Source organism: Cryptomeria japonica, unplaced genomic scaffold (genome assembly GCF_030272615.1).
Source record: "Cryptomeria japonica unplaced genomic scaffold, Sugi_1.0 HiC_scaffold_16, whole genome shotgun sequence".
Lineage (NCBI taxonomy): Eukaryota > Viridiplantae > Streptophyta > Pinopsida > Cupressales > Cupressaceae > Cryptomeria > Cryptomeria japonica.
This window is the reverse complement of record NW_026728838.1, coordinates 1,886,129-2,462,844: the sequence shown is the minus strand read 5'-3', so window position 1 is coordinate 2,462,844 and position 576,716 is coordinate 1,886,129. Positions and strand designations below refer to the sequence as shown.

Genomic DNA, 576,716 nt, shown 5'->3' with positions numbered 1-576,716 from the left:
AACTGTACTTCGATTACTCGTCTCCCAACAATGAGTGCCCCTGTGCATCACCGTTTCTCCCCTGTGCATCATAGTTCATTAGGATTACAAATGCAGGGATGAACGATGCAATTCTGTCGTACAAAACTCAAAACCCCCAGAAAGAGCGCAATCCTGCCCCAGCCTGACCCTGGCGAACCTCGATCTAGGGACATCATTTTCGACAAGTGAAACCAGAAGCAAACAAAGAGAAATAAATGGAAATAACAAGTGGAAGCTTTACTGCCAGATTTGGGTCATCTCTCCACTGTTGAACGCTCCTAATGCAATTGAATCTGACACCCAAGAAAATCCAATTCCATGCAGATGTCACGACACGAAATATACACACTAGCGTTTTAGCATATACCTGATCTTGATCTTGGTGTTTCTGAAAAATAACCATCTAAATGCGCTTTCCTCGGGTTGTTTGACCACATTATCTATAATACTCTCGGGCCAACGTGTGAATTTTTACACGGTTTCTGTGTTTTTAGCCATTAAATGCCCGACATTGCTATTGTGGAAATTACTTCTACTAATTAGCTAGGGAGAGTGGTTTTGAATTGTTTCATTTTTATAAAATTACTATTTTGGTAGGGTTTCATTTTCCTCGCAAATTTTATCCATTTTTCCTTATTTCCATGGAGTTGTCCCCTTTGTGGCTATCTAAGTAGTAGCAGACCAAACAAAGAAAAGACTTAAGGTAATAGTTGCAGGGGATGATCTGCAGGCTGATGACCTCACTATCAAGGATTTGAACTGTGAAGTTTTCGATTCTAGGACTATTCTATGGAGCCTAAGTGGGCCCATACCTCCTAAAATTGACCTTGAATTGTGTTCCGCAACCTGTAATGGCAATTTGTATTTGTGAGTTATAACCGCCTTGGTTCCTTTTCTTTCAATTTACAGGTGTGTGGACTAAATTGCAAGCCCCCAAGCCCAAAAATCTCACTATCCCTGTCCTTGTGGAGTGTTCAGGAACGCTTTTTATGGTAGGGTATGCTGTCAAGAAAAAATTGATTGTGAGCATCAGAGTTTGGGAGCTATCTGACAATGCCATGGCCTAGAAAGAATTAAGGGCAAGATGTTCAAAGAATTATACACAAATAAGGGTGGTGAATTGTATTCACTACAGTTGTTCATGGGAATTTCATTTACTTCTCCATTTACCAAAGCACCCAAACGCTTGTTGTAAATATACGCTCTAGATTGGGGTTTTGTTCGTCACGTTATCCTATGAATAGAACATCTCAAGGAAAGCATCTTTTGTTTTACCCATTACCCAAAACTTTTACGCATTTGTTTCTAGAAAGGAGTCTTCAAATATCACCACTCCCTTAGCTGCTCATGCTATATCTGGAGCCACCAACTCTTGGGATCACTCTTAGGGACCATGTGAGAGATCTCTAGAATAAATTTTATAATTCGTAAGGTGAACTTCTCCTGGAAATGTTGGCCTGGAGTTTGGATATTGCTCATTTAGTTTTGTAGTTTTGTTTATTCAGAAGCCTAGAGAGTATCAGTGTCTTTTTTTTACTCTGTTTTTAGTCTGATCACTGTAATTGCCTTTTCTTTAAAATATGTATATGATTTTCTCAAGAATACCAAGATGAGTTTCCATTAATTGAGTTTTTGATTATATGCATCTTTCACAAATATGATTTTTATTTAATTGAAAGAATAATATTGAGATCTAAATTTCAAGCAACCATGAAGCTCTTGTCATTCTCTAATTGGAAGATACCTACAAATGGATGATTTATTTACATAAGACTAATTTTCCTGGTTAATAAATATATTTTAAATGTTATGCAATACTTTCCTGGATGAACTAATGAAAGGTAGACAGATGATACAGCCTTATGAAGTTATTTATAATTTTATCAACAACGATCTGGTATAAATATGTTTTTTATATAAAGCTAATATTGTAATTAGATGGCTGGGAGCAATTTTGGAAAAAAAAATCATTGCTTGTCTTCATTGTACATAAATTCAACTTAAGCAGTCAGTTATATGATAAATTGCCAATTTGTTAGTTCAAAACGCTACACCTTTGTTTCCAGTTTTGAAGAACAGAGTAATGACATAAAAAATGTGCTAGAGATTTATATCTTCAAGATCTGCACAAGACAAGGCACTTTATGTCTTCAGATTCAGATTTATATCTTCAAGATCTGCACAAGACAAGGCACTTTATATCATAGAGCATTGTGTTATTACCAAGTCTTGAGGAAATTTCTAAAGGAGATGTAATGATGACAGGATTTGGTAATTTTGCAGAGTATAATGTATGCATATTTGACATAAGAAGATTATACGAAATTTTACAATTATTTATGGGTGAGTAGAGTGAAACAACTACACTGACAATCAATGCATGAAAGTTAAACCTGGTAAAATTTTCAAATGGATGGTGAATTCTCCCATGCTCAATCATCTTCTAAGATATATTTCTTTTCTTTTGTAGAATGATACAAAAGTTGAGACTTATTTATGCATACAACTTTCATGTACTTTCTTCAAACAGCAAGTGCCTGTAGCTTTAACATCCAAGTTATGCACTCTTGTTTGGTGTTTAGATGGTCCTTACATTATTTTGAAGCTTTTGGTGTGCCTGTCCAAGCAACTATTACAATAAATTAACACTAAATAAACCTTTTCTAAGCTTTTCATCTAACTTTTGTTATGAACTTATTATGTTCAGTAAAAGTAACATTCATATCTTAATTCCTGATCATGTCAAAACTAATAGTCAAGAGGTGATATTGTAGATCACAATTTTCTGAAACCAGCCTTTTTTTCTTCCACCCACCCCTTGTCACAGTAAATTCTCCCCACTCGACCAAGATATAGTTCCATTTCCAAGGAAGAAGATTTGATTGTGGATTACCTATTAATTAAGTTTCACCCATGCATTCTCTAGAAACAGATCGATATGTAGATCAATAAAAAGTTCAAGTTTGAAGTGCCGATCCCAGTACAAAGATTAAGATAGATCCAACAACATAAAATTTTCAGACATTGTGCATGTGATCTCTGGAATTTCATAGTGAGTTGACAAGCATCTAGAGTGGTCTTTAGGTAGCACACAGGAAAAAATTTTTAGATTGAATGTGTGTTGTGCTTGTCTCTTTTAAAATCCATTAAATAGATATCTATCCTGAGAAATTTGGATATTGAGTACCGCTAAAATCCAGAGTTTAAAAGGAAGGCAAGTTTGTTTAAAATTTCCAACATCATATATGACTTTGTCTTGCAATGTTCTGCCGAATCTTATTTTTAAAAGTTGTACACTTACATACTAGAAATTGTTAGTCGAGAATTGTTACATTTTGTAACCTAGTGTCTATTCTCAAGAAGTGTCAAATAACTACCAAGTCTATTATGGACCTTGATGTTGAAGAGGCTGCTACTAAGGCTGGGAATGTGGATAGTGCTCCTGGAGGTGCGGCTAAAAGAACCAGGGCGAGCTTGAAAAAGGCTGCCTTGGCTTCTTCAAAGGAAATCCCAATTCTCAAGGAGAATGTCAAAGAAATGCAAGGGATTAGCGAGAAATTGGCTAATGCCCTTAAAAACATAATATAATTTGTCTTTTTTCTGTTTTTGTTGGTTGTTGCTAGTAGTGTTGGACTTTTGTGTTGGCTTTTGTCTAGTACTTTGCTGGTTTTTTCGCTGTCTGTCCCATTTAGTTTCTTAATGCTTTTATCTTTTATGGTTTTTTTGTAAAAGGTTTAGGGGTCCCTTCAAAACCTGATTTTCTCGTAATATAAAATCAAAAACATTGGATATAATCTAAAGAGTTAAGTGTGTTTTTATTATTGTACGTTGTTATAATTGCAAGAGAATCCTCCTGAATTTGAGTCCACTCTTCTCCTTTCCATGCATTTCCATTGTTGTCAGCACTCCCGAATTCCTTCTATATAGGTTGATTAGTAAGCATATTGTAATTAAGGACTTTCATTGCATGGAGTCCCCAATCAACCGCCATGTACGAATAATAAGGCTGAGGCACAAGAAACATACATGGCAGTTGATTGGGGACTAAAATTAGGCTTCAAAAGATTACATTTGGAAGGGGATTCTTTAATCATTGCAAATGCATTAATAAAAGGGCAAATACAATCTTGGTTGTTAAATAAATGTGTCTAGAAAATTAGAATTCATTTAATTTATTTTAGTGACTTTAAAGCCACTCATGTACGTAGAGCAGTGAACAATATGGCTGATGTGTTATCCAAATCGGCCACATCGTTTGGAAATGTACAAGAACATCATTTGGAAGATTTATGTAGTTTATCCGTTGTTGATGTGGAAGATAATAACACTCTTTTGGAAATCTCGAGATTGTTGAAAATATGAAATAAAGGAAAATAGATATGTTAAGTGCCACGATGCAGAGGTGGAATTAATGTTGAATCATGCAGATAGAGTGGAGAATAAAGATAGGACCGTGTACTCATTTTAGAGCATTGATGAAATAGGCTTATGACGGCAGAGGATGACATCGATATTGGAATATGATGTGAACTATTTTAGTTGTTTTAATGATATTTGGTGGCTCTATCATTCATTTTATCAAGCTCGTTCTTCTTCAAGAGCATTTTACAGATAGCAAAGAGAAATTTTAAAGAGGTGACGACATTGTAGCAGTTGGAAGATGGAAGATAGCTTTACTTTTAAGACTAAGAAGAAATTAGTGTCTTTTGTGGGCAAGGTGTCGAATAGGTGAGTACAAGGCCTATTTCTTTACAAGGATGATAGATTAAGGGATGTGGTTAAACTCATTCTAGGGGAGAAAATTGTGTATGTAAGTCACATATATAGGACCAACGTGTAAATTTACTTATTAATTGCTACATGGTGATTGCAATTTGAGAATATAGTGGATAAGGTGAAGCGAGTGTTGCATGAGTTAATAGTAGAGGAATATCTGGGAGGTGTGGATTTAATATTTAAAAGGGCAATCTCGAGAGATGGATTTGACAATTCAGAAGGGATGGCAAAACTTGTGAATCTCCTTCCCTTTTTTCGTTGATAGGAGGACGAGTTGAAGGCAAGGTGCAAAGCTATGGAAAAGTGGCTAAGAGGCATTCAAGACCTTTTCTAATTTAATGCAATTTGAGGAGGCTCTTAGAGCAGTGCACGAAGTGGCATGGGTGGAGATGGGGTGAGAGATGGGACCGCAAGTGCACACGGAAGAAGCTATCAAAATACTAGCCAGGTTCAAAGAAGAACTTGAGAATTCTTAGCTGTTTAGTTTAGTATAGTTGGTGCTAGCTTAAGGTTGTTTTTAAAAAAATGACAGCAATATATATTTTTAATTTTTTGTATGAGTGATAATGGTCAGGTTGTTTGTATATGATCTATACCGTTTATACGAACTCTTCCATTTTGGAGTGATTGTAGAGGGTTAAAGGGGGGACTATTCTCAAATTGTGTTACTGTGGGTGGTATGTTCTATAGTCGATATTGTTCGGGGTTATTTTGTAGTATGTACTCTTTTTGATATATTAGATTAATAAAATATTATATATTACTGACAAAAAAAATATTATGAAACACTTGTTGCAACTAAATTAGAGAATCTTGTGTATGACAGGCTTATTCATGGCCTCACAACCTAAATCCATAGCATGTAAGACATCTATTACAATTTGTGGAGTTATTCTTTAATTTATTATTGGATCTCCAATTATGGTAGTTTCTTCAATTGCAAATAGTATTAGAGACAGTGTATTGCATATTGCAATTGCACAGGTGAGATACACCATTATCTTGACTACTCCATGCTTTAGACTAATATTTTTTGACTCACTCTCTCTATGGAAGTACAAAGCTGAGGTAAATAACATATCAATATAGGTTAAAAGTAGCTAGTAGCTAGAGCAATACATGTCTATAAAATGTGAATTAATTGTTTAATTCTAATTGATAGAATTCCCTGGTTGGATGAGTACAAGATCTAAAATAAAATAAGGCAAGGGCTTTGTAGAAAATGGTATACATTGAATCATTTGCATTGCCTTGCCCCTCAAAATGTTTTTTCCTTTTTCAAAGCGAGGTGTCACAAAAATGCTTGACTGTAGAAAAAAAAAGACTATTATTGGGCAAATGTTTTGTGTTCATCAACATTGTTGTGATTGGTGTCACTAAGAATGTTGTTGTATGAGTACAATAAGAGACAACCTTGTTAGCATTTCATTAAGGATATTGAGAAGGTTGTTGAAGATTTGATATAACTGAAGAAGGATGATAACTATCTTTATAAAATTATTTTTTCATTGATGTCAAGAAATTGATTTTCTGATTCAGTATGATGTTGCCATATCTTAAGAAGATTGATTTGAAGAGAATTAAGATGTCGGTAAAAGAGACAAAAAGAATGTGATAAGAAAGAGGAGAAATAAGATATTCAATGGGCAACTATTACCGAGTTAGACAATGATGAGATCATGATGTTTAGATTGTTTTGATATCCTACATATGTTGTTGATTGTAAGGTTAATACTATACTATGTCACCGAGCAAAGAACCTAGTCGATAAACCCTAAGGTTATCGATATCAGTTAATGAAGGAAAAATGTCTACCGAGCAAAGTTTAGTATTTACTGAGTTGTAACCGAGTTATGATAGATCGCATTAGATGAATAAAAGCATTATTTAATGAAGAACAATGATTAGCTGGAGATGTATAAATGATTGGTATGCCATGCATGAAGTTTGTTAAGGATCTATGACAAAGGAAAATCGGCAAGAAGATCTACAACGCAGATTGAACCGCAATAACCTTGTGCAAGTTCGAAGAAAGGAATGCAAGTCCCTAGAAAAGGTAAAACATTTTCAGATTGAAGGATACATTGAACCAGGTCAACTTTGAAGATCTGATGGCTAAGATTGATCATGGGAAATGTGATCAAGGAGACTAAGTGGTTAGCAATCGTTTATAAATAAGGAATCATTGATAAACAATGTATGCGGGCAAGTGTAAGCACAAAGATGCTACATAGTGATTACTGAGCACAAAAGCCTGAAGACCTGTTTGAATAATAGAGTAGACAGCCTAGCCGAGGGACAAGATAAGTCCTATGACAAGATTGTTTTGAGCAAATAAGAATCTGCTTTAGCATTTTAGATGTGAAGTTGCAGATATATTTTTATTACTGTTATTTTGTAAGTCACAGAAAATCTCTTAACCGAGTTGACTTAACAGTCTTATTTGTAAACCCTCTAGCAAGGTAATATTCTAAATGAGTGTTTGAAATTCTTTGACAAGGTCACTTCTAACAAAGTGAAGATCCTAACAGATCTGAGGGAAATCCCTTAACTGGGTCACATCTAGCAATGTGTTTTTAATCTTTAACAGGATTTACTTTTAACCGAGCATACTCTACAAGAGTATATTTTTTAGTAGGTCCGAAATCCTAGAGTGGTTTTTCCCTATTTGGGTTTCCACGTTAAATCTGGTTTTATATGTGTTATGATGATTATGTGTTTATGAGTTCACATGTTTAGCAGTTTTTGGTTATATTGCTGAAGTATAAGTTACTGAGGTTGAATCTGTTGATTTAATGGAAGATTAAGTTTGTATGATTCACCCCCACCCTCTCATCTTGTTAGCTATTGGCATCTGTACTTTACATTTAGTACCAGAACTTACAGTTGGTATTAGAGCTTTGGACTCCAAAAGAAAAAGTCTAAAGGTACTTGAGGCAAATATCCGAAGATGTATAAAAGGGATGCACCAAAGTTGAACAAGTCAAGTTTATCCACATGGCAGAAAAGGATGAAGTTGCATTTATCAGGAATTGGAGAATATGCAACATATTATCTCGAGAATGATTACATTGCACCAAGCACCAACCCTATGACCTTGGAAGAGATAAAGGCAAAGCAAGAACATATTCAAGCTATGATTGAAATAACATCAGCATTGACCGACTCAAAGTTTAATGATCTAGAAGGCTGTAATGATACAAAAGCAATGTGGACCAAGCTTATATTTGTGTATGGTGGTGATGAACATGTTCAAAGAGAAAAAGTAGATGGTCTAAGAGGACAACTTGAATCCATGAGAATGAATGAAGGTGAGAACATAACCTAATACAGTACAAGGCTAAAGGATATTGTCAATCAAATTAAAGGAGCAGGAGGAACTATTGAAGAAAAGGATGTAACAAGTAAGTTGTTGAGAACCCTTCTACCTGCTTATGCTATTCGAGTCTCTACAATCAATGAATTGAGGTCTATACCTAACATGCGAGTTTCTTTGGATGCTACTATTGGTAAGCTACATGCATTTGAGTTAAGTAATTTTGATAACAGTGGGTCTTCGGTAAATAAAGTAGAATCTGCATTCAGCTCTTTTCATATTGGTGAATCTGATGATTACAATGATAGAATGTATAAGTACTCTAAAGGGAATCATAATGGAGAAAGTGAAAGATTTTGTAAGAACATGGAAGAAGTACACAAACTGTAAGAGAAAATCAAGAAGCAAGAAGAGTTTGAAGCATTATTAACCAGAAGGTTACCGAGAGGAAAAGGTAATTATAAAGGAAAGATACCTTTAAAATGTTTCAATTGTGATAAAATAGGAAATATGGCTTCTAACTGCCCTGACAAAGAATCTAGTGAAAAGAGATAATACCGAGATAATAGGCAGAAAGACAACCAATACAGAGGACACTGAGACTTTAGAAGGAGAGATAGAAAGACATGTCTAGTAGCTGATGAGGAATCCAGCGATGATAAACCTGATGAAACTGATACAAAGGAAGTTGTTTATGTGGCTATTAAAGATGGATCTGATGAAGAAAGGTATGAAGAAAAAGCCCTAATATCTCACATAAATAATAATGATTCTTGGATCATAGACAATGGATGCTCACATCACATGATAAGTGATAAACACAAGTTTGTTAAATTAGAAGACTATGATGGAGGCTATGTAAGATTTGGTAATGATGCACCTTGTCCGGTGAAAGGTAAACAATCTATAACACTTCTTGACAATGCTAAATGTGATGATGTATACTGGGTTGAAGGATTGAAATACAATTTGTTGAGTGTAGCATGGCTAAACAATACAGGATACCGAATAGAATTTCAGAAAGGAATTGTCAAAGTTCATGACAAGCATGGAAAGTTAGCTGCTACTGGGACACAAACAAAAGGTAATACATTTCATCTTGACTCAACTCAGAACAAGTGTCTTTATGCAAAGATAGATGATACTTGGTTATGGCATAAAAGGTTTTGTCATGTAAATTTTGATAATCTGATCAAAATAAGTAAGAAGTACCGAGTAAGAGGTCTACCGAGTCTAGAAAAACTTGAGAATGCTATGTGTCGAGGATGCCAGATGGGTAAGATGACAAGATCAAGCTTTACAAGTAAGTCCTACACTTCTAAAGAAATTTTAGATCTAGTACACACTGATCTTTGTGGTCCCATGAAAGTTCAAAGTTATTATGGTGATAAATATTTCATATTATTTATGGTTGATTACTCAAGGATGATGTCAGCCTTGTTTTTAAAAGAAAAATCAGAAGCTTTTCAAATGTTTAAATGGTACAAGGCGAGAGTTGAAAATGAAACAGGAAGACAGCTGAAATGTCTTAGATTTGATAGAGGAGGAGAGTTCACTTCTGATGAATTTAACTTATTCTGCAATGATCATGGAATAAAAAGGCAAGTATCTGCACTGAGAACACCACAGCAAAATGGGATAGCTGAGAGAAGATACAGATCAATTGTAGATTGTGCCAGAACCCTGATGATAGAAAAAAGGGTACCTCAAACATTTTGGAGAGAAGCAATCAACACTGCAGTTTACACCCTGAATCGAGTTCATCTGAAGAAAGGAACTATGAAGACACCATATGAAATCTGGTATGACAAGAAACCTAATGTAAGTTATTTTAAATCTTTGGAAGTAAATGCTATATTCACAAATATGACAGAAATGGAAAGTTTGATCAGAAAAGTGAGGAAGGAACATTTCTTGGTTATTCTTCTAGAAGTAAAGCATTTAAATGTCTGATCAAATCATCTAACAAAATAGTGGAAAGTGCAAATGTGAAAATGAAAAAGGTGAGGTCATTTGCAACAAAGCAAGACTAGTTTGCAAAGGTTATGCTGAAGAAGAAGGAATAGATTATGGTGAGACCTTTGCACCTGTGGTTAGACTTGAGGGAGTAAGAACATTGTTGGCATATGTTTCTTTCAAAAAATTCAAGGTATATCAAATGGATGTTAAATCTGCATTTTTGAATGGTATACTAGAAGAAGAAGTTTACATTGAACAACCTGAAGGATTTGTTGAAGACAAGAATAAAGATCAAGTATGTAAACTAAACAAAGATTTATATGGTCTGAAACAAGCACCTAGAGCATGGTATGAGAGACTGCACTCTTTCTTAAGCAAGATTAGTTTTATAAGGACAAGTGAAAACAACAATATGTACATGAAGAATGATGAGATAAATGGAATACTTATCTCAGCCATATTTGTTGATGATATTATTTTTTGTGGTAATGACTCCTTATGCAAGAACTTTGGTAATGAAATGTGCAAAGAATTTGAGATGTCACTAATCGGTGAGATAAAGTATTTTATAGGTTTATAGATACTGCAAATGAAAGATGAGATTTTCATTACTCAATCCAAGTACATAAAGGAAATCTTGAAGAAATTTGGAATGGAGGATTCTAAACCAATAAGTACTCCTATGACTACTAACTATAAACTATCAAAGAATGATGAATCTACATATGTTGATGAGACACTTTACCGATCTATGATTGGGAAGTTGCAATATGTTGTGCATAGTAGACCAGATATAGCACATGCAATAGGTATTGTTGCAAGATTTTCTGCAGATCCCAAGGAAACCCATATGACAGCAATCAAGAGAATTTTTAGATACCTGAGAGGCACTAAAGATTATGGTTTAGTATATAAAAAGAGGAATGATTCTGATTTAAAAGTTTATACTGATGCTGATTGGGCAGGCAACATAGATGACAAGAAAAGCACAAGTGGTGGAGCTTTCTTTTTTAGGAGAAAGACTAGTGAGTTGGCCTAGCAAGAAACAAGGATGTATCTGATAGTCAATAGCAGAAGCTAAATATGTTGTTGTAGCATTGAATTGTACCAATATAGCATGGATCAAACGATTGTTAGAAGGTATAAATGAGAAAGTTACTGAGCCAGTAACTATATTCTGTGATAATACTAGTGCCATTAACATTTCAAAGAATCCAGTAATGCACTCTAAGACAAAGCATATATCTATAAAGTATCATTATCTCAGAGAAGAAGTTCAAGAGAAGAAAGTTGTGTTGGAATATATTAGTTCAAAGGAGCAATTAGTAGACATCTTCACAAAGCCATTGCCAAGGGACACTTTCGAGTATCTCAGAAGCAAGTTAGGGGTCCTACTCCTCTCTTCTACTCATTGAAAGAGTTCAGTGAAAGCATCAATTCGATGAATCTACAGAGTATTATGTGTGGATTAATGCTGATTTACGCACTTTAGAAGGTTTTCTAAAGGTGTGTAGGAAATAATGAATGAGACAAGTTGCTCTGACCGAGACTGAGATGTTACATAGCAAGGCAAATCACTTCACAGGGGAAGAGTTCATGATTTAATTCTTTTACTTTTTGGCATTGTTGTCAAAGTGGGAGAAGACTAAATGGTTGACGGAATGGTAAAGCCCTGAACGATGAAAATAATAGAAGACTAATGAAAGGGGGAGAGGATTACTACAAAATGTAGAAGACTAAATGCAAGACAACAACTCAGAAGCCTAATGAAAAAGGGAGAAGACTTCAAAAGATTTTAACAGCTCAAGGATAATAGGAGAAGTCTAACAGCAATCTGAATCCGAATAAATTTGAATATCTTATTGGTATTACCATTTAAAAGTTGGTTTTGCCATCAATGCCAAAGTTGGAGATTGTTAGCATTTCATTCAGGATATTGAGAAGTTTGTTGAAGATTTGATATAACTGAAGAAGGATGATAACTATCTTTATAACATTATTTTGTCATTGATGTCAAAAAATTGATTTTTTGATTCAGTATCATGTTGCCATATCTTAAGAAGATTGATTTGAAGAGAATTAAGATGTCGGTAAAAGACACAGAAAGAATGTGATAAGAAAGAGGAGAAATAAGACATTCAATGGGAAACTATTACCGAGTTAGACAATGATGAGATCATGATGTTTAGATTGTTTTGATATCCTACATATGTTGTTGATTGTAAGGTTAATACTATACTATGTCACCGAGTAAAGAACCTAGTCTGTAAACTCTAAGGAACCTAGTCGGTAAACCCTAAGGTTATCGATATTGGTTAATGAAGGTGGAATGTCTACCGAGTAAAGTTTAGTATTTACCGAGTTGCAACCAAGTTATGACAGATCGCATTGGATGAATAAAAGAATTATTTAATAAAGGAAAATGATTAGCTGGAGATATATAAATGATTGGTATGCCATGCATGAAGTTTGTTAAGGATCCATGGCAAAGGAAAGTCGGCAGGAAGATCTACAACGTAGATTGAACCGCAATAACCTTGTGCAAGTTCCAAGAAAGGAATGCAAGTCCCTAGGCAAGGTAAAACATTTTCAGATTGAAGGATACATTGAACCCAGTCAAGTTTGAAGATCTGATGGCTAAGATTGATCATGGGAAATGTGATCAAGGAGATTAAGTGGTTAGCACTTGTTTATAAATAAGGAATTATTGATAAACAATGTATGTGGACAAGTGTAAGCACAGGGATGCTACATAGTGATTATTGAGCACAGAAGCTTGAAGACCTATTTGAATAACAGAGTAGAGAGCCTAGCAGAGGGACAAGATAAGTCCTATAAGAATCTGCTTTAGCATTTTAGATGTGAAGTTGCAAATATATTTTTATTACTGTTATTTTGTAAGTCACAGAAATTTTCTTAACTGAGTGGACTTAACAGTGTTATTTGTAAACCCTCTAGCAAGGTAACATTCTAAATGAGTGTTTGAAATCCTTTGACAAGGTCACTTCTAACAAAGTGAAGATCCTAACAAATCTGAGGGAAATCCCTTAACCGGGTCACATCTAGCAATGTGTTTGTAATCTTTAATAGGATTTGCTTTTAACCGAGCATACTCTAGAAGAGTATATTTCTTAGTGGGTCTGAAATCCTATAGCAGTTTTTACCTATTTGGGTTTCCACGTTAAATCTGGTGTTATATGTGTTATGATGATTATGTGTTTATGAGTTTGCATGTTTAGCAATTTTTGGTTATATTGCTGAAGTATAATTTACCGAGGTTGAATCTGTTGATTTTATGGAAGATTAAGTTTGTATGATTCACCCCTCCCCCTCTCATCTTGTTAGCTATTGGCATCTATACTTTTCATTTAGTATCAGAACTTACAGACCTTTGTGTAATAATATGGCCAAAAAAGTGGTTGTAGCTTGATTAATTCATTTGTGTTGTCTTTTGTATTCATATTACACCAATATTTCCATGCATCCATTTCAATTTTAAGTATGTTGTCCAACAAGATATGTTCATCGACTAATAATATCAGTCCTTAGCCAAAGCCGACAATATCATCTCTTGACATGATATATTGGAGTTCAAAATTTTGCACTAAATAATTACTCCAAACAAATGCAATGTTCATTTCTTCCAAATTTTGTTTGGCATCCAATATATCTTATTATCAGCATAACCATTGCACCTTGTTGAGGAGCAAGTGCTAGTTTAATAATTTACACCAATGAGCTATATGTAATAATTTAATTAATTAATTTCCACAACTCCAAATAACCAATAAATAAATAATTAAATTCATACATAATTATAAGTTCTGAAATATTATAATTTAAACTTAATACCATTAATATCTCCCACATACATATAAAATATAATAACTGAATAGTCTTTCATGCATAATTATATATGCTAGATATTATGATCCATAAAATAACATTAATAAATAATCACCCTAGATAATTAAATTTCACAATAATATCTAAATATTAATGACATCTATTAATTTAATTTAATACTAAATAAACTATATAATGATGAATACTAAGAGGGGGGGTGAATTAGTATACCAAAAAATCTTGCACGTAAACACTTAAACAGTCTAAAGATAAACTAGTAAAACAGTTTAACAGACAGATTGGTTATCACACATGCAAACCAAAATGCAAATAACGCATTCACCCACAAAAGCAATACAACTAGAACACAAGATATTTGACATGGAGACCCAAATGGGAAAAACCACAATGAGATGGAACTCACAAGTCACTATCTGCAGAATAGAAACCAGACCGGTTAAGGTCTTACAATGTTCTTCACCAGAACAGATCCTGTTAGGAATCTCAATCTCTATTAGGAGATAAGTCCGATCAAGGACTACCTTGCTAGAGGATTTTAGATTCACAGAGGTGAACCACCTTGTTAGAGGATTTTACAAAAGGCTTTTGGGCCTACCCGGTTAAGGGCTATAGACTTGTCAAAGATGTGAGTAATCAACAAGTGTTTGATCTATCTAATAGCACAGACTGCTCAGTTAGATCCTTGATAGCTCATTCTTAATGCACTCCTACATTACTTTAGTCTTCTACACATTCATATTCTTTTCAACTCCTCAATCACCTTAAACCCTCGTCACAACATAAACCCTTTCAGCAACAACCTAAAACCCTAGACATAATGTCCTTTTAAAGGAATCTGATTTCATGTTGGTCCAATAGGATTACATTTCAATTTCCTAGGTTCAATGAATCTAGACATACTCAGTAACACGACACAAGAAGCATCGCCAGTGTATCGGCACCATCAAACAATCAGTGGATTGATAGCTCATCACAAAATGCTGGTTGGTAAGTCATCACAGAGTATTACTGGTTCATGCAAAATACTGGTTGCCGGTTTGACAAAAATGAAGACTGGTAAAAATGTGTTATGCCGCTTTAATCCCTTGTACCGCTTGAGGTCAACATGCCGCTTTAGATTGGTAAACACATTCTACAAAACATTAATAGTCTAATGACTATAATGCAACATACTTACAACATACTGGTTAAAACAAATACTGGTTGTGCTCTAACTCATACATATAAAGAGGATCTTAATGCAAGTGTGTGTCCATCAATGACAATCACAACATAAACATAAAAAATGCCAACAATCTCCCCCTTGGCATTGATGGCAACACTTAGGAAATAAAATTTTGACTTCTAAGTGTTTTACAACAAAATCATGCCATTAGCAAAATTGCTCCCCCTAAGCATATACACTATCCCTTTAACAATGCAATGAATAGCAATTTTGCATACAGAGCATAAACATTGATATATCAGAGCATATATCAAAGCATATAGCAAAATTTTAAAACCAGATACTTCTCCCCTATACTTCTCCAAAATAGAGTACTTCTCCCCCTTTGCCAACAATGACAAAGTACCGCTGAACAACCCTATTTCCATTTGATATTAAAACAATAAAATTTTATGACAATAAGGAGTAGTACTTGTGAAAAATAGATTTATAGTCCTGCAAGAATTGCTTCATTGATAGAGACCAGGACTCAAGTAGGGAGGTGGCCACTTCTTTCTCTGTTTGCATCTGGGAGACCCATTCTTCCATGGCATCAACTGTGCTCATCTCCTATGTAACTGTCAAGGCATCCAGGTTCAGATAACACTTCTGAAGAATTTGTAGACGTGGAAGTAAAACCAGTTGAAGTTCTTGCAAATCTCTAGACCGTGTGTTAATTTCTTGCTCCATTTTGGCTAACTGGATATGAAACCGGTGAATGGTTTGCCCATAAGTTGTGAAGGAATCATACGGTAGCTTGAATGTGCTCAAGTAGGACTACAAGTCCTATTCAAGTTTTTGCTTTTGAGCTAGCACATCATCATAGAATAGATGGGGTTGACAAATTTTGCTGAGTAGCATATTCCCCTCATTTAGAACATCCCTTATATCCTTTTGTTCTTTCTTCAGTTCAGACCAGAGCTCATTCAACTTTTTCACCAGAGCTATATTAAGAGCCTTTTGATGCTCCTTCTTGACATTAGCCTCTGCTGCCTCTTCAAGACTCTGCACTTGATCATCTACTATTGTGCATAGGAGCTTTAGTCTAGCTAATGAAAAATTGGTGTTTGGAAGATTTGTACCAGGTATCAAACTGGTAAGCGTATCCACAACAGCTTGGATTACATCCTGCTCCTTCCGTCAAATGTTTTCAAGGCGCTCTTGAGCTACCTTGATGCTCTACATTAGCTCTGATTCACTTGCAGACTGGAGATCGATAGGATTGGTGATATCAGTCGGTTTGGCTTACTCCCAGTTGCCTTCGAAGTCTCCATCTGTGTGTTCTTCTCCGTTTCTCCTATCTTGTCATTTTCCGCTTTCTTTTTCTCCGCTTCTCTATCTTCTTCTTCCTTCTTTATCTCTGCTTCCTTCTTCTTTTCCTGTTCCTTGTCTTCCTCTTCCTTCTTCTTCCTCTTTTCTTCCTTCCTCTTCTCCTCTTCTTTCTCTTCCTCTTCCTTCTTCTTCTTTTCTTCTTTCTTCCGCTTTTCCTTATCTTCATCCCTCTTCTTCTTCTCTGCCTTCGCTAGCCACTTCCTATTTGTCCTTGGCTTGCTCATTGCCCTGTTCAGCTTGATGCTCCTATCTTGTTCCCTCAGAAGGTATGTCCTAAGTGACATCTTCTACATCCAGAGCATTGACATCAATAGTGTCGATCGGTTCTACAACCAGATTTCCTTCATCATCAAATGCTTCATCCGGTTTGGATATAATTAGTTCTTCTTCTGCTTGCCAGCTGGCCAAATGTGCTTTGTGAGTCTGGACAACAATTTGCATAAACAAATGGGTGTCCTTTTCGACATTAGCAACTCTACTTTCTAACAGCTAGAGTCTTCTTTTTCTAGTGAAGAAGAGTCCTTTATTTAGATCAATAATATCATATAATTCAGAATTTGACAAGTCAAGAAGGTATTGTGCAAAAACCTTCTCTCTACTTTCCTGTTCTTTCTCTATGGCAATGTGCCATCTATTATCTAATGACATATATAAAGAATCCGGTGTCTAAGACTTAATCTCTGAGGGTGACCGGCCATTACTACACAGATATTGAATTATTTCCTTCTCAACCGCTTCCTTTTCATCCTCATTGAAGTCATCGAAACACTCAAGTAAATCATTTAACACTTTTCTCCTAATATTATTTATTGTTCTTTGACAATGTGTCAAAGGTTTATAGGAGGAGATATCTATATTTACCCGTGCTGAAGATGCCAGTTTACTCTGTGTCTTCTTTCTTATCTGTCTTGCCTTTTTGGGCTGCTCCTTAGACACAGTTTCTTCTGAGTCCAAAGAGTTGCTTCTCGTCTTCCTCTTTATCTGGAACACTTTAGCCAGTGCAGCTTCTAGTTTCTTCTTAGCTGGTGACCACTTGGTCACTTTTGGAGTTGCAGTAGTAACCGATGCTGATGCTGTAGGCACTGCTTTTGCCTTCTTCACTGCCAATCCTTTTTCTTTCACTGCTAGTGGTTCCTCAGCTGGTGCTATCCTCTCCAGGTAGGTGTCGGTTCTCTTTGCCTTAGGATCAAGCGGTGAGGCAATAAAGGTAGAGGCATACCCTTCCAGTATGTCATACATCACCTCATAACCCATTGGCTCCACTTCTTCCATTCTAGGCTCAATAGCCTCCATTATACATTTGTCTACTTGGATGCTGAAGCAAATATCATCTTCATATTTCTTGACGATGTCTCCTGATATCCTCACTCTTTGGCTCATCTTCCTTTTGAACTCATCAAAATACTTGTTCAGAATATCAGGGTAACCGATTCCAAGTGCTTCAATGCTTTCCTTGATTTGCTTGGTTACCGGTTGGTCACCAGACCACTGAACGTCTCCTACTCCTGGGAAGTATCCTTGAAAGTAAAAGAACAACCCAACCAATAGTTGTCCAAACTTGAACCTCAGTGCATTATCTTGTTTGATTGATTTAAGGTTCAATAGGAGTTGCCTCTACATACCGATTGCCGCTTGATAGTCACTGCTTCTTGGCTGATGATTGAAGACATTAAACCGGTTGTGATTCTGGTTCACAAAAGGTTTAGGACCAACTCCTTGGGTCCTCTGAGGATATCTTCTAGTGTCATTCATGATAGACCTGCATTCAAATGCTCTATGCCCATACTTGTTGCATGCATAACAATGACCATTAAACTTATTGGATCTAGGTACATTGTTAATAAAGTAAGGAAAATTATTGTAGGCTTTGCTCCTACATACATTGGCAGTGTGTCCTTCTTTAAGACAGTTAAAGTAAAACAGGTTTGAATGTTTGCTTACCTTTACCTTTGAATGTCAGTTGCTTCTTTGATGCTTCAACATTTGTTCCTGAGGATTCTCCTTCCTCATGTCCAGAGAAGCCAAGTCCATTGGTATTCTTTACTGGTCTAGCCGTATCAAGCTTTTTCTCTAGCTTGATAGTACTTTTGTTGAACTTAGCAAGTATTTCCTTTGACTCAGAGAGTTCTTTGGAAATAGTAGCATTTGTTTCCAACAAATTTTCATTCTCAGAGATGGCAGTGTTCAGTTCTCCTTGCATGTCTTCCTTTTTTCACCTTGCTTGCATGGAGTTGAGCATTTAGGGCACTCATCTCTTGTTTCAACTTGGAGATCTCACAATCTCTTTCTTTCACTAGGTCTTCAGTTTTTCTCTAGTTCTCAAGCTCTTGACACATCCGGATAGTCAGTCCTTGCAACTCCTTTTTGAGGTTGGAGTTTGATTCATTCAACTTATTTACTTCTACAGGGCTTCCATGTCTACTTCATCTGCAGAACTATTTTCAGATAGCTCCATCAACTTTTCTGCATGTTCTCTCCTTTTTGCTTGAGATGCCTTGTATTTTACCATAAGATCATCATAGGCTTGCTCAGACTGAGTGAGTCGTTGAGTATGTTCCCTCAATGTGTATTCCCCCATATCTCTTTCCAACTGGTTAAAATTATAGAAAGGTAGGCTCTAATACCAATTGATGAATACTAAGAGGGGGGGTGAATTAGTATACCAAAAAATCTTGCACTTAAACACTTAAATAGTCTAAAGATAAACCGGTAAAATAGTTTAACAGACAGACCAGTTATCACACATGCAAACCAAAATGCAAATAACGCATTCACCCACAAAAGCAATACAACCATAACATAAGATATTTGATGTGGAAACCCAAATGGGAAAAACCATGGTGAGATGGAACTCACAAGTCACTATCTGTAGAATAGAAACCAGACCGGTTAAGGTTAGACTGGTTAAGGTCTTACAATGTTCTTCTCCAAAACAGATCCTGCTAGGAATCTCAATCTCTATTAGGAGATAAGTCCGATCAAGGACTACCTTGCTAGAGGATTTTAGGTTCACAGAGGTGAACCACCTTGTTAGAGGATTTTACAAAAGGCTTTTGGGCCTACTTGGTTAAGGGCTACAAACTTGTCAAAGATGTGAGTAATCAACAAGTGTTTGATCTATCTAATAGCACAAACTGCTCAGTTAGATCCTTGATAGCTCATTCTTAATGTACTCCTGCATTACTTCAGTCTTCTACACATTCATATTCTTTTCAACTCCTCAACCACCTTAAACCCTAGTGACAACATAAACCCTTTCAGCAACAACCTAAAACCCTAGACATGATGTCCTCTTAAAGGAATCCGATTTCATGTCGGTCCAATAGGATTACATTTCAATTTCTTAGGTTCAATGAATCTAGACATACTCAGTAACATGACACAAGAAGCACTGCTAGTGTGTCGACACCATCAAACAATCAGTTGATTGATAACTCATCACAAAATTCCAGTTGGTAACTCATCATAGAGTATTACCAGTTCATGCAAAATACCGGTTGCTGGTTTGACAAAAATGAAGACTGGTAAAAATGTGTTATGCTGCTTTAATCTGTCGTACCACTTGAGGTCAACATGCCGCTTTAGATCAGTAAGCACATTCTGCAAAACATTAATAGTCTAATGACTATAATACAACACACTTGCAACATAAAGGTTGAAACAAATACCGGTTGTGCTCTAACTCATACGTATAAAGAGGATCTTTATGCAAGTGTGTGTCCATCAATGACAATCACAACATAAACATAAGAAATGCCAACATATAAATGATTAATTATTATTTAATAAATAATCACAAACTCACAAGGCAACCTGACATAGGGTTGAACAACATACCACATCACCCAAACCGATGACTCAAGCCAAGACACTAACTAACAAGGGTATCAACTTAAGCCTATAGTGTGTAGAGGGAACTCGTGCCATCTCTAATCAACTTGCCATTGGGATTAAGACATTCTTGGACCTGTGAGGCCAGATTGAGTTGATGTCTAGTACCTATAAATCTCGCAACCACCAATAACCACGAGGCAACATATACCATAATATATATCATAAATGATCAGGCAAGTGAGAGATAATCATAATATCATATCATTCTTGTAATGAGTGGTATGACATCATCTCTATCATGTATACAATAGTAAGAGAGTTGCAATCAACAAAGCATCATCTCATCCATTATAGTCATGAAGTGGGGTTAGCGATAATAATATATCTTCATATCCTCATAATCAATATAATCGATACATGAATAATGAGTGCATCTAGATCACTACACATAAGTCTGATAATCATATTATTTTGAGAGATAATTTCATCCACATAAATCATAATGAATCAACTAATGTCAAAGAGATTATCAGTATAAGAATGAGATAGAGATATCAGAACACGCACAAACCTAAAAGTGTTTATCACTCATAAGGACGATTTAGGGAGGAGCATTACATGAAAAATGCATCACATTTTATGATTCGTCTACTATAGGATTAAAAAAAATTGAATTTCATAAAGTTTAGACCAAGTTAAGGTGGTTAGACGTACAAGTGTTTTAATTTTTAAAAAGTTTTAAGAAATTCATATATAATTATTTACTTCAAAAAAAATTACAAAAAAATATGTGTCACATCTGAACATGAGTCTACTACTTATGTTAAAAATCTTATAAAAAAATATTATGATTTGATTGTGGTTAGGGTGCTCAGACATACACTTACTTCTTATCTCTTTCCTGAAATTTTAGTACTACTGCATTGAAATTTCAAATTTTCGTCAAATAAAGTTTATAATTTAAAAAAAAAAAACTAGTAGCTTAGAAACTACATTCAATTTTATACAGATTCTCTTCTTACATATTTTTAAAATATTGTTCATAACTTATTCAAATTTTCATGTCAAGTTGCATAACTCTAATTTTCTGAAATTTCATTGCCACTTAAGGGCTTGTTTTGGCCCACCATGATCCTGCACATAACCTGAATATTATTGATGTGAAGTCGAGTAATGGCATTTTCACTTGGAAAAATAGGATATGTCGAGCGGATGCTATTTCTAAGGAGCTTTATAGGTTTATGGTTTCTTGCTACTAGTTGCTAGACAGATGGACTACCAATTCAAATATTTTGGACTCGAAAGGTTCGAATCATTGACCAATTAAATTCTCAGTTATTTCTTATAGAGCCTCAAAGAATCCATCTTTTAGATTTCAACTCATGTGGTTGTTTGATCCATCACTCCAAGACCTAATGACTCGTTGGTGGTTTGAAGGGAGACCTGCTCATGGTAGAACTATGAATTCCTTTACTAAAAGATTGCAGTATGTGATGTATAAGCTCAGGAAGTGTAAAAAGCATCAGTTTGGAAATTTGAATATTAATAAGAGAGTGGCTCAAGACGAGTTAGATGAACTATCACTCAGTTGATTTGGGACTAGGGTCTTTCTTCGGAGCTAAGTAGGAAAGAAGCTCATGTTGTTAGGGAGTTAAAATCTGAATGGGAGCTCAGAGAAGAGATTTTTTGGAAGTAAAAATTGCATGTTGATTGGATTCAGAAATGAGATAGGAATACTAATTTCTTTCATAATTCAGTTAAAACTAGGAGAAATGGTAATTTCATTTCCTCTCTTGTTTCTTTGGTGGGTGTTCAACTCTCTTCTTTTGGAGAGATCTCTTATGAGGCTACTCATTACTTCTCCTCTCTATCCACCAAGGACTCCCCAAACATTGATGAAGAGGTTGTTACTATTTTGGATTGCATTCCTTGTTTGGTTTCAACTAAGATGAATGAGACCCTTCTTCAACCCATCTATCTGGAGGAAGTGGAGGATGTTATTTTTCAAATTAAGAAGGGTAAGGCCCCTGGTCTAGATGGTTTCCCTATTGAGTGTTTTTAGGAATTTTGGGAGATTATTAAGTTGGATCTTTTAAAGGTGGTTCAAGAATCTTAGAGAAACAAGTAGATGTTGAGAGCCATGAATTCTACCTTTATGGCTCTTATTCCCAAGAAAGTTGGTGCAAGTAGTCTAGACCAGTTTCATCCCATTGCTTTGTGTAATGTGGTTTACAAGATTATCACAAAGCTGATTGCTAAAATACTTAAGCCGTGCTTGAGGATTTTGATTTTAGAGGAGAAAGGTGGTTTTGTTTCTGGTAGACAGATAATGGATGGGATTGCAATATCTGTTTAGGTTACTCATTTTATGGCTAATTCTACAGAAAAGGCCATGTTCATCAAATTGATATGGCTAAGGGTTGTGATAGAGTCAAATGGTCTTTCCTTCAAAAAATTCTCCTTACTTTTGGATTTTGTGAAGATTGGGTTGATTGGGCCATGAGTTGTGTTACTTACACATCATTCTTTGTTCTAGTGAATGGAGAGCCATATGAGTTGTTTAGTTATTCAAGGGGTTTATGACAAGAAAATCCCTTATCCCCTTTTGTTTATCATCATGGTTGAGTGGATTGGTAGGTTTATTATGTCTCAGGTTGGATTGGGACTTATTCAAGGTTGGAGCTGGTGCAATAGTTTGCCTTCGTCTTCTCATCTCCAATTTTTTGATGATATTGCTTTGTTGGGTATGGCTAGAATTGATGAAACAATTAATTTTAGAAAAGTGTTAGACATTTATATGGCAGCCTCTGGGCAAAGAATTAATGAGATCAAGTCTTCTATTTTTTTTTTAACACTCCTCGCCTTATTCAAAGCATAATTGCTTGTATCTTAGATTTCATATTGGTTCTCTTCCTTTGATTTATCTTAGGTTTCCCCTTGGCATGGGCTCTCAATGAATTTTTTTTTGGAAGGAGATTCTAGATAAGTTTTGTAATAAGGTTAGTCATTGGACTTTGAGGTGGCTATCTTTGGCAAGTAGGGTGACTCTCCTAAAGTTAGTGGTGCAAGATCTTCCTATGTATAGATTCTTCATGTAGGTTCCCCCGTCTAATTTTATCAAGGATTTTGATTCTCTTTCTTGTCAATTTCTCTGGTTTGGTAATTTCCTTTCTTCTAAATGGAGTTTAGTTAGGTAGGAGGTTGTTTGTAGGCCTCAAAATGATGGAGGCCTTGGGATTCAGTCTATTGGTTTGATTGCTCATGCTTTGACAACTAATTTATATTGGAGGTGGTGTACTTGACAAGACCAAGGCTGGAATAAAGTCCTTACTCATAAATACCTTTGGGGAGTTAGTAGCCTAGATGTGCCTCTGTGTATTTTGGATGGAAAGGGGTCCATGGTTTGGGGGACCCTTAAGAAAGGGGATAAGCTCATCAAGGAGGGTCTATTCTGAGTTTGCAATAAGGGTCCAGAGGCTCTTTTTTGGCATGATTCTTGGGATGGTGATCCCCTAATCATTTCTAAGTTTCCTCATCTCCAATCTCTTTGTAATGTCATGACTAATGATGAGTGGAGCAAGGTGGAGGATTTTAAGGCTACTTAAATTAAGGGTCATTTGGAGGTGACTTGAAGGATCCTCAACTATGGCCTCTTGGTGGTACTATGGAGGAGCACCATGATTTAGCTACTATCCTTGTTGATAGACTTTGTAGTTAACCTAAAGGGTAGGGATACTTTGGCCTGGAGCCCGAACCCAAAAGGAAAATTTATTGTGGCTTCAGGTTATCTGGAATTGGATAGACAATTGTATGGATAGGATGAGGTGCCTTGGTGGAAGTAGGTGTGGAATAGGTTCTCTTGGCCTAAATGCATCTTTTTTCTTTGGTTGGTGGCTCAAAATAGGTGTCTCACATGGGATAATTTGAGGAGAGGTTTTCAGGGCCCTTCTATCTGTTCCCCTTGTAAGTTTAGTGAGGAACACACTTCATATTTATTCTTTAAATTTTCTTATGTTAGGAAGGCTTGGGACTTCTGGTGGGGGGCATGGAATCACTCTTGTGTGCACACTACCTCTCTTGTTGAATTCTAGGGCAGTTTGGGTCAACCCCCAATGAAGACTTATTTTCTTCAAGTTGCTTGGGTTGTTGACCGTTCTTTTATTATTTGGAATCTTTGGCTTGAAAGTAATTGAAGGAATTTTTAGGATTCAAATATGGCTAGCATGCATCTATGGCTACAACTTTTTAGTAAGCTCCAAGAAACTATTTTGGCTAACTATGACTTGTCTAAGACTAGTGAGGCTAGTGATTTGATAGTTATGAGGAATCTTAACTTGGTTGGTAATGGGTCATCCTCCTCTATTGGTATAAGAATTAGAGAGTCAAATAAAGGACTCAAAGAGATGGGCGGTGGCTTCCTCCTTTTCAGGGTTTTATGAAGATCACTACTAATGCTTCATCTAAAACGAACTCGAGGCATGCGGGTATTCATGGCGAAGTTGTATTTTTTTTCTCTTCCTACAAGGGTCACCAATCAAATAATTTTATGGAGGATCTTTCTATTCTTTATGCTATGGAGAGGGCATGATCTCGTGGGTGGAAATAAATTATTTACAAATTTGACTCTCAGGTGGTGGTGGATATGTTGAAGAAGCAAAGATTGGACAGTGTTAATTGGCAACTAGCTTGGTGGTAAGGTAGATTTTACAAGTTTGTTATTCTTTGGAACATATTTATTTTCGTTATAGCCCTCATGAATGGAATAGAGTAGCTAATTGTTTGACTAAATGGGCCACCAAGAACCTTGACAGGTGGGATGTGGATGATTGGGGTCTCCTACCCCCAGATTATGTGGAGATTTTAGAGAACTTAGTTTCAGAGGACAAGCGAGTGTAGATTGTTTTCTTGGTTCTTGGAGAACCTCTTTTGGCTTTTGTGATGATTAAGGATTTTTTTGGGGCTATGTTTGGTTGGTGCTTCTCCAATTCAATAAATTTTTACCCCCTTTAAAGAAAAAACATTATTTCTCTTAGATGTGGAAGGGTTGTCCTTGTTTTCTTTGTAAATATTCACAAGACCTTTATCAATAAGATCATTTTTAATTTTTATCCACTTTTTAATGATCTCATCAAATTCATCAACACATTAAACTTCCAAATGAAAGGCCATCTCTTGTTTTAAATTTTGAACATATATGTTATCAAGTCATGTTTTAGGAGAGTGATAAGGGAACCTGCTTGATAGATTTATCCATCCTTGTAAGAAGGAAGAAAATGTCTCCTCATTTCTTTATTTTGTGTTACATAAATCAGTCATACAAACCTCATGTTCAATTTTGTATGAAATTTGCGATAATTTTTTTTCTACCAACTCATGTAAGGACTTGGTCCCATGAGGTAAATGTGAAAACCACTCAAATTGACCTCCCAGGCTTCTTGGAAAGAGGCACATAGGATAAGTATCATTATAAGCCACCTCCAATAAAGCTAGATAAAACTCTTACATGATCATGAGGATCACCTTTTTATTTATACTTGTCAAATTTAGGAACCTCAAAGTGTTGGGGAAAAAGTATATGTGTATAGATCTATCAAAGGGATGGGACATATGCCCTCAAGGTTATAACTCTTCTTAAGTGTTACCCATTTTTATATTAGCTATCTTTTAGTGAAAGATCTATATTTGGGATGACAAGTCACTTGTTGATGTTATAAGTGGAAATGGATGGTTGACTTTGTGGGATGTAAGCGGAGGTAAGAGGTTAAGTAGGTGTAGAGTAAGTAGAGACAAGTGGTTGAGTAGGTAAATTATAGGTTTTATAAGCATGGGAATGAGATGTTATGGGTTGGGTTTGCTGATAAGTGGAGGCATGGGAGTCCATTGTTTAACTTTTTTTGGTAAGTTGAGGCATGTGAGGCTATTGGTTGATTGTGTTGATGGGTGGAAACAATGTGGGATGTGGTTTGTTGTGCTATGGATGAGGATCGAATATGAGATGCTACTTGGCTTGATTGTGGAGGATTTTATAGAATGGATATGCCTATGGATGGTTTCGTGGAAGATGTCATGGAAGAGGATGGACAAATCAAAATCATAATGTAACTTGGAATCCCTTTGACCTAGCAACCCAAAATAGTAATTGAGATTTGAATTAAGGATCATTTTCAACACTTTCATACCCTTAAGGTCTTGTTAGAATTATCTTATGTCTGCTAATGTTGGTTCTTGTTGCTCATCTTGTTTAGGAGTGAAGACCCATGAACTTGCATGTTCAACTTTGAATTTTGAGTGTTGAAAGAGTGTTCTTGGGGAGGTGTTTGTGAACATGATCCATTCTTAAGTTCCTCTATTGTTGATTTCATGTTTTCTTATTTTGTAAAATTATGGTTTTCATGCAATGTCTTGAATATGATTGGATACTTTGATATAGATGAAAGATTTTTGTTGCTTCAAAGACAAAATTGATCGAAGTTGAACTAGATATTTAAACTTTGAAATGATAATAGTAAAGATAAAAAATTCCTTGAACTAGACTTGTGAGCCCAAGAAAATGGATACATAGTGAAATACACCAACTCAAGAGTAGACATTGACTCAAAATTCAATATACTCACCAAAGATAAAAGATAGCTCTTCAACTTGGAATAGACTTGTGAAACCAAGTAAAAAGAAAATATGACAATGGAAAATAAATAGAAAAGATCAAACTTAGACTTTGATGCATTTAAGAAATGATATGGAAATACTCCTAGATCATTATCTTGTTTTCCAAATCTTATCACGATATGCAGTTTTTTATTCAATTTTGGAAGTTTTTGTTTGTTTTAGTTGTTGTTTCAAATTTGACACTAAATTTTTTTTGTTCATTTGACAGTTTGAAGGTTTGATTTTCTATTTGTTTAAAAAAATTAAAACAAGATTGATGCTAAATAAAAACAGAGGTATATGTGACAATTACACATGAATAAGCAACAATAGTGGAACAACACTATGCAATTGCACAACAATATGTGATAATTACACATGAATTCTATGCAAGTGGGTAGGTTTAGGTAATAGAAGCATATCAAGATGACAAAAGTGCAGTTTTAGTGTATGCATATAATTTTTAGTAGGGTTTCCAAATTTGGCAATGGTTTTTTCAGTTTTGGAAAGAGATTTTATTGAAGAATTATTGCAATTGAACAAGTTTTAAATGCATAAACAAAAAATAGAAAATGCATACTCTTTTATATCCACAAATATAAATTTTTTGACCTTCATTGTTTTCAATTTTTATGTTTTTCTTCTTTGAACTTTGATTATATGTAAAAACATACATTCATGACATAAAAAAAGAAAACACATTATCTATGGCGTAATTTTGGTTTTTGTCCCCTTTTCGTTTAAAGTGGAAGAGATCTAAACACTCAAGCACATAAGACACATCAACAAACCTACCCAAGAGGGATCATAAATCATTGTATGACAAGAAAAGATGGCCAAAAAATTCAATTATAGGCTTTACAAGCTCAATTAGGGGTATCCTCTATATACCACAAGGGCACATTGAGACCGAAATTTGTAGATGAAAGGGAACATTGAAAAAAAACCAAGAGGAAAGGGTAACCTTCTCTCCACATTCACTTCTCTAAGGTATAAAGTTTTAAAAAAAAATTAGATTGGTAATATTCCACATTCAAGAGGTGTGACTTTTGATTCAACTCCCACAATCCCACTTTTAATACTTTTTTAGAGCAGGGAAGTTGAAGTCATTCCGTGGAGTGATTAGTTCCATAGGTTGACCCTTTAAAAAGAAAAAAAGATCACTCAAGTTAGCCACAAGAGAAATTATGTAAGTGTTGGCAAGGGTTTGCCTATATCCTAGGTTTTGTCATCATCTTTAAATTTTTGTGTCCTAATTTATGTCATGGTCAAGGTTTATTTTAGGCAGGTTAGTTCTATGGTAATTTGTAAATTCATTTTTAAAAGTAAGGTTCGTAGTTTGTAAAATGTGTACCTTATTGAACTTATGTGAACATAGTTGAACTAGCATGAACTGCCTTGTACGTTTTGCTTTCGTTCGAGTCGGTCACGTCTCCTTTCTTTCGATATAGTCGGGAGTCTTTCTTGATAAATACATAAACCTGCTCAAACGTGTGTGAACTAACTTGAATCTTTGTGTTCAATGGGTTCACAAGGTTCAATAAGGAAATGTTATGATTCATTTTGAATGCCCAGGACTCTTCTTTCAAAGATAACAGCTGGTGCCGATTTTTCCAAGGCACATGATTGGATGTTTGTAATCATGGAAAGTTAAGCTCATGACACACGTCATAACACTTATATGAGTGGAATGAGTGAGGTGACGAAAGTTAATAGATTGCATTTAATGCTTGTCATATAAAAATCTTCAGCATGTGTGGGGCAGATTTGTTTCTCATAAATTTAAATTTGATATATGACACTGTTACAAGTGATGATTTTATCAGCAACTCAATCTATTTTTGGTAAGGTACTGGAGGTGGCGAGAGGTAAACTTTTTCTGCAAGCATAGGGATTTAAGGAATTTGTTGACGCAAGGTGAGTTCAGTTTTTCCACTTTCTTGTTGGCTTTACTTTCGGTTTTATTTTCCTACTTGGGGAATCATGTTTTAATGGCTGAGTTAGTGAAAGTGAAGTCTTCATCTCATTTATTCAGTAATGATGCTAGTTTAGAATGTGTGTATCCTGAATTCAATGACACTTCCCTAAGAGACTTTGACATGGGTGACCTCTTAGAGAGGTTAAAAAGTCAAATATTAGAATCGTTCATGACTAAGATAGCAAATAGTGGTTTGGTGGAAGCGGTAGCCTTCCCTTTAGCAGTCGCTTGTCTAGAATTGGTGACATAATGCATTAATAGGTTTGATATTAGACACCAGTGTATAAGGAAAGATGAGGGTCAGGTCTTGTTAATGATGAATCAGGAAATAATTGTCTCAGTTTTCAGAATTCCTGAGAGGGACGCATACTCCGAATTTACCCCTTCTCTCTTTGTTACAAGATTTCATGAGAAGGTGAACAAGTATAGAAATGTTATTGCTAGAAGCTGGTTGATTAAACCTCAGAGATGGGATTCTCTTTTACCGAAATCCTTGAGTAGAGATAATGTGAAACCCTACATTAGGGATTTGATAGTTCTATTGCATTAGGTTAAAGGAGAGATTGATTCGTACCTATTCGCGAAATGGATGTATCATTTCATTCAAGTAGTCTCAGACGAAACTTGTTACATATATTGGGGAGAAGTTATTGCAGAAGAGCTCCAAGATCAATTGAAACAATCACGGTTCAAGGATAGAGATTTCTACATGTCTTCATATCTTATATATTGTCTAGCATGCACAAAAGAATGGCAAGGAGTACCTTGAGCCCCAATGTTTGAAGGAATTCGGGTTTTTGAATTCTGCCCCTATATTCAGAGTGAGAAGGCTTTGGGAAACTATAGGTAGGTTCATAATGTTTTTATTGGAAGAATGTTTGCAAAATTGATAGGGAACCTGGAAAGAAGGATTTATGAAGAGGCTCAACAATTAATCAGAGTATACGGGAGCTACTATATTCAGTATCCCCACTTCACTTACCTTCAAGTTGGTGGTTTTGAAGAAGAACCCATGAAATTGCCTCCATATGCCTTTGAGTGTTTTGTGCTAGTAGAGCTTTGTAGGCAATCAGCTCATGTGATTAAAAACTATGCAGATTTGGGTGATTGTGAAGCCCTCTTTCCCCTAGAATTAGGTTCTTTTTCTTGCAAGTCATTTGCAGATGCAACAAGTGTTGGAGTTGATTTAAGTAATTTCAATTTTGGTTTCTATCAAGCTAGGAATAGTTTTGATAATAAACTATTTGATGTTCATACCTACAAATTAGGAACGAGCTATGCTCCTTCTGCCCATTTGGAATATTTTTGGGAGGATTGTAAAGATGAGCTTGAAGTCCAATTAAGAGATTATAGTAGATTAAGGATCCAACAAATTATTCATTGGAAGTTGGAGGTGAATGTTGAAGGGGCTAGAGATCATGATGAAAACATCCTTGATCTTGAATTTGATAGAATCAAATCAAAGCCTTTAGATGAGATAAGTTGGTTTGAGTATGAAAGGGATGACATCGATGTCAGGGTGATAACTATGATTCAAATAACCATACATTGCCTTTCTAGAATGAGACGATTGGATGCAAAGAGTTCAGAATCACAAATGATTAAGCAAGCTATTTTTAGGGTTCCTGATGCTAATATTTCTGAAAATATTTGTTTTGTAGGAACATAAACAAAAACCAAGAAATCTTCTCACCATAAGAAATCCACCTCTACAGCTAAAGAGGCTCTCAGATCACCTATTTTTGTTCGTGTGACTAGATCAAGGGCCAAAATGGGTAGGAGCAAACCACAAGTTGCAGAACACTTTATTGATCTAGACTCGAGTGAGGAAGGCGTGAAGGATAAGTTGCCATAAGTAATAAATTTGTCAAAGATGGATCACCTTGAAGATAAAATTGTTCTAGATTTTGCTGAAAACCTTGAGACTTCTCTTGGTTTTAAGGAACAAACTCAGGAGAAGTCTTTAATCCTAAAAGATTATGCTATTAGTTCTCCCCAATGGCTAGTGTATTCTATAAACAAAAGGAAAAATATTGTTCCCATTGCTTTGCCAATCAGTGATGTTGCGAGTAAGTATGTAATGAAAACACCTCAACCAAAAAGGGCAAAAGCAATGACAAGTTTAGAGATTGATGATAAAACAGGTAAATGGATGGCAGAGGTTGCAAATCCAAAGGCTGATGGAGAAGCATCTAAGCTTTCTGCTGACAGTTACCATGTAGAGAAAGTAGAGTTTGGAGTCACTGACAAGGATATAGATAACCATCACTTTGAAGTTTCTACAAAACACATGCTAACTCGATCGCAAAAGGATGAGAAGGATAAGAAGGAGCTAAAACAAACAATCAAAGTGCTAGTAGATCACATTGATGCGATCAGTGGTGTATCTTCTTCTCCTAAGCCATTAACTCAAGCTTCCCAATATTTTGATCCCACATCACCTACTAGTCGGAAGTTATTGAGTTAGATCCAAAGGGAAAAGGCAATCACAGTCATTTTTGATGATTGGGTGAATGGAGTCATTAATGAAGGATGCAAATCCATTCGAGAATCCAGAAAAGTGTTTGATGAAACCTCACTGTTAATAATGAACATTCAGTCATAGGTTAAAATGTGGCAAAGTGAAGAAAGCAAATGGACGTCTACCTCTTTACAAATTTATGAAATTCAAAAGTATGGGGTCGCTAAGTTCCTTACTGAAAAACCACTTAAAACAGTGGATGAATCACTCCTGTTCATTGGCAAGTGCAATATTGATTGGAGGAATGCAACACTCAAGACAGGATGCATAGAATTCATCAAGTTGGAGAAAGAACTAAAGGGGATATGTCAGAATTTAGCGATTGAATTGAGACATATTCATACCACTTGTGTCTAGGGCGATGGTCAAGTCGAAAAGAGGATGAATGCGGTTGTAAAAAATTTTTGTGATGCCATGAATTAGGTTAAGAAGAATGTAGCACCCACGACAATTGATTTCAAAAAGGTTGCCAGGGTTGAGGCTCTATTATACATTTATGCAGATCAGTTACCTAACTACGTTGATGGAATCAAAAAGTTTTGGCTAAGGTTAGAGGCATGGAAACAGAGGATGGCATCCGTTAAAGTTCCCAATGTTCTATCTTTATAGGAGTTCATCGCGGCATACAAGGAATGGAAAGCGACGCTAAATGTGGATGTTGAGGATGGCGTAACTCAAGGATCTCCAATGCCTAGTTAGGATTTCTTTTCGTTTCTGAGGATGTGTCCTCTTTGATCTTACTTAAGAGACTTTTTCAGTTATTTTTCATTTACAGTTATGTTTTTAAACTGTTTCTGTTGGTATCGGTTTACCATAGAAAATTACTGTGGATGGGTAAATAAACCATGTATGTTATTTAAGGGATGTTTTGAATTGTTGAAGGGTTGGATTTTTTGGAGAAATCTAGAAGGGTTTTTGGGTTTAATATAGTTTTGTTGTATGTTTCTTTCGAAAGGATAATCATGTGTTATTAATATTTATCTTTGAATGAATGAAGAAAGCAGATATTTTACTGAAAGATTTGAATCTATGCATTCAATATTGAGTATTTTTCTCTTTGTGGGTTAAACTATTATTGAATCATATCTGTTTATGCAAATGATTTACCTGAGAAAGGGCATTATCAAGCAATACTGATTTGCCAATTCCTTATTTATGTGTAGTTATAAATCTATGAAATTGTGTTTTCCATGACTAATAGAAATATTTATGTATGCTATGTTCATTGCATGTTTATGGATGAATGTATCACCTTAACTTCTTTCTAGTTAAAAGTAGGCACAAAGTTATACTGATTAATTTATTGAATATGATATAAGGGAGTTGTACCTGTTTTAAAATTCAGAGGGAAAGAACAATTGTGTTTTCCCAAATTGTTAGTGCACAATTGTAACTTTGTAAGGGTGTGGAGTTTAATTGAATAAATATCAAAGAAGCATAATATGTTAACTAACATATTTTTTGGCTACTCTGCTAGGGAACGGAACTGATTATTATCTTTACATAAAACAATCACTTTTCTACATTTCTATACGAAATCCTAGACACCTTGTGCCATGGGTGTTTGTTAAGTTTGCTTTCACATAGGATTTTGTTGTTTAGACAAGAATCTAGACCTTATACTAGTTCACAGAGGAGAGAAGGTTTGGTGGATCCCATCTTTGAATAATTACAAAACCTTCATTTTTCAAATCCCTCTCCCTCGCATAGATCTAGGAGTAGACGCACATCTCCTCCTCCAAAGCAAGGCATATCTCCTATTTGCCAATTTTTAATCTTGCATGGTACAATTTTGTCGATTGTAATAAACCTTCCACAAGTAACTCACCAAATGGCCAATAATCCATGGGGAGCCATAGTGGGACCTTTGAATCTTGAAACAAATAACAATCTTCCTAAAGCGGCAAGGGATGTATTACCCAAGTTTAGTGGAGATGGTAAATTTCATTTGATGAACATTTGAATGCCTTTAATGTGGCCTATGGGATATTGGTCATGGAGCATGAAGACGTAGCTGTGAGGTTATTTGCTCAGACACTAGTTGATGGTGCAACTAGTTGGTTCTATCACTTGCCACATGGTATAATAACAACATGGAATGATATTATTAAAACTCGGTTCGAAAATAGATATAGGACTTCAGAGGATGATCATACCTTGTGAGTCCATTTAACTCAAATGAAGAAAGAAATACATGATCCAATGAGAGAATGTGTGGTCAAGTATAACAAATTAATTCAAAAGATTCATATAGCCAAAAGACCAAATGATGAGAACCAAAAAACTTTCTTTCTGAATACAATGCCCCCGGATATAAGTTTTCATCTTAGAAGAAATCTCGTAGTGGATTTGACAGCAACACAAAATAGAGCAATAAGTTTAGAGGATGACTTAATAACTATGGGAAAATGGAGGAAAGATGTACAAACTCCCAACATGCAGCCATCCGCATCCTCAAAACTTGTGATACAATGCCTTATGAATGATGTAATTGCTCTTAAAAGACAATTACCAAAGGCTAATTCAACATACCAACAACCCTATCAAGATATTGGGAGAAGGAAATTTAATCAACCCAATTCAAGTAGGTTACCCCAATTACCTGCAGCTCAACCAAGATTAGCCATTGAAGCCCCACATGGACAAACAAGTATGTGTGTATTTCATTTGACAACTAACCATGATGGAGCTACCTGTCCTGACATGTAAAGGTATTTGCAAATGGAAGCTACAAAAGATACTTCAAGGGAAATGATAGCAGAAGAGAGAGCTTCTAGAGTGCCTGGCAACTCTGGAACTTACTTCCTTGAATATGATTCAGATTCTGAATGAGGAGGTGATATATTGGTCACTTTAGAGGATCCCTCTTGTGCTATTTTGACAAGGAATCAGAAGGGAACTACACACCATTTAGAACATTTTCCTCTGTCGACTCAGCCCATGAAAAAGATAAGTCGACCCAAAAGGCTCTTTAAAATCCTAAGTCTTCCAATGTTAAAATTCTTCCAAAAGGTTCTTCTCCTTCTACTCCCTTGTCTTGTTCATTTGATATTGTTGAATTCTGTAAAGCATCTACTATTCAAATAGCCCCTGCAGAATATTTGAGATTAAATCCAAAGGAGCTAAATAAGTTGGTCAAATATGTTAGGGATGGGAGTCAGGAATGCACCAATGGTCAAAAATTCATTTTAGAAAGTTCTATGAGTACTGAATTACCTTTTCATGATTACAGTTCACAAGATGAATCCATTTATGCTCAGGGAATTTTGGGTGAACCCTCTCAGACTTGTGAAGACAAACCCAATCCTTTTTATATCTCACTTCTTCGCAATGGTCATAAATTGAGTAAGTGTATTATTAATTCAGGTGCCTCTGATAATATTATGCCCTCATCTATAGCTAAAGCTTTAGAGTTAACTTTGACTAACAATTTTGGGAGACGCTACTAAATGGATGGTAAACAAGTGTCCCTCATGGGTCAGGTTAAAGATGCTCAGGCTGTGTTGGTAGCATACCCTAATAAAAGGTTGAAACTAACAATATTGGTAGCTGATATACCTGGCAGCTATGGTATGCTTCTTAGTAGGACATTTTGTAAAGATCTTGGAGGAGAAATTAAGATGGATTGGCCAGAAGCAGTTATCCTAGTTGGTAATAAGCGAGTCAAGTTGGAGCCTGAGGTCAAGAACAAATTTACAGTCTTCCCTTCAGATAATCCAAAGGCTCAGATATTGTTTGAGGAGACTGAGTTTGGAAATTATCTCATTTTTTTCAGCTGATGAGAAAAAGGAGGAGTCATCAGATATTACTAACCATATCTTATGGATCATGGAGTTTGAAGGAAGCTGTGCTAGCTCTGGTTCAGGTGTAGGTGTGGTCCTAATTTCTTCACAAGGTGATATTATTCCTTTTTCTTTTAAATTGGATTTAAAAAATATCAATAATACAACAGAATATGAAGCATTATTATTGGGTATTTCAGAGGCTAAAAATAAGGGTATTAAGTTGCTAAGAGCAAAGGGTGATGCTAAGCTGATAGTGAAGCAGGTTAGAAATCTCTTTTTAGTTGAGAATGAGAGATTGAAGCACTACAGGAATAGGGTGTGGGATGAAATAGATCTCTTTGATGCCTTTTCAATCAAAGTCATGCCTAGGGAACAAAACACCAGAGCTGATTCTCTAGTTGTTTCCACCTCACTTCTATTGCCTCATCCAGATTTTAAGGAAGATACATATAGGGTGGAGATGATTTACCGGCCAAGTGTCCATGATAAAATTCAAAACTAGTAGGTTTTTGAAGGAGATGCACAGATAAGGGATTTTATGGAGTGTGCCCGGTCTTTTATTCACTCTTATTTTGAGGGTTCTGAAGATGTGTGTAAAGAATTTAATCTTGATCCTGGGATTGAAGTAGACAAGGACATTATACAAGTTAAGGGAAATAAGATACCAAAAGGTCTGGTCACTCTTGAGAATTTTTACTCTCAGAATGATGTGTTTATTGGTAGAAGGAAGATTCCCAATAAAGAAGATGGAAAAGCAGAAGGTGAGAAGGTAAACATTGGGAGTGAGGAGGATCCAAAATGGATTACTATTGGTAAATGTTGTACTCTGGAGCAAAAACGTAAACTTCTCAGGGAATATATTGATGTATTCACCTAGTGTTATGATGACTTAAAGGAGTTTAGAAATGGGCATTTTCAACATCAAATTCCTTTGAAACCTGGTGCTACTCCTTTTAAGAAGAAGTCGAGAAATTTCAATCCAATGGTTGCTAAGGCGATTTTCAAGGAGGTTGATAAAATCCTAAAGGCAAGGATAATTTATCCTATACATCATTCCACATGGGTAGCGAACATAGTTCCGGCAAGGATAAATAATGGTGAGATCAAAATCTATGTAGATTTCAGGAACATGAATTGGGTAAGTTTAAAGGACAATTATGCTCTACCTAATATGGATCATATCTTTTAGACTATTGCTGGTGCAAAAATGATGTCAATGCTAGATGGGTTTTTTGGCTATAACCAGATTGGAGTCGACAAGCAGGAGCAACATAAAACTGCATTCATAACCCCATGGGGAATGTTTGCATACAATAGAATGCCTTTTGGGTTAATTAACGTAGGTACAACTTTTCAAAGTGCTATGCATTCTTCTTTCAGAGATTTCAAAGATAGAGTCATAGTAATTTATTTAGATGATGTGAAAGTATTTTCAAAAGAAAGGAAGAATCATCTCAGAGATTTGAGAGCAGTTCTTCAATGTTGCAGAGATCATGAAATTTCTCTGAACTCGAAGAAATCATTTTTCTGTGTTACAGAAGGGAAATGTTTGGGGCATACAGTTTCAAAAGAACTAATTAAGATTGATCCTAAATGAGTTAAGGTGATCCAACAACTCAGTTTTCCGTCCAACCGGAATGGGGTAAGATCATTTTTTGGGCAAGTAAATTTCTTAAGAAGATTTGTTCCCGAATTTATAAAAACCACAAAGCACATTGTTGGGTTGATGAGTGAGAAACATCCTTTCAAATGGATTTAAGAGGCTAGAGAAGATTTTGAAAGAGTTAAAAGTTCAGTCGCTAAGGCTCCTACTCTTATCAATCCAAATTTTAGAAAATATTTTATTGTGTATTGCTATGCATCACAACACACAATGTCTGGGATCCTATTACAAAAATATGATGTAGGAGTTGAAGCACCTATTGCAGTTTGTTGGCATTACAGTAAGAAAGATTGTTTGCATTTCAATATCAGGAGATTGTTGATATTCAGTAAGGATATTGAGAAGGTTGTTGAAGACTATTGATATAACTAAAGAAGGATGATAACTATCTTTACAACACTATTTTGACATTGATGTTAAGAGATTGATTATCTGATTCAGTATGATGTTGCCATATCTTAAGAAGATTGATTTGAAGAGAATTAAGATGTCGGTAAAAGAAACAGAAAGTATGTGATGAATAAATGGAGGAATAAGTTATTCAATGGGCAACTATTACCGAGTTAGACAATGATGAGATCATGATGTTTAGATTGTTTTGATATCCTACATATGTTGTTAAGGTTAATACTATACTATGTCACTGAGCAAAGAACATAGTTGGTAAAACCTAAGGTTATCGATATTGGTTAATGAAGGCGAAATGTCTACCGAGTAAAGTTTAGTATTTACCGAGTTGCAACCGAGTTATGATAGTGCACATGGGATGGATACAAGCATTATTTAATGAAGGACAATGATTAGCTAGAGATGTATAAATGATTGGTATGCCGTGCATGAAGTTTGTTAAGGATCTATGGCAAAGGAAAATTGGCAGTAAGATCTACAGTGCAGATTGAACCGCAATAGACTTGTGCAAGTTCCAAGAAAGGACTGCAAGTCCCAAGGCAAGGTAAAACATTTTCAGATCGAAAGGATACATTGAACCTGGTCAAGTTTGAAGATTTGATGGCTAAGATTGATCATGGAAAATGTGATCAAGGAGATTAAGTGGTTAGCAATTGTTTATAAATAATAAATTGTTAATAAATAATGTATGTGGGCAAGTGTATGCAGAGGGATGCTATATACTAATTACCAAGCACAGAAGCTTGAAGACCTGTTTGAATAACAGAGTAGAAAGCCCAGCAGAGGGACAAGATAAGTCTTATGACTAGATTGTTTTGAGCAAATAAGAATCCACTTTAGCATTTTAGATGTGAAGTTGCAGATAGATTTTTATTACTGTTATTTTGTAAGTGACAGAAAATCTCTTAACCGAGTGGACTTAACAATCTTATATGTAAACCCTCTAGCAAGGTGATATTCTAAATGAGTGTTTGAAATCCTTTGACAAGGTCACTTCTAACAAAGTGAAGATCCTAACAGATCTGAGGGAAATCCCTTAATCGGGTCACATCTAGCAATGTGTTTGTAATCTTTAAGAGGATTTGCTTTTAACCGAGCATACTCTAGAAGAGTATATTTCTTGGTGGGTCTGAAATCCCACAGTGGTTTTTCCCTATTTGGGTTTTTATGTTAAATCTGGTGTTATGAGTGTTATGATGATTATATGCTTATGAGTTTGCATGTTTAGCAGTTTTGGTTATATTGCTGAAGTATAAGTTACCGAGGTTGAATTTGTTGTTTTTATGGAAGATTAAGTTTGTATGATTCACCCCCCCCTCTCATCTCATTAGCGATTAGCATATGTACTTACATTAAGTATCAGAACTATCAATTGGTATCAGAGCTTAGGACTCTGAAAGAAAAAGTTTAAAGGTACTTGAGGCAAAGATCCGAAGATGTATAAAAGGGATGCATCGAAGCTGAAGAAGTCAAGTTTCTCTACATGGCAGAAAAGGATGAAGCTACATTTATCAAGAATTGGAGAATATGCAACATATTATATGGAGAATGATTATATTGCACTGAGGACCAACCCTATGACCTTGGAAGAGATAAAGGCAAAGCAAGAACATATTCAAGCTATGATTGAAATTACATTAGCATTGACCGACTCAGAATTTAATGATCTAGAAGGTTGTAATGATGCAAAAGTAATGTGGACTAAGTTCATATCTGTGTATGGAGGTGATGAACATGTTCAAAGAGAAAAAGTAGATAGTCTAAGAGGACAACTTGAATCCATGAGGATGAATGAAGGTGAGGACATAACCCAATACAGTACAAGACCAAAGGAAATTGTCAATCAAATTAAAGGAGCAGGTGGAACTATTGAATAAAAGGATATAACAAGTAAGCTGTTGAGAACCCTTCTACCAGCCTATGCTATTCGAGTCTCTACAATCAATGAATTGAGGTGTGTACCTAACATGCCAGTTTCTTTGGATGCTACTATTGGTAAGCTACATGCATTTGAGTTAAGTAATTTTGATAACAGTGGGTCTTCGGTAAATAAAGTTGAATCTGCATTCAGTTCTTTTCAAATTAGTGAATCTGATGATTACAATGATAGAATGAGTAAGTACTTTGAAGGGAATCACAGTGGAGCAAGTGAAAGATTTCGTAAGAACATGGAAGAAGTGCACAAACTGTATGAGGAAATCAAGAAGCAAGAAGAGTTTGAAGCATTATTAGCCAAAAGGTTACCAAGAGGAAAAGGTAAGTATAAAGGGAAGCTATCTTTACAATGTTTCAATTGTGATAAGATAGGACACATGGCTTCTAACTATCCTGAAAAAGAATCTAGTGAAAAGAAAGAATACCGAGATAATAGGCAGAAAGACAACCAATACAGAGGACACCAAGACTTTAGAAGAAGAGATAGAAAGACATGTCTGATAGCTGATGAGGAATCCAACGATGACAAATCTGATGAAACTGATGATGAGGAAGTTGTTTATGTGGCTATTAAGGATGGATCTGATGAAGAAAGGTATGAAGAAAAAGCGCTAATATCTCACATAAATAATAATGATTCTTGGATCATAGATAGTGGATTCTCACATCATATGACAGGTGATAAACACAATTTTGTTAAATTACAAGGCTATCATGGAGGCTATGTAAGATTTGGTAATGATGCACCATGTCTGATGAAAGGTAAAGGATCTATAACACTTCTTGACAATGCTAAATGTGATGATGTGTACTCGGTTGAAGGATTGAAATATAATTTGTTGAGTGTAGCATAGCTAAACAATACAGGATACCGAATAGAATTTTAGAAAGGAATTGTCAAAGTTCATGACAAGCATGGAAAGTTAGCTGCTACCAGGACACAAACAAAATGTAATACATTTCATCTTGACTCAACTCGAAACAAGTGTCTTTATTCAAAGATAGATGATACCTGGTTATGGCATAAAAGGTTTTGTCATGTAAATTTTGATAATCTAATCAAAATAAGTAAGAAGCACTGAGTAAGCGGTCTATTGAGTCTTGAGAAACTAGAGAATGCTATGTGCCAAGGATTCCAGATGGGTAAGATGAAAAGATCAAGCTTTACAAGTCCTACACTTCAAAAGGAATTTTAGATCTAGTACATACTGATCTTTGTGGTCCTATGAAAGTTCAAAGTTATTATGGTGATAAATATTTCATATTATTTGTGGATGCTTACTCAAGGATGATGTCAGTCATGTTTTTAAAAGAAAAATCAAAAGCTTTTCAAATGTTTAAATGGTACAAGGCAAGAGTTGAAAATGAAACAGGAAGACAACTGAAATGTCTTAGATCTGATAGAGGAGGAGAATTCGCTTCTGATGAATTTGTCTTATTCTACAATGATTGTGGTATAAAGAGGCAAGTATCTGCATTGAGAACACCTCAACAAAATTGGATAGCTGAGAGAAGAAACAGACCAATTGTGGATTGTGCAAGAACCCTGATGATAGAAAAGAGGGTACCTCAAAATTTTGGAGAGAAGCAATCATCACTACAGTTTACACCCTGAACTGAGTTCAATTAAAGAAAGTAACTATGAAGACACCATATGAGATCTGGTATGACAAGAAACCTAATGTAACTTATTTTAAAATCTTTGGAAGTAGATGCTATGTTCACAAAGATGATAGAAATGGAAAGTTTGATAAAAAAAGTTAAGAAGGAACATTTCTTGGTTATTCTTCTAGAAGTAAAGCATTTAAATGTCTGATCAAATCATCTAACAAAATAGTAGAAAGTGCAAATGTGAAAATTGATGAATTTGCAGAAAGAAATGCTGAAGGAAATTCCAAAGAACCAGAAGATTATGAAGAATTCGTTTGTGTTCAACCGAGAAGTCCTACCGAGAAAGCTGCTGAAGAAAATGAAAATAATGTCTAGTTACCGAGTGATGAAGAAGATCATACAGAACCTATTGAGCCTATATTAGCCAAATATGTCAGAAGACATCATGCATCAAGTCAAATTATAGGAGATAAGGATGATCTAGTGATGACAAGGAACAAACTGAGACAGAACACATGTTTGATATCTGAATTTGAACCGAGAATAGTGGAAGAGGCATTTAACAGTGAAGATTGGGTAAATGCTATGAAAGAAGAGATTGATCAAATCAAGAAGAATGACACATGGACACTAATCCCAAGACCAAAGGACAAAAATGTAATCGGTACTAAGTGGATTTTCGGAAACAAGCTAAATGAGAAAGGTGAAGTCATTCGCAACAAACCAAAACTAGTTTGCAAAGGTTATGCTCAAGAAGAAGGAATAGATTATGAAGAAGAAGTTTACATTGAACAACCTGAAGGATTTATTGAAGACAAAAGTAAAGATCAGGTATGCAAATTGAACAAAGATTATATGGTTTGAAGCAAGCACCTAGAGCATGGTATGAAAGATTGCACTCTTATTTAATCAAGATTCATTTTATAAGAACAAGTAAAAACAACAATATGTACATGAAGAAAGATGAGGACAATGGAATACTGATCTCAGCCATATTTGTTGATGATATCATATTTTGTGGAAATGACTCCTTATGTAAGAATTTTGGGAATGAATTGTACAAAGAATTTGAGATGTCACTAATTGGTGAGATAAAGTATTTGATAGGTTTACAGATATTGAAAATAAAAGATGAGATTTTCATTACTCAATCCAAGTATATAAAGGAAATCTTGAAGAAATTTGGAATGGAGGATTCTAAATTAGTAAGTACTCCTATGACTACTAACTGTAAATTATCAAAGAATGATGACTCTGCATCTGTTGATGAGACACTTTACTGATCTATGATTGGAAAATTGCAATATGTTGTGCATAGTAGACTGGATATAGCACATGCAGTAGGTATTGTAGCAAGATTCTTTGTAGATCCCAAGGAAACACATATGACATCAATCAAGAATTTTTTAGATACCTAAGAGGCACTGAAGATTATGGCTTAGTATATGAAAAAAAGAATGATTTTGATTTAAAAGTTTTTACAGATGTTAATTGGGTAGGCAACATTGATGATAGGAAAAGCACAAGTGGTGGAGCTTTCTTTTTAGGAGAAAGACTAGTGAGTTGGCTTAGCAAGAAATAAGGATGTATCTCATAGTCAACAACAGAAGTTGAATACGTTGTTGCAGCATTGAACTGTACCAATATAGCATGGATCAAACAACTGTTGGAAGGTATAAATGAGAAAGTTACCGAGCCAGTAACTATATTCTGTGATAATACTAGTGCCATTAACATTTCAAAGAATCCAGTGATGCACTCTAAGACAAAGCATATATCTATAAAGTATCACTATCTCAGAGAAGAAGTTCAAGAAAAAAAAGTTGTGCTGGAATATATCAGTTCAAAGGAGCAATTAGCAGATATCTTCACAAAACCATTGCCAAGGGACACTTTTGAGTATATCTACTCACTGACTGAGTTCGGTGAAAGCATCAATTCGATGAATATATAGAATATTATGTGTAGATTGATGCCGATTTATGCACTTTAGTAGGTCACCTAAAGTTATGCAGGAAAAAGTGAATAGAACCAGTTACTTTGACTGAGACTGAGATGTTACACAGCACGGTAAATCACTTCACAAGAGGAAGAAATCATGATTTAGTTCTTTTACTTTTTAGCATTGTTGTCAAAGGGGGAGAAGACTAAATGGTTGAAAGGCTAAATGGTTGACTGCATGGTAAAAACCTGAATGATGAATAACAAAAGACTAATGACAGGGGGAGTAGACTGAAAAATGGAGAAAACTAAATGCAAGTCAACAGCTCAGAAGCCTAATGAAAAAGGAAGAAGACTTCAGAAGATTTTAACAACTCAAGGATAATAGGAGAAGTCTAATAGGAATCTGAATCCGAATTAATTTGAATATCTTTTTGGTACTACCATTTAATTATTGGTTTTGCCATCAATGCCAAAGGGGGAGATTGTTGGCATTACAGTAAGAAAGATTGTTTGCATTTCAATATCAGGAGATTGTTGATATTCAGCAAGGATATTGAGAAGGTTGTTGAGGACTATTGATATAACTAAAGAAGGATGATAACTATCTTTATAACATTATTTTCTCATTGATGTCAAGAGATTGATTATCTGATTCAGTATGATGTTGCCATATCTTGAGAAGATTGATTTGAAGAGAATTAAGATGTCGATAAAAGACACAGAAAGTATGTGATGAATAAAGGGAGGAATAAGCTATTCAATGGGCAACTATTACCGAGTTAGAGAATGATGAGATCATGATGTTTAGATTGTTTTGATATCCTACATATGTTGTTAAGGTTAATACTATACTATGTCACCGAGCAAAGAACCTAGTCGGTAAACCCTAAGGAACCTAGTCGGTAAACCCTAAGGTTATCGATATCGGTTAATGAAGGCGAAATGTCTACCGAGTAAAGTTTAGTATTTACCGAGTTGCAACCAAGTTATGACAGTGCGCATGGGATGGATAAAAATGTTATTTAATGAAGGACAATGACTAGCTGGAGATGTATAAATGATTGGTATGCTGTGCATGAAGTTTGTTAAGGATCTATGGCAAAGGTAAATTGGCAGGAAAATCTACAGCATAGATTGAACCGCAATAACCTTGTGCAAGTTCCAAGAAAGGACTGCAAGTCTTGAGGCAAGGTAAAACATTTTCAGATCGAAAGGATACATTGAACCTGGTCAACTTTGAAGATCTGATGGCTAAGATTGATCATGGGAAATGTGATCAAGGAGATTAAGTGGTTAGCAATTGTTTAAAAATAAGAAATTGTTAATAAACAATGTATGCGGGCAAGTGTATGCACAAGGATGCTACATAGTGATTACTGAGCACAAAAGATTGAAGACCTATTTGAATAACAGAGTAGAAAGCCCAGCAGATGGATAAGATAAGTCTTATGACTAGATTATTTTGAGCAAATAAGAATCTGCTTTAGCATTTTAGATGTGAAGTTGCAGATAGATTTTTATTACTGTTATTTTGTAAGTGACAAAAAATCTCTTAACCGAGTGGACTTAACAGTCTTATATTTAAACTCTCTAGCAAGGTAACATTCTAAATGAGTGTTTGAAATCCTTTGACAAGGTCACTTCTAACAAAGTGAAGATCCTAACAGATCTGAGGGAAATCCCTTAACCGGATCACATCTAGCAATGTGTTTGTAATCTTTAACAGGATTTGCTTTTAACCGAGCATACTCTAGAAGAGTATATTTCTTAGTGGGTCTGAAATCCTACAGTGGTTTTTCTCTATTTGGGTTTCCACGTTAAATCTATTGTTATGTGTGTTATGATGATTATATGCTTATGAGTTTGCATGTTTAGTAGTTTTGGTTATATTGCTGAAGTATAAGTTACCGAGGTTGAATCTATTTTTTTTATGGAAGATTAAGTTTGTATGATTCATCCCCCCCCCTCTCATCTTGTTAGCTATTGGCATCTGTACTTACATTAAGTATCAGAACTATCACGTTTATGAGCATTCCTCTCAAGAAACTTGAGCTTAATTATTCACTTTCTGAGAAGCAAGATTTTGTAGTTGTTAAGGCCATGAAACAATTCAGATATTGCATTCTAAGCTCTCATTCTATAGTATTTGTTCTAGATGTTGCGGTTAAAAGCATCTTAACCCAACAAGAAGTTGGACTCAATAAGAGGGCTACATGGGTGACCAAAATTCAGGAGTATGACCTAGACATACGTCCTACAAAATTGGTGAGGGGTCAGGGATTGTGCAAATTGATTGTAGAAAACAGGGTAGATGTAGAGGAAGAATTTCCATTAACCTTGTTTGTAGGTTTACAGGACACTTGGTTTTCTGATGTAGCATATTATTTGACTTATGGTAGTTGTCTAGGGAATCTCTCTACTAAAGAGAAAAGGAATCTTAAACTTAAGGCAACAAAATATGTAATCTAGCAGGATATTCTGCATAAGGTTTAGATGGTACTTATTTGCGTTGTGTAGATAAAGAGCAATAACAAAAGTTATTGCATGCATATCATAATGAGTCCTACAGTGAATGTTTTTCCTCAACTGTTACTGCATTTAAAATTCTCTGAAGTTGTTTCTATTGGCCTGACATGTTCAGGGATGCCTATAGATGGGTTGTGCAATGCGAAAAATGTAAGATGTTTACTGGGAGACCTCAACTAGCAGCTCTTCCTTTGAAGCTAGTTGTTGTAGAGGAACCATTTAAGAAATGGGGTCTTGATTTTATTGGTCCAGTGAATCATTCGTCAAGTGCAGGGCATTCATACATATTGATAGCAAAGGACAATTTTACCAAATGGGTCGAGGTTGTACCAACCAAGAGAACAACCACAGAGGTGGTTTGTGATGTTCTGAAGAACAACATTCTGGTTCGTTTCGGTGTTCCACAAAGAATAGTGACAGATAATGCTTCATATTTTGCTTCTCAGGAGTTAATGATGTTTTGTTATGATCATGGCATATCCCTAGTGCATTCATCAGATTATTATCCATAGGGAAACGGTCAGGCCAAGTCAAGTAATCAAAAACTTGGTCAATATAATGAAAAAATTGGTTGATGAAAATACAAAGACCTGGCATAAACATCTCTATGAAGCTCTATGGGCTGATTGGATAACTCCAAAGAGAGCAATTAGTATGTCACCCTTTGAATTAGTATATGGGATCAAGGCTTAAGTGGAACTGCCATTGGAATTGGCTGCTTCTAGACTTCAGACCATGATTGAGTATCAATTCTTCAAGGATTCTATTGAGAAGCAGATTATTTATCTCACCAAGTTAGTGGAGGAAAGAAAAGAACTGGTTGACAAAATAACTCTGCATCAAGCTCATGTTAAAAAGATTTTTGATAAAAAGGCAAGGCCTCAGAAGTTCATGGAAGGTGATGAGGTCCTTTTATGGGATAAGCGAAGGCAGTTGAAAGGTGCACATGGCAAATTTGATTATCTATGGAAGGGGCCTTTCATGTTTTACTAGGTATTAGGCCCGGATTCTTTCAAGCTCTCATATGCTGATGGCTCAATCTTTCCTTTGTCATACAACGACCAAGATCTCAAGCTTTATAGGTTCTAAAGCTATTCGTCCTTTGTATATAGTTTTTGCTTGTTTTGTTCTATTTTTGTTTTGTTTTTGTTTTGTTTTTGTGTCCGTTTATCCTTCCTTAGTTTCAGTTATGCAGAACCAGAGTTTGGGTTCTTTGTATTTAAGCCATGAAATCCAGTCCCTAGTCAGAGCCGATGTTGACAAGGGTTTGCCTATATGTCATCATCTTTAAATTTTTGTGTCCTAATTTATGTCATGATCAAGGTTTATTTTAGGTAGGTTAGTTCTATAGTAATTTGTATCTTCATTTTTAAAAGTAATGTTCACAATTTGTAAAATGTGTACCTTATTGAACTTATGTGAACCTAGTTGAACTAGCATGAACTGCCTTGTACTTTTTGTTTTCATGTGAGTTGGTCACATCTCCTTTCTTTTGATATAGTTGAGAGTATTTATTGATAAATACATAAACATTCTTGAACATGCGTGAACTAACTTGAACCTTTGTGTTCAATGGGTTCACAGGGTTCAATAAGGAAATGTTATGATTCATTTTGAATGCCCAGGACTCTTCTTTCAAAGATAACAGCTGGCGCAAATTTTCCCAAGGTACATGATTGGATGTTTGTAATCATGGAAAGTTATGCTTATGACACACATCATAACACTTGCATGAGCAGAATGAGTGAGGTGATGGAAGTTAAGAGATTGCATTTAATGCTTGCTATATCAAAATCTCCAGCATGTGTGGGGCAGATTTGTTTCTCATAAATTTAAATTTGATATACGACACTGTTACAAGTGATGATTTTATCAGTAGCTAAGTCAGTTTTTGGTAAGGCGCTGAAGGTGGCGAGAGGTAAACTTTTTTTGCAAGCATAGGGATTTAAGGAATTTGTTGACACAAGGTGAGTTCAGTTTTTTCGTTTTCCTATTGTCTTTACTTCTGGTTTTGTTTTCCTGCTTGGGGAGTCGTGTTTTAATGGTTGAGTTAGTGAAAGTGAAGTCTGCATTTCATTTATTCGGTAATGCTTCTAGTTTATAATGTGTGCATCCTAAATTCAGTGACACTACCCTAAGAGACTTTGACATGGGTGACATCTTAGAGAGGTTAAAAAGTCAAATGTCAGAATCGTTCATGACTGAGATAGGAAATAGGGGTTTGGTGGAAGCGACAACCTTCCCTTTAGCAGTCGCTTGTCCATAATTGGTGAGAGAATGCATTAACAGGTTTGATATTAGACACCAATGTATGAGGAAATATGATGGTCAGGTCTTGTTAACAGTGAACCGGGAAACAATTGTCTCAGTTTTTGGAATTCCTGAGAGGGACGCATCCTCTGAATTTACCCCTTCTCTCTCTGTTACAAGATTTCATGAGAAGGTGGACAAGTATAGAAATGTTATTGCAAGAAGCTAGTTTATTAAACCTCAAAGAGGGGGTTCTCGTTTAGCAAAATCCTTGAATAGAGATCATGTGAAACCCTACATTATGGATTTGATAGTTCTATTGCATAAGGTTAAAGGAGCGGATGATTCTATTGGCATTTTCGATGTTTATGTTGTGATTGTCCTTGATGGACACACACTTGCATTGAGATCCCCTTTATATGTATGAGTTAGAGCACAACCGGTATTTGTTGCAACTGGTATGTTGTATTATAGTCTTTAGACTATTGGTGTTCCCTTTAGTAGTCGCTTGTCCAGAATTGGTGAGAGAATGAACTAACAGGTTTGATATTAGACACCAATGTATAAGGAAATATGATGGTCAAGTCTTGTTAACAGTGAACCGGGAAACAATTGTCTCAGTTTTTGGAATTCCTGAGAGGGACGCATACTCTGAATTTACCCCTTCTCTCTCTGTTACAAGATTTCATGAGAAGACGAACAAGTATAGAAATGTTATTGCTAGAAGTTGGTTTATTAAACCTCAAAGAGGGGGTTCTCGTTTAGCAAAATCCTTGAATAGAGATCATGTGAAACCCTACATTATGGATTTGATAGTTCTGTTGCATAAGGTTAAAGGAGCGGATGATTCTGCTGGCATTTTTTATGTTTATGTTGTGATTGTCATTGATGGACACACACTTGCATTGAGATCCCCTTTATATGTATGAGTTAGAGCACAACCGGTATTTGTTCCAACCGGTATGTTGTATTATAGTCTTTAGACTATTGGTGTTTTGCAGAATGTGTTTCTCAGTCTGAAGCAGCATGTTGACCCCAAGCGATACGAGGGATTAAGGTGGCATAACACATTTTTACCAGTCTTCATTTTTGTCAAACTGGCAATCGACATTTTGTATGAACCGGTAATACTCTGTGATGAGTTACCATCCACCGATTGTTTGACGATGCCGACACTTTAATGGTGCTTTTTGTGTTGTGTTACCAAGTATGTCCAAGTCAAATTAAACCTAGGAAATTGTAATGTAATCCTATTGGACCGACATGAAATCAGATTCCTTTATAAGGACATCATGTCTAGGGTTTTAGGTTGTTGATGTGGATATAGCGAAAGTTTATGTTGTTGCTAGGGTTTAATGTGGTTGAGGAGTTAGAGAGAATATGAATGTGTAGAAGACTGAAGTAATGCTGGAATGCATTAGGAACGAGCTATCAAGGATCTAACCGAGTAGTCTATGCTATTAGCTAGATCAAACACTTGTTGATTACTCACATCTTTGATAAGTCTGTAGCCCTTAACTGGGTAGGCCCAAAAGCCTTTTGTAAATCCTCTAACAAGGTGGTTCACATCTGTGGATCTACAATCCTCTAGCAAGGTAGTCTTTAATCGGACTTATCTCCTAACAGAGATTGAGATTCCTAATAGGATCTGTTCTAGTAAAGAACATTGTAAGACCTTAACCGGTCTGACCTTAACTGGTCTGGTTCCTATTCTGCAGATAGTTACTTGTGAGTTCCATCTCATCGTGGTTTTTCCCATTTGGGTTTCCATGTCAAAATCTCATGTGTTATGGTGTTTGTGCTTTTGTGGGTGAATGCTTTATTTTCTATTTGGTTTGCATGTATGCTAACTGGTTTGTCTGCTAAACTATTTTACCAGTTTACTGTTAGTCTTGTAAAGTGTTTAAGTGCAAAGATTTTTGGCATACTAATTCACCCCCCCCTCTTAGCATTCATTAATTGGTATTAGAGCCTACCTTTCTATAAGTTTAACCACTTGGAAAGAGATATGGGGGAATACTCTATAAGGTAACTTACTCATCGGCTCACTCAGTCTGATCAATCCTATGATGATCTTATGGTCAAATACAAGGCATCTCAAGCAAAAAAGAAGAGAACATGTAGAAAAGGTAATGGAGCTATCTAAAAATAGTTCTTCAGATGAAGTAGACATGGAAGCCCTAATTGCAGAAGTAAATAAGTTGAATGAATCAAACTCCAACCTGAGAAAGGAATTGGAAGGACTGACTATCCGAATGTGTCAAAAGCTTGAGAACCAAAGGAAAGCTGAAGATCTAGTGAAAGAAAGAGATCATGAGATCTCTAAGCTGAAACAAGAGATCAGTGCCCTAACTGCTCAACTCCATGCAAGCAAAGTGGAAAAGGAAGACATGCAAGCAGAACTAAACATTGCCATCTCTGAGAATGAAAACATGTTGGAAACAAATGCTGTTGTTTCCAAAGAACTCTCTGAGTCAAAGGAAATTCTTGCTAAGTTCAACAAGAGTACTGTCAAGCTAGAGCAAAAGCTTGAATCTACCAAACTGGTCAAGAATACCAATGGACTTGGTTATTCCGGTCATGAGGATGATGAGACCTCTGGTACAAGTGCTGGAACATCAAAGAAACAACTGGCATCAAAGGGTAAAGGTAAGAAAAAGTTTAAACCTGTTTGCTTCAACTGTCTTAAAGAAGGACATACTGCAAATGTGTGTAGGAGTAAGGCTTACAACAATTTTCCTTATTTCCTAAATGATAAGCCTAGATCCTATAGATTCAATGGTAACTGTTATGCATGCAACAAGTATGGGCATAGAGCATTTGAATGCAGGTCAGTTATGAACAACATTGATAGATATCCTCAAAGGACCCAAAGAGCTGGTCCTGAACCTTTTGTGAACTGGAATCACAACCGGTTTAATGCCTTCAATCATCAACAAAGAAGCGATGGCTATCAAGCGGCAACCGAATGGAGAGCAAACTACATGGTCTATCATGGTCATGGTCACACTATTGCAACATGCAGAAGGAAGAATAGAAACATGAATAATGGACCTTGGAGAGCACCTGGATTGGTCTGCTATCATTGCAACAAATCGGGTCACATTGCCAGATTCTGTAGATCAAGAAAGGACATATCTGATGATATACTAGTCACTCCGGAAGGAAACATTGATGTTGACACTGTTCAAGCGGACATGAACAAAACCTGGAAGAAGAAACTAGTGGTGTTACAAGGGGAACCAGTTTCTGCACCTAGTGTGGAAATCACAGAATCGACAAACTAAGCTTCAAAAAATCTTAGGGGGAGCAAACAGTGAAATGTTTCGAACCCCCGGTTTACACTAGTAAAAGACCTTAACCAGTATGTGATACTTGTCATTTGGCAGAAGACCAAAAATGGTAAAAAAGACAAATTAGGGTTTATGCCCTAATAGAGGAGCATTAATGATGGTAGGTGAGGAATATGCTTAAAAGCTTTTTTCAAATCATTTCTCACTATCCGTTTTTGAGCAAAGAAAAGTTTTTTAAAGAGCAGAGTGATGAAAAGGCGATTTGAGCTGAGATTTTGAGAAATTGAGAAACCGCGAAAGAGATTCAAATTCAAACTACAAACGGTCAAGTGGAGAACACAAAGCGGTGATTTAGCAACCGACGGAGTGCGAAGTGAAGGAGAATCTGCAAGCCCTAAATTCATGTGTTTCAAAAGGTATTTCTCGAGTTCTTAAAATTTCTATCATGGCTTCCGCATCTCATACCAGTTCTAGTGCATCTGTCGAGTTTGCAAGTTTTATTCAATGAAAGTCTAAGTATAATGCCCTAACAAAAGTTCCGGCTGGTGTGATAGTAGAAGAGGGAATTTCTGACTACATAGATTGCAAGATTGAAGACCTAGGGTCTCTAGCTATCCACTCCCAGTTAGGTTTATTTTTTGGAAAGGATAAGAAGATCAAACTGGAGTATAATATTTTGGAGAAGAAGAAGCTCCACAATGTTGTTTACTTCCTGGAGGATTTCACAGAGGATCATATAAGGATAATTCTGAGCAGAGTTCATGGTGACAAGATGTACCTAGAGAGAACACATGATATCACGTCGCAGGCAATTCATGCAGTCATCAGTTTCTACAACATAGGGGAAGTGCCAGCCCTAAGGACGGTAAGAAAAATAGAAATGTCCAAGCTCACCGGTTTAGTGAGCGACTCACGAGGCATGACAGTCAATTCTATCAAGGATGATCTGGTTAAGTATACCTGCATGGTGATAGGCTACCGAACATTCTTTGCCAGCAGAATTAACTCTGTATCTATTGTAGCAGTAAATGCTGCTTACCGGATGATAAAGGAGGATGCATCATTTGACCTATGCACCGATATGCAGAGACAACTCATGTTGAATCTGAAGTCGATTAAATAGGATAATGCACTAAGGTTCATGTTTGGACAACTACTGGTTGGGTTGTTCTTCTATTTCCAAGGCTACTTTCTAGGAGTAGGAGATGTCCAGTGGTCTGCTGACCAATCGGTGACCAAGCAAATCAAGGAAAGCATTCAAGCAATTGAAACCGGTTACCCTGATGTTCTGAAAAAGTATTTTGATGAGTTCAGATGGAAAATGAGCCAAAGAATGAGGATATCAGGTGACATCATCAAGAAATATGAAGATGATATTTGTTTCACCATCCAAGAGGATAAATGCATAATGGAGGTTGTTGAGCCCAGACAGGAAGAAGTGGAGCCAATGGGCTATAAGGTGATGTACGATATGCTGGAAGGATATGCCTCTACCCTTATTGCCTCACCTCTTGATCCTAATGTAAAGAGGACCAGAACCTATCTGGAAAGGGTTACACCAGTCGAGGAACCCTCTGCAAAGAAAGGAAAAGAACCTGCAGTGAAGAAGGCAAAGGCAGTGCCTGCAGCATCAGCACCAGTTACTACTGCAACTCCAAAAGTGACCAAGCGGTCACCAGCTAAGAAGAAACCTGAAGCAGCATTGGCTAAAGTGTTCGAGAGAAAGAGGAAGATAAGGAATACCTCTCCAGACTCATAAGAAACTGTGTCTGAGGAAAAACCAAAGAAAACACATCAAGCAAAGAGAAAGACAAAGAATGAACCGACATCATCTGCACCGGTAAATATAGATATCTCTTCCTATAAACCTTTGACACATTGTCAAAGAACAATAAAGAATATTAGGAGAAAATTGCTACATGACTTAATTGAGTATTTTTATGACTTTAATGATGATGAAAAGGAAGCAGTTGAAAAGGAAATAATTCAGTATTTATGTGTTAATGACCGATCGCCCTCAGAGATTAAATCTCAGATACTAGATTCTTTATATAAGTCATTAGATAATAGATGGCGCATTGCCATAGAGAAGGAACAGGAAATTAGGGAGAATGTTTTTGCACAATACTTTCCCGACCTATCAAATTCTGAATTATTTGATGTTATTGACCAAAATAAAGGACTCTTCTTCACTAGAAGAAGACTCTAGTTGTTAAAAGGTAGAGTTGATGATGTCAGAAAAGACAGTCATCAGTATATGACAACCGTTGTCCAGTCTCAAAAAGCGTGTCTAGCCAACCGGCAAGCTAAAAAAGAACTGGTTATATCCAAATCAGATGAAGTATTTGATGATGAAGGAAATCCGGTTGTTGAACCGATCGATACCATTGATGTCGATGCTCTGGACGTAGAGGATGTTATTCAGGAAACACCATATGAGGCAACAGGACAGGAGCAATAGGCTAAACAGGTTGATAAGAAAGCCGAGGACAGACAGGAAGCGGCAAAGGAAGAGGCCGAGCAGAGGAAAAAGGATGAAGAAGAGAAGCGGAAAAAGGGTGAAGAAGAGAAGAAGAAGAAGGATGAAGAAGAGAAGAAGAAAAAGGATGAAGAAGAGAAGAAGAAGAAAGATGAAGAGGAGAAGAAGAAGAAGGATGAAGAAGAGAAGAAGAAGAAGGATGAAGAGGAGAAGAAGAAGAACGATGAAGAAGAGAAAAAGAAGCAAGAAGTTGAAAAGAAAGAGAAAGAAGAGGAAGATAAGGAATAGGAGAAGAAGAAGGAAGCAGAGAGGAAGAAGAAGGAAGAGGAAGATAAGGAACAAGAGAAGAAGAAGGAAGCAAAGAGGAAGAAGAAGGAAGAGGAAGATAAGGTACAGGAGAAGAAGAAGGAAGCAGAAAAGAAAAAGGTTGAGGAGGACAAAGAAGAGGAGAAGAGAAGAGACACGAAGAAGAGGAAAGCAAAAGAGGATAAGGAAAGAGAAGCGGCAAAGAGAATCCAGATGGAGACTCCGAAGGCAACCGGTAGTCAAGCCAAACTGGCTGACCTCACCAGTCCTATTGACCTCCAGTCTGCAAGTGAAATGGAGGTAATATAGAGCATCAAAGTTGCCCAAGAATGGCTTGAAAACATACAGAGGAAGAAGGAGCAGGATGTAATTCAAGTGGCTGTGGACACTCTTACCGGTTCGATACCCGGTACTAACCTTCCCAACACTGAATCATCACTGGCCAAACTAAAGCTCCTATGCACAGTAGTGGATGATCAGGTCTAGAGTCTAGAAGAGCCAGCAGAGGCAAATGTCAAGAAGGAGCATCAAAAAGTTCTTAATATAACTCTGGTGAAGAAGTTGAATGAGCTTCGGTCTGAACTGAAGAAAGAACAAAAGGATATAAGGGATGCTCTGGATGAGGGGAATCTGCTACTCAGCAAGATCTGCTAACCCCATCTGTTCTATGATGATGTGCTAGCTCAGAAGCAAAAGCTTCAAATGGACTTGCAGTCCTACATGAGCACATTCAAGCCACCTTATGATTCCTTTACAACTTATGGGCAAACCGTTCACCGGTTTCACACCTAGTCAGCAAAAATGGAGCAAGAGATCAGCACCCGGTCTAGAGATTTGCAGGAGCTACAACTGGTTCTACTTCCACAATTGTAAATTCTTTAGAAGTGCTATCTAAACCTGGATGCCTTAATAGTGACACAGGAGATGAGCACAATCGATGCCATGGAAGAACAGGTCTCCCAGATGCAAATAGAGAATGAAGTAGCCACCTCCCTACTTGAGTCCTAGTCTTTATCGATGAAACAATTCTTGCAAGACTTTTTATCTGTTTTTGACAAGTACTATTCCTTATTGCCATAAACTTTTATTATTTTAATATCAAATGAAAACAGGGTTGTTCAGCTGTACTTTGTCATTGTCGGCAAAGAGGGAGAAGAATTCTATTTGGGAGAAGTATCTGGTAATCAAAATTTTGATATATGCTCTGAATATCTCAATGTTTATGCTCTTTATGCAAAATTGTTATACATTGTATTACCAAAGGGATGGTGTATATGCTTAGGGGGAGCAATTTTGCTAATGGCGATGATTTTGTTGTAAAACACTTAGATGTCAAAATTTTATTTTCCTAAGTGTTGCCATCAATGCCAAAGGGGGAGATTGTTGGCATTTTTTATGTTTATGTTGTGATTGTCATTGATGGACACACATTTGCATTGAGATCCCCTTTATATGTATGAGTTAGAGCACAACTGGTATTTGTTCCAACCGGTATGTTGTATTATAGTCTTTAGACTATTGGTATTTTGCAGAATGTGTTTCCTGGTCTGAAGCAACATGTTGACCCCAAGCGGTACGAGGGATTAAAGCAGCATAACACATTTTTACCAGTCTTCATTTTAGTCAAACTGGCGACTGGCATTTTGTATGAACCGGTAATACTTTGTGATGAGTTATCATCCACCGATTGTTTGATGGTGCTGACACTTTAACGGTGCTTTTTGTGTCGTGTTAAAAAGTATGTCCAGGCTCATTGAACCTAGGAAATTGTAATGTAATCCTATTGGACCGACATGAAATCAAATTCCTTTATAAGGACATCATGTCTAGGGTTTTAGGTTGTTGATGTGGATATAGCAAAAGTTTATGTTGTTGCTCAGGTTTAAGGTGGTTGAGGAGTTAGAGTGAATATGAATGTGTAGAAGACTGAAGTAATGCTAGAACGCATTAAGAGCGAGCTATCAAGGATCTAACCGAGTAGTCTATGCTATTAGCTAGATCAAACACTTGTTGATTACTCACATCTTTGAGAAGTCTATAGCCCATAACTGGGTAGGCCCAAAAGCCTTTTGTAAATCTTCTAGCAAGGTGGTTCACATCTATGGATCTAAAATCCTCTAGCAAGGTAGTCTTTAATCAAACTTATCTCCTAACAGAGATTGTGATTCCTAACAGGATCTGTTCTAGTAAAGAACATTGTAAGACCTTAACCGGTCTAGTTCCTATTCTGCAGATAATTACTTGTGAGTTCCATCTGACCATGGTTTTTCCCATTTGGGTTTCCACGTCAAAATCTCATGTGTTATGGTGTTTGTTCTTTTGTGGGTGAATGCATTATTTGCTATTTGGTTTGCATGTGTGCTAACTGGTTTGTCTGCTAAACTGTTTTACCGGTTTACTGTCAGTCTTGTAAAGTGTTTAAGTGCAAAGATTTTTGGCATACTAATTCACCCCCCTTCTTAGTATTCATCAGATTCGTACCTGTTTGCGGAATGGATGTATCATTTCGTTCAAGTAGTCTTAGACAGAACTTGTTACTTAAATTGGGGAGAAGTTATTGCAGAAGAGATCCAAGATCAATTGAAACAAGCATGGTTCGGGGATAGAGATTTCTACATGTCTTCATATCTTATATATTGTCTGGAATGCACAAAAGAATGGCAAGACTCCTCAAGCCCCAGTGTTTGAAGGAATTTGGGTTTTTGAATTCTACCCCTATTTCAGAGTGAGAAGGCTTTGGGAAACTATAGGCGGGTTCATGATGTTTTTACTGGAAGAATGTTTGCATAATTGATAGGGAAATTGGAAAGAAGGATTTATGAAGAGGCTCAACAATTAATCAGAGTATACAGGAGCTACTTTATTCAGTATCGCCACTTCACTTACCTTTGGGTGGGTGGTTTTGAAGAGGAACCCATGAAATTGCCTCAATATGCCTTAGATTGTTTTGTGCTAGCAGAGCTTTGTAGGCAATTGGCTCATGTGATTAAAAAGTATGTAGATTTGGGTGATCATGAAGTCCTCTTTCCCCTAGAATTATGTTCTTTTTCTTGTAGGTCATTTGCAGATGCAACAAGTGTTGGAGTTGATTTAAAGAATTTCAATTTTGGTTTCTATCAAGCTAGGAATAGTTTTGATAATAAACTCTTTGCTGTTCAAACCTATAAATTAGGAAAGAGTTATGTTCCTTCTACCCATTTGGAAGATTTTTGGGAGGACTATAAAGATGAGCTTGAAGTCCAGTTAAGAGATTATAGCAGATTGAGGATCCAACAAATTATCGATTGGAAGCTGGAGGTGAATGTTGAAGGGGCTACAGATCATGATGAAGACATCCTTGATCCTAAATTTGATAGAATCAAATCAAAGCCTTTAGATGAGATAAGTTTGTTTGAGTATGAAAGGGATGACATCAATGTCAGGGCGATAATTGTGATTCAAATAACCGTACATTGGCTTTCTACAATGAGATGATTGGTTGCTCAAAGTTCAAAATCACAAATGATTAATCAAGCTATTTTCAAGGCTCTTGATGCTAACATTTCTAAAAATATTTGTCTTGTAGGAACAAAACAAAAACCAAGAAATCTTCTCACCATAAGAAATCCACCTCTATAGCTAAAGAGGTTATCAGATCACCTGTTTATGTTCATGTGACTATATCAAGGGCGAAAAATGGTAGGAGCAAACCACAAGTTGCAGAACACTTTATTGATCTGGACCCAAGCCAGGAAGGCATGAAGGATAAGTTGTCAGAAGTAAGAAATTTGTCAAAGATGGATCACCTTGAAGATGACATTGATTTGGATTTTGCTGAAAACCTTAAGACTTGTCTTGGTTTTAAGGAATAGACTCAAGAGAAGTCTTTAATCCTAAAATATTCTACTAGTAGTTCTCCCCAATGGCTAGTGGCTTCTGTAAACAAAAGGAAAAATATTGTTCCAATCGGAAATGTTGTGAGTAAGTATGTAACAGAAACACCTCAGCCAAAAAGGGCAAAAACAATGACAAGGTTAGAGATTGATGATAAAACAGGTAAATGGATGGTAGAGGTTGCGAAGCCAAAGGTTGATGGAGAAGCATCTAAGCTTTCTGTCAATAGTCAGCACATAGAGAAATTAGATCTTGGAGTTGCTAAGAGGGATATAGATAATCATCACTTTGAAGTTTCTACAAAAAGCATGCTAACTTGATCACAAAAAGGACAGTAAGGATAAGAAGGAGATAAAATAGACAATCAAAGTACTGGCATATTACATTGATGCGATCAGTGGTGTATCTTCTTCTCCTAAGCCGTTAGCTCAAGCTTCCCAATATTTTGATCCCACATCACCTGCTAGTTATAAGTTATTAAGTCAGATCTAAAGGGGAAAGGTAATCACAACCATTTTTGATGATTGAGTGAATGGATTCATTAATGACGGATGCAAATTCATTCGAAAATCCAGAAAAGTGTTTGATGAAACCTCACTGTTAATAACAGACATTCAGTCACAGGTTAAAACATGGGAGAGTGAAGAAAGCAAATGGACGTCTGCCTCTTTACAAATTTATGAAATTCAAAAGTATGGGGTTGCTAAGTTCCTTACTGAAAAACCACTTAAAACAATGGATGAATCACCCCTCTTCATTGGCAAGCGCAATATTGGTTGGAGGAATGCAACATTCAAGACAAGATCCGTAGAATTCATCAAATGGGAGAAAGAACTAAAGGGGATATGTCAGAATTTAGCGACTGAATTGAGACATATTCATACCACTTATGTCTGGGTCGATGGTTAAGTTGAAAAGAGCATGAATGCGGTTGTAAAACTTTTTTGTGATGCGATGAATGAGGTTAAGAAGAATGTAGCACCCACGACAACTGATTTCACAAAGGTTGCTAGGGTTGAGGTTGTATTATACATTTATGCAGATCAGTTACCTAACTACATGGATGAAATAAAAAGGTTCTGGCTAGAGGTAGAGGCGTGGAAACAAAGGATGGCATCCATTAATGTTCCCAGTGTTCCATCTTTACAGGAGTTCGTCACGCCATACAAGGAATGGAAGGCGATGCTAAATGTGGATGTTGAGGATAGCATAACTCAAGGATCTCCAACGCCTAGTTAGGATTTGTTTTCGTTTCTGAGGATGTGTCCTCTTCGATCTTACTGAAGAGATTTTTCTGTTATTTTTCTTTTACAGTTATGTTTTTAAACTATTTTTGTTGGTATCGGTTTACCACAGAAAATTACTCCAGATGGGTAAACAAACCATGGATTTTTTGTAAGGGATGTTTGGAACTATTGAAGGGTTGGATTTTTTGGAGAAATCCAAAAGGTTTTTTTGGTTTAATATTGTTTTGTTGTATGTTTCTTTCGAAGGGATAATCATGTGTTATTAATATTTATCTTTGAATGAATGAAGAAAGCATATATTTTACTGAAAGATTTGAATCTGTGCATTCAATCTTGAGTATTTGCCTCTTTGTGGGTTAAACTATTATTGAATCATATCTGTTTATGTGAATGATTTACCTGAGAAAGGGCATTATCTAGCAATACTGATTTGCCAATTCTTTATTTATGTGTAGTTGGAAATCTGTGAAACTGTGTTTTCCGTGACTAACAGAAATATTTACATATGCTATGTACATTGCATGTTTATGGATGAATGTATCCCCTTAACTGCTTTCTCGTTAAAAGTAGGCACAAAGTTATATTGAGTAATTCATTGAATATGATATAAGAAAGTTGTACCTGTTTTAAAATTCAAAAGGAAAGAACATTTGTGTTTTCCCAAATTGTTAGTGCACAATTGTGACTTCGTAAGGGCATGTAGTTTAATTGAATAAAGATCAAAGAAACATAATATGTTAACTAACAGTAAGTAGACCTTTGGGATTAAAAGACAATGGCTTATTTTAAGCAAAGGGCACCAATGTGCACAGCAACTAAGAGTAGGAGCGATTAAGCAAGGTGGAGTTGATGGAGAGGCGGGGTCCCATACACATAAACACTATCCATCAAAGCTAAAGCGGCAGACCAAACTCGACAGCTAACCAAGTCGGCACCAGAAGTCATCAACCACAAATGAAACACAGCTGAAATAAATTGGAGTCTTTTCACTTAATAGAGCACGACTCAAATAGCTATACGTGGGCCAGAGAAATAAATCCAAGCCACCACAAATATTGAATGCGCCAACCGATACATTAATGAAATGCATGGATTAATGGAGGAGACTGCTGAAAGCAAATGACCCATACGCAGCTAAAAGCAATGAATACATTCTCCTGGGCATGCCAAAACCGGATCCAAACATACATTCATGAAATAAAAATAGAAAACACATTATCTATGGCTTAATTTTTGTTCTTGTCCCCTTTTGATTTAAAGTGGAAGAGATCTAAACACTCAAGCACATACGACACATCAACAAACTTATCCAAGAGGGATCATCAATTCTTGTATGCCAAGAAAAGATGGCCAAAAAATACAATTATAGGCTTTACAAGCTCAATTAGAGATATACCACAAGGGCACGTCGAGACCTAAATTTGTAGATGAAAGGGAAAATTGAAAAACAATCAAAGAGGAAAGGGTAACCTGCTCTAAGTTTTTAGAAGCAAAATTCAGATTGATAATATTCCCATTCAAGAGGTGTGACTTTTGATTCAACTCCCACTTTTTATACTTTTTGAGAACATGGGAGTTGAAGTCATCCCTAGACTGATCACTTCCATAGATTGGCCCTTTAAAAAGAAAAGCAAGATCACTAAGTTAGCCAAAAGAAAAGCAAGATCACCAATGTACAAAGCAACTAAGGCAAGTAGGAGCGATTAAGCAAGGTGGAGTGGATGGAGAGGCGGTGTCCCATACACATAAACACTACCCATCAAAGCTAAAGCGGCGAACCAAACTCGACAGCCAACCAAGTCGGTACCAAAAGTCCTCAACCACAAATGAAACACGGCTCAAATAAATTGGAGTCTTTTCACTTAATAAAGCACGACTCAAATAGCTATACGTGGGCCAGAGAAATAAATCCAAGCCACTAGAAATATTGAATGCGCCAACCGATACATTAATGAAATGCATGGATTAATGGAGGAGACTGCTGAAAGCAAATGACCCATACGCAGCTAAAAGCAATGAATACATTCTCCTGGGGCATGCCAAAACCTGATCCAAACAATATACGTGGCCTGTTCAAAGAAGACGAATCTTCAAAGCCACTAGATCAACTGCCTGCAAATCATGGGCCTCTGCAGATGATAAGAGCCAAAAAATTGCCAATAGTGAACTTCTCCAAACAAGAAGACGAATCTTCAAAGAAAACATGGAGGGTGTCGTCAATTAATGCACTGCCAATAATCGACTGAGCTGGTAATAACTTCACAATACACGGCAATTGCACCGATCAATATAACTGCCCGAGCAAGATCAAAATATCGTGCAGTGACCTCCAACAAGTGTGCCAATCAATAGATCAACTGCCATTCATATACGGTTTGCAACTCACGGGCCTCTGCACAAAGATCGGATCAAACAAAATCATTCGCTGAGGGCAGAACTAGGTCCAAGGTATAGGGTCTCCGATGGAATGGCTAAAATCACACACATTAAGCTTACATTTTTAGATTTAAAAGTATTAAACATTCAGAGTTGACTGATATTATCTAGGCTTAATATGTTGCTTAAGGTGTGTGGTCAGACTAAGAATACACTTCTAAATTTAAAACTGTTAAACACTCAGAGTTGACTAACATTCTCTAGGCTTAATATGTTGCTTAGTTTGTGGTTTAAGGCTGGATGTAATGGCTTAAATCACACACACTAAGCTTACATTTCTAGGTTTAAAAGTACGAAACATTCAGAGTTCACACAATATTTTCTAGGCTTAATATGTTTAAGGTGTGTGGTCACACTAAGAATACACTTCTAGACTTAAAAGTGTTAAACACACAGAGTTGATTAACATTCTCGTACAAATCGGATGGCTTAAATCACACACACTAAGCTTTGACGTCTAGACTCAAAAGTGTTAAACATTGTCAGTTGTGATGCAGGAGCATCCTCAGTTCTTGGCAATCTTGCATCACCCAAAAACATTTATTTTCAGTTTGTTTTCTGTTTTGTAGTTTCCACATTTTTTTTTGCATTTTCTTGCATTGGTTCAGCGGATCTTGCAGAGCTCGATTTTGCTTGAGGACATGATCATCTTCCTTATTCCTAAACCGCGGTGCGTTTGGATCATTTACCAACAAGTTATTGATTCCGGATTCCGAGATAGTTTTCTGGCACTGGAACCAATTGGACCTATTTGCATTTACGAATCTTGCAGACCCTTTTCGTAGCTTGCAGAGCCTCAGTTCATTGATCCAGATGTTCCTTGGTGTGTGGTTGATCTTCCCTTTGATCTGCACTTCATCCTTTGGATTTTTTGGAGGAATCATTTTGGTGAAGGTCGACCTGGCGGTTCTTCACATTTGATCCTATTCTTTCCTTCTTGGGCCGACCGGATCCCTCTAGACCATATAAATCAATATAAATAAGCATCATAATTCAGTTAGGAAGAATATAGAAGATAGATCTTAAGAATTAGAGGTCCGAAGTTGATCAATTTTGTAATTGAGCATGTATGTGGCAGGCCAGTGAGCCAAATCTTGTAACCCAAATGTTACCGATTATCTATAATCAGTTTTCATGATCTAATTAATTCAATTCTTCTTTGCCTCCATCATATCCTCTTATTTCCGATGTGTTTACTCTTTCTACCTAGTCATGAGAATTTTGTTGTAGGGTGGCGAACTGTGGATTCAACCTGCAGTTGCAGAGGACTGGCATGAAGATGGTGCGAAGAGGAAATAGGAATGGTTGAGTGTGTGGGAATGCAGACCCTGTTGTGAGGAATAGCATCCCATAGAAGAGGCCAACCTATCGAAGATGTGAGCAAAGATGAAGAAGAAGAAGCACCGGCATAAGAAGTAGTAAATCCATCAGCATTTGATCAAGGTGAAGAGAGGTTCTTGAGGGTTTTGAGTAGGGAGAACACTCCACCACATTTTACTGCACTAGAGTATGATGGAAAGTTCCGGATTCAGATGAATTAATGGATTGGATCTCAGAGATGGAGAAGTATTTTGATTTTGAGAACACCGTAGAAGAGAGGAAGGTGAAATATGTATGTACCCGGTTGAAAGGGCATGCATCTCTTTGGTGGGAACATTTCCAGGTTGATAGATAAAGAAGAGTTAAAGAGAAGATTAAATCATGCGAGCAGATGGTTGCTAAGTTAAAATCAAAGTTTACGCTAGTTGATTATCAAGTAAATCTGCTCCGAAAGTTACAGAACTTGAAGTAGAAAGAATCTAGTGTGAAGGAGTATACTGAAGCATTCTAAAAGCTAAATATCAAATCCAGACATGTCGATGATGAAGTTGAACAAGTTGCGAGATATTTGAATGGATTGCAGATGTCTATACAAGATGAACTTAGTTTGATCAATTTGTGGAGTGTTGAAGAAGTTTACTAGTATGCCTTGAAAGAAGAAGAGAAGTTGAAAAAAAGACATGAGCAAAGATAGAGAGGTAGAGGTGGAAGATTTTCTGGAGGAAGAGGAATTTGTACAGAATAGAATAAGGACAAGGAAGTAAGCAAGGAAGGTAATTCATACCAGAAGGATGACATAAATTTCTACTGGAGGAGAGAACCTAATGGTTACTAGAATGAGGGTTTTGAAAAAGATGACAGAAGACGAGATAAGAGAGTGTTTAGAAGTACTTGCTATAAGTGTGGGGGAGAAGGACATCGTTCTTTTGAATGTAAGAAGAGAGAGAATACTAGGAGAACAAAATTGGTGGAAGAAATCCCTGCCGGATCAACTAAAAAATTGGAAGATGGAGAACTGTTGATGATGAGGAGAGCTTTGTGTCATACCAGAGAAGATGAAGAGCCCCTGCAGAGGTGAAATTTGTTCAAGACCAGATGTAAGGTATTCGGTAAGCGTTGTAAAGTAGTTATTGATAGTGGTAGTTCAGATAATCTTGTTTCAGAAGAAATGGTGAATAAATTGAAGTTGGAAAGATTGAAATACCCTAAGCCTTATCAGATAGCATGAACTTAGGATGCTCATTAGTTGTTAGTAAGTGAGCAATGTTTGGTGAAATTGAAAATTGGAAATTATCATGATGAACTTTTGTGTGATATTATGCCTATGGATATTTGTCACCTTTTGTTGGGTAGACCTTGACAGTTTAATAGACAGGCAGTACATGATGGGAGAAAGAACATATACACCATTGTAGCTAATGGGATGAAACAAACCTTGTTACCCCTGGAGGGGCCTTTGAAGAGTGAAGTCTTTAAGAATGCTAGAATATGTTTGGTGGATGGAAGGAAATTCTTGGATGGAATGAGACATGAAAAATGCATGTTTTTCTTTAGTTCCTAAGAAGACCATGAATTCAGAGCATGAAGAAGAACAACCAGAAGAAATAAAAGAGTTGTTGACAGAATATGAAGACATCATTTTAGATAATGTGCCTGATGAATTACCACCTATGAGGAGTATTAGTCATTGCATGGACCTGATTCCCATAGCTAGTTCGCCTAATAAAGCTACACACCAAATGACACTAGCAAAGAATGAAGAATTGAATAGACAAATGCAAGAATTGTTGAAGAAAGGTTTGATCAGAGAAATTTTGAGTCCTTGTGTAGGACCAATAGTATTTGCACCTAAAAAGAATGGAGAATGAAGGATGTGTACTGATTCCAGAGAAATAAACAAGACCGTAGTGAAGTACCAGTTTCTTTTACCTAGGATGGATGACATAATGGATTGTTTGAGTGGAGTCAAATACTACACAAAGATAGACTTGAAGAGTGGATATAATCAGATTAGAATTAGAGAAGGAGATGAGTGGAAGACAACATTCAAGACAAATGAAGGATTGTATGAATGGTTGGTGATGCCTTTTGGGTTGACTAATGCATTGAGTAATTTTATTAGATTGATAAATGAGGTATTGAAAAAATTCGTGGGAAAATTTCTTATTGTATATTTGGATGACATTTTCATTTTCAGTAAAACAAAAGAAGAGCACGTGTTCCACTTACAACAAGTTTTGCATAGGTTGAGAGAAGAAAACTTATTGATAAACCTTAAGAAGTGTACTTTCATGAAGGAAGAGTTAGTCTATTTGGGATTTGTGTTATCTGCAGATGGATTGAAGATGGACCTTGAGAAGGTAAGAGAATTTGTTGAATGGGCTACACCGAAAAGCATTTGGGAGGTTAGATCATTTCATGGATTGGCTAGTTTCTACCAGAAGTTTTTCAAAAATTTCAGTTCTGTTTGTAGTCCTATGATTGAGAAAATGAGGGGAGATAGGAAGGAATTTAGGTGGACCACTAGAGAAAATAAGATTTTTGGATTGTTGAAATAGAAAGTGACTGAACAACCTGTGTTATCTTTACCAAATTTAAACAAGGTATTTCAAGTGGACTATGATGCAAGCGGGAACACAATTGGAGCAGTATTGTGTCCAAAAGGGAGAGTAGTAGCTTATTTTAGAGAAAAGTTGAATGATGCCAAGATGAGATATTCAATGTATGATCAGGAATTTTATGCCATAGTTCAAGCCTTGAAGAGATGGAGACATTACCTATTTCCTAAGGATTTTGTGTTGATCATCAAGCCTTCATGTATTTGAATAGTCAGAGTAAGTTGAATTAGAGACATATGAGGGGTAGAATAATTGCAGCGTTACACCTTTGTGTTGAATCATAGGAGTGGGAAGTCAAACAAAGTTGTTGATGCATTAAGTAGAAGGAGGAATTTGTTGACAGAGATGAGAGCGGTAGTATTAGGATTCGAGGAGTTGAAGACCTTGTATGATGATGACCCAAATTTTGCAGAACCTTGGAAAGCATGTAGAGCACCAGTTATGGTAGATAGAAGAAAATGGTTAGACTATTTCATTCAGGATGGGATGTTATTCAGGGGATTTTAGTTGTGCATACCTATGAGTTATATGAGGGAGAATCTGATGAAGGAGAAGCATAGTGGAGGATTAGCCACACACTTTGATGTTGACAAAATAGTAGCATTGGTAAGTGAACATTACTTTTGGCCTCAGATTCATAAGGATGTCAGGAAATTTGTGCAAAGATGTAGAGTCTGTCAAGTTGACAAAGGTAGTAGTCAGAATGTAGGATTGTATAAACCTTTGACAGTACCAGAGAGACCTTGGGAGGATATAAGCATGGATTTCATATTGGGATTTCCTAAGACATGGAGAGCAAATGATTCTATATTTGTGGTGGTGGATAGATTCTCGAAGATGGCTCATTTCGTACCTTGTAAGAAGACTTCTGATGTAGTGCATGTAGCTAACTTATTCTTCAAGGAAGTGGTGATATTGCATGGATTACCTAAGAGAATAGTTTCAGATAGAGACTCTAAATTTGTTGGTTATTTTTGGAGAGCACTTTGGAAGAAGATGAAGATAGGTTTGAAGTTCAGTTCTACTTTTCACCCACAGACTGATGGACAAACAAAGGTAGTAAACAAGAGCTTGGGAATTTTGTTGAGATGATTGAGTTTTCCTACAATAATTCAGTGGATAGGAGTACCATAAGAACACCTTTTGAGATTGTTACCGGAGCACACCCCAGAGGTATGTCATAATTGAGAGATATTAGTAGTAAAGACAAGGGGAGTGCAGAAGTAGACGAATTTGCAAAACACATGAAGGCCTTACATATTCAGGTTAAGTAATATTTGGAGGATATGAACAACAAGTATAAGGAGAAGGTAGATGAGAAGAGGAGACATAAGGAATTTGAAGTTGGCAATGAAGTGATGGTGTATCTGAGAAAATAAATATTTCTAGTTGGAACCTATAGCAAGTCGTAGATGAGGAAGCTCAGTTTCAGAAATGCATATAAAATGGAGCTACTGGATAATTTGAGTATTTCCCCTATATTCAACATTGGAGATCTACATCAGTATCATGAATCAAAATTTAGTGAAGACAATATTGTTGACTTGGAGAAATAGTTGCCCCAAAAGGAACCAAATTAGATTGAAGACATTTTGGACAGTAGGATTGGGCGTAATACCCAGAACAGTCAATATAAGGAGTATCTTGTGAAATGGAAGGATAGACTAGTTGAAGATTCATCATCAATTTCTTAGGCAGAGGTGGAATTACTTGTTTTTCCTGTGACCCCAAAAAAGTGAGAGACTCACTTTTTCATCAACCCTAGATGTTTGATGCAGGAGCATCCCTGGTTCTTGGCAATCTTGCATAAACCAGAAACATTTCCTTTCTAGTTTGTTTTTTGTTTTGCAGTTTCAATATTTCTTTCTACATTTTATTACATTGGCTCACTGGATCTTGCAGAGCTGGATTTTTCTTGACGACATGATTGTCTTCCTTATTCCTAATCTGCGGAGCATTTGGATAGTTTACTGGCAAGTTATCGAATATAAATTTTGAGATAGATTTATGGCACCAGAACCGCTTGGACCTATTTGCATTTGTGAATCTTGTGGACCCTTTTCATAGCTTGGAAAGCCTCAGTTCATTGATCCTGATGTTTCTTGGCCTGTGGTCAACCTTTTCTTTGATCCGCACTTCATCCTTTGGATTCTTCATAGGAATCTCTTTGGCGGACACCAACCTGGTGGTTCTTCACATTTGATCTTATTCTTTCCCTCTTGGAAGGAATGGATCCATCTAGAACATATAAATCAATGTAAGTAAGCATCATAATTGAGTTAGAAAGAATATAGAAGATAGATCTTAAGAATTAGTGGTTTGGAGTTGACCAATTTTGTAATTGAGCATGTATGTGGCAAGCCAGTGAGCCGAATCTTGTAACTCGGATGTTACCAGTTATTTGTAATTAGTTTTCATGATCTAATTCATTCAGTTCTACATTGACTTCATCATATCCTCTTTTTTCTATTGTGTTTAGGATTGCTACCCAGTCTGAATTAATCTCTTTATGGTCCCTCCTAATTGGTGTTTGTACCAAGTTGATTGACATTCTCTAAGATCAATATGTTTCTTAGTGTGTGTGGTTTAAGGTCCTAGAAATGGATTGCAAGCCACAGTTCTTTTCACAACCTTCACAAAACAAGGCAAACCTCCACAAATCTAGAGTGACTAAGTGCCTCACACAAGAAATGAAGTGATATCCAATTAAGCAAACTCTACATGAACAAGAGATCTAAGGTAGATCAATCACCAAATTTTGTGTGCTCATCTATTGGAGATATCTATAGTTCAGGTGCCCAAACTGTTTGTGTTAAAAATTTCTCACTGAATCTGCATGAGTAATAAGGGAAGATCTTGATGAAGACTCAAATCCATCAAACCTATACAAATAGGATTCATGATCAATTGTTCCTATAGCAATAGCCTTGCCAGGATTCTGCATCTATTCTGAAAGAAGAAATTGAGTTTTAGAAAGAGGATATTATATTTTTGACAAATAAAGGTTGGTCATTATGCTTGGATTGAAAATGTTTAGATAATATCTAGTTTGTGGCTAATTTATTTGAAATACTGCTCCTAAAAAATTGTAATTATTTTTGGTACAAATATATTTGAATGATCTCCAAAAATAGACATGTTACAAGAATACGTTTTTGACATAGAATGTATTAAAAGAAATAAAAATGTTATGTTGTTTTTCTTCAGTGGTCTTATGTTTATAGTAAAACATTTTAAGCCCTTGGATATAGTTTTAGACATTTTGGAATATTATTTTTATTCCAAAGACTATTAAATTTCTTTATATATTCAAGACATATTGTAAGTGTCAAATTTTAATATATGGATCCATAAAATATCCAAGCTATTCTATATTGTCCACATCCTATCATATTAACATTTTGAAAAAAGATTCTTTATGTTGTATGGTTTTTGATTAAGATAAACGAATTTTATAGGGACCCAAAACCCAAATCCAACAAAAAATAAAATACATTAAATAGAGTCTAACCAGCTGCTAACTAGCTATAGAAACAAGAGATTCACCCTAGAACAAAAGACCACAAAAAACAAACATAAATAGGATGCAACATCATAAAAAAATAAGATATAGCTTTCATAAGATCAACATTTTTATAGATCGCTTTATTATTAATCTCCTGGAGTTCCTCCATAATAAACCTCGAACTACCAGTTACTTGATGTTTTCTCTTGGTCCTAGTACACAGTCCCTTGGACGCCTGCACCACCTAGTTCATCTTAGTCAAGTTGCTATGTGGGGTTGTCTATGCTCTGGCCATCTGCTCCTTCTGCAAGGAAATTTTCTCATTGACTATTTTAAGATCATTGACACTGTTGTGCATGTCTTCCTCACTATCATCCACTAAACCCTTTAGTTTACTCTTGAGTTTTTGTATCTCTTTCTCCAACCTGTCGATTTTCGCCTCATGTTCAGTCTTCATGATATTGATATATTTCACAATTTGTTGGGATAACTTCAAGAGTTCATCAGTCTTATCTAGAGTGGGAATCTTAGTGAAAGAGGCAATGAGATCTTTAATCCCCTATTTCAGAATATTGATTTCCCCAAAAAACCATCGGAAACACTTTTCCTGATGCATCAACGATTTTCCCAAAAGCATATCAACATTCACATTATCATCTTTGGTTTCATTGGGGTCCACACTGATAGGGATGTCAAATTTTATTTCATTGTCCTCCTTGTCAAGATTCACCACCTTATTTCTAGTCTTTTGTTTCTTCAAATTTTGTGGGCCCAAAATACGGGCCTATGAAAAGTGGTTTTGTTTTTAGCAGCCCATCTAGGAGGGTTTTTTCTAGTACTACTAGTATGAGGAGTAGTCTTTTTAAGGGGACCCTTATCCTCCAAGGGTTTATAATCTGGATCGTTTGATACCTGGACATCATTCTAGTCCATAGCTTTCCTGCCCTTTGCATAATCAAACTCTATATCTGATACATCATGCACCTCTTGGCTAGCTAAAGACTTAGGGTTTACCAGAGCAAGGGATGGTTTACCACATGGGCCTTCACAAACTCCATGATTAAGATAATTAAACCCTCATGAAGAATCAGGTTATCCTCATTCTTAGCATGCTTACTAATAGATAACTCTAGGGAAGATAACCAGTAAAATGAAATAGAAATTCTTTTGTCATGTCTAAAATGGTTTAAAATTGTGAAATGGTAATAGAAAATACTATCAAAGCGACCACTAAGGGTAATGTATCTCATAATGAATTTTGACATGTCTGCCCAGAAACTTGTAGGTCCAATCGGTTGTAGCCATCATCCAGGTTCTTCTTAACCCTCCTCCTTTCACTCTGTTTATTGTAGAAAATAGAGAGGGCTTCTTTTGAGTTCTTCTTTTCCCTGAAGAATTTTCTGCCCTCCATACTAAACCCAAAAATATCGGCAATGAATGGTTCATCAATTTTGAACTCTACCCCATACACATGCAACACCCCATTATTACAATTACTCACAAATAAGTTCGCGAGCTAATGATTTTGTCCATAGAGTTTCCAAACAAAGGGCTCCATTCCCCCATCCATAATTTCCCTTCAGACCTCCACATTCTTCTCCCAAAGCTCACATGAAGGATGGCTCCATTTTTTTTTGTCTCCACCCATTATGATACTGCTTCTGTGATTTTTTCAGACAACACCAAAACCAGACTTCAGGATGACGCAAAACAACCAAAGCCACATGAACAATTTGGAAACTCGCCTTTACTCTTTTTTATGGTTATTATAGAAGGTTTGTGAAAAAATTCTTTTGTTGCACCTTTACTATATTTAGAAAATAAGGGAGCCTTTAAATGTTTAAAATTTTCTTGAGTTAATTTTAAAATATTGAAAGAAGTAATAAGATCATATCTTGTACTTACAATTTCTAATTTTTTATCACAATTTGTTGTAGAATATGATGCATTAGAGAACGTATTGATGATACTGTAACTTGAAGGATACATCCCATATCACTTGAGAGACAAAGATTCTGTGATTTCAAAAAGGCATACTATATTTATGACAAAGAAATGTTGGTCATTATGAATGGATTAGAGATTTTAGATAATTTATCTAGATTGTGGCTGATTTATTACAAATTGGATTGCTTTTTTAGCCCAAAATAAAGTTGATTGATTTCAAAAAATTGGTAAGTAAGATACAAGAGTATGGCTTTTACATAGAGGATATGAAAGAAAAAACTTTTCTATGGTTGGCGACTTTTCTATGGTTGGTATGCTTAATAGGATAACTATTCTATGTTCATTTATATGATTTCTAAATATACTACAAACATATTTACCTATAGTATTCATGATGAGGTGATGAAATATGATAATTAAACAGTGGTAGCGGGACTGATCCATTATCAAAATAATGTCTTTTTAGTTCATAAGTAAAAAAATAAGGAGAAAATGTTGAGGCCTTTTCATGATGCATCTTTAGTTGATCATGAACAATATTATAAAATTTACATGACAAACTATGAAATATTTTCATGGAAAGTGGTTAGAGAGGATGTTCATAAGTTTTTTTTTGGACAAAACACATAAGTGTATAAATATATTAATATAAAAGATAAATTATAAAATAATACTAAGAAAAAAAAAATGTAATCCACTAAGGACTAGGAAAACAATGGAGTAGATCTCAACCACATAAAAAATAGAACATACATCGGGAGCAACACTCAACCACATAAACTATACCCATATATTTGAAGGAAAATATTATATGAACTAAATAGGGGAGAACATCTCAACCCTAACATTTCTAATAATGTACATTATAAATAGAAGTAGACCAATATCTAATGACATATGCAAACTTGCCATAGAAAAACATAACACACAACAAGCAACAACAATTATAAATAGAAAAGAATAGAGGATCTAAAATATCAATGAAACTAAAATGATAATGAAGTAGTGATACAAAAGGATCATAAGAGACGTAAATTACTCCTCCAGGTCTTTGATGTGTAAAATTTTATTGGGCCTAACATGAATGAAATGAGGACATGAGCATAGAAGTTGAAATTAAATTCACTGCAAAGGAATAGAGTAAGCACATGCAAGAATTAGCTAGCAATGAAAGAGGATCACTTTGGGGATATGAACATAAAATATTAAATGATTTTGCACAAGAAGAAAGGGCAAGGTAGGATATAAAACAAGGCATGATTTACCAAAAGAATAAAGAGGATCCAATTTATCCAATAGGTTTACCTTGGCCACTATAAGTTATTAACTATAAATGGAATGTATATCTATGGACATCATCAAAGGACAACCTAAGGTATATGACATATATTATGTTTATGTTGTTGATAATTTTTTGTATTAGATATAGTTTATCAAAACATTGGAAATAGATTACATGTTTCTTAATATTTTATGTTACTTACTGTCTTGTAGGAGACCACCTAAGGTCACAAAAAAAAAGAAAATTTGTAGACAAAATAGGATCATTATCATAGTGTTATCATAAACCCGTTTATGTATTGTTATCTTAGAAACACAGGCCTTTCGAAAGAATACAAAATAAATGCATCTAACTATGGTCACACAAATCTGTCCAGCTTAATTAAATAAATATTCGCTATTTATTTGATTAAAAATCCACTAGCCATCAGTTAATTAAATTAATATTTAATTAATTTATTCCCAAACATTCTTCTATTAATTAAATAAATTATTCAATTTATTTTAATTAATTCATTAAATCAAATTCACAATCAATTAAATAAATAAAATCTATTTATTTAATTAGAATCCCCTTTTCCTCTTTTAAATAAATTAAATAAAAACATTTATTTAAATCATTATCTCCCCCCCCCCCCCACTTGCATTTTCCTACAAATGCAACTTGCCCACATTTATTAAAATAAATGAATTTTTATTTTTAATAAAATCCTATTTTCCCTCACCCACCAAATCCAATTGCATTCCTAAATCCCCTTCTAGATTCTCCTAACCCCTTCCTAATTAGCCTAATCCATCCCCTAATTATTGTCACATTCCTAAGAAAAATGGAGTCACTTCTCAAAGACTTCAAAAAGTCTTTGAAAAGCATTTAATGCTTTGTGTGTTCAACAAATTAACCCCCAAAGTCTTCAAAAACCACTAATGGCTCTTACATGACCATTTATGGCTCTTACATAACCATTTATGGTTATTTCAAACTTGTCTCCCCAAACATTTATTGTTTTGACCATATTCATCCTTTTCACATTTGCACAAGAGTTTATCCATTGGATAAAAGCTTTGTTCTTTGAATAAAGAGTTTATTCATTCTATTAACCTTGACTTTAACTCCCAAGGTCATATCAAGCATTTAATGCTTGTTCCCTCTCCTCTCAACCTATCTCACATTGACACTTGTCATCCTGGGATTGGCTTGAAAGCCCTCACATGGATTTGAAATCATTCAATCTTGACCCTTGTTGAGATTAATCAATCTCAACCATCCATTGCTCCTTTTTTCCTAAAAATAGAGCCCATTTCTTCATAATCCAGATCCTGAAAACTTGTATGCATTTAACCTATAGGCATTTTAGAGAGCATTTAGCATAAGCAAACTAAAATCTTGTTATTTTGGGTTAAAATCAATCATTTTAATATCATCTAGTATTTTAGCTTTTCATTTTACATTTAGAGCAAAAATACTCAAATCTCAATCCTCCATAAGCATCCATAGTGCAAAAAGCTGCTGAGAGCTACACTATTTTGGAACTTGGAGAGGAGAGGAACAAGGGAGAAGGAGCTAAGGGCATGTTAGGAGGTATTTGGAGATGCCTCATCATATTTGCTTCTTTAGTTAAATATGCTTTCATGTTTTTTGTATCTCTCTTGATATGCCTGTTTAGATTAGTTTTTGATTGACTAACACTAACAGTTTCTTGTGTGTGTTATTTATCTCAAACTAACCTTGTCCATTTTGCAGAGCATCATTTGGTGAACCCGACGTGAATCCAAACACCAAAAAGATCATTTTTTTAAACCAATAACATGTTTGAATGTTGAAAATGTCACACAGGTTGCGCTTTGGTGCTATTGAACTCGTTCTAGCGCTATTGATACTTGTTGTTCTAGCGCTATTGTTCTTACAATGGCACTATTGTATCAAGTTCAATGCTTTTGACACTGTTTTGGCGCGTTTGACATTTTTTTGGCGCTATTCACCCTGTTTCAGCACTTTTGCCTTCTCTGTCTTTCCATTTATTTTAGTGCGTTTGTGTTAAATAGCACATCTGTTCAAACATAGACTAGCGCTATTGTAACAGAACGTTGTACAAATCACCTTGTAACCAAAAAACGAAAAAAAATTAGGCTTGTAGAAGCCCACCGAATAGGCGGATTTTACTAACTATTTTTCTCTTTTGTGTAGATTTAAATTAGATTAAAAGGTAGATTTATATTTTTTACTAACTTGTTTTCGAAGTTGGTTTTAAAAAATGAATTCACTTTTTATTTTGGTTTAAAATTAACTTCAAATTTCAAATTTGGGCTTTTAAAAAAAAGAATCACACATTTGTTTGGGCTCTTAAAAAGAATTTCATTGGTCCAAGGTAAAAAGAACCACAAACTTAAACAAAACAACTTTATTTCTTGCAAGTTAGGAAACAAACTTCGTTTTGGTGCTTAAAATCAACAAAACAAAATTTATTTTCTTGCATCAACTTAAAGAAATTTACAATCAACACTTTGTTTTGGGCAATCTAAAAAGAACAAGCCATTTTTCCTTTAAGCTCAAAAACAACTTTACTTCAAGCAAGACGTGTTTTCAATTCAGTTGACTAGGATTTCAAAGTTCCTAGTTTACAAAATATTTTGCCTTTGAAGTTAAAAAGAACACCATGACTGTTAGAGCAACATCTCCAAATAGCTAGATCACATTGCAATGGCAGATTAAAAAGAACAAGTGTTTTTCGTGCTTGGCACACTTGTGCAAAAAGTTGGTCAAGTGGTCCTACTCCTGAGACACACTATCCTCTCCCTTGGCTTTCGTGGTCCTAGGTGTAAGAGAAAAGTGTTAGTAACACTCAAAATTTTTATCTTTTTTAAGAGAGGCCTGCCAAGAGACACATCACTCTTAGGAACGACCTCGCACAGTAAATCCTTCGAGCCACTATAGAAATCAGGTGAAAGCAAAAGCTGTAGCCTTGGGTATAGCTATTCCTACAGTGTAACTGGCCGAAAGGACAAATGGGCCCCACCATCAGTTACAAGGCTCTTAAGTGAGTCACTGCATAATGAACTTATGTCCAAAACCATCGAACATGACTAAACACCTTTAAGTAGTAGCCCACCCGTTCTATTGATTAAGGATATTTGCAATATAATTTAGTGCAAGAACATAGATGGTTTTGCTCCCAAGATACTTACCATACATATTTCCTTGAGTAGAAACATAGCTTTTTGAAAAGTCACTTGTGACTTGATAAAAGTGGTGACTCCCCCATCATAGGGATCACCTATTTGTTATGCTCGTGCAAGACTTAGTATATCACATCCTTACCTGCTACGACGGGATTCATAAGGTATGGAGTACGAAAGTTGAAGAAATATCAAGATGTGAGCTAAATTTATCACAGCTGGCCATTTGACCTTAGGGATAAAAAGTGTTTGAAGTGTGTTCATTTTAAAGACAAAGTGCAAATTGAGCCGACTTCAGGCTTTGGAAATACACCTTAAAAATACATCTAAAGGAAGGGTCATATACAAGTCCAAGGATTGGGTTGATCTAGACCCATACTCATTTGTGCCTTTTAGGCAACATTCTTGTGTTTGTGTGCTTGCTTTGTTTTCTTGTCAAAGAAAAATCAGAAAATCACTTCCAAAAACAAAGTATTCATCCAACCAAACATATCAAAAACAAAGTGCAAACAACAAAAGAGTCAAATTTTATGACCATTCTTCACATCTTGTGAAAGAAGAAGAGTCATCAGAATATCAACTTGAAAAGAAGACCATTAAGCTCAAAGGCTTTGATCAAAAGGAGGAAATTCTTCTATATAAATAGACAAATCTTTGTCTCCCATAGAGTTTTTGTGTGTCACATGCGTCTCTACCTTCAAGGCAAAATAAATGAATTTGATTCAGAATCATTGAACCGCATAGATTTTATGCAATATAGAGCTCTGAGTTATCACAAAAACCAAGGAGGTAAGATTAAACCCAACTTTTACCCAAACGTCTGTATCACCTACAACACAGCTCGAGAAATACCACCAACACCCGAAAGGGAAGAGGTAGAGTTTGTTCCATTTGTAACACAAAGTTTTTATTGAAGTTGAAAACATTTTTTATCCATTTCATCCATCATCACTTCATCATCAATCCGTTCCAACTCTCAAAACATTAAAAGGTTCTTGTCCCAAGATCTCTTCTAGATATTGCTTGAATCAAAAACATCACATCACTTTTTAGATTGTTTCTACATCTAGGATAAGCTCATCCTAAGAGACACATCTACGCAGGTTAAAACTAGTTCATGAGTGAATCCTCTCATTACTAGGTAGTTCAATCTGTAACACATCTCAGATTTCTCTACACCTTATCACATCAAATCTTATCAAACAAGCAAGAAATTCAAAGAAATAATTTTGGTTACATCCACCTTAAAAGTGCTAGAGATCCATGTGCAACACAATTCACCAACCATCAATCTTTCATTTCATCAAACAACTCATCATCATTTTCACACAACTTCAATAAAAGCTTGTAAAATGGCCCAAACCCGATCACAATCAAGGCAATGAGAAATAGAAATAGAAGAAGAAGAAGAGGAAAATCTCAATGAATTTCAAGAAGCACTTGGAGGGAATGTGAATGACAAAAACCCAAGTACTCCTACTCCTGCAACAATAGAAAGGGCTCAGCATAACCCTCTCTTTAACAGACTGTTTGACGAGATACTCAGGAGCAATGCAGATTCTCACTTTTTAAAGCTCGCTCAAGAAGGAGCCAAACTCCCCTCTGACTTTGATCTTGCCCAAACTCCCCTCTGACTTTGATCTTGCCCAATTAAGACAAGCATCAGAAAGACAAATTCGCCATGAAGAGGCAAGAGGTAGAGATCCTATCAGATATAACATTCCTCGAGGTAACCCACCACCTCCTCCTCCAACTGAAATGGAGATGTTGTGGCAACAAGTCGAGAATCTTGCCCAACAACTTCATAGTGGTGTCAAAACTAACCAATTCTCACTCAATGACATCTATCCCTATCCTTTTGATAGAAATCTTTATATGCCACCCTTTCCATGAGGATTCAAAACACCCAAATTCAAAAAATATAGAGGAAAGGGATATCCCTGCAATCATGTCAGAGAATTTCATTTCGCTTGCCTCGAAGTGGCATATGAAGACACATACCTAATGCGCCTTTTTCCCCAAAGCTTGGGAGGAACAACCACATCATGGTTTTCCCGACTATCAGGTGGCATTAGAACATTTGAGGAACTTATCCAGAAATTCCTCGCTCATTACTCTCATAACATTGAATGCGACATCACCATGGCTGATCTGTGCAACACCAAACAAAAACTAGGTGAACTATTCTCAGTATTCCTGCAACGATGGCGCCAAATGTCTAGCAGATGTTCTCTTCAGTTACCTAAATGAGAACTAGTGGAAATATTCATTTCCAACTTAAACGAAGAAATGGAATTTCACCTGGATGTCAAAGACACAGATTCTTTTAATGATATGATCACCAAGGGTTTGAAATGTGAGCGGGCCCTCATCAAGAAAAGACTCATCAAAATCTATAATGAACCAAAGGATGGTCCTCGCCCACGCTTCAATAGTGATAAACCAAGCTTTTGGAATAAAAACAAGAATATCGTCAACGATGGGGTTGTGGATGCCAAGACTATACAAACTGCACAACCTGTGGTTCGGTTTGCAGGACAGAATCCTCCACCTCAGAACAACACAAATGTTCCTTCAAATCAAAGTCGCATCACATCTCACGATGAACCTAGACCTCGTCAGCAAAAACAAAAATGCACACACACTCCCTTAGGGGAACCCATTGAAACAGTATTGTGACAACTCATTTCTCAAAAGTTGGTCATCCTACCAAAAACATCAAACTATGAACCTCAGGTCAAACCTGCATGGTGGAGAGATACTGAACACTGTGATTTCCACCAAGGAAGAGGACACAAGACAAGTAATTGTCACCGATTGAAAGATCTTATTCAGGATCTTATTGACCGAGGAGAAATTGAAATTGAAGGCCATGACCCCAAAACAACAAATAATGATCATCTGATGTTCCAAAATCCACTTCCATTACAAGATCAAAGGGGTCCTTCTACTTCCAGGTGAGGCACTGATACCAGTGATTATACACAGGCTGCATATAATTACACTGTAAATCACCTATATGATGCCAGTGAACAAGTTGCAACTATAACCATCAAGAATCCCAACTCGAATTGCAATTTTGTTACACGACGTGGCAAGGTCACCATAAAAGTAGCTCCACAAAGCACCACCTCCATCCCAAAGAAATACAATCTTGTGGAACAATTAGACAAAACCCCTGCGCTTATATCCATTTTAGAGCTTTTGCTCCTATCACCATCCCTTAAAACTATCTTGGATCAAGCACTCCAAGAGGCATCAATCCCTACAAACCTGAATACAAACCAATTTCAAGCCATGGTTGGAAGTCTAAAGTCATCACCTTGTCTCACTTTTTTTGAAAGTGACATCTCTTCTTTCCAGCAACCTCATAACGCTTCACTACACATTGAAGGCTTTATCAATCAACATAGGATCAAGCGAGTCTTGATCAATAATGGAGCAGGCCTGAATATTTGTAAACTACAATTGGTCACAGCATTGCGATATGCAATAGAATCAATGGATCCTCGTAAGAAGATCACAATCAAAGCCTATGATGATGCAAAGCATTCATCCAAAGGAGTTGTGGTACTACCAATCCGAGTGGCCCCATGGTAAGGCACATCATCTATCAGGTTCTGGACCTTCCTCTACCATATAATCTATTGTTAGGAAGACCTTGGATACATGCCATGCAAGCCATTCCATCTACCTACCATCAATGTATCAAGTTCCCACATAACGGTGTAGAGATCACAATCTTGGGCAATGCAAAGCCCTTTGCGTATTGCCATAATATCAGCCATCAACCAGAGATTACTGTTCCTAATAATAGAGAAGCCATTTCCTCCACATCATATATAAGTCCTTCCTCTCTTGCCAGTTCAAACACCCCTATACCCAAGCAAGTAAAGTTTAAGATGAAGATAGCAAAGGAAGGTCCCAGGGAATACAACTTAAGTCAACTCTTTTGTGTGGGACAAATGCCCACTTCTCCTCGAACACATGGTAAACCATAGCAGGTACTCCAGCAACCACTAATCATGCCAGCATGTGCTTTGATGCCTTTCATCCTTGGAAAGAGTCAAGAAGAAGAAACCCAAGATGAGGGCTTGGTGGAATGGATCTATAAAGATCCCATCACCACTAATATATTGAAAGTTAAACTTCCTATGGATCAGTATGGCAAAGGTCTCCTCATTATGCAAAGAATGGGGTATGATGGTCAGAGTGCTTTGGGCTATTGCAAACAAGGACGACATGAACCCCTGATGAGAGAATTGAAGCCCAAAGATAATACAGGCCTAGGCTTTGAAAAGGAGATATTTCCTAAGCTCAGATTCAAAGGAAAACCCAACAAACCATTATGTCAGCCTACTGCCAAAAGGACACCTTTCATTATCAAAGCAGCATCAAACACCATCACAACTACCCCATCGAGGCTCAGAATCCCAACACAACTATCACCAATGCCAATCATCCCACCAATCGAACTAGTAATTCCATCCACAGCAGCCATCACATCAATAGTACCATTAGCAGCCACAATTGTATCGGAACCCGCAACAACATCTATGGCACTAGCAGTTCTAGCAGAAGCCACTAAGTCAACACTACTGGTACTCCCTGTACCAGATCCTTTAATCCCCATCGCCCTTCCTGTAGTACCGATCACTACAAAGGTACATCAACCAATCACACCTACAGTATTTAACTCCAAAGACATCCCAGGATGGTATAGTAATCGGATGCTGGAAAGTGACTCAGAGATTGACTCACATGAGTGGGAATTTGATTCTATACAACTTAACACTTCAGATGAGGAAGACACATCACTACCTCCACCACACAAAGACATCCCTGTTTATGGAGAAGCACAGATAAAGACCACTTGGGTTCCTGAACTGGAAACATCTTCCACAGACCCTACGTCTCATCCTACACCTAATTCTGACAGGGAGAGTACCATCAATGACCTTCACCATAACGTCTTAACCCTCACTGATACATCTAATGCACTTAACCTAATCGATGAAGTAATGCCCATTATTCACCCTAAACTCATCGAATGGAACCAACCAAATCCCCCATGTCTTGACTTCTTCCAAAATGATGAGGCCATCATTGACTTTTTGGAATTAAGGGATAACCTACCAAGCGTGGATCACAAAGCTGGATTCGCCATAGAACTAAATAGTGCAACATACTTTGGGGCGGATGCCAAACCTTTCAGCTACAAAAATATAACAATAAAACATGGATCTTCTAGTGAAAACCACACTGTGGCACTGTTTGATCTGACAAAAGTAAAAAGAAAGAGCATATCCAATGGTGAAAACCTCTCTGAGGTGCCTGAGGATGAAGGGTTTGACATTCTCCCTGCTAACGCACAACAAGAACGATCAATGATTCTCATCGAGGAAACCAAAGAATACAATGTGGGGACTCCTAAAAATCGTCATCTCATACATCTGGCATCTCTTCTCACTCCAGAGGAACAACCTAAATTTATAGAATTCTTTCAACAGCGTCAAATCAACTTTGCATGGTCCTATGCAGACATGCCTGGGCTTGATCCTGATTTAGTCATTCATCACCTCACCGTCGCAGAAGGAGCCAAACCTGTCAAGCAGAAGCTTCGTAAGATGTATCCTCAAATTGTAGTACTAGTCAAAACAGAACTCAAGAAACTGCTAGATGTTGGTTTCATTAGACCAATTGATTATGCAGAATGGATCTCCAATATTGTGCCTGTCGGCAAACCAAAAGGGGGCATCTGCATTTGTACTGACTTCAGAGATCTAAATAAGGCATGTCCTAAGGATGACTTCCCCCTACCAAATATCGACATCATAGTGGATCTGATAGCAGGACATGCCATGCTTTCACTCATGGATGGCTTTTCAGGATACAATCAAATAAAGATCACACCAGAGGACCAACATAAGACAACCTTCACATGTCCATGGGGCACATATTGTTGGAATGTAATGCCTTTCGATCTCAAGAATGGAGGAGCAACCTATCAAAGAGCAATGACCACCATCTTCCATGACATGATGCATACTATGATGGAAGATTATGTTGATGACTTACTAGTAAAATCACTCACCAGAGAAGGGCATCTCCACATCTTAGATAAAATCTTTGATAGACTGAAACAATACCATGTTCGACTCAACCCAAAGAAATGTGTCTTTGGAGTAACCTCCAGGAAGCTTTTGGTATACATTGTCTCAAGCAAAGGTATTGAGGTCGACCTAGCAAAGGTAAAAGCAATCATGGACATGCCACCACCAAAGAATATCAGTCAGCTAAAGACATTACAAGGGCAGCTTCAATCCATCTGAAGATTCATTGCATAGTTGGTAGATAAATGTCACCCATTCACACACCTGCTACACAAGAACATCCGCTTTTAGTGGGATGCCCGATGCCAGCAAGCGTTTCAGACGCTTAAAGACTATCTCATGAATCCACCATTGCTGATGCCACCAGATCCAAGTAGACCATTGTTACTCTATATCTCAGCAACAAGTACAGCATTGGGTGTACTACTGGCACAACATAATGCAGAAGGAAAAGAGTGTGCTGTTTACTACATCTCTCACACATTGGTGGGCTAGGAACTCAATTACACGCCTATTGAGCAAGCTTGCCTAGTAGTAATCTTAGCAGCCACTAAACTGAGGCACTATCTATTAACACACAAAGTACAACTCATTGTAAAGATTGATCCACTCAAGCATTTACTCAACAAAGTAGCATTGATAGGTCGCTTGGCCAAATGGGTGATGATTCTAAGTGAATTTGACATCGAGTATGTCGATCGTAAAGCTATCAAAGGTCAAGTTATTGTGGATCAGTTGGCTGATGCGCCTCTCATAGGTGATCATCCTCTCATTTCCAATTGTCCAAATGAAGAGATATTCATGATCACAACAACACAACCATGGAAATTATACTTTGATGGTTCATACACTAGACATGGCTCGGGGGCAGGCATTCTGTTTATCACACCTCAAGGTGACAGCATCCTGAAGTCTTATAGGCTCACATTTCCATGCACCAACAACATCGCAGAGTATGAGGCCTTGATCATAAGACTCAGGCTAGCCGTACAATGGAAATTACAAGAACTGCAAGTATATGGCGACTCCCAACTGATCATTCGACAAGCAACTGATGAATATCAGACCAAGGATGATAAACTCATGCCATATAAGAAAATGGTGGACAATCTAAAGACATCATTTACCACTATCACTTTTGAGCAGATACCAAGAGATCATAATCGAGCTACTGATGCTATGGCTACCATCGCATCTCTACTAGATCTTCCACAAAATTCAACACGCTACGAGTTCTTGGTAGAACAGCTTTGGATTCCCGCTTATGATATCCCTGAATCCGAAATGATATGTTGCCTTGTCGGTTCTGAATCCCCATGGTACAGTGAATTCTACACCTATCTCCATGATCACACCCTTCCTCCCAACCAATCGAATAACCAACGTAAAACCATCATTCGCCAAACTGCTCGATATACCATTATTGCTAAAACCCTATACCGATGCGGTCTTGATGGTACTCTCCTTTGATGTTTGGAACAAGATGAGATAACAAAGCCCTTAGAAGAAGTACATGAAGGAATTTGTGGAACCCATGCAAGTGGTCTGTCACTAGCCAAGAAACTCCTGTGCAATGGATACTATTGGCCATCTATGGAAAAAGATTCCTACTACTTTGTCAGAAAATGCAAGAAATGTCAAGTTCATGGCGACCTAATACATGCACCAGCCCAAGAACTGCAACCAATCACAACACCATGGCCTTTCTGTCAATGGGGTCTTGACCTTGTGGGTAAGATTCATCCATCTTCATCCAATGGCCATATTTTCATCATCACCACCACCGAATATTTCACAAAGTGGATTGAAGCTGTTCCACTTACCCAGGTCACCGGCAAGCAGATTGCTTCATTCATCCTCAACTACATCATCTGCCGGTATGGTGTGCCCATGTCCATCATCACAGATAATGGTCTTCCTTTCAAAAATCAGGATTTCCATGAACTTTGTGAGAAATTTCATATCCAACACTGCTTTTCCACTCCCTACTACCCACAAGGCAATGGTCAGGCTGAAGCATCCAATAAAAACATATTGAGGATCCTAAAGAAGACAGTCAATGATGCCAGTCATGATTGGCATGTTCAATTGAATCCAACACTATGGGCATATCGAACTAGCATTCAAACCCCTACAGGTGCAACTCCCTACTCATTGGTCTATGGTGTAGAAGCTATCTTACCTATTGAAGTCGAGATCCCATCACTATGGATTTCCTTGCACAATATAATAGATGATGAAGTGTACAGAGTCTCACGCCTCCAAGAGTTAGAGTTACTCGATGAGAAGCGACAAGCTGCATACAATCACCTCAAAGCCTATTAGCAGCGCATGAGTAGAAGCTACAATCACCGAGTTAGATCTCGTACATTTGACATAGGTGATCTTGTTCTCTAAAAAAATCCTCACAATCAACCAAATAGAGAACATCAAGGCAAGTTTGAATCAAACTGGTTGGGCCCATATGTTGTCACTACTGTATTCGAGTCCGGGGCATATCAGTTGTCTACATCAGAAGGAGAACTGCTCGCAGATCCAATCAACAGCATGCACCTCAAACAGTTTTATACCTAAGCTGTACAGAGCATCAAGCTCCCTTGCATACTAGAAAATACCAAAAAAATTTAGAAAAATGTCCTGAAGAAATACAAAAACATTCAAAAAGAAAAGAAAAATCATGCATCCAAACGGTGAACAACCACTCCGGTGGCACCTTGGGCAAGTGCGATGGTGAAAACCTGGCAAACAGGTGCCACTCGTAAAGACAATGGCTCTAGTATCTTTCAGATTCATTGCAATCACATTCATACATACACACATCCATCCATCCAAACCATGGCTTGTTATTTGATCTGTAATCAAAGAAAGTACTTCATGTGTCTTGCATCCCACTTTGTCATAGTCATGTCTAGACTTGGGGGCAATTCCCTTAAATCTAGTTGGTGGAAGTGGATTCTACATTACTGGTGATTCATTGGGTAGAACATTCAAAACTATTTCACAAAATCCAAAAAACATTCAAAAAACTATTTCACAAAATCCAAAAAAAACATTCAAAAATGACTCACAAAATCCAAAAACATTCAAAACAATTCAAAATCCAAAAAACATCATAAAACATCAAAAATCAAACAAAAACACGGCAACACCTTGTACATACTCATCCGCACAGATGCAACACAAACATTGACATAATACTCACACAATGACCATTTACCAATCAAACCACACAATCAACATCAACAAATCGGAAATTGTCTTTAAAGGATGCATCCTTCCTTACCAAAACAAAGTCAAAAAGTGACGTTTTCTTTGACAAGAAAATTATGTTAAGCTATCACATACTTGGTTGATTTGTGAGTACAATCATTCGTTTATCTGTATCGGGATCTTTCAGCACTATTTTGTATCATTCGCGCATTATTTCCGATGAAGTTCTGGGGCATGTACTAATGGTGTCTACGCGGGAAGTTCACCAAGCTACGTGATCTTATGCCAAATGCAGTCATGGATCATTACAACTTGCTGACTGCAGCGTATACCTCAACCATATGGGCATGAACCATTACCAAGGATCCTTATTCTTTATTCTTTATGTATATAATGTTTGTTTGCAGGTACAATGCTCTTCCTTTGGTTCCTCCTACCTCATCCAAACTGGATAAAGGTTTTTATCTCTTAGTGCGGTATGCACTTGTCTTAGGATATGATCAGCCTAAGATCAAGGAGGATGATCCAAGTCATGCATGAACGGAGATAATCCTTGTCTATTCCGCAAGCAATACTCTGGTTGACTTGATCGTTATATCAAGTTGTTGGTATTAACTTGCTATATAAAATCCATGTAAGGAATACTCAGGTCATCTTGAATCATTATGTCAAGATGCTTGTATTCTCTTCCAACATTTTAAAGCTCAATGATGAAAATAGAGCACTATGGATCGTCATTTCATCTCATCTGTTTATATCTTGCATTCTGTTGCATATCACCCATCCATTCATTCATTCATATGTAGGCTTTATATGCAAAAGTGACCATTAAAACTGATCTTGGATACAATCATGACCGAGTACTCTGATACATCATCAATGCATCATGCAAAGTCTCAAAAACCTTGCATTCCTCATGGTCATATCATCATCGCATTAAGTACATTCATGTCATTTTTAACTTCACATTGCATATAGTTCATTTTTGACACTAGTTTTCATTAAACATTTGCATCATTACATCAATCATAAATAATTAGATTCATTCGTGGGATCAAATTGTCCTTGATTGTTTTAAACCATTTACTAGGTATTCATTTAGTGTCAATTATCCATCATCATTTTCCTCATGCTTTATCATTTATTATTGCATACATTCATTTATAGTTAAAAGGTGCATTCATCCATTTATTAAAAGTATCTTATTATGCTCATTTTAGGATTCATTCCTCATGCTTTATCATTTATTATTGCATACATTCATTTATAGTTAAAAGGTGCATTCATCCATTTATTAAAAGTATCTTATTATGCTCATTTTAGGATTCATTCACATTGCATTCATTATCCTCTTTTTTTAATTGCATTAAGGTGTAGTTATTAAAAACCATAAGTTATAGTATCATCACATTATCATTTTCACTTAAATCATATTTAAGCGTTTAGAATCATAAATCCATTTGTTTCCAAACATTGGTTCATACCATTTTATATATATCCATTTTACATATGCATTCATTTAGGCATTATCATATAAACATGTGTACTTTACATTTTGTTTATCCATATTACATTCATATAAAAACATCTAGGTGCATATCCATAAATAAACATCATTCATTCGACCATTGCATTAACATCATCGCATAAATTATCATTGCATAGGAAACACCAAAATCTTGTTCATAAATAATCACAAGCATACATCATCATCACGACATTACATACATAAAGCATTACATCAAAAATCAACCAAATCATACATATATAAACCTAGATTCATATGTCAGTATCCCACATCATAAATCATCATAAAAACATGCATATAAGAAACATCTCATCAAATGCATACATGTACACATATCCATCTAAGCAATAACTTATCATCCTGCATAAAACATCCATACATCTCAAATGCATATCATCCAAATATGGGATCTCCTCATATATATCATCTCATATATCAGAGTACAATGAAGTCTACAAAATCAGCTACCAGGAGCCATCCAAGATATAGTCCAAAAAATAAATAAACAATGATACAATACATATATGCAAAAATGCTCTCTCAAATGCCACTCTGGCCAGATGCTGTCCCACCACCTCCTCCACCTACACCTGATCCACCACTAGTGCCCGCACCACCTGATCCATCTCTCCGTGGAGGCCTCATCGAACCACCACTCACTCCTGCATCGCCTGATCTCTCCCTCCATAGAGGACCCATCACACCCCCACTGCTCTGCACCCTCTGTGAACGCTCGGATCTAGCCTGCCGCATCTAAGAATAGCTAAGAGCTCGCAGACTAACTGGCACCACCTGCTCATATAAACCTCGCCAGTAGTCTATCTCCGCCTGTGCTCGCCGCATCTCCCTCATGACCTCCCCCATAGGCCCCTGTGCTCCTACTCCCATCCGGACTCTCTCCACTGCACTATCCCTCTCCCACAACACCACTGCCAGCTCTGACTCCCATGCAAATAGTTGCACCTCCCTAGCTGCCACCTCCGCCTCCAAATCCTCTACCCGGGTCTGCAAGTGTGCTATCATATGATCTTGAAGATCTCCAGTGGCTCCCTGCCTGGTATCCATCACTGCCTCACCTATACCACCCTCTCCAGTAGCTCCCTCCCCTCTGTCCATCAGGATCTCCCTCTCCATCCCCCTCTCACTCAGTTGAACTCCTCCCTGTATCACTGGTCCCTGTGATATCTATAGAGGCAGTCCACCTCTCCCTCTCCGTTGACTCTACATCCCCAACCCACCACCTCCTCCTCCTCCTCCTCCTCCACCTCCTCCTCCTCCACCTGCCCTCAGTCCTCAACCTCCTGCCCTCCTCCATCTCTGTCCCCTCTCATCCTCAAAATCTGGGATCGACTCTCCTGGATCAGATATTCGTAAGATTGGGTGCATTGCCCGGTACTGCGTGTACTCATCTGACACTCCTGCATCCATGACCCTCAGTCGTATATCCCACGGTCTCACCTGCAGTGTCTGAAACTCTGCCAGTGCCTGATCATATGGTAGCACTGGCCCCCATGCATACCTCTCTTGAATCACCTGAGCATACTCCCTTGATCCACAAGGTAGTCCCTGCTGCCGTCCAAACTGTCTCAGCACTCTCCCGGGCACCTATCTCTCCACATGATATGAGGTCCTCCCAATGAGGAATCAGGTCATAAAAACATAAGGCAGTGCCTCTGCATCATCATCCCATGGCTCACACTCCAGGTATGGTCGCCATATCACTGCATCTAGATCGTCTAATGCTCACTGCCACCACTCTAACTTCCCTAGGTGGGGCTGACTCATCATGCCGCTATACATAAACATGTACGGCTGATCTACTGCATGGAATCTCAGACTCACCAGTCAAGTCATTGGTAGGTGCTCCCAGGCCCAAATATGCAGCAGCGTCACTCCCACTGCTAAAGAACCCCTCCCCCGGTAAACCTCCTCATGGAGCTCCTGGTACAGGTGCGCCAGCATGCACAACCCCCACGCAAATCGAGTCCCCTTGATAATCATCATCTCGATCACCTGTCCCCACCCCATAGCCAAACCATGTGATCGCCTGTCTGGACAAAGAAGTCCTCCCATGATACCTGATAAGACTGCTGGAAGAGGCTCATATAATGCCACTATCTCCTCCCAGGCAATCGAGCCATCATCAATAAACATGTCCTCATCAAAAATCCTCTGAACTGCAAGGGTCCCCCAGGATCTGTCATATGTGACCAGCTCCCCCCGAATCGGAATCCGCAGGATGTGCCACACATCCTCTAGGGTCACTTTTATCTCCCCCTATGCCAGATGGAAGGTGCACGTCTCGCTGTGCCACCACTCTAATAATGCTATGATCAATCCGTGATTCATACGAATCACGGGCATGTGCATCACTTCATACAATCCGGTCGCAGCAATGCAATCAATCTCCGCCTCTGTCAATCGATCCTGCAACCCCTATGTCGCAGGATGTCGCTCACGTAACTGCAACATGCCTAACTCCTCCTGCACATGGACATTCATCAATCATCATCAGTTGTTTTGTTTTCAAACTTTCTTAAGTTTAAACCTAGACTATCAACAGATACTTTGATCAAGTATCTTCGGGTCTCAACAAGTAAGCAATCATGGCAACCTAGACTTCAACAGGCATTTATCCTAATGACCTAAGTCTCATCAGGCTACTATGGTTTAAAACAACTCCCACTCCACATTGCCCTCTATCCATCATTCGCATCGGGAGATTTTCTTCATTGAAACTGGGGCATCTCTTTAACCTAAAACAATAGTGCTATTTTACCAACAAAAGTGCTAGTTTCTCCATAATAGCGCTACAAACCTAACAAAAGCGCTCAATCCGCTACCCAAAAGTGCTCAAACTCCAAATGCACTAAAATAACTACACCGTAGCACTAATCAAGATTAATCGCGCTCAAACAAGCCCTCTATAATGCTTATTAATCAATAGTGCCTAAACATACATACAATAGTACTACAACATTTCAAAAGTGCTCGAACAATGGGGCAATAGCGCCATTGAGGCACAGTAGCGCTAGTTCATGGAGCAAAAGCGCCAAAACCATAGTTCCAACGCTCTTGCTCCGACTCGACTTGGACTCAGTAAAACACCTATCAAAAATGCGTAAAAATTCAAAATTCCAATTTGTGTACCGTTGGTCCATAGTCGTTTGGCTGCTGGAACCGTCGAACTCGCTCAAATCTATGCTCGGTAATCGGTATCGGCATCCTGACTTCTGCTCGCTCCTCCAAAATGTCACTATCAGAGCTCTAGTTTCACACTGGTCGCAGTCACAAATGATCTTGTTTTCACCCCTTTCACCCCATTTATACTCTTCGTCGTCACCATAACTTCCCCCCGCTCACCGCCGTGGTCCCCGTGAACTTCCTGAGCCCCCCATTTCTCCATTTTACCCCCATGTTCTTCTATTTTTCACTCGTATGGCTCACTTCTTCTCTTCTAACACCCTGCCAATTCTCATTCTTTTTCGAGAGATCGCCCATTTTTTCAAAAATTTTCAACCAATCTCTCGAGGGGGCATACCACCCATTAAATTTACATTTTATGGGGCATTTCTTCACACCATTTTTTCTTTCTTTGAAATGACACGATAAACCACACCGTCTCAAAGACGGGCAAATGTAGTCACAAAAATCTGTCCAGCTTAATTAAATAAATATTCGCTATTTATTTGATTAAAAATCCACTAGCCATCAGTTAATTAAATTAATATTTAATTAATTTATTCCCAAACATTTTTCTATTAATTAAATAAATTATTCAATTTATTTTAATTAATTCATTAAATCAAATTCACAATCAATTAAATAAATAAAATCTATTTATTTAATTAGAATCCCATTTTCTTCTTTTAAATAAATTAAATAAAAACATTTATTTAAATCATTATCCCCCCCCCACTTGCATTTTCCTACAAATGCATTTTGCCCACATTTATTGAAATAAATGAATTTTTATTTTAAAAAAAATCCTATTTTCCCTCACCCACCAAATCTAATTGCATTCCTAAATCCCCTTCTAGATTCTTCTAACCCCTTCCTAATTAGCCTAATCCATCCCCTAATTATTGTCACATTCCTAAGCAAAATGGAGTCACTTCTCAAAGACTTCAAAAAGTTTTTGAAAAGCATTTAATGCTTTGTGTGTTCAACAAATTAACCCCCAAAGTCTTCAAAAACCACTAATGGCTCTTACATGACCATTTATGGCTCTTGCATAACCATTTATGGTTATTTCAAACTTGTCTCCCCAAACATTTATTGTTTTGACCATATTCATCCTTTTCACATTTGCACAAGACTTTATCCATTGGATAAAAGCTTTATTCTTTGAATAAAGAGTTTATTCATTCAATTAACCTTGACTTTAACTCCCAAGGTCATATCAAGCATTTAATGCTTATTCCCTCTCCTCTCAACCTATCTCACATTGACACTTGTCATCCTGGGATTGGGTTGAAAGCCTTCACATGGATTTGAAATCATTCAATCATAACCCTTGTTGAGGTTACTCAATCTCAACCATCCATTGCTCCATTTTCCCTATAAATAGAGCCCATTTCTTCATAATCTAGATCCTGAAAACTTGTATGCATTTAACCTATAGGCATTTTAGAGAGCATTTAGCATAAGCAAACTAAAACCTTGTTATTTTGGGTTAAAATCAATCATTTTAATATCATCTAGTATTTTAGCATTTCATTTTACATTTAGAGCAAAAATACTCAAATCTCAATCCTCCATAAGCATCCATAGTGCAAAAAGCTACTGAGAGCTATACTATTTTGGAACTTGGAGAGGAGAGGAACAAGGGAGAAGGAGGTAACGGCATGTTAGGAGGTATTTGGAGATGCCTCATCATATTTGCTTCTTTAGTTAAATATGCTTTCATGTTTTTAGTATCTCTCTTGATATGCCTGTTTAGATTAGTTTTTGATTGACTTACACTAACAGTTTCTTGTGTGTGTTATTTATCTCAGACTAACCTTGTCCATTTTGTAGAGCATCACTAACTATTAAAGCTTTCTACTATATGTGGCCATGTAAAGCCTATACTAGGAAACCAAACCATACAATTTTAATAATTATCAAGGACTCGTACACAACATTCATTACACATATATACTAGGCAAGGAGGAATATGAAAAATTACTACTGTTTATGTACTCATCTAAGTCTCTGCACCCAATTGGTGGATTGCTTCCATATAGGTTCTCATTGCATCTCACCACTTCTATTGATAAATCTTCTCCTTTGTTGATATGGAACTTTGGTCCTTTCTGAAGTGGTGTCTCTATTGATAGTTATATGCAATCACTCTATCATGTACTTTCCAAATATATGCAAAAATTGGACCAAATATTTTTTAAGTCTTCTTTGACATATCGATTGCATATCAATAAGCGATTGCTAATTATGCAACCTTGAGATAATATAAGAATACTAACTATAATGATAGTTCAATAAACATCTCCAATAATAAAGAAGTATACAAAATATTTAACCTATATTAAAATAATACTAGCTATAATAATAGCTCAATTACCATGTCCAATAATAAAATGTTTACACAATATTAAAATATGTTTGTATTACCAATAGGGATCCAAAGCATTTATTTTATGCATTCATTCACAGTAATGATTTCCTAACAATATAATATCACAAAAACAATTTATTCCAATGAAGGAAAACTAAGCCAACCTAATGGGCCTCTATCACGTTCTCAATTTCAGATCGTCCATGATTATTAGAAATTTAAGAAGAAAAAAAAACTAAAATCTATGATTTAATGGGCACTACGGAAAACGTCATGAACATTAAATGCTGAAGTTTTGTTTTGTTATTGTGATAAAGGTGAAGGCTACCTGCCGATCAACAGCAAATCGTCCATGTACGTAAGATTCAGATCGTCTACATCATGATAGGAAAAATATTGAGAAATTCTCTTGGAGCAATCTACTGCTGTTTGCCTGCTTTGCCCACACCAACGTATTATCTCCGAATTACTGCAAGTGCTGCTGCATTCCCTCATTCTTTCGATCTCTGCCTTCGATTTCTAGTGTTATTTCTAGTGTACGAAGCGCTCAACTTACTTATCAGCTCAAGATTGTAAACTTTTATGCAGAGATTTCTTCTTAAATGTGAGGGTTTTTGTTTTGAATGCTTCTTAAATGTAATTGACCCAAGAATTATTAACTTTTATGCAGAGATTTCTTCCTTCAAAATTTGGGACAGAGCCAATCCAGTGGAGCCAGGGCTAAGCTTTTAAAAAGAAACGAGACTTGTTCGAAGGGAAGTAGAGGCAGCTAAGATTCATACATTTCCATCTGCTGCAGTTCACTTTTGTCATACTCATCCCTCTGAGCTTCCTCCTTCCCAATACAAATTTGAAATCTACGGAGATGAGAACATCAAGGGTAAGCTGGTAAATGATATCATATTAGAGAGTGATGGAATGTAGACATGTTTCTATTTATAAATTGCAGTGTAGATGATATCATATATCATATTAGTTAGAGTGTTTATAAATTGGAGAGTCATTTAAAACTTAATATTGATAGTCTCAGATATTGTTAATTTATGAATGGTTAATTTATGTATTATTAAAAACAGCATACTTTGTGAAGTACACCATAAAGGTTGTGGAGGATGTCCGGACTGTTAACAAAATTGTGTATTTCAGACCAACCAAGAATTTCCTCACACTTAACGAGCTTGCAGGAATTTGGGAGAAGAAGATTGGAAAACTCTTCCTCGGGTTTGTATCTCAGAACATGATCTCTTGGATTTTGCGAAAGGTATATTACCATGCCAAATTTCGCCATAATCATTACTGCCATTTAAAAAAAAAAACTAAAGGGATAGAGATCAGAAAACTCCATTAACAACCAATTTGACTCACACATTTATTCTATAATCTATTGTGGATTTATTTGGTTTTTGGTTTTTCTCTGTATAGCCAACAATATTCCAGAGAGCATAGTGGCTTCCCTGACACATGACGTCTTCGTTAATGGGTGTCAATACAATTTTAAAATGGAAGAGCCCAAAGACGTGGAAGTTTGTGAGCTTTATCCAGAGATTCTTTACACTAAACTCCAAGATTTCTTCGATGGGTACCTTCGAATTTCAGTATAATCGACCGTTCAATACAGCTCACCCGAATGTTTATGTGGCAGTATAAAACTCTATACCCCTCAAATTCTGTTGCAAAAAATCTCAAAAAATCCACGTAATTTTATAGTTTGATCATCAATGTCTTAATTAGAATGAAAATTTCCTATTTCTAGATCGAACCAATTATTGTTGCCAGAAATACAAAAATATTTCATTGACTGTATTCTTCACCTTTCTTTTTTTTCTATTTAATGGTAATGAAGGACGCAGCTAATCTGGTTTCAAAACGGTTTATTAATCTTCATGCTATACATTTTTCCAAAAAATTAAAGATGCTGTTAGTTCTATCAAACACAATCAAGATTTGTAATTTTTAACTAACCTTCATGTTATGCAAAAATTAACCGCAGCCGTAAGAAAAGATACTTCCAGTCAAAGGTACCTGTTGAAGAAATATTGGACTGTAAAGAATCTCTGGATAAAGCTCACAAACATCTACATCTTTATGCTCTTCCATTTTAAAATTGTATTGACACCCATTAATGAAGATGTCATGTGTCAGGGAAGCCACTATGCTCTCTGGAATATTGTAGCAAACAGAAAATGTATCCATAATACATTTTTTATGAAATAAATGTCGAATCCAATCTAGTTGTTGATGAGCTTTATCTTTTTGTATGCCTAATCTGATATCTATCTCTACAGATTCATTCTTTTTTATTGTATTAATGATCATGGAGGTAAAGAAATGAATTTAGCACAATTCTTGATACATACAATTAAACTCAAACAGAATTGAAAACAACAACGGACATGTCCAATTTTCAACAGTTTGTTGTTCCACTGCGCATACAATTAACTCAACATAAATGAAATAATATATTTCATCGACGTTCTAATCAAAATGAATATTTCCTAGAGCCAATTATTGTTGTTAGTAATACAAAAATATTTCATTGACTGGTTAAAAGTATTTAATGTAGGCAGAGGTGATTCAGTTTGAGTTGCGGATAGAGAATCTTCGCTTGTAAGTGAATAAGTTTTTGTATGACACATTTTTTATTCAGGTTTCAGTTAATTAAAACACAGTCCATGTTTGTTGTAATTGGCGCTCTAGCAGTGTGCATTTTTCTTCCAAATAGAGGTCAATGATCTATAGGTTTGTCAGTTCGCTATATGTTTCACTTGTTGTTTTCATCAAGGAGTGAATTAAAATGCTTTAAATGAAATGTGGAGGGATCTATAAGAGGAAATATCCTTTCTTGGGTTTGTCTTGTAATGCATTGATATTTGTGTATTCTTTGGATATAATATATTTTTTTTTTAAATAAGAATTTATATTTTTTTGGTTTGATTTCATTAATCTGATAAAACCACAATTTGGAACTTATTTGTCCAAAGGTCTAAGAAACTACATAATTTAATGGCAAACCATTTGAATCATCTTACTTAATGTTTTGTTTTATTTTAGGTGGTGCATGTTCTCTAAGCCAAACAATGAAATAATCCAAGAAAATTGTCAGTCTAGTTTAAGCTTACAAATGTTTGTTCAAACTTTTGAGATTTTACTCGCCTAATATAAAAGAAAGATAAATTTGTTAAAATTTGTTATTATTGAGATAAGTCTTACCCCTAGATTCAACAAAGCTTGAAGTGCAAGGGGAGATAGGTGCAAACAATTTCCCATTTGTTGCCCAAGTCTTCCATTAAGTTTGGTCATGAAAATTCACAAATCTTTAGGGTTTAATAGTGTGTAGATTCGAGAACCAATAAAGGACATAAGGAATGATTAATATAGCTACTTCATAACATATAGTAGAAGAGAAAAATCATGTATCCTTGCAGCCTATAGTGTCATAAAATTGTGACCCTAGCAATTTTAATCACATTTGAGGTCCTCACCTTGGCGACAACATCTTTCTTCCCAACTCAGACTTCTCACTGCATTTTCACCTTGAGCCCCTCCTTGTTTAAGCCCCATTTTTGCCTTTAGACCATGTCCGGACCCGAAGATAGGACGGGATAGGGGCTTGGTGCCCCCCTAGGACAAGGGCGTAGCACCCCTATCCCGCCCTCTTGGGGTGGCCCCAAGATAGGTCCCCAGGGTCCTATCTGCATTTCGGGACTCCAAACTTCCTCGATATCGTCCTTTGGCAAGATGAATTAATTCTCTGAGGCATGTATAAAAGGGAGTTAGTATTCTCATTTGCATAGACACGAAATACACAATAGGTGAAATTCAAGCGAAAGGTCTTCATCAAGCATTCAAGTCTTCAAGCATCCATCAAGTCTTCTTCTTCATGTGTCTTCTTCATTCATCCACTATAGCAACATTACAACATTCATTTGCAAGCATGTATGCATGTTAGGGTTTTCTCATATCACATGCCATTTAATGCGACACTTATGATTACATTCAAGAAGCACAACAACCATCATCAACAAATTGCAAATCTACAAGGTATACATTTCTATTACTTACATTTAAGCATTTGCAATTACTATCTTTCAAGGTTGATTCCTCAACTGGGGCTTGACTGAGGCAAACCCCTATCCACAACCCTTCTTCCCTTCTTTTTGGTGTGTAGGTTGCAGCTGCACAACTATAATTGCATATTTGGGTTTCATTTGCAGAGACAGAAAAATCCTTTTCATTTTGCATATTTTTCGGAGGACCATATGCACTTTCAACACGGTCCCAATGACTTTTCTCCATGTTTGCATGGCAGATCCATATCAGTCTAAATATCTCAAATCTGAAGTTACAACACAATCCCAAACCGGTAGCTCCTCATTTAACCCATTGTATCTCTCTTTTCTGCATAGTCAACAAGTCAACACTTCTACCTACAAAAGAGGGAAAATTATATTCCAACACTTGCAATCCACTTAGAATTCACATCATTGTTTCCCTTGGATTTGGATCTAGTGGATTCAACCCCTCTTTTGAATGTAAAGTATCTACCAAGTGAAAACCATCCTAGTGATTTCCTTTCTCTCTCCTAGGTGGGGAATCACCGGGGTTCAATTTTCCACTTTACATTTTGGTGAACTCGACATCCTACATCTTAATTCTAATTTCTTATTTGTTAGATATGAATAATTGCAATTTGAACTTTAAAATTTTATTTCCAAGTTTGATCTTTTGCAAAATTTAGAGGTTAATTGCATAAAACCCTAATTTTTCATTTGGAAGAAATTAAGCTTGTGAAGTACAGCATTTTGGTTGCTTGTTTTACATTTGATTTCTATTTCAAAATTGCAATTCAAATCTATCTTTTCATTTTGAAAATTAAGTGGTTAAACAGTAGAACCCTAATTTTTAAAGAATCTCCTATTTTGACCTTTGTTGCTTATTTGACCTATCTAGACATCTCCAAATAAACTGATTTTGTGGATTTTGCAATAAAATCTTAATTTCTATCATCCTTTAAAATTTCAAAAAAAGTTGGTCAGACCGTGTACACTTTGCACAGGTCCCTAACTTTTTTCCTGAAATTTCAAGAGTCAGAATTGATTGTATTTTTTTGCTTAAATCTAAGAAATTGGTTGATTTTATCGATTTTTCAACATCCTAAGGTCGAATGCAAATTCAAAATTGAATGTTGATTTTCTTGCAATTTACAAAAATCTAGATTGAATTTGTGCAAAACTAGGATCTTACTTCAATTTTCACATTTATCATTGTTGTCAGACTTATCTTCTTGCTTAAAATTGAAATTGAAATTTCCCTCCTTTTCCCAAAATTTAAAATTTCAAAATTCAGTGGTTAGGTCCTAAAACCCTAATTTTCAAATTCAATTGGATTTTGTGTAAATTTCAATCAATTTCAACCAATTTCAGTTTTCTAAATATTATTTAAGGTGGCCTTATTAATTAGGTTTGACCTTCTTGGAAAATTACAATTCAATTACTTATCTTTTTCAAAACCCTAATAGGGTCCTATTTCAACATTCAAACCTTAATTTCACTTATCTAGAGATCATAAAATCAAACAATTTTTTGCGGTTAGCTCTCAAATCATCATAGCTTTCATCCCTAAAAATTTTTGTAAATGTTGGGAGGACCGTGTGCACTTTCAACATGGTCCCTGGCTTTTTTCCTAAAATTCGAGAGACTATTATGACTGTATTCAATTGCTTAAATCCAGAAAATTGGTTGATTTTGTTGAATATTGAGCCCTAAAAATTTTAGAAAAAGTTGGGAGGACCGTGTGCACTTTCAACACGGTCCCTGACATTTTTCTCAAAATTTTGGGAGATTGTTATGACTATATTTAATTGCTTAAATCCAAAAAATTGGCTAATTTTGTCGAATTTTGATCCCTCTAAAATAAAAAACAATCTCCACTTTCAACATTTCAATTTTCAAGATATAGTTTAAAATTAAGTGGTTAATTAAGAACAACCCTAATTTTAAATTTCAAAATTTCAATTCAACAACTTTCAATTTTTAAATTAAGAGGTTTTTAAATAGGCCCTAGTTTTAATCTCTTTTGGATAATTTTAAATTTTAAATTAAGAGGTTATTTTTTTACATAATCCTAATTTTAAATTTCAATTTCCTAAGTGGTTGGATTATTATTCTTTCAATCAATTTGTTCATTTAATTGAATAATATTTTTTTCTTCAATTTTGAGTTATTCAATTATTTTCAAATTTCAATTTTCAAATTTCAAATTCAAATTTGCAATTCAAATTATATTTTCCCTCCTTTATACAATTTTCTAAGCATGTATGGGGTGAACATTATTATGGTTAAATGGCATATATGAGTTTCTTGTTTGATCATAAGTGCATATGGATTTCTTATCTTATTTTGCTAATTCAATCTCAACTTACATTAAAGATATTCATGATGTTCCCTTTCATGCATATGATGATAATTTAGTTCCCCCTTTCATTCATAGCTATGATTTACCCTCTCCCAAAATTGATCTCATTAATGAGGGCACATTGGTGCAAAAAGGGAATATGGACACTTGTTTCAAAGATCTCCCTCCTAAAGATGAATCTTTGGAGAATTGTGTTCCTTCTTCTCCTAAAAAGTACCTCCCTCATAAGGCTTATTTGGTGCAAGAGGATGATATTATGGCTACATGTCCTAGTGATACCCTACCTTCTTTTGATGATCTTCCCTCTAAAGATGAAGCATTAATTACATATGATAGTCCTTTTCCTAATGAGTGCCTTGAACATAAAGACACCTTAGAACAAGAGGATGGTATTAATTCTCATTATAATTCTCTCTCTCCCCAAAATCAAATCAATTCCATTCATGTTCTTAGGAAACTAAAAATTCTTCTTGATTATGATGTTATGCCTTACATATATACTAATGAGGTAGTTGATGAGAACATAAGTGAGGCATCATATGCTTTCTTAGTTCCTAAAATCCTCTCTTCAATTCACTCAAATACACCATCTCCTACCAAAGAAGAACTCTTAGAGGGTGATTGGGGGTCCTTAGATTTCACTCCTACCTTTTCTAGAAAGTCTAAGATGCCTGGATTTCATATTCCAAATTTTTCTCTTAACACAAATCTTGAAATTGATTGGGCCTCTTTAAAATCCAATCCAATTCCCCATAAGAGTGAACCCTCTTTTGAACATACACATGGATGCAATGGACAAATGCTTTAATCTGAGTGACAAAGTCATGAGAAATCACACTTTCCTTTGTCAACATCTTCTTCTCTATTGTCTTGTAAATCCACACCTTCTCATTCTAATTTTGAGTTACAACAAGAAAATGTGTTGACCAATCTTCTAAATTCCTAATTAATATCTCCTCTTTGTCCTAAATGAAGAAGAAAAAATAAAAAACATTCTCAAACTTCTTCTTTATTTAAATATCATCAAAACCATGGCCATTCTACTAATGAGTCTCAAGCTTTGAAAACACAAATGCAACATTACATTGATTCAGACATGTTAAAAATAATATCTGACAATGAATGGCATATTCATCATGATAATTTAAAATAACATTCAAGTTCCTACTATGTTTCTCCTCACTATGTGACATAGTTAGCTACCTATTGGGGGCTCCTTGTCATTCATGGTGGTACAATTTCAAGTGCAATCATACTTAGTGAGAAATGTAATAGTCTATTTTGCCTCTATGCTTGGGGGGCAAAAATATTTTGTTTCCTCTTTCTAAGGTTTCACTGTTTTCTTTATGGAGTGCATTATTCATAAACTTGATGTCCTTTCTTGCATGGAGTTTTCTTTCATGCGAGCGCATGTTTGTTCTGTGAGTGGGGTCTTCTCCTTTCTTGAAACAATGCATCTATTATGAACAATCTCTCCTTAAAAGAACTTTTGTGAATCTTCTTCTTTCTCTCTCTTTGCAAATTACGTCTTCTATTGTATTATTCATAACTTGATGTCCTTTCTTGAATGGATTTATCCTTCATGTGAGTGCATGTTTGTTCCTTGGTTAGGATGTATTCCTTGCTTGAAATGGTACATCTCTTATGAGTATATTCTCTCTAGAAGCTATGTAATTTTTCTCATTTTCCTACACCTAGGGGGAAATGAACTCTCCCCCTCTCTCTTTCTCTAAGGATCTACTATTTCCTATGTTGTGGATGGTGTGAGTTTTATTACTTGATGCCATTCATTGTGTGGAATTGTTGTCGTTCACTCAAGGGTTCTATCTTATACAAGAGGTGTAAGTCCTTAACTAAAGCCTTTTTCACACTTGGTAATGTACATCTATAATAAATTCACCCATCCCCATTGGGGCTAAAAGCGAGTCATCCATCATCAAGAATCCCTTTCACCTAGGAATAGGGGGGAGGAATGCATTCTTGTTCTCTTCTTTACTTTGTTATAGAAGATGTTATATTTGTCTAGGACAACTCCTCTAGGAGGTAGATGTCTTTTAAGCAAAGATCTCTTCTCCTCCAAGGATCTTTTTTACACTTACAACAAGATATATCTTTTCAACTATATTTTCCTTGCTTGAGGAGTATTCCCTCTCTTGCATAAATCTATGACATTGTTGTATAACAGATATCTTCTTTGTGTTGAAGGTAGGTATCCTTGTTCTACTTTCCTTAAGATATCAACATTAAACTATGTTGACATATTAAGGGGGGGACACCCACATTGCTCCTTTGTACCATACTTCTCTCATGCACTGTATAGTTGGACATAATTGGAACCAGAGGGAAGCCTCTTAGAGAAATATTTCTTCACTTTTCTCTTGTACAGTAGGTAATTATCGGAACCAGAGCACAGACTCTTAGAGAAAGATGATGCTTCTTTTTTCTGGTACAGTGGGTCATTCTCGGAACCAGAGCATAGACTCTTAGAGTAAGATGCCATCACCTTTTCCTTGTACAGTGGGTCAATCTTAGAACCAGAGCACAAACTCTTAGAGCGAGATGACGCCATTTTTTCTTATGCAGGGTGATTATTATCATAACCAGAGCATAGACTCTTAGAGCGAGATGTCACACCTTTCTTGACACTTGTACTATACATCTTATACAAGTTGTAGCATACTCAGGAATATACTCCTATGAGGCACTTCTAACCTTACTTGCACACACATGCATGAGGTTGGGTGGAACTAATGATGTTCTCACTCTCCTCTCTTACATGGATTACCGAGATAGACTCTAGGAGCTAGTTTTCCATTTTCTTTTCTCCATGGATCACCCAATTCTAGGGGCGATATGTCCATGGTTTCCTCCTGTTCACCTTTCTTCTCATAGATCACCAAATTGTGTATTAATGTCCTCTCTTTCCTTCCTCTCATGAACCCATATTTTTACTATTGATTCTTCATGGATGATGTTTGCTTTTCTCTTCTATGTGATTATTGGTGTTTATGCGATGGCATTGGTCTTTGTGTCCCAATTAGTTGTTTATACATCTGAGTATCGAGGTGTCTTCAGCTAGTTGGTTTGTCATCTTGTATCTTGTTTTTGTCATGTGTCTTTTGCACTTTTTTTTGTGTTCTCTTGCATATGTTTGAGTGAGTTAATATCCTGAGATTGGGGGCTTGGTTCCTCGATATTAGTGACATCTTATACTCCTTGTGATCTAGCTCGGTATCTCTCATCTTTATCTCTCTCTTTCTTCTACTTTATAGGTAGTATTGGCGTAATCCATACTCCCACTAAAGTGGGGGTGAAATGTTGTATCATAAAATTGTGACCCTAGAAATTTTAGCCATATTTGAGGTCCTCACCTTTGCGATGACATCTTCCTTCCCAATCGAGACTTCTCTTTGCATTTTCAACTTGAACCTCTCCTTGTTTAAGCCTTGTTTCTGCCTTTAGACCCTGTTAGGACCCCAAGATAGGCCAGGACAAGGGTGTGGCACCCCTACCCCCCTAGGATAGAGTTGTGGCACCCTTGTCCCCCCCTCTTGGGGATACCCCAAGATAGGTCCCCCGGGTCTTATCTACATTTCAAGATTCCAAACTTCCACGATGTCAGCCTTTGCTAAGATGATTTAATTCTCTAAGGCATGTATAAAAGGGAGTTAGTCTTCTCATTTGCATAGACACAAAATACATGATAGGAAAAATTCAAGTGAAAGGTCTTTATCAAGCATTCAAGTCTTCAAGCATTATCAAGTCTTCTTCTTCATGTGTCTTATTCATTCATCCATTGCAGCAATATTACAACATTCATTTACAAGCATGTGTGTGTGTAAGGGTTTTTTCATGTTACATGCCATTTCATGCGACACTTGTGATTACATTCAAGAAGAAAAGCAACCATCATCAGCAAATTGCAAATCTACAAGGTATACATTTCCATTATTTACATTTAAGCATTTGCAATTGCTTTCTTTCAAGGCTGATTCCTCAACAAGGATTTGAATGAGGTGAACCCCAATCCACAAACCTTCTTCCCTTCTTTTCTATGTGTAGGTTGCAGATGCACAGTTGTAATTGCAAATTTGTGTTTCATTTGCAGAGATGGAAAAACCCTTTTCGTTTCATGGATTTTTCGAAGGACCTTCTGTGCTTTCAACACTGTCCCGACAAGTTTTCTCCAAATTTGTAGGGAAAATCCATATCAGCCTAAATATCTTAGATCCAAAGTTACAGTGCTATCCTAAATCAGTAGCTCCTTGTTTTACCCATTCTATCTCTCTTTTCTGCATAGTCAACAAGTCAACTCTTCTACTTACAGAAGAGGGCAAATTACATTCCAACACCTGCAATCCACTTAGAATTCATATCCTTATTTCCCTTGGATTTGAATCTAGTGGATTCAACCCCTCTTTTGAATGTAAAGTATCTCCCAAGTGAAAATCATCCTAGTGATTTCCTTTCTCTCTCCTAGGTAGGGAATCACCAGGATTGAATTTCCACTTTACACAGCCATTATTAAGAATGGATGTAATTTATTATTTGTTGTTTCAAAGAAAAGGGAGTTTCCTTGCTTGACACTAAATTATATTAAAAAAGTAAAACTTAAAAAAAAAAAAAAAATTATATTAAGAATATGTAACTTTTGATTAAAAAAGCTTTTCTAATTGAATGCTTTTGATAAAGATAAATGGGTTTTACATGGACCCGAAACCAAAAGTTTTACAAATGTCAGCCATCAACCAAATAGATATGAACCATCAACAAAATAGGGGAGCACCCCAGAACAGTCACAAAAGCAAAGAGACGTAGACAAGCAAGACAAAACAAAAGAAAAACACTTGATTAAGAGAGTGCACTCGATCCCTTTTCTTTTGATTGGAAATATTTTTTATTTCCTCTAGTTCCTCCATGATGAATCTAGAGGTACCCTTGTTGCTACTCCTACTTCTGGTTCTAGAACTAGGACCAGTGGTTTTGCTGTCTCCAACAGCCATATCATCACCTCCAAGGTCTTTCACCGATTCACTATGATAGGATCTGTAATCAGCAACCATGGCATTGATATTTTCAAGCCCCTCCATATGGTTGTTCATGGATTCTTTGCTTATGTCAACCAGGTTCTTGATGTTTTTCTTTATCTCTACCATAGACTATTCCACCTTTTCAATTCTTTGTTCGTGATTGCATTTCATCACCTCGACATCCTGGGAGAGCTTCTAGGTCATAATCATGAGTTTCTCAGATTTGCTGGGCTCAGGGGAGGCAGTTAAGATATCAATAATCTCTTTAACCCCCACTTTGAGGGCATCAATTTATTGTCGGCATTTGTGTAGAGTTGGATGACATGATGATAGTGTATATTGTCATTGATGTCAATATGCTGAAGTGTGAACCAATATGATGAAATGTGAATCAGTATGTTGAAGTAAGTAAACTGGCAAGTGAACCGGTATATGCAAAGTTTGTATCGGGGTTTCACTTGATATGACTACCACTTGGTAGTCTCAGCTTCAGGGTTTCTGGTTAACACATTCCAAGTCTGTCCAATTCAAGCGACGACATCCTGTGATGAGTTAGCATTGAAATGAAGATTAGATCACGTTGCCACGTCAGCCTTGTGCACATGAAGGATTTCCTTGAGGATCTTGTATGAAGAGATTGATTCTATCTACCTCAGGAATATGCAAAATCTTAGTAAACGGTGGAGAGCACATGATGGGTTATCAGCTTCCGTAAGCGGTAAAGAATGGACAATGTAGAATGTCTTGAGATTTGTTCAAGATTGTTTTATCCTATGTAATGTGATTAAATGGTCAGGATTGGACCGACTATATTATTAGCCTAGATGCTTAGGGTTTTAGGTTTTGGCCACAGACCTAATTGTTATCTATAAGTCGATGATGGTTTTCATTTGAAGTTGTTGGCAAATGATTGCATGTTAGGTGATTCTTGTCAGACCAGAGAAGTGAGTAAAGACCTACAGAGTGTGATTCCAAATGTAAAGGAACTGAAGTGGATCTGCCTTGGCATTGAGTGTTGTTATCAGATCAGTGTATTATCTGTTGACTTCTAACCATTTTAGGAGTTGGAAAATCCCTTTACCGGGTAGCTTTAACAGGATTTTTTTAAATCCTTTAAAAGGGTGACTCAAAATCATTGAGTTCTTCAAATCCTCTTGCGAGGTAATCTTTAATAGGGTTTTAACCTCTAACCGGGTATTTAGCCATCCCTTAACCAGGTGATCCCTAGCAGGATCGGTTCCTAGCAAAACCTATTGTAAAATCTTTAACCAGACTAGGCTCCTAACAGAGTGGACTTCAGAAGAGTTCAAGAACAACTTGTTGGTATTCATCCCCACCGTGGCTTTTCCCAGTTGGGTTTCCATGTGAAAAATCAGTGTGTTATGTGTGATGCTTTTTCATGTGATGATTCAGTGTTTTATATTAAGCGATAAAGCATGCTGATCTAATGGTCATTGTATTTCTGATGTATTACTTGCTTAAGCATATGGGTGAAGTTGAAATGACATATTAGGTTTTAAGAAGTTCTAAGTGTTACCAGTTTATGTCTTTTACAGTCTTACTGTATTTTAGAGGTATTGTCTTGATTTAGGTTGATGATGTTGTTTGTCAGTTAGTGCAATCTTTGTAGTTTAAGTTGTCAGAGAAATTTTTGTCTGTACTAATTCACCCCCCCTCTCAGTACCTGTTAGGTATTTACTATTCATCATTACTCATAAATTGGTATCAGAGCATCCTCCAGGTCCTCGGTGCTATAAGCTTAAACGCTTGAGGAAAAGATGCTATTTTAATGATGAAAAGGGAAGGTCCTAAGTTCAACAGAGATAACTTTAAGATATGGAAGGACACAATGAAGATCTACATTAAAAGCATGGGTGCTCAACACTGGAACTATGTTGAGAATACTTATGTTGTCCCTACCGGTACTCTCACCGATGATAAAAGAAGAGGAATTCAGGAGAATGGGCAAGTCATGGAAGCTCTTATCAGCAGTCTATCTGATATTGAGTTTATAGATGTTCGGGATAAAAACAATCCCAAAGATGTATGGGATACTCTAGAGACTATCTATAGTGGATGTTCTCACCACATGATTGGTGACCGGAAAAAGTTTCTATCACTAGAAGAGTATGATGGAGGTGTAGTCTGATTTGGTAATGATGCACCATGTATGGTAAAAGGCAAAGGGTCCATCTCTCAAAATGGAAAAAGCAATGTTGATAATGTGTATTGGGTAGAAGGTCTCAGACATAACCTTTTGAGTGTTGCCCAGCTGAATGATAAAGGACTCACTCTGGAATTCAAAGGTGGAGTGTGCAAAATAAAAGGAAAGAGTGGTGAATTGATGGCCACCGGTATGCAGACCAAAGGTAACTTTTTTCAGTTAAATACAAATATCGGTCAATGTCTAATGGCTAAGTTTCATGACAGTTGGATATGGCATAGAAGACTTTGCCATGTAAATTTTGATAATATTGTGAAGGCTAGTAAGATCAAGGCAGTTAGACGATTGTCTATGCTGAACAAACCAGAGAATCCATTGTGCAGAGAATGTCAACTGGGGAAAATGTCTTCCTCAACCTTCAAAGATAAATCTTTCACAACAAATAATTTACTTGATCTTGTGCATACTGATTTGTGTGGTCCTATGAAAACTAGGAGTGTTTTGGGGAGATAGGTACTTTATGGTTCTCACTGATGATTGCTCAAGAATGATGTGAGTCACATTCTTGAAAGACAAATCTAAAGCTTTTGGAAAGTTTAAAGCCTTCAGAGCACTAGTTGAAAAGGAAAGCGGTAAGAGGATCAAATGCCTTAGAACCGACCAAGGAGGTGAGTTTACTTCTGGTGAATTCAATAAGTACTGTGAAGAGAATGATATCAAGAGGCAACTGTCTGCCCCCTGGATTCTACAATAGAATGGCCTAGCAAAAAGGAACAATATGATTGTAGTTGAAGCAGCTAGAATGATGTTGATTCAAGGGAAGATTGATCACACTTTTTGGAGAGAAGCGGTGAGCACTGTAGTCTACACTATGAATTGGGTACTCATCAAGAAAGGTAAGGATAAAACTCCTTATGAGTATTAGACTGGTAAGACTCTAGTAGTAAGCTACTTTAGAGTATTTGGTAGCAAGTGTTATATCAAGAGAAGTAAACACCAGAGCAAGTTTGATGCAAAATGTGATGAGGGAATATTCCTAGGGTATTCCACCAAGAGAAAATCTCTCAAGTCTTTTAACAATAGGACTCTGAAAATTGTTGAAAGTATTAATGTTAGAGTTGATGAAACCTATGAGAAACCTGAGGAAACTAGCAGCGAGCGAGCGGTAGATGAACTGAGTGTAACCTTCTGGGAACTAGTTGCAAAACAACCAAGTACAAGCAACAATGCTCCTACACCAGTAGATGCCACGGTAGATGAAGATGAAGATGAGGATGAAGAGGAAAAGCAAGAGGAATCAGCTAAGATCAATCCTAGGTATGTAAAGTTGCATTATGATCCAAAGCAAATCATAGGGGATAAGGATGTAGGAATACTTAGAAGAAGAAAGGTCAGAGACAATTCTTGCATGATTTCTGAATTTGAGCCCAAAACATTTAAAGAGGCACACAAAGATGAAGACTGGATTAAGGCTATGGAAGAAGAACTTGACCAGATAGAAAAGAATGGTACATGATCTTTAGTACGCAGACCTAAGCACAAAAATTTTATTGACACCAAATGGGTTTTCAGAAACAAGCTGAATGAAGATGGCATAGTGGCAAGAAACAAAGCAAGATTGGTATGTAAGGGATATGCTCAATAAGAAACAAAAGACTATGGAGAAACCTTTGCTCCAGTAGCTAGATTGGAAGGAGTTTGAATGCTACTTGCATATGTAGCCTTCAAGGGATTCGAAGTGTATCAGATGGATGTAAAATCTGCATTCCTGAATGGAATACTTGAAGAAGAAGTGTATATAGAGAAACCGGATGGGTTTTCCCTATCAGAAGACAGTGATATGGTGCGTAGGCTACATAAAGCCTTGTATGGATTGAAGCAAGCACCTAGAGCATGGTATGAATGTTTACACTCCCATCTTGTGAAGATTGGATTTGAAAGAACAAGTGAAGATAGCAATATCTATCTGAAGTCGGAAGGAGATCAAATTCTAATCTGTGAAGTGTTTGTTGATGACATAATTTTTGGTGGAGATGATAAGATGAGCCATACATTTGCAGATGAAATGAAGAAGGAATTCGAGATGTCACTAATCAAAGATATCAAGTTCTTCATTAGACTACAGATTCAACAAATGAAAGATGGTATCTTTATCACTCAGTCCGAGTATGTCAAAGAGGTGTTGAAGACCTTTGGCATGGAAGATAGCAAACCAGTTGGTACATCGATGATGACCGGTTGTAAATTGTCTAAAGAAGATGATTTAGCATTGGTGAATGAGAAGGAATACTGGTCAATGATTGGTAAATTGCACTATGTAGTACACAACAGACCGAACATTGCACATGTAGTGGGCATTGCTGCACATTTTCAAAAAAGTTCAAGAGAATCCCACTTGGTAGTAGTCAAGCGGATTCTTAGATATCTAAAGGCAACTATAGATTATGGTATGTGGTATCCATACAATAATGATTTCAATCTCAAAGTGTTTACCGATGCCGATTGGGCTGGTAATGTGGACGACCGAAAGAGCACAATCGGTGGTGCATTCTTTCTTGGTGGTAGACTAGTTTCACAGATGAGCAAGAAGAAGAGTTGTATCTCTTAGTCCACAGCAGAAGCAGAATATGTAGCAGCATTTATGACCTGTACTTAGACAATTTGGATGAAGCATGTATTAAGTGGTTTCAAAGTCCCTGTATCTGAACTGGTGAGTATCTTTTGTGATAACACAAGTGCCATTAATATCTCCAAGAATCTGGTATTCCATGCTAGAACCAAGCACTTCAAGCTCAAGTATCATTTCTTGAGGGAGAAAGTTTAGAACAAAGAGGTTGTATTGGAACATGTTTCCAGTAAGGAGCAGTTAGTAGATATATTCACCAAGCCTCTACTGAAGGCTACATTTACCTATTTAAGAGGTGAATTAGGGGTGCTTCCCCTTCAAGAGGTGAACTAAAGGTATGTGCTCCACATCAGTCAAGTATTGCATTGTCAAATATTTTCAAGATTGATGAGTTGAAGGATGCTACTCCTTAGGGGGAGCAGCATAGTGGAACATGGAAACTTGTGCCTCCACTTTGGCATTGTTGTCAAAGGGGGAGAAGATGTGAAGCAAAAAAGATATCTGTAGTATTGAAGACATATAATATGGAAGAAGATGAAGAGATATCTTTGTGTATTGCCATCAATGCCAAAGGGGGAGATTGTTGGCATATGTGTAGAGTTTGATGAGATGATGATAGTGTATGTTGTCATTGATGTCAATATGCTAAAGTGTGAACCGATATGATAAAGTGTGAACCGGTATGTTGAAGTAAGTAAACTGGCAAGTGAACCAGTATATGCAAAGTTTGTATCGGATTTTCACTTGATATGACTACCGGTTGGTAGTCTCACATTCAGGGTTTCTGGTTGATGCATTCCAAGTCTGTGCGATTTAACTGATGACATTTTGTGATGAGTTAGCATTGAAATGAAGATTAGATCGTGTTGCCACATCAACCTTCTGTGTTTTGGCATTTTTGATGATTATGTTGTGATTGTCATTGATGGACACACACTTGCTATGAGATCACTTTTTGTATGTATGAGTTATGCTCAACTAGTATTTGTTTCAAACCGGTATTATGTTATAGTCTTTAGTCTATCGGTGTCTTGCAGAAAGTGTTTACCGATCTCAAGTGGCATGAGGACCTCAAGCGGTTTGAGGATCTCAAGCAAAATGGAGAAAAGGAACTAGAAGCGGTAGTTATCATTTACCTAGTCTTCATGTTTGTCAAACCGCTAATCTGTTAAACATGTATTACTCTGAGTTACCAACCGGTAAACAATAAAGTTGTATAAACCGGTAATACTCTGTGATGAGTTACCAACTGGTATATTTTTGTGATGAGTTACCGTCCACCGACACTTTCACGATGATTTTGTGCCATGTTACCAAATGTGTCTAGATACAATGAACCTAGGAACTTGCAATGTAATCCTATTGGACTGACATGAAATCAAATTCCTTTTAAGGACATCATGTCTAGGGTTTTAGTGTGTGTGTAGTTGTTAGGGTTTTTGGTGGTGAGTTCTTGTATGTGCAATCTTAATAGAGAAGATCAAGTCTGTGTGCTGTAACAGAGTGTGGATTTACTGAAGACTGAAGTAATGCTGAAATGCATTAGAAATGAGCTATCATGGATCTAATCAAGCAGACTGTGCCATTTGCTAGATCATTCACTTGTTGATTACTCACATCTTTGACAAGTTAGAAACCCTTAACCGGGTAGGCCCAAAAAAAGCCTTTGTAAATCCTCTAACAAGGTGATTCACATCTGTGGATCTGAAATCCTCTCACAAGGTAGTCTTTAATCAGACTTATCTCCTAACAGGATCTGTTTTGGTAAAGAACATTGTATGACCTTAACAGGTCTGGTTACTATTCTGCAAATAGTTACTTGTGAGTTTCATCTCACAGTGGTTTTTCCCATTTGGGTTTCCACGTCAAAATCTCTTGTGTTATGGTGATTGTGCTTCTTTGGGTGAATGCCTTACTAGCTGTTTGGTTTGCATTTGTGTTAGCCAGTTTGGTAATTAAACTATTATATCTGTTTACTGCTAGACTGATAAAGTGTTTGAGTTCAATATTTTTTGGTATACTAATTCACCCCCCCTCTTAGTATTCATCAATTGGTATTAGAGCCAACCTTTCTATAGGTCTAACCACTTGGAAAGAGATATGGGGGAATACACTATGAGGGAACTTACTCATTGGCTCACTCAGATTGAGAAAGCCTATGATGAACTTAAAGTCAAATATAAGGCCTCTCAGGTAAGAAGAAGAGAGCATGCTAAAAAATTGATGGAGCTAACTGAAAATAGTTCTTCTAATGAAGCGGACATGGAAGCCCTAGTTCAAGAAGTTGAAAAACTGAATGAGTCCAATGCCAACCTAAGAAGGGAACTTGAAGGACTGACTATTAGAATGTGTCAAGAGCTTGAGAACAAGAGGAAAGCTGAGGATCTGGTAAAAGACAAAGATCATGAGATCTCCAAGCTGAAGCAAGAGATCAGTGCACTTACCGCTCATCTCCAAGAGAGCAAAGTAGAAAAAGAGGAAATGCAAGGTGAAATAAACATGGCTATTTGTGAGAATGCAACCTTGAAGGAATCTAATGCTACTATTACAAAAGAACTTACTAACTCTAAGGAAATACTTGCCAAATTCAATAAGAGTTCTGTTAAGCTAGAGCAAAAGCTTGAATCAGCTAAACAGGTAAAGAATACTAATGGACTTGGTTTCTCTGAATATGAGGAAGGTGAGACCTCTGAAACAAAAGATGGAGCATCAAAGAAGCAACCAAAACCAAAGGATAAAGGTAAGCAAAAGTTCAAACCTATTTTCTTTAATTGTCTCAAGGAAGGACACACTGCTAATGTATGTAGAAGTAAGGCTTACAATAATTTTCCTTATTTTCTAAATGATAAGCATAGACCCAATAGATTCAATGGTAATTGTTATGCATGCAACCAGTTTGGGCATAGAGAATTTGAATGCAGGTTTGTCATGCACAACACCAAAAGGTATCCTCAAAGGAGTTAAAGAGTTTTTTCTGAACCCTTTGGAAACCTAAACCCAAACCGGTTTAATACCTATAATCATCAATCAGGAAGCAGTGGCTATCAAGCGGCAACCGGATGGAGAGCAACCTATTTGATCTATCATGGTAGTGGTCACGCTGCTGCAACATGCTGAAGGAAGAATGAAAACATGAACAATGGACCTTGGAGAGCATCTGGAATGATTTGCTATCATTGCAACAAACTGGGTCATACAGCAAGATTCTGCAGAACGAGAAAGAATATATCAGATGATATACCAGTCACTCCAGAAGGAAAGATTGATGCTGAAACTATTCAAGCAGATATGAAGAAAACCTGGAGGAAGAAGCCAAAAGAAGTGTCTCAAGAAGAACCGGTTTATGCACCTAGTGTGGAAGTCACTGAACCAGCAAACTAAGCATCATAAAATCTTAGGGGGAGCAAATGGTGAAATGTTTAGAACCCCTGGTTTACACTGGTAAAAGACCTTAATCAGTATGTGATACATGTCAACTAGCAGAAGACCAGAAATGATAAAAGGCAAATTAGGGTTTACGCCCTAATAGTGGAGCATTTATTATGGTAGGTGAAGAACTTGTTAAAAAAGGATTTTTTCAAGTCATTTTTCACTTATCAGTTCTCAAGCAAAGAATTTTTTAAGCACTGAGCAACGAAAAGCGATTTGGATTGCAATTCGAAGAATTTTTCAAAACCTTGAAGAAGAATCAGAAGCAAATATCAATCGATCAAGTGTAAAAAACAAAGCGGTATTTCAGCAACCAAAGGAGTGTGTGGTGAAGTGTAATTTGCAAGCCCTAAATTCTGATTTAGAAAGGTATTTTTCAAATTTTTCTTCTTATCATGGCTTTCGCATCACACTCTAGCTCTAGTGCACCCATTGAATCAGTAGACTTCATCCAACGAAAGGCAAAATGTAATGCCCTATCTCAAATACCCATTGGTGTTATAGTGGAGGAATGTATTTCAGATTATATTGATTGTAAAATTAAAGGCCTAGGATCTCTGGTGATCCATTCTCAGTTAAGCTTATTATGCGGAAAGGACAAGAAGGTCAAACTGGAATTCAACATCTTGGAAAAGAAGAAGCTTCACAATATATTCTATTTCCTTGAAGAGTTTTCAGATGATCACATATGTATCATTATGAGCAGAGTGCACAGTGATAAAATATACTTAGAGTGGACGTATGACATCACACCAGAAGCGATTCATGTCGTCACCAGTTTCTGTAACGTCAGTGAAGTGCCAGCCCTAAGAAAGATCAGCAAGACGGAAATGACCAAGATCACTGGTTCTGTGAGCGACCAACGGGGAATGACCATCAATCCCATCAAGGATGATCTGGTCAAATATGCTTGCATGGTAATAGGTTACTAAACATTTTATGCTAGCAGGATCAACTCTGTCACTGCTGTAGCAGTAAATGCTGCTTACAGGATGATCAAAGAAGATGCATCATTTGATTTATGCACCTGTATGCAAAGGCAACTTCTGGGGAACCTAAAGTCGATTAAATAGGACAATGCCTTGAGATTTAAGTTTGGACAACTATTGGTTGGGTTGTTCTTCTACTTCAAAGGTTACTTCCTAGGAGTCGGAGATATTCAGTGGTCTGCTGACCAACTGGTTACAAAGCAAATCAAGGAAAGCCTTCAAGCGGTTGGAACCAGTTATCCAGAAGTTCTAAACAAATACTTTGATGAGTTTAGACACAAAATGAGCCAAAGAGTGAGAATATCAGGTGATATTGTCAAGAAATATGAAGATGACATCTGCTTCACCATCAAAGTTGATGAGTACATAATGGAGGTGGTTGAGCCTAGACAGGAAGAAGTGGAACCCATGGGATATGAGGTAATGTATGACATGCTAGATGGGTATGCCTCTACCCTACTCGCCTCGCCCTTTGATCCAAAGGAAAAGAGAACCGACACCTATTTGGAAAGGGTTACACTGGTTGAAGAGCCTTCAATAAAGAAGGGAAAGGTAGTGCCTTCAGTTTCGGCACCAGTTACTACAGCGAGTCCCAAAGTGACCAAGTGGTTAGCAGCAAAGAAGAAACCAAAAGCTGCACCTACCAAAGTCTTTGAGAGAAAGCAGAAGACAAAAGATAACACACCAAACTAAGAGGACACTATGTCTGAAGAACAACCTAACAAGACTAGGCAAATGAGGAAAAAGATAAAGAATGAACCGGCAACATCTGCACCGGTAAATATTGATATTTCCTCCTACAAACCTTTGACACATTGTCAAAGAACTATTAAGAATATTAGAAGAAAAGTGCTTGGTGATTTGAAAGAGTGCTTTGATGATTTTAATGATGATGAAAAGGAAGAAGTTGAAGAGGAAGTATTAATTATTTATGTATTAATGACCGATAGCCATCAGAAATCAAATCTGAGACACCCGATTCTTTATATAATTCTTTAGATAACAAGTGGTGCATTGCCATAGAGAAGGAACAGGAAATAAGAGAGGATGTATTTGCACAATACTTTCCTGATGTGCCTAAAATAGAACTTTATGAAGTGGTGGAAAGATATAAGGGCCTCTTCTTCATGAGAAGAAGGACACTCCTGTTGCTAGAAGGAAAAGTCCCAGAAGTGGTAAAAGATACCCACTCCCTTCCTTAATCCGCTCTAAAGTTGCACTAAGTGGCAGAAGCCAACAAGAAAGTTGAGTAAGAATCGGAAATCAGTCAACCAGATGAAGTGTATGATAGTGAAGGAGTACCGGTCATTGATCAAATGGAACCTATTGATGTTGATGCCTTGAATGGTGAAGATGTTACTCTAGGTACACCAACTAAAGCAGAAGGACAAGAAAAACAGGTAGAGGAAGAGAAGAAGCAACAGGAAAAAGAAAAGAAGAAACAGGCAGATGAAGAGGCAAAGAGAAAAGAAGAAGAAAAGAGGAAATAGGAAGAGGACAAGAGATAAGAAGAAGAAAAGAGGAAATAGGAAGATGACGGGAGGAAAGAAGAGGAAAATAAGAGACAAGAGAAGGAAGCAGAAAAGAAATGGAAGGAAGAAGAAAAGAGACAAGAGGAAGAGAAAAAGAAGAAGGAAGCGAAGAAGGAAGAAGAAAAGAAACAGGCAGAGGAGAAGAGAAAGGAAGAGGAGAAGAGAAAAGAAGAGGAGAAGAAGAAGAAGGATGAGGACAAAGAGAAGCGGAAAGAAGAAGAAGAGAAAAGAAAAACAGAGGAAGAGGAGAAAAAGAAGGTAGAAGAAGACAAGCTAAGAGAGAAAGAGAAGGAGGAAGCGACGCAGAGCACTCAAGTGGAGACTCCAAAGGCAACTGATAGTCAAGCCAAACTGGCTGACATTACGAGTCTCATTGACCTCCAATCTGCTAATGAATCGGAGCTGCTACAAAGCATTAAGCTTTCTCAAGAATGCCTAGAGGTGATAAGGAGGAAGAAGGAGAAAGATGTGATCCAAGATGTGGTGGACACTCTTACCGGTTTGATACCCGATACCAACCTTCCAAGTATCGATTCCTCTCTAGCCCAACTGAAACTCTTATGCACAGTTGTGGAAGACCAAGTACAAAGCCTTGAAGAGGTTGCTGAAGAAAATGCCAAGAAGGAGCATCAAAAGGCTTTGAACATTACCTTGGTGAAAAAGTTACATGAGCTGTGGTCCGATCTGCAGAAGGCACAAAAGGACATTAGAGATATAATGGATGAGGGGAAATTGCTGCTCAGTAAGATATGTCAACCCCATCTATTATGTGATGATGTGCTTGCCCAGAAACACAAACTGCAAACTAATTTGCAGACATTCATAAGCACCTTCAAGATGTCATATGATTCCTTTACTACTTATGGGAAAACCGTTCACCGGTTTCAACTTCAGGTTGCAAGAATTGATTTGGAGATCAGCAACCAGACTAGGGATTTGTAGGAACTACAACTGGTTCTACTATAGAGACTGTAAATACTTCAGAAGTGCTATCCCAATCTGGATGCCTTGACGGTTACTCAAGAGATGAGTACCTTGGATGCTATGGAGAAACAGGTATCCCAGATGCAAACGGAGAGTGAGGTTTCTACCTCATTACTTGAGTCATGGTCCTTATCCATGAAGCAATTTATGCAAGATTTGTTTTTGACAAATTTCACTCCTTATTGTCATAAATATTTATTCAGCTAATAGAAATAGGGGTTAATCAGCTATATTTTGTCATTGTTGGCAAAGGGGGAGAAGTATTCTGGTATTTAAAATTTTGATGCATGCTATGTATACTCATGTTTATCTCTGTAAGGAAGTAGTATACATTGTATTTTGTGCAAAGGGATAGTGTATATGCTTAGGGGGAGTATTTTTTATTATGACATATTTTTTTTTGTAAAACACTTAGGTGTCAAAATTTTCCTAAGTGTTGCCATCAATGCCAAAGGGGGAGATTGTTGGCATTTTTGATGATTATGTTGTGATTGTCATTGATGGACACACACTTGCTATGAGATCACTTTTTATATGTATGAGTTATGCTCAACCGATATTTGTTTCAAACTGTTATTGTGTTATAGTCTTTAGACTATCGGTGTCTTGCAGAAAGTGTTTACCGATCTCAAGCAGCATGAGGACCTCAAGCGGTTCGAGGATCTCAAGCAGAATGGAGCAAAGGAACTAGAAGCAATAGTTATCATTTTCCCAGTCTTCATTTTTGTCAAACCGGTAATCTGTTTAATAGTTAAACCAGTATTACTCTGAGTTACCAACTGGTAATTGACAAAGTTGTATAAACCGGTAATACTCTGTGATGAGTTACCAACCGGTATATTTTTGTGATGAGTTACCATCCACCGACACTTTGATGGTGATTTTGCGCCATGTTACCAAATGTGTCTAGATACAATGAACCTAGGAACTTGCAATGTAATCCTATTGGACTGACATGAAATCAGATTCCTTGTAAGGACATCATGTCTAGGGTTTTAGTGTGTGTGTAGCTATTAGGGTTCTTGGTGGTTGATGAGTTCTTATATGTGCAATCTTAACAGAGAAGATCAAGTCTATGTGTTGTAACAAAGTGTCGATTTACTGAAGACTAAAGTAATGCTAAAATGCATTAGCAATGAGCTATCATGGATCTAATCAAGTAGACTGTGCCATTTTCTAGATCATTCACTTGTTGATTACTCACATCTTTGACAAGTCAGAAACCTTAACTGGGTAGGCCCAGAAAAGCCTTTGTAAATCCTCTAACAAGGTGATTCACATCTCTAGATCTAAAATGCTCTCACATGGTAGTCTTTAATCGGACTTATCTCCTAAAAGAGATTGAGATTCCTAACAGGATCTGTTCTGGTAAAGAACATTGTATGACCTTAATTGGTCTGACCTTAACCGGTCTGGTTACTATTCTACAGATAGTTACTTGTCAGTTTCATCTCACCGTGGTTTTTCCCATTTGGGTTTCCACATCAAAATCTCTTGTGTTATGGTGATTGTGCTTCTGTGCGTGAAGGCCTTACTTGCTGTTTGGTTTACATTTGTGTTAACCGGTTTGTTAGTTAAACTGTTATACTGGTTTATTGCTAGACTGATAAAGTGTTTGAGTTCAGTATTTTTTGGTATAATAATTCACCCCCCCTCTTAGTATTCATCAGTGCGCGTGAAGGATTTCCTTGAGGATCTTTCTTGAAGAGATTGATTCTATCTACCTCGGGAATGTGCAAAATCTTAGTAAATGGTGGAGAGCCCATGATGAGTTATCAGCTTCCAAAAGCGGTGAAGAACGGACAATGTAGAATGCCTTGAGATTTGTTCAAGATTGTTTTATCCTATGTAATGTGATTAAATGGTCAGGATTGGACTGACTGTATTGTTAACCTAGATGCTTAGGGTTTTAGGTTTTGGCCACAGATCTAATTGTTATCTATAAGGTCGATGATGTTTTTCATTTGAAGTTGTTGGAAAATGATTGTATGTGAGGTGATTCTTGCCAGACTAGAGAAGTGAGTAGAGACCTGCAGAGTGTGATTGCAGATGTAAAGGAACTAAAGTGGATCTACCTTGGCATTGAGTGTTGTTATCAGATCAGTGTAATATGTATTGACTTCTAACCATTTCAGCAGTTGGAAAATCCCTTTACCGAGTAGCTTTAATAGGCTTTTTGTAAATCCTTTAACAGGGTGACTCAAAATCATTGAGTTCTTCAAATAATCTTGTGAGGTAACCTTTAATAGGGTTTTAACCTCTAATCGGGTATTTAGCCATCCCTTAACCGAGTGATCCCTAGCAAGATCGGTTCCTAGCAAAACCTGTTGTAAAGTCTTTAACCGGACTAGGCTCCTAACAGAGCGGAATTCAGAAGAGTTCAAGAACAACATGTGGGTATTCATCCCCACCATGGTTTTTACCAGTTGGGTTTCCACGTGAAAAATCAGTGTGTTATGTGTGATTCTTTTTCATGTGATGATTTAGTGTTTTCTGTTAAGTGGTAAACCATGTTGATCTAATGGTCAATGTATTTTTTATGTATTACCTGCTTAAGCATATGGGTGAACTTGAAATGAGATATTAGGTTTTGAGAAGTTCTAAGTGTTACCAGTTTATGTCTTGATTTAGGTTGATGATGGTGTTTGTCAGTTAGTGCAGTCTTTGCAATTTAAGTTGTCGGAGAAATTTTTGTCTGTACTGATTCACCCCCCCCCCTCTCAGTACCTGTTAGGTATTTACTGTTCATCATTATTCATCATTTCTTGCTCCACCCACTTCCAGCAACTCTCCTGGCTTCTAGTAGCTTGCAATACCAGGTTCATCATATTACCAATCCTCTATATCCCACTGTTCTCTTCTTTGGCCATTGTCCCCTATTTTTCTTTCAGGATATTGATTGGATTGTTAATAAATATAAAATAAATATTTGTTTTAAAGAGGAAATGAACCTATTTTAAAATTGATTAAGTTCTATATTTTCTTGATTCGTTGTAATGTCTAATGAGTTTGGTAGTAAAAGAACAGTTTGTAAACTCATTATATTCTATAAAAAAATATCATGGACAACCATTTATAATCATCGATTCTAATGACCCAACATCAAATACATGTAGAGATTCACCAATATATGTAATGACCCCTTTCTAATTCTTTCTAATTATTGTTAATATTTGTCTATTTCCTATTTCTAGTGGGATGTAATATGAAAAGAAGAAAACATCAATTTGATGTGTAATCTTCTTAATTTGTCATGCATGTGTGATTCACTCTCAAACCTCTATCAAATCCAAAAAAATTTACATTGTTCATTCCCACCTACCTCCTTAAATGACCCAAATCACTATTGATGATTTGATGTGGCCCTATAACTAACCAATCTTATGTTCTCCTACCCATTTTTTTTTACAATTTTAAGGGCATATATTCCCATGTACTTGTAGCATTGGAGAATGGAGACAACATGCTTTCATAAATGGAGTGGTTTCATAGTGGGCTTTGATGGTCCTCATGCTTGATCTAAGGATGAAATTGTTGGTGATAAAAAGTTAAAAAATATTTGGTTTAAATATTTAGAGGATAATTTCCCTTTGTTTTTTTTATGATAATCTTTCACTCAAGGGTTGTGATTAATCATCAAGAGTTTCTAGTTTCAACTACTTCAAGTTTGTGTAATTTACATTTTTTGTTATTGATGTAAGCATAGTAGTATTTGGTAATTACTATTTCAAGTTGTATTTTTTTATTTGGCTATTATTGTAGGATGTTTAAGTGTATTTTAGTTTATATAATAAAAATGAATAAAAACATTGCAAAATTTATTTTTATTTTGTTGGCTCCATTTTTTATGATTGGGTTATCAATGTTGTCTCAAACATGAGGAAAATATAATTTTTACAAGATATAGTTTAAAAAACTAAATATTAAATTCATTCGCTAGAACTGTTTGTTGGAGTCTTTACAATGTGAACAAATCTAAAGATCTTCCTATCCTCCAAGGTATCCTAACTATTCATGTTTCCCAATGACTAAATAATTGAAAATCATGGAAGGGATCAAAGGAATTTAGAGATAAAAGAATCAAACATAGAAGGTTTGTATACGTTTAAGAGGACTTTATGTTTTTTATTACTTAAGAAAGGAAAGGGCCCTGAACCCTCACAAAAAAAGACACGAAACAACACAAAATAATAACAACAAAACATGCACTGGAATCTAACAAACAAGAGCCAAGATAAAAATCTAGAAGATAACTCACCATTAAGTAACCAGAAACAAAGTACCTAACCACACCCATATCCTCATGGTAGTCTGACTAGATAATATTAAAAATAACATAACTAGACATACTACTGAACTGATAAGAGTAATTAAAAGTACTATCAATAGTCATGATATCTAAATAAAGTTAAGTTTGAGGGGGCACACATGCCTCATAAACCATATTGTTCAAGAAAGTAAGAAAAGAGATGCTATAACTAACTAACCACACCTCTAACAGGCTCCTATCACTAATAAAACTATTAATAACCATAAAATTTAAAGGAGCAGCAAATAGGCACCAAGAATAGCACAACATCATAGATAGCAACCTTATTTATTGTTGAGGATGTCCCAATTCTTCGAGTTTTCACATCTATTCCTGGTAGGAAACCTTATCTAACTCGTCGTCATGTTGCTTCATCTCCTATGAATTACCATTCTCCAATTATTTCTTGGCCTTCTTCTTAAGTTGGCTTTGACTAGAGACAAACCCCATTTTTGCCTTGCACATTATGCCATCACAGATAGTATTCAATGCCTCTCTCATTTTTCTTTTACTTTGTCTACAATCCTCCACTTTGGTTTCAAGGTTCATAGAGTCAAATCCATTGTCTTTTGAGGAGACCAAATATTTTTCCAAGGCTAAAGGAAAAAATGTTAAAAATGAACTGATCATTGAAGCCTTAGAGGTGGCTAAAACTAATCCAGACAAAAGAAAAGCTACCACCCCCAAGAATAGTCCTATCAAGGAAAGGAAAATTGGAAAAGAACCCCCATAAAAAATACATCACTATTGACTTGTATGAGCAAGGGTCTGGAGAGGAGGATGAGGTGAAGTAGGATTATGATAAGTATGAAGGCAATCTGAGAGAGAGAGGTGCTCTGCCCGCCTCATTGTGAAAAATTAAAAAGGAAAAGGAGATGTCAATGAGGCCACCCCTGAACCAGTTGAAGTTTTCACACTTAAAGATGATATGGAATCCTCTACAAATGACTCAGAGGATGAGGATTTCCATGAGATTGAATATGAACAAGAGGTTGATTATGCCAGATATAAATAGGAAAAGTAATATGGATGATAACTTTATCGATTAGGTAGAAAGGAAATTTAATATGATTCTTGATTTACTCGCATAAAGACTTCATAAGATGTATAATAACATGAATAATTGTATTATCTACAATGATGAAACAATATCTTTAGGACCCCATATAAAAATAAAATAAGTGATTATAGAATTCAACCCAATTTCCTTTACAAGGATAGGGTAGGATCAAATTTTAATTGAGAAAAATATCACTACCTATTATGTTGAATATAGAACAATTCTAGAAAATATTCAAGAAGTAATGTGTCTCTTAAGTTTCAAGAATATGAATAAATACAAAGGTTGTTGAACCCATGGCAGGACTGAGAGGGGGGTCAATCAATCTAGAACTTCAAAATAAATAAATTATAAGTTGTTAGGATTCCCATAGATACTGAGAGGGGGGGGGGGTGAATCAGTATCTAACTGGTATGTTAGATTTTCTTGATTTAAAACATGTAGAGCATATTAATACTATGTGTCGGTAAACAGAAAGTAATGCAATAAATAAAGACAAAAACAACCACATGAAAAACACACCATAACACAATATTTTAACGAGGAAACCTGATATGGGAAAAACCTCGGTGGGATTTGTGACCCACAATATTCACTTACTAGCCAATAAGAGAATATTACTGCTACAACAGGGGCCTGCACATGCAGGAAGGCCAAGTGCCTAGAGCTCACTGCTCAAATACAAAATAGGAAGTCTCACTGACTTACAAAATGGATTATATAAATCCAGTGTCTTGTACTACTTCAAAATAGCATCTATAATGCTAGATCTAGTACCGGTTTCTACTCTACTTCTTACATAAATGTTAGAGTAATTGGGTCTTTACTTGATTAATTAAACATTATTTGTTTAATTCTTTAAGTTTCCAATTATCTTTTTACACTTAAGCTAACATTAGGTGCATATAATTAATTATTTTAATTAATTATTATGTGCAAACCTAGGGTTTTCCCTTTTTAGGGTTTCTTGACCTATTATAGGTTACTTTTTCTTTTCATTGTATTATCTTTTCACAATACATTTTCTGGTGAATTGGAGCTCTCTTTTGGAGAATATTTTTCCTATGTTTTTTCTTGTTCTTCAGATTTTGCTTCATTGCTTCTCCTTGTAACAGGTTATTTAGCTTGCAGAAGATCTTTAGGCTACTATGGGGTTGTATTTCTCAACTCCTCTATGGTATCAGAGCTAGATCTGCAGCTACCTATTCCTATTTTTTGAGAATTTTACATTTGAAGCAGATCTGAGGTTTCAAGCATTTTTTTGTGTGCTTAGGGTTAAGGATTTTTTTTCTGAGCACTTTGGGCCTAAACGGACCTCACCATCGTGCTCAAAAGACCCAAAAACCCCTATAGTCATATAAAATTTGTCCATTTTTGACCCTTGAGCATCTGGGTGATTTTTTTTCTCCAAGCCAGGTCGTACGGCCTTGACACGCAAATCGAGAAAAAAAATTGCAAAAAATAAAATTGCCTTTTTACAGCATTCAAGCCAAATTGTTTTGATTTTTCAAAAAAAATTTACAAAAAAAAATCAAACAAATCAAAAAAAAAAAACGCATTCAAAAAAAAAAGTTTTTTAACAAAGCTTTTTTTAGGGTACCGGACCTGATAGTTCGGCACCATACAGACCTGTCAGGCCGGCCCCATTGGCACCGCAGGCCTCCAGCTCAGGGTCCGGCTCTGGCTCCCACCGGCTTTTGCTCCCACCGTCAGTGAAGTACATGCCGCCGACCAAGGTTCGCTCCCGCCGACGACTTTCCCTCCGCATCGGCTTTTGCTCCCGCTGCCCGTGAAGTCCTCGCCGCCGACCCCTGCTCCGTCTCCCGCCGGCAAATTTCCCTCCGCTTTGGCGGCCACTCCTGCCCCGCTGGCAAGCCACCACCACCAGGCTGAGCTCTGCTTCACCCCAGCACCTCCTGCGCCCGACCCGAGCACCACCTACGCCCGGAGCTCCACTAGCCCCTCCTCTCTAGTCTTTTTGAGAAGGGGTTGGTTTTTTGGGCCTCGATCATGCATCCAGAGTCAGATTTTGGTGAACGAATAAATGTTGGAAAGGTAATTCCAAGCCGGACCTCATGGTAGTGGATTTTTTTTGTGGATCTACTGTTTGACTGTGTTTTTTACCAGTCAAAGTTGGGCTTCTTTTTTGCACTTCCTGGGCCATAGAATGGGTAAATGGACTTCGTTTTTTGAAAACAAATAGGCGTTGGAAAGATCTCAGCATGCTCTATTTATATTTGTGTTCTTTTTTCTCAGAATTTTCACCAAGTACATGAGATATCAGTTTGAAGTTTTTTTGCTTATGCACTACTTCCTTCTCATTACTATGTACTAGGGTTTGGGTTTCTCCATTATGGGGGGGGTGTTTTTTTCTCGCTTTCTATCATTTATATCAGAAATTAGGAACACCTAAACTCTCCAGACAAACAAACCCTTCTGCATCTTCTGTCTATTCTGAAAGATCATATAATAAAAACAACCAACAAGCAGGTGCAGGTGCAGAGTTTTTTCTTTGTTCTCATGGTAGATCCTTCAGTTGAGTTGTTGACTTCACACAACTATCACACCTGGAAGCCCCGCATCACAAGGCTTCTCAGGTCATGAGGGTTGTGGGCTATTTTGGATGAGGTTTAGCCAGACCTTCACTGTCCTTATGAGGTTCTTATGTACCAGAACAAGTTGGATGAGGCCATGGGTTTGATCGCTTTGCATGTCTCCGATAGTCTTCTATTTCACCTTGATGAGTTGCTTACTCCTCAGGATATGTGGTTGAAGTTTGATTCTCTCTTTGGGAGGGTCAATGAGATTCGAGCATTACAAATTGAGGCAGAGTTGAGTTCATTGTTACCTGATACCTTTCCCACTATTGAGGATTTTTTGAACAAATTCAAGACTACCAGATCTGTTCTTCAGGGATGTGGAAAGAACAAGATTGATACAGAGTGCATTTATTTGATTCTTTCAAATCTTCGGGGTCCCTTTTAGTTTTTTGCCTCTGCTTTCTACTCCACCATGGATGGTTTGGGTACTAATTTCACCATGTCTAGCTTTGATGTCTTTTTTGAGCGCTTGTCTCGTGAGCAGTCTCATCTTTCTTAGTTGGATACCCTCTCAAGATCCAAGAACAAAGCATTGGTTGCTCAGTCCTCTAAGGAGAAGGACAAATAGAAGCAGAAACTGAAGCTGAAAAAACCTTCTGCAGGTAGTGAGAATTCCTCCAAGCCTTCTCCTAAGTCTAATTCCAAACTAGTTCCTCCTAAACAAGGGAAATCTTCACAGTCCGGTGAGTCTTCCTCCAAGACTAAGAAGAAATCATTAGACACTTGTAGTTTTTGTGGAAAGGACAGACATCCAATTTTCAGGTGTTGGAAATGATTAGAGGCTTTAGAGGAAGGCATGCAGCAGCATCACATTTCCTCACCTTAGGGGTCTTCTCCTTCCATGGGGAAAGGTCATGCTCTCACTGCTAGAGCTTCGACCTCTGGGTCCACTTGGATTCTAGATTTTGGTGCTTCTCACCATATGACACACACTCAGCAGTTGGTTACTTCTCTTGCCTCTTGTGGTATTTCACAGATTGCAGTGGGTGACTCAGTTCAGTTTTCCGTCTTGGGTTCAGGTTCTGTCTCTTTGGATGAGGGTACTCTACAGGATGTTCTAGTTGTCCCTGACATCTTGACTAACCTCCTGTCCATTTATCAGATTTGCCACTCTAGCTCTGCTAAGACAGTTGAGTTCTCACCACATGATGTGGTTATTCGAGACCTCCATGACCCTGATTTGGTTGTGGCTTCTAGTATTGTGGATTCTGCATCTGGTCTCTATAGATTTGACGAATTTGAGCCCTCTTTGAGTACAGGTTCATCTCTCATAGCACATGCAGATTTAGTGAGTAAGCTTTGGCATGAGCGATTGGGCCATGTCAATTATAGATATCTTCAGCAGATAAGTACACAGGCACTTGTTCTTGGGCTCCCACATATTTCCTGCACTGATGGTGTTTGTCATGGTTGTGTTCTTGGCAAGCATCACAGAGATCCCTTTCCGAAGGGGAGAGCCTCTCATGCTTTGGCACCCTTGGAGTTGATTCACAGTGATCTCATGTCATTTCCCACTCCTTCTTTTTTAGGGGCCAAGTATGTACTCGCATTTATTGATGACTTCTCCAGACGCACATGGGTGTACTTTCTTAAGTACAAGTCTAATGTCTTTGATTCATTTCGAATCTTCAAGACATTTGTCAAGAAGTAGTCTGGCTGTTCTATTCAGTGGATACATACAGATAATGGGGGGAGTATGTGAATCAGGCTTCCAGATATTTTTGCACCGAGCATGGTTTGCAGCATCAGTTTACTATTCCCTACACCCCTCAGCAGAATGGTGTTGCTGAACGCAAGAACAGAACTTTACGGGAGATGGCGAATTGTATGATTTAGTCCAAGTCCATGGATTCATCTTTTTGGGCTGAGGCATTCAATTATGCCAACTATATTCAGAATCGGATGCCTCACAAGGCTATTCGACATATGACTCCTGAGGAGGCTTGGTCTCATGACAAGCCTGATGTTTCCTTTTTTGGGGTATTTGGTAGTGAGGCATGGGCCTTTATTCCTGATGCTCAAAGGAAATTCATGGAGCGGAAGAGCTGACCACTCATTTTTGTTGGCTACTGTGAGGATATTAAGGCGTACAGGTTGTTTGATCCTGATTCTAGAGAGGTCTTGTTTCGACAGGATGTTCAGTTTGATGAGTGTCTTCCCACAGTGGATACTCCAGCCACTGCACCACTTCAGGATCTTTTTGAGGATGATTCTGATGGTGGTGTTGATGATCCACCATCCCCACCCCCACCATCCCCACCTCCACCTACTCCACCTCAGATACCCAAGTGGGCTCGCCTTACTGTTGTAGCGACAAGTCCTCTTGCTGGTGATCCTTCACATACTCGTCTCACTCGTTCTCACACAGTGGGTTCTAGTCTTTTGAGTCATGCTATTTCAGATGATCCTCAAAAGTTTTTAGAGGTGACAGGTCACCCTGAGTGGGATTGTGCTATGGAGGAGGAGTATTCTTCTTCGATGAGGAATCATACATGGGATCTCTGTCATCTTCCTAAGGGCAGAAAGATGGTTAGGTGTCGCTAGTTGTATCGCACTAAATATGTTGCTGATGGTTCCATTGATAAGTACAAGGCACATCTTGTTGCGAAGGGTTTTTCACAGGTTGAGGGTATTGATTACTCTGAGACATTTTCCCCTATAGCCAAGATGAATTCCATTCGCTTTGTACTCTCTCTTGCAGCTTCTCAGCGTTGGCCTATTTTTCAGATGGATGTGAAGAGTGCCTTCTTGCACGGGGATCTACAGGAAGAAATCTACATGGAACAACCTCAGGGATTTGTGCAGGATAGTTCTTTGGTTTGCAGACTTAGACATTCATTGTATGGTCTTAAACAGGCCCCTCGGGCTTGGTATGAGAAGATGGACTCTTTCTTGCTCTCCATTGGGTTCTCCCGCAGTCATTCTAATCACACCATCTACATTCAGCTTCTTGAGGGTGACATTTTGATTCTTGTGCTATATGTTGATGATCTTCTCATCACGGGTAGCTCATCCTCTATGATTTAGCATATTCAGCATGCCTTGATGGATCAGTTTGAGATGACAGATCTCGGTCTGTTGCACTATTTCCTTGGTCTTCAGGTGATTTAGTCTTCTGATGGGATCTCTCTCTACCAGCAGAAGTATGCTCTTGACATGCTTCAGCACTTCGGCATGCTTGATTGCAAGCCTGCTCCCACACCATTTCAGTCAGGGATTGTTTTGACCACAGCTTGTCCCACTCCTTCAGTCGATTCTACACTTTACAGGTAGTTGGTTGGCAGTTTGTTGTACCTGACTCACACCCGTCCTGATATTTCTTTTGCGGTTGGTCTTGTCTCTTGATTCTCCCATGATCCTCATGAGAGTCATTGGCAAGCTGCCAAATGTATTTTGAGGTACATTTAGGGCACTAGTTCTCATGGCATTCATTATACATCAGGGGAACCACACATTGTTGGCTACACTGACTCAGATTGGGCTGGTGATGTCACTGATCAGAAGTCTACTTCTGGCTTTTTTTTCTATCTTGGCTTTGGTCCTATCACATGGTCTTGCAAGAAGCAGACTGCTCATGCATTATCATCTATAGAGGCTAAGTACTGCTCTGTTGTGTTCGCTAGTTAGGAGATCTTATGGCTTCAACAGTTGATGACTGAGTTTGGTTTTCCTCCTGATAGTCCCACTATTCTTTGGTGTGACAATTAGAGTGCTATTCATATTTCCCACAACCCGATAGAGCATCAGTGGATGAAGCACATTGAGCTTCACATGCATTTCATCCGTCAGTTGATTTAGGATGGTGTTCTCATTCTAGAGTACATTCCCACTTCTGAGCAGGTTGCAGACATCTTCATGAAACCTTTTGCATCGCCGTGCTATCTTCAGTTGCGCTCTATGCTTGGTGTGAAGGAAGTTGTCCTTGGGGGGTCTTTATGAGGCCTTCCTTCCTTCTTCTTCTTTCATCATGTTCTTTTATCTCTTTTTGGAGAGGAGTTTTTTCCCACTGGGTTTTCTCCTTTTGTCTCCGTTTCATAGAGATTTCATTGTATTTGGGTACCTGATCAAGCCTTGTTGCCCAGACCCATCTTTCATGCTTTCAGTAGTTGTTATAGGTTTTAGCTTCTCCCTAAGTCTAGCTTAAGGGGGGGTGTTAGAGTAATTGGGTCTTTACTTGATTAATTAAACATTATTTGTTTAATTCTTTAAGTTTCCAATTATCTTTTTACACTTAAGCTAACAGTAGGTGCATATAATTAATTATTTTAATTAATTATTATGTGCAAACCTAGGGTTTTCCCTTTTTAGGGTTTCTTGACCTATTAGAGGTTACTTTTTCTTTTCATCATATTATCTTTTCACAATACATTTTCTGGTGAATTGGAGCTCTCTTTTGGAGAATATTTTTCCTATTTTTTTTCTTGTTCTTCAGATTTTGCTTCATTGCTTCTCCTTGTAATAGGTTATTTGGCTTGCAGAAGATCTTCAGGCTACTATGGGGTTGTATTTGTCAGCTCCTATAATAAACCCTTAACCTATATTTCGCATAATAGGTCTGCCTTATTTTGCCTAATTACATTCCTCTATATTTTCAAATGTTCTACAATGATCTCTCTTATATAAGAGTCATTTTACAAATTGCCAAGTCGGCTTACAATGATTTTTCAATAATAAACAAAATATATTAACAACAAAATTCTTGTCGGCTTCTGTACCAGTATGCTTCCTTTTACTGTTGGTGTAGAATCTAACTTTGTTGGTGTCGGTGGATTGCCTTGCCAATGTCATAGGATTGTAGGGTTTCCATCAATGACAAAAACTTCAATCGCCTACACTGTCTCATTGGAGTGTGCATTTGCCAACATAAACAAAATTCAACCATTCAAAAATAATATTGAAAACACATTAACCATCTACACAAGAACACCAGATTTATGTTGAAAAACCAAATAGGGAAAAACCATGGTGAGAACTAAGTTGCAATACAAATATAAATGATTACAATATTTTAGGCTCACATCCAAGAAGAAATAGCACCTTCAAGACTTTCATGCTAAGAGACACTACCTTAGTGAAAGATACATGGACTTGAATAATTAAGGCACATTTCTCTAGGGAAAGATACAAAAATGTTGCTAAAGGACCCACTATCATTCAACAACATAAGAAATACAAAAACTGATATGAGAAGGATCTCCTGAACATGAAATTTTCTTTGAAAATTAGGATCAAGTGACCAATATCATGAGAAACATCTTCGAACTCTATCATTGTCTTTTCAATCAGTCTTCTTGGATATATCACTTTTAAATCTCTATATAAATTGATTTTCGCACATTCTCAAACTCAAATATGCTTGCATATTATTTGAATACACTTCTCATCAATTCACACACATTCCTTAAATATAAGATGGATTTTCACACAATCTCAAACTCAAATATGCTTGCATATTATTTTCATACACTTCTCATGAATTCACACACATTCCATACACAACTCATACCACTGCATTCCTTAAATATAAGATAGATCATCAAAAACATTAGTTGAGGGTTAGACACAATTAGATAAACAATATTGCACAAAATAAGCCATCTAGACTGAAAATAATCAAGGTGGTTCATTCCGAGAAAAAAGAAGACCCAAATACATTATAAGATATCCTTCCAAGATGAATCCAATGATCCACACATGCTAACACATCCACCAAAGTCACCATCAAACATAACATGTAGATAGGCAATAAAAATTACCAAATAGTTGGCTAGAAAATATCTTCTGATGCATCCAGACAAATCTCCATACGCCATGGTGAGGCCCATAAGTATACTCTAACTCATTCTCCAATGCATATATAGACCAAAAACAATTGATCCAAACAAGATAGGTCATCTCAGCACACCGAACCAAAATACAACTAAATATCCCAAAAACAAATAAACATAGCTCTCTTTCAAAATATAGAATCCACCAAAGAAGCGCACTAAAAATATTGCATGAGCCCCAAAATCACATCCATGAAACTACGACACAAACTGTATCATATCCAGAGGCCACATACAACTTTCTAGACCAGTCTGATAGACACTCTTACTACCAAAAAATAGAAACAACCAAACCTTGTAAACCAAAATTAAAATACCACAACCAACACCAAAATATCAAACTCAATCTACAACCCAAAGCAGAATTGTAACAATCAAGAGCATATCTAGACCAAAATCCATCCAGACAACCAAATTTGACATCAATGACAACTATACAAACTCATATTTCTAACAAAGGTATGTAACCAAACAAGAAGCAATAAATTAGCAAAAGTAGAAAGCACATTATTATATACTAGAGAAGTTGCAAATTTTTACTTTTGAAGGACTTGACAAGTGAATTGTTTATGCATGGATACAAAATATATACATGGACCTATCTATCAAGCATGTGTTGAAGATAAATATATCAATTTTTCCACCTTATACTATTAAGCATACCACAAGAATAAGAAAGGGGAGGGGGATGAATCAGTCTTGAGAGAATCCTTAAATCTTATTCAACCACAAACACTTATTAATTTCCTTTAATAAACTAAGGATCAATGAAAGATGAAAAAATAAACACCAAACACATGAACACCATATTTTTACATGGAAAATCCAATATGGAAAAAACCTCAATGAGAATCACACTCACAATATGAGTAATTAAATACAGTATTTTAGGAACAAGGCCAAGGAAGCTCACTGCTCGTATTTTGGGTTTGCAAGCTAAAACACACAACCTTAGTTAAAGATACAATGAACTTGAAATAATAAGACACACAATTCTAGGGCAAGACATAATGGACTTACAATACTAGGATGCATCATCCCAGGGAAAGATACAATTCTACACAAGATGTCAAAATGACACATCATCTTCTAGCAAACATATAGAAAAGATGAATTTAACTAAGTAGGATCTCCTAACCAAAAACTAATATTCAAAATTTTGTTTCCACACATATACTTCTACATCATCCTTAATAAATCCACACCACAATTCACACATCTGCATATCTATTTATATCAAATTATTAATTGAAACATTCAACTAGCTCGACCACACACAAAATAAATATAGATTACACAAACTTGGCCACCATGAGCACCTACACACAATGCAATCCACTCTAGGAGATAAAGGAGGCCCAAATACGTCACAATGTGCCTTCCTAAGTTAATTCTAATGATCCACACATACTAACACATCCTTTAAACTCAACATGAAATGTAACGTGGAGGCAAATAGTAAAGAATGTTAAACAATTGGCCCAAAAACATTATCCAATGCAAAAAATTAATATGGATCTTTGCACATCACATTAATACTTATACAACACCTTATTCCAACATCCAATGCATATCTAGACTAGAACAATATGATTTAAATAAGACAAACCAACTGAGTCAGCCAAAGACCAACACAACAAACAATGTTGAACAACAAACAACTCAACTTCACTTGTTGAGCAAACTAACACTTGAATTTTGAACTTGAATAGTGCATGAATGATATGAACATGTTCTCCTAGCTAAAACACTTGAGCTAAAACTTCAAATTAATATGGAGCATTTCTAGACTAGTCTTGATAGATAGCCTCACTATCATCAAACTACAAAAACCAAATTCAACACCTAAAATATTGAGAACCTTGTAAGATAATAGTGCAACATCCATATGGCATATACATTCAGTCTAGAACTACAAGATATCATCTTCAAAGGCAGAGTAATGTGGAGCATTCTCCCATAAAGCCTATAAATACTCTATCCTACATATTTCAGCTTCCACTACTATCACCTTTTGGAAACACCAGACACTCACACAATATCACAACAATACATCATAAAAATATATGAACTCATTTCTAGACCATGCATACCAATCAATAATCAAATTGGCAACAATGACCATAATTGTACTGAAAACACAACTAAACAGCTATAACTTCCTCTTCACCTTTTTCATTAATACACACAAGTGTGACATCAATATCAACACTATGTAAACTACCAATAATCTCCCATGACAACAAGTTTGACATCAATGACAATAGATAATCATGTTTCCAATATATACTTGGAAGATATTGCACATAGATCTATGTGGTATTATGAATTTTCTACATAACCTTATTTTTATCAACCCTTATGAGTAATATAAAAGGTTGATCAAGATATTTAATTAAAGTATCTTGAGATTCACTTCAAAGAGCTATCACAACTTAAGTGGGAAAAAACTATGAGTAAATATGCAGCCAACTTCTAGAGGTTGTTAGTGATGGTTCTTGAAGAATTTGAAAGTAGACTCATTGTAATTTTTATGGAAGTACTATTTAAACATCTTAAAGTTTTGGTAAACTTTTTAATTTGAGGAGGCTATATAAAAATACATTAAATAAGTTGGAGGCTACAATATGGAAATACAATTTTTTTTAAAGACACCATTTTAGATCAAATAAAAGGAAGTCTTGCATAAGAAGGGATATCATGCACACCCTCAAAAGATAATACCTCCAATTATATAAATAATATAGGTGAAAAAACCATGAATGGGAATAAGGGAAATAAGGTCTATTTTTCTCACAGAGAGCCATAGACCCCAAGTCATAGGTTTCCTCGGCAAGGAAAAAAATACACTACAATAAGGTAGCATCAAATAAGGAACAAATTAGATGAACATAATTTATATATGGATCTAGAAGACCATATACTAGAGTTTGAAGAAAAAGAAGAAAGGAGTGGAGGAAAGTTTGTATCTCTTTCAAGAGAACCAAAATATTATTTCTTTAGGGTATATGGAGTACTATATAGTCAAAAAATCTTAGTGATTATTACTGGAATTGATACCCATACTTTTGTTAATCGAGGTCTTGTTGTTATAAGAGGACTAAAAATAGAATATTTATAAATTATAAATGGTAATTTTTCTAGTGGATTTACCTTTCCTTACACCATGGTAAATTTCTAGATTAATCTCCATCTTAAGGACCACAAGGTAGGTAATGATTATTGTTAGGCCCAATATGGAAAGCTAATGTATTGAGAGGGGAGGGGTGAATCAGTACTTCAAATCCTTTTATCAAAAATATCTTTACTGTTATGCATAAACCACAAACTGCTGTAACATAACATAAAGCTAAAATAAATAAATAACAATCATACATGATTCACTCCATAACACATATATTTTGGTTACGCAAAAACTCTTGGTTAGAGAGAAAAACTGTTGTGGGGATGGCACCCATAATTTCACTACTGCAATAATAAAGGTTGCTTGGTTAGAGCTACATGTTCAGCTATTTCTAATAGCTTACCTAGTTAGGAGTATCAAGATCGTTAGATCTACCTTGCTAAAGGATTTTACAACACTTAAACTAAATGCTGCACCTAGTTAAAGGCTTTACAATTTATAGACTTTGTTAGAGTCTTTTACCCTATTAAAGGTTTCTCTTACAACTTCAAAATATTACAATAAAATTTTTACAAATATCTGCAACTTTACATCTGGAATGTTATAGCAGGTTCTATGTTCTCAAAATGAGATTACCTTGCTTATAGCATACCTTGGTAACCCATAGAATAACTCAATAAACCCTTCTATTTACTTTGTTCTTTGACTGTTCTCTGAGACCCTTCTCGGTGACCTCTATGTCTCTATAACAGTCATAACACTTCAGTGCTTTCTTATGTATCACACATGTCTTGCTTCATACACCTCTATATATCTCTATTTGATCTCAATCCATGATGTATAAATAGATTTCTTATGTCGTTGATCAGGTTCATTTCTTTGATCTTACAAACATGATTTATCGAATGAATAACTATACAAAATATTTCATTGGCTAGATGACCTCAAAATCATACACAATCTTTAAGTGCAATTTCCAATTTGATAATGGTTCTATGTTCCTCGATCTTGTAACACATTTTCCCATGTGTGTCTAGATTCAATGAATCTGGTAACACGTTTCACTCGGTGTATATCAACTTGGTGTATCATTGTTTCTGCTCGGTAGACATGGAATGTTACTCGGTAGGCAGCTCGGTGAATACTGGGCTCTGTGACTACTTTCTTCTATAATCAACTATTTTGTACATACCAACTGAATGTTTCGGTAGTAGTAACTGACTAGAGTATATAGAATGACTTTGGATATAAAACTAATGGCAACTATAATAAGTAGTAACAATCTCCCCTTTTGACATTATTTGAGATGTTTGACAAAACTACTTTCAAAGTCATAACTCAAAAAATCTATATACTTACAAAATTTTGACAAAACTGACAACATATACTTTTTTCAATGAAATAGTATATTTAGATATACTCCCCTTATCAATATACTGTACAAAACTCTGAGTTTGCATGCTCGGTGATCAATATTCTGTACTTGGTTTTGTTTGATGATCACTGCTTGGTGTACTGGTCGGTTCACTGCTGTTCTTGTCAAAATTAACTGTGCATATGCTTTGTTCCACTTTCTTGAAAACTTGGTGAGTGAAAAATGACCATGCAATAGCTTTAAGTATTCATTATACCTCATCGAGCTTCATGCAGTTAGGTCAGAAAACATTAAATGCACTCGGTACCACTACTTCCTTTTTTTTGTGCTTTTACCAAGTAGCCAAACTTCTTGCATTTACCGACTTGATAGGCTTCCAAAAGACTTTGATAAAATTTCAAATTTTCTAATGTATCTTTAATTATGCAGATTTTGAATTAAGTACAAGATAAAATAGGAACTGTTACGATTTGACCTTTGAGATAATGCAGTCCCTTCATACCTTTACCGATTAATTTGGAATAGGTTCACCTACCTCGGTAGGTAAGGTGCTTTCTTCATTTGACACAATTTTCTTCTTTTTCCAAATCATCTGTAATTTGCCTTTTATTTCCTCAGTGTCTCCTCTAGGTTGATCTCTGCAATCTCTAGCCAAGTGTCCAGCTTTGTGATAATGAAAACATGCCATACCAGGATTTTTACATGATCTTTGGTTGTTCATTCTAAACCTTATAAAGTAGTTGGCACTTATATGTCCATATCTTCCACAACATTTACACCATATCCTTGTATTGTAATCCCATGGTACTGCAGAATATTATTGGTAAGGATCTGTGTGAGTTCGGTAGTCTCTAGTATTTGCTCAGTGTGTAGACCACATATAGTTTTTCTTCTTAAACCAACACTCCTCAGTACTATTCCATATCTATTGCAGTTTTTACAAAGCCCTTTGAATTTTGCCTTCTTATATTTGCTAGTAGACTTTGTCCTACATTGGTTAGATGTGTGACCATATTTGTTGCAATTGTGACAATAACCATTAGACCTAGTGACATTTGGTTGCTTACCTTTTCTGATTTGGCATATCTTAGCAGTGTGACCTTGTTTTCCACAGTAGTTGCAAATAGGCTTCTTTCCTTTGATATTCTTCTTATTTCCAACTTGCTTTGATGATTCTCCTCTCTCGGTTGTATGAATTCCCTCCTCGGTAGAGTCTTTTCCTTTGTAACCGAGTCCTGCTTCTTTGTTGGGTCTTCTTGTATTCAGTTGCTCATCCAACATTTTTGATGCTTCATAACTCTTTTTCAGTGTTTCCTTAGATTTCTTTTCTATTTCGAGTTCATTGTTCAACCTTGATACTTCAAGTTTCAATGCTTGATTCTCATCATCTTTCATATTTTCTTCATGATGTGCATAGCCCAATTGATCTGACAGATTTTGTTGAATCCCAGTCAACCTTGTGATTTCATCATTCTTTTCAGATACTAATGCTTCAAGTTGTTGTTTTTCTCTTTCTAGATCTCTTACTTTATCCTCAGCTATCCTTAATGCATCAAGATTCTTAGTCATCTGTGTGCTGAAATGTTCATGTCCTCTTTTCATTGCTTTTAGCTGACTAGTCAGTGCTTTGTTCTTCTCCTTTAGTTATTCAATCATCTCTTCAGTCTCTTCAGATATACTATTCTCAGATGATGTTTCAATTTGTTCCACTAACTCTTGAGAGTCCTGCAAATCATCAAATAATCTCCTTCTAACTTTCAATGATTTTTACATTTGTCTTTGCATGTCTACAATCACTTGATTAGCATGATCCAACTCTTCTTGCAGATACACAATTCTCTGAGATGGTTTATAGCCTTCCATTGATAAGATCTTTCTCTTTAGGTTGTTAAACCTTTTTCCTAGATTCAAGCTCTGATACCAATTGTTAGGCCCAATATGGAAAGCTAATATACTAAGAGGGGAGAGGTGAATCAGTACTTCAAATCCTTTTATCAACAATATATTTAATGTTATGCATAAACCACAAACTATTGTAACATAACATAAAGCTAAAACAAATAAATAACAATCATACATGATTCACTCCATAACACATATATTTTGGTTACATAGAAACTCTTGGTTAGAGAGAAAAACTGCGGTGGAGATGGCACCCACAACTTCACTACTACAATAATAAAGGTTGCTCGGTTAGAGCTACATGTTCAGCTATTTTTGATAGCTTACCCTGTTAGGAGTATCAAGATCATTAGATCTACCTTGCTAAAGGATTTTACAACACTTAAACTAAATGATGCACCTAGTTAAAGGCTTTACAATTTATAGACTTTGTTAGAGTCTTTTACCCTATTAAAGGTTTCTCATACAACTTCAAAATATTACAATAAAAATTTTACAAATATCTACAACTTTACATCTGGAATGTTATAGCAGATTCTATGTGCTCAAAATGAGATTACCTTGCTTATATCATACCTCAGTAACCCATAGAATAACTCGGTAAACCCTTCTGTTTACTCTATTGTTTGATTGTTCTCTAAGATCCTTCTCGGTGACCTCTATGTCTCTATAAGAGTCATAACACTTCAGTTCTTTCTTATGTATCATACATGTCTTGCTCCATACACCTCTATATATCTCTATCTGATCTCAATCCATGTTGTATAAATAGATCTCTTATGTTGATGATCAGGTTCATTGCTTCGATCTTACAAACATGATTTATCGAATTAATAACTATACAAAATATTTCATTGGTTAGATGACCTCAAAATCATACACAATCTTTAAGTGCAATTTCCAATGTGATAAAGGTTCCATGTTCCTTGATCTTGTAACACGTTTTCCCATGTGTGTCTAGATTCAATGAATCTGGTAACACATTTCACTCGGTGTATATCAACTTGGCGTATCATTGTTTCTGCTCAATAGACATGGAATGTTACTCGGTAGATAGCTCGGTGAATACTGGGCTCTGTGCATATTGACTGAATGTTTCGATAGTAGTAACCGACTAGAGTATATAGAATGAATTTGGATATAAAACTAATGGCAACAATAATAAGTAGTAACATTATTATGTTATTGGTTTATGATAAAAAAACCATGGTGTTGAATGCTCAATAGTCACATTCTCCAACACAATTTTCATGGAATTAATAGACTATATGTTTACATTAGATGGGAAAAGTGGATCTTAAGGGAATTCTATTATAGAAGCATGAGTGGGAATTGAGAAAAGTATTATAATATATTCAAAATAATCTATGTGTAAGATAAACCCTCTTCAGGTGGATGTATAGAAAACAATAAGAAAGAATAGTTAGGTGTTTGGTAATTTTTTTCCAAGATTAAAACCAAATAGAGATTTCTAACACAATAAAATTGTAACAAGGTTTAAATACTATTATAAAAAAATCCATAATTACATACAATCTATTACAAAGAGGATACTAAAAAGGATATCAAAGAGTTTCTAGAGGTTCCAATTCTTTCTTATCTTTAGCAGTTTCTGTGAGAAAGAATAATAGTGTACTATGTAGATGTGTATTGATTACATGTAATTAAATAAGAGTAACATCACAAATAGATATACCATATGTAGGATAGATGAAATGGTATATTACATGGATAAATAGATTTCTCAAAGATAGTCTAAGATCACGATATCACTAGATTTATGTGAGAAATGAAGATATTCACAAAATAGAATTTAGATGCATTTTGGACACTTTGAGTTTTTAGTTATTCCCTTTGGACTTACAAATGCTCTAACTTTTAGTAATTTATGAATTGGGTATTTAGAAAGTATTTGATAAAAAATAAATAAATCATTAATAATATTTTAATTATAGTAAAAAATACGGAGAACATATGAATCACATGGATATAGTTTGAGAATTTTGGAATAGCATTTTTATACCAAAGAGTTCAAATGTGAGTTTGGATTTAATATTTTCTTATATTTAGGATATGTTATAAGTTCCATTGAAAGTGTAAAAATGGATCCACAAATAATATAAGCTATTATAGTCCAAATGCGAGTTTGGATTTAATATTTTCACTAGTACATTTGGAGCAGTTTTTTGACGGTCGTTCATCAGAACTCAGACAACTACACTGTCAGAATTCAGATGTATTCAGGGAGAAAATCCTCATCGCTATTTTTCATCAGTGATTCCGATGATGGGAGTCATGACAAAATTTTGACGACACCACGTCAAAAATTTCTATGCACCCGTGACATATTTTTTTGATGAGGAGACGTCAAAATTCAGACCTCATTACATCCTTTATCACCGTAACCTTTGCCGATGACCCTTTATTTATCATCATAAAATTTTCTGATGTATTTTACTTTTTCTAGTGTCCATCGGGATAATTCTTACCAATAGCTTCAGTGACTATCTGCAAGACAAGATTTATCCATTGCCACTAGGCGACATGTTTGTTTGATGAGGAGATGTCAAAATTCTGACCTTGTTGCATCCTTTATTATCGTAACCTTTTCCGATGATCCTTTAATGTCGCAACCTTTGCTAATGCATTTTAATTTTTTCAGTGTCTGTCGGGATAATTTTTAGCAATAGCCTAATTAGCTATCGGCAATACATGATTTCTCCATTGCCGCTAGTGTGTGTTCTGCCAATGGACCATCTTCAAGGAGATGTTAGAATTTCGACAATTATGACGATGGATGAGGCTGCATCCTGCGATGTTTTTATCGTTGCAGGTATGGCAACATTGTTGGTTTTCTGGTGGTGTTTGTCAGAATTCCGACCTTCCCCAACATTTTAAAAAAATAAAATTCCTGACTGCTTTTGTCTACACCGATGACCCTTGATCGCCATAACCTTTACTAATGCATTTTACTTTTTGCCAGTGTCCATCGGGATAAGTCTTACTAATAGCCTCATCATCTATCGGCAAAACAACATTTCTTCATTGTCAATAGTGTGTGTTCTGCCGATGGACTTAAATGGTGTATGATATCTTGATCACATGCTTCTACTTGTCGGTGTTACCATCGGGTTAACTTTTGTCGATTACAAAGGATAAATATCAGTAGCATTAATATCAATGAGCTTACAAAGGATTAAGTGCAGTAGGTACTTCATTACCAGGAAGATAAAGATGAGATAGCTACAAGAATGCATTAGAAGACTTATCATAAGGAATCATAATAGTAAATGCCAAAAATGTCTTGCATCCAATACATCAAGCATTCATAAATAGTCATAGAGATAGTCATATTGTTGTTTAAAAATACTATCAAAGAAGGATATTATAAAGATAGAGACCTAGAACTCAGTATGCAGTCATGGATAACAGTGTAGGGTTAGGTATAGTCCTAGACCTTGTTTGAAAGGCAACATGTGATAGTGCATGTGCCTAAGGAAAAATCTACAAAATAGTGAGCAACAAGACTATCAAGAACAATATTCTAGTCTGTGACATACATAGCTCAAGGAGATAATGATTAACAAAGAAAGTACTTATAAAGATATATCTACTCATTAAAGATAATCATCTGAGTTGGAGACATGAGAATATTGTAGAAAACAAAGTAGATAGTGCCATCATAAGACGTACACTCCATTTCATGGCTCCAAACTTAAGGGCAAAACCAGGAGATTCCATCAATGCCAATTGTAGTCCATAAAAGCCTTGTCGCAAAGCAAATCAAAGACAAAGTATAGGCATAGAGAGTTAAGAAGATCAAGTCTATCAAAAAAAACAAGAACTCAAAGGCATTCAAAGATGTAATAGTCATAAGGCATGGACATAGGTTCAGTACAATGGTGATACAATGTTGAAGTCCAGTAATGAGGAGTGAAGAATAAGGATTGTGATAGAATTTAGGTTTTAAATATAGAGGCACATGATAGTAACTTTGATATTAGACAATGCAACATGGAGATATGATCGCCTTCTATGAGAAATGAAAGTGCAGTCATGATAGTATTTTTTAGTATATTGGACTACCATAAACATGCACATGGAAATGACTAAAGGGTGAGAGTTTCAATTAAGTGAACTTCAAGTTAGAATGCAAGTTCTTAGTATCATTCATCAGTTCAAGCATTAGTTTTTAGAGATAATGTGGATTTCTAAGTCATCATCAGTTTGAGGCCTGAAAAGGTGGAGTTTTGATGACAATTTCATCAGTTAGAATCCCCTCATAGGCCATACATGAGACAAGATGACTTTTAGATAATTTAACAGCTAAGTTACCGATTTGGGTATGCATATGGATACATAATTGAGCACGGATTCACGGAATTGGCAAAAAAGAAATCCTTGGGTACAGGTATGGGTACGTCCGTACACACACACACACACACACATATATATGACATAAAATCTACTCCAATGATATAAAAGCAGCTCAGAGAAAATGTAATCTTTAATTTATTTAGTTTATGACAGACTGAAATGAAATCAAAGTAAACACTCATACAATGAATTGCATAGAAGCAAAAACTGATTTGATTAATGATGCTCAATCGGGTCTTGAAACCCTCAGAAAAATATCGACAATACCAGATCTAATCATGAAGATAGTAAGATGGAAAAATATAGTTATAAATAATGCCACTATAACTATTGGAAGATCTCAAATCTGATTACTAATCAATATGATAACCAGTTGACTAATAAGAAATCACTAATAGAAGTTTCACATCCTTATGACAGTATGAAGAAATCAACAAAAATAGAAATAAAGATTAGGTTGCACCAATGATGATAGGATGTATATTTATGACAATTACAATTTGAATAGTAGTTTGGGTCAGATCAAACCCCTTCCAAAGGGTTGTAGCGTATATGAGATAGCTATTTAAATTGTACACTTTGTAGCCAACACTACTTATTAATTTGCCCCAAAATTAGGCACAATAGATGATGAAGAATCACTGAGGACCCAGCCACCTAAGAAGGACCTTGGAGGAATCTAAGGGGAATCAGGCTTGGACCAGGACCCAGGTAGAATCAAAATCAAAATCCAGGGGTTTTAGTGAAGAATCGGTAACTTAGTTTAACAGTCAGTTTCCAGTGGTTCCACCTCCTTTTATGCATGCTCTTTCTTCAAATTCAACCCAAAATAAACTCAAAATGAAGAATGAATGAACAAAATAAGGCAGTGTGTCAATTCTAAAAGAAAATGAACAATTGTTATGGAATGAACAGAGAAAGTATGTCTATTCTAGAACAAAATAAACTCACAAAACCAATGAGGCATGCATTCACTTATAATGGGGAACTGTCTCATAGATGAATGTTCATAACCTACAAACAAGATGCTTAGCATCAATAAGATAAACAGTGGAGCATAATGAAATATTGAGAAGTGTGTTACCTTATTGAGCTTCTCTTTGTTTCAATAATAGTTTAATATTCTCTACTTAACATGGCTAGCCACGCAAAGGTGGAAGCTCATTTTTCCCCTCCCCCCCTAATATCACTCTAAATTCCCCATTAACGTCTAACATTATTTCATCCATTAATGAAACATAACATTCATTCATTATCATGTAAAATTCATTAACACATAACATTCATTAACACATAAATTTCATCAACATTCATTAACACATATCATTCATTAACATTCATTAACAAGTAACATTCATCAACATTCACTAACACATATCATTCATTAACATTCATTAACCTATAATTAAATTCATTAACACATAAAATCCAGTTATTAACATATAATAAGATTACAATCATTTTTTTTCTTTGTTTTTGAAGCTTCGATGTAAAGACCAATTGGACCATCATTGTCCTCATCATTTTCCCCTCTTCAGTTCTTTTGCCCTTTTCTCATGATCTAGTTAATGTATTCCTAATCATGTACTCATGATGAGGATGCGTATGCAAATGGGGGTCCGTTGCAATAACAAAGAAATGGGTTAAATTCATGACTTTTATTATTATTATTACAAGTATTTTATTAATTAACAGAAAATTACAGGGGTGCTCTTTACCTGGTGGGGCCACATCATCTTCCTAATCATTTTCTCTAGTCTCATCCTCAACATCCTGAACACCCTCTAAATCTTCTAGAGTTGAAACCTGAAAGGTTACATTAATCAATACACCATTTGCAATTAAATTTGTTTAAAGGAATAATAGTGTTCCTCTTTACCTAATGGAGTCCCATCATGTTCCTGATGTTGTCTACTTGGATCATGCTCAACTTTCTCACCATGATCTACATCCTCTAAAATAAAAACCAAAAAAGGTTACATTAATTACTACACCAATTTAAATTAAATATGTTTAATTGTAATAATCATTACATAAAATAAAATTGTTTAGCACGAGAATACCTCCAGTACTGGGATGCACACTACAACCTTCATCATTTGCAGGTTGTGTTCCACCTTGTGTAGGCTGCATTCGAATGGCATGTGCATTGTTATGATTGCTTGATTGTTTAAAACAAATATAGTCACATTATGTTGGAAATTAACATCGAATAGATTATTGCTCAAGTATTCAATTTTAAATAATTTTCATTTAGCTTATTTACATGATTGACGGATGCACCGGATTCTTCTATTTTCCCACTCAATCCTTTTAGATGTTCAGCCATGGCTCTATAGCCCTCCTGGAAGGCAATTTTCATGTCATCTTCTATGGGAACTCTATTGATTTAAGAGCCCTACATTTTTTTCTTAATATCATGAATTTTGCTTGTATTATTTAATGATTAAAAAAATCATTTGCAATTTATTATTTCGATGCAATATTTCATTTATTTATACTTACAATTCATGCGACAACTTTGATATAACCACTAGAGTCAAGTTTGTGTTGCTCATGCTTTTCTAGTCTTGCCTTAGTTACCTTTGATGTGTCAAAAAGTCTATGAAAATTTTGAAATATGTTAGATTATATAAACATAAAGAATAATTAGTACATAATTACATTCTTAATAGTATCGCATACCTTCTTTAGCCTAGTCACTAGTACATTTGGGCCTAAATTCTGATGGTTAATTGTCAGAAGTTCGACGATACCACATCGGACTTTCGACCAATTTAACCGTCGAAAACTCATCATCAGCCTACCCGATGATGCCATTTGCATTGGCAGTCCGACGATGTTATGAACTCTATTGATAGCGACTATATTTGCTCCCTTGACCAAAAATTTTGACGGATTACGGTCGAAATACCGACGGTTGCTATGTTTGCACCTCGACGACTATTCAATAAGGAAGTGACGTTGGATATACAACATCCCTGTCGGATGTTCCTTTAGTTGTCATTGAAATTCTGACAGTATCAGATGTTGTGGGTCAGACGGCTTTGTCGTCGATGCATGAAAGCATTGAATGAGTTCTACTTTTAAACATTGCATAAAACATTTTTAATTTATTTGATTAAGTGTTATTTGTGAAAAAAGGTTATCAATGATGTTTCCTTTCTCCAAGAATTGTCGAGGATCTTTCCATTAGATAATATGTAACATCCAATGACTAAATATTTTCTTTACAAATGCTTATTTTATTTAATTATCATATGAGCATGAATTATAATCTATATCTATGCAGAAGCAGAAGATACAAGCTGAAGACTCATGTGCAAGTAAATTTCATAAAAGAAAGCAAACATGCATTATTTTGATGACATGGAAACAAGCTCATCGACTGCCTAGAAGAGAGAAATTGGAGAAAGGAGAGGAAAGTGTTAAAGGGTGATAAACACATAGAGAGTATGCAATACAAACAAACATTGTTTGGGGTGTGTGATGTGACATCTCTAATTTATGTCCGGAGGGACTAACTAGTTTTGGAGTTCTTGGGAAACCTATTGGTCCAGGCTTGGAGGAAATCAATGTGTTCATGCAAGTACCACCTTCTTTCTATTATGAGAATGATGCTTTTGCACTGAAGGATATTTGGAAGGAAATATCCCAAAATTTCTATAGTGTGCAACCAGAGTTGGTGGAATCGAAGTACTTTTCAGCTTCCAAAAGACCAAGAGGTTATGTACATAATCTCCCAATAGAAGGGTGATTTCAAGCATTACATCTCCCCCCCATTATTATTCAGGAAGCACTTCCTCAGACAAAGGACTACTGGCCTCCATGGGATCAAAGAAAAAAATTGAAGCATAAACTCTAGACGACGTGGTGGTGTCCTTCGTGAAGAACTCTACACTATAATTTAAAATTCATAAGGGAAACTGCAAGATAGTGAACATAAATACATTCTTGAAAAGTGTGAAGAGGTTGACAAGATAGAAATCATATTAGGATTTGAAAAAGATCACACTCGTGGAACTTCGTGTGCGACTGATTGATTGCATTGTTTAAGTAATGCATTCCAAATAGATACAGTTGCACACTATTTATCTGTCTTGAAAGCCTTTTATCCTAATGGCATTAAATTAAAGTTCTTTCTCTATTTTCTGGTGATCTTTGGAGCAGAGTTTGCTTTGCATCGACCTGGGATACATTTAACTTGTATTGTATCTCTGAAAATATGTATCCTAGGTCGATGCAATACAACCTCTGCTCCACCATTACCAGATAGTAGAGATAGTACTTGAATTTAATGCCATCAGGATAAAATTATTTCAAGACATATAAATGGTATGCAACTGTATCTATTTGCAATGCGTTACCCAAACAATGCAATTGATCAATCGCACACGAAGTTCCACAAGTGTGATCTTTTTCAAATCCTAATATAATTTATATCTCGTCAACCTCTAGAGGAGCCACGTGACCTGGCCCCACCCATACCAAGTTCCATTCTTTGCACTTTTCAAGAATGTAATTTTGTTCACTATCTTGCAGTTTCCCTCATGAATTTTCAATTATAGTACAAAGTTCTTCACAAAGGACACTACCACATCTTCTAGAGTCTATGCAATTCAATTTTTTTATTTGATCCCATGGAGGCCAATAGTCCTTTTTTTGAGGAAGTGCTTCCTGAATAGTCATGGGGGGGAGAGGTAATGCTTGAAATCGCCCTTCTATTGGGAGATTGTGTACATAACCTCTTGGTCTTCTGGAAGCTGAAAAGTACTTCGAGTCCACCAACTCTAGTTCCATGCACTATAGAAATTTTTGGATATTGTCTTCCAAATATCCTTCGGTGCAAAAGAATCATTCTCATAATAGAAAAAAGGTGGCCCTTGCATGAACAAATTGATTTCCTCCAAGTGGGGCCCAACAGGTTTCCCAGGAATTCCAAAACTAGGTAGTCCCTTCGGACATAAATTAGAGACGTCACATCACACACTCTAGACATTGTTTGTTTGTATTGCATACTCTCTATGTATTTATCACCCTTTAACACTTTCATCTTCTTTTCTCCAATTTCTCTCTTCTAGGTAGCTGATGAGCTTGTTTCCATGTCATTCAAGATAATACCTACTTGCTTTCTTTTACAAAATTTACTTGCACACGAGTCTTCATCTTGTATCTTTTGCTTCCGCACAGATATAAATTATAATTCACACTTAGATGATAATTAAATAAAATAAGCATTTGTAAAGAAAATATTTAGTCATTGGATGTTACATATTATTTGACGGAAAGATCCTAGATCCAATTCTTGGAGAAAGGAAACATCATTGATAAAAAAAAATTCAAATAACACTAAATCAACTAAATTAAAAATGTTTCATGTAATTTTTAAAAGTAGAACTCATGCAATGCTTTCATGCACTGATGACAAAGCCGTCTGACCCACAAAATTATCCAAAATAGAACAAATCGCCATAATAGGCTATTATAAAGTATCTATCCAAAAATATGAAAGAACATTAAATTACCATTACAAACCCATAAACCATTAAATAGTGAAAATAGATATAAATTTGTAAATATGTCCCTACAAACACCACAACCATAACCAAAACAAAAAAAATTCTTACCCACAAAAACTAAGTAGCTTGCATGCCAGGGGGCATGATGCCCTTGCGAATGAAATTTAGTTGATACCAAGAGGTCTTCCAATCTTATTACGTAGAGGCCAAAATATTGTATTGACTTTAAATATTCAAAATAATATCCTCTGCCTCCCTATAGTTATCTGAAACCTTCACCATGAAATCAAGCTTCTAAGAGTCTTCAAACAGTCTCACCATGCTAGTGAGTTGCAAGTCTACAACATCTCTCATATGATCGAACCGTTTCTTGATTTTTTTCTTCTGATTAGTCAATGGATTTAGTTGCATATACAAGTTATCTATTTGAAGCCTTACATTTCCTTCTGCATCATTCTTCATGTCTATAGTATTGGATGGTTGTGTTGGCATTATGTGAACCGGTATGAGGACATAATGACATTGTATGTTGTCATTGATGTCAATATGCTGAAGAGGTGAGAACCAGCATATAAGAGAATCGGCATAACACTGTGAATCGACATTTGTCCCAGAGTGAAGCAGTGTGCTTGTTCAAGGTCAACTAGCATATGGTTATGGGAACAGGCACATCGAAGCGTTGTATGACTACAAGTTGGTAGTCTCAACATCAGGGTTTCTAGTTGAAGTGCTTCAAGCCTGTGTGGCTCAACCGGTGACATTGTGTGATGAGTTAGCATTGTAACAAAGAAAAGATCATGTTGCCACATCAGCCTTGTGCGCATGAAGGATCTTGCATGAACGAGATTGTTCCTATCTACCTTGGGAATGTGTGAAGTCTGTAAAATGGTGATAACGTATGATGGGTTATCACCCGCCATAAAATCGATGAAAATGGACAATGGAGAATGTCTTGAGTTGGATCAAGACTATTGCAATTAATGGAGTGTTCTCAATGGTCAGGATGGAACCGTTTGAATTCCTCAACCTAACAGGTTTAGGGTTTAGGGTTTATGCTACCGACCTATCTATTTTCCTATAAGGTCAATGTTGTGCCTCTTTCTGAGGTTGTTGGCAAAAGTTGTGTGTCTGTATCCAAGAGAAGGGTTACGTGATTCTTGCCAGACCAAAAGGAGAGAAGTGATACCTACAGAGTGTAAGTGCAGAAGGCGAAGAGGATCTTAAGTAGATCTGCATTGGCATTGAGTGTTGTTACTAGATCATTGTAATACCTGTTGATCTCTAGCCACCTCAACAGTTCAAAAATCCCTTAATAGGGTAGCCTTAACCGGCTTGTTGTAAATCCTTTAATAGGTTAATTCAAAGCTATTGAGTTCGAAATCCTTTAGCTATTGAGTTCTTGAAATCCTCTAACAAGGTAACCTTTAACAGGGTTTAACCCTTAACTAGGTATTCTAGCCATCCCTTAACCAGGCGATCCCTAACAAGATCGATTCCTAGTAGAACCTATTGTAATGTCTCTAATCGGACAAGGCTCCTAACAGAGCGTACTTCTAAAGAGTTCAAAAAAAACTTGTGGGTATTCATCCCCACTGTGGTTTTTCCTAGTTGGATTTCCATGTGAAAAATATGTGTGTCATGTGTGATGCTTTTATCTTGTGATGGTTTCCTATTGTTTGTCAAGCATATGATGGTTTTGTGTTTTATGCCTGTCAATAAAACATGTTGAACTAGCCGTTATTATGATCTGATGATAGATTACATGTTTATGCATAAGGGTGAATTGGTAGTGTAGTCTTGAGTTGAGTGAAAAGCTAAGTGAGTAACCGGTTAACGCTTGTCTCAATCATTCTTAGCTTTACTGATTGCACTCTATTTCAAACCAGTGTCACTATTTTCCAATCATTTGAAGTGTTTGTTGTCAAACCGGTTTAGGACTATATTTTTGTCTGTACTGATTCACCCCCCCCCCTCTTAGTACCGGGTTAGTACTATCCATTCATCATTGAGTTATCAATTGGTATCAGAGCGTCCTCCAAGTTCTTTGTGCTATAAGCTTAACCACTTGAGGTAAAGATCCTAGTCTAATAATGAAGAGGGAAGTTTCAAAGTTTAACAAAGAAAATTTCAATATATGGAAAGACAGAATGAAGATATACATTATAAGCATGGGTGCTCAACACTGGAGCTATGTTGAGACTACCTATGTTGCTCCTACCAGTACCCTTACCGATGACCAAAAGAGAGAGATGTAGGAGAATGGGCAAGTCATGGAAGCCCTAATTAGTAGTTTATCTGACATTGACTTTATTTATGTTCATGACAAGGTAAATCCCAAAGAGGTATGGGATACTCTTGAAAATATCTATGGCAGTGATGAGCATGTAAAATAGGCTAAGGAAGAAAGCCTTAAAGGGAAGTTTGAAGATATGTGGATGGTTGAAGGTGAGACCATTCAACAGTATGGAATAAGAATCAAAATTGTTGTTGGAGATATCAAGAGTGCAGGTGGTAAAATAGAAGATGCCAATATGGTAAGCAAAGTCCTGAGATCCCTATTGTTGGTCTATGCAATAAGGGTTGTTGCTATCTAAGAGCTAAGATCAATAGACAAGACTAAGGTATCCCTAGACTCCATCATTGCAAAGTTGACAACCTATGAGCTAAATAGTTTCGATGGCAGTGTTCAAATGACTGAATCATCTTTTAAAGCTTCTGCAGTACCATCCAAAAAAGGAAAAGAAGCTAGCACTAGTGGTGAACCAAGACAAGGAAAAGAAATGGATGATGAGGAGATTCTGATGGCATTTGAAGCTCTCCTTTCTAGGAAACTTCCTAAAGGAACTGGCAAATACAGAGGTAAGCTACCTTTGAAATGATTCTCTTGTAACTAGATAGGACATATTGTTGTAAACTGTCCTAATGGCGACAACAAGGACAAAATGGAAAGGTTCAAGAAACTCAAAGGAGGAAACCAGAGAAACTATTTTGTGTTAGTTGATGAAGGTGTCATAGATGAAGAATCAGAGGATGAAGAAAATGAAAATATTGTGTTTGTTACTGTGAAGGAAGATGTGTTAGACAAGAAGGCTCTTGTCTCCTAGTTTGATAATTTCAATGAGTGGATCATTGACAGTGGTTGTTCTCACCATATGACTGGTGACCGGAGCAAGTTACTATCATTGGAGGAGTATGATGGTGGTGTGGTTCGCTTTGGCAATGATGCACCATGCATGGTCAAAGGCAGAGGGTCCATCTCTCTGAATGGAAAGAGTAGTGCTGACAATGTGTATTGGGTTGATGGTCTTAGACACAACCTTCTGAGTGTTGCCCAGCTGAATGACAATGGCCTCACTCTAGAATTCAAGAATAGAGTTTGTAGAATCAAAGGAAAGAATGATGAATTGGTGGCCACCAACATGCAGACCAAAGGTAACCTATTTCATCTGAATGCAAATATAAGTACATGTCTTATGGCTAAATTTGATGATAGCTGGATATGGCATAGGAGACTCTGACATGTAAACTTTGATAACATTGTGAAGGCTAGTAAGATCAAGGTAGTTAGAGGGTTGTCGGTGCTAAGAAAACCGGATAATACCTTGTGTAGAGAGTGTCAATTGGGGAAAATGTCTTCCTCAACCTTTAAAGGTAAATCTTTCACTGCTGACAACTTGCTTGATCTTCTGCATACTGATTTGTGTGGTCCTATGAAAACTAGAAGTGTGCGGGGTGATAGGTACTTCATGATTCTTACTGATGACTGCTCAAGAATGATGTGGGTCACATTCTTGAAAGACAAGTCTGAAGCCTTTGTAAAGTTCAAAGCTTTCAGAGCATTAGTGGAGAAGAAAAGTGGTAAAAGGATCAAGTGCTTGAGAACCGCTTAAGGAGGGGAATTCACTTCCGGTGAATTCAACAAGTACTATGAAGAACATGACATCAAGAGGAAATTGTCTACCCCCTGGACTCCACAACAGAATTGCCTAGAAAAGAGGAATAACTGGATTATGGTTGAAGTAGCTAGAACCATGTTGATTTAAGTAAAGGTAGCTCAGACCTTTTGGAGAGAAGTGGTGAGCACTGCAGTCTACACAATGAACTGGGTACTTATCAAGAAAGGTAAGGATAAAACTCCTTATGAGTATTGAACCAGTAAGACACCTATGGTCAGCTACTTTAGAGTGTTTGGTAGAAAATGTTACATCAAGAGGAGTGAACACCAGAGAAAATTTGATGCGAAATGTGATGAGGGAATATTCCTAGGATATTCCACCAAGAGCAAAGCTCTCAAGTGTTTCAACAATAGGACTCATAGAATTATGGAAAGCATCAATGTAAGAGTTGATGAAACCTCTGAGAAAACTGAGGAAACTAGCAATGAGCAAGCAGTAAACAAACTGGTTGCAAACTTCTGGGAACCGATTGATAGCCAACCGAGTACCAGTAACAATGTTCCTACACTGGAAAATGTAGATGTTGATACTGATGGAGATGAGGATGAAGAAGAAAAGAAAGAGGAATCTATCAAGACCATTCCTCGGTATGTCAAGCTGAATCATGATCCTAAGCAGATCATACGAGATAAGGATGCAGGAATCCTTACAAGAAGAAAGGTTAGAGAAAACTCATGTATGATCTCTAAATTTGAGCCTAAATCATTCAAAGAGGTGCATAAGGATGAAGACTAGATCAAGGCAATGGAATAGGAACTTGACCAAATAGAGAAAAATGGTACATAGTCTTTGGTAACCAGACCAGAGCACAAAAATGTCATTGGTACTAAATGGGTTTTCAGAAATAAGTTGAATGAGGATGGCATAGTGATTAGGAACAAAGCCAGATTAGTGTGCAAAGGATATGCTCAAGAAGAAGGAGAAGACTATGGAGAAACCTTTTCTCCTGTAGCCAGATTGGAAGGAGTCTGTATGCTTCTTGCATATGCAGCTTTTAAAGGTTTCAAAGTATATCAAATGGATGTAAAATCTACATTCCTAAATGGTGTACTTGAAGAGGAGATGTATATTGAGCAACTAGATGGGTTTTCCCTATCTGAAGACAGTGACATGGTATGTAGGCTACATAAAGCCTTATATGGACTAAAGTAGGCACCTAGGGCATGGTATGAATGTCTGTATTCTCATGTTGTGAAGATTGGATTTGAGAGAACAAGTGAACATAGTAATATCTACTTGAGGTCTGAAGGAGATCAGATCCTAATCTATGAGGTATTTTTTGATGACATTATCTTTGGTGGAGATGACAAGATGAGTCATGAGTTTGCAAATGAGATGAAGAAAGAGTTTGAAATGTCACTCATAGGGGAGATTAAATTCTTCATTGGACTATAGATCCAGCAGATGAAGGATGGAATCTTTATCACTCAGTCCAAGTATGTCAAAGAGGTGTTGAAGACCTTTGGCATGGAAGATAGCAAACCAGTTGGTACTCCAATGGTGACCGGTTGTAAACTATCTAAAGAAGATGACTCAGCATTGGTTGATGAGAAGGAATACCGATCAATGATTGGTAAGTTGCATTATGTAGTGCATAGCAGACCGAATATTGAACATGCAATTGGCATTACTGCAAGATTCTAGAAAAGCCTAAGAGAATCTCACTTGGTTGCAGTCAAGCAGATTCTTAGGTATCTAAAGGGAACTGTTGACTATGGATTGTGGTATCCTTATAGCAAGGATTTCAACCTAAAAGTATACACAGATGCTGATTGGGCAGGCAATATAGATGTCTGGAAAAGCACAACTAGTGGTGCAATTCTTTCTTGGTGGTAGACTGGTCTCATGGATGAGTAAGAAGTAGAGAACTGTATCTCTCAGTCTACAGTGGAAGCAGAGTATGTTGCAGCTTTCATGAAAGATAATTTGGATGAAGCATGTATTAAATGGCTTCAAAGTTCCTATATCTGAACCAGTAAGTATATTTTGTGACAATAATAGTGCAATTAATATCTCCAAGAATCTGGTTTTACATTCTAGAACCAAGCATTTTGAGCTTAAGTATCATTTCTTAAGGGAAAAGGTTCAAAACAAAGAGATTGCACTGGAACATGTTTCCAGTAAGGAGCAGTTAGCAGACATATTCACCAAGCCTCTTCCAAAGACTACATTTATGTACTTAAGAGGTAAATTAGGGGTGTTTCCCCTTCAAGAGGTAAACTAAAAGCATATGCTCCACATCAGTCAGGCACTACATAGTAAAATTTATTTTGGATTGATGTGTTGAAGGATGCTACTCCTCGAGGGGAGCAGAATAATGGAACAGGGAAGCTTGTGCCTCCACTTTGGCATTGTTGACAAAGGGGGAGAAGATGTGAAGCAGAGAAGATATCTATAGAAATTGGGGGAGAAGATGTGAAGCAGAGAGATATCTTTATATATTGCCATCAATGCCAAAGGGGGAGATTGTTGGCATTATGTGAACTGGTATGAAGACATAATGACATTGTATGTTGTCATTGATGTCAATATGTTGAAGAGGTGAGAACCGGCATATGAAAGAATCAACATAACACTTTGAACTAACATTTGTGCCAAAGTGAAGTGGTGTGCTTGTTCAAGGTGAACTGGCATATGGTAATGGGAACCGGCACATGGAAGCATTGTATGACTACTAGTTGGTAGTCTCAACTTTAGGGTTTCCGGTTGAAGTGCTTCAAGCCTGTGTGGCTCAACCAGTGACATTGTGTGATGAGTTAGAATTATAATGAAGAATAGCTCATGTTGCCATGTCAGCCTTGTGCGTGTGAAGGATCTTGGATGAAGGAGATTGTTCTTATCTACCTTGGGAATGTGCAAAGTCTGTAAAATGGTGATAATGTGTGATGGGTTATCAGCTGCCATGAAATCGGTGAAAATGGATGATGGAGAATGTCTTGAGATTGGATCAAGACTATTGCAATTAATGGAGTGTTACAAACGGTTCATCAACAGTCAGGATGGAACCGTTTGAATTCCTTAACCTAACAGGTTTAGGGTTTAGGGTTTATGCGACCGACCTATCTGTTTTCCTATAAGGTCAATGTTATGTCTCTTTCTGAGGTTGTTGACAAAAGTTGTGTGTGTGTATCCAAGAGAAGGGATACGTGATTCTTGCCAAACCAAAAGGAGAGAAGTGATACCTACATAGTGTAAGTGCAGAAGGTGAAGAGAAGCTTAAGCAGACCTGCATTGGTATTGAGTGTTGTTACCAGATCATTGTAATACCTGTTGATCTCTAACCACCTCAATAGCTGGAAAATCCTTTAACAAGGTAGCCTTAACTGGCTTGTTGTAAATCCTTTAATAGGGTAATTCAAAGCTATTGAGTTCAAAATCCTTTAGCTATTGAGTTCTTGAAATCCTCTAACAAGGTAACCTTTAACAGGGTCTAACCCTTAAGCGGGTATTCTAGCCAACCCTTAACCGGGTGATCCCTAATAGGATCGGTTCCTAGAAGAACCTATTGTAATGTCTCTAACCAGACAAGGCTCCTAATAGAGCAGACTTCTAAAGAGTTCAAAAATAGCTTGTGGGTATTCATCCCCACTGTGGTTTTTCCTAGTTGAGTTTCCATGTGAAAAATATGTGTGTCATGTGTGATGCTTTCCTATTGTCTATCAAGCATATGATGGTTCTATGTTTTATGCCTATCAATAAAACATGTTGAACTAGCCATTATTATGATCTGATGATAGATTACCTATTAATGCATAAGGGTGAAATGGTAGTGTAGTCTTGAGTTGAGTGAAAAGCTAAGTGAGTAACCGATTAATGCTTGTCTCAGTCATTCTTAGCTTTACTGGTTGCACTCTGTTTCAAGCCAGTGTCACTGTTTGCCAGTCATTTGAAGTGTCTACTGTCAAACCAGTTTAGGACTATATTTTTGTCTATATTGATTCACCCCCCCCCCTCTCAGTACCGGGTTAGTACCGTCCGTTCATCATTGAGTTATCAAGTTGTACAATTTGTGATGCTATAATATCTATGTGACCCTTAATATCCTTAGTATATTTAGGTCATTTCCTTTAAAACATGTATGCCACCACTACATCCTTTACACTTTTCTAAAAAAAAATTATGCTTTCTTATAGTTGGATATGTGTTGTTGGACATCTAATCACCAAAACTTCTAGTATTTTCTCTTCCACCTTCTTCTCTACATCCTTCAAAACTTTGGCTTCCAATTTGAAAGCACATTCCTTAAATCTATTAAGCATCAATTGTATTTTCTCTGCATTTGAAAAAGTCTCATCTAAAAATACTTCTAGAAGTCCTTTATGAAGGACTTTCACTGCATCATTAATAAGTTATGAGCCCTATATTTGAGACTTAATAAAATTCTTGTGAGTAGAATGGTGAAGTTTATCACCCAAACAAATCATATGCAAGGGAGACAATCACTTAAGGTCCATTTGATCTTGAGACATTGACGCCCACTTTAGCATGTCCCATCCTAAATATTCCCTAGGCATGTTTTGTTTCATGCCCACTTTGATTCTACTCACATCGTCTTGAAATCTGCATTTTCAACTCCTTCCTCAATCTCTGTTCAATTTTAAGTCCTCACTGACAAGACTAGGACACCTTATGTGCCCTGGTACTCGTGATTGGGACCCAAAATATGACCCTTCATTTCTTGCCTCATGTGTGACAAAAAATTCAAACACTTTATGTATGATTAGGTATAAAAGGAAGCCTACCCTGTCATTTGAAGGGGTCTACCTACAATTCAAGTGATCTCTTAATTATAAAATCAATTCAATTCCAAGTGAACAAGAAATCAGGCATTCATCAAGCATTGAAGGAGAATTCAAGTTAAAACACAACATTCATGATAAATAGTCTGCATGACATCCTAAAACCTTGCGTGAGGATTCAAGAAAGATTCATCAAGGTATCATGTTCAATTTTAAGAATTTTTAGATTAGATCTATCCTTTCCCTCAAAAGGAAAACATTATACTTCAAGGTTAATTCACAACCCGAGGTTCGACCTAGGAAATCCCCCATCAACAAACCTATTTTCGTCAATTTGTGTGTAGGAAATTGATTCAGGAGTTACGTGTGAAGAATTTAGCAAAGTAAATGATGACAATCAAACTCAAATTTTGATGGCATGAAAAGCAGAAGAGTAGGCCAGTTCACACCTCTTAGTCCCAAGAATTTTTGACAACCTTTTGAAAGTAGATTTTGTGTACCATCCTAATCTAAAAAGGATTCATTTTTTCTACACCCGATAGGTGGAGGATCTGGTCGATCCACACCTCCTAGTCCCAACAATTCTACTTGAACACTCTGTCAGAGGAGAAGAGATATGACTTCTAAGTCTACTAAGGAGATGCTTACTATTAGTCATATGATAAGAGAAAAGAGAAGAAACATGAATACTACTAGCTAACAAGTTGTGTAATGTTGGGTGATTCATGCTACATCATGGATTTCATTGGCTAGCAAGTTGTGTTATGCTAGGTGATCCATGATAGAGAAGATTAACAAACAAAACCATTTGTTCGCAAGGCAATCCAAAAAATCTACTACAAAATGGTTGTTGTAGTGACACAAAACACAAACAACAATAATAACCAACACTTGTAAAGGTGTAAACAACAACAATGATCACACTAGCATTAATCCATGCTATTCCAAGTAATGAATCTCAAAAAAACAATAACCATGCCCTAGGGGGCGCTATGTAACACAACACTTATAGTTTGAGGCTATAACATAAATGAATTAACACGAGAAAAAAGGAGATCTCATATGCCTCCCCTTAAGATGACAACATACCTCTAGGTTGATATCTTAAGGTAGATAGCGATCAAGGATAAGCACCTTCAACACCAAGAAGATACCCTTAATAAACATACATGCATTCCAAGCTATGAAGAAAGATACTTGCACATGCCTCATTTCTATAAAAAAGGAAGAGATAGTTGTAAAAGGGATATTTTTCAACAAGTGTAAATGGATCATTTTAAAGAGGGAGGAAGAGATATTTTCCTAAAGATGTCTACCTCCAAAAGTAGAGGAGATATTTAATAAAGATATCATCTTTTAAATTAAGAAATGGGTAGGAGATTAAGAATACAAACCTTCCATATTGCACACTTCAAGTATATTCAAACCTATTTGACCTAGGAAAGCCCCCATCAACAAACCTATTTTCATCATTTTGTGTGTAGGAAATTGATTCAGGAGTTACATGTGAATAATTTGGCAAAGTAAATGATGACAATCAAACTCAAATTTTGATGGCAAGAAAAGTAGAAGAGTGAGCCATTTCACACCTCCTACTCCAAAGAATTTTTGACAACCTTTTGATAGTAGATTCTGTGTACCATCCTAATCCAAAAAGCATTCATTTTGTCTACATATGATAGTCATTGCTAAAATCAGTTTAAAGTGTATTCATTTAGGGACCTTTCATAAAATATTATCAACTTACATGTCATAAAAGGATCTTAAAATATTCATTGTTTATAATGATAAGAATTTGGTTGTTCCATACATCTTCCTTTACTATTTTAAAAATATCATCGACCAAAATATTGTGCAGTAGTAGCATGGAGTGTATTTCATCTATTTTATGCCCAAAGATTTCATCATACCACTTTCTTTTCAAAGGCACCCAAAATTTGATGTGTAGTTACTTCCAAAATCTCTAAGATAACCCTATTTCTTGATGTTGGAATCAATTCTAAGATTTTATAATAAGGGTTTCTATATTTTAAATGTCTATATTAAAATATCCATAACAACCCCAACATTCAATTGTTGTGCTGGTATATAAGAAATATATGCATATCAAACCTTGTTCCTAAAATCTTTATTTTTTAAAATCATGGAAACATTACATAATTTAAATGAAGCCAACCAAAAGAATGTAGAGAGATTAAAAAACTCTGTAGAGCAACTATTTTACATACCTCGAATACAAAATTGTAGGATGGAACAATAAAAAATGGCAAATCAAGGAAAGAATGAAAGATCCACACCAAATTCTTATACAATGTAGTCCAGTTGAAGGATTTTCATTCAACACAAGATAGTGAAGGGTTCATTATGATGATTCATTTGAAGTTTCATAAGTTAAAGGTAGTCACTAACATATAAAGAGTGAATAAATTGAAGAGCCCGATGAATTGCCAATGTAGCATGAGGATGTATGATGTTAACAATAGCAAAATGATATTATGATGGTGTCAAAACTAAAAAAAAATTTGATCATATTTTTATTGAGCATGAAAGAAACCACCTTGAGAATGATAGGCATCATGTTGTAGAGTATCAACCCTTGTTGAACAAGGGTGTCACATTTCTGAGGCTTGATCAGTGCAAGGAGACATCCTCTTTGCTTCATATGCAGGTGAAGAAATATGAATGCACGAAGTTGGTAATGGTGGCTACAATGATATATTTCAGTGAAGGATTTTCACTCAGCACAAGATAGTGAATGGGTCGTTACTGACAGTAATATATGTGCAAATTTTGTTTGCATATTTGTATAAAACATGACACAAGTTCAAAAGTTTAAAAGTTTAAAAATTAAATATGAAGTGGTTTCAATTAGCCATTTTGTGTATAAGTAGAGAGGAGAGGTCAATGTCTTTGTTTATTTTCCTACAAAACAATGAAAGAGTTCCTAATCAAGGAACACACACGTCCAAGCAACTAGAGAATTTGGATTGAGGACAATTCTATGCAAGAAAGGATATCAAGTTATAAAAGATAAAAATCAACAAACGTAAAGTGGATCCTTAAAAAAGAGGAACAATTGACAACTATTATTCTTGCTCCACAATTTAGAGACAAGAAGAACTAGGCTATTACATTGCCTCCCAAGTATGATTGCACATGAAATTGTAGTACCATGAATGACAATGAGCCCCTAATAGGTAATTAAGCTACCAATGTCATATAGCAAGATAAACACATAATAGGTTATAAATGTCATTTAGAAGGGATATGATGAGTGTATAACTCATTGTCACCTATTATTTAAATGTTACTAGAACTACAATAAGTTGTTGAATTTTAATCTCCAAATCATGACATTCATTAGTGGAAGAGTTGATGATGCTTGAGAAAAGGATTGTCCTAATTTTGTTTATGGTTTTTTCTTCAATTTTTCAAGGGGAGAGTAATAAAGTTGGCCTTAAGAAACTCATACAAAATTATCTCTTGTTATGATTAAAATTTGTTGGAAAAGTAATAGATATATTATACAATGGGGGAGGGGATGTCAACAAAGGAGGAGGATAGAAACCTAAATCTTCTTTCAAAAAATGTAATGTATATTTCTCATGAACCTCCACACTTCATTGCACACATCCTAAATCATGTCCATTGCATCCATGTGTATAATTAAATGTGGTATTTAAATCATGTCTAGAGGAGTGTGTTCATTCATATTTTCAAAGTGTAAAGATCCTCAACCATCATCAAGACATGTGTCGGAAGAAGAGGTTGGAATAGATTTAGAAGAAGCTTGAATAATTGACACATACAACTCCCTTGAGACTTCATATTTGGATAGAGGGACCTTATATAAAATTAAGGAAGGCATGAGAGTGATATATGTATTAGTGTAATTATTATACTTTTTGAATATTTATCCTTAGTATAATAGTGGAAATAATGTCTTATACTAATTAGGGAGTCGTAATTAGGATATTATTTTCCCATTTTTAGTTGTTGATCTCATTATTTAATACAAATGATTTTCATCATTTCTTTTCTTTATGTGGAATATATATCTAATGTAATTATTTATATTTTTAATAAGAAAATAAATTTATTGTAGTAATCGTGTGGTTTTTTAATTTTACCTCTTATCTAAGAGAAAGTATTAAAGATCAGAATTCTAACATGGCTTTATTTTGGATGAGTAATGTTGGTGTTTACATCGCCAAACTGGGGCATAGCTTAATCAGGTTCTTCAAACCTCTTCCTTCATTGTAATTTTGAGATATATACTTCAGTTAGTGACTGTCTAATATCTTCAGAAAATCAGTAGCATATCTCTTGGTAGTCAGCCTATGTAAACATCCTATGATTGCATTGGAACTAGTTTATAATAATATTTTAATGGGCTTGTAGTTGTAATATGTTTTCAAAGGTTGCATGACATGTTTGATGAAATGTCAATAATCTAGTGAAGTCTGATTTTGATACATTATTGTGACAGTCCATGTAATTTTACATTAGCTGCCTATAACATGTATTTATGACTATCAATGAGGCATTTGTTTGATTTAGATATGAAATAAGAGGAATTTGAGGTTGCATCATCATACACCTATTTTTTCAGGACTCTTGCAGATTTGACAACGAATATTCCTTGTTTTTTAGTCATCATTGGACAAGGGATATTACACAATCATACTAAATAGATTTCAAACCCCATAATTTGTATAGACAACAACAAATTTGGACTAAAGAGCTTCTAGAGTAATTTTTGAGGTTAAATGAATCTATGAACACTAGTTTAAACATGAATAGTGTTTATTTACACTATGAATATTATTTGATGTTGTGATTAATGCCTTAGGCATGGACAATGTTTTAGGTGTGAATAATTTTTTCAAGTATGAATAGGTTTTTTTTGGTAATGAAGAGATTTTCTAGGGGTTATGAATAATGGTTTAAGCCTTGTGTAGTTTTTTCAGGATTTTTTGCTTGCCTAAAGGAATAGTTTCATGAAAAATAGACATTAGTTGGGAATACGATGTCCAAATTTTAAAAAATAAATAGCCATTGGAATGTTGATTCTATGATATAAAACATCTTTAAAACATGTACCCTGGCAATTATAGCTACAACATGTGACAAAATTTCTCTATTATTTATCCTATGATAGATGTTCATACCTTGTTCCAAAACTTCCAATTTTTGTGAGGCAGTCTATCAAACAATCGACATGCCATTTCAATGCTCACATTTTCACATAGGCTGGGGGATGTTGATAGAGCTTTACACCTGCACCGAGGCCAACAGAGAATCAGAAACATCACTATCTATAGGTGCAAAATAGATGGGTGACCGATACTAATGAATGAAAGAAGGGGAATGAAGCCTATTGGTCTTTAGCCCCCAGTAGCATGCCCTATTCCATGAGTCGACATTGCTCCCATTTTCGCACACACTAGGGGATGTTGATAGAGATTTATACTTACCCTATTCCATGAGCTGACATTGCTCCCCTTTTTGTAAACCCTATTCTATGAGCTGAGAATGCTTGGAGCTGGCATTAATCAGTAAAAATGGTTCACGTGCCTCATCCAAAACCTAGAGTATGCTTACTCTAGGTGGGAGTACGTTGCTGAGGCAGCAATGTGACAATGGGAAGAGGCCGCGAAAATGATTTGAAATGTCTTGGTCTTTTTTTTTTTTTTGTAATGCTCGCAGTCGTCGGAATTTCGATGAACGTGGACACTTTTTGTAAAAAAGCACAAACTTCATTGCCAATTCCTTCTCCGTCGAAAACAAATATTGAATTATCATTAGAATTCTAATGAATGCGGGCAATTCTTTTTAAAAAAATCAAATTTGTTCACAATATACCTTCTCCATCGGAAGCTTCTATCAGAATTTTAGGCCAAATGTATTAGTGAGTGGTGTATTTCTTTTTCCTTTCAACTCTCTCCTTGGCATCCAAAATCAGGTCCTTCCACTCCCTCTCTTAAATCATGGGGGAAGCTCGTACATTTTGTTCTTCTTTAAATGTGTCCTATATTGGTCCCTCACATACTTTAGATGTTTGCCAGCTTGGTCAAGGACCTTGCTTTTCTCGAATGTGTCATTTCCGAACAACCCAACCAAACAGTTTATGAGCTCATCTTTTAACTTTTTTTCTTGCTCATTCCACTATTTACGTATGGTGGGCTTGAAGATCTCCAATGTAATTACATTAATATTTTTTATAAAAAATATCATTTTTTGCAAACAAATCATGGGATGATTAGTTTCAAATGAGTGATCAATAAGTAAATTACAATTACTCTTTATAGCATAATAATTTTAAAGTACATGGAACCTTCTCTATCTTTATGGGAAGCAAATCTTCGAACACCACAAATGTGACCGACAATATTCCCGTACTAGAAATATGGGAAGATCCAGGAAATGTTGCTATGGTATCACCACTAGTGGCCTCTCCATCCTCATGTACATGTCTTGTTGTAGAAAATGAATCCACTATGAAATGCCCCCAAGAAAGAACACTTCAAGGGAAATAAACACATAACAAAAGAGAGAAAAAGAGGGATCTACCAACTTCAGGGTCAGTATGATGTGCACTAGTGGATGTTTGTATGTTGGGTGTTGCTGACATTGCAGTTGGAAATATAGGTGGGGATGATGGCCTCTGATGAGGCAATGTTTGCATAGGAACATGGACATCACCTAGAGAATAATACATTAAATATATGAGAAATAACACAATAGTGCAGGAGCACCAAGAGCATAGTGAGGAACTAGGACCAATTTTTTAAAGCAGAACATAATTTTAGAGCCTTTGAATAATAAAAGCTTTTGAATTCCATGCACTCTTTCTCAGTTTTCAGAATATTGCAGTCTATTATCCACATGTTTTCCACCATCAAATGCATTCATTGGCTTTGGAAACTAGTTGGAGATTGAAGTGGAATGAATGTAATTTCATTTCCTTTTGGTTTCATTAATTTTGGATCTGTATTTGAAAAGTTATAGACATTTTGGTGAAAATTATCCAAACCCTACCTAGGGCTGGCAATAAGCACTCAAAATGTAATATCTTTTATTTTATTTGCAAAATAAGCCCACAAATGGGAATAAATCTGTATTATATTGTGTACTTTCATTTCATCAAGTGTGTAGGGTTTTCACTCCAAGTTTGACATGTGAATTAAAGTCTTTTGGGATTGTTTTTGGTGTCTCAGTCCAAGAAGGACAATGAAAAGGCAGATTTGTGAGGGCTTGGTGCAAAAATACATATGAATGAGTGTTGGTATATTGTTGGGGGTTGAATAAGGTGTGTGGGGAGTCATCTCATAGATTTGAAAGGAGTTTTGAATCCTTAAAAGACCTTGAACCAAAGATATGACATGAATGTCCTTTTGTATTGCCTCATGACAACAAACTTGAAAACAGTGATAAAAAGGTTTTGACATGTGAGGTTTGAATGAAAAACATTCTTGGAAGATAATGCGGATGGAAACCTCAGTGTGTGGTGTATGTTTGGAAGGAGGTTTGAGTGTCTTGAGTAAAGATTAGGTGTTTATGACAAGTGATTGCCTAATTCCTTTGTGACTGTCCTAAACTTTACATAGACTGTCAACTTATGAAAATAGTGAGAATATCATCTCTAATGTGAAAACCAAGTAATGTGTCGGTATGTGGGTGTCTAAATAAACCCTAGGATTAATGTTGAATGCCATTGGAAGTGATTGAGAGTTCCAAAGTGAGGTTATGGAGTCTTAGATAATGATTGTCCTAATTGGTATGTTTGAGTCAATGAATTGTGACTTGGCAACCCGAGTGTTGTGAAACCTTGAAGGATGTATGAATGTATTGTGCCATGTATGGAGGCATAAAAAATAGAGTTAAATTGTGTGTAAGTCAGATGACCTTGAGTGGAAGGTTGTCCCTAGTTGATGAGTTATAGTATGGATGCTCTGCAACAATTGTAAAATGTGAAAGGAAGTCACATGTTTGATAACAACAAGGAGCTAGTGAACTCATAAAGGATATATTAAAGAATCAAAGTAATTTTAATGTATACAACATGGTCATCACTTGAACTACCTAGAGTATCCTGATCATGGCCACCAACTTGCTGAGGATGCAATATTTCTTGTAAAAACAACACAGACATATTTTAGTTTAGGTGACATAAAAGAGTATAAAATATAAACCATTTTTGAACTTATGTTATAATTAAAGATTTCATTACTTATCACTTGCAAGTTGTGTTCTCTATGCATCAATTGTTGCAACCTCTCTTTTATTGCATCAGTTTGAGGGACTTGGTATGCCAGAGCAATAATCTCTCTATTAACATTTTTTTTATGTTTCTCATCATTGCGATAGGGTCTATGGAATATGCAATGTCATCATCACATAATAGTGAGTCCACCATTGTATTTTCATAAGGTAATGTAGGTGCCTTTCCCCAAACATCTGTCTATGACAAGAATATTAGTAAAATTATCAGAGTTACTCGAAAACCCTAAAGAAAAGAACATAATACTATAACATTTTGCTTCTATCTAATTTATACAATTACAATGAGGTTTATCTGTTAGGTAGAAGGGTTGGGAACTACATCCCTATTTGTACTATGTGTCGGATGAATGTCTCCCGGTGACAAAGATTAAATATAAAAAAAACATTATCGAAATGAAACCAATAGACTTAGTAAAAAAACTTAATAATGAAATGGTATATTGGAGTCATTAATTGAAGGTTGGTTTAAATGGTATATAGTATGTACCGCCTCCATGATAGTAACTTTGTTTGTATCTATGTGATTCAAATTGTAATCTATTAGTAGCTCTTCCCCTTCACTTATTGATTTTATCACACATGCAAATACACGATTTCCCTCGCATGCCTCAAATATGCAATTGGGTTGCTTATTAGTTGACCCAAGTCATGTACTATTTATAAAAACTGCAATATTCCTTGTTGCTTTTGGCCTTATATCAATGTACATAGCCACTCTGTTACTTTGATCATTATCATTCCATTATATATAATTCGCTGAGAGTGCATACCTACACATACATTTTTTATATCGAACAATCTGCATCCAATTTTTATAATTGTAACAAGGTCCGACATACTCCATCAATTTAGCAACTTTGTTGTAATGAACCTTTATGTCATCCATGGAAAATATGCCCAAACCATGTAATGATGATGGTGCTATGCAATATATACTCTTGTTAACAAAAAAATCAATGTTTATTGGAGGAAATTTCTTGGGCACCCATTGTTTCTATATATGTTTGTACCTCATGAGCACCTCGATGTCGCCTATGCTCTCATCATCATAAGAACATGACCCCCCTTGAGAAAGAAAAAATTGCATGCGTTTATTGAATTTTCTCCTAATATTTTGACCTCTAGTTGATCTTCATCTTTTAGATGCACTACATGTCTCACTTTCATCTCCTCTTCCTAAATTTCCCTCGCTCAAGGAAGACAGATTTGACAAATACCTATTTGGTGGTACCTGCACTCCATCAAATTAAGAAGTCATCCCTAAAGTTGATGTTGAGATTATAATTTGAATAAGCCCAACTGGGGCCTCAAGTGTTGATAACTGTATTAGATTTGTTGCATATAGAAGGGTCGAGAAGGTGGAATGAGCTATAACATGTTTTGCTAAGAAAAAAAAAATTTGAGTTTTGACAAAATATTGTTGCTAAAACCTGGCTTATTATAAAAGAGAAAGCAAGCAATTAATAAATGGTTTCTATAGGTTGTATTGACTTATACTTGTCATTCCATGACACTGTGTAGGATCCTCATCAAAGGGGTTCAGGTTCTGGCATATGTAATTCATTTATCTTAAGTTAGCTAAAAATTACATAATATGTATGCTAAAAATTACATAGTAGACAACATGAACAATATGCAGACATCATAATCATTGTATATTTTTTTTCCTTACCTTTCGTTTATCTAGAAAGTGCAGGGTCCTCAACAAAAGGGTTACCTATGTCTGTAGTCAATAACCTGTTTCCACCAAGGATGATAGAATCAGATAAAATATATACATATAATCAACACCAACAATTGAGCATCATAAGCATTACATGATACGTACGCTAAAAATTACATAGTAGACAACATGAAAAATATGCATACATCATAAATATCATTGTTTATTTATTTTTTCCTTACCTTTCGTTTATCTAGAAAGTGCAAGGTCCTCAACAAAAGGGTTGAGCATCATAAGCATTACATTTATAATTTGATAAATAATAAATACATGAAATATATGAGTAATAATATAAACATATGTATCATAAATCACATATGTATCATCATAAACATGTTGTAATCCATCACATATGTATCATAAACCACCATCCATCACATAGCTAATAAACAATCCACATTCAATAAATAAACACAAACTTCAAAAAATGCTACACAAAATGAGGGCTAGCCAACACTCTATCTGTCTCCATCTCCTACGAGTGGCATGGTTCTACTATTAGGACATCATGAATAGATTATGTAATGACATTAGAATTTAAAACACAATGGATTAATTATGTGACCATATATATAAGTGAAATAAATTTCTATCAAGAAATCAATATCAAATAGATACTATTCTAATCGCATACCAATATATTTCATTCATGTCATTGATCTTCTTCTTCATCCAACTCATCATCATGACCATCATCATCATCATCATCATCATCATCATCATCATCATCATCACCATCATCATCATCATCATCATCATCATCATCATCATCAGCATCATCATCATCATCATCATCATCATCATCATCATCAACAACAACAACATCACCATCATCATCACCATCATCATCACCATCATTAGCATCATCAACATCATCATCATCATCATCATCATCATCATCATCATCATCATCATCATCATCATCATCATCATCATCATCATCACCATCATCATCATCATCATCATCATCATCATCGTCGTCATCATCATCATCAGCAACAACAACAACATCATCATCATCATCACCATCATCATCATCATCATCATCTTGTTCTTCTTCATTAAATTTTTTGTCAGGAACATCAACTAAATGTCGATCAAGCTCATCATCATCATCATCTTGTTCTTCTTCATTAAATTTTTTGTCAGGAACATCAACTAAATGTCGATCAAGCTCATCATCAACATCATCTTCTACTTCTTTGGTATCTCCTTCTTCCATCACATTATACCTTACCTACCTTCCTCTTGGATCGTATCTAACAACAAATGACCAACCGGTTTATGAGGAACCTCTGAGTAAAATACCTGCTCACATTGGCTTGGAAGAACATAGGGCTCATTTCCAGCTTGCTCAAATGACCTTGTATTAACCACTGTAAATCCATTATCATGTTCAATAACAGTTTTGTCAAGATCATTTTCATTAAATCATAGCATGTACCATTGGATGACGAAAATAACTAATTTGAAGGACCTAAAGTCACACTCAAGTATATCATCCCAAATCCCATAGTATCGATTTTCTGAGACTCGAGGATGTATGCCACTTCTAGCAGAAACATTAGTCACCTGAAATACTACACTTATTCCAAAATCACAAGTTTTCATCATGTCATCCAACTTTTTGATGCAAAATTTATGACCATTTCACCACATAGCCTTGCGGTGTTTCACCTACAAAATGTCAAACATATATAGTATGTACATCATTGCAATTGAAAGAAAATTAATTAATATGGGTGATTAATATATTTATACGTACATGTTTATCTTTTAAACCATATGCTAAATCAATTTCTCGTTGTGTAACACTGGAATCTCCATTACGGTGAGCTTCTTTAACCAATGAAGTAACACCTTCCCATGTTAATGTGAAACCAAATTGTTGACATCATTGAATCCATACCATCATCCAATCAAGATTGTTTGCAACATACAAATGTAGTGCATCCCACTCTCGAGCAACTAGACAAAAAATAACTAGAAATTTACAACTGAAGTATATTGAAGACTATGAATAAATTAACTGCAATATCGAATAATTACCTCTCACTTTCCTCATTGTACCTTTCCCCATCGGGTACTCCCCTTCAAATTTGTTAATGGAGTTGGGATCCCAAATATGATCTACATGGATCTTTGTCACAAACTTAGGAAGGTATTCAATAATGTACACCATATTATGGTATACCATATATCCCTCCACCATAGATCCCTAAGGATATGCTCTTTGTCGAACCAAAGACTTCAAAAATTTCAAGTGCCTCTCAACCATCCACATTGACCTTATGTGTATAGGTCCACACAACTCAATCTCCTCAATCTCCTTATATTGAAAAAAGTTGAAGGTATACACTTTTGCATTTCACACATTAGATGAGGAATTTTTCTCTTACGATATTTTATATCTTCTTTATGGATTTCTTTAGATGACAACCACCTACAAGAGATTCAAGATGCAAATATATTAATGAAACTTTACAAAATAATATACAATATACTACATAAGAAGTAATATCACTACTTACCTCATGTATTTTCCAAGAACATATATAAATTTCTTGACATTATTGTGGAAGTGGTCTGGGAGAGATAGAGGTAGAACGTACTGCAACAATTATAAAAATGATCTTCTTCATTATTTTCTAACATAATGCAATGAAACGTACATGCAGTATACAATATAGTAAATAGACAAGAACATGAATTACCTTAATGAATGTATGGCAATCATGCATTTTCATATCTGGCCCAAATTCACTTTTCTTTGTTATGAGATTATTTATGTTTGCAGCAAATCCTGTGGGAAATTGAATTTTTTGTATGACGTCTTTTATAGAATTGCTTTGTTTCTCTATTTTTGATTAAGGGTAAATAGGTTTTGAGGGGACGAGAGACCCCGTAAAAAGGTTTTCAGGGGACCCGAAACCCCACGTGTTTTGAAGGGACCCGAAACCCCACTTGTTTTGAAGGGACCCAAAACCCTCAGATTTTACTAGGATCTGGAACCCACAGAACAATGTTGCTAAAAGAAAAGAACATCAACGAACCAACAACCAAGTCACAAACTGGACACAAAGAGTCCCTAACACAAAAATAAGGGTTTTACAAGACTCCCTTAACCTACAAAATAATGGGGTTTTGAAAGGCTCCCCTAAACTTCATCCAGGGTTTTAAACCGGCTCCCAAAACCAGCAAACAAGGGTTTTCCTAGGCTCCCATAACCTGTAACAAAGTCATCATCTTACCAACAATACAACTAACCCTTAACCAAAAACCATCACTAGCCAGACTGGCCCCTTTAAAATTGCTAGCATCTAGCATGCCTATGGAACAAACAACACTCCCATAACCAAAACACAAGAGAAGAACCTAATAGAACACATGGGGGTTTTGAAAGGATCCCCTAACCTTCATGACATACATAAGGAGGGTTTTTGAAGGCTCCCTAAAAACCCACAAAAAACTAGAAAGCATGGTTCGAAAAACCTAGCCCTGACCATGAAGATCCACAAGAAATTAATGGCAGGTGGCCTCAACTAGCAACTCGAGTAGCATCCTCACCCAAAAGACCTTCTCCCACCATCTCCTAACCTTAATAGGGAAGAGGTCCACCTTAATAGGAATAGAAAGAAGGCAGAGCATTAGCCTCAGAGATTCTCTCATAGCAATTAGAAACCCGGCCGCTCCCAACCACCAAATCTTTGCCTCCATAGGAGAAAGGGCCACTTCAGATAGGCTGGGAAGAGAGCAACCTAAAAGCCCACACATTGCAGTCATGGACCAACAAAAAAAAATCTCTTGCACCTCTGAAGGAGCACTTTCCAGAATAGGGGAAACGTTGATCAACCACGTCTCTAAAGAATCTTCGAGAGGAAGCACAAGAAAAAAATCCCTCAGAAACACAAAGACTCCCTCATGAGAAATGGCAGAGAACTTGAACAAACCATTCACATCCAAATATATCCTATCCATATTCAATAGAGAGAAAAATCTTACCAAGGCAAAACCAAGAGAACATGGGGATTGAGTAGAGGACACCCTAACCCAAGAAAAAGCATCAGAAGACCAGAGGGTCTACTCACCCCTGAAACAATGAAATCCATCCAAAACCACCATACTCTTCCATGATCACATTGATCCCTGAGACCCACCAAAATAGAAAGTGATAGAGGGTCCCCCCACACGAGCCCGAGAAAGAAAAAGCCACCCAAAACAGTTTGCAACCCTTCATGAGGCACAAAGGACAAACCCGCACCACCAAAAACATAGGACCAGGCAAAGAGGGGAGGCAAAAATACTCTGCCTATCCCTGAGAGGAACCCATAACCTGGCACAACACAGGCCACCAAATCCAAAACACCACCGCGTGAGATCATAGATACCCAACAAGGTTCACCACTTGTGAGCAAAGAACCACAAATAGCCAGAAGCACAATGACCTCTCTACTCAAATACATGAATAGGGGCAAGGGTATCACACGGCCCTCCTCTCTGCATTCAATCCACACACCCTGCAAACCACAAAAGACTGTATAGAAACTAGAGCAACCAATCTAGGCCAAAGAGAAGAGGCGCCCCCCTTCACCATCTTCCTCATTGTCCTCATCTCCATTGCCTGAATCATCAAGCACTGAAACCCTAGCTCGCCCCGCTCCTCCTTTCCTGCTCATGACTCTTCTTTTATTGAATTTAGATTTGATGTTGTTCACTTGCTTTGTTGCTCTATTAATAACCAAGGAAGGGTACTTATATTAATCTGGTCTCCATTTCTATTTGATTGAATGACATTTTTCATTGCATGATTGGATTCGTGAATGTTACTACCAATTTTGACAATTTTTTCTTTGTCACGCATTCCATCCAATATATTTCCATAATGTCTCTGTTATATTCTTTCCAATATGCATAGTATCAAACAAATGCACAATTTGTAGTTGCTCGTAGTAGGGAAACCTACTAAATTGTTTGGGATAACTCTTTAGTCTATTTGGAAGGTGGTCATTAATGCCTTGATGACCTTCACGAGGCATATAATATGTTAAAAAAGTTAACAATGACGATCATCATCAATTACATCATCAGTAAACAAAACACAATATAAAAATATAAATTCCAAACATAAACCATTAGATGGAATGACAATACCTTGATGATTAATTATATGATATTCTAACTTCCATAGGCAAGGTGTCATTCTTCATAGTTTTGGTGTAGTCTCTTATTTCCCATTGAAAAGATTTTTTTTAGTATTTCGATGCTTATGATTTTTTTGGAGAAAGTGCCTATACTCATCAAACACTTGTTTTCCTAAACATTTTGAATAACGAGATTTGATCTTTGGACCACAAACTGGACATGCAAATTTTGCCTTTGTTTGAAGACCTACAAGATCATGTATAATTAGATTAAATATGATAATTTTATATTTATAATTATGTGCAAGTTGATCACTATAACATACCACAAAAAATGTGTTAGCCCTAGGGCATCATGAATTGTCCATACAAGCATTACATGGAATTGAAAGTGTCTTTGTCCTATTGATCTAGAGATGTCATACAAAGTGACACCATTCCATAACTTCAACAACTCATCGATAAGAGGCTCAATATATGCATTCATATCTTTAACTTGGTACTTACCTAGTTGAATGAACAAAACATTACATAATTATTATGACCATTTTGCTACAATATTTATAATTTAATGTGGATGACTATCAAATGAAAAAATACCTGGAACAATCATTGCCAACATTATGTGCTCCCTCTTTACTAACATCTATGGAGGAATGTTATTGTTGATAACAAAAACAAGCCACACTAAGTAAGTAGATCTCAACTCTCCAAATGGACTCATACCATCCGCTGCCAATGAAAGCCTAAGATTACGAAGTTCTTCTTTAAAGTGTAGCCACTTTTCATCTATGTCTATAAATGTAGAACCATCCACAAGCATTCAAATAATGTCATCTCAACTCTTATTGCATGCATGGTAATCCATAAATTGCGGCAAGCTTTTGCACCTAAATAATATTTACAAACGTGAAAAAATGGGAATATAACGAACAACCTTGCAAGGCACCTTTTTTGTTAGTTGATCTGTTAGATATCTACTTATATGACTTTCAGGGCATTCTGTTGCAAATTCATGTTGTTTGTGATATCTAATATAATCATTGGGGCATGCATCTATTGCTTGATACTCCATTCCAATATCTTTCATAATGGCAAATAATTCTCGATATGAGCGAGGTAGAATATTTGATGGTGGTAACAAAAACTAACCTATCAATCTACAAACAAAGATATAATTTGTTAATATAAAGAATCTCAATGGTGCATGTTTCACCCTTTATTAGCTATAATGAAATAACAACAAAAATAGATGAAAAAAGATGACATATATGACATACCTTAACATACATGAGATTGTTATGTTGGATAAATTGTTCATAACCTTCAAGTTCACCAACAACAATACATCAAAGAGAAGAGTTGTTTGGTAGCCTTTGTAAAGGGGCTCGTATGCCTTCTCAAGTAGAGGTACATCATTAACAACATCAACTTCATCTTGATTATCATGATCAGTTGCGCTAGCACTAAATATGTCGTGGATCAATGTATTTTACCATCATCTTCAATTATGTTTTCTAGCGCATGATCATCTTCTTCCATAGGATCATTATCTTCAGCTTCGATATTCACACTTCCATGTTCCTCCACTTGGAAAACCACATTCTCCAGGTTGTGGCAGCCCATATCATGTTCCCTAGGGTGCTCAACCTATATAAAAATGATCGACATAAATAAACAAGGATCATGATCTCATCATCAAATGATTTCTTATGTATGCAAATCATTAAAATGATGTACAACCCAAGTTGGCCAAGTGGTAGAGAACTTGTGTTCTTAAAACAAAGGTCACAAGTTCAAATCCCAAAGGGGGTAAGGTATGTACACCTCATTGGCTTTGGCCCATTACCTATCAATTTTTTTTTTTATTAAAATGATATAATGAACGATAATCATGCCCCCCTTTAATGTGACCATGCTGCCTACAATGTTTCTCAGTTGTTGTCATTAGAAGTCTTCTAGTCTTTAAGCCCTTATAATTTTTGTAGGGACAATAACATTTTCCATCACCTTGTCTTTTCAAGCTATACCACAATCTATCAATTGTCTCCTTATTTTGTTCTTTGATGATATTATCTAACATGATCTTTCTTCACAGGCAAAAAAAATTAGGCTATGGAAACTTCGGTCTATAACCTTCACAAACTAAGACAAACGATGCCGCAAGTACAGAAGTCTTTATAGAACTAGTTATAAAGAACTTGAAATGTTAGTTATAAAATGATGTTTCAGTATAATATACCAAATTGAAATACTTAAACATAGAAAAAAAGAAAAATGAACCAAAACCATTGAACATTTAACACAATAACATCATGAACAACAACCATTGATAGATGACAAGAGCAACAACTATATTATAACAATTTCTAAGCACTCTGATAAGATCAAAGTAGTGATAAGTTAAAGAAGGTTCACAAATATTTGAGGGATCATATAGCCTCTCTACATCACTAGGATTCTCTACAGTTTACAAACTAGGCCAACTAGTAAGTCAAGAGTAGCTACATTTAAAGGAGCTTGAAGGTGACCAACTCCCATCCATCTATGATTTGACTCCTGTAAACCAACCATCAGTTGGGAAACTTGAAAGTGGCACTAAGATGAGACAAGACAGAAAAAGATCCTCTCCAGGTGCAGATTGGATGATAGAAAGCTTATCAGACATTTCTTGGAGTGATCAAAAATGCAAATGTGATTGTGGCTACTTATCAAATGGTTTTCAAGATTCCTTTGAAGCAAAAACATGTGTTGTTATCATATGGTAGATATGGATGAGCTTTCACTTTGATAAATTTTTCCAAAATGTATGCTTCAAAAGTATCTTAAAGAATAACTAGGAATAATGGAGTCCATTTTTGTGTTAGAGGTTTTGTTCAATTTATATTAAACCCATTAAGAAGATTATAAACATTTTTATTCATAAGGAAAAGAAAAAGTTACAAAAAATTTGAAATCTACACTATCAACAAAAGTCAACCCGATGGTAACACTTAAGACAAGTAGAAGCATGTGATTGGGATAGAATACACTAATGAAGTCCATCGACATAACACACACAAGCGAAAATGGAGAAATCATGTCTTGTCGATAGCCGATGAGGCTATCGGTAAGATTATTCTTGATGAGAATGTTGGCAAATCTTATACTGAGGAGACATAACGTATCGGGAGCAGCTACGTCGAGGGAAAAGACATAGGGGAAATTATGCCCATTGCCTCAACACATTTTAAGCTATCTCGATGCCCGATGAGACTAGCGAGATAACTCACACCAATCAGAAAGAAGAGAGATCATCGGCTTATGTTATTCCGATCAGTAAGAAGAAATAAGGAGGCTGTGAAAATCATTAGACCAACATATGCCGATCAATAGGTAATCTCAATATATTGAAGAAAGGGAGAGAGTTATGCAAAAGGTGCCAAAATTAAATTACATTGAGGAGACGTGTGCCTATGATCCATTGTTAAATCAAATTTCAAAACTGAAGCAGAGGAGTATTATTAAATGCTTGCATCGGGTTCACACGAAGCCAATTTATGGGATGCTAATCATTGCCATTTTGGTACTGAATACATTTGTTATATAATTGAAGTTGCCTAACATAAATCTCACACAGTGAAGGAAATTGGTAGAATAGATACTTCTAATTCGTAAAGGGTAGAGTGAGAAATTGTAGTTGTAGAAATGGAGGTGTCTAGTTCTATAGGGAAAAAGAGATCAGCCAAGAAATCCAAAATAGGAGAAGACGCCCCAGTTAGAAATTTGAATGAGGATATGATTGATCAAATGCAAGTGCCTGACCCTAAGTATAGAAGATCAAAACAACATCTACCTGGTCGGGATCAATTGAAAGATAGATACAAGGATGTCAGGGATGTTTGGACTAGGGTAAGGGGATATGAATTATTTTTATTCCATTACTTGAGGAGAAATAGGGAGGTGTCACTCTCCAACCCCTATCTTACAAATCTGGGTAAGCTAATTGTCCATAATGTTTTTGTAAATTTGAAAGGTTTAGAGATTCTAGTGAGAAATTATAATTTTGCGGGTAGATACATTCAGACTCTAAATGGAGAAGCCTTCATAAGGTTTTTAGCAAACACTATAAATGAAGTATTCAACCTAGATTTTGGTTTTGATAAACCTCTGTCTTTTGGGGAATTGGAAGAGGAATATCAAAGAATGGACACTACATACCTTTGGTGGAAATCAGTTGTCCATAAAGAAGAAGAGGGAGAATTAACAAAATAGGATGGACCACCATTTAACATTGATTTGTTTAGACATTACCTTCGGTACACCTATATGTCTTGTGGGCAGTTAGGAGGCGTTGAGGTTCTAGACCTCATGAGTATTGGGCCACTAGTTTTAGCTTTAGGCATACAAATGTATGAACCCACGCCATTTTATTATGCATCATATTTGGTGGAGAGATCACATGAGGGTTTTTTGAACCTTGGGGAAAATCATTTCCCTAATTTTAAGCTTTACTCATTATTGATACATTTAATCTTACTCTATGGATGTTTTAGGGGTATGTGGCTCGAGGAATTGAGGATTAACATCAAAAACAGGCAAGGGGAGGAGCAACCTGTTCAATTATAGACTAATGTTTGGGATTCTCATTACACAAGATCAAATTATATCAAATTTGATTAATGGATAGTAAAGCCAATTTATCAAATGTATGAATTCCTTGTAATGGATCAATCTCAGATGATATTAAAAGATTTTTAAGACCTAATGATTTTGATGATAGGAAGATAGTGAATCATAACTGGGTAGATTGGTATGTCCATAAGGACTTCACATGTTTCAGGATATATGGGTTTGAAGAAACTCCCTATATGTTGCCAAAATGTGTTACCAACCGAATAGCATACTTGGATATTGTTAGACAATTGAGTGTCTCAAATGCTAAATGTTGGCATTACATGAAGATTGCATTGAAGAAGTATAGTGTTGTCATTGATGTCAATAGCAATCAGTAATGAAGTAGTAAAGATCAATCAGTAGCCCTAACCAGTTGAGAAGTAGAACCCTAACTGATGGAGCTTGGAGATTGGTTGTGATGATTTATGACTGAATGATGATCGGTGATAATGATACCATGAAAGCATGTTGCACGTGATGAATTTAGAAATTGTTTTGGCATGTAAAGATAACTGTTTATCTTGGGAATGATCAAATTCATAGTATGAAGTGAAAAACGCATGATGTGTTACAAGATTCAAAATGTGATGATCCAAGAGCGGTTGTCGATGCCTAGAAGAATGTAAAGTTGATTGCAATGTAATCTACGGTTAGGATTGAACCAATGTGTTTGTAATCTCTATGAGAATTTTAGGGTTTGTGTTGTGTTACCAACCTAATGTATTTTTTTATAAGGTTGATGGATTGATTGAAAGAGTGGTTAGCAAATTTGATTAAGTGTGAAAAGGATTGTTGCCAAACTAGGAGGTGTGTTTGCAGAATGATGTGAAGGTAGGTAGGAGTAGTAAAGGATCTGATTCGGCAAGGAAGTACTATTTCCAGATCAGTCAAAGAACATGTTGTTCTCTAACCATTAGAGCAGTAAAATCCCTTAACCAAGTAATCTTTAATAGGCTTGTTGTTAAAATCCTCTAACCAGGTGATCCATTAGCTTGGATTTGAAATCCTCCACTGAGATTACCTTTAACAAGGTATTTGTAGTCAATCCCTTAAGCAAGTGGTCCTTAACCGAATCTGTTCCTAACAAAACATTCTTGTATAAGCTTCTAACCAGACTTGGCTCCTAATAGGGCAAAATTCAGAAGAGTTCAAAATACTTGTGGGTATTCATCCCCACAGTGTTTTTTCCCATCTGCATTTCCACATGAAAAATCATTGTGTCAAGTGGTGAATGATTTTGTGAATGTGTGTTTTGGTATGGTTGATATGAATGATTGGTAAATCTACATAGATATATCTAAATGATTGGAAATGATCATAAATGTGTTATTATTGGTATTAGTAAAGTGGTTTAAGGTTTTGGTCAAAGGATATTTAAGTTTTAGATCTGTTGCATTATATCATTGAAGTATTAGGTCAACTGATAAGGTTTAACAGAACTACTACAGATTTGTTAAAGTGTCTGAACCGGTAAACTTTGTGAGTTGATTCTAAGTTGAAAATAAGTTTGGTGAAAATTTAGTTTATTTTCCAACTACTAATTCACCCCCCTCTCAGTAGTTGACCGGATCTTTATAGTTTTATCATATTATCAATTGGTATAAGAGCATTCCAGGTCCTCTTGATTATAAGCCTAATAGCTTGAGGAAAAGATCTAGGAGAAAATGATAAAGAGAGAAGGTCTAAAGTTCAATAGAGATAACTACAAAATCTAGAGTGATAGGATGAAGATTTTCATTAAGAGCTCAGGAAGTCAGTGTTGGGATCATGTTATTACTAAGTATAACCTGCCTAGTGGAATTCTGACAGATGATCAGAAGGAGCAACAAGAGAACAACCAAGCATTGGAGGCCATCATCAATGCATTGTTAGATTCATAATATGTTGATGTTAATTGATTGGAGACTGCATATGAAGTTTGGAAGAAACTGGAAGAAATATATGATGGAGATGAGCATGTAAAGATAGCCAAGGAAGAGTGTCTCAAAGGAAATTTTGATGACATGAGAATAGGTGAAGGTGAAAACATTCAATAGTATGGATGGAGAATCAAGGAGATAGTTGGAGAAATCAAAAGTCTCGGAGGTACAGTGGAGGATGCCACTATGGTTAGCAAGGTATTGAGAACCCTTCTACCAATCTATGCTATCAAAGTTGCAGCACTGAAGAACTCAAAACTATTGACAAGACAAAGGTAACTCTTGACTCTATCATTGGTAAATTGACTGCATTCAAATTAAACAGTTTTGATGGAAGTGTTCAGAGATTAGAATTTGCATTTAAAGCATCAGTCTCAACCCCACCAGTAAGGAAAAGCAGAGAAGTAAGTTATAGTCATTAATCTAGATCCAATAGAGAGGTAGATGGTGAAGAAAGCCTGATGGAACTCGAAGCATTGTTGGCCAAGTGATTGCCCAAAGGTATCGGTAAGTATAGAGGTAAATTACTAGTGAAATGTTTTGCATATAACTAGATAGGCCATATTGTTGCTAACTGTCCTAATGAAGATAACAAGGAAAAATGAAAGAAATATAGGAAGTTTAAAGGAAAAGGAAAAATAAATTATTTCATTGCAGTGGATAAAGGTATTACAAATGAAGAATCCAAGGAAGATACAAATGAGGACATTGTCTTTGTTGCTATCAATGAAGACATATCAGATTAGAAGGCATTGGTCTCTGACTTGGACAACTTAGATGACTGGATTATTGACAGTGGTTTTTCACACTGCATGACTATTGACTAGATCAAGTTCTTAACACTGGATGAATTTGATGGAGGTGTTGTTAGATTTGGGAATAACTCTTCATGCATGGTGAAGGGCAAAGGATCCATTTCCCTGAATGGTAAGAGTAGTGAAGATGATGTCTACTAGGTTGAAGGTCTAAAACATAATCTTTTGAGTGTTTCTCAACTCAATGACAAAGGTTACCCGCTAGAATTTAAGAATGGAATTTGCAAGATCTTTGGAAGCAAAGGTGAATTGATTGCAACAGGCAAACAAACCAAAGGTAATCTTTTTCACTTAAACTCTAAAGTTAATAGTTGTTTGATTTCAAATGTAGAAGATAGTTGGCTTTGGCATCAGATGATTTTCCATGTGAATTTTGATAACATTGTAAGAGTCAGCAAGTCAAAATTAGTAAGAGGATTGTCACAGTTGGACAAATCGGTGAATTCTTTGTGCAAGGAATGTCAGTTAGGGAAAATGACAACCTCAACCTTCAAGAGAAAATATTTCTCAATTGAAAATTTGCTAGATTTGGTTCATACTTACCTATGTGGACCAATGAGGGCTAGGAGTATTCAAGGAGATCAATACTTCATGATATTTACCAATGACTGCTCAAGAATGTTCTGGGTCACATTCTTGAAAGATAAGATAGAAGCATTCAACAAATTTAAAACATTCAAAGCTTTGGTTGAGAATGAAAGTGGAAGGAAGATGAAATTTTTAAGGATTGATCAAGGTGGTGAATTTACTTCAGAGGGATTCTCTAGATACTGTGAAAACAATGGGATCAAGAGGCGGCTATCTGCATCATGGAAACCACAGCAGAACAGTATTGTAGAAAGGAACAACTAGTCATTGGTTGAAGCTACTAGGACTATGTTAATTAAAGGAGGTGTAGCTAAGACATTTTGGAGAGAAGTTGTTAGCACAACTGTTTATACAATGAACCAGATACTGGTCAAAATAGGTAAGGACAAAACACCCTATGAATATTGGTATGGTAGATCACCGAATGTTAATTACTTCAAAAATTTTGGTAGCAGATGTTTTATTAAAAGAAGTGATTATATTGGAAACTTTGATGCCAAAAGTGATGAAGGCATATTTCTTGGTTACTCCACTAAGAGAAAAGCTTACAAGTGCTACAAAAACTAGACTAGGAAGATCATTGAAAGTGTCAATGTCCGAGTAGATGAATTTCCTGAAAAATCTTAAGAAACTAGCAAGAAGAAGCAAGAAGAAGAATCAAACACACTGTTTTTGGAACCAGAACTGGTAAAGCTAGAAGTTGGAGAACTAAACATAGAAGCCCTAGTTCAACTAGAAAAGGAAGGTCCAGCAAAAGATGAAGAAAGTGAAGAAGAAGAAGAACCTAAAAACCAAGATCATATTATTCCAAGGTATGTCAGACTCAATCACAACCCTGATCAGATTATTAGATACAAGAATGCAGGTGTGTTAACTAGAAGAAGGCTAAGAGAAAACTCTTGTATGATCTCCACCATTGAGCCTAGAATAGAAAGAGAAGCCTTTGTAGATGAAGACTGGATCAAGGCAATGGAAGAAGAACTTGATCAGATAGAGAAGAATAATACATGGTCATTGGTACCCAGACCGGAAAACAAGAATGTAATAGGAACAAAGTGGGTATTCAAAAAAAAATTGAATGAAGATGGAGTAGTGGTTAGGAATAAATCTAGACTGGTATGCAAAGAATATGGACAATAGGAAGGTGAAGATTATGGTGAGACATTTGCACCAGTAGCAAGATTGGAAGGAGTAAGGACTCTACATGCATTTTTAGCATACAGAGGATTTAAGGTATATAAGATGGATGTTAAATAAACATTCTTAAATGGAATATTCGAAGAAGTCTACTGTGTAGGGGAAAAAGCGAGACTAGGTTAATCATGCCCTAATCCTACCTTTTCACACACATTACGGAATACGAAAGAGCCTAGAGATATTGCACGATTGGCTACTTCTTTTGGTGAAAGAGAGAGCCACGGGATATCTATTAGGATTTCTATTCCCTTGTTGAAATTGTAAGATCAAGTAATGCAAGTTCAAACCCTAATCCCAAAATGCAAGTATAAACTAATAACAAGATTGCAGAATTGAGATTAAACAATGAATAGCTGTAAATACAAGGATGAAATAAGAATGTAGATATGTACCCGGAGTCAAAATCGGACTGAAAATGTTTGGGACGGGAGCGCGGGCGCCACTGTCCTGAAAACTGCACTGGAAACCACTGTTCTGCACCCTGAAACACTGTCTGGAAACTGGCTGAAAGCTGTCTGTCCGGAGGACCAGGGCGCCCAGCGCCTCTGTCCCAGGGACCAGGGCACCCAGTGCCCCTGTCCGGGCAGGACCAGGGCATCTAGTGCCCCTGTCCTAGTCTTCTGCTCTGCAACTTCACACAGAGTGTTGTCTCGACCTTCTCTCTCCGGATCTGTATCCCGCGGCGTCGTCCGAATCCCGAAACCTACAATAATATCTGAAAAGGGGGAGGGGCGGCTATATAGGGTTTTGCCTTAGTCAAACCCCCACTTCGGTGATTTCCACCTCCACGAATAGCCAAGTTGTTTTGTAAAATGTATTGTGTGTGCAGACCTAGTGTGTGTGCAAGGTCCAAAAATGCAAGAAAGCAAACTAGAGCAACCTAGAAAGTAAACCCTAATTGCTTGTAAATGATAGTGCAAATGCTCTAAATCAAGATGCAATGTGATCTAAAGCATGAATAAATGATGTATTGAAGCTTATGTAAAGACATGAAAACAACATGAAATCATACCCAACCCTCAAGGGAGGAGTACAAGCCAATCTTCAGTCGGTAATCTCCTATTGTTCTTCAATGTCTTTTAAGCCCTCAGTGGATGAATGAATTTGATAGATGCTTGATAGAATGATGTTGAATGTTGTTGAAGTCCTCAAAGATCTGCTCTTTCGCTGCCTATGAAGTTCCTGGAAACAAAAATCCGATCCCTTCAAATGAGGAAAGAGAGCTTTTATGTATGAAACCCTAGGTCGTAAATTCGTATTTTGGCCGACCTAGAGATTGAATATCCCACCAATTTCTTTGGGTTAAGCTTTATTTTATGATTGGATCGCGCTCCTAAAATTTTGGGAAAAATGTCCGGGACCATGTTGCACTCGGGGCGCCATGGTCCCGACAACTTTTCACCAAATTTTCAGGGCCGTCGGATATGATGATTTTAGAGAGAATCCCGAAGTTACAGGTGATTTCGAGATGTTTTGACCCCGAAACCAAGCCCCCAAGTTCGAAATAGGACTTAATTAGGGTTTTTGATTAAGTGGTGCATTGGAGGAATAAAATGCGAAGGGCGCACTTTAGTGAAAAGGGCCCAATTTTATGATGTAGAGAATGATGAAATAGGACCTTAGACCTAATTAATTTGATTAATTAAGTGCTTAAGGAGAAATGCAATGCAGAATGTAAAATGCACTAAGGCGGGTGCTAAACTAGGTGCGAAATTGTACCACCCTAGCAAGTGCGTACAATTTACGACGCTACATTTAGCCCCCACTTTAGCGGTCATATGAGTACTACGTGCATATGCAAGCTAAAGTACAGAAAAGTAAACATTATTTGAAAAAGGATATATCCATAAGTTGTCGGACGAAGCCCCCAGCGGTATCTACAGTACACAGTTAGGAACCGCACCCTACAAAACACACGTTAGATCACAAAATCACCTAATGCTTACTAGGGAAAGTGATGAAATCTGTGAGTAGCTATATGCCCCCCCCTGTTTCGACTTGCTTATTAGGGAGGTGAAACAGGGTAGCATGTTTACTTGCGACAAATTGTGTAAGAGAGTATTGATGAGGGGTGCTCACTAAATAGGCTTCATCAGAGCACTTTTTGGAACATCCCGAGAGTAGGGGAAGGAAAATATGATTCCAACGCAACAAACGGTTCGAAAATCGCATCTCCCAAACTCAAGTTATGATAAAATGAATGACAGAGGAGAATTAGGGTTTCAAAAAGTAAGAATAAGCAAACGAGAGTATATACCTCGAAAGTGACACTTGTATTCGTCACTTTGTTGATTTCAGAATACTATTTAGTGCAGCGGAGCCCACATAGCCATCATCATGCCTTCACAATGACTGGAGCGTCCCACGAGGATCGAGATCCTGCGCCAGGCCATGGTCGATGATGAGCCATTGGACGAGGTGAGTTGACTGAATGTTTGACTTTTGATTTTTCGCATGTTTGACTTTTTTTGTGATCGTATGCGGGCCTTGAAGGCTGACCGGGGCCCACCCAGGGCGCCATGGTCCCTGTGGGGCACCCTGGTCCCCCCAGGGCGCCATGGTCCCTTCAGGGCGCCATGGTCCCTTCAGGGCGCCATGGTCCCTGACAGGGCGCCATGGTCCCTGACAGGGCACCATGGTCCCTGACAGGGCGCCATGGTCCCCAATCAGGGCCTGGCGAGGGGTTACAAGGCTAGCATACAATGTACGACAGTTTGCATTAGCGTTTTTGATGATCGAGTACTGATTACAGTCATGTTTTGATGTTGCAGGGTCTCCCGTATATGAGAGAGCATACAGCGGGACATATTCTTCGCACTTTGCGAGATCAGATTCCATGGCTGACTCAGTCAGAGAGAGACACACTATCGATTGTGGGATTGTGGTCTGTGATTCTCATGCCGACCATTCGATTTCATCCTGCGATGCTGATGGCCTTGATGGAGCGATGGGATCCTGACACATGCACTTTTCACCTTCCAGTAGGAGAGCTGATGGTCACACTCGAGGATTTATACCGTATACTTCGTCTTCCTATCAGAGGAGTGACAGTTACATACGCGATCGATCGATCAACGGAGGATCATCAGAGAGAGCAGGTGTATTGCATAGGGAGAGTCATGCCGAGCGAGACGAGAGGTCGCATCATGGTCAGCTGGCTCTTACATCCTACAGGGGAGGTACCCCTTCTGAGACGCCTTATGATAGCCATCATAGCACTAGCCGTCTGCCCTAATGGATGAGGGACACACATGCATGGGCATCTCACATGGTGTATCAGAGCGATGGAGAGACACAGGAGAGTGTATGCTTGGGGTCAGAGTATGCTTGCACATCTCTATCACGACCTTGAGGAGTATGTATTCGGACAGGGGTTCAGTTTGATGACATGCACACTTCTGCAGGTGTGGATTTTAGAGCACTTCACATGCACCAGGCCCATCGGCTTTCTGCTGAGTACAGCGAGCGAGCGACCTAGGGTGTTCTCTTATCCACTTACCAGTGAGTGGAGATTTGGAGATTTGTTATATTGGAGAGTGATTTTTGACAGACTGACAGCCAAGGTGATAGTGTGGAGACCTTACCTATAGATGCACAGATGGGATGGTATGGAGAGACAGTTAGCATGCCTACAGAGGAACCGCCTACTGCGAGGATGATATGCACACATCATAGTCCCTTTCTACTTCGACCGAGTACGGAGGCAGTTTGGGCTAGAGTAGTGTGTTCCAGCCGATGTGCCCATCTATACTCAACACTCGCGGGTCCTTCCTAGACCTAGAGCAGTAGCGAGACCAACGGTAGATGACATTGAGACTACAGACTTATAGGGATCTGATCAGGATGTAGTCACTGACTACTCTGCAGAGCCTGGAGCATAGCACAGGTACGTCTCATGGTTTATGAGATCATATCCAGGTCCTATCTTTTCACCAGATCATCCGACAGGCTATCCAGGCCCATGGAGACATGGGGACCAAGACGAGGACCAGGGATCCAGGTCAGAGGAGCCAGAGGAGGGAGAGGATCATGAGGAGGCGGGAGATCCTGATCCACCTACAGGCGATCAGTCCAGTGCCGAGGAGGAGGAGGAGGAGGAGGAGGATAGAGAGGAGGATGAGGATGACGAGGAGGAGGATAGAGATGATGGGGAGGAATCGGATGCAGCTCCCCACCATTCAGGAGACGATACCATAGCTCTGGATCCACCTCTTATTCCCCAACAGGGGGAACATGAGGTGATACGGAGACCTGTTCCTAGTACCGTCCAGCCTACACCCATCGTGCACAGATTATTCGAGCGAGGGGAGCCTAGCGGTGCCTAGGCACAGATAGTACCATATCATGATCCCTACTGGCGTGAGGGAGATCCAGGTATAGTAGTTTATTATTGATTGATTAATGTTTTGATGATATAGAATGGTACTAACAAAAATCTGTTCTACTACCACAGCTAATGTGCAGGAATGGCATTCCCTGATTCAGCAGGCAATGATAGATATTTCCATGATAGCACAGATCCCCAGTTCCTCACAGATTGCCTATAGGCATCAGGGGAATGCGGGTCGGAATGAGGACTTGTTTTCCCCATTCTGAGTACAGGTAGATATATGGAGGGAGAGAGACAGAGTCCTATCAGAGGACATCCAGCGGGCGTAGCAAAGAGAGAGAGTCCTATCAGAGGACCTCCAGCAGGCGCGGCGAGATCTAGTAGTAGCTCAGGCCGAGGCTACCACATATCGCGCAATCCTTATGGATAGGGATCGTAGGAGTTCCTCTCAGAGTCACTCACGGTCTGTATCGCGCTACACACCCATGGGTCCACCTTCACGGCCAGATCAGGAGGGAGCATCCACTCAACACTCTCCAGCCACTAGCCCTAGGGATAGGAGATGATTTTATGATGTAAAAGAGAGGTCACATTTTGGATATACAGTGACCTGTTTTTGTATACGATCCACACATATATATATATATATATATATATATATATATATACATGCTTCTCTTTGTCTCAAATGTGTTATCTTTAATGCTTAAAACAATGTATATTTTGTTTTGATTAAATCTAATTCATTTGGTAAATGTACATGTATGTTCAGAATTTAATTTCCATGTGATTGATTTCTCAATGCCCAATGATTAAATTGATACATGTGTGACTTAATTAAATATTTAATCAAGTACTACATTGATGATAAGGAAGACATATGCATTAAGTCTAAGAATCATATAACTAATGTGATTTAATTCTAAATTTAAACACAGCATGATACGATTCTACTTAACACATAAAGACACTGTATAATATGCTAGCATAATAGGAATGTAAATCTTTTACAATTTACATGAATGAATTCAAGACAAACTATAAAGTAAGAAGACACGCTTGTCAAGAATGAAGCAATATAGATTAAACAACATAACATTTAATTCTATTTTGCTTTAATTAAGAGATACTAACATATTATCCAATGTTGAAGAATTGAAAAAAAGAAGATAGATGAAGAATTAAGAATTAAGCATAATATCTACGCAAGTGCATAGCATTGATAGGTTCTTTAAGAGGCGTACCGTCTACATCCGCTATTTTGTAAGCACCTGATCCATAATCCTCAATAACGATATATGGTCCAAGCCAATTAGGACTAAATTTTCCCTTTTCTACAGGTAAGGCATTCACATTGCACTGATTCTCATAAAGGACTAAGTCGCCTACTGAGAAGGAACGTTGAATGACCTTATCATTATAGCTTCGTTGTAGAGTTTTGTGATACGCTTGAATATGCTCAAGAGTGTTTATGCACTATTCATCAAGCATCTCAAGCTATTGAAGTCGTTATTCTCTATAAGAGTCATCATCTACTATACCTTTGAGAGAAACCCTAAGTGATGGAATCTCTAATTCTAAGGGCATAATAGCATCAGCACCATAAACAAGATTATAAGGAGTAGTTCCCGTAGCAATTCGTACACTCGTTCGGTAAGCCCAAAGAGCATAGATCAGCTGGTTACTCCAATCCTTACCATGCTTGTTCACAGTTTTGCGCAGAATTTGTTCAATTATCTTATTGGATGATTCGGCTTGGCCATTTGATTGAGGATAGTATGGTGTAGAAAATCGATGTTTGATATGATACTTCCCAAGGAATTTCTTCACATCTTTGTTCTTAAATGATGTCCCATTATCTGAGATTATAGTGGAAGGTATCCCGAATCGAGAAATAATGTTTTCTAGAAGAAATTGACAAATCACTTCAGCAGTAGTAGAGCGAAGGGGAATAGCTTCTACCCACTTTGTAAAGTAATCTGTTGCGGTTATAATGAAGGTGTTTCCTTGAGATGAAGGAGGAGAGATTTTTCCAATAAGATCCAAACCCCATGCGGAGAAAGGCCAAGAAGCTACTTGAGAACGAAGTTCTTGGGCAGGAGCATGAATCAGATTATTGTGTTGTTGACATTGATGACATTTTTTAACAAATGAAAAGGAATCCTTCTGCATAGTTTGCCAATAGTATCCCATACAAAGCAATCTATGAACCAAGGATTTGCCCCCAAAATGCCCCCCACAGGCACCTGAATGTGCCTCTTCAAGAGCAACAGGGATTTCTGACTTGTTAAGACAATGAAGGAGAAGACCATCATAACCCCTTCGGTATAGGACATTAGAAAGAATGATATACCTAACAGACAGCTTGCAGATTCTAGCCCTAGTGTTCCTATTAGCAGAATCAGGAAAGGTACCATCAGTCAAATATCTTACGATATGTGAGTACCATTCATCTGAGTCTACAAAGTCACAACATGTTACCAGGCTAGAATCATCTACAATAGCTGGAGAAACAAGGTTGTGAATAACGAATTTAAGATCGACCACAGGGTCCTCTAAAGATACCAGAGAAGCCACACATGCCATTGCATCCACATGTCGATTATCTTTTCGAGGAATGGGTTCCATAGTATAAGAATCGAAATTTTGTAATAAAGAGACAGCAAGGTCTTTATATTGTGATAATTTGTCTTGTTTTGCTTGATATATTCCTGTTACTTGTCTTATAATCAATTGCGAATCTCCATAGATATGTATGTGTTTTATATTCAGAGCTAAGGCTGCTTTTATTCCTGCTATAAGAGCCTCATACTCAGCAATGTTATTGGTACACAGGAAATTTAGACGATATGATAAAGGAATGGACTTCTTTGTAGGAGAAATCAGAACAACCCCTGCCCCCGATCCCGTACGACACTTAGAGCCATCAAAGTATAACTCCCAAGTTTCATCTTTCTCTATAGAAAGAATGAAGTCATCAAGAAAGAACTCAGGGTTAGGGAAGGAGAAAGGTGAAGGGGCCTCAACTAAGTGATCGGTCAACGATTGTCCTTTAATTGCTTTTTGTGAAACAAATTTAAGGTCAAATTCAGTTAACATCATAACCCACTTAGCTAGACGTCCTGATAAATCAGTTTTAGAGAAAAGATGCTTCAAAGGATCAAACTTTACCATGACGTGGACTTCTGAATTTAAAAGATAATGTCTCAATTTCTGAGTCGCAAACACCAAGGCCAAGCATTGTCTTTCTATCGTAGAATATCGGGTCTCATAATCGAGTAAGGTATGACTTATGTAATAAACCGGACATTCCTTACCATCTTTATCATGTTGTGCCAACAATGCTGCAAGAGCATGAGAGGAAGCCACTGTATACAGAAGGAAGGGTTTAGAAGGTTCGGCAGGTTGAAGAATAGGAGGACGAGCCAAATACACTTTCAAATCTTCAAATGCTTGCTGAAAATCCTCATTCCATTGAAAAGTGATATCCTTTTTAACAAGTTGAGTAAAAGGAAAGGTACGATCCGCAAGCTGAGACACGAACCTACGAATAGCTTGAATCTTTCCTTGTAAGCTTTTAAGTTGAGACACATTTCTAGGAGGTGGCATGTTGACAATAGCATCTATTTTCTTAGTATCCACCTCAATCCCACGATGCGAAACTATGAACCCTAATAGTTTTCCACTATCCACACCAAAAACACATTTTCGGGGATTCAAGCGCATGTGATATTTACGAATTCTTTCAAAGATTTGACGAAGGACTTTAACATGATCCATGCGAAGAAAGGATTTGGCCAAAATATCATCAACATAATCCTCTAAAATCTTATGCATATAATCATGAAAGATAAGGGTCATCGCTCGTTGATAAGTTGCACCAGCATTTTTAAGTCCAAAAGGCATCATTATCCAACAAAACGTACCCCAAGGAGTGGTGAAAGTAGTTTTGAATTGATCTTGAGGGTTAATAAAAATTTGATTGTAACCTGAAAAACCATCCATGAAGGATAACAAGGCATGTCCTGCCATAGAATCAACTATCATGTCAATGTTTGGAAGAGGGAAATCATATTTCAAGGAAGCTTTATTCAAATCTCGAAAGTCAGTACACATTCTTATTTTGTTATCTGGTTTAGCCACAGCGACAATATTTGAAATCCATGGGGAATAGTCAATAGGGCGGATAAATCTAGCCTCCAATAATTTTTCAATCTCAGCCTTAACAAGCAGAGCCACCTTAGGATTCATTTTTCGAATCTTTTGTTTCACGGGCTTAGCATCAGGAACTAAGACAATATTATGAGTAACAATCTTAGGATCTATACCAGGCATGTCAGAATATGTCCAAGCAAAGATCTCAGGGAATTCATGCAATAGTTCTTCATATTGTTTCTATTCCTCTTCATCCAAACATTTTCCAATTTTAATAACTTTCTCTTTATTGCAAAGGTCTATCTTAACATCAGTGGTATCACTTATGAGAAGATTACTTTGTTGAGGAGTATCCTTTAACTGAGGGAATTCTTTCACAATCTCATCATTATCAATCTCTTTTCCAAAATAGGCTTCAGTGTTCAAACAATAAGGGAGTCCCCTATTGTGATGATAACGAGGAAGAGTGTCATAGGCTCCCAAGAACTCAGCTAAAGCATCATCGGTAGGGAAGATATCCAAAGCACAGTCACCCGAAGGATCCCCATCAATATATTCAGGGTGTTGCATTGATAGAGATGTAGAAATAGCATTAACACTAATGCATGGTCTTTTAAAAGCTTTAGTACATCTGCAGGGATTATAGCCAAGTCCAAAGGCATAATTGTGAAAATTAGTCTCTAGAGGAACTCTTATCCCTTGTTCATGAGCACCACAACCTTTTCCATGATACCCATGCTTAGCAAAAATGCGAAAACCACGACCATAATGATCAGCCATTTCAGGAAGAGAAGGTGGTTTTTCATAAGACAAAGAATCAAACTCTTCATAATTATAGATGTGAGGAGAAGAAGTTTGAAAGGCGGCCACAAAATTATTACTCATAGATTCAGGTAAGGTTGATTGATTTTTAACTTCTTCTTTCTTTTCAACTTTATGATTTTCAGCTTCCTCCTTCTTTTAAATTTTAATTTCTCTAGAAGGAACCTTATATTCACCTACAAAGGTAGGGTTAAAATCAAGAGATCCCTAATCATCCTCTGCGAGAACCTTCTCAGGATCAAAATCCTTTTTATGTGTAGTTTCAAGTCAAGAAGGATCCTCTTCAGGAGCTCCAGACTCATCCAAAGAATTCCGATCATCAGAGAGCGAGGATTCATCGATAGGTTTCTTGTTTAAAGAGTCATCACTAGACGAGGATGGCTTAGAAGAACTCCCTTTGGAAGTAGATGTTTGTAGACAAGCTTGAAAATTAGTATCACCCATCAAAGTGTATGTCTTATTGTTATAAACTAATTTAACTTGTCTATGCAATGTAGAGGGGACAACTTGCATGCTGTGAATCCAAGGCCTCCCTAATAACAAGTTATATGTTAAATTTCCTGGCATAACATGGATAGGAGTAGGCAAAGTAACAGGTCCTACTGTGAGAGGTAAGGTGATGATACCTAATGAAGTCTTAGCCACATTGTCAAAGCCACGAATGGGATGAGAGTCAGGCTCAATAAGAGACGTATCCACATTCATCTTATGCAATAAATTAATGCTACACACATTAAGGCCAGAGCCATTATCTACTAGTGTTCGTCTTATAGCAGTGTCTTTCATGATAACCACAATCATCAAGGGATCATATTGTTGTTGAATTTCACTAGTAGGCAACTCATCTTGGGTAAACACAATTTGAGCTTTAGGATTCATCACAGAGTTAACAAAAGATGCCATATTACTAGATGTATTTGGTGGAGGAACATTCAAATCTTTCAAGGCATCTTGTAACATTCCATGATAAGCGGAAGAAGTTTGAATCAAATCCCAAAGGGATATCTTAGCAGGGGTAGCTTTAAGTTGTTCTATGAGATCATATTCCTTACCCATAACTTGCAAAATACAAGGAGCTTGAGGAAGAATTGGTTGAGGATTAGGAAGGGAAACTGGAATAACAGGAGGAGTCTTAGGTTGCCTATTATTTCTAGTATGATAAGTATGGGCAACCGCATGATAACTCTCTCTAGTTATTCGTTTAGCATAACTGTAAGGACTTACAGGTTTTCTTCCTTGCACGATGATGATTGGTTTATTCGAGGTACGAAAGGAATCATGATCATACCTTCCTTGGACAGTAAGGAGAGGTGATTTAAGAACTTGAAAGGTGGGAGAAGGATAAGCACCTTGGACTTCAAAGAGAGGCTTATTATGTTCATTCAAGTTTATCATGTTAACCAATTTAGAGGCCTTGTTCTTGTTTAAAGATTTCGATAAAGCCACAAAGTCATCAAGAGCATCATCCAACAAAGCATGATCATATCGGTTAAAAGGTTTGTCATTTGATTCAAAAGGAGACATCTCCTCATAGAGGGGATTATTGAAAACAACCATGTTACTAGATTCAGGGGAAGAGTTGATAGGAACGTATCCTTGAGAGGAATCATTCGACTTATCTTTCTCATCACACCTAAATGGCATAGTAACAAGGTTTATGAGTTTTTGGTAAAATGAAGGTTTGGCATCTTTAGGGTTTAAAAACTCATCTAAAGCTTCATCTAATTCATCTTGGCTATACTCATAATAATCATCAAAAGCATGAACATTTTGCAAATAAAAATCTGACATTTTGAAAAGATTGCATAAAATTTAAACACACAATGCAAAGAAACACACTTTTTTTTTTTTTTCTCTTTTAATGAAAATGAAATGAAAACACACTAAATCTAGATCTAGATCTAACAAATGTAATGCAAGAGGAAGCAATGATAGATTCACGTCGAGTTCACCAAAATGTGTAGGGGAAAAAGGGAGACTAGGTTAATCATGCCCTAATCCTACCTTTTGACACACATTATGGAATACGAAAGAGCCTAGAGATATCGCACGATTGGCTACTTCTTTTGGTGAAAGAGAGAGCCACGGGATATCTATTAGGATTTCTATTCCCTTGTTGAAATTGTAAGATCAAGTAATGCAAGTTCAAACCCTAATCCCAAAATGCAAGTATAAACTAATAACAAGATTGTAGAATTGAGATTAAATAATGAACAGCTGTAAATACAAGGATGAAATAAGAATGTAGATATGTACCCGGAGTCAAAATTGGACTGAAAATGTTCGGGACGGGAGCGCGGGCGCCACTGTCCTGAAAACTACACCGGAAACCACTGTTCTGCACCCTGAAACACTGTCTGGAAACTGTCTGAAAGCTGTCTGTCCGGAGGACCAGGGCGCCCAGGGCCTCTGTCCCAGGGACCAGGGTGCCCAGCACCCCTGTTCAGGCTGGACTAGGGCGCCCAGCGCCCCTGTCCCAGTCTTCTACTCTGCAACTTCACACAGAGTGCTGTCTCGACCTTCTCTCTCCGGATCTATATCCTGCGGCGTCGTCCGAATCCCGAAACCTGCAATAATATCTGAAAAGGGGGAGGGGCGGCTATATAGGGTTTTGCCTTAGTCAAACCCCCGCTTTGGTGATTTCCACCTCCACGAATAGCCAAGTTGTTTTGTAAAATGTATTGTGTGTGCAGACCTAGTGTGTGTGCAAGGTCCAAAAATGCAAGAAAGAAAACTAGAGCAACCTAGAAAGTAAACCCTAATTGCTTGTAAATGATAGTGCAAATGCTCTAAATCAAGATGCAATGTGATCTAAAGCATGAATAAATGATGTATTGAAGCTTATGTAGAGACATGAAAACAATATGAAATCATACCCAACCCTCAAGGGAGGAGTACAAGCCAATCTTCAGTCGGTAATCTCCTATTGTTCTTCAATGTCTTCCAAGCCCTAAGTGGATGAATGAATTTGATAGATGCTTGATAGAATGATGTTGAATGTTGTTGAAGTCCTGAAAGATCTGCTCTTTCGCTGCCTATGAAGTTCCTGGAAACAAAAATCCGATCCCTTCAAATGAGGAAAGAGAGCTTTTATGTATGAAACCCTAGGTCGTAAATTCATATTTTGGCCAACCTAGAGATTGAATATCCCACCAATTTCTTTGGGTTAAGCTTTATTTTATGATTGGATCGCGCTCCTAAAATTTCAGGAAAAATGTCTGGGACCATGTTGCACTCCGGGCGCCATGGTCCCGACAACTTTTCACCAAATTTTCAGGGTCGTCGGATATGATGATTTTAGAGAGAATCCCGAAGTTACAGGTGATTTTGAGATGTTTTGACCCCGAAACCAAGCCCCCAAGTTCGAAATAGGACTTAATTAGGGTTTTTGATTAAGTGGTGCATTGGAGGAATAAAATGCGAAGGGCGCACTTTAGTAAAAAGGGCCCAATTTTATGATGTAGAGAATGATGAAATAGGACCTTAGACCTAATTAATTTGAGTAATTAAGTGCTTAAGGAGAAATGCAATGCAGAATGTAAAATGCACTAAGGCGGGTGCTAAACTAGGTGCGAAATTGTACCACCCTAGCAAGTGCGTACAATTTATGATGCTACATCTACATAGAACAGCGAGATGGTTATGCATTAACTAAAGAAAATAATATGGTGTGCAAGCTACATAAGGCACTATATGGATTGAAACAAGCACCAAGAGCATGGTATGAAAGATTGCACTCTCACTTAGTAAAAAATAGTTTTCAAAGAACCAGTGAAGATAGTAATATATACCTCCAGAAGGAGATAAAATACTGGTAAGTGAGGTATTTGTTGATGATATCATTTTTGGAGGTAATGATGATATGTGTTATGATTTTGCTAATGAAATGAAGAATAAATTTGAGATGTCATTTGTAGGTGAGATTAAAAATTCATAGGTTTGCAAATCCAATAGATGAAGGAAGGAATTTTTATCACACAATCCAAGTATACGAAGGAAGTGTTGAAAACTTTTGGAATGGGAGATTGTAAACTAGTTGGAACACCAATGGTTATAGGTTGTAAATTATCAAAGGAAGATGATTTTGCACCAGTTGATGGAAAGGAATACAGATCCATGATAGGCAAGCTACATTATGTTGGCCACAACAGACCGAACATTACTCATGTAGTAGGATTGGTTGCCAGATTTTAGAAAAATCCGAAGGAGTCACACATGATTGCAACCAAAATAATTTTCAGATACTTGAAAGGAACAATAGATTATGGATTATGGTATCCATATGTAGGATACTTTGACTTAAAAGTCTATACCAATGCAGATTGGGTAGACAATGTTGATGACAAGAAAAGTACAATCGGAGGAGCATTTTTTCTTGGAGGCAAATTAGTGTCTTGGAGCAGCAAGAAACAAAGTTGTATCTCTCAATCAACAACAGAAGCTAAGTATGTTGAAACTTACATAAATTATACCCAAGCAATTTGGATGAAACACATATTGGAAGGTTTCAAGCAGAAGATATCATAACTGGTAAGAATTTTATGTGATAACACTAGTGCTATAAATATTTCTAAGAGCCTGATGTTGCATGCTACGACTAAGCATATAGAGTTGAAGTATCATTTCCTAAGAGAGAAAGCTCAAAGAAAAGATGTATCACTAGAGCATGTTTCCACTATAGAATAGGTAGCAAATATTTTTACTAAGCCTCTACCTAAGGCTACATTTTAATATCTTAGAGGTGAGTTAGGGGTTGTGCCCCTACATGAAGTCAAATAAGCAGATATGGAAGACATCAATCCTAGAGCCTATTGAAAATCTTGAAGAAGGATTGGTGAAGAATGGAGCTACTCCACAGGAGGAGCAACTAATTGTAAATTGGTGAAGCATGGATAAGAAAATAATGGTTTACCTTCACTTTGGCATTGTTGTCAAAGGGGGAGAAATGTATATGATTGATAGCCTTATATGTTAAGGAGAGAAGACATATTACATACTAGTTACAAGTTGAAGACATGAAGATACAGTTGAAGGATAGTTTATGTTGAAAATGTAAACCAGGATTCCTATACCTATGTATATGTTTTACTCTCAATCATGACAATCAATTGGTATTGATATTTTTATTACCATCAATGCCAAAGTGGAAGAATGTTGGCATTGCAAGAAGATTGCATTGAAGAAGTATAATGGTGTCATTGATGTCAATACCAACCAATAATGAAGCAGTGAAGATCAACATGTAACCCTAACCAGTTGATAAGTAGAACCCTAACTGATGGAGCTTGGAGATCAGTGATGAAGATACCATGGAAGCATGTTGCACATGATGAGTTTTGAAATGGTTTTGGTGCGTAAAGATAACCGTTTACCTTGGGAATGATAAAATTCATAGTATAAAGTGACAAACATGTGATGTGTTACAAGATTCAAAATGTGATCATCCAAGAGCGGTTGTAGATTCCTAGAAGAATGTAAAGTTGATTGCAATGTAATCTACTGTCAAGATTGAACCGATGTGTTTGTAATCTCTATGAGAATTTTAGGTTTTGTGTTGTGTTACCAACCTAATGTCTTTGTTTAAAAGGTCGATGGACTGATTGAAAGAGTGGTTGCAAAATCCGATTAAGTGTGAAAGTGATTGTTGCCAAACCAAGAGGTATGTTTGCAGAATGATGCAAAGGAAGATAGGAGTGGTAAAGGATCTGATTTAGCAAGGAAGTACTATTTCCAGATTGGTCAAAGAACCTGTTGTTCTCTGACCATTGTAGCACTAAAATCCCTTAACCTGGGTAAGCTCTAATAGGCTTGTTGTTAAAATCCTCTAACTAGGTGATCCATTAGCTTAGATTTGAATCCTCCACTGAGATTACCTTTAACAGGGTATTCGTAGTCAATCCCTTAATCTAGTGGTCCTTAATTGGATTTGTTCCTAACAGAACATTCTTTTATAAGCTTCTAACTAGGCTTGGCTCCTAACAAGGCGAACTTCAGAAGAGTTAAAAATAATCATGAGTACTCATCCCCATCATGGTTTTTCCCATTTGGATTTCCACATGAAAAATCATTGTGTCAAGGGGTGAATGATTTTGTGGATGTGTTTTTGGTATGGTTGATATGAATGATTGGTAAATCTGCATAGATATATCTAAATGATTGGAAATTATCTAAAATATGTTATTATTGGTATTAGTGAAGTGGTTTAAGGTTTTGGTCAAAGGATATTTAAGTTTCAGATCTGTTGGATTATATCACTGAAGTATTAGGTCAACCAGTAAGGTTTAACAGAGATGTTGCAGATTTGTTAAAGTGTCTAAACCGGTAAACTTTGTGAGTTGATTATAAGTTGAAAATAAGTTTGTTGAAAATTTAGATTATATTCCAACTACTGATTCACCCCCCCTCTCATTAGTTGACCAGATCTTTATAGTTTCATCATATTATCACTAAAACCTTTGGGGATCTATGTAAGAAGACTTTCTTGCTAGGTACTCTCAGCTTTGGAGATTTCACAATTGTTTCAACAAAAGAATATGATATAATTGACAAGAAATTAATGGAAGAATTTAATTTATTCAAACATTTTGCAAGAAAGAATTATGATCTGGAAGGATATATCCACTGCTGCAAGAAAAGCCCAAATCTTGGTGATTATTTGCATGTGAGTCTGGAAGTGGAAGATCTATTTAGGAACATGGAAGATGCAGAGGCTCAAGAAATGATTGATAACCTAAAAAAACAATTGGAGGAGAAAACACAGAGGTTAATGGAGATGGAGTTAGAAGAAGAAATGTTAGAAAATGAACCAGAAAATAGTGAAGCCATTTCTAGGTCATAGGCAAAAGATGTGGAAGAAGAGTTCAAAGAAGATGATCAAATTGTAACTAAAATAGAAATTTATAAAGATGCAAGATTAGATGGACATGTTGCTTTTGTGGCAGATGGTGTATTTATTGAATCCAAATAATTTAAGTCTTTTCTTTATAATTTCAAAGGCAAAAGGCTGAGGGAGTCTATCCCAAATGTGATACCTAAAAATGAGGTAGAATTATTGAAGAAACAAAAAGAGGATATAGAAGAAAAATTGGTGAAAATGGCTCCACAGAGAGAGAGAGACAATTATTGATAGAGGTTGGAGTAATTCTTTTTCCAAGATGGGACCTGAGTGCCTCTTTTATTTTTGATAGTTTATTGTACTTTGATAATAAGGAATTCAAATTGCATATTCAGGGAGTTAATGACATTTTTATTGTGTCAGGGTTTGATCTAGATCAGGAAGAACTAATGCTATGGGCATTGTATCCACCAAGAAAGAGACCAACAATCGTTGATGTGGATAGGGCTTTTGGACACATGATGAAATTAAAGGTGGGACAAATTGATCCTATTGTCTTAGCAGATATAGGAATAGATATTTCCAAATTCAATAGGTCACAGATGGTTAGAGTGGTAAGGGAAAGGAATTAGTACAAATCTATGTATGAGGAGGCCATTAGAAGAAGTGGATAGTCTGAACCCATGTTGCTTTCTCCTGAAAATTAAAAATGGAAGAAGAAATGTGAGGAATTGTAGAAGGAAAATCAAAGAATTCTCAAACATATGCAAAGTGTAAGAATTGATACCACTTCTTTTTTATTGAATAAAAGATTTGAAAAGTTGCAGGGTCACTTGGAAGACTTTTGGGTTGTGTTTCTGAAAAATATGGACAATACAATATCACATAATAGGATCAAAATCACATTGAGGGTCAAGCTATATGAGAAGAATTTGGAGGGAGCAGATGCGAAAGAGATTGAGAAAAATGAAAGGCTACTTGCAAAGCATGATAAATTCGATGCATAATTACAAAAAGAATATGATGAGTGTAAAGATTTAATCCAACATGGTATTCCTAAGGTGAAATTAAGGATAAGGATGAATGGATTGTTAAATGCCAGAGTCTCCTCACTATTGCCCTTGATGTTGCCCAGACAGATGGAATAGAGTTAAAGGAAACCAATGCACAGATAAAGCGGTTTGTCATATTGGATATCATTGTCAGTGATGTGATTTATGATGAGCATACCTATAAGTTGGAAAAGTATATGGAGAATATTAATAACTGTAACGAAGTGCTTGGCAATTAGCTATTGTTCCAAAATTTTCAAATTGTTGTCTTTTAAAGTCTTATGTAATATGTTTGTTATGTTGGCAGTTGTATGAGGGTCAGTTAGTTGATTTTTTTAGTTAAGCTATTAGTTAGTGTAATTTTAAATGAAGGTGTATGCCCTTTCATTTTGAAACTAAATCACTATCTATGTATATAGAGGATCTTTTGATGAAATGAGAGATAGATTCAGAGATGCAATTATATACAATACTCTCGAGGTTTATTTTATGGAAATGCCAAACTGGTGAAAAGACATTGTGCTATATGTAATCAGTTGATTAGCTTATGTTTATTTCAATACAAAGATCAAGTTTTTTTCATCTCTGATGGTATTTATCTTTTTAAATGTTTGATTAGCTCCCTGTGATAAATCTATTCATTTAGATTGTTTCAGTATGCTACCCTATGTTATTATAGTTTGGGTTAAGTTTTAGTTTGATTATCAGTTTGAAGGATTCAATGTCAAGCTTCATTCTGTCTTATTGGTCTTTCAAAACAATGTTAAATTAAGTAAGACTAGCTACAACATTATGTCAGGGGTGAAGGCATTGGTCTACTATTATTTGAAGATAATTTAATGAGGTGTTTTCAGAGTACTATTAATTAAGAAATCATACTTATAATAAAGTAGCCTTTTATTTAAAGCATTCATTTACAAGAAAGCAATTCAGAGTTTTCACTAATTATTTAATTCAAGTGACAATCTCAGGAATCATTTTCCCTCTAATGCACATAAACCTTGGAAACATTCAATTCCAATCAGGCATACTTGACAACAATGGGATTAATACCCATCAAAAGTGTCTTCTCAATCTTCAAAACACCCTTAGAAGATAACAACTTAATAGACACCAACCATACTTTGAGGAAGACAAACATGAAAAAGGATACCCTTACCTTGTAATGAAGCCAATCGCTTCAGTCAGTCTCTTCATATATTTGTTATGGACTTATCCTCCAATTTATAGAAAGATCCAATGGTTCCAATGAAAGTTATGATAATTATTCCAAAACTACTATAGGATACAAGAAAGACAATATTAAGATAAACTATACAAGATACACATTATGAAGAAAACTAGTCAAAATTATTGATAATATCAAATAAAATATAGTGTTTGATTAGATTCTACTTTATTTTAAATTTATATACAATACCCATATTTCTATTAACCCATAACTAAATACGCAACTAACAAATAAAATTAGATAAATTATTCATTTTTCAAGCCTCCAACTCAAAATGATTCTACATGATAGAACCAATATCCATTAGGACTCGTTTCACCTTGTGTTTTATGATGATGAATTAAATGTGTAGGGAAACATTTATGGGTTGGATCACTCAATAGCATATCATTTTTATTTAAGGCTAGTTGATAAGAGGATGATAGATGACATACTGGTGCTTGGAATTGGGTAGGATGAATGTTAGTAGGCACATGTGCATCTTTTAACACTTTAGTAAGGGTCTCTTGATGGATAGATGATAATTCTAAAATATCAAAAATAGATCAATCAATGCTTCCAGGAGAAGAACATCTACAACAAGGATCGTGAGGCATGTTGTGGTTCTTGGTCGGCATCTTCTCAATCCATTGGCCATGGTTGCAACATTATGTGGTCCTGGAAAAGAGATATTATCATTGAAGCTTCATTCACTGGAACATTTTCTTAGTCCAGATGACAAGTATGAAGTTGTCAAATAGGTAATGGTTAGAGTAACCAACCAAGTTGGTGTTGACATAAACCTAACAGCATCACATGAATGCATGTTTTCTCCTTTGCAATTTGTAGTTGGCCTTGGACCTAGAAAAGTGGCTTCCACACAAAGGGCTATTTTGAGGGCTGGAAGGGTTTATAGTTGTAGAGATTTGTTGACCCCTCTAGAATCTATGAAGCAACCTATCTTTATAACTAGTAGCCACAGAATGGAGGGGTTAAGAAGGGCCAGGATCATATTTTGCCAAAGCGGATACCATTAAACAAAGTGAACAAGAGAATGCAAGGAAAGCAAAGGAACTTCAAAAAAATCTGAATGACAAGAACGAAAGGACCAACCTCTTGTACAGTTGCTGTCGAGCATCTATCTGCAACAATTGTGCCTACTTCCTCCAAATTTTTGCACCTTGAGCCTGCATATAATTATGGCGCGTAATTACTTTTTTTAAAATACCATGTGTTCATCAGAATTCTGATGTGAAATATGAAATCTTCACTATCGATAAAAGTCAACCCGATGGTAACACACATCTAGAAACATGTGATTGGGATTGAATACACCGATGAAGTCCATCAACAGAACGCACACTAGCGGCAATGGAGAAATCTTGTATTGTCGATAGCCAATGATGCTATCGGTAATACTTAGCCCAATGGACACTAGAAAAAGTAAAACGCATTCGCAAAGGTTACGGTGATAAAGGGTCAAAGCTTATGCTGAGGAGACATAGCGTAGCAGGAGGAGCTACTCCGAGGGAAAAGACATCGGGGAAATTATGACAATTTCATGAACATATTTTACTCTATCCTGATGCTCGATGTGACTAGTGGGATAACTCGCACTGATCAACAGGAAGAGAGGTCATTGACTTATGTTATCCTGATGAGTAAGAAGAAATCAAGAGGCTGTGAAAATCATTGGACCAACATATGCCGATCAATAGGTAAAATCCATGAAATTTTAACATGTTGGAATTTCGATGAACACGAGATAATTTTTGAAAAAAATATAAATTAATTCGACAAAGCAAAAGAAATCCCATAGCTCGTCGCAAATGCTTGTCGGAAAACTGCTCCGAATGTAATAGTGTCATAATTCTGATGAAGGCAAGGAAGGATTTAAAAAAAAAGAAATTTGACACAAATTGCATTGTAAAATCCAACAAAGCAAAAGAAATCCCATAGTTTGTCAGAAATCTTCATCGGAAAATGCACCCAAATGAGTTAGTGTTCCTTATATTTAGGACATATTGTAAGTTCCAGTGAAAGTGTAAAAATGGATCCACAAATGATATAAGCTCTTATACATTATCCATATCTTATTATATTAACATAGTTGAGAGGACTCAATTAGTTATACAATTATTTTAGGAGAACTTTGTAAATGGTTAATCTCAAATTGACACACATTTAATATATTTAACAAATAAGGGAGCATTTGAATGTATGAAATCTACTCAAGTAACTTTTAAAACAAATGAAAAGGTAGTGAATACATGTCAAGGTATACCTACAATTTCTAAGTTTTTTTAAAACCATTTTTTCTAGATTGTGATGCATTCAGAAAAGATATTAAGGCTATTCTAACTCAAGGGGATATCCCATATCATTTAAAATAAAAACTTAAGTGATTTATAAAGATGATACTCTATTTGGGAAGAATTAAATTTGATCATCATGCATGTATTGGAAAACTTTAGAAAATATCTATTTTGTGGCCTATTTATCATAAAGACTGGTCGTAATAGTTTAAAATTATTTTTGAACCAAAGATATTTGAATGATCTCCAAATGAATGAGTAAGTAAGTTTTTGATTAGGTAAGAAGGATTTTGGAAGGGCCCTAAACCCTTGTACAAAGAAGGGAGGTATTCAACCTGACAGAGTGGAACACAACACCCGAAGAAGAAGGAACAATAACATAGGATTAAACAAGGCTCCCAAAACTAGCAAGGATTTTCAAAAGGACCCAAAAAAATTCAAATCCAAAACTAACTATCTAGAGACATAGATAAGGATGGCAACCATACCATCCAACAATTGACCTTCTTAGACCACTGGGTACAAAAACGGGGGGATTTTTTCATGGTAACCTTCATAATGGGTTTTGAAATGGAATCCAAAACCAACTGGCAACATCGAACTAGGATAGTCCAACAACAAATCAAATCCTCGCCTGCTAAAATCCTCTCCACCTCCATAAGAAAGTATCCCACCTCAATAGGAGCAATAGAGAACAAGACCGGTTGAAGGATAAACCAAACATGCCACAATCCAACATCTAACAAGTACTAGTTAAGAGAAGACAATATAGAGCAGCCATCATCCTTCTCCCAACCGTTGATCCCCACCTCAATAGGAGAAGTTCTTACCTCCATAGGGAATGGGAAAGAGAGTAGCACGAGAAAAATGTTCCAAACCCCCAATAGAGAAACCATCAGAGACCCTACCTCAATTGAGCCATTCTTCACCTCCATAGAAGCCTTACTAGAAGGAGCCAAACCAAGAGTAGCAATTACCCAGTAGAAGGAAAGATGGATGAGAACATCCCAAGAAAAACCATACCTAACCCCCGAAAAAGGCATAGCTAAAATGAGCTTGAAAACTACTAGTATCCATTTGGCTGATAGGAGGAACAAAGCCCACACTAAATAGTAAACTAAACCGACAAAGAACACCAAAAACATAGAAATTAGAACATCTACAAAAGAAAAATATAAAAAGGCCCTTAGCAATCCTCACAAGAAGGGAAAATTAAAAAAGAGCCACAATCCAAGAAGGTTGTGAAGCATCCCTCATCCAACCCACATACAAGGAGGACCACCCAAGAGAGGCATCTGAAAGAATCTCCTCCAACAACAATATAGGAAACAAAAGTAGGGGAAAATCTTACCTAAGAAGAGCATAGGTAGCCACAACCAGAAATAGCTAGGTCCTCTAACACCGAAACCAAAATGCAAACTTTAACCTTGAATAGGCGGCAATGAAACTTCCTGTTAATAGCACCCAGGAAAGATAGGGCACTGAACATAGAGGATCCACCAAAGAGCCTCAAAGGAAGGGAGGAGGCTAGGTAGAAGTGCCCTTGCATTGCCATCTGCATCCACCCCATTTGCCTCTCCTATAGACTTATCCCCATCAGAAACCCTAGCCTTTTAACTATGCCTGCTCCCACTGATCCTGCTCTCTTTCTTTGTATTTATATTATATGTTAAATACCATTGGATTTATGATATGAATGAGTAATTAATTTATAATAATATAGCAGCTGTAGAATATCATTTATGATAAGTATTGACGGGGCCACTTTATTTTTGGCAGATGCACATACTCTTACACATTTGAATCCATCATCCACTAAGAAAACTTCATGATGTTTGACTGTTTGACTATTTGCATTCATTTTAAAAGGAAAATAGTGGTGGAAGGCATGAGTTCAACATCTCTATAATAATTTTTTGTTAGTGCATTCTGCATTCTTAAGGGTACTTGCTATTTTTTGTTCACAGAGAAGATAAGGTACTTCTTAATGGATGCAGCTAATCTAGCTCCAAATAGTTCACTAATCTTCGTGTTATACACTTTTTCCAAAAAATGAAAGACATGGATAGTTCTATCGAACATGATCAAGATCTATAACTTTTGACTAACCTTCATGTTATGCCAAAATTATGACTTTTTGAAACCAGCTTAACCACAACCCCTTCTTAATAAGGTAGAGATCAAAGTTGTTGAGCCTCTCCCAAAAAATAACAACAAATCATCACAAAAGTTTGATCTGATAAAATATTATAGGTATTTTGGTGGAAGCATAAAGAAGTTTGTATACAAAAGATGCTCAGATTTTATTTTGTTTTGCTACTTTGAAGATTGAGAGGAGCAACAGTGTTTTATTGGGAGCCTCAACATAGCATGTGAAGAATCTCTACATGTGGTTACATTTTTGTGTTTTTTGTGAGGCATTAGAATCCAGAAAGAATGTGTTCAAAGTGGAGATGAAATAAAGGAGGTCTTTGAGCTAGTAGAGTAGTCTGTTCAGAGATCATTGAAGTTTGTTAGGGAAAATCCCTAAGAAGCGATAGATTAGAACCAAGGATATTGTTGGATGTGTTGTCATTGTTGTCAACATATTTTCTCTGTTTGGTGTAGTGTTGCAATTAAATTTAGTTAGTTGGTTTATGCTTTGTATTGATGATCAATGTTTGTGGATTAAAGGGTTTGTAGAGTGATATCTCTAGTTGATTCAAAATGAGTGCTAGAGGTCCACATAAAAATTTGAGTGAGTTAAGAGTATTTGTGTTGTGGCCAGTTTTTCTATTGTTCAGTGTTGTCGATGTTCAGTATTTTGATTTTCATTGCTCCACATTGTAATATCTTGGTTTGTGGATTTGGGAATATGTTCGAGACATTGATGTGTGTCCTCAATTCAAGTGGTTCATGGTTTGGTGCTCCGCAAGTGATTTTTCCAAGTTGATAGTCAGTTTAGTGAATGTTCTTTAAGTTTGGTATGATGATGATGTGTTTCTTGTAATTTGAGTTGGTAGGGATGTTGTTGTGGTAATTCAGGATGCTTGTGGATGTTTCTAGATCATGTACTATTTATTTTGGTAGTCTGCATTGATTGGTGAGCATGCTATTGGTGATTTTCTTTGATCTGTTGGTGTTCTTTATGTTCTTGGTTGACATGATGCATGTAGCATGTTGTGGATGTTTGGTACATAATTCTTCGAGGTGTTTCTTATTCGAGGTGGTGATTTAGGTCCATGCTATGTCCTAGCCGTTGTTGTTTTGGTCTGCATATGTTATTGTAGTGTGTATGGTTATATTTTGTAATTAGGTGAAGCGTGTTGAGCCGACCTTGATGATATTGGTCCAAGCGGGAATGTCATTTATACGGGTGAAACAACGTTAATGGTTCCCACTTTTACCCATGAAGAAAATTCATGGGTGTGGGAAAACATTTTTTGATAGGTTTGTACGAACTACACATGTTCACTCAAACTACCCCTATGGGTTCGAGTGAACTTGCTAATGGGGTTATGGTTTGAGCAAACCCTAATTCAAAAATGGGTTTGCTCAAATCTAATACAATATTATATTTAACAAGTTTGCTCGAACCCCCCCTTTGAGTGAATCCCTAACGATTGACTATTTTTTTAACTGTCTTTATAAACCAAAAATGACAATTGAACTGTCATTTTCAACTTATCATTTGGGCTACATTGAGGCAATTTGAGTGAATCGTATGTGGAGATTTTGTTAGTGAATCCCATCAACACCTGTCAGTCCTCCTCAACAATCGTCATTTGACCTGTGTTGTTCCATGTGCACAAAATTACCCTTTTTTCTTGTTTAATAATATTTTTTTTAAAAATAAGTTAATAAAATACTTTTTTGTTTGTTATTTTTTTTTAATTAAATAATTGTATATTTATTATTTTTCTCAGCATTTTAGAAAATTGTTAGGAAAAAATTAGAAAACTTGGATACTAAATTAAAAGTTAGGAAAACGTTAGCAAAATTAAAACTTAGAAAAATGTAAGAAAACATAGATAATAAATTAAAATGTTAGAAAAATTAAGTAATAAATTAAAACTTAGATAATAAATTAAAACATTAGAAAAATTAGAATCTCTATGACCTCTTTTAACATCCTAGTACACAACATGACCCCTTAAGACACCATATGAACCCTTAGGACAATTTGATGTCATAAAGGGTCATACGGTGTTCTAACACCATGTGTGACCCCTTAGGACCCCATATGACCCTTAACGACACCATATGCCCCCTTAGGACACTATATGAACCTTTAGGACCATATGATGACCTAATGGTTCATATGGTGTCCTAAGAGGTCATACAGTGTTCTGACACCATGTGTGACCCCATATGACCCCTTAGGAAATTATATGAACCATTAGGACCATATGATGTTGTAATGGTTCATATGGTATCATAAGGGGTTGTACGGTGTTGTAACACCATGTGTGACCCCTAAGGACCCCATATGACCCCGAGAGACACCATATGACCCGTTAGGACACTATATGAACTATTAGAAACATATGATGTCCTAATAGTTCATATGGTGTTCTAAAGGGTCATTCAGTGTTCTAACACCACGTGTAACCACTTAGGACCCCATTTGACTCCTAACGACACCATATGACCCCTTAGGACCATATGATGTCCGGATGGTTCATATGGTGTCCTAAGGGGTCATACAGTGTTCTAAGACCATGTGTAACCCCTTAGGACCCCATATAACCCCTAACGACACCATTTGACTCCTTAGGACACTATATGAAACATTAGATTAGGGGTTACACATGGTGTTAGAACACTATATGACCCCTTAGGACACGATATGAACCATTAGTACATCATATGGTCCTAATTGTTCATATAGTGTCCAATGGGTCATATGGTATCGTTAGCGGTCATATGGGGTTCTAAGGGGTCACACGTGGTGTTAGAACACCGTATGACCCCTTAGGACACCATATGAAACATTAGAACATATAATGTCTTAATGTTTCATATGGTGTCCTAAGGGGTCATATGGTGTTCTAACACCATGTGTGACCCCTTAGAACCCTATATGACCGCTAACGATACCATATGACCCAATGGACACTATATGAACAATTAGGACCATATGATGTCCTAATGGTTCATATCATGTCCTAAGGGGTCATATAGTGTTCTAACACCATGTGTAACCCCTAAGGACCCCATATGACCGCTAACGACACCATATAAGAATTTAGGGTATTATACAAACCAGTACGACCATACGATGTTGTAATGGATCATACAATATCCTAAGGGGTCATATCGTGTTCTAACACCACTTGTGACCCATTAAGACCCCATATGACCCCTAACAACACCATATGACCCCTTAAGACATTGTACAAACCATCAAGACCATATCATGTCGTGATGACTCATATGGTGTCCTAAGGGGTCATACGGTGTTATAACACCATGTGTGACCACTTAAGACCCCATATGACCCCTAACGACACCATATGGTCCCTTAGGACACTATATAAACCATTAGATCCATAGTCCTAATGGTTCATATGGTGTCCTAAGGGGTCATATGGTGTTCTAATGCCATGTGTGACCCCTAGGACCCCATATGACCCCTAATGACACCAATGACCCCTTAGGATATTATATGAACCATTAGGACCATACGATGTCGTAATTGTTCATATAGTGTCCTAAGGGGTCATACGTTGTTCTAACACCATGTTTGACCCCTTAGGAGCCCATATAACTCCTAAAGACACCATATGACCCCTTACGACACCATATGAACTATTAGGACACTATGATGTCCTAATAGTTCATATGGTGTTCTAAGGGGTCATGCAGTGTTCTAACACCATGTGTAACCCCTTACGAACCCATATGACCCCAAAAAACACTATATGAACCCTTAGGACACTATATGAACCATTAAATCCATAGTCCTAATGGTTCATATGGTATCCCAAGGGGTCATACGGTGTTCTAACACCCTGCATGACCCCTAAGGACCTCATATGACCCCTAATGACATCAATAACCCCTTAGGACATTATATGAACCATTAGGACCATATGATGTCATAATGGTTCATATAGTGTCCTAAGGGATCATACGTTGTTCTAACACCACGTGTTACTTCTTAAGACCCCATATGACCCCTAACGACACCATATGACCCCTTGGGACATTATATGAACTATTACAACCATACGATGTCATAATGTTTTAGATGGTGTCCTAAGGGGTCATACGGTGCTTTAATACCATGTGTGACCCCTTAAGACTCCGTATGACATCTAATGACACCATATGACCCCTTAGGACATTATATGAACCATTTGGACCATATGATATCGTAATGGTTCATATGGTGTTCTAACACTATGTGTGACCCTTTAAGACCCCATATGACCCTTAACGACACCATATGACCCCTTAGGACACTATATGAATCATTAGGACCATATGATGTCCTAATGGTTCATATGGTGTCCAAAGGGGTCATATGGTGTTCTAACACCATGTGTGACCCGTTAAGACCCCATACAACTCCTAACGATACCATATGACCCCTTAGAACACTATATGAACCATTAGATACATATGATGTCCTAATAGTTCATATGGTTTCATAAGAGGTCATACGGTGTTCTAACACCATGTGTAACCCCTTAGAACACTATATGAACCATTAGATACATATGATGTCCTAATGGTTCATATGGTTTCATAAGAGGTCATACGGTGTTCTAACACCATGTGTAACCCCTTAGTACCTCATATGACCCCTAACTACACCATATGACCCCTTAGGACACCATATGAATCATTGGGACCATAAGATGTCCTAATGGTTCATATGGTCTCCTAAGGGGTCATACAGTGTTCTAACACAATATGTGACCCCTTAGGACCGCATATGACCCCTAACAACACCATATGACCCCTTAGGACATTATATGAACCATTAGGATTGTACGATGTCGTAATGGTTCATATGATTTCCTAAGGGGTCATACAGTGTTCTAACACCACGTGTGACCCCATATGACCCCTTAATACATGTTTGTACTATAAATATATTATTTGAATTAGTATATGATCTAGTCTTTCTCTCTCTTCATTTAATTTGAATTCTCAATAATGTATAGAGTAAGACCAATCAGAATTTTTGGATGTCATATTTTTGTGCATTAATATTTCTAACAACTTAAGTGACCTATCAATACAATAAATTAATTAGATGGATAGAAGACTACATCCCTTATATAGATACTCTAGTTTGATGTATGATATTGTATGACACTCATTAAACAAAAAATATTCAAGATAATAACAAAAAGAATTTGATTGGATGTACAAAAATAATCACATGCCTTGATACATTAGATTTTGACCTTTTATTCTTCATCGTGAATGAGGATCATAATCAAAGTGTATAGAAATGGATACACAAATGATATTATGTAAAAGAAAATGGTAAATATATATTTTTAAAAAGTAATAATAAAAACTACAAAAATAAAGAAAAAAATATTATAAAATAAATTGGATGTCATATAAAAAAATGCCTTCTGGTTTGATATCTCTTCCTTAATAGCCACAAACACAATATCTTCACTAGCATCACCATCAGATTTTTCATCAGTGATACCACTATCAATAGCAATAAGACAATCTATTTTTCTTTTACCCTTATACTTCTTGAATTTATCTCTCTTGTGTTCATTTTCACCATTAGGACAATTAATCGCTATGTGACCAATCTTGTTGCCTGCAAAAAAATTTAAAGGTAATTTACCTCTATATTTACCAGTGCCTCTAGGCAACCACTTTGCCAACAATGCTTCAAGATCCACTAAACTATCTTCATCATCAGCATCTCTATTGGATCTAGATTCATAACCATGACTAGTATCTCTACTTTTTCTCACAGATGGGTTAGAAATAGAAGCTCTAAATGCAGACTCAAATTTCTGTACACTACCATCATAACCATTTAATTCAAAAGAAGTAAGCTTTCCAATGATGTAGTCAAGAGTTACCTTAGTTTTGTCAATGGACTTCAGCTCCTGAATAGCTGCAAGTCAAATAGCATAGACTGGTAGTAGGGTTCTCAGTACCTTACTGATTACTATGGCATCTTCCACTTTGCCTCGTGCACTCTTAATTTTACCGACTATCTCTTTTATCCTTTGATCATATTGCTGGATATTTCACCTTCAGACATCCTCATGTCATCAAACTTTCCTCTTAGATTCTCTTCTTTCGCAGTATTAATGTTTTCATCACCGCTATAAATCTCTTCAACTTTTTTCCATACTTCATATGCAGTTTCAAGACAATGAACATCTACATATTCAACATTAGACAGGGAACTGATAAAAGCCTCCAAAGCTTGATGATTTTCTTGTTGTTCTTTCTTCTGATTATTAGTCAGGGTCGTAGTAGGTGAAATATACTTAGTATCTACATGATCCCAATATTGACTTCCTAGACTCTTGATGTAAATCTTCATTTTGTTGCTCCATATCCTATAGTTTTCTTTGTTGAACTTCGAACCCCCTTTCTTCATCATGATCTAATACATCTTTTCCTCAAGATGTTAGGCTTAGACCTTAAAGGACCTGAGATACTCTGATACCAATTGATGGTATGATGAAAGAATAAGTATCTGACATATTACGGAGATGAGGGGGGTGAATCAGTAAATAGAAAAACTAATACAAACTTCCCAAACTCAAACTCAAACATACAAAGTAAACTTATTAATGAAATACCACTATAAATATCAATACTCATAAGAATATCGGTTGACTATTACAAGAAATTAATAGTAAACAACATTTAACTTGTAAACATCCAAATGCTTTATCATATGCCAATGCTTTATTTCTCAATGCTTCTGGTTATCATGCCTTATCAGAAATAGTTAAGTAGTTAATCAAATCAACCATAAGATCATAATCACAAAAACATTCACCACATGACACAAGTATTTATAGGTAAAAACAACAGTGAGATGGGACTCACAAGATAATATCTGAACTCTTCTAAAGTTCACCCTGTTAGGAGCCAAGCCTATTAAAGCTTCTACAAAAGTCTTGTTAAGAACCGATCCTGTTAGGAAAGACCCAGTTAAGGGATTGACTACAAATGCCTTGTTAGAAGCAAATACCCTTTAAGGACTAACCTCACTAGAGGATTTTAAAATCCAATCTAATGGACCACCTTGTTAGAGGATTTAATAAGTAACCAAGCTTGTTAGAGCTTACCCAGTTAGGAGATTTCAGTTTTGCTGTAATTGTTAGAAAACAACAGGATTTCCTTGATTTGTCTAACTAGCACTACACTTGCTTGATCAAATCCATTTAAGACTCTATATGCCTTTACTCAAACCACAGACTCATTCTCTGGTTCAGCAACCACACACTCAACTGATTTCAGCCAACTCTTGCCAACACTAAACACAACAACTTTATCAACCTTAAATACAAATCAATTAGGTCAGTAACACAACAAAAATATAATCCTATCATCGAGATTACAAACAAGTCGGTACAAGTATGACCATTGGATTTCATAGAAATCTCTACACATCAATACAAAAAACCTCAACCACTCCTTGATTACCGCTTCATCAAGATTAGTAACTCATCACGCGCTTTGCATTAGATGCAATACACTTTTCTCATTCCCTAGACAAACAAACAAACAAACATGCCAAAACAATTGACCTTGTCTTCATACAATGACCTTAAATGTCACCATCATTACCGCTCAACATCAAATCATAAACCATCATAACCAATTCAACAACCTTAATCGGTTAGGGTTTACCAGTTACATAACATAGAAAGGGTTTAACCTTTCACTCTGATTATCAGTTCAACTCACAATCTTACATACTGGTTTACAATATCCTTCACAAATCTCTTCCTACCAGTTACAAGACAATATCAACAATAAAAACAATATCAGCAATATCATTACCAATTCAATTGACATCAATGACAACATAACATATTATTAATGCAACCTTCATGCAAATGGCAATAGGAAATACTAGTCTAGCAGGGCTACTAGAACTAGGTCTAAATAGGGGTTTCTTGACCCAGTTGCACAAAGGAGACTTCCAAGCTTGGTTGGAAGGTTAGGATGATTTTTCCTAGGTGTGAAACACTCCAAAACCTCCCTTGGAAGTGTAATTGGTGACTGGTTTCCATTAGTTTGTTAGGACCCTACTTGTGGGGTTGTATTAGGCCTTGGTCTAGGCAAAGAGGGGTGATTTTGGGTCTTTCTATCCTTCTAGTTGCCCACTCTGTATCATAATAGGGGATTGTTGACTGGCTTAGCATAGAGATGGCATAGCGAGCATAACACTTTCCACCTACCCGCTGGTGAGATTAGTGTGACACTCGAGGATGTCTCTATGATTCTTGACATCCCTGTGAGTGGTGAGTTGGTCCAGTATGATTGTCCAGATCTTGGAGGGATAGAGGCTTGCAGAGCCGTATTTGGTGATGAGATAATATCCAGAGGAGAGATTTGATAGGAGGATATGATCATGTACTACGAGACCCTCCTAGTGATTCTTGTAGGTTTGATTGACAGATTCATCTGTCCAAATAGGAGATCTTGAGGTTTCATTGTTGGCTGGGGTGAGATTCTACAGAGCATGATGCAGCATCGGACTTGATATGCATGGGGTGTTTGCATTCTTTCTCATTTGTATCATGATCTTCATCAGGTTGTTTTCGATGATAGTGCTAGTCTATCTACAAGATGCATGCTTTTACAAATCTAATGCTGGATCATATTGTTATTACTCAGCCTATCCATCATAGAGTTTATGGTGAGAGGTAGCCATATGTCTATTTATATGTAGGTATCCTTACTCAACATAAGTTGGGTAAGATGGAGTATTGGAGTTGGGTTTTGGATTCACTGGATAGCACCGTTTGGAGACCTTATATCAATTGTGAGCCATGGATGGATGATACACAGACATTACCATATATTCTACAGAGTAGATATCTTATTGGTCATACTCCATACATTATTGAGCATAGATAGATCTAGTATGTGAGACTCCTCATGCACAACCTGCACAACAGGAACATGTGCTAGATATCAGTACCATATTTCATCACAGTGACCATGAGATGCAGAAATTGAGATCTATTTTAGATGATCCACAAATTGATTGCATGTACAAGAATACATGAAAATCCATTTACAATAGTTTGAAAACATTGAGGGATAGACTAGGGAGCCACACATCATATTCCCCACAAATTATTGATTCCATTTTTAGAAAGTTGAGAGCTGATGTGAGGGGTAATGATTCCTTGGAGGACATGTAGATGGAAATCCCCAAGGAAATCATTAAAGAATGATGCTTTCCCTATTATTGGAGAAGATTAAGGTGAGAGCATACTAGGTGACATGTTGCATTGATCCACTAGTAGCAACAAATATATATCCACATTTCTTAGTTGCTCATGGTCTTTATCCTAATAACGACCAGATACCATTATACTTTTCTCACCAGGTGTACGCTGAGGTTCACTTGGGTATGAAACCCAACTACCTTGACCTTCTAGGATACCATAGATAAGGAATGGGTAGACTTTCTAGTAGAGATTTATATTGTAGGGGTGATAGACATGCATCCACACATAGGTAGCTTGTTGGTCAGAGATTTTTCGATGATAGCCCCAACCCTCACCCCCACAACTGATCACATTGTGATTTCTTCTTAGAGAGAAACAATTGATACCATTGGAGATATTTCATTAGCAGCAAACATGATTTATTTAGATAGGCTGGGTAGATACATGATGACTCGACCATGTTCTAGATCATCCACAGGTGCATCTTCCAGTCACGGGGTGGCTGATTTAGATCAATATGTTACTGCTATCATCCCCTCACTAGATGGTGTAGAACCTATATCAGGAGGTGCTCAACATATATAGATGTCTTAGTATTTATCCAAGGACCTCTTACATGCATACCTTTTCATTTCATCTCGACTTCAGATACCATTGGTTGATGTTAGATATGACATTCTTAGAGACACATAGGCTACTACATAGACTCATACACCAGGACATTCTTTGCATTCTCATCACTCCACGTATGCTTTAGGTGACCCACCTATAGATAAATCTATTGCTATAGAGGAGGAGATACAAGTTGATAAGTTCCATATCACATATGAGGGCTTGGATTCATTTGAGCAGTAGCTACGAGATTTTTGCCAGACTGGTTATATGTATATTCTACTAGCATCAGACACTTTATCGAAGCCTAGTCATCTACATAGCCCCTTACGCTTCTCACTCATTCATATTACCAAAGAGAGATATGCAGATGCAGGAGATGTGGCTAATATGATCAGAGGAGATGATTAGACTATACCTCCTGATACACAGGTACATGTGCATGTATTTTTTGATAAATAAAAATGTCGATACATGCATGTATATTTTTAATGGATATAATTTCTATAATTTAACTAGAGTATCATTTATTGTTCAAACTAATCTTAAAATTTGTATGTAATAGTTACCTCATGTCACTCCTACCTTGAGCTCAAAGCGCATGCATAGGTGAGATTATTTCAATGCTACACCTACTAGTGGACAAGTTGGTTATGGATTTTGTACATGTACATTACAATATATTTTAATAGTCTATTTTATTTAATATCCATACATGTAGAGATATTTAATTTATATTCTAATTTTGTTGGCCTCGATTGGACATCCATTAGACTAGGACTCTCACTAAGAGGCTCACTCCATTTGTGGCTGACATGATTCAAACCCATCTGCTACTTCCTAGCATGTGTCGGGTTGTAGTACACATGTTTATCTTTATGTATACATGGACTTTCATAGACATATTGTTACATTCAGACTTACTTTATATAGACTTTCCCAAACACGTGTTGTTTGTTTACCTTTATATATACATTTGTTTGGCATTTATAATGCATTTAGACCTTCCATGTATTATATATGTTTGAGATCTAGAACCATTTCAACATGTGTTTAAATTTTTAATATATATATAGATTGGATGTTTACTTTGAATATATATATATGTGTGTGTGTGTGTGTGTGTGTGTGTGTGTGTGTGTTGGCATCGTATTGTCATTGATGTCAATCAGTAAGTATGTCAATGGTATGCAAGATGTTGTTACTGACATTGCAGATTGTTGGCATGTTGATCTCAATTGATATGGGATGTCAACCTGTAAGCAAGCAAACCCAGTAAGTATGGTCGATATATAACATGATCTAACTGAGAGAATAGAGAAGTGCACGATACGAAGGTTAATCGATCAGTCTATACCAGTAGCATGTTTGGTCGGTGACCAAGTTTGAACCGACATAGTCAAGTGAGTTGGATGTTGACAAAAATGTCACGTGGACTCTAGGTGGTGAACATACAATGGTAGGTGAATGGTGTGTCAACGAGGTAGTTTCCGACCAGGTCGGTATTAAATGTTGATTGCAAAAATCATAGATTGGTTGCAGAGGATTGTGGCTCAAATCAAATCGAAGGTTAGATATTTTATTCTTTGACATTATGATCGAAGTGGGATATTTGATCATCTTGTTGAGCTAGATAAGGAAACTACTAGATCATTTATCATGATCAACAAGTCAAGGTTGATGAACAGGATCCACTTTGCTAAAAATAGTAAATGTTTATTATAAGAATAAAAAAGGATAGAGATATTTGTTGAGCTATTGTAGGTTGTTGAATCAATAATATGAGATCCGATTTGATATGAATCATGGTTGGTGAAGAAAAACCTAAGCGGGTGAAGTTTGAGTATTTGTTTTGGTGGGAAAACAAGAGTACAAATGTGTAGATCATAGATCTAAGTTTTTTATGTTGCTTGAAATATTGAGGAGAAAGAGATGTTGGCATAATGGATGAATTTATTATGTGTTGCATTGATGTTTTGTCATTGATGTCAACACTAGCTATTATGGTTGGTTACCGATAGACAAGTTTTGGTTACTAGTAGGAGATCTAGTGTTACCGGTGGAAGAGACTATCTGTTGGACACTTCTGGCATGTTTGGATTAGTGAAGTATATTTGATTTCATGTGTTATATTCTCCATGAAAATGTTTTAGTCAGTTGGTATTGGCTTGGTAATTGGATGCTATCATACACTCTGGTAAACCCTTACCCGCATTGGTTTAAGGCTTTACCGGTAGAGCTTTCATTGAGGAATCATGACAGGATGCATAATTGGTGTTGGTTTAGCTTCTTCATGGATTTCAGAATGTTGAAGATGTTATTTGATCATGCTTCAACTGCTTGAAGACATTGCTTTGGCGTGATGGACCTAGAATAGGTTTGGTACCTATCTAGGTTATGGACCAGTATCATACTAGTGTGTACTCTACACATTACCAGGATGTTTTGAGAGGATTTATGGATTTGTTATTGTTGTTTTGGTCTTAAGATGACATGGCATATCATTGTAATATGGAATTATATATTGATCTTGTTGTAATATCTTTTAGGTGGCCAACCTAATTGGTTTAGGCCTTAGGGTTTGTATAAATAAGTGGTAGAAACTCTTTGTAGAGTACCATGGTTATTGGAAAGGTCATGGTCAAGGAATGTAATGTTCGAATATTGTAATATCATTTAGGTAGAGGAGTTGGTCGATCATTGGTGATCGAATTGGATTCAGAAGAGGATTTAGTCCTCCGACATTAAGCTTAACCGGGACTGTAATCAGGCATGGTAGATGCTATTTCTAGCAGTTCACTCTATTGGATTGTTGTCCATTTATCTTGAGATGGTTGTAGCCACTCTGTAGTCAATGAGAGTCTCTTGTAATGAGCAGTACGCTCTAGGAAGTGTACCTTCCTGCAAGTGTAGGCCCCTCATTGTAACACATACTTTCTGCATAAGTATCATCTAACTATGGGTAGGCTTCCCACCATGGTTTTTCTCTTTCAGGGTTTTCCACGTACAAATCATAGTGTTATGTGGTATGGTTGCTTTGCATTGATTATCTGGTTATTTTTTAAGTTGTATTGTTTACCAGTATCTATTCCTATCGGCATCTGTATGTGTTTTACCGGTACTTAATTTGTTTAAGGATGTATTGTGGATTAAAAGTTATAATCTATTAACAACTAATTCACCCCCCTCCCCCCCCTCTTAGTTGTTCACTAGTAATCCTAACAATTGTTATCAAAGCTTTGTTCCTCTTTTGCAAAAGATTAACTGCTTGAGGTAGATCCTATGGCGACCAACACTTCTAATCCACCAACAACTATTTTCAAAAGAGAAATCCCTAAGCTTGATGGAACAAATTATGGGATATGGAAAATTTGAATGAAGACTCATCTTAGATGTGTTGGAAAAGATATTTGGGAGATCACTGAAAAAAAATACACACCTTATGATCCAGCATCTAGCAATCCTGCTCCTGCAGATTTGGATAAGAATATTGGAAATGATTGCAGAGCTAGAGAAGCCCTCTTATGTGCACTTACTGATCAGCAAATCATGGGATTGACTGATAAATCATCGGCAAAGGTTATGTGGGACAAATTGCAGACTTTGAATGAACGTGATCCTACTGTCAAAATTGCTAAACTTGATGGTTACTGGGTAAGATATGAAAACTTGAAAATGGAAGATAATGAAAGAATTGTTGTGTTTATGGAAATAGTAAATGACATTGTTATGCGAATTCAATGTTGTGGAGGATGTCTAAGTGAAGATGAAATAGTTTCTAAATTCTTGAGAGCCCTTCCACCGGCTTACAGGCAACTACAATTAATGAGATAAGGAAAATGGCTATCACTTCAGTCAATAGAGACATTATGAGTGGAAAATTATCTGCTTTTGAGCTAGAAGAATTTTGATCTTCTAGTGCTATAAAATCTGAACCTGCTTTTGATGCATCATCATCAACATCTACTAGCAAAAGTGATTGGAAAGCCCTATATGCAAAAGAATTGGAAGACATGAGGAAATAAGATAAAGATCTTGAGAAACTTGAAGCCTTATTTGCTAGAAGAATACCTAAAGGACCAATTGGAAGTAAGTATGAAGGAAAATCACCTTTTAAATGTTTTTCATGTAATAAGATTGGTCATTTTGCATCTAGATGTCCTGAAAGAAATGCAAGGTTTGAGGAAAGAGTTAAGAAATCTTTTAAGCCTAACTAAATTAGATATAGATTCAAGAAAAGTAAACAATGCTACATAGCAGATGAGGAAGGAGTAACTGATGATTCTAGAGATGAACCAACAGAAGACTCTGCTAGTGGATCTAGAAATGGAAAAGAATGGGTTTTTTATGCTTTAAAACAAGATGAACCAGAACCTGTTATCAAAAATGGAGAAAAGGCCCTGACAAAAAAAGTCAAAGATAAGGATGAATGGGTAACTGATAGTGGTTGCTCACATCATATGTCTGGAGATAAAGGGGAATTTATGTCCCTGGAAGAATACAATGGCAATCAAGTCAGATTTGGAGATAACAAGGCATCTATGATCAAAGGTAGAGGTATTATTTTTCTTTGGATGGCAAGCAGAATACTGATAATGTTTATTATGTAAAAGGTTTAAAGTATAATCTTTTGAGTGTTGGTCAATTGGTTGATAAGGGTTTTCAACTTCAATTTAAAGATAGAAAATGCAAAATCATAAACAAGACTGGTTTGGAGATTCTAGTCGGTATTCAGACTGGAAGTAATATCTTTCACTTGAACACTGGTAATAAGACATGTTTGATTTCTCATATTGATGAGAGTTGGCTATGGCACAAGAGGTTGTGTCATGTTAATTCTGATTGTATTGTTAAGATCAGTTCAACCAAGGTAGTTCGAGATATACCTAAGATTATGAAGCCTCATAATCTGGTATGTAAGGAATGTCAATTGCGTAAGCAAGTCAGAAGTTCTTTTAAGAGAATACATGATAAATCTAATGATGCACTTGTTTTGATTCATCTTGACTTATGTGGTCCAACAAGGACTAGAAGCTTTCAAGGTGATAGGTATTTCATGTTGATGTTAGTGACTTTTTTAAGGGAGAAGTTTGAAGCTTTTGAGAAATTCAAGATCTTTAAAGCAAAGGTTGAAACTAAAACTGGATTGAAAATCAAATGTCTAAGATCAAATCATGGTGGTGAGTTCACTTCTCATGAATTTAACAGTTATTGTGAGACAAATGGAATCAGGAGACAACTATCTGCACCTAGGACTCCTCAGCAAAATGGAGTAGTGGAAAGGAAGAACATAATCATTTTGGATGCAACAAGATCTATGATGATGGAAGCCAAATTGCCTCATATCTACTAGAGAGAAGCACTAAGTACATCAATCTACACATTCAAAAGAGTTCACATCAAAAGTGAAACCAGTAAGACCCCTTATGAACTATGGTTTGGACATACAACTATTGTGAAATATTTCAGAATTTTTGGAAGTAAATGCTATATCAAAAGAGATGATTCTATTGGAAAGTTTGATCCTAGATGTGATGAAGGTATATTTCTTGGTTATTCAATTTAGAGAAAAGCATATAGATGTTATAACAAAAGATTGCAGAAAATTGTGGAAAGTGCTAATATGAAAGTGGGTGAACAGTACAAAAATCATTCCATATCATATGATAGGGAACCGGTAGTGGAAATGATCATAATTGAACCGGTAATGCCTCAACCAGTATAGGAAGTTGAGACAGTTACACTAGCATTATCAAAAAATTCAACTGTAACTGATGATCAGAGTAGTGAACCTGAAGTTCAAAAGACATCAAGGTATGTAAGATTAAATCATTCTGAAGATCAAATTATTGGAGATAGAAACAAGGGAGTTATGACAAGAAGAAATCTGGCAAATGAATAGGTATGTCTTATTTCTCAAGTTGAACCGGTAACTGTTATTGAAGCTTGTAAGGATAAACATTGGTTAAAGGTTATGGAAGATGAATTAGATCAACTAGAGAAGAATGAAACTTGGTCTTTAGTTCCCCAGTGTAAAAATAAGAATGTTATTAGAACTAAATGGGTTTTTAGGAATAAACTGAATGAGGATGGTCAAGTTATAAGGAACAAGGCTAGATTGGTTTGTAAAGGATATTATCAAATGGAACGAATTGATTATGGTGAGACATTTGCACCTGTAGCTAGAATTGAAGTTGTTAGACTATTTCTTGCCTATGCAGCTTATAAAAACTACAATGTTTATCAAATGGATGTTAAATGTGCATTTTTAAATGGTGAACTTGAGGAAGAAGTTTACATTGAGAAATATGATAGATTTTCATTGACAGAAAGATATGGTTTATAGATTGAAGAAAGCTTTATATGGTTTGAAACAAGCTCCTAGAGCTTGGTATGAAAGGTTGGATAAATATCTTTCGAAGCTTGGTTTTACTAAAGGTAGTGTTGATAGTAATTTATATTATAAGATCACTGATAATGATATTTTGATTATTGAAGTTTTTGTTGATGATATCATTTTTGGAGGAGAAGATAAATTGTGCATGGAGTTTGCTAACAACATGAAGAATGAATTTGAAATGTCCATGATTGGTGAGATGAAATTTTTTCTTAGGTTTGCAAGTTACTCAAGCTCACAAAGGCATTTTTATCTGTCAAACTAAGTATCTGAGGGAATTGTTGAAGAAGTTTGGTATGGAAAATTCCAAACCGGTAAGTACTCCTATGGCTACAAGTGAGAAATTATCTATCAAGGATACTTCTTCACCGGTAAATCAGATAAGGTATAAGTCTATGATTGGTGGTCTATTATATCTAACTTAGACTAGAACTGATATTATGAATGCAATAATTATTTTTTCAAGATATCAAAGTAATCCTTAAGAAAATCATGAATGTACAGTAAAGAGGATATTCCCGTATTTGCAAGGAACAATAGAGTATGGTTTATGGTATTCTAAAAATGATGATTTCACTTTGTGTGCATATACTGACTCAGATTGGGCAGGAGATATTGATGATAGGAAGAGCACTTCTGGTGGATCTTTCTTTCTTGGAAAGAAACTTGTTTCATGGATCAACAAAAAATAGTCATGCATTTCTTTATCTACTGCAGAAGCTGAGTATGTTGCATCAACAACTAATTGTACTCAAGTCTTGTGGATGAAGCAAATGTTGAAAGATATCAAGGTAAATTGTAGTCAACCGGTAGTTATCCACTGTGATAACTCTGCAGCTATTGACATGTCTAAGAATCCAGTGTTCCACTCTAAGACTAAACATATTTCAATAAAGTATAAATTTCTGAAGGACAAGGTAGAAGCAATGGAAGTCAAATTGGTTTATGTGAACACTAAAGAACTGATTGCAGACATATTCACTAACCGCTGTCTAAGGAATCATTTGAGTATTTGAGAGACAGGTTAGGCATTTCTACCCCTTCGACAAAGACTTGATTGATGAAGTTTGTCATCAGTCCGACATCAATTATCAGAGACATTATTCATTTCGGCAGTGATGAGTGGTGCTACTACTCAAGGAGAGTAGTCAGCTTTGAGTTTTAGAGGTTTATATCATTGCTTTGATATTTTTGTCTGATTTTTGGCATTGATGTCAAAGGGGGAGTGATAGTAATGTGAAAAATCATTCAAAATCTTACAAAGAGATCATTCACAGGGGGAGACTTGTTTGGCATTTCTTGGTACTTAGATGTTTTTCACATCTAGTGTTGCCATCAATGCAAAATGGGGAGATTGTTGGCATAATGGATGAATTGATTACGTGTCGCATTGATGTTTTGTCATTCATGTCAACACTAGTTGTTATGGTTGGTTACTGGAAGACAAATTTTGGTTACCGATAGGAGATCTCATATTACTAGTAGAAGAGACTATCCGTTGGACACTTCCGACATGTTTGGATCAGTGAAGTATATTTGATTTCATGTGTTATATGATCCATGAGCATGTTTTGGTCAGTTAGTATTGGCTTGGTAATTGGATGCTATCATACACTCTAGTAAACCCTTACTAGTTTAAGGCTTTACCGGCAGAGCTTTCATTGAGGAATCCTGACAGGATGTATAATTGGTGTTGGTGCAACTTCTTCATGGATTTCAAGATGCTAAAGATGTTCTTTGATAATGCTTCAACTTCTTGAAGAAATTGCTTTGGCGTGATGGGCCCAGAATAGGTCTGGTACCTATCTAGGTTATGGACCAATATCATGCTAATATGTACTCTACACGTTACCGAGATGTTTCGAGAGGATTTATGGATTTCTTATTGTTGTTTTGGTCTTAAGCCAACATGGCATATCATTGTAATATGGAATTATTTAATTATCTTATTGTAATATCTTTTAGGTGGCCGACCTAATTGGTTTAGGCCTTAGGGTTCATATAAATAAGTGGTAGAAACTCTTTGTAGAGTATCATGGTTATTGGAAAGGTCATGGTAAAGGAATGTAATGTGCAAATATTGTAATATCATTTCGGGTTTTCCACATACAAATCATGGTGTTATGTGGTATTGTTTCTTGGCATTGATTATCTTGTTAATTGTTAAGTTATATTGTTTACCGGTATCTGTTCCTACCAATATTTTTATGTGTTTTACCGGTACTTGATTTGTTTAAGGTTGTATTGTGGATTAAAAGTTATAATCTATTAACAACTGATTCACCCCCCTCCTCTCAGTTGTTCACCGATTATCCTAAAAAGAGAGTTTCTTCAAGGTGAGAATTGATCAGTCTAAACGTGATAGCAGAATATTGAAGAGACTGAGTATTGAAGAATAACTGGTAAGGTGTAACTGACAAGGGTTGAGGTTATCAATAAACTATTATAGAACACAACCTTCTATTGAACTAACAGTGTCTGAACTAGTAAGACAACAACAGTGAGAGAGAGGAGAGTTAAACCGACAGAGAGAATTGGTTGGAGGTGTTACAAAACTCATTTGTAACAATTTTTTATCATTGTATTGTTTTATATCTCATTGTATTTCACTGAGTGGGTGCTCGGTGCAGGGATTGGTGCTAAAAATAGATTAGGGGTTGGTGCTCGTTTGGGTAGGTGCTCATAAATTACTAGGGGTTGGTGCTCCTTGGGTTGGTTCCCTAAACATTGTAAAATTGTTATTTCATTGTGAGGCTGGATTGGAGCAGTAGATCTCGAGTAGCATTTCTCACCGAGGTTTTTCCCACATTGGGTTTTCCTCGTATATCTGGTATTATGTGATGTTCTCTTGTGTTTGATTGCTTGCTAGAGTTTTTCATTATATTAATATTTGCACACACTATCTGAAATTGTTTATAATTTAATTATGCATATAAATTTAAAATAAGATATATATACATCTTAATTGTACACATGTCCCCTTAAGACATGTATTGAAATTTACACATACATGTAATTTAATATCTAATTTCATATGTAAATGCATTTAATGAAATGAATATGTATCCTAATTTACTTTACATACATATTAAATTATTTAAATAAATTAAACAAATTATGAATATAAATTCTAAATTAGATATATACATCTTAATTATACATGTCCTCTTAAGACATGTATTCAAATTTACACATACATGTCTTAATTTAATATCAAATTTCATACAAATACATTTAATTAAATGAATACATCCTAATTTACTTAAATACATACATACTAAATTATTTTGAATAACTTACAAATTATGCATGTGCATTTAAAATTAGATATTGTAAAGCGGAAAAATCGAACCCTAGTTGTGCTCCCCTCCCCAACTCCAAGGAGAGAGAAGGGAGATTCACTAGGGTTGATGGTTTTCACTTAGGAGGGACTTTACATTCAAAAGAGGGGTTGAAACCCACAAGATCCAATCCCACGCAATGCAAGATTGGATTCTATATGAGTTTCAGGGGTTATGATAGCAAGGATACCCTCTTTTGTAAAGAAATGTAGATAGAAAGATTGAACTAGGAATGCATGTAAAGTGGGAAATATTCGCTTATAAACAGAGATAGCGATATGATATGAAGTTGCGGACCTGGAATTAGCAGTAAAATGTCGAGACGGCGCTGTCCTGCAAATTTGAGCAAAAGTTGACGGGACGATGGCGCCCAGCGTGCACACGGTCCTCCGAAAAATCTGCGAAACGAAGGGGGATCTGTTCGTCTCTGCACAAGGATTCCAGATCTTCAATTTCAGTTGTGTACCTGCAACCTACACACAGAAAAGCAAAGACGATTGGGGGGTTAGGGATTAGGGGTTTTCCCTTAGGTCAAACCCCGATTTTGGAATTAACCAAGAAATGAGAAATGCTGTAAATGTAAATGACTGTAATGTAAAACAAGTACTAGTACCTTTTTGTAAGGATGTTTGTATCCTTATATGCGAAGGTATAGATGTTGTTGTTTGTTGTATGTTGTATGTTGTAGCATGTGATCTCCTCTTCAATGGTTGAATCCTTGTCTTGAATGCAACACTTAGCCTTGAATGGAGACTTAGAATGATCAATTGCTTGAAGGAATGTTTGAATGCTTGAATGCTTGAATGCTTGAATGTTTGAGTATCGTTTCCACCTTTTTCGCCTCCCTCTCATATGTCCTTCCTCCTCAAATGGGAGAGGAAATGTAGTTTATATACTTGCCAATTAGGGTTGATAGACTGATTTTCCCGACCTTAGGCCGACCAGGAAATGTTATTTTCCAAATTGCAAACAAAAAGGCCCGAAGTCCCATAGGAGACCGGGCCCAAAATAGGGCCAGGGACCAGGGCGTTGGGCGCCATGGTCCTGGAGGACCAGGGCGCTAGGTGCCCTAGTCCTGAAGGACCAAGGCGCTGGGCGCTCTGGTCCCACCTCCCGGGATAGCAGGGTGCAAGGAGGATCAGGCAGGGTGCTGGAAAAATGCAGTTTTTGATGTCATGAACAAGTTTCGGGGTCTCCATTCAGGTTCAGTGTTGCGTCGCCATCGTGAAGACCCAAATGCAGTCAAAATTGCAAGTGTTGCAATTTTAGGACGCTACATTTAGCCCCCACTTTAGCGGGAGTATAAGCGTACGCTCATACTTCCGATAAAGTACAAGGACACAATATTGAAAGACTTTCACCATGTCAAGGAGGCAAGATACACCAAGCCCCCAGTGGACTAAGGATCTTACGACTTCGATTGACAAAGTAAAAGGGAAGATCACAAGGAGAACCATGACTGTCAGTAGTAGGGTTCCCTCACTATGAGTCATGCAAGAAAGATATCAAAAATTTTCAAGGCAAAGCTAAATTTGTCAAGAAATTTTCAAGTATCTTGAAAAGATATGGACGGGATGTATGCCCCCCTACGTTAAAGCGATCGCACACGCCTTACCGTGGGTGATTGCTTTAAGGTAGTGATACATATAAGAAATGAGAAAGGAAAGGAGCACGTTATCACAAGGATTTAGCTCCCAAGTGTGAGATAAGCCCAAGGATAATAGACACAAAACACAAAGCACAAGGTGACTTTGCTTTCCTCGAGGTCAGTATGTTGTATGATAATTCATGTATATCATATGTATGTATGCATAATTGTTCTTCATTCCCCAATCAAGGAAGGTCACCTAGAAGAAGGGAACACATGTGTCTTTTGAGTCAACATGAGAGAGATCGAGAGATCTCAATGTTTTGCATCGTCCTCAAGTAGACAACACTAAGGACAACAAATAGAAGAATGAGAGTAACACATAGAAGAAGTAACAAAAGAAAGAGAGGAGGAGAGAATCTGCTATGCTAATGAAACTAGTCTAGCACGTCATCTACCCCCCGATCTTGCTGATCAATGTTACGGGAAGGCAGGGAACATGCTAGAGGAGGAACATTCAACACAGCAGATGGAGCTATCACAAGATCCAAACAAGGGCTATGTTCATGTTCCAAGCCACGTTGTTCTTGTTTAGGAGCTAGGATAAGTGCTTTAGAAAATTCATTAGATAAATGGTTATCAACATCAACAAGTTCATATTCACTATCAGAAGCAAGAGAAGTAACATTTTCATCTATATCATCATCAAGATTTATAAAAATAGGGTCTTTAACTCGCACAGGATCAAGACCATCATGCATCTTATGTTTAGGAGATTTTGGCTCAATTTCCGGCTGAGGAGAAAATGGAATAATGCTTGTTGAAGGTGTTTTTGGGGATTGCAAAGTTTGAGCTCTAAGACGACGCTTTCGCCGGCGTTCATGTGCAGAACGATTTCGTCTAGTCTTAGTAGGAAGTTGAGAAGATGGAGGAGGAGGAATGTTCTCATCCTTATCACTTGGGTGTTTAGGTTGTGGTCTCTTAGGTTGAACAATAGGAGAAGAGGAAGGTCTCTTCTCTCTATAAAAGGAAGGAGGAACTGCTCCATATAAGGGAGGAATATTTGGTTTTGGAAGGAGACCAAGTCCATCATGACGAGGAGGGATAGGTCTACTTTTGGGAAGTTTATTAGATATAGGCATAGTCACATCCATAGGAATGGGTGAAGAATCTTCTTGAGGAAAGACATTAGTTTTATCTTTCAAAGGAAGAACTTCCTTCTCAAGAATGATAGGAATGTCAAGTTTGGGTGTTCTAGGTTCACTTAGAGATAGGATCATATCTTTTTTCCACTTTTGATAAGATTTGAAAAGATGATCACTTCGCGGAGGAAGAGATTGGAATTGTTTAGGCCAAAAGTAATCAATAGGAACGCTAGAAGTTCTTTCAGCTGGTTTAAAGAGACTATGATTGACAGTAACAGCTTCACCATTATGGGGAAATTTCAAACACTTGTGAATAGGAGAAGCAATAGCTTTCATCGAAGATAGCCAAGGATAGCCAAGCTTCACACGAAATTGTTCGAAAGATGGAATAATAGCAAAGTTCACATCAAGGGATTTGTTATGAACTTCAATAGGTAATGTAATAGAACCAATTGCAGGAGAAGAAAATGCATCAAATAATTTCACAACCACATCTGTTTCATCATAGATTACTTGATTCAATTGCAAAGTAAAAAGAAATTCTTCAGTAATGATATTAACCATACAAGAAGGATCAATAAGCACTCCACGGCAAGGTGTATTTTTGACTTCTGCAACTATATATAAAGGACCATCAGGTGCCCTGATAGTTTCACTAGAATGAAAGGTGATGGAAAGTTCTTTAGGGATTTTCTGCTGCTCTACAAAGTTAATCACATTCGGAGTCATAGACACGAGATCATCAGGTGAGACAAAGGAATCAGTAGTATCAATCGCATTAGAGGTATGAGAAGGCAATGGATCAGTGAAAATCTAAAGATTTTGGTTAGGAGGAGCTACATATGTATTGCCTTTATCATTCACTCCAGAAACAGAGATAGTATTATTATCAATCAAATCTTGAATTTTCCCCTTTAAAGCAAAACATTTTTTAGTATCATGCCCAGGTTGACGATGAAATTGACAAAAAGCTTTGTTATCAAAATAAGGTGAATTTATCTTTGTAGGATCAATTTGCCTTATAGGAGGAAGAGTAAGCACATTTTGTTCCAATAACTTATTCATAATACTATGCAATGATTCATTCAAAGGAGTAAACTTTCTTTCTTTCTTGAAAAACTTAGAAATAGGAGGCACACCTGATACTGCATTCACATTGTTGTTGATGATGTTTTCATTGAATTTAATGGACTCTCTGTTCGGTTTAAACTTCCCAAATGGTTGTTGACTACTATCACCCTTATCACTCGGAGCCATAGGATGTGATTGTTCCATTTGACTCACAGTCAGTTGATAATTGTGAAGAGTTGCGCACAACTGTTGGAAAGAAGTAAACTCAGAAAACAGGAGTTTTTCTCTAATGTCTTTTTGTAAATTAGAAATAAAGATTCTTTGAATATCATTGTCAGGCACTGGAAAGGAAATTTGAGCATACAAATGCTTATATCTACCAATGAAATCAGTCACTTTTTCTTTAACACCTTGTTTACAATGCATTAAATCAATCAAAGTAACCTTAGGACTTATATTGTTTTGAAATTGTTGAATGAAAGCATTTGCAAGTTGTTTGAAAGAAGTAATAGAATAGGAAGGCAACGAGCAATACCATTGTAGGGCTTTGTCTCTTAATGTTCTAGTAAACAGTTTTGCAAGCAACCTTTGGTCATAAGCAAAATCAATACATATTGTTTGAAAGGTCTTAACATGTGTTAGAGGATCACCCTTACCATTATAAAGTTCCAAGTGCGGAATTTCAACATGTTTAGGGGGGATAGCTCGAACAATGTCAAGAGAAAGTGGGCTCGCAACATCAAATGTGGGCACACTAAACTTAGATTGGTTCATAGAGGCAATTTGTTGCTGTAAAGAAGAGACAGTTTGTGCAAGATTGTTAATGGTCGCTTCAGTCGAAGAGTTCATATTAGACGTGTTAGATTGTGATGGAGGTGTTATGTTATTGAAAGAAGGTAGAGAGTAAGGTGGTGGGACACTATGATAGTTAGTCATAGGAGATGATTGGACAGGAGGAACACTACAAGGAGGAATGGAATGGTTAAATGAATTGCTCCCTTGCATCATGTTCATTGGTGGGGATATAATAGGAACACTCATTGAAGGAATGAATGAAGAAGTTGGATTGAATGAAGGAAGAGGGTTGATTGAAGAAGGATTGCCCCCATGATTAGTGATCATAGGAGGAATGTCCTATATTGAAGTAGTCATTATGTTTGATGTAAAAGTAGGTATACTAGCAATAGGAGTCGTCAAAGGAATAGAATGATTGACTTGAGTAGGAGGTTGTGTATAACCTAAGGTTTCGGCACAACTCTTCATAGGCATCACATTTGAATCCACAATGTGTGCAATACCATGCAAAATATCAATTCCATGCTTATCACTTTGAAGAATACATTTTAGAACCTCAATTAAAGGAAGAGCTTGACTATCAGGGTATTCTTGAGACATCCACTGTCAAAAATCGTCAAATTGGTTATCCAATTTTGAAAGTTGTTCTATAGAAACCTCATGGAGAGCTTCTTCATCATTAAGAGGATTAGAGGAATTACCCATTTCCTCGTTAAAAAGACCATTCAAATTAGGTTCCATCTCCTCAGTAATTAAACCTTGGAAGGACTTAATTCTAAGGCTTCGTCTAACGGGAATAGTGTAAGTAGGGCTTATTGTTGTAAAACTCATGCACTAAAGAGAGAGAGAAGATTTTGAATTTTAGAGGTAGCAAATTTCAGTAAAACCAGCCAATCTTCTAGATTTAAGCTATTAAATACAATCAGGACAATCTCCCGAAATTTCCGAAAAAATGTCCGGGACTGTGGCGCTCGGGGTGCACACGGGCCTCGCAACTTTTTTCGAAATTTGTAGGGATGAAAGTTATGATGATTTTACAGCTAACCTGAAAAAATTGAGTGATTTTACGATCTGTAGATAGGCCAAATTAAAGTTGCAATCTCAAAATTGAACCCTACCAAGATTGTCGAAAAATGCAAAATTTGAATTTTGAAAAAGAGAGGGAAACTGAAATTTTGAATTTTATGATTTTAGAGGGAATACCAAAAGCAATGCAAGTTTTGAAATTTGAAAGTTGACTCAATTTCACGCAAAATTCAATTTTGAAAGCGGAAATCAAAGTTGTTGTAATTAAGCACTTAATTTCAAAAGTCACAAATTGCAAAAATTTGAATAAATCACTGAAATTTCGAATGAATGATAACACACTTTTCAGATTTAGGACTGTAAGAAACACAATTTTGACACAAATTTCAATTTCAACAATTTTTGAATGATTAGAAGCCTCAATCCAAGCAATCGCTAGACCAACTTTGACTGTAATTTTGAAGGTGTTAGAATTGATGAAATCAGCCAAAATTCTGGATTTTAGCAGAAAAATATAGTAAGATCTAGATCCCGAAATTTCAGAAAAAATGTCAGGGACGATGGCGCTCGGAGTGCACACGGTCCTCGCAACTTTTTTCCAAATTTTCAGGGATGAAAGATATTATGATTTTATTGCGGAATCCAAAGTTATAGCTGATTTGGAGATGTTTTGATCAGTGAAATTGTCGGACAAAGGTTGAATCAAGAAGGTTTCAAAAATTAGGGTTTTGACACTTAACCACTTAATTTTCAAAATTAAAGCACAAATATGAATTGACAATTTGTAATAGAAGGGCAGATCTGAAACAAGCATTAACAATTAAACATTTCACAAGTTTAATTACTTAAAAAGAAAATTTAGGGTTTTTATGCAATTAACCTCTAAAATTTTGCAAAAGATCAAACATGGAAATGTAATCAAGGAATCCAAATTTTAGATCTAACTATGAATAATCAGAAAGGATGTTCACGTCAGGTTCACCAAAATGTAAAGCGAAAAAATCGAACCCTAGTTGTGCTCCCCTCCTCAACTCCAAGGAGAGAGAAGGGAGATTCACTAGGGTTGATGGTTTTCACTTAGGAGGGACTTTACATTCAAAAGAGGGGTTGAAACCCACAAGATCCAATCCCACGCAATGCAAGATTGGATTCTATATGAGTTTTAGGGGTTATGATAGCAAGGATACCCTCTTTTGTAAAGAAATGTAGATAGAAAGATTGAACTAGGAATGCATGTAAAGTGGGAAATATTCGCTTATAAATAGAGATAGGGATATGATATGAAGCTGCGGACCTGGAATTAGCAGTAAAATGTCGAGACGGTGCTATCCTGCAAATTTGAGCAAAAGTTGACGGGACGATGGCGCCCGGCGTGCACACGGTCCTCCGAAAAATCCGCGAAACGAAGGGGGATCTGTTCATCTCTGCACAAGGATTCCAGATCTTCAATTTCAGCCGCGTACCTGCAACCTACACACAGAAAAGCGAAGATGATTGGGGGGTTAGGGATTAGGGGTTTTCCCTTAGGTCAAACCCCGATTTTGGAATTAACCAAGAAATGAGAAATGCTGTAAATGTAAATGACTGTAATGTAAAACAAGTACTAGTACCTTGTTGTAAGGATGTTTGTATCCTTATATGCGAAGGTATAGATGTTGTTGTTTGTTGTATGTTGTATGTTGTAGCATGTGATCTCCTCTTCAATGGTTGAATCCTTGTCTTGAATGCAACACTTAGCCTTGAATGGAGACTTAGAATGATCAATTGCTTGAAGGAATGTTTGAATGCTTGAATGCTTGAATGCTCGAATGTTTGAGTATCGTTTCCACCTTTTTCGCCTCCCTCTCATATGTCCTTCCTCCTCAAATGGGAGAGGAAATGTAGTTTATATACTTTCCAATTAGGGTTGATAGACTGATTTTCCCAACCTTAGGCCGACCAGGAAATGTTATTTTCCAAATTGCAAACAAAAAGGCTCGAAGTCCCATAGGAGATCGGGCCCAAAATAGGGCCAGGGACCAGGGCGCTGGGCGCCCTAGTCCTAAAGGACCAGGGGCGCTGGGCGCTCTGGTCCCACCTCTCGGGACAGCAGGGTGCAAGGAGGATCAAGCAGGGTGCTGGAAAAATGCAGTTTTTGATGTCATGAACAAGTTTCGGGGTCTCCATTCAGGTTCAGTGTTGCGTCGCCATCGTGAAGACCCAAATGCAATCAAAATTGCAAGTGTCACAATTTTAGGACGCTACAGATATATAAATCCTAACTGTACATGTGACCCCCTTAAGACGTATTCAAATTTGCACACATGTCTTAATTTATTATCAAATTTCATACAAATGCATTTTTAATTAAATAAATACATGTCCTAATTTACTTTACATACATGCTAAATTATTTTAACAACTTACAAATTATGCATGTGCATTTAGAATTAGATATATACATCCTAATTGTGCATGTCCTCTTGAGACATTTTCAATGCATCCACATCCCAATTTACTTTACACACACATGTACTATTATTTAACATGTACATTAGTGATACATCCTAATTTAATATAATTGAAAATTACATATTTAACTAAATAATATGGTCCACACAAGCCACATATATATTCACATCTATCAAATGCAAACACTTTAATGTATTTAATAATTTATCCAAGTTTCAAAACAAGTTAAGTTTAAAGTCTTATTAATTCAGTTCATGGGTTCAAACACATGTACTTTGGTGTAATAAATAGTTCATGCCACATCAAGTGGTTCAGATTGCTCTTCAATAACACTTAATATTTTCTCATTATCTTCACTCTCTATTCTCCACTTTTGAGATGGCCCGCGACATGGAACTATATGAAGAATTAGGCCAACAACAATGACCAAGTGGCTATACTGATATGACTTTTATAGGTCTTCTTTCATTCAAAATGTGAAATACTTTGATAATTTAAGTTTTAAAAAATGAATAAAACATTTCTATTTATATGAGATTGTTAATTGTAAAAAAAATATAATTTTGCATCGGCCTGGGTTCATACGAACGTAGGCCATTAAAAAATGGCATGTTCGCACAAACTAGTTAGTTATGCGGTTGTTTATGCACTCCATGTTTGAGCAAATAGGGGTTTAGGTGAATTATTTTGGGTTCAAATGAACCCCCTTCGTACGAACCTTTGTTCGCATGAACTGACTTCCTAAACATCTCTCTCCCAAATTCTTCAAAATTCTGAGAGTTATGGCCTTGAAACTCCTGATTTAAGGCTCAAATCAAAGAATATTGAGAACCCAATAATATAGGAGGGTAGTTCTTGAAGAAAGCTTTCCAAAAACTATAATTTTATTACATTGTGAGCTTATTATGACCTTGTTTTTTTAAATTTTATGAAATATTGTTTTTTTAGTGAACATGAACTTCTTTGTTCAACGCATTAAGAAAAATAGTAAACTAATTCAATAAAATTATGAAAAAGATCTCTGCTCTGCATATTGATGTCTTCTTTCTAACCAAAAAAAAATTAAATTTAAATATATATATATATATATATAACAAGTTATGTGTTCAAACATACACCTATGACTAAATTATAATTAGTTGGACTTCAAATCTTAATAAAATGAAAAATATTCAACATATCACTATCAAACCAACTCCATGCCTTGGATATTGATGGTACAAACCAAAATTTGAAAGAAGTGAGTTTTTATCATTTATAGAAAAAAAGTTATGCATTTCAGAAGGCACATCACTCTTAAAAAATGTTGTTTGCTATAAAAAACTACTTTTTGAGGGAGACAGAAAAGTAAAAAAAAAATTTCTTAAAAAAAATTGAAAAAAATATATTTAGAATCTGTAGACAAGATATTACAAATCGCTAATTTACATCATCTTCAATTTCTTAATTATTTAAAAGTTATCGGTGTTGGAAAGTGAAGATTATTTTAAAAATATTCATCTTAGTGTCAAAGTTGGCAAAAAAGTGGGAACCATTATTACATTTATTTATAAATAAATGTAATATCTTTGTAATTGAGTATGTTGCAGATGTTTGGAATGAGTGAATAATGTATTAATCATTCGAAAGAAGAGAATAAGTGTGGAGAAGTGTGAGAGATTTTTTGTTCTTAACCGGAACTGTAACTAGGCATTGAGCATGTTATTTCTAAGTTCATGATTTTTCAGAAGTGATCTTAATCTAATTGTAAGTGATCCTTCCTAGGGTTGTTTCCCTTTGTTCTATTTGAGTAGTGATCTCTACGCAGTGTTCCTGAATGCATATGCTTTCCCCATTGTAATATTTCATGTACTTCTAATAGCGTATCATCATATTGTGGGTAGGTTCCCACCGTGGTTTTTCCCTTGACCCATTTTACCACCTCAAAAAATTTGGTGTTATGTGTGTTCATGTTGTGTTTTTCATTTATGGTTTTCCTTTTAATTATCAAATCTAAGATTATTGTAAGTTGTTGCAAGTTTTGGTAACAACTGATTCACCCCCCTCTCAGTTGTTTGTGCTATTTTCATCAATTGGTATCAGAGCTAATTCATTCAGAGAAGTTTAACAACTTGAGGTGATCTGGGATGGCTACTAACAAGAAGGAGAGTCTGAGATTTGATGGAACAAATTACTCTCTTTGGAAGAACCGGATGGAGTGTCATTTGAGATGCATTGACAAAGATTACTAGAGAGTTACTAAAAACAAATGTATTGTTTCTGCAAATGGTCCTTCAACCCTAGATGAGAGTAAGGAAGCTGAATACAAAATCAGGGCTAAAGAAGAATTGTTGAGTGATCTAACTGATTCTGAAATGACAAATGTGATGGAATTGTAGACCACTCATGAGATCTAGAAGAAATTGGAAACCCTATATGAAGGACACAACTATGTAAAGATTGTTAAATTGCAAAGTCTGCAAGGAAAATATGAGATGTTGAGGATGGACGAAGATGAGAACATTACTTATTTTATTCAAAAGGTGAATGAATTAGTGTGCAATATTAGTTGTATCAGTGGAAAGTTGGAAGAATCAGATTTTGTTGAGCTAAAGTGCTCATATCCCTACCTGCATCCTATAAACATAAAGTTGCTGCTATTGAGGAGCTCTAGACTATGACTGATGTGAGAAGAGACATGTTGATTGGTAAGTTATCAACCTTTGAATTAACCAAATTTTGTGATTCTCTTCCTAAGGTAGAATTTGCATTCAAAGCCACTATTTCCAAGAACGATAAGCAAAGATTTGATCCACGATAAGCAAAGATTTGATCCGAGTGAAAGCTCTTCAAGGAAGATATCTAGATATGAGAAAGAGATGAAGTAAGTTGAAGAAGAAGAGCATGAGCTTGAGGAGCTTGAAGCATTGATTTCCATAAGATTGCCTAACGGGGTCGGTAAGTATGAAGGAAAGTTGCCTCTTAAATTTTTTTCATTCAATAAGATAGGAATTTTTGTTTCAAGGTGTTTGGAAAGAGTTCCTAAGGAAACCTACAAGCCTAAATATTAGAAGAAATATTATTATGTTGCTGATGAAGGTTTGACTGATGATGAATCTAACAAAGGAAATTCAAGTGTTAATGAATGGGTGTTTATTTGTATCAGGGAAGATGATCCAAAACTTACTAGTTCTACTAGTTGCATTAATGAGGAAAGAGCCTTGGCTGCACAAGTTGAAGAGAAAGATGAATGGGTGACTAACAACGAACGATCTCATCATATGACAGGTGATAAGAAAAATTTTGTGAGCTTGGAGAAGTATGATGGTGGTCTTATTAGGTTTGGTGATGACAAAGATAGTATAATCCATTGTAAAGGTTCTATTTCACTTGATGGTAAGAATAATACTGATGATATCTTGTATGTAGAAGCCCTAAAACATGATCTTCAGAGTTTTGGATAGATGGTTGATAAGGGATATGATTTTCAATTAAGGAATGGGAAATGTAGAATCTTGAATAGCTCCGGAAGTGAGATTGCATTAGGTACAAAGACAGATGGTAATATCTTTCACTTGAATGTTGGTGATAAAAGTTGCTTGATTACTCAAATTGATAAAAGTTAGTTGTGGCATAGAAGGATGTTTCATGTAGATTTTGATAGCATTATTAAGATAAGTTCTACTCAGGAAGTAAGAGGTCTTCCTAAATTGATGAAGCCTACTAACTCTATATGCAAAGAATATCAATCGGGGAAGCAAACAAGAGTTTGTTTCAAGAGTAAAAAGCATTTTTCTAATGGATTATTGGATCTTGTGCATACTAATTTGTGTGGTCTCTCTAGAGTTAGAAGTTTGCAATAAGATAGATATTTCATGTTGGTGATTAATGACTATTCTAGGATGATGTGGGTTACTTTCTTAAGGGAGAAATCTGGAGCTTTAGAAAAATTCAAGATTTTCAAAGAAGTGGTTGAGATAGAGATAGGATTGAAGTTGAAGTATCTAATATTATATAGAGGTGGTGAATTCATCTCCAGTGAGTTCAATACATTTTTTGAAGAGCATGGGATAAAGAAACAATTATCTGCTCCAAGAACTGCTCAACAAAATGGAGTTGTGGAAAGGAAGAACATAACCATTCAAGAAGCTACTAGGACAATGATGATTGAAGGAAATGTTCTATATATCTATTGGAGAGAAGTTGTGAGCACTATTGTTTACACTCTTAACTAGGTACATATCAAATGTGATACTGGTAAGACTCCTTATAAATTATGGTTTGGTCATACTCCTACTATTATATATTTAAAAAAAAATTGGAAGTAAATGCTATATCAAAGGGGACGAAGATTTAGGTAAGTTTGATGCTATATGTGATGAAGGAATCTTTCTTGGTTATTCTAATAAAATCAAGCCCTATGAGTGTTATAATAAGAGATTGAGGAAGATAGTTGAGAGTGCTAATGTAAAAGTTGATGAAGATATGGAGACACAACCTAGATCCTCCGGATATGATTCAAATGATTAGAATGATAGTTTTGATAAAGGTAAGCAAGTTCAAACTTGAACCAAGTTCAAATTGCTTCAGTGAATCCAGTAACTCAAGGTGAAGAAATAGTGCAAGTGCAGAAGAAAGAACATAAGAGTTTGAACAAATCAAGAAAATCCTAAGACACCCAGGTATGTAAGATTGAATCATTCAGAAAATCAGATTACAAGAGATTAAAAAAAAAGTGTTTAGACTAGGAGAAGAATTACAGAAGATCAAGTTGAGTATTAAATGATTTCTAAGATTGAACATAAGGATGTGAGTGAAGTATGTAAAGATGAACATTGGGTGAAAGCGATGGAAGGTGTTGAATCAGATTGAAAAGAATAATACCTGGATTCTGGTATCGAGACTGAAAGACAAAAATGTAATTGGAACAAAATGGGTTTTCTAGAAAAAATTGAATGAGGAAGGTGAAGTTGTTAGGAATAAAGAAAGACTTGTTTGTAAAGGTTATTCACGGATGGAAGGAACTGATTTTGAGGAGACTTTTTCTCTGGTGGCAAGAGTTGAAGTTGTGAGATTATTTCTTGCTTATGTTACTTACAGGGATTTCAAAGTTTATCAGATGGATGTCAGGTCATAATTTCTTAATGGTGAGTTGGAAGAAGAGGTGTACATTGAGCAACCAGATGGATTTCAATTGACTAATGAAAAAGATATGGTTTGTCTGTTGAGGAAATCTTTGTATTGATTGAAGTAAGACCCTAGAACTTGGTGTGCCAGATTGGATAAATATATGTTGAAGCTTGGATTCAACAAAGGTATTGTTGATAGTAATTTGTATTTTAAGATTGATCATGATAAAATTTTGATTGTTGAAGTTTTTGTTGATAAGATTGTTTTTTGAGGTAATGATAGTTTGTGTAAGAAGTTTATTGATGAGATGCAAAATGAATTTGAGATGTCTATGATTTTTGAAATGAAATTATTTCTAGGATTGCAAATTACACAATTAGAAAAAAGGTATTTTCATATCTCAGTCAAAGTATGTGAAGGAATTGTTGAATAAGTTTGGATTAGATTATTTAAATCCAGTTGGAATCCCTATGGTGATAGGATCTAAGTTTACTAAGGATGATGATTCCCCTAAAGAAAATCAGATCAGATACATATATATGATTGGTGGACTACTATATTTGACTCAGACTAGACCAGATATCATGAATGTTGTTTGTCTTGTTGCTAGATTTTAAGTTGATCCTAAAGAATCTCATGTTGTTTCTATTAAAAGAATCTTTAGATATCTGAAAGGAACTATTGATTTTGGCTTATGGTACCCTAAAGATAATGAATTTACTTTGAGTGCCTTTACTGATGCTCATTGGGTAAGAGATGTTGATGACTGTAAGAGTACTAGTGGTGGTGCATTTTTCTTGGGTGAGAGCTTAGTTTCATGGTTGAGTAAGAAGCAAAATTCCATTTCTTGGGTGAGAGATTGGTTTCATAGTTGAGTAAGAAGCAAAGTGTGTATGATGATCCTATTGCTATTTACTGTAATAATTCAAGTGCCATTCAAAGACTACACATATATCTATCAAGTTTTATTTTCTGAGAGAGCAGGTAAAAGAAAAAGAAATTAGGTTGGAATATGTTTCTATAAAGGAATAGATTGCATATATTTTCATGATGCCTTTGCCTAAAGATACTTTTGAGTATCTCAGAGAGAAGTTAGGGGTGATTGCCCCTCTTGTTCAGAACTAAGGTGCATTGATTTACATTAGTCCAGTGCATTTCATGGCAATATCTTGTGATCATGATTGAGGAGGTGGCTACTACTCAAGGGGAGTAGTCAAATGTTTAGATTTGTGTGATTCTGTGTTTGTAAATATGTGTTTTTGTCATTGAGGTCAAAGGGGGGGAGATTCATGTGAAAAATTGTGTAATGATCTAAGGGGGAGAGATTCATGTGAAAAACTGTGTAATGATCTAAGGGGGAGAGAATATTTGTAAAGGGAGAGAGTTTTCTAAGAGAGTTGTTGATTTCTTTGACATTGATTTTTTTCCACATCATATGTTTCCATGAATTCCAAAGGGGGAGATTGTTGGATCTGTTGGAGATATGTGTTGTCATTGCTATCAACATATTTTCTCTATTTGAAGAAATGTTGCAATGAAGTTCAGTTAGTTGTTTTATGCTTTGTATTGATGATTAGTGTTTGCAGATTAAAGGGTTTGTAGAGTGATATCTCTAGTTGATTAAGCATGAGTGTCAGATGTATGCCTGAATATTTGAGTGAGTTATGAGTATCTATGTTGTGGTCATTTTTTTTGTTGTTTAGTGTTGTTGGTGTTTAGTATTTTGATATGCATTGTTCCACATTGTAATAAATTGGTTTGCGGATTTGGGAATGTATTTGGGACATTGGTGTATGTCCTTAATTCTTTGGTTCTCCACAAGTGATTTTTCTAGGTTGATAGTTAGTTCATTGAATGTTCTTGAAGTTTAGTATGATGATGATGTGATTCTAGTAATTTGAGTTGGTGTGGATGTTGTTGCGGTAATTAAAGATTCTTGTAGATGTTTCTAGATCGTGTACTATTCGTGTTGGTGGTCCATATTGATTGATGATCATGTTATTGATTATTTTCTTTGACTCGGTGGTGTTCTTCATTTTATTGGCCGATATGGTGCATGTAATGGGTTGCGGATGTTTAGTGCATAACTCTTGGAGGTGTTTCTTACTCGAGGTGGTGACTTAGGTCCATGCTATGTCTTAGCCGACATTGTTTTGGTCCACATATGTTATTATTGTGTGTATAATTATATTTTGTAATTAGGTGAAGTGTGTTTATCTGACCTTGATGATATTGGTCCAAGGTTGATGTCATGTATAAATAAATATAACATCTTTGTAATTGAGCATGCTACAGATGTGTGGAATGTGTGAACGTATTAATCATTCAAAAGCGGACTAGAAGTGTGGAGAACTGTGAGAGATGTCATGTGCTTAACCGAAACTGTAACTTGGCATTGAGGATTCTATTTCTCAGTTCATGATTTTTCGGAAATGATCTGAATATATTTTTAAGGTAGTGAGCCTTCCTAGGGTTATTTCCCTTTGTTGTATTTGAGGAGTGATCTCTAGGCAATGTGCTTGAATGTATTATATTCCCTATTGTAATATTTCATATACACCATGGTTTTTCCCTTGACCGGGCTTTTCACATCAAAAATCTTAGTGTTATGTGTGCTCATGTTGTGTTGTTGATTTATTCTTTCACTGTTAATTATTAGATCTAAGATTATTGTAAGCTAATGCAAGTTTTGGTAACAATTGATTCACCTACCACTCTTACATTTTTGCCCTATTTCCGTCAAATATATGAACATTACCAAAAGATCTAAATGTGGCCTAATTGAGGTATGTTATATAGAGATCAAATCACTTAATCGATTTTTTTTAGGTGAGAGAGTGCAACTAAATGAATATTGAGGAATGAATAATATAGAGCTCTCTAAATGTCACATTAGTGGTATAGAGAATTGGTAATTGAACTTTATTGTAGACATTGAAATGTAAAGTCAGTAATACTATAAAATATATTTGATTGCACTTTGAATATTGTATTTTGGAAGATATTTAAGAATTTTTTGTTAGGGGACTCTTATGAAGGTGTTCCTTCTTCATATGACAAGATAAAGTATGATCATCTTAAATGTATTATCAATGTAATCTAACATCTTGGTTTTTTAATCATGGTTACACATCAAAGATTACTTTTTCTTTTGAGGCCATTTTGAATACAATTGATGAGGTCTCAAAAGGCTCACTTGTAACATTGAGTGGATAAAGTGTAAGCCTTCATGATGAAGGTCAATGACATCAAAGGATTGAGGAATTTTCATCATCTCAAATTAGCTTCTCATTTTGAGATGATGCTTTGCATGAGAATTTTTTTTGGTTTTTTTGGTTAATGCTTTTCTTTTTACATTCTTTGTTGATTCTGATGGAATTGACAAATACATGTATTGTGAAGGTTATGTTTTGGAGAAAATTTTGGAATTTTGTGTTGAGCTCAGTATGGCTTTTTGTCCAATGGGTCGATAAAGTGTAAGCTTTCATAATGGAGGTAACTAGTGGCATCATAGGATGGAGGAATTTTCATCATCTCAAATCAGCTTCTCTCTTTGAGATCAAGCTTTGCATGAGAACATTTTTGGTTTTTTGGTTAGTGCTTTCTTTTTAACTTTCTTTGTTGATGCTAATGGATTTGAAGAATACATGTATTGTGAAGGTCATATTTTGGAGGCAAGTTTGGAATTTTGTTTTGAGCTCAATATGGCTTTTTGTCCAACAAGATTTAGAGTATATGATCAAGAATTATACCCTTTCACATTGGTCAACAATGATAGAGATCCGTCATACCTATTACAGATTATTGTCAAATAATTTAAAACTATGATTTGAGAGTTTGAAATTGAAATCTCAAGAAAAAAAACTCAAAGCTACACCTTTTCAAGGGCCAAGAGATAGCTTGATGGAGCCCTATTTGGTTTAAAATTTGCTTCTTCTTCAAAAGATCTTCTAAAAGAACTACACATTATGTAATTAGCAAGTTTTGTTGTGTAATCCTTAAGAGGAGATCCCTAGGGCAAGTTGAATTTGATGATTTTAGGAATAATGTATTGAGGGGGGGAATGTTGGCATGAACAAAGTTATACATTATAGTAGTTATGATGCTAAAAAGTTGTGATAGTTATGATGCAATTGGTAGATGCCAAATTAACTTCTTCACCTTATATATGCATGAGATTCATCCAATAATTAATCAACAAATATATCATTCACCTCTATTTATATAAAAAATATAATGGATAATAAGAAGGTATTTGGGTGTTTCTAACTCAAAGGGTAAATAAACATCATATAAGAGAAAAAATGAGTGGTTTGAAAAGTGGATATTCTATTTATGGAAATTTCATGTTGTCATTCTATATGAATTAGAAAGATTAGATAATATAAAAATTTTGGTTGATTTATTGTAAGAAAATAATCATAATATTTTTAAATTATCTTTGAGTCAAAGTGATTTGAATGATTCATAAAAAAATAATATGCTACAAGAATATAATATTTACATAGAATATATGAAAGAAAATCAAATTGTTGTGTCAGTTTTCTCTGATTATATTCTATTTATAGTAAAACATTGGAAGAATATTTGAAGTACTACGATATAGTTTTGAGAATTTTGGAATGGTATACCTATGAAAAAGAGTTCAAATGTGAGTTTGCATTAATAATTTTTTAATATTTAGGACATATTATAAGTGCCAAAGGTGTATTGATGGATCCTTAGAAGAAACCAAGCTATTCTATATTGGCCATCTATTAGCATACAATCCTCATGCAAAAACTTCGCATAAACTATGTCACAGATATATCCCTACAAGGAGGAAGAAGAGGAGCAATCGCTAGTAAAAGCCCAATCTTCACATTAGACCAACATTGCAATGATCACAACACAAACCCCAAGCAAGATTATAAAAAGAAAGCACCCAATTTTAGGCAAACAGGACCCAAGATCTCCATAGATCTAATACAAAAATAGAGGACACCCCAAAGAAATTGAAGGTCAAACAATAGTTTGCGACAACCATAGAAGAACCCTTCACCAGTATGAGTGGAAGAAAAAACAAACATGGAGAACAAACCCACTCCATGACATGCACAAAAATATAGTTAGTATGTCCAAATGGATCTCCACCCACCTTTGTGAGCAAAAGGAATAGTTGAACCAATGACACCTTGAACAAGAGGCAAAATACCTAGATCCAAAGGGTCGGACAAGAGAAAATAGGACCACGAAAATCCATGCAAGAAAAAATTTGTAGCTACACATCCCAACAAACTTCATGCCAACAAAATAATCACCAAGAAGGGTTATCGGGAGGACCAAAAAGAAAGGAAACCATTGAGAGAGCACTGAATCCCAATGTAGGATAGAGAACAAACAAAACAACAAAAATACCATTATTGACTCTCCACCTAGAAATACTAATGAGGATAAAGGAAAAACCTACCCAACTTGAGCCACCAACAAAAATGCATTTTGTGAGACTTCACAAAGAACGCAGGGACCAAGGCGCAACCTTAAACTCTACGCACTAGGCAACATATTAAGTCTAGAGAATGTTAGTCAAATTTGTGTGTTTAACACTTTTAAATCTAGAAGTGTATTCTTAGTGTGACCACATACATTAAGAAACATATTAAGCCTAGAAAATATCAATCAACTTTGAATGTTTAATACTTTTAAGCCTAGAAGTGTAAGCTTAGTGTGTGTGGTTTAAGCTATTCTAGGGTCGAGAAACAAGGACCACATCATCCTCATCTGCCTCTTTGTCCTCCTTTGAACCCTCCCTCGCATCTCCCTCTCCTTCCAAAACTCTAGCTCCAGTCCTCCTACTCTTGCTCATCACTCCTTTGAACAATAAATATATCACTACCTATTATGTTGAATATAAAAGAATTCTAAAAAATATTCACGAATTAATGTCTCTCTCAAATTTCATGAATATGAATGAATACAAAGATACAACCAGACAAGAGCCAATATCTTAACATAAGTGGAAAGGACAATATCATGTACTAGAGAAGTTTAAAAAATTCGCTATTGATGGACTTATAAGTGAATTGATTATGCATGAATATAAAATATATACATGGATCTATCTCTCAAGATTATGGTTGAAGATAAACCTATCAATTTTTCCACTTTATATTTTGAAGATATTCCACAAAGACAGTGGTTATATGGATTTTCTGCATGACCATAATTTTATCAACCCCTATTATGAGTAATATTGAAAGTTGATGAAGATATTTAATTGAAAGGATCTTTAGATTCTCTCCAAAGAGTTGGCACAACTTAAGTGGGAAAGAACTATTTAAAAATGTATAGCCAACTTCTAGAAGTTGTCAAAGTGACGATTCTTAATATATTTGAGAGTAGGCACACTAGAATTTTTATGGAAGTACTAATGTCAAAGTTTTAATTAAATTTTGATACCAAAATATAAATATTTTTCAAAGACATCAATTTAGATAAACTAAAACAAAGTATTGCATAAAAAGAGATATAATACACCCAACAAAAGGTAATACCTCCAATTATTATAAATAATATAGATGATGAAACCATGAATGATAATAAGAGGAAGAAGCTCTATATTTATTGCAAAGAACCATGGACCCCAAGTCATAGTTTCCTTGAAAAGGGATAAATATGCTATATTGATGTAGTGTCAAATAGGAAATAAAATTTAGATGAGCCTAAATTATTTATGGATACAGAAGACCTTGTACTAGAGGAGGACAAAAGGAAGAAATGAGTGGAGCAATTTGTATCTCTTTTAGGAGATACCAAATATCATTCCTTTAGGGTATATGGAATACTATATAGTGAAATAATCTTTGTAATTATTAATAGTAGAGCTACCCACAACTTCACTAGTGGAGGTCTTGCTATTAAGAGAGGACTACAAATAGGAAAAAAATGAAATTATAAATGGTATTGTTGTTAATGGATTTACCATTCCTTACACCATGATAATTTTATATATTAATACACTCTTAAGGACCACAAGGTAGGAAATGATTATTATGTTATTGGTTTGTCATAAAAATAACATGGCATTGTATGTTAAATAGTCACATTCTCTAGCAATTTTCTAATAAAATTACCAAACTATGTAGCTTAGGTATAGATTAGATGTAAAATAAGTTTCTTTAAAGGGAGTTTATGAAAAAGGAAGCATGGGTGGTAATTGTGAAAATTATTAAGATGTATTCATCTATGGATAAGATAAACCCTCTTCATTTGGATATATAGAAAATAATAAGAAAGAATAGTTTTGTGTTTGATAATTTTTCTCCAAGGACACCACCAAATAGAGATTATAAACACAATAAAATTGTAACAAGGTTTAAATCCTATTATAAAAAAGTCATACTTCCATACAAGATATTACAAAGACGCGATTGAAAAGGATGCCAATGAGTTTTTAGAGGTAGGTTATGCAAGGATTAGTTCCAATCCTTTCACATATTTAGTGGTTCTTGTGAAAAACTATGTAGATGTGTGTTTATTACATAGAAATAAATAAGGGGACCATCATAAATAGATATACCATACCTAGGATAGACGAGATGATCTATGAATTAAATGAACAAATAGATTTATCAAAGATAGTCTAAGATGAAGCTATTACTAGATCTATATGAGAGATGGAGATATTCACAAAATAGAATTTAGATGTATCTTGGAGACTTTTAGTTTTTGGCAATTCCATTTGAACTTAAATATTCTCTATATACCTTTTTGTAATTCATCAATTAGGTATTTAGGAAGCATTTGAGAAAATTTATGTTTTTATGTTTAATGATATTTTAATTGTGGTCAAATATAGGAAGAACATTTGAAATGCATTAATATAGTTTGAGAATTTTGGAATTGTATTTTTTTACTCAAATGTGCATTTGTATTGATTATTTTCTTATATTTATGGCATTTTATAAGTGGCAAAAGTGTACAAATGGATCCATAACAGGTCTAATATGTTATACATTAGCCAACTCTTATTATGTTAATATAGTTGAGAGGATTATTTTGGTTCTATAGTTACTATAGGAGGTTTGTGAATGGTTTTATCTTAAATTAATGCACATTTAATATGTTTGACAAACAAGGGAGACTTTGGACATATGAATCTACTCAAGTAACTTTTGAAATATTTAAAGACGTAATAAATAAATGTCATGTACTTGTAACTCCTAAGTTTTTATCACCATTTTTTTTTAAGGTACTAGAAGAAGGTATTGAGGTTATTCTAAATTAAAGGAGACATACCATATCATCTAGAAGAAACAAATTTGAGTGATTTGGAAAGATGATACTCTAAATGTAACAAATAAAATCTAGTCACTATGCATATACTGAATATACAATATCTACTTTTTGGCCTATTTATTGTAAACACTGATTAGTATCATTGAAAATACTTTTTGAGTAAAAGGTATTTGAATGATCTCAAAAAAAATGGACAAGTTACAATAATATGGTATTGACATATACTATATGAGAGGAAAACAATATTTTGGTTAGATTAAAGATGGGATAGGCTCGTTACCGATGCATAACTGCCTAACAAGCACATAAGGGGATCTCACAAGCCGTGAGATCACTAGAAACACAAAAAACAAAACGGAAAACCCCTTTTAGAAGAGGATACTTTTTACTAGACCATCAAACCAGTGGGAAAATATCCCTAACAAACAAATTCACCTAAACACAACAAAGGGGTTTTGGAGGACCCCAAACCAGCTACTAATGGAAAAAAATGTTATGTTAGTTTTTTTGTTAATGATGATACGTTTATAATAAAAAAATTGAAACACTTGTATATAGTTTTGGGATTTTTGGAATAGTATTTATATGTCAAAGATCTGAAATATGAGTTTGGATTAATTTATTTTTTATATTTGGGACATATTATAAGTTCAAAATGTGTATAGAAGGATCATCAAAAGATCCAACCTATTCTATTTTGGCCACCTTCTATCATATTAATATAGTTGGGTATTGTAGTTATTATAACTGGTTTGTGTAAGGTTAATCTTAATTTATGACACCTTTACTATATTTAACAAATAAGGGATCCTTTAAATGATTAAATATGCTCAACTAACTTTTGGAACATTTAAAGAAGTAATGAGCTAATGTCCTATACCTGTGATTCCTAATTTTTAATTAGCATTTATCATAAAATATAATAAATCATAAGAAGGTGTTTTGGTGATTCTAACTCAAAAGTTGAATGACATATCAATTGAGAGAAAAATAATGAGGGATTTGGAAAGAGGATACTCTATTTATGATAAAGAAATGATAGCCATTATGTATGCATTAGAAAGATTATAAAATATTGAGTTTGTGGTTGATTTATTGTAAATAATAATTATAATACTTTAAAATTATTTTTGAGTTAAAGAAATTTGAATGATTCATAAAAAGGAATAAGCTACAAACATATTATTTTTACATACTATATATGAAAGGAAATAAAAATCTCGTGTTATTTTTCTTTAATGATGTTCTATTTATAGTAAAACTTGTGAAGAACAATTGAAGTATTAGGATAAGGTTATGAGAATTTTGGAGTAGTATATTTATGTCAAAGACTTCAAATGTCAGCTTCGATTAGTAAGGTTTTAATTTTTGTGACATATTATAAGTGTCATAGGTGTATTGATGGATCCATATAAGAACCAAGCTATTCTATATTGCCCATCTCTTTTCACATTAATACAATGAAGAGGATTCCTTTGGTTATGTAGTTATTATAAGAGGTTTGTGAATGGTTTACATCAAGTTGATGTGTACCTCTAATGTACTTGACAAATAAAAGATTCCTTGAATGTATGAAATTGACTAAAGTAAATTTTGAAACATTTAAAGAGGTAATGAGTTTACACCTTATACTTGCAATTCTTCATGCTTTATTACCATTTCTTGTAGATTGTGATGCATCAAAAGAATATACTTGGGCTATTCTGACACAAAGGAAACATCCCATATCTTTTGAAGGAAAAAATTGAGTTTTAGAAAGAGAATATTATGTTTATGACAAATAAATTTTGGTCATTATGCATGTATTTGAGATATTTTGGCAATATCTAATTTGTCATTGATTATTTTTAAAGATTACTCATAATAATTAATACTTTTTTATACAAAGATATTTGAATAATCTCTAAAATGGATATGTGACAAGAATAATTTTTTGACAAAGAGTATATGAAACGAAATAATGATGTTTTGTTATTTTTCTTTAATGATTTTATGTTTATAATAAAAAAATTGAACCACAAAAACATAGTTTTAAACATTTTGGAATAGTGTTTTTTATTGCAAAGAGTCCAAATGTGAGTTTGGAATAATTTTTAATTTATATTTTAGACAAATTGTAATTGTCAAAGTTTTATATATGGATCCATAAAATATCCAAGCTATTCTATATTTGTCACATCCTATCATATTAACATAGTTGAAAAGATTCTTTAAATTGTGTGGTTATTATAGAAGATTTGAGAAAGAATTATTTGAACTTGCTGCACCTTTACTAGCTTTAAAAATTAAGGGAGCCTTTGAATGGATGAAATTTACTCAAATTTTAAAACATTTACAGAGGGAATTGTTGTCACAAAAGTTTGCAACCTTGCTAAGCTTCCAACCCAGCAACCTTGTGAAACATGGAAACAACCCCAAAATGTGGGACCTTCCTCAAAGGGGGTTGAATCTCCGAAGGAGGTTGGCTTCATTCTCAATCGAGGTGCAAGTGTTGAACCAACCCAACACTTTGAATTCTACATCTAGACCTATTCTAACAACTTGTAGAGAAAATGAAGAACGAAATGCTAAAAAGAAAGGAGGTGAAACACCAAGATAGAGATGTTCCTCTATCCCTTAGAATGATAGAAATAATCAATCAAAATACCCTAGAGATGCACAAACATTAGTTTCAGATGCCAAAAACACTTATGGAGGTTATGATTTCCTAAATATCAAAATGGGTGAAAGGTTTGCCACAAGCCATAGTAAAAAACAAGTTAACACAACATATACGTGAGAGAAAGCCACAAAACATACACTTATAATGAAGGTAAGAATACATACACAACATGCATAAGTTTAAGAGAGGCAAGAATGATGATTTCAATTCATTCTCAAGCCAATGGCCAAACTTACTGGCTGTAGAAATGCAAGAAAATATACAAATCTTCAAGAGAAGTGAAGGAGAAGAGAGTAGCTCAAGCTAGTAGGGAGAGAACCCTTTAAAATGAGGCATAATAGCTTATATATATATAGAAAATTGGTTGTTGAGAAAAGACCAATGGTCAAAGAGGGGAAACCTTCACCTGGTGTGCATAAGAGAATGTCATTTCGGGAAGGTAGGGAGGTGCATATATCTAACATGGTTGTGCATGCAAGAAACCCATCCATACCCTAGCAATGAAATCGCAAGAAAAAAAATTCTTGAAGGTATATTTCTTGACATTCCAAAGTCAGAGTGTATAGACTTGATATGAAAGCCATCTAGTAACCATGAATAAGCATGGCCTTGGACTCCACTTGATGACAATCCTACAAAAATCATTAAATATGCCTTTGTAGCTCCATAAGTTAAATTAGACAAGTCAGAAGAGCTGGTGGAGGATTAAGAGCCTTGAGTGTTGATCATTCCATTGGAAATGTTGATGTTACTAGAGGTCAAATGTCAAGCCTTTAGGAAAATTTTGCAAGGGAAGAGGAGCCAGGAACCCCAAATTTTGGAGGAATGAGAGGGAGGCAAAGGAGGACTCTAGGTTTCAGGTTCCGGGGATGACGAGATACCTCTCCCCAAAAGGGAAGGGGTAGACTAGTTTCTTGGACTCCAGAATTTGGAAGGAAGGAAAGTTTGTGATTCTAGGGTCTGGGGAGACAAGATGTACGTCTCCCCAAAATGGAAGGGATAGATTGGTTCCTTGGACTTCAAAATTTGAAAGGAAGAGAAGTTTGAGATTCTTGGGTCCAGTGAGATAGGATACCTCTCCCCAAAAGGGAAGGGGTAAACCAGTTTCTTAGACTCCAGAATCCGAAAGGAAGGGAAGTCCGAGATTCTTGGGTCCAGGGAGATGGGATACCTCTCCCCAAAAGGGAAAGGGTGGACCGGTTCCCCAAACTACAAAATCTAGAAGGAATGGAAGTCTGAGATTTCGAGGTCTAGGGAGATGAGGTACCTCTCCCCAAAAGGGAAGGGGTGACTGGTTCCTTGGACTCCAAAATCCAAAATTCTTAAGAAAGAAAAGGGAAGGAGAAGGGACCAACGAACTCCCAGGGATGAGGGCAAGATGCAAAGGGGAAGGTCTAAAGCTACCTCCTGAGAAGATAACACTTCAACATTTCATGAGTCCATTGGTTCTGTGCTTGATCAACTCGTGCAATGCTAGTCCATGGAACATAACTCTGACCGATTCATGTTGAGGGACCAAGGGTGTCATAAAATGAAAACAGTAATAAGATAATGTATTGTACTTACAATTCCTATTTTTTTATTATCATTTATTGTTGAATAAGGTATTAGGGATATTGTAACTTGGAGGCTACATCCCAAATCATTTCAAAGAAAAAATTGCATGATTTACGAAGAGGATACTTTATTTATGACAAAGAAACGTTGGTCATTATGAATACATTGGAAAAGGTTAGACAACTTCTCTAGATTGTGGCTCATTTATTATAGAAAAATGATCTAGAATAATTGGATTTCTTTTTGAGGCAAAACAATTAATTGACTTCCAAATAAATGATAAGTAAGCTACATGAATATGATTTTTACATAGAGTATATGAAAGAAAAGAATTTTTTATGGTTGATACTCTTTATAGGTATTAGACTCTATGTTCATTTATATCATACCTAAATATGCTACAAACACAGTTTACCTATAGTATTCATGATGAGGTGGTGAAATATGATAGTTATATAGTAGTGGAGAGAGTCATCAAGAGTATTATAAGATTTATATAACAAACTATGAAATATTTTGTAGAAAGTTCTTAAGGAGGATGTTCATAAGAATAATAAAGAATGCGTGATTCACCAAAAAAATAAAAGGGATCGAATTTATCAAATAGTTTTACCCTAACCACTAGTAGTTCTTAGTTAGAAACGGAGTTGAACTGCTAATGCATTAGTAGTTCTTAGTTAGAAACGGAGTTGAACTGCTAATGCATTAGTAGTTCTTAGTTAGAAATTGTTTTAAAATCTGCAAGATATAAATGATAGGTGTGCACTTTTACATGTTAATGTAATTTCTCCAAAATAAAATCGAATAAAAATGCATTGCTGCAAAGCAGAAAATTAACTAGTACTTACATGTTCTGGAGCATTCGAGGATGGTTCACTATGCATTAGTTGAGAATGGCATTGGAGTCAAATGGCAGGCATCAGAGAATTTCTAGGCATAAAAGCAATTTGGTGATCTTCAACTGGTGATATGTATGACATTTTTTTTTGGTTGTGAGCTTTGGTCATGAAACTCGTATACTTGCAATGAATTTAGAAGAAATGGAAATGGAAGGCTTTGCGTCTGATGTTTAGTCATTATTTTATTATGATTCTATTCATGACCAACTTGTTGAGGTAACAACCATTTCTATGAGGTCATAAGTGCATCATCAAGAAGATTATTGACTAGATATTCTTTCTTTGTAGCCATAGCTAATGCTACTCAGTTTTTTCTTGCGTCTAGAGGACGAGATCTTCTTTACTTGGAAATTGGAGAAGGGTCAATAACTATGGTCAAACATTTAGAGATTGAATACGATGTATCTTGTCTTGATATAAATCCTATTGTTGTAAACAATGCAATGCCTAGCGAGTTAGTTGTTGGTGGATAATGGAAAGAACATAGTATTTTTTCTCTTCCTAATCCAGGCTCGATTACAAGAAGGAACCTTGGGGAAGATGTACCACCTCAATCTTTCCTCCAATTTCATACTTGCAGTGTGGGCTTAAAGATGGACACTTAGTTTGATTATTCAATTTTTTTCTCTTCCTAATCCAGGCTCGATTACAAGAAGGAACCTTGGGGAAGATGTACCACCTCAATCTTTCCTCCAATGCCATTTTAAAGGGGTTTCATACTTGCTGTGTGGACTTAAAGATGGACACTTAGTTTGATTATGTTTTGAATATGAGCATTGGAGATTCATATAAGAAAGTCTTATTGGATACAAAATCTATTACTCTTTAGTCTCATAAGGCTTTCAAATTAAAGATTCATCAAAGATATCAAATGGATAAGCAATAATAGTCTTCATGTTTTGGAGGCTAGTAGTACCGGAGAATGGAGGACTTTTCATCATCTCATGTTAGCTTCTCACTTTGAGATGGTGTTCTGCAAAAGAGGCATTTTAAGAATTTTTGGTTTATGCTTTCCTTTATGCAATCTTTGTTGATGTTTATAGATTTGAAGAATGCATGCATTGTGAAGGTTATATTTTGAAGATAGGTTTGGGATTTGTTGTTAAGCTCAATATGGATTGTTGTCTAGTGAGCTTCAGAGTATATAATTGAGAATTATACCCTTTTGCAGTCATTACACGATGATAGAGGTACATCGTATCACTTATGGATATGTTGTATTTCTTAGGGATTATTGTCAAATAATTCAAAACATTGTGATTCAAGAGTTCAAGATTGAGAGCTTAAGAACATAGCTCGAAGCTACACCTTTCTGAGGGTCAAAAGATAGCTTGATGGAGCCCTTTCTGGTTCAGATATGCTTCTCTAGGAAAAGATCTTAAAAAAAATGTATTCATACAATGTAATTAGCCAGTTTTGTTGTGTAAGCCTTAATCTCCCTAGGGCGAGGTGAATTCGATTTTTTTAAACATGACACCCTTATTTAAACATGTCAACTCTATATCAAATTATCAATAAAGTTATTAACCATTCACTCTCACTTCCACACCTCTTTGACATACCCATTGCACACCAAGATACAATTACTAGTTATACAACCTTTAAATAATTTAAGAATATTAACTATAATAATACTTCAATAAACATCTCCAACAATAAAAAAATATAGAAAATATTCAACTTATATTAAAATAATATATTAGTGCGAACTATGATAGCTCAATAACCATCTCGAATTAAAAAGTACACACAATATTGAAATATGTTTTAAACCTGATTCCATGTTTACCAATAGGGACCCAAATCGTTTATTTTATGGATTCATTCACCGTAATGATTTCCTAAGATATATAATATCACCCAAACATTTTATTCCAATTTATTCCAAAGAAGGAAAATTAAGATAAACTAAGAGATCTCAATCACGTTCTATCTTTTGATGGGCACTGCTGAAACCACCATGAACATTTAATACTAACTTTTATTTTATTATTGTGAAAAAGGTAAATCTACCTGCCGATCAGCCGTGCTTAACCAGGAACCTTGGGGAAGATGTACCACCTCAATTTTTATCCCTCTAAACACTTTATTTATTTATTTCTTTGTCTCAAAATTTCTATATGCATTATATGATATGTTTATTAAACCTTGTTATAGATTTTATTTTATCACATTCTCGATGCATATAATATATGTTTAGTCTTTGCTAAATAATTTGAATACGAATTTACATATGTGAGATTCTTTATACATTTTTTTTTATGCATTCTTTTATTTAATTATAATGTTCCAGACTTTTTTTTTCAATATTTTGTGTGGTTTTGAATTTCTATAGGAGAGACACATGTTACTATTGGATACAACAATATTATTAAGTTCGCTATATTTATTTCACTTGATTAAATCTTAATTTTATTTTACATTTTAGGTAAATTTTTATCTATCACTAGATTATGTCATAGTATAGTCAATCTTAATGATTTGTAATTTTTCTATATTTTCAATTTAATCAATAATCATACACAATCAAGTTCACAAGTAATCTTCTTTCAATACAAAGGTTTTTGACAACTTGTTAGCAACATTGCAACAAATAGTATAATAGATCCCCTTTATCCAATTCATGAATCTATGGGCTTATTTTAAATGACATTGAGTGAATTAGATAGTATCATTATTATGTTCATAATGGACTAATGAGTGAGTGACTACCTAATGCTCTTTAAATATCTTGTCTAATGGTGTGATGTTTAACAAAGCAACATACATATAAATAAACTTGAGATTTATTTTACATTCACATGATAATAAAATAAATAGTTTAAGATATTATTTTAATATAAATACAAAAAAAAGTTAAAGTGAAAACATTTGTTCATATTGAAAGGAAGGCACATGAAACTTTATAACTAATATAGGAGGAGAGTGGTACTAAATACAAAAGGTTATATGGTTTGTATTAAAAATAAAGATTGCACAAGTAATAATACACAACACATTTGACATAATATATACCATTTGATAGCTATTTTGGGAAAAAGAACCTATCATTTGAACCTTCAACCTAAAATATTTCTTTATTTCTTACTTTATTTTTATTTGAATATTTTTTAATGTACGAATAAAAATAATTATATTAATGTAATAGAAACATGTTACATTTTAGAGCTATGAGATTTTCAAATGTAAGAGTCATTACTAAAGAAAGAAGAAGGAAAACTGGAGAATGTTTACTTCTATCTTTAACCCTAGATAGAATCTAGAATACATCAAATTACCATAATTAATGAAAGAGAGAAAGTATTTATTCCTTTGCAATTTGATCGTTGCAAATAAGTCAGAAGAGATGAAAGTATTTATTAGAAGGAAAAACCCTAAGTTAGAAACATATCAATGAGAATTTTTCTCTCAATCCCACTAGGCAAGGCATGTTACAACATTCTATTCCTTAGGAATATGAGCAAAGGAAATAGCATCAAAATTCAAAGAAAGATGGAGGATTTGGTCCACTAAAAAAAATCATCCAGGCCATGAGAACCCTTTTTATTCAAAAGGGAATTCAATATCAAGTAATTAGATTCATAAATAACCTTCCTCTAACCCAATCCACAAGTCTTTTAAGAGTCACCAAAATAGCCCCAAATTTCATCAAATTATTGGAACCGTTGCCCACAACATAAAATAAATAGAAAGAACACCAAAAGACCCATTAGTACTAATTTTGAAAAATATAGAAGGAGGAGAGAACCACTTACCACATCTATTTACCTTCTTGGAAGACTAAGATTTAAAGCTAGGCAAAAAAAAAAAAAAGATTTGAAAGCATTTGAAAGAAGAGAGTTGGAGAAAGATAAAAACCCACAAAATAATATTTGAAAAAAACATTTTCTTTGAGAACATCCATAATCTTCACCTAACCTATTCAAGAAGACATCAATGACTCTAAAATAATTTAGGATTCCTCTACAACTCATTTGTGAAGAAGTAAAAATAGGACTAATATGCTAGGAAACCCAAAGAAAAAAATATAATTTTAGAGAGTGAATAAACTCATTCAAAATTTGCTTAAAGATGAAAGATGAAAAGGGATGAGATAATTAAAAAAAATTAACATTTTCTTTATTATTGTCATAAAAACACATTTTCAAGGACCTATAAAACCTTCTTTCAATATTATCCAAAGTTAGAACTATTTATTTTGTATATAAATTTTAATTATTTAAATGTCATTTATTATTTGAAAGTCTACTTTATTTTATTTTTAATTTGAAAAATATAATAAATATAAGATACCTATATATTAATCTTTAAGTTTACAAAAAATAACCCTAAAATTTAAACTAAATAAATTTTATTTATCTAGTGTTTCTTTATGGTTATTCATGCACTCAATTAACTAGGTTAGATTAACATTATGAAAATTTATTTTGGTTTATAATATTATTGATCTAAAGTGTTTGTTATTTGGTAGAGCAATTGAAATCTTGTTGATCATTTTATGGCACCTACTTAATGATTTCCATGAGCATTTTTCAAAAAGATTACAAGCTAATATTTGGTTTATGTTATATTGATATAATATAAGGTTAATGAAAAAGGAAAGAAGTTTGGTTCCAAGTGGATGTAATTATTATCATTGTCTAGTGGGTCAATTTTTCTTAATCAACAGCATACTAACATGGGTAAACATAACCCATGACTTTGTTATAACTCTCATGAAAAATGTTCATAAATTTCAGTACACTTAAATTATTATTTAAGGATATTCATATGCATTTTATTTATACAACTAGTGGTCAAATAAATAAATAAATTTTAAGATCTAGTCAAGATGTACATAACCAAGAGTGCTTCACCTAAAACTACTATATATGTTTAGACATGAAATCGTCATTAGGATTGGATACATGCAAACAAAAAATATAAAATTAGATCAAGAAAGGAAATGAGGACCTTAAACAAAATGCACCAATAGGGGGCCTTGGAGTAAATCAAACCAATTTTTTTAAAATATAAAATAAAAATAAATAATCAACATCTTTCGTTATACTTAGAATATAAATGGACCACCTATATAAATATTAAAATTAAACCATAGATCATGTGAGTTTAGAACGGGGCTCCTGACTTAATATTACTAATGCATGACAATAACAATTATTTTTTATTTTGAAGTTTGATTTATTTGTAAGATGTAAGAAAACACATTATAAAAGATTGCATAAATAAAAAATATATCATATGATGTGGCTTAATCTAGGACTATATTGTAGGAAACAATCCTAGTGCGAGTAACATAAAGATATCAATTGTATTGCATATATGCAATCTCAATTCTATGTCAAATCTCAACTTTAAATCTTCTCTTAGTAATCATCTTGAATCTAGATGATCAATTTTCCAAGTGAATTTACTAGTTAATGCATCATGCATTGTTACATCACACCAGGTTGTTAGAGAAACTTGAAGAACTATTATGAACCACATACTACCAATGTTTAAATTAATGAATGCATTGTATTAGTTTGTGACTTTCATAGGCTTGTAGAATAATACACAAACTAATTTTTTAACATATTGCAACAATGTTCATTGAAGTTCTTTCAGATTCAAGTGATTGATTTTGTAATGAAAATAGATACTTATGCACTGCATACTAATGCATCACACAAATATCAAAGATAAAATGTTAACCCTATTTTGAATCCGTATTGCTAGTGTTTGAATCAATGGTTGAGTAGCATTGTTTTATGAGTTTTATAAGGCTCATAATAGAATAGACAAACTAATTTTCAAATGCATTGTAATGCCATTCTTCCATATGCTCTAAGATCTTAATGATTAATTTCTTGATTGAAATAGATAGTTTTTGAATCATGTATTGCTAAATAAGAGAAGAGTGCAAGATGAAATATTATTATTAATGAGCCTCATATAATTAATGCTTAAATTTATGAATGTGTTATATTATTTTGTGAGTTTTAAAAAACTCTTAATACAAAACTATTTTTTTTAAATATTATAATTTTATTCTCACAAATACTCTTAGATCTCTGACACATGACATCTTCGTTAATGGGTGTCAATACAATTTTAAAATGGAAGAGCCCAAAGACGTGGAAGATTGTGAGCTTTATCCAGAGATTCTTGACACGACAGTCCAGATTTCGTTGACACGACAGTCCAGATTTCGTTGATGGCTACCTTTGAATTTCAGTATAATCAACCGTTGAATACAGCTCACGGAGCATTGAATAAAATTATTGGAATGTTTTGTGCCTACAGTTATGTAACTTGTAGTGTGAAACTCTAGATCTGCGGAATTCTGTGGCAGAAAAATCTCAAAAAAAATCCAAGGAACGTCGGCGTAATTTTTTAGTTTATTCATCAATGTCTTAATTAGAATGAAAATTTCCTATTTTAGATCGAACCAATTATTGCTGTCAGAAATACAAAATATTTCATGGACTGTATTCTTCACCATTCTTTTCTTTTCCATCCAATGGTAAGGAAAGATATTTCTAGTATATGTAGACTCCCATTTGTATCTTCTATAGATGATAGTTTAGAAATAAATAATATCAATAATAATATAGAATAAAATATAAAAATAATAATCTATAACAAAGATTTAATATGGGCTACATCCAAGACAAACACATGTTCTATTTATTCTATTATCTAACAAAGTGCAAATTACAATCTTGTAATGAAAATCGTAGCTGTGTGTCATATCAATGCACTCAATCTGTATCAAATCATTGACTTATCATTGACTTTTCACATTCCACAGCTACCTATTTATCAAACAATTTTTGTGATTTACAAAGGTCAGTTTACATACCAAAATAACAATGGACTTCTTTATTAAATAATTGAAAAACAATTTCTTTTGATGCTTTTCCCTTGAGCCCCCAATTGAAGGCGCTTTCTGACCTTCGTGCACTTCCGTGTTAATTGATTTGTAGTGAAAATGCAATTGTCAAGTCACCAAAATTTAAGATCGATGGCATGATCAATTTTCCCATACCAATAGAAGATAAACTTGATAAAGAATGGGTACATCCCTCATTTTGTTAAGATTATCAAATTCATGCCAGTATTTTAAATCTGATGAAATTATTTTCTATCTCTTACGTGGGAGCCCCACCCTTGGATTGGAATTGACATTATGTTTTTTTATTTCATTCGAGTTGATTCCTTATGATGTTTTATATGATTATGATATTATGGATATTGGATTCACTGTTAGACCTTGATTATGATTGCATTATGTGTAGAGTAACTTAATTATGATTTTATAATCTTTTATATGCCTGAAGGTAAAATTGAGAATGCAATGTTGGATTGTTGAAATGTAGTAATAACTTAGAGTGATAAGAAGTCTAATTCGGTTAAGTACTATGATCTTAATTATCTTGTTTTAATTATATGGAAATATTTTACAACATTGTGATGATTCCAAATCCCAATGACTGTATTTAATTAGGAAGGATATAAATTGGGCAAATGTGATATCATGTTTAACCTATTTATGGAAAATAAATTGTAGCTTATGTGTGAATATGTTTGTTTACTTTATGTTGCTTCAGCTATGATATTGTTTTTTGATATTGTTTTTTAACATATTGACATGTCAATGCAAGTTTATATATTTAATTCTATGCTTTGTAGAATCTAACATCCCTTGGAAACTATAAATGTGATTAATCCCATAACATCAACTATACTCTATTTGGAAGGACTATAGTCTCATTGTAATGTAATACTTTTTGTGATGTAGTTCGAGACATGTCTATTTGTGAGTTTGTGATGCCATTAAATCTTTGAATTTGATTATCAAGTCAAGTTGGCATCCAAGTTGACATTTTTTAGATTTAGTGCTAAAGGGATTTTAAATTTTTAAAAAATATCAATTAATAAGTGTTTTTTATGATTTGTAAAATACTTCGGTGGGTATCTATGAAATAAGTACCTTTTCAATTTCTTACCTTGGACTTTGGTGAAGATGTGACACCTCAATGTGCTCCTAAAATGGTTTGACAGCACTAAGGTTTGTTGGGATGGTGTTGGGATGAAAGTGAACAATGAATATATATTGATCTTGCCGTCGAATACATGCATGGGAAATTATACTTCGATCTTGATTTAACATCTTAGCTACATCTTGTTGGCTTGTAAGGTATATCTTGATCTTTATTTGAAGGAGGATCTATGGATGCTATGGAGTGTGTGATTTGTTCTAAATAATATTTAGTGTAATCATAGACCATGGTGGAATAAGAGACATTCTTGGAGGGGCTACCCTTGTTATAGGAATCTTATTTTTCAAGTTTAAGGATTGGATCCTTGAAAGCCTTGAGATAATTATATGTGGTAGGGGGAGTGTCTTCAATAGTAACATCACCTTTGTCTATAAGATTTTAGATGAGATATTTCAATTTATCACAATTTGAAGTCTTATGTCTTTTAATACTATGATAGTTGCAAACCTCATTTTTTAAAAATACCATGGTGGTTTTATTGCTAGTTCTTCATTTCTAACTTTAGGTAATGTGATAATTTTATCTTGAACTAGTTTTTGCAAGACACTTTCCATGGGTTCCTCAAGGGGAGTTAATTTTCTCCTTGGTGTGTTGTTTTATCTATATGTGTTGTTTCATCTAGAAAAGGTGGTTCCTTTTGTGTTTGTTGATATGTTGGATTGGGTTTGAATATATTTTAATTCCATAACACCATCATTGAAAATATTATTTCTCTTAGATGTGGAAGGGTCGCCCTTGTTGTCTTTGTAAATCTTCACAAGACCTTTATCAATAGGATCATTTTTAATGCTTATCCACTTTTTAATGCTCTTATCATATGTATCAACACATTAAACATGCAAATGAAGGCACATCTTTTATTTTAAATTTTGAAAATGCATGTTAACAAGTTATGTTTTAGGAAAGTGATAAGGGAACCTACTTGATAGATTTCTCCATCATTGTAAGAAGGAAGAAAATGTCTCCCCATTTCTTTATTTTGTGTTAAATAAATCAGTCATAGAAACCTCATGTTCAATGTTGCATGAAAATTGTGAGATAACTTTATCTACCAACTCATGAAAGGACTTGGTCCCGTGAGGTAAATGTGAAAATGAACTTTATCTATACCAACTCATGAAAGGACTTGGCCCCATGAGGTAAATGTGAAAACCACTCAAATTGACCTCCCAGGCTTCTTGGAAAGAGGAACATAGGATAAGTATCATTGCAATCCACCTCCAAGCAAGCTAGATAAAACTCTTACATGTTCATGAGGATCACCTTTTCATTTATACTTGTCAAATTTAGGAACCTCAAAGTGTTGAGGAAAAGGTATCATGGGTATCAATCTATCAAAGGGATAGGACATATGTCCTCAAGGTTATAACTCTTCTTAGTGCTTCCCATTTCTATATTTGCTATCTTTTAGTGAAAGATATATATTTGGGATGCCAATTCACTTAAGGGTATCAATGGAAATGAGTTGATGTTATAAGTGGAAATGGATGGTTGACTTTGTAGGATGTAAGTGGAGGCAAGAGGTTAAGTATGTGTATGGTAAGGAGAGATAAGTGGTTGACTAGGTGAATTATGGTTTTTATAAGCATAGGAATGACATGTCTAGGTTGGGTTTGTTGATAAGTGGAGGCATGGGAGTACATTGGCTCAACCTTTTTGGTAAGTTGAGACATGTGAGTCCATTGTTTGACTTTGTTGATGTGTGGAAATAATGTGGGATGTGGTTTGTTGTGCTATGGATGAGGATGGAAGGTGGGATACTACTTGGCTTGATTGTGGAGGATTTTATAGAATGGACATGCCTATGGATGGTGGAGTGGAAGATGTCATGGAAGAGGATGGACTTGGTGTAGGTTGATCTATGTTAGTGAAAATATCAAAATCATAATATAACTTGGATCCCCTTTGAGCTAGCAAACCAAAATAGTAATTGGGATTTGAATTAAGGATGATTTCCAACACTTTAATACCCTTAAGGTCTTGTTCAAATTGTCGTTCATCTACTACTGTTGGTTCTTGTTGCTCATCTTGTTTAGGAGGGAAGACCCATGAAGTTGCATGTTCAAATTTTAATTTTGAGTATTGTGAGAGTGTTCTTGGGGAGGTGTTTGTGAAGGTGCTCCATTCTTAAGTTCCTCTTTTGTTAGTTTCATGTTTTCTTATTTTGTGATATTATGGTTTTCATGCAATGTCTTGAATATGATTGGATACTTTGATATAGATGAAATATTTTTGTTGCTTCAAAGCAAAAATTGATCAATTTAAAACTAGATCTTTAAACTTTGAAATGATAATAGTAAAGATAAAAAAAATCCTTAAACTAGACTTGTGAGCCCAAGAAAATGGATACATAGTTAAATACACCAACTCAAGAGTAGACATTGACTCAAAATTCAATATACTCACCAAAGATAAAAGATGGCTCTTCAACTTGGAATAGACTTGTGAAACAAAGTAAAAAGAAAAAATGACAATGGAAACAGAAATAGAGAAGATCGAACTTAGACTTTAATTCATTTAAGCAATGATATGAAAATATTCCTACATCATTATCTTGTTTTCCAAATCTCATCACAATATGCAGTTTTTTATTCAATTTTGTAAGTAATTGTTTATTTCAGTTGTTGTTTCAAGTTGTTGTTTGAAAACTACATACTCTTTTAGATCCACAAATATAAATATTTTGACCTTGATTCTTTTCAATTTTTTATGTTTTTCTTCTTTGAACTTTGATTATATGTGCAAACATACATTCATGAAATAAAAATAGAAAACACGGTATCTATGGCTTAATTTTGGTTCTTGTCCCCGTTTGGTTTAAAGTGGAAGAGATCTAAACACTCAAGCACATAAGATACATCAACAAACCTACCCAAGAGGGATCATCAATCCTTGTATGACAAGAAAAGATGGCCAAAAAAGTCAATTATAGGCTTTACAAGCTCAATTAGAGGTATCCTCTATATATCACAAAAACATGTTGAGATCTAAATTTGTAGGTGAAAAGAAATATTGAAAAACAACCAAGAGGAAAGGGTAACCTGCTCTCCACATTCACTTCTCTAAAGTATAAAGTTTTTAGAAGCAAAATACAGATTGGTAATATTCCACATTCAACAGATGTGACTTTTGATTCAACTCCCACAGTTCCACTTTTTATACTTTTTAGAAGATGAGAGTCATCCCCTAGAGTGATCATTTCCATAGGTTGGCCCTTTAAAAAGAAAAGCAAGATCACTCAAGTTAGCCACAAGAGAAATTATGTAAGTAGAGCTTTGGGATTAAAAGACAATGGTTTATTTTAAGCAAAGGGCACCAATGTGCAGAGCAACTAAGGCAAGTAGGAGCGATTAAGTAAGGTGGAATGCATGGAGAGGCGGGGATGGCTTTAAGAGTACACACTAAGCTTTGACCGCTTAGGTGGCAATGTGGCCCTTTCTAACCTTCTGTTTCCCGTTTTGTTTCCACGGGCTCTTCTTTAACTGTCCGGACCCTCAACAGTGACTGTGACTGCCATGGTTAAGTTTGAATTTCAATTTTGAATATCTCCCGCCCCAACATTGAAAAGCAGAAATAGGGACCAGTAATTCTCCTAGCAGAGATGCCAGAAGTTGAGGTTAATTTCATGGACCTTCCCTCTAATGATTTCATTTCATTGTTTCAAACGTTGCCTCTGCCTAGAGAAGGCTACATCAATGCAGATAAGAATGGAGTGGCTATAAGGTCTTACCTTGCAGTGGATGTGTGTGGATCACACTTCACCCGTCTCTACTCACAGAAAAGTCTGCATTTCCGTCACTATTCTGTCTCTCTGCATGGTATTTCAGTGGTGAGTAATGAACAATATTTTCGTCATATATGAATATGGCATTGTTGTATACGAAAGAGAGATAATAAGGATTCAAGTCCTTGTCCCAGCGGATCCCTATCCTCCATGTGCAGATGCTAATCGAGATGGAGATCATGACGGAGGAAAATGGTTGCTTCTGGGAGGGGTTGCTTGGGCATAGTTCGCTAGTTGATGATCCAGTTGCTGATGATTGTGATCCAGACCCATTTATAAATTATATGATCCAGTCGATGATCCAGTCAATGAACCAGTACCAGCAATGGGGATAGAGGCAGGTGCATTCCTTTCATTTCGAGATCGAACAGTCAGCAGTTGATTGGTTGAATCAGTCGAAGGAGAAGTCGAAGAAGAAGAAGAAAAAGTCGAGTCGGTTGGACCTGGCTAACGATGTTTTGCTCCCAAACTCCTATTAACCCCTACAGTAGTAGCCATAGTAGCTGTGGTAGGGAAAAGTGGTGACTATCCCTGCATGCAGTTGAAGGATTCCTTATTGTGTAGCTGCTCCCCACGCTATCTCCTCCCAACCAGTTTGCTGAAGTCAATTTATTGATGGTTTATTTTTATATAAATTTTTCATATATTTTAGAAATATTGTATTATGAATTTTAAATTTGGGAAATTTTGTCATGTAGGGTATTATTACAAAAGGGAAATGGGAACTCTTGAGTTTACCTTGGATAAGTCAAAGTTAGAAGAGGTGGAGAACATTGTGAATAGATGAGGATCATTTGCAAATAAAGAGTGTGGGGATTGTAGGGGTAATTTATGCATTCTATTATCAAGTTGACGGAAAGGGAAAGAGAAGATGTTACGAAGAATTGATCATTATTTGAAAATATTTTGAAAGCTTATTTAGGATGTAAGATATCGACAAATGAGTCCTTAAACATTGTTGAAAGAGATTTCTATTTAGTTTAAAGATTATGTATCTAAATAATTAGGATTGTTTATGACCATTTTGAAAAGAAAAGAAGCACACGATAACTCTAATTAATAAATAGAACCTAAAAATCTCAATGTATTCATTTTATTTTGGAAAGAGACAATTAAATTTTACTTATAGAACAAGTGTTATTCGATTAGTTGGTTTAGGGAATGTATGAATTTGTCAATTGTAAACTTATGTGTATTTTTTTAATTCACATAAATTTCATTTATATTCCTAGTACTCTAAATTATACTATTAAAAAGGAAAAATAAGGTTTTTAAAGTTAATTAGGTAAATAAACAAATTAAGTCTAAAATAACAAAAAAAATGTAGTGTACTTGTTGGTTAGGTGGACTATAATAGATTAGATCAAGTAATATTAGACTAAAAGTAGAATCAAACTATTAATAGAAATAAATTAAAGGAGAGATTGCTTAGATTTGTAATCAAAGAATGATTTTAGAGTAACAATGTGATCATATCATTTTGAGTGCTATGAGATACTATAGTAAGATTTAGTAATATTAGATCAATGAAGCATTCTAAATAATATAATGTAAGAATGTAAGATCATAATATGAATCCTTTATTTTGAAAAAAATATGTCAATAATGAATTATAGATGCTACAATAGCTATATACAATAATGAGAACACATAGTTCATAGCCAGGTGATAAAGATAAGACTATATATGATGATTATAAGTGAATAATATAATTGTGTTCAATTCAAGTTCATCCAACAAGAAAATGTGATGTGACAAGTCAAGTAAATAACAAAACTAAATTTTGGGTTTTCTTTTTGACTCACCATTTGTTTGGATGCTCTTTTTTTTTCTTTCTAATCTTACCTTAACAAAAGGAAGAAGGCTTTTTTGTGCAACCTTCCCATGAAATTATTCATGGGGTTTCCAAATATTATTCTTACCTGAAGTCAATGCAAATCAATCATGGTTGAGTGCAAACTTTATTGACCAAAATCTCTGAACTTTTAGCTATGGATTTATTACCTGAGTATTATTTATCTTGACTTTTACTTGTTACGCTATGCTTTGATGATTGAAGAGTTATCATCAATAGACATTTTCACATCCTCCTTCGATAATATGGGCAAATCAATCATCATTTTCTATACTTCCTATACCTTCTTCCTATGCATGAGCCAATCATCCAATCAATACATCATCATTTTTTCTCTGGCAATTCCCTCTCATCTTTCGACTTTGCCTAGTTACATAAAAATTTATGCAAGAGAATACATAGTAAATGTTAATATTTTTATGTTTATTCATTACACATGGAATCACATACATTAGTATAAAGAGCAAAATTAAAACTTGATAAAGATCTCAAATAACCTAATAGAGATGGCTACATGTGAAATTAAAATTTGATCATATTGTTGATGATAATTTTGTACTTCCCTCTCCATTACTACACAAGTGATATGGCACTTGAGATTTATAATCTTAAATACAAATATGGATACAAAGAAAAAATGAATAAGTATAAATAAAATTGTATGCAATTAAAACAATATTATGGAATGTAAGAATTGAATTACCTTCCTTCAAATGTGATCAAACCATTTAAGGTTTTGCATAGAGTGAAACACTAATATCTATGCTTATGGAGGAACATTCACTTCCCTTAATCGTTCTACATATAATCAAATTTATCTTTAGCACACAACAATCCTCAAGTAGATATAGTTTTTAATGATGAATCTTTAGCAGATCATCTGGATTTATATACTAGTGTTACATTGTCTTATCATGATAAAATATTATTATATCCATTCAATGTATTTTCTTTCTCTAAGGGAATTATTCCTACACTTCATGAATATAAATATATGTAAGCTATCTTGGATTCTTTTAATAATAAGAGTATTTATTGAGCATAGGGGTACTCTTTAAATTGATGAATTTTGTTACATTTCAAAGTATAAAATGATAAGGATAAATTTTTAAAATTGTTAAATTTTTAATCCTGACAAAATTTCAAAATTGAAATTAATGTTTCAAATGAATTTAGGAATTTAGTTTTAGTGATTTTATAAGAACATGATTGGTATTTATTTTGATAAATTCCAAGTTGTAGTCATGTAAAGAAATTTTTATTATTTTCATGAAATATTATTTTAGACCCTATGACCAAACATAATAAGAAAAAGATTTAGAAAATACATTCCAAGGTAGTTATGCTACACAAACAAGAGATACAAAATTTTCTCAAAGTTTAGTTCATATCAGCCACACATTATTGTCTCTACATAAGATTTGGGATAGAATTTTGATTTGAACAAAGATTCACCATTTGATTGATTTTTTTGACAAAATAAAATTCGTATCATACCTAAAACCAACACAAGGCTATTTTAATTATACAAATGACTTATCATTATTTTGTTATGCCCTATATTGCTAACAATCTTAGAGCTACTTATCAAAGTGTGGTAAACTTATGCATGATATTAGAAGCTTATTTTGATGAAAAATTTGAGAAATATAAAACTAGAGTGGATCATTATAGAACTCGTTAATGAGGACTCAATTTCACCTATGTGTGAATCTTTTCTTTGAGAATTCAATGAATCTATGGTTAAGTGGGATACAAAGAGAAAGTGAAATTGAAGATCAACATCTTGTACTTTAGTATTAAGATATACTTGAATTTGATCTATTTTAATTTGAGGTGCACGAAGAGATTTTTTTTTGTTTTCTAAGTTAAAACTATAGTTAGGTACATTTTTTTGAGGCTCATGAGTTTGAAGCTTTTATTTTAGTCTTATATCACTTGATAGACTATGACAAAATGAAAAAAATATAATTTTAAAGAAAAAGGTATCACTTTATGATAAAAAAAAGTGGTTACAACTTATTACATGAATCTCTATTTCTATGTATGTCAAAATAATTTGAAATTATTTATATTGAATTGATATAACATATATGAAAATGAATGTTTAACTATACACAAAATGATTTTAATATATTTGTGTTGCATCCATAAAAATTGGAATATATTTTTATATTCATGTAAATATTAAATCATGTTTTTCAATAATGTATGTTATATTTTTTTTACATCAATGTATCCATGTTAAAACTCTTGAGAAATATCCATTCAAATAGAACTATTATAAAAAAAAGGTTGAAAGATATATCAAAGATGTTTAGATATTTTATTAATTTTAAATATTAATAAAAAAATGGGAGGTATTTCACAATTAAAGATTTTAAAATCATAAAAAAAGTTAAAATCATAGCATTCAGGTTAAAATTTTAGATTTGAATATCAAAACCACAAATGTAAGTTTTATCCAAATTCAAATACAATCATAAAATTTCTAAAATGTAATTATTATACTTAATTTGTCTCAAATATTTTTTTAAATAATCAACAAAAATAATTTATTATATATTTTCTTTCAATATTCTCTTTTTCATTTTCAAAATATATATTAACTTTTACTATTTTATTACTAAATCAAATACATTTTCAAATCTAATTTATATATCTAGACTAAATAAATTATTAAAATTAAATTACTTTTACTTTACAATCAAATATACATTTTTTTATCTACAAGTTTGGAATAAAAACTTATCCCTCCCAAATTCAAGTTTGAAAGTTTTCCCTTCATTACCAACGTACGTAACGCAAATGTTTATGGAAACGGATATTGATAGGGGAACGGAATGTTTGAACGGGCCCCACATGCACCACACTAAGCCGTCAACGCTTAGTGTGTGTGATTTAAGGGTGGCCGGAGAGGCGGGGTCCCATGCACATGAACACTATCCATCAAAGCTAAAGCGGCAAACCAAACTTGACAGCTAACCAAGTCGGCACCAAAAGTCATCAACCACAAATGAAACACGGCTCAAATAAATTGGAGTCTTTTCACTTAATAAAGCACGACTCAAATAGCTATACGTGGGCCAGAGAAAAAAATCCAAGCCACAAGAAATATTGAATGCGCCAACCGATACATTAATGAAATGCATGGATTAATGGAGGAGACTGCTGAAAGCAAATGACCCATACGCAGCTAAAAGCAATGAATACATTCTCCTGGGGCATGCCAAAACCTGATCCAAACAATATACGTGGCCTGTTCAAAGAAGATGAATCTTCAAAGCCAATAGATCAACTGACTCGTTGCCACCCAATAATATACGGCTTGCAAATCATGGGCCAGAGAAAAAAATCCAAGCCACAAGAAATATTGAATGCGCCAACCGATACATTAATGAAATGCATGGATCAATGGAGGAGACTGCTGAAAGCAAATGACCCATACGCAGCTAAAAGCAATGAATACATTCTCCTGGGGCATGCCAAAACCTGATCCAAACAATATACGTCGCCTGTTCAAAGAAGATGAATCTTCAAAGCCAATAGATCAACTGACTCGTTGCCACCCAATAATATACGGCTTGCAAATCATGGGCCTCTGCAGATGAACTTCTCCGCTAATCAATGCACAATGATCGGATCAAACAAAATCATGGGGTGAGGGGAGAACAAGGGGAGAACAAGGAACAGTGTAATTTGCACACATTAAGTTTATATTTTTAGGTTTAAAAGTGTTAAAATATTCAGAGTTGACTGACATTTTCAAGGCTTAATATATTGCTTATGATGTGTGGTCACACTAAGAATACATTTCTAAACTTCAAAGTGTTAAACACTTAGAGTTGACTAACTTTAATATGTTGCTTGATGTGTGATTTAAAGCTGGTCGGAGAACAAGGGTTCAAGGCTAGCCAATCGGGTCCAATATAGAATATGCTGATGAGCAATAGAAGCCAAAGAATCTGGTCTTCACAGATCAAAAATCACTCACAGAGAATGAATAAGGATGGACCTCTGCTCAAAAGAAATCACAGCCACAGAGAATCGACAACGCCTCAAAATGGAGACACTGACAACTTCTACAATCCAAATTCCTTGTTTTTGACAGCAATAAGACGAATAAGATCTGCATCACTAGTAAGTGGACTCCACATAGCGTAAAAAATGGTCACCTCCAATGTCATTGCTATAGCCTGGCAAACACACTCCTATGTGAGATTGTAGAAATCGGATGGCTTAAATCACACACTAATCTTTAACGTCTAAACTTAGAGTTGTTAAACATTCACAGTTGACTGACATTCTCTAAGCTTAAAATGTTGCTTAGTGTGTGTGGTTTAAGGCCATAGAAATGGATTGCAAGCCACTGTTCTTTTTGCAACCTTCACAAAATAAGTAAAACCTCCACGAATCTAGGCTCACAAAGTGTCTTGCACAAGAAATGAAGTAAGATCCAATTAAGAAAACTCTACATGAACAAGAGATCTGATGTAGACCAATCACTAAAATTTGTGTGTTCATCTATTCAAGATATCTATAGTTCAGGTGCCCAAACCGTTCATGCCAAAGTTTTCTCATAGAATCTGCATGAGCAATAAGGGATGATCTTGATGAAAACTCAAATCCATTAAACCGATACAAACAAGATTCATGATCATCTATGCCTGCAACAATAGCCTTGTCAATATCTTGCATCTCATTTGAAAGAAAAACTTGAGTTTTGGAAAGAGGATATTATATTGTTGACAAATAAAGGTTGGTCATTATGCTTGTATTGGAAATGTTTAGACAATATCTAGTTTGTGGCTGATCTATTTGAAAGAATGGTCCTAAAAATTTGTAAAACTTTTTGGTACAAATAAATTTGAATGATCTCCAAAAAAGTGGACATGTTATAAGAATACGTTTTTCACATAAAATATATTACAAGAAATAAAAATGTTTTGTTATTTTTCTTTAATGGTTTTATGTTTATAGTAAAACATTTTAAGTGCTTCGATATAGTTTTGGACATTTTGGAATAGTATTTTTATTCCAAAGACTACAAATGTGAGTTTGGGTTAATTTTCTTTGTATATTTAGAACATATTGTAAGTGTCAAAGTTTTATATATGGATCCATAAAATATCCAAGCTATTCTATATTGGCCACATCCTATCATATTAACATAGTTGAAAACAATTCTTAAAGTTGTGTTGTTATTATAGAAGGTTTGTGAAAAAATTCTTTAAACTTGTTGCACCTTTACTAGATTTAAATTTCTCAAGTTAATTTTAAAACATTTAAAGAAGTAATAAGATCATATCTTGTACTTACAGTTCCTAACTTTTTATTACCATTTGTTGTAAATTGTGATTCATTAGAAGGCATTGAGGATATTTTAACCTAAAAGGCTACATCCCATATCACTTGAGGGAGAAAGATAAACTGATTTGAAAAGAGCATACTATATTTATGACAAAGAAATGTTGGTCATTATGAATGCATTGGTCAATTTAGACAATTTATCTATATTGTGGCTCATTTCTTATAGTAAAATGATCTAAACAAATTGAATTTCTTTTTTAGCAAAAAAAATTAAAATTGATTGATTTCCAAAAAATGGGTAAAATAAAGGAATATGTTTTTTACATAGAGTATATGAAAGAAAATACTCTTTTGTGGTTGGTACACTTTATAGGATAACTATTATATGTTCATTTATGTGATGCCTAAATATGCTATAAACATATTTACCTATAGTATTCATGATGAGGTGGTGAAATATGATAGTTAAATAGTGTTGGAGGGACTGATCCATTATAAAAAATAATCTTTTTAGTTCATAAGTCAAAAAATAAGGACAAAATTTGGAGGCCCCTTCAATGACACACCTTTAGTTGGTCATCAATAATAATATAAGATTTACATGACAAACTATGAAATATTTTCATGGAAAGTTGTTAGAGAGGATGTTCATAAGATTTTCTTTTTAACAAAATGCATGTGTATAAATATATTAATATAAAATACAAATTATAGAATAATACTAAGAATAGAAATATGTAACCCACTAAGGACTAAGAACTAGGAAAACAGGGGAGTAGACCTTAACCCCATCACAAACTAACCATACATCATGAGCAACACTCAACCACATAAACTATACCCATATGTTTGAAGGCATATATCATATGAACTAAATAGGGGATAACATCTCAACCCTAACATTTCTAGGAATGCACATTATAAATAGAAGTAGACTGATATCCAATGACATATGCAAACTTTCCATAGAAAAACATAACACACAACAAGAAACAACAACTATACATAGAAAAGAATAGAGGATCCCAAAATATCAATGAAACGAAAATGAGAATGAAGTACTAATACAAAAGGATCATAAGAATATTGAATTACTCTTCTAGGTCTTTGATGTCTAAAATTTTATTGGGCCTACTTTCCTTGGGCTTGACATGAATGAAATGAGCATGCGACCATACAAGTTGAAATTAAATTCATTGCAAAGGAATAGAATAATAGCACATGCAAGAATCAACCAACAATGAAAGAGGATCACTTAGGGGATAAGAACATGAAAGCTTAAATTATTTCACACATGAAGAAAGGGCAAGCTAGAATATTAAACAAGGCATGATTCACCAAAAGAATAAAGAGGATCCAATTTATCCAATAGGTTTACCTTGGCTACTATTAGTTTTTATGTATATATGTAAGGTATATCTATGGACATCATCAAAAGATTGCCTAAGGTATATGATAGATATTATGTTTATGTTGCTGATAAATTTTTGAATTAGATATGGTTTATCAAAACATTCAAAATAGACTAGATATTTTTTAATCTTTTATGTCACTTACTATCCTGTATGAGACCACATAAGGTCACAAAATAAAAGAAAGTTTGTAGACTAAATAGGGTCACTGCCATATAGTGTTATCATAAACCTATTTATGTATTGTTAACTTAATAACATAGGCCCTTTGAAAGGGAGTGGCGAGGAATCACTTGGGTTTGCTGGTCTCTGCGGTGGTGCTCCCTTTGGGCACCTAGATTAAACATTATGCAGAAGCCAGCATTGCCTACATAGGGCTACACATGGCGAGCAAGGAAGGCTTTAGACGATTCTCGTTGGAAAGTGACGCTCAACATTGTGAAGTGCATTAGGGGTAGTACAGAGCCAAGCTAGACTTTTTTGAACCTGATTAAGGATTGTCTTAAAATGATTGCCAGTCTGGAGGATTTCAAGATTTTAGACATTTTCCGAGAAGGAAATAAACTGGCGGATCATGTTGCCAACCTAGCTATTGAAAATGTGGTGATTAGATGGTGGAGAGGAAGGGAAACTTTCCCAAAAACTCTGTGCGACCTAGCAAGAAATGATGCTAATGTCTTCAATCTTAAAAATTAATTTAATGATGAGAGATTATGATGGGATGGGTGTCGATGGGATGGTATTTTAAATTATTACCACTTTGAGAAGCTCTAGAAACTTCAGCTTGCCTTGTTTCTGGTTTAGTTTTTTTTCTAGTTTTGCACATAGTTTGCAATTGTCTAGATTGCCTGCATAACAGAATGGGTGGTGACAAGAATAGGAATGAACCCACGACCTATGATAAGTGGCAGAAGAATGAGGAGGTTTGGGAAGAAATCTTTGATGGTGGGATGGTTCCCTATTTGGAGAGATTACATGGTAACTTTGTCCTGGTTACTGAAATCTTTTTCAAAGGGTGGAAAAGGGGTGTGCTGGCTATTTTTGGGGCAGAATTTCAGGTTGATGAAACCCTAGTTGCCATTGTTACTGGACTTGCTACCGAGGGAAAGAAATTTTATAGAGAGAGGAAGTCTAGTGAGGAGGCCATGATTGCTTTTTTTTTACAAGGAAAAGGAACAACGAAGGGTGAGTAAAATGGTGGATGGTGGCTACAATAGAAAAGACCTGAATTCTGTCTAGGCTAACATGGGAGAATTCATCATGGTGTATGTCACTCTTGATGGCAGATTTGCTAGTATTTTCTTGTATCATTTTACAATTTTAAACCATTTTAGGCATGGTAAAATTATCTCCATCCCGTTCTACTTGGGTTCATCATTGGAAAGTAGTTTAGCCAAACATGTTGAGAGCCAGGATTATCTAGTGCTTCATGAGGGGCTTAACATGTTAATAATGGAGTATGCCAAAGCTCATGAAGTGAAACTTTCCCCCTTGGATAAAATCCGCATTTCTTCCTCTAACCCTGAGGTGGGGTTTATTTTTGATAAGTAGATGGATGAGGAGGACAGTGGCAATTCCCTTGATTGGTGTGATATTAAGGATTCAGAGGACCCCGAGTATAGACCGGAGAAATAAGGGGAGCCTATGGTGACCCCTGGAACTAACAACAGTAGGAAAATCAATCCTCCAAGGTGGACAACAAGCAAGTTTAAGTCCAGAAGAAAGAAAATGCAAGACCTGGAACCACACATGAGGAAGAAAACAAAATTGACCAAGTCGAGTGGGTCTAAAGACAAGGACCATGAGAGTATGTTAGAGATCCCCATCAACGTGGATAACGAGGAACATGGGATCATGAATAAAGAAAATGAAGGTGGTCAAAAGGGGGAGAAGGTGCAAGAAGACTTGATTTTGGAGGTCACTAAGAGGCAGGAGAGATGCCGGAGGTGAGTTGGTAAGGAAATTGGAACCCTGAAAGATGGGATTAAGGACCGTATTGATACTTTCACGGACTCCTGTAGGCCTAGTAAAGCTGAGAAGCTCATGAGATTGACTCAAAAGTTGTCTCATGATGTCGAAACTATGAAGATCAACCATGAGCACATAATTGATAAGATGGAAGAGTATGTGGTTGACATCAAAGACAACTTGAATAATCTGGTGGAAATTAGTAGGGAAGCGATGAGTAATAGTGCTAAGGGTTTGAAAAAAATCAATGCCATGATTGTAGACTATAGAACCAAACCCGTAGAACTAACTTTTGGAACATTTAAAGAGGTAATGAGATAATGTCCTATACTTGTGATTCCTATTTTTTTTTTAGCATTTATCATAAAATATAATAAATCATAAGGTGTTTTAGTGAGTCTAACTCAAAGGTTAAATGACTTAACAATTGTGAGAGAGAAAAAAATGAGGGATTTGGAAAGAGGATACTCTATTTATGATAAAGAAATGATAGCAATTATGTATGCATTAGAAAGATTAAATAATATTAAGTTTGTGGTTGATTTATTGTAAAAAATAATTATAATACTTTAAAATTATTTTTGAGTTAAATAAATTTGAATGATTCATAAAAAAAGGAATAAGATACAAACATATTATTTTTACATACTATATATGAAAGGAAATAAAAATCTCGTGTTATTTTTCTTTAATGATGTTATATTTATAGTAAAACGTGTGAAGAACAATTGAAGTATTAGGATAATGTATTGAGAATTTTGGAATAATATATTTATGCCAAATAATTCAAATGTTGGCTTGGATTACTAACGTTTTAATTTTTGTGACATATTATAAGTGCCATAGGTGTACTGATGGATCCATATAAGAACCAAGCTATTCTATATCTCTCATCTCTTATCATATTAATATAGTTAAGAGGATTCTTTTGGTTATGTAGTTATTATACTTGAGGTTTGTGAATGGTTTACATCAAGTTGATGTTCCTCTAATGTAGTTGACAAATAAAAGATTCTTTGAATGTATAAAATTGACTAAAGTAAATTTTGAAACATTTAAAGAGGTAATGAGCTTACACCTTATACTTGCAACTCTTCATTCTTTATTACCATTTCTTGTAGATTGTGATGCATCAAAATAATGTACTTGGTCTACTCTGACTCAAAGGGAATCTCCCATATCTTTTGAAGGAAAAAATTGAGTTTTAGAAAGAGAATATTATGTTTATGACAAATAAATGTTGGTCATTATGCATGTATTTGAAACATTTTAGCAATATCTAGTTTGTGGCTGATTATTTTTAAAGATTACTCATAATAATTAATTCTTTTTTATACAAAGATATTTGAATAATCTCTAAAATGGATATGTTACAAGAATACTTATTTGACAAAGAGTATATGAAAGGAAATAAAGATGTTTTGTTATTTTTCTTTAATGATTTTATGTTTATAGTAAACAAATTGAACCACAAAACCATAGTTTTAAACATTTTAGAATAGTGCTTTTATTGCAAAGAGTCCAAATGTGAGTTTGGAATAATTTTCAATTTTATATTTTAGATATATTGTAATTGTCAAAGTTTTATATATGGATCCATAAAATATCCAAGCTATTCTATATTTGTCACATCCTATCATATTAACATAGTTGAAAAGATTCTTTAGATTGTATGGTTATTATAGAAGATTTGAGAAATAATTATTTGAGTTTGTTGCACCTTTACTAGATTTAAAAATTAAGGGAGACTTTGAATGCATGAAACTTACTCAAATTTTAAAAAATTTAGAGAGGGAATTGTTGTCACAAAATTTTGCACCCTTGTTGAGCTTCCAACCCAACAACCTTGTGAAACATGGAAATAACCCCAAAATGTGGGACCTTCCTCAAAGGGTGTTGAATCTCCAAAGGAGGTTGGCTTCATTGTCAATCAAGGTGCAAGTGTTGAACCAACCCAACACTTTGAATTATACTTCTAGACCTATTCTAACAACTTGCAGAGAAAAAGAAAGAAGGAAATGCTAAAAAGAAAGGAGGTGATGCACCAAGATAAGAGACGTTCCTCTCCCCCCTAGAATGATAGAAAGAATCAATAAAAATACCCTAGAGATGCACAAACATTAGTTTCATGAATGATGCCAAAAAGACGTATGGAGGTTATGATTTGATAAATGTCAAAAGGGGTGAAAGGTTTCCCACAAGTAATAGTAAAAAACAAGTTAACACAACATATACATGAGAGAAAGCCACAAAACATACACTTATAATGAAGGTAAGAAAACATACACAACATGCATAAGTTGAAGAGAGGCAATAATGATGATTTCAATTCATTCTCAAGCTAATGGCCAAACTTACAGTTGTAGAAATGCAAGAAAATATACAAATCTTCAAGATAAGTGAAAGAGAAGAGAGTAGCTCAAGCCAATAGGGAGAGAACCCTTTAAAATGAGGCTTAATAGCTTATATATAGCAGATTGGTTGTTGAGTAGAGACTAATTGTTAAAGAGGGGAAACCTTCACCTTGGTGTGCATAAGCGAATGTGAGTTTGGGAAGGTAGGGAAGTGCATATATCTGACATGGTTGTGCGTGCGAGACACCCATCCATACCCTAACAATTCAATCGCAAGAAAAAAAACTTCTAGAAGGTATATTTATTGACATTCCAAAGTTAGAGTGTACAAACTTGATATGAAAGCCATCAAGTAACCATAAACAAGAATGGCCTTGGACTCCACTTGATGGCAATCCTACAAAAATCATTAAATGTTCCCTTATAGCTCCATAAGTGAAATTAGACAAGTCGCAAGAGATGGTGGAAGATTAAGAGCCTTGAGTGTTGATCATGCCATTTGCAATGTTGATGTCACTAGAGGTCAAATGCCAAGCCTTCAGGAAAATGTTGCAAGGGAAGAGGAGTCGAGAACCCCAAAGTTTGGAGGAATGAGAGGGAGGAGAAGGAGGACTCTAGCTTTCAGGTTCTTGGGAAGACGAGATACCTCTCCCCAAAAGGGAAGGGGTAGACTAGTTTATTGGACTCCAAAATTCAGAAAGAAGGGAAGTTTTTGATTCTAGGGTCTGGGGAGACAAGGTGTACATCTCCCCAAAAGGGAAGGTATAGATTGGTTCCTTGGACTTTGAAATTTGAAAGGAAGAGAAGTTCGAGATTATTGGGCCCAGGGAGACATGATACCTTTCCCCAAAAGGGAAGGGGTAAATGAGTTTCTTAGACTCCAAAATCCAAAAGGAAGGAAAGTCTAAGATTCTTGGGTTTAGGGAGATGGGATACCTCTCCCCAAAAGGGAAAGGGTAAACCGGTTCCCCAAACTATAAAATCTAGATGGAAGATAAGTCTAAGATTCTGAGGTCTAGGGAGACGAGGTACCTCTCCCTAAAATGGAAGGGGTGATTGGTTTCTCGGACTCCAGAATTTGAAATTCTTAAGAAAGAAAAGGGAAGGAGAAGGGACCAATGAACTCCAAGGTACGAGGGCAAGATGCAAAGGGGAAGGCCGGAAGTCACCTCCTAACAAGATGACACTTCAACATTTCACAAGTCCATTGGTTTTGTCCTTGATCAACTTGTGCAATGCTATTACATGGAATATATCGTTGACCAGCTCTTGTTGATGGACCAAGTGTGTCATAAAATGAAAATAGTAATAAGATAATGTATTGTATGTCCAATTCCTAATTTTTTATTATCATTTATTGTTGAATAAGGTATTAGGGATATTGTAACTTGAAGGCTACATCCCATATCATTTGAAAGAAAAAATCGCATGATTTATGAAGAGGATACTTTTTTTATGACAAAGAAATGTTGGTCATTATGAATACATTGGAAAAGGTTAGACAACTTCTCTAGATTGTGGCTCATTTATTATAGAAAAATGATCTAGAATAAATGGATTTCTTTTTGAGGCAAAACAATTAATTGATTTCCAAATAAAGGATAAGTAAGCTACATGAATATGATTTTTACATAGAATATATGAAAGAAAAGATTTTTTTATGGTTGATACTCTTCATAGGTATTATACTCTATGTTCATTTATATCATACCTGAAATATGCTACAAACACAGTTACCTATAGTATTCACGATGATGTGGTGAAATATGATAGTTATATAGTAGTTGAGAGACTCATCCATTATAAAAAACAATATCTTTTGAGGCCTTTTTATGTCACACCTTTAGTTGGTCATCAAGAATATTATAACATTTATATAACAAACTATGAAATGTTTTTGTGGAAAGTTCTTGAGGATGTTCATAAGAATATTAAAGAATACACGATTCACCAAAAGAATAAAAGGGATCGAATTTATCAAATAGTTTTACTCTAACCACTAGTAGTCCTTAGTTAGAAATGTAAGTTATATCTATGGATATCATCATAGGACAGTGTAGGGTACATGATAGATATTATATTACTGTGGATAAATTTTTTTATTAGATATAGTTTATCAAAACATTAAAAACAGACCACATATTTCTTGACCATTTATGTCGGTTACTATCCTATAGTAGACCACATAGGGTCACAAAACAAAGAAATTTTGTAGACCAAACAAGATCACTATCGTAATGCATTCATAAACTTGTTCATTTATTTTTAGCTTAACAACTTAGGTCCTTCAAAAGCATACAAAATCAATGTATCTCATTGTTAAAACTATCTACTATATGTGGTCATGCAGGGCCTATATATTAGGAAACTAAAGTATACAAGTTCGATAACTATCAAGGACTTGTACATAACATTCATTATACAGATATGCTAGGCAAGGAGGACTATCAAAATTACTACTATCACTATACCTTGCGTCTAGAGGAGGAGATCTTGTTTACGTGGAAATTGGAGAAGGGTCCCTAACCCTAACGGCCCGGCTTAACCGGCACACTCGAAGCATTGACTGCTTGGGTGGCCGGATCATGTGGGGCCCACTTAACCTGACCTCTCGAAGGATTCCGTTCTCGTAAGGTTTCACCGGCCCCGTATCCCCAAAAAAAGAAGATCCTCGAAAGATGTGTGGTTGAGAAGTAGGACACAGCAGCAGAAAGTGACAGGCTGCCTGTCTTTGGCCTGACACATTTCTGAGTGTACAGGAGGCAGCCACGACATAAGAGAAAACTCCAAACTCACTTCAACTTCCATAATCATCTTGTTTATTGAATATTTATCCTTAACGCTTCATTTCTTTGTCTCTATATCTATAACTTGGTGCTCATAGTTTTTGCTTTGGTTCGAATAATTTAATCTGTAAGGATTTCCTATATGTATTATAGGAAATGTTTATTGAACCTTGTTAAAGAGTTTATTTTATCACATTTTCTGTATGCATATTATAAGTCTTTGTTAAATAATTTGAATAAGAATTTACACATGTGAGATTACTGCTTTGACTTTTATTGTTATGTTTTTGAATTTTATCGATGTATTTTTTTTAATTTAATTATAATGATTTTATCTTGAATATATTGTGTGATTTTGAATTTTTATAGGAGAGCCACATATTACTATTGCTAAAACAATTTATTAAATTTACTAAAATTTATTTCATTTGATTAAATGATAATTTTATTTTAGCTCTCTGCCACTAGAGTATGTCATAGTTTAGCTTGGCACTAGAGTATGTCATAGTTTAGCCAACCTTAATGGTGTGTAATTTTTTAATATTTTCAATTTCAGCAATAATCATACACAACCAAATATATAAGTAATCTTTTTTGAATACAAAAGATTTTGACATTTTGTTGGTGACATTGCAACAAATAGTTTAGTTCATCCCCTTTATCCAATTAATGGATTGAATTGATTGCCTTATTGTAAATGGCATTGAGTGAGTTAGATAGTATCATTATTATGGTCATCATGGACTAGTGGGTGAGTGACTACCTAATGCACTTTCAAGATATTGTCTAATGGTGTGATGTTCAACAAAGCAATATGAATATAAAATAAAACTTAGATAAATTTTATATTCACATGATAATAAAATAAATGTTTTAAGCCATTATTAATATAAATATTAAAACAAAGCTAAAATGAGGACATATGTTTATATTGAAAGGAAGGCAGACAAAACTTTATAACTATAACAATAACTAATATTTTTAAATGATATCTATAGAGGCTTTAATATTCTATGATTAGAGATTTGCGCGTAGACTATAGATCTAGGTACAATTTCAAACTATAAGTAGTGCTTGAAAGTTTATGAAATCGATTCATTGGTAGAGTACTAAAACACATAATAACTTGAATATTTCTTATGGAAGGATAGATGCAATTTACAAATTAGGGTTTTTTATAGATTCACAACTAGTTCAAGTGTCTAAGGTGGAAGTGTAGTGGTGACATACACTAGGAAATAGGAGATAAAAGGGTTTTCTCAAAAAGGTCCAAAAAAATTGGGAGATGCAAGGATATGAAGCCCAATACTACTAAGATTAACACACAAACTCAAAAAATAAAAGGTTATACATAGTGTTTCTTTGTATCACTCAAAATTAGGAAAGAATTTACAAGAGAAATAATAAATAGTTACTTTATTAGGAAATTCTCCCAAGAATTCAAGGATAAGTGATTCCACTAGAGGCCCTACAAATTAACAATTAATATGATGAAGTTTTTTCAAAGTACTATTATGAATTGAATTGGTGGAGATATGCTTATCATATATCAAACTCTAGCTCATCCACAAGCTAACATGGGTTTTCTAGGTGCAAGATTTTATGTTAAAACAAATGTTGACATGTGCCTTAATCATTTAACATGAGACAAATAATTCAAACAAATACTAAATGTCCTAGGATACAAGAAGTAAATGAGATAACATCTCATTGACAATTAAGACATCTAGAAAGACACCTAGGACCTAAGTTAACCTAACATGTGAATAGGACTCACTAATAAATTAGTTATGTAAAATATATTATTTACATCGATATATTTTAATTATTCAAGAGTTATTTTATTTTACTTTAAAATTATTATATTTACTTCCTAGACACTAAAGTTCTAATTTATATTTAAGAATTTCTTTATTTCTTACTTCATTTTCATTTGAATATATTTTATGTAAGGGTAAAAATAATTATGTTAATTTAATAGAACCATATTACATTTTACAACTATGACATTTTAAATGGTAAGAGTCATTACTAAAGAAAGAATAGGGAAAACTCTGGAACATTTACTTCTATCTTTAATCCTATATAGAATATAGAATACATCAAATTAACATAACTAAAGAAAGAGAGAAAGTATGTATTCCTTTACAATTTGGTCACTATGAATAAGTTGAAAGAGATGAAAGTATTTATTAGAAAGCACAACCATAAGTTAGAAACATATCAATGACATTTTTTCTCTCAATCTCACTGGGCAAGGCATGCTACGATATTCTATTCTGTAGGAATATGAGCAAAGGAGATAGCCTCAAAATTCAAGGAAAGATGAAGAATCTGGTCCACTAAAGAAAAAATCATCTTGGTCATGAGAACCCTTTTTATTCAAAAGGAAAATAAATATCAAGGAATTAGATTCATAAATAACCTTCGTCCAACCCAATTCACAAGCCTTCCAAGAGTCACCAAAATAGATCTAACTTTCATGAAATTATTTGAACCATTGGCCATAACATAAAATAAATAGAAAGGGCACCAAAGACCTATTAGTACTAATTTTAAAAAATATAGAATCGAGAGAGCACCACTTACCACACCTATTCACCTTCTCGAAAGACTAAGATTTAAAGCTAGGTAAAACATTAAGATTTGAAAGCATTAGACAATTTGAAAGAAGAGAGTTGGAAGAAGATAAGACCCCCCAAAAAAATATTTAACACCTAAATAGTTTTTTTGAGCACATCCATAATCTTAACCTAACCTATTCAAGAATACATTAATGAAAATCTAAAAGACTTCATGCTTCCTCTCTAACTAATCTGTTAAGGAATAAAAATAGGACTAATATCCTAGAAAACCACAAGGAAATAATATGATGTTAGAGGGTGACAAAAAATCATTCAAAATTTAGTTAAAAGTAAAAGATGAATAATAGGTCAATCCCATCATTACCCCTAATACCTTTAATTAATCAAAGAGAAGAGATACTTAAGAAAAATGAACATTTTTTTCATTATTGCCACAAAAAACACAATTTAAAGGACCTAGAAACCCTCCTTTCAATGTTATCCAAAGTTAGAATTATTTTTTTTAAAGTATATAATTTTTATTTTTTAAAATTTATCAATTATTATTTGAAAATCTTTTTGTTTTTCTTATTTGAAAATATAATAAATATAAGATACCAATGTATTAATTTTCAAATCTATGAAAATGAAGCAGCCACCGGTGAGGAGGGACCTTAAGGAGATCAGTCCAAACTGGCTAGCAAGAGTAAACACAACAGAAACACATAGATATGATGTAGGCAATGCAATACAGATAGTTTTTATTGCATAAAACCTTATTACATCCAACTGGTAACAACCGGGTTACAACATACTAGCACACAGGCTTGGTAGAATAGGTCACAACTAGGACCTTGAATCGAAAGATCTATCTTCTAGGCATAGTCTATCTATCTGATACTCTGATTGATTCTAATTTATTACGTTATACAGCAAGATTACAAATATATATATATATATATATCCAAAGGATCCATTCGGGCCAAAAAGGATCAAAACTTGAAGAACAAGACCTAATGTGCAAAATGAACAAGATCGGCCTCTGCCAATAGATTCCTCCAAAAAATCCAAAGGAAGAAACATAGAAGGTCGGCCACATGCCAAGAAACATCGAGACCAATGCTCAAGGCTCCACAAGATTCTAAATGGGTTTCGGTACATCACCAGAATAGGTCTCAGGAAACCGATAACGAGAAAATGTCATGGAAACTGGTAGCGATATCTTGCTGAAAAGTGATCCAAATGAGATGCGGTTTGAAAGAAAGAAAGATGATCAAGTCTTCAAGTATAATCCAACTCCATAGGATCCAGTGAGACAAAATCGGGACACACATAAAGGAAAAGTGAAATTGTAAATAGAAAACAAAAGATAAAGGAAAATGTTTTTTTTTGGTTGATGCAAGATTGTTGTGAACCGAGATTGCTCCTGCATTAGACATCCCCAGGGTTAATGAAAAATTGAGCCTCTCACTTTGTTGGGGTCAGAGGGAATCCAAGACGGTATACCTTTGTTTGAGAAATCCAAAATGAATCTTCAACTGGTATTCTCTTCCACTTCACAAGTTATTCTTTGTACAAACTATTTTGGGTACTATGCCCAATCCTACTGTCCAAAATCTCTTCAATCCAATTTGGTTCCTTCTGGGGTAATTATTTCTCCAAGTCTGCAACACTATCCTCATTGAATTCTAGTTCATGGTACTCCTGAAGATCTGCAATGTTGAATATAGGTGAAATACTTAGACTATCTGGTAGCTCCACTTCATATGAATTTCCAGAACTGAACTTTCTCAAAATCTTACAGGGTCCAAACTTCTTCATCTAAAACTTATTATAAGTTCCAATCAGGAATCTCTCTTTTCTCAAGTATACCATCACTTCATCGCCAACTTCAAATTCCTTATGTCTCCTCTTCTCATCTGCCTTCTCCTTATATTTCATGTTCTTGTCTTCCAAATGCTATTTAACCTGAATATGCAATGTTGCCATGTGATCTGCAAAATATTTTTCTTCTAAAATCTTCTGGTCTTCACTGCTAATGTTTCTCAATTCTAATATTCCTCTAAGATGCACTCTGGTAACAATCTCAAAAGGTGTTTTTCCGGTACTTCTATTCACTGAATTGTTATAGGCAAACTCTGCTTGTGCAAGGATCAAATCCCAACTTCCGGTTTTATCTCCCACTAAACATATCAACAAATTTCCCAAACTTCGGCTAACTACTTCTATTTGTCCATCAGTATGTGGATGAAAAGTAGAACTGAACTTCAAATCTGTCTTCATCTTCTTCCAAAGTGCTCTCCAAAAATAGCCAACAAACTTAGTGTCTCTATCTAAAACTATTCTCTTAGGTAATCCATGCAATCTCACCACTTCCTTGAAAAATAGGTCTGCTACGTGCAATGCATCTGATGTCTTCTTACAAGGTAAGAAATAAGCCATCTTCAAAAATCTATCCACAACCACAAATATATAATCATTCCCTCTCGGTGTCTCAGGCAATCCAAGTATAAAATTCATGCTTATATCCTCCCAAGGTCTTACCAGTACTATCAAAGGTTTATACAATCCCACATTCTATCTACTACCTTTTGCAACTTGATAAACTCTACAACTTTACACATATCTCTTAACATCATTATGAATCTGGGGCCAAAAGTACTGCTCACTCACCAATGCAACTGTTTTGTCAATGCCAAAATGTCCAGCTAAACCTCCATTGTATTTCTCTTTGATTAGGTTCTCTCTCATGGAAATCTTAGGTATGCATAACTGAACTCCCCTGAATAACATCCCATCCTGAATGAAATAAGCCAACCATTTTCTCCTATCAACCATAACTGGTTCTCTACATGCTTTCCAAGGTTCTGCAAAATCCAGGTCTTCATCATACAAGGTCTTCAAATCTTCAAAACCTAATACTATCACTCTCATTTCTGTCAACAAATTCCTTCCCCTACTCAATGCATCAGCAACTTTGTTAGATTTCCCACTTCTAAGCTTCAACACAAAGGTGTAATTCTACAAGAATTTGACCCATCTCATATGTCTCTAATTCAACTTACTTTGAGTGTTCAAATACTGTAAATATTGATGATCTATATACAACACAAACTCCTTAGGCAACAAGTAGTGTCTCCATTTCTTCAAGGCTTGAACTATAGCATAAAATTCCTGATCATACACTGAATATCTCTTCCAGGCATAGTTCAATTTCTCAATGAAATATGCTACTGCTCTCCCTTCTTGACTCAAAAATGCTCCTATTGTTGTTCCACTTGCATCAAAATCCACTTGGAATACCTTATTGAAATCTAGTAAAGCTAACACTGGCTACTTAGCCACTTTCTGCTTCAACAATTCAAAACTTTTGTTTGCTCTGGTGGTCCAATTTAATTCCTTCCAATCTCCTCTCATGATCTTAGTCATAGGGTTACAAACTGAACTAAATTTTTTGATAAACTTCCAATAAAAACTATCCAATCCATGAAATGATCTTACATCTCCAATGCTTTCCCATGTAGGCCACTCAACAATGGCTTTCACTTTCTCAGGGTCTATCTTCAAACCATCCTCAGATATCACAAATCCTAAATAGACTAACTCATCCCTCATGAAAGTACACTTCTTGATATTGATCAACAACTTTTCTTCTCTCAACCTCTGTAAAACTTGTCTTAATTGCAACAAATGCTCCTTGTTTGTTCTACTGAAAATAAGAATGTCATCCAAATACATAATAACAAACTTACCCAAGAATTTATTTAATACCTCTTTCATCAGCCTCATGAAAGTGCTCGGTGCATTAGTCAATCCAAAAGGCATCACCAACCATTCATATACTCCTTCATTTGTCTTAAATGCTATCTTCCACTCATCACCTTCTCTTATCTTGATTTGATGATATTTATTCTTCAACTCTATCTTTGTAAAGTATTTTTGTCCACTCAAATAGTCCATTATGTCATCCATCCCAGGCAAAGAAAACCGATATTTCACTGTGATCTTGTTTATTACTCTTGAATCGGTACACATCCTCCATTCTCCATTATTCGTAGGTGCTAATATTGCTAGTACTACACAAGGTCTTAGACTCTCCCTAATCAAACCTTTTTTCAATAGCTCATGCACTTGTCTATTCAATTCTCCATTCTCTGTTTGTGTCAACCGATGTGTAGTTTTGTTAGGAAAACTAGCTCCAGGAACCAAGTCCATGCTTTGACTAATACTTCTAAGAGGTGACAATTCATGAGGTACATTATCTGAAATGATGTCCTCGTATTCTGTCAGCAAATATCTTATCTTTTTTGGGTGTTCTCCTTCCAGGTCCAGTCTCTCATTCTTCTTAGGAATTAAAGAAAAACACACATTCTCATGTCTCAGTCCATCCATGAATTTCCTTCCATCTACTAAATAGATTCTGGCATTTGTACAGACTTCACCCTTCAAAGGTTCCTCCAAAGGTAACAAGGTTTGCTTCATCCCATTGGCCACAATAGTTTATGTATTCTTCCTCTCATCATTTATTGTCTATCTATCAAACTGCCAATGTCTTCCCAACAAAAGATGACAAATATCCATAGGCATAATATCACACAAAACTTCATCATGATGATTCCCAATTTTCAATTTTACCAAGCACTGTTCACTTACTAACAACTTATGTTCATCTTGAATCCATTCTATTTGATAAGGCTTAGGGTGTTTCAATCTCTTCAATTTCAACTTATTCACCATCTCTTCTGAAACAAGATTATTTGAACTACCACTATCAATAACAACTTTACAACACTTACCGAGTACCTTACATCTGGTCTTGAATGGGTTCTTCATCTTCTCTGGTATGACACAAAGCTCTTGTTATCATCAACAGTTCTCCAAGATCCCAATGGTTCCATAAAATACCAGAAATAGTAGAAAGAACAACTGGTAACAACAACGAACACATAATCGGTAAACAATATGAATGAATCTTATAATAGTTTGAAGAATTACACATGCCACATGTTGGATCACATTCGAGGATACAATTAATGCTTACACCACAATTATAAGATCCAGATCATCCACAGAATAGGTCAGCTTTCAGGAACAGTCTGTTGATTCTATCCTGATCTGGACCTCAACCTTCTGGCCTCAGCCCAACTGGATCAGAATCCTACTGGATCTACAACTTCGCATGATCTCAAAACAAAGTCTTCTATCTTCTAAATTCTCTATATTCAAATGATTCACCAACCACACTTTATACCATCCATAATAATAATAAATTGATCAAGTCGGCCCAAAGACCAACTGGTTCATGAAACGTGCAATGGTAACATGACAGCTCAAATCGCTAAGAACAATCTCCAAATCATAAAATGATGTGTGGAACTTTGGGAATACCGGCCAAGGCCCAAAGAGACATCTCCAATGATCTGCAAGTCATAGAGATCAACCGCAACCCGATCCAACTTTTCTCAACACATTTTTGGGCTAATCTCTAAGCACATATCAATCAGGCCAATACTAGAATCCACATCTCACCTGAAACAAATCCAAATGCTATGAAACTTGAACACGGAAAACATCATGAGCACAAGGGAATAAACCCAAAACCACAACGCTAAAAACTCAAACATAAAGAAATGCCATGATCTCAAACAATTCCACTGAAAACTGCTCAATCGGTAAGAACTACACTGGTGGTGCATCAGACTCTCGAGGTTAATTGAAAAGTGAGTAATCTATCAAAAGGTACTTGCAACTGCCTTAGGGGTTCGATGATCTAACTACAACTTTCGACTGCCTCTCCTCAGCGATCTACCGGTCCAAACTATGACCTACCTCACTCGACGATTGATTCAAGTCTCCGCCCACTAACTACCTCAAGCTCAAGATCTAGGACCAACAATCTACCTACAAACCTTGCTCTGCCTCACATTCGACGATCTAAACAAGTCCATAAGTTGCCTCAATCTTCTCTCCAACCAACCCGTGCACAAACAACACCATGTCCAACAACAGGTTCACAAACTAGCTCTGATACCATTTGAAGCAGTCACCAGTGAGGAGGGACCTCAAGGAGATCAGTCTGGACCAATCAACAAGAGTAAACACAACGAAAACACATAGATATGATGGAGGAAATGAAGAAAGATAGTTTTTATTGCATGAAACCTGATTACATCCAACCAGTAATAACCCAAAGGATCTAGTCAACCCAAAAAAATTCAAAACCTGAAGAAGAAGACCTAACATGTAAAATGAACAAGGTTGGCCTCTGCCAAGAGATTGCTCCAAAAAATCCAAAGGAAGAAACATAGAAGGTCGACCACACACCAAGAAACATCAATATCAACGCTCAAGGCTTCACAAGCTTCAGAATGGGTTTTAATAGATCACCAAAATAGGTCTCAGGCAACCGGTAACAAAGGAACAACCAGTTACAAGAAACTATTATGGAAACTGGTGGCGATATCTTGTCAAAAAGTTATCTAAATGAGATGTGATTTGAAAGCAAGAAAGATGTCAATTCTTCAAGTAGAATCCAACTCCATAGGATCTGGTGAGCCAAAATCAGGACACAGAAAGGAAAACTGAAACTGCAAACAAAAAACAAAATAGAAAGGAAAATGTTTTTTTTTTGTTTATTCAAGATTGTTGTGAATCGAGGATTCTCCTGCAGCATAAAATAACCCTAAAAAATTCAAACTAAATAATTTTATTCACCGAGTGTTTCTTTATGGTTATGAGTGCACTCAGTTAACTAGGCTAGATTACAAAAAAATTATTTTCTTTTATAATACTATTGACTTTAAGTGTTTGCTATTTGGTGGACCAATTGAAATCTTTTTGATCATTTTATGACACCTACTTAATGGATTCCATGAGCGTTGTTCAAAATTTTTACTTGAGCCATTATTTGGTTAATGTCATATTGATATAGGACAAAATTAATGAAACAAAACATGAAATAATTTTGGCTCCAAGTGGATGTAATCATTATCATTGTCTAACGTACTAGTTTTTCTTAATCAACAACATACTAACATGGCTAAACATAACACATGACTTTGTCACAACTCAAATGAAAAAAGTTCCTAATGGTTAGTACATTTAAATTATTGTTTAAATTATTATAAGGCTATTCATATGCATTTTCTTCATAAAACTATTGGTCCAATGAATAAGTAAATTGTGAGATCTAGACAAGAGGTACTTAACAAACATGTCTTCACCTAAAACTAGTATATATATATAGACAAGAAATCTTAATTTGGATATTATATATGGAAAAAAAAAATTAATTCGACAAAGAAAGGATATGAGGATCTTAAACAAAATGCATCAATAGGGCCTTGGAGTAAACCAAACCAAAATTTTATTAAAAAAAAAAGAAAAAAAAATAAATAAACATCTTTAATTATACTTAGAATAGAAATGGGCAGCCTATATAAATATAAAAATTAAACTGTAGACCATGTCAGTTTAAAACGAGGGTCCCCGACTCATGTAACTAATGCATGTTGTGTAAACAATAAGAATTATTTTTATTTTGAAGTTTGATTTATTTATAAGACATGCAAAAGCACATTACAAAAGGTTACATAAATAAAAATCACATCAATATGATCTGTTGTAATCTAGGACTATATTGTAGGGAACAATCCTAGTGCAAGTAACATGAAGATATCAACTCTATTACATATATGCAATCTTAATTCTATGTCAAATCTCAAATTTAAATCTTCTCTTACTAATGCTCTTGAATCTAGATGATCAATTTTCCAAGTGAATTTACTAGTTTATGCATTGTTATGACTTACAAGGTCCTTAGAGAAATTTTAAGAACTATTATGAGCCACATATTACCAATGTTTAAATTAATGAATGCATTGTATTAGTTTGTGAGTTTCATAGGCTTGCACAATAATATACAAACTAATTCTTTAACATATTGCAACAATGTTCATTGAAATTATTTCAGATCCAAGTGATTAATTTTGTAATTAAATTAGATACTTTATGCATTGCATACTAGTGCATCACACAAATATTCAAGAAATAAAATTTTAACACTATTGTGAATCTACATTGCCAGTGTTTGAATAAATGGGCGAGTTGCATTGTTTTATGAGTTTTATAAGGCTTGTAATACAATAGACAAATTGATTTTAAAAGGCATTGTAATGTCATTCTTCCATATGCTCTTGGATCCTAATGATTAATTTCTTGATTGAATTGGATAGTTTTTGCATCACATGTATTGTTAAATTAGACAAGAGTTCAAGATAAAATATTGCTATTATTGTGTCCCATATAATTCAAGCTTAAATTTATGAATGTGTTACATTGTTTTGTGAGTTTTACAAAGTTCACACCCTTTTGCGGTCATTACACAATGATAGAGATCTTTCGTATCTCTTATGGATATGTCGTATCTCTTAGGGATTATCGTCGAATAATTCAAAACATTGTGATTCAAGAGTTCGAGACTAGGAGCTTAAGAACATAGCTCAAAGCTACACCTTTCCAAGGGTTAAAAGATAGCTTGATGGAGCCCTTCCTGGTTCAGGTATGCTTCTTTAGGAAAAGATCTTAAAAATTATGTATTCATATTATGCATTTAGCCAGTTTTGTTGTGTAAGCCTTAATGTCCCTAGGGCGAGGTGAATTCGATTTTTTTAGGACCAATGTAATAAGGTGGGTTGTTAGTGTAAATTGATTATATTACATTGCAGGTTGTAGCTAGACAGTTATAAGCATCATATATTTCAAACTGGTACATGACACCCTTATTTAAACATGTTAGCTGTAAATCAAATTATCAATAAAGTTATTAACCATTCACTCTCACTTCCACACCTTTTTGACATAACCATTACACACCAAAATGCAATTACTAGTTATACAACCTTTAAATAATTTAAGAATATTAACTATAATAATACTTCAATAAACATCTCCAAAAATTAAAAAATACAGAAAATATGCAACCTTTATTAAAATAATATATTAATACAACTATAATGATAGCTCAATAACCATCTCGAATTAAAAAGTATACACAATATTGAAATATGTTGTGACCCTGATTCCATGATTACCAATAGGGAACCAAATCGTTTATTTTATGGATTCATTCACCGTAATGATTTCCTAAGATATATAATATCACCCAAACATTTTATTCCAATTTATTCCAAAGAAGGAAAACTAAGATGAAGTAAGAGATCTCCATCACATTCTCAATTTCTATTGTAAAAAAAGTGAAAAATATTTGAAGTCTATCTTTTGATGGGCACTGCTGAAACCACCATGAACATTTAATACTCTTTTATTTTATTATTGTGAAAAAGGTGAATCTACCTGCCGATCTACAGCAAATCGTCCATGTGCGTTACATTTAGGTCGTGCACATCATGATAGGAAAAATATTGAGAAATTCTCTTGGAACAAATCCTCCATGTGCGTTACATTCAGGTCGTCTACATCATGATAGGAAAAATATTGAGAAATTCTCTTGGAACAAATCCTCCATGTGCGTTACATTCAGGTCGTCTACATCATGATAGGAAAAATATTGAGAAATTCTCTTGGAACAAATCCTCCATGTGCGTTACATTCAGGTCGTCTACATCATGATAGGTAAAATATTGAGAAATTCTCTTGGAGCAATCTACTATACATATGTTGCGCGTTTGCCTGCTCTGCCGACACCAACGTATTTCCTCCAAATTCCTAAGTATCAGCCATGGCCTCAAATTTTCTAGAAATAAAAATGTCTGCAAATGCTGCCGCATTCCCTCATTCTTTCGATCTCTGCCTTCATACTCAAATATTGGAGGAAAATTCGGTATCAACCATGGCCTCATATGACCATATTATGAATGAAGAGAAAAGTGTTAGTACTAGTAAAATACTAGTGATTGGAGCCACTGGTTATATTGGTCGCTTTGTTGCTCTTGCAGCTGTAGCTGCAGGCCATCCTACTTATGCTCTTCTAAGACCCACGACTGCATTTGATGCTGCCAAAGAAAAGTGCCTTCATGAATTGAAAGATTCTGGTGTTATCATTGTCTATGTATGTCAGAAATTTTGTCTTAGAGAGATGATTTTTGTAGTCTTGGCCAGAGTGATATGTAAGAAACAGTAGTAACGTGTGTAATTGTTTTGAAATTGTTTTCATAGAGACTATAGATTGTTTTGATTGATTATATGAGTTTAGAATATATAATTAAGCTTTGCTGGTTTGTCCATGGTAATTATTATTGCAGGTGCTTGCCTTATAGTTATAGAGCGACCAGCTTACAACTAATCATGTTTGACTGTCTTGTTGTCAAGTTGGGCATTTAAAAATTATGTTAGGAAGGGTTGTTCAGTCACTCTCCATATTAATGGGTCTAATTTGGCTGGGACTAATAGCTCTCTTATAATTGTAAATGTGTGTTGTAACGGGTCTTGCACATTTTGAAATGAGTATTATTAACGTCTCTGTGTGCTGTAATGGGACTTATTAAAGTACACTGTGTGCTGTAATGGGTCTTATGGAATTTGTAATGGGACTTATAAACATACATTGTCTTATAATGGGTATTTTGCACGGAGATTTAAACGATCACAATTCAATGGTAAAGGCCATGCAAGGCATCGATGTTGTCATTTCTAATGTAGGTGGCGCTCAACTTACAGATCAGCTCAACATTGTAGACGCCATTAAAGAAATTGGCACGGTTAAGGTCAGGTCATAGAACCCAAACATTATTTCTTTTTAATGCTTCTAAGTTGTAACTGACCCAAGAATGGTTGAGCAAATTTGATGCAGAGGTTTCTTCCTTCAGAATTTGGGCATGATATAGACAGAGACAATCCAGTGGAGCCGGGGCTAAGCTTTTACAAAGAAAAGAGACTTATTAGGAGGGCAGTAGAGGCAGCCAACATTCCATACACTTACATCTGCTGCAATTCCATTGCTGGCTGGCCTTACTTTTATCATACCCATCCCTCTGAGCTTCCTCCTCCCCAAGACCAGTTTGAAATCTATGGAGATGGAAACATCAAGGGTAATATGTTATATAATATTATATTAGAGAATGATGCACTCTGATCCGAAATCTAATACTACTAGTTTCTGATTGTATTGATTTATGGGTTGCTAATAACAGCATACTTTGTGACTGGGGAAGACATTGGGAAGTACACCATAAAGGCTGTGGAGGATGTCCGGACTGTTAACAAAATTGTGCATTTCAGACCACCCAAGAATTTTCTCACACTGAATGAGCTTGCAGCAATTTGGGAGAAGAAGATTGGAAAAACTCTTCCTCGGGTTTGTATCTCAGAACAAGATCTCTTGGACTTAGCCAAAGGTATATATTACGATGCAGCATAGTCTATATATTATTTAATTAATGTTAAATGAGTTAATTATATGCGCAGTGGAAAAACGAATTGTTCAGAAATAAAAAGCTAATCAACGACAAACTTGGATTGGACATTTATTAAATAATTTAATATCGATTTTTCTCTGTGCAGCCAACAATATTCCAGAGAGCATAGTGGCTTCCCTGACACATGACATCTTCATTAATGGGTGTCAATACAATTTTAAAATGGAAGAGCCCAAAGACGTGGAAGTTTGTGAGCTTTATCCAGAGATTCTCTACACTACAGTCCAAGATTTCTTCGATGGGTACCTTTGAATTTCAGTATAATCAACCGTTGAATACAGCTCACGGAGTATTGAATAAAATTATTGGAATATTTTTTGCCTACAGTTATGTAACTTGCAGTCTGAAACTCTAGATCTGCCGAATTCTGTGGCAGAAAAATCTCAAAAAAAATCCAAGGAACGTCCGCGTATTTTTATAGTTTGTTAATCAATGTCTTAATTAGAATGAAAATTTCCTATTTTAGATGGAACTAATTATTGCTGTCAGAAATACAAAAATATTTCATGGACTGTATTCTTCACCATTCTTTTATTTTCCATCCAATGGTAAGGAAAGATATTTCTAGTATATATAGACTTCCATTTGTATCTTCTATAGATGATAGTTTTGCCCATCGAAAATTAGAGAAATAAATAATATCAATAATAATGTAGAATAAAATATTAAAAATAATAATTTATAACATAGATTTAATGTGGTTTATTTAATATGGACTACATTCAAGAGAAACAAATGTTTTTTTTATTCTATTATCTAACAAAGTGCAAATTACAATCTTGCAATGAAAATCGCAGCCGTGTGTTATATCAATGCACTCACTCTGTATCAAATATCTTGACTTTTCACATTCCACAACTACTTATTTATCAAACAATTTTAGTGATTTACAAAGGCCAGTTTACATACCAAAATAACAATGGACTCCTTTATTAAATAATGGAGAAACAATTTCTTTTGATGCTTTTCCCTTGAGCCCCCAATCGAAGGCGTTTTCTGACCTTCCTGCACTTCCATGTTAAATTATTTGTAGCGAAAATGCAATTGTCAAGTCACCAAAATTTAAGATCGATGGCATGATCAATTTTCACATACCAATAGAAGATAAACTAGATAAAGAATGAGTACATCCTTAATTTTGTTAAGATTATCAAATTCATGCTAGTATTTTAAATCTGATGAAATTATTTTCTCTCTCTTACGTGGGAGGCCCATCCTTGGATTGGAATTGACATTATGTATTTTGATTTCATTCGAGTTGATTCCTTATGATGTTTTATATGATTATGATATTTTGGATATTTGATTTAGTATTAGACCTTGGTTATGATTGCATTATGTGTAGAGTAACTTAATTATGCTTTTATAATCTTTTATATGCTTAAAAGTAAAATTGAGAATGCAATGTTGGATTGTTGAAATGTAGTACTAACTTAGAATGATTAGAAGTCTAATTGGGTTTAGTACTATGATCGTAATTATCTTGTTTTAATTATATAGAAATTTTTACAATATTGTGATGATTCTAAATCCTGATGATTGTATTTAATTAGAAAGGATATAAATTGTAGCTTATGTGTGAATGTGTTTGTTTACTTTATGTTGCTTCAGCTATGATATTTTTTTTGAACATATTGACATGTCAATGCAAGTTTATATATTTAATTCTATGGTCTGTAGAATCTAACATCCCTTGGAAACTATAAATGTGATTAATCCCATAACATCAACTATAATCTATTTGGAAGGACTATAGTCTCATTGTGATGTAATATTTTTGTGATGTAGTTTGAGACATGTCTATTTGTGAGTTTTTTATGTCATTACATATTTGAATTTGATTATCAAGTCAAGTTGGCATCCAAGTTGACATTTTTAGACTTAGTGCTAAAGGAATTTTAATGTTTTAAAAAAATCAATTAATAAGTTTTTTTTATGATTTATAAATTACTTGGGTGGGTATCTATGAAATAAGTACCCTTTTAATTTCTTACCTTGGACTTTGGCTAAGATGTGACACCTCAATGTGCTCCTAATATGTTTTGACAACACTAAGGTTCATTGGGATGGTGTTGGGATGAAGGTGAACAATGAATATATCTTGATCTTGTAGTGGAATACATGCATGGGAAAGGATACTTTTGTCTTGATTTAACATCTTAGCTACATCTTGTTGGATTGTAAGGTATATCTTGATCTTGATTTGAAGGAGGATACGTGGATGCTATGGAGTGTGTAATTTGTTCTAAACAATCTATAGTGTAATCATAGACCATGGTGGACTAACAAACATTCTTGGAGGGGCTACCCTTGTTATAGGAATCTTCTTTTTCAAGTTTAAGGAGTGGATCCTTGAAAGTCTTGAGATAATTGTATGTGCTAGGGGGAGTGTCTTCAATAGTAACATCACCTTTGTCTATAAGATCTTGGATGAGATGTTTCAATTTATTAGAATTTGAAGTCTTGTGTCTTTTAATTCTATGATAGTTGCAAACCTCATTTTTTTTAATACCATGGTGGTTTTATTGCTAGTTCTTGATTTCTAGCTTTAGGTATTGTGATAATTTTATCTTGAACTAGTTTTGGCAAGGCACTTTCCATAGTTTCCTCAAGGGGAGTGAATTTTCTCCATGGTGTGTTGTTTTGTGTATGTGTGTTGTTTCATCTAGAAAAGGTGCTTCCTTGTGTGTTTGTTGATATGTTGGATTGGGTTTGAATAGATTTTAATTCCATTACACCATCATTGACAAAATTATTTCTCTTAGATGTTGAAGGGTTGTCCTTGTTGTCTTTGTAAATATTCAACGGACCTTTATCAATAGGATCATTTTTTATGTTTATCCACTTTTTAATGATCTTATCATATGTATCAACACATTAAACATGCGAATGAAATCCCATCTATTGTTTTAAATTTTGAACATATATGTTAACAAGTTATGTTTTAGGAAAGTGATAAGGGAACCTTCTTGATAGATTTCTCCATCCTTGTAAGAAGAAAGAAAATGTCCCCATTTCTTTATTTTGTGTTAAATAAATCAGTCATAGAAATCTCATGTTCAATGTTGCATGACAATTGTGAGATAACCTTATCTACCAGCTCATGAAAGGACTTGGTCCCATCACTTAAATGTGAAAACCAACTTTATCTAGACCAACTCATGAAAGGACTTGGCCCCATGAGGTAAATGTGAAAACCACTCAAATTGACCTCCCAGGCTTCTTGGAAAGAGGCACATAGGATAAATATCATTGTAAGCCACCTCCTAGTAAGCCAGATAAAACTCTTACATGCTCATGAGGATTACCTTTTCCTTTATACTTGTCAAATTTAGGAACCTCAAAGTGTTGGGGAAAAGGTATTGTGGGAATAGATCTATCAAACGGATAGGACATATGTCCTCAAGGTTATAACTCTTCTTAGTGCTACCAATTTCTGTATTAGCTATCTTTTAGTGAAATATATATATTTGGGATGCCAAGTCACTTAAGGGTATTAATGGAAATGAGTTGATGTTATAAGTGGAAATTGATGGTTGATTTTGAGGGATGTAAGTGGAGGTAAGAGGTTAAGTATGTGTATGGTAAGTAGAGATAAGTGGTTGAGTAGGTGAATTATGGTTTTTATAAGCATAGGAATGAGATGTCATAGGTTGGGTTTGTTGATAAGTGGAGGCGTGGGAGTACATCGGCTCAACGTTTCTGGTAAGTTGAGACATGTGAGGTCATTGGTTGAATTTGTTGATGGATGGAAACAATGTGGGATGTGGTTTGTTGTGGTATTGATGAGGATGTAAGCTTGGATGCTACTTGGCGTGGTTGTGGAGGATTTTATAGAATGGACATGCCTATGGATGGTGGATTGGAAGATGTCATGGAAGAGGATGGACTTGGTGTAGGTTGATCTATGTTAGTGAAGGTATCAAAATCGTAATGTAACTTGGAACCCCTTTGAGCTAGCAACCCAAACTAGTGATTGGGATTTGAATTAAGGACCATTTCCAACACTTTCATACCCTTAAGGTCTTGTTAAAATTATCTTTTGTCTGCTAATGTTGGTTCTTGTTGCTCATCTTGTTTAGAGGGGAATACCCATGAAGTTGCATGTTCAAGTTTTAATTTTGAGTGTTGTGAGAGTGTTCTTGGGGAGGTGTTTGTGAAGGTGTTCCACTCTTAAGTTCCTCTTTTGTTAATTTCATGTTTTCTTATTTTGTGATATTATGGTTTTCATGCAATGTCTTGAATATGATTGGATACTTTGATCTAGATGAAATATTTTTGTTGTTTCAAAGCCAAAATTGATCAAAGTTGAACCAGATCTTTAAACTTCAAAATGATAATAGTAAAGATAAAAAAATTTCCTTGAACTACACTTGTGAGCCCAAGAAAATGGACACATAGTGAAATACACCAACTCAAGAGTAGAGATTGAATCAAAATTCAATATACTCACCAAAGATAAAAGATAGCTCTTCAACTTGGAATAGACTTGTGAAACCAAGTAAAAAGAAAGAATGATAATGGAAACAGAAATAGAGAAGATCAAACTTAGACTTTGATGCATTTAAGCAATGATATGGAAATATTCCTAGATCATTATCTTGTTTTCCAAATCTTATCACGATATGCAGTTTTTTATTCAATTTTGTAAGTTTTTGTTTGTTTCTGTTGGTGTAAATAATTATTCATCTTGGTTATTATTACACCTTACTTAAGTTTACTTAGGAAATGCATTTCATAGTAGTTTGGGTATGAGACACTTGGGTGTTTGTACCACATTGGGATAGTGTGTGTAGGATAATTTCCACCTTTTATGGTGTGATCTTGTTGTTACACTCCACATTCAGTGGGTGATCCACCTCATGTGGACTATTATATTATTTCTCCTACCTACCCACACCTATTTCCTACCTACCCTTGTTTCTTATTGAGCCACATGTCATGTTTGTGTGCTCACATATCCATATAACCTTGCCTATATAAGTAGGCTCATATTCATTTTATGTAACAATGAATGCTTAATGATCCAGTTGATCATATTTTTCATCTTGATAGAATACAGTTTATTTCTATCATCTATTTTGTTCTCTCTTATTTGTGCTTTCCATTGCCTCTTGATCTTGGCAAAATCTCACATGGTATCAGAGCTGGTCCATGTCTCACATGGTATCAGAGCCATTAGAGTGTCATTGGTTTGCTAATTGAGAGAAATTTGATGCTATTTGGGGTTTGCATTTTGGATCTTTCTATTGCAGGTTATTATTGAAGCTTGATGGGTCAAATCTAAGGTTACCATTGGATTGAGGAGGTCCAAGAAAGTCAGTTTTACCTTTTGTTTCATCCAAATCGGACTTTAGAGGCCAAATCTAGAGGCATTTGAAGTTTGACGCTGGGGCGGAAATTTTCCAGAAATTATAATTTTGCAGGCAATTTTCAAATAGCGATATCTCACTCATCCGAACTCCTTTTTTCGAGCAATTTTTTTTTTTTTTTGGGGTAGAATTTCATGATCTGTACAATGGTGTAGGAGTTTTCTATTTCTCAAATACAGGTTTTTCGGAAATCATGAAATCCCAATTTTTACAACTTTGGAGGCTTCATTTGGGCTCATATGGACTCCTTTTTAGGTGCCAATTTTTTTGAAAGTGCATATTTTTTCATCTACTTTCATAATCTGCCATTTGTTTGCAGTAGTTTTAAGTAGAAATTGTACTTTCATTATTTGACCATTTTTGGCATATTTGGTACTTGCATTTTGCTTGGATCTTAGTTTAGATCACTAGCCATATTTGTTGAAGTCTCTTAGATCTCATTTTGAGAAGTTGCAAATTGAAATCAGAAGTCCACTTTGCCTTGTTGTACAAGTGGCCCATTGTATATGCACTAAGTATAAAGTGCCAAAATCACCATTTTGGGGTACTTTGATTGAGTGAATTTGGGGGGGTGTCTCTTGTGCTTTTGTACTCTTGTGTTCCTTCCTTTTTGCTGCTATAAGTTCTTCTAAGTTTCCTCTCTTAACTCCTCATAATTATGCTACTTGGAAAATTGATGCATGGAGTAAACTTATGGAAAGAGGACTAACTCATTATATTGATGGAACTATTGTTGCTCCTATTGATCCTAAGGTTGATCTAGTTGGTCACTTGGATTGGCTCACTAAAAATATCATTGCAATTGGTACCTTAAGAAAGTATGTATCAAATGATCTCATTTTTCATATTGAGAAATGTACTCTAATCAAGGATGCTTGGAAAAAGTTTCAAGACTTATATGGTCAAGTTGATGAGATTAGGGGATATCAAATTGATAATGATCTCACCATGTTGGATCCCAAGAACTTTGATACTATACAAGATTATGTCACTAAGGCAAATGAGTTGAGGGCACAACTCAAAGATTGTGGCATTGATAAGAAGGATACTCAATTGATATTCAACTTGATAGGAAAGGTTCCACAAGAATATGCAGCATTTGTTTCTAGTTTCCAAACCCATAGGATGACAATGCGTTCAAGCTACACAATGCCTACATTTGATGCTTTCAATGAAATGTTGATGATGGAACAAACTAAGTTGATAAGCATGGGCATTATTAAGGCTTCTAAGTCTCAAGCATTAGTAGCAAATCAAGGGAACAAAGGAAATCAAGGAAAGGACAACTCAAACAAGTAGAAATGGCAATCAAAGCCTAAGGACAAAGCATCATCCTCTCCACAACAAGGAGATACATCCTCTTCCAAGAGGGATAATTCACCAAAGAGGGAGAAACCTACTTGTGCCTATTGTAAAAAGTTTGGTCATGAGGAGCGTCATTGCCATTTTAAAAAGATTGATGAGCTCACACATATCATCAAAAAGAATAACATTTATTTGCCTAATGTCTACAAGAAGGATGATTCATCAACTTCCACTTCCTCACATTCAAAAGGAAAAGGGAAAGCATTCATGGCTTCTACAAGTGGGAAGACTCACTCTTTTGGGACAAGAAAAGGAAAAGCTCTTTGTGCTACTACTAGTCATGATTCAGAGAGATGGCTTCTAGATTCAGGGGCTTTTCATCATATGGCATCTTCACAGTCTATGTTCTCTACATTTGAGCCTTGCACCATGCCACAGATTTTGATGGGCAATCATACATACATGGATGTGATTGGGAAAGGATCTATTGACATCGGGGATAACTCCTTCAATGATGTGTTGTGTGTACCCCACTTGACAAACAATCTCCTTTCCATCTATCAAATCACACATGGCGCAACTAAGAGAGTTGTGGAGTTCACACCTGAGTCAGTTTTCATTAGAGATTTGGAGACTAGAGCTATCATTGCGACTGGGGTGGTTGATCATGCATCTCGGTTATACTCCTTTTCAGATTTTGTTGATGATGATTTCACATTTGATGATTCTACACATGATGATCACACTTCTTGTGATGGTTCAGTTTTTGAGGAGAACTTTGGACACTTGAACATGGGGATTCTCACATGTGACCCCGATCTTGAGCCTTGTATTTCATCTCCTCATATTGATATCACATCACCTATTGCACATGATGGTGCGAATAGTGCGACAGTTTTGCCTTCATGTGATTCAGTGCAGCCGTATATTCATTGTCTTCCAGCTTCAGATTCATGGGATGATTACTTGACAGACATTGCAGGTTTGTTTGTGGAATCCTACATTGCAGATTTGGGAGACATCATTGATGACATTCATCTTCTCTTTGATGATGGTGATCCTTCTTCTATTGTTGCGAGGGAACACTCTGACCCTCTTGTTCATTCTCTACATGATCATTCTTTTGAGGTTGATATGATTGTGGATACTTATGTACAACAGTTGGAGGAGGTCTCTTTATTTTTTGAGGAGACATGTGAGTCTTTGGGACATGTTCTACATCCATCTCCACTAGATCTTGGAGTGCCTTTTTCAGCAGTGTGGCACAGTTTACCACCTTTGGAAGGGGTATCTTTCAGTATCAACATGGGGATACTTGAGCAGTTTTCAGAGATTCCTTTCATCATGAAATTTTTTCATACATCTTCCCTTCATGATTGGGGAGACTTCATGGATACACCTTTGGTTTTGTTTCTTCCTAAGGGGAGGAATGTTGTTCGACATTCGTGGAGCAGTTTCTTCATACATCAAACTTCTATCATTAGTGAAGATTTCACATTGAGGGGGTGCTTCCTAGCTTCTCTTCTTCTCTCATATGGGGGGGACTTTTTCCTCACATGGGGTTTTGTCCTTCACATACTTCTATGAGAGTTTTTTGTATCTAGTTTTTCATCTCTCTTTTGGGGGAGGGTTTTTTCCCATTGGGTTTTTCTCTCTTTCCCCACTTTGTGAGAGATTTCATTGCATTGGTTTGCATGCTTTTGCATTTGTACATGGGTACCTAACATGGCCTAGTAGTCGAGACCCATCTTGCATTGCTTAGTTGCATTGTAGACTTAAGTGCATTCCCTTAAGTTGCACTTAAGGGGGGGTGTTGGTGCAAATAATTATTCATCTTGGATATTATTACACCTTACTTAAGTTTACTTAGGAAATGCATTTCATAGTAGTCTGGGTATGAGACACTTGGGTGTTTGTGCCACATTGGGATAGTGTGTGTAGGAGAATTTCCACCTTTTATGGTGTGATCTTGTTGTTACACTCCACATTCAGTGGGTGATCCACCTCATGTGGACTATTATATTATTTCTCCTACCTACCCACACCTATTTCCTACCTACCCTTGTTTCTTATTGAGCCACATGTCATGTTTGTGTGCTCACATATCCATATAGCCTTGCCTATATAAGCAGGCTCATATTCATTCTATGTAACAACGAATGCTTAATGATCTAGTTGATCATATTTTTCATCTTGATAGAATACAGTTTATTTCTATCATCTATTTTGTTCTCTCTTATTTGTGTTTTCCATTGCCTCTTGATATTTACAAAATCTCACATGGTATCAGAGCTAGTCCATGTCTCACAGTTTCAGTTGTTGTTTCAAGTTTGACATTGAATTTTTAATATTTTTTTGACAGTTTGAAGGTTTGATTTTCTATTTGTTTTGAAAATTTGAAACAAGATTGATGCTAAACAAAAACACAGGTATATATGACAATTATGCATGAATACGCAACAATTGTGGAACAACACTATGCAATTGCACAACAATATGTGATAATTACACATGAATTCTATGCAAGTGGGTAGGTTTAGGTAATAGAAGCATATCAAGATGATAAAAGTGCAGTTTTAGTGTATGCATGTAATTTTTAGTAGGGTTTTCAATTTTGGCAATGGTTTTTTCAGTTTTTGAAAGAGATTTGATTGAAGAATTATTGGAATTGAACAAGTCTTAAATGCATAAACAAAAAATGAAAAATGCATACTCTTTTAGATCCACAAATATAAATTTTTTGACCTTGATTGTTTTCAATTTTTATGTTTTTCTTCTTTGAACTTTGATTATATGTGCAAACTTACATTCATGAAATTAAAAAAGAAAACACATTATCTATGGCTTAATTTTGGTTCTTGTCCCCTTTTGGTTTAAAGTGGAAGAGATCTAAATGCTCAAGCACATAAGACACATCAACAAACCTACCCATGAGGGATCATCAATCCTTGTATGACAAGAAAAGATGACCAAAAAATTCAATTATAGACTTTACAAGCTCAATTAGGGGTATCCTCTATATACCACAAGGGCTCGTTGAGACCTAAATTTGTAGATGAAAGGGAACATAGAAAAACAACAAAAAGGAAAGGGAAACCTGCTCTCCCAATTCACCTCTCTAAGATATAAAGTTTTTAGAAGCAAAATTTAGATTGGTAATATTCCACATTCTAGAAGTGTGACTTTTGATTCAACTCTCACAGTCCCACTTTTTATACTTTTCGAAAACATGGAAGTTGAAGTCATCCACTAGAGTTAAGCAAAGGGCACCAATGTAAGTAGAAGCGATTAAGTAAGTAGACCTTTGGGATTAAAAGACAATGGTTTATGTTAAGCAAAGGGCACCAATGTGCAGAGCAACTAAGGCAAGTAGGAGCGATTAAGCAAGGTGGCGTGGATGGAGAGGCGGGGTCCCATACACAAAGCTAAAGCGGCAAACCAAACTCGACAGCTGAAAAGTCGGCACCAAAAGTCATCAACCACAAATGAAACACGGCTCAAATAAATTGGAGTCTTTTCACTTAACAAAGCACGACTCAAATAGCTATACGTGGGCCAGCGAAATAAATCCAAGCCATATTGAATGCGCCAACCGGTACATTAATGAAATGCATAGATTAATGGAGGAGACTGCTGAAAGAAAAATGACCCATACGGAGCTAAAAGCAATGAATACATTCTCCTGGGGCATGCCAAAACCTGATCCAAACAAAATAAGTGACCTGATCAAAGAAGATGAATCTTCAAAGCCAATAGATCAACTGCCTGGTTGCCACCCAATATTATACGGCTTGCAAATCATGGGCCTCTGCAGATGAACTTCTCCGCTAATCAATGCACAATGATCGGATCAAACAAAATCACGCGCTGACAGAGAGGAGAATAATAGTACATATTAAGTTTATATTTTTAGGTTTAAAAGTGTTAAACATTGAGAGTTGACTGATATTTTCAAGGCTTAACATGTTGCTTATTGTAATACCCTAAAAATGGTCATCTAAACCATGAGCCCTTAATCTTGACAACATCACCAAGGTCCTAACCAAAGGCAATTAAATAAATCTTGAGCACATAATGAATTCTTTAATCATCAAATGTCACATGGCAAAATTAATCAATCAATATTAATTAAATATTTATTTAATTAATTAAATCATTCCAAGAAAATCATTTTAAACAATTATCTTATTTATTTTAATTGAATATCCTTGCATATTTAATTAAATAAACCAATTTGCCATTAAATCATCAAAAAGAGGAATTTAATTAAATAAATCAATTGAGCACAAATCTTCAAAAATAGAAATAAATCAGAAAAAGGAATTAATTGACCAAGAAAGAATTAAAAATTTGAGAAAAGAAATCAATTGGAAACAATCTTGAAAAACAAATTAAAAAAATTGATAAATAATCTCAGAGAAAGCAATTAAAACAATTAAATATTCAAATTGAATGAAATAGAGAATAAATCAATTTTTTTCTAATTTTATCTTATTTTTAGTTCAATTTCCTTTAAAACTGAGAAAAGCATCCAATCACATCAATTCACCTGGATTGTGCTTCCTCTTGGAAAATCTTGACCGCTCATCATCATTTGATCTCAGCCGTTGGTTTCTTTCTGAATTTTCTATAAATTCAGGCTCTCATCTCTCATTCAAAAAAAGATCCTAGAGGCTGGAGAATATATTGTTATTATACTATTTTTGCTCTAGGTTTATTGAATATTGCATATTAATTATTTCATATTGATTTAAATCATTTAGCTTAATATTGCAAAAATCTTGTTAGATTAATATTGCATCCATCTAGCATTCATCATGTTCATATAGATAAAATCCTTCATCTTGATGTTGTCTAGTCACTAGATAGCTTAGCAATCTGAGAGCAATCTTATACTCGCATCTTTTAGAAGGCAATGGATTGATTTGTTATGATTTTCATATTCATTGATTATATCTGTCTAACCATGCATGTAATGACTTGATTGAAGTGTTGTGCTTACAGATATAGGTCCACTTTTCACACACACACTTATGACATGTGATCATATTAAGAATACATTTCTAAACTTTAAAGTGCTAAACACTTAGAGTTGACTTAATATGTTGCTTAATGTGTGATTTAAGGCTGGTCGAAGAACAAGGGCTCAAGGGTAGCCGATCGGGTCCAACATAGAATATGCTGATGAGCAATAGAAACCAAAGATTCTAGCCTTCACAGATCAAAAATCACTCACAGACAATGCATAAGGATGGACCTCTGCTCAAAAGGAAATCCCAATCATAGAAAATAGATGATGCCTCAAAAAGGAGACACCGACAACTTCTACAATCTAATTTCCTCATTTTTGACAACAATCAGACCAATAAGATCTGCATCAATAGTAAGTAGACTCCACATAGCGTAAAAATTGGTCACCTCTGATGTCATTGCTACAGCCTGGCAAACACACTCCTATGTGAGCTTGTAGAAATCGGATGGCTTAAATCACAGACTAAGCTTTGACATCTAAACTTAGAAGTGTTAAACATTCACAATTAATTGACATTCTCTAAGCTTAAAATGTTGCTTAGTGTGTGTGGTTTAAGGCCATATAAATGGATTGCAAGCCACTGTTCTTTTTGCAAGCTTCACAAAATAAGTAAAACCGCCGTAGATCTAGGCCGACAAAGTGCCTTGCACAAGAAATGAAGTCAGATCCAATTAAGCAAACTCTACATGAACAAGAGATCTGACGTAGACCAATCACAAAAATTTGTGTATTCGTCTGCTGAAGATATCTATAGTTCAGGTGCCCAAACCGTTCATGCCAAAGTTTGCTCATAGAATCTGCTTGACCAATAAGGGATGATCTTGATAAAAATTCAAATCCATTAAACCTATACAAACAAGACTCGTGATCATATGTCCCTACTACAATAGCCTTGTCAATATCCTGCATCTCATTTGAAAGAACAACTTGAGTTTTATAAAGATGATATTATATTGTTGACAGATAAAGGTTGGTCATTATGCTTGTATTGGAATTGTTTAGACAATATCTAGTTTGTGACTAATCTATTTGAAAGACTGGTCCTAAAAATTTGTAATTCTTTTTGGTACAAATAAATTTGAATGATCTCCAAAAAAGTGGACACGTTACAAGAATACGTTTTCGACATAGAGTATATTACAAGAAATAAAAATGTTATGTTATTTTTCTTTAATGGTTTTATGTTTATAGTAAAACATTTGAAGTGCTTGGATATAGTTTTGGAAATTTTGGAATAGTATTTTTATTCCAAAGACTACAAATGTGAGTTTGGATTAATTTTATTTATATATTTAGAACATATTGTAAGTGTCAAAGTTTTATATATGGATCCATAAAATATCCAAGCTATTCTATATTGGCCACATCCTATCATATTAACATAGTTGAAAAAGATTCTTAAAGTTGTGTCGTTATTATAGAAGGTTTGTGAAAAAATTCTTTAAACTTGTTGCACCTTTACTAGATTTAAATTTCTCAAGTTAATTTTAAAACATTTAAAGAAATAATAAGATCATATCTTGTACTTACAATTCCTAATTTTTTATTACCATTTGTTGTAAATTGTGATGCATTAGAAGGCATTGAGGATATTGTAACCTAAAAGGCTACATCCCATATCTCTTGAGAGAAAAAGATACAATGATTTGAAAAGAGCATACTATATTTATGACAAAGAAATGTTGGTCATTATGAATGCATTGGTCAGTTTAGATAATTTATCTAGATTGGGCTCATTTATTATAGTAAAAGGATCTAAACAAATTGGATTTCTTTTTGAGCAAAAAAAATTAAAAATTATTGATTTTCAAAAAATGGATAAAATAAAGGAATATGGTTTTTACATAGAGTATATGAAAGAAAATACTTTTTTTTGGCTGGTATACTTTATAGGATAACTATTCTATGTTCATTTATGTGATGTCTAAATATGCTACAAACATATTTACCTATAGTATTCATGATGAGGTGGTGAAATGTGATAGTTTAATAGTGTTGGAGGGACTAATCCGTTATAAAAATAATGTCTCTTTAGTTCATAAGTCAAAAAACAAGGAGAAAATTTTAAGCCCCTTCCATGACACACCTTTAGGTTGCCATCAATAATATTATAAGATTTACATGACAAACTATGAAATATTTTCATGGAAAGTTGTTAGAGAGGATGTTCATTAGATTTTTCTTTACAAAATGCATGTGTATAAATATATTAATATAAAAAACAAATTATAGAATAATACTAAGAATAGAAATATGTAACCCACTAAGGACTAAGAACTAGGAAAACAGGGGAGCAGACCTTAACCCCATCAAAAATTGACCATACATCGTGAGCAACACTCAACCACATAAACTATACCCATATGTTTGAAGGCATATATCATATGAACTAAACAGGGGATAACATCTCAACCTAGACATTTCTAAGAATGCACATTATAAATAGAATTAGACTGATATCCAATGGCATATGCAAACTTGCCATAGAAAAACATAACACACAACAAGAAATAACAACTATACATAGAAAAGAACAGAGGATCCCAAAATATCAATGAAACCAAAATGAGAATGAAGTACTCATACAAAAGGATCACAAGAATATTAAATTACTCTTTGAGGTCTTTGATGTCTGAAATTTTATTGGGGCTACTTTCCTTGGGCTCGACATGAATGAAATGAGCATGTGACCATACAAGTTAAAATTAAATTCACGCAAAGGAATAGAGTAATAGCACATGCAAGAATCAACCAACAATGAAAGAGGTTCACTTAGGGGATAAGAACATGAAATCTTAAATGATTTCATAGATGAAGAAAGGGAAAGCTAGAATATTAAACAAGGCATGATTCACCAAAAGAATAAAGAGGATCCAATTTATCCAATAGGCTTACCTTGGCTACTATTAGTTCTTAACTATAAATGTAAGGTATATCTATGAACATGATCAAAGGAATGCCTAAGGTATATGATAGATATTATGTTTATGTTGTTGATAATTTTTTTTTTTTAGATATAATTTATCAAAACATTGAAAATAGAATAGATATTTTTTAATCTTTATGTCACTTACTATCCTATAGGAGACCACGTAATGTCACAAAATAAAAGAAATTTTGTAGACTAAATAGGGTCACTGTCATATAGTGTTATCATAAACCTATTTATATATTGTTAACTTAACAACATAGACCCTTTGAATGAATACTAAATAAATGTATCTAATTATTAAAACTATCTACTATATGTGGCCATGCAAAGCCTATATACTAGGAAACCAAACCATACAATTTCAATAGGTATCAAGCACTCATACACAACATTCATTACACATATATACTAGGCAAAGAGAACTATTAAAATTTACTATTGTCATTGTACTCATCCAAGTGTCTCAACCCAATTGGTGGATCGATTCTAGATAGGTTCTCATTGGATCTCACCACCTCTATTGATAAATCTTCTCCTTTGTTGATATGAAACTTTGGTCCTTCCTGAAGTCCCAAGTCTTTCGGTGATGTTTCAATTGATATTTATATACAATCACTCTAATCATGTACTATCCAAATATATGCAAAAATTAGACCATTTTTTTAAAAAGTAACCTTCAACTCCTGTTTAACATACCCATTGCACATCAAGATGTAATTTCTAGTTATACAACCTCGAGACAATTTACAAATACTAACTACTAGTGATTGCACCTTGGTGTGCAATGGGTACACCGAAGAGGTTTGGAAAGTCAATTAAGGAAAATTTTGGTCTATTTGTTTGCATAAAGTGTTGTAATGTGGTTGATTGGTAGGGAGATATATAGGGGTAAAAAGAGATGGATAAACAATGAGCTAGACATAGAGGGAGATATGGACAAACAAATATAGAGAGATAAAGATGGAGAGGCAAAGAGATAGATATAAATGTCTAAGAAGAGGGAGAGGGATAAAGATAGATGGCTAGAGAGAGGCAAACATGTCCAAAGAGAGAGAGAGAGAGAGAGAGAGAGAGAGAGAGAGAGAGAGAGAGAGAGAGAGAGAGAGAGAGAGAGAGAGAGAGAGAGAGATATGAATATGTAAAGAGAGAGAGATAAAGATAGAGACAGATAGGAAGTTTGAGAGAGAAAGAGAGATATAGAGGAAGAGGGAGAGATATAAAGAGATATAGATGGTGAGATACTTTTGATAGAGATAGATGGACACATAGAGATGAGGAAGAGGGAGAGGGAGATAGGTGGTTAAGTAGAGAGACAAATAGAGAGTAGACATAGAGGTATGAAGGGGCTGATAGAGAGGGACAACAAACGATATATGAAGAGGGAAAGGGAGATATTGGTAGTAATAGAGAGATAAGGGGACAAGAGGGATTGAGGTAACTTACATCATATGATATTACTTTCGATTCTTATTCATAAGAGAGAAAATAAACGTGTTATATGTACCCCACCCCTAAAAAATTCAAAATATAACATAAGATATTTGTACAATGTAAGATGTTAGTGGGTACATTTAATACATTTGACTTCAGAAGGATAAAAGTGTGTTGTATTGGTGGATTTGGTGGATCTAATTCTTCATAATTACACATCCTCTGCTAAATGAGATCGTGTTAGATTCGTTAAGGCTATTTGTACCAATATTTGAATCAAGTGTAATTGGTGTGGGCTGTTCTTGTTGCACTTTTTGGTCTACATCATGGGAGATTGGATTTTTGACTATGTCATGCTTTGTACATTTTATCTTGAAGCTCATTTTAAATTTTTGTAACATGATCAACATATAATTGTTTTGGGAAACAATGCCACTCTCATTTTCTTGTTGTGTTTTACTTGATTTGCAGAAGATGTACTCAATCAATTGTGGTATTGATACAATCTCCAAGCTCTTAATTATAATCCATCTACACATGAATAATGAGATGGACTATGAGCGAGAAGTTTTGTAACATGATAAGTGGATGATTATGCTTCCACACTATGTCACTCTCATTTGTTTATCATGTTTTAATAGATTTGGGGAAGCTATACTCAATCAATTGTAAATTTAAACATGAGGACAATATTAAAATCTAATTTTCGCACACGATGGCTAAATCAACTTAAAAAGTGATGGGTAAGATATTATAATAAATTATTATTTTTATGTCAAGGAAAATAAACAAACTTAATTTACAATCTAATTTTCTCCCTTCACAACTAAATCAACTAAAAAATAATGAATAAGCTATTATACATATTATTATTTTTTATATTAAGGAAAAATAAACAAACTTAATTTACATATAAGAAAAAACTTTATTTGTAAATAAACATCTAATTAAAAAAATTCTTCTTAATTAATCTCTTTATTTTATTTTTTCAAATAAATAAATATTAAAATAAGTGAATCTTAACTTTCTTAATATAATCTACATTAATTAAATTTCTTAAAACTTAAAAATAATAATAAAAGTGTAAAAGAATTAAATTTCTTAATTATTAAATACTAATAAAAGTGTAAAGGTCCCTCTTTCATATCCTTTTGACACTAATCTCTCGAGGAAAACTAATAATGTTTTCATGTGTTCTACACTATAATCATGTTTATGAACGCCACCGGAAAGCTTATAATTTGAAGAGCTGCTCGAAATTTTTTCCTCACGACTTGGTTAACAATTTTGATAGAATTGTGTGTCCGAAGATTTGGTATGCGTGATGTTAAGGGCTTACCTCTAGTGGACAAGATACGGATTTGCGTAGAATGGATAGAGCTTTGACATGGACATCTCCACGCCAATAACTCTTTTCAAAGATCTACAAGATGCCCATTACAAATCGCCATCAAAGTAATACGGTGGGAAGAGTAAAGAGAAGGCCCACTATAACTAGATGCTACTTTTGGCGGTGATTTCCGTTTAGCAGCTCTACATTGGCGGTCATTTTCGCTGCTGTTTCCAAAGTTGGCTCATTTATGAGCCCCAGTGCCCTGTTTCTCACACAGCTGAAGTTATTCTGGCTTCAAAACAGACTTTTCGTACAGCGTGTTAGCAACAGGTTAGTCAATCGCAGTCGTTTATTGCAAAAATCAACGGTGTAAAACGTGTGACTAACACACGTGTTAGTCAATCCGCACTGCTGTTTTGGAACCAGAATAGACACGTCCCTCTCACACGAACGCGTCTTTCATGCCTCAGGAGCTTAAACAATATTCTTCGGTGTGACGAATGGTGATGGAAAATGAATGCTCCAGTCCTGCCACACGGGAAGTGGTGGGCCAAAGTGCCTCGTCATTGATCGCAGGTAGAATATGTTTTTTATTTTTTCTGAATTCGATTGTGAGTTTTTTTGTTGCCAAAGTTTCGAATCAAACACCATGAGCCATCTTCATGATAAAAGAGCAAGTAAGAGAGCAAATGCAGTAAAAATTGAATTGGATGATATATATTCAATAGTCTTGCATCTTGTGTAAAGCAATTTGCATCGTTGATATTTCAAATGAACTGCTCAACTTCATATAAGATACACCTTCAATGTAATAATGATAGTTCAATAAACATCTCCAATAATAAAGAAGTATACCTATGATTTAATGGGCACTAATTCTCTTGGGGCTGTATTGAACGGTTGATTCAATACATTTTAAAATTGCATTGACACCCATCAATGAAGATGTCATGTGTCAGGGAAGCCACTATGTTCAATCCAAGTTGGTTGTTGATGAGCTTTATCCTTTTGTATGCCCAATCTGATATCTATCTCTTCAGATTCATTCTTTTTATTGTATTAATGATCATGGTGGTATATAAATGAATTTAGCACAATTCTTGATACATACAATTAAACTCAAACAGAATTGAACACAGCAACTGACATGCCCAATTATCAACAGTTTGTTGTTCCACTGCGCATCAATTAACTCATAACATAAATGAAATAATATATTTCATCGACGTTTTAATCAAAATGAATATTTCCTGGAGCCAATTATTGTGGTCAGTAATACAAAAATATTTCTTCGATTGGTTAAAAGTATTTAACATAGGCAGAGGTGACTCAGTTTGAGTTGCGGATAGAGAATCTTTGCTTGTAAGTGAATAAGTTTTTCTATGACACTTGTTTTTTATTCAGGTTCAGTTAATAAAAACACAGTGCGTGTTTGCTGTAATTGTCTCTAAGCTAAACAATGAAATAATCCAAGAAAATTGTCAGTCTATTAATCTTACAAATCTTGATTCAAACTTTTGAGAAAATACTTGCTTAATATTAAAAAAAAGATAAATTTGTTAAAATTTGTTATTATTGAGATAGATCTTACTCCTAGATTCAACAAAACCTGAAATGCATGGGAGATAGGTGCAAACAATTTCCCATTTGTTGCTCAAATCTCTCATTAAGTTTGATCATGAGATTTGACAAATCTTTAAGGTTTAATAGTGTGTAGATTTGAGAACCAATAAAGAACATAAGAAATGATTAATATAGCTACTTCATAACATATACTAGAAGAGAAAAATCATGTATCCTTGCAGCTATTATTAAGAATGGATGTAATTTATTATTTGTTGTTTTAAAGAAAAGGGAGTTGCCTCGATTGACACTAAATTATATTAAAAAAGTAAAAATAAAATAAAAGTTAATAATTTATATTAAGAATATGTAACTTTTGATTAAAAAACCTTTTCTAATTGAATCTTAATAAATATAAAATAAAAAAGTGTTTTAAAGAGAAAATGAGCCTAGATTTTACAATGGATTAAGTTCTAATTTTTTTGACAAAATAAAATCCTAAGTAACTATATTTCTTGATTCGTTGTAAATGTCTAATGAGTTTGGGTAATAAAAGAACAATTTGTAAACCCGCAATATTCTATAAGCAAATATCACATAAAACCATCCATAATCATCGATTCTAATGACCCAACATCAAATACATGTAGAGATTCATCAATATATGTAATGACCCCTTTCTAATTATTTCTAAGTATTGTTAACATTTGTCTATTTCCTATTTCGAGTGGGATCTAATATGAAAAGAAGAAAACATCAATTTTATGTCTAATCTTTTAATTTGTCATGCATGTGTGACTCACTCTCAATCATCTCCCAATTCCAAAACTTTTGCATTGTTCATTCCCACCTATGTCCTTGAATGACCCAAAGCACTATTAATGATTTGATGTGGCCCTATAACTAACCTTTCTTATAAATTCTCGTACCCATTTTTTTTAGAGTTTTAAGGGCATGTATTCCCATGTACTTGTAGTATTGGAGAATAGAGACATCATGCTTTCATAAATGCGGTGGTTTCATATTAGGGTTTGATGGTCCTCATGCTTGATCTAAGGATGAAATTATTGGTGATAAAAGGATAAAAATGATTTGGTTTAAATATTTAGAGGATAATGTCTATTTGGTTGTGTATGAAAATATCTCACTCAAGGCTTGTGATTAATCATCAAGAGTTTCTAGTTTCAATTACTTCAAGCTTGTGTAATTTACATTTTTCATTGTTGATGTAAGCATGGTAGTCTTTGTTAATTACTATTTCAAGTTGTAATTTTTTCTTTGGCTATTATTGGAGGATATTTACGTGTAATTTAGTTTATATAATAAAAATGAATAAAAGCATTGCAAAATTCATCTTTCTTTTGTTGGCTCCTTTTTTTATGATTGGGTTATCAATGTTGTCTCAAATACGAGGAAAAGATAATTTTTATAAGATATAGTTAAAAAAATAAATATAAAATTTATTCACTAGAATTTTTTGTTGGAGTCTTTACAATGTCAACAAAGCGAAAGATATTTCTATCTTCCAAGGTATCCTAGCTATTGTTGCTTCCCAATGACTAAATAATTAAAAATCATGGAAGGGATCAAAGGAATTCATAAATAAAAGAATCAAACATGGAAGGATTATAAATGTTTATGAGGTGGTTATGCTTTTGATTACTTAAAAAGGGAAAAGACCCTGAACCCTCACAAAAATAAACACAAAATAACAAAAAAGAACAACAATTGAACATCCATTAGCATCAAAAAACCCAAAGCCAAGACAAAACTCTAGAAGTTAACTAACCATTAAGTAACCAAAAATATAGTCACTAACCACACCCATACCGCCATGACAGTCCCACCAAATAATCTTAAAAATAACATAATCAGACATACTACCGAACTGATGAGAGTAATTAAAATTAATAGTAGTAGTCATCATATCCAAATTAAAATAAGTTTGAGGGGGCACATAGACCTCACAAACCATATTGTTCAAGAAAATAAGAAAAGAGATACTATAACTAACTAAGCACTCCTCTAATAGGCTATGATGTAGGAGAATCCCTAGTTCAATAGCAATATTGAATCAACCAGAAAAAAATGCTTTAAGTTTTGTTTCCTGTTCAATTATGTGTTTCAATTTCCGTGTTTCACTCTGGACCCCTCTGAGTTGATCATTTTATGTACAGAGTTGGATTTGGCTTGTAGACATGTTCTTGTACGTTGATCTTGGATTTTAGCTCGTTTGGATCTTTTTCCAATAGAATTTTTTTTCCAAATTGTCTGGCAGTTCTCAGTTTTTGGACTTGTTTGAACCTTAATGGTTAGATGGTGTTTTCTTATCTTGTGGAGAATCTCCTTGACTTGCAAAGCCAATTGGCACTTCATACAATGTTCCCATACACTTGGTCGACCTTCCTTTTGGTTTGTGTTTCATTTCAATTCTTTTTCAAAGGATTTTCTTCCAACTTAAGGTCAACCTATTTGCACATTACACTTTCCTACCTTGGGGATTGTAATCTTCTTTGATTGACCCAGATGTGTTTTGGATGCTATATATTGGTGTATTAGATCATAGATGAGGAGTAGTGGACAGTAGATGAAGATCAGATAGATATAGATCGAATTTGAACATCTCTTTGGGTTTGGATTGAATGTATATTATGTAACCAGGTTTGTTAGCTTTCTTGTAGCCTGAATGTTGTTGGCCAGTTCTATTTGAATTCATGGTATAGTTTAAGCCCAATCTAACATTCTCTCTATTATTTTTTGTCTTTTCCATTGTGTTTATGTTGTTGCATGGTCTAGGCAGTTCTCTTTGAGGACTCTCCAACTATGGCCTTTTCAGTTGGTATCATAGCGAGGTCCTTCATCCAGGAAGATTGTGTCCTATTGAAACTTGTTGTAGGGTGGCAGATTGCAGATCCAACCTATAGCTGCATAGGAAATGTTAGAGGTGGAGAATGGAGAGATCCAGATTCGGTGGTGATGGATATGTTGAGATAGATTGCGACATGATTAGAAGTTGTTGAAATGAACTAGAGAAGTGGTCTACATATTGATGATGTGAGTGATGATGTACAAGAGAAGAATGTTGAATCGAAAGATGGAGACCAACCAGAACTAGAGCAAGGAGATGAAATGTTTGAAGGAACACAATGGACCATTGAGAGGGGGGTGAATCAGTGGTAATCAATAAAAAATTTAAGTTTCTAAAAGATCTAAGCATTAATAACTTTCATCACAAGACTATGAGCATAGATATTAAACATATGAGCACATACACATAAGAAGAAACCCACAACACAAGTGCATACAAGGAAAACTCATGGTGGGGAAAAAAATCGATGAGAAATGCTGCTAGAGTCTATTGCTCCAATCTAGCCTCATAGGTAAATCACTGAATATAATATTTAGGGCACCAACCCAAGGAGAACCAACCCCTAAAATTTATGGGCACCAACCCAAAGGAGCACCGACCCCTAAAGTTTATGAGCACCTACTCAAAGGAGCACCAACCCCTAGTTTTAGGGCACCAATCCAAGGAGCACCAACCCCTAGCTCTGAGAACCCACTCAGAGATTATAATGAGTATATATGAATACAATTTATGTACCTTTTTGCAAAAGAGGTTTTGCAACCCACAAATATTGTTCTCTTGAGATTGAACTGACTCATTCCTGCTTTCTAATCTTGGGCTTCAATCTCAGCTCTCTTTTGTCTATTTGTCTTTGCTCTTGTTCTTTGCTTTCTACTATCTATCTTCTGCTTGGATCACTTCTCCCTCTCTTCCTTGGCTTCACCTTTCTTAGACTACTCTTCTTTCAATCTTCTTCTTCTACAACTGCACTCTCTGCTCTATTTCTTCCTTCTCCACCTCACACAGTGTACATAACTCACTATGTTGTCTTCCTTGGCTTTGCAAACTTTGGTCTCTACTGTTCTCTCCTTTTTTTCTTTTTTTTTATTTTAGGTCTGCTCGTCCTTCTTTCTAATCTCTTCAACTATTCTTTCTCTTTTCTCTTTTCTGTAACTACTACACTTTCTACTTCTTCTCTTCACCTACTCATCCATATATACTTGCTCATCACCCTATAGCGTGCAATTCACTTAAAATATCTCTACAAGCTCTTTCACTTGTCCACATAGTTCAGCCAACTCAGCTACCTTAACTACTGTTGTCAAATGTCATCAACTCCCTCTTCATTTAGTCAATTTTGTATCTACAAGATTTCCCTCCAAGAAGAGATTCAAATTCTAATCTTCTCGACCTTTTTGAAATCATGTTTGTAGATGGTTTTACTCTCTATTCACCCTCACAAACAGATAGCAACAATTAATTAATATATCATCTTATGTCATTGTGGTAGTTCCATGCGCCAACTCATCAAACACCTCAGCCATAATACATTCACACTTAGTCTCGAGAGCATGCATACATTCCCATCAAGAGTTGAAGTTTAGATGTACATCTAAGAGATCAAGCAGATTTGATCTTCTATATCTACTCCATAGATTTTCTACCCATCATCATTAATTGCAGCAACTACCTTCTTCAGTTCACACACTAGGTCTAGATTACTATCTTTAGTAATCTTCATCTTCTTCTAGCCTGGACATCTCGTCGACTGAAGATATTCTACTATTCTCAAGCTGCTCACATGATCTTCTGCAAGTTCACCATTAATGCATTCTTTGTCCTCTGTCGACCTATTCTGAAAAGATCAACAACTACCACACTAGTATCCTTTGTCACCGACTTCTATATATCAAATATCTTATTCGACCAGCTAGGGAGCCATATGTCTCCATTTCCTTTGTCCAAATCATTTGGTCAAGGTTGGTTGGCCACCATGTAGATCATTTTGCCTATCGGCATACAAACATCTTCTTATTCATCATCCAAGTCACTTGGTCAATCCTGGTTAATCATCCATATGGACCTCTAGGTCTATCGGCTTGCAGATATGACCACAAAGTCAGTCATAATCTTCAATTCTGTCGGCAAAATACCCTTTCATCATTTCAACAAGTGTCCTTTGATTTTCTCCATACATGCCACTGACATCATCCTCATCTCATGCGGGATGAGAAGAAACATCATGTGCACCTCACAAGTGTTATCTCACAGGGTCAACACTCTTTCTCAGGAATGCCTCGGGATAAGAGGATAGCCCGACTGATCCATCAATAATGTTATCCCGTAGGGTCATTTAACCCTCAGCCAACATGTCGCAGGATAAGGGGAACATAATTTTATTTCATCAAAGCTATCCCGCACAGTTTCTTCCCTACTCATGAATACAACATGGAACCCATGGATATACGTAAGCCAATAATTTGTTGTCATGTGGAAATCATGACATACCAACCACAACATGTGACTCAGTGGCTGTTGCTGACATGACTGACATGTGAAGAGGATGAATCTAGTCGAAACCACTGCAACATAACATGTCATGTTATGCGTGACTATTGCCTATATCCTTGCAGCCTCCCTTGACATCCTTATGCGTGACTAATGTTTGCATCACTGCAACCTCCAAGCCAAATGACCACATATCAAAATTACCAATACTATCAACATAGTGGAAATATGTCATTTTGCCTTCAATAGCTATTCTGATATACATCCTCAGTCTCCTAGTCGACAAAACTATTCTAATACAAATTCAAGCAGGATTGTGATGCAACTTCCAAATTGGCCAGAGTTATATCCATCAAATCACCTAAGCATCTTTAGGACATCCAACAGAAACTTCATAGACACAACATATGGCATTGTGGGAGTTTGCAACAACACTGTCTTCTTCAACAATCTATTCCATCAACCTCATCACTTTGATCTCTGCAAGTCTCTCCAACTCATGACATCAATCAACTTGATCTCAAAAACTCTTCTACCTAATCTGTAGCCTGCAAGTTGACCTACCTAGTTGACATCAATGGCATCAATGACACTCTTCTGCAACTTCATCAGCCCTACACACACAAATGTTGACATCAATGACAACTTCAATGCCAACAATCTCCCCCTTTGGCATTGATGTCAACAACAATCTTCACTCTCCCCCTTTGACAATAATGGAAAAGGGGCCAGACAACCTCTTAAAATTCATCTAATTTTCAAATTGACTGGAATGTGTAACTCAAATCTTCACTTCTCCCCTTTTGGCTCAGACCATCTTTATCGGTAGATTCTCTATAGTCATCCTCTTAATCCTTTAGACAATTAAGGCAAATCTCTTTCCCATACAAATAAATGAATGGAACTTTCAATTTTTGGTCATGCCACATCTATAGTACCTGCTACCAATGAGATGACCCTTTCTTATCAATAATCTAACTCCTCTTATTATATTCTCATCTGCTACTCATGCAAACATTTTTCTATCCACTTGACCAATGGTCTCCCCCTGGGACAAATAACCTCTATACTCCATCTCCCTTGGAGCACACACTTTCTCAAGGGTGAACAAAAATGTACTTTATAAACTCCCTCTGGGCCAATGCACCTATATGATTGTATGCACCTATGCTTCCTATATGCTAGATGAACCATTATTACAATATAAAATCTAAAAATTCTTCTTATCTGATTTCTTCCATCTTTATCCTTGATGACCTGTCCTACAACCATTTTGTTGTGTAGAACATCTATTGGCTCTTGTAGTAGTAATCAATCTCATATTTAGATGTGCAACAACAACCAAATGCCATATCACAATAATTTGTAACTACATGCCAACTAGGTATATATTTCTTCATCACTTAATCACCACTAAGGCATATATTCTTTCAACTCAACCAATCTTAGTAGGAAAGAAAGTATTTTCTCCAGGCCATAAATCAGTCTATATACATACAAACAGTCACTCCCCTCATCGGGGCCCTCTCTGTCACTTAATATCCTTAATTCTATTTACATTTTCTCCTCTACATAAATCATTTGCCTCTACTTCATCATCATCAACTATTAAATTTTCTATCTCGTCTTCTTCCTCCATGTCTACTTCTTAGAGCTAGTTTTCCTCATATCTACAAAATCCTATCCTTACTCTTGTTCTTTTCAATATTTGGGGGTAAAAAATGTGAACATTAGGTAGCTCCCCTTAAGATCCTACTTCTCCCTAAGCTTGAGGAGATATCACCTATGCATGGAATACCCATTGCTTGTCCCTAGCCATATCATCTTGTTTCCTCTTCCATACTTGCTTGACTTCTCTCCTTTTTCTTAGTTGCAAATTTTGGAGCAACATTCATCATCTTCCTTTGCCTGACCATCGTTGATCTACAATATTTTGTAGTGTAGCCAAATTTGTTGCAACTATAGCAAACTATGTTCTTACTGACTTGATGATCAGAGGACCTTCTATCAATCTGATTTGTATTTCTTCTCCTGACAATGTCTCTGTGAGAAGCTGATAGAAAAAAAATTTCTTGACCTACTTGAGACTCTACTATTAGTCAGATACTTGATCAGTCCCAAAGACATTGAGAGCTGGGGGGGGGGGGTGTGAATCAGTGTGTAACCGGTAGGTAAAAGATTTAAACTTGTTTGCAACTTTATAGCCCAAATTAATATATTGGTAAACAAGTAATAATGCAATAAAGAGAAACAAAAGTATAACCATCAATGCACACCATAACGTAAATATTTTTGACGAGGAAACCAGGTAGGGGAAAAACCTTGGTGGGATTTGTGACCCACAATATTTACTCACTGGCCAATATGAATAAATATTACTTATACAATAGAGGCTTGCACATGTAGGAAGGCCAACAGCCTAGAGCTCACTGCTCAATACAAAAATGGAGTCCCACTGACTACAATTGGATAGTTAAATCCAATGATAATGTACTGCTCAAAATAGCATCTCCAATGCTAGATTCAGTACTGGTTTAAGCTCTCTCAGATACCTCTACCATAAACCTTGCTTCGCTCTGCTCTCCTCTTATTCGCTCATAAAATAATTACATCATAATACATATGCAATTATTCGCTCTCATATACTGCTTACATTCATTTCCTAATTGCATTTCCTTACTTTAAAAATGACCTACAAGATCTCATACATCTATGAGTCTTTACAATACATCATTTCATCTATACAATATAATTACAATACAAAACAATATTATTTCCATGTCGGCTTAGAGCGCTGATGTGATCTATTGTCAGTGTAGACTGGATGCCGATGTGAATAACCCTATAGTACCAGTCGGTACCGGTAGATGATGTATGTTGCCAGTGTAACCTGTGAACCATGTTACCAGTTGGTTGCCATCAGTGACAATATCAACTATTCTCATCTAAGTGTATAATGCCAACAATCTCCCTCTTTGGAATTGATGGAAACACTCATGAGAAAAATCTAAAAACTAATATCCAAAAATTGAGTGTGCTCCCCCTGAGCAAATGATCTCCTTCTGTACATTTTTCTCATACACCACTACTCCCCCTTTGACATCAATGACAAAGGATGTAAAAAGAATCAAAGAATTCAAAAATTTACCTAGAAACTTGTAACACATATGTACAATTTGAAAAATGTCTACTAAAACCAAGTTAAGAGCTTGCAAAAATTTAGTACTATCAGAAATTATGGTCTTTGTCTATCGGATCATCTCGGTTAGATAATGCATCTGTTGCTTCAGTGATCTATTGTCTTGAATAGATTGTTTACACAGCTCATTCCAGTGTTTTAATAAGCTATCCAATCTAGGACCAAGTTTGTTCTTCAACTCCCAGGTTTTCATTCTTAACCTTTCCTTCTCTCTTTCTAATTTCTCAATCTTTTCTTCATAGTTTGTCATTTCTTGTTCCACAATTGAAGTAAGTTCCAAAGAACCTATCATATTATTAGCTATATCATCAATTTATGTATGTGTTTTCCTTATTTCCTCATCAATATCCTCTGTTAAATGGTTAGGCTTACATGCTTCCCTGTACAACTCTTTGTATTCCAAAATGGTAGAATTTAGTGCCGGTAACAAAGAATCAATTTGTCCAGTACATTCCTTGATTGTCTTGTCAAAGAATTCATATTTCCCCTTATTCACTCTTTCCTTAATGGCCTCTCCATTTATTGTATCCACAGTTTCAATATTTGAAGAAATGAATTTGGACAATGTCTCCAATTTACTCATAGACCCAACAATGTGATCAACTTTACATGCTGGTGCAATCGTCTGCAAAATTGGTAAAGTATCATCAATAGCCTTAAATGCTAAGGTATTGCATTATGTGATCTTCTTTATTGAATCTAGAAGTACATCTATAACATTTGTTGGTCTATAATCCATGGTGGAAGTGCTAGGTTATGTAGTTGGTTTCTTATCTTCTCCGGATGTCTGCACATTAACCTTAACCATTTCTGTTATCTTGCTTCCATTGTTAACCTCTTCTTTATTCATTGTTTCTTCCTTCTTCTCACTTTTGTTTTCAACCTTATTTTCATCCTTACTGTCTACCTTGTTGACTGTTGGTTCAGATATACTCTGTTCATGTCCCTTTTTTGCTATTGCTTCTACCGGTATTTCTGTGTTAAGCTGAGTATCATCAGGGATGGATTCTGATTTCTTAACTTTAGTTTGGTATCTCAATATTCTATTGAGAGTCAACAGTGTTGACCAGTGACTCATAGATCTCAACATTTAATTTGTAGCTTCAGCTCTCTTTACCTCTGTAGTTTCCTTATCCAACATAATATTAAAGTCCCAAGTGTCCACATTCATAGTAAAAAGAATGTCTAACTTCGGATTAGTGTCATCTTTTGTCATTTCCTCTGCCTTCTATTCAAGTTGACTATCAGTTTGTGTCGGTGCCTCTACAATTATTGGTGGGGTGTCATGTGCCAAGGTTAGCCTTGACTGTGATATTAGGTACACTTCCAATTTTCCCTTTACCTTTATCTTTCTGATATACCTTAGCAAAAGACTTATCCATTTTCTATCTATCCTTCTATTCTTTCTTCTATCTCTCAACAAAAAATATATCCTACTTATTCATTTTTTCATCTACTATTTCTTTAACTCTATAGGCCATAAGACTAACCTATCGGTGACCACTCACAAAAACAGTTCTATTGGCTTCAAATATTAGATCATCAATTTCCTACTTGGAATTAACAGGATGCACAACTAATAGAGCTTCTACCTTTAATTTCTTGTCAAGCTCCATGACAAACATTCTCTTAGCATCTAATCTTAAGTATAACTCATTTGGTAGATCATCTACAACCTCAATAAGAACTTTCTTTTATATATCAAGATATAAAATAATGTTTTCCTCTATAGTATCTTTATTTGAATCCTTGAAAGAATGATATAATTTATTTACACTACCAAGGTTACCATCTTGGGTCATCTCATTGATCAAATCTTCCGGTGTAAGAGTATTTGGTGCCTTAGGTTTAGGTTTCTTCTTTGGAGTCACTTTCTTCTTTGTACCACTGGTCTCTCTTACAGCCTATTGTTTCTTTCTCTATGTCATTGGCTTATTGGGAGATGGAGCAGGTGTCGGTGAGGGTTTTCTTTTCTTCCTATCCACTCTCTTGAATTCGGTTGCTTGATCAGTGACAGAATCAGATGTAGTAGCCACAGGTGAAATGTGAGCTACCAGTTGCTATTCTGATTGACTTTCTAACACACTAGCAACAATACCATAAAGATTAATCAATCCTTCTTTAACATCCTTTACCATCTTAGAAGCATCTTTCATTAGTTTTTCTCTTTTCTTTCTCTTCTTCATCATAGTAAAACCTATTTCAATAGTTTCAACATTACCAAATATCTCCTCTGTTGGTTCCGATGGAGCATCTAGGAGTATTTTAGCATATGAATCTAATATGTGAGAATAAACCTCATATCCCATTTTAGTAATCTAGACAGTTTTGGGTCTAACTACCTCCATCCAAATTTCATCTCTTTTCACTACAAAGCATATATGTTTATCATATTTATCTACAATGCTTTGGGGAATCCTTTCCCTTTGTCTCATTTTAGCTTGGAAATTATTGAAATAGTCTTTTACCAACTCATCACCATCAGATCCCATATAGGTGTTTGCCTCCTTTATCTGTTTTCCAATAGAAATATCATACTTAAAATCCTTATGTCCTATACCGGGAGTCTCTTTTGAAAAGTAAAGCATTAAACACACTATCAGACTTCCAAATTTAAAGATTCCCTTCTTATGACCTTTGATTAAGTGCAAATTCTCTAACGGTTCATCCTTTAACCATTCACAAATGTCAATTTTAGAATTATTTAATATCATCTCATGAGCACTATGAATGTAGGAACTAGATACAAAATTCAACTTGCTAGTATGAGCAACTTTATATCCAATGACCATACTTGCAAATTTCACATTTTCATCTTTTATATCATTGACCCTAGGTGACCTATTGTAAAATGTAGCTCCGGTTAAGCTCATAACCTCTTTGTTAGGGATTTTCATCTTCTTGTCAAGCCTAGTTCCGGTGGATGGTAAACTAGTAATATCCCTTATAGCCTCTTTAGTGAACTTAAAAAATGAGTCCAACCACATAAATTCACCATGAACCCTACTAAGAACATAGCAGACAGTTGTATCTAAGAATTCTGGCATATGGAGGATATCAATGAAACCTATATCCTCAACTACCTTGTGTTCCGATTTTACTACCCCATTCTTGTCAATGATAACATTCATGTGCATGTTCTTGAAATCTTCCGACCCTAAACTTTCTATGTTACAATGTATGTATGCCCTAGGGTCTTCAACAAATGCAAATCCCTTCGGGATTCTAGAAAATGCACCAATGGAGTCATCTAGTTTTTCTATCTATGGAATGATTTTGAAAATGAGTCTAGGTTGTTTTAAGTTCTCCATAATGGTAGGGTTTGCTACAAATTCAGGAATAGAGGATGATGAAGCCATTGTGAAAGATAAATACCTTTTAACTGAGAAATCCTTAAATGCTTCGAAAAGACCTTTGTTGCTTCGCCTTTAGAATGCCTTTTCTCAATTTCGCTCTCTTGGAATTCTTGGATGCTTGGTGAGATGAAATGAGAAGTTATAGTTCCTTTATAACCAAAAATTAACTTACAACTGCAATAAATGCTTCACCGGTGAAGTGAAAACTCGACATATCTGCCAATAAAGAAGAATTATAACTTCTTACCACCAACTGAGGGTACATGCATGATTTTCAATTTACCTTACCCTTAAGGATTATTCCTTAGTTAGATGAAGAATCTCCTGCTGGTGCAGGATTACTCTGTTCTATCGGTGAGGAGACAAATTCATCAGTTCTCTAATCTCTCTTCCTAATCCATTGCTTAGAAAATTCTTTCTTGATTTCAGTCACCTTTTCTTTGCCTTTGTCATTAGATCCTTTATTGTTTGCTGGTACACTCTTGCTTCTACAAAATTTTGCAATATGCCCAATCTTGTTATATGCATAACAAGTTACATTGTTTCTCTGAGTAGCTTTTCCATAACTTTGACCGGTTTGAGTTCTGCATTGATTAGATAAATGTCCAAATCTACCACAAAGATAGCATTTCACATTCATTCTACAATTGTCTGAGTTATGACCATTTTTATTGCATTTGGAACATTAAATCTGTACTGATTTTCTCTATGACCAAATTTGTTGCAATTAAAACATTTCCCATTGAATTTATAAGACTTAGGTTGCCTTACCAGTTTACTGTGATCATGATTGTTTGCAGTCTTGAAAAATTTTCCATGTTCAAATCCAAGTCTAATTGTTTCTCCATCAGGTTTCTGACTTTTTAGCATATCATCAAGATTATCTGAACTCTTCTTGAATTTGTCTTTGTATTCATTGGCAATGACCAACTCACCTTCCAAAGTGCTAACTTGTCTCATTATTTCCTCTTTGTCATGTTGCATGTGAATCAAATCTGTTTTAAGCATATCATTTTCATAACTAAGCCTTTGAGATTCATCTAATCTTTCATTAAGTCTTTTGGCCAAATCTTCTTCATTCATCTTTCTATCTTCAATATCCTTGCATAATCTCATGGTTAAATCTTGCATCTCATTCTTCATGTTACTGTTCTCTTGTCTCAATTTTTTTGTAATACCTCTAAGAGTTTCTTTTTCTTCATCATCTTGATTTTGCAATTGCACATATAATTCTTTTCTCTTGTTCTTTGCTATAACCACATTATCTTGAAGTGCTTTGATGAATTCCCAAGTAGTTCTGAGTTCATCTTCCAGTTTGATATTCTTCATTTTTTCTGGATCAAAATTTTCAAGAGCTCCTTCAAATTGTTGTCTCAGACTTTCCATTGGTACCAGTTTCAGAATCTTCTTCAAGTTGTTAGGCTTCTGCAAATAGAGGACTAGCCTCTGATACCAATTGTTAGATACTTGATCAGTCCCAAAGACACTAAGAGCGGGGGGTGAATCAGTGTCTAACCGGTAGGTAAAAGATATAAACTTGTTTGTAACTTTATAACCCAAATTAATATACTGCTAAACAAGTAAAAATGCAATAAAGAGAAACAAAAGTATAACCATCAATGCACACCATAACACAAATATTTTTGGCTATAAAACTCGATAGAGGAAAAACCTCGGTGGGATTTGTGACCCACAATATTTACTCACTGGCCAATATGAATAAATATTACTTATAAAATAGGGGCCTGCACATGCAGGAAGGCCAATAGCCTAGAGCTCATTGCTCAATACAAAAATGGAGTCCCACTGACTACAATTGTATAGTTAAATCCAATGATAATGTACTACTTAAAATAGCATCTCCAATGCTGGATTCAATACTGGTTTAAGCTCTCTTAGATACCTCTGCCATAAACCTTTCTTCGCTCTGCTCTTCTCTTATTCACTCATAAAATAATTACATCAAAATGCATATATAGTTATTTGCTCTCATATATCTCTTACATCCATTTTCTAATTGTACTTGCTTACTTACAAAAGGATCTACAAGATCTCATACATATATGAGTCTTTACAATACATCATGTCGGCTATACAATATAATTACAATACAAAACAATATTATTTCCATGTCAACTTAGAGTGTCGGTGTGAATAACCTTGTAGTGCCTGTCGGTGCTGGTAGATGATGTTTGTTATCGATGTAACCTGTGAACCATGTTACCAGTTGGTTGCCATCAGTGACAACATCAACTATTCACATCTGAGTGTATAATGCTAACACTATTCTTGTTCCATGCATATTCATGACTAACATAAGTTCTTCCCACTCTTTTATGATGACCATGTTTGTCATTTCTCACATTTTTGTTGAAAGAGAAAGAGTAGTGACTGCCATATGTCTGAAAATTTTTCCTTCTACATTCAAATATCCTATGACCTACTTTATTGCAGCTATAAAAAATTACATTCATATTTCTTGGAGCAGAAAATGGACTCTTTCTATCATAGATGGGAACATATCTGTGCATGTTTCTACAACTTGACCTCTTATGACCATATGCATTACATCTATGACAAATTGCATTTTTATTTCTAGAAAAGACACCTTGATCCTTCCTAGACCCTTTTTTACATTCACTTTCCTTATGGCCATAACCTTTACATGAGTGACAATAATCAGAGAAAGAGGGCTTGTAACTTAAAAATTTATTTTTCCATAAGTGTGGAGATCTTGTAGGCTTGTTGGCTCCATCCATTCTTTTGTGATTGGTCATGGGCTGAAACTTTGTAGATGTCCTTTCACCTGATCCCTTTTGTCTCGAAACTTTCTTGTTCTTGTGAGAAACAACGTTTCTTTCTCTTCTATGCCTCCTTGTGTTCTCATTTCTAATGAAACCATCATCATTAAACTTGCTTTTTTCTTTTAGATTTGCATGATTGTTTTTTACAGCAGCAGCCTATGTCCTCAATCTATCAGCAGTAGTATTTAGGTCTACCTTCTTTCTTGTTGTGGTCTTGATTGTGAAGGTTTGTCCATTACCATCCTCACTTGAAGAAACAAAGTGTATTTCCTTCTTAGATGAGTCTATGCTAGTAGAACATTGACCAACATCATATCCAAGACCTTTAGTATCCTTAGAGTGTTTTTGTTTACTCAACATTTCATCCAGTTCTTTAGTGCCCCCTTCATATTTCATTATAATCTTTAGCTCAACTTGGTATTTCTCAAGCTCTATTGTTAGCTTGGCTATTTCATCCTTTAGATTATGACACTCTTTACATTTAGTCTCAACTTCCAACTCTAGCTCTTCACATTTTCTTTTCTTGACATCAAGATCTGATTTTATTTCTTCACACATGCCTTTGGCTTCTTCTAGTTGAGTTGTCAATGTACTGATATTCTTCTTAGACTCTTCAAGACATTTGCTCAGTAGACTACATTCTTCTTGGACTGATTTTTTATAGCATTTATATTCTTTCCTAACATTTTGTATCTCTTCAAGGGCACTCACTAATTCTCCTTCAAGGTCCACTCCAGCTTCAACTTCTTCTTCATCTTCTTCATCACTATAAAATACATCTTGAATTCTGGATTGGTCTCTATTTTCACTCTTTGGTGTTTTCTCCTAACTTTGTGTCTCTTGTGCCATAAATAGATGAGTTTTCTTTTTATTTCTATTGCAACAACTAACTGATTTTATTTTATCATCTATACATCTATTTGTTTCATTATTCTTCTTGCTTCTACAATTTGATTCAATGATGCTAGACTCATTTCCATACAGTTTCTTCAGTTTGTCCTATATGCTCTTTGCAGACTTGCATCTCTTGACTTCTAAAGACATTGTATTAGATAATCCAATGAGAATGACCTTCATTTATTAGGAATTACTTTCATATTCCCTTTTTGCATTAGGATTATTAGGAGGACTATCAGGAGCAGAATATCCATTCTTGACTAACATACATACATCATAACCTAAGGCAGACAAATAGACTTCCATTCTACAAGACCAAATAGAATAGTTTGAACCATCAAACATAGGTGCAGGGATAGACTCAAATTTAACCATTGTGCTCATACACCATAATCTACCCAAGCTAGAGAAATATTTACTAAAAGGGAACGTAGGGCTCTAATACCAATTGAAGGAACACAATGGACCACTGAGAGGGGGGTGAATTAGTGGAAATCAATACAAATTTAATATTCTTAAAGATCTAAGCATTAATAACTTTAATCGCAAGACCATGAGAAGAGATATTAAACAGATGAGAACATACACATAAGAAGCAACCCACAACATAAGTGCATACGAGGAAAACCTACTGTGGGGAAAAACCTCGATGAGAAATGTTGCTGGAGTCTACTGTTCCAATCCAGTCTCATAGGTAAATCACTTAATATAATATTTAGGGCACCAATCCTTGAAGTTTATGGGCACCAACCCAAACGAGCACCAACCCCGATAGTTTATGAGCACCTACTCAAAGGAACATGAACCCCTAGTTTTAGGGCACCAATCCAAGGATCACCAAACTCTAGCTCTGAACACTCACTCAAAGATTACAATGAGTATATATGTATTCAGTTTAAGTACCTTGTTGCAAATCAGGTTTTGCAACTCACAAATATTGTTTTCTTGAGATTGAATTGACTCATTTCTGCATTCTGATCTTTGGCTTCAATCTCAACTCTCTTCTCTTTGTCTTCTGCTCGTATCACTTCTCCCTCTCTACCTTAACTTCACCTTTCTCAGAGTACTTTTCTCTCAATATTTTGCTTCTACAAGTTCTCTCTCAACTCTATTTCTTCCTTCTCTATCTCATACAGTGTACATAACTCATTATGTTGTCTTCCTTGGATTCACACACTCTGGTCTCTATTGTTGTCTCCTTTTTTTTTTTCAGGTTTGCTTGTCCTATTTTCTAATCTCTGCAACTATAATCTACCTTTTCTCTTTTTCGCAGCTGCTACACTTTCTACTTCTTCTCTTTAGCTACTCATCCACACAGACTTTCTCATCACCCTATAGCATTCACTTCACTTACAATATCTCTACAAGCTCCTCCACTTGTCCACATAGTTTAGCCAGCTCAGCCACCTCAACTATTGCTGTTAAATCTCATCATCTCCCTCTTCATTCAATTGACTTTATATTTGTAAGGTTTCCCTCCAAGAATAGATTCCAAATTAGATCTTCTCGACCTTTTTGAAATCATTTCTATGGATGTTTTTATTCTTTGTTCACACTCGCAAACAGATAGAAATAATTGATAAATGTATCTTCTTTTGGCATTATGGTAGTTCCATGTGCCACATCATCAAACACCTCAGCCATAACAGATTCACACTTAGTCTAGAGAGAGTGCATACATTCTCACCAAGAGTTGAAGTTCAGATGTACATCTGAGAGATTAGATAGATTTGATCTTCTGCATCTGCTCCACATATTTTCTTCCCATCATCATTAATTGCAGTAGCTTCCTTCTTCAGTTCAAACACTGGGTTTAGATTTCTATCTTTAGTAATCTTCACCTATTTCTAGCCTAGACATATCGTTGACTAAAGATCTTCTAGTGTTCTTGAGCCACTCACATGATCTTCTACAGGTTCACCATTAATGTATTCTTCATCCTCTATCGACCTATTCTCAAAAGATCGACAACTACCACACAAGAATCCTTCATCACCGACTTATGCATATTGGATATCTTCTTCGACCAGCTAGGGAGCCATATGTCTCCATTTCCTTTGTCTAGGTCATTCAGTCAAGGTTGGTTGGCCACCATGTACATCATTTTACCTATCAGTATGCAGACATCTTATTCATCATCCAAGTCACTTGGTCAATCCTCATCAATAATCCACATGGACCTTTGATTCAATCTTCTTGTAGACATGGCCACAAACTTGATCACAGTCTTCAATTATGTCAGCAAAATACCCTTTCGTCATTTTGACAAGTGTCCTCTAATTTTTTGCATACATTACATGTCATCAGGTCAAACCTTGGTCAATGCCCATTTAGACTATCGGGCTACTTAGATCCATTGAACTTCATATTGTTGATAGTTCTGATACTTAATGTTAAGTACAGATGCCAAGCTAGTAAGATGGGAGGGGGGGGGTGAATCATACAAACTTAATCTTCAATAAAAACAACAGATTCAACCTCGGTAACATATACTTCAGTAATATAACCAAAACTGCTAAACATGCAAACTCAAAAGCATATAAACATTATAACACTCATAACACCAAATTTAACATGGAAACACAAATAGGGAAAAACCACTGTGGGATTTCGGACCCACTAAGAAATATACTCTTCTAGAGTATGCTCAGTTAAAAGCAAATCCTATTAAAGATTACAAATACATTGCTAGATGTGACCCAGTTAAGGGATTTCCCTCAAATCTGTTAGGATCTTCACCTTGTTAGAAGTGACCTTGTTAAAGGATTTCAAACACTCAATCAGAATGTCACCTTGCTAGAGGGTTTTACAAAAAAGACTGTTAAGTCCACTCAGTTAAGATATTTTCTATCACTTTACAAAATAACACTAATGAAAATATATCCGCAACTTCACATCTAAAATGCTAAAGCACATTCTTATTTGTTCAATACAATATAGACATAAAACTAATTTTGTCCATCTGCTGGGCTCTATAATCTGTTATTCAAATAGGTCTTCAAGCTTTTGTGCTTAGTAATCACTATGTAGCATCCCTGTGCATACACTTGCCCCCATGCATTGTTTATCAATAGTTCTTTATTTATAAACAATTCACCAACCGCTTAATCTCCTTGATCACATTTCTCATGATCAATCATAGCCATCAGATCTTCAAACTTTGACCAGGTTCAATGTATCCTTCGATCTAAAAACATTTTACCCCACCTTGGAACTTGCATACATTTCTTGGAACTTGTGCTAGGGTATTGCGGTACAATCTGAGCTGTAGATCTTCTTGCTGATTTTCCTTTGCCATAGATTCTTTAACAAACTTCATTCACGGCATACCAATCATTTAATCATAGCTAGCTCATCAGCTTCCTTCATTAAATAATGCTTTTATTCATTCAATGCATTATGTTATTACTCAATTGCAACTCGGTAAATACTAAACTTCACTCGGTAGACATACTGTCTTCATTAACCGATATCAATAACCTTAGGGTTTACCGACTAGGTTCCTTGCTTGGTAACATAGTGTAGTATTAACCTTACAATCAATAACATATGTATGCTATCAAAACAATATAAACATCATGATCTCATAATTGTCTAACTCGGTAATAGTTGCCCATTGAATATCTTATTCCTCCCCTTATTCATCATATTCTTTTTGTGTCTCTTACTGACATCTTTATACTCATCAAATCATACTTCTCAAGATATGGCAACATCATACTGAATTAGAAAATCAATTTCTTGACATCAATGACAAAATAATAATATTAAGACAGTAAACATCCTTAATCAGTTATATCCATAATCATCAACAACCTTCTCAATATCCTTATTGAAATGCCAACAATCTCTCCTTGTCTGTTATAATGCCAAATGCCAACAATCTCCCCATTTGGCATTGATGGCAAAACCAATTGATTTGACCTAATTGATTCGGATTGTTGTGAGATTCTGAAATGCTGAAATGCTGAAATGCTCTCCCCCTGTAATTAGAATTCTCCCCCATACATTAGTCTTCTCCTCTTTTTTTCTTCAGTGTTCTCCCCCTTTGACAACAATGCCAAAAAGTAAAGAACTAAAACATAATTTCTTTCACTGAGAAGTGAATTCCTGCTGTTATGTGTCAACTTAGTCTCAATCAGAGCATTTATGTCTTCAATCTTGTTCCCTGTATTGTTTCCTGCACAACTTTAGAAAACTTCCTAAAGTGTGTAAATCAGCATCAACTCCTAAAAGATATTCTGTAGAGTCATCAAATTGATGCTTTCACCGAACTCGATCAGTGAGTAGAAGATAGGGGTAGGACCCCTAACTTACTTCTGAGATACTCAGAAGTGTCCCTTGGCAGTGGCTTGGTGAAAATAGCTGCTATTTGTTCTTTTGTGCTAACATACTTCAACACCACTTTCTTCTCTTGAGCTTCTTCTCTAAGATAATGATATTTGATAGAGATGTGCTTTGTCTTAGAGTGCATAATAGGATTCTTTGAAATGTTAATGGCACTAGTATTGTCATAGAATATAGTTATTGGCTCGGTAACTTTCTCATTTATACCTTCCAATAGTTGTTTGATCCATGCTATGTTGGTACAATTCAATGCTGCAACAACGTATTCAGCTTCTGTTGTTGACTGTGAAACACATCCTTGTTTCTTGCTAAGCCAACTCACTAGTCTTTCTCCTAAAAAGAAAGCTCCTCCACTTGTGCTTTTCCTGTCATCAATGTTGCCTACCCAATCAACATCAGTATAAACTTTTAAATCAAAGTCATTTCCTTTCTGATATACTAAGCCATAATCCTCAGTGCCTTTCAAGTATCTGAAAATTCTTTTGATTGCTATCATGTGTGTTTCTTTGGGATCTACAGAGAGTCTTTCAATTATACCTACTGCATGTGCTATGTCCGGTCTGCTCTGAACAACATATTGCAACTTTCCAATCATGGATCGCTAAAGTGTCTCATCAACAGATGTAGATTCATCATTCTTTGATAGTTTATAGTTGGTAGTCATAGGAGTACTTACTGGTTTTGAATCCTCCATTCCAAATTTCTTCAAGATTTCCTTTATGTACTTGGATTGAGTAATGAAAATCTCATCTTTCATTTGCAGTATCTGTAAACCTATAAAATACTTTATCTCACCAATTAATGACATCTCAAATTCTTTGCTCATTTCATTTCCAAAGTTCTTGCATAGAGAGTCATTTCCACAAAAGATAATTTCATCAACAAATATGGCTGAGATCAGTATTCCATTTTCATCATTCTTCATGTACATATTGTTGTTTTCACTTGTCCTTATAAAACCAATCTTGATTAAATAAGAGTGTAATCTTTCATACCATGCTCTAGGTGCTTGTTTCAGAGCATATAAACATTTCTTCAATTTACATACCTAATCTTTATTCTTGTCTTCAACAAATCCTTCAGGTTGTTCAATAAAAACTTCTTCTTCTAATATACCATTGAGAAATGCAAATTTGACATCCATTTGATATACCTTGAAATTTTTGAAAGCAGCATATGCCAACAATGTTCTTACTCCTTCAAGTCTAGCCACAGGTGCAAAAGTTTCACCATAATCAATTCCTTCTTCTTGTGCATAACCTTTGCAAACTAGTCTAGCTTTATTTCAAATGACCTCACCTTTTTCATTCAACTTGTTTATGAAAATCCACTTTGTACCGATTACATTTTTGTCCTTCGGTCTTGGGACCAGTGTCCATGTGTCATTCTTCTTGATTTGATCAATCTCTTCTATCATAACATTTATCCAATCTTCACTATTAAATGCCTCTTTCACTATTCTTGGTTCAAATTCAGATATCAGACATGTGTTCTGTCTCAGTTTGTTTCTTGTCATCACTGGATCATCCTTATCTCCTATAATCTGACTTGATGCATGATGTCTTCTAACATACTTGGCTAATACAAGCTCGGTAGGCTCTGTGAAATGTGTTACCTTTTGTTTGTGTCCCAGTAGCAACTAACTTTCCATGCTTGTCATGAACTTTGACAATTCCTTTCTGAAATTCTATTCGGTAACCTATATTGTTTAGCTGTGCTACACTCAACAAATTGTATTTCAAACCTTCAATCCAATAAACATCATTGCATCTTGCATTGTCAAGAAGTGTTATGGATCCTTTATCTTTTACCGGACATGGTGCATCATTACCAAATCTTACATAGCCTCCATCATAGTCTTCTAACATAACAAACTTGTGTTTATCACTTGTCATGTGATGTGAGCATCCACTATCTATGATCCAAGAATCATTAGTATTTATGTGAGATATTATGGCTTTTTCTTCATACCTTTCTTCATCTAATCCATCTTTGATAGCCACATAAACTACTTCCTCTGTATCAGTTTCATCTGATTTTTCATCATTGGATTCCTCATCGGCTATTAAGCATGACTTTCTATCTCTTCTTCTGAAGTCTCGGTGTCCTCTGTAATGATTATCTTTTTGTTTATCATCTCGGTAATCTCTCTTCTCATTAGAATCTTTGTCAGGACAGTTAGAAGCCATATGTCCTATCTTATCACAATTAAAACATTTCAAAGGTAGTTTTCCTTTATACTTACCTTTACCTCTTGGTAACCTTCTGGCTAAAAGCGCTTCAAACTCTTCTTGTTTTCTGATTTCTTCATATAGTTTGTGTACTTCCTCCATGTTCTTGCGAAATCTTTCACTTACTCCACTGTGATCCCCTTTAGTGTACTTACTCATTCTATCATTGTAATCATCAGATTCACCAATATGAAAAGAACTAAATGGAGATTCAACTTTATTTACCGATGACCCACTATTATCAAAGTTACTTAACTCAAAAGCATGTAACTTACCAATAGTAGCATCTAAAGAAACTGGCATATTGGGTACAGACCTCAATTCATTGATTGCAGAGACTCGGATTGCATAAGCTGGTAGAAGGATTCTCAACAACTTACTTGTTATATCCTTTTCTTCAATAGTTCAACCTACTCCTTTGATTTGATTAACAATCTCCTTTAGTCTTGTACTATACTGAGTTATGTTCTCACCTTCATTCATCCTCATAGATTCAAGTTGTCCTCTTAGACTATCCACTTTTCCTCTTTGAACATGTTCATCACCGCCATACACAGATATGAGCTTGTCCCACATCGCCTTTGCATCATTGCAGCCTTCTAGATCATTAAACTCTGAATTGGTCAATGCAAATGTTATTTCAATCATTGGTTGAATATGTTCTTGCTTTTCCTTTATCTCTTCCATTGTCAATGGATAGGTGCTCGGTGTGATGAAATCATTCTCTAGATAATATACAACATATTCTCCAACTCCTGATAGGTGTAGCTTCATCCTTTTCTACCATGTAGAGAAACTTGACTTGTTCAGCTTTGGTGCATCCCTCTTATATATCTTTGGATCTTTTCTCAAGTACCTTTAAACTTTTTCTTCCAGAGTCCAAAGCTCTAATTCCATAAAAACAACGGATTCAACCTCGGTAACATATACTTCAGTAATATAACCAAAACTGCTAAACATGCAAACTCAAAAGCATATAAATATTATAACACTCATAACACCAGATTTAACATAATCCTAGGGAAAATCATGAATCAGCAGTGAAAAGGATTTTCTGGTACTTACAAGGCACAACAAATCTTGGATTATGGTAACCTAAAGATGAAAATTTTGATCTATGTGCATACATAGATGCAAATTGGGCAGGAGATATAGATGATAGAAAGAGCACCACTGGAGGAGCATTCTTTCTTGGAAAGAGATTAGTTTCTTGGTTGAGTAAGAAACAGAGTTGTACATCTTTATCAACAGCAGAATCAGAATATGTTGTAGCAACAACTAACTGTACACAGGTATTATGACTTAAGAAAATGTTGAAAGACATAAAGGTAAAATGCAAGGAACCTATTACTATATACTATGATAACACTGCAGCTATTGATATATCTAAGAATCCTATATTACACTCTAAAACAAAACATGTTTCTATTAAACTAAATTTTCTAAGGGAAAAAGTCAAAGAAAAGGAGATAAAACTGGTTTATGTGAATACTAAAGAACAGCTTGCAGATATTTTCACAAAACCTTTGCCTAAGGAGACTTTTGAGTATCTCAGAAATCAACTTGGAGTCATACCTCCACCAGTCTAGACCTAGACAGTTGATGATTGTCATCAACCGACAGAATTAAAAGACAAATCTTTTATTCCAATATTTGATGAGGAAGCTACTTCTTAGGGGGAGTAGTCGGTATATTGAATTGGTTGGTATTTTGTATGAACTTGACCTTTTGTGACTTTGGCATTTGATGTCAAAGGGGGAGAGATATCTATGGAAAAACACATTATCTTTTTTTTGGGAGAGATTTTAGGGGAGAGATTTTGAAAAACCCATTTGAGAGATTGGTATCAGAGCCTAGTCCTCTTTTGCAGAAGTTTAACAACTTGAGGAGATCTAATGTCTACTAATTATTTCAGGAAGGACAGTCCTAAACTTGATGGAACCAACTATGGGATATGGAAGATTAGAATGGAGACACATCTGAATTACATTGGTAAAGACATCTGGGAAGTTACTAAGAAAGGTTATACTGCTACTGTAGTTGGTCAGACTGCTCCAACTACCTTAGCTAAAGATGAAGAAAATGATTGCAAAGCAAGAGAAGCACTTTTGAGCGCATTATCAGATCAACAAATCATGGGATTATCAGATAGGTCTACTGCTAAAGCTATTTGGGATGATTTGGAAACACTAAATGAAGGAGATTCCAAAGTCAAGATTGCAAAAGTTGAAAGCTTCCGAGTCAGGTATGAACATCTGAAAATGGAAGAAGATGAAAGGATTTCTTCTTTTATGGAAAGAGTAAATGAAATTGTTTTGGGTATTAAATGTTGTGGAGGAACTCTGAGTGAGGATACAATTGTTTCAAAAATCTTAAGAGGTTTCCCACCATGGTTTTTCCCCTTATAGGGTTTCCATGTACAAATATTGGTGTCATGTGTTGTGGATGACTTTATGTTTATGTTTCATGCATTAATCCTTACCGGTATAGCAATTTACTATTAACACTGTCTACCGGCATACTTAACTGGTTTACCGGTATTAAGCATTAAGTTGGTTAATAAGTTTTTGTTTCAAATTTATTTGACAACTAATTCACCCCCACCTCTCAGTTGTCTTCGGGACCTAATAGAAACCCAAATAGGGAAAAACCACTGTGGGATTTTGGACCCACTAAGAAATATACTCTTCTAGAGTATGCTCGGTTAAAAGCAAATCCTGTTAAAGATTACAAACACATTGCTAGATGTGACCCGATTAAGGGATTTCCCTCAGATCTGTTAGGATCTTCACCTTGTTAGAAGTGACCTTGTTAAAGGATTTCAAACACTCAATCAGAATGTCACCTTGCTATAGGGTTTTACAAAAAAGACTGTTAAGTCCGCTTGGTTAAGAGATTTTCTGTCATTTTACAAAATAACAGTAATGAAAATCTATCTGAAACTTCACATCTAAAATGCTAAAGCAGATTCTTATTTGTTCAATACAATATAGACATAGAACTAATCTTGTTCATCTGCTAGGCTCTATACTCTGTTATTCAAATAGGTCTTCAAACTTTTGTGCTCGGTAATCACTATGTAGCATCCCTATGCATACACTTGCCTACATGCATTGTTTATCAACAGTTCCTTATTTATAAATAATTCGCCAACCGCTTAATCTCCTTGATCACATTTCTCATGATCAATCATAGCCATCAGATCTTCAAACTTTGACCAGGTTCAATGTATCCTTTGATCTGAAAACGTTTTACCCCGCCTTGGAACTTGCATACATTTCTTGGAACTTGTGCTAGGGTATTGTGGTACAATCTGAGCTATAGATCTTCCTACCAATTTTCCTTTGCCATAGATTTTTTAAAAAACTTCATTCACAACATACCAATCATTTAATCATAGCTAGCTCATCAGTTTCCTTCATTAAATAATGCTTTTATTCATTCAATGCATTATGTTATTACTCGGTTGCAACTTGGTAAATACTAAACTTCACTCGGTAGACATACCGCCTTCATTAACCGATAGCGATAGCCTTAGGGTTTATCGACTAGGTTCCTTACTCGGTAACATAGTGTAGTATTAACCTTACAATCAATAACATATTTATGATATCAAAACAATCTAAACATCATGATCTCATCATTGTCTAACTCGGTAATAGTTGCCCATTGAATATCTTATTCCTCCCCTTATTCATATATTCTTTCTATGTCTCTTACCAACATCTTTATACTCATCAAATCATACTTCTCAAGATATGGCAACATCATACTGAATTAGAAAATAAATTTCTTGACATCAATGACAAACTAATAATATTAAGACAGTAAACATCCTTAATCAGTTATATCCATAATCATCAACAACCTTCTCAATATCCTTATTGAAATGCCAACAATCTCTCCTTGTCTGTTATAATGCCAAATGCCAACAATTGTGGCTAACCTTCATGTTATACGGCTCGCATGTATGTTCTACTTATATGGTATAAGATTCTGTCATTCTCAATAAGCCTTCCTCTTTCTTTGTTAGCCCACACCACATTAACATAGTCTCTTAGCCCACACGGGGTAAGGTTTTCATCATTTGTCTTTACTTTCCTTATCTCATGAGTCTCTTCTCATCCCTTCTTGGTTATGCAGGATAAGAAGAGCCTTCAAGTTCTACTTCACTTTTAGTTATCCCATGGGCTTCTTCACATCCCATCTTGGTCACGCAGGATCATCAGGCCCTTCACTTCCTTTTTTTTTCTTATCCCACAGGCCCATCAACATCATCCTCATCTCATGCGGGATAAGTGTCTTCAAGAAATCTCCCTTTGATTTCTTATCATGCGAGACCATTTCTCTCTAATTTTCACCATGCGGAATAAGGAGGTGCCTTTACTTTTGTTATCCCGTGCGAACCTTGTGTAGCCTCTTACTTCGTGAGGGATAAGGTTTCTCTCTTTTATCTCTATTTGTCCTTGTCCCATGGGATGCCCACATAACCATTTGTCTCATATGAGATAAGGTTTTCTTCATGGCATGCTTTGACTTGTCAGCCCACGCAACATTTTGTCTACATCTTAGCCTGTGCGAGATAAGGGAATCCACAATTTTCCCTTTAGTTTCTTGTCTCGTGCAACATTTGTTGGTCACTTTTGACACCATGGGATAAGAGGGAACATCACTCAGCTTTGATCTCTTTTGACTATTGTATCCCAGACAATCATCGTTGATAATTTTTTACAATGCACGATAAGAGGAGCCACTTTGTTCAACAAACTTAAGTTATCCCGCATGACCATTAGTGGTCACATTTTGACAACACGGGATAAATTATAACACTGTTCTCTTCACTTAAGTGTTGTTCTATAGGGTATTCAACACTCATCCAACATATTGTGAGATAAGAAGAAACATCATCTGCACCTCACAAGTGTTATCCTATGAGGTCAACACTCTCTCTCAATAACACCACGGGATAAGAGGATAGCCCAATTGATCTGTCAACAATGTTATCCCACAGGGTAATTTAACCCTTAACCAACATGTTGCGAGATAAGGGGAAAATGATTTTATTTTCATCAAAGTTATCCCATGTCGTCTCTTCCCTACACATCAACACAACATGGAACCCATAGATACACATGAGTCAAATAACTACCGCCACTTGGAAATCATGACATACCAACCACAACACGTGACTCGGTGACTGTTGTTGACATGACCAACATGTGAAGATGATGAATTAGGTCAAAACCCCTACAACATAACAGACCATGTTATGCGCAACTACTGCCTGCATCATTGGAATCTCCCTTGACATCCTTATGCATGACTACTTCTTGCATCACTGCAACCTCCAAGCCAAACGACCACATATCAGAATTACCAAAACTATCAACATAGTGGGAATATTTCATTCCACCTTCGATAGCTACTCCAATATACATCCTCAGTCTCCTAGTTGATAGAGCTATTCCAAAACAACTTCAAGTAGAATTGAGATGCAACTTCCACATTGGCCAGAGTTATACCGATCAAATCACTTGAGAAACTTTAGGACATCCAATAAGAACTTCATAGACACAACATATGGTTTTGTGGGAGTCTACAACAACACTATCTTCAACAATCTAAACCATCAACCTGATCACTGTGATCTTTGAAAGTCTCTCCAACTCATGAATTCAATCAACCTGATCTCAGCAACTCTTCTACTTAATCTATAGCCTAGAAGTTGACCTGCCGGGTAGTCATCAATGGCATCAATGGCAGTCTTGCAACTTCATCATCCTTGCACACACACATTTTGACATCAATAAAAACTTAAATTCCAACAAGTTTACTCAGAGTCCTAACTTGCGTGTGTTGGCATTACACACTCCAATGATAATTATAGGTCATTGAAGGTATTGTCATTGGCGACAACCTTGCAATCTTATGGCACCAATAGGCATCAACATTGGTAGACTCTACATCGATAGATAGTTCACCGATAGTGACAAGGATGTTTACCAACACCCTAGCTGACAGGATTTTGATTACTATATATTGTATTCAATTGTAATATCCTTTTGTAAGCCTACATTGCATATTGTAATAAGAATCATATATAAGTATGAGATCTTGTAGATCATTTTGTAGAGACATGATAGGATGGATATGTAGAGCGAATACTAAGGTAGATCTTGTAGAAGGGTTTATGGTTATTGTATGAGCTTTAACCGGTATTGAACTCGACATAGAAAATGCTTTTTGTAGCAGTACATCATATTGGATTTTCATAATCCATTTTATAAGTCAATGAGAATTCCTTTTGTATTTGAGCAGTGAGCTTTAGGCAATTGGCCTTCCTGCATGTGCAGGCCCGTATTGTAAGTAATATCCATTCATTGGCCAGTGAGTGAATATTGTGGGTCACAAATCCCACCGAGGTTTCTACCACACTGGGTTTACTCTTTAAACATCTTGTGTTATGGTATGCTTTTTATTTTGTGTTTATTGTTCATATTTACTATATTAATTCTTGTTTACTGGTACATTGTTTTGGAATGCAAAATATTTAATAAGGTCAGAAAATCTGTCAACCAGTTAGATACTGATTCAGCCCCCCCACCCCCCTCTCACTATCTTTGGGAATCCTAACAATTGGTATCAGAGTCTGGTCCTCTATTTTCAAAAGCCTAACAAATTGAGGAAGATTTTGACACCGGTACAGATGGAAAACTTGAGAAAGCAATTGGAAACAACTCTTGTAGACTTTGATGCAGAAAAATTGAAGAATATCAAACTTAAAGATGACTTGAGGACTGCATAAGAATTCATTCAAGGACTTCAAAAGAATCTCACTATTGGTAGAAACAAAAGAAGAGAACTTCATGAGAAGATACAAAATGATGATGATGAAAAGGAAACTCTTAATGATCTTGTAAGCAAGATGAGGCAAGAAAACATGACCTTGAGGAATGAAATGCAAGATATGACTATGAGATTTTGTAAAAACATTGAAGACAGAAAGAAGAATGAAGATGACTTAACTAGGAGACTTAATGATGCTAGAAATGAAAATCTAAGACTCAGTCATGAAAATGATATGTTGAAGATAGATTTGATTCACATGGAACATGATAAAATTGAACTTATGAGAAAGAAGGAATTTTTGGAAAATGAGTCAGGCTACTGCAAATCAACACAAAGAGAAATTCAAGAAAAGTTTAGAACAACTTGATGATATGCTGAAAAGTCAGAAACTTAATGGAGAAACTAATGGACTTGGATTTGAAGTTGGTGAAAGCTTCGGTACTGCAAACAATCAAGATCACAGTAAACCGGTAAGACAACCTAATGCCTACAAAGTTAATGGGAAATGCTTTAATTGTAACAAGTATGGTCATAGGGAAAATCAATGTAGATCTAGAAACTATCAGAACACTAATGCACCCACTGGTCAATGTTCCAAATGCAACAAAATTGGTCACAATTTAGAAAATTGCAGAATGAATGTAAGATGTTATGTTTGTGGAAGATTTGGACACTTATCTAATCAATGGAGAACACAAACCGACATAGGATATGGAAAGGATATTCAGAAGAACAATGTGACTTGTTATGCTTGTAACAAGATTGGACATATTGCAAAATTTTGTAGAAATAAGGCATCACTGGCAATAATAAAGGTCCTAGTTTAAAAGGCAAAGATAAGGTTGATGAGGTAAAGCAAGAATTTTCAAAACAATGGATTAGAAAGAGAGATCAGAATGTGGATGAGACTATTCCTTCACCAGTAGAACAAAGTATCAATCCATCGGCATGAGACTCTTCATCCAACTGAAAAATAATCCTTGGGGGTATTGCAAAAAATTGAAAATCATGCAAGTTTACCCTCGGTTGATGGTGAGAAGATGAACTTCTTCTTTACCGGTAGATGTGTTAAGTTTCACTTAATCGACAGGTATTTATTGTGGTTGTTGAAGGAAAAGATATTATAAATTAGTGTTTTTCACTCTTTTTCACTCATTGAGCATTCAAATTTCCTAAGAGTGCAAAAAACCCAAGCTAAGGCATCCTTAGTAAGAAGTAAAGAAAGATCTTTCAAGCATCCAAACTTAAAAGGAAGATTAAGGTATTTATTAGTGGCTTCCTCCTCTACTCCCGAATCCATTGTAAACCCTACTGTTATTGAAGTGGTTAAATGCCCTAGGCTCGTATTCAAGATTATCCCCAAAGTAGAAAAATGGGATGATACCCTAGGTGCATTTTCTAAAATCCCTAAAGGAGTTGCATGTGCAGAAGATCCTAGAATTTACATACATTGCCACATTGAGGAACTAGGTTCAGATGAAATCATGAAAATGTATAAGAATTTTATCTGTGATGAGAATGGATCTATAAAATCGAAGCATAAGGTTATAGAAACCCTAGGTTTTGTGGAAATCCTTGACATTCTGGAATTTCCTAAGGAGGTTGTGAGGATTGTACTCAGTAGAGTTCATGGTGAATTATTTTGGTTAGACTCTATCCATAAGATCACTAGAGAAGCAGTTAAGGTTGTGACTGGCTTACCTTCCATTGGTAGCAAGCCAGATAAGACCAAGAAAGTCCCAAACAACACAGTAATGACTTTAATTGGTGCAACCTATGACAATATATCTTTGAGAGTTAATGATGTGAAAGATGGAAATGTTAGATTCATTAGCATGATATTAGGATATAAGGAAACACATGCTAACTAACTGAACTTAGTTTCCAGTCTATGTATCAAGAGTGCATATGACATGGCTAACAATGATGCTAAGATAGATGTATGTGAATGGTTGAAGGATGAATTAATTGATAATCTGAAGAAAATTAAAGGAGATAAGAAAGGTACTTTCAGATTTGGAAATCTTCTTGCATGCCTAATGTGATATATTACAAAAGATGTTCCTGGTATAGGTGGAAAAGACTTTGGTTATGATATACCGGAAGGGAATCAACTGTTGGATATCTTTACTGGAATGGCAACAGATAAGGACAACAAAATAACTAATTATTTCCAGGCCTTTAAAGAAAAAATGAAGGCTAGGGAAAGGTTACCTCAGAGTATTCTTGACAAATATTGGAAAGAAATTCCTTGTAATTAAGAAGGATGAGATCTGGATGGAAGCAGTTCTTCCTAGAACTATTTGGGTGACAAAGATGGGATATGAGGCAAATATAAACATAATTGAAACATATGCCAAAACACTACTTGAAGCCCCTAGAGAACTAGAAGAAAAAGTTTTTGGTAATGCTGAGACTATAGAGAGTGGTGTACAAAATTTGAAACAAAGGAACAGAAGAGAGAAATATATTAGAAGTGCATCTAAGAAGGTTAAAGAAATAAAGGAAAATGTAATGAATATCACTGGTATCAAGGAAAGTGATTTGGAAGGTTTACAACTGGAAGCTCACCTCTCACCGGTTGGAACTTCATTGGAAAGTGAAATCCCTATAGAATTCAAAAGAGTTGATAGGAAGAGAAAACCTTCACTGGTACCCTCTCCTACACCTAAAAAGGCAAGAAATAAACAATATTCAGTGAGGCCCCCAATAAAGAAAATGAAACCCAGGAAGAAAAAGGAAAAACAGGTTATTCCTCCACTTGACAGCTTGTTAAATGAGATAACAGATGATGGAAACTTGTCTAATGTTAGTAAATTGTTTGATACATTTATCGATGAGGAAAAGGAAAGCATAGAAAATAGTATTATTTTACACCTCCACATCTATAAGAAATTTTTGATAGAGGTGGTCGATGATTTACCCAGTGATTTATATAGGCGGCTTGATGCTAAAAGGTTAGCCATTATGGAACTAAGCAAGAAAATAAAGATTGAGAAATTGTTAGTTGTTCACCCTATTAAATCAGTGGAAGAAATTGATAAGCTGATCAACAAAGCTAACAGAACAATATTTTCTAGTGGTCATTGGCATGTAAGTCTAATGGCCAACAGAGTTAATGAGATATCATAAGAGACAACAGATAAATGGGACATCTTCTTTGTGGAGAAGGAGAAACAAGAAGAGCTCAAAAGACCTAAAGCGTTTAAGGTATACCAAAAGGATAAGGACAAAGGAAAAGGAAAAATAGGTGGAATACCAAATATAAAAGTGACAGACAATTTACCACCACCTACTGTTACTCCATTAATTAAGATAGATGCAACACCAGCTGCTGAGGATGTGGAGACTCCACATGAGGATACAAATCTCGAGTTTGAAATCTTGTATACCATGAACATAGACACTCAGGAGGTCAATATTGTAGTTGAAAAAGAAAGTATCGAGGAAAAGAAGAAAGATGTTGCTCCTGAACAACCGGGTGACAATATTGAGGTAGAGACACATGTGAGGCCCTACCCCAACTCATCCTAGCATTTCAGTATTTTTTATGTTGAGACTATTATGGTTGCTTTATTTTCATACATTATGGATTTGGAACTTATATGATTTCATGTTTTGGATAACATTGATGTATGTTGATGCTTCATTTATATGCCTTATGATATAGAACTCTATATGATTCTAGAATAGGATAAATTTGAGATGATATATGTCATTATTGGATTTGCAGGACTTTACTATGATGATAGAAATAGGATGCATATTTTATGTATGGATTAAAATTATGGGGATTATGATAATTGCTTATGTGGATTATTTGGATGTAAGATATATTGAATTGTTTAAATGTATATTGTATGCAGAGTGTTTGATGTGTATTCCTATTCTTGTGTTTTATATTATATGAGGTTATTTAAAGTTACTAATGTGTAATTGAGATGTGCGGGAAAATTATCCATCTAACCATGGAAATATTATGGAGAACCAAACCTAGACCTATGTATGTTCGTAAAACCAGGGTTTGTCTATTTGGAGAGACAACACCTTGTTTGTATAGTATTTTATTTGTGAAAGTGGATGTTGCATGTGTGTTAGATTGAAATCATTTATTTATGTAAATCCAACAAGAGACAAAATTTCATGTGTAATTTTGTAAAAGTATTTTTATTGTGTCACTTGACACGTGATGATTTATGTCTTGATTTTTGAATTGTCTCTTGGAGGGAGTTGTTTTAACCATATCTTTTTGAAATAAATTAATATGGTTCTATATTTTCCTTGGGTAGAGAATATTTGGGGTGGTCAACTTAGGTTTGACCTGAAAGTTAACTTCACATGGATTTAAAAGGGGTTAAATGGACTCTTAGGGGTAGTTTAAAGGTGTTTCCTAGAGCCCATAAGGTATACCTAAGGGTTAGAAGTAATTTTAGGCATGTGACAACTCCCATGTGGCTATTTAGTCACCCTAAAAAGTGAGTTTTCTAAGATGTGCAAAAATTGAATTTAGAAGGCATCATCTAGGTTAGTTAACTTTCCTTTTGATGAGAGATCCCTTTTGATCTTTTTTTGACTTTTTCATTTTTCAATTTTAGAAACCTGGGAGAACTCTCACTAAGGTCTTCTTAGGCAAGAATGTGAGATGTTGCCGGTAGTCACCCACTCTCCATTTTTGGAGACAATGCAATTTTGAAAAGAAAAGGATTTGGTATAGGAAATTGGCTAAGTGTAGAGAAAGAAGGATTGTGGAATTGGGCTGCTCATCCTCAACTAGATCTAGCATACCTTTGGGCAGTTGAAGGTTGGTTAAACTTCCCTTTGAATTGTTTTCTTTCATGTTGCATATTACTTTGGAAGGATTGTTTGTGTGGAAAAAAAGTTGTTCTCTTGCATTCTAGTTTGTGAAAATTATTACACATTATGTCTTTGTTTCCTTGTATGCATTCTGTGTTTTGAGAGTAACCAAGACCTCCTACTCTTGGGAGAGAGGATGTTCTTGTGGGTGGTAGAAGTATGATAGCCCTTGAGTGAGAGGCTCTCATTATGAGAGTGATCTCAAGGGTTATTTATGTGACCCTTGTTGCATGGCTTGTTTATGCATTTGGGGGCCATAAGGAGGGAAATAAGGCACGAATGCCTCGGGGGGCATAAGGATGCGGGGATTATTATACTTATGATATATCTTTGTTTTCCATGAGGTGGCTTTATGTTTTATCATACTTGCAGTCTCCTCAGGGTATTTGGTCCACTACCACCCATGTAAAATCATCACTTTGTGTGGTGCAGTGTAGCCTTGGTTGGGAATATATTTGTGATTGTTTTCCCCTGCTTGTTGTGTTTGCATGTGTGTAACCTGTATAGGGCTTGGTTCTCCAAGCTCGGGGGTGGCTACTAGTTAGCCTAGGCTAGGAGGTGAGCACTCCATGGTCATAGCCTATGATTTATTTGCAAGTTTTTGGAAGAAAGGAAAATGACATGTAGAAGTTGCTGGTTTTATTTGTGTACAGAAAAAGACTTGGAAATGGAAAATTATGTTTTTAAGTTGCAGCAATGTAAAGGGAAACTATGTTAGATTTATTTTTGAAAGGAAATGTATCTAATATTTTAAGATCCTCATTTAATAGAAATGAGAGATCCATTTGTAAGGTTGACTATAATGTATTTTAAATGTACTCTAAAGAAATGTATTATTTGTTGCAAAAGAAATATGTTTATTCTTGGAATAAGTTCCCTATAGTTACTGAAATTATATTGTAGTATGCATGTTAGTTTTGAAAATAAAAATTTATTTTTCATGTTAATTCTAAAAATAAATGTTCAGTCTATTTCCTTATTACATACCTCTAAGGTTAAATTCAAATGAATCTAGATAAATAAAGTTGTTGTTTAGAATTATTAAATTTTGTCATTTACTTATCTGCAGAAAATAAAATCTAGAGTTAAATAGACTATTTGATTTAAAGAATTTCATATTTTTATAGTTGTTGTGTGATTTTATTGGTAACTGTCATTTTATCTATTTGTAGAAATTAAAACCTAAAGTTAAATGACCTATCTATTTTAAATAATAACCTATTTATATAGTTGTTGGATAAGTTTATTTAAATCTGTCAGTTAAATATTTGTAGAAAATAAATTTAAAGAAAATAGTCTATCTATGATTCTAGCAACAAGTATTAAAATATATATATATATACATTGATCTAAATCTGAACATTTTATTTACCTGTAGAAAATTTATACAAAAAAAACATGCATATTCCCATATTAATTTCATGTTCTAAAATATCCAAAGAAAATACATATTTGAAAATATCAGATATATATAAATACATCTCTCTATAACTATATATATATATTGTTTTTTTTGCCATAAAATAAAACTTATAAAAAAAAGAGAGGGTTTCGGGGGGGTCGAACCCACTGTGTGAACACACAGTGGGTGGCGCCCGCACCTCCACTATGTGGACAGACAGTGGGTGGTGCTCGCGCCACCACTATGTGGTCACACAGTGGACACTGTCGCCGCTGCGTTCCCACACAGTGGCGGTCGGGGAGAACCCGCCGCCTCCTCTTCTCTCCGTCGATCCTCTTTAATGGCTGCCATACCTTTCGTTCAACCCTGTAACAAAAATATTTGAAACCCTAACCCAGTTCGGGTTAGGGTATTCGAAAGATAATATAAAAAAAGAAGGGATGAAAATAAGGTAAAGGGGCATTTTTATAATAATAAAATTAAGGTTTTCATGATTATTTATTAATAATGTGAAAACCTATTTATGTAAATATATATATATATATATATATATATATATATATATATATATATATATATATATATATATATAGTTTAATATATAAAAGATTAGGGCAAATTGGAGATAAAATATTTTCTTAAGTGATTATAATTAATATGTTTTAATAAACATATGAGTATAATTAAAAAGGATGTTTTAAATTAAAATACTTATGAAGTTTAATCTTTTAGGAAATTTAATTCTGTTGTAAATTATTTGACTATAGGGAATGATTTTAGCCCACCTACATATAGGTTTATGAGATTAAACTTTATAGGTCATATGTCATTATGAATTTAATCGACCCTTTAGTCGATTTAATTTAAGCACATTTTAACTATTGATTAAAATGAATTTTAGACTTTATAAACTAAGTGCTAGGACTAATTTAATTAGATCCTAAAAAAAAAAAAATAATAATGGTTATTGGTGATTAATTTTATCTTCATCAATTAATTAGAGAGTTTTTATTTAATTAATCTATTGACTAAATTTGATGAGATAATAAATTAATTCATTTAGTATTCCACATTTAATTTTAAATTATTTTCATTTACTTGAGTTAGTGGTTTGAGTTAACTCGAAACATAGTTATGACAAAACCTGCTAGTGTATTTCATATTTGCATATTTAATATTATTAAGATGTGATTTTAAAAAAAAAATTATCCCGTTCATGCCCAAAAGTTTGGGCATGACATTTTGGTATCAGAGCAAGGTTTCCAACACTAGGAACCTTTCTCCATTACGTTTTGCTTTAATTATTTAATTAATTTTCTAGGATATTTTAATTTAACTAATGAAATATTTTTCCAAAGAAATTAGTTATTTAATTTATTTTATTTTATTTTCTCTTAAGGATGCCTCCGACTACGCGACAACCTTGCAAGCACGGAAGGGGTCCTAGGCATGCACGCATGACACGCAAAGAGGTCAATAGGGAGGAATCAGTTTCGGAAGTGAACCCAGAGGCTCCTCCTGAACAACCAGTCGACCCAAACTAAAACATCTTAGAAGCACTCTAGAATCTGATTGGTATTGTCCAGGATAGGTTTCCAGTAGACAATCATCATGTTGAAAATTAGAACTCAAGGAGTCATAGATTGGCAAATAGGGAACGAAGTAGGAGTCCACATCCTATTCCCATAGAGAGTTCAGGGTGGGAATGAGCCTAAGTCTGTGCACCTACCAGGACCACCTCTAGTGGCAGAGCCAGTGTATTATGAGAGAGCTTGTCGGGAGCCAGGGGATCTTATCAGGGAGGTTATGCGCCTCCAACCACCATCTTTTGGGGGATCTACTAACAGTGTAGAAGCCGAGGCTTGGCTTTTGAGCCTTGAGAGGTGCTTTGCATTGCACTCTTACAAGAGCAATCTAAAGGCACATGTAGCAGTCCATCTGTTGAGAGGAATGACCTCCACATGGTGGAGACAAGAGGAATACAAGTGTGGTTTAGTTTCTGATACTCTCACATGGGAGATATTTACAGAGAGGTTCAAGGAGAGATACTTGTCAGAGCATTACAGATAGCGTAGGATAGATGAGTTCCATGACCTCCAGCAAAAAGTTCTCTCAGTGACCCAGTATGAGAGCAAATTCTTTGAGCTCTTACCATACGTGGACTACTTAAAGGATGATAAACTTCTCATCAACCGTTTCATCAGAGGGCTGAATGCCGACATAGCAGGACCAGTGAGGATGTCTACTCTAGGGAGCCTTCGGGTTGCCATGGAGAAGGAACTAATAGCAGAGGAGATTCAGGTCAGACCACAGGATACTAGGTATCGGTTCTAGAACTAAAACCCTACACCCCAGACATACAGATTTCAGAAACCCCATTGGAAGGGTAATAACAAAAACACATAGGGGTTCTCCAAACCCCCTCCTCTACAACAATCATAACAGAACCAGAGGTAGAAGCCTTCGTAGTATCAGCAAGGTGAAAAGCCCAAACAGTGGCAGTCTCAGGGTCAGAGGTGAGATCGGAGAGCTCAGGTGCCTTACACACCTTCGATGAGGACTCAGCAGTCCTCCAAGGGTGGGTACAGTGGATCTAGCAGGACAGGGGGACAGGCTTCCTCTAGGCCTCAGGGCATGCATTTTTAGGCACGTGGTGCTTGCTTCACATGTGGAGCTATGGGGCACATGGTGAGGGATTGTCCTCAGGGTCAGATGGTAGGGAATCAAAGGATGGCAGCATCAAATCCTATAGTTGGAGATATGGGCATGTCCCATAGAATCCTCGCAGCAATTGACAACTGCCAGGTAGAGCACTAGGCCACAGTCATTGAGGTTGCAGGTATGATAAGAGGTAGCAGTGTATCTATTTTATTTGATTCAGGAGCTACTGACTCCTTTATATCTCCATTAGTTGTGGAGTGTTGTGGGATAGTGGCAACTAGATAGGGTGTCAGTTGGGAAGTGGAGTTAGCTTCAGGGGCTAGAGTGTCAGTGGAATCAGAGGTTAGGGCATGTCAGCTTCAGATTGGCAATACCACCACCTTAGTAGACCTTAGAGTTACTCCAATTGGATCTTATGGTATTGTACTTGGCATGGATTGGCTTTATGCCCATAGAGCCAAGATGGATTGCCGCCGGAAAGAAATCGAGTGTGAGGATGATCAGGGTTCACCCATAGTAATCACAGGGATTCAGAGACCCGTGTCTCTTCATATGATCTCTGCAATACAACTTAAGTGGAGCATACGAAAGGGATGTCAGCTATTTGCCATCACCATTAGTGATAGGGAGGAAGTGGATGAAAAAGAAACATCGATTGATGACCATCCTATCCTTAAGGGATATTCAGACGTGTTTCCTTTAGAGCTACCTGGAATGTCACCTCGTAGAGAGATTGACTTTCATATAGACCTTATACCAAGAGCCGAGCTAGTTTGAAGAGAACCTTATAGGATGACCACAAATGAGCTTAATGAGCTCAAGATGCAGCTTGAGGAACTCCTAGAGAAGGGTCACATTCATCCTAGCATATCCCCTTGGGGTGCACTAGTCATCTTCATGAAGAAGAAGGATGAATCTCTCCGATTATGCATGGATTATCATCAGTTGAACAAAGTAACCATCAAGAACCGATATCCTTTGCCCAGAATTGATGATTTATTCGACCAACTTTAGGGTGCCAAAGTATTTTCTAAAATTGATCTGAAGTTAAGATACCATCAATTGAGGATAGTGGAAAGCGATATCCACAAGACTACATTTCGCACTAGATATGGCCACTATGAGTTCATCCTAGTTTCATTCGGTCTTACAAATGCTCGAGTTGTTTTCATGAGCCTCATGAATGGGGTATTCGGCACATTTCTAGACCGCTTTGTGATTGTGTTCCTTGATGATATATTGATATATTCTCAAAATGAGAAGGAGCATGACGAGCACCTGAGATAGGTATTGCAGTGTTTGAGGGACAATCAGTTGTTTGGTAGTTTGTCAAAGTGTGCTTTCTTTCGATCAGAGGTCAAGTACTTTGGGCACGTTATTTCTAGTGATGGGATCTCAGTAGACCCATCAAAGATCAGAGCTATTATGGATTGGCCAGCGCCAACCAGTGTAACAGAGGTCAGGAGCTTCATGGGCTTAGTAGGTTATTACCGACATTTTGTTGAGGGATTCTCTAGAGTCGCACATCCTATTACTTCTCTTCAGTGTAAAGGGAATAAATTTGAGTGGACAAAGAAGTGCGAGAGGGCCTTTCAAGAACTCAAAAAGGCACTTACTAGTGCACCTATCCTTGTAGTACCAAATCCCTCAGCTGACTTCATGGTTTGCACAGATGTTTCCCTAGAGGGTTTAGGAGCAGTCCTTATGTAGGATGGTAGGGCTATAGCTTTTGAGTCTAGGAAACTTAAGACTCATGAGCTTAACTACCCTACTTATGACCTTGAGCTTACCACAGTAGTGCATACACTTGTGAGGTGGAGACACTTCCTTTTGGGTCATCATTTTGAGCTTCATTCAGACCATCAGGTTCTCCAGTACATATTCACTCAGCCAAACCTTAATGCACATCAAAGGAGATGGATGGAGTTCTTGTGCGAGTATGATTTTGATGTTCACTACATCAAAGGGAAAGAAAACATAGTTGTAGATGCTTTAAGTAGGAGAAATCATGAGGCATACACCATATCTATGGGCACGGATTTGAGAAATCGGATATTACAGCAATTGCCAGAGGATGGATGGTATTTAGAGGTTTGTTAGGTTATACGATCTCAGGATACTCAAGAAGGGAAATATGTGGATTATTCTTTGGAGTTCATTGGACTATTACACCATAGAGGGCGCATCTATGTACCTTCTTCTGGGGGATTGCAAGAGTTTATTGTCACGGAGGCTCATAGAGCTCCTTATTCAGCACATCTCAGAGTTAATAAGATGCATGCTAACTTGAGACAGTTATATCATTGGCCAGGAATGCGGCAACTCATTGCTGAGTTAGTAGCCCGATGCCTTGAGTGTTAGAGAGTCAAGGCGGAGCACCGCCATCTAGGTGGGTTGCTCCAGTCTCATGCTATACCAGAGTGGAAGTGGGATACTATATCCATAGATTTCATCATTGGTCTTCTTGTGTCATGTCGTCACCATGATGCCATCTTAGTGATAGTTGACAAGTTGACCAAAGTGGCCCACTTTTTACCAGTTCATACTACCTTCACAACACCAGTAGTAGCATAGGTGTTCTTGCGAGACATTGTCAGACTCCATGACGTTCCATGCAAGATTATTTCTAATAGGGATTCCCTCTTCACTTCTTCCTTTTAGAAGGCATTACAGGCAGCTATGGGCACTAAGCTCAACTTCAGTACAACCTATCATCTAGAAATGGATGGTCAGATAGAGAGGGTTAACCAAGTGTTAGAGGATATGCTTCACATGTACATCATGGATCATCAGACCAAATGGGAAGAGTACCTTCCCTTAGTTGATTTTGCCTATAACAATGGGCATCACACTTCCTTGGGGATGCCACCCTATCAGGCATTATACGATAGGCCATGTAGGACACCATTGAGGACAGAGTTGCTATTAGTCCTGAGATAGTTCAGGATATGGAACAGCAGGTGGATTTGATTAGGTAGCATCTTAGAGAGGCACAAGATAGACAAAAGAAATGTGCAAATGCAAAGAGGATAGACCGTAGCTACTTGGTTGGAGATAGAGTCTTCTTGAGAGTGCGACCGCATAAGAGTCCAATCCATTACAGAAAGGGTTCTAAGGTCGCACCTCGCTTTGTAGGACCATTTGAGATCCTTGAGAGGATAGGACCAGTTGCCTACCGTTTAGCATTGCCACCTAGCCTGTCACGCATCCACGATGTGTTTCATGTATTAGTTTTGAGAAAGTATATCTATGATGAGTCTCATATTTTAGATTGGGATGCCTTGTAGGTGGAGTCAGATGGACAGCTAGCTTTAGAGCCCATTCGCATTTTGGCACATCAGACGCTAGCCCTTCGAGATCGAGAGCTGGACTAGGTTAGGGTCCAATGGGATTGCTATGATGAGATTACGGCTTCATGGGAGGACACAACACATATGAGATCACAGTACCCTCATCTTTTTGATGAACTCTAGGAGGAAGTTCATGCCTAGAGGGCGAGGGTGTGAGGCCCTACCCCAACTCATCCTAGCATTTTAGTTTTTTTTATGTTGAGACTATTATGGTTGCTTTATTTTCATACATTATGGATTTGGAACTTATATGATTTCATGTTTTGGATAACATTGATGTATGTTGATGCTTCATTTATATGCCTTATGATATAGAACTCTATATTATTCTAGAAAAGGATAAATTTGAGATGATATATGTCATTATTGGATTTGAAGGACTTTACTATGATGATAGAAATAGGATGCATGTTTTACGTATGGATTAAAATTATGGGGATTATGATAATTGCTTATGTGGATTATTTGGATGTAAGATATATTGAATTGTTTAAATGTATATTGTATGAAGAGTGTTTGATGTGTATTCTTATTCATGTGTTCTATATTATATGAGGTTATTTGAAGTTACTAATGTGTAATTGAGATGCATAGGAAAATTATCCATGTGACCATGGAAATATTATGTAGAACCAAACCTAGACCTATGTACATTCATAAAACCAGGGTTTGCTATTTGAAGGGACAACACCCCATTTGCATAGTATTTTATTTGTGAAAGTGGATGTTGCATGTGTGTTAGATTGAATTCATTTATTTGTGTAAATCCAACAAGAGACAAAATTTCATGTGTAACTTTGTAAAAGCATTTTTATTGTGTCACTTGACATGTGATGATTTATGTCTTGATTTTTGAATTGTCTCTTGGAGGGAGTTGTTTTAACCATAGCTTTTTCAAATAAATTAATATGGTTCTATATTTTCTTTGGGTAGAGAATCTTTGGGGTGGTCAACTTAGGTTTCACCCGAAAGTTCACTTCACATGGGTTTAAAAGGGGTTAAATGGACTCTTAGAGGTAGTTTAAAGGTATTTCATAAAGCCCATAAGGTATACCTAAGGGTTAGGAGTAATTTTAGGAATGTGACAACTCCCATGTGGCTGTTTAGTCACCCTAAAAAGCGATTTTTCTAAGATGTGCGAAAATTGAATTTAGAAGGCATCATCTAGGTTAGTTAACTTTCCTTTTGATGAGAGATCCCTTTTGATCTTTTTCTGACTTTTTCCTTTTTCAATTTTAGAAACCTGTGAGAACTCTCACTAAGGTCTTCTTAGGAAAGAATGTGAGATGTTGCGGGTAATCACCCACTCTCCATTTTTGGAGACAATGCAATTTTGAAAAGAAAAGGATTTGGTATAGGAAATTGGCCTAGTGTGGAGAAAGAAGGATTGTGGAATTGGGCTGCTCATCCTCAACTAGATCTAGCATACCTTTGGGCAATTGAAGGTTGGTTAAACTTCCCTTTGAATTGTTTTCTTTCATGTTGCATGTTAGTTTGGAAGGATTGTTTGTGTGGAAAAAAAGTTGTTCTCTTGCATTTTAGTTTGTGAAAATTATTACGCGTTATGCCATTGTTTTCTTGTATGCATTCTGTGTTATGGGAGTAACCAAGACTTGCTACTCTTGGGAGAGAGGATGTTCTTGTGGATGGTAGAAGTATGACAACCCTCGAGTGAGAGGCTCTTGTTATGAGAGAGATCTCAAGGGATATTTATGTGACCCTTGCTACATGGCTTGTTTATGCATTTGGGGGCCATAAGGAGGGAAATAAGGCACAAATGCCTTGGGGGGCATAAGGATGTGGGGATTATTATACTTATGATATATCTTTGTTTACCATGAGGTGGCTTTATGTTTTATCATACTTGCAGTCTCCTCAGGGTATTTGGTCCACTACCACCCGTGTAAAATCATCACATTGTGTGGTGCAGTGTAGCCTTGGTTGGGAATATGTTTGTGATTGTTTTCCCCTGCTTGTTGTGTTTGCATGTGTGTAACCTATCTAGGGCTTGACTCTCCAAGCTCGAGGGTGGCTACTAGTTAGCCTAGGCTGGGAGGTAAACACTCCATGGTCATAGCCTATGATTTATTTGCAAGTTTTTGGAAGAAAGGAAAAGGCAATGTAGAAGTTATTGGTTTTACTTGTTTACAGAAAAAGACTTAGAAATGGAAAATTATGTTTTTAAGTTGTAGCAATGTAAAGGGAAACTATGTTGTATTTATTTTTGAAAGGAAATGTATCTAATATTTTAAGATCCTCATTTAATAGAAATGAGAGATCCATTTGTAAGGTCAACTGTAATGTATTTTAAATATACTCTAAAGAAATGCATTATTTTGTTAAGTATTATTTGTTGCAAAAGAAATATGTTTATTCTTGGAATAAGTTCCCTATAGTTACTAAAATTATATTGTAGTATGCATGTTAGTTTTGAAAATAAAAATTTATTTTGCATGTTAATTCTGAAAATAAATGTTTAGTCTATTTCCTTATTACATACCTCTAAGGTTAAATTCAAATGAATCTAGATAAATAAAGTTGTTGTTTAGAATTATTAAATTTTGTCATTTGCTTATTTGCAGAAAATAAAATCTAGAGTTAAAGAGACTATTTGATTTAAATAATTTCATATTTCTATAGTTGCTGTGTGATTTTATTGGAAACTGTCATTTTATCTATTTGGAGAAATTAAAACCTAAAGTTAAATGGCCTATCTATTTTTAATAATAACCTATTTATATAGTTGCTGGATAAGTTCATTTAAATATGTCAGTTAAATATTTGTAAAAAAATAATTTAAAGAAAATAGTCTGTCTATGATTCTAGCAACAAGTATTTAAAATAAAAATATTTACATTGATCTAAATCTGAACATTTTATTTATCTGTAGAATTTTTTTTTTAAAAAAAACATGCATATTCCCATATTAATTTCATGCTCTAAAATATCTAAAGAAAATACATATTTGAAAATATCAGATATATATAAATACCTCTCTCTCTCTCTCTCTCTCTCTCTCTCTCTCTCTCTCTCTATATATATATATATATATATATATTGGTTTTTTTGCCATAAAATAAAACTTATAAAAAAAATATATAAATAAAAAAAAGAGAGGGTTTTGGGGGGTGGAGGGGGGGTCGAACCCACTGTGTGTACACATAGTGGGCGGCGCCCACGCCACCACTGTGTGGTCACAAACTGGGCACCGTCGTCACTGTGTGCCCACACAACGGCGGCTAGAGAGAACCCGCCGCCTCCTCTTCAATCCGCCTATCCTCTTTCATGGCCGCCATACCTTTCATTCGGCCCTGCAACAAAAATATTTGAAACCCTAACCCAGTTTGGGTTAGGGTATTCGAAAAATAATATAAAAAAAGAAGGAATGAAAATAAGGTAAAGGGGCCTTTTTATAATAATAAAATTAGGGTTTTCATGATGATTTATTAATAATGTGAAAACCTATTTATGTAAATAAATAAATATATAGATAGATAGATAGATAGATAGAGAGAGAGAGAGAGAGAGAGAGAGAGAGAGAGATTAATATATAAAAGATTAGGGCAAATTGGAGATAAAATATTTTCTTAAGTGATTATAATTAATATGTTTTAATAAACATATGAGTATAATTAAAAAGGATGTTTTAAATTAAAATACTTATGAAGTTTAATCTTTTAGGAAATTTAATTCTGTTGTAAATTATTTGACTATAGGGAATGATTTTAGCCCACCTACATATAGGTTTATGAGATTAAACTTTATAGATCATATGTCATTATGAATTTAATCGACCCTTTAGTCGATTTAATTTAAGCACATTTTTATTATTGATTAAAATGAATTTTAGACTTTATAAACTAAGTGCTAGGACTAATTTAATTAGATCCTTAAAAAAAAAAATGGTTATTGGAGATTAATTTTATCTTCATCAATTAATTAGAGAGTTTTGATTTAATTAATCTATTGACTAAATTTGATGAGATAATAAATTAATTCATTTAGTATTCCACATTTAATTTTAAATTATTTTCCTTTACTTGAGTTAGTGGTTTGAGTTAACTCGAAACATAGTTATGACAAAACTTGCTAGTGTATTTTATATTTGCAAATTTAATGTTATTAAGATATGATTTAAATTTTTTTTTTATCCCATTCATGCCCAAAAGTTTGGGCATGACAACACATGCAGAACAAATAATGGAACACATTGAGATTCGGCTTAATGATATGGTTACTAACAACACCATTGATACAAACATTGAAAAATCAACAGAGATAGAATTACTGGCTATAGAAAATACAGAGAAACCTACTAAGTCACTAGTAGTGGACAGTGCAGAGGTACAGACAGTGGATATCACTAAGAATCAATCAGAAAAATCAACAGAAGAGAGCACAGAGATACAAGTTGAGAAATAGGTTGACCTTCAGGTACATACAGAGACAGTGCCACCGACAATTGCTGAGAAACCTAAACCTTTGCTAGTTGAAATGCATACACAAACTGACCTACCAAAGGTCAAAACAAGAAAAGTTATCACTCACACCGGTAGCATGGAGATTGTTAAGGTAATTGGTCAGTCATCCAGTACTTCCATGACTGAATTCAGAGCAACAAATGTAAGTGAGGTTCTATTAGATTCTATTAAGAAGATTACTTATTGTAATGCACTAGCATATAAGGCTATAGATGATACCATCCCCATTCTTAAATTGATTGCACCCAAGTGTCATATAGACAATAATGATTCTTTGAGTCAATTAGACACATTGTCTAAGTATATCACTGGCAATATACTGACTGTGGAACAAATAAATGAAGAGAAATTTAAGGAGAAGATGGACAGAGAAAAGAAGAAATTATTAGATGAGATAATAAAGAAGTGCATGGGACACATTGACACCCTCTTACCGGCACTGAGTAAAACCATTATGGAGTCTAAGGAACTATATAGAGATACATGTAAGACCAATCTTTTGACAATGGATATCGATAAGGAGATCAACAAAGTACAAAGACAAATAAATGACATAGCTGACAATATAATTGGTTCATCAAAACCAATATCAATTATCAAATAGGAGATAGCTGGATTTGAGGAGAAACTTAAGAAATTGGAGAAAGAAAAGGAAAGAATAAAAGGAAAGGCAAAAGAACTTAAATGCAGACTCAGTCCTAAATTGGATAACCTCATCTCTTTGAGGAAAGATATCTCAGAGGCACTTATTCAAGGACAGAGACACCGGAAGAGAAAATGCATCACCTCACTGGTACAATTCAAAGAACAAAGGCAACATTAAAGGATAGCAATAGGTTCACTCAGAGTCTGAATTTGGTATTAGCAGACCTATTCCAAATTATAACCAGTCGATTACAAGGTTCTAGCCGAGAATTTCACTCATTGACATTTTGAAAACCTTTATCATTAATGTCAAAGGGGGAGTAGTAGAGAAGAAAAAAATCTCATAACTTAGAGATCATCTACTCAGGGGGAGCACACAGTTTTGGTAAGATTTTTGGACTTCAATTTTTGGATACAATTTTGAATTTTTCTCATAAGTGTTACCATCAATGCCAAAGGGGGACATTGTTGGCATTACACACTCCAATGAAAATTGTAGGTGATTGAAGGTATTGTCATTGATGGAAACCTTGCAATCTTATGGCACCGACATCGACAGACTCTACACCAGTAGATAGTTCACCGACAATGACAAGGATGTTTACCGGCACCCTAGCCAACAGGATTTTGATTACTGTATTTTGTATTTAATTGTAATATCCTTTTGGTAGATGACATGGCATATTGTAATAAGACTCATATATAAGTATGAGATCTTGTAGATAATTTTGTACAGACATGATAGGATGGATATGTAGAGCGAATACTAAGGTAGATCTTGCAGAAGAGTTTATGGTTATTGTATGAGATTCAACCGGTATTGAACCTGGCATAGCAGATTCTTTTTGTAGCAATACATCATATTGGATTTTTAGAATCCATTTTGTAAGTCAGTGAGGCTTCCTTTTGTATTTGAGCAATGAGCTTTAGGCAGTTGGCCTTCCTGCATGTGTAGGCCCCTATTGTAAGTAATATCCATTCATTGGCCAATGAGTGAATATTGTGGGTCACAAATCCCACTGAGGTTTTTACCACACCAAGTTTACTCTTTAAACTTCTTGTGTTATGGTGTGCTTTCTACGTTGTGTTTATTGTTCATATTTATTGCATTAATTCTTGTTTACTGGTACATTGTTTTGGAATGCAAAATATTTAATAAGGTCAGAAAATCCGTCAACTGGTTAGATACTAATTCACCCCCCCTCTCAATATCTTTGGGAATCCTAACAACATGAGTAACAAACCATATTTTAATCCACCGAAATATAGTAGTAAGTTGGATTCAGATGAACTGATAGATTGGATCACGAAGATCGAGAAATATTTACATTTTGAAAACACAAGTGAAGACAAGTGTGAGGCCCTACCCCAATCCATCCTATCTCTTCAGTTATTTTCATATTGGAACTATTATGGATGCTAGTTTTGACACACTATGGATATAGAACTTTATATGGTCCCACGATTTTGGTAATATTGATATATATTGATGCTTCATTTCTATGTCGTGTGGTTATATAATATTATATGATTCTAGATTAGGGTAACATTGTGATGATGTATGTTATTATCTAAATTTCAGGATTTGTTATAATGCTAGAAATATGTTTGCATATCTTGTAAATGGATCAAATTTTGAGGATTATGATGAATTGCTTTGATTTGTGACAAATCATATTTTATAATGACAAGTCTTTGCAGAATGAATGTATTGTATTCTAATTATGTGTTTTATATTATATGAGGCTATTGGGAAGTACTAATGTTTAAATTGAGATGTGCAGGAAATTATCCATGTGACCATGGAAATATTATGGAGAATCAAGCCTAGGCCTATGTGTGTTCGTAAAACCAGGGGTTGTCTATTTGGAAAGGCAACACCCCATATGTATTGTATTTTGTTCGTAAATGTAAAATGTTGCATGAGTGTAAATTGTATTTATTGAATTGTTTAAATCATTTAAGGGACAATTGCCACATGCGTATTATGATGTGGAATTATTTTCTAGTGTCACTTGACACCTATGTAGTCTGTTGTGTTGGCAATTTGTCATGTCACCTTTTTTGGAGAGCTTTATTTTTTGTTAATTGTTATATCTCCTAATTATCCTTGAAGGAACCAAGAAATCTAGGTTAGTGAGCCACAAGGAGGGTCAACTCAGAGTTGACCCGTAGGTTAACTTTAGGTGGACTTTCTGAGGGTCAAATCAACTCCTAGAGTCAATTTTAGAGCATTTCTATTAGGCCTCATGGGGTACCTATGGGTGAAGGCCAAAATTGGCCATGTGTCCTTCCCTTAGGACTTGTTTAACCACCCAAAAAAGTGGTTTTCCCAAGATAGACGAATTCCATCTATAGGAGTGCCATCCTTGGTAGGATAACATTCTTGATGGGAGTAATCCCTCTTCCCCATTCCATTTTCCCTTCTCTAGGTACCTAGGTTAGGGAGTGTGTAAGACCTAGGGAAGACCAATCCAATGGGGGATCCCTCACTCTATCCAAGAGGTTGGAAGGAGTGAGAAAGGCCTTCTTAGGCTAGGAATGGAAGCTTAGTGAGCAAATCACCCACTCTCCATCCTTGGAGATTTTTGGAGAAAATTTTGGAGGAAAACCAGTTTTAGGGATAGTAAATTGGGGGCTAAGTATTTGCAGAAAAAAAAAAAGATTGAGGATTGGGCAGCTCTTCATCAAGCTTTCCCCTAGATTTTCCTTGGCAGTTCAAGGTTGGTGTTACTTTTTCCCTCTTATGTAAATGTAAAAATGTTCTAGAATGCTTGAATGAAAATTGTTGTATTTCTTTATTTGTGTTGTACTTGTAAAAAAAAATTCTATGTGATTTCTTGCTTATTTCTGTTTTATGTATTGTTGTGCTTGGGGAGTGTTCAAGACCATCCTTTCCTTGGGAGGATAGATTGGTCTTGGGGGTGGAAGGAGCTTGACAGCCCTTAGGGTGAGAGGCTCTCATTATGAGAGTGATCTCAAGGGTTTGTCCATGAGACCCTTGCTGTTTTTCTTTTGTGTTATTTCATTTGGGGGTCATAAGGGGAGCAAAATATGGTATGTTTGCCTTTTTGGGGGCCATAAGGGTGTAGGGATTAAGGATGATTTTTGGTTATGCTTTCATGGATGCCATGAGTTGGTTGTAAGTTCTATCTAGCAGAATTCTCCCCTAGGGTACTTGGTCCACTTCCACCCTAGTAAGACATCACATTTTGTGATGGAGTTTCAGCTTGGGAAAGGATGTGTCTATTGTGTTGATTTTCCCCTTTGCTTGTTGTGTTGCTTGGTTGTAACCCTGTCTAGGTCTTGATTGTCCAAGCTCGGGGGTGGCTTTTGGTAAGCCTAGGCTGGGAGGTGAGCACCCCATGGTCACAGCCCTAAAATTTTGCATGCAGGTTGCTTGGAAAGGAGACTAGGAGTTGCAGATTTGTTTGGTTGCAGATTTTATTTAGATACAAATTTTTATTCAGATGCAAAAAAGCAAAAAGGAATGATACCATGTTTTGTTGCAGAAAAATATTATGAAGAGCCTTGTGTTGTTTTCTTTCATTTTCTGTATAAAGAAATGTATTATTGTACTTGAGCCCTCATTATTGGAATGAGGGAATCATTTGGGTTATTCCCTCTAATTGTAATAGATGATTTTGTATTTGAAATTACTATGAGAAGAGTGCATTTTATACATTTCTGAAATCTACAATGCTGTTGTAAATAAATTTAATTCTATTTCATAATGAGTTCTGTATTCTATTTATTTCTGCAATTTTAAGTAAAGAAATATGTATAAAAAAAAAGAGAAGATGGGAGAAATGAAATGTGTGAATAAGTAAATTTTTGTAGTATTTGAATACTGTTATTTTGTTACTTTTATCTCTGTATAGGCATAGCTGAAAACTAGTATTTAAACAAGTAGATTGTTGTAGAAAACATGTTGCATAACTGTTAAAAAAAAAAGAGATATCTTCTAAATGCTGCACATTAAAATAATACACACCTAGGAAATGAAATATTCATTCAAAGCATAAGTTGTCATTATTTTAACCCTTCCTGCAAAGTTTTTAAATATAAAAAGAAAAGTAAGACTTATACATATTGTTGTTAAAAGACTAAGGTCTGCATGCTTAGGTGTTAGATTTTCAAAACAAAACAGGGGTTTCCAACCCTAATGTCTTAACATTTATTTATATATATCTATAAATATATAAGTATATATATATATATATATATATATATATATATATATAAATATATAAGTATATATATATATATATATATATATATATATATATTGAAAAATATATACTTTTATATATATATAAATATATATAAATTTTTATATATGTATATTCCTGTACAAAAGAAGAAAAAAAAAAAAAATACTCAATGGATACCTTTTTAAAAAAAAGATATATGTATATATTCTGGTCATGGTAGTATATATATATATATAATATATATATAAATATAAATATATATATATACATATACATATAAATATATATATATACATATAAATATATATATATATATATATTTATATACTTATATATTTAAAAAAAAAAGAGGAAATCGGGGGTACCGGCCGAGCCACTGTGTTTACACACAATGGGGCGGCGCGGGAGGCACCGCACTATGTGTAGACAGAGTGGAACGGCCGTGGCCACCACTATGCTACACACAGTGAGCGGCGCCCCGCCACTGTGTGTATACATAGTGGGGGGCGGTAATACCGTCCGCCACTGTGTGTGCAAATAGTGGGCGGTGTTGCCCGCCACTATGTGTACGCACAGTGGCATCCGGGGGAGCCCGCGCCACCACCTCCACCCGTAGCTTTTGAAAACCCCTCCGCTGTCCATGGCTGTCGTGCCCTAATCCCGACCTTGTACCTACACAGTCACACCAAACCACAAAAAGAAAAGAAAAACAAACCCTAACCCATTTGGGTAGGGTAAAGTAAAAGAATATTTTGGTGCAACAAACCCTAACCCATTTCGGGTTAGGGTATAATTTAAATTAAATAGAAGAGGAGAAATTAAAACAAAAGTGAGTAATAAATAGGAATGCAACCCTAACCCAATTTCGGGTTAGGATTAACATTTTTATGAATAAGGGATTTCTTTATTTAAACGAATTTAAATTAGATATAGGGTATTTGAATTAAGCTTTTAAAATTATAACTAATATTTAGGGTTATTTAAATAGTTGAATTATTATATTTCATTTTTTTATTAAGAGAAATAAATTTTTAATATAGATATTTTAAAAGGGTTTAAAATGGAGATTTAATGTAGTTGGATACACTATTCACTTAATCAAATTAATTTATTTAATTAGTCAATAGATTATCCTCAATTTAATTGTGGACGTTAGGTTATATTGTAAATGGGGAAAATTTAAAGGGGGAAATTGTAAATTAATTTTATGAATCATAAGCCTTTGAGACCGGCATTGGCTAGATGAATTAAATCGCCAAAATAAAAAGGTTAGGGAAATATTAAAATTTATTATAAAGCTGAATTTATTTGACTAATGACCTTGTGAAATTTGAGCCTATGACGGTTAGATTTAAATAATGAAATTGGCATGCAATCAATCAATTAATTTAAAAATTGAGAATTCCTTATCATTGTTAGGTCAGAAATGAATTCAAAGCGATTTAGGTATTTAAATAATCCGCGACTTTATTTAACGGTAGCTTATTCTAAGAAAATTAATCTAACTAATTAAAATGCGACAACCCCCTTGACAATAGTTAATCTCCATTAATTAACGCTACTTATATGATTTGGTTAATTCAATCCAAATTTAGAGAACAACTCTCTACACATCTTAGTTAAGACAAAACTCTATTGATCTCTTTTAATGTAGACTATGTTATGAGTTATGTTGTTTAAAAAAAATAAAAATTGTTGTTCCATTTTTGCCCAAAAGTTTGGGCACGACAACAAGAAGGTGAAGTTTGATTGCATGAAGTTGAAAGGAGATGCATCGTTGTGGTGGGAATTTTTGTAGATGGAGAAAAGAGGTAAGGATAGAATTAAATCTTGGGATATGATTGTGAGTAAGTTGAAAGAAAAGTTCTTACCTGCAGATTATCAAGTGAATTTGTTTCAAAAGTTGCAAAACCTGAAGCAGAAGGAGTCTAGTGTGAGGGAGTATATCGAAGAGTTATACAAGTTGAACATTAGATCCAGACATGTCAAGGATGAGTTTGAACAAATTGTAAGGTATATCAATGGTTTATGGATGGCTATATAGGAGGAGATCAATTTAATCAAGTTGCAAAGTGTAGAAGAGGCTTATCAATATGCCTTTCAGGTTGAGGAAAAGTTGAACACAAGACATGAGTAGAGATAGAGAGAGAGAGGAGGAAGATTTCAAAGAGGCAGAAAATTTACCAGAAGTGGAAGATCTTTTACAGAGGAGAAAAAAGGCAAGGAAGAAGGAAAAGATGATAATTCACACCAGAGAGATGATAGGAAATTCTACCAAAATGGTTGACAGAGTGGCTACTGGAATGAGGGTTATAAGAGAGATGAAAAGAGGAAGTTTGGGGGAAATTTCTTTTAGTATGGAAAAGAAGGACATTGAGATTTTGAATGTAAACAAGGTAATTCAAATAAAAGGATAGAGAATAGTGGGAGAACTACTTTTGTTGAGGAAGATCCTACTAGATCCCTGAATAAACCAAAAGATGGAGAAGCCTTGATGATAAGGAGACCTCTATGTCAAAATGAAATAGACAAGGAACCGTTGTAGAGGAATAATTTGTTTTGGACAATGTGTAAGGTTGATGGTAAGTGTTGTAAAGTCAAAATTGATAGTGGTAGTTTGGATATCTAGCCTTAGAGGAGTTGGTGACCAAGTTGAAGTTGTAGAGATTAAAACACCCTAAACCCTACCAGATAGCATGGATCCGAGATGATCATAAGGTACAGGTGAGTAAACAATGCTTGCTAAAATTGAAGATTGGATCCTACCATGATGAAGTTCTATGTGATATAATGCCTATGGCCATATGTCATATCCTATTAGGAAGACCTTGTTAGTATGACATACAAGAATTGCATGATGGAAGGAGAAACATATATACTATTATTGTGAATGGGATGAAATAAACTTTGTCACCTTTGGAAGAGACTCATAAGAACTTAAAATTTGCACAAATGTGAGAATTTGTTTGCTTGTGATGCAGTTAAGGCAAGAAGATCCAATGAAGAACAAGCCAAACTTGTAGCTAAACACATAAACCATGCAAGATATACCACTAACTAGTAACAAGTTGCCAGAAACAACAGAAAGAACAACTAGTAACATAACATAACACATAAATGGTAAATACTTATTACAATATGAAGAGTTACACATGCCATATGTTGGATCGTAGTCCAGGATATAAATGATTCTTACAACATAATTACAAGATCTATGGATCATCCTCATATTGAATCGACTTTCAGGAATAGTCTACCGGTTCTACCTTAATCTGGACCTCAGCCTTCCGGCCTCAATCTAATTGGTTCAAAATCTCGTCGAATCTACATCTTCACTCGATCTCATAAATTTTTCTTTTATCTTCTAACTTCTATATCCTTAAATGATTCACTAGCTTCCATTTATATCATCCACAAATAATTACAACCCAATCGAGTCGGCCCAAAGACCAACTGACTCATGAAATGTGCAATGGTAACATGTCAGCTCAAATCACTAAGAACAAACACAAAAACATAAAATGATGTGCGGACCTCTAGGAATACCGACCAAGGCCTAAAGAAACATCTCCAACAATTTGTAAGTCACGAAGATCAACCACAACCCGATCCAACTTTGCTCAACACACTGCAAAACTAATTGCTAAGAACATATCAATCAGGCCAATACCAGAATCCACATCTCACTGGAAACAAAGACAAATGCCATGAAACACGAACACAAAAAAGATCACAAACAAAAGAGAATAAACCCCAAACCACAATGCTAAACACTCAAACAAGATGAAATGCCATGATCTTAATTAATTCAACTAAAAATTGCCCAACCGGTAAGAACTAAAACAGTGCTCCTGCATCAAACTCTAGGGGTTAATTGATAAGTGGGCCCCATCACTTGATCCGGCTTGATGACCGGTCAGTAGGTACTTGGAACTACCTCGAGGGGGTTCGATGATCTGATTATAGCTTCTGGTTGTCTCTCCATAGTGATCTACTAGTCCAAATTGTGGCTTGCCTCAATTGATGATCTGTTCAAGTCTCCACCCACTAACTACCTGAAGCTCAAGCTCTAGGATCAGTGGTCTACTTGTAAACCTTTCTCTGCCTCATGTTCGGTGTTCTAAACAAGTCCACAAGTTGCATCAATCTTCTCTCCAACAAACCAATGCACAAACAACACTCTGTCCAACAACAAGTTCACAAACCAGCTCTGATACCATTTGACGTAGTCAAGGCAGGGAGATCCAATGAAGGACAACCCAACCTTGCAGCTAAACAAATAAACCAATTAAGATAAACCGGTAACTGGTAACAAGTTGCTAGAAACAATAGAAAGAACAATCAGTAAATAACTTGAATAAATATTATTACAATCTAAAGAGTTACACATGCCACATTCTAGATTGCAGTCTAGGATACAAATGATGCTTACAACATAATTAAAATATCCACAGATTATCCTCATATCGAATCGTCTTTTGGGAATAGTCTATTGGTTCTATCCTAATCTAGACCTCAGCCTTCCAGCCTCAGTCCAATCGGTTCAGAATCTCGTCGGATCTACATTTTCACTCAATCTCGTAACTTTTTCTTCTATCTTATAACTTCTATATCCTTAAATGATTCACTACCTTCCATTTATACCATCTGCAAATAATTACAACTCAATCAAGTCAGCCCAAAGACCAATCGGCTCATGAAACGTGCAATGGTAACATGTTGGCTCAAATCAATAAGAACAAACACAAAAACAAAAAATGATGCATGGACCTCCATGAATACTAGCCAAGGCCCAAAGAAACATCTCCAGTGATCTGCAAGTCATGAAGATCAACCGCAACCTGATCCAACTTTGCTCAACACACTACCAAACTAACTGGTAAGAACATATCAATCGAGCCAATACCAGAATCCACATCTCACGGAAACAAAGAAAAATGCCATGAAACTTGAACACGAAAAAGATCATGAACATAAGGAAATAAACCCAGAACCACAATGCCAAACACTCAAACAATAATAAATGCCACAATCTCAAACAATTTCACTAAAAATTGCCCAACCGGTATGATCTAGACCGGTGGTCCTGCATCAAGTTGATGGACAAATATTTTTGGATGGTTTAAGTAGTGAAAATATGTGCTATGTCTTACTCTCTAAGATGTCTGATTTGAATCTGGAAGAGAGACAAATAGAGGAGATAAAGAAGTTGCTAACAAAATATGAAGACACAATTTCTGATAATGTACCTGATGGATTGCCACCTATGAGGAGTATCAGTCATTGTATGGATTTGATTCTTAGAGCTAGTTTGCCTAATAAAGTTGCACAACCAATGGCACTAATAGAGAATGAAGAACTGAATATACAAGTACATGAGTTGTTGAGGAAATTTTTGATCAGGAAAAGCTTGAGCCCTTGTGCAGTCCTTGTTGTGTTAGCATCTAAGAAGGATGGAGACTGGAGAATGTGTACTAACTCTAGAGCCATAAACTGGATCATAGTGAAGTACAAATTTCCTTTTCCTAGGATGGATGACATAATGGACTGTTTGAGTGGAACCAGATATTTTACAATAATATATTTGAAGAGTGGATATCATTAGATCATGATCAGAGAAGGAGACGAGTGGAAAACTGCATTCAAGGCAAATGAAGGACTATATGAGTGGTTGGTGATTCCTTTTGGTCTGACTAATGCATCAAGTACTTTCATGTGGTTGATGAATGAGGTATTGAATAATTTATTGGGTAAGTTTGTTATTGTGTATTTGGATGACATTTTGAATTTTAGTAAGATAAAAGAGGATCATTTGTTGCATTTGAGACAAGTTTTGTAGAGGTTGAAAGAAGAGAATTTTTTGATAAACCTTAAGAAGTGTAGCTTCATGAAGGAATAACTATTATATTTGGGATTTGTGATATCTGCGGATGGATTGAACATGGACCCAAAGAAAGTAAGAGCAATTATGGAATGGCCTACACCAAAGAGCATTGGAGAGGTAAGATCATTTCATGGTTTAGCTAGTTTCTACCAGAAGTTCATTAGGAATTTTAGTTCAGTTTGAACCCTTATTACTAAGACCATAAGAGGAGACCAAAAGGATTTCAGATGGACATCTAGAGTGAATAATTTTTTTGATTTTTTGAAGAAGAAGGTGATACAGAAACCTGTGTTGTCTTTATCATATTTTAGTAAAGTGTTTCAAGTGGATTGTGATGCAAGTGAGAATACAATTGGAGCAGTGTTAAGTCAGGAGGGCAGACCAGTAGCTCATTTTAGTGAAAAGTTGAATGATGAAAGGAGAAGATATTCAGTGTATGATCAGGAGCTCTATGCCATAGTTCAAGCCTTGAAGAAGTGGAGACATTATTTTCTACCTAAGGATTTTTTGTTGTATATAGATCACCAAGCATTGCAGTATGTGAATAGTCAACATAAGTTAAACCAGAGACAAATGAGATGGGTTGAGTTTGTTAGGTCCCAAAGAAAACTGAGAGGGGGGGGTGAATCAGTTATCTAATAAGTTCAAACCAAAAACAACTTAACTAAACTTAATGCTTAATACCGGTAAACCAAACTTTATGTCAGTAGACAGTTTATCAGTTAATTGTAGTATTGGTAAAGATTAATGCATGAAAACAGAAAGATAATAACATCCACAACACATAACACCAATGTTTGTACATGGAAACCCTATAAGGGGTAAAACCACGGTGGGAAACCTTACCCACAATCAGATGATATTATTGTAGATAGTATGTGTATGCAAATGGGGTCTGCACATGCAGAAAGGCCAAGCACCTAGAGCTCACTACTCAATCACAAATAGGAGTCACATTGACTACAATTAGATGGTTAGATCCAATAATGATGTACTACTCAAAATAGCATATTCATTTGCTGGATTCAGTACTGGTGTAGTTCTGATATGTCTTCACAAAAACCTTGCTTCACCTTCAAATGATGTCTGCATGTATAGCTCTACTTATTCTCGCATATACCTTCTTACAATTCCTTTTCCCAATCGCATACCGATCTTACAATAAGATCTTACATATATACCATAACATAAGACCAATTTTAGTAGGTCGGCTCTAAAATATATTACAATAAAATTAATTACAAGTAAATAAATAACCGATGCAATATCTGATTCAACATGTCGGCTTAATGCATTTACAACATTGATAAATCATCTCCAAAGCGTGTTGTGGTGATCTGGAATAGATAAGCCTGTCAGTGCTTATTTTGGACCTATTTGTCGGTAACAACAAATATGCAAATATGAATATACTAATGAACAAATCTCCAAGACAAAGTGTCCAAATGACATCTTCAACATAACCAAGTGTTTTCCATGTTGTTCCAAGTGCTAGTGAACATTATATCCTGTTGGTGAACCAGATACCGGTGACTGTGCATAAGTCACTTGCTTGCCGATGAACATTGCCAATTCTCCAAAGTGCTAGAGTTGATAAGTGTTAATAGGTGTTGACATCAATGAAAAAACCATATCAACATTACCAAAATACCAACAATATCCCCTTTTGGCATTGATGGCAACACAAGATGGAAAAACCATCAAAGTGCCAAAACAGAAATGCCAAATACCAAAAACCAACAATCTCCCAAAAGAGATCATAACCAGAAATCAAAATTCGGATACAGAGAGTAATCAATCTCTCCCCAAAGTAACAATCACTCCCCAAGTCTTTCCTTGAGTTTTTCTATATCAATCTCTCCCCCTTTGACATCAAATGCCAAAGTTACTACAAAACCAAGTTCAAATACAAAATACCAACTACTCCCCCTGAGAAGTAGCTCTCATCATCAAAGCCAGAATAAAAGATTTCTCTGTTAATTTTGTCGGTTGATGAAAAACATCAGTTGTCTAAGTCTCTACCGGTGGGGATATGACCCCAAGATGATCTCTAAGATATTAAAAATATCTGCAATCTGCTCTTTAGTATTCACATAAACTAGTTTTACTTCTTTTGGTTCAGCATTCTCTTTCAGAAAATTCAATTTGATAGAAACATGTTTAGTTTTGGAATGTAGTATCGGATTCTGAGATATATCAATTGTTGCAGTGTTATCACAATAGATAGTTATAGGTTCCTTGCATTTGACCTTTATGTCCTTCGCCATTTGCTTAAGCCATAATACCTGTGTACAATTAGTTGCTACTACAGCATATTCTGATTCTGTTGTTGATAAAGATGTGCAACTTTGTTTCTTACTCAACCAAGAAATTAGCCTGCTTCCAAGAAAAAATACTCCGTCGGTGGTGCTTTTTCTGTCATCCACATTTCCTACCCAATTTGCATCTGCATATGCACATAATTCAAAGTTTTCATCTCTAGGATACCATAAGCCAAGATCTATAGTGTCGTGTAAGTATCGAAAAATCTTTTTTACTGCTAATTCATGATTTTCTCTAGGATTACTTTGAAATATTGAAACAATACACATTGCATTCATAATATCAAGTCTTCTTTATGTTAAATACAGTAAATCTCCTATCATAGATTTGTACCTAGTCAGATTAACAGGTGTAGATTCATCCCTTAGTGATAATTTGTCATTTGTAGTCATACGTGTGCTTACCGGTTTAGAGTTTTCCATTCCAAATTTCTTTAGTAACTCCTTCAAGTATTTGGATTGACTCAAGAATATACCTTTACCAGTCTATGAAATCTGCAATCCTAAAAAGAATTTTATCTCTCCAATCATAGGCATTTCAAATTCTTGCTAAATTTCAATAGAAAAGTCTTTACATAATCCATCTTCTCCTCCAAACATTATATCATCAACAAAAACTTCTATAACCAAGATGTCATCATTATTCACTTTATGGTATAAGTTGTTGTCAGTATTACCTTTAGAAAAACCAATCTTCAAAAGATATTTATCCAATCTAGCATACCAAGCTATTGGAGCTTGCTTCAACCCATACAAAGCTTTCCTTAACTTGCAAACCATATCTTTGTTATATGTAAAAGAAAATCCATTAGGTTTCTCAATGTAAACTTCTTCAAGATCTCCATTCAGAAATGCACATTTAATATCCATTTGATATACTTTGTAGTTCTTTTGTGCTGCAAAAGCCAAGAATAATCTAACTGCCTCAATTCTAGCTACCGGTGCAAAGGTTTCATTATAATCAATTCCTTCTTTCTGAGAATATCCCTTACACACTAGTCTTTCTTTATTTCTGATTACCTTACCATCTTCATTAAGTTTGTTTCTGAATACCCATTTTGTTCCAATCACATTTTTGTCTTTAGGCTAGGGAACTAATGTCCATGTGTTGTTCTTCTCAATTTGTTCTAGTTCCTCTTCCATAGATTTAATCCAGTGCTTATCTTCACATGCCTCATTAATTGATGATGGTTCAATTTGAGAAATAAGACATACCTCTTCATTTTCCAATCTTCCTCTTCTCATAATTCCTTGATACTTGTTCCCAATTATCTGATTTTCTGAGTGACTCAGTCTTACATACCAGGGTGTCTTCATTTGTTGTTGTTCCTCAGTTACAGTGGATTTTTTAGATGATACTGGTGTAACTAGATCTTCATTCTATACTGGTGGGTTCAATATAGGTTCATTTTTCAGTATCTTTGTTGTCGGTTCAGAGTCTATATACATTGAAGTTCCTCTAAACTGTTCATCAATCTTCACATTTGTACTCTCAACAATTTTTTGTAGTCTCTTGTTAAAACATCTATATGCCCTGCTCTTAGATGAATAACCAGGAAATATTCCTTCATCACTTCCAAGATCAAATTTGCCAATATACTAATCTCTTCTAATATAGCATTTACTTTCAAATATTCTGAAATATTTTAGAGTAGGAGTAATACCAAACCATAGCTCATGAGGGGTCTTATCGCTTTCACCTTTGATGTGCATTGTGAACTTTGTTGCATGTATAGACCGATGTACTCACTACTTCTCTCCAATATACATGTGGTATATTTGCTTGTGATAACATACTTCTAGCTGCATCCAAGATAGTTCTATTTTTCCTTTCTACAACTCCATTCTGTTGTGGTGTCTGGGGTGTTGATAATTGTCTTCTAATTCCATTTACTTCATAGAATGCATTAAATTCCTTTGATGTAAATTCACCTCCTTGATCTAATCTCAGACATTTTATTTTCTTACTGGTTTCATTTTCTACCATTACCTTGAATAGTTTGAACTTCCCAAGTGCTTCTGATTTTTCTTTGAGAAAAGTAACCCAACACATTCTAGAATAGTCATCAATGATTAGCATGAAATATCTATCACCTTGTAAGCTTTTAGTTCTAGCTGGACTACATAAGTCAGTATGAATTAAGTCAAGAGCATTATTGGATTTTCCTGGAATACTTTTAAAAGATGCTCTAACTTATTTTCCAAATTGACATTCCTTACATGCCGGATTGTGAGGTTTGACAATCTTAGGTAAGTCTCTAACTACCTTACTAGTACTGTTTTTTATCATGCAATCAAAATTTACATGATAGAGTCTCTTATGCCATAGCCAACTTTCATCAATATGTGTAATCAAGCATGTCTTTTCACTAGTATTCAAATGAAAAATGTTACCTCTAGCTTGATTACCGGTTGCAATTTCCAAACCAGTTCCGTTCATAATTTTGCATTTTCCATTCTTGAATTATAACTGAAATCCTTTTTTAACTAATTGACCAACACTCAAAAAGATTATGCTTTAAACCTTCTACATAGTAAACATTGTCAGTATTATGCTTACCATCAAGAGATATAGTACCTTTTCCTTTGATCAAACAAGCTTTATCATCTCCAAATCTTACTAGACCTCCATTATATTCCTGAAAAGTCAAGAATTTACCTTTATCACCAGCCATGTGATGTGAACATCCTGAATCAATGATCCATTCATCCTTAACTTCAACTTTAGTTGCCAAGGCATGCTCTACCAGTTGAACAATAGGTGTTGGTTGATCTTCTATTATAGAAACAAAAACCCATCCATTGTCTACTAGATCCTCATCAAAATCATCAGTGACTCCTTCATTGGCAAGATAACAAGATTTATCTTTATTCTTCTTAAATATGTATCTCTGATATTCAGGGTTAGGTTTGTATGTTCTTCTAGCTTCTTCTCTTAGTCTAGCATATCTATCAGGGCATCTTGAAGCCATATGAAAAATCTTATTACATTTAAAGAGTGCTTTACCTTCATACTTACTTCGAACTGGACCTTTAGGCATTTTTCTTGCAAATAGTGCTTCAAGTTCTTCAAGTTCTTCATTTTCTCTCCTGCTTTCTTCAAGCTCTCTTGCATAAAAGGCTTTCCAATGAGATTTGTCAAATGATGGTGCAGATCATGTTGATGCCTTAAAATCTAAATCTGTCTTTATAGTAGCAACAGGACCAAACTCCTCAATTTCAAAAGCTGAGTTTTCCAATCAATGTGTCCCTAGTTATTGATGTATTAGGCATAGTTCTTAACTCATTTATAGTAGTAACTTTCATTTTGTATGCCAGTGGAAATCCTCTTAGAACTTTTGAAACAATTTCATCTTCACTTAAGGTTCCTCCACAACATTTAATACCCAAAACAATTTCATTCTCTTTCCATAAAAGTATAAATCCTTTCATCTTCTTCCATTTTCAGATTTTCATACCTGACCCGGAAGCTTTCAAGTTTTGCAATTTTGACTATGGAATCTCCTTCATTCAATGTTTCCAAATGATCCCAAATAGATTTACCAGTAGACCTATCTAATAATCCCATGATTTTCTGATCTGATAATGTGCTCAAAAGTGCTTCCCTTGCTTTGCAATCATTTTCTTCATCTTTTCCTAAGGTAGGAGGATTAGGTTGACTGGGAGTAAGAGCAATATAGCCATTCTTTGTAACTTCCCAAATGTCCTTTACAATGCAATTCAGATGTGTCTCCATCTTGATCTTCCATATGCCATAGTTGGTTCCATCAAGTTTAGGACTGTCCTTCTTGAAATAGTTAGTAGACATTGGATCTCCTCAAGCTATTAAAAATCTGCAAAAAATGGACTAAGCTCTAATACCAATTGTTAGGTCCTAGAGACAACTGAGAGGGGGGGGGGGGGTTGAGTCAGTTGTCTAATATATTTAAACCAAAAACAACTTAACTAAACATAATGCTTAATACCGGTAAACCAAACTCTATGCTAGTAGATAGTTTATTAGTTAATTGCAGTATCTGTAAAGATTAATGCACAAAAATAGAAAGACACTAACATCCACAACACATAACACCAATGTTTGTATGTGGAAACCTTGTAAGGGGAAAAACCACGGTGGGAAACCTTACCCACAATTAGATGATACTACAGCAGATAGTATGTGTATACAAATGGAGTTTGCACATGTAGAAAGGCCAAGCACCTAGAGCTCACTTCTAAATCACAAATAGGAGTCACACTGACTACAATTGGATGGTTAGATCCAATAATGATGTACTGCTTAAAATAGCATCTTCATATGCTGGATTTAGTATCAGTGTAGTTCTGATATGTCTTCACAAAAACCTTGCTTCACCTTCAAATGATCTTTGTGTGTATAGCTCTTCTTATTCTCGCATATACCTTCTTACAATTCCTTTTCCCAATTGCATACCAATCTTACAAATAAGATCTTACATATATACCATAACCCAAGACCAATTTTAGTAGGTCAACTCTAAAAGATATTACAATGAAATCAATTACAAGTAAATAAATAACTGATGTAATATCTGATTCAACATGTCAGCTTAATGCATTTACAACATTGATAAATCATCTCCAAAGCGTGTCATGCTGATTTGGAATAGATAAGCCTATCGGTGGTTATTCTAGACCTATTTGCTGGTAACATAAAATATGCAAATACAAAATATACCAATGAAAAAATATCCAAGACAAAGTGTCCAAATGATGTCTTCAACATAACCAAGTGTTTTCCATGTTATTCCAAGTGTCAGTGAACATTATATCTTGTCAGTGAACCAGATACCAGTGACTATGCATAAGTCACTTGCTTGCCGGTGAACATTGCCAATTATCCAAAGTGCCAGAGTTGATAAGTGTTAATAGGTGTTGACATCAATGAGAAAACCATATCAACATAACTAGAATACCAACAGAGTTAAAGCAGAGATATACTTTTGTTTTGAAACATAGTAGTGGAAAATTAAATAGAGTTGTTGATTCCTCGAGGAGGAGAAGAAATTTGTGGATCAAAATGAGAATTGAAGTGTTGGGGTTTGATGAGTTGAAGATCTTGTATGAGGAAGACCCTGATTTTGCTGAACCTTGGAAAGCCTATAAAGAACTTGTTATGATGGACTAGAGAAAATGGTTGGATTATATCATTCAATATGAGATGTTGTTTAGAGGAAATCAGTTTTGTGTACCTCACAATTCTATGAGAGACAATATGATAAAGGAAAATCACAGTGGAGGATTAGCGGGGCATTTTGGCATTAACAAGACAGTGGATTTGGTAAGTGAGAATTAATTTTGGCCTCAAATTCATAAGGATGTAAGCAAATTTGTTCAGATTTGTAGGATTTGTCAAGTTGCAAAAGGGGGAAGTCAGAATGTAGGATTATATAAACCTTTAATAGTACTGGAGAGACCTTGCAAAGACATAAGCATGGATTTTATACTTGGATTGCCTAAGATACAGAGAGGCAATGACTCTATATTTGTGGTGGTAGATAGATTATCAAAGATGACATATTTCATACCCTATAAGAAGACAACAGATGCACTACATGTAGCAAATCTATTTTTCAAGGAGGTTGTGAGGTTGGATGGGTTACCTAAGAGCATTGTTTCAAACTGGGATACTAAGTTTGTTGGTTACTTTTCGAAGACACTTTAGAGGAATATGAAGACCAAATTAAAGTTCATCTCTACATTTCACCCACAGACCGATGGACAAATAGAGGTAGTGAACATGAGTTTAGGAAATTTATTGAGATGTTTGGTTAGAGATAAACTTGAAGGTTGGGACTTGATTCTTGCACAAGAAGAATTTACATACAACAATTCAGTGAACCGGAGTACTAGAAAAATACTAGTTGAGATTGATATCAGAATGAATCCTAAAGGCATATCAAAGTTGTGAGACATTAGCCATGACGATAAAAGAAATGCGCAAGCATAGGAGTTTGTAGACCATATGAAATCATTACATAATCAGGTGAAACAACATTTAGAGGATATGATCTAAAAGTATAAGGAGAAGGAAGATGAGAAGAGGAGACATAAGGAATTTGAAGTTAGAGATTAGGTAATGGTGTATCTGAGAAAGGGAAGATTTCTAATTGGAACATACAACAAGTTGAAGATGAGAAAATTTGGACCTTGTAGGATCTTGAAGAATTTTGATTCAGGTAATGCATATGAAGTTGAGTTACCAGATATCTTGGGTATATCACCTATATTCAACACTGTAGATCTCTATCAATATCATGAGGTGGAATTCAATTATGATAGTGGACCAAATTTAGAGAGGCAGTTTCTTGAGAAGAAACTAGATGAGATTGAAGATATTTTGGATAGCAGAGTTGGTAAGAGCAAATGGAGAAGACAACACAAAGAATATCTTGTGAAGTGGAAGGACAGACTAGTGGAAGATTTTTCTTGGATATCTCAGGATAAGATAGACCATCTTGATTTTCCTCTAGCCCCATCAAGCTGAGGGACTCACTTTTTAAATAACCCTAGATGTCTGATGCAAGAGCATCCCTAGTTCATTAGAAATCTTGCATCAACCAAAAACATTTGCGTTCAATTTTGTTTCCTTCTCAATTCTATTTTTCACTCAGGACCCCTCTAAGTTGCTCATTTTATGTGCAAAGCTAGATTTGTCTTGTAGACATGTTCTTGTATGTTGATCTTGGATTTCAGCTCGTTTGGATCTTTTCCTGTCATAATTTTTCTTCTGGATTGTCTGGCAGTTCTCAGTTTCTGGACCTGTTTGAAGCTTAATGGCCAAATGGTGTTTCCTTATCTTGCAAATCATCTCCTTGACTTCTAGAGCTGATTGGAACTTCATACAATGTTCCCATACATTTGGTTGACCTCGCTTTGGTCTACATTTGATTTTAGTTCTTTTTCAAAGGATTTTCTTCTAGCTTAGGGCCTACCTATTTGCATGTTACACTTTCTCACCTTGGAGATTGTAATCTTCTTTGGCTGACCCGAATGTGTTCCAGAAGCTATATATTGATGTATTAGATCCTAGATGAGTATTAGTGGACAATAGATGAAGATTAGATAGATATACATCAAAGGATTTCAACTTGCTTCTACCGGCTGCTATTAGGCCTATTTGACTAGCCCTTCTTGGACTATTTTTTGGCATTTTTACAAAAAAATTACTAACAACCCCTAGATATTTTTACATATTAAGATACCCATTTTTAATTTAAACAAGATCACAAATTTTCCCATCTGGGTTTATCATACACCTAGGGTAACTGAAAAAAGAGCTATTTTTAAGGGGTTTAGGGCTTCTAGGTAGTTTTGGAAGATGTGCTCCAAACTCTTCACTAGTCAAAATCACCAACCCAAAAAATATTGGATTATTTTATTAAACCCATATACCTTTCCAAAAAACTATGGGTTTCTGGGGTATCACTTCTCCATGGCTCTGAAAATGAGCAATCTCTACTACCCCCACACACTAGCTACAAGCTTGTGTGTTATTCATCTCACCCATTCTCCTCCTTGTGGCTTGCAAAAACACAAAATGCCTAATATAAAAATATTTATAGATCCTACCCAAGCCATCCACTAGATTGCAACTTGTGCCATTCCTGGATGCTCAGGTAAAATGCATTTTTACAATCAAAATCCCAAGTTTCAAGGGTTTGTGAGCAACTTTTACAAAACCAGTGATAACTTTTGATCCAAAGCACTTCATACCTTCATATTATACATGTTGGAAATATAAAAAAAATTCCTAACTTCTTGTTCTATTATGAGCACTGTACCAAATCATACAGGTTATACAAAAGCAGAAATTCAAAGCAAAAACAGTCCAAACTTGAGAAAAAGATAGAAAACCCTTGGCAAATGAATTGAATGAAAACTAAAAGTTGATTAACCTATTATTGGAGATTCTTATAGGTTTTATACACCATTTTAATTTGGTTCCAACCAACTTCCAATGCGATTTCTTTCATGGACAACTTTTGCCTAAAAATGCAAAAGTTGTCATGACCAATTTTGACAACTTTTACCTATGAGTGCAAAAACACACTCCAAGGCTCTCAAGGCCTGAAACATCACTCAAATGGCATCCAAAAATGGATTTAAAACATTTCCAAACATTCTAGCAAGTTTCCAGGCATCCACCTGGTACAAACCAAAAATTGACATTTTGACAACTTTTTAGGATAATGACAATTTTGGATCTTGAGCACAACAAAAGTGTGGACAACCAAAATATGGCTTTAACAAAAAGCATCATAGAATTAATTCCACCTTATTACAACATAAAATAACTTGAAATCACACAAAAACTCTAAAATGCAAGAAAATACAACTTTGAGCTAGGTGCTCTACACCATACTTCCCTAGGTCAAGGAACTCAATTCCCTTGAGTTATCAGGTTTGCTAGTTGCACTCCATGATGAATTATGTCAGCTTTTGACATCCACATAGCCTTTGAATTAGGTAGAACTGCCCACTTCACAAGATAATTTTTGTAGATGCCCTTTCTTGTCTTCTTGATCACTTTGGTATCCAAGATGCTTTCCAACTGAACTGGTAAATCCTTCACCCAATCCTCTTCAGATTGCAATGTGATATCCATCTGAGAGGTCTGAGATTCTCCTTTATAGGGATACAAGTCATAAATATTGAAAATAGGAGATATGGCCAAAGAAGAAGGTTGTTCAACCTCATAGGCATTTTGGCCAAACTTATGCACAATCTTGAGTGGCCCAATCTTCTTCATCACCAACTTGGTTGGATGTCCTTTTGGAAGTCTTTCCTTTCTAAGATAAGACAAAACTAAGTCTCCAACCTTAAATTGCAAGTTCCTCCTTGATTGATCAGCTTGTTCCTTATATTTTTCTGATTTTTGTTGCAAGGATTGTCGTACTTTGTCATGAATTTCCTTAATACCTTCAGAAAAACTCTGTCCTTGAACACTCTTGTGGGTCATTGTACTGATATCACTAAGTTCTAAGACACCTCTACGATACATTCCATAAACAATGTCAAAAGGACTTTTGCCTGTGCTTCAGTTGAATGAATCATTGTATGCATACTCTGCTTGGGTGATCACCAAGTCCCAAGTCTGGTCATGCTGCTTAGTGAGACACCTTAGGAGATTACCCAAGGACCTATTGACCACCTCAGTCTAACCATCTAATTGTGGATGGTAGGTAGATGAAAATGAGAGTCTAGTACCCAACTTCTTCCATAAGGTTCTCCAAAAGTGACTCAAAAACTTAACATCCCTATCACTCACAATGCTAACTGGAAGTCCATGGATTCTTACTATTCTTTGAAGAAAAGACATGCAATATAGGTGGCATCATTGGTACTCTTACAAGGGATGAAGTGAGCCATTTTTCTGAACCTATCTACCACCACATAAACACTATCAAATCCTCTTGGTGTTCTTGGTAAACCCAACACAAAGTCCATGCTCAAACATTCCCAAGGCCTTTGGGGTATGACTAAGGGCTGATATAAACTTGCATTTCTTGCTGATCCTTTTGCTCTCTAACATATGGCACATTGTTAAACAAATCTCCTTACTTCTGATTGCAACTTGGGCCAATAGTAGATCCGACTAACCTGCTCCATTGTTTTATCATTGCCAAAATGACCTCCTAGACCCCCTTGATGTTTCTCTTGAATGATGTTTTGTCTCATAGAGAATTGGGGTATACAAAGGAGATGTCCTTTAAACAAAAAACCTTCCTGTATCATATACTCTGAGTAGGAAACATGAGAAGTATTAGAAAAATAAGAACATGTAGGATATATATTAGCAAAATCTTTGTCTTCTTTGTAGAGGTCTCTCAGCTCCTCCAACCCCACACTGTGCAGTTTAACCTCTTGTATGGTCATGACTCTCCTACTAAGTGCATCAACAACTTTATTTGAGGTTCCCTTATGCTTTATAGTGAAGGCATAAGATTGTAGGTATTCTACTCACTTGAGGTGCTTCTGATTCAACTTCTCTTGTCCACTAAGAAAACTAAGGGCATGGTTGTCGGTATAGACCACAAACTCTTTGGGAAGCAATTAATGATGACACTTCTTCAAGGCTTGCACCATGGCATACAACTCCAAGTCATACACAAAGTACTTTTGTTTTTCTTCATTCAACTTTTCAGAGAAAAAGGCTATGGGAAGACCCTCTTGACTCAAAATAGCCCCTATTGCTCTTTGACTAGCATCACACTCAACTCTAAATAACTGATTGAAATCAGGTAACCTAAGGGTAGGTAACTCAGCTATCTTCATTTTCAACAACTAAAATCCCTTTTGGGCCTCCTCTATCCACCTAAACTGACACTTGACTCCCCCTTTGATAGTATTGAGCATAGGAGCACACACATGACTAAATTTTCTTACAAACTTCCTATAAAAGGATGCTAACCCATGAAAGTTCCTAACATCACTGATATTCTTAGGTGTAGGCCAACTAAAGATTGCCTCAACCTTACTAGGATCCATTTTTAGACAACCTTGTGAAATGACAAAACCAAGATATACAAGTTCAGTCTTGAGAAACTCATACTTTTCAAGGTTGATTTTGAGTTGTACCTTTTTCAGCTTCTTCAAGACCATCTCCACATCCTTGAAATGTTCTTCTTTGGACATGATAAATATTAAAATATCATCAAGATATACAATCACAAATTTACCTATGAACTCAGCCAATTCTTCATTCATGAGCCTTTTGAAAGGTGCTAGGTGCATTGGTAAGGCCAACTGGCATGACCAACCACTCATAGAGGCCAACATTGGTCCTAAAGGCTCTCTTCCATTCATCCCCTAGTCCGATTCTTATCTGATGATAACCTAATTTTAAATCCACCTTTGTGAAGTAGCTTGCACCCCCAAGATTGTCCAATGGGTCTTCTTTCCTTGGCATAGGGAACCAATACCTTATAGTGATCTTATTGATTGCTCTAGAATCTATACACATTCTCCATTTTCCCCCTTTATTGGGTGCTAAGATAGTAGGTACAACACATGGACTCAAACTCTTTTTGATGAATCCTTTGTTCAAGAGCTCCTACAATTGTTTGGCAATTTCTTCATTTTGACTAGGTGTCATTTTGTAGGCAGCCTTATTAGGCAAACTTGCCCTTGGAATCAGGTCTATTTGGTGATTTACATCCCTCATTGGTGGCAAATAATTAGGTAGATCTTCTTCTATTACTTCTGCATATTGTTTAAGTAGACCCTTCACCTCTTGTGGCACTTCTTCCATTGGATCTTCCTTGCCTTCTTCACTAGGTTTGAGCATGATAGCATATCCTTGATCTCCTTCTTGTTTCATCACCTTAAGAAACTCTTTCCCACTCATCATCATCACACTTGATCCCACTTGTTTCTCCTCTTTTGGATCAGGTAATGGATCCATTTGATACCTCTTACCATTCTTGATAATGATATAGCTATTCTTTTTTCCATCATGTTGATCCTTTACATCAAATTGCCATGGACGTCCCAACAACAAATGGAAAGCATCCATAGGAAATATATCACATAAAATCTTGTCCTTATACTCACCAATCTCATATTCTACCCATGATTTCTCATCAACTAAGACATGTTGGCCCCGGTTGAGCCATGACACCTTGTAGGGAGTGAGATGTGGCAGCCTCTTTAACTTGAGTTTATCGACCATTTCAGTTGAAACTATATTCTCAATTGAACTTGAGTCTACAATCACTTTGTAAATCTTTCCTTGAGACTTACAAGTTGTTCTAAACAAACTCTTCCCTTGTGGTGGCTCTTGATCTTGAGGAATCTTCAACAAATACCTTCTTAGCATTAGACTTTCACTAGCTGTCATTGGGCCTGCCTTGCTGAGAGGGGAAGACACACTTTGATTGTCTTCGTCCTACACTAATTGTGTTCTTCTCTCACCCATGTATGAGTGTGAAGAGTTGGTTTCTTTCTCCGGACACCTTCCCATTGTGTGGCCAACTTGATTACAATTGTAGCATCTACCAGTGAAAACTGAATTTCCTCTTCTTGAGCTTCCAAATCTGCCCCTAGAATTGTTTCTTCCTTTGAAGGATCCTCTAAATGGCCCCCTTGAAGAGTCTCCACCACCTTCTTTCCTGGAGTTTTCTTCATTCCTTGATGTTTTCTGTCCTCTACTAAAAGTGCCCCTTCCTCTAAAGGATCTGCCATCTCTAAACTTTTGATTTTGTCTTCTGCCCTTAATGCTAATTGAAAACACTTATGAATGGTATTAGGAGTAAGGATACTGATTTCATCTTTTATATTTTGTCTCAATCCATTCATGTATCTAGCCAATTTCTCCACCTCATTCTCATGTTTCTTAGCTCTGATGCTTAGCTTATGGAATTCCTCCGTGTAAGAATTGACACCTAGCTCCCTTTGTTTCAGATTTTGTAGTCTCTAATGAATTTGAACTTCATAATCTCCTAGAAGGAATTGTGCCTTAAGTATGATCTTCATACACTCCCATGAAGTTATATTCTTTTTGCCTTCTTGTATCCTTTCTTCTTGCATCATATTCCACCAAACCGATGTTGATCTTGTCATTCTTGATTTGGCCACATTAACTCTTTTCTCTTCTGCTACCTCGTTGTAATCAAAATGATTATTGAGAGCTTCTATCCAATCTAGCAACTCTTCTCCATTGAGGTTTCCTCCATATGTGCATAATCCATCTAGATTGTCCTTAGAAATGGATTTGACTGCATCTAGGAATAACTTTGGGTCTTGAGGCATAGCTACTACTGCTGGTTCCTCTCCATCTTCCACTTCTTCATCAGTCTCATCACCCCATTCTGTCTTAAACTTTCCCTTCTCCTTCTTTTCCTCTCTGGTTCCTCTACTTCCTTCTATATCCTTCAATCCTTCTATCATCTCTACCACCATCTGTTGGATGGCTTATGGAGTCTTTGCCTTTGGAGGCATTGAACTTTCTTTTGACTCTTGATAATCTGACATACACCAAATCTTTCAAAGAATGACTCTGATACCACTATGATGCAGAGGTCTTGTGCCTAGCTCTCCAATTCACCCTTACTCATCCCAACTCCTCTAATCACCTTTCTACTCAAGATCCTCCAAGGTAACTTGTTAGGGTACACTCCTTAGACCTCCAAGGCCTAAAATAACCTGGCTTTCCTCCTAGGTATATCCTCTTGAGGTTTCTTGTTGGTTTTGACCAAAATCTCTGATTTTGAGATGGTCTCCTACTAGGTTCCCAAAGCTCCAACTAGGCTCCAAAGACCTCCACTAAGGATCTTCACTCTAAAAGCATGTTCAAAGGTTATGGTACTATTGTGCAGGTATTTTCAAGGTAATTTTATGCATTGACAAGGTCTTCACCTTCCTCCCAAGCCCTAGGATTTCAACTTGCTTCTACTGGCAGCTATTAGACCTATTTGACTAGCCCTTCTTGGACTATTTTTTGGTATTTTTCCACAAAATTTACTAACAATCCCCTTATATTTTTAAATATTATGATACCCATTTGGAATTTAAACAAGATCACAAATTTTCCCATCTGGGTTTGTCATAAAACTATGGTAACTAAAAATAAAGCTATTTTTAAGGGGTTTAGGGCTTCCAAACAATTTTGGAAGATGTGCTCCAAACTCATTAATAGTCAAAATCACCAGCCCAAAAAATATTGTATTATTTTAGTACACCCATATAAATTTCCAAAACACTATGGGTTTCTGGGGTATCACTTCTCCATGGCTCTGAAAATGAGCAATCTTTGTTGCCCCCACACACTAGCTACAAGCTTGTGTGTTATTCATCTCACCCATTCTCCTCTTTGTGGCCTACAAAAACACAAAATGCCTAATCTAAAACTATTTATAGAGCCTACCCAAGCCATCCAATGGATTTCAACTTGTGTCATTCATGGATGCTCAAGTAAAATGCATTTTTACAATCAAAACCCCAAGTTTCAAGGGTTTGTGAGCAACTTTTACAAAAACAGTGATAACTTTTGATCCAAAGTACTTCAGACCTTCATATTATACTTGTTGGAAAGATAAAACAAATTCCTAACTTTCCAATATATTATTAGTATCATACTAGATCATATAGGTTATACAAAAGAATAAATTCAAACCAAAAATAATCCAAATGTGAGAAAAAGCATAGAAAACCCTTGGCAAATGAATTGAATGCAAACCAAAAGTTGATTAACCTATTATTGGAGATTCTTAGAAGTTTTTATACACCATTTTAATTTGGTTTCAACCAACTTCCAATGTCATTTCCTTCATGGACAACTTTTGCCTAAAAATGCAAAAGTTGTCATGACCAATTTTTGACAACTTTTACCTATGAGTGCAAAACCACACTCCAAGGCTCTCAAGGCCTGAAACATCACTCAAAGGGCATCCAAAAATGGATTTAAACCATTTCAAAATATTCTAGCAAGTTTCCACGTATCCATTTGGTACAAACCAAAAATTGACATTTTGACAACTTTTCAGGATAATGACAATTTTGGATCATGAGCACAACAAAAGTGTGGACAACCAAACTATGGCTTCAAAAAAAATAATCATAGGAATTTATTCCACCTTATTAAAACATAAAATAACTTGAAATCACACAAAAACTCTAAAATGCAAGAAAATACAACTTTGAGCTAGGTGCTCTGCACCACCTTCTTTGAACTAGTTGAAGTTTTTACACTCGAAGATGATGTGAATTCCTCTATAGATGACTCAGAGGGCGGGGATTTCCATGAGATTTAATAGGAACAAGAGGTTGATTATGCTAGATATAAATAGTAAAATTAATATAGATGATAGATTTTTTGATTGGGTAGAGAGGAGATTTGACATGATTCTTTATTTACTTGCACAAAGACTTCATAAGATGCATAATAACATGCATAATTGCATTATGTATAATAATGAAACAATCTATTTAGGAATAAATATAAAAATAAAAAAAGTGATTATAGATATGTTCAACCCAATTTCCTTTAGAGGGATAGGGTAGGATTAAATTTTAATTGAGAAAAATATCACTACATGTTATGCTAATTATAGATAAATTCTAGAAAATATTCAAGAAGTAATGTGTCTCTTGAATTTCAAGAATATGAATAAATATAAAGGTTGTTGAACCCACTATAGGACTGAGAGGGGGGGTGAATCAATCTTGAACTTCAAAATAGATAAATTATATAAACAACATCAACCATTCAACAATAATATTGAAAATACATTAACCATCAACACAAGAACACTAGATTTATGTTGAAAATCCAAATAGGGAAAATCACGGTGAGAATATAACTCACAATATAAATATGAATAATTACAATATTTTAGGCTCACAACCAAGGATAAATAACACCTTAAAGACTTTTAGGCTAAGACACACTACCTTTATGTGAGATAAATGGACTTGCATAGTTAAGGCACACTGCTTTAGGGAAATATACAAAAATGCTACTAAAGGACCCACTGTCATTCAACAACATAAGAAATATAAAAAATGATATGAGAAGGATCTCCTAAACATGAAATTGTGCTTGAACATTAGCATCAAGTTACCAATATCATGGTAAACATCTCTGAACTTTATCATTGTCTTTGCATATTGTCTTCCTAAATATATCACCTTCAAAGCTCTATATAAATTGACTTTCACACATTCACAAACTCAAATCTAGTTGCATATGATTTGCATATACTTCTCACCAATTCACATACATTCCATGCACAACTCATACAACTACATTCCTTAAATATAAGATAGGTCATCAAAAAGGGACAATTAGAATAAAGAATATTTCACAAAATAAGCCACATAGACCAAAAATACTCAAGGAAGTTCACTCCAGGAGAAAAAAAGACCCAAATACATCATAAAACATCCTTCCAATATTAATCCAATGATCCACACATGCTAACACATCCACCAAAGTCACCATCAAACATAACATGTAGATAGGCAATAAAAATTATCAAATAATTGGCCAAAAGATATCTTCTAATGCATCCACACAAATCTCCACACACCATGGTGAGACCCATAAAAATACTCTAACACATTCTCCAATACATATCGAGACCAAAGAACATGATCTAAAGAAGATAGATCATTTGAATACACCGAACCAAAACACAACTGAATATTCCAAACATAAATCATCATAGCTCTTTTGTGAAATAAATAATCCGTTAGAGAAGCACACTAAAAATACTACATGAGCCACAAAATCACATCCACTAAACTACAACACAAAAGGTAGCATATCTGGAGGCCACAGAAGACTTTCTGGACTAGTCTAACATACACTCTTACTGCCAAAAAACAAAAACAATTAGCTTCTATTAACTAGAATCAAAATACCACAACCAACACCAAAATATCAAACTCAATCTACAACCCAAAGCACAATTGCAATAATCAAGAGCATATCCAAACCAGAATCTATTCAAACAACCAATTTTGATAGATCAATTACAACTATAAAAACTTATATTTCTAACAAAGGTACAAACAAATAAGAGCCAAGAAATAAGAAAAAGTAAAAAGGGCGTTATTATATACTAGATAAGTTGATAAATTTCACTTTTGAAGGAATTGACAAGTGAATTTATTATGCATGGATATAAAATATATACATGGACCTATCCATCAAGCATATCTTAAAGATAAATATAACAATTTTTCCACCTTATACTATTGAGCATACCACAAGACTAAGAAAGGGGAGGGGGGTGAATCAGTCTTGAGCGAATCCTTAAATCTTATTCAACCTTAAACAATTATTAATTTCCTTTAATCAACCAAGAATAAATGGAAGATGAAACAATAAACACCAAACACATGAACACCATATTTTTACATGGAAACCTAGTATGGGAAAAACCTTATGAGAATCACACTCACAATATGTGTATTTGAATACAATAATTTAGTCACAAGGCCAAGGAAGCTCACTTCTCCTAGTTTGGACTTGCAAACTAAGACGCACAACCTTAGGGAAATATAAAATGAACTTACAATAACAAGACATGTGATTCTAGGGCAAGACATAATGGACTTACAATACTAGGATGCATGATCCCAAGGCAACACACAAATCTACACAATTTTTCAAAATGACACATTATCTTCGGACAAGCATGGAGAAAAGATGAACTAAACTAAGTAGGTTCTCCTAACCATAAACTAATATTCATAATTTTTCTTCCACACATATACTTATACATCATCCTCAATCAATCCATACCACAATTCCCATATTTGCATATCTATTTATATCAACTTATTAGTCAAAACACTCAACTAGCTTAGCCACAGATAGAATAAATATAGATTACACAAATTTGGCCACCATGAGCACCTGCCCACAATGCAACCCACTCTAGGAGATAAAGGAGACCTAAATACATCATAACATGTCTTCCTAAGTCAATTCCAATGAGTTGCACATAATAACACATCCTCCAAATTCAACATCAAATGTAACATGTAGGTAAATAGTAAAGCATGTTAACCAATTGGTCAAAAAACATATCCAATGCTAATAAATTAATATGGATCTTTTGACACCACAATAAGACTCATAACAACACCTTAGCTAAACCTCCAATGCATATCTAGACCAAAAGAATATGATTCAAATAAGACAAACCAACTGAGTCAGCCAAAGACTATCACAAAAAACAACGTTAAATAACAAAAAAACATAACTTCACTTGTTGAGAAAACTCAAACTTGAATTCTGAATTTAAATAGTTCATGAACAATATGAACATGTCCTCCAAGCTAAAACACTTGAGCTAATAGAATAGACTAATGTGGAGCATTCTCTAGACTAGTCTTGATAGATAGCCTCACTATCAACAAACTACAACAACTAAATTCAACACCTAAACTATTGAGAACCTAAAAACATAATAGTGCAATATCCATAGAACATAGACATTCAATTTCTAAATACAAGATATCATCTTCAAAAGAAGAGGAATGTGAAGCATTCTCCCATAAATCCTTTAAATACTTTATCCTACATATTTGAGCTTCCACAACTATCACTTTTTGGAAACACCACACACTCACACAATATCACAACCATACATAATAACAACATCTAAACACTCATTTCTAGACCATACATACCAAGAAATAAATATATTTCCAACAATGACCACAACTGTATTGAAAACACAACTAAACAACTACAACTTCTTCTTCACCTTTTTCATTAATACACACAAGTGTGACATCAATATCAACACTATGCAAACTACCAATAATATCTCATGAAAACAAGTTTGGCATCAATGACAACACATAATAATGTTTCCATCATATACTTGGAAGATATTGCACATAAATCATGGTATTATGAATTTTCTACATGACCTTATTTTTATCAACCCTTGTGATGAGTAATATAAAAGATTGATCAATATATTGAATTAAAAGATCTTGATATTCACTTCAAAGAGATAACACAACTTAAGTGGAAAATAACTATGAATAAGTATGTAGGAAACTTATAGAGATTATTAGTGATGGTTCTTGATAAATTTGAAAGTAGCCTCATTGTGATTTTTATGAAAGTACTATTTAAACATCTTAAAGTTTCGGTAAAAAGATTTAGTTCCTCATATTTATAGGAGACTATAAAAACACATTAGAGTTGGAGGCTACAATACCAAAGTATAATTTTTTTCAAAGACACCATTTTAGATCAAACAAAAGGAAGTCTTGCATAAGAAGGGATATCATGCACACCCTCAAAATAAAAAGACTTCAATTATATAAATAATATAGATGCAAAAACCATGAATGGGAATAAGGGAAATAAGCTCTCCTTTTCTTGCAAAGATCCATGGACCCCAAGTCATAGGAACAAAATTAGATGAACCTAATTTATTTATGGATCTAGAAGACCATATACTAGAGTTTAAAGGAAAAAAAGAAAGGAGTAGAGGAAAGTTTGTATCTCTTTCAAGAGAACCAAAATATTTTTCCTTTAGGGTATATGGAGTACTATATAGTATAAAAATATTAGTGATTATTCATAGTAGAGATACCCATAATTTTGTTAATGGGGTCTTGTTGTTATCAGAGGACTAAAAATAGAATATTTAGAAATTATAAATGGCAATTTTGCTAGTGAGTTTAGCATTCCTTACACCATGGTAAATTTCTAGATTAATCTCCATCTTAAGGACCACAAGGTAGGTAATGATTATTATGTTATTGGTTTATGATTAAAAAATATGGTGTTGCATGTTCAATAGTCACATTCTTAGCAAAATTTTCATAAAATTAATAGACTATGGAGCTTAAGTTTACATTAGATGGGAAAAGGTGGATCTTAAGGGAATTTCTAATATAGGAGCATGAGTAGTATTGAGAAAATTATTATAATATACTCAAAAGAATCTATGGGTAAGATAAACCCTCTTCATGTGAATATATACAAAATAATAAGAAATAATAGTTTGGAATTTGATAATTCTTTTCCAAGATTAACACTAAATAGAGATTTCTAACACAAGAAAATTGTAACAAGGTTTAAATACTATTATAAAAAAATCCATAATTTTATACAATCTATTGCAAAGAGTATATTGAAAAGGATATCAAAGAGTTTCTAGAGGATTCAATTCATTCATATCTGTAGTGGTTCATGTGAGAAAGAATAATAATATTGTGTAGATGTGAATTGATTACATGTAATTAAATAAGAGTAACATCACAAATAGATATTCCATACCTAGGATAGATGAAATGATTATGAATTACATGGATGAATAGATTTCTCAAAGATAGTCTAAGATCATGATATCACTAGATTTAAGTGAGAAATGAAGATATTCACAAAATAGAATTTAGATGAATTTTGGATATATTTTGGATACTTTGAGTTTTTAGTTATTTCCTTTTGACTTACAAATGCTCTAGCTACCTTTTAGTAATTCATAAACTAAATATTTAGCAAGCATTTGAGAATAAATAAATAAATATTTAATGATATTTTAATTATAGTTAAAAATACGTAGAACATATGAAACACATGGATATAGTTTGAGAATTTCTAAATAGCATTTATATACCAAAGAGTTCAAATGTGAATTTGGATTTAATATTTTCTTATATTTAAGACATATTATAAGTGCCAAAACTGTACAAATGGATCCACAAATGATCTAAGGTATTATACATTAGCCATATCTTATTATATTAACATAGTTGAGAGGACTCAATTAGTTATACAAAGGAGACCTTTGTAAATGATTCATCTCAAATTGATAAACATTTAATAGATTTAACAATGAAGGTAGAATTTGAATGTATGAAATATACTCAAGTAACTTTTAAAACATTTGAAAAGGTAGTAAATACATGTCAAGGTGTACTTGCAATTTCTAAGTTTTTTTTATGTCATTTTTTTATAGATTGTGATGCATTCGAAAAAGATATTAAGGCTATTCTAACTCAAAGGGGACATCCCATATCATTTTGAAGAAAACCCTGAGTGTTTTAGGAAGATGATACTCTATTTGTGAAAAATAAAATTTGGTCATCACACATGCATTGGAAAACTTTAGACGATATATAGTTTGTGGCCTATTTCTCATAAAGATTGGTCATTATGGTTTTAAATTATGTTTGAACCAAAGATATCTGAATGATTTCCAAATGAATGAGTAAGTTACAACAATATGGTTTTAACATAGACTATATGAAAGGAAAACAAAATGTTGTGTTAGTTATTTTTAAGAACAATATATTTATAATAAAATATTTGAAACACTTCTATATAGTTTTAGAAATTTTGGAATAGTATTTTTATCTGAAAGATCTAAAATTTATCAGATACTAAATTTTGGCTTTTTAATGTATATGGTCCTATTGGAGTGATGGAAAAAAGGAAACTTTGGGAGAGTTTAGCCTTGATTTCTTCTCCTTTGTTCAATACCTTCTTGATTTTTGGGGGTGACTTTAATGCTATTTCTTGTCTGGAAGAGAAGGTTGGAGGGATCATTCCTAATAAGCATATTATTACAAATTTTTGCGACTTTATTAGTAATTTGAATTTAGATGACTGTAAACCTCACAATGGTCCTTTCACATGGACCAATATGCGAAAATATTTTTATCAAATTGTTGAAAGATTGGACCGGTTTTTGGTATCTAAAAGTTGGTATCATTCTAGTTAGGGTTTTATTTCCTCAGTCCTCCCTTTCACTGGGTCAGATCACTTTCCTATAATGTTTTCTATACTTGAGGATAGGGCTCCTAGGAAGATTCCTTTCAAATTTGAATCGATGTGATTTAAGGACCAATCTTTTTGCCTTTGTTAAAACAATGGTGGTTGTTTGCTCCACATGTTTATGGATCAAGGATGTATCAAATAGTTAAGAAATTGGTGTTAAGACCTGGGAGGCAACTGAGCGGCAGGGGGGAATCAGTTGACTATGAATTTCAACCCAAATACAACTTAATCAAACTTGATACTTAATACCCATAAACCAAACTTAATATCGCTTGATAGATTAGCAGTTAATATTAATACTGATGAAACTTAATGCATAAAATAGAAAGAGAAACAACATCTACAACACATAACACATAGATTTGTATGTGGAAACCTTGTAAGAGGAAAAACCATGGTGGGAAACCTTACCCACAATTATATGATACTACTATAGATAGTATGTGTATACAAATGGGGTTTGCACATGTAGAATGATCAACCGCCTAGAGCTCACTGCTCAATCACAAAATAGGAGTCACACTGACTACAATTGGATGGTTAAATCTAATGATAATGTATTGCACAAAGTAGCATCTCCAATGCTAGATTCAATACCAGTTAAGCTCTGATAATCACCTTCAAATCTTCCTTGAAACTTTTCGATGGTCTTCTCATATGATCTTCAATATTCACACATACCATAACCTTATATACCATATATCTTCTTTTTTCATCTCATCAATTGAGATCTTATATATACCAAAACCAAGGACCAAATATTGTTGTCATTGATATCAACTAGTATGGGATGACCGCCGGTAGATGAGATGTAGGTGCAACACTGCTATTAAGGAGTACATGATGTGATATCTTCGACATCACCTTGTGTTGTAGAACACTGGTAAAGGTAAAGAAGATGATCTCAGAGGTCATCAGTACACAAGTTAGTACATGACTTGTGTGTTGAGATAAAGAGGTGTTTTTGAGCGGTTGTTTGTGATGAAGAGGTAGAATGTTACCTGAATCACATCCACACTGGAAGAGCAGAATGAACTGTTATGTTGTAAATTTGCAAAACAACATGACTCCCACCGGATAAAGAAGCATTCATGATGAGAAGCAATGACTGATAGTAAATGTGCTCACATTAGACCACATGAAGAGCATTGAAGGATGTAGAAGACAAGGTGTTACTTCATCAACTAATTGGAGCTTATTTCCTATTATGCACTGAGTGCATCATAGTTTGGAGAGATAACAGTGAAGAGGTAAAGGAAAAAACTTGAAGTATTACACCAAATCTACCGGTGAATTGAAGGAATGCCCTAAGTGTATGAGATCAGGGTTATGCACCAGACCATAAGAGAAGGCATGATGCAAATAGAGGAATCTGACCTGACTGAAAGAAGATGGATCCTTCAGAAGAATGATGACATGGTGTCATCAAGAGTGGTAACCGGTATGTAAGTCTACTGGTTATATAGGCAAGGTGTAGTTGTAGAAGACCTCCCTATTGTGGGAATGAGCATACTTAGGACTTACTAGTCTAGAGACTAGTTTGAGAGTTCCATCGATAGTTCAAGATGAGAGCAGATATGATAAGGTAACTGGTAGAATGGTTGAGACTAGAAGGGTTATCAAGTCAGAAGAAGTAAGAAATCGTTAGGGTGGTTGGTTAGCGATCCTACTTGGACCAGCTTGAAGTGCAAAGCTGGCAGATAGTCGACATGGAGTCAACATGGAAAACCTGAGTTTGGATAAAACTATAATGTACATCGACAGGGTTGTTGTAGGGTTGGTCAACTTTAATGAAAGATCACACAAATCACGGAACTTGTTGCAGAGCAATTGCAGGGGTTTGAGGCTCAAGATCTAGAAAACAACTATGAGCCAGTTAAGAGAAATTAAGAAGATCAATGCGATGAAGGAAACAACCTAACAAATCTTTCATGATTGACTAAAGGATTAACTATAAGGGTAAAAATCAAGTTTCCAGAAATGAAAGGCGTGATCGAGGAGATGTGACTATGGCTAAGATATGCATTCAAATGTCAAAACGATAAAATCGTGCAAGATCTAATTGGATTTGATTTTCCTTGAGGATGGTGAGGAAACCCTAACCACCTAGATTTTGAATTGGCTTTTGGCAGGAAATTTGGGCTATAAGTAAAAGGCCAAAGAGATTGCTTCTTGCTGCTTAACAGAGAAGAATATGGTGTGATTGAAAAGTTGAAGACTTCTGCAAGTAAGAGAAAATCACCCAAGTGCTCAACGAGCTTCTCTGAAGAGAGTGGAATTGAGATAAAACCTGGTTGAAGCATTCAACCGGTTGGAGAGAAGAACTGGTAGAGTATAGTACCGATAGAGTGCAGAGAGTTTATGGAGGAGATCTAGTAGAGGAATAGCAAGTGAAGGGTAGTAGAAGAGTGAGTCAGTGTAGCAGATAAATTATCTCACTGACAAAGTAAGACATTTGAAAAGGTTGCAAGATTCACTTGTAACAAGATAACTACTTATGTATTTGAAGTTTACATTATGAACACTAAGTTGTAGCTCGGTGCAGGGGTTGTAGCTCCTTGGTTTGGTGCCCTAAAGTTTGGGGTTGGTGCTCCTTTAGGTTGTAGCCCATAAATCAAGTAAGGGTTGGTGCTCCTTGGGTTGGTTCTCTAAAATTTGTAATTGTGTTTTACTATGATGTTGGATTGGAGCAGTAGACTCCAACAACATTGCTCACCAAGGTTTTTCCCATCTTGGTTTTTCCTCATATATGTTGGTGTTATGTGATGTCTCCTTGTGTGTGTGTGTGTCTATTTTATTTCGTCTCATTACTAACTGGTAAGTCTGCATTATGTTTGATTCACAGACTGGTGTTGCTCCCATAGGATTGCAAAAAGAAAAGTTTTGAGAACCACTGATTCACCCTCTCCCCCTCTCAGTCGTGCATTGTGTCTAACAATTGGTATCAGAGCCTAGGTTCACAGTTAAAAGAGTGTTCTCCAACTTGGGTATATTCTAGCCTAAGGACACAATGGTTTTTTTAGTATCTATCTTTTCTCCAGTATTTGTTGGCTCAATTTTTTCTATTTGGAGTCGCAGGATGGAAGTTTTCCTATCCTCTTTAGGATTTGATGTATGGATGTCAGTAGTAGATTGTCTCCCTAGAAAGGTCAATCTTCCTACTAGATTTGTAGAAGAAAGAAGAAACCAATGCAATGAAGAAGCCATGAAGGCTATTTTTAGTGGACTCACTAGTGATGTCTCTTCATAGGTCAACAGGTGTAAAACAACAAAGAGCTTATGGGAAAGATTGAAGAATCTCTATGGAAATGAATCCTCAATAGTAGATCCTACATTTGAAGGAAATGTGAGAAACACATCTCATATTTATCTGGACAAGCAAGATAGATCTTCAAGTAGCCACTGCAGTGAAGAAGAATGAGCTCAACTTCTTGTGGCCCAAGAATCTAAAAGTGGTCGGGCAATCACCTCTGCTCAACAAGATGTGTTGAGCAGTGATGAAGAGGAAGAGGAAGACATGGCCAATAGTTCTAGCCATCAAGATCCCTCTAATGATGAGGAAGCAGGAGAAGTTGACCTTGAAGGAGATCTTGTAAATACACTTGAAGAAATCAATAGAGTTAAAAGAGAATACAAGCTATTCAAGAATGCTTATATTGTGGAACAAGAATGGTTAGTCAAATTCCTTGAAGAATAGGAGAAATGAATCTTAGAGTTGAAGAGTCGAGTAAAAGACACCAAGAAATGCTAGTGTGAGGATCTAGCCTCTCAGCTAGAGATAAAGGACAAAAAAATTCAATGGTTGCTTAAAGAAAACAAAGGCCAGACCTTTCTAGTTAGGAGTGATCCTCTAAAAGAGATTGACTTGACCACAACTGGTGTGGACTTGTAGACAAAAGTGAAGATCAGTGTTGCAAGAAGGCATTTTTAGACAAATCCCATAGGTAAGGGGAAGATGGGAGAATAAAACCTCATTGGAAGTAGGAAGATGAGGAAGCAGCAAAGGAGACCTTCCACCAGCAGAAGGCAAAGAAATGCTACCACCCATAGGGGGAAGCAAGTGTGGGAGAAGAAGAAGAGATCATATGAGAGAGGTGCTGAGAATGGACAACTAAGGGTCCATTCCCAAAAAGGAAAATATGGGGATGCAAAAGTGGCAAGATCTCCTCATGCGTCACAAAGTAAACATGTAAGTCATATGCAATCATTTACTAGTTACTTCTTTACATGTAATATTTATGGCCATAAGGAAAGGGAGTGTAGAATGAGATCTAGAAAGTGTAATATAGGATTTCATAGAAACCATCCTTATGGGAAGGATGTATCTAGAAGTAGATACATGCATATTCCTTCTCTCGGTTATGCAAATATTGTTTGTCATAACTACAATGGATCTAGCCATAGAGAGTTTGAATGAAAGAAGAGGAACCTGTAGTTACATGGAGACCGACAAAATGGTCATGCTCTACAGATAAGCAAAGAAAGAGCATATGGAAAGCAAAGACCTGCATGGAACAAGATGAGTGGTGTTCCTACTCTAGCAAGGTATCCAAGGAGACCCGGTGATGGCTTCAATGACATGACAAGAAGAAGAAGAACAAACTGGTACATTAGAAGGTTCCCTTATCAGGAGGTTAGTATGGATGTTATGTGCTACTATAGCACTATTTCTGGTTGTAATGCATAGACCAAAAAAGAAAGGGCCCATCAAAAAAAGAAGGCAAACCCTTCTCCCAAGTCCAAAAGTGGGAAGAAGAATGATATTAACCAGGTATGGAGGAAGAGGACCATGAACTGGCATTGTGCATTCAATGCATAGGTGATAACTCCTAAGACCTAAAGGAGATGCAAGATCTTAGGGTGAGTAACACATCGAATTTATCATTCACCCCCTCAGTAATGAAGGCAACATGGAAAACCATGTTGTTGCTGGCATAAAGGAAGAAGATGACAAGAGTGTGTAGGTGTTTCCTTGAATACACACCTATAGATCAGCAATGCATCACTACTACATGAATCAATGAGTAAAGGTTAACAATTGGTATTAGGTGTTAACTGGTATGTGCAGGATGTTACCGACATGAATACAAAATAGGTTATGTAAGACAATGAAGTTGGAAATTGTTTCAATAACCCTAGTAGTAGGGGATGTTGAGTTTATGTCTCGGGAGGTATTACAAATGCCCTGAATGACATATGTTTGCCCTATGGTTGATCATGTAGGCTTGCATGTTTTTGATGATAACATTGTCTAGCATTGTGTAAGTCCAAGATCATGTCATAAGTTGTGGTGGATACAATGTAGTTGAAGGATCATCTGATGATCACACATACACAACTCAGCCAATATATGGTGAAGAATGGAGTTTTGTTATTGTACCTAACCAGAGATGAGGACCTAAGATGTATGAGTCAGGGGGAATTCAAGTGCTCATCATGAAGAGTCTCATAATGAAGAGCTAGTTTATTTGAACTTGGAAGGATACTGTCTGCCTAGACTGCAGGAGATGGAAATTGCAAAGGTGTTGAAGATTGACCGGCAGGTAAGTAGTATTCATTGACACATCAACAATTAGTATCAGTCTTTCGGCAAATTGAGTTCCAGTAGCATCAAACTTGCATACTGGTGTTAGTTGATGGTTATGTTCCCCATCTCAAGTGTTGTGACTTGAGAAGATGTAACAAGTGGTGATAAGATAACGAGTGGCATCAAAGGAAGTGTTGGGAGATTGTTGGCATTGTGTTGTCATTGATGTCAACTGGTATGGGATGATCACTGGTAGATGAGATGTAGGCGCGATACTGTTATGAAGGAGTGCACACTAATACATTTGGGGTCAAATTTTGACGGAGGTTTCCGACAAAAAAGGAGCATTGTGTGAAAATTTGATTTTTTTTTTTTTAAATGCCTGTGTTCGTCAGAATTCCAATGACCTATGACCATGTTCGTTGGAATTCCGACGACCTCGAGCATTTTATTAAAAAAAAAAAACACAATGCATTTTATTTTGAAAGCACAAGCGGTGACCGTCTTGCCTCCCTATCCCCCCCGCCAGAGCGATCTCTACACAAGCAAGGTAAGGTTTTTTTTGCAATCAAAGGAACTCTTTGTTTTTCAATGAAGGGCAACTAATTTTTTTTTGCAATCAAGGGCAACTGGTTTTTTTTGCGAATTAATCCATTTTGTGCATATCCTGTGATCTTAAAATTCCATGAAATGACATCTCTTTGAGGTATTCCATCATACAGTTTGCATGCCATGTGTATGCTACCCCATTTTGCGATTTTTGTTATTGGATAAAAAAAATCACTCTGAGAATTTGGAAGACATTAATGAAGTAACTTGAATTAACGGAATGGGGATTGCATTGAACCACATAAGACCCGACTTCCTCCCATACCCACTATGGGTTCTCTTATTAGTGGGGGCCCTACATCCTGAATCTTGTTGGACAAGAACCGACCTGTATTCCAATGCTCTCTCGATTATGCTTTGATGGATGTCCATACCTTGTTCGAAAGCTCCTATTTTGGCACACGCAGGGAGGATGCTGGCAAACGTTGCATTGAGATAAACATGACTGTATTTCACTGAGATAAACATGACTATATTTCCCTTTGTATTGATCTAGGGCTTCTCATTAATGTATCTATAGATTTCCCTTATTCACTATGTTGTGATAGTCATTTGCAGGTTTGGGACTATCATCTTTCATAATTTGATGTCTTTAAGATGTGGGTACATTGCTTGACAAGAAAAGCTCAAGCATTTGTGAAGTTCAAAGAGTTTAAACCCCTTGTTGAATGGTCATCTAGTTGTTCTCTAAATGAAAAATGCTCAAGTAAATGAGAAATTCACTCAAAATGGTTTATCCACAACTAAAAGAAAACAACTAACCACTACATATATGCATCAACAAAACAGTGTTGTATAAAGACCTAATCATGCCTTCATAATAATGTAGATCAGGTTCCTACATTTTGGACAAAAGCAATTCACACAATAATAAATTTGTTGAACACACCCACCATAAAGATTTGGTTATACAATAATATATTTGTTGTTAACTTTATCATGGAGGATTTGGTTATGCTTGTTACAATCAAGGTTTGACCAAACTAATTCTTAAATATACAAATGAAGAGTGTGGTTGGTTGGTGACTAATTACTCTTTTTAACACCATTTACAAGATCATATCTAAATCAAGTGTCTCAAGAATTAAGCTACTACTAAGAAGATAGTTTGCCTAAAGCAAATGGGTTTCTTGGGTGGCTATTTATTGTAGATAACTTAGTTCCTTCATGAGAATCAATCAATTTGGAACATGTATAACTTACATTTGTGACATGTCACTAATGCAATTCCTTAGTACTTGTTTGAGTACTATCTCAACTATTGTTTTCTATCCACTTTTGTGTCCTTCTTAGAACAAATAATAGATTAATGAGAAGGTGGAAAAGGTGGATTCACCTAAGAGGGAGTGGATTTTCCCAATAATATGTTAGATTCTCCCAAGGATGGATGGACTATACACTTGAAAGGTAGATGATTAAGGATGATGACAAGGTGAATTTTCCTTAGAATGATAGGGTTGATTTTCCTAAGAACAAGTAGATTCATGTAAACTAGAGGATACAAATTTGGGCAAAATAATGGAAGGAGACTAAAACTAGATAGATTCACCTAAATGGGAGTGTAGTCATCTAAGGATAGGAAAAATTCACCATTTGCGTAAGAAATATGGATAAGATAAATGATTTATGTGAAATAGATTCACCTAAGAGAAAGTAGATTCACATAAGGATAGGTGGATTTTCCTAAAGATGAAGGGATAAGACCTAACAAAAAGAGGACTTAGGATGATGACAAGGAGGATTCATTTAAGGATATGGCATATTCACCTAAGGGATAGTGTATTCTCCCAAGAATATGGAAAAATTATTGATTGGTGGAATGACATACTAGATCAAGGAATGATACAAGGGTAGATTCACCTAAATATAGGGTAAATTCAGCTAAAAGGGTACCCATGAGATTATGGTACTGAGTACCTATCTATGGATGGTGTATTTGGATACAAGTATGATGAAACCATGCTTGTGTATGATGAAACAAAGTCCAGATCTCTATTATAGGTCCAACATAATCTCTATTATTCGAGACACCATTTTATTAGCATATCCAATTAGGGTAATTTATGGGTTTAATAATGGATCATGTTGTCTATTTCCATGCACTATTGAGCTTATTTTGATGTATTGTGATTATTTTAATTTTGAAGTTATAAATAAATTATGTTTGTACCTTAGAAAGGGTAACTCCAATTGATGTTTGGGTAGTTTATTTGAAAACTTATGGTGATTATTGCCCTCTGTTATGTAATGGAGTTATTTTTACACTAAGTAATTAACTAGAAAAATGAATTTGTATTGTTGTACAAGTATGATGAAACCATGCTTGTGTGTTTACATGTTTGTGCATCCTATTGAGAACCAACCTTGCTGTTGAGGAACTCAATAAATGTGGTGTTAAGTAGAAGAATGGAAAACTCAAGAAGCTATGGTGACATATTGTGGCATTAGTAGGGATTATCTCTATTGATCACACCTTTCAAAGATAGTATCCCCTAATTCTCCTCATAGAATGGACCATTGGATGGCTCATAGTGGTATCCTATCCTACATTTATCTTGATGGCATTGCTGATAGTTGGTATGTGGTTCTTGGTACAGGTTTCCTCTTACCCTATTATCTTATTTATATCCTTGTTCCAACATGTGGAGATTGGTTTTTGTCATGCTATGATGATTTTCATGTTTGCATGTGTTTTGACATTATACAAATAGATATGATGTCACACCATACTTATGTTTTGATATAGTGTAGCTGATGGTTACATGTTGTTGATGGTAGCGATTTGGGTTCAAAGACACAATTCCACACACACACAAATATTTGAAGATGCATTTTATATTATTCCTTCTTAGTGGTGATTAGTGTTGGAAGATTTGCACACATGTAGAGAGGAACTCATGTTAGATACAATAGGTTGTGTTTGATAACATATAAATGTGCCTCATGATGTATACATATAGCTTTGGTGTGTGACATGCATGCACATTTTTCCATAAGACACATTGCTATGTGGCATGTGCCCTATGCATGTCTTCTTTGTGAGGCACGTTGCTATGTGCAATGTGGCCCTAGATGTGTCTTCTCTATGAGGTGTATTGCCATGATATGTTAGGATTTGTAGTGTGTAGGCCACAAATGCATGCATGAGGGACTATTATTATAATCATGTTTTTTGGGCATGTAGCCTAGGCATGTCTTCTCCATTAGGTACATGGCCATGCCATGTGGGAGTTTTTGTGTTCATGCCACAAATACACACATGAGGGACTATTATTGGAGTCATGATGAATATTCACTCTATTTAGCCACAATTTCTAGTCGTATAGTTATGTAATGTGCACTTTAAAGGATTCTGAAGTTTCCTTCAATTATTGATGATCTCTCATCTTTGTTGCATTGGCCAACAATTTTATTTTATCTTCTTTGAATTAGTTTAATCACTATTGTGAGTTTTCTCTATTGTGTAGTTATTGTGGCTATGTTTGATTTTCTATTGGAATTGAACACATTTATTTGACTTATTATTGGTACTATTTTTTCTTTCTTTCAATATTTATGATCTTTGGTAGTTTAGTGAAACTCTTTCTATTTTTAAATGTTGCCTTCTTTGTTGTGATGTGATTCTTCACCAAGATCGACATAGATAACCTTGGATGAGTGTATATAAGGAATCAAACATTGGGAAAATTTGAGGATAGGGATAAGTGTTTGTTGTATGGGTAGCTACGTTCCACTTGTATATTCTTAGTGATTAGTGACAGCTATGTCTTGGAGGCTAATCCCATTAAACAAACAAGGGGGAAGTCATACATAATCGTATGGATCCTCCCTAGTTGTGTGTGGATTCAAGACCATCATTTCAAATGGTTCTTGTTTACTTTGTGAGACCATGGTATCCTCTTAGACCAATATGTGAGCCTTGTATTGTTATCCCTGCAATGTGGATGAATAAGTGTATGTTAAAATAAATGCTTTGCAGGCCATATAGTTGCATATGAGTTGTTCACATCATCAGATCATGATTTAGAATATGTGAATTCTTTTATCCATGTGAAGTCAAATGATTGATTATGAAAATGTGTTATACATTGAAGCATAATCTGTAAGATGTTCTCTTCAAGAAAAAATATTTATGCTTTCATAGTGAAATGTTGATGAAATGGGGTCCTAGTCTAGGAAAGTAAACTACAAACTTATACATTCACCATTTCAAAACATTTTATTGGGGAATAGTCAATTTGGGTCAATTTAATTCCTCTAGGAGAGACCAGCAATATGATTAATTGTTCCATTTTGATGTGATTGGATATGATTAGATATAATTTCATTGAAGATGCAAGAACTAAGTAAAATTATGCAAAATTGACAAGATTAAGCATAAATAGGCAAATAATAAAGCAAAAAGCTAACATAGAGGTACATATTTGGAAATAAGACTCTAAAATAAACCTAATCAGTTACCTATAGGGAAAATGAAGTTAGAGATAATCTACCTATATGGAAAGTGGTTAAACCCTACCTCTAAGTGGCTCATCTTGAGCATTGTCAGTATATGGGCATTGATGGCATATTATATTTGGTTCTATCATTTTTGTGGGTGCAAAATTAACAAGGCAAAATAGTATTAGTGGGATCATGATCTCATCAAAATGGTTTTGGCTTTGCATTTATGATAGCACATTGATCACACCTTACAAAAGGTTCCAATCTCATACATAGCATCCCAAAGTAAGGTCAATAATGATGTAACTTAATGCTTAAACTAGAGTTCTAGGTAGTCATATATCGATCATTTCAAGGATTGATGCTTAAACTGGAGTTCTAGGTAGTCATATACCCATGGCATAGGGTAGGGGTGACCTGCAAACAATGCTAGTTCTAGATGCATGTTTGCTTGGTGTATAACTTGTCAAAATTAGATCGATTGGCTCAAAATTAGATTGATTGGCTACAGGTCTGCCATAAAGTTTCCAACTTATCACCAGTGAAAATACAAGAACCAAGGCTTAGAATACTCAAAAATGTCTCTCAGAAAGCCTACAACAGGCAAAATTTTAGTAAGAATTTGCAGACACAATGCTCAGAAATTCACACAATCGGCTACATTAAAGTTGTTCTATATTAAGTTCAATATTTTAAGATGAAAAAGAAGAGTTAAATGGTTTTGGTTCGATTTGCAGTTTTTGTGAAGCTTTTGCACTGAAGTTTCCATAGCCTGATTTTTTTCCCTGTGAAGAAAGACCATGTCAGATAATATCAGCAAAGAACAAAATAAGGAGACAATTGCTAGATTATGGTCTAACTTGAAAAGAAAAGGTGATGGGAAATGTTATTGTCCCTGCAAAATTTGTAAGGGCTTAAAGACTAGAAGACTTCTAATCAAAACAACTAAGAAACATTGTAGGCAACATGGTCACATTGAAGGGGGACATGATTATCATCCACTGGTAAGTTGTTCATTATATCGTTTTAACAATTTATATACATAAGAAATCACTTGATAATGAGATCATGATCATGGTTTATTTATGTTGATCATTTTTATATAGGTCGAGCACCCCAGAGCACATGATATGGACCAACACAACCCGAAGAATATGGTTTTCAAAGTGGAGGAATGTGGAGGTGTGAATACCAAAGCTGAAGATAATGATCCCATGGAAGATGGCAATCATGCACTAGAAAACACAATTGAAGATGATGGTACAAATACATTGATCCATGACACATTTAGTACTGGCATAGCTGATCATGATGATCAGGATGACCTTGATGTTCATGATTTACATCTTCTTGAGAAGGCATATGAGCCCCTTTACAAAGGCTCCCAAACAACTCTTCTCTCTGTTGTATTGTTGTTGGTGAACTTGAAGGTTATGAATGGTTTATCCAACATAACAATCTCACGTATGTTAAGGTGTGTCATACATGTCATTATAGTTAATAAATGGTGAATCATGTACCATTAATATTCTTTATATTAACACCTCAAACTTTTTTTTTTGGCTGTAGATTGATAGGTGAGTTTTTCTTACCACCATCAAATATTCTACCTTGCTCATACCAAGAATTATTTGCCATTATGAAAGATATTGGAATGGAGTATCAAACAATAGATGCTTGTCCCAATGATCACATTATATATCATAAACAACATGAATTTGGAACAGAATGCCTTGAATGTCATATCAGTAGATATCGAACAGATCAAATAACAAAAAAGGTGCCTCGCAAGGTTCTTCATTATATTCCCATTATTCCATGTATGCAACGATTATTCAGGTGCACTAGCTTGGCACAATTTATGGATTACCATGCACGCAATAGAAGTCGAGATGACATTATTCGAATGCCTATAGATGGTTTAGCATTTATGGACATAGAGGAAAAGTAGCCACACTTTAAAGAAGAACCTCGTAATCTCAGGATTTCATTGGCAGCGGATGGTGTCAATCCATTTGGAGAGTTGAGATCTATTTACTCGGTGTGGCCTATTTTTGTTATCAACAATAATATTCCTCCATGGATGTCAATAAAGAGGGAGCACATAATGTTGGCAATGATTGTTCCAGGTATTTTATCATTTAATAGTCATCTACATTTAATTATAAATATTGTAGTAAAATGGTCATAATAATTATGTAATGTTTTTGTTCATTCCACTAGGCAAGTACCAAGTTAAAGATATGAATGTATATATTGAGCCTCTTATCGATGAGTTGCTGGAGTTATGGAATGGTGTGACCATGTATGACATCTCTAGACCAAAAGGACAAAGACAATTTCAATTCCATGCAATGCTTGTATGGACAATACATGATGCCCCAGGGCTAACACATTTTTGTGGTACGTTATAGTGTTCAAGTTGCGCATGATAATTATAATTATAAAAATTAACAAATTTAATAGAATTATACATTATCTTGTAGGTCTTCAAACAAAGGGAAAATTTGCATGTCCAGTTTGTGGTCCAAAGATGAAATCCCATCATTCATAAAGTTTAGGAAAGCAGGTGTTTGATGAGTATAGGCACTTCCTTCACAAAAATGATAAGTACCAAAATACTGAAAACATCTTTTCAATGGGAAAGAAGAGACTACATCAAAGCCACAAAGAGTGACTCCTCACTTATGGAAGTTGGAATATAATAGAATTAATCGTCAAGGTAATGTCATTCCATCTAATGGTTTATGTTTCAAATTTGAATTTTTCTATCGTGTTTTGTTTACTGATGATGTAATTGATGATACTGAAGGTCGTCAAGGCATGGATGACCACCTTCCAAAGGGACTAAAAAGTTATCCTAGACAATTCTGTAGGTTTCCTTACTACGAGTAGCTACAAATTGTGCATTTGTTTGATACAATGCATATTGGAAAGAATATAACAGAGACATTATGGAAAATATTGGATGGAAGGCGTGACAAAGAAAAAATTATCAAAATTTGTAGTGACATTGTGGAATCCAATCATGCAATGAAAAATGTCATTCAATCAAATAGCAATGGAGATCAGATTAATATAAGTGCCCTTCCTTGGTTATTAACGGAGCAGCAAAGCAATTCTATAAAAGAAGTCATACGAAAAATTTGATTTCCCACAGGATTTGCTACAAACATAAACAATCTCATATCAAAGAAGAGTGAATTTGGGCCAGGGATGAAAACGCATGATTGGCATACCTTCATTAAGGTAATTCACATTCTTGTGTATTTACGATATATTTGTATACTATGCATGTACTTTTCATTGTATTATGTTAGAAAACAATGAAAAGATCATTTTATAATTGTTGTAGTATGTTCTACCTCTATCTCTCCTAGACCACTTTGACAATAATATCAAGCAAGTCATATATGATCTTGGAAAATACATGAGGTAAGTAGTGATGTTTGTTCAATTTGTTGTATAGATATTATATTTGCCATTTGTTTTACTTGTTATGCAATATATTGTATATTATTTTGTAAAGTCTCATTTATATATTTTTGTGTCTTCAATCTCTTTTAGGTGGTTGTCATCTAAAGAAATCCACAAGGAAGATATTAAATATTGGAAGAGAAAAATCCCTCATCTAATGTGTGAAATGCAAAAGTGTCTACCTTCAACCTTTTTCAATGCACAAGAACACTACCTCATACACCAAGTTGAGGAGATCGAATTGTGTGGACCTGTACACACTAGGTCAATGTGGATGGTTGAGAGGCACTTGAAATTTTTTAAGGCTTTGGTTCGACAAAGAACACATCCTGAGGGTTCTATGGTGGAGGGATATATGTTATACCAAACTATGGTGTACATTACTAAATATCTTCCTAAGTTTGCAGCAAAAATCCACGTAGATCGCATTTGGGATCCCAACCCCATTAATAAATTCGAAGGGGAGCCCTTTATGGGGAAAGGTAGATTGAAGAAAGTGAGAGGTAATTATAAGATGTTATTGTAGTAAATTAATTCTTCATCTTCTAAATAAATCAGTTGTAAGTGGTCTATTAATTATTTGTACAGTTGGTTGGGAGTGGGATGCGCTACATTTGTATATTGCAAACAATCTTGATTGGATGACGGTGTGGATTGAATGATGTCAACATTCTGGTCACACATTGACATGGGATGGTGTCGCTTCATTGGTTAAAGAAGCTCATCGTAATGGAGATTCCAATGTTACACAAAGGGAAATTGATTTAGCATATGGTTTAAGAGATCAACAAGTACGTATAATTTTATTAATCACCTGTATGTTTATCAACTCATGATGCAATAATTTTAATATGTTAGACACATTGCAAGTCAAACACCACAAGGCTATGTGCTGCAATGGTCATAAATTTCGCATCAAACAGTTGGATGACATGAAGAAAACTTGTGATTCTGGGATAACTGCAATCTTTGAGGTGACCAATATTTCATCTAGAAATGACATACATCCTCAAGAGTCTCAAAATTGATACTATGGCATTTTGGATGATATACTTGAGTGTGAATTTAATTCCTTCAAATTAGTTCTGTTCGTCGTCAAATGGTATAGGCTACGACTGAATAAAAATGATCCTGATAGAACTGTTATTGAACATGATAATGGATTTACAATGGTTAATACAAGGTCATTTGAATGAGTTGGGGATGAGCCCTATGTTCTTCCAAGTCAATGTGAGTAGGTATTTTACTCGGAGGTTCCACATAAACCGGGTTGGTCATTTGTTGTTAGACATGATCCAAGAGGAAGGCCCATAATGTATAATGTGATGGAAGAAGAAGATACCAAAGAAGTAGAAGATGATATAGATGATGATCACGATCGACAGTTAGTCGATGATGTTCCTGATGGAAATGTACATGAAGAAGAAGCTGATGATGATGATGCTACTGCTGCTGATGATGATGGTGATGGTGATGGTGATGGTGATGGTGATGACGATGATGATGACGAACACAATGACGATGACGATGACGACGACGACGACGATGATGATGATGATGATCATCATCATCATGATCATGATCATGATCATGATCATGATGATCATGATCATGATCATGATCATGATGATCATGATCATGATGATCATGATGATCATGATCATGATCATGATGGTCATGATGATGAGATGGATGAAGAAGAAGATCAATGACATGAATGAAATGTATGAGATGCGATTATTATATTATCTATTTAATATTGATATCTTGATAGAAATTGATTTGAATTATATGGTTACATAAATAATTCATATGTTTTGAATTATAATGCCATTACTTAATTAATTCATGATATACCTCTAGCTATGTGATAGATGGTGATTTAAAATACATATTTGATGGATTACATGCTTATGATGATACATGTGACATTTTTTGAACTTTGTGTTTATTTATGGAATGTGGACTACTTATTAGCTATGTGATGGATGGTGATTTATGATATGTATGTGATGGATTACATGTTTATGATGATACATATGTGATTCTTATGATGCTCAGTTACATATATGATGATACACATGTGATGCTTATGATGCTTATGATACTGCAGTATTTATTGTTTATCAAATTACAAATGTAATGCTTATGATGCTCAATTGTTGGTGCAGGAACCTGAACCTCATGGATCGATAGGTATAAGTCAATACACCTTATAGAAATAATATATTTTTTTAAAATTACAAGAAAAACAAACTTCCTCAGTATTTCAAACCTCAACATTAGTAGCAAATCTAATACAGTTATCAACACTTGAGGCCCCAGTTGGACTTACTCAAATTTTAATCTCAACATCAACTTTATGGCCGACTTCATCAATATTACCCTCATTTGCAAAATATCTCTCTCATTACCAACTAACTCTCTCATTTGATGGTGCATAGGTATCACCAAATAGGTATTTGTCAGATGTGTCTTCCTCGAGTGAGGGAAATGTAGGAATAGAAGAGGAAAGTAAGACATGTAGTAGATCTCAAATAGGGAGATCAACTAGAGGTCAAAAGATTAGAAGAAAATTCAATAAACGCATGGAATTTTTTCTTGCTCAAGGGGGGTCATGTTCTTATGATGATGAGACCAAAGGTGACATTGAGGTGCCCTTGAGGTACAAACATCTACTGAAACAATGTGTACCCAAGGAACTTCCTCCAATAAACACTGATTTTTGTGTTAATGAGAGGATATATCGCATAGCACCTTCGTCGTTACATGGTTTAGGCTTATTTTCCATGGACAACATAAAAGTTTGTTACAACAAAGTTGTTGAATTGATGGAGTTTGTTGGACCTTGTTACAATTATAATGATTGGATGCAGATTGTTTGATATAAAAAAAGTATGCGTAGGTATGCACTATCAGACAATTATATACAACAAAAAGATAATGATCAAAGTAAACGAGTGGCTGTATACATTGATGGAAGGCCAAAAGCAACAGGGAATATTGCAGGTTTTATAAATAGTACATGACCTGGGTCAACTAATAAGCAACCCAATTGCATATTTGAGGCACGTGAGGGAAATTGTGTGTTTGTATGTGCGATAAAATCAATAAGTGCAGGGGAAGAGCTGCTAATCGATTACAATTTGAATCGTATAGATACAAACAAATTTACTATCATGGGGGTGGTACGTACTATATATATACCATTTAAGCCAACTTCCAATTAATGAATCCAATAAACCATTGTATTATTAAGTTTTTTTGCTAAGTCTATTGGTTTCATTTCGCTAACATTTTTTATTATTTTTCTTTGTCACAAGGCCACATGGATCCACCACATAGCACAGATAGGGGTGTAGGTCCTGACACTTCTATGGAGCAGGTAAACCTCATTGTAATTGTACAAATTAGATAGAAGCAAACTATTACATTATGATCTTTTCTTGAGTGTTTTGAAGTAATTTTGATATTGTTAATTATATTCTTGTCACAAACGGATGTTCGGGATAAGGGAAAGGAACCTGCAGTACCTCAGCACCTCCATAGGGATGTGGGGCACTCGACAGTGTTATGCACTGATGACATCACACTTAGCGCAAACCCTATACAATTGGTACAAAAGAATATTAGAAAAATTAGCCAAGAGATTGTTGATTTGGCAACCATAAGCCCTCAGACTCATGAGATAATAGAGAGGGTGCAACTATTGTTGTGGACAGTGGAAAACTTGCAAGTAAGCAGTAATGAAAGCTTTAATCATAACAAAAGTTCAATAATGGTTTATATTTTTTTCTCTTTTATGTCATTAACTAAAATATGTATGTGTTGTTTTTACAGAAATTTATAAGGCCTCATCATCCTGGTGGCGATGATCAGGGTATTGCGGGTAGTTCAGGTGATGACCATGTTCTATATATTAAAACCACTCCTTTGGACTTGTGAACTTGCTTTTTTAATGTTTTATATATTTAATGTATTACTCTTCGGGTGCTGACATGGGTCCAAGGTCAACCCCAACTGTATTGCCGACTACAATGTCGGCAACACGTAGCATGCAGACATCGTCTGTTGCACCGACTCGTGTTGTCCCGCCCACTGGTGGTAGATCCCTCTTTTTCTCTCTCTTTCATTATGTGTTTATTACCCTTGAAGTGTTCTTTCTTGGAGGGATTTCATAGTGGATTCATTTACTGTGATAGGAGATGCACATGAGGATGCACCAGAGGTGACTACTGGTGATAACATACCATCATTTCCTGGATCTTCCCGTATTGCTAGTACAGGAATGTTGCAGGCCACATTGGTGGTGAGCGACGAAGAATTGATTCCCTTGAAGATACAGAAGGTTCCAGGTACTTTAAAATTATTATTATATATAGTCTAATTGTAATTTACTTACTGATCACTCATTTTGGACTAATGATCCCATGTTTTTTTTGCAGGAAATGATATTTTTTATAAAGATCTTAATGACATTACATTGCAAATATTTGGGCCCACCGTACGTAAAAAGTGGAACATCATATGTGAACTAACCCTTATCCACTATTTTGATTTCATGTCATTGCTAGAATAGTTTTCCTTTTATCCATTTCTTGAACTATATCAAAGGTAGCTTCAGTTTCTTTCTAAATCTAATAGGTTTGTTTTTGCTTTAAAGGTGGAATGACCATGAAAAAAAGTTAAAAGATGAACTCACAAACCGTATGGTAGGGTTGTTTGGAAATGACACATTTGACAAGACTAAGCTCCTGGAAAAAGCTAGCACACATCTAAAGTATGTGAGCGACCAATACAGGACACATTTAGAGAAGAACGTAAAGTATGAGCATCCCCCCATGATTGCAGAGAGGGAGTGGAAGGACCTGATTTTGGATGCAAAGGAGAGAATTGAAAGGAAAAAAGGAAATACACCACTAGACGCTAGAAGAAGGTATGTGATACTATTAAGAATGTGAATATGTACTAATTATTCATTATATTTATATAATCTAACATATTTCAAACTTTTCATAGATTGAGTGGCATGTCAAAGGCAACCAAGGCAAGACAAGAAAAGCATGGGCAACACAAACTCAACTCTGGTGGTTATATGAAACTTGCTACACGAATTGTAAGAATTAGTAAATTAAGTATCACATCAAAATATTTATAAATTGTAAACAATTTTTTTTTGATCAAACAATAAAAGCAAAATTCAAAATACTAAGCAAAAATCCAGGGCTCTGAATTCAATAGAGCACCCATAGAAGATGACAAGAGAATTGGCTACCAGCAAGGCTATATAGCCGTGGCTAAACTGCTACAAGAATTGAGTGGGAAGACATGAGATTCTGATGCATCTGTCACAATGGTAAATAAGCTAAATGAAAATTATTTCAAATTGAATACTTAACCAATAATCTATTTGATGTTAAGTTTCAACATAAAGTGACTATATTTTTTTTAAATAAGCAAGCAATGATAACACTATGCGTGACATTGGAATGCAGCATGATAATCGTGGAACAAAACCTGCACATGAAGGTCCAGATGTGCATCCTAGTAGTGGAGGTGTTCATTTGCTATTCAATTTTTTTTATGTAATTATTAATACAATTAAACATCTTAAATTGAAAATTAGTGTAGTAATTAATGTAACCTTTATTGTTAATATTTTAGAGCATGTAGTCAGTGGTGACCAAGTGGAGCATGATTCGGGTAGACAACATCAAGAACGTGATGTTTCCCAATCAGGTAAAGAGGACCATTGTTATTCCTTTAAATAAATTTAATTACAATTGGTGTATTGATTAATGTAACGTTTCGTATTTCAACTCCAGAGGATCTAAAGGGTGTTCAACATGTCGAGGTTGAGGCTAGACAAAATGATGTGGAAGATGTTGTGGCCCCATCAGGTAAAGAGTGTAACGGTTGTGTTCTTTAAATTAATGAAATACTTGTAACAATAATAAAAAAATGTTTTGAATTTAACCCAATTCTTTGTTATTGCAGAGGACCCCCCTTTGGTTCAGCATCCTCATCCTTTGTATAGGACTAGGCATACATCAAGAGCATGAGAAGAGGGCAGAACATCCAAAAATGGGGGAAATGATGAAGAAGACGATGCTTCACTTAGACTTTACATAGCTTCAAAAAAAAAACAAAGAAAGAAATGATTGTAATCTACCTTATTTGATAATGACTGATTTTTATGTGTTAATGAATGTAATTATGTGCTAATGAATGTTCATGAATGATATGTGTTGATGATTATTGATGAATGTTGCGTGTTAATGAAAGTTAATGAATTTTATGTGTTAATGAACGCTATATGATAATGAATGAATGTTATATTTAAATAATGGATGAAAGAATGAATGAAAGAATGAATGAATGTTAGATGTTAACAGGGAATTTAGAGTTATGTTAGTGGGGGGGGGGGGGAGGGGCCAAATGAGCTTCCACCTTCACGTGGTTGGCCCTTTTAAGTAGAGAATATTAAACTATTCTTGAAACAAAGCGAAGCTCAATAAGATAACACACTTTTCAATATTTCATTATGTTGCATAGTTAATCTTATTGAATAATGTACGTATATTGAATCTTAATTGCAGGGTCCAACAGAGCCAACACGAACAACACCATGGTGCGACTACAAAAGTTATGAATATGCCTCATCATGAATAAAGCTGAATTAGCGCATTCTCTATAAAATCTCAAATGCTCTATACTTTGGAAGTTTTGAAATTTTTATGATCATATCGGTCCCCTGCCTAAAAGCTTTTTTCCTTGATTTGTTTGTGATACACATTGAGAGATTTTTGTTTTCCTTTTATTTATGCATGTCTTAACCATTCTCCACATGCTTCCCATTCTTATTTAGATTGTTGTATTTTTACATATGTTGGAATCTGTAGTTCCACGTACATGTTTTCTATGTTCTTTTTAACTATATGAAAAGGTGTAAAATGTGGGTATAGTCCAAAATCTTGATTACCAACAAGCTATTATTGTTTAATAGTTCCAGTGCTTGTATTAATTGAAACAGTTTAACCCTTTTAACATGTTTCATAGCAAACCTGCACTTTGTATGCAATCTTATTGTTATAGTTCAATTACTGAGGTGATGTGATTTTCAAAAGTATTCCAACGAAAACAAAATTGGTTTTCATTTATGTATTTTATTAAAATTTTAGAGTTTCCTCATGAACTGTTAAACTTAGAAGGATTTAAAAATTCAATACAAGAGTACTGCACATAATTTCTAGAGATAGAACTAAAACTTTCTCCCATGACTTCAGATTGTTTCCATGCTCTCTAGGCTAGTAGCTTTCAAACACAAAACATAGGTCTTCTAAATTCTGTCCCAACATTAATTAGTTCCTTTCTCTTCTTTTTCATCCTTTTGGAAAGAGAATTGGAAATTGTTAGGAATGAACATCTTCCTAGGTGATTTGTTAAAATACAATGGGGAACTCAATCAAATTTTAATTCACTTCGTTTTAAGTTATTATCAAAATTCATTGAATTATACTTACAAAAGGCTTATATTTCCAAGGTAAAATATCATTATCTTTCTTGGGTGATATTAGATAGTAGGGTCTCTTGGCTTAGACAAAATCACCCTCTCATTGTATTCAAAGTAGATGAGTAGAAAAGCTAGATGTATCAATCATTAAATCATAAACAAACACAAGCTCAAAAATTGTGTTACCAAGTATGCTTGGAACCTAGCCTGTAACTAACTAGTTCATACTAGATATTGTTTGGGTATGGTATTCAATTCTATTAGAATCTACAAAATAAATATTAACCTAGAAATTAATGTAAGTGATAACATTTTTAAAATTGTTAAATATAAATGATAATACAATCAAAATAGCATAACATAGTTGATTTCATAAGAGAGAAAATGAAAAAGTTCACAATATCTTCACTTGATATCCAAGATTTTTAGTCCATGAGGATGAAGATGAGGATGAGATAGAAAACCAAAAGACAAGGAATTGTTTATCCAAGTTTCCAAATTTTTGAGGATAAGGAAAAAAACATAATCCTATGAAAGAAGAAGAATGTGCAAGTCATTATCTCAAGTTAAAGAAATTACTTAAGTAAACTAAACAAACAAATGCAATATCATACTTACGATAAAACATATCCACTTGGTGAATAAAATGGTACATTGGCACACCCCCTTAAGTGCAATTGAGGTAAGAAGAAATGGGTCACAAGGTAGGTATCCATGTAAAATATGAAATAACCCCAAATTATAAAGACAGTGTACCCTCTCGAAGTAGAGACTAGAAAATCCATAGGACAAAACTCCATCCCAAGTGACATATGTGAAGGATAATATAGACCCACCCCATCCCCTAAAGCTGGTGCCTCCACAAAGAAGAGAGAAAAGCAATGCAAAATGTTGAATGGTGAATGTTGTAGTAGGTTCATTTGCAACAAATGATGCACCTTCCTTTCACAATATGGAAATCTTGAGTTGTCAAATTGTTGAATTCCCATTCAAGTGGAATGTAGAAAGGAATTCAGATGTATGGCTTTTGAAGTGACTCATGTGTCTTGATGTTGATATTAAGCTGTGATTGTTCCATAGAAGATTCAAGGACTACAATCATTGAAGTGTGAGACCTTAATTAATGTGAAATAGAATGTGTCATGTTGCATGATATGGTGGGGATAGAACAAGTGAATTTACAATGGGAGGCGATGTAACTCGATGGGCATTGTCATCAATGAGAAGACAAATATTCTCAATTTTTTCATCAATATTTGAAAGGTGAGAGTCCACAAACAGATGTGAAATGTTTAACTAGGCCTCCCAATGAAGTGGATCTCATAGACACGAAGAATCCTATATAGAGAATCATTGAGAGCCCTTGAAGAAGCAAATTTGAACTTCGATGAAGCAATACATGATGGAGGAATATCTTGCAAGAGGAAATCAAAGTCATTATGGTGTCATCTAGATCTGAAATGTGGTCTACTTTTCAAAAAAGTAAAGATGCTTGATAGGAATGTGTCCTAGTGGGGTGAATCTAGAAGACATATAATCCTATTGCAAAGAATCATGGAAAGTTCTAGAAGAAGCAACTTTTAATTCTGAAGTAGCAACGTGTATAAGAGATGTTCTCATTTGTAGATGGAGTATCAAGAGGAGGGTCACTAGTCCATGGACCATGTCATTGTTGTTAAATACCTACACTTTTGTTCATAGTCACTTGGTGTAGGAATGAATTCAATGAGATAGGGTAGGAGATCCTACATAATGTAATTTTTCACTATCCCTTGTTTCAAGTACAAATGGTTCTCTGAATTTATCTTGACAATAGAATGTCGAAATTTAATACCATAATCCATGATGAAAACTGCCAAAAATGGAAATTTATCTTAGTTCGCAATTACAAAATGCTTTTGTATAGGCCTCTCGAAGATTAAGTACATCAAATTGAGACTTTATAAATTGAGTGTATGTATTAGCAATCTCCCAAATTGTTCAATGGTCTCCAAACCTTGTCAATTTTTTATTTTTATTTTAACTCAAATATGTATGGTATAGGCATATCATTGGTTATGTGATTTTTTTTTCCTTAAATGCTTCTACGACCAAAAGAGACAAGTTTTAGATGAAAATGGGGTCTTATGGGCCTTTTTGACACAATGGTAGGTTCTTTAGACCTGAAAATGCCCCAAAAACTAGTCGATTGCCTTAAGTTACAAACAATCCTTGTTTGTGAGCATGCTTCTTGATCTCCAATTTTGGTGGAATGAAAGATAATATAGAATTTATCAAGCTTTTTGGATGCTTCGAAACCACCAAAAAAAAGCAACTTTGATCATTGAAATGTTATAGTGACTTGGATAAAAAAAGAAAACTAAGTCTAAACTTTAGAAGTTAGTTTTTTCTTGTCAAATTGTTGTTTTCAATTTTCAAATCATCCAAGGATGCAAGAGGAGTATATTTTGTTATGAAAAGATTAAAAAAAAACTTAGAATCTTTTGAAACCATTGAAACATGGGGACCCCTTCCCCCCCTCCAAAATCCCTATTTTTTCAAGATGCAATACTTAGGGGAAACATCCCCTTGCCGCACCACTTAGGGACATCCTAGGGACTCCAAGGAGTCTCTTGACCATCTTGAGGATGCCTATGAGTCTCCCATGGCCCCCAATTAGAAACTCCAATTCTAAACAAAAATGGTGAAATTATTGTGAAAATGTCATCTGTATTAAAGGTTTGGCAATGCCCCCTAACCTTGATGGGGGCTCTACCCCAAACCCCCCACAAGGGGCACTACCCATTGACCCCAAATCTCTACCCACCATTCTTATTGTTAATGCAATCGTTTCCATTTTTTTTATGTTGACTAGTTTAAACACTTAGTATGCCAAAGTTTCATCTACAATTCTTATACTTATTCTTAGTTTGCTCCCAAAGTTCCAAAACTCTACCACCATTGTTAATGTTCAAATTTCAATGCAATCATTGACATATTTTTAATGTTTATTGTAAAATTTACATAGTGTGGCAAATTTTTATTTACAGTTGTTATACTTATTCTATACACATCCTTTTATAATTAATTTTTTAAGTTGTATATATATTTGCATCCCACCCCTCCCCCTTCGTCATCCCCCTATCATCCCCAAACTTAAGCCCTTGGTATGTTAAGATATGAAAGCTCACAATAGTTTCATTTGATATGTTAATCAAGGAAAAACCTACAATATATAGCTTCCAAGATTCCAAATCCATGAGGATCATGAAGAGGTAGAAAACCAAAAAAAGAAATTGCTTATCCAAGTTTCCAAATTTGTGACAAGGAAAAAGTATAATCTCAATCAAAGAAGGAGAATGTGCAACTCATTATCTTATTCTACCTAAGTAAAAATATTACCTAATTAAGCTTTTTAATAATGGAATATCACACTTAGGATAAAACATATCCAAGGTAAATAAAATATTGTATTGATAGGCTTCTTTGGTTGCTCTAAAAGTGGTGCCTTATGAATTATGGTCTTGGATACTAAAGTTTCCAAATTCTGGGCACTCTTGATAGCTTCTCGTAGAGATTGTGATTCGAAGGCTTTAACCAAACCTTTCAATGGTTTTTGTTGATGTGTTTTTTATGCACTATGCAACACAAAATAAAATACTAAGTATTCTATCCTCTCTTGAACAAAATCCTCCCAAGTGCTAAACTACATGATCAAATGGGATGACTCCAAGATTCCAATAGTCAGGTCTTGACTTGATATTGTAGATAGACTCAATGATTGTGATGTGATATCTGCTGGAATCACAAGGGGGACTTATGTTGCTTGGGTCAAGACCTATCCATTCTCATGTTTCATGATTGATTTACACTCCATGATTTAGGTCATCCTTGAGAAACATCTCGACTTAGCCAATTTATTTTTTTTGTATCCTAATTCTTTAATTTTGACCCCTTACTAGCATTGCCTTAGGTTTTATTTGAATTCTTGCTTCTCTAGCATGGGCACATTTCTAAGGTTCATTCGCACAAATTGCTCTTGATGAGCAAGCTAGTATCATGACCATGACTTAAACAAAATTTTAACTTAGTCAAATTATCTCCTCCAAACTTCTATGAGTTCATCGCCTTCATTCTTCATCATTTGGATGTCTTTTGTCATTGGAAGGTAATTCTTGATCACCATACCTCAATCTTGACCTATGCTATACCCTAAAACGCTAGAACCTAGTCATGTTTACAATTGAGATCTTGGTGACTTGATCACTTAATATAGCTTAATCATGCAGGTCTCATCTAACTCGGACTCCAACACTTAAGCAAATCAACCCTAGAAACCAAGTACTTTGGGAAATATCTTGCAACTTGACAACATGGGTAATGATGGAGGAATGGAAGGTGAGACCTATAGAGGTGAGAGAGAGAGAGAGAGGGTGAGAGGAAGAGATAATGACTTGGAGAGGGTAGAGAAAGAGAAGTAGAGAGGGAGAGAAGAGAGGGATGGAGAAAGAGACCTAGAGAGGGGAGAGAGAAGAGAGATAGTAGAGAGGGATAGAGAAGAGAGATAGAAGAGAGATACCAATGTCAATCTTTTTCTATAAAATTTTTTTTTTGAAAAATCGGCCTATCGTCAAAATTTTGACTCCAAAGGATAAAATTCTGATAGAGGAGCATTGTCAGATGCACAGCATCCTCATCGGAACTCTCCTAGATGACGGCCTCTAAGAGAGTTCCAACGAGGATGTTGTGCATCTGACGGCACTCCTCTGTCGGAATTTTATCCTTTGGAGTTGGAATTCCGATGATAGGCCGAGATTGCAATGATATTCTTTCAGGGTATGAGCATCCATGGCAGTCCTCAGAAAGGTTGGAGGTGATGTCGGAATTGTGATGACCACAAGGATAGTCAGAACTTTTGACACAAAGTTTTCGACAGCTTTTTTTGTCGGTAGTACGACGAAATTGTGTCAGAATTCCAATGATTTGCCGTCAAAATTTTGACCCGAATGTACTAGTGGTAGGATGCAATATCTTGGACATCACCTTGTGTTGCAGAACACTGATAAAGGTAAAGAAGATGATCTTAGAGGTCATCAGTACACAAGTTAGTACCTGACTTGTGTGTTGAGATAAAGAGGTATTTTTGAGTGGCTGTTTGTGATGAAGAGGCAGAATGTTACCTGAATCACATCAACATTGGAAAAGTAGAATGAACCGATATGTTGTAAGGTTAGAGAAAAACAAGACTCCCACCAGATGAAGCAGTCATGATGAGAAGCAATGACTGACAGTAAATGTGCTCACATCATACCACATGAAGAGCATTATAGGATGTAGAAGACAAGGTGTTACTTCATCAAGTAATTGGAGCTTATTTCCTATTATGCATTGAGTGTGTCATAGTTTGGAGAGATAAGAGTGAATAGGTAAAGGAAAAAACTTGAAGGATTACACTAAATCTATCACTGAATTGAAGGAATGCCCTAAGTGCATGAGATCAGGGTTATGCACCAGACCAGAAGAGAAGGCATGATGTCAATAGAGGAATCTGACCTGACTGAAAGAAGATGTAGCCTTGAGAATAATGATGACATGGTGTCATCAAGAGTGGTAACCAGTATGTAAGTCTATTAGTTATATAGGCAAGGTGCAGTTGTAGAAGACCTCCCTGTTGTGGGAATGAGGATACTTAGGACTTACCAGTCTGGAGATTGGTTTGAGAGTTCCATCAACATTTCAACATGAGAGAAGATATGATAAGGTAACCGGTAGAATGGATGAGATCGAAAGGGTTAGCAAACCAAAAGAAGTAAGAAACCATTAGGGTGTCTAGTCAGCAATCCTACTTGGACTGACTTGAAGTACCAAGCTGGCAGATAGTCAACATGGCAAACCTAAGTTTGGATTAAGCTAGAATGTACATCGATAGGGTTGTTGCAGGATTGGTCATCTTTAATGAAAGATCACACAAATCATGGGACTTGCTGTAGAGTGATTGCAGGAGTTTGAGGCTCGAGGTCTGGAAGACAACTGCGAGCCAGCTAAGAGAAATTGAGAAGATCAAGGCTATGAAGGAAACAACCTGATAGATCTTTCATGATTGACCGAAGGATTAGCTATAAGGGTAAAAAGAAAGTTGCTAGAAATGAAAGGCATGATCGAGGAGATGCAACTATGGTGGAGATATGCATTCAGATGTTAGAAAGATCAGATCATGCAAGATCTGATTGGATTTGATTTGCCTCGAGGATGGTGAGGAAATCCTAACCACCTAGATTTTGAATTGGCTTTTGGTGGGAAATTTGGGCTATAAGTAAAAGCCCAAAGATATTTTTTGCTACTACTGAAGAGAGAAGAATATGGTGTGATTGTGAAGTTGAAGACTTCTGCAAGTAAGAGCAAATCAGCCAAGTGCTCGGCTAGCTTCTATGAAGAAAGTGGTATTGAGAGAAAACTTGGTTAAAGCGTTCAACCGGTTGTAGAGAAGAATCAGTAGAGTATAGTACTGGTAGAGTACAAAGAGTTTATGGAGGAGATCCAACAAAGGGGTAGTAGGTGAAGATAAGTAGAAGAGTGAGTTGGTGTAGCAGAGAAAGTATCTCACCATCAAAGTAAGGCATTTGAAAAGGTTGCAAGATTCACTTGTAACAAGATAACTACTTATGTATTTGAAGTTTACATTGTGATCACTGTGTTGTAACTCCTTGGGTTGGTGCCCTAAAGTCAAGGGTTGGTGCTCCTTTGGGTTTTATCCCATGAATCGGGTAGGGGATGGTGCTCCTTGGGTTGGTTCCCTAAACTTTGAAAAAAAAATTTTATTGTGAGGTTGGATTGGAGAAGTAGACCCAACAACATTTCTCACTGAGGTTTTTCCCATCTTGGGTTTTTCTTGTATATGTTAGTGTTATGTGATGTCTCTCCTTATGTGTGTGTGTATTTCACTTAGTCTCATTACTAACCGGTAAGTCTGCATTGTGCTTGATTCACAAACCTGTGTTTCTCCTGTAGGATTTCAAAAGAAAAGTTTTGAGAACCACTAATTCACCCCCTCCCCCTCTCAGTGGTGCATTGTGTCTAACAATGTGTAGGTCAGCTCACTAAGAATATTACAATAAAATTAATTAAAAATAAGTCAAGATACAATGCATCATATCAGCTCAATACATTTACAACAATATCCAATTAATAAATCATCTCCATAAGGTGTTGTACTTATCTGGAATAGATAATGCATACTGGTCCATAACCTAGACAAATTTTTTGGTAACAACAAATATGTCAACCCGATTAGACCATTAACCAAAATACCAAAACCAAGTATCCAAACCATGTCTTCAACATAACCAAGTGATCTCCAAATGATAACAAGTCATCCTTAGTGCTAGTGAACAATATAACCTGTCGGTGAACAATATATCGGTGACTGTATATAAGTCACTAAACTTGCCTATGAACACAATGTGTCGGTTCAACATAACCAAAGATCTCCAGAAGGATAAGTGTTGACATCAATGACAAAACTAATGCAACACATCCATAATACCAACAATTAGCTTATTTAAAAAATAAGATTAGAGTTTGGAATTATTTACATTTCAAGAATATTTTTGGGGAAAAAGATAGGATTTGGGAAGAAATAGAATAGGTTAACAAGGCTATTCTCATCTTGGGTATGAATCTTTTGGCCTTTGATAGGCTTAAATTATTGAAAACCCAATTGGAAGAAGTTTTTGCAAGGGAAGAATCTTATTAGAGGCATAAATATAGGCATCTTTGGTTATCAGAGGGTGATAGAAATACCAAATTCTTTCTTTCTTCAACTAAGCTTAGGAGGCAACATAATAGAATATCTTGTATTATTGATTCTAATTGGAGGAGTTTGTCAGATGAGGATGCTATTGCTTCTGAAGCAGTTAGCTTTTTTAAGTCTCTACTCTCGACTGAGCCTATTTCCTTAGATAATACTTTTGTTAATTTGGTCCCCCCTCTTCTTAGTTAGGAGGATAATAGGATTCCTATGGCTCCCTTTTCTTTGGATGAGCTAAGAGATGTGGTCTTTTCCATGAATTCGGAAAAGGCTTTGGGTTCGAATGGATTCACGACTTTATTTTTTTAAAAGTGTTGGGACTTTGTGGGGAATGATGTCCTGCTAGCCTTGGAAGAATCTAGGAGGAATAGAATGATCTTGAAAGAGCTCAATACTACTCTTATTGCCATTATTCCGAACATGCATAACCCTAGCTCCTTTTTTGATTTTTTCCCTATTGCCCTTTGTAATACTTTATATAAGATTATTACCAAGGCAATCTTGGTTAGGCTTCCCAGGCTCCTTCCCTTCCCAGGCTCCTTCCAAAGATAGTTTCCATTGATCAAGGTGGCTTTGTGCCTGGTAGGGAAACCCGCAGAGGGTGCAATTGTAGCTCATGAGATTTTGCACTCTATTTCATGATAGAGGACTCTGACTATGATTCTTAAACTTTATATGTTTAAAGCTTATGATCGAGTTAACTAGAAGTCCCTTGTTGTTGTTTTGAATCGCTTTGGGTTTGTGCATAGTTGGGTTAAATGGGTTTTTTCTTGCATATCTTCTACTCATTTCTCAGTTTTGATTAATGGCTCCCCTTCGGGGTTTTATCTTCTTCTCAGGAGGCTAGGCAAGCGGATCCTCTTTCTCCTTTTTTGTTTATACTTTTGGCAAAGGCTTTAAGTAGGGCCATTTCTGATGCTAGAGCATTTGGTAAGTAGAGTGGCGTTAAAATAGATGGGTATCCTTCTTCGCAATCCCATTGTCTTTTCGTGGATGATACTCTTTTATTTGGTTCTACCTCCTTGACTGAGGCTAGAGTTATCAAGACGATTATTATTGATTACTCTTCATTTTCTAGTTAGAAAGTTAATGAGTTGAAATCTAAGGTTTTATTTTTTAATGTGTCACCCCTGGTTAAGGATAGACTCACTCAATTTTGGGGCTTCCAAGTGGGAGCCTTCCCTTGTAAGTACTTAGGCATTTTTTTTTTGTTGGCTTGAATAAGGATTCCTTTTGGGATAAAGTGGTTCATGCGATATCTTCTAGGATTTCTTTCTGGAACCATAAATGGCTCACATTGGCTGGTAAGATTATTTTAATTAAATCATTTCTTAATGCCATTCCTACATACTTGATGTCTATTTTTAAGACTCCCCCCAAAGTTGTCCAAGACCTTAAGGTATCCTTAAGGTCCTTTCTTTGGAATGATAACAATGGGGGCAAGAATAACCTTCCCCTTCTAGCATGGGATAAAGTTTTCTGCCCTAAAGAGATGGGAGGAGTGGCTATCCAAGATTTAGTATCTCAGAACAAAGCATTGGGGGATAAACTTGTTTGGAAATGTTGGCATTGCAAACTCTAATAGTAGTTAAAGGTGATTGAAGGTGTTGTCATTGATGGAAACCTTACAATCTTATGGCATCAGCACGCACCAGCACCAGCAAACTCTACACCTGCAAATAGTTCACCGACAACGACAATAATGTTTACCGACATCCTAGCCGACAAAATTTTGATTATTGTATTTTGTATTTAATTGTAATATCTTTTTGTAAGCCGACATGAAATATTGTAATAAGACTCATATATAAGTATGAGATCTTGTAGATCTTTTGGTGAGAGGATATATGATATGATGGATATGTAGAGTGAATATCAAGGCAGATTTTATAGAAAGGTTTATGGTTGTTGTATGAGCTTAAACCTGTACTGAACCTGGCATAACAGATGCTTTTTGTAGCAGTACATTATATTGGATTTTCATAATCCATTTTGTAAGTCAGTGAGACTTCCTTTTGTAATTGAGTAGTGAGCTCTAGGCAGTTGGCCTTCCTACATGTGTAGACCCCTCTTCTAAGTAATATGCATTCATTGGCCAGTGAGTGAATATTATGGGTCACAAATCCCATCGAGCTTTTTCCCACACTAGGTTTCCTCGTTAAACATCTTGTGTTATGGTGTTCTTTCTATGTTGTCTTTATTATTCTTATTTAGTGCATTAATTCTTGTTTACTGGTACACTATTTTGGAATGCAAATTACTTAATAAGGTCAACTATTTTGTAAACTGGTTAGATACTTTCACTCGCCCCTCTCAGTATCTTGGGACTATCATCAATCCTAACAATTGGTACAAAGCTTAGCCCTCTATTTTCAAAAGCCTATCAACTTGAGGAAGATTCTGACACCGGTACAGATGGAAAACTTGAGAAAGTAATTGGAAACAACTCTTGTAGACTTTGATGCAAAAAGGTTTAAGAATATCAAACTTGAAGATGATCTGAAGACTGCACAAGAATTCATTCAAGGACTTCAGGAGAATCTCACTATTGCTAGAAACAAAAGAAGAGAACTTCATGAGAAGATACAAAATGATGATGATGAAAAGGAAACTCTTAATAACCTTGTAAGAAAGATGAGGCAAGAAAACATAACCTTGAGGAATGAAATGCAAGACATGACTATGAGATTTTTTAAAGACATTGAAGATAGAAAGAAGAATGAAAATGACTTGACTAGGAGACTCAATGATGCTGGAAATGAAAATCTAAGACTCGGTCATGAAAATGATATGTTAAAGATAGATATGATTCACATGGAACATGATAAAACCCAACTTATGAGACAGAAGGGAATTTTGGAAAATGAGTTGGCTACTGCAAATCAACACAAAGAGAAATTCAAGAAAAGTTCAGAAGAACTTGATAACATGCTGAAAAATTAGAAACCTAATGGAGATACTAATGGACTTGGCTTTGAAGTTGGTGAAAGCTATGACACTACAAACAATCATGATCATAGCAAACCAGTAAGATAACATAATGCCTACAAATTTCATGGGAAATGCTTTAACTGTAACAAGTATGGTCATAGAGCAAATCAGTGTAGATCTAGAAACTATCAGAACACTAATGCACCCATCAGTCAATGTTTCAAATGCAACAAAATTGGTCACAATTCAGAAAATTGCAGAATGAATGTAAGATGTTATGTTTGTGGAAGATCTGGACACTTATCTAATCAATGTAGAACACAAACTGGCATAGGATATGGAAAGGCTATTCAGAAAGACAATGTGACTTGTTATGCTTGTAACAAGATTGGACATATTGCAAAATTTTGAAGAAGTAAGGCATCAACAACAAATAACAAAGGACCCAATTTGAAAAGAAAAGAAAAGGTAGATGAGGTAAAGGAAGAATTTTCAAAACAATGGATTAGAAAGAGAGATCAAAATGTTGTTGAGACTATTCCTTCACCAGTAGAACATAGTATCACTCCATCGGTAGGAGATTCTTCATCCAACTAAAAACTAATCCTTGGGGGTATTGTAGCAAATTGAAAATCATGCAAGTTTACCCTCGGTTTATGGTGAAAAGATGAACTTCTTCTTTACGGGAAGATGTGTTAATTTTCACTTAACTGATAGGCATTTATTGTGGTTGTTGAAGGAAAAGACATTATAAATCAACATTTTTCCCTCTTTTTCATTCACTAAGCATTCAAACTTTCAAAGAGCACAAAAAACTGAGTGAAGGCATCCATAGCAAGAAGTGAAGCAAGTTATTTCAAGCGTCCAATCCTATCAGGTAGATTAAGGTATTTATCAATGGCTTCCTCCTCTACTCCAGAATTCATTGCAAACCCTACCATTATAGAAGTGGTTAAATGCCCTAGGCCCATTTTCAATATTATCCCCGAAGTAGCAAAACAGGATGATACCCTAGGTTCATTTTCAAAAATTCCTAAAGGAGTTGCATCTGCAGAAGTCCCTAGAATTTACATACATTACCACATTGAGGAACTAGGTTCAGAAGAAATCATGAAAATGTATAAGAATGTTATTTGTGATGGGAATGGAACTATAAAATTCAAGCATAAGGCTATAGAGACCCTAGGTTTTGTGGATATCCTTGACATTCTAGAATTTCCTAAGGAAGTTGTAAGGATTGTACTCAGTAGAGTTCATGGAGAATTCTTTTGGCTTGACTCTATTCATAAAATCACTAGAGAAGCAGTTAGGGTTGTGAGTGGCTTACCCTCCACTGGTAGCAGTCTAGATAAAACTAAGAAAGTTTCAAACAACACTATGATGACTTTAACTGGTGCAACCTATGACAGAAAATCCCTAAGAGTTAATGATGTAAAAGATGAAAATGTTAGATTCATTAGCATGATATTAGGATACAAAACCGCACATGCTAACTGATTGAACTCAGTTTCCAGTCTATGTATTAAAAGTGCATATGATATGGTCAAAAAGGATGCCAAGATAGATGTATGTGAGTGGTTGAAAGATGAATTGATTGACAATTTGAAGAAAATAAAAGGAGATAAGAAAGGTACTTTCTATTTTGCCAATCTTCTTGTATGCTTGATGCTATATCTTACAAAAGAGGTTCCTAGTATAGGCAAGAAAGACTTTGGTTATGATATACCAGTAGGGAAGCAATTGTTAGATATCTTGACTCGCATGGGGACAAACAAGAAAAACAAAATAACAGAGTATTTCCAAGCATTTAAAGAAAAAATTAAGACTAGGGAAAGGTTACCTCAAAGTATTGTCAACAAGTATGAGAAAGAAATTTGTTTTGTGATTAAGAAGGATGAAATTTGGATGGAGGCAGTTCTTGCTAGAACTATTTTGGTGATAGATATGGGATATGAGGCTGATGTAAACATAATTGAAACATATGCCAAAGCCCCACTTGAAGCCCCTAGAGAATTGAAAGAAAAAGTTTTTGGTAATGCTGAGACAATAGAAAGTGGTGTTCAAATACTTAAACAAAGGAAGAAAAGGGAGAAATATATCAAGAGTGCAACCAAATAGGTGAAAGAGATAAAGGAAAACATAATGAATATCACTGGTATCAAGGAAAGTGATCTGGAAGGATTACAATCAGAGGCTCATCTCTCACCAGTTGGTACATCCTTTGATAGTAAAATTCCTACTGAGTTTATAAGAGTTGATAGGAAGACAAAAACCTCACCAGTACCCTCTCCCCCTCCCAAGAAAACTAGGACAACAAGGCAGAAGCAATAAGCAGTAAGGCCACCCGCTAAGAAGATGACACCTAGAAAGAGAAAGGAAAAACAGGTCATTCCTCCACCTGACAACCTATTAAATGAGATAACAAATGATGGTAACTTATCAAATGTAAGTAAATTGTATGATACTTTTACAAATGAGGAGAAAGAAAGCATAGAAAAAAATATCATCTTACACCTTGATATTTATAAGAAAGTTTTGATAGAGGTTGTAGATGATTTGCCTAGTGATTTGTATAGGCGACTAGATGCTAAAAGGTTAGCCATTATGGAGCTAGACAAGAAAATTAAGGTTGAGAAACTGCTAGATGTTCACCCTATAATATCTAATGGTCGGCAAAGTAAATGAGATCTCAGAAGAGACAAAAGATAAATGGGACATCTTCTTTGTGGAGAAAGAAAAACAAGAAGAACTAAAAAGACCAAAAACATTGAAGGTATACCAAAAGGATAAGGACAAAGGAAAAGGCAAGGTAGGTGGACTACCTAATATAAAAGTTACAGATAACCTTCTACCACCTTTAATTACTCCATCGGTACTAACTGACGACACACCGACTACTGAGAATGTGGAGACTCCACATGAGGATACAAATCCCGAGTCTGAAATTTTGTACACAATGAACATATACACTCAGGAGGTCAATATTGTAGTTGATAAAGAAAGTACTGAGGAAAAGAAGAAAGATATTTCTACTGAGCAACTGACTGACAATGTTGGAACATAGGTTTAAAATGTTGAAGTTGGAAGACCAGTTGAACACATTGAGATTGGGGTTAGTGAAATGGTTATTGACAGTATTGTTGATGCAAACATTGAAAAACTGACAGAGATAGAGAAACCGGCTGTAGAGAATATAGTGAAACCAATTGAGTCACTAGTAGTGGACAGTGCAGAGGTATAGACAAAGAAACCGATAGTGGATACAACTGAAAAACCATCAGAAAAACTGGCTGATAACACTAAAGAACAATAAAAATAATGGTAGAAGAGAGCACAGTAAAACAGACCAAGACACAAGCTGAGAAATAGGTTGAGAAACAGGTTCATACAGAGACAATGCCACTGGCAAATGCTGAGAAGCCTAAACCTTTTTCAGTTGAAATGCAAACACAAACTGACCTACCAGAGGTTAAGAAAAGCAAAGTTGTTACTACCACTGGCAGCATGGAGATTGTTAAGGTAGTTTGATAGTCATCTGGTACTTCCATGATTGAATTCAGACCCACAAATGTGACTGAAGTGCGTTTGGATTCTATTAAGAAAATTACAGATTGTAATGTATTGGCATATAAGGCTATAGATGATACCATTCCTATTCTTAAATTGATTGCACCCAAGTGTAATGTAGATAATATGGATTCTTTGAGTCAGATAGACACATTATCTAAATACATCACCGATAATATATTGACTATGGACCAAATAAATAAAGAGACATTTAAGGAGAAAATGGATAAGGAAAAACAAAAATTATTTAAAGAGACAATAAAGAAGTGCACAGAACACATTGACACTCTTTTACTGGCATTCAGTACAACCATAATGGAACTTAAGGAACTGTATAGAGACACCTGCAAGACTAATCTTCTAACAGTGGATATTGATAAGGAAATCAGAAAAGTGCAAAAAGAAATTGATGATATAGCTGATGATATCGTTGGTTCATCTGAACCAATATCAATTATAGAATAGGAGATAGCTGGATTTGAGGAGAAACTTGAAAAATTGGAGAAAGAGAAGGAAAGAATAAAAGGCAAGGAAAAAGAACTTAAATGTAGAATCAGTCCTAAATTGGATAACCTCATCTCTTTGAGGAAAGAGATCTCAGAGGCACTTATTCAGGGACATAAGACACCAGAAGAGAAAATGCATCACCTCACCGGTACTATTCAGAGAACAGAGGCAACATTAAAGGATATCAACAGGTTCACTCAGAGCCTGAATTTGGTACTAGCAAACCTATTCCAGAGTGTAACCAACCGATTACAAGATACTAGCTGAGCACTGAACTTATTGAAATTTTGACAACCTTTGTCATTGATGTCAAAGGGGAAGTAGTAGAACTGAGAAAAATGACTTGCAAAAGAGATCATCTGCTCAAGGGTAACACACAGTTTTGGTAAGATTTTTGGACTTTAATTTTTGGATACAATTTTGAATTTTTCTCATGAGTGTTGCCATCAATGCCAAAGGGGGAGATTGTTGGCATTGCACACTCTAATAGTAGTTAAAGGTGATTGAAGGTGTTTTCATTGATGAAAACCTTGCAATCTTATGGCATCGATAGGCAGCGACACCGATAGATACTTTACTGGCAGCGACAATAATGTTCACCGACATCCTAGCCAATAGGATTTTGATTATTATATTTTGTATTTAATTGTAATATCTTTTTGTAAGCCGATATGGAATATTGTAATAATACTCATATATAAGTATGAGATATTGTAGATCATTTGGTGAGAGGATATATGATATGATGGATATGTAGAGTAAATATCAACGCAGATTTTGTAGAAAGGTTAATGGTTATTGTATGAGCTTAAACCGGTACTGAACTTGGCATAGCAGATGCTTTTTGTAGCAGTACATTATATTGGATTTTCATAATCCATTTTGTAATTCAGTGAGACTTCCTTTTGTAATTGAGTAGTGAGCTCTAGGCAATTGGCCTTCCTACATGTGCAGGCCCCTCTTGTAAGTAATATGCATTCATTGGCCAGTGAGTGAATATTGTGGGTCACAAATCCCACTGAGGTTTTTACCACACCAGGTTTCCTCATTAAATATCTTGTGTTATGGTGTTCTTTCTATGTTTTCTTTATTGTTCTTATTTACCACATTAATTCTTGTTTACCAGTAGATTGTTTTGGAATGCAAATTACTTAATAAGGTCAAATATTATGTAAACTAGTTAGATACTAATTCAGCCCCCCTCTCAGTATATTTGGGACTATCATCAATCCTAACAGGAAATTATACTCAGACCTATTAAGTAAATGGGATTCCATTATATTTGCTATGTACTTAAGGGGGGGCCCTAGAGAAAGGATTTTCATAGCTTCATCTCTTCTGAAAGGATCAGCTTTTTGGAACTTTTTGGTTAGTTGTAGATTGGTTATCCTTCCACACATTTCTTGGGTTGTCCATAATCGGAAGAAGGCATAGTTTTGGGATGAAGTTTGGAATGGTCACCCTACATTATCTTCCATTCGGGACTGGTCTCCTTTGTTTGATATTCTTTCGGTTCTTTAGGGAGTTTTTGTAGTAGATTATTTTGACATTATTTCTTCAGGTCCTTACCTAGTAGCTAGATGGAAGGCTATTGCTTTTCTTCCAATTGATTATGATCTTAGAGTAGCTTTTGAGGTGAAGCTCCAGAAAATATCTCTTGTGTTTCAAGATAAAGAGTATATCTTGGTGTGGACTAGGAGTGCCTCAGGCTCTTACCCAGTAAAGGAGGGGTATAAATATTTGTCTCAGTGCTCTTCTTCCTCCTCTTAGCCTCCTAATCTTTTTTGGCATTCAGCTTGTCTTCCTAAAGCTGGTTCTTTTGCTTGGTTGGCAGTTCAGGATAGAGTTCTCATTGAGATTACATTGGATGGGCTTGGGATTACTGTGGTTTTCCCTTGTGTATTTTTTGGATATTGTATGGAAACCATGGATCACGTGTTCTTGCTTTGTCTATTTTCTCTAGATTGTTGGTACTGGCAGTTTGGAATGCTTGGATGGTCTTCTTTTATTAGTCCTAATTTATTGTCGCATTTCATGGATTGGCCTTTGTTGTATTCATCATCCTTTTATTCCTCTCTTTGGATAGTGGCATCTTCTATTCTTGTTTGGAACATCTGGTTGGAGAGGAACTCTAGGATTTTAAAACATAAATCAGCTTCATTAGAAGAAGTTCTTGACAAATCCTATCCTCCATTTCTGAGGTGGTTCTTTCTTACATCTTCAAAAATTTGGAACATTTGAGGTCCTTTTCTCATTGGGATAATTGGGTAACATGGAAATGGTGTTCACTTCATGTTATTCCTTCCCATGGGGCTTTAATAGCTGGATTGTCTTCACTTCTCAAACATAGGATGGCTAAATGGATGTCTCCCCCCCAATTCTCCTTTAAGTTAAATTTTTTTGGGGCTTCTAAGGGTAATCCGGGGAAATCGGGAATTGGGGTGGTCATCTTTGATCATAATTCTAAGATTGTTAAAGTTGTGGGGAAATATATTGGTGTTGGCTTTAATAATATTGCAGAATTTCAAGTGTTATCTTTTTGTCTTGATCTTGCCATCTCTTTGGACATTAAAGATATTGTTATTGAAGGGGACTCAATGTTAGTATTTCAGTCGGTCTCTGCTAAGAAATGTGTTTCCTAGCATCTATAGTACTTGTTCGAGTTTATTCTTGCACAGTTGAAGTGTTTTTCTACCTTTACTATCTCACACTGTTATAGGGAGATACAAATTATTGTGGATTACTTGGCCAATAGGGCTGTTGTTGAATGTGTTGAGTACTTAGAGGTGCATCCTTGGGACATCCCTGCTTCTTGCATTAATATTCTTCTTTAAAGGGTCTTTGGTCATGATTTGTAGCCTTCATCATACTCCTTATTGGGTGTAGTTTTTCATTCGCATATGACAGCAAGGAGGGTGTTGTCTTGCCTTATGGAAACATATTTGTTGTTGGAATATTCAGTACGTATCTCCTGATGGAGCAAGGAGGATGTTGAGGTTGTTTTTTCTTGACCTATATCCTTCTTGTTTGAATTGGCTTTGTGTTTGATCTATCATTATTTGATAGGGTGGGAGGAAATTGTCCTTGTGTGGGATTGATGTCTTTGTGAGTGTGGTGGCTACATGAGTATTTGGGCTTGAATCACTCATTCTTTGGGGATTTCAATTTGTGCTCAGTTTTGTGTGACTGTTGCTCTGACTAGGCATATTTTTATCATTACAAGTTCTTGCAGGTTGGTGGTTTGATTATGGGCATATTTTTATCATTATATTGATTGTTGGCTGGCGATTTGATTGGTAATCATGTTAAAGAGTTTGGAAGGCTTGGGTATCATTTCTCGATTTATCTTTCAGATTTCCAATCACTTGCATGTTCTGTAATGATGAGATGGAAGAGTCCTCGTCTGATTGTTTTCGATTTGGCAATTAGTAAGGGATGAGTTTCTATATACTGGCTTTTTCTCATCATTATTTTCTTATCTTCCTTTTGCCATCTTCATTTCTTCCTGTCATGTTGAAGCATATGTTCATCATGGTTTACTCACTCCTCTTGCAGGTTTCTTGCTTATCACGGTCTAGTAGTGGCTACTACTCATTCGATGAGGCTTCGTGTTTGGTTTTGGTTCTTTCTATAATGATCCCTCTACTGGTTTGGTTTATATCTGGGTTTGGCTGATGGTTTTATTGTGTCTATTCCTTCTTTGGTGTCATTATTCATTGGGTAAGATGCTCTACTTTATTTGGAAAGTTTTTTTTAGATTTGGAGGATGGTGGCTGTCTTTGAGAAATTGGAACATGCAGATTTTTTGGTATATGAGATTGTTTCTCATCTTGCTACTCTTTTTTTCATTGTTGTTGTGGGATATCCTATGGCTTGGTCTTATCCTAGTTCCTTGGGGTCTTCAACATCCTCCCCTTCTCCTTATTTGGATTCTATTATGTTTTCTCTCAATATTTATCTTTGTAGGATCTCTTATAATAATTTCACTTATGGTTATTGGTATCATACTAATTAGTGGTTTGGAGAGTTGTGCTTCTTAGATAGGGGTGGCCCAATTTTGATGCTTATTCTCATTTTTTGATGGGTGTACTTTTGCCTGGTGTTTCACTTTCACAATTTTCTCTTGTATGCCTCTTCTGGTAGCTTCCTTTATATCTAATGAGGCTTGTTATGTAATTGGGAAGGTTTTTTGGGGTAGATTCGGCCCATGGGCTTCTTGTAATGGGTAGATAGGCTTGTGTTATTTGAGTAATATTGAAGGGTTTTCTTATTGGTTCTTTCCCTTCAGTGCTCTTGGAACTAGACACCATGTAAGAAACAATTTTATTAATATAATTCAGTGGTTTTATCCACTTTTATAAAAAAAATAAAAAAATATATAGTTAAGAGGATTCTTTGGATAATATAATTACTATTTGTATAAGGTTTATCTCAATTTATGACACCTTTACTATTTGTATTTATGATGTAATTTGATTGGCTGACTATTTGTATTCATTTTCAAAGGAAAATAGTAGTGGAAGGCATGAGATCAACAACTCTTTAATTAGTTTTTGTTGATGCATCCTGCATTCTTGAGGGTGCTTGTTGTTTGTTGTTCATAGAGAAGATAAGGTACTACTTAATAAAGGTCGAGATCATAGTTGTTGAGCCTCTCCCAGAAATGAACAACAAAATATCATAGCTTATGAAGGTGTTCCTTTTTAATATGACAAGATAAAGCATGATCATCATAAATACATTATCAGTCTAATAGAACATATTGGTAGTTTAAATGTGGCTATATATATCAAACATTTTTTGTTCTTTTGAGGTCATTTTTTTGATACAATTTGATGATGTTTCAAAAGGTTCACTTGTAACATTGAGTGGAAAAAGTGTAAGTCTTTATATTGGAGGTTGGCGGCATCAGAGGATGGAAGAATTTTCATCATCTTAACTTAATTTCTCTCTTTGAGATGATGCTTTCCATGAGAAGAATTTTTGGCTTTTTTGGTTTATGTTGTTTTTCTTTTGCATTCTTTGTTGATGTTGGTGGATTTGAAGAATACATGTATTGTGAAGGTTGTGTTTTGGAGACAGGTTTGGGATTTTTTGTTGAGTTCAATATGGCTTTTTGTCTAGTGAGCTTCAAAGTATATGTTCAAGAATTATACCCTTTTGCGGTCATTAGGCAATGATAGAGATCTCTATATCTTTTAGGGTTTGTTGTCTAATAATTCAAGACTATGTTGTAAGAGTTTAGAACTGGGAGCTCAAGAACACAACTCAAAAGTACATCTTTCTAAGGGTCAAGAGACAACTTGATGAGCCCACTTGGTTCAAGATTTTCTTCTTCTTCAGAAGATCTTCTTAAAAAAATTACACATTATGTAGTCAACAAATTTTGATGTGTAAGCCTTAAAGGGTGGTCCCTAGGGCAAGGTGAAATTGATGATTTCAAGAACAATATATTAAGGGGGGAATGTTGGTGTAGATATAGTTATACATTGTTAGTAGTTATTATGCGAAGTGTCTGTGATAGTTATGATGCAGTTGGTAGTTTCCAAACTAAGTTCTTCACCTTATATATGTATGAGATTCATCAAAAAATCTAAGATTCAACAAATCTATCATTCACCTCTATTTGTATCAAAAATATGTCGTATAATAAGAAGGTATTTGGGTATTTCTAACTCAAAGGGTAAATCCATATCATCTAAAATAAAAAAATGAGTAATTTAAAAAGTAGATACTCTATTTATGAAAATTAAATGTTGGTCATTATGTATGCATTAGAAAGATTAGATAATATCTAGCTTGTCATTGATTTATTGTAAAAAATAATCATAATATTTTAAAATTATTTTTGAGTCAAAGTGATTTGAATAATTCATTAAAAAATAACAAGAATATTATTTTTAACTACAATATATGAAAGAAAATAAAAATGTTGTGCCAGTTTTCTCTGATGATATTCTATTTATAGTAAAACATGGGAAGAATGTTTGAAGCATTAGGATAGAGTTTTGAAAATTTTGAAATAGCATATCTATGGAAAAAACTTCAAATGTGTTTGCATTAATAATTTCTTAATATTAGGGATGCATTATAAGTGCCAAAGGTGTATTGATGGATCCATAGAAGAAACCAAGCTATTCTATATTGGCCATCTCTTACCATATTAATATATTTGTCCATCTCTTAGCATACAAGCCTCATGCAAAACCTTTGCATTAACTATGTGACAAAGATATCCCCACAAGGAGGAAGAAGAGGAGAAACCACCAGTACAAGCCCATTTTCATAGTAGACAAATACTACAATGCTCACAACACAAGATTATAGAAAAGAAAGCACCCAATTTTGGGTCAACAGGACCCAAGATTTCCAAAAATCTAATACAAAAATAAAGGACACCCCAAATCGACACCCCCAAGAAATTGAAGGTCAAACAATTGTTTGTGGCCACCATAGAAGACCCCTTCACCAGAATGAGGAGAAGAAGAAATAACCCCACTCCATGACATGCAAAAAAATGTTAGTATGTTCAAATGATCTCCACTCACCTCTACAAGTAAAAAGAATAGTTGAACCAATGACACCTTGAACAAGAGGCAAAATACCTAGATCCAAACAGTTGGACAAGAGAAAATAGGACCATGAAACCCCATGCAAGAAAAAACATGTAGGTATGAATCCCAACAAACTGCATGCCAGTAAAAAAATTTCCAAGAAAGGTGATCAATTGGACCAAAAGAAAGGAAAACATATATAGAGCACTGAATTTACTACAGAATAAGAACAATACAAGATACAGCCAATATTACAAGCTAGAGCTAATATTATGTGAAAGCTTCCATACAATAGATAGACAACATAACCTATGTAGGTCAGTTTCTCATAATCCCTAGATCACATGGAAGCGCAAGGGTAGAGGATATTTCCAACTTGCTCCTAAAAGACTCTTCACACTAGGCTCTTGATACAACAAAAGCTCTGACTCTAACAATCGATTCTTAAAGACTAGAATCAACACTTGATATTATCCTAATACCACTCGATTCCCTCAATGAGCTCACAAGGCCTCTATTTATAGTAGTTGGAGACCAAGTGATAGATGGATTTGACTGGTAGGTGTGAGTGGTAGGATTTGAATTACCAGGTGGTAAATGGAGGAACTGGTAGATGGTGGTACTAGTAGATGTGAGTGGTAGATGAGAAAAGTAGATGAAAAAGTAGGAGGAACTTTTGGAAGATAGTGAAAGTGGAGTGGTAGGTGGTAGTACGTACTATGAAATCTTGTCATAGTGGAGTACATACTTTGATAATTGCAAGCTCATGTAAGCCCCTTACCATTTATTTAATAATTTTTATAACTTTTCTATAGACTCACTATTTACTAATTTATTTACTATCACTTTTAAAATACCCGAAAAGTGAGAACGGTCCACTTAACACCCATAAGTGGCTACAAGGATCTTGATTGTTACATAGGTTTTGCATCCTATTGTTAGAGCTTCACATGACTAACATCATCACTTTTTTATATAGGGTTGTATCCTAATGTCAGATCTTAATATGGCCGACTTAATGGCACAAAAAAGTCGTTGTATTAGTTGTATGCAAGGCAATACTTCTAAAGTCTAAAACATATTAATCTAAATTGCAAGGAGGAATATCACACAAAAAAGGGTCGACAATGTCAGTCCTTTCTTAATCACAAGTCATAATTCAAACTAATTATTTATAATGCACTGACTATCATATGCAACAAACCACTAATACTATCTAGATTAACAAAATCCAATGCACTCATTAAATACATATATGTACAAAAAATCTCATTGTATTATCATCCTATGTACATTGTTAGGTCAAAGCACCATTCTAAAACACACCATCACCCAATGTCAAGAATTAGATGGAGTCCTGGAAAGTTAAAGACATTGTCAAATTCCATAACATACTTATACCTATAAGTATGTTTCAATGTTTTTGACAAAAGTGATCCTGTCTCTGGATGATACCAGTTGCCTTTAATCTGGGTGTCTTTGTGCTCAATGATCCATTATAGAGTTGGCTTGTAGAAAATGTACAACAAGATAAATAATATCTAAGAGGATTGTATTGGACTTATATGGAGCTAACTAAGATAATAGTATCTTACATGAAGGACTAAACACATTAGTCAAATCAACAACATTATGGTTTCCTAATGGGAAATGTCTCGTAATATCTCCGCACTTGAATATTAGATGAGGCTTCTTATATTGTCTGACTAGTGCCTTCAAAATGACCAATTTTAATTTAGTGAGATATGGAGACAAAATGTGTATCTCCTTTTTACTTGGGACTGTATGAAAGTCATCCCATCCATCATATATGAATACTAGATTAGGATTGTTGAAGAAATATCTTTCTAATATCTTCCTTTGGCATCCTTCAGGGAATTCTTTAATCTGTTGAATGGCTAAAGATTATGGAGGTTCAGGAAGAAGATTTCCATTTGCATCAAATCTACCAATAACATTGATACCAACCAAATCTTGGTTAAAATCAACAAATTTAGCCTCCAAGTTATTCCCCAAAATAACACCAATCCGAGTAAAAGAGACCATTTGAAATTGGCTCAGAAAATCCCATTCTAGGGGAATATTAATTTTGATGTCATTATCTTGCCAAAATGAACAGGAATAACTAAGTTCTCTTATATTTACCGAGATTCCACATGCTTTTCTTTCTAACCTCTTCTTAGCTCCTATTCCCTGAATTGGGATATTTTTGAGATTGCCAATAATAAGATGGTAAAACAAATTCTTTGGCAATGCTAATTCAAGATCTTGTATCTAAAAGAGTAGAAAATTATTTATCATCTTCTCCTAGTGTGACATAAATTATGGGATTTCTAGGCTTTTTATTGGCATCCTTTTCAACATCATACCTTTCTATTTTGCATAATTTCTCCTCTAGTCCTAAAACATGTTTCCCAATTATTAGTTTTCTGCAAAATGTCATCCATCTGGGCTATGAGTATTTTGTATCACAAAAATTTTCCCTAGAAAATCTTTTGCATGATGAAGAAGACTTTAATCATAGCCATCTGCAAGAACTTCCTTACTATTTCCATAATATTGATCAAGCATCCATTCACTATGATTTATTTCTTTTGTGTATAAATCTTCAAGAAGAATAGATTGATGCACTATATTCATTATGCTTTCTTCATCTTCAGTCGTTGTTGTTAGACTATCTCCATTATCCCCTTCTTTTGTTGTTAAGTTATGTTGAGAATTTTTACAAATTTCTTTTTCTTGAAGAAGACTTTTATCATGAATGCTTTGATCACATGTTATTTGAAAAGGCATTCCTTGAGAATGATTATAGTCTAACTCATTAGCCTCATTTGAAACTATTTATGCATAAATATCTTTTGAATAACTTTCTTCATTATGCTCAAAACACCTTGAGTCTTTCTTTTCTACTTGTTCAACGGTTCTTTCTACTAACACCTTGTTATCCTTATTTATGGTGTCTTCAATCTTTTCTGAAGTAAAATTTTTATTATCATAGGTGGAAGACTTTTTTTTGACATATTTTCTTGAGAAATATTTTGATTTTCTTTTATCTTTTCCAAGATTTTCTTAGCCCTTGTAACATGAGAATATTCTTCTTTTTGTAAAAGATTAGTTTCTGATTTCATCATCCATTTATTTATTTCCTTTTCAATGTAATGTTTTTCTTTATTAAGCTCTTCTATCTTTTGCAAATACTTCACTTTATATATTCTTCTAGTTATTATGTTTTCTTCATATTTGTAGGATTTCCTATTTATCTCTCTTTCTAATTCCCATTCTACTTCTTCAAGTTCTTCTTTTAAAATCCTTATATAATCTTCTACACATTTATCATATTTATCATTTGTAATGTTTCTCTTCCTTTTACAAATACCATTTTCAATATTGACAACATTTGGCACACAAGAATTTCCTTCTTTCCTATATTTTGAAACTTGCAAACTAGACTCGATATGACTAATATTCTTTTCTGCACAAACTTTCTTTTCATTATTCAAACTTCTATTAACAGTAACTAGTTCCTTCTCATCTATTGTAACATTTCTTTCTTTTAACTATTCTTCAAAGATGCAATTATAGATATGGTAATATTTAAACTCTTACAACTTGCCATCTCTTAAAATATAGAAATCTTTTAGATCTTACTCAGTTTCGGTCTTCTTTTGATGCTACAATTTTTTGGCTTACAGTTGCCCTTCACAACACCTCCTTGGCCTCAACAATGGGTCTTACTTTTGCAGGTTCCACAACTACTTGCAAGACATACCCTCAAACTTTCAAATGTCAAACTCTCTCAATATTTCTCAAATGACACAATGTCAAGAGACAAATAGAGACAATGTTGGAATACACTCTGCAAAATATTTTTATTTTACTCAAAGATGATACAATGATGATAAAGGTATTAAATTATTACCCATGCTCTAATACCAATTTATTGTGGAATAACAACAATACAAGCTAAAGATGATATTACGAGCTAGAGCCAATATTGCATCAAAGATTTCTTACAATAGATAGATTGCATAACCTATGCAAGTCAGTTTCTTATAATCCCTAGATCGCATGGAAGTGCAAGGGTAGAGGATACTTCCAACTTGATCCTAAAAGACTTTATCTTTTATTGTTTTAATTCTACGGTAAATTGGTATCAGAGCTTGGGTAATATTGTAATACTTTTATCATCATTGTATCATCTTTTAGTTTTATAGAAATATTTTGCAGAGTGTATTCCAACAATGTCTCTATTTGCCTCATGTCATTGTGTCATTTTGAGAAATATTGAGAGAGTTTGAAGTCTAAAAGGATGAGGGTAAGTCTTGCAAGTAGTCCTGGGCCGTGCAAAAGTAATAACCGTTGTTGAAGCCATGGAGGCATTGTGAAGAGCAATCGTAAGATAGGATATTGTAGCGGCAAACACATACCAAAATTCTGAGCAATATCTAAAATATTTCTATATTTTAAGAGATGGCAAGTTGTAAGAGTTTTAATATAAGAGATTCTCAATGATTGGCTGAGAGATGGTAGTAATTCTATTTTTTAATTTGTTGAACTTAGCAACGAAATCTCTCATAGGCTCATATGGCTCTTTCTTAATGGAAGTCAATTGAGCTAGGAGAGTGTGATCATCTTCTTCTAGTTTGAAGCGTGTCTCAAAGTAGACTTTGAGAGTGTCCCATGGAGTAATGGTTTGAGGCACCAAATGATAGAACTATTTAGCCGCAACACCTTGCAAAGTTTCAACAAAGAGATGAATAGATACATCTTCATACTCAACACCAATAATTCCACATGCAATGTGAAACACTACAATATGTTCATCTAGGTGTTGTTTTACATCTCCAAATAATTTATGAACATTCTTCTATGAACCTTGCAGAAGAGCATGCAGAGGTGGAGCCAAGTTGAAAGGACCAAACTTTTTTCCCCAAGGTCCTTGAACCACCATTGATACTAATTACAAAGGTCGATAAGGAGGTATCACAAACCTTTGAACTTGTGGTATTTCCAAAGATCTCAAAGCATTAGAAGCTTCACTTGGAATAGGTGATCTTTCATTTATGGGATGATAAATTCTTGTATGCTGCAAAGGTTATACTGATCTTGAAGGAAAATACTCAGAATTATCCTTTTATAAAACCTTGAAGATAGGATCAATTGTTGGGATCCAAGAACACTAAGAGGGGGGGTGAATCAGTGTTCTGTTGGAATGAACAGTTTTTATCTTTGTATACCATGCATATATAAACTAGTAAATAAACAAACATATAACAAGGAGCAAATAAACCATCCACATAAATGAACACCATAAACCTCAATGAGGAAAAACCAAGGTGGGATTTGTGACCCACAATATCATTTCATTGGCCATATGAAAAGATATTACATATAATATGGGTCTGCACTTGCAGGAAGGCACACTTCCTAGAGTATACTGCTCATCACTAAAGAGCCTCACTGACTACAAGCTTTTTGCTAAAGTAAGTTATTGAAAATGAACTCAAGAATGCATTTTCTATGCCAAATAGAGTTTTGGTCCTATCTCTGCTCTGTACCGATTCATAAACCTTGAACTACTACTGGTATCTCTCCTCCTGCAAGAGTGATTTCCAAGCTATCTACAGATCATTGCATGATATAACATTCGCATACAAATGATCTTCATACATATATTTCACATTATACAATTCTTATATATTCTCCTATATCCACACATATCATGTATCACATCACTTATATTTTTTTTTTCAAAATAACCAAGCAGACTGACCTATATACCCATTACAAATGATATACCTTATGTCAGCTTACAATACATTTACAAAATATATTTAGTATTGGCCTTGACAATAATAATTAAAAAATTATTTAAATAAGTCCTCCTTGATGTCGGTGTTGGTGTCGGTGTAGCCCTGAATGCTCCAAAGCCGGTATCTATCGGTATATGCTTCCTAGTGTCGGTTTATGACTTGCATAAAATCATGTTGCCACCAATGACAACAAAATGAATCCAATGAGTTTCAATTGCCAACAATCTCCCCCTTTGGCATTGATGGCAACACTCATGTGAAAAATGGATTCCCTGTCAATGTGCTCCTCCTGAGCAATACACTCCATCTGATATCCTTCCAATGTATTTCACTTGATTATTTTCACTGATATTTTTCACATATATACATACTCCCCCTTTGACATTAATGCCAAATACCAGTGAAAGAATTGAAAGAATTAAAAAAGAATACTATTAGTTTTACTAGAGCTTAGTCATCTTCAAGATTTCTGGATATGCCTTTTGTAATAACTGAAGATATGTATCCCAGTTAGATTTGAAGGTATAAAAAATAGATGAAAGTCCACTTAGTAATTTGGCAAGTGTTTCCTTCTCTTGGATATCTGTCAGTGTAGGTTTAGCTATCATATCCATGCACTCTTTCTTGTGAACACCCAATGAATCTAGTCTAGGACTTACCAATCCTTTTAGATTTCTTTCTCTTCTCATGATTTTATCTCTCTATTTTTCAAAAGAAAAAATTTGGTTCTCCAAGGAAAATTTTTGTCCATCAACAGATGTGGTCAATGCAATCAATCCATCAAAAGAGTTAGCAATTTTAGCCATCTTATCATATAACTCCTTCAATATTCTATCTACATTAGTTGTAAGACTTTCTATGTTACAAAACACTCTGTAGATATTTATACATTGTTTTAAACAAACCTTAATAGGAATAAGTTTGTCCCCAATTTTATTCTTCTATGTTTCTATAATCTGATCAAAATTTGTTCTTTTTGTTGCTGTGAAATTGTCCAAAGCCTGTCAGTCTGCAATCTTCCTCAAAGATTGAAAATTGTTGGATATATGCTCTATTAGAGTTTTGAGCTTACCGGAAGGGCTTGCTCCATCTTTAATCTGATAGTCAGGCAATAATCCATGCAACACTAAGACTGATTGATCAATTAATCCTTTATCTGTAGTATCTTCCTTCAGTAATTTTTGAGTAGCCATCATCATTAATTGAGTTGGAATCAACTTAGAGACTGATTTCTTCTCAACCTAAGAAGTGTCAATTGCCAAAACCTTTGTCGGGGAATCAGTTTTACCTACCAGAATGGACTCAGTTGCTTTTACCTTATCAATCTCAACCTCTTTTGCTCTGGTGGCTTCACCACTTGGTGCAGTGTCCATTACTGTCGATGGAGTATTATCCATAATATTTCCAGTGTCCTATATATTGCTTTGCTAAAAAATGGTCTATGTCGGTAAAGACTGTACACTCTCCGTAGTTGCCAGTTGTGTCAAAATAGGAGTTGAACTGCCCAAAAAACTTTTCCTTCTAGATTTGTCAAGATTGGTTGAAGTTGTTACCCTTGCAAATTATTATTGAGATGTGAGAAAGTTTGGGTTTTTCTAAAAGAATTTGATCCATCCTTTGCTTGTCTCATTTACCACCTCATTTACTCTCCCCATCATAAGGCTTATCTATTAGGATTTACTACTGAAGACTCTCCTATTTGCAATGTTTGTACATCTTTTCATTTCTTCATTATTTACAACACCACACAATTCCAAAAGTGCAACTTCTTTGATCTCCCTATCTCTCTTGACAAAGTAAAGTCTCCTAGCCTCAAGTTTATTATACAAGGATAAAGGTATCTCCTTAAAAAATTTAGTAAAGGCTTTCTTATAAATGTCTATATACAACAAAATAGCCTCTTCTAATTCACTTTGTTCATTCTCTTCTAAATCTTCATAATACTTTGATATATTTTTCAATATTCCATCTTTTGTAATTTCATCAATAAGCTCAGCATAGGTCATTGTGGTCTTACTGGTTCCAGCATCCTCACCCTTCTTCTTTTTGTTTGTGGTTGCTAGTGTGTCTGGTTTCCTCTTTTGCATAGGCTTCCTTGTTGGTGGTGGAGGTGCAGTAGGCTTAGTTGCCTTTATAACAAGTCTCCTCCTAGGCTCTGCCTTCTTTAGCTCTACCAGTGGTTTTACCACATTCTTCCTTTGTACCCTTCTAGAAGCCAGGGGTTCATTATCCTTAGAATTAGAGTCTAAAGTGATAGGGGAAATGTGAACTTGTGGCTTCTTCACTTCTGCAGTACCAACCTTTGCCAGTTTAGTAGTTTGTTTTGATTTGGAACCCATTTGAGTGTTTGTATTATAAATCACATCTTGTACATATGCAGACATCTTTTCTATTTTCTTCTCTCTTTTGTTCCTGTTAAAACTGGTTTTCACTTCAAGATCCTTCTCTCCCATTGTACTAAAATGCTTTGTTTTTTCATCTAATGGGGCATCTAACAACATATTTGCATAGAATTCAAAAATGCTACCATCCACCTCATATCCAAGCTCAAAAATCCAGATTTTCCTAATTTTAACTGCTTCCAAAAGAATTTCATCAGTTTTACCATGTAACAGATATCAGTGGAATGCTTCTCCACAATTTTCTTTGAAATTCTCTACCTTTGCTTCATGTTTTCTTGAAAAGTCTTAAAATACCCCCAAAGTTTCTCATCTTTGTTGGTACCAAGACTGATGATTGCTTCCTTGATCTGCATACCTACCGATATGTCATGAGCCCAATGCTTCTTCCCTAGACTAGGTAGCTCATTCAAGAACTAAAGAATTAAACAAACAATCAAGTTTCCATATCTAAAAGTCCCTTTCTTGATTCATTTGATCTTACCATGGTTTAACATCAACTCACTCCTCATCCATTCACATAAATCATACTTCACATTGTTCCTTAGCATCTAATATGCATCATGAATGCATGAACGAGAAACATAATTCAATCGGTTGGATTGAGTTACCTTGTGTAGATGTCTAAAAATGGTCAATGCTTGCGGAGTCATACTTTAACATTGGTGCATTGCCTTATTTTAGGGTTTTTGCATCGCATTAACATTTCTCCTATGTTGTGCACTTGGTCTTTATCATTTGCGAGCATTGAGTCCTTCGTCTACATTCTTCATTTATCTTTCTTTCGAATTTGGTCTTGTCGCCAACAATCTTCAGTCATGATTTTGGTCAATCTTATCCCGTCACATCAATGTGCGTGCTCATTTGTCATCATTTTGGACATCGTCAATCATAATTAGGGTTTTGTCCTCTTATCAATCTTGTCATCTTGCGATCGATTTGTCATTGATCATTGCCATTTTCAATCTTATCATCATGCGATTGATTTGTCATCGATCATTGTCGTTTTCAATCTTGTCATCTTGCGATTGATTTGTCATCAATCGTGGTCATTTTCAATCTTGTTGTTTTGCAATCTATTTTGTCATCGATCCTTGTCCTCTTGTCAATTTTGTCATTTTGTCATCGATCATCGTCTTTCTCAATCATGTCAATTTAGATCAATTACTCATTGTTCCTCATCAATTGGCACATTTATCAATCAAATCATTTGTCAGCATTGGTCCTTTGTCAGTCAGAATCATGATCAAATCGAATTGATATCAATTATCCTTTGTCAAGACCTAATTGTCATTCTTGCATTTTCTAATTCATCTTCTAGGGTTTCATGATTTATTCATTTAACCTTGTTTGTCCTTTCTCCCTCTAGGTTAAATAATTTATTTATTTATCCTAAGTCTTCTTGTCACAATTAAATGTTTATTTAATTGGCTAACTAATTCTTCCCTCTTTGTGAATTAATTAATGAATGAAAAATTATTAATTAATTTACCTAATTTTCCAATTTACTAATTTCACTTAATTCCTAATTTCCTCATTTTCTAATTTCCTAATTTCTAATTCATCTAATTTCAATTTTCTCCTATATTTCTCCTAATTTCATGGGAATGACATAACAAATTTGTCATAATTGACAATCAATCAATTTTGACATAGAAATTTGTCATAATTTTGTCAAAATTATCAATCAATCAATCTTGCATAGAAAGTGCAAATTTGTCATAATTTGTCATATTTGTCATTCTTGATTTGAAATTTCCTTTCAAATCCAATTCATGCTAATCTTGTCTTTTCACCAATTTGTCTATAAATTGGATGAATTTCTTCAATCAAGGTCCCTGGTCGAATCAATCACGCTTCTAGTATCCTTATGTTGTCGTCTCATCTTGTCTACTTGCTTTCACATCATGCTTATGCACTAGTAGGTGAGATCCACAAACAAAGCTATTTGAAGGAGAAAGAAGGACAATGGAGCCACATGAAGAAGACATCTGCATTTGGTTTGCTTAGTTTTCAATCTTGAATGTCTTGTTTTCATGTTTTCATTGGATGTAATTAGGATTGATCATTGCAATTGAGTTTTTGTGATTGAACTAGACTAATGTTTACATTGCTTTGATGATTTCCACATTTCCTATCTACATTAATTGGTGAACCCGATGTGAACGAACCCCCTAACCATGCTTTTGAGTGCTTTTGAGATGATTTGCAGGTGAAAAACCCAAGAAATGAGGTAATTCAGGGCTTTCTGAGAACTTCTGCGCCTGTGTAGGAGCAATTTGTGCCTGTGTCAAGCAATTTGCGCCTGTGTCAAGGACTTTTGTGCCTATGTAAAAGGGATCTACACCTGTGTTACTGCATTCTGTGCCTATGTTACTGCATTCTGCACTTGTGTAAGGCCAGAAACAGAGGTAAAAAGCAGTGTTTTTACTTGCAAATTGCTTTGTTTTGTATTATGTTTCTACTTTTTGGTTTTTCTTTGGTACTAATTCTCTATGCAGCACCTTGGCATTATGCATGACAAAGACAACAAATGAAACTACTAACACATTTTATGCAGGTTTGCTAGTCAAAGACTAAACAAATTAAACTTCTGACTTGGTGATTTTGCAGGTTGCCTTATACTCCAACTAAACATGGTGTTTGTAATTCATAATTAGGCACCTAGTATGATTGCTAAGTAGGATGGAATGAACATGTGTTTTATTTGATTGTTGAGTTTGACATTGGCGTAGGAGAGTATGCTTTCATCCTTCTTAGGGTGATCAAAAATCTAGATCTTCGATACCATTCTCATGGCTCGGATTGTTTGTTACCTTTAGAGGGCCTGCCTTCCTGACCATTTGCTTTCTTTTGCAAGCAAGTGACAATCATGAGAAGGGAATGACCCAAAGTGAGTATAGCTAGAATACCTTGGCATTCTAACTCACTATAAATAAATACCTGATGGGCGAAAGCTTTGAAGGAAGGGTTACATGGGAATTGTAGTTACTTGGGAAGTGATGACCCTTGGACTCTTTCTCATATCAACATCTAAGTAGGGCCTCAAGGTCTAAATCATGCTTGCACGACTACATTTGTTTGGTATCTTGGTGGGCTTAATGTCTCAATCACGCTTGTGTGACACCAAGGAGTAATGCTTAATAGAAATTCTTACTAAACACCTTGTATTTAGAGGCCAAAAATCCTTCTAGTTGCTTGAGAAGGACAAGTTCGGATACTTGGAAGAGATACTAAGTTCACCATGGGGAGATTTCCATGGGGACCGATGCTTGGCTGCCCTGAGAAGTGAGTGTCGTGGAGGGGAGCCCGTGGGGTCAAGCATCTATGTATTCTCCTTGAATCTCATAACAAGTCTACCTCTCAAGTACCTACTGTCCTTGCCTACCATAAGAAATGTGTGAATGAGCATGATTGTCTCGAGTCTAAGTTGAAATATCTTGTCTTCTTTATTTGTCAAAAGTTGAGTTGTGTCTCATTTCAAAAACAAGACAAATTGATTCAAAACAAGGTTAAACACAAGAACATTTCATCCAACAAAGTTCAAAACATCTTCAAACATGGTTGTCAAACATTTTTCAAAATCTTGTCTCAACATTCATGTCACTTAGATTTAGGTTCATCTTAGGTTTGCATTTTGCAAATTCATTGTCAATTACCAAGGTTAGGTTTCACCTGGGTCATACTCCTTTGCATATCAATAAGGGTTATCCATTTACATGTGTCCTCTTGCATTAGAGTAATACCATTTCATAATTCAAACTTAGGTTGACTTTGTCATACATTTGCATTTGCATACCCTAGGTCTCTTCATTAAGTTTAGGTCATTATCATATCATATTAGGGTCATTTGCATAGTAATTGTCCCTTTGCATATAGTGTCAAAACTAGGTTTTGTCATACTTGAGTGATCCAAATCTTTGATAAACCCTAAGTCATTGTTAGGAAGTCTAGACCTTATCAAACCTTTTCTCTTTTTGTCATTATTGTCATTTGGTCAAACCTAGCTTAGTATCCAAGCATATAGGGGAGACATTGTCATTTTGTCCTTTTGTCACTTGATCCTTTTGTCCTTTGAAGTCTAGACATCATTTCAATTTCCTAAGGGTCTCTTTTTAGATTTGCATTTCAAAAGTTTGTCAAAATCTTGAAAAACAACCAAAAACATAGGTTGCATTCTTTCCATAGATTGCATTTTCATTTATTTAGTTTGCATTTAGTTACATATCATACATTATCCTTGAAAAATTCCAAAAATATTGCATTTGCATAGTGACATGCCTGTTGAAACAAGGTCAAAATCTAAGAAGATGGGCGAACCAACGTATCAACCCATTGACAACATATCAAATTCACAATTTCAAACTAGTCAAACTACAAATTGAAGGTTTGTTAAACACATCATTACCACCATATGGAATGGTTCAACTTGGACCACCTTCATTATATGAACCAGTATTTGTATCCATGAAACCAGGACATGGGAGTGTTCCACCAACACCAAGAGGAAATGCACCTTTCGATTGGAATCAACCAAACCTGCAACATGAAATTCAAACATTACATGAGGAACAAACTCTTTCACAAGGATTTGGTTCAGATCAAGGCATTCAATAGGAGACAAATCCAAATATTTTACCAAATTCTTCATCAGATTCCAATGCCTTTGATGATGTTGATATGTTCCTTCAAGAGCCAAAGTTAACAAAAAAGATAGATAAATTCTTGAACAAGGTCTTTAAGATGTTCCCACAAAAATATCTTGACATGATGAGTAATGTGACCTCCTCAAGTGAGCAAATTAATGTGCAAAAACAACAAGGCAATGAGCTGTTAAGTTTCTCTCCACATCCAAATGAAGAAAATGTGCAAGAAGAAACTCAACCTACCTTGATGAGTAAACGTGCTTCAAAGGCATTGATAGTGACTATTCCTCAAAAGTCACCATTTGAGACAATAAATAATCCATTATTTAACACAACACCTGTAACACAAGATCAAATGAAGACCACGCAAATATTGACAGTTGTCCCTCAACAAGAAGTGGTTCCTCGCATGCATAAAATTGGATCAAAATCTAAGATGCAAGAAAGCTTCACGACTGGAATGCCTGATATCACCAATGTCCAAAACAATTCCACAATGCAACAAAGTTCTTATGTCCCGTTAAGCTCAATATATTTGCCAAACACTATTGCGACAGATCTTTTGATAATGGCAACACAAAGAGCTACAGATAAGGATTTGCATCAACAACAAATGTTGCAACAATTGAGTAATACATGAAAGGTACAATCGAATGTGCAAAAAAACAATGCACAACAACACCAATACTGCATTCAACAACAAGTTGTAGTGTCCTCTGCACCCTTACAAGTTAATGCAAACTTGCAACCACCACAATGGATTGGACAAACAACACAACAAGTCAACGCAAGTGCCATACCCCATCTTAAGGAGAAACAACAAAAACCACCCAAACAAAGTTTTTTGCAAATGATGGGATTTACACTGCAACAACAACAATTGGCACAAAGTCAGCAAATTCTGATTCATCAGCACCAACAACAACATGTGCCTCAATATGTGCCAAGACAAACAAGTTATCATACTTCACAACTGTAATTGACACCTGTGCAGTATCAACAACACCCTCAATTGCAATATCAACCTAGGCTACAAACGATAATCCCACCACAAGAAGCACAACAACAAGGTCAATATCAAGGCATGACACAACCACAACAACAAGAGGTGTACCAAGAACATTTTATGCTGGAGACACCAAAGATGGCAATTTCAGAGCATCAACAACCGATCAGAAACACGATGTATCGACAAAGAGTACCCACCAGGATTAATGATGGACCTCCAAAATCTGACACAATTGCGCACCAACTTGAGAAGTTGCAATGACAAGTCAACACATTGGAAACCAAAGGAACAAAGAAGTTGTACACAGATCAAGATTTATGTCCTAATCCATTTGACAAGAGCTTATACATGCCTCCCTTCCCTAAGCATTTTGAGACACCTAATTTTGAGAAATATAAAGGGAATGGTAATCCAAAAGATCACATTCAAGCATTTTTCATGGCATGTACTGAAGTGAGTTATGAGGAAACATATTTAATGCACTTATTTGTAGGAAGTCTCATGGGACAAGCCATGGATTGGTATTCGCATCTGCCAGGAAATATAAAGACTTGGTCAGAATTGGCTCAAAAGTTTATATCTCACTTCGTATTCAGCATCGACAGTGACATGACCATGTCAGCTTTATGCAACACCAAGAAAAAGCAAGGTGAACCATTAGTGACTTTCTTGCAACGATGGTGAAGCTTGTATAGTTGTTCTTCCCTAGATATACTTGAAGAACAACAAGTGAATTTGTTTATCCAAAATTTGGTCCCAGAAATGATGTATGAACTAAAATTGAAAAGTCCCAGTACTATTGAGAAACTCATTAAGAAAGGGATGAAAATTGAAATTGCTCTTGTAGCCAAGGGAATCATTAAGCTCAATAAAGACAGTGACAACACAAACAATTCAGGGGATAGAAATAGATTTTGGTACAAAAACAAGAATGTCACTAATGATGGAGTTGTTGATGCAAGAACGGTGAATGCAAATCAACCCCTATTCACAATCAAGAAATTGAGTGCTCCTAATATCTCAACTATGGAACAAAATCAAACACCAGTGAGCAATGTTACTCAACAGCCGCAATACCAACAACATACTCAACAATACACTCAACAATATAATCAACAACAAGGTCAGCAACAAAACCAGCAATGCAAACCTTTCCAATCAAGGGATGGACCTCCTCGAGAGTTTACGCCATCGGGAGAGCCTATTGAGTCAGTAATGAAACAATTAATACAAGCCAAATTTATCAAGTTACCAAATATCAAGGCAGAACTAGTGGTAAAGCCGCATTGGTGGAATGATAATGCATATTGTGAGTACCATCGGTCAAAAGGACATAAAACCACATCATGTTTTCAATTGAAACATATGATTCAAGACTTGTTAGAGCAAGGAGTAATTGAGGTAGATCCGCCCAATGTGACCTCTAACACTGATCATACAATTTTCAAAACTCCTTTGCTTGATCATGACAAGGGTAAAGCATCTTCTTCAAACTCTACCCAAACAGAAAATTATGCAAATACTGGTTATAATAATGTCATCAATTGTTTTCAAGCATCAAATCAGTATGTCTCCACCCTATGAATAAAGGGACAAGATCCTTCTTGTGCAGTCACCACTCGTCGATCCAAAATAGTCCTAAAAGGAGCTCCTGCAGTTCTTCCCAAATCAACTCCTATGAGTTAGTATAATCTCCTAGATCATCTAGGAAAGACACTTACACAAATATCAATCCTTGAGTTGTTGAAAATGTCCCCCATGCATCGTGCAGTCCTAGATAAAGCTTTAATTGAGTCCACTATCTCGACAGACATTGATGTTGACCAGTTTCAAGCCTGAATTGGACATCTAGCTATTTCCCAAAATGTTGCATTTTCTGATAATGATATTTCACCTGATAAGCTCCCTCATAATGATCCTTTACATCTTGAAGTCTTTGTCCATAATTGCAAAATCCGACGAGTCTTGATAGATGGTGGAGCGGGTCTTAATATTTGTACCTTGAGAGTGGTCATTGGCCTTGGTTATACAAAAAATGACATTGATGCTTCCAGAAGAATAACAATCAAAGCATATGTTGATGTTGAGCACCCATCTAAAGGGATAATTACATTACCTATCAGAGTCTTTCTAGTGACAGAAAACACTTTCTTGCAGGTCTTAGACCTCGATCTCCCTTACATTATGATTCTTGGTAGTCCATGGATCCACGCAATGAAAGTAGTTCCATCCACCTATAATCAATGTTTAAAATATCCTTACAATGGAACTAAGATAACAATTCCAGGAGATCCTAATCCATTTCAATTTTGTGCTACTCTAAGAGATTCCCCTCAGTAGCAAGTCCCAGTCAATAGAGAGGCCCACTCACATAGTTATGTGGATCCTAATGAATTGTTAGATGTTGTCAAAGGAAAATTGAAGATACAGGACCAAGGATGTGGAGAATATTCAATGGATCAAACATTCCTCATTGGGAATTTACCAATATCTCCAAAATCATATGGCAAACCACATTTGTTGCAAAAGGAACCTAAGGTAGTTATTCAATATCAGCCTCCCACTACATTTACAAGATGGGGTGAACTTGACAAAGAAACTTTAGATGATGATGTCATAGATTGGCTTTATAAGGATCCAACTGAGACCACACCTGTCAGGTTGCTGGTGGAACGGTACAACAAAGGATTTACTATGCTGCAGAAGAAAGGATATGATGGCTGCAGTGGCTTAGGCTCAGACAAGAAGGGAAGGCTAGAACCTGTTATACCCAAGATGCGACCTCCAACTTTAAGGTTAGGTTTTGTACCATTGTGAATTGGATCCTCATCTACCAAAGTGACCACGTGTGGAAAGGGGCGTGACTCTGATGATGAAATAACACCTGAGGATACCCGACCCAAAACTGATTCTAATGAATGGGAGTGGAGTTCTTTTTCTTCTAGCTCCTATGCCCTTGACAATGTTTTCCTTGACCCTGATGATTTGCCTATGGAAGACAAACATGAAATAACTCCCCTTCCCAGAACATGTCCTAATGCTTGGATAGAGTCATTCTGGGACCCAAGCTCCGAATCAGATACAAGCAGTTCAGATAGTGATACCAAAGATGTTTACATCTTTACCATCTCAGTCCTCTCTCTCCTTAAAACTGATGATGACACGCCCCTCATCTATCCCCAGCTTATCCAACATGACCAACAAGAACCACTCACATTGGATTATTTTCAAAATGACGAAGCAATTGCAGAATTCCTTGGACTACGGGAAGGCATACCACAAGGTGATCATAAGGCAAGATTTGCTATTGATCTGGATTCCACAACATATTTTGGGGAGTCAACTCCATCTTCCAGTCACCAAAATGAAAAAAGAAAAGAAAAAGTAAAAAATCAAAAGAATAGGTCTTTGAGTGAAAACCGTAAGGCACTCTCTGATCATGAAAAAGTAAAAATAAAAGACGTACCTACAGGTGAAAACCTCTCTGAGGCGCCCAAAGGTGGAAGAGTGGACATACCCCTATCAAGTCAGGATAAATCAACATTGCTTGTGGAAATGACCGAAGAGATAAATTTGGGTACACCTGACAACCCTAAGGTCATTCATTTTGCTGCTTCTCTATCAAAATAGGAAAAGATAGATTTTGTCAATTTATTTCTTGAGAAGAAGATCAGCTTTGCATGGTCCTATGCAGATATGTCTGGCCTTGATCCAGAATTAGTCCTTCATCACTTGCCATTAAAAGTAGATGCCAAGCCTGTCAAACAAAAACTCAGAACGATGCATCCCCAGGTGGCTATTTTGGTCAAGATAGAAATAAAAAAATTACTAGATGTGGGCTTTATCAGATCCATTGATTATGTAGACTGGATTTCAAATTTGGTACCAGTTAGCAAAGTAACTGGGGGCATCAGAATCTGTATAGATTTTAGGGATCTCAATAAAGCATGCCCTAAAGATGACTTTCCACTGCCAAATATAGACATCATAGTTGACATGACTGCTGGATATGAGATGCTCTCATTGATGGATGGTTTCTTCAGCTATAACCAAATTCGCATTGCTCCTGAAGATCAACATAAGACTGCATTCACATGTGCTTGGGGTACTTACTGCTGGAATGTGATGCCCTTTGGTCTTAAAAATGTAGGCACAACATATCAAAGAGCGATGATGACAATTTTCCATGATTTCATGCATACTTTGATGGAGGACTATGTTGATGACTTATTATGCAAATCTATCACAAGAGATAGTCATCTAGCCATCCTGGGCCTAATCTTTGACCTAATGGAAACTTACAAGCTTAGACTCAATCCAAAGTAGTGTGTCTTTGGTGTCACAGCTGGCAAATTACTAGGGTACATTGTTTCTCATCGAGGCATCGAAGTCGACCCGGCCAAGGTTAAAGCACTAATGGATATGCCTCCTCCTTCCAATCTTCGTCAACTAAGAAGTTTGCAAGGAAAGCTACAGTCAATCCACCGCTTTATAGCTCAATTGGCAGACAAATGTCATCCATTCCAACATTTATTGCATAAAGGAGTCACTTTTAAATGGACTGAGCAATGTCAATCGACATTTCAATCTCTCAAGGACTATTTGTTGTCGCCGCCTATTCTAATGCCTCCTATAGAAGGAAAGCCATTTATATTGTATATTTCTACAACTGAAACAGAACTAGGAGTCCTCTTGGCCCAACAGGATGAGAACGACAAAGAGCGAGCTATTTATTATATCACCCAGACACTAGTAGGCTATGAGCTGAATTATTCAACTATTGAACGGGCATGCTTAGTAGTGTTCTTTGCAACACAGAAACTCTGACACTATATGTTAAATCACCAAACATTGCTGGTTGCAAAAATTGATCCCTTGAAATACTTGCTTAGCAGAGCAGCTTTGACGGGTCGCCTGGCAAAGTGGGTTATGATCCTTAGTGAATTTGATATTGAGTACATCAAGCGAAAGGCAATAAAAGGACAAGTCATAGCGGATCAACTTGCAGAGGCTCCTATTTATGATGATCATCCCATGTTGACTAATTTTCCAGATGAATCAGTCTTTGCTCTTACATCTTCTAATGAATGGAAGTTATACTTTGATGGATCCCATACCAAGTTCGGGTCCGGAGTAGGTATATTGTTTGTCACCCCTCCAGGTGATGCTATTCCCAAATCCTATAGAATAACTTTCCATTGTACCAATAACATTGCAGAATATGAAGCTCTGGTCATAGGACTCCGAGTAGCGGTCCACTGGAACATCACACATTTACAAGTCTATGGAGATTCTTAGTTAGTCATCCGACAAGTGAATGATGACTACGAAACAAAAGATGAAAAGCTTATTCCCTACAAGCATATGGTAGATTTCTTCAAGAAAAAATTCACGGCTATCCATTTCAGTCAAGTTCCAAGAATGCAAAACAAGTTGGCAGATGCGATGGCTACAATTGCTTCCATGTTAAATATGCCCCATAATATGGACAAATGTGAATTTTTGGTCGAATAGTTGCTTGTCCCTTCTTTTGACATTCCAACAATAGATGTGATGTGCGTTCTTGTTGGTCCTAACTCCCTGTGGTACAATGATGTATATCAATATTTGAAATCCCAAACCTTACCACCTAACCTTTCTGCTAACCAACGCCGAGCCTTCATCCGACAGATGGCCAAATATGTCATCATTGCCGACACCCTTTACTGTCATTCCTTTGACCATACCCTCCTCAGGTGTTTGGATTCTGATGAAGCACAAACGACTTTACATGAGGTTCACGATGGTATATGTGGGGGTCATTTCAATGGTCTGAGCTTAGCCAAAAATTTGATTCGTGCTGGGTATTATTGGCCCACTCTGGAAAAAGATGTTCACGATTTTGTTAAGAAGTGCTACAAATGCCAGATCCATGGAAATTACATTCATGCACCAACCCAAGAGCTTCATTCTGTCATATCTCTGTGGCCCTTTTCTCAATGGGGATTGGATCTTATTGGTAAGATTCACCTGACATCTGCAAATGGACACAATTTTATCATTATAGCCACAGAGTATTTTACAAAATGGATTGAGGCTATCCCCATGACCTATATCACTGGTGTGCAAATTTCAAAATTCCTATTGAATTATATCATATGCAGATATGGGGTTCCCCTTGCCATAGTCACAGATAATGGTCGTCCCTTCAAGAATAAAGATGTCAAGGAACTCTGTGAAAAGTTTCATATCCAACACCGTTTCTCCAGTTCATACTATCCATAGGGTAATGGTCAAGCCGAAGCATCAAATAAAACCATTATCAAGATTCTGAAAAAGGTTGTCAATGACGCTGGTTGAGATTGGCATGTCCAGTTGAATCCAGCACTATGGGCTTATCACACTTCTATCCGCACACCTACTGGCGCAACACCTTATTCCTTGGTGTATGGTGCAGAAGCCATTTTACCCTTGGAAGTGGAGATTCCTTCTTTGCGTGTTTCCTTGCAACATCTAATTGATGATGAGACGCATAGAGTCTCTCAGTTACATTAGCTTGAGATGTTAGATGAGAAATGTCAGACAGCCCTAACACATTTGCAAGCATATCAAAACCGTCTCCGTCACTCTTATAATAAGAAGGTCAAAGGGCGACACTTCGAAGTATGAGATTTGGTTTTAAAGGCAAACCCCAAGAATGCACAATCTACTGACATCATCAAAGGCAAGTTTGAACCTAACTGGGTTGTGCCTTTCATAGTGACTGCAGCTTATGGCTTGGGGGCATATCAGCTTGCCACCCCAGAAGGTGAACCTTTGTCCGATCTTATAAATAGCATGCACCTTCACAAGTACTAGGCATAATTTTCTATCAACACTTCTTCAAGAATGATCCTGAAAAAATACAAAAAAATCAAAAAGCTCAAAAAAATACAAAAAAATTAAAAAACAAAGAAAAAGAAAAAAAAAAAAAAGTAAAGAAAAATGATTCGTCCTCTAGTGAAAACCTGGCAAACAGGTGCTTTGGGCAAGTACCTTGGTGAAAACCTGACAAACAGGCACCATGTGTAAAAATGATCATTGCTCTGTCATCTATCATGACCTCTAGCTATGATTTCTCTCTAAAGATTTATCGTGTCTATCCTTGTCCTTACCCAATGTTTTGTTTCAGGCCTGTGATTGGTCAACATCATTGTCTTGCATACTCTATTTCTTGTGCATATGTTTCGGTCCTGGCCTCTATATATGTCTCTTAGATGTGCATTGGGTGTGGTCCCCTTGTCCTAATCAATCACTGGAACTTTTGAATTTAAAATGTCCTGAAATAATCCAAAAAAATTGAAAAATGTCTTGAAATAATCCAAAAAAAAATTGAAAAATGTCCTGAAATAATCCAAAAAAATTGAAAAATGTCTTGAAATAATCCAAAAAAATTGAAAAATGTCGTGAAATAATCCAAAAAAAATTGAAAAATGTCCTGAAATAATCCAAAAAAAAAAATTGAATAATGTCCTGAAAAAAATTTAGAAAAAAAATTGAAAAAAGTCCTGAAAAAATCCCTAAACATCAAATAAAGTCCTGAAAAACAAAAAAATTAAAAAATGTTAAAACTTGAAAAGCAAAACGAAAAAATATATTCCCTTTGTGCATAGATAGATCGCTGAGCATACCTCCAACGACATGCAATCACACACTGCGCTTTACTGAAATCACGCATTAATAGATAAACTTTCAAACCAGACATTCAAACTGATCACAATTGTCATATCAATCGAACGTCAGCATCAATATCATTTGTCTTTGTCACTACTATCATGGGTCTTATATAGGGTGTGGTATACTCGAAACCAGACTGTGTCTTGTCTTAAATGGGGTACCGCATTCCCTGAAACCAGACAACATGACCATCCTATCAACACTTTCAACTTTTGACAATGAAGATCAAGATGTTTGTTTGACTTGTTGAAATTAGCGAGTCTTATCATTTATTGATTTATCTTCGATCATGTTCCTATGTTGCTTGATGATGTCACTGAGTGATTTAGAGTGACTAGGATGGTTCATGGTCCCTTTCTTTTTTTTTTGTTGTGATTGTTGTTTATGGAATGTTTGTCACAAACTGGGGCAACTATATCATTGGGTGTCTGTGATAAGTATGTTCGCTTTGTGAATGTCGCACATACCTTGACCCTTGATGTATGCACCCTAGGATGCTTCACTCATTCCTTGTGTGTGATGTGTCTGTCTTTTGCAAAAGGGGTTGCGTTTCAGCTCTGGCCTTCAATGCCATGATGCTCTGAATCCATTTTGCTACATTAAAATAAAGGTTCTCACCTAAAAAGTGCATTAGTGAAAGCAAGTTTTTCTTCGCCTCTAACTGTCCTCTGTCTCATTTCTTCCATTAGTTTGGGTAGTCAGTTCAGTCTAGTTCTCTGATCTACATAAACAAACGCACATATGCTGCATCTTGCATCCATTTGGTTAGTACATTTGCATTACATCAAGCATCACATCAAGCATTTTTATCCATTTCATATTATAAATACATCAAAAACACATCAAAATGTATCCATACATGTTCCACAATAAACAAGTACATATGCCATCCATACATGGTAAGTAAATATAAGTCATAACACATTGCATCCCATCATATCGATGCATATCATATCATATATCAAAATAATATCGGAGTACAAAATTGGACTGTCTGTCCTAAGTATGGCCCATAGGCTGACTATAAAATATCACACTATATAATGTCAACTGCCTGTCATAAGGAGTACATGCCTCTATCACTGGGTGCTCCATCTGTCCTCCTCATCCCTACCATGTCTCAGGGATGACGTCCCTCCTGTCCCAGGTCCTGGCTGTGGTGGTCTCATAGGTCCACTCACCCCCATGCTGCTCACTGACCTCTGAGAGCGTGCCCTACTCTCTGTCCTTGATCATGCCCGATATGATGCTGCTCTCTACTCTAGTGGAACTGCACCCTCATATAGTGTCCTCCAATGGCGTATCTCCTCTCTGGTCTCTACCAACATTTGTGCCATCTCACGTGCACTGGTGTCCCTAATCGACCCAATATACTTGGTGACTCTCTGTTCTTCTCGCTGTGCCTGAGCTATTGCTGCATCTCGAGCCGCTATAAGTCTGGCTATCTCTGCTCTGAACTGATCCTACTCTATCCTCAAGATAGCATTATGTCTCTCTAATGTCGCAATATGATCATGCTGACTCACTATGGTAGCCCTACACATCTCCATCTCCTCTATCCTAGCTGTCTTCGGCTCTATGGGTATATCCTGCAATGACTCCTGATCGGCTGAATTTGGCTCATAATCATCATCCCCCTCATCATCTTTGTCCTCATCATCCCCCTCATCCTCATCACCACCCTCATCCTCCTCATCCTCATCATCTCCCTCCTCCTCTCCAACGACTAGGAAGTCCACCTGTCTCCTAGGTACTGGAATATCAAGATCTATCAATGGCACTGGCCATCATCATGCAAACCATCTCTCATACTCCTCTGTTGTCCTATTGTTCACCACATCTGATCTCCAATCCCACTGTCTCTATTGTAGCTGTGTGAAATCAGCATAGGCTATGTGTGGCTGAATCATCCTTCCCCACTGACTCGTCTCTCTGTGAGATCGGGCAAAGTGTGCAGTCCCTCTGGGTATGTCCTGCCTCTCTCCAAACTGTCGTCTGACTCTCTCTAGTAGGTACATCTCAATCACTGGTTGCCCAATCAGGTATCTCCCCTGTCTGCAATATGATAGCTCATCACTATCATCTGACCATCTAGGGCAATCAAGATATGGCCTCCATGTGAACTCTCTCAATCTGTCTAGCTCATGTCACTAATACAATATGTATCTGAAAGGACCCTGTCTCAGTGCTCCTCCATAGCAATACACATATGGTCGATGTGGTAATACCTATCTCTCTGCAATCGGTTGACATATGGCTATGTGCTCAAATGCCCATACCTATAGCAGTCTGACTCCACAGCTCAAAGTATAAACTCCCTGATATGCTATCTGATGCAACTAAAAATATAGCATAGCAAGCACACATGGTCCCCATGCATACATCGTCCCCTCTATCACCATCCACTCTAGCACTCTTCCCCATCCAATAGGGAATCCATGTCCTTGTCTGTCCCTTGCTAGTAGGCATGCTATCACCACTGCTATCACCACATATCGTCATGGTCTCCCAGCCAATCTCCCTCTCTACGATATCCAAATCATCTACGTCACACTCAAATAATCTGCACAACGTGTCTCTCCCTATCACTGGGTCATACTCTATCATCTCCCCATGAATCGAAATGCGGAGGATATGCAATACATCCTCTAGTGTCACAGTCACCTCTCCAGTCACCAGATGGAATGAGGAGGTCTCCGAATGCCATTGCTCTGCCAATGCGATAAGCAGTCCTGTGTTTGCCCTAATCTCGGGCATGAATGTGATATAGTATATTCCAAGTCCTACTAATGTATCTCTGTTCGTACTTCTGAGTCTATGTCGTAACATGAAGCAGTCAGGTCAGTTCTCTCGCATGATCAATGGATATTGTCGACTCTGCATCACAATTGGGGCACATTTTGTCAGTTTTAGGGTTTGCTCCTACGGGCTACATTTCCTTGTTTCATGTCCAAATATGGGTGTTTCTAATCTATTTTGACCTATCCTATCCTTATCCCCACTTTTCGGATCATTCGCATGCTGTTTTTGACCAAAATTGAGTTCCCAGTGAACAACTGCACCTGTGTGTTGTATCCTATGCCTGTGTTGCATCAACTTGCACCTGTGTACCCTACACAAGCACAGGATGTGCTCACACAAGCGCAGAAGTTAGTTTCTGCATCCCCTGTGGGTCTCACAATGTCTTGCAAGTGATCAAAATTCATAAAATTGACAATATGGGTTTTTGAGATACATACCATTGCTCCCATGTTGTCTGGTCGTCTATAGGTGCATACACATTCCCCGAGGTGATCTGCCATTGGAATGTTCACCATCTCTCTACAAGTGTCCTTTTTCAGAGCAACAAATCCTCCTCTTGGGCTAGTGTAAATGAGCAATTTTCCTTCTCCTTGTCTCATTTATAGATCTTTGTCAGTGCATAGATGGACGTGCACTCTCTCCATCTCATGCTGGTCGCAGTCTTTTGCACCTTCAACTGCTTGTCATTCATGCATCCAATCCCCGATTTTCAGTCTGTTTGCTCCTATCATTTTTAATCATTCTTATCGATCAATTGGCCTCTTTTCTGGATGTTTCCAGCCAATTCCTCAAGGGGGCATGCATATGTCATCATTATTGTCTAGGGCATTTTCATTATTGTTCTTTGAAACAATGCTTAGAATCTCATTGTCTCAAAGAGGGGCAGAATGTAGACGTCTAAAAATGGTCAATGCTTGCGGAGTCATACTTTAACATTGGCGCATTGCCTTATTTTAGGGTTTTTGCGTCGCATTAACATTTCTCCTATGTTGCACACTTGGTCTTTATCATTTGCAAGCATCGAGTCCTTCTTCTGCATTCTTCATTTATCTCGCTTTCGAATTTGGTCTTGTCAACAACAATCTTTAGTCATGATTTTGGTCAGTCTTATCCTGTCGCATCAATGTGCATGCTCATTTGTCATCATTTTGGACATCATCAATCCTAATTAGGGCTTTGTCCTCTTATCAATCTTGTCATCTTGTGATCGATTTGTCATTGATCATTGTCATTTTCAATCTTATCATCATGCGACCGATTTGTCATTGATCATTGTCATTTTCAATCTTGTCGTCTTGTGATCGATTTGTCATCAATCATGGTCATTTTCAATCTTGTCATTTTGCAATCTATTTTGTCATCGATCCTTGTCCTCTTGTCAATTTTGTCATTTTGTGATCGATTTGTCATCGATCGTCGTCTTTCTCAATCATGTCAATTTGGATCAATTAGTCATTGTTCCTCATCAATTGGTGCATTTATCAATCAAATCGTTTGTCAACATTGGTCCTTTGTCAGTCAGAATCATGATCAAATTGAATCGATATCAATTATCCTTTGTCAAGATCTAATTGCCATTCTTGCATTTTCTAATTCATCTTCTAGGGTTTCATGATTTATTTATTTAACTTTGTTTGTCCTTTCTCCCTCTAGGTTAAATAATTTATTTATTTATCCTAAGTCTTCTTGTCACAAGTAAATGTTTATTTAATTGGCTAACTAATTCTTCCCTCTTTGTGAATTAATTAATGAATGAAAAATTATTAATTAATTTACCTAATTTTCCAATTTACTAATTTCACTTAATTCCTAATTTCCTCATTTTCTAATTTCCTAATTTCTAATTCATCTAATTTCAATTTTCTCCTATATTTCTCCTAATTTCATGGGAATGACATAACAAATTTTTCATAATTGACAATCAATCAATTTTGACATAGAAATTTGTCATAATTTTGTCAAAATTATCAATCAATCAATCTTGCATAGAAAGTGCAAATTTGTCATAATTTGTCATATTTGTCATTCTTGATTTGAAATTTCCTTTCAAATCCAATTCATGCTAATCTTGTCTTTTCACCAATTTATCTATAAATTGGATGAATTTCTTCAATCAAGGTCCCTGGTCGAATCAGTCACGCTTCTAGTATCCTTATGTTGTCGTCTCGTCTTGTCTACTTTCTTTCACATCATGCTTATGCACTAGTAGGTGAGATCCACAAACAAAGCTATTTGAAGGAAAAAGAAGGACAATGGAGCCACATGAAGAAGACATCTACATTTGGTTTGCTTATTTTTCAATCTTGAATGTCTTGTTTTCATGTTTTCATTGGATGTAATTAGGATTGATCATTGTAATTGAGTTTTTGTGATTGAACTAGACTAATGTTTACATTGCTTTGATGATTTCCCATTTCCTAGCTACACCTTGTAACCTATGATAATGCTTGCAAAATTTATATCTATGTCAGTGACTATGCTTATCCTCATTGATCTGCTATCAGGTGTAGAACTAGTGAGTTTCTCGACCTCTGTGTTGGAAATTTTCTTTCTAGGTTCTTGTCCGACCCTGGGTAAACTGGTGACAACTTGAATAGCCTCCTTCATGATCATGTAAGGCCTATATAGCCAAATAAATTCATTGTGAACCCTGCTCAAAACATATCTGATAACCTCATCTTTGAATTTCGGTATGTACAGAATATTGGTTAACCCTAGATCCTCAATTACTTTTTATTTGAATTTGATGGTTCTAGAGTCTCCCGGTATCATGGATTGATACATTCCATTGATGTCCTATGTGCCTAAATCCTCAAGGATGGAGTAAATGTATGCCCTCACATCTTCAACATACATTATGCTATCAGGAACCCTAGAAAATGTTCTCTTCGAGTCTTCCTTTTTAGAAATTTTGGGAACCTCCTTAAATACTATCCTTAACCTATCCTTGACTTCGACAATGGTGGGATTTGTAATGAAAGTAGGAGCTGAAGATCCAGATGCCATTTCAAAAAATACCTGAAAGTGAATACCAGTGGAAGACTAAGTGCTTCAGATAACTGCTCAGAATTCTTTCACAATGCTTTTGCTTTCTCTTAACTCGCCTTTAATTTTCTCTAAATTATTGAGTGCTAGGTGAGTGAAAATGGATTCACTTACCCCTTTTTATCAACAAATAAAACCCTAATTTTCTATAATAAATGCTTTACCAACAACCCTATGGATGTCAGTTTCATAGTCATGTGTCGGGTGAACCTTCATCGATGATGAACATAACTCTCAGATCTCTTCTGGGGTAATATGCAAAATTTATCAAAGACTTTGCCAACCCCTAAGGCTTATGCCTCAGTTACCGGTGGAATTTCCTGCCAGTGGAGGAATACTTTGTTCTACTGATGGAGTTTTTGGTGTAGATCCATTTCCACTTGGCTCTTCATATTTTCTAACCCATCTCTTGGTGTGATCTTGTTGTATTTCATCTACCTTTTTCTTTCCTTTCTCATTATCTTTATCATTATTAGCCAGTTGAATCTTGCTTCTATAATACTTAGCAATATGATCTATTTTGTTGCATGCATAACATCTAACATTTTTCTTCTAAATTGCTTTGACATATCTAGTATCATTTCTTGACCTACAATGATTAGCAAAATGTCCAAACTTTCCACATGCATGACATTTAACATTCATTCTGCAATCTTTTGATTTATGACCATATTTCTTACAATTTGTGCATTGATCGGGAACATAATTGTAGTTTTGATTTGCCTTATTTCTACATTATTTATCCATATGCCCAAACTTATTGCAAACAAATCATCTACCATTGAATTTATAAGAATTAGATTACCTTACCAGTTTCCTTTGTTCTGATGAGTTCTATATACTGGTTGTCTGATCTTCATTTGTAGTACCAGAGCTTTCACCTTGTACAAATCCAGGTCCTCTAGAATCATCAATATGTCTTTGTCTTTTCAATAAGTCATCCAACTGTGGAGAACTGATCCTAAAATTTTCTTTATACTCACTTGAAGTAGTCAAATCATCTCTCAGAGTAGTTATTTGTCTTTCAATTTCTTGTTCATTGTTCTGGAGTGTGCCAAATTGGTTCTCAACAAATTATTCTCATGAGTCAATCTACCACATTCATCAAATTTGTTCTTCAGAGATATAACAAGATTATCTTCCTTTTTTTTTCCATCCTCAATATCTTTAGATAACCTCATAGTCAGATCTTGCATTTCATTTTTCATGAGCATGTTTGCTTGACTTAGTTTCTAACATTATTCCTTAAGAGCATTCTTCTCCTCATCATCTGGTTTCTACAAAAGTTATTTTCTCTTGGTTTGAATAGATGATAACCTTTCTTGCAAGATAAGAATGAATTCATTTGTAGAATTCAATTCTTCTTGCAATTTCAAGTTCTTCATCCTTTCAACATCATAATCCTCAAGAGCAATCTCAAGTTGCTTCTCTATAGCCATGTTCAAATATTTTGGTTTCAAGATCTTCCTCAAGCTGTTAAACTTCTTCCGAGGTACCAAGCTCCAATACTAATTGTTGGGATCCAAGAACACTGAGAGGGGGGGCAGTGAATCAGTGTTCTACCAGAATGAATAGTTTTTTATCTTTTTATATCATGCATATATAAACCGGTAAAGAAACAAACATATACCAAGGAGAAAATAAAGCATCCACATAAATTAACATCATAGCACATAGGATTTATACGTGGAAAACCTCAATGATGAAAAACCACGGTGGGATTTGTGACCCACAATATTAGCTCACTATCCATATGAAAATATATTACATATAATAGGGGCCTGCACTTGTAGGAAGGCACACTTCCTAGAGCATATTGCTCATCACTAAAGAGCCTCACTAACGAAAAGCTTTCTGCTAAAGTAAGTTACTAAAAATGAACTCAATAATGCATCTACAATCCCTAATAGAGTTCTGGTTTTGTCTCTACTCTGTACCGGTTCATAAACCCTAAATTGCTACCGGTATCTCTCCTCCTCCAAGAATAATTTCCAAGCTATCTACATATCATTGCATGATATAACATTCACATACAAATGATCTTCATACATATATTTCGCATTATATAGTTCTTCTATATTCTCCTATATCCACACATATCATGTATCACATCACTTATATCTTTTTTTTCAAAATAACCTAGCAGAATGACCTATATACCCATTACAAATGATATGCATTATGTATACTTAAATTTTTTTTACAAAAGATATTCAATGTCAAACTTGACAATAATAATTACAAAATGATTTAAGTAAATCCTCCTTGATGTCAACTTCCAAATAAGTATTGATGTTGGTTCCCATGTCAGTGCCGGTGTAGCCCTGAATGCTCCAAAGCCGGTATGTGCTGGTATATGCTTCCTAGTGTCAGTTTATGACCTCCATCAGATCATCTTGCCATAAATTAAAATAAAATGAATCCAATGAGTGTTAATTTCCAACATCAATAATACCTTGGTTTTGTCTTGCACGAGTGTAACTTTGATAGGCTAGATTAACAACCTTGGAAACTTAACACAAAAAGAAACACTTAAAATTATAAATACTACTAATAAGAGCTCTAGAATGATGTAATCAAAACAAAAAAGAATTGATTTTGTGTAATCCTTAGTAGAGATTACAATGGAAAGGAATACTATTATAATTCAAGAAAAACATGAGACTTTTGAATGTATATCGTATCCCCAGCAGAGTTGCCAAAAAACTGTTGGTTGAAAATTTTGCAAACTAGGAGAGCTTACAAAATTGTGGTTTCAACCACAGCAACACAAGATTAAATCTCTCCTAAGTATTTAAGGGAATTCTCCCCCTATGATTCGCTATCCTATTTTAATAAAATAAGATAAAAAAAATTAACTCCTATTCTAACATGGGTAATACATCATCCTATCTTTTTTTTCAAGATAGATGTTATTATTTTCCTCTCTTTTGAGGAAAAAAATTATAATATAGAGTAGAAATAATTATTACAATTTATTTATTACAAATTAACTTGAAAAGAAAGAATAATATAATATAGATAAGAAAATAAGCTAAGTGTCCATAAAGGCACAAAGTCCTTTGTTGCTTCTTTGAGACTGGAAAGAGTGTTTAAGCTCAAATTTTTAAATTTACTATTGTCCTATAAACCTTTTACAAATTCATCTCTAACCCAATGAGTCAACTAAGAAAACCAAGACAAAGCTCAAAGTCTTTAAATTCATTCCTAGCTTCACATTCAATATTTCTTTTGTGAAATGATAATATGAAGCACAAAGTCTTCAAATAACTATTTTCCTTTTCCAATATAACACAATAAAGGACAAAGTCTTCAAAGTGTAACCTTAATATATATGTCAAATGAATTTATCTTAAAAATACCAATATGAAGCACAAATTCTTCAAAATGATATTATGACCACCAATTACTAATGTTAACAACAATAGTCAATATATGACACAAAGTTCACAAGTTAACAATTGCCTCTACACTTTAATGATATTCTCTCAACACATCTTTACTTGAGTAAATAAAAATTTATAATGAAAATTACATAAGAACACTCTCACCATAAACCACAAATGAATCCAACATAAAGTCTAGATTCCAAAGCTTTCTTCTTATTTCACTGAGTTTGTGAGATCAAAAGAGGAACACAAAGTTTCACTTTTGCACTTTACTTCAATAGAGTTTGAACATATAGATTAAAGATAAATTGATCCTGCTTACAATGAGAAACCTCATATATATATAGGAGAGGTATGCTGAGAAAATCTAGGAAAAACTATGACTAATTCAAAGAAGAGTCCTAATTGATTTAAGACTCGTGCATTGCCTAAGTGAAAAAACAAAATAAAAAATAACACTTGAGGTGTCAATATTTTATTCAAAAATCCATCTACTATGAAAATTATTAAGTGCCACAGACACTCCATTTTGATCCTTCTTCATGAATTCCTTAAACTTTTACAAAGATGATTTCATTAGTTCCTGATTAGGCTAGTATGACTTGTGATGGCCTTGACCTGGATGATAGAATCTTCGAGGTTTTCGTATCATTTCTTACACTTCTTCAAAAGTAAGGCTAGATCAACTAGATTAACTTGGATATCCACTAGCTTGTTAATCGATGATAATGAGAAAGCTTGTTTATCAACCTCTTCACCAATCAGTAAACTAACATCTTTGACAATTGCATCTTGATGGAGGGGATTTTTATTCTCATAAAGGAAAGTGCAAGGAAGATATGAAATGATGTCTTTTCCTTTATCATTACATTCTTTTTGTGCTTCCCTCAAATCTTCGATAAGCACCTCAAGTGTGTTCATCTAATGTTCTATTATTTCCCATTGCTCAATGTACATCTCCCTTGAAAGGATCACTTGATTATCAACTAGAGCATCTAACTAGAAATATTCTAACTTCAACCAAGAGTTGAATTCCTTCTGATGCATTTGTAATTCATATGAAAACAAATTCATAGTCTTATCAATTCAACTTTCATCTCCTCCAAGTTGTTGACAAGAGTAAGTGTTGAACATAGGAGATGAGTTACCTGGCTCAACAATCTATCCATCCATTCATCCATTGCTCTCCCACAAGAATTTACCTGTTCATCTTGTTTAACAACTTGATCATCCATGCAAGAAGTAACCGAATCAATTACCTCTGATGACTTGGTAATCTTGATCAAAACCTCTGTGAGTTGATCAACCAATTTCTTTAATTTATCTTTCATCATCTTCTCTTCATTTAACATTGTCACAAGGTGTTGGAAAGAAGTTTGAGCATCCTCTACTATACCTTCATGTATTTGTTTTCCCAAATCAATTCTCTAGATGACATAGTCAGTAGGCTGCACTCTATCAAGATCTGTGTCTGGAGGGGGAATAGCCATCTCCACATATGTGTTCTTTGATTCATCTACCTTCACCCTAGATAGCATTTTAGTCTTTTTATTACCTTTGGAATTAACAGGAACCAAATGATTAAAATCAAAATCATCGAGTGATACGACCTTCTTTTTCCTCTTCGAAGTGTTAGACGCTAATTGAGGTGGCAATGATGAATCTTTATCTACTATAGTAGTCAAAACTTGTGTTGCCAATTCCTATGACTAAAGTAACAATGGGTGAAGAAAAATTAACAATGGTAGGTGCATTTGAGATGGTAGTGGAAACTTGAGGAGAAACTTGGGTTCCTAACATGAACATTTCAAAATCTTCAGACATGGAAGAAGTAACCTCAAACAAATTAGGAAGAAAAATAGTATCCAGATTGTCATGAGGTGTGTCAAGGGATGATTCACTAGTGGGAGTAGAAGGAATAACATGGATTTGAGGATATTGTGAAGAAAATGACACAGTGGAACTCAAAGGAATGATATTAGTAAAGGAGACTAGATTAGTACCTATGATATGACATGATTAGGAGGAATACCTTCATGAGTTTCTTGAGAATGGGAAGTAGTTGGGATTTCAGGTGCTCCCTCCTCATAAAATTATCCTTCTTGTTGTTGTTGTTTCCTTTTCAAGACCATCTTCTTGGTGTTGTTCATCTTAATTTTCTTCTTCATCTCCTTCATCAATCTCTTGTTGAGTTTGAGTCTATTGAGTTGAAGACTCACCTTGACTCTTACCTTTTATGACACTGAACTTGAATTTTGGACCCTTAGGAGTGATAGGATCTTGTTTATTCTTGGTCTTTAACTCAGAAGTCTTTCCCTTAGGCCCTAAAACATCATCTTCAAATGATTTAGTTTGGAAAGGCTTCAACTAAACACCATGTAGGTTCAACCAAATAGTGGTATTATCAAGAATCTTCTGAAACTTGGCCCTTATAGAATTATTCTCTTTTTGGGACCATTGAATGAGAGACATAGGTAATCCAACAACTTTGTGTCTTTCATATTCAGGACCTAGGATGTCTCCATCCTCTTCAAGATCTTTAGGAACCTCAACAAGATCAAAATTCTCATTTTTCTACTATCAGATGACTGTAATCCATTCTTCGCATATCCTCTTTAGTTCTGCAATCCACCCATGCATTCTCAATTCAATGAATATGTGTGTAGTTCTTCTTAATCTTATTCTTCATTACCCTATAGTTAAATAAATTTTGGATTTGAAGAATCTCATAGTCAGCCTTCTCCTCTTTTCCTCCATTGTATGAGCCTTATATATGAAATTGATGGAACATCTCCCTATAGTGATGGAGAACTTGAGACCTTATGAGCTCCAGATTGATTCTCATGGATAGATATCATTTGGTGAGCCATCTCTAGAAGGATGATCTTATCTAATGGATACCTCAGGAGCATGAATGGTTCTCCATCAAAGCATCCAATCCTATTATATGTGAATATGGATAATTGTAGGAAAATGCAACCATATTCACCCATCACATCCCATGGCTCATATGATACTCTCTCATTCTAAAGATCCTTATCAAATAAGAACATATAATGAGAAAAGAAGGAATCATTTACCCTCCTAGAATGGTCCAAACTCTCCTTGAGAGTGAATTGAGTGAAGTACTTGTAAATAGGAATTTGACTCATATCACCTATATCAGATAGAACTTGAAAATGCCTCATTGAGGTAGCTGCATAAACAAGGTAGTGTAGCATCCTTAAAACTCACCCCTTGAAATTTTGAATGCATTTTGGGCCCTCACCTTATCGACCTCTCATCCCCACACTTGATCAGGACCCATTTATGCCTCCCCTAAGCAACTAAACCTCATTATTTTTATCTTACAACTTGCATAGCCCTTTAATCTTGGCCTAAACTAGGGTAGGACCAGAGCGCCACACCCTGGTCTTCCCGAATTCGGACCTATCTTGGTCCCTAGGCCCTATCTCAATTTAGAGTGGGAAATTAATCACATATATTAGCCTCTGTCAAAAAATTAAATATTGGACAATAAGAAAGTATATAAGGAGGTCTTCCCCTCTCATTTTGATATAGTGTTGTAAAGCAGAAAATCGAACCCTAGGTGTTCCCCCACTCCATGGAGAGAGAAAGGAGGTCACTAGGATTGATGGTTTTCACTTAGGAGAGACTTTACATTCAAAAGAGGGGTTGAAACCCACAAGATCCAATCCCACACAATGCAAGAGTGGATTCTAAATGAGTTTCAAGGGTTGAGACAGCAAGGATACCCTCTTTTATAAAGAATGTAGATAGAAGGATTGAACTAGGAATGTATGTAAAAGTAAGAAAGATTCACTTGTAGATGGAGATAGGGACATAGGATGAAGCTATGGACCTGGAATTAGTAGTAAAATGTTGAGATGATGCTATCCTGCAAGTTTGAGTGTAAGTTGACGGGACGATGGTGCCCGGAGTGCACACGGTCCTCCGAAAAATCTGCGAAACGAAGGGGGATCTGTCCGTCTCTGCACAAGGATTCCAAATCTTCAATTACAGTCGCGTACCTACAACCTACACATAGAAAAGAGAGGACGATTGGGGGGTTAGGTATTAGGGGTTTGCCTTTAGGTCAAACCCCGGTTTTGGAATTAACCAAGAAATGAGAATGTTGTAAATGTAAGTGTTTGTAATGTAATCAAGTACTGATACCTTGTTGTAAGAATGTTTGTATTCTTAAATGCGAAGGTGTAATGATGTTGTATGTTGTATGTTGTAGGTGTTCTCCTCTTCAATGGTTGAATCCTTGTCTTGAATGCAACACCTAGCCTTGAATGGAGACCTAGAATGCTCAATTGCTTGAAGGAATGCTTGAATGCTTGAATGTTTGAATGTTTGAATATCGCTTCCGCGTCTTGCACACATATGTTTTTCTCCTTTTTTCCTCCCACCCTTTCTAGGAGGGGAAATGTAATTTATATACTTGTCAATTAGGGTTAGTAGATTGATTTTTCTGACCTTAGGCCGACCTAGGAACATTATTTTCCAAATTGCAAACTTAAAGACCCAATGCCCAAAAAGAGACCGGGCCCAAAATAGGGCCAAGGACCAGAGTGCTGGGTGCCATGGTCCCACCTCCCAGGACAACAGGGTGCAAGGAGGATCAGGCCAAGGTGCAGAAAGATGCAGTTTTTGAGGTTGCAAGCAGGTTTTGGGGTCTCCATTCAGGTTCAACATTGCGCCGCCATCGTGAAGACCCAAATGCAGTCAAAATTGCAAGTGTCACAATTTTACGATGCTACAAGTGTCATAAAACACAATCATAAGGTGAGAGCATGACAAGGTGGAGAAGGCAAGGAGAATACATTCAAGCATCAAGCATTCAAGCATTTTTCATCTAGAATTTCTCAAGGCTTCATATTCTCCATCTATCCATTGGAGAAACATTACATCATTCATTTGCAAGCATGTGTGTGTGTTAGGGTTTTGTCATGTCCATGCCATTTCATATAACATATGTGATTGCTATCATTCTTCACTCTAATGAGATTAGTTGATGTTATCATTGATGGCAACCAAATGGCAACCAATCGGCAATAGATTTCTACATACCCAACATCACATATATCATACATCGATAGACACCAACACCGATAGGTTCTTACACTAGCATTCAGATTATATCGACAACAAAGCATACTGACACTTAGGCCAAGATCGGATGAAATTTTGTTTATTGTAATATAATTATCTTTTGTAAGTCGACATGGTATATTGTAAAGACTCATATATGTATGAGATCTTATAGATCATTTTGAAATAGGGAGATAGTAGAAGAAAGATAGGAATGTATGGTAGAAGATAATTGTTTTAGTGGTAGAAAAGGTTTTTGGTTAAAGTATCTATCTGAGCTTAAACCAATACTGAACTTGATGTTAGAGATGTTGTTTTGAGTAGTACATTGTATTGGATTTAATTATCCATTTTGTAGTCAATGAGACTCTTCATTGAGTAGTGAGCTCTAGGTTGTTGGCCTCCCTGCATGTGCAGGCCCCTTTATTGTAAGTAGTATTTATTTATTAGCTAGTGAGTAAATATTGTGGGTCACAAATCCCACTGAAGATTTTCCCACACCAGGTTTCCTTGTTAAAATATCTTGTGTTATGTTGTGTTTCTATGTTGTCTCTCTTATTTTTGTTTACTGCATTTATTCTTATTTACCGGTACACTATTTTGGGTTGCAAAGTTATAAATAAGTTTAAATATTCAAGTAACCGGTTAGACACTGATACACCCTCCCCCTCCCCCCCTTCTCAGTGTTTGTGGGAGTGTCATTGAATCTAACAATTGGTATCAAATTCTGGTCCTCTATTTGCAAAATCCTAACAACTTGAGGAAGATTCTGAAACCAATACAGATAGAGAACTTAAGAAACTAGTTGGAAGGAGCTCTTGAAAATTTTGATGTAGAAAAATTGAAGAATATCAAACTTGAAGATGATCTGAGGATTGCTAAGCAATTCATTAAAGGACTTCAGAAAAATTTGGTTATAGCACAAAATAAGAGAAAGGAACTTCATGAGAAGATGCAGAATGATGATGATGAAAAAGAAACTCTTAGAGACTTTGCAAATAAGTTAAGGCAAGAGAACACTAATATGAAGAATGAAATGAAAGATATGACTATGAGGTTATGTAAGGATATTGAATATAGGAAGAAGAATGAAGAATACTTGACTAGGAGACTTACTGATGCAGGAAATGAAAATCTAAGACTTAGTCATGAAAATGATATGCTAAAGATAGTTTTGATTCACATGCAATATGATAAGGAGGAGCTTACAAGACAAGTTGGAATTTTGGAAAATGAGTTGGTTATTGCAAATGAACACAAAGACAAATTGAAGAAAAGTTTAGAAAGGCTTGATGACATGCTAAAAAGACAAAAACCTAATGGAGATACAAATGGACTTGGATTTGAACATGGAGAAAGTTTTGGTACTGCAAATAATCAAGATCAAAACAAACTGGTAAGATAACCTAATGCTTATAAATTTAATGGGAAATGTTTTAATTGCAACAAATATGGTCATAGAGAAAATTAGTGTAGATTTAGAAATAATCAAAATACAAACTCACCCACTGATCAATGTTCCAAATGCAACAAAGTTCGTCATAATTGAGAAAATTACAAAATGAATGTGAAATGCTATGTTTGTGGTAGATTTGGGCATTTAACTAATCAATGCAGATCACAAACCGGTTAAGGATATGGATAGGCTATTTAGAGGAATAATGTAACTTGTTATGCATGTAACAAGATTGGATATATTGCAAAATATTGTAGAAGCAAGACTATACTGACAAACAAGAAAGGATCTAGTTTGAAGGGCAAAGAAAAGGTAGATGAAGTAAAGAAAGAATTTTCAAAACAATGGATTCAGAAGAGTGATCAGAAAGTTGATGAATCTATCTTTGCATTGGAAGAACAAAGTAAGCCTCCACTGGTAGGAGATTATTCATCTAATTGAGGAATAATCCTTATGGGGTATTGCAGCAAGTTGAAAATCATGCATTCTACCCTCGGTTGATGGTGAGAAGATATATTTCTTCTTTATCGGCAAATGTGTTAAGTTTTCACTTAACTAGAGAGCATTTAATGCAGTTTTAAAGAACCTTTTTGGCTATAAAGCATCAAAAATCCCTCATTTAGACTCACCAAGCATTAAAAAAATCAAAGAGCGTGAAACTGAGCTAGGGCATTCTAAGGCAGAACTACAAAGTGATTTTCAAGCATTCAAAGAACTTCAATTAAGAGGTATTTATCAAAATGACAACCTCATCTTCTATTCCTGAGTTTATTGCAAAACCTATCATTATTGAAAATGTCAAATGTCCTAGACCTGTGTTTAAGATTATCCCCGAGATTGTAAAGCAGGATGATTCCATCAGAGCTTTTTTGAAAATTCCGAAGGGTGTAGCATTTGGTCAAGACCCTAGAATCTACATACATTACAACATAGAAAACCTAGCGACTGAAGATTTCAAGAAAATATTTAATGAGGTTATTACTAATGAACAAGGTATAATTAAACCAGAACATAAGATTGTGGAAGACATAGGTTTTGTAGAGATTCTGAACATTCCCAAATTTCCAAAGGAAGTTGTAAGACTTGTATTAAGCAGAGTCCATGGAGAGTTCATATGGTTAGAATCTATTTGCAAGATAACCAAGGAAGCAATTAAGGTAGACACTAGTTTACCTTCAACTAGTTGGCATGATAAAACCAAGAAAATACCTAACAAGGGAGTTATGGAGTTAACCAAAGCCACATCTAATAGTAGGTCACTTAGTGTCAATTATGTCAAGGATACAAATGTGATATATATTAGTATGATACTTGGATATAAAGAAACACATGCCAATAGACTAAATTCAATTTCTAGCCTTTGTATTCACAGTGCATATGAGATGGTGAACAATAATACTAAGATATATATTTGTGAATGGCTTAAGGATGAACTAATTGGCAATTTGAAGAAGATTAAGGTAGATAAGAAAGGGACTTTCCATTTTGGGAACCTTCTAGTATTCTTGATGCTATACTTTACCAAAGAGATACCCAATATAGGTCACAAGGATTTTAGTTATGACATCCCAATAGGAAAACAAATATAGGAAGATTTCACCGGTATGGGCCCTGACAGTGATAAGAACATTGCAGATTACTTCAAAACATTTCAAACTAAGATGAGAGAAAGAGAGAGATTACCGTAGAGCATCGTTGATAAGTATGACAAGTAAATATATTTTATCATTAAGAGAGATTAGACTTGGGTGGAAGCAATAAGCCCTAGAACTATTTGGGTTACTGAGATGGGTTATGAGGTAGACCTACCTATTCTGGAATATTTGGTAATGCACAAACCATTGCAAGTAATGTATCTATGCAGAAAGAAAGGAAGAAAAGATAGAAATTTATCAAAGATGCCTCTAAGAAGGCCAGTGAAATAAAGGAAAATGTCATGAACATCAGTGGTATATCAACTAGTAAGCTTAAAAGACTGCAACTAGAAACACATGTTTCACTGGTTGTAACCTCTTCTGATATTAACAGTGGCAAGGCTGCTGAGTTTAAGACAGTGGAAAGGAAAGTGAAAATCCCACCGTTACCATCTCATTCACCTAAGAAAACAAGGACACCAAGAAAAAAATAACAGGTAGTTAGGGAACCACAGAAGAAGCTTACACTAAAGAAGAAATTGACACCGGTTACCCCTACACTAGATGATCTACTGAATGAGATTACATGGTAATCTAGTAAATGTAAATAAATGGTATAATTCTTTTAAGGATTTTGACAAACAAACCATTGAAGAAAGCATTATCCTACATTTGGATATATACAAGAAAGTTTTGATAGAAGTAATTGATGATTTACCTAATGGTTTATACTTGAGATTAGAAGCTAAAAGGCTATAAGTGATGGAACTAGACAAGAAGTTGAAATTTGAAGCACTCTTGGCTGTACATCTGGTAAATTCTAGCGAAGAGATAGATGAGCTTATATCTTAAGCTAATAGGTTAGTATTTGTTAGTGGACACTGACAAGTAAGCCTGATGGTTAGAAGGGTTAAGGAAATTGCAGATGAGACTGTAGATAAATGGGACATATTTTTTTATGAGAAGGAAAAACAAGAAGAAAGAAACCGATTGAAAGTGGAAAATACATTCAAGGTATATCAGAAAGACAAGGGAAAAGGTAAAATAGGTGGTGTACCTTCTAAAAAAGTAACAGATAACATTCCCCCACTGGCTCATGACACCTCTCCTTTAACCTCAACATCACCAGTTCATACAACTAATCCATCGGATATGACTACTGAAGGTATAACTCTTGATGATACTAACCTGAAGTCACAAATACTCTTTACCATGAATGTGGATACACAAAATATAAACATTGTGGTGGACAAAGAGACTAAAGAAGTTAAGGCAGATGATCTCAAAGACAACAAGATCTCAGAGAATCCGACACAAACTATTGACTCTCAGGAAGCTGAGATACCAGTTCAAGAAGAGAAACTAGAAAAACCAATAGAGGATAAGGGAACTAACTCAGGGCAAATAGAATCAAAGAAACTAGCAGTTGTACTGACTAAGAAATGATCTAAGGTAGAGGTTCATGTTGAGTCTGGGAAACCTGTAGTTGCAGAGGTGCTTAATCAAGCTGAGAAACCATTAAAGGTAGAGGTACAGACATAGATAGATCCACCAAAAGAAAATATAAGTAAAGTGGATGCATCTAATGGAAATAAAGAGGATGTAGTGAAGGTAATTGGTCAATCATCTGTTGAGAAGAAACCCAAAGCAAAACCGAGCACATCTATAGGTGAATTCAAACCCACTAACATCACAAAGGTTCTATTGGATTCTATTAAAAGGACAACTGATTGCAATGCCTTAGCATTTAAGGCAATTGATAACACCTTACCTATCCTGAAGATGATTTCCCCTAATTGTAAGACAAATCACATTAATGATTCTTTAGGTGAATTGGACACATTGTCCAAATTCATTGCTGATAATGTAATAACCATAGATAAGGTGAACAAGGATACCATTAAGGAGAGAGTTCACAAAGAGAAAAATACATTCTTTGAGAACACCATAAAGAAATGTACCAATCACTTGAACACACTTTTATCGGTACTTAATTCTACAATTTTGGAGTATAAGGAGTTATATAGAGAAGCATGTAAACCTCCTTGTTTGACATAGGATATTTATGAGGAGATTAAAAAGACACAAAAGGAAATTAATGACATTACGGATAATAGAATAGGTTAATCTGGACTTATATCATTTTTTGTGTAGGAAACAACAGCTTTTGAGGAGAAGTTGGTGAAACTTGAGAAAGAGAAGGCAAGGATAAGGTCCAATGCTCGGGAACTCAAAAGTAAACTTGGTCCAAAATTGGACAATCTTATTACTCGGAGAGTTGAATTATCTAAGGCAACAGTACAAGGAGAGTGATCACCAGAGTAGCAAATGCACTATCTCATCGTTATGATCTAGCAGACTGAGGCAACTCTAACTGACAACAATAAGTTTATGCAGAGTTTGAATCTAGTTTTGGTGGACATTTTTCATATAGTAACCAACTGGTTACAGATCTTGAGGTAGTGTTCTTTTGTACACTTTTGATTATTTATGACATCCTTTTCCATTGATGTCAAAGGGGGAGTAGTGGAGAGAAGAATGCATGTACAACAGAGATCACTTGCTTAGGGGGAGCACATCTTTTTGGATTTCAGTTTTGAGATAACAATTTTGGATTTTTCTCATAAGTGTTGCCATGAATGCCAAAGGGAGATATTGTTGGCATTCCACACTCTATTTAGAATAGTTTATGTTTTCATTCATGGCAACCAACTAGAAACCAATTAGAAATAGGTTTCTATATGCTTGACATCACATACATCATACACCGATAGACAATGACACTGGCAGGCACTTACACCAACATTCACATTACATCGGCAACAAAGCATACCGACACTCAGACTGACATGAGATGAACTTTTGTTTATTGTAATACAATTATCTTTAGTAAGCTAACATGGTATATTGTAAAGACTCATATATGTATGAGATCTTATAGATAATTTTGAAATAGGGAGATAGTAGAAGAAATATAGGAATGTATGGTAGAAGATAATTATTTTAGTGGCAGCGAAGGTTTTTGGTCAGGGTATCTATCTAAGCTTAAACTGGTAGTGAACTGACATTAGAGATGTTGTTTTGAGAAGTACATTGTATTGTATTTAATTATCCATTTTGTAGTCAATGAGACTCTTCATTGAGCAGTGAGCTCTAGGCTGTCGGCCTCCTTGCATGTGTAGGGCCCTTTATTGTAAGTAGTATTTATTCATTGGCCAGTGAGTAAATATTGTGGGTCACAAATCCCACTGATTTTTTTCCCACACCAGGTTTCCTCATTAAAATATCTTACGTTATGTTGTATTTCTATGTTTTCTCTATTATTTCTGTTTACTGCATTTATTCTTATTTACCAGTACACTATTTTGGGTTGCAAAGTCATAAATAAGTTTAAATATTCAAGTAACCAGTTAGACATCGATTCACCCCCCCTCTCAGTGTGTGTGGGACTATCATTGCAGATCTGAAGGTATACCTTTTCATCATTTATTTCAAGAATTTTTAGTATTTCTTTCAAGATTGATTCCAAACTGGGGTTTGACTTAGGCAAACCCCTATTACCAACTCGTTTCTTCTTCTTTTTATGTGCAAAAAATAGGTGAACAACTCTACTTCTGGTATTAAGCTTTATTCTTAGAGACAAAAAAACCCTTTTCGATGCACGAAACGTTTGTTGGATCGATTGGAGGGTGCCTCTGTTCGAACACATGGTCCTTGTAATTGTTGGTAGATTTTGTAGAGTAGCTCTGGATCATCTCAAGCTTCTTAGATCCAGGTGCATGACCGAATCTTGAATCTCTAGCTCATTGTTTCAACCTATTTTGTCTTCAATTCCAACACTTTACTTAGTCAACTTACAAAAGAGGGTCAAACACATTTCAATTTCAACCAATATACTTAGTATTTAGTTCTTGCATCATTTCAGATTAGATCTAGTAGATTCAACCCCTCTTTTGAATGTAAAGTTTACCCAAGTGAAAATTGAGCTTAGTCATTTTCCCCTTTCAAGTGGCAAATTTGCTAAGCCCACATTTTCCACTTTACATTATGGTGAACCCGACTCCTTACACCATTAATTCTAATTTTTATTTTCACATATTAGTGTATGGAATTTAAAATTCAAGTTTTTATTTGCAAGTTTGATTTCCTTGCAAATTTTAAAAATTTAGAGGTTGATTTCATTAAAACCCTAATTTTTATTTTCAAAATTGAGGTTGTCAATTGTTTAATTTGGATTAATTATTTATGATGTGAAAATTCATTCAATTTGCAAATTCAAATTTCATCTACAAGTCAAATTTCACAATTAATTTTTAAAATTAAGTGGTTAAATTCAAAACCTCTAATTTTTAAATTTTTTAAATTGAGTTTGTGGGTTGTTTAAATTTTGAATTTCCCTCTTTAAATTTGGGTGCTAATTTAAAATAAAATTATAAAATTGCAACCTTGGATCAAATTTCAATCTCAAATTTAAATTTTAAAATTAAGTGGTTAATTAAACAAACCCTAATTTTTAAATTTAAATTAATTTTGTGCATTTCCCAATTTTCAATTTTTTAATTTCAATCTTAGTCTATTTTTAAATTTAAATTTTAAAATCAAGTGGTTCTTTCTACAAGACTCTAATTTTGAATTTAATTTTCTTGTGGACAATCTCAAATTTAAATTTAAAATTAAGAGGTTAATCAAACAAACCCTAATTTTTAAAATTAAAATAATTTATTCAAATTTTCAACATTTCAATATTTAAAAATTTAAAATTAAGAGGTTGGTTTTAGACAACCCTAATGTTATATTTAAATATTCCCTCTTTTCAATTTTCAATTTTAAAATTAAGAGGTTATTTTCACTATGCCCTAATTTTGAAATTCAGTCTCTTTTGGATAATTTTCATTTTCAATTTCCTAGGAGATTGCATTATTCCTCTTTATTCTTTCAATCAATTTCCTCGTTTAATTGAATACTCATTTTTCCTAGAATTTTGCATTATTCAATTATCCTGCAAGTTCCAATTTCAATTCTCAAATTTCAAAATTCAAAATTTAAATTTTCCCTCCTAGATCTCATTTGAATTGCATAAATTTATAAAAAACCCTAATTTATAGGTTATCTTGTGGATTGCCTCTAGTTCATTGCATTCACTTCTTTCATTGCAAGTTTCCTTTTCTTAATTTGGAAAAATGCCAAATTTCTTTTTACAAGAGGATGTTATTAAGCTGAAAGAATTTAAGATATATGAAAACCCCCTTTATGAGCCTACCAATAATTCGTCTCCCAAAATTTCTCTGCGTAAAGAGGACATATTGATACAAGAAGATATTTTTAACACTTCTATGAACCATTGGAGAGTGGTGTGGATTATTCTCTTAATGTGTTCCTCCCTCATGAGAATACCTTGGAGAAAGAGAATGATATTTGATGCTATGATGAAAGAATAAGGATCCGGTCAAGTACTAAGAGGGGGGGGGGATGAATCAGTAGATAGAAAAACTAATAAAACTTCACCAATCTCAAAATTAACTTCTCAAAGTAAACATAGAACTATCAAATGCAATATCACTATAAAGATTAAACTATCAAGTTAAATTAGTTGTCTATTTCAACAGATTAATAGTAAACAACTTGAAACTCACAAACATCTAAATAATTTTACTGACATAAGTGAAACTTCATTTCATATTATTTTCAGTTATCATGACTTATCAAAGTCGATTAAGTAGTTAAGAAAATCAACCATAATAAAACATAACCACAAAAACATTCACCACTTGACACAATATTTTTGACGTGGAAACCCAAATGGGAAAAACCTAGGTGACATGAGACTCATGAGATAACTTGTAATGCCCTGCCAGGAAACCCCGAAGGGATTAAGCTAAAACACACGAATGGAGTGCAATATTTTTTTTAAAAAAGTTAAACACAACCTAATGACACAATGAGATATCAAAGAATAAATTATACAGCGGAAGACATCAACTAACACCTAAAGAGTTTCCCAATGTAGTTACTTTATTCCAAATTTAACTTAACTCAGGACAAGATAATACTTATACAAAGAATAATTTCTTTCATTAAGACTAACTCATAGGTAATGTATGAATACATCCATTAAGGTTAAAATATAGCCAATATTAAGATTGAAAATCTAAATAACCCAAATGAAGTTCATCCATTAGAATTACAATTTAATCATACCTTTCGTTCATATTTTTATTATTAAAATTTAAGTCACGTATCTAATTAATAACACACTTGAATTTCACCATAACTAACGAGATCTTTCCATGCATACTTAATTTCCTAAATATATTCCATTATTCCAAACTACATTCTTTCATGAACCAATTTACTGCATTTAAAAGACATGCATTTACAATTAATTTCATTTAATCCACTTCATACATTCTAACATAATGCCATTCATGCATGCTAAAACTGAAAAAGAAAACATAAGTACAAAAGCAACACATAACACCAAAGTGATCTCGGAGTTCACCCCTAGAGGGCTACATCTCCGGATTTGCTCAACTGCAAGACCCCTCTATTCATTTAAATTAGTTAAGGGTACATAAGTTTCACAACATTTACATTCCTTCCACCGAGGTGAATCATACCAATAAACAACCGACCACATCGGTCAATAATTACATCAATGATCCCTACATAGAAACGGATCTAATTGAACACATTTAAATTGATACAAGGTCCACTACCCGAAAATACTCTAACTAGAGACCTGACCCACTATGGTCAACCACAAGTCAACACTTGACATTCACATACAGAACAAGACTAGTCAAAACACCATCACAGGGCAACAACCAAACTAGAAACAAAAGACATAAATAGGTACCCTAATTCATCCAATGACAGGGTCCAAAAAAATATATCAACATAGGATGCAATGACAACTCAACCAGAATTGTAATAAAATTAAACTTGACTGATAACACCATCTACACTAGCTCCTATTATAGGCAATCTTTTCTTTAAACAATCAAGAACATAATTAAATAGATTTTTCTAGAAGACAACGAAATACAACTATATTAATAAATCCATCTTGTCATTTGTCCAATAAAGTTAAATAAATTCACATATAAATTAAACTCCTAATATATTTCCAATAAGAATATCGAATTTAAAATTATAAGTTTTTTTTTTCTTTTTTTTTTTAAATTACAAAATTCTAAATTCTTTATTCATATAACAAAAATCTTTAAATTGACAAATAAAAAAAAAAAAAAATATATATATATATATATATATATATATATATATATATATATATATATATATATATATATATATATATATATATATATACATATATATCTATTTAAATATACATATATATATTGACACATTATAATTATTTTAATATTATCTATTTATTATTTATTTTATTTTATTTATTTTTATTTAAAAAAACTAAGTAACAAATAAAAATAATAAATAAAATTTAAAAATTAAAAATTACATTTAAACTCTAAAATAACTACCCTAAGGCAGCGTTGCTGCCATATGGCAGTCAATGCTACCCTTGGGTAGCGCTGCTGCCCTATGGTAGCACACGCTACCTATGGGTAGTGCCGCATGGGTAGAGGCAATGCCTCCCCTTAAAAAAATTAATAAATTAATTTTATATATATATATTTAATGTATTTTAAAATAAAAAATTTTACATTAATTTCAACAAAAACAATATTTTTCCAATAATTCTGTTTTCACATAATTTAATCTTTCATATATTTTTTTTTGACTTAATTAACCCAAATAAATTTAATGTATAATTAAATTTATTTTCTTACGGTAATAAAAACAATTTCATAGAGATTTCATAAATAAACAAAACCGTCATAACTAAAAATCAAATGAGAGAAGTTAATTTCTCAGATAAATACCCTTTTTCACCAATCTTGCAACTCTCCATGCATCATAAAATCTTGACAAATTTTCTATAATAATTTTCCTAATTTTCCCAAAATTACATTCTTCCCATAAACTAGAAATACACATCAGGCATGAATTTTTTTTAAAACAAAACTCGAATTCACCAGAAGAGGGTTTTGGGTTTGACAATAATTTACACACATCATTTAGAGAGAAATGGAAGAAATAGAATTATTTTCTAAAAATCAACAATCAAAGAAGCCACCCAACTTGGTATTGCTTTCCTGGAAGAATTTTGTAGAAGAGCCCTAATCTTTTCCACAAGCTTCCAATAAATTTCTTCACCTATATCCTTGACCTGTTTCCTGTGAATCTAAAATAAAGACCTGTTCCCTATTTAAACTATAATTCTAGGTTCAATAGCTTTTCTCAAAAACCTAAATTTAGAATAAAAGTAATTTTATTTTATTTTCTAATTTTATAACAAAAGACAAGCTAACATGCAATAATTAAAAATCATTATTCTTTCTTTTCTTTTCTCATGCAAATTAATTAATTTTTTAAATAAAGAATTAAAACAATACTTTAATTCCAATTAATTCTTTTATTCATTTTTTAAAAAATTAATTCTTTTATTTATTTATTTAAAATTTTAGGAACAATAAATATAATTAATCTAATTTATTTTTCCACTAAAATTTAAATAAAAATATATTTCTAATATCATGTAGCTTGCAACTTAATTTAATTAATTAAATAATTAAGTTTATGGAATTATCTCATAGTTGAATTGTTTATGCATTGAGATTATAAATTTAGTTAATTAAAAGAAATGCTTTTCTCCCTCATTTAATTTTTAATTAACAAAGCTAATAGTTGCATTTCAGAATAAAAATATTTTTAATTAAATTAAATTATCAAAATCAATCTTACACACTATATAAAATAAATATGAATAAAACTCACTTTTCTAATCAAAATTGATTTTCTTAAATAATTAAAATTAATCTTTCTATTCCAAAAAGCAAAAGAGATTAAATTATTTCTATTTCGAATAAATTTAAATCTTTCCTTTTTAAAATGCTTAAACTGAATAAATTCGTTATTTAAAATTAACCATTAAATTAAACTCGCTACAAACATAAATAGAGCGATCTTTTTAATTAATGATTAATCACATAAAAGAAGCCTATTTATTTTAATTCCTCAATTACTAATGTGTAAATGAACACATTAAATCAAAATAAATACTTAGGGTTAAATACTCTATTTACCACACGCCAAGCATGCAAACCAAGTAAGCCAACCAATTACCCAACCCACAAACCCAAATGAAAAGAAAACTGACGGAACACAAGCGACGCTCATTTGAGTATGACTAGGGTAAACTAAAGGTTTTATGACCACCTAACCCAAATTCTAAGGATGAAAGAGGTATACTCAACCCTACGAATCCAGGTGAAGACGAACCTTACACCTAGGCGGTACTGTACCTGCAATCTCCTGCAACCAAGAGTCAGACAAACATACATATATATATATATATATATATATATATATATATATATTTAATGAAGAAGTTAGCTCGAGATTAATAACAAGAATCAGGAGGACAGTTTAAACTTACATAAGAATCAATGTGAAAGCACATTAACAGATACTCACAATAATCATAATATCTGACTAAACATTACCTCATAGTAATTCAACCACTCAAGATTGCCACATAAAAAGTCAACCAAGGTCAAATTGGTTTTACAAAGCTATCTAGGGTAGGGGTACTACATCCTCCCCCCCTAAGCTCTGACTTACTCCCGAAAATCGTAAGGCTAAGCGAAAATCATGCAACATGTATTAGCCCTGAAACTCATTTCACAACTATTAATTTGCACATATAAATATTTTCTCAACAATTGAACATTATTTCTAAATCCTCTACGAATGTCATTATCCTTTCTCAAGATATATCTAAAACCATACACTTCTTAAAATATTCTAGGAATTATCCATAATCATAGCAGAGAAATAAGAATTTTCTTCCTTTCATTACACCAAATTAAAGCATTAAAAGAGGTAAGAAACAATTAATATACTCATCTATCAAACATGACAAGAAAAACATGCCATCATGATCAATTTCTTTTACCAATACATCTTTTTTTCATAAAACTTTATCACATAGAACTAGCTTCAAATATCAAGTTCTACAACCAAGTTAACTTTCATGAAATAAGAGAAACATAAATAACTCAATTGTTTACACTTGCCAGGCATATATAAAAAAAAAACCTTTCCAAAGACTATGTCCCATAACATAGTGACAAGTTAACACAATTTACTCCATGATTACACATAATAATCATCCACATAACTGGAATGCACAACACAAAAGGCCACATGTGAGCATGTCTAATGCTCGGTCAAAGATAACATGCACGATCAACATCTCTATGTTTGATCTCAGAATAATAATATGATCATAAATATCCAACATCTCACTCAAAGGCTTGATGGTGCTAGGACACACCATAGCAGTGCTACCTTCCATACAAGACCTTCATGAACATCCCTTGTTGAGTAAGGTGGTTAGCCTCCAAGAGATAGTCACCACACATAGGTAGGTAGTGGATACTAGCTGCATCATAGCCTCACATACCCCCATCCTCAAGGTTCCTTACATCTACTTCCTCGTACACACTCAACCAAGACCGTCTCATACATCCTTGGAGAGGAATTTCACATTTAAACACAAGACTAGCATACGAAAACAATAAGGACAAATCAGTTTAGCCACCAAAGTACAGAAGAATAAAGATAATAAATCACCAATTCCAATAGTAAGACAACAAAATAATCCAAAATTTGCAACACCAAACAAGTATGTAAAAGATCACAAGATTGTGGCTTAACCTTCAAAGTCAAAATAAAAAAAATTGCTGGCCCACAAGGAAATAAAATTAAAAGAAAAAAAATATCACAATTGCACATAACATCACTATGTGACTAGAATCCAACCACCAACGAGGAAGGAAGGAACAATTGTCTAGCTAGCATAGTAGCTCATCATGTGGTGCGACATAGTCACACTACCCACATGGCATGGCGGTGTGCACCTCGACATCACCCCGCATCACATTGTCATGCGGCATGGCTCTACCCTAAAAACTATCGGTAGGCCGCATGGAAATGTCTACTACATCCCGCATCGTGTCTCAGCACAGCATAGCAATACTCCAAGTGGCAAGGACACACAATGGACATATCCCGCATGGCAATGTACCTCGCAGAAAAGGGCACGCGCAAGTCACACCCCGCATCATGTCTCAACACGACATATCAATACTCCAAGCGACAAGGACACATAATGGACATATCCTGCATGGCAATGTACCTTGTGGAAAAGGGCACGTGCAGGTCACACCCCGCATTGTGTCTCAACACGGCATAGCAATACTCTAAGTGGCAAGTACACACAATGGATGTATCCCGCATGGCAATGTACCTCGCGGAAAAGGGCACATGCAGGTCACACCCCACATCGTGTCTCAACACGACATGGCAATACTACAAGCGGCAAGGACACGTAATGGACGTATTCCACATGGAAATGTACCTCATGGAAAAGGACATGCGCAGGTCACACCTCACATAGAGACGTACCTCTCAGGATACTCGTCGTAAGCCAGAGGTATACATGGCTAAGGTCCACCCACATGTTTACCAATGCTAGACAGTTGGCAGCTCATGTGAAAAATAACATACCTTTCATGTAGACAAGGCAAAATAACATACCTTTCATGAAGACAAGGCAAAATAGCATACCTTTCATGAAGACAAGGCAAAATACATACCTTTCATGAAGACAAGGTAAAATAACATAGCTTTCATGAAGACAAGGCAAAATATCCTCCAATAAAACCATCATTCTGCTCAAGAATTGACACCAATATGCTCAAATATAAGGATAGGAATAGGCTAGCACACATGAACCTTATAAATCGGTTCATCACAAGGGAAACTATTGAGTACACCTATAATATAGTTTCATTACAAAACTATATTTTTCCTCGAAATAGAGAAGCTAAAGTCGCTTCGCATCAATATTACTCGTACGATGTTCCATACCATTCAAGGAATGGTGACTTCTAATACTACCCCTTCATATATTGACTTATCTACAATCCCGTGGGTTGGCTATTAGTAAGGAAACAAATAAACAACATCACATAAACAACATGGTTTCCCATACTCATAAGTAAACATATCCTCCATGGTTGATTACTTCACCATCCCATGGGCACACATAGCAAGCACGGGTTTCTTACAATACACAAGGAAAGCACTATTACTGGTTTAGTCACATTTATGGGGAGTACTTTTTGATATGCTATCATCTACTCAAGAAATATTTTACCTATGCTTTCCACATGAATCACTGAAAGAAAGTTTACTCTAGATACTAGTATTGAAATTTTTTAACAATTCACCATTACATAAGGAAATAACATCATTCTGATAAATTTTATAAATCCATTAAGCATTCACAACCACATTACTAACTATGAAAATTTCATTATGAAGCTCAAGACTTTAATCTTTCCATAAAAATACAAAAATGCAAAAAGTACAATTTCACATGTTTTATAAACACTCTATTTAAATCAATACATTCTTTAATAGAATTACACTAATACACTCTTGAAGCTACTATAACATGTTCCCTTTTGATACTTCTTTTACAACCAAAGGAGTTTCACAAAATCAACTATTCACATATTAATGCACCTTAATTAAGATAGAATTTATTTATATTACTCCTACGAAACACATGGATAATTCTTTTAATGTAACATACAATTTTTATTTATTTATTTATTTTTAATAACCAATATGCACTTTCAAACCAAAGCCCTTTTATAATCTAAAACCACATAAACGTTATAAGGCTCACACAAGGGCTCAAGAAAATGCAACCTTTCTCTTGCAATAAGAAAACTCACATAAGAGATAAATACACATATAACAAAAACATTTAATTTATAGAGAGAGAGAAGATGAAGGATGATAATCATTCATTTATCATTCATTTTACTACAAAATAAGCATTCAATATTTACCATTCAAGTCCTTCAAGTGGACAACACTAAACTAGATCATATTCTTAAACATGCACATTTCGTACTTTTAGATTCAAGACAACACTAACCAACCCAAATGGATTAGTCAAAAGAGTACAACAATCAATAAGGAAGGTACATACGACTCTCCTTCAGAATAAGAAAAATCGTAAACCAAGACCTCAATAAAAAGACAAAGCACATATAATTACTCCAAAGCACCAATATCAAGAAGGTGAAGACAAGGTAAGTACATATGAGTAGTAATGATTATAGAGATCCCAGTGTTTGCAACTTCGCTCTGATACCAAATGTAATGCCCCGCCAGGAAACCCCGAAGGGATTAAGCTAAAACACACGAATGTAGTGCAATAATTTTTTTTTTTTAAGTTAAACACAACCTAATGACACAACGAGATATCAAATAAAAAATTACACAGCGGAAGACATCAACTAACACCTAAAGAGTTTCCCATTACTTTATTCCAAATTTAACTTAACTCAGGACAAGATAATAATTATACAAGGAATAATTAACATATGAATACATCCATTAAGGTTAAAATATAGCTAATATTAAGATTGAAAATGTAAATAACCCAAATGAAGTTCATCCATTAGAATTGCAATTTAATCATACCTTTCATTCATATTTTTCTTATTAAAATTTAAGTCACACATCTAATTAATAACACACTTGAATTTCACCATAACTAATGAGATCTTTCCATGCATACTTAATTTCCTAAATATATTCCATTATTCCAAACTACATTCTTTCATGATCCAATTTACTGCATTTAAAAGACATGCATTTACAATTAATTTCATCTAATCCACTTCATACATTCTAACATAATGCCATTCATGCATGCTAAAACTGAAAAAGAAAACATAAGTACAAAAGCAACACATAACACCAAAGTGATCTTGGAGTTCACCCCTAGAGGGCTACATCTCTAGGTCTGCTCAACTGCAAGACCCCTCTATTCATTTAAATTAGTTAAGGGTACATAAGTTCCACATCATTTACATTCCTTCCACCGAGGTGAATCATACCAATAAACAACTGACCACATCGGTCAATAATTACATCAATGATCCCTACATAGAAACGGATCTAATTGAACACATTTAAACTGATACAAGGTCCACTGCCCGAAAATACTCTAACTAGAGACCTGACCCACTATGGTCAACCACAAGTCAAAACTTGACATTCACATACAAAACAAGACTAGTCAAAACACCATCACAGGGCAACAACCAAACTAGAAACAGAAGACATAAATAGGTACCCCAAATCATCCAACGACAGGGTCCAAACAAATATATCAACATAGGACACAATGATAACTCAACCAGAATTGCAATAAAATTAAACTTGACTGATAACACCATCTACACAAGATCCTATTATAGGCAATCTTTTCTTAAAACAATCAAAAACATAATTAAATAGATTTTCTAGAAGACAAGGAAATACAACTATATTAATAAATCCCTCTTGTCATTTGTCCAATAAAGTTAAATAAATTCACATATGAATTAAACTCCTAATATATTTCCAATAAGAATATCAAATTTAAAATTATAAGTTATTTTTTCTTTTTTTTTTTAAATTACAAAATTCTAAATTCTTTATTCATATAACAAAATTTTTTAAATTGACAAATAAAAATTAAACAACTATATATATATATATATATATATATATATATATATATATATATATATATATATATATATATATATATATATATATATATATATATATATATATATATATATATATATATATATATATATATATATATACACATATACACATATATATCTATTTAAATATACATATATATATTGACACATTATAATTATTTCAATATTATCTATTTATTTTTTATTTTATTTTATTTAAAAAAAACTAAATAACAAATAAAAATAATAAATAAAATTTAAAAATTAAAAATTACATTTAAACTCAAAAATAACTACCCTAAGGCAGCGTTGCTGCCATATGGCAGTCAATGCTACCCTTGGGTAGCGCTGCTGCCCTATGGTAGCACATGCTACCTAATGGGTATTGCTGCATGGGTAGAGGCAATGCCTCCCCACAAAAAAATTAATAAATTAATTTTATATATATATATATATATTTTTTTTTATGTATTTTTAAAAAAAAAATTTAACATTAATTTCAACAAAAACAATATTTTTCCAATAATTCCGTTTTCACATAATTTAATCTTTCATATATTTTTTTTTTACTTAATTAACCCAAATAAATTTAATATATAATTAAATTTATTTTCTTAAGGCAATAAAAACCATTTCATAGAGATTTCATAAATAAACAAAACCATTGTAACTAAAAATCAAATGAGAGAAGTTAATTTCTCAGATAAATACCCTTTTTCACCAATCTTGCAACTCTCCATGCATCATAAAATCTTGACAAATTTTCTATAATAATTTTCCTAATTTTCCCAAAATTACGTTCTTCCCAAAAACTAGAAATACACATCAGGCATGAATTTTTTTTAAAACAAAACTCGAATTCACCAGAAGAGGGTTTTGGGTTTGACAATAATTTACACACACATCATTAAGAGAGAAATGGAAGAAATAGAATTATTTTCTAAAAATCAACAATCAAAGAAGCCACCCAACCTGGTATTGCTTTCCTGGAAGAATTTTGTAGAAGAGCCCTAATCTTTTCCACAAGCTTCCAATAAATTTCTTCACCTAAATCCTTGACCTGTTTCTTGTGTATCTAAAATAAAGACCTGTTCCCTATTTAAACTAAAATTCAAGGTTCAATAGCTTTTCTCAAAAACCTAAATTTAGAATAAAAGTAATTTTATTTTATGTTCTAATTTTATAACAAAAGACAAGCTAACATGCAATAATTAAAAATCATTATTCTTTCTTTTCTTTTCTCATGCAAATTAATTAATTTTTTAAATAAAGAATTAAAACAATACTTTAATTCCAATTAATTCTTTTTTTCATTTTTTAAAAAATTTATTCTTTTATTTATTTATTTAAAATTCTAGGAACGATAAATATAATTAATCTAATTTATTTTTCCACTAAAATTTAAATAAAAATATATTTCTAATATCATGCAGCTTGCAACTTAATTTAATTAATTAATTAATTAAGTTTATGGAATTATCTCATAGTTGAATTGTTTATGGATTGAGATTATAAATTTAGTTAATTAAAAGAAATGCTTTTCTCCCTCATTTAATTTTTAATTAACAAAGCTAATAGTTGCATTTCAGAATAAAAATATTTTTAATTAAATTAAATTCTCAAAATCAATCTTACACACTATATAAAATAAATATGAATAAAACTCACTTTTCTAATCAAAATTGATTTTCTTAAATAATTAAAATTAATCTTTCTATTCCAAAAAGCAAAAGAGATTAAATTATTTGTATTTCGAATAAATTTAAATCTTTCCTTTTTAAAATGCTTAAACTGAATAAATTCGTTATTTAAAATTAACCATTAAATTAAACTCACTACAAACATAAATAGAGCGATCTTTTTAATTAATGATTAATCACATAAAAGAAACCTATTTATTTTAATTCCTCAATTACTAATGCGTAAATGAACACGTTAAATCAAAATAAATACTTAGAGTTAAATACTTTATTTACCACACGCCAAGCATGCAAACCAAGTAGGCCAACCAATTACCCGACCCGCAAACCCAAATGAAAAGAAAACTGACGGAACACAAGCGACGCTCATTTGAGTATGACTAGGGTAAACTGAAGGTTTTATGACCACCTAACCCAAATTCTAAGGATGAAAGAGGTATACTCAACCCTGCGAATCTAGGTGAAGACAAACCTTACACCTAGGCGGTATTGTACCTACAATCTCCTGCAACCAAGAGTCAAACAAGCATACATATATATATTTAATGAAAAAGTTACTTGAGATTAATAACAAGAATCAGGAAGACAATTTAAACTGACATAAGAATCAATGCGAAAGCACATTAACAGATACTCACAATAATCATAATATCTGACTAAACATTACCTCATGGTAATTCAACCACTCAAGATTGCCACATAAAAAGTCAACCAAGGTCAAACTGGTTTTACAAAGCTATTTAGGGTAGGGGTACTACATAACTATCTGAAGTCCTCTGAAGTTCACCCTATTAGGAGCCAAGCATGTTAAAGCTTTACCAAAAGTCCTATTAAGAACAAATCATGTTAGGGACCACCCGGTTAAGGGATTGAGTACAATGCCTTGTTAGAAGCAATACCCTATGAGGAGTAACCTCGGTAGAGGATTTGAATTCCAAGATAACAAATCACCTGGTTAGAGAATTTGAGTACCACTGAGCTTGTTAGAGCTTACCCAGTTAGGGGATTTCAATCTGTTGTAATTGTTAGAATACAATAGGGGTTTGTTGATTTGTTTCAATAGCACTACTCTTGCTTGTTCAGATCCGTTTCATGCTCCTATCTGCCTTTACTCAAACTACAGATACATCATCAAGTTTGACAGCCACACACTCAACTGAAACTTTCCCAACACTAAAATTAAACAACTCATTGACCTTATAAACAAATTAATTAGGTCTCTAACACAACAAAAACCTAATTCTCATAGAGATTACAAACAAGTAAGCTCAATTATGACCATTGGATTACATAAAAATCTCTATACATCATTCAAGAAAGCCTTGACCGCTCCTTGATCACCACTTCATCAAACTTAGTAACTCATCATGCACTTTGCATTACATGCAATATAATTTCTCATTCCCTAGACAAAAATTGTTACCTCAATGTGCCAAAAACACTTTGAAACTCTCTTTATACAATATGCATATGTGTCATAATCATTACTACTCATCATCAGATCATAAACCAATATAAGAAATTCACCAAACTTAATCAGTTAGGGTTTATCAAAACAACAATTAGGGTTCATCGGTTCAGCTCTCCAATACTTAGCAATATCGGTTCACTCCACAAAATTACCTACCAGTTATAGTTTCCTTCACTAGCTCTTCCTACTTGTTACAAAACATCATTACAACAATATCATTACTAGTTAATTGACATCAATGACAACATAACATATCATTCATGCAATCTTCATGCAAATGCCAACAATCTCCCCCTTTGGCACTGATGGCAATACAAATATTAATACCATTGATTGTTGTGATTATGAATAGGAATCCTAGTTTACATTTTACCATGTAGTCTCCTTGTCTTTAGCTTGTCACTAGTTCTTCTCCCCATAATCACATAGTTCTTATCCCCCTTTGACAACAATCCCAAATTTAAGGGGAAAAATGCAATGTAAAACTTCACTATTCAGCATCAACAACCTACAACTTGATGCTCCCCCTGTGGAACAACTCCACTTCTACATCAATCCTTTTGTAAAATTCTGCAAGTAGCTCTAGTATTGATGTACTCTACATCATGCTCAATTCACCTCATGAAGGTGTACAACCCCTAGATGACTTCTAAGATACTCAAAAGTACTCTTAGACAGAGGTTTAGTAAAGATATTTACAAGTTTCTCCTTGGTAGAAACATGCTTGAAGATCACATCTTTACACTAAACTTTCTCCCTCAATAAAGTATACTTGAATTCAATCTGCTTGGTTCATGCGTGCAAAATAGGGTTCTTTGAAATATTTATTGCACTAGTATTGTCACACAAGATCTTTATAGGTTCTGTAAACTTCATCTTGAAACCTTCTAAAATATGCCTCATCTAGATAGCCTGGGTACAATTCATATAACTTGCAACATACTCAGCTTTAGCAGCAGACTGTGATATACAACTCTTCTTCTTGCTACTCCATGAAAGAAGTCTTCCTCCAAGAAATAATTCTCCACTGATTATGCTCTTCCTATCATTAGTATCACCTAACAAGTCTGCATTTGTGTACACCTTCAAGTCAAAGTTTCCTTCATATGGATACCTTAATCCATAGTCAATAGTACATTTCAAATATCTTAAAAATCCTCTTCATTTCTATCAAATGAGTTTCCTTCAAATTCTTCTGAAATCTACCAACTAGACCAACTGCATGAGCTATATCCGGTCTACTATGAATAACATAGGCAATTTTCCAATAATTGACCTATACTCCTTCTCATCAATAGAAGTGGCCTCCTCTTCTTTATACAAATTATAACCTGTAACCATTGGTGTCCCAACTGGTTTACAATCACTCATACCAAATGTCTTTAATACCTCCTTCACATACTTAGATTGTGTGATGAAAATACCACTCTTCATTTGTTGTATTTGCAAACCTATGAAATTTTTTATCTCTCCAACTAGAGACATTTCAAACTCACTTTTCATTTCATTTGCAAAGTCATTGCTTATGTTATCATCTACAAACACTTCACTAACCAATATCTTATCTCCTTCAAATTTGAGATATATGTTGCTATCTTCACTAGTTCTCTAAAAACCTATATTCATCAGGTGTGAATGAAGCCTTTCATACCATTCTCTTGGTGCTTGCTTTAATCCATATAGTGCCTTGTGCAACTTACATAACATGTCTTTCTCATCACTTAGAGAATGACCATCTAGCTGCTCAATGTATACTTCCTCTTCCATTATTCCATTCAAAAATCCTGACTTCACATCTATCTAATATACTTTGAATCCCTTATGTGCTGCAAATGAAAGTAAAGTTGTGATACCTTCTAGTCTAGCCACTGGTGCAAAGGTCTCACCATAATATTCTCCTTCTTCTTGTGTATAACCTTTGCAAACCAATCTATCTTTGTTACAAAATATAACACCATCTTCATTTAGCTTGTTCCTGAATACCCACTTAGTACCTATCACATTTTTATTCACCGATCGGGGTACTAGGGTCCATGTGTTATTCTTCTCAATTTGTTCAAGCTCCTCCTCCATAGTTTTAACCCAATGATCATCCCCAAATGCTTCCTTAGCATTTCCAGGCTCAATAGTGGAGATCATGCAAGAATTCTCCCTAATTCTTCTTCTGGTTAATACTCCAGTATCCTTATCTCCAATAATCTATTTAGGATTGTGATTGAGCCTCACATACTTCAGAATAACATGATCATTATCTTCAGGCTCATCTTCTATATTATCATCATCATCTTCTGAATCTACCTATTCTGGTTGAACTGGTACAACAACATTCTCTTTACCGGTTTTAGGTTTCACAGGTTCTGGTTCCAAAAACAAAATGCAAGGATCTTCATCTTTTTTCTCCACACTAGTTTCCCCTGAGACTTCAGCATACTCATCCACTCTAACATCATCACTCTCAATGATTCTCTATGTCTGGTTATTATAACATTTGTAGGCCTTACTCTTGGTGGAATAGCCAATAAATATGCCTTCATCACTTTTAGCCTCAAACTTGCTAACATAGTCGCCTCTCTTAATAAAACATTTGCTATCAAATATCTTGAGATGACTAACATTAGGTGGTCTACCATACCAATATTCATAAGGAGCCTTGTCCTTACCTCTTTTTACCAAAATCTTGTTCATTATGTAGATAGTTGTACTGACAACTTCTCTCTAGAAAGTTTTTCCTACACCTCCTTGTATCAAAATCATCGTAGCTGCTTCAACAACTAACTGGTTGTTTCTCTTTGCAATATCATTTTGTTGTGGTGTCCTTGGTGCAAAAAGTTGTCGTTTGATACCATTCTCTTCACAATATCTAGTGAATTCTCCTCCTTGATTAGTCCTCAGACACTTTATCTTCTTTCCACTCTCCTTTTCAGCTAAGGCCCTGAATGCCTTGAATTTACCAAATTCCTTTGTTTTATCCTTCAAGAATGTGACCCACATCATCCTTGAGAAATCATTAGTGAAGATCATAAAATATATATCACCTTGAATACTTTTAGTCCTTATTGGTCCACATAGGTCTGTATGAACCAAATCTAATAGATGGTCTGCTAAAAAAGATTTGCTCTTGAAAGTTGAGGATGTCATCTTTCCCAACTGATATTCCTTACATAGAGAATGAACTAGTTTGTCCAACTAAGGCAAACCTCTCACTGTCTTGGACTTATTCACTTTAACAATGTTATCAAAATTTATATGACAAAATATCCTATGCTAGAGCTAACTATCATCTACTTTAGCAATTAAATAGTTGCTCACTTTAGGATTTAGGTGAAACAGGTTACCTTTAGTCTGTTTGCCGGTTGCAATCAGTTCACCTTTGCTCCCATAGATTTTGCACATACCATTTTTAAACTCCGATGGATATTCTCTATCATTGAGTTGAGCAACACTCAAAAGATTATACTTTAGACCTTCAACCTAATAGACATCATTTGCACTACTCTTTCCTTTAAGATAAATAGTTCCCTTACCTTTAACCATACAGGGTGAGTCATTACCAAATCTTACAACTCTGCCATTAAATTCTTTCAAGGAAAGAAATTTTCTCTGGTCAACGGTCATGTGATGTGAACAACCACTATCAATGATCCAATCATCATAATTATACATGCGAGAAACTAAAGCTTTTTGATCAGATGTTTCTTATTTAATGGCTACAAACACAATGTCTTCATTAGCATCACCATTAGATTCCTCATCAGTGATACCACCATCAACTACAATAAGACAATCTCTTTTGCCATTTCTCTTGCACTCCTTGAATTTGTCTCGCTTGTGCTCATTATCACCATTAGGACAGTTAGTAGCAATGTGTCCAGTCTTGTTGCATGAAAAACATTTCAAAGGTAATTTACCTCTATATTTACCGGTACCTCAGGGCAACCGATTGACCAACAATGATTCAAGCTCAACCAAACTATCTTCATCATCAACTTCTTTTCTAGATCTAGATTCATAACTATGACTGGCATCTTTACTTTTTCTCATAGATGGGTTAGAAACTGAAGCTCTAAATGCAGACTCGGATTTATGAACACTACCATCATAACCATTTAATTCAAAAGTAGTAAGATTACCAATGATGGAGTCAAGGGTTACCTTAGTTTTGTCATAGATTTCAGCTCCTGAATGGCTGTAACTTGGATAGCATAAATCGGTAATAGGGTTATCAATACCTTACTAACCACTGTGGTATTTTCCACTTTACCACCAACACTCTTGATCTCACAACTATCTCTTTTATCCTTTGACCATACTGTTGGATATTCTCACCTTCACTCATCCACATGTCATCAAACTTTCCTCTTAGACTCTCTTCCTTGGTAATCTTCACATGTTCATCACTGCTATAAATCTCTTCAAGTTTCTTCCATACCTCATATGTAGTCTCTAGACCATGGACATCTACATACTTTGCATCAGACAAAGAACTTATAATAGCCTCTAGTGCTTGATTGTTTTCTTGTTGTTTTTTCTTCTAATCACCAGTCATAATCCGACTAGGTGCAACATATTGAGTACCAACATATTCCTAGTATTGATTTCCAAGACTCTTGATATAAATTTTCATTCTATCACTCCATATCCTATAGTTCTCTCTATTAAACTTTGGACCTTCCTTCTTCATCATGATCTACAAGATATTTACCTCAAGTTGTTACGCTTAGATGTTAGAGGACCTAAGAAGCTCTTATACCAATTGATGGTATGATGAAAGAATAAGGATTTGGTCAAGTACGGAGAGGGGGTGGGTGAATCAGTAGATAGAAAAACTAATAAAACTTCAGCAATCTCAAAATCAACTTCTCAAAGTAAACTTAGAACTATCAAATGCAATATCATTGTTAAGATTAAAATGTCAAGTTAAATCGGTTGTCTGTTACAACAAATTAATAGTAAACAAATTGAAAGTCACAAACATCCAAATACTTTTACTAACATAAGTAAATCTTCATTTCATATTGGTGCTAGTTATCATGACTTATCAAAGTGGATTAAGTAGTTAAGCAAATCAACCACAATAAAACATAAACACAAAAACATTCACCACTTGACACAATATTTTTGACATGGAAACCCAAATTGGAAAAACCACGGTGAGATGAGACTCACAAGATAACTATCTGAACTCTTCTGAAGTTTTCCATGTTAGGAGTCAAGCGTGTTAAAGCTTTACAAAAAGTCATTTTAAGAACAGATCCTGTTAGGGACCACCCGGTTAAGGGATTGACTATAATGCCTTGTTAGAAGCAATACCCTATGAGGAGTAACCTCGGTAGAGGATTTGAAATCCAAGCTAATGGATCACCTGGTTAGAGGATTTGAGTAACACCAAGCTTGTTAGAGTTTACCTGGTTAGGGGATTTTAATCTATCGTAATTGTTAGAAAAAAACAAGGGTTTGTTGATCTGTTTGAATAGCACTACACTTGCTTGTTCAGATCCTTTTCATGCTCCTATTTGCCTTTACTCAAATTGGAGATACATAATCCAGTTCGGCAACCACACACTCAATTGAAATTTTTCCAACACTAAAAGTAAACAACTCATCGACCTTATAAACAAATCAATTAGGTCAATAACACAACAAAAACCTAATTCTCATAGAGATTACAAACAAGTCAGTTCAAGTACGACCATTGGATTACATAAGAATCTCTACACATCATTCAAGAAAGCCTCGACCACTCCTTGATCACCGCTTCATCGAACTTAGTAACTCATCATGTGCTTTGCATTACATGCAATATGCTTTTAGTTTCCCTAGACAAAAACTGTTACCTCAATGTGCCAAAAACACTTTGAAACTCATAAAACTGTTACCTCAAATCATAAACCAATATAACCAATTCACCAAACTTAAATGGTTAGGGTTTATCAAAACAACCGGTAGGGTTTACCAATTCAATTCTCCAATACTTAGAAATACCGGTTCACTCCACAAACTTACCTACCTATTACAGTTTCCTTCACTAGCTCTTCCTACCGGTTACAAAACATCATTACAATAATATCATTACCAGTTAATTGACATAAATGACAACATATCATATCTTTAGTGCAATATTCATGCAAATTCCAACAATATTTTGGTAAATGAAGTTGAAATGTTTGAGAATTCTTTTGATAACACATCAGCTTCTATTCATTTCAATAACCTTCCTCCTAGAGATGAAGCATTAATTACATACGATAGTCTCTTTCCTATTGATTGTATTAATCATAAAGATACCTTAGGAAAATAAGATGATGTTATTTTCCATAATTTTAATTCTCTCTCCTAAAAATGAAGATCCTAACAAAGATCAAATCAATAAAATTCATATTGTTGAGAAATCAAAAATCTTTCTTGATTATCATGCAGTGCCTTACATATATAACAATGAGGTGTTTTCTTTAGATGAGACCATATGAATTGAAGCACGACATGCTTTATTAGTTCCTAAAATCCTCTCTCTAATTCAAACAAATACACCATCTCCTATTAAATAATTTCCTAAAGAAGAAATCTTAGAGGATGATTGGGGGTGCTTAGATTTCACACCTTCTTTTTCTAGAAAATCTAAGATGCTGGAATTTGATACTCAAAATGTTTCTCCTAAATCATGTCTAGAAACTAATTGAGCCTCTTTAAAATTCAATCCAATTATACCTAAGAGAAAATGCACTCTTTATCCTACACAAGAATGAAATGGACATGTTTTAGGATGTGTGCAACAGTCGTGAAAGTCATGAGAAATCACACTTTTATAGTGAAAAGCTAGGTCTCCAACCTCTTCCCTTGTGAACAACTCCTCCTCCATTGCCTAGTGAATCCACACATTCTCATTCAAATTTTGTGTTACAATAAAAAAATTATGTATTGCCCAATCTTCTCCATGCCAATTTAATCTCTCTCCTTTTCCCGAAAACAAGAAGGAAACATAACCAACATCTTGAAAATTCTTCTTTTTGTAAGTATTATTAAATTCATGGTTATTCTAGTAATGAGTGTCAAGATTTGAAAATAAAAATATAGTATTATATTGATTCAGGCACAATAAAACAAACATCTAACCATGAATGACATATTTATCTTGATCATTTCAAATACCATTCAAGTTCGTATTATGTTACTCCTCACTATGTGACATTGTCAGCCTACCTATTAGGGGATTGTTGTCATTCATGGTCATACAATTTCAAGTGCAATCATATTTAGTGAGAAGCATAATATCCTATTTATTCTTGTCTCTATGCTTGGGGGGCAAGAATATTATTTTCTCTCTTCCTAAGGTTTCGCTATTTTTACTATGGATTGAATTGTTCATAACTTGATGTCCTTTGTTGCATTGAGTTATCCTTCATGCGAGCACATGTTTTTTCCATGGTTAGGACCTATTTATTACTTGAAATGATATGTCTTTTATGAATTATCACTCCTTAGAAAAGGTTTTTGATCCTTCTTCTATCTCACTCTTTCTCTTTGAATATTACCTCTTTTGCATTGCATTTTTCATAACAAGATGTCCTTTCATACATTGAGTTATCCTTCATGTGCGTACATGTGTGTCCCTTGTTAGGACCTATTCTTTGTTTGAAATGGTACATCTCTTATGAATAATCTCTTTGGAATTTGTGTAATCCTTCTCATTGGGGGGCAATTATCTCTCTCTCTCTCTCTCTCTCTCTCTCTCTCCTTTCTAAGGATCCACTTTTCCTTTGTTGAATAGTGTTTGTTTATAATTTTATGTCATTACTTGTGTGAAACTATTGTTTTCTCAAGGATTCTATCTTATACAAGAGGTGTAAGTCCTTAGCTACAACCTCTTCTTCACTTGGCAATGTAAACTTATGATTAACTTACTCCTTGCATTGGCTCAAAAGTATGTCATCCTTCATCAAGAATCCCTTTCACGTAGAAATAGGAGGAAGGTATGTATTCTTGTTCTCCTTCCCTTCTTTTGGTAGAAGATGTTATTTTTGTTCAAGATAGCTCCTCTTGGCTGTAGATGTCTTTTGAACACATATCTCTTCTCCTCCAATGATATACTTTACACTTTTTGCAAGATATCTCTTTTCCAACTATCTTATCCTTGCTTGAAGAGCATTCCCTCTCTAACTTGGATTTATGACATTTTTGCCTAAAGGATATCTCCTTGGTGTTGAAGGTAAGGTATCCTTGTTTCTAGCTTCGTTAAGACATCAACATAGGTCTATTTTGAAATCTTAAGGGGGGGCACCCATATCGCTCCCTTTGTATCATATTGTACTATAATTTTTATATCATTTTCACATGTCTTAAATAGGGTGTTAATTCTCGAAACCATAGTAAAAAATATTAGAGTGAGATGCTTCACACCCAAAAATAGATGCAACATGTCTTAGATGGGGTTACACATCACAGAAACCTGAGAAAAGACTCTTACATGGGATGGTCTCTAAACCAAGCATGTATTTGTCTTAAATGGGGTGTTCATTCTCAGAACCAGAGTAAAAACTCTTATGCTTCACACTCGAAACCAGACACAACATTTGATTTGTCACTTGGAATTTAGATTTACATTACATGTCTTAAATAGGTTGAAGCACACTGAAAAATAGAGCAAAGACTCTTACATGGGGTGCTATACACTTGAAACTAGACATCACTTGCACACACGCATGAGGATGGGTGGAACTAGCTAAAACTAGGTAGACTATTCTTACTCTCGTCCCAACATGGATCACTTGGATAAAAAACATCTAGGGGCGAGTAGTCCATTTCCTCTCTCATCATTATTCTCATGGATCACTTGGAAAAACACATCTAGCATGTATTCATGCTCTCTCTTCTTCTTCTCATGAACTCATAGTTTTTATATTGATAGTTCATGCATGATACTTGCTTTTGTCTTTTATGTGATCACTTTTTTTTGTGAGACGACATTTTTCAAGAATGATATTAGATGTTGGGATATTTTAATATTGAGGTCTCTTCGGCTAGTTGACTTATGGTCTTGTTTGTTACTCTTAGCTTTTGTTGTGTGTCTTTTTATGTGCCCTTGAATATGTGTGAGTGAGTTAAGATCCTAAGATTGGGGGATTGGTTCTTCAAAATTAGTGATATCTCATACTCCTTTGTGATCTTGCTCTGCATTTCTCATCTTCTTCATCCTTCTTTCTTCTACTTTACTATGAGTGTTTGCATAAGCTCATACTCCTGCTAAAGTGGGGATAAATATAGCATCCTAAAAGTGCACCCTTTACAATTTTGACCACATTTTGGGCCCTCACCTTATCGGTCTAATCCCCATGCTTGATCGGGACCCATTTATACCTCCCCTAAGCCAATAAACCTCATTATTTGTATCTTAAAAATTGTATAGCCCTTTGAAATGGGGTGTTAATTCTCAAAACCAGAGTAAAAACTCTTAGAGCGAGATGCTTCACACTCGAAACTATTGGCAAATGCACACTCCAATGAGACATTGTAGGTGATTGAAGGTTTTTTCATTTATGGCAACCTTACAATCCTATGACACCAGCAAGACATCATACCGGCACCTGCAAAGGAGACTCTACACCGGCACTCAGACCACCTACACCAACAGAGAAAGGAAGCATACCAGCATAGAGGCCGACATGATTTTTTGTTATATTATATTTTGTTTATTATTATAAAATATTTGTAAGCTAACTTGGCATAATTGTAAAATGACTCATATATATAAGAGTTCAATATAGAACATAAAATGTAAGGAAGAAGATTGTATTGAGGCAAAATAAGGTAGACCTATTATGTGAATTATAGGTTAAGGGTTAATGTAAGAAGCAAAGCAGAAACTGGTACTGGATCTGGCATTATAGATGCTATTTTGAAGTAGTACAAGCTACTGGATTTGTATAATCCATCATTGTAAGTCAATGAGACTTCCCACTGAGCAGTGAGCTCTAGGCACTTGGCCTTCCTACATGTGCAGGCCCCTCTTATAGTAGTAATATTCTCTTATTGGCTAGTAAGTGAATATTGTGGGTCACAAATCCCACCGGTGTTTTTCCTACACTGGGTTTCCTCATTAAATCATTGTGTTATGGTGTGTCTCTTATGTGGTTGTTTTTATTTATGTTAATTACATTATTCTCTGCCTGTCGATACACTATTTTAACATGCTCTACATGTTTTAAGTAAAGAAATTTAACTAAACCGGTTAGATACTGATTCACCCCCCCCTCTCAGTATTTGTGGGAATCCTAATAATTGGTATCAGAGCTTGGTCCTCTATTTTTAGAAGTCTAACAGCTTGAGGAAGATCTTAACACCGGTAGACATGCAAAACCCAATGAAGCAATTGGAAGCAGCTCTCTTAGATTTTGATACAAAAAAGTTGAAGAATATCAAACTTGAAGATAATCTAAAGACAGGTTAGGAAATCATTCAAGCACTTCAAGAAAACCTTACCATTGCAAGTGTAGTTAGTAATTTAGAATTCATCAAAGAAAATAGAAATTAGACTAGCTCAATCACAAAAACTAGATTGCAATGATAAGAAATCCTAAAAACATTCAATAGAGGTATGAAGACAAGATAATCAAACCAAATGTAAACCATTACAAATGTGAATATCTCATCCATAATTCTCCATTGTCCTTCTTTCTCCTTCAAATTGCTTTGTTTGTGGATCTCACCTACAAATGCAAAGGCATAGCATGAAAGCAAGATTGACAAGATGAAATGGCAGCGTAACGATACTAGAAGCGTGATTGATTTCTCTGAAAATGTGATTAGATTCCTTGATTGAAGAGAATCATCCTATTTATAGATAAATTGGAGAGATGACAAGATTAGTATGAAGAGATTTGAAAGGAAATTTCAAATCAAGAATGACAAATATGACAAATAATGACAAAATTGACATTTTCTATGCAAGATAGATTGATTGACAAATTATGACAAAATTGACATGCAAGATTGATTGATTGACAAATTATGACAAAATTGACATGCAAGATTGATTGATTGACAAATTATGACAAAATTGACATGCAATTCCCATGAAATTAGGGGAAATATTAGAAAAATAGGAGAAATAGAAAATTAGGCTAGAAATGATGAATTGGAAATTAGGAAAATAGAAATAGATGAAATTAGAAAATTAGGTAAATTAATTAATAATTTTTCATTCATTAATTAATTCACAAAAAGAGGGGGAATTAATTAGCCAATTAAATAAATATTTAATTGTGACAAGAAGACTTAGGATAAATAAATAAATTATTTAACCTAGAGGGAAAATGACAAACAAAATGAACAAATCATAAAACCCTAGAAGATGAATTAGAAATGCAAGGACGACGATTAGGTCTTGACAAAATATAATTGATGTAGGGTCGATTTGATCATGATTTTGATTGACAAAGGACCAATGCTAATAAATGATTGAGATTGATTGATAAATTGACCAAAATTAACAAAGAGGTCAAATTGATAGGCGCCAATTGATGAGTAACAATGACTAATTGATCCAAATTGACATGATTGAAAAGGACAACGATCGATGACAAATCGATCACAAAATGACAAGATTGACCAAGACAAGGATCGATGACGAATCAATCACAAAATGACAAAATTGACAAGGACAAGGATTGATGACAAATCGATCACAAGATGACAAGACTGACAAGTTGATAAGGATCGATGACGAATCGATCGCAAGATGACAAGATTGACAAGGACGAGGATCAATGACGAATCAATCACAAAATGACAAGATTGACAAGGATGAGGATCGATGATGAATCGATCGCAAGATGACAAGATTGACAAGAGGAGGATCGATGACAAATCAATCACAAGATGACAAGATTGACAAGAGGAGGGTCGATGACGAATCAATCACAAGATGACAAGTTTGACAAGAGGACAAAACCCTAATTCTATCATCAATTAGGATTGGTGATGTCCAAAATGAAATCGAATTGACGATGTCAAAATATGATAAATGAGCATGCACATTGATGCGACAGGATAAGATCAACCAAAATCATGACTGAAGATTGTTATCGACAAGACCAAATTCAAAAGCAAGAAAAATGAGGAATGTAGAAGAAGCACTCGATGCTCACAAATGATAAAGACCAAGTGCGCAACATAGAAGAAATGTTAATGGAACGCAAAAACCCTAAAATAAGGCAATGTACAAATGTTAAAGTATGACTCCGCAAGCGTTGACCATTTTTAGACATCTACATTTTGCCCCTCTTTGAGACAATGCGATTCTAAGCATTGTTTCAAAGAACAATAATGAAAATGCCCTAGATAATAACAATGACATATGCATTCCCCCTCGAGGAATTGGCCGAAAAAATCCAGAAAAGAGGCCAATTGATCGATAAGAATGACAGAAAATGATAGGTTCGAACGAATCGCCAAGACTGACGGAAGAAATGTTAGTAAGAAGAAATTAGGTAGAGGACAGTTAGAGATGAAGGAAAACTTGCTTTCACATATGCACATAAGTAGGTGAGAACCTTTATTTATTGTAGCAAAGCGGATGCAGAGCATCATGGCATTGAAGGCTAGAGCTGAAACACAACCCTTATTGCAAAAGATAGACACATCGCACACAAGGAATGAGTGAAGCATCCTAGGGTGCATACATCAAGGGTCGCGGTATGTGCGGTGTTCACAAAGCGAATGTACTTATCACAGACACCCAATGATATAGTTGCCCCAGTTTGTGACAAACATTCCACAAACAGCAAACACAACAAAAAAGGAAAAGGACCATGAACCATCCCGGCCACTCTTAATCACTCAGTGACATCCTTGAGCAACATAGGAACATGATCGAAGCCAAGGATAAATCAGTTAAAAGATAAGACTCACAAATTCGACCAAGTCAAACAAGCAGTCTGATTGTCATTGTCAAAAGTGGAAAATAGGAATGATCATGTTGTCTAGTTTCAGGGAATGCAGTACCCCATCTAAGACAGGATATAGTCTGGTTTTGAGTATACCACACCCTGTATAAGACCCATGATAGTAGTGACAAGGACAAATGATATTAATGTTGAGTGATTGACATGACAATTTTGATTAGTTTGAATGTCTGGTTTGATTGAAAAGTTCATCTGTGAATGTGTGATTTTTAGTAAAGTGCAATGTTTGATTGATTGTCGTTGGATGTATGCTCAGTGATCTGTCTACGCACGAAGGGGACCATTTATTGACAAAATGCAAAATGACAAAGGAATTGTTTTTGGATTTTGATGTTTTTCACTTTGTAGGAATTTCGAGTTTTTTACAATTTTTTTGTTCGTTTTTCAGGACTTTATTTGACTTTTTAGGGATTTTTTTCAAGACATTATGTGATTTTTTTGGATTTTTTCAAGACATTATGTGATTTTATTTTTTTTGGATTATTTCAGGACCTTTTTCAATTTTTTTATTTTTTTTGATTATTTCAGGACGTTATTTGATTTTTATTTTTTTTGGATTATTTCAGGACTTTATTTGATTTTTTTGGATTATTTCAGGACGTTATTTGATTTTTTTTTGGATTATTTCAGGACATTTTTTCAATTTTTATGATTTTGCCCCCAGTGTCTAGCAAGGCAAGGAATATGACATGTGAATAAATAGGCTTGCTGAAATGATGATGGATACATGGAAGACAAAGGCCTTTTATTATGGAAACAATACGGATGCAATTTTCAAGGGCTATGGCGTGATGGGACAAGAGACTGGGGATGACAATGTAAAGCAGTGACATGGCATGAGGGACATGTCAAGAGATTTTTGAAACCATGTTTAAATTTTGCATCCTTATTACAGATCAAGATCAAGGAATGAAAAAGAGTGTATGGATAGTGATAAGATATGGATAGGATAAGCAAGACCAAGAATGGATAAGGGACATGGACTGAAGGTCGGGATTGGCTAAGGGATAGTGGCAAAAAGTTGCAATAAGACAGGGAATATGGATGAAAGGTTATAATAAGCTTGAATAGATAAAGACCAAAAGCTATGATGGACTAAAAGCTACAAACAAGATGCTCATGAAGATCCTCAGCCTTGTCAAGATCAAAGGTGGAAAGAGGAAATGGAGGAGGATGACATGGTATGATAGGATAATGAAGGGCAATAGAATATGAAGGAGGAAACCTACCACCAAGTGTGGTGTGCAAGAAGTTCATGGATTATGCATGACACCTGTTTGCCAAGTTTTCATCATGGTACTTGCCCAAGGCCCCTGTTTGCTAGGTTTTCACTAGTGGATGAATTATTTTTTCTTTACTTTTTTTTTTCTTTTTCTTGTTTTTTTCACTTTTTTTTGTATTTTGACTTTTTCAATAGAAGATGGACACATGATAGGGGATGGAAGAAGGACTCAAACATCTTTTTGTTTGGATAGTAGCCTTGAAAAAAAAGGACCATGACCTTTAAAAGTATGCTCAAAGACGTTGGTAGGATAAGGACATGGAAAATAAGATGAAACTAAGGCAAGGATTTATGTAAAGGATTGGATCAAAGGGATCGAAGGATGGAAAATATGCATTGGATAATGGATAGGGTATTGGAAGAACTGTGCTTGAGTGGATAGAAATGTTGGCAAGATTGACATTGGCACACACCTTGAGGGGTGATGGACTGATGGAGGAAAAATGTATTTTGGATATTGAGATTTTGACAAAAGAAAGGCTATGGATTTTGGGACATAAGGGCCCAAAACGGATGAAGAAGGTGGTGGAGGAATAGACTTGCAAGGTTTGGATGGAGGAATAGCAATTATAGATGCCAATTTTGATGTTTCTTTAGGCTTTTGTGCTTCAAGGAGCTGCTTAGGGATCCACATGGTTTTTTATTTTTCATGCTTTTGTGGTTCCTTGGAGTGCATTGCTTGCACAAGGGATTTAGGAACCCATACACATTTTAACTTTTGTTTTTGATTTTGCTCGGTGTGCCTTTGTGGCCTTTTGGATATTTCTTTTTCTTTATAGATCATATTTTTCTTTGTTTTGACATGTCAATTATATTGGACATGTTGATCCTTGAATACATGTGGATTGCTAGACTTATGACATTTACACTTGGCATCCAAATTGCTTGGAGGGGAAAAGGAATGCATGGATGGATATGAATGAAATGGACTTCTTTTGGATTGATGAAATTTACTCAAGGATGTGTGCCTTTGCTGACCTTGCATAGAGGACAAAGGGATATAAGGACCTAAAATGGATGGAAGGGATGATGGGGAAGGGATATGTTTGGATTTTGAAGGGATGTTGGTTTTAGTAGGGGTACCCATGTCTTGAGGAATTTCACTTAGGCCACGACCCTTAATATTTTCTTTAACATGAAGGGATTCTTGCTTATGGATGTCTACCCCTTTGCCTTTATGAATATTTTGACTTGTAGGATACTCTTTTCTTTGGGAAGAAGACGTGAGTCCATTATGAGGTGGATATGATATGAGAGAAATAATGAGATCTTGAAGTGGATCGGATTGCACCAAAGTGGAAGAATCCATTATGCATGTCGAGGGTTCATGAACATCTTGCACTGACATGTTAGAATCATGAGGGGGATTAGGATCATGAGGGGGACTAGGATTGTGTAGTGGATATGGTTCAATGACAGGCTCTTCAAGAGATGGAATGGGAGAAATAATGGGATCATCAAAAGAAATGTGATCTTGGAGTGTATATGGAGCAATAAGACAAGGAGATGGAGGAACAAGTGGATCTTGTGGAGGATTTAAAGGAATAACTTGATCTTGATAAGGAGGAAGATAATTGGAATCCTCTTTAAAGTTTCTTTTCTCTTGACTTTTAATGGGATCATTGGAAAGGATGGAGGGGATATCTGGAATGTCAATGGGATTTGAAAGGACATTTTTTTCATGAAATGGAAGGGGATCATTTGGGATTGGATGGACTGGGATATCTTGATCTTGCTCAGGGAATGGAGTGTCAATAGGATTTTGGATAGGATGGACAAGAATAGGGGAATCATCATGAGTGTCTGGGAAGATGAGATCTTGGTCAACAATTGGATGGGATGATAAGGTTTCGGGATCTTGATCTTGATTTTTTTTAAGACATGTTTCTTCATGCTCTAAATTATCCTCTTGGCATGGGGTTGGACTTTGGATATGCATGGGGGATTCTGACAAGGAATCAATGTTTTGGCATGAAGGAAATGCACTTTGAACATTTGTGATGGATTCTGGCAAGGAATCAATGCTTGAACATGAGGAAGAGGGACTTCGAATGGGGTCCTCTAAAACAAGTAATGGCAATAAAGTGTATGGTGGCATTGGGTCTTGTATTTCTAAAACATGACAAGGATGTGCATCATGAATTGGATTATCTTGGAAATCAATTATGGATAGCCCTTGGATAATTTCATCCTTGGGTGTATTGTTTGATGAGGACAATATGGAAGGTTCTTGTGACACTTCTAAAGGTCTAGGGATAGATGCCACTGGAGAGTCAATTTGTTTGCGGGGGGATGAGGCATTGCTAGACATAATTGTATTACCTTGATCTTCCTCAAAGAACTCACTTGGTAATTTCCTTAAGAGCCTTGCAATAAAGCCACCTTTCTTTCAAGGTTTTGACATAGTTGTATATGGAATTTGAACTTGTTTGGAAAGGAGTTGGTTTGATGTCATGTTTTGATATTGGACTTGGTTCAATTGTTCTGACATGTTTGAAACTTGGGTTGGTGTGTGCTGCAAGTTTTGTTTTTGAATGTTTGGTTGTGGTTGTTGACATTGATATGTTGATTGAACTTGTTGATATTCCACCATTGGTTGAACCATTTGTTGACATTGTATAGTTGGTTGGACATATTGTTGAAATTGGACCATTGGTTGTGTTGGTTGCATATGTTGGAATTGTTGAACAATTGGTTGTGATGGTTGAAAATCTAATTGATAGTAAACACCTTCTTGTTCTTGTTGTGAAGGCACATAATGTTGTTGTCTCTTTTCTTGAAATTGTTTCATCATCTCTATTTGTGAGAGGAGAGCTGGTATGTTTGATCATTCAATAAGAGATCTTACATCAATTGGCTCAATTTTTGGATTTCGACCTGGAAATTTTTTAAACATTTTGGACATTTGTAATCTATTCTTCTCAATGTTTTTCACTTTTTGTTCCAAAATCTCCTTTTCTTGAGCTAGTTTCTCCTCTATTTTTTGTATTTGGACATTTACATCATCATGATAAGTTTGATCAAAGTTCTGAAACATGTAGAGATTGGATTGACATGATTGATTTCTCAATTGTGATGACATGGCTTCATAAGAAGGTTGAGACATCATTTCAACAAACATGTCACTATGCAATGCAACTAATGGGATTGACAAATGCAACCTAAAAGGATGAAAATGCAACTAATGTTTTTGTACCTTTTGAATTTTTGGAGACAAACTAGATGCAACTAAATGCAATGAAAATGTGACCTTGCTTTGGACCTTTGAGTTTCTATGGTTTGATAATGTTATGCAACTAAGTGCAACCTATTTTTTTTTGTTATTTTTTCAAGAATTTTTGGAAATGATATGCAATCTTAAGAAATGGTAATGCAATCTATATTTTTGTTGTTTTTCAAGGTTTGGACAAACTTTTGGAATGCAAACCTAAAGACTCATCCTTGGGAAGTTGAAATGAAGCCAAGACCTTAAAGGACAAAGGACCAAATGACAATAGGACAAATTGACAATGTCTCACCTATATGCTTGGATACTAAGCTAGGTTTGACAAAAATGATATTAATGAAAGGACAAATTTTAGACAAGGTCAAGACTCCCTAACAACAACTTAGGGTATCATCCAAAGTTTTGATTTTTCAAGTTTGAAAAACCAAATTTTTTTGAGACTAAATGCAAGAAGGCAATGATTATGACAATGACTTAGGATATGACATGAAAATGATCTACGGATATGATATGACAAGATGAAGCCAAGACAAGATGACAATACAATGATAAGGATATGTGAAGACCAATGACTTGGAATATGCAAAATGCAACCTAGGCAAGACCTAATTTTAGCATGATGAGGATAATGAACGAATGTCACCTAAATGGAAATCTAGCTTGGATATGACAATGAAATGCAAACTTAGGGAAATGATTTTGAACCTAAGTGCAAAATGAGGACGCTTGCAATAAAAAGGACTAAAATTAAGGGAGATGACAATATACCTTAGGACCTAAGTTGGACTATGCAAAACCTAGCCTAAAGTGACATGAATTTTGAAACAAAGATATTCAATGTTTTGACAAGCCATGTTCAAATGTTGGATGAATACTTGGACAAATTTGGACTATTGTTTGGATTTTGTTTTGAATTGAAGGTTGTTGATTTTGAAAACCCAATTTGATTATGAGCACTTTTGAAAGTTTGTTTTTGATTCAACTTTTGACAATCACGGAAGACAAAATGTTTTTTTGACTTTGAATCAAGACAATCAAGCACATTCACAACAAATCCTATGGCTGGCAAGGACAATATCTGTTGAATCCTCTAACCATAAAATACAACACTTAGCCAGATAGCTAGACGCTTGGTAGCACTAGCTCCCCCTTACAGTGCACTCACTTCTCAGGCATCACTTCCCAAGAACTTGCTATCTCTAACTAAGAAGTACATGAGAGGTGTCTTTGGTATGTGCGTATCACAATTCTTGAGCCAACAGATAGAAGGATTTTGGCTTCTAAAAACAATAGATTCTAGTAAGGGCTTCTGTTCGGGTGGCTATTGATCCAGCGAATAAATCGTCACAATACCATTCCAGCACCCATTGTCTACAACTTTCGTTGCATCCACAGTTATTTAGAGTGGTTCGAAAGAGCTTGGCTTAAGCCCGTCACCACTTAGAGCCGTTCCCTCTCACCAATGCCTGTGCGAAGTGCCAGGCAAATCGGGAGGCAGGCCCAATTCTAAGGGTTAAAACATGCAAACAAATTAAAAGAAAACAAAGCACGCATGGTGTTCATTAAACTTTAAGAAACTAAATGTGCAACTACTTTAAAAATCACATGCAAGATGTTTTAATAAAAGTCTTTGACCGCGTCCTGCATAAGATTTGTTAGTAGTTTAATTTTTTGGTCTTCATCACATGTAACGCCAAGGTGCTGCATAGAGAATCAGTACCAAAGAAAAACTAGAATATAAGAACAAAATGAAAACAAAGTAATTTGCAAGTAAAAACACTGGTTTCACCTCTGTTTCTGGCCTTACACAGGCGCAGAATGTCTCAACACAGGCGTAGAATGCCTTGACATAGGCGCAAAATGCCTTGACACAGGCACAAATCTCTTTTACACAGGCATAGATCTCCTTAACACAGGCGCAGATCCCTCCTACACAGGCGCATAATGCTTTGACACAGGTGCATAAGTGTCCAGAAAGCTCTGAGTCGCCCTGTTTCTTGAGTTTTTGACTTGCAAATCAGCTCAAAAGGCACTCAAAACATGGTTAAATGGTTAGTTCACGTCGGGTTCACCAGAAAATGTAGTTAGGAATTTGTAATTCATCAAAGCAAATAGAAATTAGACTAGCTCAATCACAAAAACTAGATTGCAATGATAAGAAATTCTAAAAACATTCAATAGAGGTATGAAGACAAGATAATCAAACCAAATGCAAACCATTACAAACGCGAATATCTCCTCCATAATTCTCCATTGTCCTTCTTTCTCCTTAAAATTGCTTTGTTTGTGGATCTCACCTACAAATGCAAAGGCATAGCATGAAAGCAAGATTGACAAGATGAAATGGTAGCATAAGGATACTAGAAGCGTGATTGATTTCTCTAAAAATGTGATTAGATCCCTTGATTGAAGAGATGACAAGATTAGAATGAAGAGGTTTGAAAGGAAATTTGAATTCAAGAATGACAAATATGACAAATTATGACAAAATTGACATTTTCTATGCAAGATTGATTGATTGACAAATTATGACAAAATTGACATGCAAGATTGATTGATTGACAAATTATGACAAAATTGACATGCAATTCCCATGAAATTAGGGGAAATATTAGAAAAATAGGAGAAATAGAAAATTAGGTTAGAAATGATGAATTAGAAATTAGGAAAATAGAAATTGATGAAATTAGAAAATTAGGTAAATTAATTAATAATTTTTCATTCATTAATTAATTCACAAAAAGAGGGGGAATTAATTAGCCAATTAAATAAATATTTAATTGTGACAAGAAGACTTAGGATAAATAAATAAATTATTTAACCTAGAGGGAAAATGACAAACAAAATGAACAAATCATAAAACCCTAGAAGATGAATTAGAAATGCAAGGACGATGATTAGGTTTTGACAAAGGATAATTGATGTAGGGTCGATTTGATCATGATTTTGATTGACAAAGGACCAATGCTGATAAATGATTGAGATTGATTGATAAATTGACCAAGATTAACAAAGAGATCAAATTGATAGGCGCCAATTGACGAGGAACAATGACTAATTGATCCAAATCGACATGATTGAAAAGGACAATGATCGATGACAAATCGATCACAAAATGATAAGATTGACCAGGACAAGGATCAATGATGAAACGATCGCAAAATGACAAAATTGACAAGGACAAGGATTGATGATAAATCAATCGCAAGATGACAAGATTGACAAGTTGATAAGGATCGATGATGAATCGATCGCAAGATGACAAGATTGACAAGGATGAGGATCAATGACGAATCGAACGCAAAATGACAAGATTGACAAGGATGAGGATCGATGATGAATCAATCATAAGATGACAAGATTGACAAGAGGACAAAACCCTAATTCTATCATCGAATAGGATTGGCAATTTTCAAAATGAAATCGAATAGATGATGTCAAAATATGACAAATGAGCATGCACATTGATGCGATAGGATAAGATCGACCAAAATCATGACTGAAGATTGTTATCGACAAGACCAAAATTCAAAAGCGAGAAAAATGAGGAATGCAGAAGAAAGACTTGTTGCTCATAAACAATAAAGACCAAGTGCTCAACATAGAAGAAATGTTAATGCAATGCAAAAACCCTAAAATAAGGCAATGCGCAAATGTTAAAGTATGACTCTACAAGCGTTGACCATTTTTAGACGTCTACAACAAGAAACAAGAGAAGAGAACTCTATGAAAAGATGCAAATTGAGGATGATGAAAAAGAAAGCCTTAATGAGTAGATATGCAAGCTAAAACAAGAAAACATGACAACAAAGAATAAGATGCAGGATATGACTATGATATTTTGTAAAGAAATTGAAGATAGAAAGAAGAATGAAGAAGATTTGACTAGAAGACTAGGTGATGTAGCAAATGAGAACACCAGACTTAACTATGACAATGATTTGTTGAAGACAGATTTGATGGATACATAGAATGACTCCAATGAACTGATGAGGAAGAAAGAGATCTTAGAAAGAGAACTGGTTGATGCTAATCAGCATAAAGAAAAATTCAAGAAAAGCTCAGAAGAACTTGATAACTTGGTGAAGAATCAAAAACCCAAAGGTGACACTTGTGGAATTGGCTTTGAAGTTAGAGAAAGCTCCAGTACTGCAAACACATAGGATCACAGTAAACTGGTAAGACAACCTAATGCTTACAAATTTAATGGAAAATGCTTTAACTGTAATAAGTATGGTCATAGAGCAAATCAATGTAGATCTAGAAATTATCAGAACATCAACACACCCACCTGTCAATGTTCAAAATGCAACAAAGTTGGTCACAACTCTGAAAATTGCAGAATGAATGTTAGATGTTATGTTTGTGGAAGATTTGGACACCTATCTAATCAATGTAGAATACAAACCAACATAGGTTATGGGAAAGCTATTCAGAAGAATAATGTGACTTGTTATGCATGTAACAAAATTGGGCATATTGCTAAATTTTGTAGAAGCAAGTCCTCACCGGCAAACAACAATGGTCCCAACTTGAAAGGAAAAGAAAAAGGTTGAAGAGGTTAAGCATGAATTTTCAAAACAATGGATTAGAAAGTTAGACATAAACAATGTTGGAATTACTCCTCCATCGGTAGAAGCAATCAACACTCCACCGGTAGGAAGCTCTTCATCAATTTGAAGAATGTTTCCTTGAGGGTTTGAAAATCAAATGAGACATATGCTATTATTCCCTCAGTTGATGGTAAAAAGTAAAAATTTCTTCTATACCGGCAAAATGAAGTTAAGTGATTACTTAACTGGTGAGCATTAATTGTGGTAGTTGGCAAAATAGGCATTATAAATCAGAGGTTTTTGGCTCCATTTCACTTCACTATAAATTCAAACACTCAAGGAGCACGAACTCTCCAGAGTAAAGGCATTTTGAGCGAAGAAGCAAAGGATTTCAGCATTCATCTTTCCAAAGGAAGAAAAAAAAAAGAGGTATTTATCATGCATCCTCCTTTGCACCTGAATTTAAAGCTAACCCTACTATAGTCAAGGTTATCAAATGCCCTAGGCCCGTGTTTCAGTTAGTTCCCAAGATAGCCAAAAAGGATGATAACATAGGTGTATTCTCCCAAATTCCAAAGGAGTAGTTTTCGCAGAAGATCATCGAATATATATTCATTGCAACATAGAGGAATTAGGAGATGAAGAAATTAAAAGCATGTATAAGACTCTTATATGTGACAACTTCGACAATGTAAAACTTGAACATAAAATTGTTGAAACCCTAGGATTCACCGAAATCCTCTGCATTCCTAAATTTCCCAAGGAAGTGATTAGGATAGTTCTAAGCAGGGTACATGGTTCTTTCTTTTGACCTGATTCAGGACACAAAATTACAAAGGAAGCTATGAAAGCAATAATAGGGTTACCTTCCACTGGTAATAGACTAGACAAGACTAAGAAGGTCTCCAATGACCTAGTAACAAACTTAACTAGTGCAACATCCGACAAGAGATCATTGAGGGTTAATGATGTGACTGATATAAATGTGAGATTTGTTAGCATGATTCTTGGTTACAAAGAAACTCATGCCAATAGACTCAATTGAAATTCAAGTTTATGCATTAAGAGTGCTTATGACATGGTTAAGGACAATGTAAAAATTGATGTATGTGAATGGCTAAAGGATGAGTTAATTGATAATTTAGGAAAAATCAAGAAGGATAAGAAAGGAACTTTCAGATTTGGTAGTCTACTTGTATGCTTGATACTACACATAACCAATAGGTTCCCGGTATAGGCAACAAAAGCCTTGGATTTGATATACCGGTAGGGAAATAGTTGTCAGACCTATTCAACAACATGGGTGAAAGCAAAGAGAAGAATATCAATGAGTATTTTCAAGAACTTAAGGCCAAAATGAACAAAAGAATTAGACTGTCACAGAAAAATGTTGATAAGTATAAGGATGATATATGTTTTGTGATTAAAAAGGATGAGATATGGATGGAAGCAGTGATCCCAAGAACAATCTGGGTTACAGAGATGGGTTATGAGACTGATGATCATCTAATTAAGACTTATGCTAAAGCACTTCTAGAAGCACCAAATGAACCAAAGGAAGAAGTATTTGGTAGTGCTAAGACCATAGAAAATCAAATTCAATCTAAGAAGAGAGTGAGAAATGTTGAAGCAGTTGTAAGAAGAGGTTCTAGACAGGCGAAGGCTATTAAAGAAGATGTACTGAAGCAAACCGGTATCACTGAGGATGAGTTAGGACTCTACAACCTAAGACTCACCTATCACTGGTAGCTACTTCTTCGGAGAGTCACATGCCTAAAACTTTCAAAAGAGTTGTAAGGAAAAAGGATCCTTCACCTGCATCCACACTCTCACCTAGAAGAACTAGACAAAAACAATAGGCAATGAGGTCACCAGTAAAGAAGACAACCCCAAAGAAAAAGCTGATACCTAAAAAGAAAATGACTCAACAAAATATTGCTCTGATTGATAGACTGCTAGATGAGATCACTGAAGAAGGAAATCTCAAAAACATCAGCCGACTATATGACTCACTATTGGTTGATGAGAAAGAGCAAGTGGAAAACAGTGTTATCTTACACTTAGATATATATAAGAATTTTTTAATGGAAGTTGTATATGAAATACCAGGTGAACTTTATAAGAGATTAGAAGCAAGGAGACAAGCTATTGTAGAGCTTGATAAAAAGATAAAAATTGAAAAATTACTTTCTTTTTACCTAGTAAACTCACAGAAGGAGATTGATGACTTAATTGCAGAAGCCAACCGGTCAGTATTCTCTACTACATACCGACAAATTGCCCTAATGGTAGGGAGAGTGAATGAAGTAATAGAAGAAACAGAAAATGTATGGGATATATTCCTTGTGGAGAAGGAAAAGCAGGAAGAGTACCAGAACCCCAAACCTATCAAAGTCTATCAAAAGGACAAAGATAAGGGTAAAGGAAAGGTTGGTGGTCCCCAAAGTTTAAAAATAAAAGATAACTTATCCCCACCACCTCTGATTACTCCACCGGTAACAACAACAAAAGATAAACAAGCAGATGAAAGTATGGGTATAAAGGATGCAAATCCTAATCTTGAGGTACTATACATAGTAAATGTTGATACTCAAACAATCAACATTGTAGTAGACAAGGACTCTACCGGTAAGACTGACAAAACTGATAACACAAAGAAACCAATAGAGATAGAGACAGGTCAACAAACAGAGAGTCAAGCAGAGCAACAGGCTCTAGAACAGGGACAGGTTCACATGGAAACAAAGCCACTGACAATAGGAGAGAAACAAAAACCCTTGCTTAAGGAAATGGAAACACAGACTAACCTACAAGAGGTCACTACAAGCATGGTTACTTCCTCCACTGGTAGAATTCAGAATGTAGGTTCCTCCTCAGCAGGTTACAAATCAACCAATGTAACTAAAGTTCTTTTGGATTCTTTGAAGAAAATAACTAATTGTAGTTCTCAAGCTTATAAAGCTATAGATGACACAATCCCAGTTTTGAAATTGATAGCTCCTAATTGTAATATAGATAACAAGGATTCTTTAAGTCAACTTGACACATTGTCAAAATACATTACTGACCACACAGTAACGGTTGACCAAATAAAGGAAGATGCACTCAAGGAGTTGGAAAAAGAAAAAGAAAAATTCTTTGAAAATCAAATAAAGAAGTGTACCAGAGAATTTGACACACTTCTACGAGAACTATGCAGATCATTAAAGGAATTTAAAACTCTATACAGAGACATGTGTAGGACTAACTTTTTGACAGTAGACATAGATAAGAAAATGAGTAAGGTACAAGATGAAATCAATAAACTTGTTGACAATTTTGTTAACTCACCTGATACATTATTAGTTTTTGAGCAAAAAGTAACATGTTTTGAGGATGAATTACTTAAGTTAAAAAGAGAAAAGGAGACAATAATAAACAAGGCTAAAGATCTAAGACTAAGACTAAGTCCCAGACTAGATTATCTAGCTTCTTTGTGGAAAGAAATCTCTGAGGCATTAATACAAGGTCAGAAAACACTGGTAGAGCATATGCAACAACTCACTGGTATAGTTCAAAGAATAGAGGTAGCATTGAAAGACAATAAGAAATTTATGGAAATCATAAATTTGGTTTTGGCAAATATTTTTCAAATTATAACCACCCAGCTATAGGGTTGAGAAATAAAACCATACTCTATTGACATCCTGGCAACCTTTGTCATTGATGCCAAAGGGGGAGTAGTGGTATGAGAAAATAATCAGGGTAAAGACTCATCTTCTCAGGGAGAGTTCACACATTTTTGGATCACATATTTTTGGACACTTTTTGGATGACAAATTTTTAGATTTTCTCATGAGTGTTGCCATGAATGTCAAAGGGGGAGATTGTTGGCATATGCACACTCCAATGAGACATTGTAGGTGATTGAAAGTTTTGTCATTGATGGCAACCTTACAATCATATGACACCAGCAAGACATCATACTGACACCTACAAACCGGACTCTACATCGACACTCAGACCACCGGCACCGATAGAGAAAGGAATCATACCAGCACATAGGCCGACATGATTTTTTGTTATATTATATTTTGTTTATTATTGTAAAATCTTTGTAGGCCTACTTGGCATCATTGTAAAATGACTCATATATATAAGAGATCATTATAGAACATAAAATGTAAGGAAGAAGATTGTATTGAGGCGAAATAAGGCAGACCTATTATGTGAATTATAGGTTAAGGGTTTATGTAAGAAGAAGAGTAGAAACCGGTACTGGATCTAGCATTATAGATGCTATTTTGAAGCAATACAAGATACTGGATTTGTATAATCCATCATTGTAAGTTAGTGAGACTTCCCATTGAGCAGTGAGCTCTAGGCACTTGGCCTTCCTGCATGTGCAGGCCCCTCTTGTAGCAGTAATATTCTCTTATTGGCCAGTAAGTGAATATTGTGGGTCACAAGTCCCACTGAGGTTTTTCCCACACTGGGTTTCCTCGTTAAATCATTATGTTATGGTGTGTCTCTTATGTGGTTGTTTTTATTTCTATTAATTACATTATTCCCTGCCTACCGGTACACTGTTTTAATATGCTCTACATATTTTAAGTAAAGAAAATTAACTAAACCGATTAGATACTGATTCACACCCCCTCTCAGTATCTATGGGAATCCTAACAGTAACTAGGCATGTACCTGTCTTAATTGGGGTATTCATTCTCGGAACTAGAGTAAAAACTCTTAGAGTGAGATGCTTCACACTCAAAACCAGACACAAACATTTGATTCATCACTTGGCATTTGCATTTACATTACATGACTTAAATAGGTTGAAGCACACTCAAAAAACAAAGCAAAGACTCTTACATGGGGTGTTATACACTTGAAACTAGACATCACTTGCACACATGCATGGGGAAGGGTGGAACTAGCTAAAAAATATCTAGACTATTCTTACTCTTCTCCCCACATGGATCACCTAGATAAAAAAAACCTAGGGGCAAGTAGTCCATGTCCTCTCTCATCATTATTCTCATGGATAACTTGGATAAACACATCTAGCATGTATTCATGCTCTCTCTTCTTCTCATGAACTCATAGTTTTTATATTGATATTTCATGGATGATGCTTTCTCTTCTCTTTTATGTGATCACTTGTGTTCGTGAGATGAAATTTTTGAAGAATGATATTAGATTTTGAGACATTTTAATATCAAGGTCTCTACAACTAGTTGACTTGTGGTCCTTTGTGATCTTGCTCTGCATTTATCATCTTCTATATCCCTCTTTCTTGTACTTTAATGTGAGTATTTGTATAACCTCATACTCCTTCTAAAGTGGGGGATAAATGTAGCATCCTAAAAGTGCACCCCTTACAATTTTAATAACATTTTGGGCCCTCACCTTAGTGGTCTCATCCCCATGCTTGATCAGGACCCATTTATGCCTCCCCTATGCAACTAAACCTCATTATTTGCATCTTAAAACTTGCATAGACATTTTATCTTGCCCCAAACTAGGGTAGGACCAAGGCACACTCATTGGTCCTCCCTAATTGGGACCTATCTTGACCCCTAAGCCATATCTCAATTTTGAGTGTGAAATGAATACCCTATGTTGGCCTCTATCAAAAAATTAAATATTTGACAATAGGAAAGTATATAAGGAGGTCTTCCCCTCTCATTTTGATATAACATCATAACACACAATCATAAGGTCAGAGCATGACAAGGTGGAGAAGGAAAGGAGAATACATCCAAGCATCAAGAATTCAAGCATTCAAACATTAATCAATTAGCATTTATCAAGGCTACATATTCTCCATCTATCCATTGGAGCAACATTATATAATTCATTTGCTAGCATGTATGTGTGTTAGTGTTTTGTCCTATTCATGTCATTTCATACAACATATGTGATTACATCCAATAAGAAAATCATCATCATCATCTATTGCATATCTCAATACCTTTCCATCATTTCTTTCAAGCATTTGCAGTATGTCTTTCAAGGTTGATTACAAATTGGGGTTTAACTTAGGAAAACCCCTATTCCCAACCCCTTTCTTTTTCTTTTTGTGTGCAAGAAATAGGTGCAAAACTATAGTTCTAGAATATATCTTTATTTTTAGAGATGGAAAAACCCTTTTGGATGCATGGAAAGTTTAGAGGACCGATTGGAGGGCACCCCTGTCCGCACACACGGTCTCTACAACTTTTGGCAGATTTTGCAGAGCATCTCCAAATCATCTCAAGCTTCTCATATCCAGGTGCACGATTGAATCCTAAATCTGTAGCTCACTATTTCCACCTATTTTGTGTTCAATTCCAACACTTTACTTTTTTAACTTACAAAACAAGGTCAAGCACATTTCAATTTCAACCAATCTAATTAGTATTCAGTTCTTGTATCCTTTCAGATTGGATCTAGTAGATTCATCCCCCTCTTTGGAATGCAAAGTTTCCTCAAGTGAAAATTGAGCTTAGTGAATCTCCTCCTTTCCCCATGAATAATTTGCTAAGATCCCAATTTGTCACTTTACAAGTAGGAAGTCATATAGAATTTCAAAGTGGTGGGAACCTTGGTCAACCACTCAAACAAAGCATCTACAATCTTCTTGCCTTGATAGATCTTCTTCTTATTCTCCCTGATAATGTGAATGTACTGATACATCCACTTATAATAATTATTAGAAGTTGGAAGGCCTTTTACTCTATTCATAAGATAAATAAGATCATTGACCTCCTCAATGAAGTCACTATGAGGAAGTGTCTTAGGCCATCATGAAATTGTAGGCCTAGGTGTTTTAAACTAATCATTATTTATATTCCTCCTACACTTCTATGGATTGTTGTCAAAGTAAGCCATTGCTGAGTGCATGTCAATACCTACATACAGGTCTATAGGTGAAAATTCAAATTTTGTATCAAAGAAATCATCATCAAGCTTGATGAGTGTCTTCTTTCCATCAAAATCCTTGACTGACCTAGTGGTAGGATCATACCTGTTGGCTAGGGCCAACACAAACTTTGGATTCTATGCAGACATGGGAAAGGTCACTACCAAATCTATTTTACTGTTAACTGTGGGCTCCATTTTGCAGGATAGTAGTGGTTCATTCACTCTCTTCAAGAAATTATCAAGATCCACACGACCGATCTTTGTATCTCTAATATTGTTAATATTAGATCATACAAACGAAGGAGAAAAAATTATATGTACTTCTTGCTCCTTGAACTTCATTAATATTTTACTAGGTGAAGGTTCCATCATTTGCAATGAATGCACTACAACATGAGATCATCATTTGAAACAATTAGCTTGCATAGAAATCTCCATTTGATAGGATAAAACCATCTATTTTCCACAAATTGGTCAAAAACTGCCAATTTGCAAGTGTGTCCACTAGGTGTAAATCAGAATTATAAGTCTGATTTAGACTAAGTATAAGTGTAAAACCAAAACATGTGCATATTGAACTTACAAGTATGATTTGCACTTCATAAAAGGAAAAAAACCAAAATAGGTGTATATTAGGTTTATATCCCCAAAATACAGCAAGGGAACAACGTTATAGAGTGGTGTAACTCTAAGTTATACCGCTAATTTATACCTATTTTGATGTAAAATCAAAATATCAATTAAGTGGTGATTGGGGTTATAACTTCGATTAACATTTGATAATGGAGGAGCAAGGATAGGTGTCGGGCAGGGTTATAACTCTGACTGACACTTTTTTTCTTTTATTGAAAATTAATACGATTTGGTGGCGGTTGAGGTTATAACTTCAACCAACACCTATGAAAGAATTGTATTGATTTGGTGGAGTCGGGTGAGGTTATAGCCCCGACTGACACTTAGGAAAAACTATGAAATGCATAGCAAACAATGGTGGGGAGTCGAGGTTGTAACCTCAATCACCACCATTACTTTAAAGGTGATGGTGATCAGGTTTACAAACTTGACTACCACCATTGAACAATCTCAAAGATAGGCAATAAAAAGGGTGAAGGGACTATATCACCACCACACACCGTAGAGCTAAGCTCTTATGTACAACGGGGACACAACCATGCCATACACATAGAGAATAACAATACAAAGGAAATAAAAGAGTGTGAAATAATATTGAAACCTGACTCACACCCTAGGTAAAACTATGGTGTGGATCGAGTTTACAATCCCAACTCACACTCTAGAACTAGTGTTTATCGAATTAAAAAATAACGATAACTAAATCTTTATCATTAAACATATTCATTAAAGGAAAAATTCAATGTGTATGTTTGATGATAAATTTTTACTATAGAGAAAACTCATAATAAAAACAAAGGAAAAAAGAAAGAGAAATACATACCACTAATTAGCAGATCCAATTTTGTAAGAAATTGAGTTCCTATAGAGAAATTGAGCTCCAAAATCTTCACAAAAATAACAATGGAGAAAGATACAACATAAATGGGTGGATAAAAGGGTAAAACAAACCTGATAAAAAATGAACTCTAAAAATCATAAATGCAAAATTGTGCATATTAATGGTGTTAATCGGACTTAGAAGTCTGACAAACAATTATAATATCAAAAACAATGTAAATCAGACTTAGAATTTTGATTGACACCAAAAAAGCCAAAATGACCTCTAAAAGGTAAACACGGGTTTAAAACCCGACTTGACATTGAAAAGAGCCCCAACTGACACTTAGGAAAAACTATGAAATGCATAGCAAACAATGGTGGGGAGTCGAGGTTGTAACCTCAATCACCACCATTACTTTAAAGGTGATGGTGATCAGGTTTACAAACTTGACTACCACCATTGAATAATCTCAAAGATAGGCAATAAAAAGGGTGAAGGGACTATATCCCCACCACACACCGTAGAGCTAAGCTCTTATGTACAACGGGGACACAACCATGCCATACACATAGAGAATAACAATACAAAGGAAATAAAAGAGTGTGAAATAATATTGAAACCTGACTCACACCCTAGGTAAAACTATGGTGTGGATCGAGTTTACAATCCCAACTCACACTCTAGAACTAGTGTTTATCAAATTAAAAAATAACAATAACTAAATCTTCATCATTAAACATATTCATTGCAGGCAAAATTAAATGTGTATGTTTGATGATAAATTTTTACTATAGAGAAAACTCATAATAAAAACAAAGGAAAAAAGAAAGAGAAATACATACCACTAATTAGCAGATCCAATTTTGTAAGAAATTGAGTTCCTACAGAGAAATTGAGCTCCAAAAACTTCACAAAAATAACAATGGAGAAAGATAGAACATAAATGGGTGGATAAAAGGGTAAAATAACCCCGATAAAAAATGAACTCTAAAAATCATAAATGCAAAATCATGCATATTAATGGTGTTAATCAGACTTAGAAGTCCGAAAAACACTTATAGTATCAAAAACAATGTAAATCAGACTTAGAATTTTGATTGACACCAAAAAAGCCAAAATGACCTCCAAAGTGTAAACACGGGTTTAAAACCTGACTTGACATTGAAAAGCAAAAAATAGTGTAATTTCGGGTCTAAACCCCATATTTACACCAAAATAGGAAAGACAACTTCTAGGTTAAAATTTTGAAATTTTAACCAAAAGGAGGGAAATACCAACTTTGAATACATAGTATTCAAAGACAAATAAGATGAGAAAAATGCCTCATTACTCAACTTAAGAGAAAAGAGGATTCATAGGGGTTATCCTATTTTCATGCAAAACGAAAACAAGAAAAACAAATTTTAACCAAGATTTGCTTGGTATCAATGTTATTAGTAGATTTGATGCAGAAGGAAATCTTCTTCCTAAACCTCCAGAATCTTCACCCATTTGACAAATTAAAGAATTGCCTGAAGTATCCTAAAGGAAGATATTAGAAAGATATTTCTTCAACAATCTTGTTCCAGTATTCAGATATGATGGATAGGATGACTTGCATATAGTCCTAGGTACAAAGGAGATACACATTTTGTCTCCACATCTCACTAAAGATAAATTGGTTAATCTGAAGGCACTAGTCAGATAATATAAGAAGGCTCATATAATATTCAAGTGCATAGATATTACGAGACATTTCCCATTAGGATACCATAATGTTGATGATTTGACTAATGTGTTTAGTCCTTCATGTAAGATACTCTTGTCTTAGTTAACTCCATATAAGTCCAATAGTCCTCTTAGATATTATTTATCTTTCTATACATTTTTTTGGAAGCCAGCTAGAATCCATCATCAAGCACAAAGACACCCAGATTAAAGGTGACTCATATCATCCAGAGAAAGTATCACTTTTGTCAAAAATATTGAAACATACTTACATGTATAAGTATGTTATGGAATTTGACAATATCTTCAACTTTCCAGGACTCCATTTAATTCCTGACATTGGGAAATGGCATGTTTTAGAATGGTAGTCTGACCCAACAATGGACACAAGATGATAATACAACAACACAATGAGATTTGTTGTACATATATGTATATAATGAGTGTATTGGATTTTGTTAATATAGATAATATTAGTGGTTTGTCTCTTATGATAGTCAGTGCATTATAAATAATTATTTGAAGTATGGCTTGTGATTAAGAAAGGACTAACACTATTGACCTTCTGGTGTGATATTCCTCCTTTCAATTTAGACTAATATGTTTTAAGCTTTAGAATGTATTGCCTTGCATACAACTAACACAAGGGTTTGTCTATTCCATGAAGTTAGCCATGTTAAGATCTGATAGTAGGATGCAACTCTATCTAAAAAAGCCATGATGTCATCCATGTGAAGCTCTGACAACAGGATGCAAAACCTGTGTAAAAATCAAGATCCCTATAGCCACTTATGGGTGTTAAGTGGACCAATCTCACTTCTTGGGTAAATAAAAAGTGATAGTAAATAAATTACTAAATAGTGAGTCTATTAAAAAGTTTAAGAAAATATTTAATAAATAGTAAGGGGCCTACATGAGCTTGCAGATCTCAAAGTACAAGATTCCATAGTACCACTCCACTTTCACTACCTTCCAAAACTTCCTTCTACTTTTTCATTTACCACTCACATCTACCAATTTCTCCATCTACTACCTATACCTATCGGTAATTCAAAACCCACCAATCACACCTACCGGTCAAATCCATCTACCCCTTGGTCTCCAATTACTATAAATAGAGGCCTTGTGAACTCATTTGGGCATGGAGTCCTTGTGTTGTATGAAGCAAAGTCTTGTATTAAAAGTCTAGTTTGAAGAGTCTCTTAGGAGAAAGTTAAAAATATCCTCTACCCTAGTGCTTCCATGTGATTTGGGGATTATGAGAACTGACTTGCATAGGTTATGATCTCTGTCTCATGTAATGAAGCTTTGATCTAATATTGGCTCTAGCTTGTATTATTGTAATTCCATAGTAAATTGGTATCAGAGCCTGGGTAATATTGTAATACCTTTATCATCATTGTATCATCTTTGAGTATAATAGAAATATTGGCTTTAGCTTGTATTGTTGTAATAAAAGCTAGGTTAATTATTGTTGTAAGATAGACTGAGTTAAGCCTGCAATTCCAAGGTCAAGGCATTCATCTAGTTTATTTACCCTTTAATTATTCTAAAGCTATTAAAAGATGGAAAGAAAAGGGATACTTTCATGTGCACTTTTCTTATATAAATATCATTGTTCATCAATAATTTAATTATGACATTGGCACTAAATATTTTGCTTCTTTGATAGACACAAGATGTCAATAATGGGACCAAGCAGTAGGTTTATAATTTAGAGGAGTCTTAGATCTTGAAAGGGATGTGGGAAATTGGCTGTAAGACCAAATTTCACAATTTTTCTTGACAATAAATATATTTGTTCTACTTTTTGTTTGTTTTTTATTAAGAAAAAATAGGTTTTTAGGGGACCCAAAAATCCCTTATAAGAAAGAGTTAAAGATAAAGCATTAGAGTATCATAAAAGAACCTAGGTCTAAGAAACAAAACTGGCTGCATTCCAAAAGCAAAACAACCCAGTAGCTACAGAAAGACTAGCAAAAGGCCAACAAGATGCTGGCTAACACAATAAACATAAACTACCTACTTAAAAATGTCTAAAGCCTAGGAGGCCTTCTTCTCAAGAAGCAACATTGCCCTGGCAGCTTCCTTAAGGTCCAACAGGTCTTGTGGAAGAGACTCTTCCACTAGTTTAGTGCTCTGTCTTGTTCTCCTAGTAGTGCGAGTAGTCATCTTGAGGCTCCATCTTCATTTTCCAAATCCACCAAATTCTTCTCATTGTGAATTCTCTCCAGCTTGGAAACCAGAGTGTTCATATTCACCGCAAAAAACTTTCATCATAGCAACACTATTCTCCATAATTTTCTTCATACCTTCCTCAATTTGCATCATCTTCTGGTTGATCTCATTGTTCTTCTGATCATTTCTTCTCTTTAAGAGTTCAACGACCTCACCATTCTTCTTTAAAATATCTAACATCATATTTTTTTCCCCCACATTCCAAGTAGCATATTGTTCTATATTTTGAGCCACCCTCTTATTATTTGCAATCTACCTATCTTTGTGATGCTTAAGTTCACCCTCTTCAATTTTGGCATTTGCGGCTCTTACTTTTAAGTTTAGATTCTTAATTTCATGGAAAGTCCACCTGTTGAAATGGTAAAGATCAACCATGGAGCTCCTAGCAGTGCCCAATATGTTAATTAGGGTTTCCAGCTTGTCCTATAAATCCTCTGAGTCTAAATACATCAGCTTAGAATTTTGGTCTTTATACTCATGCAAAGATAACCTACCCTCCTCCTCAGGATTAGACATATGATCCATGAAATTAGCCCCCGACCTAGGAGGTTAACTGGAATTATCCTCCTCATAGTCAAACTCCCCAAGGTCATCACTAGAGTCATTTTGAATTTGCTTAGCCCTAATCTTACAATACTCATAAAGCAGGAGGATAAGACCTTGATGGGAAAGAGGGATAGCTTTAGGATTTTTAATGAAATCTACTACATTATCATTCAGAGAGCAAGGGAGATAATAAGGGACCAAAATCTTAATGCCATGGTGAAAATGGTTTAAAAGGACAAAATGATAGAGCTACATTTTTGTAAACCTACCTTCGATAGTAACATACTCCATAACTTCCCTAAGCATTTTCCTCTAGAAAAGTAATTTGAAGAGGGGCAAAGTAAGATTTATTTAACTTTACCAGATTTTTCCTCTCCACATCAAATGTAGGGAAGGTCTTTACGGCACTATCAGACAACTTCTAATCCCCAAAGAACTTCATGCCTTCCATGGACATACTCGTCACCTCTGCAATTAACTCCTTGTCCAATTTGATAGTTTGGCCAAATAGGGTGACTTTCTTATTACACCATCCCTTAATAAAGGCTTTGGAGGCATGATCCTTCTTACCATGCAACTTCTCCATGAAACTAGCCACTCCTCCCTTCTGTAGCCTCCTCCAGATTTTCTTTTCCTTCTTCCAAGCCTAGTAGCTTAGGGGTTCAATCCTATTGATATTGCCTTCCATTGATATGACCACCCCAAAGATATCAATCACAATCACAAATTGAAAACCTTGATAGTGAAAATAGGGGAAATAAACATTAAGAGACTCGATGGATAAAACAAACTAGAAAGCATGTGAAAAGACCCAAATCATTGCGCCTAGAAGCTTCCCCCTATCGGAATAATAATTTCCATTCCTTCTCTCATTGAGTGTAATCATTATTAGATAAGGAATAATTGATACCATTAATTCGATCAAACAATAAGTGTCCCTTCACCTCAAAAGGTAATGATCCTTCATTTTTCCATGAAAAAGAGGCAATAGAGCTAACTCCAAAGTTAGGAAAGAATTCCGTACACCTGTTGGCTTCTCTAAAAATATGAGTTATAATACATTCCTCAAAGTCATCAATAATGTTAAATGAATTAAGAATGATATTATTAATATTCCAAGAGGGCTTGTCCATTCTTTTGAGACATCTAATAATATTTAATGAGTCCCCTTGAATCCAACCTTTATTAATTTATAATTGTCCGACAACTTTGAGGATTTCCAAAACTCTCATGGTCTCCGCTATGTGATTGGACTGAATCCCCAACAAAGAAGCGATAGTAGCCACACAAATTCAATTAGAATCTCTTATAACACCCCACATCCTACCCTACTAGGGTTCCCCTTAGCAGCACCATGAAAGTTAATTTTCATCCATCCTTCCGGAGGGTAGTACCAGACAATACCATCCCTACTATTTTTAACTTTATAGTTATTGATGTCAACTTGAAGACCCCATTTCCTAGAAAAAATATTATCCTCATCCTTGACATAGGATGAAGAAATAGGCCCAACATCACCAATAGACATGTTCAAGTTCTCTCTAGTAGCTCTGCAAATTTTATCAAAAATAATATCAAAAGAACAAGTCACATTTCTGAATATATGAAAGGCAATAACAAAGACCAATATTTTTCAAAAAGGGGTTCAAAGAGGGGAACTTCCATTGAGTAAAAAAATCTTCCACCTTCTCAGGAAAGACCCAATCAATACTCTAGAGATTAAGGATTCTTCTCTAGATATCAGAGATAAAGGGACAATGGAGAGCAAGATGTGAAATAGATTCATTAGCATTAAGGCACAAAAAACACCTATTCGGAAGTTGAAAACCTCTCCTCATGAGGTTATCAAGAGTAAGGATTTTATTTTGAAGAAGTAGCCAAAAAAATATGTTAATTTTTGGAATAAGAATCTTAGACAAGGTTTTGTCCCACATAGGAGGATGTGGAATTGGAGGGCTCATAACCTTGATGGTAGAGGCAACCGAGAAAGAACCATCTGAAGTCTTCTTCCAAGTGAAAAGATCATCATGATCTTGATCCACATAAAGGACAACAAATCTTGTGGGAGAGGAGAGAAGACAACATCAATATCCTCCAGCCTAACCCAAGAAGATTGTTGCCAATAATGACTAGCCAGAAAGCCAAATGTTTCATTACAAATCTCCATAAAAGGCACCGAATTATCATCACAACATAGGGGTCTATCAAACAACCAAACATCTTTCCAAAACTTGATATTGTTACCTTTTCCAAGAACTCACGCAACACTAGTAGCAACAACTTGTTTGGCCTTGAGGATACTATTCCAAATAGCCAAACCCTTAGGGATGTGGTTGGATTGAAGGAAGGAAGCAATATTCAGAACATCTTGAAGATACTTACATAAACAAACCAAGTTCTAGTCCTTTCTGTCACCAAAAGACCTCCAAATTTGTTTAGCTAACAAAGCATTATTGAAGTCTTTCATGGTCCTTAAGCCAAAGCCCCCATAACACTTAGGACTACAGACCCTTTCCCAAGCAACCAAGGGAAATCTTTTTTTCTCTTCTACCCCAGTCCATAAAAAATCTTTTTTGAATTATGTCTATAGCATCAGAAAACTTAGAGGGGATCTTAGAAAGACTAAGAGCATAGACAAGAAAATTTTGAAGAGAAGCCTTCAGAAGCTGCAACTTTCCTGCTTGACTCAATAAAGCCCCTTTCCACCCAGCCAATTTCTTGTAAAACCTATCCACAATAGAACTCCAAAAGGAATCAGGAGGAGAGACCCCTAAAGGTAGCCCCACATAGATTGAGGAGAAGGAATTAATAGAACAACTGATAATATTTGCAATCTTTCTCTGCCTGCACAAGGGAGTGTTAATGAAAAAAATAGAAGTCTTGTTCCAATTGATTAGTTGGCCAGAGGCCCTATAATAAGTCTGAACAACAATTTTAAAGGATCCGGCTTCAAGAACAAAGGCAACGTCAAGGAAGATAGTATAATCCACAAATTTTTAATGGGAACCAACCATATTGGAGGATGAAGGCCTAAGACCCTTAATATCTCCTAATATCGTTAGCTTCCGCAATAACTGACTCAAGCTTTCAGCCAAAATGGTGAACAAAATTGGGGAAATAGGACCCTCCTGCCTAAGACCCCTAGTTGGCTTGAAAAAAGAAGAGGGAGATCCATTAGCAATAACAAACATAGAAGGAGTGGAGATAAGTTGGAAAATGATATCTGAAAAATTTACCATCAAAACCAAAAGCCTAAAGAATTCTTTTCAAAAGGAACCAATCCACTCTATCATAAGCCTTGGCAAGGTCAAGATTAACAAGGAAACCATCTTTTTTAGAAGCAATAAGAGAGTGAATTTTCTCATGAACCAGAATTATAGAATCCAAAATTTACCTTCCTGGCACAAATCCATACTGATGTGATGAAATAAGCGAAGACAGAAAAGTGATCAATCTGGAGGTCACCACCTTCGAGATAATTTTATAAAGAGAATTATAGAGACATAGGTTTGAACTTATCCATAGAGTCCGCACCAAGTTGCTTAGGAATAAGAACCAAAAAAGTAGAATTCACCTCCTTAAGCAATGATTTAGTTCCAAAAAATTCTATCACAGCTTGAATAATGTCCTTCCCAACAATATGCCAGAAGTGATGAAAAAAGAACATGGGGTACCTATCAGGCCCAGGATATTTATCTCCTTGGAAAGAAAAAACAACCCTTGTAATCTCATCATAAGAGGGAATAGAACATAATACCTTACTCTACTCTGATCCAATAACCTTCGAAATATTCCCCAGTAAGGAATCTTGATCTTCTCTACAGAGGTTAGAATCAGCTGATAGGAGATTGGAAAAAAAGCGGGAAGCCTCCTTAGCAATATTATCATTTCCTTTAATTATATTGCCATCCACCACTAGCTGGGAAATCTTGTTGGCAGCTTTGTGTCTAACAGTGGACAAATAGAAATTTATAATAATCTTATCTCCAACCAACAGCCAAAGAGCCCTTGATATTTGTCTCCAAAAGTCTTCTTCATTGGCTATGATTTTATGATATTTAGCAAGGATCTCATTCTCTTTATCCCTTGAGACAGAGTTATAGCCATCTTTTTGGATAGTATCTTGGATTAATTTTAAGTATTTTTTTAAAACATTTTTCATAACAGATATATCTCCAAAAAATTCCTTGTTCCAAAGCCTAACTCTGTCCTGAACATGCCTAAGTTTCTTAACAACTCTAAACATAGTAGATCCTCCCATCATAGTCTAATATTCTTTTCCAAGGTTGGGTGGGATAACCACATTGTATTAAATCTGAAAGGGAAGAAACATCTTTTAACAAGAGGTTCAACCACAAAATAAATATTGACCAAGTGAAGGTCTCCTCACATATCTCCACATCAGTGAGAGCCATGTTAGTGATGAAGTTCATAAGATCAAATTTTCTATCCAGAAGAATTTGAGATCCTACATACTTTTCAAAATCATATAGGGAAATATTAAAGTCACCCATGATCAACCAAGGATCATGTTGAAATCCTTTTCTATTCTCCTCCACAACTTTCCAAAATTTAGATGTGGCAACTTTAGAATTTGGAGCATAGATGTTGGAAAGGACCCAATTAAAATCATACCTAATATGCTTAAATATGATGCTTATCAGGTTACCTTCACTTCAGATCACTTCACCTTCCATAACCTTCTTATTCCAGAAGATAACAATACCTCTTGAAGCCCCTTCAGAGCTACTACCAACAATCCCTCCAAATGCAAAAGCATTAATTTCTCCCACTTTTTCTTTACTCATCTTAGTTTCCCTAATTAAGACAACATCTAGTTTATGGTCTCTAACCAAATTCCTTGATATATCTTGTTTATGAGGGCCATTTAGACCCCTTATGTTCCATGATATCACCTTCATTTAGATAGGGGAGAACATGACTCCAAGATGGTTAATTGACTTCCATCAACTATGTTCTGTTTACTTTCATTTTCTCTGTGCAACCTAGCCAATTTTCTACCTGGGGAAGATTTGGAATTTCCAACATCAGCCTTAGCTCTTGTCCTAGTTTGAATACCCATGAAATTACCTATTTTCTTATTCTTTTTTTTCCCACTGTAAGGAAGTCCCCATCCCCATCATCATCCTTGAATTCTTTTGTATTTTGATTCTTCAGCTGGTGATTTAGGGTACTTATATTATCTTTTAAAATCTTCCTAGCTCCCTGGCTAACTGATTCCTGAGATTCCAAATTTAATCCCATGGGACTAATAGGCTCCTCATCATTTTCACTATCAATTTTAGGCACCTCAGATTAATCAGTATTTTCATTGTTCACCTTGTCTTCCTTTGAGGGTACGTCCCTATTTGCCACTGGTTCATCTATCTCTCCTTCTTCCAGCTTCATTTTCGGACTATCACCACTAGGTTGCAGCTCAACATTATTAGGATCAAATCGATCATTCTTGCTAGGTTCTCCTTCCTTATTTAACTTATTCCTAGTAGTTGGGACCACCAGAGCCTGCAACCTCAAACCATTAGACCACTGTCATCTTTACCTGGTTTCTCTTTCCAGATTTTCTTCTAAGCCCCTATGTTCTTAGAAGTGTTCTTCGGATTGCTCAGATATCCTCTAGCCCAATGTCCATCTTTTTTGTAATGAAAGTACACAAAAGGAAGAGATTCATATTCAATAGGGTGCTCCCATCTCCTGAGTTTTGAGAGGATATCAATAGATGAAGGGAGATCTAAGTTATGGCATACATTCACACAGATTCTAACATAGACTAACCTTTTCCTTGCATCTGTTATAGGACCTGTAGCAAGAAGTTCCCCAAAAGAACTAGCTATCCCTTTGAACACATATTCAAACCAAAACTCCAAAGGCAAACTAGGAAATCTAACCCAAAAGCCGAATAAAAAAAGGATGAATCTTTTAGCTCCAACTTCGGGGACCATTTTCCTAAAGTCAAGGAAGTTTTACCAAACATCCATGGGCCTCCATAGAGCACCCCCTTTAAATATTCTAAATAAGAGAAGTTAAAAGAAAAAAATCCTTTGGGAAAAGCTGAAATATCAACTTGACCTTTTAGATGCCATTTCTTTTTAGTAAAGACCCTTACATTCTCAATATCAGGCCATGGACCAACAAATTTACCCACCAAAGTGAAAGCCATTAAGGATATATTATCCTCAATCCCAACATTCGGAATAGAGATGGAAATATTTCCCTCTATCTTATTTGAAATATCTTTCACCTTTGGAAAGGTAGACTTACTTGTAGGTTCTGTACCAAATAAGCCAGCCCAAGATTTCAAGGGTCCTTGGAAAACCATGTTTTATTCTAGCTCAGATTCCCCTCTCGAAGAACCTTATCCACAAGACCCAAGAACCCATGAATACTATCCTTCCACATGATCAAAATGAGGGTCCATAGGATGAGATTCCCCATCCATGTTGCAATCCCCATCCTCAATATCACCCACAGATTTGTCTGAGGCATGCAACCCATGCGCAAAGATTCATGTCTGAGCCCCAGCTTCTTTCTCGCTCAACAGACTCCCGTCCAACTCCATTTCGAATTACTTGAGGTCAAAGGCATATATTTACAACCTAAATCAATTTATACCACTATCATAAGTAAATTCATATATTGTCTACTAAATATTGTTTTCCCTCCATCAAATTTCCCATCAGGAGTGTCTTACCTAGAAGGGAATAATAAGCTATTATATTATGGCAGACACATTGATTCTAAAGGCTTTCATGTTTCTTTTCCTATTATAGAAAATCTTATTCAAAATAATAAAGGGCCAAGATTTAAAGATTTAGATACAACCCCTCATCATGTGTTGTCTTTAACTCCCAAGGTCCAAAGAAGGAAGTTATCGGTAGTAAATATTGTTATAGATCCAAAGGTGTTCATTCTTGAACAACTAGTAAATGATAATTCTTGCAAAAATATTTTCAGAAGAATTCATTCTAGGGCTCAAAATTTGGGTAACATTCCAAGTTCCATAAACAAGCCATATATTGATTATAATCTTGAAGAAGCCTCTACCTCATGTCCAAAATATCCCATAAAACGACAACAATCTTTTGGAAAATCTCAAAGTCCTTATCCTTCTAGGTCTTCTATGACAACAATCTTGGATCTTAGCAAGTAATCCTAAGCTAATGGATGCTTTGGCAAGACAAGTGATTCTAAAGCTTGAATTGAACCCAAAAGAAAAATAACCTAAGCAAGAAAGTAAGGGAAAATGGATTAAGATAAGTAAAATGCCAAAAAAAGCATCCATGATTAGGGAATATCTCCCAAGAGCACAAGAGGAGAGGAGAAGAAGATTTTAAATAAATATTAAGGGGAACAAAGAAGAGCTTACTAGCTATGAACCAAGTAGATGGCCAACCCCTAAGTCATTCACCATAGTTAATGAGGACTCTAAACTTTGGGGTAGAGTTGGCAACAACAATGAAGGAAAACTGAGAGGGGGGGAGGGCGAATCATTTTTCATCGGATTGAATAATTTAAGAACAATATTAGATCTAATCAGAAACAATAAGAATAGAAATGAACACAACAAAATCAACACACATAACACCAAGAATTTGATGTGGAAAACTTGGTTAAGAGAAAAACCATGGTGAGAATCTACCCACAATAGGATAATACACTACATTAGTATGTGTAAATATTATAGTGGGGAATGCACATGCATTCAAGCACACTACCTAGAGCTCAATGCTTAAAATATAATGACCCAAAATGCTCCAACCATCAACAAAGTTTCACTACCTTATAATAATATTCAGACTACAATCCAATTTAGATGAACTAAAAGATTAGCATCTCGTAATGCTTGATGATAGTTCTAGTTAAACTTATTTGTCTGCTCTGCAACACTCTCTGCTCAATAAACCACACCAAAAGATGAATTATCTTATTTGTTCACACCACTCTCCTAAAATTTAGACACAACACTCTCTCTAAAATTACATGAATAGGACACCTATTTATACAAATCATCAACCTTGACTACAAGGTTAGCTAAATCCTCAAGACCTTATTAAAAAATTAGATCACATGATACATGAATAAACCACAAAACCAATAAAATGCCACAAATAACATAGCATGGACCCAAATCAAATCCTCAAACATGCAACACAACTAAAAATCTTGTCAAGATCAACCGCAGCATGCTACACCAACGAAAATACCACATAACATGAAGAATATCACTCAACCCTTAAGATATTCAATACTTTGCACAAAAATCAATGTGGACCACCAAAAAATATAGGACACAATCAAGAAACACCAAGGAAAATATTAGAACCATTCACAATAGCTGCATCAACACCACTTATTCAAATCTTCATCGATGAGCATGCTAACACTCAAGAACACTTAAAAAGCAGCAATTCAAACTATAAGGATAACTTGAGCACCAAATCATGAACCATATAAAATTAATATACACATGAACATCTCAGACACTCTCCTAAATTGGCAACTCAAGATCAGATCACACCAAAGAACAACAGATCAAATACTAGACTTTGTCAACCACTGAACAAAAAAACCAAAGCTTAATCCGGATCAAATGATATGATTAAGTAAACTTTCAGATTACTCAAATCAATAAATAATAAAGTATATCTAGTTGATTTAGTATCCTAAATAGATAAAGCAACTAGATCAACTCTTTGTAATCACCAGAGCACTAAAGCATAGGAATATGTTGACACCAATGAGAAAAACGTATCCTAAAAGTAACAATATCCAACAATCTCTCCCTTTGGCATTGATGGAAACATATGAATGTGAAAATAAATCAATGTCAAGGAATAAATCAACACTAGTAGTCTGCAATAAATTCCGAATAAGATCATGCACATAAATCCTCAAAGATAAGGTAGTTTTTCACATGCTTCTCTCCCCCTTTGACAACAATGCCAAAGACAAAATACAAATCATTATTTTCTCCCCCTTAGATAAAACTCACAAATCTAGACATCTGAACAAGTGTATGGTTCAAATACTGACTACTTTAGATGAGTAGCAGCATCAACTCATCAATATGGATAAGAAGATAAGACCATGCAGTCCACTAGATTGATGCATCACAATGCATCTAGTTCTCATCAGGAGGGGTAGATACACCTAACTTGTCTCTCAAGTATACAAATCTGATCCTTTGTATACATGGACTCCAATTTGACTTCTTCATCATTGACTTTCTCCCTCAAGAATGATACTTAATTGATATATGCTTTATTTTAGAGTGCAGTACCAGATTCATGGAAATATTCATAGCACTTGAATTGTCACAGTATATAATAGTAGGCTCATCATACACAACTCTAATATCCTTCAACATATACTTCGTCCAAGCTACCTAAGTACAGTTACTAGCAACAATAATGTATTCAACTCAAAACTACAGTAGATACAAATATATCATCTTGTTTCTTACTGGACCATGAAACCAACTTCTTTCCCAAAAAGAAATCTCCACTAGTAGTTCTCTTCTAGTCATCAACATCACCTTCCCAATAAGTATCGGTATAAGAACATAACATGAAATCATCATTCTTTGGATACCATAAACCATAGTCAATTGTCCCCTTCAAGTATCTGAAAATCCTCTTCACAACAGTAACATGACCCTCTTTAGGATCAACTTGAAATCTTACACAAAGACAAATAGCATGCATAATCTCTGGCCTAGTTTGATTCAAGTATAACAATCCCCCAACCATAGATCTATACAAGGTCTGATTAAATTTTCTAAGATTCATCATGCTTAGACAACTTGCATCAAGTCACCATAGGAGTTCCAACAGGTTTAGAATCATTTAACCCAAACTTATTCAACAATTCCTTCACATAATTATATTGAGAAATTAAAATGCCTTTATCAATTTGTGTAATCTACAGTCCTAAGAAGAATTTCATCTCACCTATGTTGGCATTCTACACTCTAGTGAGAAATGATGGTGTTGTCGTTGATGGCAACCTACCGGTAGACACTTCATTGGTAGTGGCAAGAATGTATATCGACACCCCACCCGATAGGAATAAACTTTTGTTTATTGTATTTAATTGTAAATATCTTTTTCAAAGCCGACATAGCATATTGTAATAGACTCATATATGTATGAGATCTTGTAAATCATTTTGTAATGATGGACATATGATGGTAGAAGTGATGAGCAAATATTAAGGTAGATTTTGTATAAGGTTTATGGTTATAGTATGAGCTTAAACCGGTACTGAACCTGGCATAGAAGATGCTGAATTGTAGCAGTATATTATATTGGATTTTCATAATCCATTTGTAAGTTAGTGAGACTTCCATTTTGTAGATTGAGTAGTGAGCTCTAGGAAGTTGGCCTTCCTACATGTGTAGGCCCCTCATAGTAAGTAGTATTTATTCATTGGCCAGTGAGTGAATATTGTGGGTCACAAATCCCACTGAGGTTTTTCCCACATTGGGTTTCCTCGTTAAACATCTTGTGTTATGGTGTGTTGTCTATGTTGTCTTTATTGTTCCTATTTATTGCATTAATTCTTGCTTACCGGTACACTATTTTGGAATGCAAAATACTTAATAAGGTTAAATATTTTGTTAACTGGTTAGATACTGATTCACCCCCCCCCCCCCCTCGATATCTTTGGGACTATCATTAATCCTAACAATTGGTATCAGAGCCTGGTCCTCTATTTTCAAAAGTCTAACAACTTGAGGAAGATTCTGACACCAGTACAGATGGAGAACTTAAAAAAGTAATTAGGAGCTCTTGTGGACTATGATTCAAAGAAGTTGAAGAATATCAAACTTGAAGATGATCTGAGGATTGCACAGGAATTCATTCAAGGACTTCAGGAGAATTTCAGTATTGCTAGAAATAAGAGAAAAGAACTTCATGAGAAGATGCAAAGTGATTATGATGACAAGGAAACTCTTAATGATCTTGTAAACAAGATGAGGCAAGAAAACATGACTATGAGGAATGAAATGCAAGACATGACTATGAGATTTTGTAAAGACATTGAAGACAAAAAGAACAATGAATATGACTTGACTAGGAGACTCAATGATGTTGGAAATGAAAATCTAAGACTCAGTCATGAAAATGATATGTTGAAGACAAATTTGATTCACATGCAACATGATAAAACTGAACTTATGAGACAAATGGGAATTCTGGAAAATGAGTTGGATACTGCAAATCAACATAAAGAGAAATTCAAGAAAAGTTCAAAAGAACTTAATGATATGCTGAAAAGTTAGAAACCTAATGGAGATACTAATGGACTTGGATTTGAAGTTGGAGAAAGTTCTGGTACTACAAACAATCATGATCACAATAAACCGGCAAGACAACCTAATGCTTATAAATTTAATGGGAAATTCTTTAACTGTAACAAGTTTGGTCATAGAGCAAATCAATGTAGATCTAGAAACAATTAGAACATTAATGCACCCACCAGTCAATGTTCCAAATGCAACAAAATTGGTCATAATTCAGAAAACTGCAAAATGGATGTAAGATGTTATGTTTGTGGAAGATTTGGGCACTTATCTAATCAATGCAGAACACAAACCGGCATAGGATATGGAAAGGCTATTCAGGAAAATAATGTGACTTGTTATGCTTGTAACAAGATTGGACATATTGCAAAATTTGGTAGAAGCGAGACTTCACCAACAAATAATAAAGGATCCAGTTTGAAAGGAAAAGAAAAGGTTGATGAGGTAAAACAAGAATTTTCAAGACAATTGATTAGAAAGACAGATCAGAATGTTGATGAGACTATTCCTTCATTGGTAGAACAAAGTATTACTCCATCGACAGGAGATTCTTCATCCAACTGAGAAGTAACCCTTTGGGGGTATTGTAGCAAGTTGAACATCATGCAAATTACCCTTGGTTAATGGTGTGAAGATGAATTTCTTCTCTACTAACATATGTATTAAGTTTCACTTAACCGGTGAGCATTTAATGTGGTTGTTGGAAGAAAAGACATTATAAATCATCGGTTTTCCCTCTTTTTCAATTCACCAAGCATTCAAACTTTTAAAGAGTGTGAAATCCAAGCGAAGGCATCCAAGGCGAAGAGAAGTGGTTCCTTTGAAGCACTCAACTATTATTAGGTAGCTTAAGGTATTTTTCAATGGCTTCCTCCTCTGCTCCAGAATTTATTACAAACCCTATTGTTGTGGAAGTTGTGAAATGCCCTAGGCCTTTTTTTAAGATTATCCCTGAAATAGCCAAGCAAGATGATTCTATTGGCGCATTTTCAAAAGGTGTTTCTTATGCTGAAGACCCTAGAATCTATATTCACTGCAATATTGAGGAGTTAGGTTCTGAGGAAATATTGAAAACGTTTAAAACTGTTATCTATGATGAAAATGGAAATGTAAAACCTGAGCACAAGGTAATTGAAACTTTAGGTTTTGTGGAAATCTTGGACATCCCTGAATTTCCTAAGGAGGTAGTAAGAATTGTCCTTAGTAGAGTTTATGGAGAATTTATTTGGCTAGATTCAGTTTGCAAAATCACTAAGGAATCAATTAGGGTAGTAACAAGTTTACCCTCCACTGGCATAGACTGATAACATACCGACTACTGAAAAATGTTAACACAACACATGAGGACACTAACCCTGAGTCAAAAATTTTATTTACCATGAACATTGATACTCAGGAAGTGAACACAGTAGTGGACAAGGATAGCACTGAAGTAAAAAATAATATTGCGAACACTAAAAAAATTGAGCAACCTGCAAAAAATATTGAGGTTGGAATACAAGTAGAGCAAACAGAGCAAACAATGCATACAGAGAAACCTTTGGACTATGAAACAAATACTGGTAGTGTAGATGTTGGCACAGTAAAACCGACAGAGACAAAGATACCGGTAATGGATAATACTGAGATACCAACAATAGATAATACAAAGAAACTGGTAGATACACAGGTACACATAGAGACAGTACAAACGGTAATCACTGAGAAGCCTAAATCATTGCTAGTTGAAATACAAACTTAGAATAATCCGCCGAAGATTGATTCAAGCAAATTGGTTACTAGTACTGCAAGCACTGAGATAGTAAAGGTAGTTGGTCAGACTTCTGGTACTTCTCTAAGAAAATTCAAACCTACAAACATAACTAAAGTACTTTTGGACTCAATAAAGAAGCTAATGGATTGTAATGCATTAGCCTATAAGGCAATTGATGACACTATTCATATTCTTAAGATGATTGCACTAAAATATAATTTAGATCAAGTAAAGGATTCTTTAAGTCAGTTAGACACATTATCTAAATTCATTTCTGGAAATATTTTAATAGTTGATCAAAAAAATGAGGAAACATTCAAAGAGAAAATGGAAAAGGAAAAACAAATTTTCTTTGAGGAAACAATAAAGAAGTGCACATAACACATTAACATACTTTTACTGGCACTAAATAAAACAACTTTGGAGTACAAGAAACTGTACAGGTACACATGCAAGCCACATCTGTTAACACATGATATTGAAAACAAAATAAGCACAATACAAAAAGAGATAGATGATATAGCTGATAATATCATTGGTTCATCTAAACCTATATCAGTTATTGAGAAAGAGATAGAAGGATTTGAGGAGAAGACGGAGAAATTAGAGAAAGAGAAAGAAAGGATCAAGGAAAAAGCTAGAGAGCTTAAGCACAAACTCAGTCCTAAATTAGACAACCTTATCTCTCTGAGGAAAAAGATCTTTGAGGCATTAATTCAGGGGAAAAATTCACCAGAAGAGCATATGCATCATCTCACCGGTATAATCTAAAGAACTTAGGCAACCGTGAAGAGCGAAAACAGATTCATACAGAGTTTAAACTTGGTTTTGGCTGACCTATTTCAGATTGTAACCAACCGGTTACAAACTTCAAGGTGATATTCTGCACTCATTTGACATTTTTTGACAACCTTTGTCATTGATGTCAAAGGGGGAGTAGTGGATAGAGAAAAATAGCTAATCAAAGGAGATCATCTGCTCAGGGGGAGCACATATTTTTTGATAAACTTTTTGGACTTCATTTTTGGAAACAGGTTTTTGAATTTTTCTCGAGTGTTTCCATCAATGCGAAAGGGGGAGACTGTTGGCATTCTACACTCTAGTGAGAGAAATAATGGTGTTGTCGTTGATGGCAACCTACCAGCAACCTTGTGGCATTCATCTGGTAAATCACTGACAGGCACTGACACCTGCAAACACTTCACCAACAACGACAAGAATGTATACCAACACCCTTGCCGACAGGAATAAACTTTTGTTTATTGTATTTAATTGTAAATATATTTTGTAAAGACGACATGGAATATTGTAATAGTCTCATATATGTATGAGATCTTGTAAATCATTTTGTAATGATGGACATATGATGGTAGAAGTGATGAGTGAATATTAAGGCAGATTTTGTATAAGGTTTATGGTTATAGTATGAGCTTTAACCGGTACTAAACCTAGCATAGTAGATGTTGAATTGTAGCAATACATTATATTGGATTTTCATAATCCATTTGTAAGTTAGTGAGACTTCCATTTTATAGATTGATCAGTGAGCTCTATGCAGCTAGCCTTCTTGCATGTGCATGCCCCTCATTGTAAGTAATATTTATTCATTGGCCAGTGAGTGAATATTGTGGGTCACAAATCCCACCGAGGTTTTTCCCACACCAAGTTTCCTCATTAAACATCTTGTGTTATGGTGTGTTTTCTATGTTGTCTTTATTGTTCCTATTTACTGCATTAATTCTTTCTTATAGGTACACTATTTTGGAATTCAAAATACTTAATAAGGTTAAATATTTTGTTAACTAGTTAGATACTGATTCACCCCCCCCCCTAGTATCTTTGGGACTAGCATTAATCCTAACAACCTATCATAGACATCTCAAACTCTTTTTGCATATCATCAACAAACTTCATACTCAAATCATCATCTCCTCCAAAAATAATGTCATCAATAAAAACTTCAACAATCAGAATGTTATCATTATCAACCTTAAAGTATAAATTACTAGCAGCATTCCCTTTACATAATCCCAACTTCATCAAATACCTATCCTAGTTTGCATACCAAGCTCTAAGGGCTTGCTTCAGTCCATAGAGTGCTTTCTTCAATTTTCATACCATGTCTCCTTCATTTGATAATGAAAACCCATCTGTTTTCTCAATTTAGACTTCCTCTTCCAAATCACCATTCAAAAAGGTTGACTTAAAATCCATCTGATATACCTTGAAATTATTGTAAGTAGCATATGCAAGCAGTAATCTAATAGCTTCAATTCTAGCTACCGAAGCAAAAGTCTCCTCATAATAAATTCCTTCCATCTAAGAACATCCCTTACATACCAATCTTTCTTTTTTTCTAACCACTTCACAAAGTTCATCCAATTTATTCTAGAACACCCATTTAGTGCCAATCACATTCTTGTCTTTAGGTCTCAAAACAATTTCCCATGTATTATTCTTCTCAATCTGATTCAACTCTTTGTCCATAGATTTTATCCAATTCTTATGTTTACATGCTTCTGCAACATTTTTAGGTTCAATCTTTGAAATCAAACATCTCTTCAGTAACAATTACTCTCCTACTCATCACACCTTTTTTTTTATCACCAATAATTTGATTTCCTGAATGATTCAATTTCACATTCTTGGGAGTTTTCTAATTTTTCTAATTCTTGGATTCTTGAAATTCTTCACCGGCAATGGATTAACTATCTCTACTGGAGAATTATGCTTAAGATCTCAGTTTGCACAAGCTTTGAAATAATATCTTGATCATCAAATTCATATCCATATGATCTATTATGTTTTCCATGGCATTCTTCAATGTTCACATTTGCACTTTCCACTATCTTTCTTAGTATCTTGTTGTAACATCGGTAGGATTTTCTCTTAGTAGAGTAACCCAAGAAGATTCATTCATCACATCTTCCATCAAGCTTTCCTATATCCTTGTCTCTTTTGATATAACATTTTCTTCCAAAAACTATGAAATATCTAACTGTAGGAACATGACCAAACCATAGCTCATAAGGAGTCTTACTAGAATCACCTTTTATAAGCACTTGATTGAATGTGTAAATAGTAGTGCTAACAAATTATCTCCAACAGGTCTGTGCAACATTTCCTTCAATCAACATAGTCCTAACTACATCTAAAATGATTATGTGTTTCCTTTCAACAACTCCATTCTGCTTAGGGGTTCTAGAAGCAGATAATTGTCTTATAATTCCATTCCTCACAGAATGAATCTGTGTAGGGGAAAAAGCGAGACTAGGCTAACATGTCCTAATCCTACCTTTTGACACACATTGTGGAATATGAAAGAGCCTAGAGGTATCACACAATTGGCTACTTCTTTTTGTGGAAGAGAGAGCCACGGGCTACCTATTAGGATTTCTATTCCTTTGTTGTAATTGAAAGATAAAATGATACAAGTTCAATTCCTAATCCCAAAGTGCAGGTATGAACTAATAACAAGATTGCAGAATTAAGGTTAAAAAATGGAAAGCTGTAAACAAAAGGACAAGACAAGAATGCAAATGCATACTCGGAGTTAAAATCTGAGTGAAAATGTTCAGGACGAGGGCGTGGGTGCCACTGTCCTGATTCTGCACCTGAAACTGCTCCTGAAACTGCTGTTTTGCAACCTGAAAAGCTGTCAGAAATGCTGAAACTTGCTCTCTGACAGAAGGACCAGGGCGCCCAGCGCCCCTGTCCCAGGGACCAGGGTGCCCAGTGCCCCTGTCCTGGTAGGACCAGGGCGCCCCACACCCCTATCCTGGTCTTTTGCTCTAAAATTTGGTGTGAAGTTCAGTCTCGGTCCGCTTCCGTCGGATCTGCAACTTGCAGAGTTGTCCGAATCCCGAAACCTGCACTTATATTTGAAAAGGTATGATGGGCGGCTATATAGGGTTTTGCCTTAGTCAAACCCCCGCTTTGGTTATTTCCACCTCCACGAATAGCCAAGTTGTATTGTAAAAGTAGTGTGTGTGCAGACCTTGTGTGTGTGCAAGATCCTAAAATGCAAGTAAGCAAACTAGAGCAACCTAGAAAGTAAACCCTAATTGCTCATAAATGATAATGTAAATGCTCCAAATCAAGATGCAAAGTGATCTAAAGCATGAATACAAATGATATAATGAGGCTTATGCAAAGACATGAAAACAACATGAAATCATACCCAACCCCAAGGGAGGGGTACAAGCCAATCTTCAGTCGGTGATCCCTTATTGTTCTTCAATGCCTTCAAAGCCCTAAATGGATGAATGGAATTGATGGATGCTTGATGGATGGATGTTGAATGTTGTTGAAGTCTTCGAAGATCTACTCTTTCGTTGCATAGAAGGTCCCTAAAACCAAAATTCAAATCCTTTCAAATGAAGAAAGAGAGCTCTTATATATGAAACCCTAGGTCTTAATTTCAACTTTTGGCCGACCTAGAGATTGAATCTCCCGCCAATTTCTTGGGGTTAAGCTTTATTTTATGATTGGATCTTGCTCCTAAAATTTTGGGAAAAATTTCCGGGACCATGTGCACGTCGGGCGCCATGGTCCCAACAACTTTTCACCAAATTTTTAGGGCTGTCGGATATGATGATTTTAGAGAGAATCTCGAAGTTACAGCTGATTTCAAGATGTTTTGACCCCTGAAATCAAGCCCCCAAGTTCAAAATAGGACCTAATTAGGGTTTTTGATTAAATGATGTATTGGAGGAATAAAATGAAAGGGGCACACTTTAATGAAAAGGGCCCAACTTTATGATATGGGAGATGATAAAATAGAACCCTAGACCTAATTAATTTAATTAATTAAGCACTAAAGGTGAAATGTAATGCAAAATGCAAAATGCGCCAAGGCGGGTGCTAAACTAGGTGTGAAATTGTACCACCCTAGCAAGTGCGTACAATTTACGACGCTACAGAATCAAACTCACCAAATGTAAATTCTCCATCTCTGTTAGATCTTGAACACTTCAACTTCAATCTTATATCTATCTCCACCTTAGCTTTGAATATCTTGAATTTCTCTAGTGCTTTTGATTTCTCCCTTAGAAATGTAGCCCACATCATTCTAGAGTACTCATCAATCAACAACATGAAATTTATGTCACCTTGCACACTTCTTACTCTTGTAGGACCACACAAGTCATTATGCACAAGATCTAACAATCCATTAGATAAATACAACTTACTCTTGAATGTAGTTATTATTAGCTTTGCCATCTAACATTCCTTACATATCGGATTAGCAGGTTTCACAATCTTAGGAAAATCTTTAACAACTTGAGTAGAGCTTATCTTTATCATGTTGTCAAAATTAACATGACACATCCTTCTATGCCACAACCAAATTTCATCTATTGGAGAAATTAAACAGCTTTTCACACCAACATTCAAATGAAAAATATATAAACTTTAGTTTTAGTTCTTGATGCAATTTCTATACCAGAGGCATTTAGGATCTTTCATTTACCATTATTGAATTGCAAATCATATCCCTTGTCATTCATTTGTCCAACACTCAAAAGATTATTCTTCAAACCTTAAACATACAAGATGCCATCTATATTATGCTTTCCATCAAAATAAACTGAACCTCTACCATAGATCACATAGGCTTTGTCATCTCCAAATATTACAATGCCACCATCATACTTATCTATATTCACAAATTTCTTTTATCACCTGTCATATGATGTGAACAACCATTTTCAATCACCCATTCATCTTTCTCTTCAATCTTAGAAGCCAAATATTTCTCCTCAACAATGTAGCTTGTAGAATCAGTAGGTATCGGTTCATCTTCCTTGATAGCAATAAATACAAATTCATCTTTTTAATTCCCATTTTTAAATTCTTCATCTATCACACCTTCACCAACAACATAATAACATCTCTTTTGATATTTATACTGCTAGTTAGGCTTGTATGTCTTATCATACTTCTCGTGCTTCTCATATCTATCATTCTTCTCAAACATGTTATGCTTATCAATATTTAGACATTCTCTCAAGACACCTATAAGAAAAATGTCCTATCTTATTAAAAGATAAACATTTCAAAGGTAACTTTCCATCATACTTACCAGCTCCCTTAGGCAATCTTCGAGCAATAAGAGCTTCAAGCTCTTCCAATTCTCTTTCTTTCTCTTCCATATCTAGAAACCCAACATGAACTCTCACTCAGATCATTCTTTTCTTCATGGATACAAAGGCTCTAAATGCAATCTCAGATTCTTCATGTGATTCTCCAAACTTGCTCAACTCAAAAACAACAATCTTACCAGCCAACATGTCCCTAGTCATAGTAGTCACACTTCGAATCTCATCAATAGTAGATACTTTAGGCTTGTAAGAAGGAGGAAAGGATCTTAGCACTTTAGCAAAAATATCATCTTCTTCAAGAGTTCCACCATCACATCTGATATCTAGGACAAGTTCTTTCACCTTAGCCATAAAGGTAGATATGTTCTCATCTTCTCCCATCTTCAACATCTCATACTTACCCTTCAAACTATATAGCTTATCAAATTTCACATGTTTATTATTAAGTTTTGATACTAAATGTAAATTTCTGACGCCAATAGCTAACAAGATGAGAGGGGGGGTGAATCATACAAACTTAATAATCCATAAAATCAATAGATTCAACCTCGATAACTTATACTTCAGCAATATAACCAAAAACTGCTTAAACATACAAACTCATAAACACATAATCATCATAACACATATAATACTAGATTTAATGTGGAAACCCAAATAGGGAAAAACCACTGTGGGATTTCAGACCCACTAAGAAATATACTCTTCTAGAGTATGCTCAGTTAAAAGAAAATCCCATTAAAGATTATAAACACATTGCTAGATGTGACCCGGTTAAGGGATTTCCCTCAGATCTGTTAGGATCTTCACTTTGTTAGAAGTGACCTTGTTAAAGGATTTCAAACACTCATTTAGAATGTTACCTTGCTAGAGGGTTTACAAATAGGACTGTTAATTGTTACAAAATAACAGTAATAAAAATATATCTGCAACTTCACATCTAAAATGGTAAAGCAGATTCTTATTTGCTCAAAACAATCTTGTCATAGGACTTATCTTGTCCCTTTGTTGGGCTCTCTACTCTGTTATTCAAATAGGTCTTCAAGCTTCTATTCTTGGTAATCACTATGTAGCATCCCTATGTTTACACTTGTCTACATACATTGTTCATCAATAATTTCTTATTTATAAACAATTGCTAACCACTTAATCTCTTTGATCAAATTTCCCATAATCAATCTTAGCCATCAGGTCTTCAATCTTGACTAGGTTCAATGCATCCTTCGATCTGAAAACATTTTACCTTGCCTAGGGACTTGCATTCCTTTCTTGGAACTTGCACAAGGTTATTGCGGTTCAATCTGCATTTTAGATCTTCATGTCGATCTTCTATTGCCATAGATCATTAACAAACTTCATGCACGACATACCAATCATTTATACATCTCTAGTTAATCGTTGTCCTCATTAAATAATGCTTGTATTCATCCAATGCGCTCTGTCATAACTCGGTTGCAACTCGATAAATACTAAACTTTACTTGGTAGACATTCCGCCTTTATTATATCTGCAACTTCACATCTAAAATGCTAAAGCAGATTCTTATTTGCTCAAAACAATCTTGTCATAGGACTTATCTTGTCCCTTTGTTGGGCTCTCTACTTTGTTATTCAAATAGGTCTTCAAGCTTCTATTCTTGGTAATCACTATGTAGCATCCCTATGCTTACACTTGTCTGCATACATTGTTCATCAATAATTTCTTATTTATAAACAATTGCTAACCACTTAATCTCTTTGATCACATTTCCCATAATCAATCTTAGCCATCAGGTCTTCAATCTTGCCTAGGTTCAATGCATCCTTCGATCTGAAAACATTTTACCTTGCCTAGGGACTTGCATTCCTTTCTTGGAACTTGCACAAGGTTATTGTGGTTCAATCTGTGTTGTAGATCTTCATGTCGATCTTCTATTGCCATAGATCATTAACAAACTTCATGCACGACATACCAATCATTTATACATCTCTAGTTAATCATTGTCCTTCATTAAATAATGCTTGTATTCATCCAATGTGCTCTATCATAACTCGGTTTCAACTCGGTAAATACTAAACTTTACTTGGTAGACATTCCACCTTTATTAACCAATATCGATAACCTTAGGGCTTACCGACTAGGTTCCTTAAGGTTTACTGACTAGGTTCTTTGCTCGGTGACATAGTATAGTATTAACCTTACAATCAACAACATAAGTAGGATATCAAAACAATCTAAACATCATGATCTCATCATTGTCTAACTCGGTAATAGTTGCCCATTGAATAACTTATTCCTCCTCTTTCTTATCATATTCTTTCTGTGTCTTTTACCGACCACTTAATTCTCTTCAAATCAATCTTCTCAAGATATGGAAACATCATACTGAATCAAAAAATCAATTTCTTGACATCAATGACAAAATAATGTTATAAAGATAGTTATCATCCTTTTTCAGTTATATCAATAATCTTCAACAATCTTCTCAATATCCTTAATGAATAGCAACAATCTTTCTTTCTATTGAAATGCCAACAATTTATCTCCTTCATACAAGGTCTCTAACTTCTCCTAGATCTCATGTGCACTATCTAAACCCATTACATTAGTCATTTCTGAATCAGTCAGGGTACTCAATAATGCTTCCTTAGCTCTTATGTTATGTCCAACATCCTTGAATTTAGCAGTAGTAATTGGACCATTCTGAGGAACATTGTTGTATTATTTGTAATCTTCCAATAATCATCTCCAAGACATTACAAGTGAACTTCCATCCGGTCCTTCCATATAGTGTAATAGTTTCCATCAAATCTAGGACTCTCTTTCTTGAAAACATAGGTTGCCATCCCAGATCTCAACTAGTCAAGCTTCTTCCAGAGGATCTATCTCTGATACCAATTGTTGGCAACAACAATGAAGGGAAACTGAGAAGGGGGGATGAATCAATTTTCACTAGATTAAACAATTTAAGCATAATCTCAGATCTGATCAGTAGCAATAAGAACAAAATTGAACACAATAATAACAACACACATAACACTAAGATTTTAATGTGGAAAACTCGGTTAAGGGAAAAACTATGGTGGGAACCTACTCACAATAGGATAATCCTCTGCAGTAGTATGTGCAAATATTATAATGGGAAATACACATGCATTCAGGCACACTGCATAGAGCTCACTACTTAAAATATAATGACCCAAAAGGCTCCAACCCTTAGGGGACGTTCACTACCTTACAATAATATTTGGAATACAATCCAGTCTAGATGAATTGAAACATTAGTATCTCCTAATGCCTAGTGACAGATCTAGTTAAACTCATTTATTTTCTCTACAACACTCTCTACTCAATACATGACACTGAGAGATCAATTCTCTTATTTGCACATACACCACTCTCTTAAAATGAAAACACAACAGTCTCTCTAAAATTACATGAATATGACACCCATTTATACAAATCATCAACCTTGACTACAAGGTCGGCTTAACCCTCAAGACCTTATTACAAAATTACATCACATGATATGTGAAGAAACCACCGAACCAATGCAATGCTATAGATAACATAGCATGAACCCAAATCAAATCCTCAAACATGCAACGCCACCAGAAATCTAACCAAGATCAACCGCAACATGCTACACCATTGAAAATATTGCATAACATGAAGAATATCAACGGACCCATAAAATCTTCAATACCTTGCACAAGGATCAATGTGGACCACCACAACAAATAGGACATCATTAGGAAACACTAAAAAGCACATTAGAACCATCCACAATAGTTGCACAAACACCACTTATTCAAACCTTCATCGATCAACATGCTAACACTCAAGAACACTTAACAACAACAATTCATACTAGAAGGATAACTTGTGGAGCACCATATCATGAACCATCTAAAATGAAGATACAAATGAACATCCTAGACAGTGCTAAATCTGCAACTCAAGATCAGAGTATATCGGAGCACAACGGATAAAAAACCAGACTCTACCAACTGCTGAATAGAAAAACCAAACCTCAATCTAGATCAAATGATATTATTAAGAAAAGTTATGGTTTATTGAAACCAATAAATAATTAATTATCTCTACTTGGTTCAACATCCCAAATAGATAAAGAAACTAGATCAACTCTCTATAATCACCAGGGCACCAAAGCACAGGAATATGTTGATATCAATGACAACAAAATATCCTAATAGAACCAATATCCAATAGGTATATATGAGTCCAGGTTGCATACAAAAATTGACCAACCACAAAAAAAATTGAGGCTCAAAGAAATTGGCTTGCTCAATGGAATATATCAGCTCAAGAAAATATTGATGATATAGCTCTTAATGTCTCTAGGAATTTAATTTTTTTTGAAAGCAACCAAGTTCAAATAAATCCTATGTATACAAAGGTTTCTTCAATAACCCATAGCTAGCAAAGTACTGAACAAGACATATTAGAAAATAAAGAGTTGGTTGATTTAGTCTCTAAAATGCTAGATAAGATTATATCTTATGTCAAAAAGATTAGGGTAACTCGGGACAAATATGATAGTTCTAAAGAAGAAGATAAAAAGAAACATCTAACGAAACCTTCAAGGAAAGTTATCATAAAGAGAAGAAAAGGAATTTTTGACAATGATGAACTCGATAAGATTCTTAGAACCCATAACACAAAGGAACACACTAGTGTTGTGGTAGAGATAAATTGGTTACAAGAAAATAGGATAAGTGAACAAATTAGTGAACTTGTGTATGATGAACAAGATAAAGATTTTGAAATAGAATCTATTCAAGAAATGTCAGTAGAAATGGACATTATTGATAAAGAGACTTCAGATCTAGCATCAGAAAAAGAACCAATCAAGGAACTCACATTAGAAGAAGAAGAAGAAGAAGAATGAGAACAATTTGCAAAAAATGATAATGATGAAAGCATGTGATAAAATAGTCCACTCAATCCTCTCACTTAGAATACTCATCTCGAACAACTAAGGCCATAAGATACAAATAGATACATCTTGAATATTGATGAACTGATTGATCCTTATGATGCAATTATTGTATGGTGTGATTCTTTAGAAAATTTATTTGATACTAGAACTTCTTGGACAGAATCACAAAAATTAGCCTATGCAGTGAGATTATTCTCAGGAAAGTTAAGAGATTGGTGGGAAGGTTTTCTAAATGAAGGCCCTGTAGATGGTATAGGTGATCAAACTGAAGATTTTGAGGAAGCCCTTATTAAATATTTAAATCTTAGAAAACAAGATATAATGAATACTTGGTTTCCACAATTAAAATTTAAAATGATTGATAAATTTTGTATAGCCACCAAAAATAAGGCTAGGTAGGCTACAAGAATCTTATATACTTTGAAATTAAGGAATTTAATTTTTCTATATAGATATAATTTTGTTTTTAAAAAGTATTTGTTTCAAGCTCGCCTAAAAATAATGAGTCAGCTAAAAGACATTATCTAAAATTTTTGCCTTGTCCATTGGGAAGCTCGGCAAAAGACTATGTGATGAACAAAAAAGGTTTCCAAGTCCAAAATTGCACATTTGCTGAGCTCAAATATGGTATAGCGAATAAGATACAAAAATATTGTATCCTAAAATCAATTAGCCACAATGATAATGAGTTTAATTCGACACATAATCTTAAGGAATTTTACAGTAAGCCCCCATATAATGATTTCAAGAAGTTTGCTTTAGTTAAAGAATTTAAAAGGAATGTTTTCTGCAAAATCCTAAGAATAAATCTTTCTTTGCTCCTTATTCATACTATACTGGTGAGATGAAATCCTTTCCTCACCACCAAAGAAAATTAAGAGTTTCTCCAATAAAAATAAATCAGTTTAAAAGAAAAGGTTTTAAACCTCCACCATATATGCTTAGAAGGAAAACTATATCAAAAAAGGCTCCAAAACAGGTTAAATGTTTCATTTGTAATGGACCCCATTATGCAACAGATTTCAAAAGAAAAATCAATGTAGCAGCTAAAGTATACATGTAGTATTTCAACAACAAAACATGAAGTGGAATGTTATTCTAGGATATCGAGGATTTCTTGAGGAAGATGATTATTTTGAACTTCTTCCTGCAGGATTAGAAACTTATAATATGGTGAAAAGAAAAAAGAAAAATAAAGGTTGGTATAATCTGAAGAAAGCTCTTCTAATGAAGAAAAACAAGATTATGTAGTCAGCTTTCTAAGAGAAAAATTGAGTGAAACTCAAAAAAAATATGATACAGAAAAAACTAGAGATCCCTATAGAGAAACTGAATCTAGATAAGAAAGAAGGCATGTAGGAACAAAACATTTAAAGAAATTAAATGATATCAAAGAAGAAATGAAACATATTGTAGACACATAAATCTGTCCACTAAATTAAATGAATATTTAATATTTATTTGATACACTAATATTCCTCTATTAATTAAATTCACATTTAATTCATTCATTCAACCCCCATTCTACTATTTTAATTAAATAAATTACATAAATTTATTTAAATTAAAATCCCTATCTATAACACAATTATTAAATAAATCTAATTTATTTAATTTCCCTCATTCCTCTCATTTAAATAAATCAACATTTATTTAAAAACACAAATCAAATTCCCCTTTTATATAAATCAATATTTATTTAAAATCCCACCCCACTTGCATTTTCTTACAAATACAAGTTGTACCGATAAATAGATTTTATTTCTAAATAAAATCCTATTTTCTCTCACCCACCAAACCCACTTGCCCACTAACTTCCTTCTAAATTATTCGAACCCGCCTCTAATTAGCCTAATTCCCCTCTCTAATCAGTTGCACATTCCCAAATAAAGATCACTTCTCAAAAATACCTCAAAGTCTTTGAAATGCATTAAAGGATTTTATTCTCCAACAAGTTAACCCCCAAAGTCTTTCAAAGCCTTTATGGCTCTTACATAACCATTAATGGTTAACTCCACCTACCCACATGGTTAGAAACTTTCCCTCTAACTCAACCCTCATTTAACTCATGGGTCTCTTCAAGCATTCATTTCTTTGACCATCGTTATCTCCATTAACTCTTGCAAAAGCATTAACCTTGGATAAAAGATTTATCCACTAACTCAAGACTAACCAAAACCTCCTAGGGTAATCCTCATGTCATCTCAATCATTTAATGCTTCCTCCCTCTCCTCTCAAGCCATTTCATGTTGATACCTACCATCATGGGATTGGGTTGAAAGCCATCACATGGATCACAAGCCCATCAATCCTAGCCCTTCACAAACTCACTCAATTTGGGCCATTCAATCAACATTTTTCCCAATAAAAGGGCCTCATTTATCAAGAAAAGGAGGAAAATTTTTGCATTATTATTATACCTGTATGTTCATAGGGTTTTCTCATAGCAATCTTAGTCATTTGCATGATAACAGATTTTAGATCATCTTTCAACCACTTTCAAATCTTCATGTCATCCATGGTTCTATGCTAAAAGCTGAGAGCTACTTACAATCACCCATTTGGATCTTGGAGAGGATAAGAACGAGGGAGAAATATCTATGAGCCTTTTTGGGATCATCTTGGGGAGTCTTTTCATTGTTTGCTTTATATCTCTCTTGGTATGCATCTTAAGGTTTTTGAGTTCATTTATGTTTAGTTCTGGTTGGAACTAATCTATTAATGTTTGAACTTGTGTTTGTTCCTTGTGACCCTTTTTCCTTGCATCATTTGGTGAACCCGACGTGAATCAAACATGCAACCTTCTAATTACTTATTTTTTTTGTTGTGATTTTCCAGAATTTTCACACACAAGTTGCGCTTTAGCACTTTTGTTTCGTGCTTTGCCACCTTTGTCTGACAGTTTTGGCACTTTCGTTAGGGATTTAGTGCTTCTGCACATTAATTATCGCTTTTGTATGGATATGGTGTTACTACTTATCAAGTTGCCATTAGTTTTTATATTCAAATTCATACTGTATACTCTAGTCAGTTAGCACTACCAGATCATGCAGTCGATAGACACAGAGAAGTCAGTATGCACAGTCTAGTCAGTTACAAAGGAAAGCAATCACAGAACACAGCATACATCGAGTTGTCTACCGAGTATCTTTTTATGACTACCGAGAAGTAAAGATGACACACCGAGTGAAATGTGTTACCAGATACATTAAACTTGGACATACATATGAAAACATGTTACAAGATCGAGGCACATCGAACCGTTATTACATTGGAAATTGCACCAAAAGATTGTGTATGAATTTGAGATCAATCTAACCAATGAAATATTTTGTATAGTTATTCATTCAAGGAATCATGTTTGTAAGATCGAAGCAATGAATTGGATCACCATCTTAAGATATCTATTTATACAACATGAGTTTAGGGTGTACATATGTGTAAGAAGACTATTACAGAGACACAGAGGTCACCGAGAAGGTTTTTAGAGAATAGTCGAAGAACACAGTAAACAGAAGGGTTTACCGAGTTACTATATGGGTTACTGAGGTATGCTATAAGCAAGGTAATCTATTCTAAGCACATAGAATCTGCTATAACATTTTAGATGTAAAGTTGCAGATACTTTTAATGATTTTATTGTAATATTGTGAAGTTGAAAGAGAAACCTTTAACAGGGTAAAAGACTCTAATAAAGTCTATAAATTGTAAAGCCTCTAACTAGGTGCAACATTCAAAATAAATGTTGTAAAATCCTTTAGCAAGGTAGATCTAACAGATCTTGTTACTCCTAACAGGGTAAGCTATCATAAATAGCTAAAATGTAGCTCTAACCGAGCACTCTTTATTATTGCAGTAGTGAAGTTGTGGGTGCCATCCCCACCACAGTTTTTCTCTCTAGACAAGAGTTTCTGCATAACCAAAATATGTGTGTTATGGATTGAATCATGTATGATTGTTATCTATTTTCTTTAACTTTATTTTATGTTACTGCACTATTCTGTTTATGCATAACAGTAAAGTTATTATTCAAGAAAAGTTTTGAAGTATTGATTCACCCCTCCCCTCTTAGTACATTAGCTTTCCATATTGGGCCTAACAATTGGTATCAGAGATTGAATCTTGGAAAAGGGTTTAACTACCTAAAGAGAAAGATCTTATCAATGGAAGGCTATAAACAATCTCGGAGGATTGTATATCTGCAAGAAGAGTTGGATCATGTGGTCTGCACACCGAGCAAACACTAGAGGTTACCGAACTCACACAGATTCTTACAGACAATATGCAGTAGTACCATGGGATTACAACACAAGGATATGGTGTGAATGTTGTCGAAGATATGGACATATTAGTGCCAACTATTTTATAAGGTTTGGAATGAACAACCGAAGATCATGGAGAAATCCTGGTATGGCATGTTTTCATTGTCACAAAGTTGGACATTTAGCTAGAGATTGCAGAGATCAACCTAGAAGAGACACTGAAGAAATAAAAGAGAAATTAAAGATGATTTGGAAAAAGAAGGAAATTGTGTCAAATGAAGAAAGCACCTTACCTACTGAGTTAGGTGCACCTATTCCAAATTAATCAGAAAAGGTATGAAGGGACTGCATTCTCTGAAGGTTAAAATCTTAACAGTTCCTATTCTATTATGTACTAAATTCAAAATCTGCATACTTAAGATGCATTAGTAAGTTTGAAATCCTATCAAAAGTACTTTACAAGAAACCTGTCAAGTCAGTGAACACAGGAAGCCTGTCAAGTCGGTAAATAAAGAAAATTTGGTTACTCGGTTAAAACAAAAGGAAATCGATAAAAGGTGAACCGAGTGCATTTAATATCTTTGACCTAACCCGCATAGAGATCGATAAGGTATTTTGTGTACTTAAAAGCATTTTCATGGTCATTTACATTCACCAAGTTTTTGAAAGAGAAGAGCAAAGCTAATCAAGGCGATCAAACCTCATTCAGAGCGAATTTCAAGGTATTTACATCAAATCTCATCGCATTGTCAAGCTAGTTTACCGATCTTATCAAATTGTTATTATTTGCTGAGTGTGAAGCGTCTGTCATTTGTAAACCGTCAAACCCTAAGGATAGTTTTCTAAAGTTTTACCTGAAAACTACAATGGTGCCCAAGATCCAAGATCCCATAGTTGTCAAGAATGTAGGGAAGCCCTCATTGAAATACACTTTGACTCCTAAAGTTGCCTCTGAACCGGATGACAAAATCACCTTTTCACTCATCCCGGATTGAATCTTGTTAGTTGAAGATGTTATATTCCTCACCAAATGCCATGTTGAAGAACTTGGTCATGTTGAGATTAGAGACACCTATGATGAATTATGTACTGATGGTGTATTAAACAGTAAGTATGAACACATCAAAATCAAGGGATTGACTGAAGCCCTAACCTACCCTTGTGTGTTCAAGCCCCAATGGGCTATATTTGTTTTGAGCAAAGTTCATGATGATTTCATGTGGCTAGAAGAGAAACCATTCAAAATCACCAAGGAAATCATTCATGTGATCACCAGTTATCCTATCTATGATCATGCACGAGCTCAAAAGATGATATCATAGAAGGAGTTAATTAGTTTAACCAAAGTAGAATCTGATTATAGAGGACTGAAACTGAACAATATCACTGATGCAGAACTTAAGTTTGCCATTAGAGTAATTGGTTACTGTTTCTTCCAATCAGCAAGGGAAAATAGTGTACCCTATGCAGCAATTGACTTAGCCTATAAAATTGTGAAAAAGGGAATGAAAGTTGACTTATGTGAAGTGTTATTGAAGAACTTGTTTGAGAATTTGAACACAATAAGGAAGCCGAAGAAGAACAACTCGGCAAATACACTGAAGTTTGGTTCACTTCTTGTATGCATGTTTTTCTACTTTGAGAAATTCTTTCCATCAGTCTGTAAAGTAGTTTGGGAGCTACACCGACCAATCACCCATCAAATTAATGACTTTATCAAGAAGCTAGGTGATAATTTCAATGATATAATGGATGACTACTTCAGCAAATTTCAAGAGAAGATGCACAACAGGTACCGCATTCCACCCCAGCTGGTAGAGAAATATAAAGATGATATATGCTTTGAGGTAGATACTGATTACTGTTATGTGAATGTTGTGGAACCAAGAACTCAATCTTTGCCACCAATGGGTTATGAGATTGACTTTGATATCACACAACAAAAAATTGATGTATATCTTTTATTACCAAGGCATGCCACCAAATTGAGGTATGGAACCTATGAAGAGGTGAAGGGAAAAGTAAAAATGAGCATTGTAGTACCCAAGGCTACAAGAAAAGCAACAAAGATGATAAAGGTTTTAACGGAGAAATTCGGAGAAGAATCTTCCTCCACACCTGTCAAAGGCACTCTTGCCATCACCAAAGAGGAATCAGAAGCTCAAGAAGCAGCAATAACACTGAGAACTGAATTGCCTAGGGGTAAAGTGTTGAAAAGAAAGAAACATGACACTTCAAAGGCCCTATCGACTCCTCCAACAAAGAGACCTAACACTAGAGCATCAACTACATCACCGAGTAAGAAACAAAAGAGTGTTACTGCTCCCAAGGTAACCAAGACCTACAAGAAATCTACTCGGAGACTCATTATGGCAAAAGAGTCTAGTGATACAGAATCCGAAGATGCAAACAAATTCCAGATTGTAAAGAGCAAGAAGGTAAATATACATAGTGTTGAAAACTTCTGTGCCAATCTAAAAGAATATGGTGGATTTGCAGGATTTAGATATGTCAAGTATGAGACTAGGAATAATGATGAGAAGAGACAAATTGAAGAAGCTATTATTTGCACACTTCTAAAGTTTCGGCTAGCTCCATTAGAACTAGTAAAGTCACTTCCAAATGAACTTTACTTGCATATTGCTAATAGGTGGAAATTTGCAATGGACTCAGAGAAACAAATTAGAGAAAGAAGTCTAGTCCATCTATTTCCTGATATGTCTGTAGCAAAAATAAAGAAACATTTGACAACCTACAACTCAAAATTTCTTGTCAAATAGAGAGTCTTAAAACTGATGAATGGGCTATATATTGATGTAGAAAATGAGACAAAAGCAAAATGGCAGGAAATCTTCAAAACTACGGATGTCGGTGAACAATCTAAAGTTGAAATTATTGATGTCACCGAACATGATCCTAATGTCACCAAGCATGGTCTTGATGCTACCGAGCAAGACCCAGTTGACACTATTCAAATTGATGAAGATGTTATGGATACAAAGGACCCAGAGTAGGAGAAGATAGAAGGCACTACATATGTAAAACTTGTATCTAGTGAATCCGTTTTAGAACAAGTTCAGCCTTACCCACTAAACAATCAACCTGTCTCTACTGAAGCTCCTTAGGATACAGCACAAGGCACCAAAGGTCACCAGTCTAAAGTAGCAGAAGGTACAACTCAAGAAAAGACCTCTCAAGCACCCTCGAGCACCGAAAATGTAGTAGCTAAGACACCCAGTACCGAGACACCAAAAGACACCACAACAGCTACAGGAACTGACCAAAGTGTTGCCTCTACTGAGCAACCTACTGAGAGTCAGCAAGCCTCTCAAGCTATTGTCTTGGTCCAACCAACCAAAGGTAAAGAGAAGAAGGTGAAAAAGCATAGTTTCAAAGTTGATTTATCTAAACCAATAGTGTTGCCCAATGTGGATATCTCAAAATTAAAGGGGCGAGCACTTATTGATTTTGGTGAACTATGCAAAGCAAAGGTTGAACAAGAGAAATAGATGGCCATTCAAAAGAAGAATAAAGTACTTCAGAAGGTGAAGACACTGTTGATAGATATGCTACCTTTAGCTACAGTGTCAACCGATGCAGCCATCCACATTCAACTGGATGAACTCCTTAATCAAACAGAAACATCCAGAGTAGATGCATCTGAGTACTTGAGCAAGCTAAAAGACAAGGAGCTTACTACAAAAATGATAGAAGAGGTACAAAAAGCTCTAGCTATTGGCAAAGTCAAGCTTGTCAAATTCATTGCTGAGTTGTCCCCTCAACTCAAGCATATTCTTTATTTATTTCAGAAATTTGCACATTTTCTATATTCATTAAAGATATCAAGAATAAAACTAATGCAATTGAGAAAGAGATCATCGATCTCTCAAATAAGTTGACCACTAAGCCCAATTCAGTTCAGAATTTTTATACAAAGCTTCAACAGCTCATGGCTCAACAACTGGAACTAAGAAATGAAGAACATAAGATCATGATGGATATAATGACACTCCACACATTATTCCTTCCTCATCTTTCATCAGTTCAAGAACAGATTAACCGAGCTAAATGCCTATCTACAACACAAGAGGGAAGCACTCTTGATTGCTTAATATCCCTATTGGCTGATATTCAAGCACAAACTTCTTTAATGGAAAGTGTCAAAGATGCACTCTCTGTCGCACTCACCGACACCCAGAAGAAGTATAAATCTATTTTTGATCAGTTACCACCCCCAGATGGAAATTAAGTTTTTGATGTTTGTCAAAAAGGGGGAGTGATACTATATAAGGGGAGTAATATAATATATTGAGGGAGTGATATAGTTTTGATACAGTATTTGGAGTATTGTATATAGGGGGAGTATACCGAGCAGAGTATGCAGAGTATCCAAGGAAAGTAAGCAGAGCACACAAGCACACAATTGAGCATGCAAAATCAAAGTTATGTATAGTATAATGATAAGGGGAGTATATCTGAATATACTATTTCATTGACTATTGTATATATTGTCAAGTATAGTCATTTTGCAATGTATATAGATTTTTGAGTTATGACTTTGAAAGTAGTTTTTGTCAAACATCTCAACTAATGTCAAAAGGGGAGATTGTTACTACTTATCAAGTTGCCATTAGTTTTTATATTCAAAGTCATACTATATACTCTAGTCAGTTAGTACTACCGAATCATGCAGTCGATATACATAGAGATGTCGGTATGTACAGTCTAGTCAGTTACAAAGGAAAGCAGTCATAGAACGCAGTACACATTGAGCTGTCTACCGAGTATCTTTTTATGACTGCCGAGCAGTAAAGATGACACACCAAGTTGATATACACCGAGTGAAACATGTTACCAGATACATTGAACCTAGACATACATATGAAAATGTGTTACAAGATTGAGGCACATCGAACCATTATTACATTGGAAATTACACCAGAAGATTGTGTATGAATTTGAGATTAATCTAACCAATGAAATATTTTGTATAGTTATTCATTCGAGGAATCATGTTTGTAAGATTGAAGCAATGAATTGGATCACTGTCTTAAGAGATCTATTTATACATCATGAGTTAAGGGTGTACATATGTGTAAGAAGACTATTACAGAGACACAAAGGTCACCAAGAAGATTTTCAGAGAACAGTCGAAGAACAGAGTAAACAGAAGGGTTTACCGAGTTACTATATGGGTTACCGAGGTATGCTATAAGCAAGGTAATCTATTCTAAGCACATAGAATCTGCTATAACATTTCAGATGTAAAGTTGTAGATACTTGTAATGATTTTATTGTAATATTGTGAAGTTGAAAGAGAAACCTTTAACAGGGTAAAAGACTCTAATCAAGTCTATAAATTGTAAAGCCTCTAACCAGGTGCAACATTCAAAATAAATGTTGTAAATTCCTTTAGCAAGGTAGATCTAACAGATCTTGTTACTCCTAATAGGGTAAGCTATCAGAAATAGCTAAAATGTAGCTCTAACCGAGCACTCTTTATTATTGCAATAGTGAAGTTGTGGGTGCCATCCCCACCACAATTTTTCTCTCTAACCAAGAGTTTTTGCGTAACCAAAATATATGTGTTATGGAGTGAATCATGTATGATTGTTATCTATTTGCTTTAACTTTATTTTATGTTACTACACTATTTTGTTTATGCATAACAGTAAAGTTATTATTAAAGAAAAGTTTTGAAGTACTGATTCACCCCTCCCCTCTCAGTACATTAGCTTTCCATATTGGGCCTAACATATGGTGCTTTTGTTGTCTCTGTCTATCAGTTTTAATTATGTCTAAAAACTGATAGACATAATTGTCACCTAAGCACTTTTGTTAATGTTATAGCGCTTTTGTTAATAGTATTGTGCTTTTATTAATACTTTGGTGTTGTTGTTAGAATTAGCGCTTAGGTTTTCTCACAAAGTAGCGCTTTTGTTCCAAAGAGTTCAATATTGTAACTGAAAAACTGAATTTAGGCTTGTGGAAGCCCACATAAGGTTTTAGATTTTCACTAACCTCTTTCTTTCCAGGTTTCTAACAATTTCTTGTAGGTTGGAGGAGTTAAATTTAGGATTTTGATAGATCTTTTTAGCATTTTTTAAAAGATTGGTTAAAAATAATTTGTATTTCCTCTTTTTTTTGGTAAAAAGAACCTCACAATTTAGTTTTGGTGTTTTAAAACAAATCAAAACTTGTGTTTTAGTCTTAAAAAGAACATCACTTGCAAAGCTAAAATTTACAACAACTTCAACATTTCTTTTTGCAAGTTAGGTTCACACTTCAAGTTTGAGCTATAAAAAGAACAATCAACTTGTCCATTTACTTACAAAGAGATTTACTTTCAACCAACGTTCTTTCATTTCGTTGACTAGGATTTTCATTCCTATTTAAACAAAAAAATTTCTTTGTGGGATAAAAAGAACACCATATCTATTGGATCAGCAGATCTCCAAATAGCAAGTACATCACATTGCAATAAAAAGGTTAAAAAGAACAAGTGTCTTTTGTGTTTGGCACACTTGTACAAATCTGTAGAGTGGTCCTAGTTCTAACACACACTATCCTCTCCCTTTTCTCTCGTGGTCCTAGGTACAAGAGAAAAGTGTTAGTAAGACTCTAAATTTTCTATTTTTAAGAGAGGCCTACTAAGAGACACATGACTCTTGGGATGACCTTGCAGGGTAAAGCCTTCGAGCCTCTATAGAAATCAGGTGAGCGTGAAGGATGTATCCTTGGGTGTAGTTGTTCCTATAGTGTAACTTGCCAAAAGGACATATGGGCCCCACCGTGAGTTACAAGGCTCTTAAGTGAGTCACTGCAGAATGAACTTACATCCAAATACATTGAACATTACTAGACACCTCTTATTTTAGAAGCCCACCCATTCTATTGATTGAGGATATTTGAGAAAAGTTCAGTGCTAGAGCATAGATGGTTTTGCTCCCAAGATACTCACCATACATATTTCCTTGAGTAGAAACAAGGCTTTTTGAAAGGCTACTTGTAGCTTGATGAAAGTGGTGACTCCCCCATCATAGGGATCACCTATCTATTATGCTCATGCAAGACTTAGTATATCACATCCTTACTTACCATGGTGGGATACATAACATATGTAGTACCAAAGTCAAAGAAATATCAAGTTTTGGGCTGAAAATATCACAACTGGCCATTACCCTAGGGATAAAAGGTGTTTGAGTTGTCTTTGTCTTTAGGCCTGGGAACATACATACATTTATAAGGGTCAAAAAGTTCATGATTGGGTTGATTTATACCCACACCTGTTGTGCCTTTATTGGAAAGGGGCAAGACTATGTGCTTGTGTGCTTGACGTATTTTATTGTGAAAGGATTCAAACAATTGAAACAAAGTATCCATCCAACAAAATCTACATCAACATTGATCATTTTGTATGATCATCACCCATATCTTGAGAAAAAGAAGTCTTCATCAAAAGACTAAGATGAAGAAGAGACATCTTGGTTCAAGGGCCTTTATCAAGAGAAGGAAATTTCTCTATATCAATAGACAACTCTTTCTCTCACATATAGTATTCTTTCCTCTATACGCTTGTACCTTCAGGGAAAAATCAAATGAATTTGACAAAGAGCCTTTGAGTAATAGAGATTTCACTCAGTATAGAGCTTTTGATTATCGAAAGAACAAAGGGGGAAAGATCAATCCTACTTTATTTCCTAAAAATTGTATCACATACAATTAAGATCGACAAGAACCACCAACCCCTGTAAGTGAGGAAGAAGTAGAAACCCCCTTCATAACGTAAGAGTTTTCTTAAGACACATATCCTATCCACTTGCACATCCAAACATCACAAATTCACTCAACTCTCAACACAAATAGGTCTTGTCCTTAGTCCTTTCGGATATTGTTTAAACAAACCAACAAATCACTTTTAGGGTGTCTCTACATCTAGGATCAATCATCCTAAGATGTATTTCTACACATCTAGATAGGTTAAAACTAGTTTATGAGTGCATCCTCTCATTACTAGGTAGCTTGGATTATAATACATCTCAAACATTTCTATACCTCATCGCATCAAATTGTTGAAAAACACAAAAGCAATTCACAAATAACTCTGTTGACATCCAAAATTCAGTATTAGAGATCTATCTCCCACCAAAAATTTCAAAAAACTTGTCTTCCATCAACTATTTCATCAGGCCCTCACCATTTCAGAATTTTAGAAGACCACCTCATAGTCATTTTTTACAACATCAAACTTTTAAACCATGGCTCAAACAAGAGCAATGAAAAATCGACAACCAGAAATTGAAGAGGAGGATGAAAACATCAATGAATTTCATGAGGCCTTTGGAGGAGGCACTAATGATGAAGATCCCAACACTCCAACTCCAAAAGAATTGGAAAGAGCACAACATAATATAAAATTCAACAAACTCTTTGATGAAATTCTTAGAAACAATGCCATTGCTCATTTCTTAAGAATCACTCAAGAGGGTGCCGAACTTCCCTCTAATTCTGATACAACACAATTACAACAAACATCCAAGCAACACAACCATCACAATGGTGGAGGAGATAGAGACTACTTCCACTACCACCTTAATCATCAAGGGAATCCTCGACCTCCTCCTCCTTCAGAAATAGACACGTTGAGGAAACAAGTACAAAATCTTGCCCAACAACTGAATAGTGGTGTGAAGACTAATTGATTCTCACTTAACGACATTTGTCCATATCCATTTGACAAGAACATTCTTATGCCAGTTTTTCCACAAGGATTAGAAACACCCAAATTTGAAAAATATAGAGGCAAAGGAGATCCTAGGGACCATGTGCGATAATTTCACTCCGCTTGCTTAGAGGTGGCCTATGAGGACACATATCTGATGCACCTCTTTCGTCAAAATTTGGGAGGCACAACCACACAATGGTTTTCATGTCTGTCAGGTGGTATTAGAACATTTGAAGATCTGGTCCAAAAATTTATCACTCACTATGCACACAACATAGAATGTGACGTCACCATGGTAGATTTGTGCAACACAAAACAAAAACTAGGGGAGTTGTTCTCAACTTTCCTACAACGGTGGAGACAACTATCTATCTGATGATCCCTTCATCTACCTAAGCAAGAATTAACAGAAATTCTCATTTCCAACTTAAATGATGAAATAGAATTTCATTTGGACATGAAGGGCACATAATCCTTTGAAGAAATGATAACTCAAGGGCTCAAATGTGAAAGAGCCCTCATCAAAAAGGGACTTATCAAAATTTATAATGAACACAAAGATGGTCCTCATCTACACTATAAAAGCAACAAACCAAAATCTTGGAACAAAAATAAGAATGTTGTTAATAAAAGGAAGTGGACACAAGAACAGTGAAAATTGCACAACCTGTGGTTAGGTTTGCAGGACAAAATCTTCCTCCTAACAACAACACCAACAATAATCCACAAAAATCAAGGTCACAATACACAACAAGAGGAACCAAAGCAAAAGCATCAAAATTACAAGCCAAAACGCACACATACACCCTTAGGATAACCTATCAAAATGATCTTATGCTAATTAATATCCTCCAATCTTGTGACCTTACCAAAAACATCCAATTAGGAACCTCAAGTCAAGCCTCCATGGTGGTGAGATCACGAAAATTATGAATTTCACCAAGGAAGAGGGCATAAAATAAGAAATTACCATTGGCTACAAGATCTTGTTCAGGATCTTATCGATAGAGGAGAAATAGAAATTGAGGAACATGACCCCAAAGAATACAATGATGATCACTTAATGCTCAAAAATTCACTTCCATCACATGATCAAAGGGGTCCTTCAACCTCAGGGAGAAACACAAACACCACAACCAATTACACACAAGTTGCATATAATTATACTGTGAATCACCTTTATGATGTGGATGAACAAGTTGCAACTCTTACCATAAAAGATCAAAATCCTACATGAAATGTTGTTATGCATCATAGCAAGATTACTATTCAAGGGGCACCACCAAGAATGACACCCCTCCCCAAACAATATAATCTTGTAGCAAAATTGCATAAGATGCCAGCCCTCATCTCTGGATATTAGAGATTTTACGCTTACCCCCCTCACATAAAACAATCTTGGACCAAGCTCTCCAAGAAGCATTTGTCCCTGCCAACCTCAACATAGATCAGTTTCAAGCCATGGTTGGTAGTCTAAAATCATCACCATGTCTCACTTTTACCAAAAGTGACAACACATCCTTCCAACAACCCCATAATGCCTCCCTCCATATTGAAGGGTTCGTAAACCAACATAGAATCAATGGATGCCAATGGAGTCGGCTTAAACATATGCACCTTGCAGCTAGTCACAACATTGGGTTATGTAGCAGAATCAGTGGATGTCAGCAAGAAGATAACCATCAAAGAATATGATGATGTAGAACGTTCTTCCAGAGGAGCTGTTAGATTACCCATCAGGGTTGGGCCAGTGGTGAAGCATATAGTTTGCCAGGTTCTAGACTTTCCTTTGCCATACAATCTCTTGTTAGGGAGATCTTGGATACATGCCATGCAAGTTGTCCCATCTACTTAGCACCAATGTATCGAGTTTCCACATAATGGGGTAGAAATTACAATTCTTGGTGATTCTAATCCATTTGCATTTTGTAATAATATTCACCATCAGCCAAACATCACCATGTTAGGACCCAGAGGCAACTAACAGGGGGGTGAATCAGTTATCTATTAATTTCAACCCAATTATAACTTAATCAAACTTGATACATAATACTGGTAAGCTAAAATTAATACCAGTTAATAGATTAATAGTTAATATTAATACTGGTGAAGAGAAACAACATCCACAACACATAACACAAAGATTTGTACTTGGAAACCCTATAAGGGGAAAAAAAATCAGATGATACTACTACAGATAATATGTGTGTACAAATGGGGTCTACACATGCAGAAAGGCCACATGCCTAGAGCTCACTGCTCAATCACGAGATGAGAGTCACATTGACTACAATTGGATGATTAAATACAATGATAATGTATTGCTCAAAGTCGCATCTCCAATGCTGGATTTAGTACCGGTTAAGTCTTGATAATCTCCTTCAAACCTTCCTTGAACCTTCTCTATGGTCTTCTCATATGATCTTCAATATTCACACATACCATGTTACAATACCATAACCTTACATGTCATGTCCTTACATCTCACAATTGAGATCTTACATATATACCATAACCTAAGACCAAATGTGTAGGCCGGCTCACTAAGAATATTACAATTAAATCATTTACAAGTAAGGCAAGATATGATGCATCAGGTCGGCTCAATGTAATTACAACAATAATAATTGATTAAATCATCTCCATAACATGTCATGCTGATTTGGAATAGATGATGCATATCGGTCCATAACTTAGACCAATTTTCCAGTAATAGCAAATATGTCAACCCGATTAGACTAATAACCTTAATACCAAAACCAAGTGTCCAAACCATGTCTCTGACATAACCAAGTGATCTCTAGATGATAACAAGTCATCCTTAGTGCCGATGAACAATATAACCTGTCGATGAACCAAATATCAGTGACTGTGCATTAGTCACCGAACTTGCCGGTGAACATAACCAGAAGGATAAGCGTTGACATCAATGACAAAAATAATGCAACATATCCATAATACCAGCAATATCCCCCTTTGGCATTGATGGCAACACAAGATGGAAAAACCATCTAAGTGCCAAAGCAGAAATGCCAAAAACCAAAAACCAACAATCTCTCGAATAGATCAATACCAGAAATCAAAATACAAATACAGAGAGTAAAAAAAATATCTCCCCAAAGGATAATGTTTTTCCATAGATATCTCCCCCCCTTTGACATCAAATTCCAAAAAAACACAAATACCAAATACAACCAACTCATAGAACCAATTACAATGACCAATTGTTATAACCAACTACTCCCCCTGAGAAGTAGCTCTCCTCCATCAAAGCTGGAAACAACCCTCTCTATAAATTTTGCCAGTTTGATGCCAAGCATCAACTATCTAGGTCTTTGTCGATGAGGGTATAACCCTAAGCTTCTCTTTGAGATATTCAAAAGTTTCCTTAGGCAAAGGCTTAGTAAATATATCTGCAATCTGCTCTTTAGTATTCATATAAACCAATCTCACTTCTTTTGCTTCAACATTCTCTTTCAAAAAATTGTATTTGATAGAAACATGTTTAGTTTTTGTGTGAAATACCAGATTCTTAGATATATCAATTGTTGTTGAATTATCACAATAGATGATGCATGTAGGTCCATAACAGGCCAATTTTCTGGTAACAACAAATATGTCGACCCGATTATACCAATAACTAGAATACCAAAACCAAGTGTCCAAACCATGTCTCTAACATAACCAAGTGATCTCTAGATGATAACAAGTCATCCTCAGTGCCGGTGAACAATATAACCTATTGGTGAACCAAATACCAGTGACTATGCATAAGTCACTAAACTTGCCGGTGAACATAACCAAAAGGATAAGTGTTGATAAGTGTTGACATCAATGACAAAACTAATGCAACATATCCATAATACCAACACACAATGCCTAGCAACAGGGAAGCTATCTCTTCCTCATCATATGTTAATCCAACTTAACAACCCCTACACCAAAATAAGAGAAATTAAAAATAAAAATGGCTGAGGAAGGTCACAATGAATATAATCTTAGCCAACTCTTTTGTGTTGGGCATGATGAATACTAAGAGGAGGGGGGGTGAATTAGTATACCAAAAAATACTGAACTCAAATAGTTTAACAATCTAGTAGTAAACCAGTATAACAGTTTAACTAACAAATAGGTTAACACAAATGCAAACCAAACAACAAGTAAGACATTCACCCAAAGAAGCACAATCACCATAACACAAGAGATTTTGACATGGAAACCCAAATGGGAAAAACCACTGTGAGATGAAACTCACAAGTAACTATCTACAGAATAGTAACCAGACTGGTTAAGGTCATACAATGTTCTTTACTAGAACAGATCTTGTTAGGAATCTCAACCTCTGTTAGGAGATAAGTCAGATTCAAGACTACCTTGTGAGAGGATTTTAGATCCACAGATGTGAATCACCTTGTTAGAGGATTTACAAAGGAATTTCTGGGCCTACCTGGTTAAGGGTTTCTGACTTGTCAAAGATGCGAGTAATCAACAAGTGAATGAACTAGCAAATGGCACAGTCTACTTGATTAGATCCATGGAAGCTCATTGCTAATGCATTCTAGGATTACTTCAGTCTTCAGTAAATCCGCACTCTATTATAGCACATAGACTTGATCTTTTGTCTTAAGATCGCACATACAAGAGCTCATCAACCACCGAAAAACCTCATAGCTACTCACACTAAAACCCTAGACATGATGTCCTTTAAAGGAATCTGATTTCATGTCGGTCCAATAGAATGACATTGCAAGTTCCTAGGTTCATTGTATCTAGACACATTTGGTAACACAACACAAAATCACCTTCAAAGTGTCGGTGGATGGTAACTCATCACAAGAATATACTAGTTGGTAACTGATCACAGAGTATTACTGGTTTATACAACTCTATTGATTATTGATTGGTAACTTAGAGTAATACCAGTTTAAGTAGATTACCGGTTTGACAAAAATGAAGACTGGGAAAAAGATAATTGCCACTTTTAGTTCCTTTACTCCATTCTGCTTGAGATCCTTGAACCGCTTGAGGTCTCCATGCCGCATGAGATTGGTAAATGCTTTGCAAAACACCAATAGCCTAATGACTATACTGCATGGTACCAGTTTGGAACAAATACCGGTTGAGCATAATTCATACATTCAAAAAGTGATCTCAAAGAAAGTGTGTGTCCATCAATGACAATCACATCATAATCATAAAAAATGCCAACAATCTCCCCCTTTGGCATTGATGGTAGCACTTAAGAAAAAATTTGAAATCTAAGTGTTTCCCAAAAAAATATGCCATAATCAAAATTACTCCCCCTAAGCATATACACTATCCCTTTGCAAAAAATACAATGTATACTACTCCCTTATAGAGATAAACATGAAAGTATACATAGCATGCATCAAAATTTCAAATACCAGAATACCAAAATACTTCTCCCCCTTTGTCAACAATGACAAAATAAAACTAAATAACCCCTATTTCTATTAGCTGAATAAATGTTTATGACAATAAAGAGTGAAACTTGTCAAAAATAGATTTAAAGTCCTGCATAAATTGCTTCATGGATAAGGACCATGACTCAAGTAATGAGGTAGAAACCTCATTCTTTGTTCACAACTGATAGACTTGTTCTTCCATTGCATCCAAGGTACTCATCTCTTGAGTGACCGTCAAGGCGTCTAGATTGAGATAGCATTTCTGGAGTATTTGCAATCTTGGTAGTAGGACCAGTTGAAGTTCCTACAAATTTCATGTCTAATTGCTTATCTCTGCCTCTATTCTTGTAGACTAGAGTTGAAATTGGTGAAAGGTTTGCCCATAAGTGGTAAAGGAATCATATGGTGTTTTGAATGTGCTTAAGAATGTTTGCAAATCAGTTTACAGTTTATCTTTCTGAGTAAGCACATCATCACAGAATAGATGGGGTTGGCATATCTTACTGAGTAGTAATTTCCCCTCATCCATTGCATCTCTGATGTCCTTCTATGCCTTTTACAAATCAAACCGAAGCTCATGTAATTTTTTCACCAAGGTAGTGTTCAAAGCCTTTTGATGCTCCTTTTGTGCACTGGCTTCAACAACTTCTTCCAGGCTTTCTACCTGGTCATCCACCACTATGCATAAGAGTTTTAGCTGGGCCAGAGAGGATTCGGTACTAGGGAGGTTGGTACCAGGTATCAAATCGGTAAGAGTGTCCACCACAGCTTGGATCACGTCTTGCTCCTTCTTTCTCCTTATCACCTCTAAGCGTTCTTGAGCAAGCTTAATGCTTTGCAACAACTCTGATTCATTACTAGATTGGAGGTCAATGGGACTGGTAATGTAAGCCGGTTTGGTTTGATTACCAGTTGCCTTTGGAGTCTCCACTTAAGTGCTCTATGCAGCTTCCTCCTTCTCTTTTGCTCTTAACTTGTCTTTTTATGCCTTCTTCTTCTCTTCCTCTATTTTTCTTTTCTCTTCTTCCTTTTTATTCTCTTCTTTTTGCTTCTCTTTGTCCTCATCCTTCTTTTTATTCTCCTCTTCTTTTCTCTTCTCCTCTTCCTATTTTTTCTTCTCCTCTTTCTATTTTCTCTTCTCCTCTTCTTTTCTCTTCTCCTCTGCCTATTTCTTTTCTTCTTCCTTCTCTACTTCCTTCTTCTTCTTCTCTTCCTCTTGTCTCTTTTCTTCTTCCTTTCGTTTCTTTTCTGCTTCCTTCTCTTGTCTCTTATTCTCCTCTTCTTTTCTCCTGTCCTCTTCCCATTTCCTCTTTTCTTCTTCTTTTCTCTTTTCCTCTTCATCTGCCTATTTCTTCTTTCCTTCTTCCTATTTCTTCTTCTCATCCTCTCCCTATTTTGCTTGTCCTACCGCTTCTGTTGGTGTACCCAGTGTAACATCTTCACCATTCAAGGCATCGACATCAATAGGTTCCATTTGATCAGTGACTGGTACTCCTTCACTATCATACATTTCATCCGGTTGATTGATTTCTAGTTCTTTCTCAGCTTTCCTGTTGGCTTCTGCCACTTGGTGCAACTTTAGAGTGGATTGAGAAAGGGAGTGGGTATCTTTTACCACTTCCACAACATTTCCTTCTAGCAATAGGAGTCTCCTTCTTCTCATGAAGAAGATGCCTTTATATCTCTCCACCACTTCATAAAGTTCTGATTTGGGCACATGAGGAAAGTATTGTGCAAATACTTCCTCTCTTATTTCCTGTTCCTTCTCTATGGAAATGTGCCATTTGTTATCCAAAGAATTATATAAAGAATCAGGTGTCTCAGATCTAATTTCTGATGATCACCGGTCATTAATACATAAATAATTAATGACTTCCTATTCAACTTCTTCCTTTTCATCATTATTAAAATCATCAAAGCACTCTTTCAAATCACCAAGCACTTTTCTTCTAATATTCTTAATAGTTATTTGACAATGTGTCAAAGGTTTGTAGGAAGAGATATTAATATTTATCGCTGCAGATGTTGTCAGTTCATTCTTTGTCTTTTTCCTCATTTGCCTAGTCTTCTTAGGCTGTTCTTCAAACACAATGTCCTCTGAGTCTAGTGTGTTGTCTTTTGTCTTCCACTTTCTCTTAAAGACTTTGGTAGGTGCAGCTTCTGGTTTCTTCTTTGCTAGTGACCGCTTGGTCACTTTGGGACTTGTTGTAGTAACCGGTGCTGATACTGAAGGCACTACCTTTCCCTTCTTTACTGATGGTTCTTCAACCAGTGCAACCCTTTCCAAATAGGTCATGGTTATTTTTTCCTTAGGATCAAGGGGCGAGGTGAGTATGGTAGAGGCATACCCATCTAGCATGTCATACATTACCTCATATCCCATGGGTTCCACTTCTTCCTATCTAGGCTCGACCACTTGTATTATGCACTCATCAATTTTGAGGGTGAAGCAGATGTCATCTTCATATTTCTTGACAATACCACCTGATATTCTCACCCTTTTGATCATTTTGCATCTGAATTCATCAAAGTATTTGTTTAGAACTTCCGGATAACCAGTTCCAACCACTTGAAGGCTTTCCTTGATTTTCTTTGTAACTGGTTGATCGGCAGACCACTGAATGTCTCTGACTCCTGGGAAGTAACCTTGGAAGTAGAAAAAAAACCCAACCAATATTTGTCCAAACTTAAATCTCAAGGCATTGTCTTGTTTAATCGACTTCAAGTTAACCAAAAGTTGCCTTTGCATACAGGTGCATAAATCAAATGATGCATCTTCTTTCATCATCCTGTAAGTAGCATTTACTGCTACAGTGGAGATAGAGTTGATTCTGCTAGCATAGAATGTCTGATAACCTATTACCAAGTAGGAATATTTGACCATATCATCCTTGATGGGATTGATGGTCATTCCCCATTAGTTGCTCACAAAACTGGTGAGCTTGGTCATTTCGGTCTTGCTAATCTTCCTTAGGACTGATACTTCACCGACATTACTGAAACCGGTGACAACATGAATCACTTCTAGTGTGATGTCATGTGTCCACTCTAAGTATATTTAATCACTGTGCACTCTGCTCAAAATGATGCGGATGTGATCATCTGAAAAACTCTTCAAGGAAATAGACTGCATTGTGAAGCTTCTTCTTTTCCAAGATGCTGAATTCCAGTTTAATCTTCTTATCCTTCCTGTAGAACAAACTTAACTGAGAATGAATTACAAGAGACCCTAGGTCTTCAATTTTGCAATCAATATAGTCTGAAATACCTTCCTCCACTATAACACTAGCGGGTATTTGAGATAGGGCATTATACTTGGCCTTTGGTTCGATGAAGTCTGCTAAATCAATGGGTGCACTAGGGTTAGAGTGTGATACGAAAGCCATGATAAATAGAGAGATTTGAAAAATACCTTTGTAATTCAAAATTTAGGGCTTGCAAATTCTACTTCGCCACACACTCCTTCAGTTGCTGAAATACAGCTATGTGTTCTACACTTGACCGATTGATATTTGCTTCTGATACTTCTTCAAGGATTTGAAAATTCTTCAAATCGCAATCCAAATAGATTTTTGTTGCTCAGCACTTGAAAACTTCTTTGCTCAATAATTGATAAGTGAAAAATGACTTGAAAAATCCTTTTAAACAAGTTCTTCACCTACCATAATAAATGCTCCATTATTAGGTCATAAACCTTAATTTGCCTTTTACCATTTCTGGTCTTCTGCCAATTGATAGGTATCACATACGGGTTAAGGGCTATTACCAATGTAAACCAGGGGTTTGAAACATTTCACTGTTTGCTCCCCCTAAGCTTTTCTGATGCTTAGTTTGCTAGTTCAGTGACTTCCACACTAGGTACAGAAAGCGGTCCTTCTTGAATCACTTCTTCTGGCTTCTTCTTCTTCCAGGTTTTCTTCATATTCATTTGAATAGTTTCAACATCTATCTTTCCTTCCAGAGTGACTGATATATCATCTAATATATTCTTTCTCATTCTGCAGAATCTTGTTGTATGACCCAGTTTGTTGCAATGATAGAAAACCATTCCAGGTGCTCACCAAGGTCCATTATTCATGTTTTCATTCTTCCTTCTACATGTTGCAGCAGTGTGACCACTACCATGGAAGATCAAACAGGCTGCTCTCCATCCAGTTGCCACTTGATAGCCACAGCTTCCTAACTGATGATTATAGGTATTAAACTGGTTTGGGTTCCAGTTCCCAGAGAGTTCAGGAAAGACTCCTTGACTCCTTTGAGGATACCTTCCGGTGTTGTGCATGACAGACCTGCATTCAAATGCTCTATGCCCAAACTTGTTGCATGCATAACAATTACCATTGAATCTATTGGGTCTAGGCTTATTATTTAGAAAATAAGGAAACTTATTGTAAGCCTTACTTTTGCATACATTAGCAGTGTGTCCTTCCTTGAGACAATTAAAGCAAACAGGTTTGAACTTCTGCTTACCTTTATCCTTTGGTGCCGGTTGCTTCTTTGATGCTCCATCTTTTGTTCCAGAGGTCGCACCTTCCTCATAATTAGAGAAACCAATTCCATTGGTATTCTTTATCAGTTTAGCTGATTCAAGCTTTTGTTCTAGCTTGGTAGTGCTCTTATTGAATTTGGCAAGTATTTCCTTTGACTCATTAAGTTCTTTGGCAATAGAAGCATTAGATTCCTTCAAGGTTTCATTCTCAGAAATAGCCATATTTATTTCACCTTGCATTTCTTCCTTTTCTATTTTATTTTAATGAAGATGAGCGGTAAGTACACTGATCTCTTGCTTCAACTTGGAGATCTCATGATCTTTGTCTTTTATAAGATCTTCAGCTTTCCTCCGGATCTCAAGCTCTTGACACATTCTAATAGTCAGTCCTTCAAGTTCCCTTCTTAGGTTGGCATTGGACTCATTCAGTTTTTCAACTTCTTGAACTAGGGCTTCCATGTCCGCTTCATCAAAAGAACTATTTTCAATTAGCTCCATCAATTTTTCAGCATGCTCTCTTCTTTTTGCTTGAGAGGCCTTATATTTGACTTTGAGTTCATCATAGGCTTTCTCAGTCTGAGTGAGCCGATGAGTAAGTTCCCTCACAGTGTATTCCCCCATATCTCTTTCCAAGTGGTTAGACTTATAGAAAGGTTGGCTCTGTTACCAATTACTGAATACTAAGAGGGGGGGGTGAATTAGTATACCAGAAAATATTGAACTCAAACAGTTTAACAATCTAGCAATAAACTGGTATAACAACTTAACTAACAAATCAGTAAACACAAATGCAAACCAAATAACAAGTAAGGCATTCACCCATAGAAGAACAATCACCATAACACAAGAGATTTTGACGTGGAAACCCAAATGGGAAAAACCACGGTGAGATGAAACTCACAAGTAACTATCTACAGAATAGTAACCAGACCGGTTAAGGTCATACAATGTTCTTTACAAGAACAGATCCTGTTAGGAATCTCAATCTTTGTTAGGAGATAAGTCCAATTAAAGACTACCTTGTGAGAGGATTTTAGATCCATAGATGTGAATCACCTTGTTAGACGATTTACAAAGGATTTTCTAGGCCTACCCGATTAAGGGTTTCTTGATAACTCAATGATGAACCACTAGTACCAAACTGGTACTGAGAGGGGGGGGTGAATCAGTACAAACACAAATACAGTCCAAAACCGGTTTGATAGCAAATACTCCAAATGACTAGCAAACAGGGATACCTGCTCAACACAGACTGCAACCGGTAAAGTCAAGAGTGTCTAAAACAAGCATTGACCAGTTCAACACTTAGCTTTTCATTTAACTCAAAACAACACTACCATTTCACCCTCATGCATGATCAGGTAAACTATCATCTGATCGTCACAACAGTTAGTTCAGTATGCTTTATAGATAGGCATAAAACACAGAACCATCATATGCTCAACAAGTAATTGTATGCGGGAAAAGCGGGTTGATAGAACTCAATATGTGAAAAATGGAGCTCTATGGAGCCTTGCTCACACACCCAGAGGAATGCGGATAATTTAATTAAATTGGATTTAATTAAATAGAGAAATGAACATAAAATATTCATTTAGGAATATGGTCATTTTTATATGTCTACAGTAATAACAAAGCATCACACATGACACACATATTTTTCACGTGGAAACCCAATTGGGAAAAACCATGCTCGGGATGAATACCCATAAGCTGCTTTTGAACTCTTTTGAAGTCTACTCTATTAGGAGCCTTGTCCAGTTAAAGACATTACAATAGGTTCTGCTAGGAACCGATCCTATTAGGGATCACTCAGTTAAGGGATGACTATAATACCCAGTTAAGTGTTAAACCCGGTTAGGGTTACCTTGTTAGAGGATTTCTAGAACTCAATAGCTAAAGGATCTCCTGAGCTCTATAGCTTCTCAGAACTCATTAACCTTGAGTTACCCAGTTAAGGGATTTGAATCAAGCCTGTTAAGACCACCCTGTTAGGGGATTTTGCATCAAGCCAGTTAAGGCTACCTTGTTAGGGGATTTGACAACTATTGAAGTTGTTAGAGATCAACAGGAATTACAATGATCTGATAATAGCACTCAATGCTAATGCAGATCCATTTTGGCTTCTCTTCTCCTTCTGCACATTTACTTTGCAGGTATCTCTTTTCTCCTTTGGTCTGCCAAGAATCATGTATCTCTTCCCTTGGATACACACTCACAACTTTTGCCAACAACCTTAGAAAGAAACTCAACATCGACCTTATAGGAAACAGACAGGTCGATAGAAAAAACCCTAAACCCTAAACTATTAGGTTAAGCAATTCAAGCGGTTCAATCCTGACCATTGAATCATATTGCATTAAATGCAACAATCTTGAATCGATCTCAAGGCATTCTCCATTGTCCATTTTCCACCAATTTCATGGCGGCTGATAACCCATCACGCATTATCACCGTTTGACAGACTTCTCACATTCCCGAGGTAGATAGGAATAGTCTTCTTCATGGAAGATCCTTCATGCACACAGAGCTTACGTGGAAACATGATTTGTTCTCCATTATATTGCTAACTCATCACACAAAGATCACTGATTGAGTCACACAGGCTTGAGGTGCTCTAGCCGAAAATCCTGAAGTGTGAACTACCTACCAACCGATAGTAACACAATGCTTCCATGTGCCGGTTCTCGTAACTGCATGCCATTTCATCTTGAACAAATATGCCGATTCACTTTGGCATATAAACGGATTCATACATATGTCGGTTCCTCTCTCTTTCCACCTATCACATGTGCTGGTTCACACCATGTCTCATATTGACATCAATGACAACATACAATATCATTATGTCTTCATGCCGGTTCACATAATGCCAACAATCTCTCCCTTTGGCATTGATGGCAATATACAAATATATCTTCTCCACTTCACATCTTCTCCCCCATTTGCTATAGATATCTTTTCACTTCACTCCTTCTCCTTCTTTGACAACAATGCTAAAGTGGAGGTACAAACATCTCTATTCCATCATGCTGCTCCCCCTGAGGAGTAGCATCCTTCAAGACATCAATCAACCAAAAATTTGTCTTTCCAATACCTGACTGATGTGGAACAATTACTTTTAGTTCACCTCCTGAAGGGGCAATACCCCTAATTCACCTCTCAAATGCACAAATGTTGTCTTTGGGAGAGGCTTGGTGAATATGTCTACTAACTGCTCCTTACTGGAAACATGTTTGAGTGTAATCTCCTTATTCTGAACCTTTTCCCTCAAGAAATGATACTTAAGCTCAAAATGCTTGGTTCTAGAATGTAAAAATGAATTCTTAGATATATTGATAGCACTTGTGTTATCATAGAATATACTTACCGATTTAGATATAGGGATCTTAAAGCCTTCCAGTACATGCTTCATCCAAATTGTCTAAGTGCAATTCATGAAAGCTGCAACATACTCCACTTCTGCTGTAGACTAAGAGATACAACTCTGCTTTTTACTCATCCATGAGACTAGTCTACCATCGAGAAAGAATGCACCATTGGTTGTGCTCTTTCGGTCATCCACATTACCTACCTAATCAGCATCTGTGAACACTTTTAGATTGAAATCATTGTTGTATGGGTACCACAATCCATAGTCAACTGTTCCCTTCAGATACCTAAGAATCCGCTTGACTGTAATCAAGTGGGATTCTCTAGGACTCTTCTGGAACCTTGCAGTAATGCCAACTATATGTACAATATCCGGTCTGCTATGCACTACATAAGGCAACTTACCAATCATTGATCAGTATTCCTTCTCATCAACTAGTGTGGAATCATCCTCTTTTGTCAATTTGCAACTAGTCACCATCGGTGTACCAACCGGTTTGCTATCTTCCATGCCAAAGGTCTTTAGTACCTCTTTGACATATTTGGATTGAGTGATAAAGATTCCATCTTCCATCTATTGGATCTGCAGTCCATTGAAGAACTCAATCTCCCCTATGAGTGACATCTCAAACTCTTTCTTCATCTCATCAGCAAACTCATGACTCATCTTGTCATCTCCTCCAAAGATAATGTCATCAACAAAAACCTCACAGATCAGGATCTGATCTCCTTTAGACTTCAAGTAGATATTGCTATCTTCACTTGTTCTCTCAAATCCAATCTTCACAAGATGGGAATGTAGGCGCTCATACCATGCCCTAGGTGCTTGCTTTAGACCATATAATTCTTTATGTAGCTTGTACACCATATCACTATTTTCAGATAGGGAAAACCCATCTCATTGCTCTATATATACCTCCTCTTCAAGTACACCATTTAGGAATTTATATCCATTTGATATACTTTGAACCTTTTAAAAGCTACATATGCAAGAAGCATACGAACTCCTTCCAATCTGGCTACAGGAGCAAAGGTTTCTCCATAGTCTTCTCCTTCTTCTTAAGCATATCCTTTGCATACCAATCTGGCTTTATTCCTAATCACTATGCCATCCTCATTCAACTTGTTTCTAAAAACCCATTTGGTGCCAATGACATTTTTATGCTCAGGTCTGGGTACCAAGGACCATGTACCATTTTTCTCTATCTAGTCAAGTTCCTCTTCCATTGCCTTGATCTAGTCTTCATCTTTATGAGCCTCTTTGAATGATTTAGGCTCAAATTCAGAGATCATACATGATTTTTCAGTGATATTTCTTCTTGTAAGGATTCCTACATCCTTATCACCTATGATCTACTTAGGATCATGATTCAACTTGACATATCGAGGAATGGTCTTAACTGGTTCTTCTTGCTTTTCTTCTTCATCCTCATCTTCATCAGTATCAACATTCACTGGTTCAGGGACACTATTACTGGTACTTGGTTGGCTAACAACCGATTCCCAGAAGGTTGCAACTGGTTCATTTATAGCTTGCTCATTGCTAGTTTCCTCAGTTTTCTTAGAGGATTCATCAACTCTTACATTGATACTTTCCATAATTCTCTGAGTCCTATTGTTGTAGCACTTGAAAGCTTTACTCTTGCTGGAATATCCTAGAAATATTCCCTCATTACATTTAGCTTCAAATTTGCCCTGATGTTCACTCCTCTTTATGTAACATTTGCTACCAAATACCTTAAAGTAGCTAACCATAGGTGTCTTACCGGTCTAATACTCATAAGGAGTTTTGTCCTTACCTTTCTTGATGAGTACCCGATTCATAGTGTAGACTGCAGTGCTCACCACTTCTCTCCAAAAGGTGTGAGCTACCTTTCCTTGAATCAACATGGTTCTAGCTACTTCAACCACAGTCTGGTTATTCCTCTCTACTAGGCCATTCTGCTATGGAGTCCAGGGGGCAGACAGTTGTCTCTTGATGCCAAATTCTTCACAATACTTGTTGAATTCACCAGAAGTGAATTCCCCTCAATCAATTCTGAGAAACTTGATCCTTTTACCACTTTTCTTCTCCACTAATGCTCTGAAAGATTTTAATTTCCCAAAGGCTTTAGACTTTTCTTTCAAGAATGTGACCCACATCATTCTTGAGTAATCATTAGTGAGGATCATGAAGTACCTATCACCCTGCACACTCCTAGTTTTCATAGGACCACACAAATCAGTATGTACAAGATCAAGCAAGTTGTCAGTAGTGAAAGATTTACCTTTAAAAGTTGAGGAAGACATTTTCCCCAATTGACACTCTCTACACAAGGTATTATCTAGTTTTTTTAGCACCGGCAACCCTCTAACTGCCTTGATCTTACTAGCCTTTACAATGTTATCAAAGTTTACATGACAGAGTCTCCTATGCCATATCCAACTATCATCAAGCTTAGACATAAGAAACGTACTTACATTTGCATTCAACTGAAATAGGTTACCTTTGGTCTGCATTCCAGTGGCCACCAATTTACCATCTTTTACTTTGATTCTGCAAACTCCATTCTTGAATTGCAGAGTGAGGCCACTATCATTTAGCTAGGCAACACTTAGAAGGTTGTGTCTGAGACCATCAACCCAGTACACATTGTTAGCACTACTCTTTCCATTCAAAGAGATGGACCCTTTGCCTTTGACCATGCATGGTGCATCATTGCCAAAGTGAATCACACCACCATCATACTCCTCCAAGGATAGAAACTTTCTCCGATCACCAGTCATATGGTGAGAACAACCACTGTCAATTATCCACTCATTTTAATTATCAAACCAAGAGACAAGAGCCTTCTTGTCTGCCACATCTTCCTTTACAGCAATAAACACAATGTCTTCATTCTCTTCATCTTCTGATTCCTCATCTGTGACACCTTCATCAACTACCACAAAACAGTTTCTTTGGTTTCCTCCTTTGCATTTCTTGAACCTTTCCAATTTATCCTTGTTGTCGCTACTAGGACAGTTCATTGCAATATGTCCTATCCAGTTACGGGAAAAACATTTCAAAGGTAGCTTACCTTTGTACTTACCAGTTCCTTTTGAAAATGTCCTAGCAAGAAGAGCTTCAAATTTGATCAGAAACTCTTCATCATTCATTTCTCTGCTTTGATTAGGTTCCCCACTAGTGCTAGCCTCTTTTCCTTTTCTAGATGGTATAGCAGAGGCTTTAAATGCTGATTCTATCTTTTGAACATTGCCATCAAAACTATTCAGTTATAGGTTGTCAACTTGGCTATGATGGAGTCCAAGGACACCTTAGACTTATCTATTCATCTCAGCTCTTGAATAGCAGCGACCCTTATTGCATAGACTGGCAACGGGGATCTCAGGACTTTACTTACCACAGTGGAATATTCTATTTTTCCACCTGCACTCTTTATTTCTCCAATAACCATTTTGATTCTTATTCCATACTGTTGAATGGTCTCTCCTTCAACCATCCACATGTCTTCAAACTTCCCTCTTAGGCTTTCTTCCTTGGCCTGTTTTACATGCTCATCACCACCATAGATATTTTCAAGAGCATCCCATACCTCTTTGGGATTTGCCTTGTCCTGAACATCAATAAATTCAATGTCAGATAGACTACTGATGAGGGCTTCCATGACTTGCCCATTTTCTTGTATCTCTCTCTTTTGGTCATCGGTGAGAGTATCGGTAGGAATAACATATACATTTTCAACATAACTCCAGTGTTGAACACCCATGCTTTTGATGAATATCTTCATCCTATCTTTCCATATACTGAAATTTTCCCTGTTAAACTTTAGACCTTCCCTCTTCATCATTTGACTAGGATCTTTTCCTCAAGCGGTTAAGCTTACAACACAGAGGACCTGGAGTGCTCTGATACCAATTGATAACTCAATGATGAACCACTAGTACCAAATCGATACTGAGAGGGGGGGTGAATCAGTAAAAACACAAATACAATCCAAAATGGGTTTGACAACAAATACTCCAAATGACCAGCAAATAGGGATACCTGCTCAACATAGATTGCAACCGGTAAAGCCAAGAGTGTCTAAAACAAGCATTGATTGGTTGAACACTTATCTTTTCATTTAACTCAAAACAACACTACCATTTCACCCTCATGCATGTACAGGTAAACTATCATTTGATCATCACAACAGTTAGTTTAGTATGCTTTATAGACAGGCATAAAACACAGAACCATCATATGTTCAATAGGTAATAACAAAGCATCACAAGATAAAAGCATCACACATGACACACATATTTTT

The 576,716-nt window shown here is 35.4% G+C and overlaps 1 protein-coding gene across 1 annotated transcript; it reads left to right on the top strand.

The window, feature by feature from the left end:
- Positions 1–279,805: 279,805 nt before the first annotated feature.
- LOC131860851 (leucoanthocyanidin reductase-like) lies at positions 279,806–288,589 on the top strand (the record flags this gene model as incomplete). The annotated part of the gene is made up of 6 exons (XM_059214893.1): positions 279,806–279,849; positions 286,771–286,943; positions 287,464–287,594; positions 287,681–287,918; positions 288,021–288,224; positions 288,391–288,589. Coding segments are annotated over 6 exons (957 nt in total), but the record flags the coding sequence as incomplete, so codon positions are not given.
- Between the last annotated feature and the right edge of the window lie 288,127 nt (positions 288,590–576,716).